Below are 576,716 nucleotides of genomic sequence, written 5' to 3'. Positions count from 1 at the left end.
TTAGCAATTGTCCTTTCACTATGAGAACATTTTCAAAGACTGTTCATAATCCAGGATTTATTCTGGTCTTTATAAAGTCTATGTGCTAGAGATCATCTTTCAACTTATTCAAATGCTTTGTTTTACTGCTATAATCCCATGGGAGGAATACAGCTTTGCTCCCCTTTGATCTTGTAAGCAACAATATGCAAATCCAATTTCACTTTTTAAATCTCTTTGGACCCAACCAGACAGGGAGGTATCATCTGGGACTTTTTTTGGGGGGGGGGGGCGACTATTTAAGGTTTTGTTGAAGGCTTTCATGGCCGGGATCACAGGGTTGTTGCATGTTTTCCATAAAGTTTTTTTTTTTTTGCTTCAAAATTCGGAAATGACTTTAGAAACGAAGCTCCAGCACCCCCTACTTTTGAAGCGAGTATTGAACCATTTTTTTCATGGATCGCACATGCCTAATAGAAACTGTTGTTGGACATCCAGCCATTTTAAGAGATGTGTGTCAATCATGTGTCCCATTAACTAAATATGGCCACATGACTCCCAATACTGTCTCCATTTTTAGAACAAAAAAAGAAAATTGTGTCTCCAGAAGTCGCCGTAATTTTTCTTCAAGGCTCCCTTAATTTTACTTTACCAATAAATGAATAAAGTGTACAAGTTTTTTTCAAATCACAGTTTAATAAAATGGACTTGCGTGACCTGTAGAGGGTCAAAAAGTGATGAGATGTGAGCCCTGGCTCTCAAAATCAGAATTCACACACAAAGTGTGTGACACAAAAAAGAAGCACACAAGGAAGGAAGCCAAGGTATAGTCATGCTTTTCTAAGCAAATCAAATGGCTTTGAAATCACCTGCTCAGAAAACAGTCCAATGTATTTCTCTGTGGATACTAGACCTTTTCTTTTCAGCAATTCTGTGGATGGCTTCAAGTCTTTGAAGCTTGGTTCATCTGTGCTAATGACTAGTTAGTATGGCACAAAGCTAAAATATTGAGTTCCTAAAGCTAGAATCTCACTTGCATAGGCTAAGGCAGAAGCTTTTTTATTCTGAAGGCTTAATGAACACTTTTCAAGTATGTGTTATGATTATTACACAAGAGTAAGAGAATATTATCTTCTCGAATTAATTTGCAACTCCCATGTATTGCTTTGGAGATTAGATTGGGAGAAGATAAGCATAAGGACTGAGAGGCTTGAATAGAGTAAAATAATGTAAAATAAAATAGGTAATGGGGAAAATAGTATTTTAAAAGGGGGAAATCAACCTGGTTATGCTTCTAGTTGTTTAATGCTCCTGATTATAAACTAGGGAAAGCATAGATATCCCTTTGGTTTTTTTTTTTTTGTCATTTACAGTGATTTGCTATATCATAACATGGCTAAAAATAGCTCACACTCTTCTTGAATGAGGGAAGGGAAAATCCATCAATTTCATGTTCTTTCATATTTGAATATTTTAAACCTGAAGTTCGTTTCATTTTTAGTGTGAGTAAAATTACATTTTTTAGAAATTACACAGTGAATGAATGCAATAAAATTCTCTTCCATCTGTAGCAGCCAATAGGGTTGTGCCCGGATTCACTTTAAAAAATGGTCTTCAGCTTATTTGGACACCTGTAACGGCAAGGGCTCTGCAGCCATGTTTTTTCATCTGTCAAAAAAACGGCTGTTTTCAGTTTATTTCGGCTACATGTGGAATGTGGGGAGAGGGGCATCTGTTAGAAGGGAAAGACTCTCAGAAAGGGTGTTTTCTTAAGCCCTTGTCTTAAATCCAGATCTCCTTTAAAGACAGAAGAGAAAGGATCACAGGAATAGTGGAATCTTAACTCTGGAGCTTTTAATCCAATTCTTAAAGAAGGATATAAGGACAAACGATGCCTAAAATGATGGCAAAGGGAGCCTGGGAAGTCTCTCCCATTGCAGCCAATTGGCTGGATCAAAAACAAATCTTTTGGCTTCCCAGATTGAAAACGAATTTCTGTCCACCTGAATTCAGAGGATCCTGAAAAATGGATCGAGGCCCCCACTGAAATCCGGGACAAAGAAATGGATCATAGTTGCACAATCCTAGCAGGCTTGTTAACTACCCTGTTTCCCCTAAAATAAGACATCCCCAGAAAATAAGACCTAGTAGAGGTTTTGCTGAATTGCTAAATATAAGGCCTCCCCCAAAAGTAAGACCTAGCAAAGTTTTTGTTTGGAAGCATGCCCATCGAACAGAACACCAGAGCATGCAGGATCGGTAAATGTACATACCATAGATTGTTGTACATGTAAATAATGGTAGTAACAAGAAATTCTTGATAGGATTCACAGTTTGTCTCCTTATGCTGGTTTATGATGACAACTACTGTACAGTATATAATAAATGCTCAGTTTTTTGTTCAACAATAAATGTGAATTCTTCTTCATGGAAAAATAAGACATCCCCTGAAAATAAGACCTAGAGCATCTTTGGGAGCAAAAATTAATATAAGACACTGTCTTATTTTCGGGGAAACACGGTAAGTACACTAATTATCGGAATGAATTTAGGCTGTACCTACCTTGTACACACTTGCACATGCATACATATATAGCGGAAGACAGGTACAGCTTAACATAGTATTAATATAAAAACATGAATAAAATAATATATATGTTTTTGTATCTTTTACAAGTAGAAAAAGAGGGCAACTTTAATTCAATTCATTTTGAGGTGTAAAAGATTGGGGGATGAAAAAAGAATTGCCTTCCCTTGTCAACCACAATGCATCACCGAAATTAAGCTGGATATTATATAGCATCTTTTACTACACTTGTTGTGCAAAAACAATAACATTTGAAACCCCCAAATGTCTCCTAGAGACATCTTGTTGCCCCTCAAAGATTTTTTTGCCACTGGGAAGTACCCCAGAGAATAACGTCCACATGTCTTGCTGCTGGGAAAAAAAGGTCTAGAGCTAAAATAGCTTAAAGGAGAACCACAAATATCATGGTGAAATTCCCATATGATCCTTATTAAGAGTTGAAGACATTTGAGGCAAAAACAAAATCAATGGGAAGATTTGCAGTGAGTGGTTCACCCCTCCAAGAGCCCTTTTATGGTCAATGAATCCCTGTAATTCCCAACAAAGAGGACAGGGGCAATATTAATCTATGTAGCTTTTCTGTAATTAAGCAGTGGACAAAACTTCCCAAAGAATGAAAATAATCAAGAAAATTAGCTTGTGTATGTTGTCTGGGATGTTCAGAGGCTAGAAGTGATTAGACACATATAATTAATTACAGTAGAGTCGCACTTATCCAACATTCTGGATAATCCAACGCATTTTTGTAGTCAATGTTTTCAATACATCGTGATATTTTGGTGCTAAATTCATAAATACAGTAATTATTACATAGCATTACTGTGTATTGAACTACTTTTCTGTCAAATTTGTTGTGTAACATGATGTTTGGGTGCTTAATTTGTAAAACCATAACCTAATTTGATGTTTAAATAGGCTTTTCTTTAATCCCTCCTTATTATCCAACGTATCAACCTTCTTCCGGCCCGTTTATGTTGGATAAGTGAGACTCTACTGTATTGGGTTGCTGTGAGTTTTCCGGGTTGTATGGCCATGTTCCAGAAGCATTATCTTCTGACGTTTCGCTCACATCAATGGCAGGCATCCTCAGAGGTTATCTTTTGCAGTAGTGAAGCCAAGATAAGATCCATTAAATTTGTAACATTGGGTGAGTCTTCATTGACTGCTTAATCAGGGGTCAGTCTGGAGCATAAATGCTCTGGAGTGGTCATGGAGGTTGTCATACACATCCAGCTGAGCGACCTGTGGCATCGCATTGACCACGTTGACTCTCCCGGACCATCATATTACCCTCCATGTTGCCACTGCTCCTTTTTGCTAGTTCATGTGTGCACCTCTACTGATGTCAGAACAGGGTGTCCATTATGGCAGGGAACTTGGATGAAACTCCATGGCTGGCTGGGGACAGTGATGACATAGGCATTTTCCTGTGCTGATGAGTATAGTAATGGCACCAGTGTCCCATCTGGTCTCAGGATCAGCCCAAGTTGCACCTGATCCCACTGTCTGGATTACCTCAAAGCCACAGAATACGAGTTTCCAGCAAACTCCAGAGTATCCCTTCACTTTGCCCAAAGAGAGACAGAGTTGGTTTAATCTGTCCACCCAATACTCACTGCAAATCAATTAACATTGAGGCATCCTTGGGTTTTCTTGCCCATTTGGACTCACTCTTAATGAGTAATAAATTCACTCATTCTCAGGAATAACTGTTACTTTCAATTATTGTTATACTTTTGGGGCTTGACCTCACTAAATCGTAGAGGACAGGGAGAAGAATGGATGGACCAAAAGTTGGTTTTACACTGCAGACTAACTGATTGTAGAATTTAGATTCCTCCTCAAATGGGTAAGAAATGTGTAAGCCAAGCTACTTTTTTAAAAATTGCAATTATAAGTGCATATAGCTACTCTTCAGTCTTCTAACAGTAACAGACTACTTTTTAAAAGTAGCATATCAAGTTCTGGAGATGAGGCAAACTCTTAGAAGGAATTTCTGTGGCTCCATAACTGTTTGATCAGAGAGTAAATACAAATATATATAATTTTGAGTATTTTTCAGATGCATCATCAAGTAACAAGAAAAACCTAACATAAAGAGGGTGCTCACAGCAGTGGATAAAAATATTACCAAACACAAATTTGAAATACAGGGCTGGCAAATGATGCCAAACTGTAGATGGATAAACTATGACTAACGTGTTGCATATCTCTCTTGAACATACCATTATGAAAGCACTAATGGAGAATTTACAGATGTATCTAAATGCCAGGAAAATTTAATCAGAGCCTCTTTGAAGCAGCAAATACTTATTTTATTTTTTAAAGAAAAAAAACCATCTTTTTGAAGTTTGCCCACATCATCTGGAGAATGACTAACAGGGACCTAAAATGCATTTTACACTTTGAACATCTTGTGATTGAACAGAATGCTTGTTGCAGATATAGAAAGATAAGAGGCCTGAGGTGCAATTGTATTTTAGAACTCTGCGCTGTTATTCATTGAGACGCTATTCATTGAATCACAGTTTATGGCACCATCAGCAAAAACTGGCAAGTAGTTAAAGAATGTTTATCAGTAGAGAAACTGTTGTTAGACCACTATTGAGCAATGAATCAAACTTTAACAGGAAGAAACAGAAAGTATATTTTCTATGTCTTCATTCACCAAAATGAGAGATTAAAAATATGAGCAACTTCCAACAGGCTAGATTAAGGGTTGATTACTCTTTATTGCTTAACCCTAATCTCAAAATGTCAAAGTCTTTAGCTAATTTGCTAAACGTAGCCCATGAGTCACAGGAATGCTCTTGTATGAAAAACTTATTACCTAGAGGCAGGCAAAGTGTGGCTGTTTCTGAAAGCCCCAAAGTCTGTGTTCAAGGCCTTCAAATGCTCGCTACCAGCATGTTTTGTTTGTTTGTTTTTAAAAACCACAATTGTATTACTTTTTTACAAAAAAATGTGAACAAAGATGACTACAAAAAAATTCAGGTCCTCAGTTTTGTAATTTATTTTATTGTATGTTTTTGTCTGTGTTTATGTTGAAAGGAACACTAATAAAAATTTATTAAAAAAAAAGTTTGGGAGATTACTCAGGAATCCAATTGAGGAGTTCCTTCAATCATTGCTCACTATCCCTCCCAAAATTGTTCAACTGAGATATTAACAAGGTTTCATGAGTAAGGTTCAGTAGGTCCATCTGTTGTATAAACCTTTGCATAAAATGATTTTTGCATAATCTACGACCCCATTTTTCTTGTTTGACATGTCTTCAGCTTCCTGCCAATATATACTATTCAATCATGACTCAGAAATTACCTAGAGAAGTGTTTTCTCTAAGCCCTCAGTGCAATTTTATCATCTACTTCCACTGGAACTGAACTTCTGGTGGAAGTTGACTATAGGATGATGCTGGAGGGTGAAGTTAAACAATTGTTTAAGAAACATTATATGGTATTCAGAGCACTTCATATATAAATGAACCATGTCCAACAAGCTCCGTGTGATAAAGAAGGCTAGTGTACTTCTGGAAGTAGTGTACTGCCTGGAAACCACACAGCACCCTAGTGTACTTCATTTGTAGTTATGACTAGTTAGTTATCTATTGTTAGATTTATTTGTGGTTGCATGCCTGATTTGTCATTATGTGATATAATTATGTACTTTCAAGTTGACCCTAACTTCTAGTAAACCTGTCATAAAACTTTCATGGCAAGTTTTACTCAGAGGGAATTTGAAATCACCTTCTTCTTAGGCTAAAAGGGCGTGACTTGCTGAAGGTCACCAAGGCCGCATCTACACTGCCATAGAATCTAGTTTCTGAATCCTGATTGTCTGCTTTGAACTGAATCATAAGGTAGTGTAGGCTCATATAATACAGTTCAAAGCAGATAATCTGGATTCAGAAACTGGATTATATAGCAGTGCAGATCCCACTCCAGTGAGTTTTCATGACTGAGCAGGGATTTGCATTTTGGTTTTCTAGAATCTTTCTCTAAGAAGAGGTAACAATGAGGTAACAACCTTTGCTAAGAGGTAACAACCTCTTAGCAAAGAATTTCATCTGTATGGACATTTCTTCTGTTTCATGTTTCTTCAAGTCAGGCTCCATCTACAAAGTCATGTTTGAAACTGCATTATATTGTCAGTGCAGACTCATGTAATGCAGTTCAATGCAGTTAAATTGCATTGCAGGAGTCTACCTTGACCATACCAAAGTATGTATAAAATGCCTATTTTTAGGCCAAATATTTCCAAAATGTATGTAGTGATACAATATAGAGTGTTTCAAAAGGAAGTTGGGCTGTGCTGAAATGTCATCTTTTCCCAACCAAACCATTCTCATTCAATTTCACAGAAGAGAATTTCTTTAAAAATGCAATGAGGGGAAATTCAGGCAAAAAATTTCAACAATTGGAATCCTGCCATACCTAGCAGGTGACTGAAGGTTGTTTTTTTCCATGGTCTCCAGGAGACATAATTCATTAATTAAATAAGATACAGAATTTTTATGCACATGTGTAAAGGGGGGGGGGGGTGCAGAGGGAGAAAACGACAGTCTCTCATATAGATTCTGTATTCACAGATTCAACCACCCACAGCTAAAACATATTTTTAATAACTCCACAAATCAAAGCTTGGTTTTGACTTTTTATATGATATCATTCCACTGAGCCATTGTATATAATGAGACATGAACATCCATGTATTTTAATATCTATAATGGGGTCTGGAACCAAACCTTTGAGGATATCAAGGGTACATTGTGTACACACATGCTACCTTTTCATAACCAGAAGGGGATTTCTGGACATATCCTGTGTGGGTGCATGCAGTTTTGGTAGTCTATGCAGTCCTCTTGAAAGACACAAGGGACATAACATTGATTCGTGGATCTGGTATATGACTCATCCAGAAATAAAAAAAAATGTCCCTTGAAGTACAGGTAATTACCAGTTTTTTAAGTTTCATTTTTCTTGCATATTTCCAGGTTTTCTTGAATTATTCTGGGCTTCCTTCCCTCCTTCTTTCTTGATGCCTTCCTCTTTCACCCCCAGTCAAGTGTGGTGGAAGCTCCTTCTTTGGAGGCTTTTAAGCAGAGGCTGGATGGCCATCTGTCAGGGATGCTTTGAATGTGATTTGCCTGCTTCTTGACAGGGGGTTGGACTGGATGGCCCATGAGATCTCTTCCAACTCTATGATTCTATGATTCTAATATCACATCTAGTTTCATACAACATTTCAGAAATTAACTTCCAATGCTTTCCATAAAAATCTTCTTTATTGTTATTCAGTAGTTAAAATCAAAATGCTAAATACTTTAATAATATTAAACTAATTAAGCATTAGAATCCTTTTGTTTTAGTTCTAACATTCTTCTTTCTCTCTCCTGATTTCTGTTAAATCTATATCCTGAAATAACAGCTGTGTTTTACTGATGGCTACCATTGTAGTTAGTTTGAGAATAATACAAACAGACTATCAAGTAGGAATCCATTTTGTCTTGGAAAATGCTGGATAAATTTAAACTGTTCTGTGATTTAAGAATGAAATGTGTCTGCATATTATAATTTATTGTGCTTTATTTTATTTAATAAAAGAACATTCTTAAAATTAAAAAAGTGATACAACAGACCATAGGATAATTCTACCTGAAATTCAGGCATTTATATTCTATTATCTAAGGAAATACATTAAAAAGTATTTTTAATGTACTAAAAAGCAAAAAATATACTATTCTAGGAGTAAGAACATGATTTGTTACTATCCTTAATGAAATATATACTTATCATAAATGCACGTTATATTATTCTTCTATATCTCTCTGTTAACCAAATAATGACATACAACTTGGAAATCCTGACTATTATTACTACTACTACTACTACTATTATTTTATTTTCCAACTATCGTACTGGAACAACAATGATTGTTTTGTTTAACTTTAACAGTTTTTGGCAGTTCTTTGTTAGAGCATTTCCAATGTCAGCTGCTTCTAACCTAGCAATTTTATTCGAAGTGTTTAATGCCAATGCTAATGCTTTTTTTATTTTGCTTTTTGGTGTGTTTCTTTGCCAAGTACTTTTGCATTTTTATATCGCCATTTGTTCAGATTTATTTATTTTCTTTTTTATATAAATATGGACACTTTAAAAAAAGGAGCATGCTGAGGTTGGCTGCAGAAGGAATAACAATCAGATGTGTGTGCTTTTCTCCCAAGGGAAGAATTACAGCATTTTTCTTAGCTAGTATCAAGTCTCTTGGAATGTTTGATCCCTTATGTTTTTGAAGACTTCGTAAAGATTCAGTTAATTCGATATGCTAGTATATAATGGATGTTAACTATTTTGTGGATTTCGTAATTCATTGTATTTAAATAATTAATTTAATTTTTCCAATAAATGGTTTTGGAAAAAAAAGAAGAATGAAATGTCATCAATAATGTCAGGAGGTTTCTGGAAATATTTCAGGATGAAAAAACATCATGTAGATTTCCAAAATCAAATCAATTTTTACAGGAAAAAATCTGGGATTTTCAAAAAATATATATTCCCTGTGTTGTCGAAGGCTTTCATGGCCGGGATCACAGGGTTGTTGTATGTCTTTCGGGCTGTGTGGCCATGTTCCAGAAGCATTCTCTCCTGACGTTTCGCCCACATCTATGGCAGGCATCCTCAGAGGTTGTGAGGTTTCTCCATACCTCACAACCTCTGAGGATGCCTGCCATAGATGTGGGCGAAACGTCAGGAGAGAATGCTTCTGGAACATGGCCACACAGCCCGAAAGACATACAACAACCCAATATATATTCCCGTTTACAGGTGCTTGTAGTTGCCCTTGCCTGCTATAAACAATTTTGCTCAGCATATCCATAACTGAAACTCGTTTTTTCACTATCATCTCTACAAAATATGAAGAAAATATGTTGTTAAACTTGGGTTTCAGGAAGGCCTTGAGAGGAAAGATATCCCTCAAAGAGCTCTATTTCATAGCACGTTTAGTATGCAAGACATATAGGCAGAAAAAGTGAAATGTCATTCTATTAAAAAAATAATAAAAGCAAGAAGGAACTGGTGTTGACAACAGATAGTGCATATTGTGATAAAAAGATTGTGCAAAAAGCCCCCCAAATAAAGGTCATTAATTTAATGAAGAAAATTACATGCATGTTCACCTACAGGATATTTTTGAACAACAGTACTCATCTAGGACATTAAAGACCCACCAGGAAATTTTGGAAGATAAAAAAGAAACACAACTAAAAGGTATGGAAAGCCACCCACCCCCTCCACTCCCCTCCAGACCTCCTCCCTCCTGCTGTCTCATTTTCTCATGCCAGGAGGATTGTAGGAAAAAGCCTGTTTGGCTGGCAGGCCTTTCCAGTAAGTTTGAGGGCTAAATGTGAGGCTTTGGGGTGGCTTCATGCCATCCCAGTTTGGGATGGCATATAGCTACCCTCCACCACCCCCCTTCGGGAAAGCCCAGATTTGGGTTCAGGGGTGAAGACTGGAACCCACAACTAAGTGGGTTAAAGTAACCTGCTTCAGTGTGGGCTTTAGGGCTATCTGGAAGTGCTTTTAGACTGCAATTCTACCTACTCCAATCATTGACTATGATGGATGTAATAACAAGTGTTTTGGGTTATAATTGCTTTTAAAAACAATTTAGAGAACATCAGTGTAGGGAATACTGATATTTGCATCTATATCTATGAAAAGGGACTAGACTTCCTCAGTAATATTATGTGAAACAATATTAATTGTATCATGCATTGCACAGAATCAGATAATTCTCATTAATGGCTGATCTACGCAGCACCTAAAACACAGGATTTCCCGAGTTAAAAGGGGGGGGGGGGCTACACAATGCTAGCAGTAAATCCATCCTGTTTTGCTGTAACTGATGAAAAATATTTTCTTTTATTCTAATTCTAGTCAGAAAATGTGCATATTCTCATCACTGTATATCCCTGAACTCACAAAAAACACATGATTTCCTTCCCTTCCAACTGTGGAAGCTGCTCCAGCACACGTCCACTTTTTAAAAGCCCAAAACAGGTGATCAGCTGATTGGGCTATGAAATAGACACATAGCTGATTTAAAAGAATCACAAACAGAGAGCAATTAGAACTCTCTGAAACTTTTTATTTTAAACTTTATAATAATAAACAAAGTTGGAATAAATAATTGGGGGAAGAGAGAAATCCGGCAGAAGTTTTTTTAAAAAAAATTCTCTCCATTATGTACTGAACCTTATATGTGCACATGCAAATCTGCTTGTCTTTATATTAAGATATTTACATGTGTACATATGCATTCCAGCACACAACGAAGTGATCTTTTAAAAAAACCTTCTGCCTGATGTCTCCAGTCCACCTTCCAACTTCTTCCAATACAGAGGAAGCCTGTGATGATGATGGCGGAAGAAATCCTGGGACCCACAGGTCACTGTGGGGACATGTTCTCAAGTCCCTAGCTTTTTTGTTCTCTATTTAAAACCTACATGTTCATGCTGTTTGGAAGTGCCCTCAGTTTAATAATTGCAATAATTCTGTGACTCCCTTGTGTGCTTAAATTCAGGTCATCACAGCTAACGTTATTTTCATTTGGAACAAAGTGACTCCATTATTTCACAGTCTTAGCTGATCTGATGGGTGGTAGAGCTTAGTTTCTTATAGCTATTGTGCAGCACCTAGTTATTTTGACACTTGATAAATAATACATATTAATTTTGTTACTGTTGTGATTTTTGTCATCAAACAGTTTGTAAAACAGGTTTGAAAGCTGAGAAAGCAATGGGTGAAAAACATGAATCAACAGTGGCTAGTCAGTGTATGACTGGCAGTCTAACCACATAGGGTTTTTAATGCGAGCAGCCCCAATCTTCTGAAGTGAGCAGAATTCTGGAAAATGTAGTTTAGGATGAGGGCCTTTTGAATTCTCTGCCACAGGGATCTTCACCATCCCAAATTATATTTCCCAGAATTCTGCTAATGCAAAAATAATAGGGCTGTCTGCATTAAAGCTTTAATATGATTAGGCAGATAAACTCCACATATAAAATCCCAGATTCTTTTTTGGAAGTTCCTACAACTTTGCCTCATGGCTCTCATGTTAGTGGGGCTGAGAGGTCACTGAGAGTTTTGGACCAAATTGTGAAAATCTATGTTATATTCAATACATTGAAGTAGTTCTTTTAAAATTCTTTTTCAAATGACTAAAAAACATTGTGGTCTAATAAAATTAATGATCCAGTTATTGCATGCCAGTAGCTCTTCAGCATTCAAGATGCATCCTGACAAATGTGTGAATCAATCTGTTTAATGCTACATTTTTGAGAAAGTCTGTGCCATGATCTTCATAAATGTGGCAAACCCATTGAATTGATGTTTTTTGCTAAGCTGTGATAGCGAGGAATTGCGCAATTCCTCAACTTTCCATATGTAGTAGTTGAATCAGAGGTGATTATGAGCAATTTGTGATCTGGGTCCAAAAGCTCTTTTCTCCTTTTTCTTTTTAAAGGAACCTTCTTTAATGATTCAACTGATTAAGTCTGGTAAAACTCCTAATTCAATTCATGGCCTTCAGTTTTGACTCAGAACAATTTGTTTTTTTTATGTTGGATAAAGCCAGCAAAAGGTATCTTTGTTTGTATGATTTTATAACTCTGGAATTGGATTGTAGTATCTCCACCTAAAGAAAGTAAATTGATAAATAAATGGTCTGGGTTGGAAACATTTCACTAAAAATATTTACAATGAATTGCCAATGTGCAATATATGAAAGTTAGAAAATGGGAAGAAAAATGGGAAAAATAAAGAATTTTTGCCACCACATAGAAAATTTATATTTAATATCAGGATGTCAGATCTGTATTTAAGAGAAAGGGAAATCACTTGGTAATTTGGTAATTTGAATGGAGAAAGGATAATGAAAAGGATGGGATCATAAACATGCTGTTCAGAAGGTGAATCCCTCTGCTTAGGTAGAACACTTTTCTGAATTAAGCATAAACTTCAGAATGTTATGCACATGATAAAACAGATTCTATGATGTGGGGATGCAACTGATCTAAATTGTAAGAAAATAAAGAAAAAAATATCAAAAAATCTATTAGAACCGAAACCAAAGTCATAATCCGAAACCATAAATTGTAACATTTCAGCTCGAAATATTGCAGCCTTGAATAGCTAGTTTTAAGGTTCTGAAGTTTCAATTTCAGTAGAAACTATATTGTCGAACGACATACCCCCCATACACCCCTGAGATTTATAGTTCACCAAGAACACTTAAGACAAATAAAATGAAATAGTTTCTTTTCCCTTTTCTGAGAGGTCTCTGTGACTGCCCACAATGGACCAGCAGACCTCCCTCATTCCTTATTTTATATATTTTATTAAGATTTGAATTAGAACATTAGAACATTAATAATGTTTCTTGGTCACTTGTCCTCATGCTGGTGAGTCATACTTTGTCTGGGAATATTGGGGGTTAGCTGGGCTCACCAGGCAGGACTGTTTTTAACTGCAGTCCTTAGACTAAATTCGATTTCAAATTTAGTAGAAACTAGACCTTTAGATTGGCATGCTCTGTATACAACTGACAGTCACTTTTCAGTTTTTTTTTTTCCGTGTCAGGAGCAACCGGAGTTGCTTCTGGAGTGAGAGAATTGGCCGTCTGCAAGGATATTGCCCAGGGGACGCCCGGATGTTTTTGATGTTTTACCATCCTTGTGGGAGGCTTCTCTCATGTCCCCGCATGGAGCTGGAGCTGAAAGAGGGAGCTCATCCGCACTCTCCCCGGGTGGGATTCGAACCTGGCAGCTTTCAGGTCAGCAACCCAACCTTCAAGTCACGAGGCTTTTATCCCCTAGGCCACCGGAGGCTCCTAAGATTACTACACACAGCATAGCCCTTTGAGACATTATTGAGACAAATATTGAGATAATAGTAATCATAGGTCTGGTCCATGTCAGTTTGCTGCCTAGAGAAGTACTATAGAAAAACTCCACCTCACATGAAAATGTAGGCAGTATCCAAAGCTGATTTTACCTCTTCAGATAGAAAATTCCACAAACAACATTTAATAACAAAAAATTAAGAAACTGGGACATTCATTAAGATTTTATCTCCTGTCTAGACCCTTTCCCTGGGATGTGTATATGTTATTGTCAAGTATTAATTATCAGAATTAATAGCAAAATTGTGGTCACTTAGGAATACTTTCCAAATTAAGACGTCTCCTTTTGACTGCTGAATCTCCTTTGGATTTTCTTTCCAGACACTTTAAAGCCCTAAACCGTCACCAGTGATTTTCCCAGCCTTGATAAAGCTGATCTTATTAGGAAAATGAAATTGGATTTAATTATATTAATGATAATGGCTGAGAACAGTGCACAATTTAATCTGTCAGTGTACATATCTGCAATATTAACTGTTCCCTTTTCGACTGGGTAAATGGATACTAAATGAGAGGAAATGGTAACATGACTTGAAATGCTCTGTAACACATGCTGGGCAACAAATGTGGCACTTGTAACCTCATTGGATTTGCTCTGTATATTATTTAATGGGCAATGTTAACTGTAAGTGAACAATAGTCCCTCAATTGCCGTAGTTAATAGGCTTGATCGATCCACGAAAAATTTGATTCTAAACTCGTTTCAAAACTAGAGGGGGGCAGCGTTTCGTTTCTGAAGGTATTTCCGAATTTTGCCCCCCAAAAAATTCGAAATTAACGAAAATTCGTTATCTTCAAAATTAATTCGTTAATGGCGGACGCGCATGCGCAATTCCCAAAAACAGCACAGAGGGAGAGGACTTTACAGGACTCTCCCACCCTCATTTTTTGAGTGATCTTCTTCAAACTTGGTACAGTGGTAGAACACATTTAACACTGATAGCTCACCAAAATTTGGAACGTTTCCCTTATCCTCTTATCCTCTGATTTTTGGCGAATTTTCATAGCTTTTATAATAAACCATTTTTTAATAATTGCAGAAATCTGTTCCTGGTTTGAAAGTCTTATTTCCTGTTAAATTGGGTTGTCTTTACTGTGAAAGTCATTGTTCTACTTCAGAAACTTTGTTTTTGTGGCTGAAACTTTGTTAAATTGGTGTGTGTGTGATATATACTGTGTATATATAGTCCCTGCATATGTGTGTGTGTGTTTGTGTGTGTGTGTATATAGGTAAAGGTAAAGGTATCCCTTGACGTTAAGTTCAGTCATGTCTGACTCTGGGGGTTGGTGCTCATCTCCATTTCTAAGCCCAAGAGCCAGTGTTGTCCATAGACACCTCCAAGGTCATGTGGCCGGCATGACTACATGGAGTGCCATTACCTTCCCGCCAGAGCGGTACCTATTGATCTACTCACATTGGCATGTTTTCAAGCTGCTAGGTTGGCAGAAGCTGGAGCTAACAGCGGGCACTCACTCTGCTCCCGGGATTTGAACCTGGGACCTTTCGGTCTGCAAGTTCAGCAGCTCAGTGCTTTAACACACTTCGCCATCGGGGCTCATGTATATATAATATACATACACATACACACAATGTGGAGAATATGTGGAAAGGTAGATAGATAAGTTGGGAGCCACAGCGAAGGCACCTTCCTGGGAGCAAGGTCTAATAATAATAATAATAATAATAATAATAATAATAATAATAAAAAATCCCTTACAATATCTAAGATGGCTCACTGCTACAGAATCTTGGGAGGTTTAGTTTGATATGGTACCATTATTGGCAGAGAAAGCTAAGCTGTAGGAGTTGAAATCCAATCATTTATCCTCCCTATAGAATCAATTTTATATGCATTTTTAGCTACAGAAAAGCTAAAATCAGGACAGTAAAAGAACAACACCCAGAAAATGGGAATTCCAGACAGGAAACAATCAGGGCCAGCTAATACCTCCCAACAAAGGATTCCCCCAGGTAGGAAGCAGCCAGGCTTTGAAGCTGCAAGGCTATTCAATGCTAATCAAGGTGACCAATTGCAACATTCACACTTGCCTCCCACAGACAAGAGTTCTTTCTCCCACCCTGGACCTTCCACAGATATATAAACCCCACTTGCCTAGCTTCGCACAGACGTCAAAACCTCTGAGTATCAGGCCTGAGCTGAGGCGAGGCGGCGGCGGCCACTTCCCCCCTCCGTCTTCCTCCTCCTCCTCGGCCTCCTTCCCCCTCGCCCCCTCCCATTGGCTGAGCCCGTGACGCCCCTTTTGCTGAGGGGCAAAAGGAAAGGGCCTGAATGGTGGGAGTTTGGGTGATTTGCAAAAGCTTTTTTTTCCTAACGAAAAAAACGACGACATAACGAAAAACGGCCTCTCGCGATTCGAAACCGCGATATCCAGACGTGTGGACAATCAAGGTCGTATATTGCTTCAAAACAAATGAAAGTAACGAATTAATAACGGGTAACGGGGAAATCGAATTATTTGAGCAAGCCTAGTAGTTAATACTGAATTTGTCACCTCATTGCCATACTCAAAAATTTTGCATTTTGCATTTCTATGTCTATTCACACACACAGGCCCCCCTTCTGCATTGCCATATAATCCAAACAGATAATCCACATTATCTGCTTTAAATTGAATCATATGAGGTCTATTCTGCCATATAATCCAGTTCAGATATCCAATTCAAAGTAGGCAATCTGGATTTTATATAGCAGTGTAGAAGTGGCCTTGAGACTATCCACAATGCAGAATTATATCAATTTGATGCTATTTTAGCTGCCACAGCTTCATCCTGTGGAACTGTAGTTTGCATGGAACCAGAATCCATTAACAGAGGCCCCTTCTACACTGCCATATAATTCAGTTTATGAAATCAGATAATCTACATTATCTGCTTTGAACAGGGAGCTCTGTCATGGACTGGTCCATGAGGTCACAAAGAGTTGGAAACGACTATGTGACTGAGAGAGAGAGACATTATCTGCTTTGAATTCAATTATATGAGTCTACACTGCCATATAACCCAGTTCATATATTCTGGATTTCAAATGGCAGTGTAGAAGGAGCAGAAGAAATATAAATATCACACATAACCATGAATCCCAGAATTCCGTAGCATTCAGCTGTTAATGTGGTGTAACAAGCTGCTATAATTTTTCAATGCAGATAGATACAGACTTAGTCACCAAAAGTCTGTGCTACCAACTTTGCTCTTTCAATTAGCCTCTAGAGTGCTAGAGGATCCCTTTACATCCTAAGAAACCAACAAGCAATGCATGACTGACATTTGACTTACTACAAGAATAGAGAATGTGTGTCTCTGGATACAACATGATCCTATCTACAGAAATTTGTATCCATCTCATGGAGAGTCTGAGTCCCATTCACCCTCCAAGTCTGCCATTCCCAAATAGATAAGATATCAAAAGAAAAACCTGGCCATTTCTAATCTTTATTTGGAAATCAAGAGAGTGACGTTGCCTACTCTTTCTTAGCACTTTCCAGACAGAGGATATAGTAGAGGAAGAATACAGCTCTGGAAACATGCTCTGCAAATACAGTGTTCCCTCACTACTTCACTTTTCGCAGATTCGCTGTTTCGCGGTTTTTCAATAAACTCTAAAAGACTATTATAAATTATAAAAAATTACAATTTACAGCCTAAGGAAGGGAGGAAGGATAAGCCAAAGGGAGAGAAAAGTAGCCCAAGAAGCAATGGGAGGAGGAGGTGATTTATCAACACTCAATTAGTTGATAAAGACTTAAAATAGTGTATAACTACTAAAATAATATATAAATATTAAAATATAGTGTCCCTACTTCATGGATTTGCACTTATTGCGGGTAGTCCTGGAACCTAACCAGGGAACACTGTATTTTCCTCTTCCATGTCCTTCTCTATAGTAGATAGAAAGGCCTGCAACACTGGATGATAAAAATTTTCCCTTGCATTTCAACTTCAAACTCAGAGCCCTTCCTCACAGCCCTATATTCCAGAATATCAAGGCAGAAAATCCCACAATCTGCTTTGAACTGGAATATATGGCAGTGTGGATTCAGTTAACCCAGTTCAAAATAGATATTGTAGGATTTTAAGCCTTGATAGTGATATATGGCTGTGTGGAAAGGCCCATAGCCTGATTCTTAGAGTTTTTTATCCTAGGATTTCTCCCATACACCTTTTCTCGAAATTCAATTTGGAATATATTAAGGGGAAAGGGACTATACTAGTGAGGAACACAAAGGTCCCAACTATGCTGTCGTATAATGCAGTTTGAAGCTGCATTATGTGGCCACTGTAGGCTGCTTCTACAAAGCCACATAATCCAGATCAGAATGTGAATTAAACAAATTCAGTTCCACTCCATAGGACCTCCACACACACACCCTGGGAACCATGAGAAAGCTCCTGCAGCATCCACAAAGCTTTTCATGCCAAATCAATTCAACATAATGATATAATTTTTTCTTAATCTGTTGGGAGAAATGCACTGAACTGCAGTAGTGCATCAGACGAGAATCAGCAATAGAGCTCATCTTCCAACTCTAAAACAGAAAGGGAAAAGATGATGTTTTTATTGGGTTAATTGTGCTTTTGCTTTGTTATTGATATTTGATTGTTGTATCGGGCAAGGCCCCATGTAAGCTGCCCCAAGTCCCTTTGGGGAGATGGGGCGGGGTATAAAAATAAAGTTGTTGTTATTATTATTATTATTATTATTATTATTATTATTATTATTATTATTATTATTATCATTATTCAGAAAGGGAGGGAAAAGAGGTTTGTTTACTTTCCAGTTTCTTTATCCTAATTTTCCAGTGGTGGCTGTTTGCATGTTGCTCTCAAATTTCTTCTCTGCAGCATCCATACACTGATCAGCTGTAGTGTATTTTACTAATGGTTTCAGACTTTCTCCTAAGGTTTTTTTGAAATGTATTTTCCAAGTGGATGCATGTTGCAGTGAACATTAAGGGTGTGCATTTTCTAGCCACCTCCCCTCCCCCATAATCCACATCATTTTGGATTTTACAGCATGTGTATTTGGAGCCGTAGACTCATATAATGCAGTTCAATGCAATTAAACATTACATGAGTCTCTACATTGACCATATATTCTCATTTCAAACTGGATTATATGGCAGTGTAGCTAGAGCCAAAGAACCCTTCTTCTCTGGATATATATAGTAAATCAGAAACTACTTGGTGTAAGGTCCTCCTTTGACCATTGATTGAACAAAGTGGCCACCTAACTGCCCTTGTAAACTGAAGGAATAATGAACAGGTTTACCCAGATCTCTCTTTCAGACATTCAGTGGAGCTTTACTTGGGAGTTACTACCTGTCCTTGTGCTCCTAGTACAAAGATATTATGAAAAGACTTGCTGTGTGCATTCTTCCAGAATGCCTATAGTTGCTATGCTATTGAGATGTTTAGTATATGTAAGAAAAATGCTATAAGCCACTTACCAGAGTAAACCATGAATGGTATGCCAGAGTAAGCCAATGAATGGGATTCTGGCCTTTCCATGCTATAAGTTAAAAGAACAAAGAAGCACACAAATCAAATCCTGAAATACAAGGTGGTTATGACTACTATCCACAAGCGATGAGCCTTTGAAATCTGAGAAAGATTATACATTTATTTCAAAGGCCTCTTTCAAGGTTTGAGTAAATAAGCACTAGGTTTTATAAACCTCTTGTTGGGTAGCTTTTCTGATATGTGAGTGTCAGTAAAACTTTAATGGGCTGGTTACATTCACCATAATAGTTGCATTGGCATTCTCTATCAAGACCTCAAGGGGAATGTATCAGTTTATGAATGGCTAATGTCAATCTTCCACATAATTTCTTTCTCTGTTTCCCTTGACAGAGTTCATTTAAGTCAAAAGAAAAATAAAACTCTCCAAATTTCACAATACATAATTTTTTTCAGTCAGAATAAGTGGAGAGACTTCATGGAAGAAACAATGTTTTATTGAGATAGTAACACTGAGACACAGAAAACGCATGATATATGTGGATGTTGCTTTGGATAAATCACCTAAGCAATTTGCATCCCAGCTAGAGTGGGACTTACATGAGTATTGATTTAACATTCATTGACTGATTTAGTTTGTATCCTCTCTGCAGAATTAAAGGGTTTGACATCACATTAACTACCATGACTCAATGCTATGGCTTCTGGTATTTATAGTTTTGTGGGATATTTATCTTTATCTTTATCTTCCAAAGAGGTTTTGTGCCACAACAAACTACAAATCCAAGGATTCCATAGGATGTAGCGATGGCAGCTAAAATATTATCAAATTCCGCAGTGTGGATGATGTCTTCATGAGTCTGGTAACTGGTAATGGTATTTGTTTGCCCATCTTCATGCTCCCACTGTGTATGCGTATATATGTGTAAATAAGATGCTGTAAACCACAAATGAAACTACATAGGTCTGCAGCTACTTAAAGAGAGATTAGGCTAATTGTATTTGGACAGCTAAACTGTTGACATTTAATCTCTACAGTGTAAAAAAATTTCAACGTGAGTTTCAACTTAGCACTGTTAGTTTGTCAAAGTTAAGACAGCAGCCGTTCTATGACACTTAGATTTTATTGATTTGAATGACTTCATTGTAATATTTAATTTATTCTGTACTAACTATTATGCCCATCCATATTCAGAATAACCATTAACTGTATGTTGTTATCATTTAGTTTCAATTCTCTGGGATATGAGCTCATTTTTTTTGAATATTCACATTAGAGGTAGACATCTAGCCACTCCAACCCCATAAAAACAGGTTGCTTCACAACTTTTGTGGCCTTCTACCCCTACTTTTAATTGGTTCCAAATAGTATCTGCTGCAAAGCTATGTGCTGGTTAAGAACATCTGCCATCTAGTGAGTGAAGCTGATGTTGCAGGCTTCAACCATATGAGCACATTAAACATTTCTTACAATTTCTTATTGTAGTACAAAAGCAAAATAAACCCCAAGTGCACACTTCAGGAACCTGTTAGTATTCAAGCATGCCAGTGATTTTCATATGTCTTGATTTCATGGTCATGGATCTGTGGCTGTGACTACAAAAACGCACATCCTAATAGGTTATTGAAAGTAATAATATAGATTCAATTATTAGATTTCTTACTTTTAGCCTTGGCATGTTTTCACATCTCTCCATTTGTATGCACATGATTTCTCCTGTGCCTTTTTAGTGACATCATCATCTTTCACAGCCATTGGTTATTCGAAACAAAGATAACTTTACTGGTATTGTATTAATTTAAATTACAATTCTCCATATATAGGCATAATATCTATAACCCTGTGCTCTTTTGCAGTGTTTATTCTCATTGCATATTCTGCCTCTATTTCTTTTCCAAGTTGGTACATTGCCATAATGAAATATGGGATCACTTTAATGGGCTTGTGGGTTAATTGTTACCAGTGTAATGAAAATATATTTTGATTGTATTCCTCAAATTAACTCCCATTATGAAGTTGATGGGCTGCATTGCTAAGTTATCCAGAATTTTTGGAATTATTTATCATCTAACACAATGTGCAAGGCATTTTAGATTTGTTTATGCTTTAATGTTTGAAATGCAATTGTACACTCATTTAAAAACACTTCTAATAACTTTTATGAGCATTGAACAGAGCAGAAGCTGAAAACCACCAAAGGGGAAAGTTGGCAATGTTATAATTTTTTTGAAATGCAGTTTATAAGGGTTTACATAATCTGTACATAAAAGTTTATTTCATAGTTTTGTTGATTTCATATTGTTATAGAATTTTTTTTATTGTCCTTCTAAAAATGATTATGGTTCTGATTAAATGTTGTTAGAGCACATGGTAATATTTTTCATAACGTCATCCTACTTTATCAGTGCATATTTGATTATTATATCATGAAGGTTTCCAACAGAAATAGTACTCCTTTCTCAGGCAGGTTTCAATTTTGTGAGAAATATCCATTAATTTACTTCACCTACAATTACTCTAAAACATTAGTGGTTGCAATGCCACCTTTTGGGGAGTAAGGCCGCATCTACATTGACCATGTCGATTGGTGTAGAAGTGGATCAGACCCATGGTGGCCAAACATCACACAAAGTTTATTTGGGATAATGTGGGGCAAAGCCACCATAATGATACTTTGCTCCATGTTGGCTAAAGTTAGGCAGAAGTCCAAATTATGGCACAGAATTTTGATTGTTCCCCAACTTTGGGTCAGTGGTACAGTTGAACTGGCCCCAAAACAGAACCAACCACAACTGTCCCCACTGCCATCCTGTTTTTCCCAAGCTTGGGTAGCCCATGGACCTGAGATGACAACCATTTCTCGCCCTCAGCTTCGGTCTGCAATACAAGTTCTGTTTGTTGGTCATCACATGTAGTTATACCGGCCACAGCAATTGGGCACTCTGGGAAGGGAGTGAGTTGTTGAGAGGGTTTCCTCTTTTCCATCCTTCTTCAGGGCCCCACCAACACAGAAAACATCACTGCATGAGACAACCAACAGATGGGACTCCCTTCCAACTTTGCAGCAGCTGGGAGACTCCCTTTGGGGCCCATACCTGTGGTTGATCCATAGGCAGCACGCCAAATGAACTCTGCAGTATTGGTCAGTATAGATCCAGCTCCTGTAAAATTTAGCTCCACTGCTTTTGAATACAGACAGTGATACTATGTGAACAACCAATTATCAGCTATCAAATGATCCATTGTACTTTCATGTAAATGACAAGAGGTAAGAATGAAATATACCGTATATACTCAAAGATAAGCCGGGTTTTTCAGCCCTTATTTAGGAGCTGAAAAAGTCTCCCCCGGCTTATAATCGGGTCAAGGTCAAGGCCAGCAAGGAGCCTGCAGGCTATTGCTTGCAATATGTGATCTATTTCTCTCTTCTCCCCTTATCAGTGTGTTTTCTTTTGCAAAGCCTCCCTAGCTCTTAAGGGAATGTTTTGAAAAGCGAAACACTCTTGCAAGTCAGGAAGAAGAAAAATATATATTCATTAATCTTATGAAAGCATTTTCCCCTGAAATATTTGTTAAACTCTGCTACAGATATATAGGCATTAACCCCTTGCAAGCTTTTGCCATCTATCTATATACATTAATTTTATATATGAATTTCCCCTCTTATGTTTGCCGGTCTTTGCAAATCCTTTATACATATAGATCTATGTACCTGTGTATCTGTAGCCATACATATACATTATTTTTATATATGAATTTATCCTCATATGTTTGCAAGTCTGCAAATATCTATTTAAAGAGAGATGTCTGGATAAATATAAATATATTCTTACCTACCTATATATAGGGCTTGCAAATATTACAGGGGGAAATGCACACACACACACACAGAGGGAATTTGCAAATGTTTCAGGGGGAAATGCATATGTGAAATTAGTATCTATAATTATAGATCTATATCTAGTTCTGCATTGTTTTTATAAGCATTGAATGTTTGCCTGTTACTATGTTGGAAGCCGGCCTGAGTCCCCATGGGGAGATAGGGTGGGATCCAAATGAAGTTTTTATTGTTGTTGGTGTTTTTATTTTATTGTATGACACAGCAAACAAGATAGATATGCTGGATTTCGTATCACAAAATCACAAGTCAAACATTTCCCAAGTGTCTAGGATTGTGTGATGATGATGACGATGATGATTGTTATTGTTGATACCATATTGTTTTTGTTGCCCCTACTTTTCCACTTATAGAGCTAGTTTACTGTTTTTCTTTGAAATACGGTAAATATTCAAAAACATTTAACCTACTGATGCCTCGATTAATGAAATTTTATTGGTATCTTTTTTTTAATTTACCCATAGATGCTGCATTTCCCACCCTCGGCTTATATTCGAGTCAATAAGTTATCCCAGTTTTTTTGTGGTAAAATTAGGTGCCTCGGCTTATATTCGAGTCAGCTTATACTTGAGTATATACGGTATATATTGAATCTATGTTTTTTTATTTTTGTTTCTATGAAAAACAAATGACAATTCAGATATAAATGGGAGAAATCAATACAGCTTTCGATTTGTTTCTCAGTTCAGTGGAAGCTGATGGTTTCCATGTTGCTGGCCTATAGATCCACCAAGTTAAGTCTATAGGAATAAGCTATCGGCATTGGGGAGGGGGGGGGATAAAGCCATGATATACAGTAGAGTCTCACTTATCCAACATAAATGGGCCGGCAGAACGTTAGATAAGCAAATATGTTGGATAATAAGGAGGGATTAAGGAAAAGCCTATTAAACATCAAATTAGGTTATGATTTTACAAATTAAGCACCAAAACATCCTGTTATACAACAAATTTGACAGAAAAAGTAGTTCAATACGCAGTAATTCTATGTAGTAATTACTGTATTTATGAATTTAGCACCAAAATATCACAATGCATTGAAAACATTGACTACAAAAATGTGTTGGATAATCCAGAACGTTGGATAAGTGAGACTCTACTGTAATACCAAATGGAGAAAAAACATGGGACTGCAAGGAAAGAAATAAAATGAGATAGAACAAAATGTTCTGGATTTGTGCATCACATTGTATAAGCATGGGATTGTTGTTTACATGGCAATCTCTATTGCAGAACTTGTTTATGTGCTGTGAAGCTATTCATGTTTCAGAAGCAACAAAGAAACATTCAAGTTTCCCACAGATGTTCTTGGCAAGAATGCAAATTTGATTTCCTCAGTTATTATCACTTACGTTTGTTCCAATCTTCAGATTTTTTTTTTAATCTCAAGGGGCTTTTTTATCTAACATTTAAAATAACACGAATGTTGTGAAGTTATTTTTATAGCTCAACAAATGAAATTCTTGTGTTTGGGAAAATGTACATACCACACCAGTACAGAAGATCTTCACTGTAAAATGCATGCAGAACGGCTCAGGAAACATTGAGGGGAGACATATAGGACAATATATGGGGTTAAAAAGTTGGCATGGTTTTATTGTGCATGCTTGCTTTCCTGCTTCTATCGAAGTTAAGCATTTCAGAAATACAGAAAAACTTTCTATATGAGAGGAAGAGAAAGAAAGGGGAAATACACCTTGTAGCAAAAACCTTCTGAATTTTAATTGTATAAATAAACCCTGACTGTTATGAACCTTAGTCTTTCCTACGGGTGGAGTGAACTCTTCCATTGACATTGCTATTTTCTACTACAATGATGTCAATAAAAGTATATAAAGTTCATGATATCAGTGGACCACAATCATTTTAATTAAGTGAGGAAGGTGACTTGGTAATCAAAGTGAGACTGAACAAAATATCGGACTCTGGTCCATGGCCTTTACAGTCAGATTTGCTTCAGGAAGAAAGAAAAAAAGACACAAAAATCTGAATAAAATATATTTACCTCCTATTCTTTGAAAATTATTTTTGAAAACTATGTAATTATTCTTTTGCTACCATGGAGGTATTTTACCTGATTTGTGTGTGCATGTGTTATGCTTATAAGGGATGTGCTGTCTAATCTTTGTTTTGATTTTGTTCTCTCTGGATGAAAATGGTTAAGAGAGTTTGTACACAACATTTCAAGTTGTGTACTGAGTTAACTGTGTTTTGCTTCCTTCACTCGCTGTGGACCACTGCTGTCTGTATGTGTGTGTATAGTCTCTCAACTGGAGATAGTTCATACTTTCCCAGCTTTGCATTTATTCCTAACTAATTTAACTTTTGCTGTTATTAAGGAGGAGGAAATGCTTAAACTTGGACATGCCTGTCCTATCATTATAATTATTAGAGCAAGTACCGCGTTTCCCCGAAAATAAGACAGTGTCTTATATTAATTTTTGCTCCCAAAGATGCACTAGGTCTTATTTTCAGGGGATGTCTTATTTTTCCATGAAGAAGAGTTCACATTTATTGTTGAACAAAAAAATGAACATTTATTATATACTGTACAGTAGTTGTCATCATAAACCAGCATAACCAGACAAACTGTGAACCCTATCGAGAATTTCTTGTTACTACCAATATTTCCATGTACAACACTTTATGGTACGTAAATTTAACAATCCTGCATACTCTGGTGTTTTGTTCGGCGAGCATGCTTCCAAACACAAACTTTGCTATATCTTACTTTCAGGGGAGGTCTTATATTTAGCAATTCAGCAAAACCTCTACTAGGTCTTATTTTCTGGGGATGTCTTATTTTAGGGGAAACAGGGTATGTCACCTACTGTCAGATATTTACGCATGCATGTGTAAGTTTCCCTGTGGAGCAGATTGGACATTTTTGTCTGATGTGGAGTCACCACAGTCCATCCAAGGTTGCCAAAGTGGAGCTGGCCATTCATCTCCAAGATGCATGAATGTGCATTTGGTTGCACATTGGGTGTCCTGATTCAATTGTGAAATGCTGCTATTCAACACAAGTAATCTCTTTCTTCACATGTGGAGGTGTACACAATGCAACTCTGATCATTAACATGTATAATTGGATGGTTAACTTGGGAGCAGGTGAAGATGGACATTTGCTTTGGTGAAGAAATCTCATGAAATTATTCATTCACAGTGAAGCAGGTAAGGCTATAGGTAAAGGTAAAGGTTTTCCCCTGATGTTAAGTCCTGTCGTGACCGACTCTGTGGGTTGGTTCTCATCTCCATTTCTAAGCCGAAGAGCCGGCGTTGTCCGTAGACACCTCCAAGGTCATGTGGCTGGCATGACTGCATGGAGCGCCATTACCTTCCGGCCAGAGTGGTACCTATTGATCTACTCACATTTGCATGTTTTCGAACTGCTAGGTTGGCAGGAGTTGGGGCTAACAGCAGGCGCTCATTCCGCTCCCGGGATTTGAACCTGGGACCTTTCAGTCTGCAAGTTCAGCAGCTCAGCACTTAACACACTGCACCACCACCAGGGGCCCAAGGCTATATAAGAGTTAATTAAAATCTCCAGGATGTCTTACTGTCACATGAGAACACGGTGAACTATTTTTTCAACTATATTTTTATTTTGGCAATGTTTTTACCAAATGTGGGCAAAACTAGAAAACAAACTGGGGACACAAACAGAATGAGTGAAGAAGGAGATTGATTGAAAAGATGTAAACAACCCATCTGATGTTTCTACCTTTTAAATCTGTGCAACAAAGCAGCTGTTAAATGGGTTGTTGTCTGTGTTTTCCATGGCTTCATGGCTGTTAAATAATTGGCACAATTTATGCAATATATGCAAAAATCATTCTTGAGAACAAAAAAAACAAACACTCTTGAGAGCAGGAAAAAATACCATACTATCTCAGAGGCAAAGAGCAGAAAAGAAAGGCAGTTTCTTATGATATGCATAAGGAAAGGACAAGAGGGGAATGTACATCCCAACCCATTTTCAAACAACTTTTCCCCTTTGCCTAAAGTTTCTTTTTCACTTTTGTACACTTTTACCTCTGTAAACCTTTGGAATGGTATGGATTCTTTTATTTGAGTCATAAGGCTCAGGGAATGTGAGATTTTTTTGAAGCAAAGTGCACTCGCAATGTGTCTCTGAAGATGGGAACTGAATAATTTCAGTGAGCCTCTCAAAATTAACCCTAGTAGGAAGAAAATCTATTTCTGCCATGGTCTGAAATCCAATATAGCATCATAGGAAGCAAGCAAAATTCTGGAGGGTGCAGTGCGAAATGTATTGTAAATTAAATGTTCAGCTAACCAGGAATGGTGCCTTCAGTAAAGCAGAACAAGGGAAAGAGTTTATATGGGTGGGGGAATAATTTGATTGTCTCATCACTTTCAGGGGAGCATTATCAAGGGCAACCTTTTGTTTTCATCCTTTCTTTTCTTTTCTTTTTTTGCTGAGAGTCAGAATTTTGATCCAGATTTGGAGAACCTTAGAAATTGTAGGATGCTCATAGTTGGATTAATAATTCCAACCTTTATTCGGGTGAGGTCTGTGAGGATTAATTATGTAATTATTGTAATGAGCTTCATTATCTACTCATTAAAAAAATTCTGTGAGAAAACAGGAGGTAACTTTACTCAGTTTTAGGCGCTTGCTTTCTTTAATCCTCTTTTTTTTCCTTGGGTTTACTTTGATTAGTTTGAGCTTCTCCTGCCCCACCAGGATTGTTTTAAGAAGAGCTTCATGCTTTTTAAGTGATTGGGTGTACAAAGTGGGGGGACGCCCAATAATCTAAAAATAAGATTATTTTGGTCCTTCATTAATGACAGGAGCCACGTAAGCCTGCATGAATATTTCATAATGCTATTAAATATGGATTATAATTTATCAACAGTTTTGCTTGAGCGAAGTGGTGCAGCATTAAAGAAAAAAGGAGGAAAGCAGACCGCAGTGTCTGCTACTAAGAGAGCAAGTTAAAGATTTGTGTGTGTGTGTGTGTGTGTGTTGTGCCACACTATGTGATGTCACATGCATTTGGTTCTAATTTATTTAATTAACACCAGAGAAAGTATGTACCTCTCCCTCATTTTTTAAGAGGCAGATGGTTTGATGGAGCCTTTGTGATTAAATTTAAAGTTGACGCTTTTTCTGCATTTAACTTAGTAATGTGGCATATAAATTAGATGCCTCATATATGCATATGCATGCACATGTTGAAGAAAATGGATTACAGGCAGAGGCAATGTAACCGAGATCAAGTTATGCAACTGAACAATGGCAAATAATTTTTGGAATGGTTCTTTCCACACTTCTTGCATCAGTAACGGAAAATTGTACTCTAATACAAATTCTCATAAAAGTGTCAGAATAGTATTTATGAAAGATGCAGCATTGTTTGAGCATGGGACTATGATTCTGTAGAATTAATTACAAGGTTGTACAGACAGTTTTATGTTTACATTATGCACAAATCAAAAGTTTCCACTGAAGAAGACATTTCATTGAAAAAATCCTCAATTTTTTAAAAAATATGTATGACTCAGGCCCCCTCGTGGATATCTGAAACCATGACTAATTGTGAACCCTATACCAAAAATGCTGTAGAGCAGTGGTTCTCAAGCTGTGGGTCCCTAGATGTTTTGACCTTCAACTCCCAGAAATCCTAACAATTGGTAAACTGGCTGGGATTTCTGGGAATTGTAGCTCAAAACACCTGGGGACCCACAGGTTGAGAACCACTGAGGATCCAGAGAAGCTCACAAATACTTCTGGAGAGGAATCGTTTGGAGCATGGATAAGAGAAACTATGGAAATTGAATCTGTTTATAAGGGACTTGTATATCATTAGGAAAAGGGCCCCAAGCTCTTCCAGTGTTCTAACATTTTGTGTTCTCCTCTGCAGGAATGAAGGAAGCAATGATTTATATCCCTTGTATGTCCACACAGACATCTCCATACTAGTATGTCAGGTAAATCATATTGGTTGTGCACATGCAGGGCCGGTCCAATGTGGAGGCCATTGAAGCGGCCGCTTCGGGCGCATGTCAAGCGGGGGGGGTGCTGTCGAGGCCTCGACAGTGCCCCCTTGTAAATTTACTGAGGAGGCAGGCGGCGGTAGCGGTGGGGACCATCACCTCCATCCTCGGCAAAGAGCTAGGCCTCAGATGAGGCCTTCGTCCCCCCTGCTGCCACCGCCTCCCTTTTTGGCAAATGTGGAAGGCCTATCTGGGGCCTAGCTATTCTCGCAAGGTCTCGCAAGGACTCGCGAGACCTCGCGAGAAAAGCTAGGCCTCAGATAGGCCTTCCCCATTCGCCGAGGGCAGAGGCAGCGGCGGGACCATCGCTTCCCTCCTCGGCGAAAGTTGAGGCCTTCGCCGAGGAGGGAGGCAATGGTCCCGCCGCCACCTCCACCCTCAGCGAACGGGGAAGGCCTACTGCAGCCTAGCTATTCTCGCGAAGTAGGCCTTCCCCATTTGCCAAGGGCAGAGGTGGTGGTGGGACCATTGCCTCCCTCCTCGGCGAAAGTTGAGGCTTTCGCTGAGGAGGGAGGCGATGGTCCCCGCCGCAGCCTCCCTACTTGGTGAACGTGGAAAGCCTATCTGAGGCCTAGCTTTTCTCACGAGACCTCGCAAGGACTCGCGAGACCTTGCGAGAAAAGCTAGGCCTCAGATAGGCCTTCCGCATTTGCCAAGGAGGGAGGTGGCAGGGACCATCACCGCCCTCCTCGGCAAATGCAGAAGGACTTCACCTGGGAGGGAGGTGATGGTCCTCCCTGCCGCTGAAGCCGTCGCCGCCACCGCCGAAGCCGCCCCCAAAGCTGCCGCCGAAGCCGGTATGTGCGGGGGTGGGGGCGCGGCCACTAGGTTCGCTTACAAAGCGAAATTACCCAGGGCCGTCCTTGTGCACATGTGAGATATTTTAGTTATTCCTTGGAGTAGTGTATTAATTATTGTGTTAATAGTATAATTAGCTGCTATCAGCCTACCTTGTAATAAATAAATGCAATCAATAAACATATTTATGTCACACAATTCAAAGATTACTGTTTCATCCATCATTTTGTCTGATTTAAATGGGGTCTTCCTGATCATTGACTGAAGGATGATTGCAACTTTGTACGGTTAGCAACCTATTATGTTTTGAATCTTTATATCACTCTCCACCATGACCCTTTCAAGAAATGAAAAATGTTGTTTTCATATTCTCACTGGAATTGGTAGATTTACTTTTTTATATACCTGAGCTGGGGATTTAAAGATTATTTCCCCACCCTTGGTGAAATATTTCCCATGCTTCCAATTGCAAAAGCATTATTGATATTTTCTCAAAGCAACAGATGCCACAGTGTTATTTAATTGGTTGGGATTCTTCCCACAAAATTAGAAACTGACACATGGAGAGTTTTTTAAAAAATCAAACAAAAAACAAAACAAAAACAAAACAGAGTAGATGTGACTATTGTAATAATAGCTCTTCTATGCTAAGACAAGATATTCCTGACAGGTGTCTGTACCTTTAGCAACCTTTACCATCTATTGATTGCACAATTGTCTCGGTATATTAATGTTCCATTCATCTGTCCCAGCAAGTGCATTTCATTTATTAAAAGGACACTGATTTTTAAAAAGTCCTATAGTTTTTCCATTATAAACCTCAAACTCCTACTACTGATCACATGTATGCCCTACTAATCAGAAACTTGGCACCCATAGGCTACACCATAAAGTTTAAAAACATGCAAAATTTCAGACCAACCTGAAAAGCATTACCAGATATGGAGCAAGTTCTGAACAATGCTGCATTCATCCACTAATATCCAAATTTTGGGAGGCCTATCACCTTTATGTTAAATGCTGATGCACTTTATTTGGGCTTGTTGAAGAAGGAAATCATTTACTGGTTTGGGGAAGTTGTGAGTAACCATTCAAAAATTACTAAGGTTGTCATGCCTCATGAACCCTGAAGTAACAACTGCTGGCAAAGTTATGTCTTCAACATTCAGTTTCATTCTGAGATGAGAATGTTGCCAAGGCTGTAATGGTTTTGGAGAGATTTGTGCTTCCCATTGACTATTGTTGAAAATCAACAAATGGCTATAACATTTTATTTCTGTAAGAACTAGGTTTCATTTTCAAGAATAATAACCCATTATGAGGAGATGATATCTCACAGATTACAGGCAAGATGTGCGCGCCAGTACATATGCCCATTTACATTTTGATTTTTTTTGGAAAAGAAATGTATTTTTTGTATAATTGGAGGATGAAGTCTGTTAGGCTTCAGAAAAAGAGAGCTTTGTGCAAGAAAAGCCTTTACAGTTAAACAGATTGCAATATGAACATTTCTCACTTTATATTTGGTCATAATTGTTATGAAATGACACAGACTGGAATTTAAGAAATCTACACAGTTTAACAACGATAAGTGCAACTGTGTCTGGAAAATGAAAATCTTCTAATTGGGGTCATTGTTCACAACTTGGCATCTCTGCCAATGTTATAAATGTGTATGAAAAGGACAGACTTCTTCTAGAGGTGTATCTCTACACCATAGAATTAATGCAGTTTGACACCACTTTAAGTGCAATGGTTTAATGCTGTGGAAGTTGTAGCTTAATGAGCTTCCAGCACTCCTTAACAAAGAAGGCTGCAGACCTTGTAAAACCACAAGTCCTATGATTCCATAGCATTGAGCCATGATAGTTAAATTTCTATCAAATGATTAATTCTACTGTGTAGAATTAATCATGATACAGTGTATCATGGGGGAATCAATGTTCAGAAAATTGTTGAATAATTTGTTTAGGGCAGTGATTCCCAAAGTGGGCGCTACCGCCCCCTGGTGGGCGCTGCAGCAATCCAGGGGAGTGGTGATGGCCACAGGTACATATATCTTTCTGTTTAATTGCTATTAAAAAATTTAAAAATAATAATAATAATTTCCAGGGCGCTGAGTAATATTTTTTCTGGAAAGGGGGCGGTAGGCCAAATAAGTTTGGGAACCACTGGTTTAGGGTATGGGCTATTAGGATGACAAAAATAATGTTCTTCTCTTTGCTCAGTTTGCACCAAAGCAACTGAAAGTGCAATTGAAAAATCCTCGAAAAAGGGAGATAGGACAAGATTGCCGTCACTGTAGTGCTACATTTCTTTTTCAAAACCTCAATCAAGGAAACCCAACAATCAGAATCCTTGCATGTTTAAGACTAGAACTAAAACCAACTCATTTTGGTCTCCATGAAGTCAAGAAACTGAAAACGGTTTTGTGTGTTGTCGAAGGCTTTCATGGTCGGGATCACAGGGTTGTTGTATGTCTTTCGGGCTGTGTGGCCATGTTCCAGAAGTATTCTCTCCTGACATTTCGCCCACATCTATGGCAGGCATCCTCAGAAGTTGTGAGGGATGGATAAACTAGGCAAGGAAAGGAAATAATATGTATCTGTGGCGAGTCCAGGGTGTGGCAAAACAGTTTCGTTATGCTATAACAAAGGGCTAACCAACATTATTGCTTGCTTATATCATAAGAAGGTTTATTGTTGAGGAGGAAACTTTGGAATCATACTGGTGGCATTTTAGGTACTTTGTCAACATCTATAACTATATATGGAGAAACAGACAGCTAGGCAGATAAAAGTCGCTCCTTTTTCATTCAATCTGCTTTGCAAACTAACTGGGTTCACATTTCTCCAGATGTCATGAGAACTTTACATAATGTTCCAAAATGCATGCTTCGGATTATAAATCCTGAGTATCATTTTTAAGGATAGTCCATGAAACCATATAGTCAGTGTGGTAGAATGGTTTGAGCATTGATCTATGATTCTAAAAGTCAGGGTTCAGTTCCATGTTCAATTAATGTTTTAAGTCTGGAAGTGCCCTAATAAACATAACGGCATATTTTGAAGACAGATACATACAAAATGCATATTTTGTAAAATAATAATAATAATAATACTTTAAACCAATGCAAATTGCCTTACTTCCCCCCTTTAAAAATCTAGAATGTTACTGAAACAAATTCGATTCATGAATAAATACAGATGAAAATAAATCAGAATAGAATAAATTGTCTCCTCTGTTCCTACATTAGATAAATGATACATCATATACTCACACACATACACACACACACACATATGCATATAAAATATAACTTTCTATGTAGTTATGACAAACTGTGTAGTATTGCACATTTTAATAGTCTCTCCATAGTGTAGCAAAACATTTTCCAGCACCTTTGTTTCAGAAAACACAATTAGCCAACAATAGCAAATCAATAAAGATCCCCAGCATCATCTGGAAAGGTCGAAGTAATATAGCATAGTGATGTATTAGAAAACAGCAGCCATTAAAATATATATCATTTTTATGTGAAAGTTGGTAATGAGAGAAGAGAATGATACAACCTTGTATCTGTTCTCATGTTGATGGCAACTAATGAAAATGGTCTGGATTATAAACTGCCTGTTCTCATTTACAGTTCATGTGCTCAGACTCAAAAACAATCACCATTTTGGTAAAAAAAAATTCACCTGCATTTTGGTACAGAAAGACTGGGATATCAAGAAAGTAATGTTGAAGAACTGCAAGCAAGTTGCTTTCTGAACAGACAGATAACATGCAGACTAAAAACTAGCACAACTTTCCAATATTGGCTCAGCAGGGGTTAGGGATAGGTGAGACAGTTTTAGCCAGACAATTGTAACAGATTTTCATTTTAGCTATCGTTTTTCATTTTATCTATAAACATCATTCTTCAGTGTGCAGCAAAGAGAAACAGATTGATTTCTTAGTTGACAAACACTGTACAAAGAACTTGGTTCAGGTGTCTCATAATTCTGCTAGGAATTACATTTATGGTGGTACTAAAATGTTGGCAGCTCTGTACTATAGAATTAGAGGCATGACACAAGGGCACAAAAGGACTGATGGGATTCTAGAAGTTTAAAAATGTGTATGAAGAAGGAATTTACTGTTAAGAGACGGCACACCCCTTTCCCCGCCCCACCTGAACTCCAACTATATTTATTTTCCCTAAATTGACTTTTCTCTTAAAATTTCAACCAATCATATTATACTGCTGTAAATTAAAATCCTTGCCACTATTATTCATTTTCAGTACACCCTGTACCTATTTGCACTAATTCCTCATCCTCTGCTTTCCTGTGTCCCCATTTTTTTTAAATGAACCATGCCCATATCCATGGTTTCCGAAGTTGATATCTTCATACAATGGCAAGATGTGGAGTTCTTAGTTAACTACAGAGAAATTATGAATTCCTGCACTGATCTTGTGAATAAGCCATTAGATTGTGGCTCTCATTCATGTCCTGCTTTTTGGCATTAAAAACGCATTCTAGAAGGAAGCTAAAAAGTGTCATGTTTATTAGTCTAACCAAGGCTTGATAGGCTAAATATAGTCTGGATCCAAACATTAATGCTATTGGATTACAAGGTCTGCACCTGCACTGAACACTTACATCAGTGTAGATTTGGATCAGCCTCTCGGTGGTTACATACCACACAGGACTGATCCATAGTAAAATGGAGTAAGGCCACATTCAAGTTGGAAGCTGCAACTGTCCTGAATGCCATTTCATATTCCCTGGCTCTGGCAGCACAGGGGCATGGGATTGTTGTTAGATATAAATCCCCAATCATTGCATCTATGTAAAAATACAGTTTTGATGGGCATGTGGTAACACCTGGCAAATGATTGAGAAAGTACATAATGAAATACTTAAGGGGATTGCCTAAATGGCTGAGTCATAAACATGTGACAAGGTGTTGCATCAGTCATTTGTGCTTTACTGATGACAACTCAGCAGGTGGGTATAAAAATTAGAGGATATGCTCAATCTCTCTCTTCACTTGCTGGTCTTGTCTTTCTGCTTTCTACTTGTGATTTGTGTGTGAATCTCGTCATGTTTCTGAGAATCATTTGTGAGTACAAACCTGATTGTGGATCTATGTATCCTGATTGTACAGCTGTAAATATGCAACTATAAAGTTTAATGCCTCCTGTTATTTTTGCATGAAAAACAGAACTTGTGAGTTTACTAAATAGTGTGTGGAGAAGGTCAGACATTGTAGATGTGCTCTGTTGACAAGTTGATGAACAGATTGGAATATTCTTGCTGTGAATGGACTCTGTTTTTTGCCTCTGTGGCACTTGTTTGTTTAGTGTGCAGCAGTTCCATGGAGGTCATGATTGGAAAACTATAAGTCACTTCAGAAGCCTATCCCACAACAATGGTGGTCCCCCTTCTCTTTCACTTCCCATGGCAGCAGTGGGAGTCATGGCAGTCTCTGGCCATGGGACAGTGTTTGTTCCTCTGATTTCAGCTACAACAACAATGGGTGCTGGGAAGGGAAGGGGAGAGGAGGGAATCCCCTTCCCTCAACACCCCATGATCCAACCAAAGAACACAATGGACATGTAGCGGTGGCCGCCCAGCAACAACAATCCATGTTTGGTGGCACTGAATGGTGGGGACTTTCTCTCACGTCTTCGGCAGCTGTGGGTCTTCCTTTGCAGACTTTTCTCAATGCTGATCCAGTGTGCAGCATACCAAATTGTCACCAACCCAAATGTCAGTGTAGGTGTACCCAAGAGTTTCATAGGTATGATTGTTCTGACTCCTATAGGCATCATTGTTCTGTGTTTGACAAGCACAATAGTCAGTTTAGGCTATGTCAATTCATATTCAGAGGACAAAATTTACTACAAAATTATAGTAAATAAATAAGTCAAGACTTACATTGCAGGCCTAATTAAAGGGGTAAATCACTACTATAACCAGTCAAATTGAAAACGAATTGGATTAATTCACTCAAATATTCATGGTTATTTATATAACAATCATTGATTAAACAATCCATGTATCTCAATTGTGAAAATTTATGATCCAACATTGTTATCATATTGTTGGGTCAACATTCACATGAGTGACAGAAAGCCAAAACACACAAGCAGGCATTAGAATTAGTTTGCCAAATAGCTATCTCCTGTATCCTTTTCATATGAAAACAATATGCAGTTCAGGGTTGTTGTATACCTCATAGGTTGTGATATACCTCACAACCTCTGAGGATGCCTGCCATAGATGTGGGCGAAACATCAGGAGAGAATACTTATGGAACATGGCCATACAGCCCAGAATACATACAACAACCCTGTGATCCTGGCCATGAAAGCCTTCGACAACACAATATGCAGTGCATTAGCAAATAAAACCTAACTGGATGACTGATCAGAATCAGAAGGGTCAAAGAAGAGAGGCAAGGTCTGGCTGGAAGACATAAGAAGGACACAGCTAAAGAAAACAAAACAAATAATTTTGTAGTTGTCTATGTGATGTAGAAAGCATTGTAGAAACTGCACAGTTTCTTGGAGACTCTTCACAGGTGGACTTATTCTATTCTATTGAAAATTCATAAATGCTACTTTTGTGTGAAACCAGCAATTTTTCAACAGAAAATGAGGTAGTAGTGTGAGGTTAGTCTGTGCAAAATACATGCTTTTCTGGAGAAAAGATGCTGGTTGGCATCCAGTTGGTGAACTGTGATAGTGTAAATCAGATTTCACAACTCATTACTTTGGTTGCTGTGGAAGTTCACATTTTGTCTTGGTAACACAATGATCAAAATTCCTCACCCCACATTGTGAGCAGTAAAGCCCAAACCTAAGTCATTCAATCCATATTGTCAGAGATCAAAGAGAATCACACCCATATAATCATCCACAAAGATTTCTTGGGGTTCCTGTAGATTATATCATTGCAGTGCATTCATGTACAAGAAAATAGATGAATGCTTCCCCTCTCTATAAGTACATGGAAATAGTTCTGTTAGGTTGGGGATGCACTGTCCAATGCCCAATCCACTACACTATTATTATATGTATTTTGTTTCTTTTGTTTGTCAAAAAACTTCACCAGTAAATTTTACATCCATGTATCAAAGAATATCTGTATTCTGGTTCACACATTGCTTCCAGAAGTTCAAATATGAACAAAATGAAATACTCCACTCTTTTGAGACTTCCACCATAAATTGTTCCATCTCCTGATACTTGGTATGTGCATTATTATCCTTTTGTTTACAACAAAAATAGAAATAATCCATCTGTCTTCATTCAAATGACCTTCAAGAATAAGTCTCATAAGTAGATCACTGACTTACTACAGGCTTATGAGTAACAAAAATTGCCCGGTTAGAAAATATTCTTGTTTGAAGGATAATTTAGATATCTAAAAAAACATCTGTTCCAAATACATTATCCATTGCTGAAGGGAAAAACTCATTTGTCTCTGTCTCCTGGATCCTTTACAGTCCAGAAACTCCCAGCCTGAAGCCAAATGTGTTCAAATAGCATGTACTGTACTCTCTGTCTCGCTCTTTTTCTTTTAAGAATAAAAAAGAATTTAGTAAAAAAAAAATCTGGCTTAAAGAGCCAACAGGATGGAAGATCATACCATACCTCCTAAACTAATGAAATAAGTTTACATTTTTAAAATTTTCACTCTTTTATATGCGCACCATCCATACAAATCCTCAGTAAAAAAAATTTAAAAAAATAACACTTGTAGTATTAAAAGTTCTGCAGTGTTTCTCTGAATCATTATGATGGAAATCTTGTTAATTTGCAGAATTATGTGGGGAAGGTACAGCAGACAGTTATTCGTGATGCTAGTTTTGTATAAATGAAGGACTGAAATCCAAAAGATAGGGATAGAGTGACTGAAATTTGGAAGCAATTATTTCTTTACAAATAATTAGTTACATATGGTTAGTTCCCTTTTCCAGTAGCAAAAGAGTGGCCATATTAGTCAACAAGCAGATCTTAACAAGGGATCCCTTTATGTCCTTCATAATGCAATAGTAACATTTTGTTATTTGCTGGTATTTGGTACTAGCAAAGCTTCCAGAGGGACCGAATTTGGATGCCATGGCTGAAAAGACCCTCTCTCATGTCCCAATATAGTGTTTGACTCACTGGTGGAACACAAAAAATGCCTCCATCTCCAGTAGTTCTTAATCTGCAGATCGACACAGATGAAGAGAAGCACTCCCTCCATTATTGTGAACCTGTGCCATTAGAGCTTTAAATATTATCACAAACACATGGAATGCAGCCTTGAAATTATTGGCAGCCAGTGCAGCTCTTTTAAGACAGGCATGATATACTATGTATATGATATTCTAGTCAGCAGCTAAGTTGATGCAGTTTGCATGGGTTCTGCTTCTGAGTTTTCTTCAAGGGCAGCTCCACATATTGCAATAATCTAATCTGGAGTTTATCATGCATGGACTACTGTTATATTTGTCCAAAGAAGGCCCTGGCTGGTGCATCAATCAAAATTGGCAACATGACCTCTAAACTAGGAATGGATCTAGAAACACTACATACATTTTGTCTGAGTCGATTACTTTCTAGTGTTTCTCAGACTGTGCTCCTCCAGGTGTTTTGAACTTCAGCTCCCAGAAATCCCAGCCATCTTACCAGCTGTTAGGAATTGTGGGAGCTGAAGTCCAAAACAGCTGGAAGAGCACAGTTTGAGAAACTCTGCCTTAGACAATGGGCTCTCATGATTAAACTAAGAGCCATTGGCCCAAACCCAACTGTGGTTACAAGTATGTATACACTAAATAAACCACCAATAAATTTCATTGATTAATGAGGTCAGCAGTTGGATTCAGATTAGTGATTTCTGTCTTCATTTTTGAGATAAAGGTTTATGGTAAAAAAAAGAAAGAAAAGAAATCAAGACTAACCGGGAAACATAGCAAAATATTTGCCAAGGCAAACATTATTGGTAAATGTATGGAAATACAGCTATGTTTCTGAAAAATATAAAACCAATTTTGGAAAACTCTAGGGAAGAAATATGACTTCCTGCTATTGTAGAGTAAAATATATTATCTAGGCAAACAAGTAAGCAGAATAAAGATAAATCCCCATCATTTCAGTTCTCCTGTCCTTCACTTTCTCACCCTGGGTTGCCTGTTTCTAGGCATTCATGGGGTTATTTGGGGCACTGGTTCAGAAAATTGCATTAGATATACCACATCAGCTCTAGTTTCTTATTTGTTATCATGATGTTCTATGGGTGAGCTGATGACTGTTATTATTTATTTACAGTATTTATATTCCACCCTTCTCACCCCGAAGGGGACTCAGGCCAGATCACAGAACATACATATGTGGCAAACATTCAATGCCATTTTAATCGCAACTAGACAAACAATTATACATAGTTAAGGGGTATATATATTGACTTTTCCGATCTTTTCAGCTTCTTGGAAAGTGTGCTCAATTCTAGCTATGAGGGTACGGGGGGGGGGGGGGGGCTGTCGCTCCATCTCCCTGCTGAAGAGCTAGTTTTTAACTTCTTCCTTTTGGATTGAATTGTCGGCATTTCTTCTGGGTGCCTCAGAATACCTCCCCCACTTTTTATGAGGGATACCTATTATCTAATCACTTTTTTTTTTGTTTTCGGACCACTGAGTGGACAAAAGTTGGGCTAAAGGCCAGGAGCTCACCCTGACCTGGTTTCGAAGTGGCAGCCTTTCGACTACAGCTGGTGTTTAACCTGCTTTGATAAAATCAGCCCCTTATGCTACATATGCTATATTTCATATGTTCTGTATCTCAAAACTTAGAGCTGATAGGGGAAAACTGATTCCAATTTTTTTGAATCAGTGAGTCAAAAATACTCAGAAACAGGGCAAACATTTGGGGCACCAAAATGTGTGTTGGCCAGTGTTATATTTTTGTTACGTATCTATAGCTTCATTATCCTAGCAGAGTCATGTTTTCAGAATGATTAATTCTACTTGTGCTACAAGTGTAGATGGCAGTCCCACTACATAAACAACATTTTTTTACTCCACCGAAGTTGGAAAAAATCTCAGTCTGTGCCTTTCAACTGTAGCCCATCTGTGTCTGAAACGAGCCCATTATTGATACTCTGACTCCTTTTTAAAGTAAGATAGTGGTTATAGTATTTGAGCTAAACCTTCACCATCTATTTAATGACGTTAGTAAAGAAGTAGACAGAAAGAAGACTGCATTGATTTAAAGAGTATTCTGTGTGGGATATTGTTACTATTCTGAGTTCCCCCAGCTGTGTTTTTCATGTGGTAGATTTTAACAGTGGAGTTAATGTACAAATCAATTTGCCTAAAGCTCAGTGTAACTGAAAAGTTTCTCCTAAGAGAATGATTTTACTCATGCATTTCAGATATTTGTCTTCTTTACACAAACAAGTGCTGTCCCCAAAGGCAGTCCCCAATTTATGAACAAGATAGGTTATGTAGGTTTGTTCTTAAGTTGAATTTGTTTGTAAGTCAGAACAGGTATACAGTAGAGTCTCACTTATCCAACACTCGCTTATCCAACGTTCTGGATTATCCAATGCATTTTTGTAGTCAATGTTTTCAATACATCGTGATATTTTGGTGCTAAATTTGTAAATACAATAATTACTACATAGCATTACTGTGTAATGAACTACTTTTTCTGTCAAATTTGTTGTATAACATAATGTTTTGGTGCTTAGTTTGTAAAATCATAACCTAATTTAATGTTTAATAGGCTTTTCCTTAATCTCTCCTTATTATCCAACATATTCGCTTATCCAACATTCTTCCGGCCCATTTACGTTGGATAAGCGAGACTCTACTGTATTTTTAAGTGTAACTCTAGCCAAAAATGTGTGTGTATGTGTAGCTTTGGATATCATAGGGAAAGGTTAGCACTCCTGTGATGTTTATTTTGCTGTCTGTGTCCCTGGTCAGAAGATTTCCTCTCACTTTCTGATCCTGTGATAATTGGACTTTTGAAAAATTTGCCTTGTTGTGGAAACAAGGATTGGGGTTAAAGTTTCAGTCGAGACACCTTTTCTTTATGAAACTATATCTGAACTTTCTCAGTCATTTGATTAACTTGTTAAGCTTTAAGTGGGAGCTTTGAAGTGTATAATAACACTAAGGAGCAGAAACAAGTTTTGGGGTTCAAATACCATTGGGATTCATTTGTAGTTGCATCTTTTCCTGGATCCTTTTGGTATGAAGGGTGATTGTGTACATGTTCAGTCAGGTGCACATGCTCAGCCAGGCATTATTCATATGCTCCAGAGCCAAGATTTGAGATGGAAAACAGACACCAACATTCAGTTGATTTTTGGTCATCATTAATCCAACCACACATTTCTTCATAATTGGGATAATTTCAAATTCAAATAGTTCAATTGCATGAGTAATGTGGATGGCCTCTTAGCATTTTTCTTAAATGCAAAACTATGAATCCCTAAGTCTTTAACAGCTTCATGAAAGGTAATGGCCATCATCCTTTGTTTTTTTTTTATTTCCTCTCCCCCTCCCATTTGAAACAGGTGTCAATGTAGTGGATCTATCACAAGTTATGTGAAGCACTTTAAGAATGACTCCTTGCCTTAATATAAATAGCAATTCTCAGAGGGAGCAAATAGATACATTATCCTTCTACAGACTGCCAATTGAATTATGCTGTTCAGCTCATGTTATATAATGAGACTTGACATTCTCAATTTCAAAAGGAAAAGGAAGGTTGAACAACAATTATCTAGAATATGGTGCTTTAAATGTACATGTGCAAATGCCTGTCTCATTTATAACAGTCTCAAGTTGATATGTGTATGTGAAAAAGAAGAAGTTGGTTACAGTTCTGTTTCCCACACCTAGAGTGATTTTTTTCATTAAAGAAAAAGTTTAAATGCTGACCTTGTTACTGTATTCAAAGTTTTTGGAGAATTGGCTAAATCCATGTATGGGACCACTTATATAATATCACCAGACTTCAAAAGATCTATTCACGATAGCTTTATCATTTGACTCCCAGATTTAAGACAAAAGATCTAACAAAGGATGCATCCAGACAGCTCCTTAATAGTGGGAGCATTTTCAAGCGGGGCGTCCAAATGATGTCCCATGTTAAAATGAATTCATTCACCACAAAGCAGGAAAATCCTGCTTCAAGGAGATGGGTCTTGTAAGTTTCCCCCCCCCCAAAAAAAAATGTGGTTTATAAAAACTTTGTAAATTCCCCAAAAATCTGTGGATCAGTGAAACATGATGAAATTTGGTGGGCTAACAGTAGTTAATGTTTTATACCATTGTAGCAAGTTTCACCCCAATAACTGTAAAAATGTGGGCGAAAGGAACCCCTGAACTTTCCCTATTACAGTAATTATGCGCAATTACTACAACAAAAAAGTAACGAAATTTCGTTATTCTCATTATAGTAACAAAATTTTCACTAATAATACTTTAGAAACACTTTAGAAACAAAACTCTAGCATCCCCCAGTTTTGTAATAAGTTTTGAAACATTTTAATGGATCAAACATGCCTACAAAATACATACAATATAAAATTTCAGCAATATAAAAGTGCTACATAAAATATATACCATGTAGATGTTACATTTTAAAAAAGAAATCAATACAATTAAAACACATGGAACATAAACATCAATGCTATGATAAGATAACAGCATTCCCAGAAAACCAACTTCAATATCAGTGATAAGTTTTGCATGAATTTTCATTGCTGCCAGGGCAAAAAATAAAGACATTGTGAGCTAACACAGAATCAATATCAGACAAGAGATAGGAAATCTTTTCTGTAACAGTATCAAAATGCAGATAAGACAGAACAGATCCCCAAAATTAATTATAGGTTTAGAATATAATGAACAAAAGAACTTCTGGGGCCTCACAAACATAAATAGAAGATCATAAGTGCAAAGGAATATATGTCACAGCTGTATGAATGGTTTGAAAGCAAACGGCTGTAATAGTTTGCCTCAGTTTTAGGAATGTAAGTTCTGCCAGATAAACCATTGTTTTATGCACTAATCAAATGCATAGTTATGCCATTTTGATAAATTAGAATCATTAATAGCCTGTCTGTCCAGATGAACACTTTAGTAAAAATGTATTCATGAAGCTTTTCTTTTAAATTCAAGACAGAAACATTATTAATGAGAATAGGATACAACTGGTGCAATCTGTGATATCTTGAATTCCAAACTTTGCAGTCTGATAGCTGTTCAAAACATGACCTGGGGGAAACCTGAATGAGGAAACTTTTAAAAATGTCTAGTAATTTCATAAAGTAAAATGAATGTGAGATCTAATAGAAAGAGAACTGACTTCCCAAGTGCCAGGTGAAAGTATTAACAGTTTCTTGAGGAAAGTATTCTGAAAGGAATCTAGTTTAGTCATTTGAGAGCCACTCCATCCCCAGACAGCAGTATTATACAGAATCTGGGTAATGTTTTGTCCTTTCTGTAATTGGAATATATTGTTTTGGATCCTACCTTGTGGAGCAGCAGAAAACAAGCTTGCTCATCTTCCACATGATGTAGCAGCCCTTCAAGTATTTTAAGACAACTGTTACAACATCCCTCAACCTTCTCTTCTCAAGGCTAGCTCTCAACTATTCTGTTTCTTTTTTTGTTGAGCTTGATTAACTACATTGCTCACCTTTAAAAAGTTATGGTTACATTCCTTTGTTTTCATAGTGGTAGTTCTTCACATAGATTTTCTTTCTACTAAGGACAATAATATATGTGGGTGTTCTTTACATCTATAGTGTTTGTCAGCTTCATGTGAGTGGGCTTTTCCATCAATTGGATGCTTGTGCAAATGGGAAGGAAAATAAGAACAAACATACACATAGTACAGTTTTTCTGGAAAATGAGACAATTTCTCTGGGGTTCTTAATATGTAATGTCATGTGCATTGAATGCTAAAATATTACCATGACCTTTTTTGACTTTTGAACTTTCCCAATACAGTAGAGTCTCATTTATCCAACATTCGCTTATCCAACGTTCTGGATTATCCAATGCATTTTGGTAGTCAATGTTTTCAATACATCATGATATTTTGGTGCTAAATTCGTAAATACAGTAATTACTACATAGCATTATTGTGTATTGAACTACTTTTTCTGTCAGATTTGTTGTATAACATAATATTTTGGTGCTTAATTTGAAAAATCATAACCTAATTTAATGTTTAATAGGCTTTTCCTTAACCTCTCCTTATTATCCAACATATTCACTTATCCAACGTTCTGCCGGCCCGTTTACGTTGAATAAGCGAGACTCTACTGTACTTGTTTCAAATTCCCCATTTCTCCTCTTAGAAGAATTTTCCACTTTGAGCCTGGTTGGGTTCTCCAAATATTTTGGTCTATAACTTCAGATATGCCTGGCCTGGATGTTCAGTGATCATGGTTGATGAGATATGTACTCTAGTCAGTATTTGAGGACCAATGCTTGGAAACCAGTGGAGTACAGTGTCTGACTCCTCAGGTGGCCTTAAAAGTGAGCAAGTGAAATTGCCAGTCAAAGAAAAGGAGAAAGAAGACTTTATAAAGAGAATGGCAAAGGGACATGAACATTTATGTTGAATTGAGTTCTTTGGAAGAAAAAAAAAATCCATAGAACATAGCAAAGAAGTATATCATTTCATGGGAGGTGCTTCCTGTTGGAAAATGATTTTAGAACTAGATGCACCTGAGAAGGAGTGGGGCTGCCATATCCAAATAGGAACTATCCAGATGCTTAAAGCTGTCCTTGACCACAAACGGTACAGTCAATGTTCAGAAATTTATTTATTTATTTTATTTTATTTATTTACAGCATTTATATTCTGCCCTTCTCACCCCGAAGGGGACTCAGGGCGGATCACATTACACATATAGGCAAACATTCAATGCCTTTAAATATAGAACAAAGACAAGACAAACATAGGCTCCGAGCGGGCCTCGAACTCATGACCTCCAGGTCAGAGTGATTCATTGCAGTGATTCATTGCAGCTGCTCTCCAGCCTGCGCCACAGCCCGAGCCAAGAAATCATGAGAGTTTCATTCCAACACATCTGCAAGGTTTCAGGTGATGAAGATAGGAGTTGGATTTCTTTGTGTGCCATAACTGCATCAAAGAAGGCTGATTTTTATTCTGAAAAGTTTATGCCTCTGTACTTTTTTGTTTTTCTGCATTGTTACCATAGAGACAGCATTACAATAGCTTTTCACATCTATAAATAGAAGTGCCCCCCACCCATATGATCTCCAAAAGAGGCTTGTTTCAGAAACACTTTCTATTTTTGTTAATTAAATGTGAGGAGGAAACTATTGTTCCTCAAGAGTCTTTTCAAGCCAGCTGTTTGTCATTCATGCTTTATGATCCTATTTTGTGAAAAGTTCTTGTGCTTCATGTTCATAACAGTAGATAGAGTTAAAAAAGGACAATCAAGTCTTTCTCTTTAGTTTGAGAATACATCATCTGAAACTTCTGACCCAGGAGAAGAATGGGATGATTTTAGTCTCTCTATAGTCTATACAGTCAGGAGACATTCTTCCAACTCAAAACTGCTTTTGAGTATCTGCCTGATAATTAGGTGTTGCTAACAACTAGGATGTGAAATAATTTTAGTGTGAAGCAATTCAGTACTGGCAGATCAATCAGAAATAAGAATGTCGCACCTGTGATTTTGACGTGTTCAAATATGTAGCTGTTGAAAGCTCATTAAAGCTGTTTAGCCATTTGATTCTGGGCTTAAAGTGATAACAAGTATAAATTATATATCGTTTTCAAGAAGAAATGATAAAGAAACATTTATCCATAGTAAATAACAACGGTGCGTGTCTCTGTGCAATCTGTCCATTGTTTATCATCAGTATCTACCTTATCACTTTCACAGTGGGGTTCTTTCAGCATTGACTGTAGGTCTGCGTCAGTTGTGTTGCATTTTTATCATGAAGAAACCAAAATTGAACATAGTGCCTAGTTTAAGCAATAGTACATGACACTTGGAATGAGTGCTCTTTCCGCCTTACTGAACCTCTTTTTTCCTTCCATAATCCAGTATTTGCAGTATAATTCTGGTGGAGTTCTTCAGAATGAAGAATTGTATTGTCATACTGGCATATGCTATGATGTGCTACTTGGAGGCAACAGAGCTGTAGACAGGGATCCTTAGTGTGTTCCCTACAGAGGTGGTTCAACCACCAGGCCAAATAGGCAGTTGCCTGTGGCGCCATCTTGTTGGGGGTGCCATCGAGACAACTTCTGTCTCCTGCGGCCTGCCTCCACAAGGCATTGAACTGCTTTTTCTGTTGATTTGTTGTAAAACATGATGTTTTAGTGCTTAATTTGTAAAATCTTAATGTAATTTGATGTTTAATAGGCTTTTCCTTAATCCCTCCTTATTACCAAACATTTTTGCTTATCCAACACTTTTATTTTTCAGTTATTGGTTTGCGGGGGGGGGGGGGGGGGGCGCCAAAATTCTGTTCGCCTACACTTGAAAAATACCTAGGGCCGGCTTTGGTTCCCTATTTATCTTGTCTGATCTGATGTTTCCTCACCTATGAAGTGATATTTTTAGGACCTTATTACATGGATGAGATCCAGCGCTGTGATTCCCCAGCCTCTGGGGCAGCAGAACAACAGCAGGCCAATCCCGGCCAATCCCGGCATGCTGGTTGCTAGCTGACACTACTATGTCCCATGTGGGGTAGCGTCACTGCTGCGGCAAAGCCCCATTGTCCCGTATGGAACATGAGGATGCCTCCATGTTGGCAGCAGAAGCATTGTATCATGCTACCGCACCAGTTCACCCATGGATCCTCACTAGATCCATTAGTTGGGTCGCATGAGGCTCCATGAGTGAACAGAGTCAGGAAGTATCCTAGGACACTTCAATTGCCCAATGTGATGAGCTGAAAGTTTTGATTTTACTTTCTCCCATGTTCATCTCCATTTTCCCTTTGTAGTCATTCTCTCTGTGTGTCCCTCCCTCTTTCTCTGTCATGTAGCTGATAACAGTGATCCTCATTTTTTCAGTTCAGGTTTTTTTTTTAATTAAAGGCAATATTTTGTTAATTGTTGCAAGCAGCAGATTCTTACTCACTTATCTCTGAATGGAAGTTTAATATCAGTTTAAGCAAGAACTTAAATAATGGCTTGACCCTGGCTTGAGATTTCTATTAGTAAAATGTAGTTTCTAGTTTGAGTTGTAGCAATGAAGCACAATTTAAAGACAATGGGTTTAGTACCAAAGTAAGCACATAATGAAAAAAGAGAAGGGGAAAATTAAGAGAGAACTGTGGTCCAACCGGTTTTTCTTTCTACTTCCTAAACTCTGTTTTATGAGGCTGTGAAGATGTAGTCTAAAAAGGCAATAGGTTGCAATACTGTACATACAAGAGAGTAGGCAACCCAGAACTATCCAGATATTTTAGGGGGTTGCCTGTAGGAAGTTCCCTTAGGTCCCTTACCTCTGCCAACTGGTGCAAACGCCAGCTGGAAGTAGCTGGTCTTTCATGGGGGGATTCAAATGCTCCCCTCCTGACATCAGGTTGGCCCTTTCTGATGGGAGGTGAGTGTTTGGACAGCATTAGCCACAACCAGCATGGCTAATGTCCAGATATTATGAGAGCTTTCATATTAATGAATAAGGAGCCCTGGTGGTGAAGTGTGTTAAAGGGCTGAGCTGCTGAACTTGCAGACCGAAAGGTCCCAGGTTCAAACCCGGGAGCGGCGTGAGCAGCTGCTGTTAGCTCCAGCTCCTGCCAACCTAGCAGTTCGAAAACATGCCAATGTGAGTAGATCAATAGGTACCGCTCTGGCGAGAAGGTAACGGTGCTCCATACAGTCATGCCGGCCACATGACCATGGAGGTATTTACGGACAACGCCGGCTCTTCGGCTTAGAAATGGAGATGAGCACCAACCCCCAGAGTCAGACATGACTGGACTTAACGTCAGGGGAAAACCTTTACCTTTACCTTTAACTTCACCTTCATATGAATACAAAAAGTTTACCTTCCCATGTTCTAATTGTATGTTATCAATAGTTTATCAGTATGCAAAGAGATCTTGTAGCACCTTAGAGACTGAGAGTGAAGTTGGTACCATAAATCTTCCCTTGGGGTGCATTTACACTATACAATTAATGCAGTTTAATACTATATTAATTGTCCTGTCTCAATGCTATGGAATCAAGAGAGCTGTAGTTTGGTCAGGCACCAGTACTATGTGACAGAGAAGGCTAAATATCTTATAAAACTATAACTTTCATATTTTGATAGCATTGAGACATGACAGTTAAAGTATAAACTTAGTTTACTTTCTCAGATATCTTTGTTGACCTTGAGTACACACTCTTAAACAACAAACTAGTTTTGAATACATTCTGTATTGTTCACAATGGACACATCTAAGCTGAATACTTCTTTCAGTGAGATGGCCAATTAGCCCGTAGTGGGTGAATACTGCACCAGACTGATCTGGGCTAAGCAAATTTGGGGAAAATGAAAATTCTGAAGAGGAATTTCGGTTGTCACCTGCATTTGGGGTGTCAAGGCAGCTGATCTGGTTCCTAACTGGAATTATCCCACTCTCTTTCGGCTCAGGTGGCCCAGGGACACAGTATGACAGTCTTCACCCATCCTTTCCCCATGTTGTAGCTGCCCCCACAACATGTAAGTGGCCAAGTAAGACCATGTACTGTGGGGGAAGAGAGGAGATTTCCTTCCTCTCCTTCCAGCCTCCTTAGAAACCATCAGCCAGAGCATTCTGAAGAGAGACATGGGGTCAGCTGCTGTGGCATGGGGGTGGCATTTAGGGTCCCTGCCCAGTGACACCAAATCAAGTGGTTTTTGAGATGCTGAATTAAGCCAGCTTACTGGATCTGTGTAGAAGAGCCCATAGAACTCATATAAAGATTACCATACATGTAATATATATTGCTCATGTAACTCTGTAGTTTTATAAAATACTCATGCTTGGGATACACTGTATCTATTTTAACTAGTACAGAGAGTAGGTGAGAGTGAAAGCAGTACTGGGACTTGTTAGATACTTTGACAAAAAAATTTAGTTGTTTGTTTGTCCTTCTGATCAATTTTATGGATCATTTCAAGTGAAAGATAGATCCAGTTTTAGCTGGCTCCATGTTTCCCTTAGAAAATACAATAGCGCTGATATTTCAATTGTACACAATACTATCATGATAGTGTTGATAGTGGTGCATCCTATCATTGCTATGCCCAACCCCATTTTCACACTTATTATCTATTCAGGACCCTACAGATTAGGGTTCTCCCATGTAATATGCCAAAGATATTTTAGGCAACAACTTGTGTAGTCCAGACTTACTCAGTTCAGTAAACAAAGTTCTCAAGAGATGGAAACATTTTTTTAAGTTAGACGAGTAGCAACTATACCTCAGAAGTAGTCTGATCAAATTAATACCATATATTTATAGGCATCACAATTCAGATAGTACATGGGCCTTCATTTATTTGTGTTTTTTTCCATATCATTTTTATTGCAAAATATACGAGGAATTGGGAAAGGTACAAGAGTGCATATAGAATAGTGGCATCTTTAGCATCTTGCATTTTCGTCTTCTTCCATTGTTATCTAAGAAAAAGATTTCTATGATGTTAAAAAGGAAAAAAAGAAAACATTTTCTACTCAGATGGATAGAAAAGTGGGCGTATAGTAGGAGATAGAAAAGTTGGGAAATAGAAAATAGAAAACCCTAACCCTACCCTGTGTCTGTTGTCTTCCCCATAATAATAATAAAAAAGACTATTAACTTTCCATGATCCCTTGGATATTGTTGGGGATCCTGTTATTATTCTCACTATTTTTTTCTTGTTATTCCTACATCTCTGCACTACTAATTTTCCCTTAATCCTATAAAAACTTCAATATTTTCTTTTTCTTTTTTAAAAATAGTAAATAAAGGGCTACAATTCTTCAGAGAGAGAGAGAGCATGCCTGTAGCACCTGTCTCCTCTAGAGTAGGAACAGCTTTAATGAAACATTACACCCAAGTTGTCTCTACAGACCAAAGGGACCATAGGGAAAGGATCAAAAAAAGAGTGTTATCATAAACCCTTTCTTTAAACCCAGGTCTCCTCTACAGACCAAAGGGGAAAGAGTAGTATCTTAACTCTGTTGCTTTTAATCCAGGTCCTCATGAAGGATATAAGGACAAATGATGCCATTGCCTAAAATGACAAGAAGGGGAGCCCGGAGAGTTCCCCCATTGCCGCCAATGGGCCAAATCTAGTCGTATTTTCTGGCTGCAGCCTGAAAATGGCTATTCAGCTACCTGCCCATTTTTGGGAGGTACGTGAAAATGGATACCAGAATCTGGCCAGCAGAAACAGATCGAGGTTCAGTCAAAATGCACAAGCCTAATCGTTACCATTAGAAATCTTCTTTCTGTGTCTGTTTTAAACATTTGAAGTTGCCAGAGTTTGGAGATATACAATTTCATTAGAAATTCTTGCTGAAATAAATTATTCTCCCATTTTTTGAGATGTGGCTTTCCATACCTTTTGTAGGCTTTCCTCCCCATCCGTCTATTAATCATAACATTCCCTAATCCACCCCCTGTACTGTTCTCCCATGGAAACAACAACAACAATAACAACAACAACGCCTTATTTATATCTTACTCCCTGTCCAAACAGAACTCAGGGTGGCTTACAGAAAATAAAACACAGTACAAAAACCAAAGCAAAAAAAACCCAAAACCAAAATACATACATGGCAATCTCAAAACCTGACAGACTAACATAACAATAACACAGTCAAAAAAATAACATGGGCTATTTTTAAATTTTTTGCTGGATTTAAAACATATTGTCCTGAAAAGGCAAAACTAGTTCAAGCCAGTTGATATTGGTACAGCTATAAAACCACCATAACAATAGATTATAATTTAACCATTATTGCTTCAAAACAACCTTGAAAGTGGAGCAAATTCCCACAGCTGCATCACAAATTTACTAAACAAATATAACCATCCTTAACTAATGAGAACTTACCTCAAAATCTTCTACTAAAACATGTAATGCCATCATGTTTAAAAACATAACAAAAATCCATCATCATGTACTGTATTAGGAAATATATGAGCAGATACAAAATGAAGAATTGATAGAGATGCAATATGGCATATTTCAAGGAACCATGGCAGGACTTAAGATCTTAACACAACTTTCTGTCCCATCTAGTACAATTAGGTACAATCAGAATTGTCAACAACACATTTGAAGAATGCCACATTGGGAGAAGCTACAACAGATCATGCCTGATAATCTTAAAAGCTATCTTCCCTTGACTGTAGCTATAAGTCATGTTGATTCCATTGAGATTGTTTTCTGAGCAAGTATACTTTTTATTGCAACCAGTAAGGCTTAATACCAATTGCAAATACATTTCGACTAGCAAGCCCCAGTAAATATCACTTTCATATTAAAGGCAGTGATAGGTTTTATTTTCTAGAAAGTACTTTTGAATAGCTCTGTCATGTCCTTATAATTGGGGTCCTTGATTTATAGAACAGCAGGGATTGTGGATCTTTCTGATTTAAAATGCTCTCAGGCTCCACATGTGGCCATCCATCTGTCTGAATCAGTTTCAAGCCAATGATCAAAGCTCAAACAGGATTGAAATGTTGCTAGATATCAAGTAATGCTGACCTTCAGTTCTAAAGCAGATGGCCACAATAAACTTCTATTTCCTTTTATAAGGATTCTTTCTAGTTTGTTTTCAGCTTTTCTGCAATAGTATTGTTATGAAATGTTACTGATGATGTTGATAGTAACGGTGATGATGAGGACAAATTCCTCTTGGAATTTCTTAATAAGGAACTAATAAGGACTAATTATTCCATTAAAGGTAAAGGTTTTCCCCTGACTTTAAGTCTTTTCTGCCACTACTATTTTGCACTTTATTGAGAAACTACCTCTCCCATTTGATATATTTTGCACTTTGGCCCAGATCCTTGTTTTACTCTTCTGCTTTTAATATTTTATGCTATATGTTGATTACTATGATGGTTTTACTGAGATTGATGTTTTATTGTTGGTATAATTGTTTTATTATTTTATTGTTGTATGTTTTTGGGCTTGGTCCCCATGTAAGCAGCTCCAAGTCCCCATTGGGGAGATGGGGTGGGGTATAAAAATAAAGTTATTATTATTATTATTATTATTATTATTATTATTATTATTATTATTATATTTGTGTCCGACTTTGGGGGTTGGTGCTCATCTCCATTTCTAAGCCAAAGAGCCGCCATTGTCCATAGACACCTCCAAGGTCATGTGGCCGGCATGACTGCATGGAGAGCTGTTACCTTCCTGCTAAATGTGATCTACTCACATTTGCATGTTTGTGAACTGCAAGGTTGGCAGAAGCTGAGGCTAACAGCGGGCGCTCATTCTGCTCTCCGGATTCAAACCACCGACCTTTCGGTCAGCAAATTCAGCAGCTCAGTGATTTAACCCACTGCGCTACCAGAGGGTTCAACTATTCCATTAGAAATGCAAATGTCACTATATGCACAGTATGATGTATGTTTCCTTAAGCAAGACCCAAGATGACTTTCAAAAGAAAATTCAGCCAACTCCGGGTAAGCCCTTCCATTGGTTAGTTTGAGCTATCTGCCTGAGATTTATTAATTAATTTATTTATTTACGATATTTCTAGCCCACCCTTTTCCCTGAGGGGACTCAGGACGGCTTACACAACTTGCAGGATCACTACCAGTACATCATAATACAATAAAATAAGAATAAAACAGTTAAAACAGTTAAATAACATAGTAAAATACAATATATAAAAGATTTAACACAGTGCAACACCGAATATATATGCCAATCATCCATCAGACCTTGTGCAAAAGCCTTAATCCAATCCATGTCAACGCTAACTGAGTTCATTCATTAAACACTTGCGTGCATAGCCAGGTCTTCAACTGTTTTCTAAGATGATGGACTGCAAGGGGAAGAAGGGGATGGAGAGTGATTCAGTGTGCAACCCACCCCACCAGGTACAGCTTAGAAGAACATCACTATCCACAGTAACATGCAGCTGGGTAATGATTCCCCAGAGTCAATAAAAGACTCTAGATAGCTGCAGCGTTCATGCTCCTCTTGAAAAAAAAATGCTGCACTACAGATATTCACAGGCATACGCTTTCTAGAAGCCACTAAGCTGTAAAGCTTGTTTTATTGAGTGATTATGAATGAATTATTCCTCTCACTAAAAGAGTCCTCACAATGTGAAATTTGAGATAAAGCAGATAGTGGATAGAGTAGGCAAGGAGGTTAAAGAAGCAGGAAAAAAGGACTATGGCAACAAGGCAAAGGAAAAAAGAGGAAGAGGCTGGTAAGAGAAGCCTTAAATGGAAAAATTTCAACACTCTGCTCTTATACCTAACATAATACAGTAGAGTCTCACTTTTCCAACATAAACGGGCCGGCAGAATGTTGGATAAGCGAAAATGTTGGATAATGAGGGATCAAGGAAAAGCCTATTAAACGTCAAATTACGTTATCTATATATATAAAAGAGTGATGGCATCACGGCGACCCACAAAACAACAAAACTACAGGCCCCCCAACCTCGAAATTTGACAACACAACCCATCATCCACGCCTCTAGGTTGATACAAAAAAAAGAAAAGAAAAATAAAGTCCTAATTAGAGAGAGAGGAATAATTGCTTTTATCCAATTGTTGCCAGTTAGAAGGCTAAGCTCCTCCAATTTGGTCTCCTAGCAACCCAATAAAAAATAATAAAAAACACTAAAAAATTAATACAATAAAATACTATAATAACAGAAAATAACTAAAAATAATACAAGAAAATAATAAAATATAATAAATAAAAATATAACTTACAATAAAATTAATTAAAAAATGCAAATAAAGTCAAATAAAAATTACACAACAATTTTTAACCAATACCACCACCACTTTGCCACAGCAACGCGTGGCCGGGCACAGCTAGTGATTTTATAAATTGAGCACCAAAACATCATGTTCTACAACAAATAGACAGAAAAAGCTGTCCAATACACAGTAAAGTTATGTAGTAATTACAGTATTTACAAAATTAGCACCAAAACATTGCAATGTATTGAAAGCATTGACTACAAAACATTGACTACTAAAAGGCAAACTGCGTTGGATAATACAGAACATTGATAAGCAAAGGTTGGATAAGTGAGAGACTACTGTATGTTAGAATGAGATGATTCTGCAAAGACATGGATTCTTACCCAGCTTGAGGAGGTTCACACACATGCAATCACTAGTCTATATTAAATATGTGTCACAAAATAATCTTTAGAATGTTTCCATAACTTCATACCCCATCTGCAGGGACAAATAATGCAGTTCCATAATACAGTTTAGCTCCATTGAACAGTATTACATAGCAGTGCAGATCCACATAATACAGTTCAATTGCATTATGAAACTGCATTATTTGGCAGTGTTGTTGGGATCTTAGTCAGTACTTTTTGCAGAGTTAGAACAATTTCCCTCAAACTCTGACCACAATGGCATATCTTATCAGGTGACAAAGGACAAGGGAAGTAATAACAACAACATAGATCAGTCTGTAGGATGCACCTGCACCAGATCTATTTTGTTCTAGTTTCTCCACTTATTTTACCTTCTCCAGTTACTATGGAAACAAAATTGATTGAATTTAACAAAGAGGCAAGAACCCACAACTGGGAGATTTTTTTTTCCAGTAAGCTTGAGCAACTGGCACTCCTGCAAGTTTAGATATGAATGTTCTCTTTGTAAGGGATCACATTCCCTTTAGAAAAGGAAGGGGCAGAAGTGGATCTTTGCAAAGAGACCTGGTCTAATTAGATTTGAAAATATGAATATTCTGTTGCCCAGTACATATGGTTTCCCCAGATCATGAGGCAGTATCTTCAGAGAGGGATTTGCGGTTGAGATTCTCTTTCAGGGACTCCATAAACTTTTTTTAAAACCACACTCAGTGTTTGATCTGGAGGGACAAGAACTATTAAGATGTAGCTAAATAGGGTAGTTAGTTCTTCCCCCATTCTTCTGCCTAATCAGTAGATGTCATCTCATGGTGTTATTCATAAGAACGTAATGACTTTTCCATAATTTATTTTTCCTAAAGAAGTCAGTTAATGACACCATTCCTATTGAAATTTGCAGTGTACTGTTATTGAGGCCCCAGTGGCACAGCGGATTAATCCACTGAGCTGCTGAACTTGTTGATTGAAAGGTCGGTGGTTTGAATCCGGGGAGCGGGGTGAGCTCCCGCTGTAAGCCCCAGCTTCTGTCAGCCTAGCAGTTTGAAAACATGCAAATGTGAGTAGATGACTAGATACCGCTTCTGCAGGAAGGTAATGGCACTCCATGCAGTCATCCACATGACCTCGGAAGTGTCTATGGACAATGCCGAGTCTTCAGCTTAGAAATGGAGATTAGCAAAAATCCCCAGAGTTGGATACGACTAGACTTAATGTCAGGGGCAAACCTTTACTTTTACCTACTGTATGTCCTTTAACACAGCAGTAGGCAGAATTGACAAAATATGACATAAAGGGCCTTGTCACACGTGCCGCCTGAATTGCCGAGTCTTGCAGTGATACTGACAGTACCTGCCCAGGGGGGCAAGAGGACTTGTTGCCCTATGCCCCAAACCATTCCAGCTTCCTGTCTACCTCATCAAATGGGGGAAAGTGTGAAGAAGCTGGCTGCCCCAATAGATTTCAATGGAAAGACAGGATGCCTCATGTCTTTTGCTGTTTGTTTTTTTTTAATTATCCTTGGAACTTATCCAAGTTTAACTAATTTACGATCTGGAATGAGGAAGTGCCGTCGGAGTGGATGATGAAGCAGCTGCTCCCCCCTGTGGCCAGAATCGAACATCCCCTCAGGAGAAGGTTAAATTGCTTCTGCGTCTGTCTGTCTCAGTCTCTGTTTGATGTGTTTATGGGCATTGAATGTTTGCCCTATGTGTGTATAATGTGATCCGCCCTGAGTCCACTTCGGGGTAAGAAGGGTGGAATATAAATAATGTAAATAAATAAATAAATAAATAAATTGTCCAGGGAGTGATGGGAGCCATCAGGCTCCATGGCAAAAATATGAAAAATCCACCACCACCGCTGCAAAATAGCCTGTGTGAAAGAGGTCCTAAGTCTGCATTCCTCCTCCTCTGGTTTATCTAATGGATTCTGAGTTATTAAGGCTTTCTTTTGAGAGCTTATTTTACATGGACTGGGCTCTTCCTGTGAAGTGTCTGGTGCCATGTTCTTTTTTAAAAAAGTGGGCTCTTAAGCTAAAGTCATGACAGAGAGGTGATTCATTACCTTTATTATACACTAGCTGTGCCCGGCCACGCGTTGCTGTGGCGTTGTCTGGTGGTGTTGGTGAGAAATTGTTGCGGTAGTGGTGGTATTGAATGTCTGTTGTATGGTTGTCTTTACGTTTAGTATGCACACTGAAGTGGATTATATGGCAGTGTGGACTCAAGATAATCCAGTGCAAAGCAGATAATATAAGATTCTAAATGGGTTATATAGCTGTGTGGAAGGGCCTTGAGTCTACACTGCCATATAATCCAGTTCAAATCTGATAATCTGTGGAAGAGGCCTAAGTGAGGCCTAACTGTGCCTGTCCCCTGGGCTGAGGAGGTTGCTAGGAGACCAAGTGGGCGGAGCTTAGCCTTTTAACTGGCATCAATTGGATAAAAACAATTATTGCTCTCCCTCTAATTAGGACTTTATTTTTCTTTTCTTTTTGTTGTATCAACCTAGAGCCGTGGATGATGGGTTGTGTTGTCAAATTTCGAGGTTGGGGGGCCTGTAGTTTTGTTGTTTTGTCCGCTGCCCTGATGCCATCACTCTTTTATATATATAGATTTTGTATCAGCTGGGCAAGGATAGTACAATATGTCCCTCTTATACAAAAAATGTGTTTCGCTGAATAAGAAACTGGGTGTGCCCCTAGCACACAAAAAAATAGAGGGTCCTAGTAGTCATTTGGTTTTCTTGGGTATTGAGTAATGCCATTGCACAATAATGCAGGCTCCCTGCATTGAAGCTTAATAATTTGAATAGCAAGGTACAGCGTTCCCTCACTTATTGCTGGGGTTAGGTTCCAGGACCACCCGCAATAAGTGAAAATCCGCATAGTAGGGACACTATATTTATTTTAATATTTATACATTATTTTAGTAGTTATACACAATTTTAAGTCTTTATCAACCAACCGTGTGTTGATAAATCGTCTCCTTCTCCTCCCATTGCCTCTTGGGCTCCTTTTCTCTCCCTTTGGCTTCTCCTTCCTCCCTTCCTTAGGCTATAAATTGTAATTTTTTTATGATTTATAATAGTCTTTTAGAGTTTATTGAAAAACTGCAAAAAAACTAATCCGCGAAAAGTGAACCGTGAAGTAGTGAGGGAACACTGTATTTGCATTTCTTAGACACAGTCAAGCTTCACTGGGTGAGTTTCCAAATCTTATTGGTCATCTGAATTTGTAGAACCTGAGGAACAAACTTTTGTCTCTTGAGATTCTTAAGGGAATAGGGGATGTGGGGTTACTCACTGTACCTCTGATTATGTGTCTGACACATTATGCAGTCTTATATCTCCATAAATATAATGTTAGAAGACACCAGTAGCATGCATACCTAAAACCAACTTCCACATGTTCAGACATGGACTTAGATCTGTTCACTGACTAATGTTGTTACTACTACTACTCCTATTACTATTAATATTACTGTAGTTTCCTTGTGGAGAGAAAAAAAATGGGCTATATAAAATAAAATTCTAATTTCACTGCATTTTTTACTTAGTAGATCAATATGTTGCTTTCCCTTTCTAGAGGTCAATTGTTAATTAAATATATGTGTCAATGTAAGTCATCAGATGAATTTCCAGGTCATTTGTTGTGTTTAAACGTGCAGAGAAAAAACAATTTGAAGGGGGAAATTATGTAATTAGCTCCAGGATGAGATATATTTCTTACCTCTAGACAAAATTAATTCAGGTTAAAATCAGAAAATTTTCTGCAGTAATCTTATTTAATTCCTATTCATTTCTCTGTTCTTTATTATTTTAACCTTGAGAATGATGTTCAATGTTTTCATAAGAGACTGCAAAGCTAATCAGTTTTATCCATCCATGAAAATTATTGGTTTGAAAATAGCTTGTTTTTAAAAAGTACTATATATGTTCACAATCTTTAGTTCCATTTTGCATTCATTTTGAATGTCCAAATGAAATATTTTCCAGGCATATATGTCATAATTTTAGTTTTTAGCAATCTGGTATTGGATCTACAGTTGGAAATCAGTAGCTGGCTAAATATTCACAATTGACTTTCTACATAAGCACAGTGTGGATTAGATGCTATTGAAATTCATTCAATTCTACAGTTTTATTATCCTATTGTATTTCTTATCCCAGGTAAGAACTCATTGCAGAGATGTGCACTTCTAAAAAATCATTACAGTATCTTTCTTTTTCTAACATCCAAATCTAGATCTGCCATATTGTTTCAATAAAAAAACTATTGAGACAAAATCTACCCCTACTTTTACCTGTTTTTCAAATGTACATACTATCTATGCATATGTTTTGTATCATATAAATTATTTGCATACATATCCCCCATTGTCTAAGGTATATTCAAACTATGTTTTATATTTTGTGTATAGACGAAATCTGTTTCCAAGCCATTTTCTCCATACACAGACACACAAACAGTGGGCCAACCATATCTGTAAAAGTTTGATTCCAGGACACACCATGGACACAATGGATGAGCATGCCCCAAATTGTTAAATGGTGATGTGAACATGCATGCTATAGTATGTCTGCATTCACATCACTATTTACTAATATGTGGTGCAACAACCAGTAGTCATTGGAAATTACAGATCTTGATCTCATGGATCCAGAAGACCCTCTGTATTGGATCCATCTGTAGCTATCCATGAATATGTAGATTCCAGGGCATACATTGATGGATGTGTGAGCAGCCTGACATTAGATCTAATAAATCAGCTGGGGTGTGTCCCTCATGGAGTCTGGATCTCAAAAAAAAAACTGCTTTCAGGACTCGTCTGGTCATCTATTCTGTGGACCTGTTGGAATCCCAGAAGAATATCATGGCTTTATTTATAATGCACAAATCAAATCAGCATAGTAGATACTAGAACATCTCATGGAAAACTTCCAACCCTCTAATTCCTAACAGAAAAGCCAGAAACAAAGATCTGAGGCAGTTAAATGTTTAAAACACTTGCTTAATAAATTTTAGAGTTGAAAGCAGGGCTGGTGATATTGCTATTCGTTTCCGTAATTTAAACTGACAGCTGACTTCAAGTCACACCGATGTATGAAATTGCTGGTCAGCACATCCGAGAGCCTTTCCTCCTCGACTGAGCTTGACAAATTAGATTAGAAACTTTTATCAATACGATGGCATGATGGAACTTCTTAACTCCTTCATGCCAGAGGAAATGTTAACAGGAACAGCTCCATCTTTGCCATGGGCTCATAATGTGATTCCAATTCAGACAAACAATATATGGTGGGGGGTTTTTCCCCCTGCTGTGATACAGGATTAAATTTCAGAGAAAGGATATTGCCTGTTTCTATTCAAGTCACTACATGATTCTTTCAATTTTACCACCCTGTCTTCTGGAGGAGCTTGAAAAGATTTGATGGGATGCAGCTAGATGTTAGTCATGGTTTTCTGCACACAGTCCAGTAGAGTGGTGGCAAATTTGACAAAGGTTGGGTACTAGAATGACATGGTGCAATTCCAGTGTACATTACAGCACATAGGCAGCCCTCTTATACCTTCTTGGCTTTTGCTGCTGTCTATTAGCCTTCTTACTTATGGGTTCATTGGGGAAGACAGAGTAATCAGAACTGAAAAGGGAAGCCACCAATTCTACTGTGTCCTTTCCTGACTGCTTCTTCTGGCAGAAGCCTAACATCAGGTAAAGCTTAAAACAGCTATTACCTGGCAAAATACAGTGATCATTGTTTGCTGTTCTTAATAAGATAGCTATGACTGGAATGTTGTGGTGACATACCCTGAAATAATCTCATGTTTTGCCCCTATATCTGTTTGCAATGATTGCAGAAAGAACTTGTGAGATAACTTCTGTGTTTAACCACATCATCACACAAGGTGAATTTAGCATTTTAGAATGCTGCCAGGATGCTTTTTCCTTTGAGCCCCATTCTGTCTATCACACTATATACAGCAACATCCAGCAGAGCTGCATGGAGGAAGCATTCTGGAAGCATGGCGGAGGCTTCCCATGTTCCATAGACAACCACAGGGCACAGGGCCAGCACAGGACAAAACCGCATGGTGACACTTCCCCACGTGGGATGTGAAAGCATCAACTGTGGGCAAGGTAGGGCACAGGGCATCGAGGTTGCTCCACTATCCTACTGATTCACTACAGAGGGTGGTGAATAGTCCTGTGGAACCTCATCCATGTGATGAGATTCTAACACCATTTTGAAGGCATTGGACTTGCATTTATTGCCAATCTGTGGTTGGTAGAGGAAGGGGGCTCCTAAGTATCATCTGGCAGCAATTTTGCAACTGGGAAACAGGAAGTGATAATGTTCTCCTGGACCTCAGATGATCACACTGAAGGTCTAAAAGAGCAGCAGCTCTTCATTTTTTTTCCAGATAATCACTAAGGTGTGACCTAGTTCCTTCGAAGTGGGGTTGTGAAGCTGATAGCAATGAAAGTCCAATTTAAATATAGTGCTGGCATAGTTTTTTACTACACTGGCATGATACAAGATCATGCTTTATAGATGACAGCCTTCATGTTTTACAGATGAACAGTCCACTCTTTGAAGGTGTTCCTCTCTTTTAAGGGCTGTTCAGTCAATGAATAGACTTGTATATACCTATCCAAGTCTGGTAAAATAAAAAAGAATCAAAAGAAAGAAAGGCAAGGACCTTGAAGATGCCTATCAGCAATAAGAAGCATTGAGGTAGTAGATTAAGCAGGCACAACCAGAATTTCATCAACACCTTCCTTATTCCAGTGAGATGATTATATTCTATTTAAATTATAATATTCATTTCTAATTGGAATACTGCATTTATTGTTGAAAAAACAGTCCCTTAATTTTATCAATCTGGACAACTATAGGCTAGTGTCAAATTTGCCATTTATTAGTAAGATCTTGGAATGGGTGGTGGCCAAACAAGGATTTTTGGATGATGCTGATTTTCTAGATCCATTTCAATCCAGCTTCAGGCTGGGTCATGAAATGGAAATGGCTTTGGTCACCTTGGTCGATGATCAATGGGAGGAACTAGACAGGGGGAATATGACTGCTGGTCCTCCTAGATATCTCAGTGGCTTTCTATGTAAACCTCAGGAGCAACTAGCGAGGATGGGACTAGGAGGCATTGCACTGCAGTGATTCCGGTCCTTTCTTACGGGCTGTCTCTAGAAGGTGGTGTTAGGAGGGTCCTGCTCGGCCCCATGGCTTGTGAACTGTGGGGCCCCACAGGGCTCATCATTATCACCAATGCTATTTAACATCTACATGAAATCGCTGAGAGAAATCATCAAGAGCTTGGGAGTTCGGTACCATCTCTACACAGTGGGTGCCCAGCTCTACTACTCATTTCCAGCTAATGCCAAGGAAGCAGTTCCATGCCTGAACCGATGTCTGAAGATGGTAATGAACTGGATGAGGGCAAACAAATTGAAGCTTAATCAAGATAAGATGGGGGGTATTGCTGGTTTTGTGCGAGTTGGTTCTCGCAGAAGCAGAGGCAGCAGGAGGACATTTTTGCTCCCTGGCTTCAGGTAGGAGTTGGCTAAGATTTGGCTAAGATTTTAAACTGAGTTTGGGCTTGGCTCCTGTGGTCAAAGTCTAACTGTTGTGTGACTGTTGTGTTGAAAGAGAGCCAGGTACTTAAGTTGATTGACAGCAGGCATTGTCCCCTGTTAATTGAGTTTCTGGGAAAACTTTATTTGCCAGAGGCTGCTCTCAAAAGGGCAGTTGGTTCTCGCAGAAGCAGAGGCAGCAGGAGGACATTTTTGCTCCCTGGCTTCAGGTAGGAGTTGGCTAAGATTTGGCTAAGATTTTAAACTGAGTGTGGGCTTGGCTCCTGTGGTCAAAGTCTAACTGTTGTGTGACTGTTGTGTTGAAAGAGAGCCAGGTACTTAAGTTGATTGACAGCAGGCATTGTCCCCTGTTAATTGACACCTTTACTAACTATCCTTTGCAGTACATACAGGAAACAAAACAACATAAACAAATACACAAAGAGGTGGTTTGGGGCAGTCTGCACATAAAGTGCGTGCATATTACTTAACTGTACAAAGATCCCACTTGGCCACCACACTCACCAAGAGATGCAACAAAAGCAAAACATTCCCATCACATGCACCAGCTGCGGCATGTTCCACTTTTTCACACAAAAAGTAGTCAACTACATCTGCTCTAAATGCAAACAGATGACTCTGATGGAGCAGAGGATCCAACAGCTCGAGCACCGTATTAAGACCCTTAAGGACATTCAGGCACTCGAGCTCTTCTTGGACACTGCACAACACGCTGCTGTAGATTTGCAGCCTGCATCACACCAACACCACCATGACCATGATCACGAACCTTATGGGGAGATCAACTCAAAGGTAGACAACCCTCAGGCTCGGAAGGAGGTCACCCACACAAAAGGTCTTCTCACAAAAAGAAAGCCATCTTCAACCTCAGCAACATGGAATGGACGAAGGATTGGGGGAAATCCAACCCCAAATAGGGAGACAAGTTGTCCAGGAACACCTGGCCACTCTAAACGAATTCAAGTCGCCAGGGCCAGATCAGCTACATCCAAGAGTATTGAAGGAACTAGCGGAAGTTATTTCAGAACCACTGGCAATCATCTTCGAGAGTTCTTGGAGAACGGGAGAAGTCCCAGCAGATTAGAGGAGGGCGAATGTGGTCCCTATCTTCAAGAAGGGAAAAAAGAACGACCCAAACAATTACCGTCCGGTCAGCCTCACATCAATACCAGGCAAGATTCTAGAAAAGATCATTAAGGAAGTGGTCTGCAAACACTTAGAAACAAATGCGGTCATTGCTAATAGTCAACACGGATTTACCAATAACAAGTCATGCCAGACTAATCTGATCTCTTTTTTCGATAGAGTTACGAGTTGGGTCGATACAGGGAATGCCGTGGATGTAGCGTACCTGGATTTCAGTAAGGCCTTCGACAAAGTCCCCCACGACCTTCTGGCAAACAAACTAGTAAAATGTGGGCTAGACAAAACTACGGTTAGGTGGATCTGTAATTGGCTAAGCGAATGAACCCAAAGGGTGCTCACCAATGCGTCGTCTTCATCATGGAAAGAAGTGACAAGTGGAGTGCCGCAGGGCTCCGTCCTGGGCCCGGTTCTGTTCAACATCTTTATTAATGACTTAGACGAAGGGTTAGAAGGCACGATCATCAAGTTTGCAGACAACACAAAACTGGGAGGGATAGCTAACACTCCAGAAGACAGGAGCAGAATTCAAAATGATCTTGACAGACTAAAGAGATGGGCCGAAACTAACAAAATGAAGTTCAACAGGGACAAATGCAAGATACTTCACTTCGGCAGAAAAAATGGAAATCAAAGATACAGAATGGGGGACGCCTGGCTTGACAGCAGTGTGTGCGAAAAAGACCTTGGAGTCCTCGTGGACAACAAGTTAAACATGAGCCAGCAATGTGATGCAGCAGCTAAAAAAGCCAATGGGATTTTGGCCTGCATCAATAGGGGAATAGCGTCTAGATCCAGGGAAGTCATGCTCCCCCTCTATTCTGCCTTGGTCAGACCACACCTGGAATACTGTGTCCAATTTTGGGCACCGCAGTTGAAGGGAGATGTTGACAAGCTGGAAAGCGTCCAGAGGAAGGCAACTAAAATGATGAAAGGTCTGGAGAACAAGCCCTATGAGGAGCGGCTTAAAGAACTGGGCATGTTTAGCCTGCAGAAGAGAAGGCTAAGAGGAGACATGATAGCCATGTACAAATACGTGAGGGGAAGTCATAGGCAGGAGGGAGCAAGCTTGTTTTCTGCTGCCCTGCAGACTAGGACACGGAACAATGGCTTCAAACTACAGGAAAGGAGATTCCACCTGAACATCAGGAAGAACTTCCTCACAGTGAGGGCTGTTCGGCAGTGGAACTCTCTCCCCCAGACTGTGGTGGAGGCTCCTTCTTTGGAGGCTTTTAAGCAGAGGCTGGATGGCCATCTGTCGGGGGTGCTTTGAATGCGATTTCCTGCTTCTTAGCGGGGGGGGTTGGACTAGATGGCCCATGAGGTCTCTTCCAACTCTACTATTCTATGATTCTATGATTCTAATACCAATTCGGGAATAGGGTCTTAGCTTGAGTTAGACGGGGTTATCCTCCCCCTGAAATCTCAAGTATGCAGTTTGGAGGTGATTCTGGACCCCACATTAAACCTGGACACTCAGGTGATGGTGGTGACCAGGGCTGCCTTTGCACAATTAAAACGTGTGTGCCATCTGCACCCATTCCTGGAGAAATCTGACCTGGCCTTACTGGTACATGGACTGGCTTCATCTCATTTGGATCACTGCAATGCTCTCTATGATGGCCTTCCCTTGAAAAGTGACCAGAAATTTCAATTTGTTCAGAGAACAGCAGCCAAGCTTCTCACCTGAGCCGATTTTAGGGAGCATACTTCCCCTCAGTTAAAACAACTCCACTGGCTGCCAATTTGTTTCTGGACCCAATTCAAGGTGCTGATTCTAACCTATAAAGCCCTGCATGGTTTCGGTCCAGACTACTTGAAACACCGTGTCCTACAACGCAGACTGGACAGACCACTTAGATCCAGGAATGAGACTCTCATGTGCACTCAGCCCCGGCACAACCTATGACTAAACATCTCTAGAGAAGGCACCTTTTCTGGAGCACCTCTAAAGTTATGGAATAAACTGCCAGAAGAAATTAGATCAGCTTCCTCCCTGATGTGCTTTAGAAAAGCAGTGAAGACCTTCCTGTTCGTAAAAGCTTTTAATTGATTCTATTGAGACATGTATTTTATGGAACATGGGGATTTTAGAAGTATTTTAATTGACTTGAATTTCAATTACCTTTAAGGTGATGGTTGCTATGGAGCATCTTTTAATGTGTATGATTTTATGCTTGATGTAATTAATCGTTATGTTACATTGTTTATGCTATTGTTGTAAGCCACCTTGGGTCCATCCTGAGAAAGGCGGCATGTAAATTCCCGAAATAAATAAATAAAATAAATATATGTTGCTATGCAAATGTGTGTCCTCTATTCCACAGATCGATATCTCCCTCTCCCCCCTCTCTCTCACCCTCATTCTGCATCATTCCTGCAATGAACTATCCAAGCAATAATTTATTCAATCTATAATGTCAGAAGGAATCACTGCAGCCACTCCTACCATCATCCATTACCATCTGTGAGGCAGGTCAAAAGAAACTGAACTGCTGCCACCACAGAAAGCAGCACAAGATTGCCTAGGAAGACCTATGGAGGAGTCCCATTCTGCTCCAGCAAGCCAAAAGAGAGAGCCAAAGAGAGATTTATCCATTTATTCAAGTCATGAGTTAGTCAAATCATTTTGGAACATGAGGCAGAAAATCCCACAACCACTCTTCCGGTGTCTGGCAATAAATGCATTAAGAAGCACGTAATACTAATCTCCTTTTATGACATTCATATTTATTCATTCATTTATTATTTTATATTAGATGAGGTGGTTGTCTCCTTCCGCCTAGTTTTAAAGATGGTCCTTTCTGTTCCATAAAATGTGTCGTATGGTTTCAACAAGAAGCAAATGTTATTTGTAGGATAACTTCGGCACACACGATCGAAAACACTGCTGCTGGCACACAAGAATTTGGGCTCTAATTAAAACAGACTGCCAATGAATAGGTTCACTTGTAAACAAATATTTCCTAATCAAAATACTGATTTCAATTAGGAAATATTTGTTTTTAAATAACCCCATTATTTTGGTGTCTACAACATGCCTATGTAATGCTTGCTTTATGTAATACATGTGGAAAAGATTTCTAAAACTTCTTTGTCGCAGTATAATTCCATAATCAGCCATCAAATTAGTTATATAATCTCCAGATATTGATAGTTTATAGTTATTCTGCCTTGTCAACCAGGAGGACAGCTTTCATCCTATTAATCAGTGACTAATAACTCATTTATTGTGATGCTTCTTTGTTATACACAAAATTGCTTATTGTAGTTGGAAGATACAGCAACTTCTGCAGAAGCCATAGATATGGAGAGCCACCTACACTTGGCACATTTCTCAAAAATAAACTAAAATAAAGTGCTCCAGATTTCCCATTGGTCCAGTTTTTAATGAATACAGCTATTCCCAGCATGGAGAGAACCCATTCAGGCTTGTCTGCTTACCATGTGGGTGTTAAAGATGAATAGCCTCTCAAAAAGAATGAGGCACAGCATTACACAAAAAATAGACATACAAGAAGTGAAAGCTAAGTTTTTAGAGTTAGTTGTATAAAGGCCTCTACCTGGAGGGACCTGATCAGTTTTCATTTTCCATATACAGTAGAGTCTCACTTATCCAAGCCTCACTTATTCAAGCCTCTGGATAATCCAAGCCATTTTTATAGTCAATATTTTCAATATATCGTGATATTTTGGTGCTAAATTCGTAAATACAGTAATTACAACATAACATTACTACGTATTGAACTACTTTTTCTGCCAAATTTGTTGTACGAGGGCTATCCAGAAAGTAGGCTACATTTTGGATTTTAAAAAGAACAAAGTATAGGATAAATCATTTACCATATGCAGCTGAAAGACACATCCCAAAACTACAATCTCATGTAATCCCCATTTAAATTTAGCCACGTTTCTTATAGATAAATGAGTTTGAAAAGTACTGCACCAGTAAATTCCCTGCTTGTGTCGTCAGCTCTTCCCCCTTCTCCCTTCCTGCAATGTAGCCAAAACGCTGCGCTGCCAGCCACGCCCCCATTGTTGGAAACGGAGGAGAGAGGCGGCAAATTTACTGGTGCAATACTTTTCAAACTCATTTATCTATAAGAAACGTGGCTAAATTTAAATGGGGATTACATGAGATTGTAGTTCTGGGATGTGTCTTTCAGCTGCATATGGTAAATAATTTATCCTATACTTTGTCCTTTTTAAAATCCAAAACGTAGCCTACTTTCTGGATAGCCCTCGTATAACATGATGTTTTGGTGCTTAATTTGTAAAATCATAACCTAATTTGATGTTTAATAGGCTTTTCCTTAATCCCTCCTTATTATCCAAGATATTCGCTTATCCAAGCTTCTGCCGGCCTGTTTAGCTTGGATAAGCGAGACTCTATTGTATGTATGCTTTTTATAGCTTTTAATTTATTTTTATATCTCAGCTTCCCTCTCAAATATAAAAATGTGTAGATTCTGGTAAATTCTATGTTTTATTTTTTAAAATTAACTAAATTTGGTCCCATTCTTAAATGGTATTATGCCTATATTATTCCTCGACTTCAGTAGCATATTCTTTCACACTATGGATTTATAGCACAAAAGTGTTAAACTGGCATTCAAATCTTCCATGCATAACCAATTGCTAGCATGTTACCTCCCCGTGATAAACCCACCCCCAGCTATTGATGGACAAACTCTGATCACTCCATGGTCCCATCACTTTCTTGAATGATGATCCCAATCCACCTTTCTGCTAGCTGGAATGGGTTGGGACTGTTTCCTTCCTTGTTTTCCCCACTGCCTTTTGCAGTAATTTGGCAACTTTAATTTTTAATGTAACTTTCAATACAATTGTGAGTTTGCTTTTACAAAAAATATATTTTTAAGAACCCAAAGCAGCAGAACTGTGGGAGGAAGGAGTTATGATCCTAACTTGAAGTACAGATGTAAGATCATGCATTGTTGTAGTTGTGTGACTGTAGAAAGGTGCAGTAACAGGGATGATCATACTGATAAGTTGCCACTATCCCTGATCACGCAAATACCATGGGATGGCAGCTTTGTAGGAGATATCTCCTTGAAACACAATGGCATATTCTGTATATCAGCTTGTCATGCAGGCAGAGACTAACAAAGTTGCTATGAAACTTAATCCTATCTGTGATCAGATAGGTTTCTTTGCAGGATGACAAAGAGGTCTTCAAAGCAAAAGAACAAAGAGGACTATCTGGAGAGCAATCTGAAAGAACTCCATGTAATGTTCTAAGCCACTGCATGAATCAAAGGGATTTTTATAGAAATGTAGAACTGTACAGTAATACATGTACCTGGCAATGTCCTGTAGCATAATACTTATTAGAGGGGAAAGCCTATAGATAGTGCCATTCTTCAGTGAAAGGAAGAGGATCAAGTTGAAAAGGGGGTTTAGTAGATCGGTAATCTTTTGTTAGATATTGACGGTTCTGTTGAGCATAACTTTGAAATATTAAACTTTGCTGTGGTTCCTTTTAAGTGTGATTAACATTTATTTCAGACTGAGGGAAAGCTGCAATCTGTGGGCCTCAGCATCCCAGTAACATGTTCAAATTATATATTTGTTTTTTTTAAAAAATTTACTGCAAATTTCCCTTATAATCCCCAGGTGCCATGGAACACAATGTTTTTGGTCTCCCATAGGTTGCTGGAAGTTTAGAACAGGCTCCTTTTAATCTAGAAAATAAGCTAAATAAGTTTACTTTCTAGCAGGACCTAAAAACACTGTGAGTTTTTCTCATGGCCCCTAGAAGTTATTAAGTGAGATTTTTTTAGAGCATTTCTCCCTAAAAAACCAAACGTTACTTTTACAGAGGGATAGTGACCTTGGGGTCACCATATGATGAAAATGACTTGAAGGCACAAAACAACAAAGAGTAACCTTTCAAGGGACTGTCTTCAAGATGCACAGCAGCTTCCAGTGAATATCATAGTGGGAATGGCTTAAAGTGACTAAGGCCCCTTCTACCCAGCTGAATAAAATCCCACATTTTCTACTTTGAACTGGAATATATGGCAGTGTAGACTTAGATACCCCAGGTCAAAGCAGAAATTGTGGGATTTTCTACATTGATACTCTGGGTTATATAACTGTGTGGAAGGGCCATTAGCCCCACTTTCTAGTGGTCTGAAGTATCTGATAGTTTTAGGGCAATCTGGACAGTGGGATCACTTTCAATCCAACTTGATATTCTGTCCACATTGGATATTGGTACCAAAACTCTTTATCTGTTCTCATCACAATCTCTTGGCTGTCTTGTGCATGTCCGCTGAACCTTTTATGAGCTTTTATGATCAAGAGGAAAGATATTCCCTTCCTACATGACACCAGCAGATGTGCATCTAGTAGCCCAGATGGAGATCCAGAGCTGGCTAGGAGCACCAGCAACATGGATGACTTAAGAAGTGGATTGCCTCAATGGGTTATTGAGATAATGACCCCAGATTGAGCATGAATATACTGAATCCAGAGATGTTCAGAGTCAGATTTTCCCCAGGTTAAACTGCCCAGTGAAAATTTGCCCCAAGGGTCTCAAGAAAGGCCGGTGAGAACTTCCCAGATCTCAGCAGTTTATTCAGTGTTGCTCACTTTGAAGACTTGTCACCAATCCCAATGCATCTTCAAGATGGCAAAATGATTATTCCAGGCCATGCTGGGGCAGAGAGAAGACATGGAGAAATTAGAGAAGGCAGAAGGGAGGTAGAAATGGAAAACGACCTGCTAATTGGCTAGTCTTTGTTATCAAGATGCTAAAACGTGGAACCATCAACAAAAGGAAATATCTTTAATGAAGGAGGATGTTCTTCTAGAGCAGTGGTTCTCAACCTGGAGTCCCCAAATGTTTTTGACCTACAACTCTCAGAAATCCCAGCCAGTTTATCAGTTGTTAGGATTTCTGGGAATTGAAGGCCAAAAACATCTGGGGACCCCAGGTTGAGAACCACTGTTCTAGAGTGAACAGCTTTATTTGTTTATTTATTGTACTAATGTCCCACTCATCAACCAAAACATTTCCTGGAGTGGCTTACACATTTTTAATTTGACAGTTACCTGCTATCAGGACTACATATTTTCCCAGTTAATTTTACCAAAAAGAAGAAGGACATCTTCAATAATATCTTTCCAGTTAAATCAAAGTAGCATGAGTGAATCGGACATAATTGGAGAAGAGGCAAAGATGGCCCTCCAAGATGTTTTAGTCCCCTTCTGTTATGTGTCAAAGAGAATTTGGTCCAAATCAAGTCCTTGACTGGTACTTCCAGTGAAAGCTGATATGAGTGGAGCTCAAGGTTAAAATCCTCTGAGTCATGGAATTCACTGTATGACCTCTTCCCCCACCCTCTTTTATATTGATATACTTCACGGGGTTGTTGTGAGGAGAAAGTTTGCTAGAGTTCATTGTAAGGAAGATGGGATATAACTGTAACTGTTAAATTAAATAAAACTCTCAAGAGCAGGATGGTTTGAAGATTGCATTAAGAGAGACAGAAAAGCAAGTTCACCTATGAAGGAATTCTTGCTGTGTGAATTTGATAACTTCATCATATTGGCAGCTCTTCTTAAAGCATTGCTCCTTTGCGTTTTCCCTCCCTGATCTCAGAACAATAACTTTTTCTTTGCTAGCAATCACAAGAAAAGAAAGCCTTCCCTGACACAATGTTATTGTTGTTTTAATGTGTGAAAAATAAAGTTTGAATTCAGGGCTAATCCTAAAATCACAGTGGGTGGTGTTCAAACAGAAGAAAGCGCAGGCTTTGGAAACTGGATTGGCTGTGAAAAGTGTTGTACCTGGAGACATTGCCTTAGAGTGAGTTGTGATAGACTGGCTGGATGTGATGAACATCTTTAAAGGGTTTAACAAACACTGTCAGAATCTGTAAGATGAGCAACAATGCAATGCCATCCATTGTCTTGTGAAAAGTAAAAGGTTCTTGAAATATTATTGCACAGTTGGTGGGGAGTTCTATTAACTGGATATCCTTCAGAAAACATCCAAATATTTATTTGATAAAACAGAATAGCTAGAAATAGATGTCTTGCAGGCAAACTACATATGGCACTAGCACATTTCTGAGTCTGGGTTATGGTGTTCACTCTCTCTCTCTCCTGCTAACAACAGATGTAGGAAATGCAGGGCATCTCTTGGACTAACAACATGGGTTAGAAGAGAGGCTATTCCCTTGATCCATATCATCAACCTGAGTGAACTCTTTGTAAAAAAAAATCCATAGGAACAATATTATTTTTTGTTCCATAGGAACAATTTTATTCTTCCCCATCAAGAATGAAGAGCAGAAAGAATTTTGTGCCATTGTCTCCTAGTGTTTGAACAGCCTGAAGTGTTGTGGAGAAATGTGTGGGTTTTCTGTTCAGGAAAATGTTTTTATTGCATTAAAACAAAGCCAATATTCAAAATGTATTCACCTCAAAGGATGTCTTGTAGCATGAGCTGAAAGGAACTTATTTTACTAAATTTAAGTGGCTATTCCAGACACACTTATGTGAGAGCAGAAGTACTCAATTTAGTAGGACCTACTTCTAAGCAGGGATAAATAGGATTGGGCTGTTAGTCATCCAGAACTATTTAAGACATACTATTGATCCAGAATGATTTATAAGATGCTGCCAGTCATATTTGTGCTGACACTAGTAAGACAGGGCAATTTATCATTCTGCTGAGTGCTTATTGCAACTCTGTGTTTCATTTTTTGAAGCATGCTCACAGTGAAAATTCCCAAAACAATGCTTTGTACTGATGGTGAAACAAAATGAAGGCCTCTTCCACACAACTGTATAAAATCCACATTGAACTGGATTATATGGCAGTGTGAACTCAGATAATTCAGTTCAAAGAAGATATTGGGGATTATCTGTCTTGATATTCTGGGTTATATGGCTATGTGGAAGGGCCTGTAGAACCAGCCTTAGGGCTCTTCCACACAGCCATGTAACCCAGAATATCAAGGCAGTAAATCCCACAATATCTGCTTTGAACTGCGTCCACACCACCATATATCCCAGTTCAAAGCAGATAATGTGGGATCCTCTCCTCCATCCCAGTGGTCTTTCTTCTTCTTCTGTGATTCATATGTTATTTGAGTGATTATATTGCTTCTGTTTATGTGATTGTTTTAGTCAATTGTTATGTTTGGTTTTTTGTTTTTTGTTTTGTATTCTTATAGCGTTTTATAGTGTTTTCAGTGTTTTATTGTACAATGTTTTATGCTGATTTTATATTGGAAACCACCCTGAGTCCCTTTCGGGAGAGAGGGTGGTATACAAATAAACTTTTACTTATTTACTTACTTTTATTCAGATGTGTAGAAGGGGCCTTAGAAGCTCTTAACAACTGTTTGTGGCTTATGGATTCAGCTTTACCTTCTGAATCTCAGGTCATCTCTGGTGAAGACAGACAAGATTACACAGAGTGAGTTTGTATATTTTAATTGCATTTATTTATTTATTGTGTTTATCTATAGCAGGGGTGGGAACATCTGGCCCAAAGGCTGTATATAGCCCCTGAAATAATTTGATCTAGTCCTTGGTTGCCCATTCTCATTAATCAACTATTGACTTACATCTGGTGTCTTCAACAATCCCCATAAAAACTAAATCCAGGATGAAGATTAAAGTATGTATAAAATATCTCCATAGGCAATGATATGGACTTTGGCTTTGTTCCAGATCTAAGATGTAGGATTAGAATAGCCATTAAAGCAAAATACTTTGCACCCAAGACCATGCAACCATGGCTTTGATGGTCTCCCTGGATAGAGACCAGGCTAAATTGCCTAGTGCAGTGGTTCTCAACCTGGGGCCCCCAGATGATTTTGGCCTTCAACTCCCAGAAATCCTAACATCTGGTAAACTGGGTAGGATTTCTGGGAGTTGTAGGACAAAAACATCTGGGGACCCCAGGTTGAGAACCACTGTCCTAGTATGTGTCTGCTGAGGCAGGTCACATGGGGAGGGCAAGGCCAGAGGTTTTATAACCCCTGGCTGCTCTCCTCTGCCCTTCTTTCTGCTTTTTTCAAAGCTGTATTCACAGGAGTGCTGTGTTGCTTCACAGGATCCCTGGCTGTGATTTGTGTAGATCCTTTTTGCCTGGTTTGTTGTCATTGCAGGGTTGATACTGGGATGAAGATGAATTGTTGAATTGGCAGCATTGCAATCATATCCCAGATTATCTGACAGTGGAGACTTGTATATCCTTGAATACCATCTTGAAGTCATTCTGTTTTAGAAAAGTATCAAATATGCACACCATTTCCTCTGGTGAAATACAATTTTATAACCCAGAGGCCATTCTTTTATCAATTTTCAGATTCTGAAATTTACAACTAGGAGTATTTGCCCAGAAGCTCTAAACTGAAGAACTTTCAGAGTGCTGGTTGAACTCTCTGAATACTTTTGTAAAAATGATGAATTGCAAACTTTGAATCCAAAAGGGGCAGCACAGAATCATGATAGACCTATCTATGATAGTTTTGTCTCCAGAAGATCACGTGATTTCCTCCAAAGTGTATATAATGTGGCATATTGAAATTCCTAAAATTGTCTCTGTTGGGAAAGTACCCTATATACTTGTGTATATGTCTAGAAATTTTACTCAAAAATCAACCCAAAAAACCTGGGCCAACATATCCATGGGTCATTGTGACTATTGTACGTTTACTCTTATCAAAAAATTGACAATCTCATTCTGGCAAGTAGATTGGCAAAAGGTAAAAGCTTAGGCCATCTCAGAAGAAATTAAAAGAAGTACTGACTCCTTTTATTCTCTCTGCTGTAGTGCAGCTTTTGGCATTTTAAAATGCCTGGGTGAGGAAATTGTGGTGCTGGCCAGTAGTGGCTGGCCCACTGAGTTGACACTGGTGATTTTCCCATTCCCTAATTCCTCAATAATTGTTTACATTTGAAGATTTATTTACTCTTTGATGAAAAAAAAAATCTAATTTTTCACATACAGGATAATTTGCACAGAAAAAAAACCTTTTTTCAAACAAAATACATTGGCTGGCATTCTGTATTGCAATTAAGGATTCATAGGCTAGAATAATAGATAAAGAGATTATTACTCTGTATCCAGTAAGACTAATCATGGCACTATTGCCACAATTGTAAATGGCTTCCACTCAGCAGTTGCATCAAGTGATGGAGATCTGTTCAGTGGGTGATGAAGGTGCAGTAGGATGACATTCTTGGGCCCTTTCTACACTATAAGAAAAAATGGGTTTTCATTTTCATTTCATTTCCAATCAAACTGTTGCATTCACAGTATGATGAATGGTAATCAACTTTCTTGGTTATTTTCTTGTTTCTTCTTCAAAGAAGAGTAGACCCCTGATCCACAACTGGTTTCGACTACTTATAGCAGGGGTCCCCAAACTTTTTAAACAAGGGGCCAGTTCACGATCCTTCGGACCGTTGGAGGGCTGGACTATAGTTGGCCACCGAGCAATAATAATTAATAATAATAATAACAACAACAACAACAATAAAAAAGTGGGTTGAAAGAGACCCTTTGGGCCATTGAGTCCAACCCCCTTCTGCCTTTGTGCACCGAAAGCACAAGTAAAGCACCCCTGACAGATGGCCACCCACCCTCAATGTTAATAATAATAATAATAATAATAATAATAATAATAATAAAGAGGGTTGGAAGAGACCCTTTGGGCCATTTAGTCCAACCCCCTTCTGCCTTTGTGCACCAAAAGCACAAGCAAAGAACCCCTGACAGATGGCCACCCAGCCTCAATGTTAATAATAATAATAATAATAATAATAATAATAATAATAATAATAATAATAATAATAATGGTTGTAAGAGAGGAAGAAACCCCTTGGGTCATTTAGCCCAACCCCCTTCTGCCTTTGTGCTGTGGGGGCCGGATAAATAGCTTTGATGGGCCGCATCCGGCCCCCGGGCCTTAGTTTGGGGACCCCTGACTTATAGTCTTCATCTGGTGGTAGGGTCTACAAGTATTGGGTAACATTAATACAATTGTACAAAGTATTTTCTGGCTTAGTAAAATTAACAACTATTAATACATACTGGTACTACTTACTTTCCTTATTTAGTTCCAACAATTCAAGCATGTGCTCAATAAACTATACAGTCTTTCATAGATACCGTGGAACCTATTGGGAACATATAGTGGCTTACAAGTTGTTCTCTTGATACATTAAACACAGAATGGATAAAAATAAAATAATGAAAAGATATTACGTCTAAACTTACAAAGCGTTCTGTTTCAAATCAAAGATACTCTGCATCCAGGTTTTATTCTACTGCGAGTATGATCCTAAATGGTTCAACCTGTTGTTCAAATAGCCAAGAATCTCACACAGGTATTCTACAAAGCAGTATGTAACATTGAACTCATGAGTCACATTTAAAGAAATACAACAGATTTATAAAAAACAGTCATAAGAGTTGGTATCATTCAAACCTTTAGGGAATTCTGTCTGGAGAGTGAAAATCCAAAATGATTCACGTTGTAATAATTTGATCTGCAACAGTTTGATTGACTTTTGTAACCATTTATCTGAAATTTATATTAGTTTGTTGTGTATAATACAATGTTTAATGATATTTAATACATTGTTATTATTCCATTTAGTGGACACTTGTTCAAGCCCTTTCTACACTGCCAGATAATCCAGGTTATCAGAGCAGAAAATCCACATTATCTGATTTGAACTGGGTTAGCTTAGTCTACACTGCGATATAATCTTCAAAGTAGATAATATGGATTTTATACAGCTGTGTAGAAGGGGCCTCAGAGCTTTCTCATCAGCAATTTGCATTGGGACAATAAGATGCAGGGCCCTCATTGCAGCTTTGATCACAGAGATGAACGGGCTGGAAACAGCATCCTCCTGCATCCCAAACTCCAGCTGAGCAGATCTTTATCACTCAATGCAGCTGCTCCTTGTCTGAGAAGTTGGACTGGGCCATTACTTTATTATGTAGGTCAAATCAAAATAGCATTTTTATTTTAAAAAATGGTGTAAGGTGGAGAGTACATACAAACACAATAATAAGAAAGTCTCCAAATGTGAAAAATCTTGTGGAGATGTATTGTTTTCACAATGATGAGATACTCTTTTAAGAATTAGAAAAATTGCTAGTATTTGCAAATAGGCACTACTGTGTATATATTACAAAGTGTTCGCTCTAATACAGCTTGGCAGGAACGTACCTACTCACCCACCCTCTACTTTTATCCTCCTATTTCCATAATTCGGACCTTCCGTTATTGTTATTTGAGGACCAGCAGATGTCCACATTTGCATCCTGGTGCCAGGACTGTCTTATCAAATTGAGGTGCTTCCTCTATAAGATGCGTATCTTGTCGAATGAATGCACATTTATGCAGCAGAACTATTGCTGTTTGGCATTTCTTCTACATCACAAATAAAACACGCCAACCAAGTTATGAGGCAGGAAGTCTGCCATTCAGACAGATGGCTGCAAATGCAGGCAGCCAAGAGACCATGTTTGTTCATCAAGTGTGGGTGTTGACAGAAATTCCAAGGCTAAAATCCAAATGGTTGTCAGTCTTCCAAAAGACGAGATTGGTCACAGCTAATACACCAGTGAGATAGATTAACTTTCAGATAACTAAATCTACCATTTCTTTTCTTGATTTCTTACACAACAAAGGTGAACACACTTTCTTTGTTTTTCTGGATTAGTTATGTTGGGAAATTCTTATAAAAGACAATCCACAATATACCTGAAACCTAAACAGGAATATTAATAGCCCTGGGAAAGTGTTTTGGAGCCGTAGAAAGGAGTAGATTTTTCTCTCCATTCATTATGACCCTAAAGCAAGTACAGTAATCTATACTTTCCATTTTAAATGTTGTAAATGAGTACTGACGAAAGGGGTTGGGGTTGATATTGGGCATATTTGTGGATTTGTTGAGACCATAGCCCTCCCGTTCCCTAGACAAACTCACAGAACAGCAGGGAAACTACCACACTCTTGAGCTTCCATGTTCTCACCTTCCATCTTGGTGACAAAACAATAACAACACTTTGGATTTGAGTCACTTTGCCTTACATCCTTCCTCCCTGACCTCTTTTTGGTTTGAAACAATGTTATAAGCAACTCCCATTGAATTTAGTTGAACATACTCCCAGAAAACTGCCTCTAGGAATACAACCATAAATATACTTGCTTTAAATGGAAAATATCTGAATACCTAAGCAAGCAAATGTTTGTGGTCTTTTCTAGTTTTCTTCCTTCCTTTTATAAGTAAGGCATAGACTGGGTATACCTGATATTTTATTTGATCTGGATCTCTAATATTTACTTTCCCACTTATCTAGAGAAACCCAAATCATTTGAGAGAAGCTCAAAACACTTTAATTATACTGTAGCTGAGCACCCAGAATTTAATTCATTTTCTCTGTTGGCAAAAATATGCTTGAACTGCATTTTGAATATGGTGGTCAAAAGAAATGGGACATTAAAACATGGTATAAATATTTAGCAGACTACCTCCTCCAAGACTACATGAGCGAAAGGAAAAGTTACTATAGAAAAGGCCAAATCAGAAAGACATGGGAGGCAAAATGGAAAGACTTAATTTACAGAATAAAGGGGAAAGACAAATATAAGGAATTAAACAAGATTATCCTCATGATGGAACAATTGTAATAAATATAGAAAATTTGTAAACTGTTCCAGGGGAGGGGAGGGGAGGGGAGGGAGAAAAAGGAGGAAGAATTTAAACATGTGTTATCAATGGAAAATGTTCTGAACGTTTGTATAATTTTACACAGCACTATTGACAATAAAAAATATAATGGTCAATGTTCATAATTATTCAACAGTGTTCTAACATACCAGGCTCACTATTGTGTGCTATTTGCTTCTTTGAGCATGAGGTCTTTGTATGCTTATACTTACTTGGTATAGATTAGATTCTTGCTGAGGACATACATCTTCATAAGTGAATTTATGTTATAATCCAGGCAGCGAGAGCACCGAAAACCAACACTGAGGCCAATAATCTTTTAATATCTTTATTAAAGCAAATCTATATATATATAAGAGTGATGGCATCAGGGCAGCGGACAAAACAACAAAACTAAAACAACTACAACAAAACCCCAACCTCGAAATTTGACAACACAACCCAACATCCACGGCTCTAGGTTGATACAACAAAAAGAAAAGAAAAATAAAGTCCTAATTACAGGGAGAGCAATAATTGTTTTTATCCAATTGCTGCCAGTTAGAGGGCTAAGCTCCACCCACTTGGTCTCCTAGCAACCTACTCAGTCCAGGGGACAGGCACAGTTAGGCCTCAGGCCTTTTCCACACTGCCTATAAGATACAGATTATCTGATTTTAACTGGATTATATGGCAGTGTAGACTCAAGGCCCTTCCACACAGCTATAATACCCATTTAGAATCTTACATTATCTGCTTTGAACTGGATTATCTTGAGTCCACACTGCCAGATAATTCACTTCAGTGTGCATTTTATACAGCTGTGTAGAAGGGGCAGTTCTAGGCAGATAATATAAGATTACAAATATACAGTAGAGTCTCACTAATCCAACATAAACAGTGTCCACTATCCTCACCACTTTCACAGTACCTACACAGACAACCGAATGCATACTAAACATAAAGACAACCATACAACAGACATTCAATACCACCACTACCTCAACAATTTCTCACCAAAAAAACCAGACAACGCCACAGCAACGCGTGGCCGGGCACAGCTAGTAGTAATCTAAAAATGAATTGGTGGAAAAGTTGAGCAAGCAATAGCCCTTTAAGAAAAGGTATAAGATAGTCCAGAAATGTCAAGGAATATATCCAGTATTAGAGTCCAAAGTTCAGATACCGAAACACACTCAAACCGAAACAGCGTTTGAGTGGGGAATCAATTTGACAAGCAAGGAACACAAACAGGGTTCGAATGTTCATGAATAGTTCTTAGAAGTAAGGCAGGAACTTGAGAGCGTAGAAATAAAACTTGGTACATGAAACAACAGAGAAGTAGACTCAATCCCGGTCTACTCGTGAGTAACAACGACTGCTAGCCGCCCGAGACAAGAGGCTGGGAACTTGAGGCGATGAACCTTTTTAACGTTGGGTAACATTGACACCGCAGGGAAACTACTGTGAGCAAGGCTTTTATTGAAGTGCAGAGTCTTCCCCCCAAGGGGCCTTCCTCTCCAAAGTTCCCAAGGGAAAGGCTTCTAGCAAGAGTCTCCACGCTCAGCCAAGCGGGCGCTTCTCCTCAGCGATTGTTTCTGAGATCTTTGTTCGTTTAGATACCGTCTCCTTTTGAAGGACACGGATTCTGGAGAGCTTAGGACATCTGGTGAGGGAGTGGAGTTATCTTCCTCATTTTCCCTTTCAATTAGAGCTGTCTGTGGACTGTCAACAATCAGCAGCTGCAAATTTGTCGGGTCAAGCTGACTCGGAGAAATATCAACATATTCTTCATCCTGGTCGAAGGTGAACCCGGGGTCAGGTATCGGGGCCAAAGGTAGCTGGGATCTAACAATTTATACTGTATCTGCAGGGATTGTTTCCATAAAGGACCTTATCAGAAAGCCCAGCAAAGCATCTCATTTTGCTGGGCTTCTGTGAGGAAAGAGGGAGTAGAGGGGTGAATCTGATGCCCTGCATGCACCTCTCTCTTGACGTTACTTTCCCCATCACATAGGGAAAGTGTCACCCTTGTGGGGGGGCTGAGTACTTGCTCCCATATTGCGGTGGACCTTCCAGTGATGCTTTCACCCCAGTGTGTGGGCGGGGCTGCAGTCAGTTGTCACACAACATTGTGTGATGTTCTGTGTTGATTTCCACCCCTACCCCATCTGGTGAGGCTAAAAGTCTGTATCCTACAAAGGGCTGTTGTTATATCACTCAGTCCTCATGGCCAGCAAAGTGACTGATGTGAATTGGTCCAATAGCATATTGGTCCCACTGTGTAAACTGTATGTGACTCAGTTCATAGTAGGAAGTCAGAAAGGGATGTCTGAAAGCTGTTTGCGGCCAACTGAAGATGAAAATAGCAATGCATTATAAAAATGTAGCCTTAACTTATTTTCCAAAAATAGCCACATGAAATTAAGTGTATAGAAATGGTGAGTATTCTTAAATAGGCAGTTCAGACTTTCTCTTTAAGAGCTTTATTATTTGGGTGCATTGATTGAAAGAAAGCATCGATACAATATTGATTTTTCAGCTATCCGTTAAAATGCTCTAATACAGGGATTTCATATTTGGCTTTTGCATTTGTACAGCTCACAAATACATTTTAAAAATTTTCAGCATTGCTATCCGTGACTTCTACATTTTATTACTGCATGCAAATTTCCAATAAATGAAATGAGCCCTTAAAAACTAGCACATACAGATAAAATAGTTTTCATTGTTACATCATTTACAGTATCTCAGATAATGTGTCAGCAAATTCCACACTGCATGCATTTTCACAGTAATGCTGGGAGGAAGGGCATCAGCAATATGTACACTAGCCAACACTTGCATAGATTAAAAACCAGAAGACTGGGGAAGTATAATTTGTTGAGGGCAATGTTTCACATCTCTTGTGCTTAAAATAACTTGAATGCAGAAACTACAAGTGCAGTTACAATCCTGTTGCCTTCCAGCATAATAGGGATGCTTTGGCCCTCTTGATAGTTTGAACTTCAATTCCCAGAAGCTCCAACTGACGAGCTAGTGACAAAGGGTTATATGCATGACAATCTACAAAACTGGATGGATAAAGCTGCTGCAACTTTGTTCTATATTAATCTCATGAAGCATTTCCATGAAATATCCTGATATATGAATGTGATCTTCTGAGTTTGTTTTTGTGTCAAGTGCTTGGTGTTTTTTTATATATATCCACATACTTGGTTTCATACAAGGCTGATTCAATTTTACACTAGTGAACAAATTAAAAGCATTGCATGTCATTGTTCCATTGGTGCCCTGGCCCCATGCCTTGCCTTAGTGGGAAATTAGAAAATACACTGTATCTGAAAGTAAGAGTTTATAGGTAACTTAGAAGTAGAATAATAGCCCATGGACCGATGAAGTTGCAATGTGTTGTGTAGTAGCTCCTCTTATGAAAATTGTTACAAAAGCACAGAATAATGCCATGTTCTACAAATTCTGGATCCCTTCTGAAAAGTCCTATAGACCAATTTCCACAAACAAAGTGAAACATTTTGATCTGACAGTTGTACAAGGATGAAAAAGAGTCTCACAAGCAATAGATGTTATACAGAAGAAGAATGGTGCTATTGACTGCAACCCCAAACTTTGAGCTAAGTGATGAACTGGGTAAAGTGCAAGAAAAGTTCCTAGGTAATAGCAAATTCATGTTAGCTGTCAAAACATGTTTTTTTCTGGTCAAACTGAAAGATGGATTGAAGATAATTGAATAAAGCATAGGAAGGAATGCAATAAGCACAGCAAGACAGGTGAACTACCATGTTAGTGGTGATCTAGTATATATTAGCCCAAAGCACAGCACATTTCTCATTGGATATATCATACATACAGTAATATTCTGTACCAGTGACCCAGCTATACTGCTTTCATATCAAGTATCTTGATTGTTTCAGAATTAGGGACAAAATTTTATTCAGTTTGGAACTTACTCTGTCCATAATTTTCACATGTTTTCTTCTTTATACTTTTCCCCTTTTTTCACAGAAAGCATGTCTACACAGGAAACAAGACCTGGCATCCTATTAGTCAGTTCCAATATTATAATCTAGGAACTTTATCAGACACATCCTTGCCTCTGTTTCTCTGTACTGCCAAAATGGAGTTCCATGGAGGCCATCATATGACATAAGGTCACTTCCAGTGGTTGCCCGTGGGACTTCGTTATGGCAGTGCAGAGAAACGAAGAGAATACAGTGTTTTCTCCCAATGAGAAAAGCCAGAGAGAAGCCAAGTAGAAGTGGGGAAAGGACATGGGATGGCTGCCATCCCTGAACACAGAAAGGCATGGGACCTGATGATAATGAACGAAAGAAGATAATTCCCTCTGTTTTCCCCACTTTCATGTGATAAGTTCCTATGTTTAAGACTTCATGACTGTTTCCTATTCACATTTGTGATCATACCACTATTGCCATGTCCCTGAATCCCATATTAAAATTTAGTGAGCTGAACCAAAGGACAGAGGTCTGTGGTGCTGCCAAGCGGGGTGCAGAAAAATGACACATTCACCCCCTCCTGCAAGTGATTAATGGTGTGCCAAAGTGGGACAAGAAGACCCCCTGCTATGTTGGCATGCCAGGGCAAGATTCTCTTCCTCTTCATCTCTCCCCCCTCCCCCAAACTGTTTTCCTTTTACTAGCTTGGGTACCCGGTGGTGCCTGGGCTATTTGAAGAGGGCATTGTTTGTTTTGGATGTTAGGTAATATCAGTTTGGTCTTATGTTACACTATTTCTTCAGAAAAAAACTCAGTCTTTACTTTTGTGTTTTATGAATGCTCCCATTAGAAAATGTATAAAGATGTGGGTGAACTACAATTCCTGAAATTCATGGGTCAACCTGTTGTAGCCCAGCCTAAGATTGGGCCCATTCAGCCAATGATTGTCCCTGCACCAGCTTTGCCAGAGGACTCTGGGTTTGGGCCTGAGATACAGCCAGTTTTGCCAGAGAACTCTGAGTTTGGGCCTGAGTTGCAGCCAGAATCTGTCCCAGTGGATTCTGGGATCAGAGACAGAATGGTTGCAAGCAGGCATTTTGAGCCACATTCCTCCCAGCAGTCAAAGCCAGAGCACTAGATGTCAGATGGACATTCTAGTTTAGAGGAGGATAATGAGTTTGACGGGAGAGCATCGATAACTCACCGGAGGAGGGAAAGAGAATGTTTGTGAAGAAGCAAACGGTTGTTTTTGAAGCACTCTAATGAGTAGCTTTCTCATGAGAGCAAGACCTTGGGTTTTCCTTAACATGCCTTGTTTTTCTCGGCCACAGCCAGAGGTGGCAACTTTGTTTATTCAAGAAAGAAGGATCTTTGCTCCATGTTCCTGTATCTTGCTTCTACTATCAACCTTGCAATGAATCCAGTGGAATATTCCAGTGACTTTGCTGTTTGGAGTTTATTCCAGTCGAGACCTTTGCCTTGGGTTTCATCTTTGACTTTATACCTTGGAACTATTTCTGCATTCGAGTCTTGTTTTCCTGTGCCTTGTTTATGGATCATCATTGACTCCACACCTGGAACCACCTTGGAATTAATCCTGTACTCCAGTCTTGGTTTCCTGTGATTATCCTTGATTCATGTCTTGGGAAATAATCCAGTTTTGACTATGCTCTTTGAGGGGTTTTTATAGACCACTCCTGCATTCGAGTCTTGTTTTCCTGTGCCTTGTTTATGGATCATCATTGACTCCATACCTGGAACCACCTTGGAATTAATCCTATACTTCAGTCTTGGTTTCCTGTGATTATCCTTGATTCATGTCTTGGGAAATAATCCAGTTTTGACTATGCTCTTTGAGTGGTTTTTATAGACTCTTGTCGAGAGTCAATTGCACTATTGAAGAGAGGTACAGAATTGAGGGTGCTCAACCCAATATGTATCTGCTATCGATGATAACACAACTGTTACGGAATAGCGAGTACAACCAATAAAGTCCTCAGTTTTCTTTCTCAGGCCCCTTCTACACTGCCATATAATCCAGATTATCAAAGCAGATAATCAACATTATCTGTTCTGAACTGGATTATCAGTGTCTGTTTGTTTATTTGTTCAGTCACTTCTGACTCTTTGTGACATCATGAACCAACCACGCCAGAGTTCCCTGTTGGCCGTAGGCACCCCCAGCTCCTTCAAGATCAAGCCAGTCACTTCAAGGATACCATCCATCCATCTTGCCCTTGGTTGACCCCTCTTCCTTTTTCCTTCCATTTTCCCCAGCATCATTCTCTTCTCCAAGCTTCAGTGTCTACACTATATAATCCAGTTCAAAGCAGATAATCTGGATTTTATATGGCAATGTAGAAGGGGCTTCAGCTACCAAGAAGTAGCTTTTGTCCCTTCTAGTTCATTATCCTTTATTTGGCAGAGGCTTCCATTACTGCAGGAGATGATTCTTACAAAATAGACTCTTCCACCTCAGATGCCTGTCTGTCACGAAACTAGCAGATGCTTCTTCCTTTCTTTCAGGAAAGCAAAGAACTTCCTGGGGTGTGCTGTTTTTCTCCAGGAACCCATCCAAGAACATGACATTTCACTACATAAGAACATAACAGAATGTGGGAGCCATCCTTGATGTACCTCAACTGGAACCACCATGCTGTTTGGGGATCTTCTGGGGCATTTGTCTTTCTTCTTCTGCTGAACGTTCCAAGTGAAAGGCATGCAGGCTGCAATTTTGACATGAAAAAGGAATATCTTCCAAACAGATTATCATCAACTGTGCATAAGATGCTCATTTGAAATTCTCCCCTAATTGTAAAGGCCCCCTTGAGAAGCACAAATAAGCCCCGCCATGCCTCCTAATCTTGCTGCACGAGTTGTAGACTGCAATGTTCGCTCCTAATGATGACACAAAAGCTGCTGTAAGCTTTTCTTTTGTGTCTCTACTGCATAAATCAGCTGTTATTCAGTGATTCAGTCCTAACGGGAGAGAATCATTTTTGTGCTTTTCATTCTTTCCTCCCAGAGGGCAACAGATGTAATAACTTATTCCCTGTCTAGCACATTAAGGCTTGAAAAATTAATGTGCCGCTGCTGTGTTCTCTGCTTTTTCGCTATACTTAGATTTTAGGTGAAAATATATTAAGTAATAAAAAGCTTATTTTAAAATTGTTAATGCACTTGTCTGTTTTAATGCCTCCTTGAATTTTTCTGTGAAACAAGAATTTCAGCAGGTAATCACAAGGAAGCTCCCCTGCTCGTTTGCTCCTGAGGCCAGGCTCTGTTTTCTTATCTCTTTCAATATTTTCATCTGATCAGTGGCATTGAATCAATTACTAGAGGCACAGTCTATACAAAGTTAAGCACTATTAAGTCCCATTGATTTTAGGGAGAGATTTAAGCAGGTGCTTAGTTCTCTCTTCCTGAACTTAATGGGACTTACTTAATGTTCTGGGAATATGAGTTAAACACTACTTTCTTTTGTGTGTGTGAGAGAAGCAAGAATGTGGCAAAACGGTTCTGCTGAAGTACTTTACTGATTAATCTCATATGAGGTGGTGGCTTGAAACAGGAGGGTTGAAAGTATCAATGGATAAGTCACATTAGACTGTGTTAGTTAAAAATAATATATGAATCCACAAATATTTTGACAATTTCAACAGAAAGGAGGAAACAATGAAAATGAACAAAATTATTATTATTATTATTATTATTATTATTATTATTATTATTATTATTATTATTATTAATTATGATCTGCCAACTGCAAAAGGCCACCCTGCTGGGATCTGCGCGCATCATCCGAAAATACATCACACAGTCCTAGACACTTGGGAAGTGTTCGACTTGTGATTTTGTGATGTGAAGTCCAGCATATCTATCTTGTTTGCTGTGTCATAATAAAATAATAATAATAATTTTATTCTTATACCCCGCCCCATCTCCCCGAAGGGACTCGGGGCGGCTTACATGGGACCAAGCCCGGTCATGCGTTGAGAATGCAAGTGGCAGAGTTTTGTGGGGAAGGAGTTGGCAAGCTCATTTATCGCTATGATTTATCGCCTAGATTTGAATGGCGACTATGTTGAGAAGTGGTATTTGGGTGAGGCTTTCAACTGCATATGGTAAATGTTTTCTCCTATACTTTGTACATTTTTAATTCCAAAATGTAATCTACTTTCTGGATAACCCTCGTATTATTTACTGATCCTCTTCTTTTTCAAATCTGGTTTCTTTTCCATTTCTCAATTTCCCATTACAGATATATTCATATATTTTTACATCTACCAAGATGATTAAATTGAATTAGTGGTGCTGTTATCTTTGTATTCACATGTACATGCTGAATAAATAGATACCAAATAGCTCAGAAATTTGTCACCCATCCTATTTTTTCAATCTTAAATATAAATTTTTCAATTCAGTCAACATGGCAAACTCTATATATTGGTAAACTATAGTGAACTATACACTGGATATAGAGAAGTAATTTCCCAATATTTTTCCTGCTTTATTGTGTATTTTGGTTGAAATATATTGTTGTTATTGCTTGCTGCATTAGTCTAAAATAAAATAAACAAAATTTAAAAATTTCATAGGGTTAATTACATTATGCTTATCAGGAAATGTACCTGCGAGTTACCCTCAGCAATTGGATGATGTCAAAAATATGGTACAAAATGGAATTCACACTGTAGCCACCTTTCTCCCTCTTATGCAAGAATTGAAGATATGTTTGGGGTTGCTGCTGGACTTAAGCTCTATCAAAATCAATCTCTTCATCTTTGAGGAAGCATAGTTTGATGGATCTTTCAAATTGGTATCTAACACTATTTAACACTATCTAACACCATTTGATTAAATGGATTGTATGGATGTGAACATGATGTTCTTGGCACTTATATACATTTGTGGTAGTTTTGTTCATGTTTGGAAGTTTTGTTGGCTGATGTTTTGAAATTTGACCTTAATTAGAGGACAAATGTCAAATATTATTACCAGTCACTCCTCTCATTGTTTATCAATGTAAAGCATAAGAAATTAATTAGTTTTATGTTTGCATCAGCACTTTTAGAAATTGCCACAAATTGGAAAGAAGTTTCTAATCTATCCTTGGACAGCTAGAGAGGCAGGTTAAGGAATTTTGATGTAATGGAGAAATTGGCAGCTCGGTCCTTGAAGAATCTAAAGCTTTGAAAGGCACACAAATGACTTCAAGTATTTATCGTGTTTGGTCTCCATTTATTGAATATGTCAGCAACAACTCTGTTGCCATCTGTCCTATATAGTTGCATCTAAACTTTTCAAATTATGTGCCCTACTTTCATTTTAAATCCATGCATACTTTGTTTCTTGTTAACTTTTCCTTTCAATCTAGATGCATTCTCCAAGTTCTGGTAATTTTTAAAAATGTGATGTACACTTTATTTGTCTGAATTACCTAAAATATTTATTTATCAAAGCACACCTGTTCTTATTAATCTGTCTGAGCATCGAGCTCCATTATAGAGATAGAGAAATATCATCTTCCTTTAGACAAAAAAATGCTTCAACCCACTGGGACGTTCTATTAAAATGATCTGTCACACTACACAATTTTTCATATTTGGAGACTTTTTCTTGGGGGAAAATTGTCTAAAGATTTTTTCCTTTCCTTTCTTTTTCATTTTTCCTTTCTTTTTTATTTTTTGTTTGTTTTGTTTGTTTGTTTTTTGCATAAAAGCTACCATGTTCTATATAAGAAAAAATAGCCAAGATCTTGCATTGGGACACATATCTTGAAATTCAGGCCAAGTGGAACTACAGTACATTTTCCCTCTTTTTACTGCATGATTTACTGGAGCTTGGACTAGCTAGTTGCTGGTAGCAACATTGGTGTTGCAGCTTGAAGTTGTTCTGTGTTGATGGACTGTACCTTAGATTCTGGATTGTGGGCTATAGACTATACTTGAAAACTGTGTTGATGAGATATCCTGGCTTCAGAATATTGTAATAGACTTACAGTTTACTCTCTTGCTGCTTCTTCCTTGGCTGACTGATGAATGTGTTGACTTAGGACTGCCTCTGGACTACACTTGTGTGTTTGGCTGAGTTATAAAAGACTCTTTGGGCAGGACTCTGACATTTACCTTCCTCTGGATTACCCCAGGAGATCCTGCTTCTGGCCATAGGGACACCGTCAGACATTTCTTTTATGCTCTCCATTCTTCACCGGCCACTAAATGGCTCTGGAAGCACATGCACATACATATACAGAAAAGAAGATGAGTCATGTGGAGGTTTTGGTTATTCCTTGACAGAGTCGTGAATTTTCCCCTAAGCAAAGTTCAAAATACAGGCAAAACTTTGCACCTTTTGGTTCCATTAGCAGAATGCCAGCAAATGCGTTTCTTTAAGAGAAAAATCAACAAAAATGAACAGAAATTCTCATAATTTGACACTTTACATTTTTGACATGTGGGAATGAACAACAAAGTTTACACCCCTACTCCTGCATCAGACATATGGCAGATCATTGTGACAGACTGTTTTATCAAAGGTTATCTGTACATATTACAGTTATCCATTTGGTGAGTGGCAGAAAGTATTTTTGCTTCTGAAAAGAGGTACACTGAGTCCATGGACCATGTCTTACCCACTGCTGGGTAACGGTTATTATTTGTATTGATCAATGTTGTTGGTAGGTTGTTCTGAGTGAATTGTGGTAGAAAAAACTAAGCAATAAATAAGCAAGCTGATGTCAGTCTTCTTGCCAATTGAATAACTTGGTTATGGCTCAAGTCCCTCTTGACTGAAAGGAAACTAAAGGGCAGAAGACCTCATATCTGCAAAATCCTGAGCCATATCCAGTGGCAGATGACTGTGAACAAATATGAACATGCAAGAGACAGCTAAAAACAAGAACAAAATCACTTTGGGATAACTTGGCATCAAAAATATTTTTATGCAAGTTGACCATTGCTTTGAGGAGGGAAATGGGTATTTATTTATTCATTTGCCTAAATAAATGAAAATCTGGGAAATAATTTTGATATACATTAAAATGGAAAGGGAGGCTTTCTTTTTTATATCTCTTTGTCAAGGTTTTAGTAACATGAATAAACATCCTATTAGTGTGTACACAATATTTCAAAGCACACTAATATTAGTTTAAGCTTTCCTTTCAACAGGCTTCTTGATGGATCAGCATTTTTGTTTATCCTGGAGCTCCAGTGGCATGCTGCTGAGTATCAAAATATTTGAACATGGGATATATTGCAGGATAGTATGCTTTCATATTAGGCAGGAAATGCAGTTGAAAAGCTCTAAATGAAATCAACCAGCTGCTTGGGCAGTTGCTACTATGTACAACAGAGAGCCTTTTGAATCAATGCCAGTCTTAATAGTATCATAGAACCATTTGATATCTTTAATGAGTGACACTTTAGTTCTTATAGTGGAGGAACAGGCAAGCATCCATTTCTACCATGACTCTAATGTAAAACAGCAACAAAACTCCAAGTGGTCTCTCACCTGCTGCTTTGAAGAAGGGGGAATCACAAAGGACATTTTTATATATGTTGACCTCCATTTGATTTGCTTTCCTCGCACACTGTGTTGGATGAGAGAACAAAGAAACACAGAGTTAGAAGAGATCTCAAAAGTTACCCTTGGTAAACTCCCCTCTTGTGCAAGAAATCAGCTATTATCTAGCTAGCTACTGCTTATACTACAAAAGAAAGTCTACCACAATTCCAGACAATCTGTTGGTGTGTATCACTATGAAGTTTTTCCAGATGTTTTCTTGGCATCTTTCAGGATATTTGAATCCATTGTTTTGTCTTCCTTTCTCAACAATAGAAAAAAACACACTTGTGGATAGCCCTTGAAATATTTCAAACTAATATCATATCATGTTTAAATCTTCTTTTCTCAAGGCATGACATATCCAAACTTTCTATATATGACATAGTTTTCAGGCTCTTCCATGTCTTTAACAGTTTCCTCATGACATGTTTGTTTCCATCATAGGATCTGGAATAATGCCTTATAAGTACACAAATTGGATCGCATACATCAGAAACATGCATGAGAATGAAGAAGTGTGGAATTACCAGCATGTGCCAGAAACATGTATGAAGAAGAAGAAGCATAAGGTTTCCACCATGTGCCAAACTGCTGGATCACCAAACTCTGTATGTTGTCTACAAAATTCCCAGTTTTAATAGTGGCCCTTCCAAAAGAAAAGGTAAAGGTAAAGGTAAAGGTAAAGGTAAAGGTTTCCTCTGATGTTAAGTCCAGTCATATCTGACTCTGGGGGTTGGTGCTCATCTCCATTTTTAAGCTGAAGAGCTGACATTGTCCATAGATACCTCCAAGGTCATGTGGCCGGCATGACTGCATGGAGCGCCGTTACCTTCCCACCAGAGCAGTACCTATTGATCTACTCACATTGGCATGTTTTTTAAATGCTAGGTTGGCAGAAGCTGGAGCTAATAGCGGCCGCTCATGCCGCTCCCGGGGTTTGAACCTGGGACGTTTCGGTCTGCAAGTTCAACAGCTCAGTGCTTTAACACACTTCGCCACCGAGGCTCAAAAAGAAAAGGTGTAACAAATATGAAGGCTATTAGTTGACTCAAACAGGTTGGTTGAAGCTTTGGTATTATGTTGTAGAAATGCTCTAATTGGGATTTTATTCTGCATAAAATACATGTGGTATTGTAATGCTAAGAAAACAGAACTTTCTGTACAGGAAACTGCTTTTTCTGCATAGAAAATGCGAATGCATTTTTTTCTGTGCAGAGAATGCTGCTACAATGCAAAACAATCAGGTGTGAATTTTGCATACAATAAGTTCTGAATGGGCTTCAAAAAAGAACATAAGAAGCCAAAATTGCCCATAGTTTTTATTAAGAAGAAACTTAGAGAAGAATTACATCCTTAATCTGGACAAATCTGGCACATGTCGGTTTTACTCATTATTCCCTTACTCCCAAAATAAGGATGGAAGAGTTGGAAAGAAAAACTAGTGGGTTCCTTTTCTACCTGTAGAAAAACAATTGTGCCCAAAGAATGGCAATATAACTTGAGCAGTAACACTATCATTTCTTTTTTTTTAAGGGTAACTGCATACCTTCCCAGGCATTTGGATCTCTAAAAGATTCTGTTCTCCACAAATGGAAGCAATATGTTATATACAGATATAGGAGAAAGTCTTAGGACAGTGGTTCTCAACCTTCCTAATGCTGCAACTCCTGAACACAGTTCCTCATGTTATGGTGACCCCCAACCATAACATTATTTTTGTTGCTACTTCAAAACTGTAGTTTTGCTACTGTTATGAATCCTAATGTAAATACCTGATATGCAGGATGTGTTTTCATTCACTGGACAAAATTTGGCATAACTACTCCATACGTCCAAATTTGAATACTGGTGGGGTTGGGGAGTATTTATTTTGTTATTTGGAAATTGTAGTTGCTGAGACGTATAGTTTACCTACAATCAAAGAACATTCTGAATTCCACCAATGACGGAATTGAACCAAACTTTGCACACAGAACTCCCATAACCAACAGAAAATACTGGAAGGGTTTGACCTTGAGTTTTGGAGTTGTAGTTCACCTACATCCAAACAATGATGGATCTGGACCAAACTTGGCATGAATACTCAATATGCCCAAATTTGAACATTGGTGGAGTTTAGGAAAATAGACCTTGACATTTTGGAATTGTAGTTGCTGAGATTTATAGTTCACTTACAATCAAAGAGCCCCTTAAAACCCACCAACAATAGAATTGGGTCAGACGTATCACACAGAACCCCCATGACCAAGAGAAAGTACTGGAGGTTCCTAAGACCATAAGAAATACATGCTTTGGTAACCCCTCTGAAACACTGTCTTAGAATCATAGAACAATCTCTGTTTTGGTGAACAGATTCTAGAATACTCAATGCCTGAGGATCAATGGCCAAAGCCTTATTTTAGTAGCAAGTTAAAATTCAGTTTTTTACCCAAGCCTTTGGGTTCCAGAAGCCACAGCCTGACTCTGATCTGATAGGTTGCCAGCTTTGCTTTGTACTATTCTGTTAAAATCTTTTAAATGGCCTTTATTTCTCGGTGTCTGGTGTCTCTAGATACAGAGCATGTTATAAATAAATTAACAAATAAATGTACTTGAGAGACATTCACATAAACACATATGAATTTCCGTGTAGAGAGGGAGGAAGGCTTGCAATGTGATGCAAATCAAATTTGGAGTGAATAGGAACTGAGCTTGATAGTTTCACACACAAGGATGGAAAAGAATTTCACTGGATTTGACAGTTTTGATGAACATAGCCTTTTCATGCCTCTCATTTTAAGAATAACACACTGGTGATGTACAGCGACTATAAATAAATGAATAAGTAATATATAGGCTATGTGATCACTTTGCAACTGAATACTGAAATAATTTAGCATTTCATATAATGATATTGCACTAAAGATGGGTGAGATATTTATTCGGTTTTCACTTCAGATTTGCCAAATCTGCACTTCTAGACAAAACATGGAACACCATTACATAACCCATTTACAATTTCAATTTCCAGATTCTGTGACGCAGTTCACAGTTTTAAAGGAAGTTGCACATAATGCATTGTATTAAATAAAAACGGTTGGAAAATGTGTTTGTTCATAGTATTTCTAGAGATGCTCCCAGGTCGCAAGGACTCCCAAGGTGAGGAATAAACAATCAAACAAATGACATTAAGAAAAGTGTGTTTATGCCAGGACAAATGCATACAAATTTGTTTTTATGCCAGGAAAAATGCATACATTTGGGTGCCCACTTTTTAAAAATCAAAAGGATTAAGAAACAGCTTAACATGAGAAGAATCAAGCCTGGCAGATTCCTCTGTCCCACTGTTAAACTGATATTACAGGTTGGGCATCCCTTACATGAAAACCTGAAATATTCCAAAATTTAAAAAAAAATCTGTCAGAAATATTGAAAGTTAACAATGTATTTTTAATTACAGAAGTTGGATAAGGCACTGAAAGGGTTAAAACAGTGCAGTGACTTAGCTACAGCTGTGGGTAGTTATAAGCAGATGTGCCTGTAAAGTGATGTGGATGAGCAGAGGAGCTGAGGAGTAGCTGGTGGAGATGGTGAAAGAAGAATGAAGGAGTGAGTTGCTGTGTTTGTAGTTTGAGTTGTCCACAATAAGAAGAAAGAAGATAAAGCCTTGGATTGTGTAAGCGAAGATAAGGCATTGGATTTATGCCTATGTAATGAACTTTATGTTAGAAGAAACCATATTTTGTAAATACTTCAAGAATGTTATTTTTGTAACAAGAAAAGCCACCAGAGGAAGTGAAAGACAAATTAACCTGGTCTGTGTGTTTTTGTTCTTTTGGTCATTTGCTATCCGCTGCTGAGTTACATTGCTGCTGTTAAGCTGTACTACAATTTCTTTATGGGGTGGGTCTTTTGTTTGTAAGCCCCCTTGCCCAACAATGTCCACATTGGTGGCTGAGATAGTAACAATGTTGCATTCTGATGGTTCATTGTACACAAACTTTGTTTCCTGAAATTAATAATAATAATAATAATAATAATAATAATAATAATAATAATAATAATACTTTATTTATACCCTGCCACCATCTCCCCAACGGGGACTCGGGGCGGCTTACATGGGGCCATGCCCAAAACAATACAGTATAAACAGCATATAAATGAACAACACATCACAGTGAGCAATACAATAAATAATATCCATTACAATACAAATCAAGGAAACAATGAAAAACAAGGGCGGACCACATGAACATTAAGTTAAAACTTGGGGTGAGAAAGACATAAGAATAAAAAACCACAGCGAACAGGGTCATAAGGAAGTGGGGTAGTCTGGAGGATAGATATTAGAGGGAGCAACGTAAAAGAAATATAAAATAGTTACTCTCCAAAAGCACAACGGAAGAGCCATGTTTTCAAGTCTTTCTTGAAGGCTGCTAATGTGGGGGCTTGCCTAATCTCACCGGGCAGTGAGTTCTACAATCGGGGGGCCCCAGCAGAAAAGGCCCTCTCCCTTGTTCCCACAAGGCGGGTCTGGGATATCGGGAGTGGGGACAGGAGATTAAACATACTATATAAAATTACCTATATGTATCAGGTATATATGAAGCAGGAGCCCCGGTGGCGAAGTGGGTTAAAGCACTGAGTTGTTGAACTTGCAGACCAAAAGGTCCCAGGTTCAAATCTCGGGAGCGGAGTGAGCGCCCGCTGTTAGCTCCAGCTCCTGCCAACCTAGCAGTTCGAAAACATGCCAATGTGAGTAGATCAATAGGTACCACTCTGGTGGGAAGGTAACAGCGCTCCATGCAGTCATGCCGGCCACATGACCTTGGAGGTGTCTACGGACAACGCTGGCTCTTCGGCTTAGAAATGGAGATGAGCACCAACCCCCAGAGTTGGACACGACTGGACATAACGTCAGGGGAAAACCTTTACCTTTACCCTATATATGAAGCATAAGTGAATTTTGTGTTTAGACTGGGTTTTCACTTCCAAGATATCTGATTATACACTTATATGTATCAGGAAAGCTTGGAAAAGATCACGATGCTGGGGAAAATGGAAGGAAAAAGGAAGAGAGGCCAACCAAGGGCGAGATGGATGGATGACTTGACCTTGAAGAAACTGGGGGCAGCTCTGGCATGGACTGGTCCATGAGGTCACAAAGAGTTGGAAATGACTGGATGAATAAAAAGGAAGAAGAATGTAACCCAAAATGTGAAGGAAAGCTGAAACGTTTTACGTCCCCCAGCATTTCAGGTAAGGGATACTCTTACACCTAAATAGTCATGTTTGGATTAATACAGCTGATGCCCTTGGGCAGTTCCCAAAGTAAAGCCTTGTCTATCTAGATGTGATACATTCTATAGATTATTTTACTAAGCACTTTACAAGACTGAGATTTACTGTTTTATACCTGCAGCTATCGTTGTATTTTACTGATTTTAACCAGGGGTTTTTGTGAAGTTGTGATGTTTATGTTGGTTGTTCATTGTTTTATGTTATTGTTATTGCACTTTTTGCATTTTGCATGTTTGCACTTTTGAATGCTTTGTGAGCTGCCCTGAGTCCCACTGGGAGATGGTGGCGGGGTATAAATAAAGTTTATTCTTATTATTCTGTAAGTCATTGCATAGAAATGGAATAAATAAATAATTTTTAAAAAATGCAAACTAGAAAATACAATGGAGAGTAGCCAAAAATCACCATGTGTGATGGATGAAAATATCTTTCAATTGCTTCCTGATTGACAGAAGACCAGATCACAGTTGACCACATTGGCTACCATGTGGTGAGTGGAGACTTTTACAGTTCTTATAAGGGACTTTTACCGTTCTTATGTAATCTTTAAATTAATAACTCAATTAAATTAGGGGCTACCTAGGGACTGTGGATACATAACTCTAGGTTACTCCTTTTTAACTGCCATAGAAGATTTTGCATTGGGTCCCTAACCAGTGAAGGGTTTCAAGCAATCATACCAACTGAACCTAATATAGCTTTGATGACTGTAGTATTTCCTGGCAAAAAATGAAATAGACATATTGCATACCTCTTAGGGTGATCTGGGAAGTAGAGAGGACTGTAGAATACACTGAGATGAGAAAACGGTGGCAGAGCAATTACTAATCTAGCATTTCCAGACACAAATACTTCAAAACACAACTACAGGGGAACACAGTGTGTACAATTTGATTTCCCTCGTCATGCCTCGGAAAAAATATAGCTTTACACTTCATGTGCCACATAAAGAAACATTTTTCAGAATTAAATATACACATTTAAGTTTATTACTTAAATTTATATAAGACAGAAAGTATAAAATATATAATAGTGTTGCAATGTATATTATCATTTATTGTATTGTTCAATGTGTTATGATTTGTTGCTCTTTTTATATTCTGTCAAATTGTATTGTTCTGGGCATGGCCCCATGTAAGCCGCCCTGAGTCCCCGTTGGGGAGATGGTGGCGGGGTATAAATAAAGTTTATTATTATTATTATTATTATTATTATTATTATTATTATTATTATTATTGTGTTTAATTTTGTTAGTTAATCATATGTAACTAAACAAACAAAATGAAACCACAGGAAATCAAGTCAAAGCGATTGGGATATTTCCCTCTTCCCCTGTTAAGCTGGGGCTTATAGCTTTCCGCTTTGTTGATGCAAAAATATGCATTATACAGGGTATTAGAAAATAATTTATTTGGTATTTCACTTTACATGTGGATGCTATGAATTACCGTTTTCATTGGAGAGGGTTATTGCAGGAGTGATTTAACCAGAGAAATCTTTCCATGTGGCACAGAGGAGTGAAAGGTTAATGGCATAACGAATTCCAATAAAACAAATACTAGACTTTTACCATCCTTCAGCCAGCAGGTGGTAAATTAGAAGGTAATAAAATGTCAGTGTAATCTGCATCCACAGGCTGATAAATAATATTTTGGGGCTTAGTTTTACCTGCAGCCATTTGACAGGGCATTATTGCAAATGTTTCATTTCTCTGATGAAGCAGTAAAGGCACACTGAATAGACTGATGCCAGTATTGCGGGAACTTTTGCTTCTAAGGCTGATATATGTCAGATGTTACCACATAGGCCTATCTAGAATAACATTCATAAATTTGAGGCTGCTCTGCAATAATGTGCAATTTCCACAGGTGACAAAAATATATCTCCCCATCCCTTTAAGCCTCTGACATTTACGTTGTTATCATATTACCACTTTCTGCATTTCTCTCTTGTAATGGAATGGCTGGGTGGGAGGGGGCTGTTAATGAGGAACAGGAAACGAGATAAGAAAATTGAACATTAACAGGCCACCCTTTGCTATGAATGTCAAATGTGTAACTGACTTATTTGGATAAGAGTGGGGTGTTAATTATCCATCCAATCAGGAAGAGGTATATGTGTTCATTCCAGATAGTGATAGGAAGTTTTTTTCTCCATCATGAAACATGATGACACTTGGCAAACCCAAAATGGCATGCAGCTTAAATCAAATCCTCCCCACTGGCATTATTTTTTGCAAAACAACAACAAACAAACAAAGAAAAGCTTATTCATTCATCTCTAAACAAAGGATGCTATGTTATGCTAAGTAAGTCTATTTGTTCATTTACATTAACAGTATCTACATGGGGGGTGACCCATGTGGGACTCCAGAGGACTCAGGACTCCCAAATTGGAGTATAGCCCTCCAAAATGCCCTCTGGGGTTGGGGCACTTTACCACATACATAACCAGAAGTAACGGGAACAATATTTCTAATTTCATGCAAAAAGTAGGATGCAGCCTGAGGAGATCTGGAAGACATGAAAAATAGGATAGGTATTGGTTCCATCTCTCATGTATACAAATGTCCTCTACATGCAGCTGCACAAAACACCCTTGTATTGTATTGTATTGACTTCAATGTCACATGAACCAGCATTTTTCATGCCAGTTCTGAACCACATTAGAAAGGCCTTATGTTGCCCATCAGGGGCTGTCTAGGGGTGCATCTACATTGTAAAATCAATGCAGTTTGACACCACTTTAATTGCCATGTCTCAATGCTATGGAATATGGGAGTTGTAATTTATAAGAGTTTAGCCTCCTTTGTCAAAACAAAATGCTAGTGTCTCTTCAAACTACAAATTCCAGGATTCCATAGCATTGGGGCGTAAGCAAAGTGGTGTCATACTGCATTAATACTACCGTGAATTTTGAGTGCTTAGCTTTAAGGACACACATACACTGACCATTTGGTGAAGATATGGATCAGATTCACAGCAGTTACAGGCCACACAAGGCTGATCTGGGTTAACTTAGGGAAAGCCCACTTTAATGCAGCTTTGCCCTGAGTTACTCAAAGCCAGGGGAAAGCCCAAATCCTGCCCTGGCATCTGCACAACATAAAGCCAGTTTATAACTGGAACCTGTTGCACCCCAAGAATTAGGGAGTACAGGACCCACAAAATTCTCATGGGAAAATTAATCATTATCCAAATTGAGAGTGAGTCTCCGACTTCTTCTCACTCCCTGTTTCTTGCTCCTATCTTTAGTAACAAAATATCTCCGATTAAAAGTTCCATTCTCCCCCAAGTCTGTACCATCTGGTATGGGTAACACTAGAGAGATTTCGGAATGTACGTCAATTAGTGGATCCTGTGATTCCACAATATCCGGCACCTGCAAGGCCATGGGGCCGGGAACTAAAGTAGGAATGTCCTCGAATTCCATCGCCTCATCTGTTTCTAACTCTAACTCTTGATGAAACCTGAACCATGATGGCTGAGCCACAACAGAACCAGTCACAATTGTCTCGATTAGCATCTATAGAGGATTGGCTTTCCAAATAAATATAGAATTTGGGATTTTTCAAATTGCCAAAATTGCGAAGGCTTTTAATTTCAGCTGCCACCAAAAATATGGAGGATTTGAACTCACTACCTCTACTAATGCTGCCATCAAAGTTATATTCAGGAACCTCCCCTGTAATTAGCATATTGAGAGAAAGTCACACAAGACACTTTATGTGAGGAAAAACAAGTTGTTTATTTTTGTATTTGAGACCTAAAGAAGCGTAGCGGTTTCAATAACAGTAAAGATGTGTAGTGGTTTCAGTAACAAGTTATGCTGTTTTTTTCTTATAAAGGATGGTTCTAAAACTTGAATACTGTGGAAATATGTTCTTTCACCAAGGAAACACAAATAGGACAATTTAAATTTTTAAATCCACTTCTCCACTGGGATTTAATAGCAACACTCTAGACTATAGAGTCACAATATAGCTCTCAGCCCTTTCTATATTCCTCAAAGAGACTCCCTTTTCAAAACACAGTTCCCCAAACTATATCTTTATATTTGAAACTCCAACCCCGAACTGAAAAAGAATTCTAAAGCTGCATAGCTCCAACTGTCACTTTGGCTCTGCCCATCTCCACTTGCTAAGCAACTTCTCATTTGCATCACCCAATCAGACTGCACCCACTGCAATGGCTGCCTGATTGCTCCTCCCCCCTGCTCTGCTGAGCTATTGCAAGCAAAGCCTGCAAAATGGCCACACACCATCCCTGCAAGGTAGGCAAGATCCATTACATCATCCCATGTTCCCTGGGCACCAAATTATGTGCAGTACTGCTTGGTGGTGTGGACTCTCATTAGCTTCTATGGTTGGGCCAGATGGATGAAATGTTTGTTCAGTTTAAAAAAAGAATGTAGAAGAATGCATTGATATATCCATGAATATAATGGAAAATATTTTTTAACGCATGTCTGGGAAAGCAAAATTGATAGATTCACTCTAGCACAGTGGTTCTCAACCTTTGGGTCATGAAACAAAAATCCGGTCTGTGAACCTCTTTCTTCTTTATTTATTTATTTTATTTTATTAATTTTAATTTCCACTCCTTTCTGCAGAGCTGACCATTGCATTGGATAGACCACTTCAGCTCTAGATTATTAAATATGGTTTTCTGTGGGCGAGCAGGTGGCGACTATTGGATGGCATATGTTCTTTTTCAGAAACTAAGCTGATGTGGTCTAACCAATGCAATTTTCTGAATCGGCAACCAAAATAACCAAACCGAATCTAAAGTTGACCAAAAACTAATTTGCAATCCATTTGGTACTTACGTTGGAGAGTGGGCCTTGGTCAAAGTGATCCCTGTTCCAGTGGTCCCCGGTCAAAACGGGCCCTGGTCAAAGTGATCCCTGGTCAAAGTGGGCCCTGATCAGAGTTGGCTCTGGTCAAAAATATGGTTGGGAACCACTGCCTTAGCACATGAAGAATGCAATAACAGTTAATGAAGCATTTGTTTGTTAGGACAACTTTCATATTGATCATACTTAACAGAAGTGTTAAAGTCATTGCATCTAAGATGTGTTATCTAAACTTCCGTGATAAATATATACAACCTACAATGAACGTATCCAACCTTCACAGAACTAAAATTGGAGTGAAATGAATCATTTTTATTCCATTTGGTTGCCAAGGAAAGGGACAAACCCCTTTCAAGATGAATTTATGAAGCAGTGAATGATAGGGAAGTGGTTTATTAGATTTAACAGTAGCTATTCTCATATTCTGACTCTGCAATTCAAAAGAATGGCCAAACATCCTGTTCCTTTGTACTCCTCTCTTTATAGTAGACCTTATTCTCCACCACTACAGTCTTAACAATTGAGTTATCTACTGTAGGCACTTATCTGGCTGCTTTACTGGAGAATCTGAGCACTTCACAATCTTTAATGCAGTTATCTAGAAAGTACCTCTGTGAGGAAAAGCAGTGCAATTGCTTCTGTTTTTATGGACGTGGATTGGAGACACAAGGACTATCCACCAGTTTGAACAAGGCATGTGCAGTCAGAATTATAATCGAAGCTCCTTTGTCAAGGCCTGGCATTAAGCTCAAATGAATTGTTTGCAAGTTCATGTCTATCTCTGTAAAAACAAATAATGAGTCCTTGTTTATATAAGTACACTAATTAGAAGAAGAATAAACAAGTTCATTGGAGATTTTTAATAAGAAGTGAATCATGGAATGTAACAATATGCCTATCAACAGTTACCAACACATATTACCCACCAATCTAAATGTAATACATGATGATCTTCCTATTCAAGATGGGAGGATACATGCCTCCCATCCCCTATTTCCACTGTCCTACTCCTCCATTTACTCATTCTGAAGCATCTCTCCCTAGAAATGTAGTAATTTAGCTGACTCTGAATGATGCTTAATGCTGCAGCACAAGTAGCCTACAGATCAACTAGAACTTCTCAGAGCAAAGCACTGGGCCTTATTAGGACTTTATCACACCAATCCTCTCTGCCAAAACCATTGCATGCATGGGGCAGGAACAATTTTCCTCCTCTCCCCCCTCGCTCTCTTGGCGCGTCATTACTATGTGCCAGGAGAGCTGTCGGATCACTCTAATGGAGCTCCAGTAAGTGAATTTGCTTTTCAAAGCAGTTTGGGGGGCTTTTGGGGAGGGGTTTAGAGTGTCCAGGTGTTCTCCTGGGACATTCCAGGAGAACATCTGGACATCCACCCCAGAAAGCACACGCTTCCTGGGGGGTGTGTGGATGGGAAACTGGGAACAGTTGTGTTTTTTAAATGCAAATGTCTCCGGGATAACTGTATGTGTGGAACCACCCTAAGATAGATAGTGAGGACACAGTGGAATTGTGATTTTATCTGCTATAAGCTAGGGATGGAAGACTCACAAGGGGAAGGCAAATCAGTAGTAGAATGCACCAAGAGTAGCAGTCCAGAATCAATGCTGGTTTGCTTGGATTGTACATCCACGGGTTCTCTGTGAAATACTGTGATGCTCTGTTCAGAGATGTCTGTAACAACAGGCAAGCTTCTTAAAGACTGCTTGTTAGCTAACATTCATTTGCACAAAACTACATGAAGTAGTTTTTTTAGAGGCATGCTTTATTTTATTTCATTGGGTTTTTGGTTTTTTGTTTTTTTTTTGCAAAATGTGGTGATTCCTGCCAATGTTTTGTTTTGTTTTGTTTTGTTTTGCATAGAAAGGGCCAGATTTTTCTTCACAGGGATCTGAGTTTACAAAATTATTTATTCGGATTGGTGTTCAGAATGTGCATAATTTGTGTAAATACAGAGATTCCGGTGCAAAATAACAATATCTTGACAAGATTTTCATTATACTGGAAACCTGCTCAAAGTTGTGGTGGTTAATTTTGTTTTCCTTCCTAGCCTAAGTAGAAACAATTTGGTTCAGCAACAACACTGCCTCAACAACTTGACAACTGTTGGTCAATAGATATATTTGTTTAAGGATTTGCCTCCTAGAATTATTAGAATTCAACAGAAAAGCTGAAAGCAAAGAATATCCCATTTAGATGGGAGAAACTGGAGGAAGTTGTTCTCAGATTTAATAAAAAAATCAGATTAAACATAGTGCAAAAAGGCAAAAATATTTTTTTAAGGAAATATGGAGACAGACTCAACACACATCTGAGTGAAAAAGAAGAAGAGGAAGATGAAACATGTGAAGAGGAAAAGTCAAAGAATGATAAAGAAAATGGGGTGGTCAAAATAGACATGGTCTTTGAAAATGGCTGATGAAGATTTGTGAATCAGTCAGGATGGACAAATTGACTAAAGAGAAATCCTTGACTAACTTTAAGAAAAAATGGGATTTCTTCATTACTTTTCCCCAACGATGATGGAGGCTTTTGTCAACTGTATGATTCACAAATTAGTAGAATGTTACCAAATGTTGAAGTGTGCGATATAAGGAAGTTTGTAGATTCATTTTTGTTGGTTTGTTTGTTTGTTTGTTTTTATGGGTATGTTTGCTTGTATGTATGTGTTTTTTTTCAATAGTTACTTAGTTGTAGTCCTGTAGGAGTAGATAGTAGGCTTGTGCAAACCGAGTAAACCATGATCAGTTTCAGTGTCCCACATTTCAATGTGGGTTCCGATCTGTTTTTCTGGGAGTCTCCCAAATTTGGGAGTTCAGAAATCCATTTTTGATCTGGGAAGCTGAAATATTTGTTTTCTATCTGGCCCACTGGTCACAAAGGCGGCGGCGGGGGGGGGACTTCCCAGGATCCCCTTCCTGTCATTTTAGGGATCATAGATATATCCTTCATTAAGACCTGGATTAAAAGCATCAGAATTAAGACACCATTTTTTCTGCGATCCTTTCCCTTCTGTCTGTAGAGAAGACCTGGGTTTCATAAAAGGCTTATAAAACCTTGCTTCCTGGGCTCCTTTCCCTTCTATCTTTAGAGGAGATCTGACTTTAAAGAAAGGGCTTTAATTGGTTTGACTCCTCGCACTTCTTATGTTTACTTAGTTTAACCCTCGGTTTTGGTTGTCTGTAAGTTATATTATGTTTATTTTATTTAATGTTTTGTCTTGATTTTTGTTTATCTGTTTTTGGGCATTGAATGTTTGCCATTTTGTTATTTTTATAAACCACCCTGAGTCCCTTCAGGGAGAGAGGACAGATAGTAAATAGAGTTGTTTATTATTATTATTATTATTATTATTATTATTATTATTATTATTAGTATTATTAAGAAACCTGCTTCCTGGGTCATTTTTCTTCTAGCGACTGCCTCCCTCCCCACACTCAATGTGTAACCAAAATAAACTGAAAGCAGACAGTTTTCGACAGCAACTGTTCTGTTGTGGCTGGTGAAAAAATGATGGTGGAGTCCATGCTGTTACAGGCTTCTGAACCAGCCAAACCAGCCAAAGGCAAACATCCAAAACAAATCCATGCACAAGCATAGTAGATAGTATGTACTTGTGTAGTTTTTAGTTTTATATTTCTAAAAAATAACCAGTATGTATTATTTTGTTTTCCCTCCTTGAATAAAAATTACTTTGAAAAAAAGAAAGGGATCAGAAGCTTAAGGAACGGAAACCTTCATGACACACACGAAACACATAGCAACCTTCATGACACACAACAAAATACTTTAGCTTTCCAGGTGTTAAGAGCTTGGGCTGGGCATTTTCTCTACCCCCCCCCCCCCCCGACTCTTGATTTCCCATCAATTGATCATAATTTCAGTTATGCTCAACCCCTGTTTCCAAAATTCCATTTTGTGATTTCTTGACAGTTCCCTTTCCAAATATTAACAAAGCCTGACCCTGCTTAGCTTTGAAGATTAGATGGGGATGGATGACTTCAGGGCATTTAGGCCATGTGCACCTTGGAAATTAATACAAGGTTAGAACTGACATTGTTAGGAAGTGGAGCAAGTGTGTTTCTTTTCCTCTGAAGGGACTTTTCTGTATATACATTGTTTTCTGTCTCGCTTTTACAATCAATAAGCCCTGCTCTGAGCCTTTAGTGAATTCTGTGGCATGATTTTATAAATCCTTTCCTTACATACCATCCCTCCCTCAATTATGGCTTCTCCTCAACTTTTCCCCCAGTACTGGTGCATAAGAACAAATGACTCCCTTGTTCTATTAAGGAGGAAATGGCAAAAAAAAAAAAAAAAAAAAAAAAGGAATCAGGGCAGCGATCGTTGGTTATAATTAGTTATTTATTAAAGCTTTCTGAGTCACAAAGTGGTGGCATAGGTAAAAGGTAAAGGTTTCCCCTGACGTTAAGTCCAGTCATGTCTGACTCTGGGGGTTGGTGCTCATCTCCATTTCTAAGCTGAAGAACCGCCGTAGTCCATAGACACCTCCAAGATCATGTGGCCGGCAAGACTGCATGGAGCGCCGTTATCTTCCCGCCGGAGCGGTACCTATTGATCTACTCACATTGGCATGTTTTCGAACTGCTAGGTTGGCAGAAGCTGGAGCTTACAGTGGCCACTCCCGGGGTTTGAATCTGGGACCTTTCGGTCTGCAAGTTCAGCAGCTCAGTGTTTTAACACACTTCGCCACCGGCATAGACACATACATATTTCTACATGTCAAGGTATACAGCCTGGAAAAAACTATTTTGCTTTCAGGTGATTTCACATAGCTTCCAAATGGATAGATGCTCATTCAGCCAGTCCAATTTGTATTAGAAGGAATGATTGTTGCCCTCACGCCCAAAGTTCTGCAGCCAAGGGTAGTCTATAAATCAAACAATCCAACTTCCATAGGAACTGATTCTCTTTTCTTTGTACGAGAGCCTTGTGATGTATTTTTGAAAATCAAAAGTGACATTTTAAAAGCATTTGGACATCTTCTAGCATCTTTCAAGACACAGAATCAAAAAGCAGTTGCAGCAGGGCACTGTTTTTATTTGCTAACAAGAAATCCGGAGTAACAGCCATGGTAAAGCAGGAACATAAAAACTGGATAGTAAGTAGCATAATATGGAAAACACATTAGTCTTTTTGCATGATGTTCAAAAGATTATAGTTGCCATTTTCCACTTGTGGAAAATATCTCTATAGGCCCATTTTAATTGTGTGTGTGTATGTGTATTTTAACTCTCAAAAAAAAGAGAAGACATAAGATGAATGTGAGTGTACTTTTCAGAAGCAGAAAGCAATCCTTTGGGGAAAAGGATTACATTCCTACAGCTTTCTGACTGTCTATATTGCTCCACTTCAGTGCAGTACACTCAAACGCTTCCTGCTGCTCCCTTACTTGAGACAATCTGCCTGGAGAAGAAAACAGACAGAGCAGCACCACAAGAGTCTTTCTAATCCTAAAGTAGAGGAAGTCCTGAACATTATTAGCAATAATTAGGCTTACATTGTCTTGATAATATATGCACATCAAATGTTCATTTTGTTCCAAAATGTTCATAGCTACCGTTCAGGTACTATCAGCAGGGATAGGGAACGGTCTTCCACTTCCCTTCATCATGCACCCATTAATTTTTAAAAAGAATCACACAGCCATTTGAATTCGATACCAAAGCACCACACAAAGTACTGTTCCAGCTTTCCTGCCTTGGAATTATGCCCTCTGACAAATGTACATGATGCTTAGACATGCTCTCCTGGATGCCTGTGCTCATCCCCATCTGTTATGGTGGCACTATGCCTGCTCACAAGATTTGGTGCCAGTTATGTTTCTGTGCCAAGCAAAATGACTTTAGATGGGTAGTTTGCAAATGGAATATCTAAGGTAGGAAGTTCCTCCCCTGTAGTTTGGAGTTGGATTGGCACTGAAGTTTCATCTATCTAAATTCACTGGAGAAAGGAAGGAATTTCGTATTCAGGAAAATAATTCAAATTCTAAAGTAAGGAGGTGACAAATTTCCATTCTTAATCTATTTTATGCTTCAGTATAAAATAGAATAAGCGGCTTGAGTGGCCGCTGTTAGTTCCAGCTCCTGCCAACCTAGCAGTTCGAAAACATGCCAATGTGAGTAGATCAATAGGTACCGCTCCGGCGGGAAGGTAACGGTGCTCCATGCAGTCAAGCCGGCCACATGACCTTGGAAGTGTCTACGGACAACTCCGGCTCTTCGGCTTAGAAATGAAGATGAGCACCAACCGCCAGAGTCAGACATGACTGGACTTAACGTCAGGGGAAAACCTTTACCTTTACTTATAATATTATCATTTTCCATCACAAAGCTCTAGAACAAGTTGCAGGTTGTTGTTGTTGTTGTTGTTGTTGTCATTCCTGAATGAAAATTCATGCCCTCCATTAAAAAAACAACGCCATGTATTTTGTGCAATTTTGACAGTGATTAGAACATTTTATTTTGCATATGTTTCAAATGTACATATTTTGTCTTCCACATATGTCAAATTTATACTCTTTTTTTTCTTGGAAATGCACAGCATTTCCTTTCGCCAGTTTTGGGATATGCACTTATTTGTAAGAGTGCATAAAATAATGAACCTAATGTACATTTTTGCTCATACTCATTTTAAGAATGCTCACACTGGTTTGGTAACTCTAGCAAATTTCAGTCCCATCCATACACATTCCATTTTTGTATGTCTATACATGGATTTGATTCAAATAAAAGTCAAAATAAGTTAAGATTTAGTCTTTCAACCTTATCACATGAGCCAGGTGAAGCATTCCACTTCACCTGGCTTTGCTGTAGAATCAGAGGGGCCGTGGGGCAAATTCTTCACCCCACACACCACTCCCTTGTGGTGATGCTTCCCCCATCACATGTGGGAAACATCAGCCGATTGGCAAGAATCCATGCTGGTTCCATTGGAGCCAGCACAACCATAAGCATGATCCCATGTTGGAAGGGAAGTGTCGTACAATACTTCCACTCCAATTGTGTGGGATGGACAGCATACCCATCTGCTGATGAACTGGTGGGGAAGCATCTAGGATGCCTCCCAAGTTTTGTCTAATGTAGCTGATAGACAAATTGAGTCCAAGCTTCCTGAAGGAGTGTGCCCCATATGAGCTTGCCCAAGCTTTGAGATTTTCAGAGGAGACAATTCTCTGAGTCCTAAATCGACAAAGATTTATCTGGTGCCAACATAAGAGTGGACCTTCCTCGTAACTGCTCTCAGGTTCTGGAACATCCTTCCTTGATAAGTTAGACTGGACCCTTCAGAAACATTTTGAGCTTCATGGGATATATGTAAGATCTGAAGAGACAACAAAGTTTAGCACATTGGTTCTGAAACCAGTCCTCCACCTGAAATGATTTCCTATGGGTTTGGGACCCACCTACCTTTGTGACCGTATTTCCCCCTACGAACCTGCACGATCTCTTTGTTTGTCGGGGGAGGCCCTCCTCTCGCTCCCACCTCCATCGCAAGCGTGGTTGGTGGGGACGAGGGAGAGGGCCTTCTCCGTGGTGGTCCCCCAGTTCTGGAACTCGCTCCCCAGGGAAATTAGGCAAGCCCCCACCCTGGTAGTATTCAGGAAGAGCCTGAAAACCTGGCTCTTCACACAGGCTTTTGGATAAAAACTGCCCATCTGCATGATAAATTTTGTTTAGGTGTCCACTTCCTAATTGGTTTCACTTTTGCTTTGTTAATTTTCTGATATAACCTCAGGGTCCACCCCACTCCAAATCTCCCACAATTTTGTAGCACTTTATCAACTACCTCATGTTTACAAAACTCTCTTAGTGCACTTTTGCCCAGTTTATTTTTATGATTCTATGGTTGTATTTTAATAAATGTTTTTGCTCTTTTTTATGTTAATGCTTAATTTTCATTTGCACATGGTTTTTGTTATTTGATGTGTTTTATGTTTCTTATTGCATTTGCCTGGGCTTTTGCCCCATGTAAACCTCCCCGAGTCCCTTCAGGGAGATGGAGGTGGGATATAAGAATAAAGATTTATTATTATTATTATTATTATTATTATTATTATTATTATTATTATTATTATTATTGTGAGTGATTTTTTTTTACATTAGTTGGCATCATAATGCAGATATGCTACCTTCCAGGATATTTCTCACAGATAATTGCACCACAATATGGGGGTTCTCAAAGTGATTGGTGTAATACATAAGTTTCTCCATATTTTGTCCTGACAGTAGCCTTTTGTCTGAAGTACAGTTCATATATCTGGACAAGCAAGCATTGTGGTATTCCCATTTCTTTAAGAGTGAACCATAATCTTAAGGGAGAAACATTTCTCTGCCATTTCATAATGTACACAAAGATTTTGCTATAATCTATAATGTATAGATTATTGTACAGTGGTCCATGCTCTTGTTACATCTAGAATAGATTACTGCAACGTGCTCTACATGGGGTTGCCTTTGAAGACTGTTCGGAAGCTTCAAGTGGTCCAACAGGAGGCAGCCAGATTCCTCACTGGGGAAGGATGCAGAGAGCACACAATCCCTTTGTTATGTCAGCTCCACTGGCTGCCAGTCTGCTACCGAGCACAATTCAAAGTGCTGTCATTAGCCTATAAAACCCTAAATGGTTCCAACCCAGCTTACTTGTCTGAACATATCTCCCTCTATGATCTACCTCGGAGATTAAGATCATCTGGGGAGGCCCTGCTCTTGATCCCACCTCCTTCACAGGCACGACTGGTGAGGACAAGAGACAGTGCCTTCTTAGTGGTGGCCCCTCTGTTATGGGACTCCCTCCCTAGTGAAATTAGAGGAGCCCCTCCCTCCTGACCTTCAGGAAGAAAGTAAAAATGTGGTTAAGAGACCAAGCTTTAGTGCAATAAGAGAATACGGACTAGTGAAATGACAGATGGAACAGTCTTAGATCATGATTTTGGATAGTATGATTTAATAATTGTTTCTAATTTTTTAATGTCTTGCATTTTAATGTAACTATTTTATTATATGATTGTCTATGGAATCAAATTGCTGCTGATCTGTAAGGATAATTTGGGTTGATAATTCTTTGATTAGCTCCTTATTTGAAAGTATGTTAACAACATGATTCCTTATGCCACCTTTTTCCTGAACTTGAGTTGTTCTTGCTTCATGCACAATTGAGCATCAATTTGCTTGCATGGGATTGGGAAATTAATGCAAGTGTGCAGTTATATTACGATCCCTGGTGTTTCCTTTCTTGGGAAATGGAAAGTGCATAGAGCATTTGCAATATGTGGGGCATGCTTTTGGTTTTCATATTTGTAGAAGGACTCTAATAAGAACGTATATAGAGTCTGTCTGTAGCTTGAAGCTGCTCTATTGGTGATTTATTTCTCCCAAGTGCCCTGAGTGCAGCTTCCATTCCACTTTCTAAAAGTGTAGGTTCACCTAGAAATGGTTCTTCCTGAAATGAATCTGCCATCCCTTTATCCCTTTTAGATGCACTGTATTGTTTTATTTCTTGTTGGTTATGTAATGTGTTTCCCTGCTAATCATATAACATCCCCACTCTTTATAATTTTCTCTTTAATGTTTCAAATGTTGTAGAATAAGTTTCTGGTTCTTTCTTTTTATGTTAGTTACTTCTATTTCTCTGCATTGATTTTTATACTATGCAGCTATTTTTATTATTGAAAACAAATCACTGAACAGTTGGACCCAGGTGTCTGACTCTATTTCTGTAAACTTTTGCTTCTTATCTGTCCTTAACCACTTCAAGAGTTTCATCTGTTAACCATTACAGTTTCTCTTTCTTTAACTGGAGATAGAGCCAGTTTGCCTTCTGCTCTGACAATGTTTCTTGCTTCAGTCCAGAGTTTTTCTGGCTACTGGTGAATCTGTGTAACAATATACATCTATTTTTCACATTATCTTTAAAATCTATGAAGATGTTCTTAAGGCCATGTTTCAGCTTGATGGTTCTTTTATTGGGTTTTTTGAAAATAAAAAGTCTATTTTTTAATATTTTCTTTGAGTCCCCGCTGGAGAAGAAAATGCAGGGTATTATTATTATTATTATTATTATTATTATTATTATTATTATCAGCAATTCATAGTTTGTGCCACTTGATTTTGTTTTTACATGAAGAATTTAGCTTCTTCATCTTCTGCTTTCAATAATGAACAGGCCATCCCCAAGTTACAAACAAAATAGATTCTGTAGATTTATTCTTAAGTTGAATTTGTATGTAACTTGGAACAGGTACATTTTTAAGTATAACACAGTCCAAATATAAATAAATTTTAGCTTTGGCTGGCATAGGGAAAAGTTAACACTCCTGTGGCATTTGTTTTGCTGTCTGTACCCTTGTTCAGAAGATTTCACCTTACTTCCTGTCCCTCTGATAATTGGTTTTTGAAAGATGTGGCTTGTTGTGGAAGCAAGGACTGGTGATAAGGCTTCAGTGGAGACACCCTTTCCCCATGATAACTCTTTCAGGGGTGAATTTCTTTTCTGACTTTCTGTTGTCTGACTCCTGTTTTTAACTATGAGTTGTTTGTAAGTCAGATGTTTGTAACTCGGGCACTGCCATAGTTGTTTTGATTTCTGTATGAATTGCTTGAATAAAATGTTTGCCTTGAACAAACATTTGGTCTAACAAAATTAAGTCACTTGCTATCCTGCTTCATTTCTTGATCTTAGGCCAATTTTTCCTACAATTGTTGATTCTGCTCTTTTCCCTACTTTTGCATTCCAGTTCAGTTTTAGTGTGTTATATAGAATCATTTGATTTATTTTGTTTGCTGCCATGTAGACCAAAATACCTCCAGATGTCAAAAGGTTATCCATCTTTGCATTATCGACTTTTGATAGCATTCACCAGAGACCAGTTGCTGTGGAGTATATCAGAACTTTGTATGTTTTCCTACTACTCTATTTTCATACTACTCTGAGGTACAACTATGCTTTCTATTATCATGTCGGAAATCAACAAGGAATGTACTATGTGAAAGCACCCTAACTATTGGTGGTGATAATTACAAAATAAACGAGAGATGATTTGATTTTCTGATGTCAGCATGCACCATAATTTGATTAGCTATCTAATATCATAATGAAGTCTGTTCAGAAGACAATTCATACTGGCCTCATGGTAATTTAGCATGTTGTTTCATCACTTTACTAATGGCTAGCTAAGGGATTTTCTTAGGGAGAAGAAATGCCACCGAAATGAGAAATGAATAGCTGCAAGCTGATAGCTAACAGGGTGTGAAAAAAGTAAACAAGTAATCTTTATAAAACTTTTGCCTCAACAAAATTCATCATGAAAAATTTCATTGCTGAAAATTAGTACGACATTAAACAATGTGAATCTTCACTTATTTCTTTCTTGCATGTGAAACCAAAACGTAATACCAACACAATGTGACATTTATTTATTTACCATATCAGAAGCGAACTGAGGGTACAGTTGTAATGCATTTAAAAACACAAATAAAGTTAAAAACTTGGCATTATACTAAATGTCCTTTGATCAGTAGCTGGCCACTTGGAGTGTCTCTGGTGTGGCTGTGAGTAGGTCCTCCATTGTGCATATTGCAGGGCACAGTCTGCATTGTAATAGGTGGTCTGCGGTTTGCTCTTCTCCACACTCGCATGTCGTGGACTCCACTTTGTGGCCCCATTTCTTAAGGTTGGCTCTGCGTCTTGTGGTCCCAGAGCACAGTGTTCAGTGCCTTCCAAGTCACCTAGTCTTTTGTGTGTCCAACAATGTGACATGAAAAATATTCATTTCCAAAGATGTTTTTTTAAATTTTGCTTGTGCAAAGATGTTTTTATGTAAAAGTATATGCTTCAAGTTTCAATGGAGATGTTGCCACATCCTTTGCATTCACGGTAATTAACTATTTGGACTTAACAGTATCTACTCCAGCATCCCCCAAATCAATGCTTCAGAGAAGTTCACAAGCTGAGATTGAAGAAAATAACACTTCTCTTTTTATATTTATAGTAAGTGACACTTAGAAATACATGGCTTCTAAACAAAAAGGCTCTATGACTTCAAATTGTGGGTAGTTTTATCCTTCATTTCTTTTCATGTCAGGAGCAACTTGAGAAACTGCAAGTCGCTTCTGGTGTGAGAGAATTGCCCAGGGGACACCCGGAAGTTTTGATGTTTTACTGTCCCATGGGAAGCTTCTGATCTAAAGGAATTTGTCTGATCTAATTTGTCTGATCTAAAGAAAGGTTTAACCTAGGGTTAGTTCTCCAAATGTCATAGATTCATAGAACCAGGGAATGGTAGGCATATTGCTTAGCTCCACCTCCCATCAGCCTCTGCCAACACAGTCCACACATGATAATGGAACCTATAGTCCAACTACACCTGGAGGACAAAATATTTGCTGTAATCCATTTTAAATGTATCAAAGCTAATGCCCATCAACATATCATTGGGCCAATAAAGTTCTGTGTTTACTATGTATTGGGAGAAAGTATTTTGTTCCATTTCTGGTGAATCTGCTAACTCATTTCATTGGATGATTCATTTCTAGTATAATGAGTTGCTGACATACATCTCTTGGTATAGTACTATGATCAATTGATATAAGTGCTTACAAATATTTAAATAAATAAAATAAATTGAGAAAGGAGGAAGGGACAACCCCCTTATTTATTTATCAAATCCTAAAGTTGTTAATATCTCCAAGGGTGCTTCTACACTGTCCTGTATCTCAGGATCTGATCCTAGAATATTTGCTTATCCCACATTATCTGGCTGTGGAGATTCATATAATCCAGTTCAAAGCAGATAACCTGGGATCAGATCCCGAGCTATAAGGACAGTATAGATGGGGCCTTAGCAACATCCCAAGTGTTCCATAGACTCATTTCAATATAGGTAAAGCATCATAGTGTGAATGGGACACTGGGGGGGGGGGAGGGTATTTTAATTAGGCTGTAATAAAAATTGTAATTCTTCTACTGTTGGCTGATTTGTGTCCAGAAATGAAATCTTCTATTCCAAATATTTAAGCTGAGGAAAAATTAAGTTGAGCAAAAACTATTAACAGAATGTAATAATGTAATATGGTACCTTTTTTTAAAAAAAAATCACTTCATTTGACTGTGAGAGATAAGATGAAGAAAACGGAACCAGGGAATTGATGCATTATTTCTTTTTATGAAATCATATACCCCTGTGCTTTATTTATGTAATCAAAATGAATACATCAATTTGTTATGTACATAGCTGGAAGAACCTTGGGCATATGGAACCAAGCACCCAGGGGGGAAAAATTTCACTCACCTAGAAAAAAAATGTGAGTGTTAAAAGAGTCATTTGTTAATTACCAATTCTAAAGTGTCTACCAAAGCTATTTATTTCTAAATTATCACTTCCTAGATTTGAACAAGATCCTAGGTTGTTGGGTAATTTTTTTTATTAAAAAAATGTAATTAGAGATTCACTTTTTTGCCCATGTCTCAGTTGTTTTTCAGAGTAATCAATCTGACAAGTCTCCCAAGAGCCACCTCAGCAGCAGATGGCCCGTACACTTAGGTCTATCAGCGCAGAGTGCCAAAAACATAAAAGATAAAACAATTTCACGCTTGCCATTAAGGCTCTGAGAGACAGTGCTATCTTGAATTATTTTCATATTAAGCCTCTTACCTTTTATGGAACACAGAACAAGGAAACATCAGAAATAATTTATTCATTGAGAGTAGAAGCATATGCCAAATTGGTCCTGGGATGGTTTTCACAACCACATAGCCCCAAGCCACTGTGGAGGCAGGAGGAAGTCCTCACTACCCAGTGGTTGCAAACATGATTTGATGTGCAACAAACGGCCACCATTACCATCCCTTCTGTTCTCCCTTTCATGACTGTTTCTGGGTATGACATGGCTCCTTGCAGTTTTTTGTCATCTGAAGTGACATCAACCAGGATGCCAGAGCAATGCCTCCTTTCCCCGCTCCTTCCCCAATTGCCCGCCACCCCAGTTGACATCACTGCAGACCCACCATGACAAGGTGAATGGGAGGAGATGGTAAAATGGGTATCCCCAGACCACCCATCTAGGAACCATCCCAACTGTTTACATGGGCCTAAATCATAGGTTTGAATAATGTGGGTCAAGACTACCATGGGTCTGATTCAGGGGTCCTTCAAATGAAGTGGTAAGTATAGATGTGTCCCTAGTCCAACCTTCATACCATTATACCATAGTGATTTGCCTTGCACCAGCTCTTCTAGAAGAAGAAGGAAGACGAAAGGAAACAGTGATAGGGGGAAATACACCCAATTAAATACACAGTTCCAGAGGTTAACCAGAAGAGACAAAGAATTATTTTTAAACAACCAATGCATGGAAGTGGAAGAATACAATAGAATAGGAATGACAAGAGACCTCTTCCAGAAAATTAGAAACATTGGAGGTACATTTCAGGCAAAAATGGGCATGATCAAAAACAAAGATGGCAAGGACCTAACAGAAGTTGAAGAGATCAAGAAAAGGTGGCGAGAATATACAGAAGATCTGTATTTGAAGGATAATAATATAGAGGATAGCTTTGACGGTGTGATGAGTGAATTAGAATCAGACATCCTGAGGAGTGAGGTTGAATGGGCCTTAAGAAGCACTGCTATTAACAAGGCAGCAGGAGATGATGGGATCCCAGCGGAGTTGTTTAAAATCTTGGAAGATGATGCTGTCAAGGTGATGCATGCCCTATGCCAGAAAATATGGAAAACACAAGAATGGCCATCAGATTGGAAAAATCGATTTATATCTGCATACCAAAAAAGGGAAATGCTAAAGAATGCTCAAACTTCCATACAGCAAGGCAGACTCCAGCAATACATGGAGAAAGAGTTGCCGGATGTACAAGCTGGGTTTAGAAAAGGCAGAGGAATGAGAGACCAAATTGCCAATATCCGCTGGATAATGGAGGAAGCTAGGGAGTTCCAGAAAAACATCTATTTCTGTTTTATTGACTATTCTAAAGCCTTCGACTGTGTGGGTCACAATAAATTGTGGCAAGTTCTTGGTGGAATGGGGATACCAAGTCACCTTGTCTGTCTCCTGAGGAATCTGTATGACAACCAAGCAGCAACAGTAAGAACAGACCACAGAACAACAGACTGGTTCAAGATTGGGAAAGGAGTATGGCAGGGCTGTATGCTTTCACCCTACCTATTCAACTTGCACACAGAACACATCATGCGGTGTGTGGGGCTTGACGAATCCAAGGCTGGAGTTAAAATTGCTGGCAGAAACATTAACAACCTTAGGTATGCAGATGATACCACTCTGATGGCCGAAAGTGAAGAAGAGCTAAGGAGCCTTATCACCAAGGTGAAAGAAGAAAGTGCAAGAGCTGGGTTGCAGTAAAAACATCAAGAAAACCAAGATCATGGCAACCAGACCGATTGATAACTGGCAAATAGAGGGAGAAAATGTGGAGGCAGTGGCAGGCTTTGTAATTCTAAGTGCGAAGATCACTGCAGATTCAGACTGCAGCCAGGAAATCAGAAGACGTTTACTTCTTGGGAGGAGAGCAATGGCCAACCTTGACAAAATAGTGAAGAGTAGAGACATCACACTGGCAACAAAGGTCTGCATAGTTAAAGCAATTGTATTCCCCATAGTAACCTATGGATGTGAGAGTTGGACCATAAGGAAGGCTGAGTGAAGGAAGATAGATGCTTTTGAACTGTGGTGTTGGAGGAAAATTCTGAGAGTGACTTTAGGTAAGCTGTCTCTGGTGCTGGTCCCAGATTTTGGGACTCCTTTGTTAAGGAGGTTAGAAGATCTCATACTAAAGAACAGTGAAGTGAACATGAGCCAGATATAAACTGATCCATCCATTCTTTACTGAGTCCAGAATAAGTCTACACAGGGGGCAGAAAGACCTTCCCATTCATTTTGTTGTTGTCATTCTTGGCTGGATGAAGATTGATTACAGAAAGTTCATTTTTGGCCTTCTCCTCTTTATAGGTCAAAGAGAAAAGCATTTGACAAGGAAGCTTTTAGTGTGTGTGTGTGTGTGTGTGTGTGTGCAAAAAACAATCTCTGTACGGCTATTCAAGAATATTTTAAGCAGTAGTTTGTTTCTGTCTTTAACATGAAATGTGTGAGACTTTTGGTAAATTGCAACTGCAATAGTCTTTTCTTTTGTATTGGCTGAATGAAATGGAAAAAGCTATTCCCAGCTGTATTTTCCTGCCACATAAGTTTTAAAGATGAATATCCCCTCTAAAACAGTGTCAACTCAGATTTTTCAGTAACTTGGCTGAATATACTACAATGGAAGCACAGGCTTTGAAGAGTTAAGCATGCCATACTCTATGTCCATTTCAAATTTTCCTTTCCATACCATCTGCATTTTAAAATCCAAATCCTCTTCTATTCCAATCATAAAGAAACCTGCAGATGTAGATACATTCTTATTAAAAATGCAGTGAAGAGAAATTTTCACTCATTTGTCATCTACATGGAGATAATGGAATGTGAAAAACAAACAAAGGCTGGATTTACATGACCATATAATGTAGTTTCAGAATGTAGATTAACTGCATCGAGCTGGATTATATGACAGTATAGACTAATATACTTTAGGTCAGTGCAATTCCATCTGCATTATATGAGCCTACACTGACCATATAATCCTGTTCAAACTGCATTATATGACAGTATAGATGGGGCCAAAGTTCCAATTTGTTGCCTTGGTCCTGTAGTGCTTCACAAAACATCTAGGTCTTGCTGTAAATGCTAGGGTTTTCTCTTTCTTTCGGTTCTACCTGGATTAGAAATGGTTTAAAGAACTCTCATCCCAAAAGTGAAGAAATTTGTGACTTTTGGTAAATCCTTATAGAAAACTTATTGAAATGATGCTCTTATCCATTTTTACTGTGTACCCTGCTGCTGTCTCCCAGGATGTCTGGATCAGGACCATCATATTTATGTTGAGCTGGATATGTAAACAAGTTACTTGACATGTCCTTTTCCTGGAGCCAGACTCCCTGTAGTCTTAGGTCTTAAATGGCATAGCATTTTCAAGGGGGGAAACTTATTTCTTAAAATGTAAAGGGAAAAAGTTTCATGTGCAAGCAGAATTGCTGCTGGGAATATTCCTCTCAGAGCTGTCATTCTGAATTTCAAGCAAAATAACCACTCTTTTGAATAAGGCAGCATGCAAGTAGATGGAAAGGTGCATTTTTCTTTTCACAGAGGAAGCTGTGTCACCTCCCTCTCCCCTGCTCTATTTGCATCTCTGGACCAATGACATTCTCATTTAATTCCTTTTCCCCAACATTATACATGACTAAATTAAATTTCCAATAATATGGTCTGTTACCTGTCCCACACACATTTATCATAAAATAGTATTATAGAAATCTTGGAGAAATCATTTTGACACCAACCAAACAGTCAGTTCTGCCATCACATAGAGCACCTAGAAAAATACCAAATACTAAGACAGATTTTTTTAAAATGGTGCTAACCTTTGTAGTCAATCAGATGATTTGTTTTAGTCTCAGAAATAGTATATAATATACTAGCTGAGCCCGGCCACACATTGCTGTGGCGTTGTCTGGTGGTGTTGCTGAGAAATTGTTGAGGTAGTGGTGGTATTGAATGTCTGTTGTATGGTTGTCTTTATGTTTAGTATGTACACTGAAGTGGATTATATGGCAGTGTGGAGTCAAGATAATACAGTTCAAAGCAGATAATATAAGATTATAAATGGGTTATATAGCTGTGTGGAAGGGCCTTGAGTCTACACTGCCATATAATCCAGTTCAAATCTGATAATCTGTGGAAGAGGCCTAAGTGAGGCCTAACTGTGCCTGCCCCTTGGGCTGAGTAAGTTGCTAGGAGACCAAGTGGGTAGAGCTTAGCCTTCAAACTGGCAGCAATTGGATAAAAACTATTATTCCTCTCTCTGTAATTAGGACTTTATTTTTCTTTTCTTTTTGTTGTATCAACCTAGAGCCGTGAATGATGGGTTGTGTTGTCAAATTTCGAGATGGGGGGGGGGGGCTGTAGTTTTGTTGTTTTGTCCGCTGCCCTGATGCCATCACTCTCATATATATATATAGATTTTGAAGGTAGTATGCTGTAGTGGCTGATTCATTGTTCTAGGACAAAGGAGGAGCTTGGTCAGATACCTATTCACTCATGCAACACATTGGATGACTATGGGCCAGTCTACGGCTACCACTCAGCCTAACCTTTCTCATAGGATTGTTAGAAATATATATTTTATTGTTGTATGCCTTCCAGTAATTTCTAATTTAAGGAAATCTTATGGTAGACTTATCTCCAGGTAGGCTTGAGCCCGAATCAGTCTGAACAAAAATGATTTGTAGTTTCTGGTGAGCTGTTTTGTATAATCCCCAAAAATAGAATGTGGAGGAGGGAGATAAAAAACCCAGAAAAATGGATCATGGGAGCCAGATTTTATCAATTAGTACTGGAGAGAGGATAGAGTTAAGTCTGCAATATATCTGAAGCAGGATTCTGTGTGTCTTTTTTTCCCTCCTCTCCCCAGCAGCTGAAGCATCCAATTCTTTTTGGAGTTTCCTAGGCTCCTTCTCCAGAGAGGGCCAATGGGAACTCGCTTTCCCAGCAGCACTTGCATCGGGCGGGCATTGAATTGTCTCTGAGTTCCTCTCGGCCATGATAGGAGTTGACGTTTCTCTCTGTATGTGTTTCTCAGACAATAAAAAATCTGGTAGTGTCCATACTCTGATTACCTGAGAATGGACACAACTGGCGACTACAATTCCCAGAACACTCACTTGCGGTTTGTCTTATTTTAAAAAATGCTATGGTTAAAACTTAAAATAATTTTTAAAAATGGTAGATTGGTGAATTGTTCTGAAACTTGGCAGGCCCGCATTTGTAAATGGGGTCTAAAAAATTGCAGTAGGTTTCATGCAGATAGACCTTAAAATAACTGAGGATTGAGTCTTTTAAATTTCCCATTGTAGCCAATGGGTAGATCTTTGCCAAATGAAAACAGTATCACTTCTTCCCTTTTGAGTAACTTCCTGGTAAATAGAATGAGGGGTCGGCTGACAATGGATCCCAAAACAGCATGCCTATTAGTCAAATTGCACACATCTATCTCCAGGTTTTCTTAGCAAGATTTGTTCTCTCTCTCTCTCTGTGTGTGTGTGTGTGTGTTCTGCTGAAATCAAATTAGAGACTTATTTACTTTATCATCCCCAGCTTCCTGTTTTCCCCAGTGACCTGATAGACACTGTAGAATTAATGCAATGTGACATTAATTTATCTGCTATGCTGTGGAATCCTAGGATTTATGGTTTGTTGAGGCTCCAGCATTCTTTGGCAGAGAAGGCTAAAGACCTTTGAAAATTATAGCTCCCATTTTTTTTTCGTGTCAGGAGCGACTTGAGAAACTGCAAGTTGCTTCTGGAGTGAGAGAATTGGCCGTCTGCAAGGACGTTGCCCAGGGGATGCCCGGATGTTTTTGATGTTTTACCATCCTTGTGGGAGGCTTCTCTCATGTCCCTGCATGGAGCTGGAGCTGATATAGGGAGCTCATCCACGCTCTCCCCGGGTGGGATTCGAACCTGGCAGCTTGCAGATCAGCAGCCCGACCTTCAAGTCACAAGGCTTTAACCCACTACTCCACTGGGGGTCCCATTATTCCATAGCATTGAGCCATGGCCATCAAACTGTTGTCAAACTGTATTAATTCTATAGTATAGATGAAACACTAGGATGCCTATTGAGAAACATATTTCACTATAAAGATCCAGGGCAACTCCTGTCTAAACTAAAGATGGTAGGCTGCATGCACATCACCCATGAACTGGAGATTTCACATCCATCTAGTCAAAAGTCATTTAAATCTCAATTCAACATCTGAACAAAGTGATTCAGAATAGAATGCTGTGCATGAACAGCATATAATACATGGATAATGCACATAAGCTATATGAGATATTCTTCCAGTATATGTAGCCTTGCCCACCTTCCTCCACTATCAGTTATCAGCTGTGAGACAATTATCAGCTGTTTCACAGTTGAAAGCAGATAGGCTGGATGTGGGAGGCATGGGGGCAAGAATTTATATTGCATTTTTAGCTATCCACAGATCCTTCTTTTTTCAATGCTGTTGGCCATATATATGTGTCTATGTATATGTATATATGTGTGCGTATATATGTGTGTGTGCGTGTGCGTATGTGTGTGTGTGTGTGTGTGTGTGTGTGTGTGTGTGTGTGTAGCCCCCAAGTCAGTACTGCCTACAACCATAGGGTTTGAAAAAGTTGCACAGCCTGAAATAGAGTATGCTGAAATAAGTATAATATTGAAAGATGAATGCTGTGTTATCATAGCACCAGGCAGAGCAGCCTTAAATCAATGCTAGGTCAATCAATAAAGCAATCTATTGGGACCACAAGCTGAAATTCTAGATGTTACAATCAGATTTTGAATGGATGTGCCACCATTCCAGAGCTATATCTTATTTGGAGGAACAAAGAACTTTTGAAAACCTATAACCACATTCTTTCTGGTAGCAGAAATCAACTGTAATTTGAGGCCAATTGTAAAATAGTCAATAACAAAAATAATTCCCTAAATAGATCCATGTGAATGCAGCATACATACATAGTGGTGTAGATATTTATAGTATAATTATCGTGTTGTACTGAATAAAACAGTAAAAGAAATCTGCAGATGTTTAGAAATGCTAAATATAACACATTGGAAAGGAGGAAAGTGTGAAAAGGAGAGCCTATCTGTAAATTAATACAGGAAGCAATTCAAATAAGAAAACATTTTTAACAGTTATAGGTGTAAAAGTAGCTTGGCTCAAGCTAGTAAAACAGTTTCTATGTGGTAAAAGTAGTATTGATAACATTTTTTAAAGGTGAGCTATTAATTGTCTGTTTTTAAACCGCTTTTTAATTGCATTTTAATACATTTGAACATCAAATATGCTTGCCTATTTTCAGTGGCTGAAAGGCTTGTGAGATTTAAAATAATTCAAAATGCCATCCTATGGACTTCTCAGGGGATAAGACACCTTGGCCTTCCTTTTCTGAAGATGAAGATGTTTAGAGGTCATAGGTGGATAAAGGCAGATCTTTCTACTGCTGTGGTTGCCTATTGGCAGTGCTGTGCTTGAGGAAAAGGGGAAAAGAGAATTGTGACCAACCAGAGGAATATATAAACCAAAATCCTGTATTGGGTTGAAATAATGGGCAGTGTTTAATTGTTACCCATTGAAACTTTTTCTGGTGTGCAATAAACTAGGGGGGGGGGGGGGAGCAACCTGGTGTGGGAACAGCTGCGGCGGTCGGTTTCTTCTTAGCCCCCCCCCCCCCCAGCTTTCTCTGGGTAAAAACATTTGAGCCACTGAGAGCAATCACAATTACTTATCTGGGTTATTCCCAATCTAGCCCTGTTTTAGGAAGGCGAACCTCAGGGTGGCTATTTTCAGGCTGCTTAACTTTTGGAACAGGCATAAACCCTGAGCCAGCCCCAAACATTGTCTCTCAAGCAGATGGAGTGCAAGGAAAGAAGCCAGCAGGCTTTTTCAAGGAAGCATCCTAGAAGCATCCTAGGACACTTCCTGAAAATAATTTGGTGAAGTCCTTAATGTTGCCACTGCATGTGAAATGGGTTAAAATGAATAGTTCTGCTTGCACCACCAGCAGCAGCTGGATATGGCTACTGCACTTTGTCTAAAAACATTACTTTGCACACATAGAGCAACTCACACCTGCATATGTCATTTATAGGATGTCATTCATTTTCAGTAGGGAAAGTTATTTCTTCATAAAAAGGAAGTAGGAGAGGAGGCTCAACTTTTCTGTAGTCTTTTTCAAAAGTAATGTATCACAGTTTGAATTATTATCATTTAATTAGAAGAGATCTATTGCCATAAATTCATAAACATACATGCAGATGGAGCTTCTGGCAACCAATACTGAATCAATCCAATTGGGGATGTATGAGGAATTCAATTTCATTTTGAGATCTAAGTAGTCTTATTTTATTCTGCACTTCCATAGGCTGGACACAATTCTGAGATTTGTAGTTTTTGAGATAATAAAAAATTCTTTGCCACAGAGCTCTAGTGACGGTCTGTAAAGAACGCTAAGCTATTTCATCCCTGGCAGGATTCTGTAGAATGGAGCCATGAGGGTCAAAGGCAGGGGTCCCCAAACTTTTTAATCCGAGGGCCGGTCCACAATCCTTCAGACTGTTGAGGGGCCGGATTATCATTTGAAAAAAAAAATACAAACAAATTCTGATGCACATTGCACATGTCTTATTTGTAGTGCAAAAACAACAACAACAAGAACAATGAAAAAACAATACAATATTTAAAAATAAAAATAATTTTAACCAACATACATTTATCAGGATTTCAATGGGAAGTGTGCTTCTGCTTCTGGCCAATGAGATAGTCAAGTTAATTAGGATTGTTGTTGTTGTTGTTGTTGTTGTGTGCCTTCAAGTCATTTCAGACTTTGGGTGAGCCTAAGTCTAAAATGTATTTATTTATTATTTATTTATTTACTGCATTTATTTACTACATTTGTATCACACCCTTCTCACCCCAAAGGGGACTCAGAGTTGCTTTCAAATTATATGTACATACAATATATTATATTATTAGCATAGCACAATATTAGCATTATATATTACTTTATTGAACTATACCACTATACTATAATATTATTAGTAATATTATATGTAATAAAGAATATATAATTAATATTATTATATGGTATTATTATTAGTGTTATATTGTATTACATTATAATATTATTATCAATATTATATGTATATATAATATATTATATTATAAAACTGAGGGCGGGGGCCAGGTAAATGACCTCGGAGGGCCGCATCCGGCCCCCGGGCCTTAGTTTGGGGACCCCTGGTCAAAGGGATATCAAAGTGTCATACTGTGTTTCCTCAAAAATAAGACAGTGTCTTTATATTAATATTTGCTCCCAAAGATGCGCTAGGTCTTATTTTTAGGGGATGTCTCATTTTTTCCATGAAGAAGAATTCACATTTATTGTTGAACAAAAAAATGAACATTTATTATATACTATTCAGTAGTTGTCATCACAAACCAGCATGACCAGACAAACTGTGAATCCTATCAAGAATTTCTTGTTACTACCATTATTTCCATGTACAACAATCTATGGTATGTACATTTACCAATTTTGCATGCCCTGGTGTTCTGTTCGGCTGGCATTCTTCCAAACAAAAACTTTGCTAGGTCTTACTTTCAGGGGAGGCCTTATAATTAGCAATTCAGCAAAACCTCTACTAGATCTTATTTTCGGGAAAACAGGGTAATTCTGTGGTGTGGAAAAACCCTAAATACGTCATAGAGTCAGAGTCAATAGTGAGTGAAGGTTCAGTGCCTGCCACCCCTACACTTTAAGAAAAGAAACAACAGAATAATTGGGGACCAAAACTTTAATGGGTGACAACAAAAATTACATTCTTGACTTGTGACTATAGCAATGCCATTTTTCTTCCTCTGTGTGAAAGCTAATGTGATGTACCTTCTGATGTCACCAATATTTTCATTTTACTTTGTTTTATGATTTACATGTCTAGCCCTTCATTTTCCTAGATTAGAGAGTTCTGATGAAATTTTGCTGTGATTAACAATAGCCTATACATGCAATATTTTCTATATGAACAGATCTCAGTAGGTGTTCTCAAAGATCAAGGTCCACGTTCCCCTCCACATGATACCATCTTGATGTTTTCAGTTATATCAGCTGCAAAGGCTGTGATCCTATATGAGAAGTTATGTGAGGTTTGCCTTCCCCATCTTACAATGCACAGCAGGTTCTCAGAAGCTATGGAGTGCCTCCATAGCCAGTAGGTGACAGGATATCCATGTAACATTGAGCTCTAATTCTGAAGCAATGGGGAAGGAGCAACTGTTCTGACCCTCAGATCTACAGGACAGTGTTGCTTGGATGTTTCCATCCCTTCCTAGTCAGTAATTGGTAAGTTCCACTCTCTGCAAACCACTAAATGGTAAGGGGGATTCTTCATGGAGAAGATAGGCAGAAATAGTCTTCTGACCTAGAGAATCGCTATAAAAGCCACTGCACCACATTGGCTTTTCGGGTCATTTCTCATTTATTTTTATTGTCTGTGTCTTCAGCTTGCTCTGAAGCTATACATACACACATACACACATACATACATACATACATATAAACACAGACACATACACACACAGGGGTACAAGGGACCAAAAGCAAAATGGTCAAAATTACTCTGACTCAGAATTTGGCTAAACCAGCCGCCCTGATATATAGACTCATAGATGCCTTTGCTTCATTATGTTGTAGTATTCATTATTCTTAAATAAATGGTTGGTAGCACAGCAATAATGCTCTTGAAGAATTACATATATCACAGAAGTGTCGAGGATAAAGAATGCAAGCTTTTTTAAAAATACTTGTTTTGCTTGCTAGATATCCTTCACACTTCTGTTCTAGGAAGCTTGTCTGGGTTTGGGCCTTTGGGAATAGCTCGGGTATTATGTGCCTCATCATCCTTGAAAGGAATAAAAACAGTATGTGTTTGTGGTTTTGCACAACTAGGTGATTGATTTGATTAAATGTACTTCCTTCTGAGAAAAGATAATCAATCAAAAATGGGAAATCTGAAGAATTTTGCTCACTGTCAGAACCACTTGAAACAAGCAAGATTTTTTTTTTTGAAGAGCTGAAAGCTGTTCTTGTCCATTTGGACTATAGCAGAGAAGAGGTTAGGAGATATGTCACTGAAATTTGGTGATTGGCAACACTGGCTGGAAAATGTCAATTTTGGAGGGATGATGCTGGGGGAACTGGGATACAACTGGGACCTCAGAGTTGATCGTAGGCAGCAAACCACACAGTTCCCAATCCAAGCAACACAACCTAACACTAATTCTGTAGTATGTAATATGACTGATGTGTTCTTTTTGATGGGCCTTTGTTAATTTCTAGTAGGAATAATCTAATGTAATGAAAAATTTACTTTGAAAAAATTACCAACATCCACAAATATTCTCAAATTCAGAAGGAAATAGGATGTCATTTTTTTTTTAAAAAAAAAAGACAGCATGAAGTAGACATATCAATAACGTTAAAACAGACTGAATGGGCCACTTTACTGACATGGGAGCCACCAGAAGGTGGTGCTGGGGGACTCCTGTTCAAGCCCCTAGCCATTGTCTTGTAGAGTTCCTCAGGTTTCGCCGTTGTCCCCCATGCTGTTTAACATGAAACTACTGGGAGAAATCCTCCAGAGTTTTGGAATGAGGTGCCATCTATATACAGATGTTGCCCAACTCTACTACCCCTTTCTACCTAAAGCCAAGGAAGCTGTCCTGACCCTAAACCAGTGTGTCTCATCAGTAATGGACTTGATGAGGGCAAACAAACTGAAACTTAATCCAGACAAGACAGAGGTGCTCCTGGTCAGTTGGAAGGCAGAGGATAGGGATCCAGCCTGTGCTGGATGGGGTTAGACTCCCCTGAGAACACAGGTCTGCAAATGTGTACCAACTCAGCATTGAATCTAGAGGCCCAGGTATCTGTGGTGGCCGGGAGGGCATTTGCAAAACTAAAACTTGTGTGCAGACTGCACCCATTCTGTAAGAAGCCAGATCTGGCCACAGTGATATGTGCCTTTGTTATGTCTGGATTACTGTAACACACTCTGTATGGGGCTGCCTCCGAAGAGTGTTTGGAAACTTCAACTGGTCCAAAGAGCTACAGCCAGGTTGCTAACTGGAGCTGGATACAGGGAGCAAACAACCCCCTTGTTACAGGAGCTCCACTCACTGCCAGTTGTTTTTCTGGGCATAATTCAAAGTCCTGGTTATGACCTTTAAAGCCCTATATGGCTCAGGTCCAGAGTATTAAGCTGACCTTATTCTCTTGTGTAAAACAGCCCGGGCCCTGTCTTCAGGAGAGGCCCTTCTCTTGGTCCCACCTCCATCTCAAGCTCAGATGGTGGGAACGAGAAAGAGAGAGCCTTTTCTCTTGGTGGCTGTGCCTCAACTCTGGAACTCAAATTCAAAGCAGATAATCTGGGATTAAAGGTAAAGGTAAAGGTTTCCCCTGACATTACGTCCAGTCATATCTGACTCTGGGGGTTGGTGCTCATCTCCATTTCTAAGCCGAAGAGCCGGCATTGTCCGTAGACACCTCCAAGGTCATGTGGCTGGCATGACTGCATGGAGCGCCGTTATCTTCCTGCCGGAGCGGTACCTATTGATCTACTCACATTGGTATGTTTTCGAACTGCTAGGTTGGCAGAAGCTGGAGCAACAGCGGGCACTCACTCCACTCCCAGGATTTGAACCTGCGACCTTTCTAATCTGGGATAAGACACTGTTTTATATGACAATGTAGATCTAGCCTCAGCCTCAGGGAGAGGTAAAGGAAAAACACCTCTAAAAAAAATTGATCAAGAAAACACCATGATAGGTTCACATTAGGGTTATCATAGATGAGAAATTGTTTAAACGCAAATAACAACAGGAATAAAAACAACAAGTTTTATAATCATGTAGGGTTTAAAAGTTACAGCATCTGCTGGTTTTATTTATCAAATCTCAAAAGCAGTAAGCATGGCCGTAAGCATAAAAATTAATCATAGAACAAAGCTGATATTTAAAAAGGCTTATTGTAGTCTATTATTAGAAGTTTTAAGAAAGTTATGCCAGACAATTGATCTTTTGCATGAAAATGAAAAAAGCAATAGGAATTACACCCCTCCCCCTGTCTTACTCCTTTTTTTGCTATAAAATTCCAGCCAGTTTTGAGCCCATTCTTTCCCAGCATACTGGATTTTAATATATTGGAGAAAATGGTCCTTAGCATTGGGCCAAAAGGGTATTTAGCTAAAAGATGAAGTAAAAAGTTCTCATAGAAATAGTTCCATATTGGATTATTTCATGTGTGACATTAATTTTCTGTATAGCAGCATTGCCATGTGGTGACTTAGATATTGTGAAAAGCAATGTATAGTAGAAATGAATGCATGCTCAGCATTGCTTCATTGCAATTTTAATGTGAAAATTGCAATTTCCATTTTACTAAAACTCTGCTTACGGGCAACAAGAAGCCATCATTGAAGACGTTATCTATCCTTATCTTTTCAGGGGCTAGTTTTCCTTGCTTTTTAAAAAAAGTTCCAGTTCTATAGCTAGCATTTGAAACACTGGATTCAAATCTCTACCCTACCTTCCTTGAGATATCCTTTCCCTATCCCCTTTCATTAATCCCCAGGAAAGCAATAAATAGTGGATGAATTTGCAAGGGATGTGGGAAAGAAATCTATCATTTACACTTTCTTCTACATCCTCCTCCTCCTCCACTGTCTCCTATTGCTTCTTTAAAAATCCCCCAACATGTCAGAATATTTGCACCCCACTTTGTTTGTTCCTATCACACAAAAAGAGGGGCCTTTCCATCACAATTATGAAAACAGTTGCAATTAGTCAATGCTGATGAAAATTCTCTCTATATCTATGTCAGGCTCTCTAATATGCATGTAGTACTACTGAATCCTGATGCTGAAAAACAAGTTCTGGAAACCTGATGTCAAATACAGTAGAGTCTCGCTTATCCAACGTAAATGGGCCGGCAGAATGTTGGATAAGCGAATATGTTGGATAATAAGGAGAGATTAAGGAAGAGCCTATTAAACATCAAATTAGGTTATGATTTTACAAATTAAGCACCAAAACATCATGTTAGACAACAAATTTGACAGAAAAAGTAGTTCAATACGCAGTAATGCTATGTAGTAATTACTGTATTTTTGAATTCAGCACCAAACTATCATGATGTATTGAAAACATTGTCTACAAAAATGTGTTGGATAATCCAGAACATTGGATAAGCGAATGTTGGATAAGTAAGACTCTACTGTACATTGAATCATGGTTTATTTTTATTCTGTTAAAAACAGCATATCAATCAAGATTTTAGCTCTTGGGAAAGTTGTTTTCCAGTTGTTCTCCTAACGCATCTGTTTATGATATGTCAAATCAAATCCATCATCTGTCTTAAGCTTCATGCCTCTCATGATCATGAAAAATGATTGGGGAAAGCTCCTTCGGATAGAATACTTCAAAAGGCAATATGGCAGGATGAGAATCTGAAGGTTTTTGGAGACCAAGTACTGTAGAGTCTCACTTATCCAACATTCGTTTATCCAACATTCTGGATTATCCAACGCATTTTTGTAGTCAATGTTTTCAATATATCCTGATATTTTGGTGCTAAATTTGTAAATACAGTAATTACTATGTAGCATTACTGTCTATTGAACTACTTTTTATGTCAAATTTGTTGTATAACCTGATGTTTTGGTGCTTAATTTGTAAAATCATAACCTATTTTGATGTTTAATGGGCTTTTTTCTTAATCTGTCCTTATTATCCAACATATTCGCTTATCCAACATTCTGCCGGCCCGTTTATGTTGGATAAGTGAGACTCTACTGTACAATTTTCTCAAGCCAGGACTATGAAGCCAGGACTAAGAGACCTTATCCGAGGTAGTTTTTTACTTGCTGTGAAACAGGAAATCTTCCTGTGTTTGTTCCTTGGAATCTTTGCAGGTAATTAATCTCTTCTCTTTTTTTGGCCTCAGGTTTCCTAGAGCTGTTGTTCTTAGTGTGAATGTCACACTGCATTGTGTCAGGAAATTCTGTCATCACAGTAAATACAGACTTTAAACCAGGTGGATTGTAAAATGAGAAATGGATGAAGGAAAGAAAAAAGCACCCGCTGAATTGTTGTCATCCCTTCCCACAAGTTCTATTACAGTGTAGACATAATGACTGAGGGTTTTTCCCCCAACAGTACATTTCCTCTTCCAATATCTTCAGGCATTTTCCATCTTCATTTATTTACTTTTTATTTATAGCCCTGCTTTATACCATGAGCTCAGTGTGGCTAGAAGCAATTTCTTCCAAATGCCTGCTTCTACCAAGAGAGGATCACAACACAAAAACTTTGTGGTGTTTTGTGTTCTTGTTGTTGTACAATAGTTTCATTTGTGTAATTATGACAATATATGACATCATATGATATGGTATTACAAAATGAATATTCCTTATCTAAAATGTTTGTGACAAAAGTGTTTTTGATTTGGGATTTTTTTCCCAGACTTTGGAATATCTGTATGTACATGCTTATGTATTGTGTATATAAGAGCAGATAACTGGCCCATCAGTATAAATCCATTGGGCCCAAAAATGTTTGAATAGTAAAGGTAAAGGTTTCCCCTGAAGTTAAGTCCAGTTGTGACCGACTCTGGGGGTTGGTGCTCATCTCCATTTCTAAGCTGAAGAGCTGGCGTTGTCCGTAGACACCTCCAAGGTCATGTGGCCGGCATGACTGCATGGAGCACCGTTACCTTCCCACCGGAGTGGTACCTATTGATCTACTCACATTGGCATGTTTTCGAACTGCTAGGTTGGCAGGAGCTGGGGCTAACAGCGGCCGCTCACGCTGCTCCCGGGGTTTGAACCTGTGACCTTTCGGTCTCCAGCTCAGTGCTTTAACGCACTTCGCCACCGGGGCATTACTAAATTAGGAGGAGGTGGCAAATTGTTTCTAAAGTTTTTGTAAATTAATGTTAGGTGCCAGTATCATAACTATAACAATATAACAACATTTTCATTGTTTTTTGTTAAGCAATAGCAATGGTGGGGAGAGGGGGAGCTTCCAGGGCTCCTTTTCCCTAATTGTTACAAACTTGTAATTGTTACAAACTTTGCTACAATGGTAGAACACATTTATCATTGTAACCCTCCCCCCCCCCCTCCCCAGTTTCAGAACATTTCACTCATTCAATGATTTTGGGGAATTAAAAAAAGTTTTTTGAATATATATTTTAAAAAATACAGAAGAGCTATCTCCTTGGATTTCTTTTTTCAATGATGCAATATAATCAGTACATCATTCTCCCCAAATTTCAGAAAGATTTGTGCACTCACTGATTTTTAGGGAATTGTAACCAACATGACCTTAACAGTACTATTTTACTGGAAGAGCCCAGGGGCCACACAAGGAGTCGAAACTCCTTCTGCCGGGCAGGAAAAGTACAGTCAAAGCACTCCCCAATGCTAATCCAGCCTTTGAAATAATAATAACAATAACAATAACAATAATAATTTCCCCTGAAATTAAGTCCAGTCATGTCTGACTCTGGGGGTTGGTGCTCATCTTCATTTCTAAGCCGAAGAGCCGGCATTGTCCGTAGACACCTCCATGACTGCATGGAGCGCCGTTACTTTCCTGCCGGAGCGGTACCTATTGATCTACTCACATTGGCATGTTTTCGAACTGCTAGGTTGGCAGGAGCTGGAGCCTACAGCGGGTGCTCAAGCCACTCCCGGGATTTGAACCTGGAACCTTTCGATCTGCAAGTTCAGCAGCTCAGCGCTTTAACGCACTTCACCACCGGGGCTCCAATAATAATAATAATAAACAAATTACAAGGTAAATTTTGCAATTACTGCCTCTCACCTTTGCCTACCTCACAGGGTTGAGGTAGGGTCAACCCCCAATAATCCCCCTTTATCTCAAAATCTTTTAGAGAATGAACATGGGTTTTACCCCACCAAAACTTTCAGGAAGGAGGAGGCACAAAGCAGTAAGCTTAATTCTGGGAAATGTAGTTTGGGGAGTTAAGGACCCCTGTGGCAGAGAATTCAAAGGCCCCACCCTAAACAGCATTTGCCAGAATTTTGCCCACTTCCCGGATTAAAGCCACAATGTGGGCCCAGGCTGTGGCGCAGGCTGTTGAGCAACCAGCTGTAGCCAGCTGCAACAAATCACTCTGACCAAGAGGTCATGAGTTCGAGGCCAGCTCGGAGCCTCGCGTTTGTCTTTTTCTTTGTTCTCTGTTAAGGCATTGAATGTTTGCCTTATATGTGTAATGTGATCCGCCCTGAGTCCCCTTCGGGGTGAGAAGGGCAGAATATAAATACTGTAAATAAATAAATAAATAAATGTGAGTATGATCTCTGTCTGTCTCTCTCTGGGCTTCTGAAGAAGCTTCAGAGGGGCTTCTTCATTGTCCTGCCACTACCCTTTTTAGGAGCTAACCCAGGTTTTTTTTTTTTATCAAAGTGTGTTTATTGTTTATTGGTATATGTGATTTTATTTGTTTATGATTTGTTTTTTATTGCTGAGTTTTATATTGTTTGTTGCCTGGGCTTGGCCACATGTAAGCCGCCCCGAGTCCCCTTGGGGAGATGGGGCAGGGTATAAAAATAAAGTTGTTATTATTATTATTATTATTATTATTATTATTATTATTATTATTACAGACAGGCATTGCTCCCTTTTCCCCTACTTCCCTCTGCGGCCCCCATTGCCACCCCTTTTGGGGAAAAAGCGGGGCTTCTCCCTCTACTCCGGCATCTGTATCCTCTTTAGTGCCCTTTAGGGGAACTAAACCCAATTCATTCGGAGGAGAAGTGGCACCCATGATGGAGACCTGGATCCATTTACAAGACTTACACAAATAATCAGAAAATCATAGGTCAGTGTTTTTAATCTTAAGAATTTTTTTGGTGTGGCCGCCCCTCCCGTTTCTTAATATCGACTCGGTATGTATGGATCTAGCGAATTACAAATGAAAAACAAATTACAAAGAAAGTTTTGCACACCTCTACTGTTTATATGTCCTCTGCCAACAGGCAAGGAAGCTAAGACAAAGAAAGAGAGCTGGAGGGGAATGACATACTTGTCTTCAGTTTAATCTCCCTTGCTCTCCTCCCTCTCAGGAAATAATAGCTGAATGAGACATAAATGTGTGAGGAGGTCTCAGCATTTGCCTCACAGTGTGAAACAGCATTTTCCTTTCTGCAGTGAAGGACAATAGCAAGCAAACCAGTGAATGAAATACCATTTTTGCAGCTGTTTCACTTAAATAATCTTCAGGCAAACTGAATATGTAGTCTAAACTGAGATTTGTGAAAAGAAAATCCATATCGAAATAGAGGCAAAATTCAGTAAAATATTTAAATGTCATGGCTGTCAAGAGTTTGAATTATTATTATTATTTTTTAAAATCCAGTTATGTAAGCTAACACAATGAAATCGTCCTTGTAGCTCTTATATCACATAGTAAGCTAGAGGACATTCCTTACTGCATGTTACACCTAAGCTGACATCTCAAGAAGGGTAAAATTTTGGATGTGTTGACAATGTCATTGAAATTTGCCAGATTTCAGCCTGCTGAGGTCATTACTTTTTATTATCTAACACTATCTTCAAAATGGCTGCAGTGTTTATAAATAAGCATCAGGAAACTGGGATTCTACTTAGATCTAATTTTCAAAAGGAACCTTTGCAACAGGCCCTACAGGCAATGTATCTGTACTCTTAAATTAAAAGACTTTTTCTCTCCACAGCACTCCCCCATTTTGAAACTGAGAGTAAGGAAAAACAATTTCCACAAGATGAAGCATCAAGGTCTAGTTTTGTGCAATGGTTGAGAGCCATTTTTGTACATAGGGATGTAGTTGTCTTCAATCATTCCTCTGAAGAGGGAGGAGGAGAAAACAATTGTTGTTTTGTGAAAACTATGCAGAGCTTGCCTGTCATTATCTTGACTGCTTTTTGACAGGAATTGATTGGAAGACATGTTACTAGAAAACATCTTTAGTAATGGGGAAATGTGATAGAGAAAAATGGGGAAATATATTTTTTTTAAAAAAGTGAAAATCTTATAAACTGGGAGCTGAAATTCAGATGGAACACAGGGAAGGATTACAAGTATAACTGGAAGATTTTTCTTTAATTGCAATGGCATTTTGCTCAGCTACCTCAGCCACAGAAACTATTGCTGACCATATATTTAGCTTAGGACTTCATCACATGTAATAGAATCAGCATTTTTACACATTTAAGAAATGGCTATTGAAAGAGCCTATTACATGACACATGTTCGTACAGTGGGTTCCAGGTATTTCACTGTTTCTAAAATGTGTTTTTGTTTTCCTACGCTCCCTAAGTGGATTAGCAATACCTTTTTTTTTCAATTCCCCATGTAGAAACATTTAAAATTGCCCAATTTATCATGTGATGGGAATTCCCCTTTGCCCACTTGTAAACATAACAATGATGCCATCATGAGGAGTCAAGTTGGGCAGGATTGATTTCTTTCTTCTGCCATTATCTTTTTGGGACCGTGGATGCAGGAACCATAATTTATATCTCTTTTTAAACATAAAATATCTGTACTTATAAAGAGAAATGGTAATATCCAAACAAAATGGGTGGGGGGGGATAGTGGGAGGAGAAATATGTCTCTTGTGTCATGAGAAAGCTAATGGAGAATAAGAAAAGGACATGGAAGGAGGTAAACCATGTGATGGGATGGGAGAATCATCCATTTAATTTCAGAACAGAGCTTTGCAAAGCTTAGCGGAAAAACAATGATCCCAAACACTTTACTTATCCTGTGGGATGAAGTTCTTAGTTTACATATTGGTTTTTCATGTTTTGTTGTTATTATTTCAGGCACAAATTAACCTCACTAGTTGTGATCTTGTTGCAAACGTGGACTGGTTTCACAAAAATGCTTTGAGCTTTGACCTGGGATGGCTCATTCATCACTGAATGATATAGCTGACAAACTAAGGATGTGTACTTTAGAATGGTCCAGATCACACTTTCTTAAAATTATCATAATTTATTTCCCAAATGTACACATCAGGTACCACTTATCATTGGAACATGGACTTTAAGAAACTAAGGCAGAGTCTTCTCATATCCTTTCAGCCCTAGCTGAAATAGTCTATGGAGATATGGGAGTTGTACTTCATGTTTGGAGCCTCTGGTGGTGCAGCGGGTTAAACCGCTGAGCTGCTGAACTTGCTGACCGAAAGGTTGGCAGTTTGAATCTGGGGAGCGAAGTGAGCACCCACTATTAGCCCCAGCTTCTGTCAAACTAAAAGTTTGAAAATATGCAAATGTGGGTAGATCAATAGGTACCGCTCTGGTGGGAAGTTAATGGCGCTCCATGCAGTCATGCTGGCCACATGATCTTGGAGGTGTCTATGGACAATGCTGACTCTTCGGCTTAGAAATGGAAATGAGCACCAAACCCCAGAGTTGGACATGAAATAGACTTAATGTCAGGGGGAAACCTTTACCTTTACTTGTAAAATGTTTGAAATGCTTCCTGTCTGAAATCCAGATGAGCTACTTTGGCTATCAGAATCAGGTAGATAGAAACAATGATCTGATATAAAGTCATTTCTTCAGATATTCATAATGTGTTACAGAAGCATATACGGGTTCAGTAGTTATTTTTTAAAAATTGAGCTTTTCAAGATCTCCCATCAGATATGAAACCAAATAGCTATTGAGGGAATGCTGAAAACCTTTGGTGGCAGACAATATGAACACCCCATTTGAAGTCATATTTCCTTTCTATTGAATTATCGTGATGATCTATAATTTAGCAATGAAGTAGAAAATGACTTTGAAATTTCAGTACTGTAGACTGAATATGAAATCCCAAAGGAGGAAGAGGAGAAGAAGTAGTAGTCATATTCTTTATACAGCAGATAACAATTTATTTTTTTACGGCGAAGAATACAAAAGAAACCTTGTTCTTATTTGCAAATATAAATCCTAAGAAAATTGAAAGGTGTCACTAGCTACCAAAGGAGAGGAGGATTAAATCTTATAACAAGAGCAAAAAAAGAGGGGGAAATAGAATCAGGGGAAAACAATACTGTTCAAGCATCTAGTTGCTGTGTATTTTATCCATAAACCCAGAGTCTTCTACAAAATATGTATATACATAATGTATAGCGTAGCAATAATTTATCATATAATTAATGCCTTTTGTACATATCTAGTTTATAAAAATTGTCTCTAAATTCAATAGAAAAGAGTTAAAATAACTGGTCAAAACTATACAGTAGGGGAACATACATCACTGGATGCTATCTCTGTATATACACATACTTCAAACAATATGCTGTGATGCAAGTTATGTGTGTGTGTATGTGTGTGTGTGTGTATATATAGATAGATAAATATTAAACATAGTCTTCTATGCAGTGTGATGATATACACATCACCCAAGAAGTAAGTCTGCCTTTAAATTACAAACCATGTTGGATGCATCCTATATTTTCAGAGCTAGAAATCTGGTCTCAGAGCTAAAGCTATTCATTAAAAATAGCAAGAATGCTCTGGGAATCCTTAATGTAGCTCACACTGCAATTGACAAATGTAGAGAGATAAAAAAAGATACAGTCCCTATACCTAAAGAGCCTATGACCAATTGGGCATGAGAGGCGGGTTAAAATGATTAACTAGTGTATTTACACTTAATTTATAGATTTCTGTGTAAGTTAGTATATTAACTGAGCTGCTCAGTTAGTATATTAACTGAGCAACAACCTTCCATTTTTCTAGTGCGAATTAGTTTTGTACTGATATACAGTGTTCCCTCACTACTTCGCAGTTCACTTTTTGCGGATTCGCTGTTTCGCGGTTTTTCAATAAACTCTAAAAGACTATTATAAATCATAAAAATAATACAATTTACAGCATAAGGAAGAAGAAGCCAAAGGGAGAGAAAAGGAGCCCAAGCGGCAACGGGAGGAGAAGGAGGCGATTTATTGGCACACAATTGGTTGATAAAGACTTAAAATAGTGTATAACTACTAAAATAATGTATAAATATTAAAATAAATATAATGTCCCTACTTCGCGGATTTTCACTTATTACGGATGGTCCTGGAACCTAACCTCAGCAGTAAGTGAGGGAACACTGTATACATTTAAAACTCATCCTCCTTTTTAATATAGTATAGTTTGACTTAAAATATGTTGTGCCTCCAAATGTTAATCCATAATGAATAAAGAATCCCTTAAAAGGAAAACTTGAAATGAATAATACAAGCATATTACAACACCAGTTATAGATTGATGTTGTAGAAAAGTGCTACCGTAGACCATTTTTCTGTTTTTCGGGCTACTTTAGATTTATAAAAGGCAATGGGTAATGCAAACAAGAACAGGAAAGTAGGGAAAAACCCATCTTGTTATAATTGTATTATTTTACTTTAATAATGTGTATTATATTGTTATGTAATGTTTGTGTTGTTTTTATGACTGTAAACTGCCCTGAGTCCCATCCGGGAGATAGGGCGGTATATAAATAAAGTTTTCTTATTATTATTATTGTTCAAAACATTTAAAGCAGGATGCTGAAAACCATGTATTACAGTGGTTAGAGACCTTGACTCATGGGCTCAACATGAAGGGGTTTGGAGCACAATGCATTCATGAAGGGAATGGAAACCTCATGGTCCATTTTGATTTATCAGACCTGTCAACAAGGGCACAGGGCCTATTTGTAGGATGGCCGATAATCTTCTAGAAGCCCTAGAAAAAGAGAAGTAGTTGATGCTGTTGGTCAGTGTAAGATATAAGTCCTAGAATGAAAGGAGGTGCCATTTTCACTGCTGGAGCATTTGGTAATAACCCCACCCCACCTGCAGCTTCAAGTTGTTATACCACTTAGTTACCCAAATATATTATGTGAGTCCATTTACCCAGATTACTTCTATTCCTCAGAAACAGTCCTAGGCCTTTCCTAATTTTTCCCTTGCTTTGCTTCTGTGATTACACAGATCCAGCTCTGTGAAATTATGAGTCCCATGTCTTGTCTCTGACATGCAATGAAATAAGATGCTGTTGACCTGGCAACTCTGTTTGAAATACATGTATGTGGTAAATAGATATCCACTTCTAGAGAAAATGAAAATATGACTATGTTCAGACATGTGAGTGTTTTGTAGGAGCATGCATTTACAAGGGGCAATACTAGACCTTTTCCCAAAGTTCTCAGTTTGTGGAAACACAAAGAAGCGGGGCATGTAGCATCTCTCCTCCCACTCTCTGTATGTTTTAATTGAAATGAATACAAAAAATGCTATATATGTTAAACCTGTACCATTTGAGCTTGTTATCTGTAGACCTGTGACCTTATCACAAAGGCCAGGTGAAGCATCCCATTTCGCCTGGCTTCGCCGAAGAAACAGAGAGGTAGCAGGGCAAATCTGTCACCCCATGTACTGCTCCCTCTGTGACACTTCCCACACCACACGTGGGAAGCATTGACTGAGTGGTGAGGATCTGTGCTGGCTCTATTGGAGCCAGAACAGAACAAGCAGGCTCCCAAGTTGGGAGGGAAGAGTCACAACATGCTTTCACTCCACTTGTGGGTACGGCCTCTGCTGGAAGTCCAGCAATGTCATAGGATGGGCAGCATGCCCATCTGTGGCTGGACTTGCGAGAAAGCATCCTAGGATGCTTCTCAAACCCCATCTGATGAGGTGGCCAGGCAATATTTTGCAGTTGGGGTGTGATTACTATGCTTCTTAGTCATACCTTTTAGAACATATGAAAAAGCTACCCTAACTGGGTAGACCAGCAATCAAATGATATTATTTCACTAATAATTAAGTCTTTATTTTGTTTCACACTATTTGAACTACATCTTTAAGAATAAAGTCACCAGGAAGAGGAAAGGGCAAGGTTTTCTCCCCTTGGGGTGATACTCCCTGTGAATGTTGTATCATTCCACGCGATAAACTATACCTCTTCCCCTCTCCATAGTTTAAGTAGTTTTCATATTGATGTTCCAAGATTATGGCTGAGCTTACAATGGTCTATGTATATTTATGGGGAAGACTGACATGATGTGGAGAAAAGGCTCAGAAATGCTATGAGCAACAATTTGACAACATTTGACAATTGAGATGACCAAACATTTCAAAAACAATATTCAAAGTCTTGTCCATTTGCTCTCATTGCCGTAACTATTCTCCTTTCCTTTCCCTTCCAGTGTGTAGTTATTGTCTACCCCTCTGTCTGTAACAATGACTTACAATCAAGCCCCCTAGAAGGAGCTAATACTTTATTTAAAAGTAACCAGTAGGATAGAATGGTGATTTTAGTTACTTGAAAAAGGTTTCAGAGCACTAGCCTTTGGTACAAAATTTGGTAACTCTTGTCCATCCAATGATGGCCATCGTATCTAAGAGGCACATGACCTTACTTGATTTCTTCTTTCTTCTGTGTTTCCTTTATGTCCTCTGATAATCTTCTCAATGTGGGATGTGGTGTTGGGTGGGAGATGAAAATGGGAGGTGGAAATGGCCAAAGTCACAGTCCCTCCTACAGTACATGACAAAGCATGTTCTGCTATTCGGTAGAGCAGGATAGATAAGGACCTGCTGTACAGAAGTGTAATGACAGATGTATGGAACTGTCTTGTATAAAGTTCCCCACAGAGCAGATTCTCAGAAGGCAAAAAATGAATAATAAGGTCACATCTACACAACACGAGGCAGCAGTATGAACCTACATTTCAGCCCTCTATATTCTTTCTATACCTACTGGAAAAATCATTTGTAAGTTAAAATTCCACCTGCATTCTCTTATTGTCAGAGCCAGCCCTAGGTATTTTTCAAGTGTAGGTGAACAGAATTTTGGCGCCCCCCCCCCAAACCAATCACTGAAAAATAAAAGCATTGGATAAGTGAAAATGTTGGATAATAAGGAGGGATTAAGGAAAAGCCTATTAAACATCAAATTACATTAAGATTTTACAAATTAAGCACCAAAACATCATGTTTTACAACAAATCAACAGAAAAAGCAGTCTCGACTGTGGCCCCGTATGTTTTGCGCCCCAAGCGACCGCTTAATTCACCTCATTGTTGGACCGGCTCTGCCTATAGTCCTAATGTAACCCGATTATTCCAATGAGCAACACATTGCAAGTAACTAGTTATTTAAGACTAGTTCCTTCTAAGATCTGGATACAACTAACTAAGTGGTTTCCAATAAGGTACTGAGGAAAGGTGTATAGCTACAGGATTCTTGTTGGAAAAGATGGAGGCAGCAGTATTGGATGAAGTGGAGGCCTTAAGGTTTGTTATGTTCATCTGACAGTTTAGCTGAGAAAGTAGGCTTAGCATATTGTGAATGCTGTATTCATTTGATATCATAATTAAATTGTGCTCTTCTTGAGGGACAAGTCAATATCCTTTAACCATCCTCAGTGTTCCCTATTTCATGGCTAATATGTCTTGTGACTCAGTCATAGAACAGTAGAGTTGGAAGAGACCTCATGGGCCATCCAATCCAATCCCCTGTCAAGAAGCAGGAAAATCACATTCAAAGCACCCCCAACAGAAGGCCATCCAGCCTCTGCTTAAAAGCTTCCAAAGAAGAATTCTCTCCATGAATTTTTCATAAACATAGCAGAATTTGTTAATTAGTTCAGAGGTGGCACATTTATCATTTTCCATCAGTGGTTATGCTGTTTATGGCTGCTGAGAGTAGCAACTCAATAAGAAAAGAACAGTTGAGGCTACAAAGAGGAAATGGTTGCCTTTTGTAGTTGCATTACTACCTGGTTTCCCACATAGTTCAGCCATGTGTACAACTTCCAACATTTCACAGGTCAAAACCAGGACACATGTGGCCAAAGCAGAGTGTGATCAATATGGCAAAAATTACTAATGAGAAGTAACACACAAGCCATCTAGAGGGAAGGACAGGATTTCATCACTTTCCTCTCTTCCCTCCCAATTCCTTCCACCAAGTTAACTGAGTGCAAGCTGCTTTTGTATTTTGAACTCAGTTTATAGCAATTGATATAAACTCCCACTGAGATAACTGAGTGTAAACTACTTTTGCATTTTGAACTCAGCTTGTAGCAATTGATTTAAACCAAGGGCAAAGGGGGAAAATGGGATGAGGAGAAAGAAGCTGAGACATTTTAAAAGCAGCTGGAAAAGTGTAACAGAGAATTAGTCTGAACTATTTCTGCCAAATCAGGACAGTTGGAGGGTATGCATGTGTTCACCAAATATATGCCTGCAGCATGAAACAATTCTCAATATGACTGTTTGTGGTTGCTTTAGGCCACCTTTTGGTTTTGGACTACAATTTCCCATCACCTTTAAAATGGGCCATACCGATGGGGACAAATGCATGTTTCAGGTCTTAAAACAAACCAACTATAAAACTGCTCTATATCAACATAATTTGTGATATTCTAAGCAAATTGCAGCTTGAGAACCATGCCTGTAGTTGAGTCAACTTTCTGCTTTTTTGGCTTTGTTTTTGTTGCATGACTATGACTACTAAGACAGGTGGAAATCTATCTTATTACATGGCTGGCTGGCAAATACAGCTTGATGGGTAACAAGATAGGCAGTCTCTAGGGCAGTGAGAAGCAGTAAAGATGTCCTCAAACCATATTGATTTCAGCTATGAATAATAATTATTGCTCTCCACATTATTACACTGTGGCAATAAGCTTGCCCATTGACAAGCTTTCCTCCAAATATATTATTATAATTCTCCATGCTAATAAAAATCCCATTCAAGCCATTAGAATGCACATTATCTGAGAAAGTATATGCCTTTGAATGTTTTGTGGTCTGAACAGGTTATTCCTTCCCAAGGTCAATGAGAGTGTGTGTGTGGTGTTGGGGAGCCTACATTTCTCATTTGGGTGGAACATATTAACTTTTCAATCATTTCCCTGCGTGGCTGTTATGGGAATGGGAAGTAATTTAACAAAATCTATAACCTAATTTAGGTTTATCATTGCAATCTGAAGATTAATTAATTCTATGGGCCCAAGTGAGTTAAAGAAATGCCAACTTTTTAAAACAGAGAGAGTACTGAATTTCTTGCTAAACTTTTCCAAACGTTGATCACAGAATTTGGAATCTATTATGAGTAAACTGCTTTTATAGTACAAAAAACAAGATTTCAGTGTATCGGCAATGTAAAAAGTAAATCAATGTACTGGAAATAGATTGTTCACAATCTGTAATTTCAGACAACGCTCTTATTCACAGTTATCTGGAGGCGAACTCCAATGAATTCAGTATTACGGTAAGTTGTTTGAAAGCCAATTAATGTCACGACCCAGGCGGCAGAGGCACCAATAACCATACACAGAGGCCAGAATCTAACTAATATCTTTATTGAAGGAATATATAAAGTTAATAAAAACAAGTATAGAAAATAGTCCAGAATTAGACCCTTCAGGAAAGGTCAGAATTAGTCCAAAAAAGCAATGTCCAATAAGAAATATTAAGGTCCAAAGTTGTAATCCAATAACCGAAACACTCACTTTGCCAAGCAAAGTGAGGGGAGATGACAAGGTCCTTAGTCCATAAAACTTGAGCGTGGCTAGGAAATAACTTGATACTTGAAACAAGGCTTGAACGTGGAACAAGGTAACTAAGAACAAGAACAAGGTCCGTGGAATAACTTGGTAAAATCCGTGAAACAAGGCAAGGAATAGTCCTGGGAAACAAGGCAAAGTCCGTAGGTAACAAAGGCTGGGAAGCAAGGCGAAGGCTGGATAACAAGGCAAGGCTTGAGCTGAAGCGAGGCTTGAATCGGAGCGCGCTGTCCAGACACAACTCGCTCCGTAGGCTGACGAATTGACTCCGCGAAGTTGCTACGCGGGCAAAACACCTATATAGAGTCCAACTTTCTCACCAAAGCGGTTCTCTGGGAATCAGAAACGAAAGCTAAACTCTGAGACCAGATGTTAAACTCCTTAAAGATTCTCACGAGAACCAATGTTAATTGGCAACATTCTTAGCTGCTATCCTCGCACTCCTGCGCGAAGCTGAATCCAAACTTCTCTGTTGTTTACAAAACTCCCGGCGCAAGAACACGGGAGAAGTAGGCTCTGGGGTTGTTTGACATACTTCTGGGGCACAACTTTCTTGCAGGTGCAAGGTTTCCAGATCTGCCTGGGAAGGATCTGGCTGAGAGGAATCCAGTTCAGACTGGGAAGGTAAAAAACCCAAGTTTTCATCTTCATCAGGGATTACAATGTCCTGAGCAGGACTACAAGGCCCATGGTTCATCACACTATCCCCCTCCTCAGGGCCCCTCCCAAACTGGGGTCCTCTCCCCGAGGCGCGAGGTCGCGGTTTGGTGGGATAGGTCAGATGGAAGCGACGGGTTAGATCAGGAGCATGGACTGTGGAGGCGTCTTCCCAAGAGCGTTCCTCAGGCCCAAAACCCACCCAGTCAATGAGATATTGTAGGCGGCGGCGATGAAAGCGAGAATCCAAAATGTCCTCAACCTCGAACTCCTCCTCCCCATTCATCAAAACAGGAGGGGGGGCCGGTTGGTCTGTATCAGGACGCACACCATCCGCCGGAAGGAGCAGGGAACGGTGAAACACTGGGTGAATGCGCATTGAACGCGGAAGTTGGAGTTTGAAAGTCACGGGGTTTAATTGCGCCACCACTGGATAGGGGCCAATGAAGCGGGCATCTAACTTCCGGCATGGGCGGTGGGAGGGCAGAAAGCGAGTGGACAGAAAAACCCGATCTCCTACCTTGATTTCGGGGCCCGGCTGGCGGTGTTTGTCAGCGTGGCGTTTATAGTCCTCCTTGGCTTGGTCCAGTTGCTGGAGCAAAAGTTGTTGCACCGCTGTGAGTTCCTGCAGCCAATCCTCTGCTGCGGGAACTTCTGAAGTTTCAATGACAGGGGGAAAGAAACGTGGATGGAAACCGTAGTTTGCAAAGAACGGCGTTTCTTTTGTAGAAGCTTGAACTCCATTATTGTAGGCAAACTCAGACAGTGGTAACAGAGAAGCCCAATTGTCCTGTTGGTAGTTTACATAACAGCGAAGATACTGCTCCAAAGTGGCATTGGTGCGCTCCGTTTGCCCATCTGTTTGGGGATGATGAGCTGAAGATAAGCGAGAGTCTATGCCCAGTAGTTTTTGTAGTGCCTTCCAAAAACGAGAGGTGAATTGAGATCCACGGTCTGTGACTAAACTCTTGGGCAATCCATGTAGTCTGAAAACATGCTGAAGAAATAGATCCGCAGTTTCCTTGGCCGTGGGGAGGCCTTCGCAGGGAATGAAATGGGCTAACTTGGTGAATAGGTCCACCACCACTAAGATCGTGGTGAATCCACAGGAAGGTGGTAGGTCAGTGATGAAATCCGCGGAAATTATTTCCCATGGGCGAGATGGGGTAGGAAGGGGGTGCAAAAGCCCTGAGGGCTTCTCCCTTCGTATCTTGGAGCGCTGGCATACTGGGCAGGTGTTGACATATTTTTCCACATCCTTGCGGATCTTGGGCCACCAAAATTCTCTTAGGATCAAATGCATGGTTTTAAATAGTCCGAAGTGTCCTGCTGGTTTGCAGTCATGACACAGACGAAGCGCTTTTTCCCTGCCCGGTCCGGGTGGGATATAAACATGATTTCTATAGCAGAGCAGCCCATCTTTAAGCGAAAAGGGAAAATGCAGACCTTGGCGAAGTTGGTCCTGCGCCCAGGCATCTGCTTGCTGACTAGCCCTGATTTCTTGAGCACAGATGGGTCCTGGAGTAGGGGAAGTTGAACCAATGGGACTGGATTTGGTGTTCCCCACTGTGAGCGTGGCAAAGTTCTCAGGTTGTAGCAGTTGGGATTCAAAGGTCTCCTTGCGTCCTGCAGCGTATTCCGGTTTACGTGACAGGGCGTCTGCTTGCTTGGTTTGAGCTGGGGTCACATAATGGATCTGGAAGTTGAAACGTTCAAAGAATAAAGCCCAACGTTGCTGCCTCTGATTTAGTTTGCGGGCAGTTCTTAGATGTTCTAGATTACGATGATCAGTGTGGACTTCAATGGGGAATTTGGCCCCTTCTAGCCAATGTCTCCAAGTTTCAAAGGCTGCCTTTATGGCCAGTAGTTCTTTTTCCCAAATGGTGTAATTCCTCTCTGGTGTGGTTAGTTGACGAGAATAAAAGGCACAGGGGTGGAGGTGATCTCCCACCGGTTGTAAGAGTACAGCCCCAATTGCCACATCAGAGGCGTCCGCTTGCACCACAAAAGGGGTTCCAGGATTTGGGTGCTGTAGAATTGGCTGGGAGGTGAATAGTTTCTTCAGTTGCTGGAACCCTTTCTCTGCTTGATCAGTCCAGCGGAAAGGCTGCTTTCCACGGATGCAGCTAGTGATGGGGTCGGACCAGCGGGCAAAATCTGGAATGAACTTGCGGTAGTAGTTCGCGAACCCCAAGAAACGCTGCACCTCTTTCTTGTTAGTTGGCGCCCGCCATTCCAACACTGCTGAAACTTTGGCTGGATCCATGGAAAGCCCTAGAGGCGAGATGCGGTAGCCAAGGAAATCTACCTCTTGTAGATCAAAAGCGCATTTTTCTAGCTTGGCATAAAGTCCATGATCCCGCAGTCGTTGCAACACCATTTTGACGTGGTTCTCATGTTCTGATTGTGATCTGGAAAACACCAAAAAATCGTCCAGGTAGATTATCAAGAATCTGTCTAGATAGTCCTGAAAAATATCGTTGACAAAATGCTGGAACGTTGCGGGAGCTCCGCATAAACCGAAATTCATAACTCGGGACTCGAATAATCCGAATTTAGTCTGGAAGGCGGTCTTCCACTCGTCCCCTTCTCTGATGCGAACTAGATTATAAGCCCCCCGAAGATCCAGCTTGGTGTAGACCTTGGCTCCTCGAAGTCGGTCCAGTAGATCCGAGATTAAGGGCAGGGGATAGCTGTTCCGCTTGGTGATATTGTTCAATGCTCTGTAGTCCACCACCAAGCGTAATTCCCCTGACTTCTTCTTCACAAACATCACTGGGGAGGCGGCTGGGGATTGAGAGGGTCTGATGAACCCCTTGCGAAGGTTTGTCTCTAAGAATTCCCTGAGAGCTTCTTGCTCTGGTTCAGTCAGGGAGTAGAGATGCCCTCGCGGGATCGGGGCCCCCTCCACCAAGTCAATGGCACAGTCATAAGGTCTATGTGGGGGTAATTTTTCGGCTTCTTTCTCATTGAATACATCCCAATACTCGGAGTACTTCTTTGGCAAGGTGATGATGGGCTCGGAGTCTGTGGCATGGCATACCTTGGCTACGAGGCAATGGTTTTGGCAGTACGGTGAAGCAAACTGCAGTTCTCTGTTGGACCAGGAGATGTTAGGGTCGTGGAGTGTCAGCCATGGAATTCCCAAAATCACAGGGAAATGGGGAACCTCGGTAACAAAGAAGGAAATCTCTTCCATATGTTCCCTTATCCACATCCTGGTGGGTTCCGACCACTGGCTTACGGGGCCCGTCTTGAGGGGACGGCCGTCTATGGCTTGCACCACACGGGCATTCTTGAAATCATGATATTGTAATCCCAGAGAGTCGGCATACTCTCTATCGATGAAATTGTTGGTAGCTCCAGAGTCTATCATGGCGTGGATCATGACGGGTCCCCTTTTTGCTGACCATAATGTGACCACGAGAAGGAACAGGACCCCGGTTGGCGGCTCTTGGATGGATTTTTTGACCGGGTTGGCGAGCCTCTCTACACCCGGTCGTTGGCTTCCCCCGCCGGCTGTGTGCCAGTCGGCTCAGACGCCTTCGACTCCGTGGAGGACGCCGCCGCAAGACGGGCGGCAGGCTTCCCTTTGGCTGGGCACTCTCTGGCGAAGTGGCCCCCGTTCCCGCAGTACCAGCAGAGGTTCAAGCGTTGACGACGGGCCTTCTCGGCGGCATCTAGTCTGGGACGCACATTGCCCAACTGCATCGGCACCTCCTCGCCTCCTCTGGGGTATGGGGTTGGCGGCGGGGGTCTCCACACCGGACGTGGCTGAACACTGGCGGGAGCGGGGGGTTTTGCCCCGGCTCTACCGCCCTGGCCTCGAACCCATTGTTTCCTGTTGGCAATCATGACTTCAGCCCGTAAACATTGATCAATGAGTGCCTCGAGGGTCTGGGGAGGATCCACCTTGGAGATTTCTTCCAGCATTTCAATGTTGAGACCCTCCCGAAATTGTCCTCTGAGGGCTACATCGTTCCAGCCGGTGTTGTGGGCCAGCACGCGGAACTCGGCTATGTACTGAGACATGGGTCTGTCTCCTTGAAGGAGGCGCCGGAGTTTGTGACCGGCTGCCTCCAAATTGTCCTCGATTCCCCAGGTCTCCTTAAGGTGATCCAAGAAGCGTTGTGCTGAACTTAGGTGGGGGGAGGCTTGATCAAACAGGGCCGTCGCCCAGCTAGCCGCTGGTCCGTCTAGAAGACTGTAGACCCACGCCACCTTGATGTCTTCTTGGGGAAACTCGGCATCACGGGCCTCTAGATAAGCTTGACATTGGCGGCGGAAAACATGAACCTTAGCAGCTTCTCCAGAAAACTTGGTAGGCAACGCCATGGCCGGGAGGCGAACTCCGCGCTCCCTCAACCCTTTTATTTCTCCATCCTGCGCGTTGAGTCTGTCACGGATGCGGTCCACTTCGTCCTTGCTGATGGTGTAGCTGAGCGGCTGTCCAGCCGGCGCGGCTCCGGTAGACATCCTGGCCTCGGTTAGTTGGTGCTTATGGGTGGCGGAGTCAAACTGTCACGACCCAGGCGGCAGAGGCACCAATAACCATACACAGAGGCCAGAATCTAACTAATATCTTTATTGAAGGAATATATAAAGTTAATAAAAACAAGTATAGAAAATAGTCCAGAATTAGACCCTTCAGGAAAGGTCAGAATTAGTCCAAAAAAGCAATGTCCAATAAGAAATATTAAGGTCCAAAGTTGTAATCCAATAACCGAAACACTCACTTTGCCAAGCAAAGTGAGGGGAGATGACAAGGTCCTTAGTCCATAAAACTTGAGCGTGGCTAGGAAATAACTTGATACTTGAAACAAGGCTTGAACGTGGAACAAGGTAACTAAGAACAAGAACAAGGTCCGTGGAATAACTTGGTAAAATCCGTGAAACAAGGCAAGGAATAGTCCTGGGAAACAAGGCAAAGTCCGTAGGTAACAAAGGCTGGGAAGCAAGGCGAAGGCTGGATAACAAGGCAAGGCTTGAGCTGAAGCGAGGCTTGAATCGGAGCGCGCTGTCCAGACACAACTCGCTCCGTAGGCTGACGAATTGACTCCGCGAAGTTGCTACGCGGGCAAAACACCTATATAGAGTCCAACTTTCTCACCAAAGCGGTTCTCTGGGAATCAGAAACGAAAGCTAAACTCTGAGACCAGATGTTAAACTCCTTAAAGATTCTCACGAGAACCAATGTTAATTGGCAACATTCTTAGCTGCTATCCTCGCACTCCTGCGCGAAGCTGAATCCAAACTTCTCTGTTGTTTACAAAACTCCCGGCGCAAGAACACGGGAGAAGTAGGCTCTGGGGTTGTTTGACATACTTCTGGGGCACAACTTTCTTGCAGGTGCAAGGTTTCCAGATCTGCCTGGGAAGGATCTGGCTGAGAGGAATCCAGTTCAGACTGGGAAGGTAAAAAACCCAAGTTTTCATCTTCATCAGGGATTACAATGTCCTGAGCAGGACTACAAGGCCCATGGTTCATCACAATTAATATAATCAGAGATCACTATTTTGCAGTATTAGATGAAAAATGTAAATCAAAATGGCTAAAAAATCTATTTGTAAAATTAAAATGGTATGTCTCTGTTTTATTACATTTTTAAAAACATAGTATATTATAAATCTTATTTGTGTCTTGCAGTCAAATTTAACATGAACTCAGTAGCAGTGTGATATAGTCAGCACAGATTTATTATAAAATTGAAAAACCATGAGAGAATACTCCTCTACAAATCCCTAGGTCCTCTAGCATGACTCTACAGTCAACTTCTGGGAGACATTTAAGTTCCAAGAGGTAATTTTAAATGAACTTTGTGAATAATCAAACCTGTAAAAGTCAAATAAGCAGATATAGAGAGCTGACTCTATTGTTTTTGACTGAAGACCATTACCAAGGGAGACACTCCAACTTTAGGGAACCAAAGCATGATAATTAAAGACATTTAATTAAAGGCATTTTACTCTGCCTCTCCTGGTTCCAGGCTTTCCTTCTATGAATTGTAGGGCATCTCTTACAAAAGGTGCTTCCACCCGATTTGTAGGGATTTACACTCAATCAATTCCTGTAGTACATACTATCCTTTTCAGTGATTTGCTGATCCTTTGTGTAGTATTTTAAGGTGCTGGGTAGGCTACCATGAAGAGGAGAGAAAACAGAGCTTGCTTCCACAACAGGCATGGGCAAACCTTTTTGCTTTTGGGCTGCATTATGGGCCTGACCAAGAGGGCCAAGCTGGGAGGGAGGGCAGCTGGGCATGCACTTGGTTGTTCTGCCCCATCCTTATGCCTGGAAGGAAAACAAGACATGTGGCGACTCCCCCAATCCTCCTCCCTGATCCTTCTCCCCTGATCTTTGAGCTGTTTTCTCAGCATTATGCTGGGATGAGGGCAAGACAGGCAATGGCAAAGAGCACCGTGTCCTTATGCTGAGAGGGAAAATGAGGAAGGCCTGAGATAAGCACCCAGGGAGCTGCATCCGGCCCCCGGGCCTTCCTTTGCCCATGTCTGTTTTACAAGTTCAGTTGCACATTCCTAATGACCTCATCATATGGGCTAATTTGCCCGTTGTATGCCTCTTGCTCTTCCCTTTTGCCATGCAACCCATTACATGATGTACATCTACTTCCAGCAGGGCTGAAAAGGGGAGAGTAAGTGGCGTATGCTGCATCAGCAACAGGGGAGGCCACCTATGTTTCCTTTCCAATAATAGAGAAAGGCAGACAGAGGATGCTTCCCCCCAAGGGATGGGGCTAGCAGTAAGTCGGGTGATGCAAGGCATGGGGTGATGGGTTCCCCATGCCCATCACTGGGACCCAATGGATCCACCACAATGTGTGCTAAATCCTGATCTTGATGTCATAAGGTTCTTTATCTGGATCTATTGTTCTTATCACTATCATTGGCATCAGCATTTTAGGAGTACTCAGCTGTTGGCTGCATATTGCCCAACTTGCAAGTCAAAATGATGTACAGTATGTTTACCAATAGCAAAACACACCCCTAATTCCCAAAGAGATATAGCAATAGGTACTTAGCAGAATATAGGACTTGGAAAGTATTCCTAATTAAAGTGAACAAGCACCCTCTGAATGGTGAATCTATGACCAAAGCAATCTGTAGCATTGGACATTTGGTGGCTTCTGGACCTGGGAGGTGCTAGCATTGGCTCTGCAATTCATGAACATTTCTAAATGCTGGTTGAAGGCAGTAGGAAAAGAGGATGACTGCATTCTAGCCAAATAGTCTCAATAAAGCCACTGTCCTGAGTCTGAAATACCAGAACAGGGCTGCTGAGGAGAGTTTGGTGATTTGGAAGTCTCTCATTCATAGGGCTGCCATAAGGTGAAGTTGACCTGACAATAGTTAATAATGTACATCGCATCATATTTCTCTGCTTGACTATGATCTTGTTCATGACTGGAAGTTCTGTGTGACAGATGTACTGAAAATTGTTGGCCCGAATCCTGTTGTTACCTCTAATCAGAATAGACTTATTGAATTAGTGGGATTTACCTATGTGTTGCTCTACGAGTCAACAGCCGTGTCATGGTTTAGGCCCATCTATACAGGCAGTCCTTGAATTACAAACATCTGACTGACAAACAACTAATAGTAAAGAATGGGGATGAGACAACAGAATGTGAGAAAAATCTACCCCTTGGAAGGGAAATTCACTCCTGAAAGAGTTATTGTGGGGGAAAGCGGTTTCCACTGGAGCCTTATCAACAGTCCTTGTTTCCATAACAAGCCAAATTTTTCAAAATCCAATTATCACAGAGACAGATAATTGAACAGGGGCATAGGAAGCAAAACAAACAACATGGGGTGTTAACCGTTCCCTTTGCTATCCTGTTCCAGTCTACATACAAATTCAACTTAAGAACAAACCTATAGAACCTTGTTCATAACTTGGGGACTACCTGATCCAACTGTAGGTGAAAGCAGATTTTCTAATCCATCCTTCACATGGCTGTTTTCTACCAGCTCCCTTAAAGTGATATAGAGAGAGTTGGAAAATTCGACTGAACGGATATATTACTTCTGAATGAATATACTTCTACAAAATGGATATACGTATGAGGTTTAGAGAGCTTCCAGGGTAGGAAGTGCACACTCATGGCATGTGTCTGTAGTTGATAGTAGGTTATCACCTACTATCACCTTTCTTCCCATATCACAGATTTGACCATTCAGAGTGACCCACAACCATCCCAATAATATCCCAAAGGAGCTACAAGAGCTGTTGTGGTGAGACTGAGGCAAGGAAGTCCGTTGGATATGCCTTGATATGGATTTATCCCACCGTTCTTAGCAGTATTGCCCTGATTGCTGTCCCATCTTTGCACTCTCATAATCATCAATATATCCAGCGTAGATACATTGATGAAGGATACAATAGCAATAAGCCATGTTATTTCAGGCATTGGGACACATAACAGCAAGTCCCTTGACTTATAACAACCTATTCCAAGAGCTATTAATGAGGCACAAGCTGTGCTAGGCTGGTTGTTCTCCAGCTCACAGACCTGTCTGCGAATGTTTATAGATCTACACAGAGCAGAGGAAGCATGCAAACCAAAGAGTCTGCAGGCTTCTATATATATATATATATATTGTGCTTGCTTTTCCTTCACTTAGAATTATTTAAAGAGAAAAGCACACATTGGGGGATGCCCTGCTAATGGGCCATATATTTTTCTGCAAAAAATCAAGAGGGTAATATAATCAGCTCTATTACCCTTTGTAACCTGTTCACAGTAAGACCATTCTCCTCTGGTCTCTGATGATAAATCACAGAAGGCTATGGAAAATGGTTAGCTAACCTACACATTGTAGAGTCTAGTATTTGAAAGACAAAAAAACAATTATTTTCGAGATGTAACAATAAAAGAAACATAATACTGAAATCTAAAAATTAAAAAAAAATCATCAAATCCATAACAAACAAACAATTATTGCAAGAGGGAGTTTCTTACTATATTTATGATTATAAGGAATGTTATACAAAACGTAGTGCATCAGATTTGTCTAAACATTACTTAGGTGCAAGTACACAAATATAATCATAAAAAAACAGGAGCAAACTTTACAACATAACTTACAGTACTATAAATATATTTTATATACATGTTAACATATTTTGAGACATTGTTTTCATACATACGTACATATATATATATCTGTATATATATATAGTTTGCATTAATATTAGACTATTCAGTGCTTTAGTTTTATTATGAATCTGCACTATACACATAGATATTTGCATTGTTAGATCAATAACAAATAACTTGCTGATCAGGAGGTTCATGTAGCCTCTTGGTTTTAGTCGAGCAGTATAGTGATTTCTGTCCATTTTTGATGGAAAGCATTTGTGTATCCCCATTTAAGACTCGTCTTTGCATGGTTCAACCTGAGGCCTAAAAGAGTGGCTGCAATGGAATAACAGCCGGGTGTGGTGAAAGGAGAGAAGGAAAGAGTGTGTGTGGCAAAGGGGGAAAAGCCAAATGGCCTGGGTGGAGAACTGAAGCTGAAATGAATGGCAACTGGGGTGGGCCAACCATGGCTGTGTGGCCTGCAGGACAAAGTCTCGGCCCAACTGACAAATGAGGTAAAGGTGTTCGTGAAAGAGCTGGAACTTGGGAAAGAAACTGGTGAGGCTGAAGGACCTTAAAAGTGCTGGCTGCAGCCGCAGCAGCTGCGGCTGCTGCATGCTGCTGCAAAACAGTGTGGTGGATCGTTGTGATGGAGGTAGAACAGAGGGGCTGCTGCAAAGGTAAGGGTGGAAGAGGGCCATTTGAAGGCTGAATTGCAGCTGGAGGAAAAGCGAGCTTCATCTTACTAGCTAGCAAGTTTTGGTGCATGATCTGGTGGTAGGCCTCACAATGCAGATCTTTGAATTTGTCATGGTTCTCTGGGGGCAAGAGCAGTGCATGTTCAGGCAAGGTGAATGGGGTAAGTATTTGCTCTGTGGTTAAGAAAGCATGACTGTCCATATGTGCTTCTTTAAAGGGCAATGGAGGAGGGGCATGAAATAGACCTGGGTTACACCACCACCACTCACTTGAGGATGGATTCAGTTTTTCTTGTGGTACAGTCTCAGCTACTTCATAGTGGCACAGATATGCCTTAGGGGGAGGTTGGCTTAAGTTTCTTTCAGGACTGGGCACTTTATTAGGAGCCTGAATTTCAGGACCACTCACATTTTCATTTTTTTCTTCCTCTTCCAAAATGGCTTTCGTTGTTTCCAGAACATTATGTTCACTAGCAGGAGAAACAGAACATGTGAATTCTTCTGGATAGGAACCATTCTCTGCAACCAGACATGTTGATGTTTGGGTGTTTTCTAATGAAAGTGATTGTTCAGGCTGGGGGTCTGTTTGGCTTTCTAATGACTGCATTGTTTTTTCTATATTATTTTCATAATCCGGGATGGAAGGGCTTGTTGTCTGCTCTGTGCATTCTTCACTTGATTGTTTGGGAGAAATACTAAACACTGAGACTTCTTTTGGAGCCTTGATATTATTCCTTGGAATGTCTCTGTAAACACTTTCTATGAACATATGGTGAATTTTTGCTCTCTTCCGCCTTCGTTTCCGTTTAGGTTTACTAGGTAATGCTATGTTACATGTCTGCCTCAAATTCTCTTCTGAGAAATAGGCCTGTGCATTTGAACTTTCATCTGATGAACAAGAGTGCATATGATGTCTTCGTTTTCGATGTGATCTCTCTGGCTCATCCGTGAGAGAATTATATGCTCTCTTTATGGGCTGTGTTTGCGTTGTATACTTTTCATCAGGATAGTTCCTTGAATCTTTATAGTCTGGGCTACTACTGGATCTTCTGATACTCCAGCTACAAAATGCTCTAGAGTAAACAGATCCATATCTTCCAGAATTCAAACTTGCTTTAATTGATTGTCTGTGAGAAATTGGGTTGTTCCTTCTCCACAAATTGTTAGAGCTTGTGCAACAGTCCGTATCATCCTTTGTGTCCCAGATGGGGTGTGGAGTGTGATTCTCATGGTCCTGTGTAGATGTAGATATGTTTCCAGTTGAGCCACTCTTCTCAGTCACAAGCATTTTAGGTGCTTGGTCCAACATATCTGAAGCAGAACTTCCCTGTTCATTTTCACCTGCACATTCTTCCAGAACCTTTTGATGTTTAATAATACAATCATTTTGCTGCTCAGATACTGGAGAAATTTCAGGGTTTGCCTGTGTCAATTCCTCATAATGGTGATGACATAATTTTCTCCTTCTTTTCCTCTTCCTGTTTTTATGAAACCACTTCTCATGTGTTCTTTCTACATACATTTTGTTCTGCTGTTTATGGTCAGATGAACTCTCTTGTATACATTTTGTGGTACTATGGTGTTTTTCTTGCTTCTCAGTCACTTGTGAAGTATCTGCATTTAATTCATCTTGGTTATTTTCAGGATTGTAACCATTGGCTAAAGTGTTATCCATTTCAGCAGGTTTTTCATTGGATGGGTGTGTATGAAAGTCACTTGAACAATCAGTATTCACTGATTTATCTGTGTTATCTAGAAATACGCCCTGGCTTGATCCAGTCTTATGGGAAGAATTTGGCGTATTTGACTGTGGTTTATTTTTCTCGAGGCATTCATTCAGTTTTGATGACCTGAAATCAAAGCATAAAGGATTACAGCTATATGAAATGGATGGCTTTGTGTTTGTGTAAATTAACATTTCAGATGGCCACTGAAGAATGCTTGATCCATGTTTGTTAAGCACAGGAACAAATGGCTCAAAAGGTCTTTTTTGTGGATTTTGTTTACAAGGCAGAGCAATTGCTTCCCCTTCAGAATTTGCTGGAACTAGTCCATCAGATGAGTGCTTTCTAATTTCAGCTTCAGCGGTGGGTGAATCACTGCTAATGTTCTGATCATTTTCTTCCTGGCCATCATGCTGTGATAAACATTCTTCATTTGCAGGGAGACTTGTGCATTCATCACCCACTTGTTCATCTCTATTGCTTTCTGTGGGAAGGCCTGGAGTCCCAGAGGAAACCCTGGTGAGTATTTCATCAGGCAAAGCAGTTGAATCCACGTTACTGCAAAAGTTATCAGAATCATCAAGTCCATTTATTTTCAAATGAGAAACAGGGGATCTTGATTCCTTGACATCTTCTGCTGTGTTCTCTTCACTGACTGGTTCATTTGAGTCCTGTACAAGGGCAAATTCAGTATGGCTAGTATGCTTTTCTGTTACTGGAGCCATTGAACCATGTTTTTCCTCAGAAGATGGGGCAAGCTCTTCATCTGATGACACCTGAAGATTGCAAGGCCCAGGGAGAAAACGACTCCTTCGGGTAAACCCATGTTCAGTGGATGCTTCATCATTATATTCATAGAAAGCAGCTGCCGATGATTCAAGTTTGATTGATGCCTTCTTTGGAAATGCAAAAGAAAATCCCACTTTGTGACCATGGAGTCCTTGCATTTGATCTCCCAGCTTGTCAATGTCTGGCTTACTGTTGTTTGCAAGTGACAAGGAAGCAACTGATGTAACATTGCTGGTAGTCTTTGAGCTGTGCAACAATGCAAAGTTGAATTCTTGTCCCTTTTTAGAGGAGTCAATGAAAGCATGTCGAGGGATTTCATTCAAATTATCTCGGACCATAACTGTGGTGGATCTGAACATAGGCCCGCTCCCTGGAGCACTGAAAAGAAAGAACAAAGACAAATGTATTTCTATCAGTACAATTCAGAAACAATTCAAAAACATTTGAAGAGTACATGCAATGAAAATCTTAATCAAACACGCATACATACACTGCATAGTACTGATATTTGAAAGGCAACGAATATTCATACAATTTGCATATCCTGGATGCCAAAAAGAGTGTTGTGCTACTGCTAATTAAAAAAATCCTAGGATTTCAACCTTCTGGACACTGATTTCACTACCTCACTGGACTCCTTTCCAATGTCAGCAGGTACCTTATGATGAGAACCCTAGCATGCTATCAGCTCATCTTGAGGAAAGCTATAAAGGGACCCCTATACACAGTGGCTACATATTTCTGGGAAAGTGGAAGATCTATTATTTATCATACTGTCCATTACATATTGATTCCAGTAGGCATTTCTTGGGAGAGCTCTTGAGATCTAGGGCTAGTTGGACATTGCCTGATATGATTTGTGACTTGTTAGCATATCATTTTAAATCAATTTCCCTCAAAGTTGCTACTTTTGTAGTAGCAGCCCAAAAGATCCACTGCACATTCTTAAAGTCAACAGCAGTGGGTTGCAACTAACTACTACTAACTAACTACTACTGCCTCCCATGTTGCTGGAAAAGTGTCTGGTGACACTTTCACCCTGGTTGGGAGCAGGACCTATGCCAGAAATCACATGACATTGTGTGATGTCCAGCATTGGCCTCTACCCCCCAAATGGGGCAAAAGTGTCCTAGGACACTAAAATCACCCCGTCTGATGAGGCTGTAGCTAAGAGAGGTCCCTGATTGTCCTACCTAAACTTTCTATGAAATATCATAACTATCTAAATAATTACAATCAATTTTAGTTTTATCGTATTTTTTAAAAAAATCAGATTGGATCCTCAGTAATGATTTCAAACAAAGGTAAACTGAAAAATCTAAATTGTCATCTGGTTTCATCTGTTGTGAATTTCCTAGACAGAGGTGTACAACCCTTGATCGTCTCAGAAGAAATTCTTCCAAACTTGGAAAAAGATATGTAAATGTTTGCTAATTGCATTCAGAATTATAAAGATTCTTATCTGTCTTGTATTCTCTTCATCAGAGTTCCCTGATTTTTGAAGAGGGGTATTTTCTGAACATTTAGAACATTTAGAAATATGTTTTCCCATCTCTATTAGAGCGAAGGTATGCAAAGCATGCACCATGTCACTTATCTGCATCTCTCCTCTGCCCATATTTTAACTGCTTTTGGATTGATTTTATTTGACACATGAGTTGTTGAATAAAAAGAAGCATGGAATCCTTAACAACTCGCAGTGCATACAGGCCCTCTCTCAGACAGGTTTGCTTGCTTTCTGAGAGAGCACACCGAGCTCTTTAACTGTATTTCTAAAACATTTATAGCAGTGTCTAAATGTATACACTACCCCAGGGGTCCAGCATGCAATTTCAGATATGTATACACATAGATTGATCCATTGTCCTTCACCCTCTCCAAAGTACCACCATTAATAAATATGCCATTAGGTATAATGTGATCATTAGCACAGCATGGGGAGCTGGATATGGACCTCTGGCTGTGAGTTATTTAAAGGTTACAAAGGCCTCAGGAATAATGGGAAGAAAATAATCATGCACACCCCTGCCTGCAACATGGTAAATCAGAGTTTTCGTATCTAAAATTATTCAATTGCACTGAAACCTCTGGGGCTAAGTGATTTCTGACTTAAATAAAGTGTGTTTCATGTATCAAAGCAACAGATTCTACAAGAGAACTTGAAGATCACTCATTTTACCCAGCAGTGGTTAATTCCTTCATGACAGATTACTCCACATCATTCAAATTAGAGAACAGGTTATGTGAGTACAACCAGAAGTGTATATAGGACCAGTAATTAAAAGTTTAGTAAAATACATTTATGTCAACTTAAGTAAAAGAGCCATATCCTATAGTCATGGAGAATGCAAAGAATTCCATTTCTTCTTATCATGTACTTACTATTATATCAATAGGAATTTGATTTTTTTTTCGTGTCAGGAGCAACCAGAGTTGCTTCTGGAATGAGAGAATTGGCCGTCTGCAAGGACGTTGCCCAGGGGACGCCTGGATGTTTTGATGTTTTACCATCCTTGTGGGAGGCTTCTCTGATGTCCCCGCATGGAGCTGGAGCTGATAGAGGGAGCTCATCTGCGCTCTCCCCGGGTGGGATTCGAACCTGGCAGCCTTCAAGTCAGCAACCCAACCTTCAAGTCACAAGGCTTTTATCTCCTAGGCCACCGAAGGCTCCTAGGAACTTGATAAGTTAACAGTATGATAACTTAACAGTTGCAGTATCCCATTATGGTGGTTTGAGCATTGGACTATGACTCTGGAGGTCAGGGTTTGAATCCCCACTCAGCCATGAAAACTCACTGGATGACTGCAGTCAAGTCATCCTTTTCCAGTCTCAGAGCATGGCAAAGGTAAGCCTCTGAACAAATCTTGCCATAAAAATCCAATTACCAGTACATCATTTCCTTAGGGTTGCCATAAGTTGGAAATGATTTGAAGATATACAGCATCTAACAACAACATTCCTTTAATTCAGTGGGTGTTCTTCAGTTTGTTAACAATCTGATAATACATTTTTTAAAATTTCTACATTGTGATTATTTGCATCAGAGATCCCTATGATATTGGGCAGGCCTTGGAAAATGTGCTCTTTTGCACGAGGTGGCCACAATAGATGTAGTATTTAGGGAGGTGGCATTCTTCTCCCAAAGTTGTCCAGGCTCTGATAGAAAGCTATTTAATTTGTGGTGTTGGAGGAACTGTAATTTTGGATCTAATAAGAATTTTGCAAGACATTGACTCCAAAGATCTTGCCACTTATGAGCCAATTCATGACAAGTTCATCCCTTTTTTTAAAGAGGGGGGACTTTCCCCATATTGAGAAGTCCCTGCCATGTAAAAGAGAACAATGGGTTAAGGCTTTAACCATCGCAAACTCTGCAGTGCTTGACAAAACTATTAAAATACTTCAAAAAGATAGTCAGTCAATTGAAACAGTGCTAAGAGGTAAGAATTTGTGCTGATGAATGCCATTAGCATGATGGATGTGTAAGCACACCTCAATAACATTTATAGAACTTATTGCACATTAGAAGCGTGACATACATCAGCAGTTCATAAGGTGCCCTCTATAGTCAATGTAGGGTTTCTGACATTGTGGAGTTGTAATGTAATGTAATGTAATGTAATGTAAACTTTTATTACGGTCAATGGCCAGCTCAGACTTTGTGGAGTTATAATTTACTGAAGTGAAATGCCTGTCTATTATTCTAAATATATACACACACACAAACACATTTTCTGTAGCTTGGCGATGGACACCTCATTCTGCTTGCTTGTAGGACCATCCAGGTCAAGTTGGAGGAAATTATGGCCTAAAGAAGTTTCAGTTCTTTGTCTCCCAGAAGTTTATCAATCCATGGACAACTACATTTTCTGAGCACTGCAGCTGGTTGAGGCTACCTTAATTAATCTTTCAAACGATGGAACTGCTGGAGTCTCATACTTGCAGCCATTAACTATTTATGGATACAAAAGAACATGTATGCTCACTCATTTTAATGTGTTGCCCTTTGCTTTGTTAACTGGCTGATTTAGCAATATCCTGTTTAATGAACAATGTTGTCCCTATCGAATCTGATGAAACCTGTTGGTTGCATTCTTTTAGCCTGCCAATTATATAAGAGAATTCAGAGATGGTGATTCTCCATTTCTTAAAAACCTTATACAGAAAATCCACTGAAATAATGGCACTTTCCAATTAAGTTATAACTCTACCTACCGTACTGTCAAGGTAGGTCAATTTGTTTTCTCCTCAGTACAAATTAATAAGATCAACACTGCATTGGATCTCCAGCACTTTGTCTCCTGCCCCTAGCCATACAATTTGCAATTGCACACACCTTTGTCCTGCTCCTTCGAATCTGAACATGCCCACTTTATCCACAGTCCCAGCCCTGCATGCCTAGTACTTCCGTGACTGGTTGTCTGTTGTTTGGTTGATGTTTTTATGATGTTTTAATTCTACTGGTTTTTATTGTTTTTACCATATTTTATTGCTTATGTTTTTAACTATGTCTCTTTGCACCTTGTTTATACTGGGCTTGGTCCCCAGATAAGCCGCCCCAAGTCCCTTTGGGGAGGTGGTGGTGGGATATAAGAATAAAGTTATTATTATGATTATAATAATTCTTATTATTATACTAGTGGTTGGACTCTGCTTGCTAATGGAGGAAAGCAAGCAGTGATGGTGGCAAGGCTGAAAAGGAACAGTTTCCAGCTCCATATTTTCTATCCTTCCAATGCTGCTGATGTAGGAGCTCCATGTAACTCTGAGAGGGTGGCCAGGAAAAGCATTTATATCATACTAGCTGTGCCCGGCCACGCGTTGCTGTGGCTTAGTCTGGTGGTGTTGGTCAGTCTACATTAGGTTGTATTGATGCTGTGACCTCCACCCTTCTTTATGCTCACATTAGTAGTAGTATTTGAAGTCTGTTACCTTCTTCAATTTTTGTGTTGATTGATAATTGCTTGAGATCCCTGTTGTCTTTGGTTTGTTGTTAATTGTAATGTCTGATTCTGCTGAGTGCGGTTTATATTTTTATTGTGGTACAATAGTCTTATTTTTTTGTTTTGCCTGTGTAGGTGTTTATTATTATTGTTGTTGTAGTGATCATGAAGGTTGGATAAGTTAGATGCTACTGTATTGTTTTTTGGAGGCCCAGTTTAGCACTGACTGGCCTCTCAGCCTCAGTGCCTGGCTGTTTCTTGCCTGTGATGGTGTTGATTCTTATTGTTGTTGTTGTTGTCATTGTTATTATTGTAATTGTTTTTTTGGAGGCCAAGTGTGAATGTAGGGATTGGGGAGGTGGATGAGTTGTGTTGTCAAATGTTGTATTTGTTATAGTCACAATGCGTTGTTGTGAGTTTTGTGGGTCTGGATTGTGGTTTTGTGGTGTGGTTGTGTTGTTACAACTGAGAGGCAAGGCTTTTGTGTTGTGTTGCGAAGTTTTGTATTTCTGGGTCGTTTAGTTGTGTGCCAAGTTTTGTATTTCTGGGGCGTTTAGTTGTGTTGTTATAGTCACGATGCATTGTTGTGAGTTTTGTGGGTCCGGATTGTGGTTTGGTGGTGTGGTTGTGTTGTTACAATCGGGAGGGAATGCTTTTGTGTTGTGTTGCCAAGTTTCGTATTTCTGGGGTGTTTAGTTGTGTTGTTATAGTCATGATGCGTTGTTGTGAGTTTTGTGGGTCCAGTGTGGTTTTGTGGTGTGGTTGTGTTGTTACAACCGGGAGGCAAGGCTTTTGCATTGTTTTGCCAAGTTTTGTATTTCTGGGGCGTTTAGTTGTGTTGTTATAGTCATGATGCGTTGTTGTGAGTTTTGTGGGTCCGGATTGTGGTTTTGTGGTGTAGTTGTGTTGTTACAATCGGGAGAAAAGGCTTTTGTGTTGTGTTGTCAAGTTTTGTATTTCTGTGACGTTTAGTTGTGTACCAAGTTTCGTATTTCTGGGGCGTTTAGTTGTGTTGTTATAGTCACGATGCATTGTTGTGAGTTTTGTGGGTCCGGATTGTAGTTTTGTGGTGTGGTTGTGTTGTTACAACCGGGAGGCAAGGCTTTTGCGTTGTGTTGTTAAGTTTTATATTTCTGGGGCGTTTAGTTGTGTGCCAAGTTTCGTATTTCTGGGGCGTTTAGTTGTGTTGTTATAGTCACGATACGTTGTTGTGAGTTTTATGGGTCCGGATTGTGGTTTTGTGGTATGGTTGTGTTGTTCAAACCAGGAGGGAAGGCTTTTGCGTTGTGTCGCCAAGTTTCGTATTTCTGGGGCGTTTAGTTGTGTTGTTATAGTCACGATGCGTTGTTGTGAGTTTTGTGGGTCCTGTGTGGTTTTGTGGTGTGGTTGTGTTGTTACAACTGGGAGGCAAGGCTTTTGCATTGTGTTGCCAAGTTTTGTATTTCTGGGGCGTTTAGTTGTGTTGTTATCGCATGATGCGTTGTTGTGAGTTTTGTGGGTCTGGATTGTGGTTTTGTGGTGTGGTTGTGTTGTTGTAACCTGGAGGCAAGCCTTTTGCATTGTGTTGCCAAATTTCGTATTTCTGGGATGTTTAGTTTTGTTGTTATAGTCACTGCGCCCGCAACTTTATCCTTTTATATATATAGATAAGAACAAAGCTATCTTGGACAGGGATGGCGTAGCTCCATTAGTCAAGGTATCGGTGGAAGGCAAGGCCTACGAGCAATGAGCGCTCGATGACTCATAGGCCCTGCTCACAGAGCCTACAGTCAAGCACTCGACTATAGGCCAGGCAGGAAGGTCTGCTTGACACTCGACTGTAGGCCCTGTGATCTGGGCCTACGAGCATCTAGTGCTTGATGGCTCATAGGCCCGGCTTGCAGGGCCTACAATTGAATGTCAAGTGTTCGACTGTAGGCCCTGCAAGTCAGGCCTATGAGGCATCAATCACTCAATGGCTTATGGCCCAGCTTGCAGGGTCTGGCGCTTTGCTGCCTAAGGCCCGAAAAATCTTTGTTTTTTTCAGACCTTGAACAGAAAAGTCCATTTGTATAGGCTCCCGTTTCTGTAAGTGGTAGACGGAAATGGGGCCATACGAATGGTACAAATAGGAATGGTGAGGAATTCCATAGAAATGCACAAGACTACAGTATACTGTATATGGGACTACTTTAGGGCTAGTCTAGCAATTGAAGCTGTTACAGTTTTGACTAGGTCACCAATATGACATAACAATGGTGCTAAAAAAGATTTGCACTCACTTCTTATTGTTATCAGGCCAGATTTAAGATTCTCTTGTTAGTTCAAAAGGCCTGGCTGGGCTTGGTTACCTGTAGTTATTTGGAGTAAAGGCAGTGTGGTTGCATGCTCCATGTACCAGCTCTAATTATTCTTAATTTTAAATGCCTGTGAAATTTAAATGCAAGTTTACCCTCTTTCATACAAATTCACATTATGAAGCACATATTGGGCTAAATGCAATTCTTAGTCCTAGCTAGAGTGTAATCAATGTCCTTTATCTATGTGTTGATTCAGCATTCAACAATTGATCCAGTGTGTCTATTCTAACCCTATAGTGCTGCATATTAATATGTGTGTATTAATTTTCTAGTTTGTAGTAGTAGGTAAATATTTATAAATAAATACCTGCCCTGAGTACCTAGCATCCTAGTGGTTTCTCACAATGCATACTTATTTTATACAATTTTTTTTTTTAAAAAAATGTTATTTTGCCTTTTTGCCAGCCAAGCAGAATTACATTTGGGTGCTATGAAAGTGTTGTTCTCTGCACCTTCCAAAGCCCATTGCTGTATGTAATGAAAGTAGGCCACAATTTGCTGATAGAGCATGTACTTTGCACGCAAAAGGTCCCAGATTTGATGCCGTAACAGCTCCTCTTAAAAATGGTGAACTCTGCTGAAGATCTTGGAGAGCCATTGCCAATAATAAATTCGTTCATATGTTCATTTCTCCACGTAAATCTCTGAATTACTAATCAGAACAGGAACCCTCTGAAACATTAAAAATCAAAACAGAAGCCTCTGAAAAGTTTCAGAGAGAAGAGTAAAGGTTTGTTGTTTCAGAGAATTTCAAGCGGTGTTTTTTTCAATGTAACATCTTCTGTTGTTGTCTGGGGTGGAAGGGAGTGAGGGGGCTGAATTGACTGACACTTCAGCCCCCTCACATGGATTTCTGCAAAGCTGGTCTCCTCCCCTCAATATCTGTGTTTCTTTGTGGAGTTGTAGGAGACCGAGAGAAAGATGAGTGCTGCACATTCTCTGTGTTTGGAAAAACTTAAACTAGCTGGTTTTCTTATAATTCTGTTTCTTTCTGTCCCTTCATATTAGGTCTATAACCTTCCTCTGTTGAAATTATCCAATCTCAAACATATATCTTCCTAATTTCCATACTCCCTCCCCAAACTTTACACCCCTTAATTCCCCTCAGTTCTTAAATCCGTCTTTTATCAGCTTACTGTTAGTACTTATTGCTTATACATTTCATTGATATGAAAGTTATTTACCGCCTTATCACACTGGGAAATATATTTTGCGTCGGCAAGAACCTCTGTAGCAGAGTATTCAAAAGGCCCCACCCTAAACTACATTTTCCCAGAATTCTGTTTGCACCAGAAGAATGGGGCTGCCCAGGATAGGGCCCCAGTGTGAGAAGGTGTTTAAATTAATCACATGTGCTTAAATTGAAAAAATAAAATAAAAACCAGAAGTTAGACGGATTGTTCTGAAACTTGGCAAGCTTGCCGCCCTACTCACATTGTCTCACTGTGCCACAATTTAAGGGGATACCTTTTGTAGTTAAAAAAAATAATTTTAATTGAATTTAAAAAAATCTAGAGATCAGTAGATGAATGAATCTTTCTGAAACTTTGCAGGATTGATGTCCTGTTTATGTTGTCTCATTGTGCAGATGGGGATACCTATTATAGTTTTTAATATATATATATATTTGTAAAAGTTTTTAACATTTCCTAAAAATCAGTGGATGACTGGAATGTTCTGAAATGTTCTAAATGTTGCCTACAAGTGTGCCAAGCTTCATCCTGATAGCCATACAAGTGACAGGGAAACAAGTCTCAAACTTTTCCCAATTGCCATTAAATAATTATGAAGATTTGGATTACTAATCGGAATCTGACCCCTTTGAATCTTAACAAAATGAAGCAGGGAAATGAATCAATCAGTGGATTTCAGCCACTTTGCACACCTCTTCTGCCTAGTGTTAGTGCATGCTTTGTCGCCATAGAAGAGGCAGTGACTTACGCCATTCCCCCCTTCTAGTTGCAGCTCCCAACCAGCATCAACTCCCACAAGGAGCAGAAAGCCTAAATGAAATAGTGGAGGAAGGAGGATCAATTAAGATAATATATCACTGATGAAACAGCAAGGCCCTCAGCCTAAATCCAAGTGTGTGGAACTTTATAGAATGCTATATGGATTAACAATATATTCCTTTCCTCATAAAAGAAGTCCTGCCAAGCTTCAAATGACTGACCTAGTTCTAAAGGTTTTTCACCACAATGTGTGCATTTATTAAATGTGTGTATCTGTCTGTCTATCTATCTATAGTGAGAGAGCATATTTTAAACTACATAAAATCTGTCATTTTCACTCTGCTGGAAGAGTAACATTAAAACATGTATTTCATTGCAGAGTGCCAAATCTGACTGCTGCATACAGCTCAGGAAAAACACCATAAAAACATATCCAGTTTGTTCTGGTTCAAGATGTTAATCATCATGGAACCGTCTTCTACCATGACATACCACCGGGAAAATAATTTCCCTCTCTCTGCTCTTTTAACCTTTTAATAACTTTTCACTCACCACGCAGCTTCTTTTCTGAGTTCAGCTAACTTGTGCAAGCGTTGAAGGGCTTTTTCTTGCTTCCTTTCATCCTTTCTTGATTTAGATGCCACGTTTCGTGCAAACTCCCTCTGTTTTAGCTCCTTGAGTCTCTATTAGAAAATAATTGGAAGCAGGAGAGGGAAGGAGAAAGAGGAACATTGAATGCAAAAGAGTGAAGTCACACACACACACACACATATATACATTCATACCTTCCTATGAAAGAATACACCAAAATAACCTGTTAAGAGCTTGTTATTTTCTGTTCTCATGAAAATATTCGATTTGTACATTTATACAGATTGGCAGAAGCCCCAAAATTCACAATGGCATTATTACTGCTGTGGTGTTATTTGTTCACATGTCTAGAGGTTTATATGCTTCTCTCTCCTTTTTTAAGCGACTGCTTATGCAGTAGTAAAATAAAATATGTTCTTGCACAGTTCAAATTATTCATTATTATCTGACACAAAATTGCTGTCATATTTGGTGGAGGTGGTATATAAACAATAAACATATTTGTGGAGATATTGTTTAGCTTCTAAAAACATTCTGAATCATATATCTGGGGTATGCTGCATTTCCTTTATGGGATACTCAATTTGAAATTAGTTATTCTACTAGATGACTCACATGTCAAAATATAATGTCTGGCCTTCTACTTCTATAAAGAAAATGTAAAAGAAATAAATCAAGTTCTGTAGCCAATTGTGAATCATATTAAGTATATTCCAGGTAAATGATATTATATACCTATCATGCCTACTCAAGAGTAAGCCTTAATGAGTCTAACCAGATTTCCTAAGTAAGTATGTATATAACTGCATCCCTTTGGTACAAGTAAAAAAAAAAAACCCCAGAGTGATTAAAATGTACTGTAATACATAACAGACTTCATATATGATTGCAAATGTGGAGTTGTATCTGTATACACATACAACTGCTACATTTTGAGCAAGGGGATATGGAGCAAGGGAAAGGGGTGGGAGGGGGAATAGTTGGAAAACAATTTAACATTATGATTTTCAAGTAAAGACTCAGGGGGCTATTATAAAATTAAGGTAAAGTGAATAAAATGGCTGAAAACAGTGTTTATTTATTTATTTTTTAAAAAAACAATCCTCACTGCAATAGATTCAACACCTTGGAGAGCTCTTGTAAAGTTTGGAATAAAACTCAGAGATGATTCAGCCTATGCCTGTCATACAAGCTTCTAACTGCCTAACTTTATTATATGGCAATGTAGATAGGACCTTAGAAGACACAGAGAAAGCAAGATAGCACATAGCTCCTCACCCTTTAGAGGCCTGTAAACAGAAGCTGGATGAGCATTTTTCAAGAGTACTTTAGTTGTGTATTCCTACATGGAAGGGATTGGACTAGATGGCCCTTGTGGTCCCATCCAACTCCTAAGACAGCATACTTTTAAATGTTGTTCATTTGACATTCTAAAGACATTCTAAGGAATCATTTAATGCCTTCTAAGATTTTTTGTAAGAAAATGTGGACCACACAGTGAACACTGTCACATTTATGAGAGTGATTGTAGACCCTCAAGAAAAAAAGTGTGCATGAAACAATGGGCATGGCTACAGAGGGAAGTGGATAAATGAAGCGGAGAAGGATATATGCGGAAACATACTTTGGTCTATAGAGAAAAGTTATGTTAATTAAGTAAATTGAGCAATTTTTAAGGTAGAAGAAAAATACTATGTATTGCATCACGTTGCAAAAAAGGGGGAAGAGATTGCAGTTGGGTGTCAGAAAAACTCAACAAAATTCATACTGAAAATTTTCAAAGTCCATAGTTCTCCAAAGCCCCTGAAACCACCCATTCCTAAAAGTGAGTCTCATATATGTTTTCAGCATAAGGTGAATGAAAATCATGATCAAAGCCTCCACCAAGGAATCAAACATTCAGTCCCATCCTTGAAACCCTACTGGAACTCACACTTCTCAAATTATTTTCTCTGTCCTATCATTTACAGTTTTTGAAAAGAAAGGGATAGGAGGTCAGGGTGGAAAGCTGGTCATCAAGCAGTAACCCACTGCTGACTCAAAGGTCAGTGCATTGAGTCTGAGAATCTATATATATAAAAAGGCAATGAACTTTCAGCCTAGAAATAAACAACAAAACTAAAAGCCACAGAACCATGAAACTTCGCAACACAACACAACGACCTTGCCGCTAGGTTCCTACAACAAAACCTAACATTTGGATCCAAACCGGGACCCAAAAACCCAAACAACAGGAAAAAATTATCTGCGCCTGCACCGAAGAGGAACCGGTGCATGCCCAGCACATCCCCACCCCCTCCTTCAACTGTCACTCCCCCGCATCTTGTGCGCTCAGCTATTCCCACCTCCGCCGCCATCTTTCGCAACATCCCCAAACCACACCACGTGAGGAAAAAGACAGCCGGTGGGGATCACCATTTCTTCACCCCCTTTGAAAGGAAGACATGCGGCTGAGAGGGAAAAGGCATTATTTCTGAGAGGCATTATTTCCTGGAGGCTGGACTGGTTGGATCTTCTTGCGGTCCAAGGCACTCTCAGAATTTTCCTCCAACACCACAGTTCAAAAGCATTTATCTTCCTTTGCTCAGCCTTCCTTATGGTCCAGCATTAGAGATGCTAATAATTGTTCACATATTTCCTGCAATGTTCAATCTAATGGCAGACATTATTTCTCATACAGAGCATTTGCAAATTGCAATAGTGTTACAGTAAGAGAAGATCTCTTTCTCAAACGCAATCTATTAAGAGAATTAAAAATCAACCTTTCTCATTTGAACACTATCCAAACAAAGTCTGAAAACCCAAATACATTACGTTTTCAATCATGGAAGTAAATACATTCCACCAGCGTGGTGAAAAAGAGCAGACAAGCAATCAGTTACACAACTTTATTAAGAACAAGCTACTGAGGCAAGTGAGACCACAAACAGAGAGCTATGGGTTGGGGGAAGAACGGCAAACCAGGACAATTCCTACACAGTGGAATCAAGAGTTCTTTAAATTCCCTTCCATTTTCTACTCTAAAGGATGGGAAAATGTGCCAGTTGCGCATTCTTCTGCATTTGATTAAAAGACTCACACACAACCTCATAGCTTTAATTCCATTGCAATGAAATTTACACTAGTATTATGTCTCTAGTCCTTTTTATCCCAAATATGAAGGACTTTGAGGAGGGGGGGGTATATAAAGACAAAAAGAAACACAATCCTTTTTCACTTGCCTCAGGCCCCATCAACACTGCCATATAATGCAGTTTGAAACCCAAGTTAAGGGCCTTAAGCAACTTCAGATATCTAGACTGTCCATACTTACGATGCCAGTGTAATAGATAATAGGTTCTCAGAGAAAAGGGGCTGGCAAATCTAGTCCAGAATTAATGGCTAAAGATAGGTCAAATCAAATCAAATCACGTTTTATTGATTAGCCCATCGGCCGTATCAAAACATTTAACACATAGACATACATACAACATACAACATACAACCCGCGGTAAAAAAAGAAGTTAAAATAAACAAGCTGTTAACAAGACCCCGTTCAGGTCAAATATCTGCATCACCTGCACAATTTACCCCAATTGATTCCAGATATGCAATTCTCAGTTGTGTGGCTTTGAATAGGAAAAGGGCTGTTTTGTGTGTTATTTTAGGATTCTGGCCGGCCAACAAAAATGAAATTTTAATATGTGGGTCCCAGTGTGTTTTGTGAATAATGTATGGCCCGAGGCATTGGTGTCTCTCTTTCTTATACAATTCACAGCTGAACAAAACATGTGCGATATCCTCCACCTCTGATGCTCCACAAATACAAAATCGTTCGTTGTATGGAACATGATTAAACCTTCCGTGTTTGACCATCGTATCCAGCTGCTCAAAACGGGCTCTGGTAAATACCCTCCTGAGATGTTTAGGCATTTCTGTCTTTAGATACCTGGCTGTTTGGAAAGTATGTTTAAAACGGCTTAACCATTTCAATGAGCCAGCTTTACTCAGGGTAGCAATGTCTTTTTGGCCTTCTATATCCAGTACTCGTTGAGCCACTATTTTTGGGTCTAGTTCTTCTAAGAGATTTGGATACCGAATCGGAAGTCCACAACTACTAATGTATTTTGTCAGATGAACTAGCCAAGAGGACTGATGTTGATTTTCTATCTGCTCTAACAGGCACAGTTTTGGCAGTCTATCATTTGCCATGGCAATCAATTTTATCCAGTAGTTGTAGGCCCTGATTTTAGATAAGCCATCAACTGTGTATACTCCCAGTTCCGCTCTTACTGCAGCAGCTGGAGTCGTCCTGTCTACTCCTAGAAAACTTCGCAGGTGCTGTGATTGTGATTGCTCTAATAATGGTACCTGGTTTAGACCCCAAACTTCAGCTCCATATAAAAGCATGGGGGTAACCTTCGCTTTATACACTTTAAGAAGTGGGTCTAAAGATCCTGGTTGGCTGTGAGTTGTTAATTTAAGCAGTTGGTTTACACGTACTCTTGCCCTGACTGAGCTTCTTTGATGATGTGGTAGCCAAGAGCCAGTCTCAGAAAAAACAATTCCCAGGTACGTGAAAGTGCAAACTTGCTCTATTGATTCACCATCCAGGAACCAGCTATGTCTGTTATGTCGTTTGCCAAATACCATTATTTTTGACTTTGATTTATTAATAGTTAGAGCGTTGTTATGACAATAAGTGTTAAATCTTCTCAGCAGCCTACGTAGCCCGACTTGCGAGTATGATAATAAAATCATATCATCGGCATATAGTAGGATGTTAAAGTGTGTTTTACACAACTTAGGCATATGTACCTCTGGGTCCTTCAGCTGTTCGGGGAGATCATTTACGTATAAGCTAAATAACAGTGGTGCTAATATACATCCTTGTCTAACCCCTTTGTATGTTTCTACACTGTTTGTCATGGCTCCTTGCGTCCCGAATCGCACTTTCAGGAAGGTGTTTGTGTAAAGTGCTTTGATTAGTGCCAGCAGTCTGGGTTCCATATTGAGATCAGTTAATTTTTTCCATAACGTCTCTCTATTTACAGTATCAAATGCTGCACTAAGATCTATAAAAGCAGCATACAGTTGTTTCCCTCTGCTGACATATTTTGCAATTGTATGATTTAAAACAAAGCAATTGTCAATAGTTGATCTATTCTGCCTGAAGCCAGCCTGTTCTTCAACAAGGATATGTTTTTCTTTTTCCCAGCATTCAGCTCTGTTCAGGAGATATCTGGCATATATCTTGGCCACAATATCAATTAGGCTAATTGGCCTGTAGGAACCAGGGTCTTTTTTGTTCCCTTTTTTGTAAACCGGGACAACTATAGCCATCTTCCATCCAACTGGAATCTGGCAGATGTTATTTATGTGTGTAAATAAGCCTGCTAACAGGGGGGCCCACCAATCCAGATGTGTTTTAAATAGCTCAGCGGGTAAATAATCTTCCCCTGGGGCTTTATTGGTCTTCAAATTATTTATAATACATCTGATCTCATCTTCTGTTACTGGTGGCCAAAGGGGCAGGGCTTTTATTGATAGATCTTTACCTCGTGACTGTGTCTCTGTAGGTTCTGTGGAGGCAAACAGGTGGGAGTAGTAATTTTCCCAGTCCTCTGCAGGAATAGGTATGTCAAATGTAAATTTCCTTTCCTTCAAAATTCCAGCTACTGTGTGCCAAAAGATAGCTGAGTTGTGACTCTTAGCTGAGCACTCAAGCCCTGACCAGATCGAGACTGTATGATTTTTCTTTTTTGTTTTTATAAGTTTCTTATATTCTCGTCTCAGGGTTAGCATTTCTAATTGAGGATTTACAAGATGTTGTCCCTGAGCACGTCTCATTGCCAATCTCAGCTTTGTTCTCTGAAGTTGGCATTCTTTGTCAAACCAGGGCGCTCTGCTCAAGTAAGGACCTTTAGGAGTGGATTTTGTGACAAGATGTTCCTTTAGACTGCCACAGATATTTGTAAATGCATTAGAGACTGTCTGCCAATCTGCTGAGTGTGACTGAATTATTGAGTTCCAGTTTGTAATATCCTCTGTTTTGAGGCTATTGGCTATTGCTGTCATGTCTACTTTGGTCCAGGCAAGTCTTTTGTTTTGTATCACCTCAGTGTTGGCCATAATCCAGTTATCATTCCTATTATTTGGTCTTAAATCTGAGGGGCCCAAGAATTTCACACACACTGGTTGATGGTCACTTTCTTCCCTCAAAAGTACTTTGATCTGTGAAAAAAGATTGGCCTTGCCTGTTGAGACACATATAAAATCTAAGGCACTGCTTGTATGGCTAGAATGAAATGTATAGGGGTATATATAATTATAATTATTGTTATTGTTCTTACCTCCTAGGATTTGTAAATTGCACTTCAAGATCAGTGATGCCAGACTTATACCAGACCTATTGATCTTTTTGTCTCTTGAGTACCATTTTGGGTGATTTTTAATAAAATCATGTGGAAGGCCACCATATTGGGCTAGATCATGTATAGATGGGCCTAATTTAGCATTAAAATCTCCAAGTAAAATAATTATTGCTTGGGTATACGCTACTGTTAGTTCTTCCACTATTATCTCTAGCTGTACCCAGGCATCAGGACTGTAATAGGAGGATGTGAGGGCTAAAGATAGGTAAAGGTGAAGGTTTCCCCTGACATTAAGTCCAGTCGTGGCTGACTCTGGGGGTTGGTGCTCATCTCCATTTCTAAGCTGAAGAGCCGGCGTTGTCCGTAGACACCTCCAAGGTCATGTGGCTGGCATGACTGCATGGAGCGCCATTACCTTCCTGCCAGAGCTACTCACATTTTCATGCTTTTGAACTGCTAGGTTGGCAGGAACTGGGGCTAACAGCGGGCACTCATTCTGCTCCCGGGATTTGAACCTGGGACCTTTTGGTCCGCAAGTTCAGCAGCTCAGTGCTTTAACACACTCTGCCACCAGGGCCTCCAATGGCTAAAGATACAATGACTGAAATCTAGACTCTGAAGAATGTAACACTTGGGTAGACAAAAGCAATCGTTTCCATTTTTTCTACATTCAATATGCTTTTAGACTTAGATTTTTATCATCTTGGAGATGATTAGAGGAACACATTATGGTAGATTAGAATTAAAAATGTATTGAAACAACATTATTATCTATTTTACACTACAGTCTAGCTGTTAGTATACTGATCTAGAGATCAGAATACTAGACAATGGTCACTCAAATAGTATTGCATTTTGGCCTTTCAAATATTTGCTGGACCATGTATCCAGATCTAAAAGTCCACTCAAGAGTTTCTGCTTTAAAATCATTACACTATGGAACAAAATTAGAAAAAAAATCTGTTCCTGTTTTCAAAGTGTTAATTCCTGTTTAATTGTGTGGTACTTTGAAAGTAGTTGTTATATTCCAGAAACTTTGTTGTTGTGGCTGCCACAAACTATGTTGAATGGTTGAGACTTTATGAGATATTCAGTGAAAAACTATAGCAAAATGTGCTAAAGTATGTCTCTCAAAAACAAAGTTTTTGCAGTTTAAAAAAACTTTTTCCATGTTTTTTTGATAGAACCAATTAGGAAATGACATGTTTAACCCAGGAACAAAAATCGTGTTACACAGTGTTATTTATAGTGGCACCCAGTTAACATCACATTATTGAGAGTTCCGCTTCCCCTTCCCCTAAAATCAAACTTTAGTGTAGCATATTTGCATGAGCCTAAATTATGTACCCTTTTGCTCTGTTCCCTCTCATTCTGAGTGATACTTAGCTCTGTGCCATCTGTCTACTCATATGCTCTCACAAAGTGTTAAAAGGAGCTGAGAAAGAGCAATGTGAAATGTTAGACTTGTAGGTTAACAGGTATTACTTGTCATTGCAGTTCCTCAGTGTGGCTTTCTCCCCTAGGGAATCCTTGAAAAGTAAAAAAAAAATAAAAAAAATATATAGATGATTGGGAAGTTTAAATAATCATGGCCACTATTTTAAATATTCCCCAGGAACATCTTGCTAAAACTGTAGCCTGTTACAAGGTAGAAATATCGAAAGTTACCCATTTTAGATATAGCTTGGGGATTTCTGAGAACTGCTCTGCAAAGCAGAGTGACATGAGCTGAAGCTTCCTTTCATAATATTCAGTTCTTCTGTGGATTCCCGTCTTCCACAAATTCTGCAATAGTGAACAAACTCAGCACTTCATATTCCTTCACATTTTCTCCTCTGATATGCAGAGTATCTGGTTGCATATGCATACCAAGTGGAGTGGTTGGTTTTTTTTTTTGGTTTTTTTTTTTTGGGGGGGGTTATTCAAGTGAAAAGACAAAACAAAACTATTGATATTAAAGTTATTTTCTCCATTTCACCTTTCTGTACCATCTGGTCCATTCTAAAAGTAAATTATGGTGTTTACTCATGGACCTTTCTCAGAGTTTTGCACTAATCACCCTCTGTACATAGCAATTGATGTCTTAGTTTTAATAATGGTCATGTTATGTTGTTTTATAACTATGTTATTATATTGTGTTTTTAATTTATGGACTGTTTTTATTATGTAAGCCACCTCGAATCCCTTCGGGGAAATGGAGGCGGGGTACAAGAATAAAGTTGTTGTTGTTGTTGTTGTTGTTGTTAGAAACACAACAAGATGAGTCCACAGCAGACACTCTGCTGGCTGTTGTATTGGATCATACGTCGGACATTTCCTAAGTGTCTAGGACTGTGTGATGTATTGGCGAATAATGCACGCAGATCCCAGTAAGGTGGCCTTCTGCAGCTGGCAGGTGGTAATATTGACAGCGCCAATTGTGTTTAAGTGCAGGCCAAGGTCTTTAGGCACTGCACCCAGAGTGCCGATCACCACTGGGACCACCTTGACTGGCTTGTGCCAGAGTTTTTGCAATTCAATCTTTAAATCCTCATATCGTGTCAGCTTTTCCAGCTGTTTCTCTTCAATCCTGATGTCACCTGGGATTGCAACATCGATGATCCATACTTTGTTTTTTAACACGATTGTGAGGTCAGGAGTATTGTGCTCCAAAACTCTGTCTGTCTGAATTCGGAAGTCCCAGAGTAGCTTGACATGTTCATTCTCTGTAACTACTACTCCTACTTCTTCTTCTTCTTCTTCTTCTTCCTCTTCTTCTTCTTCTTCTTCTTCTTCTTCTTCTTCTTCTTCTTCTTCTTCTTCTTCTTCTTCTTCTTCTTCTTTGAAGTCTCTGATACAGGCAGTCCCCAGTTTACAAAAAGGTAGATTCTGGACGCTTGCTCTTTAGTTGAATTTGTATATAAGTGGAACAGATACATTTTTAAAGTGTCACTCCAGCCTGTTTTTTTAGTTTTGGTCAGCATAATGAAGGATTTATTTATGTATTTACACTATTTATATCCCGCCTTTCTCTATTCCGAATGGAACTCAAGGCGGATTACATAGAGGCAATTATTCAATGCCTTAAAACACATACTATTCCAAAAAATTAAAATTAAATTAGAATAAAATTAAACGAAATTATACATTTTAAAACATTCCATTCTATATTATAATCACGCCATCCATACTCATAGTCCAAGCTGTTCCATAGACATTCCATATATTCCAAATCTGTTAATTTCACAGCACTATTAACAGATTTGGAAGGCCTGATCCCACAGCCAGTTTTTACCTTTCTTTTGAAGGCTAGGAGGGAAGGGGCTGATTTAATGTCCTTGTCATGTTTATTTTGCTGTCTGTGCTCCTGTTCAGAAGATTTCAGCTCACTTTCTGTCATGAGAAAATTGAATTTTGGAAAGAAAAAAAAGGTTGTTGTGGAAACAAAAATTGCTGATAAAGTGGCGAGACCTTTTCCCATTATAATTCTTCCAGGATTGAATTTTCCTTCCTAGGGGTGGCTCTCCTTTCACTTTCTGTTGCCTCGCCCCCGTTTGTAACTAGGAGCTGTATGTAAGTTGGATGTTTGTAACCTCTATATTTGCTTGACCAAGGCAATATGGCCATTTGGATAGTCTTTACTATGTACAAAGGTAAAGAATACTTTCACAGTTCTGTTCTATGCATCACATGAGATGGAGATTCTGCCTTTCTGGATATAAATTAAAAGAAGAGTGATTGAGAAGGATGTGTTTGCAGCACAAGGTATGATAAACCTTTACAAAGAAATGATGTCTGAGCCATCAGAAAATAAAACATAACTAATTAGACCTTATCACATAGATGTTTCCCCCCATTTTCTCTCTGTTTTTACAAAAAAAAAAAACTTTTCACACACTGACAAAAGAGAGTCGCATGCAGGCCATCTCATGGCACAAGGCCACTTCCGGTGACTACCCATGGGAATCCGTCTTGAAAGCATGCTACAAGGGAGAGAAAACTCTGTTCTCAGGAATTTCTTTCTCAGTCATTTTTAGAACTATTGGAGTGAAACCTGCTACAATGGTAGAACATATTATTTACCACTGGATTTTGGACCTAGTGCTTTGACTTGTGCCTAATTGAAACAACTGGTTGGTTGTGTGCTTTTTGGCTAAATGCACACAGATAGCACAACAGTAGTTTGTTGTGCCTGACTGGAACAACTGGTTGTGTGGATTTTATTTTAACAAAACGGACACTTATGATATTTTAGAAACACTTTAGAAATGACTCACCGGTGCCCCCTAATTTTGTAATGAGCATTGAAACATTTTGTTTTCATTGATTGCACAGACTTATTGGGTATACATAATGTTATCAGTGTTGAAATTACAGAAGCAGACATCCAAATAAAAATCTATTAGCAATAACTAGGACAGTTGGGATCCCTTTGCATTACAGAAATACTAGGATAAGGGTCTTATTTAGAAGATTTACCCCTCTTCTAAAGTCTGCACAATATAGCTCATGCAAGATTTGTTATAGTACTTTGAAAGTCATTTGCACCTGCTCAAGAGCCATCAGAACATACTAAACACATATCCCAGCTGTTTGAATGCATTAAGGTATGCTGAAGTGCACTGCATGGCTATTTCACTAAGTGTTCTATGTTGGCAATCACATTTCTATCTGCAATAACATACATTTCTGGTGTCCCTCTGGGGTTACTTAGCTGAGTATTTGGTTAATCCAGCCCACTATTAGTCTGAATTCATTTGCTAGATGCTGGAGAAGTGGAAAAAAGCGGAACATTTTTTTCAGACTACAACTTACATAATCTCCAAGCCAGAATGCACACCGACATGCTGGCTGGAGACTTCTGGATGTTTTGGAAAGCAATGCATTCAAGCAATCAATAGATTCTTGGCAAATGAAATATTTTGAATCACTAATGGATTTGGGTCTATAATACAGTAAACAAGCCGCTGATTAAAACATTGAAATATTTCAGAGGTATTTCTGAAATATGTGGATGTGCCTTTCTTCCCCACCCCCTTTTCCTCCACCTCTTTATTCTCTCCTTCTCTAGACACATTTGCTTGAGGGAGAAGCTTAATGATTAATAATTTACTGTATTTGTTTTTGGTTCTAAGTGTGAGACTTTGCCAATTTGGCTGGATAAAATGCTGACTTGGCAAAGCAACAGCTACATTTTGGGGTGAATATATTGAGCAAAATCTATTGAGTTTGAGAAACACTTCCATCTGTTCTGAAAGTTTGCATTCAACATGGCAAGGTGGAGAATGTTTGGTCCACCGGATGTTCTGGACGGCACATCTCATCATTTGTTAGGCCAAAGATTCCCCTTCTTTGCACTGGTTAGGGAAAAAATAAACCCCTTCTCTTTGCATAAGACAAAAAGAGCACTTCTCCACTGACTCTATAATGTAGTTTGGAACCAGTTTGGGTGGAACTAGCTTTGCTGTTTGCCCCAGCTCCTGCCAACCTAGCAGTTTGAAAACATGCAAATGTGAGTAAATCAATAAGTACCACTCCAGCGGGAAGGTAACGGCGCTCCATGCAGTCATGCCGGCCACATGACCTTGGAGGTGTCTATGGACAACACCGGCTCTTTGGCTTAAAAATGGAGATGAGCACCAACCCCCAGAATCGGTCATGACTGGACTTAACGTCAGGGGAAACCTTTACCTTTACTTTTTAGCTTTGCTGCATGGTTGATTAGATTGACAGATCCAGACTATTTTTAGGTCAGGAAGGTGATTATGTTTGTTTACTATAGATCCTGACCTCAAACTACTATGTGCCCCCCAAATTTCCAAGGAGAGATTTGCACCAGCAGAAGAGGTAATAAAAAGGGAAGGGAATTACAGGAGTGGAGGCAATCAATTACCTCTGCCAGGGGGTCAATTAGCCCCCTATTGCCCAGACATGCCCTTGGGCATTTTTAGACAGCTCCCTCTTCTTTTCATTTGGAATCCTACAAAGTGCTTCAATGAAGGAGGGTGTCTACAATGTACAATGTAAACATATCTACATTGACCATTTAATGCGGCTCCAAGCTGCCTGGAAACTCCGGCAGCCACAAAACACACACAACCAATGTGCACTGTTGTGAAGATTAAAGGGTTTCTTCCACTGCATTGGGGCCCCTGGTGGCACAGTGTGTTAAAATGCTAAGCTGCTGAACTTACGGACCAAAAGGTGCCAGGTTCAAATCCTGGTAGCAGAATGAGCGCCCGCTGTTAGCCCCAGCTCCTGCCAACATAGCAGTTCGAAAACATGCAAATGTGAGTATATCAATAGGTACCACTCCGGCGGGAAGGTAACGGCACTCCATGCAGTCATGCTGGCCACATGACCTTGGAGGTGTCTACGGACAACGCCAGCTCTTCGGCTTAGAAATGGAGATGAGCACCAACCCCCAGAGTTGGTCACGACTAGACTAAACATCAGGGGAATACCTTTACCTTTTTTACCTCCACTGCATTAAAGAAACAAAATTTTGACCTTGGAATGTGGAATATTTTGAGATTTGTTGCAGTGCATTGAAAGGCTTAACTTCTGCTTTCCTTAATGCAGTGAAAGAAACCCTTTAATCTTCACAACAGTGCGCATTGGTTCTGTGTGTTTTCTGGCTGCTGGAGTTTCCAGGCAGCTTGGAGCTGCATAAAATGGTCAATGTAGATATGTTTATAGTTTCCCTAAAAATGAGATTGGCCAAATTTGCATATCTATTATGATAATGTTGATTTGTTTGTCTTCAGAATTATGAATTCAGTATGCTAGTTTAAGCTCTTTCTCTTACAGTCTTATCTTTTACTACTTTGTAAATACATTTAATTCAAGGATTAAACACTTGCAACAAAGCAATGGACTATAACAACCTTATCACATGCGAAAAAATAAGCATCCTAGGATGCTTCTGCCCCAGTTCACTCATGGAGCCTCACCACCCATCAGACGTCATAGGCTGACTTTCCGTGGGGCTCCATGGGTGAACTGGGGTGACAGCCTGGTAGGATACTCTGCTGCCAACATGGTAGCCACCCCCCCCCACACACACACACACACACTGCGGGATTAAGCCAAATGGTGATGCTTCCCCACGTGTGAAGGGGAAGTGTAAGCTTCCAACCAGGGTGCTGGGATAGTCCCACTGCTGCCTCAATTCACCACAGAGACTGCTGAATCGCAATGCTGAACCTCATCCAAGTGATGAACATTTCCAACACAAAAATGTGCGTTTTAAATGGAAGTCAAAAAATCCCGGGACCTGAGAGCAGATCCCCACACAGATCTGGGTCCCGTGCCATTCTCACAGGCTTCCTCTCCACTGGAACGAAATGACATACAGCAAAAGATTTTTTTTTAAAAACCCACTCCATTATATACTGAACCTCGTAAGTGCACATGCGAATATCTTAATATAAATATAAGCAAATTCGCATGTACGCTTATGAAGTTCAGCACATAGAGTGAATAAAAAAAAAACTTCTGCCAGATTTCCCCCTTTCCCCTATTGTTTATTCAAGCTCTGTTTAATATTATGAAGTTTTTTTAAAAAGGGGATTCAGACATGTTTCAATTGCTCTCCATTCATGCTTCTTTTAAATCAGCTGTGTGTCTGTTTCACAGCCCGGTCAGCTGATCAACTGTTTAGGGCTTTAAAAAAGTGGATGTGAGCTGAAGCAGTCTCCATAGGGGGAGGAAAGGAAATTGTGTGTTTTTTATGAGTGCAGGGATACGGTGATGTGAATATGTCCATTTTCTGGCCAGAATCAGGATAAAAAGGGACCTTTTTACCCTATGTTTTTCATCCATTGCTAACGTCATATAGCCACCCCACCCCTTAACCAGGTAACTTCTGTGTTTTAGGTGCTGTGTAGATGGGCCCTATATGAATTTAGTGAAAAATATTTTTAAAATTGACTGCATTTCTGAATAGCAGAGAAGTATGCACAGAGCATTGCACATTCCCTAATAAGAGAGCAAGAAAATGTAATTAATCTGCTAGTAAATTCTGAAAAATCAGTGTTGTGACTCACATTTTTTACCTACAAAAGAGTAAAAACTGTTTTAAAATTGTTATGAAATTGGTATTTTAACCATTTAACTTTTCATCTAACTTCTGTGAGCCTGCTATTCTCTGGTACTGTGGAATATGTTGTTCCTCTGTTACAGTGTTGATGCTAGATCCAACAAACAGGCCAGTAACTGTTTCAGTGCAGAATGGGTAATGGTTTGCATCTTTTCATATGGTTAGAGCTTGTAATTGATTCACTAACCGTATTTCTGCTAGCTCACTAGATTCTCCTATTCACATGAAAGTTACAAATATGCTTTAGTGAGTTCATAATTGAATGTATTACAATTTGTTACAGTACATCTGTGTGAGTGTGTCATATTTGATAAAAAGGAAAGTCTGCTGTCTTAGGAGAGGAAATATTGGAATTGGGAGATTTCAGGCAGGTTCATCCATGTGATTTATTTGGGAAGACAGCCGACAAAGCAAAGAATTAGAGACAAAGGGGAAAGAAGGAAGAGAGACAGAGAGAGAACTTTCGGGAGCCCAGGTATGTTCAGAATAGCTGGTTTTGTGAGAGACAAAAATGTGTCTAGGAATAGAAGTGGAAAGGTGAGAGGAGTGTTTTGTTTGATTATCAGGAAACCAAAGTCCTCAGGCAACCAGGAGCTTATGAGGATGTCAGGACTTTTGCCTGGAAATGCAGGTATCTATCCTGCCCTCCTCCCCATAGGGATATATAGAAGGAAAGTGTCTGGAGTGTGTATGTGTGCAAACTTAGCAATTGTGTATACTATTATTTGCAATAATATGTAATAAATCCTTTTGCAATCTTGCACATACATGCCACACACAGAGATAATTATAATTGAATGAAATGCTTTGCTCAGACCCATACTTCATGCCTTTCTCTCTTGGTTTCTCTTTGTCTCTCTTCCCTTTCCATCTTACTTTTTTTCTACATCTGCCTTCCCTTCTTTTTTACACAATGACCCAATTAAGGTAAGATAGGTTGGGAGAAGAATGGGCCTGTCAGGTAACTGGTCACTTAAACTGAAGAGGCCCCAAATTGAATTTAGGTTCCCTGACTCTTGGCAGACCACATTTCTTGATTGGGAGAGAGGAGAAAAAGGGCTTCAGTGATTCAGTGCAAAGAAAATTCTACGTATTCTCCAAAACTCTCAAGATATTTTTGATTAAAACTCTCCACCTTTAATTAGAATCATAATATCCTAGAGTTAGAAGAGACTTCGTGGGCCATCCAGTCCAACCCCCTGCCAGGAAGCAGGAAAATTGCATTCAAAGCAATATGACCAATCTTCTTAAAGAATCAGTTGTTTTTGTACTTGTCCTAAAAGTGAAATAAATCACGCCTTATTAACCTTTAAAGCAATTTAAGTCTGAGCAAAGTGTTTGTTGGCAAGTGTGGAGAGAAAAGAGACTGGCAAATGAGTGATGAACTGACAACATTCTTATATGATCAGATCCTATAAACTGGGACAGGCTTTCCCAACCCATATATTGTTCTATTGGTCTGCCATAGTGCCCTTGGAAACAGTCATATTATGAGCTTTCTTGTCCACTCGGGGGGGGGGGGGGAGAGAGAGAGAGAGAGAGAGAGAGAGAGAGAGAATCCAGATTGTAGGAAGATCATTTCAAAAGTATAAAAAAGTCTCCATGAAGCTGCCAGTAACAAAATGCTCTTCCCTAAGGTCATCAAGAACATCTCATGGTCTGACCTAGCACTAAAAATTAAATAAATGAGTTGGTTGACCTTAATAATAATAATAATAATAATAATAATAATAATAATAATAATAATAACAACTTTATTTTTATACCCCGCCCCATCTCCCCGAAGGGACTCGGGGCGGCTTACATGGGGCCTTGCCCGACACAACAATATAATAACAGCAACAAGACAATAAAACAAATATCCCAACAACAAAACATCAGCATCAATAAAACAATCATAAAAATCAACATACAGCATAAAATGTTAAAAACAGGAGACTAATACACGGATCTGGGCCAAAGTGCAGAATATTTCAAAATGGGGATAGGTAGTTTCACAGCTAAAATAGTCAATAAAGTGCAATGTAATAATGGCAAAGCATCAATGATGGAGCTATTGTTGAATGGGCAGATAAATCGAACCTACAACGATTTATCATCGAAGGCCTTTTGGAAGAGCCAGGTTTTTAGGCTCTTCCGGAAGGAGAGGAGGGTAGGGGCCTGCCTGATCTCCCTGGGGAGTGAGTTCCAAAGCCGGGGGGCCACGACGGAGAAGGCCCTCTCTCTCGTCCCCACCAACCGTGACTGCGACCTTAAATCAATTAATCAAATCATTTCAGTTAGTGAATTGTTTTTCAGATCTCTAATGTTTAATATTATCAAATTACAGTAATCTTCAAACTTAACATTATATGATCTAGGTTCAATCACAGAATGGAGGAGCTATGGATTGTGTGGGAAACAAGGTTTTTGAGAAGGGATCCTGAAAGAAAAGGGAAACAATTTAACTCAGTGTTAGATTTCATGTTCTACATAGAAAAGACCTCAACTTGATTCTCAGATATTGCTGAGAATGACTCCAGTTAGAAACATTGGAGTGCTCCTGGAAGTCTGAATAAGCAACACTTCACTGGATGGAACCATAGTCTAATTCAGTGAAAGGCCACTTCTTGTAACTCTAGGTTTTCCCGCATAGGTTTTCTTGAAAGCTGTTCCAAACACAAGCTTATTGTGGTCATACACAACAATATTTAAACAATTTGAATTATCCAGTTCAAATAGGATGAATATAATGTAACATACTCTGAAGGATTATACTTCTCTTAATGGAGTCAGAGAGGACAGGTTTCTTTGCAGGCAGGAAAGTATCAATCTGCTCTACTGAAATCTTTTCAAAGACTTCTTTTCATAGTTCTTTTTCTGAACTCTCTTCAGCTTCACCTGAATTCACTTCCCTGAAATTTATATTGATATAGCACCCCTTAAAGCAACTTCAAACATCTTTCTTAAACACACACTCAAGTGAGGGATAGAGACTTCCCCTCTTTTCCAAATATATCTGGTATTTTATTCCTGCTTCACAGTGAGATTTCAGCCTTCTGATGTCTTTTCTTGCCAGGGGCTTGGTGACAGCTTTTCTCGAAATTTAGTGACATAGCAGTGTCAAGTTAGGTCTATGAATGTCATCATAAAATAAACACAACACTGCCCAGCTGTTACCATAATGAAAGAATAAGGTTGTGATACAATGTCCCCGAGTTTTATTAATATTGAACTCAAATGACTTATTGTGCCCTGCCCAGATTTGGCAGCTGTTGATATGAACTTAGTCACCAAAGAGGCAAGAGGAGAGCTCACTAAAGAAACAGCAACAAATAGAACAGATGTCTGGGATAATAACAGAGGGAGAAAAGGAGAGCGAAAGAGAATGAAAGAACATTAAAAAGTGATAACAATGAGAGGGAGTATATCTAAACCATAGAATTAAAGCAGTTTGACACCATTTTAACTGCCATGGCTCAATATTATGGAATTGTGGAAGTTGGAGTTTTACCAAGAGTTGAAGTCTTCTCTGCCAAAGAGAAGTGTAGGTGCCTCACCAGACTACAAATTCCAGGATTCCATAGCATTGAGCCATGACAATTAAGGTGGTCAAACTGAATTAATCCTACAGTGTAGACATTCTTAGGGCTCTTCCAGACAGGCCCTATATCCCAGGATCTGATCCCAGTTTTTCTGTTTATCCCAGATTATCTGGCAATGTGGATGCATATAATCCAGTTTAAAGCAGAAAACCTGGGACCAGATCCTGGGATATAGGGCCTGTCTGGAAGGGCCCTTAGTGTAAAACACTGACAACCTCATCAGATGAAGGCAGAGAAGCATCTTTTCTCTGATTCTCTGTGCTGCTGGCACAAAGTGCTCCAGAGCCCATCACATGATGCAGGGAAACTTCCGGCGGGACTCCGTGGGGCTCTATGTTAGCAGCGTTGTGGCAGCAGAGAGAAAAAATACAGATGGGCTGAAAAGGAAGGGGGGGGGGCAGCAGGGAAACATTGTGGTAAGGGATACCATGGACCCCCATCGATAGGAAACATGACGTGACAGTTCCTTATTCTGCACCACAATTTCCCCTGTTCTCCCCCACTTTACAAAGGGCCAGCTAATAAGGTCCTGAGAGTGTTTTACACTATGCAGTTATCACACATTGATTGACATTGTGTTGGTTAATCTCAACTGTAGTCGAACTATTCTGCCCATTCTTGAATGGCTTGAATCAACCTGTGAATAAACCCCATTGAGTAACGTGTCTACTATAGTCAGGAGTAACAACAGGATTCAATTATCATTGCTCCATTTCATGGAATCTGATATTTATTATTTGTATTATATTAGGCCAGCTTTGGGTAAAAGTTATGTTCCTCAAACAAAATTTCAATTTTTGTTTCCAATGTGACATAGTTGCAGAGATGGTACTCCTCAGATTAGTACTAGACCAGGCATGAGCAAGCTTCGGCCCTCCAGATGTTTTGGACTTCAACTCCCAGAAATCCCAGCCAAATTACTGACTGTAGGGAATTGTGGGAGTTGAAGTCCAAAACACCTGGAGGGCCAAAGTTTGCCCATGACGGTACTAGACTATATACGTATGCATCTATACTGCAAAAGGAGCACAGTTTGATACCACTTAGCTCCTATGGACCAATGTTGTGGAATTGTTAGAACTGTAGTTTCACAGGGTATTTCACCTTCTCTGCAATAGAGTGCTAGTGCCCCATCAAACTACCAGTTCAAGGATTCCATAGCAATGATCCCTGGAATCAAAGTGGTGATGAATGAACTGCACTCATTCTGTAATGTAGATGAACTCTAAGACAGTATGGAAGAAAATTGGAGGGGGGGGGCTACACAGGGAAAGGACTTAATGGAAGAACAAGGCTTTTGAGTAATGGGATTACACATGTCAGCTCTTGAAAGCTATAGGACTCAAAGCAGGCTCACACAGGCAGTTCCGTGGAAACACTTTATTGGGGACCTTCTTTATAAGATGAAAACGAAGCTAGAACTGATGTATTCCCACCAAACACCGAGTATATCCATCTCCTACCTTCTCCCCTCCCCACATTCACACGTATCTGTTATATAGTCCTTTCTCAGGCTTGAGAAACCAGAGCTGGCCATAAAACCCATCCCTGGACAGATGGCTCTTATCATTTAGATGATCTCCCACCCACCCCCCATTGCTCTGGCAGGATGTGGAGAGTACAGTTGTTATGAATGCTGGGCTTTCACATCCTGACAACACAAAGGTGGTGGGATGCTTTTGTATATTTTGAATTCCTCTTATCAATTCAAACAGGATGGAAGAAATGGTGCCATGTGTTTAGAAGAGAGGGAAAACATGGGCTTGCAAGACTACATTTTGTTCATGTTCATTTCAAACAACAGTTATCTAAAGAGTTACTCTGATAGATAAACATGAATCGAGAAGTGATGTGGATAACTAGTTCTGAACAGCTGATTTAGATACATTTTGCTAAAGGATTCATTTTGTATCCTGTTTCTCTGGGAACACTGCAATTGCATCCAGAAGGGGTTAATATAATGGATGAGTTATTTTAAGACCACAGATTACAATGAGCAATTTCTATGTAATTCTTGCATTGCTCCAATGTATGCCTCCTACAATTAGCAGGAATCATAGATTCATATACTGCATATTAGTTTGGGCTGATTAACATAACTCAATTTTTAAAGCTAATCAGTTCAAATTGCATATTGAAATGTTACTTAATGCCAAGCTCAAAAACTGTAATAATGGATATGATACAAGAATCTGAATAGATTTTACAAGACTACAGCTGAACATAGTATAAAATTAATTTAGCATATTAGTTTCCCATTTGATGATAATTATATGCTAACCTAACAGAGAATCAGGAACATGAGGAAATTCTTTTGAAAAACTGGATTGCTAACAAACAACAACACAATTCTGTACATTATCTATTACAAAATAGACTCCTTTGCTTTTATCGGACGTATACATCGTGGATATAGAATGGTCGATTAGAGGATATTTTAATAAATGATAAATGGGATTAAAAATACGAGTGCATTCTTGAGATTCAACCCACTGTCAATTGATAGGAATTTGTATTTCTATTCCCAATGTCCGATTTTATTATTCACTGGTGCAGAGACTGACCTGTTTGCCCAAGGTAGAGTGCTGAAGGGCATAGTTGACAGAGGATGACATATATTGCATTAGAGGATAAGTAAGTAAAAGCACTTCTAATGTTGTGATGACATTCACCAAGTAGATGTGTGGGCAGATTTGGCATTTGGATTTGTGGCAGACTTGTACCTGTCTCCCCATCCATGTCGTGTGTCTGTATATAACTGTTTGAGATTGGGAGGCTGTCTGTAGGCAAGTAACTGCCCACTCGCAAGAGCTCCTGAGACTACAGCATTATTGTCTAGAATAAAGTTATAGTTTATTGATGATCCGAAAACTTCCTCCACCTTTCATATGGCTATCTACTTATTCTGGAATCAAAAATACTTCTTCTTCCACTTTTCTCTCCCCACAATCATTGTTAAAACTGGACTTGTCATCTCATCATCATACTCACACATTTTCCATTTCGATTGCTATTCACATACACAACCTGCTCATTCCTAAGTATACACCTTAGACAATTCACTCCATCCATCTTATGAAGTAGACCTAAGTCTGCTGCCCTGCAGACTAGGATGCAGAACAATGGCTTCAAACTACAGGAAAGGAGATTCCACCTGAACATCAGGAATAACTTCCTCACTGTGAGAGCTGTTCAGCAGTGGAACTCTCTGCCCCAGAGTGTGGTGGAGGCTCCTTTTTTTGGAAGCTTTTAAGCAGAGGCTGGATGGCCATCTGTCAGGGGTACTTTGAATGCAATTTCCTGCTTCTCAGGGGATTGGGCTGGATGGCCCATGAAGTCTTTTCCAAGTCTATGATTCTATGAAGGCTTAGGCTACCAATATCTTTCTCACAGGGCCTTTCCAAACAGGCTTTATATCCCAGGATCTGATCCCAGGTTTTCTATTTTAAACTGGATTGTATGAGTTCCCACTGCCAGATAATCTGGGATAAACATATCCTGGGATATAGGGCCTGTCTGGAAGGGCCCTCAATTACTCTCAAAGGTGCTACAGGATCCCTTTCCATGTTGATTTTAAGGTAGTATAAATATAAGCTTGAGCAGGTTCAGAAAAGATCAACAAGGACAATAAGAAATAAGGAAAACAAAATATGTGAGGAAAGGTTGCAGGAGTTTGAGGTGTTCAACCTGGTGAATGGAGGATTGAGAGGTAATATAAATCTCTAAGGCTTCTCACATAGAATATTTGAATACTTATGTATAGAAGTTAAATATCCCTTATTGGAATTTTGAAATCGAATATACTACAAAATACAAAACTGACCACATGAGACAGTGACACATTTGCTTTCTCGTGTTTCAGTCCATAAATTATTAGGATTATTAAAAATATTGTATATAAAACAACCTCCATGATATGTATGTAAATCTAAATTGGAATCTAATATGGAATCTAAATTGATTCAAGGCTTAGACTTCGGGATCCACCTCCAAGATATTTCATCATGCATGTATCTGAAAATACGGGTATTACAAAATTCAACAATAAATAAATAAATAACCTGAGTATTTGAATAAGGAATACTCAACTTGTATTTAACATTTTCTTTAATAATGTAAAGATAGCATGCATACCTCAAATCTTTCTCACCTTATTTTTATAATATACCTGTGGGGCAAGGCAGGTAGGAAGAGTGAGTAACTGGCTCCCAACGTTTTATGGCTCAGTGGATACTTGAACAAGGATCCTTCAAATCCCAGTTTAATTATCTCAGATATCTGAATATACTGTCTTTCTCTGTGTTTAAAGGTTTATGGTCATAGACAAAACAATAATGAGGATATCTATAATTTTCATGAAGACTTATTTTAAAAATTGCATCTTGATGTGGAATAAAGATGGAATGAAAAATGTGAATCTTACCACCTCATCAGACAGGGTGATTTTGGCATCCCAGGATGCTTTCATCCTATCTGGGAGATGGAGGCCAACGACAGACATCACCTGATGTCGTGTGATTTCCAGCATAGACCATACCCCCAACTGGGGTGAAATATCACTGGATCCTTTCCCCAACAACACAGGAGGCTTTCCATGTTACGCCGGCTCCAATGGAACCAATGCAGGGCCTTCTCGCAATGGCCCCGTTTTGGTACATTGTACAAGTGGAACCAGTAGGATGGTCATTGCACAATGGTCCAAATGTTCAGTGGAAGGTGCAGAATGTGTCACATCCTATGTTTTACTCTGTTATGTAGCATCACAATTCATTACCAAGAATGCATACTGTGTCACTGATGTAGCTCTGTCTTTATAAAGTCACATATCACATCCTTTGAATTAGGTTCTTGGCCATCGTATTTTCCGGCTAAATTTATTTTTCGTGTCAGAAGCAAATTGAAAATACAGCTATAATGTATTTTTTTTTAAAAAAAAAAAGTTTAAACCTTGGCATTATGCTAAAATTCCTTTGACCAGAAGCTGGCCACTTCAAGTGCCTTTGGTGTCACTGTAAGAAGATCATTGTGCATGTGGCAGGGCTCAAACTGCATTACAGTAAGTTGTCTGTAGTTTGCTGTTCTCCACACTCATATATCGTGGACTCCACTTTATAACCTCATTTATTATGATTGGCTCTGCATCTCAGAGTGCAGTCTGTTCAGCTCCTTTCAAGTCACCCAGTCTTTTGTGTGCCCAGGAAGGAGTCTCTCATTCGGTATCAGCCACTGAATGAGGTTCTGGGTTTTGGACTCTCACTTGCCGTTCCTGCGAGTATCTCTGTAGATCTTAGAAAACTGTTTCTTGATTTAAGTCATTGGCATGCTGGCTTATATCCAAACAGATGATGGGCCAGAGATGACAATGCCTTGGTCCTTTCATTGCTGGCTGTACTTCCCAGTGGATATCAGGTGGTGCAATACTGGCTGAACAGTATAATTTCTCCAGTGGTGTTGGGCATAGACATCCTATGACAATGTGCCATGTCTCATTAAGAGCCACATCCACTGTTTTAATGTCGTGAGATATATTCCATACTGGGCATGCATACTCAGTAGCAGAGTAGCAAAGCACAAGGGCAGATGTCTTCACTGTATCTAGTTGTGATCTCCAGGTTGTGGCAGTCAGCTTCTGGCTAAATACTTATCTAAGAGTAAAAGATCATGACTGAAACTATGCTGAATATTTTACCAAAATAGCTCTGTGTATAAAAGCAGTGTGATCAAATTGTAAAGAGCTGGATATTTTTGTCAGCTTTAGTGTGTGTGTGTGTGTGGGGGGGGGGATGAAGAGTATCTCATTAATATTTGTGATGGGTAAACCAAAGAAAACACTGTAAAACTGGAATTAGTGTTCCTGTTTTTTATATAAATTGAAAATTGTAAGCAAAAGATCATAAAGCTGCAACCATTCTTATAGCTGCACAATGGCTGCACATGGCATTGCCTTCAAGTTGGAAGGTAATTAATTTTAATGATTTTTAAGGGAGTTCCATTCTGCCTTTACCGAAGTCAATTGGCAAAACACTTACTGACTTCCTTCAAGAGGAGATGGAGCAAGCTTTCTAATTATAAAGATAAATTTGCAGCAACACCTTCAAGAGCTTTCTTCCACCAAGAAAATTAAAGGCAAGTTGGAGTCATTTTTCTCTCTTTACTTTAAATTTCACTTGACATTTCAATTCCATTTCTGTATCGCATTGGCCTACCATTTCAAATCTTGTCCAGTAGCAAATACGTGAGAGGGTTGTTTTGGGTTTTTTTTTTTCCAAGCACAGTCAAGACACAGAGATGATTACCTTCTGGCACCAGCAATCTTTAACACAACAAAATGACAAATATAGCTGCCTTCAGGGTTAAATCAGAACAGCCATCCCACAGGGAGCTGTCTGCAGCTGGTGACTGTTTCAGGCCTTTCTGGAGCTAATGTTCTTTCTTTTTCTCACCTCTGATCCAATAGTTGAAGCACTTAAGAAGAGAAGGATTTCCTGGGTAGCTCAAATTAAATGCCCCTCTTTCCCACAATGGGAAAGAGGAGTAATAATAGCAATAGAAATAACCTAAGTTGTTGTCATTATTGTCGTTCTTATATTTCTTGAATACATTTTCTTTAAGAGAAAATAGATAGATAGGTTTGTTTCAAGAGGAAAAAAAGAAGAAAAAATTAGAATGAAGAAAAGGAACCTGCTGGCATCTTTAAGGTTAACAGATTTATTTTAGCCTCAACTCCTGTGAGTTCCCATTTACTTCAGCAGATGCACTATTATCAGGCCAAAGACATCTGTGCACAGTTCCTTAGCTGTGCAACTGAGATCACAGTGAAATGGGATACAAGCACAGGCAAATACAGCATAAAACTTTGAAGTGTAATTTCTTTTAAAAGAGGAAAAAACTAGTTTGTCCTCTGGGGTTTGGTTCCAAGGCCCCACATGGATACCATAATCCAAAGAAGTTTGTCCCATGATATACAGTGACATAGTAAAGCAGTGTCCCTTACATAAAATGGCAATATCAAAGGTTGCTTTTTGGACTTTTTGGGGAGGATGAGAAGTATTTTCAAGCTGTGGATGATAGAATCCATGGATACAGAATCCATGGATACAAAAAAAAATCAAAATAAAAGCATGACCTCCTCATATCCAAAGTAAATGATACACATAGCTCAAAAGCTTCTTTATATAAGAGAAAGTGGTGAGCTTATTGTATAAAGTGATGGGATAAAAATTGAAATCCTTTTGGTGTAAGCAGTGCTGGGATGTAAAATGAGATTATCACACCCAAATCAAATCAGTGGATCTGAAATATTCAAAAACAAATCCTTGCATATATAGGGATGGAAACTCAATAAAATAAAATAACATGCTAATCGTTATTGTTTGAAAATGGACATCGAACTAAAAAAAACAAACACCCTGCTTGCCATTGTTTGATTATCCTGTACCTGTGTGGTAAGTTTTTCAGACAAAGCTGTCACATAGACAATGAAAGTTGTTCAACAGATTTCTGGTTTAGTATGATCATGCTCCAAGACAAAAGAAATTAATTAAAGTTTTGTGCAGCAAATGTTTATTGACTCCTGTTTATATAGATAAGAGACCTAATTGAGGTGACATCCTAATTGTTTGTCCCATGAATGTACCAATCTACACTCAAATAAGCCTAGCCAGAATATATATTAGACGAAGCTTCCAAAGGTTGCAGAAAAATCCTTGGAATTATTAGTGATTACATGGGGTTAGGCACTCATGATATAACTCTTGGTTCAACAGTGCTTTGAATTTTGTTGAATCAAACCGATTGAAAGTTTGAATCAGAATTTTTCCCAATGGGTTGATATATGTTAACCTTTTCTCCAGACATCCTTTACTCCTCAGCCAATGTGGTGTTTCATTGAGGCCCAAAACATCTGGAAGCAAAACAGGATACACTGAGTTTTGTTGACCAGATTAGATTTTTTTTTTAAAAAAAATGGATAAAGAACATGAAACTTGTGGACAGAGATAGTAGCTTAAGAACCTCATCACAAAGGATGTATTTTGGCAGCATATGCCAGCTCTACCCTACTTCACCAACAGAGTCCACCAGATCCCATAAGACACTTTATGTTCTCTTTGAAACACTTTAAAATACTTTATGTTCTTTTGGCTTTACCAAAGTTGCTTAATACTTATACTGAAAATTAAATTGACCTTGGGAGGAATCTGAGTGTTACAGAATCTTAACAAAAATTATTGGTGAGTGCTTCTATTCTTAAATCCCCCCCCCCATACACACACACATCTTTCCTGCATGTTTCTAATATCAATTGGTATGCACGAATTTAACAAATTTGACATGAAAAACAAATTAAAAATGAAAATTTGCACACCACTACCAAGTAACAAAGACCAATTCACAATGCTGGTTATGACCTGTAAGTAACACCTTACACTGCAGGGGAACAGGCTGTTTAAAGGTACCCTCTCTAGTACTTCGAAGTTAAAATTTACAATAGTAGTGATGTTTTTCATGGCTGTGCTCCCACTTGAGCAAGAAAGGAAGGCCTTCTTGGTGGTTGCTTCCAGGGTGAGTAGAAACTATGGCTCCATCTACACTGCCATATAATGCAGTTTCCGAATCCAGATTACTGGTTTGGATTACATTGCAGGGTAGACTCATATAATCCAGTTCAAAGCAGATAATCTAGATTCAGAAACTGGATTATATGGCAGTGTAGATGTAGCCTATGCTGCCTTGTTTTCTTGTGTTCTCCTCTGCCAACAACTCTGACCTTTCTTTTTTTGAGATGGTACTTTAAGATTCAGCTGCAGCTGAAGAGGTTACAAACATTTGGGGGGTTGTCATTCTTTTTTTAAAAAAACTATGTGTTCTGAACTATTTTGAATGTTTTTATTGCATTTCCTTTTATTTGCACTTAGTCATATCGAGTACTGCTGGGAGGGGAAGAAATGTGACATGAATTAATGGGGGTTAGAAATTTCATTTCTGGCAGCAGCATGTTGTGTGTGAGAACAAAGATGACCCAGTAAAAATATCAAATCTATTACAGATCTGATACTTTGTGTCTGGAATAAAAGTTTATTGTTTAGGTACATGCATTATTTGGCATTTTTTTTATCTCATCTCCTTTGTGTTGCTGCATACCTTCTTGTACTTTGAATCTTTTTAAAAAGGCTTTTAACTCCAGTGTTAATTTTGGTCATTTTAAATTTACCTTTCTTTCCCATGTTGAAATATGAAAAAAAAAATCTAGTTGGCTAATTGCAATACTGATTTATATGACCTGAGGATAGCCTTTGTGTCTGTCGTGTCTCCTTTCTGAAGATATGGGCATGTAAGCAGTTTAAATTTGAGAATTTAGAGCTGCTGATGCTGCTTTATAGTTGCTCTTTAAGGTGACCCTTTGTGTTTCTTATCTTTTTCTTTTTTTCTTTTTTCTAAATGGGAGACATTTGAATCTCGAAGAAGGCTGTTTCTTAGACAAGTGTGACTACCCTCTGGGCAGAGAAGCTCTGCTGTCTGCTCTTCCTATGAGCTGACCTTTGTGGCAAATGAAACAAAAAGTGAATTCAAGTCACAGCAATATTTCATAAAGCGAAGATCTATTTTTCATGCCAAAACGGATGATTCATATAATTAAGAGCAACCAATAATCAAGTGTTATATCATTAATACTATGGCAAAAGATTAAAGCATACCACTTCCCCAAGAGATGTGGGCGTCTTAAGAATCCTTTAAGTCTTTCACCACTAATTCTTTCCCTACTGCTTTCTGCATTTTAAATGGTTAAAATGCTAGTTGATCCCTAGCAGTCATTTGTAGATATTATTATCTGACCATTCACCCCTCTTTACCATTCAGAAGAAGAATATTAATTGATTCATTTTCTCTGACAAATCTGAAATTTTTTAAAAAGTCAGAAAAAGACCCATGGGGAATGTTGCACTTATAATATGAAAAAATACTTCCATGCACATTTTCAGCAATGTTTCAAAATTGTGATATGAATGACAGCAAATTATTTCTCTTCTAAATTACTTTTTTAAAGTAACTTTCAAAGATCTTATAAAATGCTTGCTATTTTTATAGTCACCGAAACAGTCATGTTACCTGGCCACAGCAGGGGATGGAACTCTGAACGTTTACATCTCAAAGTTGGCAGTAATCTCATTTTAATAATCCTCAGGTGTTTTTATTAACATTTTTGCAAATGTTTCTGTTGATAAAATGCTACTGGCAAATCTGCTTTTCTATTGGAGTATAAGTATTGCTTTACAACCAGCAGAACACATTACATGACGAAGATGAAATAAAAAGATGATGGAAATCATATCTGGCATTCTATACAAAAGAGGTGAAAGAAAGACAGATTTAGATAATGAAGTGGAAGCTGTCCTCAAAGCACATGAGAGAAATAAATCACCAAGAACAGATGACACACCAAAAAGAGCTGCTTCAATCTACACAGGTAGAATCTACACAAATACAAACTAAAATATGTCAATAAGTATGGAAAACAAGACAATGGGCTACCAACTGGAAACACTCAATATATATGCCAATCCTGAAGAAAGAGAACCCTAGGGATTGAAGTAATTTCAGGGCCACTGCATTAATTTCCCATCCAAGCAAAGATCTGCTCCAAATTCTACAACAAAGCCTTATATGGAATGACTAATGACAGATGCCCAAGCTGAGTTCAGGAAAGGAAGTGACACTAGAAACCATATCTTAAACATATACTTGATAAAGGAGTCAACCAAGGAATTTCAAAAGAAAATCAGCCTGTGCTTTATATGCTGTAAGAAGGTCTTTGACAATAGATCATAACATTTATCTAACCTGATGTGCAACCTGTACTTAGAACAAGAGACTGCTTCCAGAGAAATAGAGTGGAGTTGGCAGGGGGCTCAGGCAAGGGTGCATTTTATCATTCTACCTGTTTAACTTGCATGCTGAAGATATCATACGTAAAGCTGGATTAGATTCAGAGGGAAAAGGTGTGAAAATTTGATGAAGGAAAATCAAGAATCTAAAATATGAGGTGGAGCTCCTACCAATGTCGTGTGATGGTGTTTAGCAGGCCCCATCGCCAAAGAGGAGCAAAGAGCCCAAAACACCCAGTGTGATGAGGTGGTAAGAGACTCAATTCTCAGATGGCAACAGGGGAAGATCCTTTAAAAATGGATGTCAGGAAAACTATAATTTTGAAAGATTTTGGATAGAGCATAAGGGTTTGTGAAATAGTCAAAATGGACAAACAAACTTTGGCTATATAACTAAAAACAAAAAAAAAATCAACCAGAGTGAGATTTCAAGACTTTTTGGCTAAAAATACTATTGTTATCCTGCATATACACTTTATAATACACTGTGTAATACTTATTAACCCTTCACTTAAGAATCTTTGGATAATAGAAAAGTTGGTACCCCCTAATTAGATTTAGATCATTGGGGGGGGGGGGGGGGGAAGAATGATAGTGTTACATTGTAAATTTCTGTAAGCACAATATTAATTTAATAACTAACAGATTAATCTAAACCTTTTGATTATTTAGACAATAATTAAAATTTGATGAAAGTTAAAATAGTTAAAAGAAGTAATCTAAATAAGATCAATCAAGATGAACTTTTAATGAAGTAAAGCTGGAGGAGAAGACAAGAAAGACATGGAATAATACATAAAATATAAAAAGATGCCACTATTAGGTTTTAAACTTAAATGACAATACTATTCCTCTTTTTGTTATAGAGGATATATGAAATTTTAATATTTTAATATTTTAAGTAATGTGTGTAAGGGTAATAGAAATGAAGAATTAGATGCAACAACCATAATTTTGTACAGTGTCTTTCCCTCCAACTCCTCAAGCCCCACCTTCTTCCCCAGCAACATACTAGATAATTTGTACCAATAACTCAATTACCCCCACCCTCTCTTTTTTCCTATTTACTCAACTTTACCATTTCCCCCTCATGTGTGAAAAATCTGGAAATATTAAATAAAAAATTATTTTTTAAAAAAAATCTAAAACATGCAGATGACACCATACTACTAGTGGAAAAAAGCAAAGACCTGGAACAATTATTGAAGAAAGTAAAGGCAGAAAGTGCAAAAGCAGGCTTACAGTCGAACATTAAGAAAACAAAAGTTATGAATACAAATTATTTACATAACTTTAAAATAGATGATAAAGACATTGAAATGGCTTAAGACTTCTTATACCTTACCTCAGTAATTAATAAGAGTGGAGACTGCAGTCAAGAAATCAGAATAATAATAGGACTTGGAAGGACAGATATGAAGGAACCAGACAAAATCCTGGTGTGTACAGACGTATTATTGAATGTGCCATCATATTTTCCAGTGACATTCAATAGTGAAGAAAGCTGATAGGTGGTGAAGAAGATTTCTACAGATATTGTGCACTGCTAAAAAGACAAAGATCCTAGAACAAATAAAGCCTGAACTCTTGAAGCCAAGATGACTAAATTAAGGCTGTCATACTTTGACTATATCATGAGTAGACATACACTCAAAAAAATTGGTAAGGTAGAAAGCTGTAATAAAAGAGGAATATCACATTCCAGATAAAAAGGTTAAATCAGGAAAGTGATGCCCTTTAATCTGTACATCTTGAGGTTAAGGTGACATAGAGGTCTCTCATTCATAGTGTCAATATCAGTAGATATTGACTTGAATGCAACCTGATTATTAACAATTCTGCTTTGAACACAATGAGGAAAGGAAGGAAAAAAAGATGGGTGTCAGGTCCATGAAAAATGAAGCAGGTAGCAGAGCAGAAATCTGTTTAGAAAACTTTGTCTCTGCAAGTTGATGCAATTTCTTAGAAGTAGCATCTATTGGGCACATTTTCCCTCATCACCACTTAATACTGTACCAGCAAAGAAGTGGACCTTAGCACAGATGCATACAGAACAACTTCCCTTGTGAGATACATCTTTTTCCAGCATGGGGAATCTTCTCTATCCTAATTCCAATATCCCATTTTCTTTCACTTTCTTTTCTATAGTGTATTATAATATATTATTATAAAATCCAGTAGGGCACCAGGCCAGGTCAAAAATCCAACTATGCTTTCTGAATAGTATCTCATAGTGTTCACCCTTTTGCTGAATCTATGTTTTAGAGCCTACTCCCTCCCCCCCCCCCCCAGCTTGTCATTTGTATTATTGTTATCTCTATCATTCATCCATGTCTCTTCAGTTAAATTCATGGATCTGAGGCAACAGTAAGAATGAAGCCACTATAGCAAAGGAACTATCTATAGTGTAAGACACATGCCTTAAAGTTCTTCAAAATCAATAGGTTTTTGGAGTATGCCCATTTAATCAAATATTTGCTATGATCCAGTTAGATGGCAATGACTGGGTACTATTTTATGTTACATTTAACCTGCCGTAGGCAGTAAAAGGCAAAGGCAAAGGTTTCCCCTGACGTTAAGTCCAGTCGTGTCCGACTCTGGGGGTAGGTGCCCATCTCCATTTCTAAGACAAAGAGCCGGTGTTGTCTGTAGACACCTCCAAGGTCATGTGGCTGGCATGACTGCATGGAGCGCTGTTACCTTCCCGCTCAGCCTGATAGCGGCTGAGTTTTTCCTGTTGTTTTTCATCAATCTGACTGTCACCTGGTATGGCGACATCAATGATCCAAACCTTTTTCTTTTCCACAATTGTGATGTCTGGTGTGTTGTGTTCCAGAACTTTGTCAGTCTGGATTCAGAAGTCCCACAGTATCTTTGTGTGCTCATTTTCCAATAATAATAATAATAATAATAATAATAATAACTGAGCGGCTATCAGGACCTCAAGATTGAACTTCAAAGACTCTGGCAGAAACCAGTGCAGGTGGTCCCGGTGGTGATCGCCACACTGGGTGCCGTGCCAAAAGATCTCAGCCGCATTTGGAAACAATAGACATTGACAAAATTACAATCTGCCAACTGCAAAAGGCCACCCTGCTGGGATCTGCACGCATCATCCAAAAATACATCACACACTCCTAGACACTTGGGAAGTGTTCGACTTGTGATTTTGTGATATGAAATCCAGCATGTCTATCTTGTTTGCTGTGTCATAATATAATAATAATAATAATAATAATAATAATAATAATAATAATAATAATAATAATATCCTGCTTTATCTTCCCCAAAGGGGACTCACTTGATGATGTTGAATGTAAGATGAAAACTTGAGCATGGCTCATTTCCATTTGGGTAGATAAAAATAGGACAAGTTGTAATGGTACCTTTTGTAATTCAAAGATTGCTCCTCTGCTATAAACACTGGTCCAGAAATAGCCACACACCAATGAACCATGACTGTTTCTGAGACATAATGTTCTGAAACTACTCTTTATGTCTATAAAGTAAATTTTGTATATTCCAATTATTAATCTGGAAAATGCAGCATTGATATGTGAATGTAGATGTTGCCTATAAAAAAGCATCACCTCTACAGACAAAATACTCCCAGTGTCTCTAGTATCTAATTTTGCTAAATGAAGCCATGAGCCATTTTATTTTAACCACACTGTTTAATGCTAGGGCTCAAACAATCCCTTTTACATCCTAGAATTGCAAGAATTACAGCCTAGTATCAAAGGGGTTTATAGATATCAGCACAATGCTAGAATGCCCTCTTGAGTGTTCCCAATAAAGGACATGCCAAGCATGTGAAAGGCAACGATTATAAGAAGGAGAAAAAGGAGTAATCGGTTTTCAGGGCATACCAATTTGAAACACTGCACAGTTTGGGGGCAGAGAGGGAGGAAGCAAAAGAGGACACTGTAATCAGTTTGCACCACAGGAGGGAAATTAATAGAGAGGGTGTTTAATTACCTGACTTGGATTTTGGTGCGTGTGTGAGGGTTGACACCTCTGCTCTTAAGGAAAGTGTTATGGGAGTTTAATTATCACAAGCCATCAGGGGGCTTGGTTTTATGTTCTTGAAATGGCAGGCACAGCAGCACAGTGACACACTGCGGCTGTATCAAGTTACAGGGGGCAGGAGCTAAGTGCCATCCCTTTCGAAGGATCAGCACTTTGGACAGAGCAAAGAGTTAATGGGAAACCTCTTTCTGTTTTTGAGCCTCTCCAGCTGGTGAAATCGAAGCATATATTCAACAGTGTGGTGCTCAGCTAGAACACACAGTTAAGCCTAATTTTGTTAGAGATAACAAACACAGACACAAGTCCAAATCCTTCCCTGGAACTTTTGGTTTATTGTATGTGAATCAAATAGTCAGGAAAAAGAATGTAGTGCAGAGGAAAAGAACTTCTAGTGATCCAAAATTCCCAACTGACCAACTAACTTCTGCCCTATGGTACTGAACTCTGGTGTGAAGATTGAGATGCTTTAGCATGGAAGAAGAGCTCTTGTTTGCAGACTGGGAAGAAAGTAAAAGAAAAAAGAAACTCTGGCTCATAGTGTATAGATGAGCTCTGGTTTACATACTAGGAAGGTTTTACATTTGATCTTTCTACTAAAAAGACAAAATGTATTGGTGCTTTTCATGCCCATACACTGTTGCATTGCAGCTTACTTCTAAGAAGACATGCATAGAATTGAGCTGAGCCTTGTCTGCATTGTTGGGAAATATCCATCTGGGTTGCTGTGAGTTTTCTGGGCTTTATGGCCATGCTCCAGAAGCATTCTCTTCTGACACTTTGCCCACATCTATGGTAGGCATCCTCAGAAGTTGTGAAGTATATTGGAAACTAAGCAAGGAGGGTTGTTGTATGTTTTCCGGGCTGTATGGCCATGTTCTAGAAGTATTCTCTCCTGACGTTTCATCCACATCTATGGCAGGCATCCTCAGAGGTTGTGAGGTATGGAGAAACTAAGCAAGGAAGGTTTATATATCTGTGGAAAGTCCAGGGTGGGAGACAGAATTCTTGTCTGTTGGAGGCAAGTGGAATGCTGCAATTAATCGCCTTGATTAGCATTGAAAAGCCTTGCAGCTTCAAGGCTTGCTAAGTCTTGCCTGGGGAAATCCTTTGTTAGAAGGTGTTAGCTGGCCTTGATTGTTTCACATCTGGAATTCCCCTGTTTTTAGAGTGTTGTTATTTATTTACTGTCCTGATTTTAGAGGGTTTTTTTAATACTGGTAGCCAGATTTTGTTCATTTTCATGGTTTTCTCCTTTCTGTTGAAATTGTCTACATGCTATTTATTTATTTATTGCATTTATATATCGCTTTTCTCACCCCTGGGGAGACCCAAAGCGGTTCACATCAGATAAATGGCAAAATTCAATGCCTCACATACAATAAGAGCAATATATCACACATATAAAAACAATTACATATGACAATAGATTAGACCAGGGGTCCCCAAACTTTTTAAACGGGGGGCCAGTTCACGATCCTTCGGACCATTGGAGGGCCAGACTATAGTTGGCCACTGAGCAATAAATAATAATAATAATAATAATAATAATAATAATAATAATAATAACAATAATAATAACAATAATAATAACAATAATAATAACAATAACAATAAAAAAGAGGGTTGGAAGAGACCCTTTGGGCCATTGAGTCCAATCCCCTTCTGCCTTTGTGCACCGAATGCACAAGCAAAGCACCCCTGACAGATGACCACCCAGCCTCAATGTTAAGAAGAAGAAGAAGAAGAAGAAGAAGAAGAAGGGGGAGGAGGAGGAGGAGGAGGAGGAGGAGGAGGAGGAGGAGGAGGAGGAGGGTTGGAAGAGACCCCTTGGGCCATTTAGTCCAACCCCCTTCTGCCTCTGTGCACCAAAAGCACAAGCAAAGCATCCCTGATAGATGGCCACCCAGCCTCAATGTTAATAATAATAATAATAATAATAATAATAATAATAATAATAATAATAATAATAATAATGGTTGTAAGAGACGAAGAGACCCCTTGGGTTATTTAGCCCAACCCCCTTCTGCCCTTGTGCCATGGGGGCCGGATAAATGACTTCGATGGGCCGCATCCGGCCCCCGGGCCTTAGTTTGGGGACCCCTGGATTAGACCATTAAAAATTGTAAACTATCAAAACATAAAACAGTTTAACATTGCACTGATCCTGAGGTCATCTGTCTGCTCCATTATTGTTGTCATTCACCAAATGCTTGTTTGCATAACCAAGTTTTTAGTTGTTTTCTAAACACCAGGAGGGAGGGGTCTGATCTAATTTCACTGGGGAGGGAATTCCACAGCTGAGGGGTCATCACCTAGAAGGCCCTGTCTCTCATCCCCGCATCAGCGATGGCGGTGGGATCAAGAGCAGGATCCCCCCCCCCCCAGCTGATCTTAATGCTCTAACTGTCTCATAAAGGGATATACGTTTGGATAGGTAAGCTGGACCAAAATCATGAATGAATCAAGAAACATTAATAGCACTGCAGACTGACTCAACCAGAGAAGTCAGCCATAGCAGAGCACTTGATGAACCAACTTGGATTACAGCATATTATTTGAGAACATAGAAATGCTGGACCACTCTAACGACCACTATGTCAGACTACACAGAGAAGCCATTGAAATCTATGAGCATGTGGACAATTTGCTCTGGTTTCTCTTCAGATCATATAAATCTTTTGCCTTTTACTAAATAAATATCATTTACAAATGCATAATCTAGAGTGTTGCTTCATAGGACCTCATCACATTAAGGTCCTTGATGAGGAAGATGGGGGGGGGGGGGTGACCTATAGGGCAGTGGGGCAAATCATGGGATAGTGGGGTGAATCTGTCACCTGGTGCCCCACATCGCTCACACCACCCTCTCGACTCCATGTCCCCATGATCCATGTTGTCCCATTGATTCCTAACCAGAATACGGATAGTCTCCTGTATTCATGTTTCTCCCTCCTACCATGCTTCCTCAATGCAGCCGGCATGCAGCCCCATCAGAAGTAGATGTAAATGGTGAGATGAGATCCAGAGAACTCTGTGCTGGCTGTGTTGAGGAAATGTTGTAGTATGGAAAATGTAGGTAATGTGATGAGTTCCTTAAACTGTGGGTCCTGATCCTAAATGGGGGTCCCTTAGCTCAGTGTTGGGGTCACAAAAATCTGGCCACAGAAAAAAGTTTCTGAATGCCATCTAGACATCTGTGAGCAACAACATGCAGTGTTTACAGTGGACTCTGCAGAAATTGCTTCAGCTGTACTTCACAAAAAGGCAAATAAATCAGCCTGTTTAGAAAGCCTTGCAAATGCTGATTCATTATCAGCACGTCTTGTGTAAAAATTTCTTGGGTGAAAAACAGTTATGAAAAAATTTATTGATGGAAAGGTGTCTCAAGTGGAAAAGGTTTCAGAAGCCCTGATCTAGAGCTATGTGCTCATGACTATTACGTATTTAGAATCCCTATGTATCCCGAAGAATCCACAAAAACCACTCAATCTCTATTTAATGGGCAGCAGCCATTGCCATTGATGGAGGGTCTATCAATGCATATCTCCCATCTCCCTGTCCATCCCATTTCTCCCTTGTTTGAGTGATCTCCAGTACAAGGAGGACTTCAGTAGGTGCTCTGCATCTGCCTAATCCAGTGGAGCTCCTGCATGACAAGGGAACATGCTTTCCATTGTTTTAATGACTGCTGTTCGGTAAGTGGAGATTGCAATTTCAGAATGGGATTTACCCCATAGCGCTGCACTACATCTTACAGATGCATATCTCAGATACAGGATTCTGGCCATTAAAGCTAACTTTGCAAATTCAAAACACAGAAAAGCTTTTACAAGTGACTCTCAATTTAGAGACTCTCAAGGGAGGTACTTATACCATTTTTCTCAGCTATGTAAGCCTTATTGCTATGGTCCAATTTGGATGTAACAGCAAACACCTCTTTATAACCCATATTTTAAAACAAAATAACAGGTGTGGGGGTGTTTTCACCTGAACTGCAACACACAGAAAAGGAATAAATTTACTATTTCCTTCCCTGCTGGGATCCTGATGAAAACCAACCTCCAGCTGCAATTACTTATGAAACATCCACCAAGGCATCATTAGAGTTCCAGCCTTAAGGAACCCTTAACTCCCCACTCTGTGTGTCTTCACCTAAGGCTTTTAAATGTGAAGGTATGAAAGGATTCTGAAGTTTCTTTGTTCACAGAAGAGAAAATGTACTATTTGGAGCAGGGTTACCATATTCCAAAGTGCCCAGTCCTTAGAAGTTGACAAGGGCTGTCAAGGTGTCAGGACAAGAGAAAAGCTACACAATTAAGCTAACTCATAACGTGTTCTCTTGAGAGGAAAAATGTGGCAAATTTGTTTTGGGACAATTGTGCTTAATAAATAGATGTGTCACTTGCTCTACAGTTACTTTCTAAAGCACCCCATTAAAGCTTACTAAAGGCCAAAGTCTCTCATACTCTCTGTCACATTAAGCACCACGCTGCCATTATTTCATATTTCAGGCAATTTTATTGTCAGTGATAGCACTTAGAATGGGGGAATAAAATGGGTTTCTCAGAGGTACACCACACAGTTTTCGTTGCAGACATCATCAGAACTGCCTACTCACAAAGACAGCTATTATTTTATATTTCTACTGTTTCTCCTACAAAACACATGCAGACAATATAAAATTGATTCAAACTGCCATCTTCAAAATCTATACACCTTTCTTTGGGTTACAAAAGTAGCTGCGGTGGTTCCTCTTTCAATTCCCAGTTTTCCAAATCTGTTTATTTTTAACTGTGTCAGCTCTACCTCATACTTGTCCCATCATTGTATGTATTCAGTAAACTGTTCACACAAGCCAGATGCATTCAGTGAGTTCAGCATTCCTGATTCCTGACACTAGAAGATCAGCCTGAGATTCACACATTCACTGGAACAAAATTCATGTTGTAGTAAATTCTCTCGTTAAATTGGTTTCAGTGAAGAAAATAGAGGAAAGAAACATTCCTCTTTTTGACAAGGTTGTTGTTTTCACCATGTATGTAGAATTTCAGGGTTTTATGTTAGTTAATTAGGTAAGGTCAGAAAAACAGGTCAAAAGAAAGCCACAATATAAGCATATCATGGATCTGTATAATCTCAAAAATTTACTCTCTTTCCTGGTTTTGATTTAGCCTGAGAAAGGGCAAATCTCTTTGAGGAATGTTCCCTTTAAAGCAAAATGTTCCCTTTAAAGCAAAGAGAGGCAATTGATGCTTTAGTTCACTGGTTCTCAACCTGGGGTCCCCAGATGTTTTTGGCTTTCAACTCCCAGAAATCTTAACAGCTGGTAAACTTGCTGGGATTTCTGGGAGTTGTAGGCCCAAAACATCTGGGGATCCCAGGTTGAGAACCACTGCTTTAGGTAATAACTACCCTACAATCTCCATCAGCCCTAGCTATTTTAGGATTATCACACAAACCCACTATTTGACTGCATTAGAGAGGTGAGCTATTGAAAATGTTTAATTTGGTACATATCCACTACAAACTGCTCCTCTCTTCAATTGCACCAATGGAACAATTTGTGGTCCTGCATGCCCATGTAATCCTGACTTCCTATGCTACTACTACTAACATAATTTCTTTTGTCAGTGTAGCTAACCCCAAGGTAGGGACAGGGAAATTACCCAACCTTCAAATTCTGATGATTGCATAGAACTGGAAAAAGAAGCCGAATAAAGGTTTGCTATCAATCTCAGGCAGCACCAAGCATGAGTCAGAGAGAATGACTAATAGTGAATAATAGTGTTTAAATGAGAACCAGAGATTCCATTCAGCATGATTTCCTTCATTTGAGTGCATTCCATGTCAAGATGTCCTGCGGGATTTCAGTAGTGGACAACGCTGGCTTGTGTTCACAAGGCCCGCATTTCCAAAGAGCTGTTTGCCGGCATAAGCTCAAAGATGAATAGGACTGGCCGCTGTACAGCCGCTGGGCATTTTAATGTAGTTGCATTAATCATTGATGAACTGGAATTAATATTATTATTTATTATTCATTATTTGTAATGCAGAGGTGCCTAGGAGGCCCAGTCAGATCTAATTGAGGCGGAGAGAACAAGCGGATGGTGTAACACAGAAACAGAAGAAAGAAAAAGATAATAGAGGCAGGAAGCCCTGTCAGATTCTATTATTTATGTGAAAAGAGGTTGCGAGATTCGATACAGGATTTCTTCTGGGCCAGAGTATAAGTGGAAAGTTCAGGCTTCCCAGTTCCAGAGGAATCATAACTCAAAGAATCATGCTGCAGTCTTAGCCACATTTCCTCATTGGATTAGAACCCAGGAGACCAGGGTTTGTATTCTCGTTCAGCCATGAAACCTGCTGGATGACCTTGGGCTCTCTCACTCTCGAAGGAAGGCAATGGCAAACCTCTTCTGAACAAATCTTGCTGAAATAATCTCACAGTAGATTCGCCTTGGGAACATCATTAGATGAAAATTAATTGAAGACTCACACCAAGAACAACAAAAAATCCTCAATTGAGGCCCTTCTCTAAGTCTCATCATCATCGCAAGCTCACTTGGTGGAAACACAGGAGAGGACCTTGTCATTGGCTGTCACTGAACTCGGAAACTCCCTGCCCAGGGAATCAAGAATGCCCCCCTCCCTGCTGTCCTTTCAGCAGCAGGCAAAAACCTTTTTATTGAGGCAGGCTTTTTAAGGAAAAGAAGTTTTCAGGCTGAGTTAGGCGGTGTTGCATAGTGTTTTAAGGCATATTAATAGGTTTGTAATGGTTTAACCGCCACTTCTACCCAGTCACATAGCTCCATCTGAGGTTCTGGACATCATGGGTGCCTCTGCTGATGTCAAAACAGGGTACCTATGTGACCAGCAAGAAAAAGGGTTGTAATCACTATTCCTTCTTGCTGATCATGCAGGCTCCCCATTAGCAGAGCATTAGTGCATGCAATAGCCAGAAGCTGAAAAAGGATCTGTGATCAACTAAAAGTATAATTGGTAGCAATGTGGAGGAGATGAGATGTGAATCACCCCAGCAAAGAGGTGAACCTCCAAGCTATCTGAACAACTTTGCTGGATTTGGCACAAACATGACTGATCTGGGGTTACATTTATTCCAAACTAAACCCATCTCTGATTTAAGGGGGAGATATACAATCACTCAAGACAAGAGGAGTTTACAGTGGCTATTTGAGTGTTTTTGGTTTACAACTCCTGTAAACCAAAACCTGAGCCCTGTTCAGCCAGAGGAAATTGATAATTTAATTTGCCATCCAATGAAGTCTACTATAAGGCACCCACTTCTGTCTAAAAGGCACAGCTTTGAACTCATGTGGAAGGCAAGAAAGAACCCCATGAAACATCATACTGATTAATCAGGAACATGAACACTCTGGTAGACCCCAGGTCAAAGCACTGCAATTAGTGTATTTAAGCCCCAAGAATGCATATCTTGGGTTGAGTGTTGAGAATATGTCCTTATGCCTACACAGACATTCTTTGACAAGAATACATCTATAATTATAATTGTGAGTTTTACATGTACAAGTAAAGCCACTTCATCAGCATACCTTCTGGGTTTAGATCTCTTGTCATAATTACCAGTTGCTGGAAAAGACAATGAAGCAGGTCATAGCCCCCTATTAGGGGCTCCAATCACATGCAACATAATGAATGTTCCTTATTTCCACTTGTCCTGTTTTCAAGGAGTATAATGGATGTCTCTTATTTTAGATACCATAGCTCCAAGACTTCTTTGTTTTTGAAGTATTGATCCGTTAACTCTCATTCAGGGTCACTGCTGATAACAGGTCCTTCAAAAAAACATGGGCTCTTTGTAAGTGCACTAGAACTTTAATTTTAGAGGTGAAGCAAAATCAGTGTAGCATCCTGCTCAGCTCCAGCAGCATGTGCAGCTGGCAGGTCAAAGTCAGTCTGAGCAACATACTTGGCTTAATTCATTAGTTTGAAGGGGTGTAGAAATTTCATTCAAGTCATTTAATGGGAGGGAGCTCTATATTCATGGTATGAAAGATGGGTTCTTTCAAGACAGAGTAGCTGATCTCTGTTCCTTTCCCTTTTGTTAATGGGGAGAGAGAAACTTTGTTTTCATTCCAACCAGTGGTTTCACAACATTTGACAACCGGATGAAATTATCTCTGAATATGAAACTAAGGACCTCATCACTTTGAAATCCTCAAGCCGGGAGACAGTAGGGGCATCTGTAGGACAGTGGGGAAACTGTTGCCCCATGCCCCGCATTGCCTGCATCAGCGCCTTCCCCATCACATGGGGGGAAGTATTGCCACCCGGCTTCTCCCCGCACTGTCCCTGGCTTACCTAATGAGAACACAGGTAGCCCCATGTTCTCAAGGCTCTGTCCTAGGACACTTCCAGGACAGAGCCCCACTAGAAGCAGCCCTGTGTCATGTGATGGACTCCAGCAGGCTGCACCCTGGCTCTGTCTTGGAAGCATCCTAGGACGGAGCCCAAGCCTCATGTGATGAGATCCATAATGTGTCACGGAAAAGATACCATATCATTGTGCGGGGGGGGGGGAGACATATGGCCTGATCTATCCATGATCTATTGCCGTTTGGCATGGACAGACTCGGTTAATTCTCTGCCATTCCACTTAGCTGCTTTCAAAAAAGTCAGCAGGAAGGAAGCAAGAGTTGGAGGTACAATCTTGCCCTTCCTTGTAGGATCATACAAAAGCAAACTGGAACAAAAAAGCCTTTGTATATGAGACTCCAAATGCCTCTTGAATAAAAACACTGTGAACAGTAAGGGAAGATGAAATCCCTCTTCTTCTTTTTTTAAGATTTCTCTTTGGAAGTAATGCACCCCTGGAACTATGCACAAAGTGGCTTCTCAATTTCTCTTTCTCTCTCAAAGAAACACATCTTTAACTTAACTAAAACAGAATCAATATTGCAGAGAATCATTCTTGATTTGACTTTTTATCATCCATTAAGCTCTGATATTTGTTTCTGAGATTTTCACAATCTTTGTCATTTTTAGTTTACTCGTTTCTTTCTCTCCACCTCTTCCTTTTGAGGTTCAAAGGATTTCCATGTGCTAAGGCAATCCAGTGCCCCAGGAAAATAATAGTAACTTGCAGTGGGCCAATATTAGGGGAGATTTTACTGTCTTGTAAATCCCAATAATTCCATTATCATGGGTAAAAAGTGTCCAGGATTCATTTGCTGTGAGTTTTTCGGGCTGTCCGGGATTGTAGTTTGCGGCATTCTAAAAGGCCACTGGAATGTGTGTATTTCTTTATGTCAGTCACTCCCCCCTCCCGGTACTATATCTTTCTTCACATTCTGTTTTTTGCCTAGAACTAAAACTACACCCCATTATTTTCCCACTTCCAAAAATTACCAGATTATATAAATTAGGCTTAGAAGCTGTGTGATCACAAGACTGTGTTATTATGGGGAGATTGGGATTTACCTCATCTATCAAATGGTAAGGTGGGGACAAATACATAGTGAATTTGACATAAAGCTGTAATTCTGGGCATGTCTAATAGAACAATGCATTATATACTATTATGTTTTTACTGATCTTGATATTTTTCATGCTTTCCAAAACTCAGCATAGAAGTTCATATCTTCTGTGAACTTAAAATGCAAGTTTTATGTGTTCTGTGACCTTCAGCAGTTTTCATGTTAGATGATCGGGTAGTGTTTTGAAATAAAAAAAGGCCCTGTAAGATTCTTCCTAGGAGAAAAGTCTTTCTTCTAAATACTAGGAACAACCTGTGGGCTTTCACCTTTCATTTCTCCTTAAAATTCATTTGACTAGAATAATTTTATGAATTTATACAACAAATTAATGGTACAATTTTTTTGCACTCCTTGTGTCACAGATTTGCTAGGTAGAACAACAGCTCCAGTTACAATACTATCAACTGAAACAGAAACATATCCTGTTTGGCCACCAATTTGTGCAAGGAAAGCTCACACCACCACTCAGCTGGTCACCTTCATTTTCTCTTTCCAGTGCTTAAATATTCACATGTGCAGGTTTTTTGTCTGTTTTTATTTTTGGCTTTGGCTTTCCCAGCTTTAAATGGGATCTTGGCCCTTGTGATGAACTTGAATTTCATGGAACAAGAGTCTGAGATTGACTTTATCTTCTTTCTTTCTCCTTCAAGTGAGTAAATCCGCATAGTTTAATTTATCACCAAGGGGTATCATGCCTTACAGAGCACAGGCATCTTGGGTGCAAGCAACAGCCCTGCCTCTTGACAGTTGTATTTCAGTCTTCAGTTTCATGTCTTGCTGTGCAGCCAATTTCAAAAGGGCTTTCTTCAGCCCAGCGTCTCCCTCACACTATCGCCTTGCATTTCCTTTTGGACTTAGTGTTCCAGTCACATTTTCAGACATAAGCAGAGTTGTATGTAAGTGGAATTTCTGTTTTTTCACCCTCTTCATGGTCCAGTGGTGCCTGTTGTTTTGGCATTCTCACTTTCTCAAGGGAATGGGGATGTCAGCAGTTTTCAAACAGTGTGGGAAGGAAAGTAGCAAAGGCGATTGCAATAGTTTGTCCCTTCTCGACATGAATGGCATCATCCCTGTCCATAAAAACAGACTAAAAATGGCTAGATATTTTCCATCCTTACTTTAAAAAAAATCCAAAGGATTTTTTTTGTAGGGAAACTAAATTTTTCTCATTATAATACATTACTTATTATTTGCATGTAATGAGTAAGATGCACACATTAAAAATGGTTCAGTTCTCTAAAATCCCTTCCAAATAATTTCAATGAAATAATGAGCAAATACTACTTGCTGTGAACCGCTATTTGAACTTGAGCATATAGAAGTAACTATTTTATTCCTTATTAATTAAAAATGTAATGAGAAATATCATTCTTTTGATGTGTTAACATTTATGCTTTGTGACTGGAATTGTGTATAATTATATCGGCAGTGATTAATACAGATAGTGCTGTTTTCAAGTCTTTAAACTGGTTCAAAGATGTATAAACTGCTTAACTTTAAACTCACTTCCAAAAGACATGAATGATATTATCACTTTTCTATCATTGCTTGCTGAATTTTGCCTTATTCAAGTGAGATAATCTTTAACTAGGTTCCTATGAAATTACATACAATTAATAACTATGCTCTAGAACAAGGGTCACATGTGGCCCATCGAAGCCATTTATCTGGCCCCCGCTTCCTCCCTTGCCCGGTGCGCGCCTTCCAGAGCTTTGCTTGTTTATAATGGTATTTTAATTATTATTTAATAATTAATTAATTAATTATCAAGGGGTGCTTTGCTAGAGCTTTTGGTGCACAAAGGCAGAAGGGGGCTGGACTAAGTGGCCCAAGGGGTCTCTTCCAACCCTCTTTATTATTATTATTATTGACACAAAGACACAGTATAACACAGCAAATGAGATATATATGCTGGATTTCGTATCACAAATCACAAGTTCCCAAGCGTTTAGGGCTGTGTGATGCATTATTATCATTATTAACAACATTGAGGCTGGGTCGCCATCTGTCAGGGGTGCTTTGCTTGTGCTTTTGGTGCACAAAGGTAGAAGAGGGTTGGACTCAATGACCTAAGGGGTATCTTCCAACCCTCTTTATTATTTTTATTATGATTATGATTAATATTGAGGCTGTATTTGTTCCCATTTGGGTTTTTTTTTTTACTTCAAAATAAGAGATGTGCAGTGTACATAGGAATTTGTTTATAGGGGGTTTTTTTTTCAACTATAATCCAGCCCTACAACAGTCAGAGGGACCGTGAACTGGCCCCCTGTTTAAAAAGTTTGGGGACCCCTGCTCTAGAAAGTGTAAAAATATCTTTGACCAATCTGTTATCATTTATATGTGTGGGACTACATGTGCCATCATCCACCTCCAACATGGGTTGCTGGTCTTCATATCAGGATGACACTAAACTGGAGAAAGTCCAACTTAAAAGTTTCAGCATCAGTTTATAATAGTTTTCTGTACATGGGCCTTCTACATGTGCTCCATTGAACCCTACAATTCTGCAGAAACTGAGGGTGCATCTACACAGGTTGGAAAAATCAGAGCTGGTCCAGAGTGCAATTTTCACTAATGCTGGGTGTGGTTAGACTGCCTGTCTTCATCCCACTGTCCCATGTGGCTGAACCCAATTTAGCCCTACTGTGTGGCCACCTTTAACTTTGTTGTCTTGTCACTCTGTAGTGGTGGATGCAGAACTCCAAATAATTCCTCGTCATGCTTGCATATCATTGCAAGATCATACTTGGAGAGGGTGGGGGACCAAAGGAGCAATCCTCCTTCCCACTCTGAACCACATCAGAAAGTGTGTCCATTGACAATAGGAAGCTCTTTGGAGCTCCGTGACTGCTGCTACAATAGTCACAGGATGACAAAGGTATGTACCATCCCCCAGCCCCCCATGCTGCAGAGTACAAGGACAACAAGATGGCCATTCTCCTATCCTCTGTCTTAACTGTTTCAACCACTCCAAAGTGTGGGGAAGTTCCAGAGCTTCTAGAACACGGCCATACAGCCCGGAAAACATACAACAACCCAGTTCCAGAGCACTCCTCAACTTTGCCTAACATGAAGCAAAGCATGTGGACACACCACAAAGCCATTTCTTGTTCACCCCAGATTAAACTGCTTAGATATACCCTCACAAAATAGGCTTCAGTGAAGAAAATAATCAATGGTAGAGAAAAACCTTTCTAAAAAACATCACCTACTGATCTTCATTGGCAGTTTTGAGCCACATGGAATTGTTTTATATGTCCTAAATGGGGAACTGGACCAGGGAGTGCTATTGGTTATACTGGACCTGTCAGTGGCTTTTGATATCATGGTATGCACTGGCTCCGTTCTTTCTTGGAGGAGTGCTTTCCGAAGGTGGTGATGGAGGATTCCTGTTCAACTCTGTGGCCATTATCCTGTGGTGTCCATCAGGGTTCAGTCTTTTCTCCTACAGTAGAGTCTCACTTATCCAACACTCACTTATCCAACGTTCTGGATTATCCAACGCATTTTTGTAGTCAATGTTTTCAATATATCATGATATATTGGTGCGAAATTCGTAAATACAGTAATTACTATGTAGCATTACTGCGTATTGAACGACTTTTTCTGTCAGATTTGTTGTCTAACATGATGTTTTGGTGCTTAATTTGTAAAATCATAACCTAATTTGGTGTTTAATAGGCTTCTCCTTAATCTCTCCTTATTATCCAACATATTCGCTTATCCAACGTTCTGCCGGCCCGTTTATGTTGGATAAATGAGACTCTACTGTATGTTTTTCAACATAAAACTATTGGAAGAGATTATCTGGAATTTTGGGGCTGGATGTCATGAGTATGTTGATCACACTCAGCAATATTACTCCTTTCCATAAAAAAAGCTATCCCTATGTTGTTTTTGTTGTTATTTATACCCCACTGTTTCTCTCCATAAGGAGACTCACAGTGGCTTATATTAAACATATTTTAGTACAATTTAAATCTACGAATGTGTAAACATTAAATATATTTGGTATTAAAATGCAGTTAAAATCAATAAATGCATATTCAAACTAAAAACCACAGCAGCCTGACAATCTTAAAAGCTGTCTTCTTTAAAAGCCTATCTAAATAACAAGGTTTTAGGTAAACTGGTGCCTGGCAGCTGTCATGGACCGAATGAAGGCAAACAAATTGAAACTTAATCCAGACAAGACAAAAGTGCTCCCAGTCAATTGAATATGAATCTCCCAGCATCATCTTCTGAAAGTGTCCCCCCAGAAAAGAACAGTAACTTCGATCTCAAGGTGACTCAGAAGAATACTATAGTTGATTATAGGTCCAGCAGAACCAACAGGGACACACCTCCCCTGTCGAATTCCCTGTGTAGGTAATCCACCAAGACAATGAGAGCTGTCTCTGCTCCTTAACCAGGTCTGAACAGGAGAAAACAGATAACAAAAGATCTGAAGAGTCACAAGGAACAGTCACAAGAAGGGTAGGGAATCATATCACTTAAACAAAGAGAGAAAAGAAAGATTGGATAGTTAATTAAAAGGACATTTTGCTGGTTTTAATTTGGCAATTTAATTGTTGGGAACACTAGATAACTTATTCTAAGGCTCCAGCATTTGTGGGGATGGGATGAAATGGACTATGAAAATATTGGCTGATGGAATAAGAGTTTGAGAAGTTATAGTAACTTTTTACAATCCAATCATACAAAAAGTGTTTCATTCCTCCCGTGCACACATACGCATGCAATATATCAGTTGTATATATTTCCCCATTTCAGCTTACCCATGATGCAAAACATGCTCTCTTTCCACCCATCCTGTGCTTCCTGCAACATCCATAATACAACACAAGGTAGCAACCCAAGGCACCGATACAGCATGTGCTTCCATCAAGCCATCTTCCTTCTCCACCAGTTTGGAGCCAGTTTCTGACTAGTTCTTTCAAGCTCTATTATGTATGTATGTATTTATTTATTTATTTACACTATTTATATTCTGCCCTTCTCACCCCGAAGGGGACTCAGGGCGGATCACATTATATACATATAGGGCAAACATTCAATGCCCATATACACATAGAACCTAGACAGAGACAGACACAGAGGCAATTTAACCTTCTCCTGAGGGGATGTTCGATTCTGGCCACAGGGGGGAGCAGCTGCTTCATCATCCACTGTGATGGCACTTCCTCATTCCAACGTCATAAATTAGTTACATTTGCCTCCCCACTTTATAAGTGGTACCTTATTTCCTACTTGATAGATGCAACTATCTTTCGGGTTGCTAGGTCAGCAACGAGCAGGGGCTATTTTTTATTTTTTTTAAATGGGCTGGCCTCAAACTCATGACCTCATGGTCAGAGTGATTTATTGCAGCAGGCTGCTTGCCAGCCTGCGCCACAGCCTGGCCCCTCTAGACTTAATAGATAGGTTTTGAAAATGGTTCAAAACCTATTCCATTCCTTAAAAAAAAGGACTTGCACAAGAGCCTAAACCCAATGGACTCCAGAAAGTAACTTCAGAAAAATTAGGAGGGGAAAAAGCCCGCAATATGTTTTATGCTGAAATTTCCCCTCCCTGTATCAGCAAAGCAATTAATCCTCAGTACTTTCCCTCATTATTAGGAAATTATAGCCCTATCATTATTAGATGATGTTAGAGGTGTTTTCATTGCTAGTGTCTTTGCACTGCAGCAAGGAAAAATAGAGCTAAATTTCAAAAATTACAGCAGGCTATGTGCTGTGAACTTACCCAGCATATATCTTAGATAAAATGATTGTACATTTGGAACAGATTCAAAGAAGTCTGAAAATAAAAGTGAGTCTTCATCTGATTACAAAACACAATAAAATCATGGCTAAAATAATACTGTCCTCTCCCTCCCCGCAAAAAAGTTACCTAGAGATTTCAGACTTACTGATAGGTGAGTTCATTAAATATATCTCAGAGTGTAATTTATATTGAGACATGATGAGAAAGAAGGAATTAAGACAGGCAGGTAGGCAGGCAAACAAATACAAGAAGGCTATTGTCCCTTTGAGACTTGGCAAAAATCTGAAAAAGCAATTGCAAAACTGTCACAGTGGCAGATTCCCATGGCACAAAACTTAGGAAGCTACAAAAGTGTCCTACTTTTACAAAGGTGCTGAATATCCAGTATTTCAGATGACATCAGTAGAAAAAATAACTGCTTGCCCAACTTTCTAGTGGCTTTAATAGCAATAGGGGTGAGGAGGAAAGGAAGCACACAATTAAGCCAATTTAGTTTTGTGATTAAGAAAAGCCACCATGAAATAAGTCAAGTCTGCACAATTTGTGACCTATCAAACTGTGAACATTGCTGAATTTGGGAATTTACACCAGCTGCCTGGACATGCCCTGCAAACTATTTTATGACACTTTTGACCATCAACAATTTTCAGCTATAAGACAAAGCACTGAACTCTTCACTAAGACAACACATAACCATACAACTAGGAATGTCCAGTGAGTGTCAGCTAGACTAAATTATATTGTTGGTCCTCTAAATAACCTCTGATGTTGTTCCTACTGCTACAGCCATCAAGTTCACATAAAGACTGGATCTAAAATTAAGCTGGCATACAAACAGACCAGAATAAGTAGAAACAGAATGCCTTCACTGTTCAGTGTCTTTTACTTTACAAGTGTATAAGCAATACCTATCAGAGGTTTGTCCTATTGTTTTAACTGTTTTTTTTTCCAGGTAAGAAAATAATCTGAACTAATAAAAATGGCCAAGGGCAGCTGTGTCCACACTAGATTACATGAGGTTGTGCTAAATTCAAATTCCTTTTAGGACCTCATCACATGGAGATCTTTGATATGGGTGACATCAGGGGGATCCATAGGGCAGTGGGGCATGTCTGTCTCCCAGTGGCCCACATCATCTGCACACTCGCCTGCCCATCACATTCCGGAAAGCGTACTTTCCCACATGTTCCCACACTGTCCCCATTATTTTCCATCTGAACATGGGTAGTCTTCCATGTTCAGATTTCCTCTACGAGACCACTTCACTGACACAGCAGGCACAGAGCCCTGCCAGCATCATGTGCATCATGTGTGGGCTCCATGCCAGCTGCATGGGTGAAGTATTCTACAACAAGGATTTTTCCCCATGTGATGAGGTTCTATGTCTAAGAGTGCTAGAAGTTACTTTGAACGACTCTCTCCTTCTTTGAAAAATATAAGAACATTTCACAAAATGAAAGGCAATAGAAAAACAGGATGGTCCCATCAGGGTTGTCTTAATAGCAACATAGGCCCCTGGGCAAAGCAGTGCACTAGGCCCTGCATACACAACCACTTACAGGAACAGAAGTGTACATTATTGATAAAATAAACTTACATTTATTGATACCTCCAACAAAATTAGTGCTTGTTTTATTTTTCTCCTCTGTAACTTTTTCCCTCTTCTATGCTCCATTCAAAACATTGTTTCATTTTTGCTCAAAGGATTATTTATGAATTTTACTACATATAATGAGTCTATGATTTCAGTTGTTGATTTTCACCTCAGTCCACAGGGATAGGTAGGTAAAAATAATAATGGCGGCAACAACAACAGTAACTCCTTGCTCTTGTGTAACTTTCAACCTTATCATAGAGTCCCCAAAATTGCCACGGATAATGGCGAATCCGGTGGTGCCTGTCGAGGGTGTGGGGAACCCATTGGCCCACACCCCATATCTCTCGACTCACCAATAACACCACCCCACAGGGAGAAGCGTCAGCCCCTCAGCTTCCCCTCCATCCATTGTTGCTAGTGCAACAATGGAAGCCTCCTGTGTTGCCACCTTGGTGGCATACGACAACTCTGATATAGGTCTCCACTGGAAGTAGTATTACATTGTGGGATGGGAGCTGGTGGGCTCCATGGCTAAACTATCACTGAACTGCTGTATGCCACTGAAAAAAGCTCTGTCTGATGAGGTCATGAGTGTTAACATTCTCTCTGTGTTTCCAGAGTAGAGTAAATTTGGATTTAGCATAACATGAGTCCTTTCTTGATCCATGTTTCTCTCCCCACCACCTTTTGTTGACTCCTTTGGTAATGGATTGTAGCCAGCTAACACTTCTGAAGATGAATTTGTCTGTAGGTAGATATCTGATATCAACTAAAAGACAAAATGTTTCTCCTGGCTCACCCTTAACTCTCACTCCCAACAACTAGCACATCTTTGAGTTAAAATTACATTCTGAATGTATAGGGTTCCCGTCTCATGCTCTACATATTTAGGAACAAACGGGAAACATCTGTCGAAATCACAGGCAAGTACATCCAAGGCATTCAAACTTATTTATGATGCAATGGATAAGAAATGAAAACAAGAAGGCAGTAAGGCCTCAATCAGTCATATGCTAGCCTATATGCTGTAATCAGCAAATTAATCCATTAATGCTTCTGTTGATTAATTGGTTGGCAGCCTGGTTTTAATCAAGGCAAATTTTAATTGGTGGGGCTAAGATTTAAAGACATATTTGAAGCTGTTTGATGCATTAGCAGTAGGGAAATCAGTGATTCAATATGGAATAGTGATTGGTAGCTTTTATTTATTGAATTGTATATTTGAATACATCATTTGATGTGTCAAAAGCATTTGTAATCTCATAATAGAGAAATATATTGCATTGGTTTGTTCATTTTATAATTTGCCTTCCAAGTTTCAATATAGCAGGCCTGTATATCACATAAGGGATCCATTCCAGGGTCCTTAGCATAATACAATTTTGTCTTGAGCTTCCGGCTGAAGCATACTATAGGATTGTAAAGAAAAAATTAAATAAACAAAAAATGCCAGAAGATAACTAAATCATTCCAAGAGCCAGTAAAAGAGCATGCCATAAAAGAAGAAAAAATGTAAAAGGCAGATCAGATGCTATGAAAATGCAAGAGAACAGGGAAGCTTTTTGCCTGGTTTCTAACATACAGTAATACCCTAACAATGAAGGCTTCAGCCATAGGAATGTAAATTTCATGATAACAGAAAATGCCTTTTCCTTAGTAGTCACCAACATAACAGCACCCAATCCACAACTTGTGATCCAATTCATAATTGGGTGGCAGATGTTTAACCAATGAATGGTTACCAAGCCAGATGACTGATCACTAAAGCAGGTAGAAAGACAGAAGACCACTATATTTACTATTATGCCAATCTACAGTTTATAGATTTCAGGTTGACCTGGATGTTCCTTCTGCATTTTTATTATGATATTTGTATATTTTGATGGACAGACTTATCAGATTATATTCAAATCTCCATAAATTTCTCATCTAAGACTCAGCCATGAGACCATCTTCAAAACAGCTCTTTACTTTTACATCTTATTGACTGTCAGAAAAATACATGTGCCATACTTACCTGTTTATGAGCATGGTCATAAGAGTTGATGTGATTGTCAAATTCTTGATGTTTGTAGTACTGTTTGTCACACAGTTCACAATAGAAGTTGGCTTTAAGGTCTTCCAGTGCCTTGGCTATCGTATTTTCCTTTTCAGCATAATCCTATGGAAAACAAAAACAGAATGGAAAATGCTTTCTTATCAGTTGTTCTGACAGTACCAATGAGAAAGTTGTTTTTTCCTTACCCTTTCTCTGTAATTTAATCAAATTTGTCAATATTTACACTGTCTTACTAGAAGTTGGACCACATTTCCTTTATCAGCAGAGCCGCACAACATTTTGTGCACACTCCAAGTTGCACTCCAACTGACAGCTACCTCTAGGGCTTTCAAAAGACACATGGCAATGGAAACACATTTTTAATCCTACAAAAAAGTAAACAAATAAAATGAATATTAATCTTGCTTACGGCAGTATTCATGTTAATTTTCAGGGGAAAGAACACTCCCACCCCACCTCTGCATCATTCTACATGCACAAATCAGTGGTCAAAATCCCTTCAGTAAATACAGATATTTCAGCACAACACATATTGAGATTAAGAGACATTTAATTTGGTTGCAGGGCTTTATTCAGTGAACAATAATGAACAATTTACTGCTTCAATACAGTGGAAAAATAAACAGACTGGGGGATGAATACGGCCACGCAATGGAATCATCATTTATTTCAGACTTCAAAGATATTTCCATGAAAATTTTTACATGGGCCAAAAACTGATATGATCCTTTTACCATTGTTTATAGTAGGTGGCCTCATGGGATGTGTGAAATAAAACATGGGGCGGCCAAAGTCTTCCCTCCTGGATATAATTATGTTTTTACCTTTTCTTCTCACTTACCACATCTAAGGGTTCCTTAACTTTGCAGTATATTAAGATAACAGTGATGTATTTGTCTGTCTCCCACTCCAGAAATAATTATTATGGCCACTGTTCATTTACCAAATGTTGCTGCTCAACTAACTAGCCAACATTGTTTGCATTGGTACTTTCACTGGTTATTTACTGAACTTGGCAATCATATGACTGATAGAAGCTATCCAAGGTTTTAGACAGGAGTTTGTCCCATCTCAACCTGGACATTTGATTCAGTGAATCCAGGAGACTTGCTTTACCACTGAGCTACAGCTTTTCAATAGCTATTAGTACAGTGGTTAATATTTGAGTAGGGCTTAAGAGCCTCGTATTAATTTCCCTAATGAACATTTAAACCCACTAGGTGACCTTAGATCAATAATATTCTGCCATCCTAATTTACTTCACAGGATTTGGGGATGTTTAAAGTGGGAAAGGGAGGATCCTATATTGTACTCCTTTGGAGGAAGAGTAAGATCAGCAATCATATAACTAATTAAAAAACAATCAATTGAAATTGGAAGAAGGCATGTTTGCATGCTAATTAATTGTTGGTGATGGCTTGCGCTAGCAAAATTAGCAGAGAATGGGAGGTTTGTATTATAAGTCCATATGCTCATTGTGATATGTCTGTGCAATGGTCCTCAAGAGACTACTGGACTTTGTGATTTCACTGGTTGTATACTGGGCTTTGAAGACTACTATGGAAGCAAACCAGGTGTCTGCTCTCCTGGGTCAACATCACTTTCATTTCCATCTGCTGCCAATGTGTACACCAGCCCTGTCACTTCTTGATTGCTCTTCACCCTCAGCAGCCAAGTGATAAAGCTATCTCTGTCTTCATCACTCTGCAAAAAGCTGACAGGTGGTGGTCACACACTGTTAAGAAGGAGTTGTCATTTCCCAACACTGAACCAAAGATATTTAAGCACAACAAAAGCTTACTGCTGCTCTTAAAAGTTCTGCCTCTATAAATGATTTTGAACCAAATCAAAAACAAACTTAAATCTGGATTAGTTTTCTTTAAATACAAAAAGGAGTCCTGGCTGCAATAAAAAGTGGGGTTGGGATAAAAGACACATTTAGGGAGTAGCTGCAGATCTATTTCTGTATCTATAAATTGCACTGATTGTGGAATAAAACATATTAGCCTATGGATAGAAACAATATTTTAGAAAATGCTCAGAAAATTATTTTTAAAAAACTGTTTGATGAGAGTCAGGAACTCGTGACAAGCAGAATCTTAGACTGATCAGAATCTTTGCAGTTTTTGGGACTTTTCAGAAACTACCGATGTATTTTTTTGTGCAGAAAACAGTATTTTGTGCAAATATATGTACAGTAGAGTCTCACTCATCCAAGCCTCGCTTATCCAAGCTTCTGGATTATCCAAGTTCTTTTTGTAGTCAATGTTTTCAATATATCGTGATATTTTGGTGCTAAATTCGTAAATACAGTAATTACAACATAACATTACTGCGTATTGAACTATTTTCTCTGTCAAATTTGTTGTATAACATGATGTTTTGGTGCTTAATTTGTAAAATCATAACCTAATTTGATGTTTAATAGGCTTTTCCTTAATCCCTCCTTATTATCCAAGATATTCGCTTATCCAAGCTTCTGCCGGCCCGTTTAGCTTGGATAAGTGAGACTTTACTGTATTTCATTTTCTCCAGAGAACATGCTGTTTCCTTCAGATGTGTTACCTGTGTGTCTGCAGGCTGGCCTACTTCTAATATCCTATTCGGTTCATCTCACACACTGGCAAACTTTGTCAAGAACTGCCACATGTGTACTAGATCCAAATTACTTCCTGATCTACTCACACATGCATTGATCTAGAATCCACAGAGCTCTTCCTTCTCATTTTTTCTCTGTCATTCATTGCATGTTTGCTAGGAGGCAACTGTATTACATAATAAAATTGTGGCCACCACATTCGACTCATAATTCAGTGTTCTGTCTTCCTGTTTTGACACTAAAATATTTCTGCACAGAAAATGCTGTTTTCTGCACATACCCCTGTAAATACCTACAATATTTTGTGCAGAATAAACTCCAGATTCCGAACAGTGCAGGGTTGTTTTTTGTTTTTGCAATGGGAAATATTATTAAAATACTCATTGCTTTCTTTGAAAGTGAAACTAGTTAAGAATCACATTCTTACTCTATTGACATGTAATATAGAAGCAGATGGACATCTCTATAATTTGTGAACACCAGTGACTTCTCATTTTGTAAGGCTCCCAGGCAACATGTCCCCAAATAGCACAATTCTGCCTTAGTAAATTTCCCACCCTCCACTTTGCTGCTATTGCTGCCTATTAAATTCCTTTCTTCTTCTGGCTTCAATCTACACAGTTACAGGGATATAAAAACAAAAAAAGATGCTGTTTCAAAATTCTCATTCTTGGCCTTCCTTGCATTGCTCAAGGTGTAACAAAAGACCCAGGGATCAGCAATACCCTTCCTAAAATTGCCGTAGGCTTTGACTTTTGCCTATTATTGCCAAATCCTGGTATTGTTTCTGCTAAAGGCATATTTGTGAGATAGTCAACCATAGGTTTCGTTCAGCAATTCATTGCACATTTTCTTGTGCTTGAGAAGAACAGCTCTAGGATGGAGGATTTTGGCAAAAATCCAGTATTGATAGAATGTTCCAATTTTCTTTTACACATATGGGTCTGAATAATGTAACAGAATTCTCGAATGAGCAGAATTCCATCAACATGCTTAAGGCAATGCATATTTGATGTCATAATTAAATGTATTTCTTAAATTACCTGTGGATTTTACTGAAAGTTTGCACAACAGCAAAAGCACATGATGTGATACTAAATCCCAAATAAGGTGGATGTAGACTGGTGGCATTGAACATTGTTTTTTAAAAACTGGTAAGTTGCAGTAATGTACAGAGATTTATTATTGAAATGTTGAAACCATCCTTTATCAAAAAATCGTCACAGACAGTCTTTCTTAGGAAAGCTTTCCTAGAAGCAGTCATTAAAAGGCTCATCAATAGAAAGCCTGACTAAGTAATGAGCTATACCAGTGAAGCAGCCTTTGGTGTCGCCAAATGACGGGGGAAAGGATGGCCTCATTTTTCTGCAAATCTCAAACTCTGTCTTACAAAAAACAGGAAGGCAAGGAAGAGGGAAGGTGCCCACTAAAAAACATGTTGTGTCTCCTTCAACAGACCTCAACTACCTGTCCCCTCCAAAGCCACCAAATCTTCCCAAATTAGTTGAAATTTGAACAAAAATGACATCATGTTACCAGTTGTCAAAAAAGGCCAATGTAGTCCACTGGGTGGTTGCAGGATGACAAATACCTCTCTGGTTCAGTTGCTTAACCTTGTGCTAAATATATATTGCAGAGCAAATTTAGCCATTTCTTTTCAGACATAATGCCAGAGGCACATCAAGGGAGGCAAAAAGCATTTTGATAAGACTGGTGGTGACATTTATCAGAAAGAGAGAGAGAGAAGGATTTTTACTTCATTTTCTGAAAATGAAGTTGGGATGGGGATTATAACCCAGTCGATCCAGTTCTTAATGCCTCTGCTTTAAAAAGAGTTTTCAAATAAAATAAAATAGTTATATTTCTAACCCCATGTGGTTACATTTTTAATACGTATTTCCTATTTCCCAAAGTAGAGAATGGTACACCTTACTTTTTAAGCAAAACACCTCAGTTCCACAAGTTTGTTGGCATTTGGTACAAAACACTTGCAACCAAGCAGAACAAAGATGCACACTGAAAGCAAGCCTTCAACTATGTAATATTCCTTTCCTCACAATATAATGAGACCACATCCCCATAATTGCAAAAGTAACTAAAAAGTTATAGTTACAGTTTAATAGGAGTTGAGGTGTCCTTCCTAAAGTTACCATTGTATTGCAATATACTTTATTGATTAGCCCTAAGGCCATATAACAGTATCAAAAAGGCTTGATAAAACATGCTTACACACCATATAGTAAGTTAAATAAAACACTTATAACAATACAGTAAACGGATATGATAAAACTGAATATATACATCACGTTTCCGTATCACCCTTACAATTTAACCTGATCAGCCCCATATATGTGGTTCTCAGACATATTGCTTTGCTAAAAACAAAGCTGTTTTCTATGTTATTTTTGGGACTTGGCCACACATAAAATATGTTGTTCCGATGTGGAATTCCCAATGAATTGTCAGTTTGATGTATGAACCAAGGTACAAGTCTCTCTTGTAACCTTCTGTTACAATTTACAATCAAATAATATGTGTACTATATCCTCAATTTCAGGTGCTCCGCAGATACAAATCCATTCATTATAAGGGATGCTGTTAAATCTCCCATATCTGACCATTGTCTCAAACTGATCAAATTTAGCTTGAGTGAATACCTCCCTAAAATGTTTTGGCATTTGCATTTTTATATAGTTGGCAATTTGAAAAGTACGTTTATATCTTCTCAGCCATTTTAGGTTGGCAACCTTACTGAGAGTGGCTATATCGTTTTGTGCTTCAGTGTCCAAAATTCTTTGTATATCACTCTTTTTTACTTAATCACTTAAGGCGCAGAGACAGGGAGCCCACAACTTATTATGTAATTTGTCAATTGCGTAATCCAAGAAGTCTGTAGTTGGGAATTTATCTGTTCTAATAGACACCATTGTACTGCGATGTAGTTATTATACCCTTGATATCGAAGGGGAAATAGTTACAAGTAACTAATTATTTCCAAACTCTCAGTCAAATATAAAGTGATGAGACAGTTCTCTGCTGAGGGGGTACCACTCAGAACAGGCAATCCTGAAATAGACACAGCCTATTATCTTCTCCTTTTTCTTTCCCCCCAAATGCATAGGGTTGCCCCAAAATCACAAAGGCCTTTTCAATATTTAATATCTCCTGTATATGCAATGGGTTGAAAATCCTTAACCAGCCAGATATTTAGCCTGCCACTTTCAATAGTCTCAACAACCATGGTCAATGGCATACACTCTATGATGAAAACTGGGACATTTCTGGCTAAGCAACGTCACAGTGTGATCAACATGGCAACAGTTATTAGCGAGGAGGAATAGACAAGCTCAGAAAGGCTGCAGCAGTTTGCCTTTGCTTCAGTCTACTGGGAACAGCAAAAATGCTCTCTCCTCTCTACCTGCAGAGTTACTATAATAAAAACTACTTTTGTGCATTGACCTCAGTTTGTGGCAAGTAAAATATGCCTAGTACAAAGGGAGATGGAGAGAGAAACTGCGTATTTTAAAAGCTCCTTGAAAAGTAGGCCAACAAAGGGTTAATTTAGGGCTTGCACTGGAAAAACTCAGTCCAATATTTTTAGAACTAAACCCGTTCCTATCAAACTAACAATGGAATTTGTGTTTGTCCCCAGTTCTTAGTGTGTCCTAAATAACCCAAAGTATTTCCAACTGCAGAATTACCTTTGAATAAAAATTGCTTCATAAAACAGCTTGATTAAGTTTTTAAATGTTAGCCAAGCTGTTATGCATGGAGATGTGGTTATTATCTATTATTTATGGTGTGCTTTTGCTACTACAAAACTGAAGAGCTAAATCAAAGGGATAATGTTATTTCATAGAGATGTGAAAATGCAACTACTGATGATATTAGCAAGCTCTGGCAGGCACTTTTGTACTCTTATCAACAAAATTCCAATTTAGCCTCTAAATAAGTGATTATATAAAGATTACATAGCCTAGTCCCCAAAATATTTATTGGTGTCTCGGTTTTTAGGCCTGTTCCTGGAGTTATTTGGGGTTCTGATTCAGAAATGACATTGGATAGACCCCATCAGCTCTAGCTTCTTAAATGTGGTTATCATGATTTTCTATGGGCAACCAGATGGTGGCTGGTATATATGGCATATGTTCTATATTTCAAAAACTTGAGTTGATAGGGGAAAACTGGTGCCATTTTTGGAATTTGCAGGTCAAATCTACCCAGAAACAGGGCAAACAAAATGTGTGTTGGCCTGTGAAATGAATATGTAACAGTCCTGAGTAGATAACTTTAGGTTGCACATTTGTAAGCATATTCTCATCATTGTTTTTAAAGATGGCAACATAAAATGTAACTAAATATTATTTGGTGCTTCAAACTGGAAATATTTACTATTAAAACTAACTTTTTTTAAACAGTCAGCATAATCTTAAGGTGACAATGGGAGTTCCAGAAGGGTAGATCAAGGTATCATGCAGAAGATTTTTAAGAAGGCCAATTAGGACTTTCTTTGCTCAAATTCAACCCATCTGGGTGCACAACACACATGAGAGCCAGCATACAATATTTAATACGAAGACCCAGGCTATTCTTTGTTGCTAGTGTCTCAAGAACTTCCCTTCTGTTTGAAGGTTCCACAAGTAAGCGATGAACAGCTTTCTCATTCCTCTTTCTACCAAACATGAGCAGTAGCAAGATGGGAAAAGCACTCCAAGAACCTACATCTCTACCTTAAAACATCTTAGAGCTGTACTTGGGCATATTTCTGACTTATTTTCTTCTGTATTTTTATTTTGTATATAATTAGTAGGGTTGTGCACATATTTGGTTGGATTGGAATTGATTCAGAAAATTCAGTTATTTGGTTGCTAAATCACCAAAAACAGGAAGGGCGGGGAGCCAGAAGGCCAGTCAGAACAAATCAACAGTAGCCACTAGCCAGATCTTTCTCCTACTGGAAATTATGGATTTAAATGCACTCTACCTGAAGCATAGGCCTGCTGTGGGGGCTCCTGGAGATTATGGGTTTTTTTTTTTACCTGAGGCAGTGTCTCTTTTCTTCCCTTGGCAATATCCTCAATTTCTTCTGAAAAATGTCCATAGGCCCCTTCTCCAGAGATCACTGCTGGAAACCTGTTTTCCCAGCAGCACTTGCATGGGGTAGGCATTGAAAAGCCTCTGAGCTCCTCCCGGGGCATGATGGGAGTTGAAGTTTTTCTCTCTTTTCTCTTTTCTCTTTTCTGGTTGAGTCTATGCTATGACTGGCTGAGAATGGACATAACCGGCAACTACTATTCTCACAACCCTCTCTTGTGGTTTGTCTTATTTTTAAAAATGTTATGGTAAAAACTTTAAGCAATTCAAAAAAATCACTAGATTGGCGAATGGTTATGAAAAATGGCAGGCCTACATTTGTAAATGTGGTCTACAACTGAGGTAGGTTTCATGTAAATAGGCCTAAAAAGTACTGAGAAATAAACCTCTAAATTTTCCCATTGTAGTCAATGGGCCAAATATCTCCTGAATGAAAATGGCATCCCCTCCTTTTTCAGCAACTTCTCAGTAAACATAATGAGGGATTAGCCAAAGATGGAACCAAAAACGGCATGCTTTTGTGCTGAATTGCACAACCCTAATAATTAGTTTCTTGAAGTACAAATAAGTTTGTGTGAGGGTGTATTTGCATTTTAAAAAACCAAAACCCGCTCTCTGCATTCCTGCACACATTTTTCAAATTTGCAAGCATTAACCCATTGACTGTGTGCTTTTCTATTAAGATAGTTGTGCCAGTCATGTGCAATGATAAAATTAAAAGAGATATCTTTTTAAGAACACAAATGCCAAATAGAGTCAATGTGGTCACGTGTGATATATTTATAAATAAGTCATTATCCTTTTTACTAGAAATCTAGAATTTTCAAAGACCATCGATTCAGATGGCAGACTGAATGCATACCAAGGTACCCATTCAAATAAATGGGACTTCTTGAGACCAAATTAGATGATTTCCATTTTAAATACTGTGTTCCTTCAAGTAGTGAAAGATGTGTGGCTGGCATAGCACCTAATTTTCCCTACCTAGATACCTTACATTTGTGTGCTTTGTCTTATGATTAGTCATTAGAAGTTAAATATGAGATTAATTTGCAAGTCTGATTCTCAGTCAAAGCATGATTAAAGTTAATCTTTAGAAATACATATTCCTTTAACATCTAATTTGATTATTAGTATAAAACATGGGATGATTTTGTTCATTTGCCCGTTGTAAACAGGTGATCTATTCCTTTGACTTTTCAAACAATGTCATATCCCCACTTCATTTTTCTCTATTTCCATTTTCTTTTAAAGCATATTTTCTGGAATTGAATTTTTAATGGCAAACATGAGGCAGCCAATCATTATTATGTATACTTAAGATATGTTTTTCATTCATCTTGAGCTTCTTTACGAGAGACAAACTGATTTTCTTTCATAAACATATACTGTAAGTGCTTCATGTGTGTGTGTGTGTGTGTGTGTGTGTGTGTGTATATATATATATATATATATATATATATATATATATATATATATATACATAACTGTGCACACATACAACACACACCTCTATTGAGGTATTCCAAAAATGTATCCTGAATGAAAGTAAATATCTTTTCTGAATAAAGTAATTTAGAATTTAAAATTATATTTATTCAAACAGATGCTGAATGAAATCCAAGAACGAAGCTTGATTTTTCTTTCACATATGTTTCTCTCTTCCCAGTCTTGCACCATGCATTTCCAGTCCATTAAGCCTTTTCAGGGAAATTTACCATCTTTCTTCTGTCCTTTTATAGCTTTAGGGAGTTTCTCTACTAGTCTTCCTTGATATGTTATGAAGTTACATGCCACAAGTAGTTAAAGATCAAATCACTGAAAAGACATTTCCCAATTGGACAGGCCTTAAATAATTGTACAGAGACATTCTTGTTAAATCTAGTAGAGATTGTTATTTTGTTTTTCTTGGAAAGCATAAGGGGGATTTTGAACATACTTTAAGAATCATATTTTAGTTTATTGTCCAAGAGTACTAATACTCTACTTGTCACACAGAATTGACTATCTCAAAAATCTATATGTTGTTGTGTAGAAAACAAGTAAAATTGTATTTTAAATTCATAGACTATTACATCAAAGGATGGTTTTAGCATGGCTGTTCTATGTAAAACAATAATACTACAGCACTGGTCATCTTTTCCTTATCCTCTTTGTATACCAGTAGTTTCCAAAATAAATATGCATCTTCAACATGGACCAAGCTAAATAAAAATTAATCCATTATAACCTCAACTTTCTTTATTTTCCCATGCTTTTACAGAACTGGAAGTATAAACTAATGTTTGGGATTGAGACTGCAGTGGAATTGTGTGTGTCTTTCCCACTTGGGAAAGGTACCGCATTTCACTGAATGTGTCATCAGCACCTATGTGAAATTCACACACATCCCTCAATGTTGTGAAATTTGTAACCAATAGAAATGGCTTCATTCACTTTTTTCTCTCCCATCACTTAACTATAAACATGGCCCAAAAGAGTAGAAGTGAAATTCCATCCCAGTATTTTAATTTTGTTAGCTTGTTTGTGTTGAAGTTGATACATTAGTTTCAAATATTATTTTGCACATTATCAGATTTTAAGTCCATTTGGACAGTTTCTTATGCAGGAAAAAGTAAGAATTGACTGAACTCTGTCTAAAATTATTGCAGTTCTCATGGGCAGCTTGTTAATTAAAACAGTGTTTTCTTGGCTGCACAGTAATCATATTCCTGTTGCTTGAGGGTTTTTTCTCTCTCATTGCCATAGATATGAAGAACATACTCACTGTGAACATTTCATGTTAGTATTCTGACTCAGCAGTTTATTCTGTGGTGTCTTTGTTACAGACTAAATCGTCTTCCAAACAACAGCCAGAACCAAAGGTCAGTGAGAAAAATCAATGCTGACATCTTCGATTGACCTATACAACTTTGCTTCTAGAGTTGCTGAATTCTTCCATTTCTCCCTAATGCTTGATTCATATATAAGGGATACCTGGTATAAAAGCCTATAAATCACTGTAGCACATATTTCCCCCTTAAATTCATGGGAGGCTCATAAAAATGTCTTAAAATACATTATTATATTATCTTCCAGATGTATTTATTCATTTATTTTGGTGGGAACTGCACCCCTTAATTCCTCAGATAACAGCTTGGGACAGCCAGTGTTCAAGACAATATGAAAGCTGCAAATAGTGCTCAAACAGACTACCCAGCTACTGCTGTCACCACTCGTAGTAGTAACACCAGCCCATTCAATTCCCCCCCCCCCCAAAAAAAAGAATTTAGAATTCATCTACACATTTGAATTTCTTGTAAATCTTATCTTATCTTAGGCAATCTCTCATAGTTCGAGGATGATGGTACTCCATTTTCTTGGAAGACGCCTGTGTGTGATTTTTAAAAATGTGTGGAGGTTGGTGCACAGCCGGTCAACAAACAGTCTTCACAGAGTGAGGTCCCAGTAGTGGTGTGATTAACACAACGAGAGTGGCTTCTCAGTCTGTTGCAGCCTTCTTCCGCCTTCACAGCTGTTGTAACATGTACCATGTTATCCTCCACCTGCTCCACCATTGAGGTCTTTGGGTCTTGTAAATATGCCCTGGAGCAGTCCCAGATCTGGCATGTTTGTGCCGAATCTAGGGCTTTTGTCTACATATGGGAACACCTCTGCTACTCTGGGATGGCCCACATCTCACCTCCTCTGTAGCAGAGCACCTCTGACCCAGCCATGAAGCTTCAAGTGAGTTTCTGGCTGACTTGGGCCTTTCTGCTGATGTCTGAAAGGGACCAACAGAAAGGACGAGGGGATCAGGTTGACATTTCTGCTTCCAAGACTTGACTATAATGCTTCATGTGGCTCCAAGGCAGGTCTATTAGCTGTATCTGACTCTCACTGGACCCTTTATCCTATCTGCCTCTTTCCACCTTCTGGTTAGAAGAGGCCTTCTCCTGGTTAGGGATGTAATTCTTTGATAACTTCCTCTTGATGGAAGAAATGAGTAATTTCTGCAATTTTCTTCCAACTTCAAGAAAGTCTGTGAAAACCACAGTTTCTGAAGGCTATTCACAATTTGGGGCTTATTCGGTGCAAAATTCATACATACTAGTAGTTTGTGCAGAAAACAGCATTTTCTGCTTGGAAAATAATGCTTCAATGAAAAAATGTTAATTTGTCTATAGAAAATGTAATTATTTCCACAGAAAGTATAAAAACAAAATGAACAAACAACTTTCTCACCTCCAGTAAATGGCCTAGGGACATTGGAAGCTGCACCATTGCTGGGTGGAAAACCAGTAGGGTCCTTGCATAAGGTGCACTAAGCTTTCAAAAAGAAAAAGCAGGATAGAAATACACCCAATTCAAAGATAAGATTAGCAAGATCTATCCATCCAAATGCTTCCCTGGTATTGTAGCCTTAACTGCATGCTGTATTGCTATTAGGAGGGAGGCATGCAATTGCAGGGGTCTGGGATGTGTCATGTTGTAAGTGAAACCTTCACATGAATGTTCTGGATCTCTTGCACTGTTATGATCATGACCATAAAAAGAACCTGCATCCTCTTTAAATAGCATCATATTGCAGACATCTATCTTCAATTGATCATTGTCACTGCCCTTTATTGAGGGTTAAAGCCTTGTTCTATGTTAAATGGCATCTCATGGGGTAAAATTTACCTAAGATGAAGCTTTCGTAGCTGACCCTTCATGTTCAATCTTTGAAGATAATGAGGACGTTGGAATTCATTTATCTTGCAAAAAGCTTTTTCTCGCAACAGTTTCTGTTTCAAATTGGTTAAATATTTGCAAGCAGGCACATTCTGCCTTTTCCAATAAATACACACTTTCGTCCCCTGGCAATTTCATTTCTGGTTCTAATCAATTTGTTTATGGCACCATAACTACATCCACAAAGCCTCAGCCCCCTCTCCCTCCTACATATATACACTCACATTTACAGGAGGGAAAAATGTAAAAATTATTCTTATGCAATAAGATTAAACCATGGTCTCTGAAGAAGTGTGTGTACTAAATTAAAATTAGAGATGGGAAGGTATTAGGGCAAAGAAATGTAAATTATTTTAATGTGCATTTAAAGAGCTGTTTGAAGCTAAAAATCATGTCCTATAAAACTGCTACAGCAACATAAGACTCAATAAGTGATACAAATGAGAGTGAGGAACATTCTATGGAAATAAAAGATATTTGTCTATAGCTATACAAGCATTAACTCCTCAGTGTTCCTCTTAAGTCAGTATGTAGGAGATACTGGTAATACTCGAGCATACAGAGGAATTACCATTTTTAGCAAAGCTGTTCAAAGAGGACAGACTACAGACTCTTTCAATGTTTCCATAACATCGTAAGGCAAACCTTCCTGGATTAGACTGCACTATCTAGTCCAATAACCTGTTTTCCCACACTGGCCAGCCAGAAACTTATGGGAAGCCAACAATAGGACATACAATCATAGCTTTGTCTTTTGTTCTTCAGCAGTTAGCATTTGCCCATTTTCTAGAAGAAACACATAACCATTACTAATGGTGCAGGAGATATGGCTCTAATGTTTGTATTGCTTCCACTGTTCCAAAGCAATCAGTATTGGAGATCAATCAAATCCTGCACAAATTTATAGTCCTCATCAATAGATAGGCAGGGGTGAGGTCAGCTATAGGAGACCCCTTCTGCATTACCTCCTCTGTATATTTGTTGCCTGCCTTTCTTTCTATATTCTCCTCCCATCTCATTATGATGTAGATTTATGTTTCTCAGGTTCCATCCCTTAGTATAAAAGTTTTTTCCACCTCATGGCCAGACTGAGGGCCCATCCAGACAGCCCCTTAGAAGCGGGAGCTCCCGCTTCTTTAAGAGGGGTGTCCAGACAATGCCTTAGGTAAACGCAAATGGTTTTTGTTAGCTGGAAAGACGCGGGTCTTTCAAAAGAACTGTTTTTCAGTTGCAGGGGCTGTGTGATTGTGCTCAGGGATTGTGACACGCAACTTCCGGTCCCAATCCACACAGCTGTCTTGGGATTTTTGAGCTGCTGGAGACCAAAAAAACCAAGACAGCCCCCACCCCCTCCCAAAACCCCTTAAAAGCCTTTTAAAAAGCAAAATAACTCACCAGTCCTTTATTTCCCCTTCTTCGGCCTTCTTCTGGGTTGCACCAATGACACACCTGGAAAAGGGGGGGGGATAGCTCCTGGCCCACCCTTTTCCAGACATGTCATTGGTACGACCCAGAAGAGGACAGGAAAAGGGAAAATGGAGGCCTAGTGAGTTATTTTGCTTTTTAAAAGTTTTTTTTAGGAGTTTTCTTTTGTGTTTTGATGCCCTGCTGGAAAGCTTGGTAGGGCATTTGGACACTGCCCCCTTCCTCCAAGAAAAGCATGTGTTGTGCGGACTTCAATGTGAGTCCAATCAGGTTTTTAAAATCCTATTGGACTCTCATTAAAGTGTTGTCTGGAACTGCCCTGAGTTGTGTGTGAGAGAGATGAATGCAGCATGCAGTAGTTTGACTATTTCCTTTGTTTGCTCCTAGATGGAAAATGGAGATCATGGTGATTCTCCACATATAGATAGTTTATACCTGACCCAATGTTCTGATACCAGGGCCCACTCATACTGCACAAATATAGCATTGTGATTTTATTTTAACTTCCATGGCTATGTACTGTGGATTCCTGGGATTTGTTGTTTGTTCAGATACAACAGGAGAGCTTTCTCTGAGGAGTCTATATACTTCTTTCTAAACTGTAAAACATATTATTGCACAGGATGGAACCATAGACATTAAAATATAATCATAGTGATATAATTACATAGTGTGAAAGGGTCTCATGGCTGTAACAGATTCATACATGATGCAGCTCAGGTTGGGCAGTGTCAGCAAGACCCCTCATTTAGCCTGAAGTCAAGACAATTTCCTCCTGTGTCCATATTACTCCAAAGACAGCTTCTACAACACTCATAATATATTGTGAAAGAAAATCAGCCATCATAAACACCATGTACCATTAATTACCAGCAATGCTGCCAATGCTACTATGCTGCAAGCTTCATATTCTGGTGCTAACTAATAGGATAATACATATTAAATATGTAGAAGTGTCATATGTTGATAGGTTTTATAAATTACTCAAGAGACTACCATGTATTTTGGAGAAGTGTATCAATACATGAAAGTATAGCTAAGAAGCAAAGGCCAGTACTAAAAATCAACACTCAAATCAGCACCCTTCAGCCTTCATTTTCTGAAGGTAAACCAGGAAGCCTTTTCAGTTGTGGCACCCTTGTAGAATATACAAACTGCAGAAGCTTTGATACCATTCTGGTACTTTTCAATCAAATCTACAAATGTACAAGGTTTTAATTTTTCATAAACTGTTTTAGGGGGAAAATGAAACTGCCTTGTTCTGCTTGTTAAATTCTTGAATATTTTTTCAAATGTTTATGCTGCCCTGCGATCCTTGGACAAATATCTTAATATAATAGATGCATTTTAATTACTAATTTGAGAAAGTTATTTTTCTGAATCCCCTTGAAAGAGCATATTATATACAACTCGTAACAAAAGGGGGAGATGGAATATTCTTATGTTTTAAGCTGAATGGATTTCACACTGAAAAGATGAGTACAGGTGACTAAAGTATGTGGGTAAATCTAAGAGACAAGTTAGCATTCACAAGTTTGCTGTGTCTTTTTTATGGACTTTCAATGAGCACTAAATTGTTTCCTTCAGCGAGCAATTTATCGCTTCGCCACAGATCTCCATTTTAATTTTGTTCCTCAACAGAATGTCAGCCTACCAAGTGGCTGCTGACAATAACAAACACACATAGCAAGACTTTAATAATGGAGCTGCACTCTACATGTTCTTCTCAATTGCCTCTGCTCACATGATACATTTCAAACAAGTAATTGACTAAGTTATCAGCTTCCGGCATGCATTCTTACAAAGCTTTGAGAAGAGATTTGGTAAATGTGCCCCATGGAAAGACTGACTGTATCTTTATAATTTCCATGCATTCAGGTTGCAAAATCTGTAACAGGTTTAGTATACTTTGGCTATGAGGCCCAAGAAGGATGGGAATGGGAATGCAGCACATTGCTGCTGATATTATTATTTCCTGATAGAAATTAAAGGAATCTGCTTAATGTAGAGGCTTTTAATCTTCCATGTAGGAGAAAAGGAAAGCCATGAATTTATACATGGACATCATTGGATAGCCAATGCAGAAATCTATTTATATAAAAGTGTGTGTGTGTATATGTATGTATGCATGTATGTCTGCTTGTACCACAAGCTGTTGCTAGGTGAAGTGGACCTTTGTGATGTCACTGCGAAAGAAAGGTGACATGTATATGAGGGGAATGGGGAAGGAAGGAAGGAAGGAAGGAAGGAAGGAAGGAAGGAAGGAAGGAAGGAAGGAAGGAAGGAAGAAAGAAAGAAGGGAAATAATGAAAAGAAGAGGGATGGAGGGAAGGAAGGAAGGGAAGGAGAAATGAGGAAAAGGAAAGGGGAAAAAGTATGAGTAGAAGGGAAGAAAAGAAAGAGAAAGAAAAAGAAGTGATTAAAGAAATGCCAGTTATGTGTGCTAGTCATATATATTACAAAATTAGAAATGGAGGGTGAAAAAATTAAATTCAAGATCAGGGGCAGATTGTGGCACAGACCATGAATTGCTAGTAAAAAGAATTAGAGTAAGCTAAAGTGCACTAACTTGGTTATAATGCCAAAATACAATTTTAAAAACATTCCTGCAGAATTTAAAGACAAGGTAAAAGACAGGTATGTACTAAAAACTTGGAATCAGATTCTGGGCCAAAGCTAAGAACATCATGAGAGAAAATTTCAGAAGGGTACCATCTATAGCAAAATGATGAGGAGCCACAAAAAAAATGGATAAAAGCCTCCTTGGATGTCTGAGAAAGCTCTTCTAAGGTTAAGGGCAGGTAAGAAGCAAAAATAAAATGTATTACTACAACACTTCATTGTTTAATTGGGTAACATACTCTGGATAAGAAGTCACTTATGTATCTAAAAAACATTTTGGGATCCATTTACATAGACACCTTACTGTGAGGCTGACAGCATTACTCTGAATTGGCACCGAGGGTGGCTGGCTATACTTCCTGCTTTTTTCCTGATGCAGTAGTGGGATGGCGTCTAGAACATTCAATGGGGACAAATCCAGGGGAAATTAGAGGGGTGATCTCCCTCCTCTCTCCAAGCTGCACCGGTATGTTTGATGACATTGGCAAAGGCTTGAGTGATAACCAGGAGCTCTTTGGAGCTCTGAGGCAATTGCTATGGTGATGAAAAAAATGATACAAGTAAGGGGGGGGGGAGGGAGAGAGGGAGAGAGCCTATACATCCCCTTGGGGGCCCTAATGGCTTTAGAGGCTTTAAAGATGTGTCTTTCAGATTAGGGGAGAGAGGAGTGTGGGGAAAGAGTATGGTTTTTAATTTAAACAGTTTGATCTTTGAAAACAAATGTGATTTTAAATAAAATTATTACAACCCACTTCTAATGAAACCATATTTTTAAATTGGCAAAAGGGAGTAGGACACAAAAGCAACTTTCCAAGTATGAAGTTTATAGCATGATGAACATCTGAGCCACTCTGAATAGTTGTACAACATTTCTTAAAAGTGTGGGAGCAAGCATTCCTAAACATGGACAACAGTGTTTGTGCAGGATTAGTTGTGCATTACAAGAGCTAGATAGGAGACTCAAATCGTAACAAATATACAGTTATACTTTCTATTGTTGTTAGAAGAAAATATGTCAGTAGAAAGCTCTGACTCAACCACCATGTGCATTACAATTGTGTGTGCTCTTTAAAAAGAAAATTGTGTCACAAACAGGGAAGAAAGTTGCAAGGATTTTTACATTGTCGGGGGTGGAGATGACAACACACTTAACATGTCTGCCACTTCTTTCATTGGGTTTTACTTATTTTTGTAATCAACAGCATGTTTCAGAACTTCAAAAGAAATGAAAAAGTCGTGTCAACAATGAACAAATTGCCAAAAGCCATTTAAGGAGGGGAAAAATGTTTTTCCAAGGGAGAGGGAAGATGAAGTCTTTCACATCTATCTTAGTGCAACTTTCTCATAGGCAAGACTTCACATCAAGTTCTAAGCCATGCTCAATTAAACTTATTTACTGACAATCAGCGACTCAGCTGATGCATATGTTTGAAAAAAGGAAGAGAAAAGTGTCACTCTTTCTTCATTTAAGTTTACACGTTGGATTGACTCCTGGCACCTTTGCGCTGCCTTCCAAATCACTGGTTTCCAATCAAAATTTAAAAGACCTGTCATTGCATGTCAGCTTCTTTTTCTTTGATTTCTATCTACCACATAAAAGCTGATTCATAACTACCACACATGAGGTGAAATCAAATAATGACAAATAAATGACAGCATCGACATTCAGAACCCAGTGCCAATGCCAGGCTCACTGCAACACATGTTCACTCTGCCTGGCTTCTTTACTGATTGCTCCCACTACTGACAACAACATTAAAACTGCAGTTTTAGCATACCATTTTTATTCGTTGTAATAACTGTTTGGAAAAAAGTTTTTGAGGGGGATTTTTTCAAGACATGGATCCATGGTTGAATCCGTGGATGTAGAATCCATGGAAATGAAGGGCTGACTATACTTCAATAACAATGTTTTACTCTTTTTCTCCTGTTGGTGAATAAGGGTAATGCCAATATATTATGTTCGGTAAGAAAGCACCAACACATTAACTTTTTTTTAATAAATCCTTCACTGAAATACCCATAGATAAATATACAACCATACCTAGAGTTAACAGCCAAGACAGTGGTCTTCTGAAAAAAGACTTAATTCTAACTTCACTAGGTTGTTGCTTTTTATATTTTCTAGGAATCAATGGTTCAAACATAAAGACTTCAGTATTTTGAAAATTCAAAATGGTGGACCATTATGCAGATATATTGGTTCTCCATGCAACAATTAGCATAGCTTTTGGTGTCAATTTTTAAACTAAATTTTCTTGAGCTATACATGAGTATATACAGTACCTTCCTGTTTGAGTTTCCTATGCCAGAGTTTCTCAACCTGCACTCCTCCATTTGTTCTGGACTTCAGTTCCCATGATCCCTAACAGCTTACCAGCTGTTAGGAATCATGGGAGCTGAAGTCAAAAACATCTGGAGGAGCACAGTTTGAGAAACACTGGTTTCAACTTATACATGGGGTCAGCTTATACATTAATATATATGGCAAAATTCTTCTTTAAATGGAAACAAAAAGAACACCATGGAATCCCAAAAGCACTGAGCTGTAGAAATGGGTTAGATATAATGATGGAATATGCTGTGATCATGCAATACTTGAGCTCTTCCTTATACATTGCTGAGACCCAGTTCAACATCTATCTGTGAGTAAGCAAAAAAACAAAAAAAACAAAACAAAACCCTGATCTCAGATATTCTATTTACCCAGATCATCTGGGAGTGTGGACTCATATAATTTAGTTTAGTGGAAATCCTGGGATCAGATCATGGGATATAGGGCCTGTCTGGAAGGTCCTTAGCTCATTGTTTCCAAACTTTGTTCTTCCAGATGTTTTGGATTTCAACTCCTTGATCATTAGCCAAAGTAGCCAAGATTTCTGGGAGCTGAAGTCTAAAACACATGGAAGATTAGAGTTTGGGGATCACTGCTCTAGATTCTAATTCTAATCATACACAAAAGTTGCTGTAATGAGTGGAAGAAAGACTGTGAAGGGGATAACCATGTTATCATAAAGAGTTTCCATGGATGAGCCTCCGGTGGCCAAGGGGATAAAAGCTTCGTGACTTGAAGATTGGGTTGATGACCTAAAAGCTGCCAGGTTCGAATCCCACCTGGGGAGAGTGCGGATGAGCTCCCTCTATCAGCTCCAGCTCCAAGCGGGGACATGAGAGACGCCTCCCACAAGGATGGTAAAACATCAAAATATCCAGGCGTCCCCTGGGCAACATCCTTGCAGACGGCCAATTCTCTCACTCCAGAGGCAACTCCGGTTGCTCCTGACATGAAAAAAATAGCATAAAATCCAGATCTACACATTTATGATACCTTTACTGAGTCAGCTAGAAGATGCAAAATGAACCATGCTAGCTTTCAAAGCCCACTAGCTCCTTCATCAGACAAAGACAGTTTTTAAAAAATCATTCAGAGGAAGAAAGGGACAGGATGGCCCCATGCTGTTAGGTTTGGATATAAAATTAAGTGTTGTAACAGGCAAAGCATTTCAAGAGGAGCCAAATTTGATTGTTTCTGAAATGACAGCAGTACTCTGCCAACATAAGGGCCTGTGGCCTCATAGAAGAAAGAGACACAGCTGGATTTGAAATGGAGTGTGCTTTGTGGTTGGCAAACAGAGAAAGAAAATGTCATGGCTTTCTTTTATTGTTTTTATTCTCAATTATCCCATAGCATTTTGGGCAGAGGAATGGTCTAAATTTCTATTTGCAGAGGCCCCTTTCCATAATATCTGAAGCAAAAAAGTGATGACACTTTTTCTATCCCATTATGATATTTTAAAACCATCTTTGCCCAATGAAGAAGCCAAAGGGTCTCATAACCTTGATTTCTTTTCCAATTTATGGTGACCTTAAAGCAGGCAGATCACAGGATTTTCTGGGCACAATTTGTTTGGGGGGGGGGTGATTTTGCTTTCCTCCTGAGTGTCAGATAAGTCCAAAGTCACCTAATGGGTTTCCTTGGATGAGCAAGAATTAAACCCTGGTCTCCAGAGTCAAAAAGCTGGATGCCTTCTCCCTCTCAGCCAGGCTCTTCTGGCTGAGCCTGCAATGTGGCCTCAAGGCAAAAAAAGTTTGCCCATGCCTGATCTACACTGTCAAATTAATACAGTTTGACACCACTTTTACTGCCACGGCTTGATGCTATGGGATCCTATGATATGTAGTTTCAAGAGGCACCAATGCTCCTCAGTAGAGCAAGCAAAATGACTTGCAAAGCTACAGGCCCCATGATCCCATAGCCTGAGACATGATTGTAAATATGGTACCAAACTGCATTAATTCAACAGTGTAGCTGCACCATTAGTCCCATACTGAAACCACAGTATCACACTAGCTCTATTCCAAAAGGCAGTGCAATGAATTGTGTGCCTTCTGATTGACCTATTAAAGGTATCACCAGAATGTTTACTTTGAAATTTGGCTGAGGAGTACTACTTTTTCGGTGATAGGACAGAGGAACTTGGCATATTACATTTCTAACTTTTTAGAATGTAGTCATTCATATTCAGACATCTTAATTTCCCAGGGTGATCACAACATTAATATCATGATTGAAACTGTAAAGCCATGTCAACATGCATTTCACTTTTGGTGTTAGAAGCTCCCTCTCTCCCCTTATTATATACTTTCCAGCAAGCAGGGAGGTATATTCTCAGTAAGATATACAGAGTCTATGATTTGATTGCACAAATTATATTTATTTTCTGCTCTTGCTCTCGCTCTTGCAAGTGGCTTATTAAAATATATATTTTGCATTTCTGCATCACATTTTGACAGGGTGGGGAAAATAACTCTGAGAATAACTTGCAGAGCAAGAGGTTCCCCCTCCTCACCTCTCTTCTCCCTCCCCGTCTCTGAGAAGTGGTGAGCAATTAAACCACATTGCTATCTTTGGCATCACTAAACTACATGACTTGATGGCATAATGGTTTTAATAATTACTTTAAATGTAACATGTTGACAAGTTGACATCTGAGGCTTATGTCCTGCAATCTTATTTTCCCAGCATTCTATTGTTAATGCTAGCAGCATCGTAATATGATTAGAGATATTTTTAAAAGTGATTCTTTATAACTACTCAGTTATTTTTTTTTCCTTTTTTTCTTTGAAATGCAGTCGATGAATAAGGTCCATAAAACCCAACAAGTAAAACCAGCAAATGATTGACTGGAAACCAAATATGATCTCATTGGGCCTTGAATGTTCAGGTGAAAAGCCAGGTGTTAACTTTGCTGGTAAAATTGATAAGGCAAATCATGCGTGCATGCCTTAAATTCCTTACAGGAATGATAGAATAACAACAACAATAATATAAAAACTCCAAAATCAAAACAATAGATGGGAACCAACATTCTGAGGGCTTGACTGAACAAAGGATGACCTCAGGCAAGGGACAAAACATTTCCAATGCTAATTACGGTGATTAACTGAAACATTAATGCTGGCTCCCAGTGACAAAGGACTCTTGCCACACCTTGGACTCTACACAGATATATATTCTTTCCTTTCCTTACTTAGTTTATCCATACCACACAACCTCTGAGGATGCCTGCCATAGATGTGGGCGAAACGTCAGGAGAGAATACTTCTGGAACATGGCCACACAGCCCGAAAGACATACAACAACCCAACAATAATATACTTTTCATACCAAAGAATACTAAGGTGCCAGACAAAATACACACATTAAGATCATATACATTCAGAATTGTGACTCCTCTGATCTGCAGTCTGAGATTTCCTAACACAGACTTTGGTATCATCTCATTTACATTTAAGTGTCAAACTTATCCCCATTTCATTTCTATGTTATTCATTGTAAAGAATCGTATCTCCCTTTTCTCCCTTAATTTGGCCAGTTATTACAAATCCACAGGGAAGTCCCATGAACTAATAGTTGCTCTAGCTCAATGATTCTCAACCTGTGGATCCCCAGGTGTTTTGCCTACAACTCCCAGAAACCCTGGCCAGTTTACCAGCTGTTAGGATTTCTGGGAGTTGAAGGGCAAAACATCTTGGGACCCACAGGTTGAGAACCACTGCTCCAGCTGTCATGAAAAGGAAATGTCCCAAGGTCTGAAACCATGATTGTAGGAAGTCAACAAAAGACAAGATAGAAAGGAGAAAATAAAATGTGTATCAGCATTTGAAACCTACGTGAAATATTACTGGCAGCTAAGATTTGAATGAAAGCTGAGTAAAAGCAGCATTCCATCTGAATAACTAATCTAGCTACCACACTTTGAAGTAATTACACTCCATTTAGACCAACCTGTTACGGTTCAATAGCAAGACGTAGTAATTAAGACTATAGCATTGATCAGTGTCTGTGAAAGGTTTCAAACATATCCAGCCCAATTCTGCAAACAGCTTACTGACAAAAATCAATGAGATCACTCCAATGAGTATCATTACGTAAGCATCAAATGTTTAGAAGATTTGTAGCTGGGATCCAGATTTTCAGAAAAGGCCATTTGTCTCCCTTTATAACACAAGAGTTTGAAGGTCAGGATGACCAGAAATTGTTATTACTCCATGTTTTCACTTTCATACCTATTATTAGTAATAGTAGTAGTAGTAGTATAGCAAAATTTTCTCAGCAATTGTCAGGGCCTTTTTGTTGTATTTTAAATTTATTTTAAAGAAATACATTAGTAATCCAAAGGTTCCTTGGTATCTGGTAGAGTTTGGTTCCAGAAGTTCCTCAAGAATATCAAAATCCCACTGAACAAAAGATCTAGTAAAATGAGGTGACTTGTATAAAAGGGCATTTAAAATTTTCAAAAATCATGATTTAGACCGTTGCAGTAATACAACTAATAGCAAAAATATTACTAAAAATCCCAAACAGCAAAATATAAAATCAGAAATGTTTTAAAGGTAGCTACAGTAATTAACTTTCAAAATCCTTGGTAAAAGTTTATATATTGCAATAAAATGTAAGGCCACCTGAAGACCAGTTTTTTAAGCAATATCTACCCCACAAAGTAACTGACATGTATCTCCTAGTCACTTTTGATTTACTCGTGATGAATTTGCTTCAGTCACTCAGGGCCCATCAAGACAGGCCTAAGCACGGGACCTGTTTTGGTTTTTGCTTGAGGTGCCCAAATCTGGAGAAAACTGGGATTAATTAAACACCTGGGAAGATCTGGACTTTAAGCTAAGGTGAAAGCCCTGTGGGGATGGACTTTCGGGACTGCTTCCACGTGGGATCCTTGTTCTTTGGGCTCCTGGAGCTGGAAGAAGCTGGATGGTGCCCCACTTCTCTCCCAGCTCCCCATCCCCCTCCAGCCTAACCTGAGGGGGCCTGCCGCCAGACCCCTTCCAAGAGCTCTCCTGGTACTCAAAAATTACACATCAGGAAGTGGAGGGAAAAAGAATTTATCTCCTCCCCATCTTCTGATGCTTTAGAAGGGGCCTGCGCTGCCAGGAAGCCCATCAGGTAAGCTTTTTTGGAGAAAAATGGGGGCTGGAGGTGGCTAGATGCCTGGTTGACCCAAGAGGGAATTAGCCACCACCCCAATAAAGCCTAGGACTTGGGTTGGGCTGGAGGCTAAATCCTGTGAGGAATTGGGATTTAATATCCCAGTTCCTCCCAGGATTTAGTCAACTGTGGAAGGGCTCTCAATGTGTCCTGAGTTAGAATCTCATAAACCCTTGGAACATCAAAGATGCACTAAGTCTATAATTGAGTTGTATGCTTATTTTATTTATTTATTTGACTTATATTTCAACTTTTCCCCAAACTGTACTGAATATTTTTTTAATATCTTTGAGTCACAGCCAGCCAGGGTTACCTGAGGTGACATTTTAAAGTAGATTTCTGTGCAAATGAATGATTTGAAGTATACCAGGGAAGAAGGATAAGTTGTGCCATGATCAGCAATATTATTCAACAGGATCCCATTTGGAATGATTGACATGAGTCAAACTAATGGTAGTCCACCATCTGCTAAAAGCAAGAAGAATTTTTCAATGGGATTCTATTTTGAATTATTTACATGATAGTCCATCACCTGTTCAGTGCCCTCCTCAAAGAGATTAATCTCACATATACCTTAATATCTTTTTGGTATCCAGAAAATACAGGCTTTTAACATTTCTATCAGAATTTAGCACCATACACTCTGAATTAATAATTTGTGTTTTAATTATTGGTTTTAATTGTAATTGTTTATTTATATAAGTGTGTATGGCATCAAATTGCTGCCTGTTGTAAGGCCACCTTGAGCCCCTTCCAGGGTGAGAAAGGCAAGTTATAAATGTGGTTATTAAATAAAAAATACTTTTTACTTGTAACACAATCCTGCTAAGATCTTGTGTGCCCTATGTTAGAGTGTCAAGCTTTTATTTTTGGACATCTCTCAAAATCCCTAGTCCAGTTCATCACTGATGGGAGATTTGCAAAGTCATCTTTACAAAAACAAAACAATAACAAACCTAACTTCTATTTTTAATTGCTGTTGATTTTTTTATTTCTGCAATAATGTTAGTTTTGAGTGGTATTTCATGCTTTTATTTTAGTGACTGATGTTTATTGAGAGCATGGCTTTATTTTCTTAATTTGCATTTTGCCTGAATCTTTTTTTTGTTTGTTACCGACTGTCCAATTAATCATGTAAATATATAATAAAATATGCTGTGGCACCGGTGTATGATCAAAATATCTTACAATAATAGGCATGGATAACTTTAAGACTACAATCACTGTTAGATTTAATAGGCTTTGCATGCCTAAACTCACTAATTACTAGTTTTCATGCCATTTCAAAAAAAATAAAAAATAAATAGCAACAGCATATATTTATGCTGACTTTCTGTTTGTTCTACCAGACTCTTCATTCATCACTTTAATATATAGAGATATTCTTCTTCCCTTTTTCTTCATCCGATTATGTATTTGTTTATAGATAATTATTGTAAGTCTATTTTATTGATTTCACAAAGAAGACCAATTTATTTTTTCTCTTTAAGAAAAATGCTGGATGTAATTATTAATCACATCAAAATTTTACCCAGAACGCATTCAGATCACTGCCCAATGGAAATGATACTAAATCAAGGAAAAAAGACTTGGAAATGGAGGCTAAATGACACTTTACTAAAAGAAGAAGGAGACATTAAAAAAAATAAGGTAATTCTGAAAGAATTTTTTGACCTTAATGAAACGCCAGAAATTACTATCCAAACCGTATGGGATACCTCCAAAGCGGTAATGAGGGGGTACTTTATCCAACAAAATTCAATTAGGAAAAAAAAGAAAGATTTGGATATAAAGAATAACCTAGAAGAAATCAGCAAAATGGAAAATGAATTAAAAAAATCCCCCAATAACAAGAATATTCAACAAAGCTTGCAAGCACTACACAGACAAAGAGAAAATTTAGAATCAGAGGACCTGGCCAAAAAACTGAAATTTATCAAGCAACACCACTATGAAAATGCTAACAAACCGGGAAAATGGCTGGCTTCAAAAATAAGGAAGAAGAGACAAAAACAATTTATCCCTTCGATACGAGTAGAGAACAAAGAATATTTGTCAGACCAAGAAATAATGGATCAATTTTACAAATTTTATAAAACTCTATACACAAAAGACCAGATAGAAAAGGAGGGGATAGTTAAGTTCTTGAACAACCAGAAACTAGCCAAAATTACAGACAAACATAGAGAACTACTAAATAAGGAAATATCAAAAGAAGAACTGTATAAAGCAATCAAGAAGCTTGACCCCTCAAAGGCGCCAGGACCCGATGGATTTACAGCGGGTTACTACAAAACATTCGAACAAGAATTGTCACCAATGCTCCTAAAAATAATGAATCAAGCAATGCAAAACGAGATTATTCCAAATACGTGGAAGGAGGCTATAATAACACTAATCCATAAAGAAAAATCAGACCCTCAGGACATCAAAAATTACAGACCAATCTCGCTTTTGAATACGGATTACAAATTATTTACAAATATACTGGCGGAAAGATTGAAAACCTTCTTAACAGACTGGATAAAAGAAGACCAAGCCGGATTTCTTCCAAGGAGACAAATAAGAGATAATGTCAGAATAATACTAAACGCAATAGAATATTATGACAGAAACAATCAAAAAGAATGTGCCTTCCTCGCACTAGATGCGGAGAAGGCGTTCGATAATATTAACTGGGATTTTATCATCATGCTGTTAAAAGAATTGGATATGGGTCATCAATATATTACAGGAATAAAATCAATATATACCAACCAGGAGGCAAAGATTTGTATAAATGGCCAAGAAACAAAAAAATTTAACATAGCGAAAGGCACAAGACAAGGATGCCCACTTTCACCTTTATTATTCATACTTTCACTAGAAATGCTCCTAAACAACATAAGAGAAGACAAAGAATTAACCGGAATAAAAATAAGAAAAGAGGAATATAAAATAAGGGCATTCGCCGACGACATGATTTGCATAATCGAAAATCCATTGGAAAATATCCAAAACTGGCTAAAAAAAATCGAAGAGTTTGGTAAAGTCTCGGGTCTGAAAATTAATAAGAATAAAACAATGATAATGACCAAAAACATTTCAAGGAAAAGACAAGAAGAATTGGAAAGTATGATAGGAATAAAAGTCACGAATAAAATAAAATACTTAGGAATAGTTATTACACCTAAAAATGCACAATTATTAAAGAACAACTATGAAGAAAAATGGAGGGAAATAAAAAAAGACATGGAATCATGGAAACAGCTAAATTTATCGTTACTCGGAAGAATATCCACAGTTAAAATGGTGGTCCTCCCAAAAATTTTGTTCCTGTTTCAAACAATCCCCATAATAAGAAACTATCAAATATTTAAAAAATGGAATTCAGATATATCTAAATTTATATGGGCAGGGAAAAAAGCGAGAATAAAATTCCTCAATTTGATCGATGAAAAAAAGAGAGGAGGACTGGGACTACCAGACCTGAGATCATATTACGAAGCATGTGGTTTATCCTGGATTAAAGATTGGTCAAATTTAAATAAAATAAAAATTTTAACTCTAGAAGGATTTGATTTAAGATGCGGCTGGCATGCCTACATGTGGTACGAAAAGAAAAAAGTGGAGAAAAACTTCGGAAATAATTTTATTAGATCGGCCCTTATTAAAATATGGGAAAATTATAAAGCAAGATTTTACCAGAAAACACCTCTCTGGATATCTCCAATAGAAGCAGCACAAAGAACAGAATTAAGATGGGATGAATGGCCAACATATAAAGACGTTTTGAAAAAACAGAATGGGGAATATATATTGAGAACTCAAGAAGAAGTAAGAAATAGATTCCAAAAGGTTTCATGGTTCCATTATAGACAGATTCAAGAATATTACAATAGAGATAAAAAATACGGATTCGCAGACAAAGATACTTTATGGGACAAAATCAGATTGAATGAGAGAAAAGAAATTACTAAAAATTATAAAATATTGTTACAATGGACTACGGAAACAGAACAAGTCAAGGACTGCATGATAAAATGGGCAGCATATGTGAGGCACCCAATAAATATGGCAGAATGGGAGAAAATGTGGAACCTCAAACTGAAGTATACCAATTCATATGACCTTAAAGAAAATTGGTACAAAATGATGTACCAATGGTACATGACCCCCCAAAAACTGGCAAAGTGTTATAAAAATGTAAAGGATCAATGCTGGAAATGTGAGAAACAGACAGGTACATTCTTCCATATGTGGTGGGGATGCAAAGTGGCAAAAGATTATTGGAAAAAAATACACGAGGCGATACAAAAAATTATCAAGGTCAACATCCAATTAAGACCGGAACACTTTTTACTAGGGATAACAAATATGAACCTCAACAGAAATCAAGAGATTCTATTTCACTACTTAACAACAGCAGCCAGAATAGTCTACGCAAAGAAGTGGAAAACAACAGAAACACCAACTAAAGAAGAATGGATATTGAAAATAATGGATATAAAGAATATGGATACATTGACATACTATTTGAAGACCCAACATGGTAAACCAATAAAAGAAACTGATTGGACACAACTAACAATTTATATAGAACAAGAAAAACTTTTTTTATTAAACCAGAATGTCGGAGCGGATTTATAGCGAAAACAAACACGAAATTTTTCTTTTTTGACTACCCAAAAGAAAAGACGGGAAGTACTGTTTTTTTTTTTTTTTTTCTCTTTTTCTTCTCTCTTTCTCTTTCTTCTTCATCCAAGACCCTTTCCCCTTTCACTATCTTTACCTTTACTCACAATGTTCTCACTCTTTTTATGTATATAAAAAACCTGAATAAAATATATTTAAAAAAAAAAAAAAAGAAAAATGCTGGATGCCGCCATTACACCAGTTTTGTTTAGCTTCTGCCTTGTCAATTTGATTATTCTACCAGATGATACACTACTATCACTCACATTTTTCAACACTTTATGAAACCAAAAATAACAATTCCATGCATTTAGTTTTCCCTTAGTAGTGAGTGTAAGCAGAAAAGCAGATGGAATGCCTATAGAAATGAATGATGAGATTGTGTTGTCGAAGGCTTTCATGATCAGGATCACAGGGTTGTTGTATGTCTTTCGGGCTGTGTGGCCATGTTCCTGACGTTTCGCCCACATCTATGGCAGGCATCCTCAGAGGTTGTGAGGTATGGATGATGAGATTATTTTTTTTAGCATGGCCTTGGATGAAATTTCCTGGACTACAGAAATTTGGAAAAACCTTTATGTCCATGACTGGGTTGCTGTATTTATTGATGGAAATGAGATATTTTTGCCCTGATGGTGCTGGATGTTCTGTTTGGTTTTTTCCCCTACAACCTGTGCTATGTTTATTTATTTACCACATTTGTACCCCACCCTTCTCTGCCCAGTGTCATTCCATTTGTCAATGACATTAGTTTGTGGGCATTTATTGCACTGCTCCAATTACTGGTCAAAGGCTTGGTCCCAAAACCACGTCTTAAGTTTTTCCTAAAGGTCAGGTGAGAGGGAACTGATCTGATTTCATTCCATAGACAAGGGGCTGCCACTGAGAAGGCTCTGTCTTTCGTCCCCACCAGTCGCGCTTGCGAGGGAGTGGGACCAAGAGCAGGACCTCCCCCAATGATCTTAACCTCCAAGGTGGGTTATAGTGGGAGATACATTCCGATAGGTAAGCTGGGCCAGAACCATTTAGGGCTTTATAGGCTAACAGCAGCACTTTGAATTGTGCTCAGTAGCAGACTGGCAGCCAGTAGAGCTGATGAAACAGGGGGTTGTATGCTCCCTGTATGCCACTCCGGTGAGCAATCTGTCTGATTCCCATTAGACCAGTTGAAGCTTCTGAACAGTCTTCAAAGGCAACCCCACATAGACCACATTGCAGTAGTCAATTCAGGATGAAACAAGAGCTTGAACTACCGTGGCCAAGTCTGATTTTCCAAGGTATAGGCACAACTTACGCACAAGTTGGGTTTCATTTGTTACTTAAAGCTGATAGACCCAGGACGAATTTAATTTAAAATAGCAATGATGCAAATGCAGAATCTTTTCATTAGAATAAGCATCCAGTGATAATAGATATGAAAGATTTTGACATTTTAGTTAATTTTGTAAACTAACAAGACAATTGCATGCTTGCTTTAACCAGAAGAAATTTAATTCATAATTATTCATGCCTAAACCTATAGGTATACAGTCAAAAATATTAACTGAATGTAGTAGATAATCACTGTTAGCTGCATCCCCTACACATATTTTGTTCATCCAAAATAAGTAACATTGCAACACTAATCTTGAAAAATCCAAAGTAATGTGTAAAAACAAAAGCAAAAAATACAGACAGCATTTCCATGTATGTGACTCAGCTAGCAAAATCTAGCAACAGTCAACCTGATTTGAGATTGGTATTAAATGGAATAATCAATTCATGATCCCCTCCCTTCTGAGTTAAAAAGAAGAAAAACTGGAGCTAAATCCAGTGAAGAAACTACATTTGCTTCTGCCTGAGAAAGCTGATTAATGTATTAAGAATTCATGTTTTAAAAGCAAGCTTCATACAAGAACAGTATCTTGAAAAGGACTTCAGGTTTTTTTGTACCCTGTTAAATGCTGTAATTACAATACTGTTCTGGTAAGCTAATCACTTTGAACATTCTCAAATGTGAATGTTTTAATAATATCCTCAAATTGCTTCCTGTTTATGAATCCTGTTCATGTCTCAGGCCAATCAAACTGACACGAAGAACAACCTAGCGTGCAATATTCATCCTCTTTTTTCAAGCCTAGAACAGCTTCTCCAATATCCCATTACTATGAAGTTATTCGCCAACAAAATGAAGATGTTTTCCTGGATAATAATTAAAGATGTGACAGGATGGATTTAGGAATTGTCTACACTAGCTATACCCCAGTTTCAACTAGAAAAAACTCTGGGACATCCAGACTATATCCAGGGACTTCCAGTGGCTAATGCCAGATAAAACTGGTCAACTTGGTTTTACCTTGAATTAGAAGTTGGGGGAAACTCTGTAGTTTTGCTGGTTTGGTCTGGACTTTGCTCCTGCTACTTCCATGGCTCAACAAAAGAGCATGTAAATAGCTCTGTCGATTCCAGGGCCAGTCAGAAGTAGGAAGGCTCTGTGTTGGCCTTAAATTTCAGTAATCTACTAGATAAGCCCTCTGCACGAAACCTCTTCCCAAAAGGCAAGGAACAGGAGAGCAGGTAGGAAACAGAAGATTGTTGAAGAACCAGCAAAGTGGAAGAAGTCCGTGAGAGGTTACAGTATTTTAAAGCAGATTTTCTCAACCTACACTCCTCCAAATGTTTGGACTTCTGTTCCCACAATTCCTAACAGCTGGAATTTCTGGGAGCTGAAGTCCAAAGCACAGCTTGAGAAACACTGTTTTAAAGTGTACAACAAATTGCTCAGAAAACTACCAAAGCAAATTCCATACTCCAGACTGAACGTTAAATGCTGCAGGACCTGCCATTTATGGATATCTAATAACAGGATCACAAATACCATCAGATAGAATAAGGGTGCTGCATCTTGTAGTGAATTTTGAATATCATTAAAAGGACACATTTTTCATGATTCATTTGGATTTCTATTGCCAGAGTTATGGAGAGGTACTTATTGGGTTTTCTGTGATGGTACCTAATTAAGTTTGGGTGTCAGCTTGCAGACTTACTTCCCATGTGGTACGTGTAGTATATCTGTGCAGAGAGATGAACCAGCTACTGATTTGCTTCAGGCAACAAGATATACTTAACCCTCCCTGTCTTTTGTAGAGAAGTTAGGATGGGAATAATTGTTGGAGCTGAGATACTAAGTAAACAAATATTTTTGCATTTCCTGAGTCTCACTGCAACTGAAATTTGCAATCAGGATTTCACTCGTTTATGATTATTGTGATGAGCATTATAGAAATTAAATACAAACAAAAACATGTATAATTTAAAAATGTGCATGGATAGCGAAATGAAAAAAAAATGTGCAAAGTGGCTTTAGTTAGATGGAGAATGTGTACAAAAATTCACACAAAAAGGATGATTGTGTAGAAATTTCCATCTAGAAATAGATATGTACAAAGGTTGGGAAAATAACACAAATGGAATTTTAAGAAATGCAACAAAATCAACAATTACAGTTTTAAATATCCCTAGGGAAGAAAAGGGAAAAGTACGATCTCAAAATGCATGCGGGCTTTACTTTATGCTGCCTTAAAAGTCTTAGGCTTTTTTGAACTCTCATTTTCCAAATTTTTTTTTCAGTTACACAGCTTAGGAAATTGAGTACACAGAAAAAGAAATGGCCAAGGGCTGCTTCTTGATTCTGAAACCACCTAGGTTTACAAATTCATGTGTGTGATATGCTTAAGTCATATTCCCACCCATATTGGACCACATATTGCCTAGAATAGAAGTTACAATTATATGGAACAGTCATGAACATGGGGTGATATCTTTTGCCTATGACTGTATCTAACTGATTTTTAAACGTCCTCGATTTATCATGGTAGGAGCCCCGGTGGCGTAGTGTGTTAAAGCACTGAGCTGCTGAATTTGCAGACTGAAAGGTCGCAGGTTCAAATCCCGGGAGAAGAGTGAGTGCCCGCTATTAGTTCCAGCTTCTGCCAACCTAGTAGTTCGAAAACATGCCAATGTGAGTAGATCAATAGGTACCACTCCGGCGGGAAGGTAACGGTGCTCCATGCAGTCATGCCGGCCACATGACCTTGGAGGTGTCTACGGACAACGCTGGCTCTTCGGTTTAGAAATGGAGATGAACACCAACTCCCAGAGTCAGACATGACTGGACTTAACGTCAGGGGAAACCTTTACCTTTACTTTTATTTATCATGGTAGGTTTGTATGTGTGCATTAATTCAACAAATGTTTTTTCCAGGATCCCAATGAAGTGTAAACCTTCAATAACAGTATCTTTTATCAGAATTTTTCATCTCTCAAAGTATCAATGGGAAGTGCACAGGAAAGATGTTAAATGAATAAGTGAGAATGCAAGTGGACAGCTCAACGTAAGAAGAGAAAAGGCCCCCATCTACACTGAGCACTTAGGTGGCTAAATGCCACATGGGGTCGGGCCACAGTAACATGTGGGAAGATCACCTTAATGCAGACTTGATGCTCTGTGTTACTCAGAGTTGGGGGAAAGTCTGAATTCTGCCTTTCCCCCAACTTAGGGCCAGTGAGGATAGTTGGACCAATTCCCAAATGGAACGTGCCACAACTGTTTCCACTGTCGCCCCGTTCCCCAGACTTTGGTAGCCTGGGGACAGTGGACGACAGTTTTCCTTATCCTATGTTTGTGTTGCAGTAGTCTCTGGACAGAACACAGGATCTACCTGCTCTGTGTCGCTTACTATGATGTCAGCTGGGAAAACTGAGAATGCTGCATAGGAGAGGAGGGGTTTGCCTCCTTTCTCCCACTCTCTACACCCTCGTCATCCCATTACTCTGGCCGATGTCAGGGCAAGTGACTGGAAACAGGTAGGAATCATCTTGAGGCCAGAGACATAGAGGGTGAGGGGCAATTAGGGTAGCTGTCCAGTGGGCATTGAACCATGTTACACATTGCTGGAGTGGTCAGTACTCTCTCCCAGTTCTGTAGCAGTTGGGAGAGTCCTGTGGGACACTTATTAGGGCTGATCCAGCATCCAGCACACTGGATCAGCCTCAAAATAAGTGTCAGTGTAAATGTGTACAGAGAGCTTTTCATAGGAGTATACCACAGTTGCCAAAATCACAGTCATCTAGAGCAGTGGTTCCCAAACCTATTTGGCCTACCACCCACTTTCCAGAAAAAAAAAATTACTCATCGCCCTGGAAATTATTTTTTTTAAAATTTTTAATAGCAATTAAACAGAAAGATATATGTACCTATGGCCATCACCACTCCCCTGGATTGCTGCAGCGCCCACCAGGGGGCGGTAGCACCCATTTTGGGAATCACTGATCTAGAGGCTTTTATCCAATGACAGCATGATATAGTGGTCTGAATGTGGGATTATGACTTGGAGACCAGGGTTCAACTCCCCACTCAGCCATGAAAACTCATTGGATGAGCTTGGACTAGTCACAATCATAGTCATAGAAACTCTTGTGACAGGTTTGCCTTAAGTTGAAAATGATTCAAAGATACACAACAAGAAGAATTGATTGCTTCTCTTAGAAGAAAAACATGAATGAATCCATGTGATTTATCATTTTGCTTTTAACTGAGATTTCAGATTTTGTATCCTGTGTTTTTTTTTCTAGCTTTGAAACAGAAATCTCTCAATCACTCAAGACAGAAAGGGGCAAAGATACCATAATATATTTCCATCATCATCTGACAAATAAATTGTAACTTTAATTTCCAAATCAAATCTCTGTGAATGAAGCAGTTCCATTCTGTCATCTTTTTAAAGTTATGAACAGCAGTTTCATTGCGGTGATATTACATGTACTGCAGTGAGATACACGAGCATCTTTCTTGCCAGCTGATGTCCATGTAGAGGAAAGGAAAAAAATGTTTATGATCATTTTGCTTCAGAATCACAGGCTATAGCCACTTAAATTAAAAGAGCTGTAAGAAATTAGCCACAGGAGGGAGTGAGTACGACAAACATTTGCTTAGTTCTGTCAACAGCCAGATGATGGCAGTGGTGCATATAAGGCAGATACAAATGTAACCATGGAGAATTTTAATGACACCGAAATATCATTTGGAAATATTAAGCAATGATTCAAAATGGTTATAAGCTTACTAAACACAGTAAAAAAAATTGAGAGAATTCACTTTCAGCTATGGAAATTAAGTTGGAGACTGAGAGATTTAAACATGTAGGTTAAGGATATAAAGTTTTACTTCACAAAAGGATATACTCAAGTCTATTTTCATTCCATCTGACATGAAATGTTATTTTGGAGTGAAGCCATATTATCTCATTTTAAATATACAAGTGTTCATCTGATCATAGATGTTGTAACTTGAACATGGAACATTACTTTTTAAAAGTAATTAATTTCTCGTTGTTTCTTGCCTTTAAAAATAAACGCATTGTTAGTACCCTTCCCCTCTTTTTGTTGTTCAACTGTCATACTACTGTGTAATGTGTTGCTTTGCAGTTGGTTGTCAAACTTCTTTTTAAAAAAATAAATGACAAAATTGCCCCAAATCCAAAGGATTATCAGAAAATGTTCACCCAATGTAATATTCTAAAGTAAAATGCTAGATATTATTATATTAATTTTAAGAGTACGGCCCTTAGTCCTTGGTTATAATAATAATAACCTTTTACAGGGGACATTGTTACCTATAGCATCTGATCATATAATTTAACCCTTCAAGCCAGGTCTTTTCCAAAAACTGGTATTTCAGTAAGCATTCAAAGAAAACAGCCGCAAATGTTTTCTCTTCTTTATAAAGCTCTTAAAGTTTTCATAAATTCACCTCTGCTTTCATGTGATCACTCTTCCGTTTCATGTCAGTACATAAACCAAGAGGAAACAAAAGGCATCACCAAGTCTGAATTCAGTAGGGAAAATGTCATTTTGATGGCATTCTTTCTTTCTCCCCCATTGTTATGAGGAATAATCTCCCCCAAATCCCTGTATTTTTGGGTAACAACATTTAAATCTGCAAAGCCTAAGGAAATTTCTTAAGCTAAGCTTCAGTCTGGGGAATTAGGATTTTTTTAACACTAACAGTTCAGTGAATTTAGCAAATCTCTATTCATCTGCCTCCAGCACTTCCAATCCCTCTCCTTCCATAGACTTCTTATTCATTTATTTAGTTATTTATTTTTTAAAAACAAAATATTATATAAGCCTCTGAATACTTTCTGATATCATCTCTCAAGCACTCTTTGAAAAACAGATTCTAATTTGTAATGTGTCACATTCTCTTTTCCTCTTCTAACTTACGTAAAGCTGATAATTTACTTAAACAGTAACAATAATTTTTAAATTCCTGGAAATATAGGCATTTGCCTTGAGATATTCATCATTTATACACCCACCTGAAAATATATTGTACTTTCAGAACATTATGTGAGCTACCACATACTGCCATCCTGGAGTGAATAGGTACTAAATGTACTTTACCTCAATAATACCTTTGTAATTTGATGAGAATAATTGCTGACATTCTTTGAGGCACATCAGATTTAAATGAGTTGTACAAATTAGCAAGAAATCACTTTCTCTGTAATTAAAATTGGCAGAATACTCCAGAGATCTATATTTTAATAGGAATGTAGTGAAAACTCAAGGTCAACCTTATTGTTATTGAGAGTTACTTTGCTGCATGGTTGGTGCCATGAAAAGGGATCAAATCCTTATTTGTTGACTTTGTTGATATTGCATTTTTACTCTTACAGAAATGTGCATATTGGATTTCTGTGAAAGCAACTTTATTGGCTATCTGCACCACACCTCTAAAGTGGAGAAGGGGAAAGAACAAACTGGCTTAGTCTAATCCTAGAAATGTAGAAGAGCTCTTTATCTAGTTGTCTTAAGTAGCATGGAGATGATGATGATGTTGACAATGATGATGATATAAAGAGGAAAAATTGGAGCAGGAGGAAGAGGGATAGGAGGAGAAGGGTAAATGAAGATTATGGAACAGTATGCAATAGCAGGAATGAGAAATCTGCAGTCTGATACAGTCTATGTTATCAAATGACAGAGATACAAATACTAGGCTTCAGTTATTGGAGTCTAAAGACAGCTATCAAGCATTAAAAGACTGAAATTATTTTTCGCAGTCAAATAATTTTCAACGGAAACAAGCTTGGGGGTATTTCACTCACACCCAGGATGTTACACAAAGAAGTTCTGCATTCTCTCTCAATGTATTATATTGGACTTTAAAATCATCTGGAAAAGCCCTGCTCTCAATCCCACAACTCTTCGCAAGGGTAACTGGTGGGGACGAGAGACAGGGCCTTCTCAGTGGTAGCTCCTCAGCTGTGGAACTCCCTCTCTAGTGATATTAGATCAGCCTGCTCCCACCTAGCCTTTAGAAGAAGAGTGAAGACCTGGATTTGGGAACAGGCCTTTGAAAAATAGTGCACTGCAACAATTTTAATCGGAAATTGTGCAATTGATATGGAACGGCTTAGACCTTGTTTTTGGATGACATGTCTTATCATTGGGATGTATTTTAACTATGCTTTTATGTATGTATCAATTTTAACCTAATTTTATCTCATAAAATTTTATCTAATTTTATTTTAGGGGCCCCTGGTGGCACAGTGTGTTAAAGCGCTGAGCTGCTGAACTTGCGGACCAAAAGATGCCAGGCTCAAATCCCGGGAGCGGAATGAGTGCCCGCTGTTAGCCCCAGCTCCTGCCAACCTAGCAGTTCGAAAACATGCCAATGTGAGTAGATCAATAGGTACCGCTCCGGCGGGAAGGTAAAGGCACTCCATGCAGTCATGCTGGCCACATGACCTTGGAGGTGTCTATGGACAACGCCGGCTCTTTGGCTTAGAAATGGAGATGAGCACCAACCACCAGAGTCGATCACGACTGGACTTATCATCAGGTGAAAACCTTTACCTTTACCTTTATCTCAAGCTTTTGTTTTTATGTTCGGGGAACTGTATAAGTGCTGTTTGTAAACCGCCTTGAGCGCCCCTCAGGGTAGAGAAAGGTGGGATATAGATATGGTAAATAAATAAATAATAATAAATATATTAGGAATACATGAAATACCAGGTTTCCAGTATTGTATTATCATATAACTTGATGACCCACCAGTAAAATAATGAGATCACGCCAGAAAATTGGGCCATCTTTACTGAGCTAGTTATTGTAACTGTCAACCAGAGATATCCTTAACTAAAACAGGGGGAGAGAGTATATTGATGTGGAAAAAGTGATGGCAGCAGTATCCTTTTAATCTCCTCACCACTTAATTCAGGCAAAGATACCAGAGCTTCAAAACCAAAACCAAAACCTGTGGCTGACTTGGAAGTCTTCCCCAAGGTCTCCCCTTTCCCAAGTTCCGAGCCCCAAGGTTGGGGTAATAAGCCCCCAAAAAGTAACTTCTATCTTTGCCTTGCTAGTCCCTAGACCTAAGGAGGTGGTTTCAGAAGAATTTTTTCCACCTTAAAGAAATACCATGCGTGTTTACCAATTTGCATATCAACAAAAACCCAAAGACTAATCACCAATCACACCCAAAGACAATTCCCCTGTCCTCAGCTTACAGTATGGGGTAGCCCTCCCCCTCTTCAAAAAATTCAACCAGTTAGACTCACACTGCTATCTGAGTGGAAAGCTTGCAGTGAGCTCTCACATAATCCATCCAGCCATGGTATATCAAGAATCCAAACACATTTACTCACCGCCCCTCTTCCTACCTTTATCAGTTACTAGCAGTCCTGCACACAGCTTAATTTCTTCTAAAGTCACTAGGCCTTTAACAACTGTAAGATTCTGTAACCCTTTTATGATAAAGCACTATTCTTGTGCAATATATTACAGGAGTCAAAATGTAGCTTTGATACAGTTAGAGTCCAGGTTCCAGCATTCATCACTATTGCTTGTACTGATATTGCTTGAATTTGTTTCCCAGTCTCCATCTCTGAAATGTTGGAGGGTTTCATACCTTTAAAACTATGCTTTCATATATTTTTGAATCACAGTGCTTATCTTATTTTGCCTCTTACTACCAAATGATAAAAGCTTCTTTGATTTTTGTTCTCCTTAAACTCCCCAGGAATAATTCTGTACTTCTCAAGTATTGTGCCTGCATTTCATATTCATATTGCACAGTGGCACAATGGGTTAAACCCTTGTTCTGGCTGAACTGCTGATCTGAAGGTTGCTGGTTTGGTGCGATCTCCCATATGTCATCTCTAGATTGCAGGGACATGAGAGAAGCCTCCCAACTAACACATCCTGGCATCCCCTGGATAACGTCTCTGTAGACAGTCAATTCTCTCACACTAGAAACAACTTGCAATGTGTTCTCAAGTCACTTCTGACATGATAAAAAATATTATGTATGGGGGTTAAAAAAAGAATGACTTATGTTTGCATTACAAAATTTGATATTGTGCTATTGCTTATTTCTTAAGGCCTAAAAGAGCAGAAACTCTCATGTGCGCATGCACCTTTGTGTGTGTGTGTGTGTGTTTTCTTTTGGCATTGAATTACAAGTCAGATTACTAGGTTTGTTTTTTTAGACCAATATTTGAATAGGGATCTAATATTCTGAAACTGAAACTTATGGTTTAGGAAGCAAATCCTGTATCTACATATGCAAATATTCATTTCAACTGTGGTAATTGGGGTATGCAAATGAACAATCAAAGAAATGCAGGAATAGCAAAATATCTTGATACCTTGTTTCTAGTGGTTGTTAAGTATCTACTTCTTCCCCAATTTGTTAATGATACATTGGTTGGACATGAAGGACATTTTTAGTGGATTAATAGATGCGTGTTGGGGTGTATGGACAATAATGCATTCAATTTTTTAAAAATAAAATTAGCTGCTTTAGTTTCTATAACAGCCATAAATGATTTATTCCACTCTTAATGGTATTCTCATGATCAGTGTTAAAAATGGGCAAAGATGTTTTTATGACGAAATTTCTTCAGTCTGTCATATTCTCTGCAGGGTGGTATTCTGTAAATTACTAGAGAGCATTCAATATTTGGTGTAAACATTAATCTGTAATTAAAAAGCCATCAGAAGTTTGTCTAATAATATAGATGTTGTATGTTTTCAACTGTATAAGGAAAAAAAATCCCATAGATACTTTTGGAACTATTTTGAAGAGATGGGAAATCACATTTCATTGGGGCAATTGATTTCCATGCTGGCAATCAATGGGAAATTGTTATTGGTTTTTGTGTCAGGAAGGCCCTAAGAGTTTAAGACCAAAACTGGGGACTGAGAGATGAGCCCTTGTGATGTCACAATGTGACATTATTAAGGATAATGCCACATGGTTAAATAACAAATTACTACCCTGTGCATCACCCAGTTGTACAAGGACCCCATTAAAAACAGAAACAGAAATTTAACAGATAAGGAAAATAGAATGCCAATTTTTTAATTGTTCCAGGAAGAAGAGGTTTGTGCAAGAAATATCATTTTCTGCACAAAAATACCTACCATGCACAAATTTTGTACAGAATGTTCCACAAATAATCTTCAAAAGCAGTTAGAGGAAAATTGCTCAGATTATTTATTTATTTCATTGGAAAGAAAATTAGTAAATAATTGCATCCTGAATGAACATACTCAAATGTGATTTTTGTGCTTTTAAGAAATGTTGGAAAGAACCAGAATGGACTTATGAATGAGCACATGTAGAAGTGTGGAAGATATAAACTGCCTCCCACGCATACTTGTCAGAAAGAGGTGAGTTTAATTATGGCAATTCTGTGGATTTCCACAAAAAAAGATGATTCATTATGTCTATTATCTTTAATTAGCAGAAGTAGCTGCAAGGCACCACCTACTTTCTGAAAAATATTCTTGAGTAATGCTCAGGTCAGTCTTACTATTATGCAGTGAAACATTAGTGTAAATGATCCCATCCCATAGGCAACAGGGGACCTATCAGTAGTTTTTGCCCACTTAGAATATATCATTCCTGCTAAACGCAGCAACAGATATAGGGCTTCATTTGATCGCCAGTGTTTCAATCTGGCTCCATGCTAGGCCATGGCTCTTTAGCTGTAGCAGCTATTAAGTTGTGCCTATTTCAATTCCATCATCTAAAATTGACTGATAAATCTATATAACCCAAGGGCTTTGAATGGAGGATGTCTGCAGAACTGGTCTTGACTGATCCTTAAATGGAAGAGCATGAGTCAGTATATGTAACCCTTCTGAAACACAAAGGACCTCTTCTGTCTTCCAGAGAAGATAATTGATCCTTTCTAGTCAACCGAAACAACTATTTAAAACAAAATAAAACATAGTGAAGTTTAAAAATACATGAGAAAAAGATGCTGAGGTACTGAAGTTGAAGAGATAGTTCTATATCTTCATAAACTGAAATTACAGAGTGGCACATTATTGTAGCATGAATGAGTTGTAACTGTGCAGTGGGTTAAGAAGAGGGAAATTAATTCCACAATGGAAACTTCTTAAATGAGAAGCTAAATGAGAAACTAACAAACAAACAAGCAAACCATTGTCACATCTGTTTTGGAAGTCTTTGCAGTATTAAAATGTATTGTGCTGTTCTTATCAGAACATGACTTTTAAGATAGCAACTTATTCATTTCATGTTACGTGCATTCTCACAAGGCTACATGACATGTTGCACATAATGCATAACAGGAAGCAATGTCTCTATTTTCCCCGTAATGAAGTTCATGGAAATAGAGCCATTTTATTAGAACCATGGCCCAAAGTGAACTGTTTCCTAGCATCCTTTAGAATCATAGCTGGCAGAAGAAGGGATCAACTTTATTTTTCTGCATGTTGCAGTCCATATACAAAACATCCTCCTCCTCCATGCTTCTATTTATTTACTTAAAATAATAAAATAAGAAATAAGAAAATAAATTAAATAAATCTGAGTTTAGCTTCAAGAGGTAATTCACCCAACAGTCCATCCTCATTATCATATTTAAAATACAAACAAATTCTAATCTCCATTAATATAGATTACTTTTGTACAGCAAACTTTAAAATATGGGCAGCCCATTCGCTACATTCCAGGTGTTTGGAGCTACCGTATCTCCCTGAAAGCATAAGCATTAGTCAAGTATTGTGGGAGCTGCTGTCTAAAACTTCTGGAGAGATCACCATGTTTATGCCTGCCTTAAAAAATGAGACTATCTCAAAACATCTCAACACCATAGAATAAATGACAGTTTAGAAGTGACAGTTGTTTCAGAATATTGCCGCATATGACACTGTCTTGACTATAAATCATGAACAGCAAGTCCATGATACATATAAAGCCCTAACTAAAAAATGAGCCAAGGATAGCACTAATAGCCAAATGTGCATTATGTTACAACCTGCATCGTGCCTGAATCCAGTTTCTACAGAGTCCCTCCTTTCAGTTTTCTGACTCCCACTCCTCTGGTCAAAGTGCCTTCTCATTGTCCCAGCCCCCTTCGACATCACCCTATATTCCAGGATCTGATTCCAGGATTTCTGCTTTAAACTGGATTATATGAGTCTGCACTGCCAGATAATCTGGGATAAACAGAAAACCTGGGGTCAGATCCTGGGATATAGGGTCTGTGTATAAGGCCCCCCGAGCCTTCTGCCTCTGAACTTAATATTTGGACTTCTTTGTTCCCCATCTCTTTTTCCTTGTATATCCAGATTGTCAAGTTAACTAATACATTAGCTACTCTGGGATTTTCTTGACTAAAGGTTGAGGTGCAAATGCTTTGAAGGAGGGAAAGAAGGAAGGAAAGAAGGAAGGAAGGGAGGGAGGGAGGATGGAAGGATCACTTGCTTGTCAGAACAGCTTCAATGCTTTAACTTATATTGAAAATCCCATTTTAGGTGGATATAAATGAAATGCATGTACATGATTACTTGATTTGCACAGGAAAAGAATATAATGATTTTGGGTTATCGCCCATCTCATGCTACATTTACACTGCGACCTGTACAACTGAACAGGTCCTCTCTCTGTCCTCACATGTCTCATTCATTTTTCTCCTAATGTTTGCATCTTTGGATGCTAAGTTCTCCACAGAGAGGCTTGGCTTTCAGAGCAGATGCCTAATGTGCCAGTTTTTCCCCTGTATCCTAGCATGAGTGATGTGGAAGCATTCCAAACATTGCCTCCACCGCACAGTTTCCTCTCTTCATCCAGACTGGCTGACTGGCATTCTGAGAGCCAACCCACCTTCATCAGCTTCTGACATGCAAATTGCCAATCAACGTGAAATAAAATCAACACAGCAGGAATCAACTTTCAAAAAAATGATGTAGAAGTAGTTTGAAGTTCGAGGCAAAAAATACAAGCAAGGCTTCAGTTGGAAATTTTAGTTTTTTCTGTTCCAAACCTTTCTAATAGGATAAAAAAAATCACATTATATGGAGTCAAATTGATTATTGACTCTCCCTCACTTTCCATAAATCAATGGGATTTGGCTCAGAATACATGTATAAATTCAGCCCAAGAAAGTGAGTGACCACCAAGATATTGGCCTTTGTGCAAAAGGTTAAGGGGAAAGCTTGTTGGCATTTTCTCGAGTGGATTGACATTCTTCAGCTGAGACTGTTGCTAGTTTCACAGCAAGGTTAATTTTAAAGCTTCATGCTCCACCTTGCACATAAAGGAAAGCATCCTAGTGGGATAATAATTCTTTAGCAATCAATTGATTGCATACAGTTTCTGTTCTTTCCAGATACGAGCCTCTTTAAGTAGATTGCAAAATAAGGAAATAATAACCCTATTACATACAGGTTATGGGTGTTTTCGATGTTGGGACAACTTGGTTCTAACTCTGGATCTATAAATGTTAGGATGTTGTGAAAAAAAAATCTCCAAATAGACATTTATGAACAACATATAGTCATTATGAGTTGCAATTAAATCTTTTTGAGATATGTTCAGTTATGACAGTGGGATATGAATATCAGTCCCATATTTCAAATTAATCTCACCCATATATATCTTCTGAGCCACGAAGTCAAGCATAATTGTGTACACAGAGGACCTTCTGTTTCTGCAGTAAACTGTAGTGGAGAGTGGGCATTTGATTTAATTTTATTTTTGTTAAGAATTTTATATCTATATATATATATCTATATATCTATCTATCTATCTATCTATCTATCTATCTATCTATCTATCTATATATATATATATATATATATATATATATATATATATATATATTGGAGATGGCAATAAGTTGAAATTTCATGCATCCAATTGCAGGAGAAGCTCAAATAGACAGGAGAGTTATCCTGTGTGCCCCAGTGCCAGGGATATATTGCTCTGTGCAATAATGATTTTATTGAGTGTCATGTTTAAATGTATTTATTTCTAATTTGGAATGTTTATTATAATGAGTAAGCAGTCAGTTAAAACAGGATAGTTTCTATGTTCTCTCAATAGGGAGCTGGTGGTCTGTGTATAGTGGGGCGGACTGTAAGCTGAACAGAGCCAGGAAAAAAGTAAAATTAATTTGTCACACTGTTCTGGCAAGGTGAGGCTGACAAACACCATGATATGAATAAAAGCAATAGAAAGGGGGAAAGTGACCCTGAGAAAACAGTAGCAGCACTCCTCTCAGGTGTCATGTTGTGATAACATAGCTTGAACTCCCTGTAAGTGGGAAAAGATATTAAGCTGTCTTTTTAAGGCCAAGTGTATCAGGCTTTATCTTTTTAACATGGCCTGAATCTGTTCAGTGATCCAGATCAAACTGATCAGATAGGTTAATTGATTAATTGCTTGAAAACACAAGAGCCAATTGTAAGGCACAATCTTGCCAGTTGGGGATCATCTGTGATCTATAGACAAACCACTCTTGAGATAATGTTCGTTTAGGGTCATAGGCTTTTGTTAATACCTCCTCGCTTAAGAACATAACAATTAGCTTGTTAAATCAGATTAAAGTACTACCTTGTCTAGCATTCTGTTCATGCAATGGCCAGCCAGATGCCCATAGGAAGTCCACAACTAGATTATAAGTTCAAAAGTGCCCTCCTGTTCATGTTCCTTAGCAACTGATATTAAAAGACCTGCTCCTGCTGATTTGGCAGGTAATATATAACCATCATAACTAGTTACTATGGTTGTCTTTATCCCACATGCATTTCTCTAATGGCTTTTAAAATCAGGTTAAATTGACATCTATTGCCACATCTTGGAAAAACAAAGATTATGGTGAAATTATTCCTTTTATCCATCCTGAATCTTCTACCATTAGCCTCAGTGGATTATCATAATTTTTAAGTTTCTTGAAAAAGAAAATATGATCCATCACTCTACAAAGCGTATAATATTATACATCTCTATCAATTGTATATGTGTTTTTCATAATTAGGGTGACTTAAATGCACTAAAAGCACCAGACCCAGATTGATCTTGGAAACTAAGCAGAGTCAGCCCTGGTTAATACTTGGAAGGGATACCACCAATGAATACCAGGTGATGTAGGATATATTTTGGAGGAAGGATCTAGCAAAACCACCTCTGAATATTCCTTGCCTAAAAAAGCCCTATGAAATTAGTAGGGTGTCCATAAATTGACAGACAACTGGAAGGCACACACACCCACACCATAAATTAGCACCATATCACCTCTTTCCATCCCTATCTTATTGTATTTTATTGTACTGTACTGTAGTTTATGTTCTGGTCTTCTAGACGCCACACATGAAAGCTAACAAAAAGTAAACACCAATAATAAAATGCAGGAAAATTCCCAAATAACAGCAGGAAAATAATAAATAAAAACTGATAAAGGCTCACCTACAAAGGAAGCTTGATTTTAAAGTGTTTTGAGCAGAAGTATGCCAAATATTCTGCTAAGCTTGGTTTTCTTTTTAAAAAATCAATATTTTCATAGTGCCATTTGGGTCTGAAAATCACTCTCCTAGCACTCACAGAAATAACAGTTTGAAAATGTAAAAGATGAAAAACCGAAATAACTGTGTAAACACTGTAAGGTAACAGACCACAGAATCCACAGAACATATAGCACAGAACAATAAGCAGCAGTTGTTGGTTGTGGCAGAGGTTTTATTTAAAGCATGGAGACTAAAGGTGCTTCTCCAGGTAAATCTGGCATAGAAATTCTATCACCCCTAGGTGGCAATCCAACATTTGTATGAGATCTATGCAATGCCAGCACTATGCATGGAGAATAACAAAACTGCATAACACATGTCAGTTACTGGCTTCTATTGTGCAATGGGCAATGTGTAATGAATGATGTGCAATTCATAGTATATAATTACAGTGTAAAACACAATCACAATAAGAATACACAATACACAACCATAATGAGCAATGTAAAACCACACTATGCAACCACAATGCATTATTGCAGTGTGTAACTGCAACACATAACATTGCTTCTCCATCAGGAGAGCACAATATGACCTCTTTATCCATGGATTTTATATCCATGGTCTCCCTTACCCAAGCTCCAAAAAATTATTCCTTCTTGAAATTCGTGGGTCCCTATGTCCTCCACTGTGGTTCCATGGTGTGTTTCTGGATCAAGTATAGTCAAAATATAGGAAAAAAAAATTTGTTTTCCAGTTTCTCAGGGATCTTGGAATATATCCTCCATGAATATGGGAACTGTACTGAATGTCTATTTTACCTTGGTGAATAATTTGTCCCATGTATATACTGCAACTTACTGATGTGCATTTTACTAACAGGATACTAGTTCTAGTAATACAGCCTAGCCAATAGTGAAGGATTATAATAAATCAAAACTGTCTGATTAATCACAGTTATCCACTCCCATTTTGATCTTTTGTGAACCTGACATAAGGTAAAGGTTTCCCCTGACGTTAAGTCCAGTCATGTCTGACTCTGGGGGTTGGTGCTCATCGCCATTTCTAAGCTGAAGAGCCGGCGTTGTCCGTAGACACCTCCAAGGTCATGTGGCCGGCATGACTGCAGGGAGCACCGTTACCTTCCCGCTGGAGCGGTACCTATTGATCTACTCACATTGGCATGTTTTTGAACTGCTAGGTTGGCAGGAGCTACGGGCTAACAGCGGCCGCTCACGCCACTCCTGGGGTTTGAACCTGGGACCTTTCGGTCTCCAGCTCAGTGCTTTAACGCACTTCGCCACCGGGGCTCCTGATATATCTATGTGTAAATGAATTAACCATTTGTAAGTCACACCTCAGTCTTTTTGTCTGAAAGATAGGGTTTAAACAAGCCAATGAACAAACAGCTCTTTCTTTTAAATTAAATTGATAAAAATAAATTAGCCAGAGAGAGGTTGGTATCATACAAATGAACTGAATACAGAGCAAACTGTCCATGGGCTGATTCTTAAGGTTTTTTTGGGGTTTTTTTTTTTTGAGAAACAAGGGAATTAGTTAGCATTGAACACTAGCAACCTCATCACAAAGTGCACTTTTGGTGACATGCGCCAGCTCTGCTCTATTTCACCCATAGAGGTCACTGGCGGGGCTCTGTGGGTGAAGAAAAGCAGAGCCAGCATATGCGGCCACTGCAGCAACACAGGAGGCTTCCTGTGTCATCATAAAATCAATGGGGGAAGCTGCGTGCTCCACACTTCCCCCATGGGATTACACTCTGCTGGAGCTGGGTGATGCAGGTTGTGGGGTGTTGGGTTCCTCACTTCCCCCGATGACGCGCAACGTTCTCAGCAGCCATGTGACAAGGTTGTATGTGTTGTTAATCCACAGAGAAGTGCAAGATATGCAGACTGGTTAACGCAGCTTACACAAAGTGGAAAAGGAGGGCAAAAATAAGTGAGATGCAACAAAGCAAGATAAAGTAAACAACATAGATATTGACAATTTGTTTCAGATATATGAGTGTCAATTGAAATAAATGATAGCATAGGCTGGAAAACATCATTGAATGGAGGAGTTACTCTTTCTGATGATAACTGAAACCATTCACCATCTAGCACAGACATTAGCCATACTATTTTATTTTTTTCCACTATAAGGAAAACAAACTGTGGGGAGGTAAAGTGGGTGAAAAGACAGCAAAGAAGGGGGGAGGAAGAAAAAAAAGGGGGGTTCACCTTATTCCAGTGGGTTAAAAAAAAATTATCGACTTCCCATTGTCCTCCTGAAGAGTGCTTCGTTTTGCAGTTTTCCGCATCTATTTTATTGTCCAGTCCACACTTCTATGCGTATTGTTTGTCATACGTCAGATAGGTCTACTGTAAATGTATATCCGCTGTTTTGTAAAAAGTTTCTGAAGCCTGTCCAATCCGTTTTCTTTTTCCCATCTCTCAGCTTTTGTGTCAAAGTGTCCATTTGTATTAAATCTAATAATTTTAAGATCCATTCCTCAACGAGGGGAATCGTTTTTTGTTTCCATACTTTTGCTAAAACTAATCTTGCTGCTGTGGTCATCAGAAAGATCATTTGATTCTGATTTTTATTCAGTTTCGGGCTTGTTATTCCTAATAAGTACAATTCCAGTTCTGGTGGGAATTTAATTTGTAGTACTTTTTGTGTTATTCGATGTATATTGTTCCAATACTTTTGGACATTTTTGCATTTCCACCATTGGTGGTAAAAAGTTCCTATCGCTTTGCCACATTTCCAACATTTGTTAGATGATCATTTACTAAATTTGGCTATTTTAACTGGGGTATAATACCACCTGAATTGCATCTTATACCAATTCTCTCGTATCTCAATAGCTGTTGTAAATTTCAATTTTTTGTTCCAAATTTCTTCCTATTGATTTTGATTTATACTATATCCAAAGTCTTTAGCCCATTTCACTTGGTAGTCTTTAACTTGTTCTTCTTCTGTAGTCCAATTTAGTAACGTTTGATATATTATCTTTATGATTTTTTTCCTCTTTTGCATAATTATCTCCCAGGGTCCTCCTTTTTGATTGAATCCTATTTTAGCGTCTTCTTTATAACAGCACAGACATTAGCCATACTATTTTAGATATTCCGGCAACACCCATCCAAAAAAGTGAAATTTTACACATAGAGACAAATATACAGAAATAAAAAAGAGCATTATAACCAACCATTCACATAGAAGGCATACAATTAAAAATATTACGAATTCGGTTTTCTTCTTTTAGAACTAAAGAAACCATTTTTTTCTATCACCACTTTGTTTTAGTACATGAAAAGCTTTTTTAGCTGATCAGAATTACTGATAAGAATCACACAATTGCTTCAGAGGCAGTGTAATTCAGAGTTCCCCCCTCCCCATATTAAGGAATGATGGACGTTTCTAGCTTTGCTTTTAATTGCAAGTACCTACATGTGTGAGTAACTGTCAGATATCTATAAAGAAAATTCAGGACAGGAAATTTTTTTGGTGATATCTTCCTTTAGGGTATGATAAGAATGCCGGAGGGCTTATTTTTAAGATAGAATACATTATTGGTGTTTTTGTTTAAATAATGAGTTACATGATTTTTCTTCCCGCCCCTCTCCATCACCCAATAGTAATGGTCACAATAGCCAATTTAAAAGCAAACAGACCTTGGTTGCCTTGAACTATGGCAGTTTGGAAGAACCGGTGTGCAAATTGTTGGAATGCTGGAAGTTTGAATGAAGTGAGGTCATGGCAAATTTTTGAAGTAGAGGTATGTTTATCATAAATATTTCTATAGTCATGTCCCTAAAGAGAGCCCAGAAATGTAGGATTCTGCATTGATCCAGATCAATACTAAATAATTCATTTGGAAAGCTGCTGGGTTTTTGAATACAAGGTGGGTCCAAAAAATACATTGCTATATGACTAGAATCATCGATAAGTGTGGTTCTGGGGAAAATATCACCTGTCACCCAGTTACTACTCAAATGTATACAAGAGAGTCTCGAAGTGATGTAAGCATTTTTCTCAACCCAAGTGAAAATGCCAAAGGTCTGTCTACATGGACTACAAAATCTGGGGCTGACCTGAAGCACTGGGCAGGGGAAGTGGGATAGTCATACTAGTGTGTGTGAACAGTGGGGTCAGTTCTGAATCAGAACTGGCCCAGGGAAATTCAGAGTATTTCCTGGCTTTCCCTAATGCAGGTTAAAATCAGATAGACAAATTTTTGATACTCGGAAACAACCTCTAGTCAAACTCAGGGTTTTTGGTCCATGTAAAAAGGCCTTTAATGGCCAGCTCAAGCAAAGCCCTATTAGAGTTCTCTTCTCCTTCTAGGTGCTGGCAGATAACTTCATATTCCCTGTTATGAAGGATGGTTATTTCATTATTTCATTTTATAGGTTAAAAGGTATGTGCATTGTGGTGTGAAAATGGTACTGATTTGGAGCAAATGAATTGTGAAAAAGAGCAGGACTCCCTAGGATGCTCCTGTACATAGTATTGGATCCAGACAAAGTAAGATGACCTCAGGTTTTATTGAAATCAGTAGGACAAGATAGTCACATTGATTTTACCATGAAGAATTTGGATTACACATTTTGAACAAATACAGCCTAATACAGTTGATTCACAACAGCTAGAAAGTATATACAGCAGAAGCACTAAGAATTTTAAAGTTCCTACCTATAGAAATATGTATTTCAAATTTAAATTCGCATGTATTACCTGGTTATTCAAAATAGTTCTCCAGGTACCTGTACATCTGGGTGGGCAACTATAGCTGATCAAGAGACCACGTATTTTCCCCAAGGATCCCTGGAGGCCATGAGAACTGCTGAAAACAACCAAACCATGACAGTAGCCAAAAATCCCTTTTGGTTTTGAAAAACTGTTGCCTTTTTATATTAAACAGAGAGAGAGAGTGGGCATGTGACCGTTGGTAATGGTAATTCAGTCTTTAATGGCCTAGAAGAAGAGTGGCCCAAGGGCTACAAAAACAGTCTTGGGAAAAGTGGATTTGATTGCCTTTTGGGGGAAATAATTATAAAAATTTGGGAGAGATAATTATAAAATAACAATAACAACAACAACAACAATGATTTACCAAGTATCAAAGGATATAAAAGCCACCTTTTATATCCCTTGATAAGAATACTTATCCTCATTCTGCTTCTACAAATCTCAACCTATTGTAGCTTTTGTTACAATAAGCAGAAAGTGACCCACAAGTAAAACAATGCTAATTTTGATACAGAAAACAATTCCAAACATATCCATCCTGAGTTTAATGTAGCTTGAATTAAATGTGTCCATGTTTACAGCCATATATTATATTCTGGTTGCATCTTGTTTCTATCACACCCCCCAATATTATTATATACTTTGAAGATACAATATCCATGCAGTTGAGCATAAACTGGTGGTAGAATATATGTGATTAAATGACAAAAAGAACAAAGAAAACATTTTGGATCAGTCTTCCCCAAATCTTTTACATACATTGAGCTAGAATTTCCATTATTCCAAGCTTAAAACGTGACACAGAAGATGCATTTGTTCCTGCAGGATTATACTAAAGGATGCTGCTAGTTTCATAGATGCGCTTTTACAAATAATTTTCTTTTTTAAGACTTCCAGAAACTTCTCAAGGTTGTATCATTTGAGCAGCTTTACAAACCACTTTTTTTTCCTGGCACATCTTCCATTTTCTCTCAGTGCTACTATTTCATCTACTACCTATCCAGGGAGCTTTGCAGAATTTCTCATTATGAGTCACCAGTCTAGACTAGATTTCTCTCCAGCAGGTATCAATTTCTTATTTCTGGGACTTCTGTAATGGCATTTTTGCCTCTTTCTCCACACTTATGTAAAATGGTTCTTATATGACATTGTGTAGGTTGCTGTGTAATTTACATTTCAAACATAGTGTACCATAGATTTTTTTTTCTTTTGCTTCTGTATATAATGTTTAAAAATTATTGTTTACTTGGGTCGATATAAAACTTTTTTCCTATTACGAAGTTTCTTATGTATGCAATCATGTCAGCTTGTAGATCAGTTATTTAAATTTTTTGTTTCATTTGGAGGATTATGGTATTCACTTCTATTTTATTCTTTTTTGGTTTCAACCTTTCAGCTGCCATTGATATGACAGTATAGCAACTTAATTTGGGATATTTTTTTCAATTTTGAAAGCATCTCCAAAATAAGATATTATTATATCATTGATTACATGTCTTATTACTATATTTGACTCTCTTTTGATTTATTAGATATACAGGAGAGTCTCACTTATCCAACATAAACGGGCCGGCAGAATGTTGGATAAGCAAATATGTTGGATAATAAGGAGAGACTAAGAAAAAGCCTATTAAACATCAAAATAGGTTATGATTTTACAAATTAAGCACCAAAACATCATGTTATACAACAAATTTGACAGAAAAAGTAGTTCATTACACATTGATGCTATGTAGTAATTACTGTATTTACGAATTTAGCACCAAAATATCACAATATATTGAAAACATTGACTACAAAAATGCGTTGGATAATCCAGAACGTTGGATAAGTGAGACTCTACTGTACTAATATATATTAGTATGTTTTCATTTTTATGTATCTGGATACATTTACCAAATATTTTCATAATGTGACTGGTTGGATGGAATTAGTCTAGGATTAATCTTTTCATTTGGTTATATATTATATATATTTTACTGAACTTTTAATGGGTATGATGTCACCATGCAGTATGAAAAATTCATCTCTTTCACTTTATCCCATAGATTTGTTAGAGTCTTAGCTACTTTCAATCCTGAATATGAAGACATTTGTCAATTTTGGTAAATTATTCTTTTAATTGTGCTAAAACAAAAACCCCTCCCATTTTCACAGTCCACATTCAGATATAACAATTTCTAAAAAGAAAAAAATCTGCTGTACTTGCCTGCAATATGAGAAGCCCCCCCCCCCCCGTTAAAAAGAGGTTTATTAATTTACTCATCACTAACATGATATAGGGATTTACATCCAAAGGAAAGACTCTGGACCTGAATGGACCCAGTTTGGTTTCTCCTACATTTGATCTTTTTTTGACAAAAAAAATCAAAAATTCTTCCCCAGACAAATAAGATTAAATTTGTGAAGTATTGAAAATTCTAATCTAAAGAAGAACTTTTTTTTCTTTTTCTTTTTCCGTGTCAAGAGCAACCGGAGTTGCTTCTGGAGTGAAAGAATTGGCCGTCTGCAAGGACGTTGCCCAGGGGACGGCCGAATGTTTTGATGTTTTACCATGGGAGGCTTCTCTCATGTCCCCGCATGGAGCTGGAGCTGATATAGGGAGCTCATCCGCACTCTCCCCGGGTGGGATTCGAACCTGGCAGCTTTCAGGTCAGCAACCCAACTTTCAAGTCACAAGGCTTTTATCCCCTAGGCCACCGGAAGCTGTTAACTCTAGATATGGTTGTATATTTATCTATGGGTATTTCACGAGGCTTTTATCCCCTAGGCCAAGAAGAACTAAACTGAAATCCACACCTAGTCTTAGGACCCATCAAGACAAGACCCATAATGCATCAACCCCAACCTCCCTCCCCTAGGCCTTAAAATAGAAAATAACTTACCCAATCACCATTAACTTCCTGCCAGGATCCTCCTGGCATGTAGAAATGATGTGCCAGGAGAGAGAGGGCTGGAAGACCCCCCCCCCCCCCACCACCACCACCGATATCTTTGGAATGTCATTTCTACATGCCAGGAGGACTCCGGCAGGACCTTAATGACAGACAGGTACGTTATTTTCTATTTTAAGGCCTGGGGGGGGTATCTTGGTGCCCTCCTGGTAACTTCCATTTAGACACCCCACAAAGATTGTGTGGTTTAGAGGGAGGTGTGGGGACTAAAGCTTGTCCCAAACTGCTTTTTTTTAACCCTGTTAGGCATTTCCTGCTGTTTGGAGTGAGACTCTAGCCAAAGATGGTCCATCACAACATGCTGTTCCTTCTTTGAAGGATTATAACTATCTTTACATTAATAAAGATATAGAAGGAATCCCCAAAAGGCAAAATCGCAATCTACTAGAGGCCTCTGGCTCAGTTTGAGCTGCAAGCTTTACTGGAGACATCATTCCACTCTTCTGCAGAGTCCACAGTAAACACTACACAACATAATCATATAAATGTCTAAAGGCCCTTCTACACAGGCCTCAATCCTGGAAGGAACCGGGATGCCCCCTATCATCCCTGCATCTTGTTCCACTTCAAATGAAGGTGTGAGGATGGCGGGGAAGCATTTCCTGGGGCTGTGTGCGAACTTGCTGTCAGGTCCAGGGATTTTTGCTCCACTTTTTAAACCCACATGTTGACATTGGCTGTAAGCGCCTGAGTCTAGTAGACCTTGCTTGTTATCTCCCTCAGAGGCTACTGCAATAGCAGTTGAGATGAAGGGGGTAGGGGCTTTTATCTGCTACTGCTGTGGCTAAGGAAAGATAGAGCTGTTTCTGCCAGTTCTCTCCTTCCTCTAGAGGCTACAAAAGTGGCAATTGGGATGGAGGACTTGGATGAAAGGTAGGCCAATACAGACTGAATAGGAGATGCCATTGTTAAAATGCTATCTTATGTAAAAAAAAAAAAAAAAGAAAAGAAAAAAGAAAAGAAAAGAAAAAAAAGATGCAGTTAATGGACCCATCACTGGGAGTGATAAATCCACTATTGTATTGTTGAAGGCTTTCATGGCCGGGATTACAGGGTTGTTGTATGTTTTCTGGGCTGTATGGCCATGTTCCAGAAGTATTCTTTCCTGACGTTTTGCCCACATCTATGGCAAGCATCCTCAGAGGTTGTGAGGATGCCTGCCATAGATGTGTGTGAAACGTCAGGAGAGAATACTTCTGGAACATGGCCATACAGCCCGGAAAACATACAACAACCCTGAAATCCACTATTGCTTTTACCAGTGTTCTTCAAGAAGCTACTTTACATTGGGGTTCTCTGAATGCCAAACTCTCTCCCTTTATGGCTTGAGCAATGGCAGAACTCCCATACAACATGGAGACATTGGAGTGGTAGTAGTAAAATCAAGAATGGATTCATTGCCCTTATGGTTGTCAGTTGGCAGGCCTCCCGGGTAAATTATTCTCTGCATGTAAAAACAAATACTTTCCACATCTCTCAGAAAGAGTTGAATCTGTTCCTTGTAGGGTTTTTACAAGATGGAAAACTTAGGTGGCAACATGTTATTATGTGACATGCTTAACAACAACAATAAAGATCTTAAATTCTGTCCATTCAATTAAAACAGAAATAGGAATTTTGCTACATTCTTATAAATATGTATATCAAATGACACTCATTCCTACATTCAGGAGAAAGAAACTCAAGATAAACTTGACTCAGGCTCACCTTATTTTACCACAATAGATAGTCATGTTTTCCAAGTCTTTGGCTGAATTGTATCCACAGGTCCTATTTCTAATGCAAAACTCCCTCCCCCTCCCCAAATGAATGCACATGATTAGAATTGATCAGAGCCAGATCGTAGTTACTTAAAAGGGAATAAAACAGATCTGTTGCAGATGTTTTCATTTAACATTGGAGAAACTCCTGTGGGACTAGAAAATTTAATTTTCTGGTCATTTGTCTCTTTAATAATGAGCATGTTATATGACTGAGTGTTCTTGGCTCTCTATAATAGAGCTCCTGGAAGAGACACATGACTAAAATGAAGATGTAAATGAATCCAGTCCTTTTGTTGTTTTTCAAAACAGAGATGCAATACAAGTGGTCCTAAACCTTACAATATTGAAAAAATGTATGGAAAATGAAAATCAAAAAATATATTTTAATAGTGGTAGGCATTGGTTATCAAAGCACAGACAAGTTACTTTTTTGGGATGACCACTGGACATGCTGACTGGGAGATGTAATAAAAATGCTTTTAAAACTATGCATAGTATCAAAGCAATCCTACACATAATGAATGGGAAACAATCTGCAATATATAATAGACTTCCCAGGTTGTAATGGGAACAACCTGGGAAGGAGTTGGGTGCTAGGGCTTTTCCCTTTCTTTTCCATTCCTACTGATGACACTTGGGAAGAAAGTATTTGTGACTACATAATGATGGTGCAGTTTGGCATTCAATCCTTGCCACTGACAGAAACATAAATGGTGGTATAAAATTATGGCATAAATTTTATGTGCTTTCTCCAGATACACCAGAAGGTCTCTGTGAAATCCATACTGGTGATGTGTTCCCCATAGCTGTCCTGGTGGGACCCCAGATCTATTCTATACAAAGTTTGGTCTCTACAGAAAATATTAGAACTTTTTATTAGCTTATCTACAGACAGTACTGTGAATCTCAATCAGGCATACATCATTTTAAAGACAGCAGATGTCTTCCTGTTCTGCCTAACAAGCCATGAAGAACCTATTCTGAAGCACCTCTGAAAAAGCTATCTTGATTAAAAATCTCTTCTACATTTCAAAGAGAATTTTCTCCCATCCTCACAAAGGACTGTGCCAGAAATGTCCCAGCTCCCCTTTACCCCTATGTTTCAATTGCTACTAATAATAGGAATATCTCCCTTTTTATATTTTTCACTATAAAAAGCCATCTGATGAAGAGGTATCAGTGGAACAATGCTGAAAGAAACAGCGTAGCATGCATAATCTAGCAGGCCATGTGATGTGCATTACTTCTCCTTCAATAATTCTTCTAGATTTAAATTGAGGTGATAGTCCTGACTATTATATATTCTTCAGCCCACTGATTCTTTAATAAACCAATGACAATGTTACAGCAAATGATATTGCTTGTCTTGCTCAGCTTTGTTTGAAAGGGATCATATGGTGAAATCATTTATAATTCAGAGCAAAACCAGTAGCTCCAATATCCATGTTGAAGTGATGTCCTGGCTGGACTACTACAATACACCATTTCTTTAGGCCACCTTTGAAGATAATCCAGGAGCTTCCTTTGGTTCAAAATGCTACTAGAAGTATGACTCATGACATTCTTTCCACATCAGTTACTGGTGCATTTTTTGAGCCTAATCTGGGGGCTTTGTTTCAAATCTTGAAAGTCAAATGGTTTATGACCACATTGTTTGAGTGATCATTTTAATGCACAGTCTGACCATACATAGAGATTGCCTTCAGAACACTTATCAACCTCTAAGAAGCAGTTTGGAGGACATGAGGGGGAAAGTTTTCCATCAGTGGCTTTGTGAGTTTGTAGATGACACTACTTATGATATGTTAGCAGGCCCTTAGGAAAATCTTTAAAAGGATGTGTTCATTGTCTTTGTCTTGATTGGATTTTGTGGAATGCTCACTTTCACTAGTAGAAATTGTTCTGTAATTTTAATCTTGTGTGTATAGTCTTTAATCTGATTGTATACAAACACACACACATCAAAGAATGCAAATTGTGAGTATTACATTCTTTCATGTGAAAATTAACAAGTATTCATACTGAGTGAGATTAAATCAGATTTTTTTTTGCATTAAAATTATGTTTAATGTTGTTGTAAAAGGCTTTCATGGCCGGGATCACAGGGTTGTTGTATGTTTTCCGGGCTGTATGGCCATGTTCTAGAAGTAACGTCAGGAGAGAATACTTCTAGTACATGGCCATACAGCCCGGAAAACATACAACAACCCTATGTTTAATGTTGGTAATATAATTCTACACAGATGTTTTGAGTAATAATCTTTTGCAGAAAAATACATTGTTGTGCAACATTTTCTATTATTGCTGCTGCCGATAATATTGCTGCTCTCAGGCGGAGACAAAAACCACAAAATGTTGTTGCACTAGTTGACTTTAAAGAAAAACAAACAAACTGGAAGCCTTGACATATTGAGACTTAAAATAATAAATAATAAATTATATCTAGGCTGATAGAATGGTCTAAAATACCCAACCTATGTAGGAATCACTTGCCAACATCTAAGTACCATATTCTGCTGTGTATGGTGGATATTATGAGCTGTATATTCTTCTATGAGTGTGTGTATTTTTTGCCAACATAATTCTCTCTTTCAAATGCTTCAACTCCCCAAACTGCTCCTTGCTGGAGGCTGTGACTTTTCAACCTTGACCAAGACTGATCCTTCCCCTAGTGTGGAATTAGGGTCAGGTTCAGGTTTTGAGCACAAAACTTTTGAATTAAGAATATTCAGGTTAGTGGAGAGCTATGTTCCAAACCTCACATGAAACTGGGAATAAAGATCAAAACAGTTCAAACTGGGATTCACAAAAAGCAAAATTCTCAAGCACTTCTAGAGTTCACAAGCTATTGATCTCTTCTTCACAGAAAGAGCTTTGTGCTTGGAGGTTTCTGGGTATTGTCAGTGCACATCACTATGTGTGAGTAAATATTTTGTATTTCTGTCCACTGCAGAATATGATTGTGATTATTGCAATTCTTTCTGTTATTTAGAATATTGCCAGGGCTCATTTTTGTACCATAAAGAGTCCACAGCAAGTATCAAATTGCTCTATGGAAATTATGGTAATCTTGTAAAGCTAAAACCTAGTTTTTGAGGTCTTTGTAGTCTTCATTCCCTCACAGTTGTTTTTCTTTTTCTTTTTGTATCATGTTGGCAGGAAGGACATACCTTTGGCAAAGTGGTATGGAAGCTTTTATGGGACTGAAGAATGAGTTTAAATGTTTTAAATTAATTGATGAATAGGAAACCAATATTCAGAGTTTTGGCAGCATGCTGTCATGTTTGCTTCAGAATGGAAAATAATACTTGTAAAAAATAATCATTAACAATGTCTACCAAACCTATTAGGTAACACACACCCCTCTACATGCACAGCTGAAAACCATGAATTATTGAGCTACATCATAAATATGTATTTGGGGATTAAAAATATGTATTATTAACCAAATGAAAGTAGATCTGATGATTAAACGAGCAAAAGTGGATCAAACCCCAATTCCCTGTACAATATACACCAATTGGATTGGGAAACATAAACTGTGTTAAAAAGTGAATATTATTAACTGAGGAATCTGTGATAGTACCAAAGCTATTTTTAAGCATCAGTAGCGTGGTCTTTGAAATTTGCTTTTTAATCTTTTAACATATCTGATCCACATTTCTATTGCTCTTCTGCAATAACCCATTTTGAACAAGACAATTGTAAAGACAAAGGCAATCCATCTGAAAATTCTGTAGTATGATAACATGAAAAATGAAAAGGCAATTTCTTTGACATTTTAATAAATTGCTGCTAGGGTTGTGACTATGGATATTTATACATTATGTTGATTGATTTTATATAAGGAAATAATGTATCATTATTATCCACTTGGAAACTATTACTTACTAAAATGTAGACAGAGCTGGGCATGGACAATGTATTTGTAAATTGTACACATTTTAAAATTATTTAAATGACATGATTGCTTTTATGTGAATGGCAAAATAACTAAGGGCATTCCTACGATCTGGTAAAATTTGTGAATCTTATAACATTTCTCTGACAGAAATGAGATGACTGAATTATTCAATTGAGATTTGTTTTTTAAAAAAAAAAAACCCTCAACACATGCTGAAGTTCACATTGATCTTTATTAGTCTGGTAGAAACAACAAATGAGGGCAAAAAGAAATGTATGATTTCTAATGTTTTACAAGGCTGATAATAATATAGTGCTAAGTTTACTGGACATCCTTTAGGATTTCTTTACTCTGCTTGTGTTTAGCCTATGAAGGCAGAAGGCCCCAGGAGAAGAAAATGGGGATGCAAACTGGGTGTATCATTATGCATCTTTTCAATGAACTGGATTTGAATTGGCTCATTGACACCAATGGGACTGAAGCTGGTCATGACAACCAATTTTACTTGATTTCAGTTACTATGCTGCAAAACAGATATAAGTCTAGGTCCAATCAATACCTTGAACTAAATCCAGCATTATCCTAGCAGGCACTTGCTAGTACAGCTAAGCTGTATTACTATCTGACACATAGCTGCTTGAGGAAAAGGTTTTGAAAGTGAATGAGGGATGTCAGTGTCCTGATTCTGCAGCTCCATCAATAGAATGGCCTTGTTTAATTTTAGCCAACATTTTAAATATAGTTCAGTTTCTTGCCACAAAAAAGATAAAAGGAAAGACTATATTAGATACAATACACACTTGTGATCTCTCTCTCATCAGAACATACTGTCTTGAAATGGATATTAATAAACAGGAGCTTGTCCAATAGGAGGGCAGTTGAGTTGAAAAATAAGTCCTATAAGGAACACTTCAGGGATCTGGACTTGATGGCAATTGAAGATTGAGAAGTGATATGTCATCCTCAAACATCTCAAAGGCTACTATGTGGACATAGGAGTGTGGTTGTTTTCTCTTTCTCCAGACTATAAGACCCAAATTAATGGATTAAAATTATAAGAAACATATTCTGGCCAAAAATTGGAAAGAGCACCCTGATATAAAAACCATTGGAACAGTGGAAGATAATAAATCCTTCTTCACTGGAGGTTTTTAAACAGAGGTTTTGTGATTATCTGGCATGCATGCTCAAATAGTGGTTTCTGAATTTACAGAATATTGGATTAGGTAATCCTTGGAACACTGTCTTTTTAAGATTTTATTATTCTCTTAGTCCCAGTTGATGCTGAATAAATGAGTTTACTTAAACACATTGTTATTCTGTGGATAAGAACAGATATGCCAAGACCATTTCAGATAGCTGTTTAGAATTTCACTGTTAAAGAAAAGAGCCAAGTGTGTAGAAATGTAATTGTCCCGTGTTATTAATCCCTCACTGGTTGTAATTTCCTTGATTAATTTTTAGGGCCCAATTTTTTATATCACATCTACTATTTATTTAATGAGCAACACATTCTCTTGTAAAATATATCTTCTGTGTCGCACCTTACTGCAATAGAAAGGTTAATGCTGCATTTTATAATGCTAGAGAGACTATGACAAAAGAAAGAGGTGTATGGAAGCTTTTCCATCAAGAAGAAATGTCAATGGATCCTCGATAGTAATGAAGCTTTCTCAGCTGCTGACTAGTAAGGGAAAGCTTTTGAATTAATTCCTCAGACAAATACTACATTATTGTGGTCAATTGCTATCAAGTAGACTTTGACTTTTGGTGGCCCCATGAATGAGAGACCTTCATTCTACACTTTAAAAATTAGCAAAAAAATATTTAATTAAAATAATTCCACTGTCTATTTCTGAAGTTTATTTGAATCTTTTAATAACTGAAAATATCACAGTTGATTTCATAATGCACACAAGACCCTTTTTAGTTTATGGTCAGAATTAAGGGTATCTCGTGCTTCTAAAAGACAGGAGAAAGGATGCAGACCAGGAAAGTAGATGCTAAAGATGATGCCTTAACAAACATGCTCCCTTAGCAGTAATGATATTGTGCTATGTCACAAATTATATTTTCTTACACAAATTAACCTCCATGCAAACCCATTTTCCCATAGCCTTAATTCCCATTCTTTTAAATGCATTGATATAAGGGTAGGGAGGGTAATTTAATTTAGCATTAATCTTGTGTAACAGCAACGCATATACATGTATCATTTCAGTATAAACCAAGCTTTGGATGCAGAATAGCTGCCCTTTAACAAAGGAAACTGTGCAATCCATTATGAAAGAAGGAAGAAATATTCATTCAGCTATGTCTTATCAAGTTAAAATGCATTGTACACTGACTGCAGAACAGAGATGGAAAAGCATTGCTTGGATTAGCATTCCCCTGTGTAAACATTCATTTCCCATTTTCTTGCCCTTGCAACAGGACTTAGTGCAGCTCGATGAATTTCTGAATGCACAAAACCAAGCACAGTTTTCAAAAATGTTTCTAAAATATTTGAAAAACAAATGTGTGTGAGCATGAACAATGCATCCTATACACCATCAGGGACTTCTACCTACACATCAAGTACACTGTAATAAGAGTTGCAGTTGACTGTATAGGTAAAGGTAATGGTTTCCCCTGATGTTAAGTCCAGTCATGTCTGACTCTGGGAGTTGGTGCTCATCTCCATTTCTAAGCCGAAGAGCCGGCGTTGTCCGTAGACACCTCCAAGCTCATGTGGCCGGCATGACTGCATGGAGCGCCATATGTATAGTAACATAGTAACATAGTTTTCCAGCTACCTTTTTGCTCAGTCATTCGTAAATTGTGTGCTAGGTCACATTAGTGACAATAGCAAATCACCAGAAACCTGGTAACTCTGGAGAGATAAATACTACCATGAAATAATTAGAAGTATCTATGACTTCTGAGGATGTGCCCACAATGAAAGCTGATGGCTTTGAAATGACTCATTGCTCTGACCTCATCTCTTTCCAATCTCTGATCCTGAAAGAGGAATCATAAATCAGTCATGGACATATACAGAGTGTCTGAAATTTAGTTTCTGGCATTTCCAGTTTTAAGGTTGTGGTCATAGCTGATAGCTAAGAGCTTCATCTGTCTAAAAGCCTGGGAAAATAATGCCAATGTGTTGAGTCAGCATATTATAGTAGTTATGTATGCAGCACACTATACTAAGTCGTTTACAACTCCTTCGACTCTTGCCGAGTTGCTGAAAGCCCCCTTTCATGATGAGAGAGAGTGATAGTAGAAAAGTCTGACTTTGTTTACATAGTCAAAATAAACACATAATCGAGGCCCACTGAGGTATTCTGGAGGTCTTAGTGAGGATATAATCATTTTGTATCTGGCTACATGGATATAACCTGATTTTTCTATGATCTCTCTTGCCTATCTCCGATAGGCATAAAATGGCAAGGGGAGGGGGGAATTTCAATGGCTCTATGGGGCCCCTGGTGGCACAGTGTGTTAAAGCACTGAGCTGCTGAACTTGCAGACCAAAAGGTCCAAGGTTCAAATCCCGGGAGCGGAATGAGCTCCCGCTGTTAGCCCCAGCTCCTGCCAACCTAGCAGTTCGAAAACACGCAAATGTGAGTAGATCAATAAGTACCGCTCCGGCGGGAAGGTAACGGTGCTCCATACAGTCATGCTGGCCACCTGACCTTGGAGGTGTCTATGGACAATGCCGGCTCTTCAGCTTAGAAATGGAGATGAGCACCAACCCCCAGAGTTGGTCACGACTGGACTTAACGTCAGGGGAAACCTTTACCTCTTTATGGTAAGGCTGGATGGAGAGGACTTGGGTTACTGTGGAAGGATTAAGGGAATACTAGCATTTACAAGGACCAAAAATAAACATGCACATTGCAGGTATAACTAGTGCCTGCAAATGCCACTAATATAATACCAGCCAATATTAGCTGAAGTTTTTGCTCACATAGTTCAGATTCCTATAATCTGCTATTGAGACTATGTCATTTTGTTTCATCTATGTTTCAGGAATAACTGAAGCATTCAGTTCTTCTCTAGAAATATGACACAGAAAAGTTGATTTCTGAACTGGCTTCATAGTCCTCCAGCCAAGGGGCAAACCCAAAGTGTGACTTGTGCAGAAAGAAAAGATGTGAAAAATGTCTGTGAGGGGCAAAGTTTTAGGTATATTAGAAGTGTAGGAAATAGAAAGCTATCTTACAGTGAGTCAGAATTTGGAAAAATGAGTTACAAACAATGGAGTTTCTTGTAGTGAGTTGATATTAAACTGAATACCCAGGATGGTAGTCCCTCTAGATTAAGGGTGGTGCTGTTGGACAGCAGATCTGTTAATGGAAAAACAGCTATTATCCATGATTTAATACTGGAGGAACATGCAGATCTGGTGCATAATGGAGACCTGACTGGATGAGGCGGGGGGGGGGGGGGCTAATCTCACCCAGCTTTGCCTACAGGTTACTCCGTGCAGCACCAGCCAAGACCTGGAGGGCAGGGAGGCTGGGGTCACAGTGGTCTAAAGGGATTCCATCTCCCTGATCAGGTGCCCCATCCCACAGTCAACCACATTTGAATATGTCCACCTGAGGGTAGGGGACCAGGACAGAATAGAGATTCTGTTAGTGTACCAATCATTCTGCTGCACTACAGTCTCCCTTCCTGAAATAGCTGGGGTGGTCTTGGGCCTGGCATTGGAGTCCCAGCAGCTCGTAGTGCTGGGGCACTTCAATGTCCACGTGGAGACCATCCCATCAATCACCTGATCAGGTTTAGACTTACTGCACCCCCTAACTTCGACAGCAGTGGAGGACCTACTAAAATGGTCCACCCCAGGAGGCTTCTGGATCCGGTAGGTGATCCTGTTGATGCCATGGTATCTCTCTGGAACAGGGAGATGAGTAGGATAATAGACATGATTGCCCTAGTCATCTCTGTTCCCTCTCGAATAGCCAAGCTAAACCAGCTCCTTGGATCAATGAGGAGCTTGTGGTGATGAAACAAAAGAAGAAGGAACTAGAGTGTGTGTGGTATTTATAGCGTAGCGAGTCAGACCGAACAAGGCTGTGTGCCTACCTAGGGGCATACTGCAAAGAAATCTTTCTCTGTGGCCAATATTACGTCCACAAGTAACCATCCGGTGGAGCTGTTTTGAGTAGCCAGAGGGCTGGTAAATCCTGTCTCCAAAGACAGGATCCCTGACAACTCGACTTGGACACCATGTTAACAGCAGTCTCTGAAGATGTAACACGAGCAACTGCTTGTCTGGTTTTGATAGATTCATTTCAATTGGTGCAGCTCAAAGATGTGGATAAGATCCTTGGAGAGGTGAGGGCAACCACATGCATACTAGACCACTGCCCATCTTAGCTGATAAAGGAAGCCAGAGAGGGTTTGGCAGAGTGGGTGAAGGTGGTGGTTAATGCCTCCTTACAGGAATGCACAATTCCATGGAGCTTAAAAGAAGCTGTAATAAAACTGCTGTTGAAAAAACCATCACTGGACCTATTCAATTAGTCAACTTTCAGCCAATTTCTAATCTCCCCTTTTTGGACAAAGTCATAGAACATGTGGTGGCCTCAATCCCAGTGGTTCTTGATAGACACTGATTATCTAGATTCGGCGCAATGTGGCTTTAGGCCAGGACATGGAACCTAAACAGGATATAGAACTGGTCGCCTTTGTGGATGATCTATGCCAGGGACTGGAAAGGGGGAGTGTGTCTTTGTTGGTTCTGTTGGATCCCCCAGTAGCCTTCGATACAACAGACCATGGTATCCTTCTATGACACCTCATGGGAATGGGTCTTGAGGGCACTGTTCTGTAGTGGCTCCAGTCCTTCCTGGAGGGTCGCTCCCAGAAGGTGTTGTTGGGGGACACCTGCTCAGCCCCACAGGACTCAATACTGTCTCCATGTCGTTTAACATCTACATGGAGCCATTGGGAAAGGTGATCTGGAGTTTTGGAGTTAGATGTCATCTGCACGCAGATGACATTCAACTCTATCACTCCTTTCACCTGCTACTAAGGAGGCTGTTCAGGTCTTGAACAGGTGCTTGACAACTATGATGATCTGGATGAGGGTGAACAAATTGAAATTGAATCCAAACAAGACAGAGTTACTCCTGCTCAGTCACAAGGCCAAAAAAAAGTATAGGGTTACACTCACCCTGAAGACACAGGTTTGCAGCTTGGGAGTTCTCCTGGACTCATTGCTGAGCCTGGAATCCCCAGGTTTCAGCAATGGCCAGGGGAGCATTTGCACAATTAAAACTTGTGTGCCAGTTGTGCCCATACCTTGGGAAATCAGACTTGGTCACAGTAGTCCACGCTCTGGTTACATCCCAAATAGACTATTGCAATGCACTTTATGTGGGGTTGCCTTTGGAAGCTTCAAATGATCCAAAGAACGGCAGCCAGATTGCTTAGCAGAGCAGCGTACAGGGAGCATACAACCCTCCTGTTATAGCAGTTCCACTGGCTGCCAGTCTGCTGCTGAGCACAATTCAAAGTGCTGGCTTTGGCCCATAGAGCCCTAAATGGTTCAGGCCCAGCTTACCTGTCCAAACAAATTTCCCCTATGAACCATCTCAGAGTTTAAGATCATCTGGGGAGGCCCTGCGCTTAGTCCCACCTCCTTCATAGATGTGATTGGAGGAGATGAGAGACAGGGCCTTCTCAGTGGTGGCCTCTTTGGTGTGGAATTCCCTATCCATCCTGACCTTCCATAAGAGAGTAAAAACGTGGCTTTGTGACCAAGCCTGGGTAACTTGTGCAATAGATAGATATGGAATGATATGAAATGACCATAGGAATGACCCGGATTACACTTGTGGATTATGTGATTAATTCTGAAGGTATTGTTTAAAATATTTTTATTGTCTTATTGTATTTATAATTCTATTTTAAATGTTAATTTTAACCAAACATTGTTTTAAGGCATCAAATAGTTGCCTCTTCGTAAAGCTGCCTTAAGTCCCCTTCGGGGTTGAGAAAGGTGGGGTAGAAATGTCACAAATAAATAAATAAATACATATTAAATACACAACAGTATTAAAACTGAAAATGTTACTAGAAGTGAGCTAATAAAGATGCAAAAATATAATGCAAAGGTAATACAGGGAAAGAGACATTCCATGGTCTAATGGGTAATTTAACTTCCTTCCTGATTATTTTAAAGCACATGTTCAGCCATTTTAGAATTGTTTGAGTCTTAGTTATTAATTTTTGTTATTTTCTTATGAATCCCAAGTTTTCATCAACAAACTATTGGCTTACTTGTCTCTTATAACATTTGGGGGATTATGAACAAAGTGTGGCTTGGGTTCCAGAATTGTACAAAACCCTGGTTTGTTCTCATTTTGTTTTCAGGGCTAAACATTTTTTTTTGGTTGCTGCTCAGCAGCTGAGTCACTGCCTAACACAATTTCAGGATTCCTCCATCTCTGTGCAACAATTTGCCTGATAGTATTAGCAGGCATTGGCAACTGGTCACTTGGGGCTTTCATTTTTATACCAAGTGGGCTGGAGACTGGATGGCAGCCAACACAGTCATCATTTTAATGGCTCTGCACATCTGATTCTTTCATAAGTTGCAGATTTTCATGACAAGGGAATTTTGTCAAAAAAGCAGACTTTCAAAGCCCCAGCTTTCTATTTTCTCCTTCATCAACCCACACATATGTAGGAATGAAATAACAGGATTTATATATGTCGAAGTGACACAGTTTACCAAACCAAGAGGCAAAATGCGGTAGTCACTTCAGTTAGAAAGCTATGGAGGTCAAGGAAAATGCAAAAAACCTCTTAGCAATTAGTATATTTGTCTTATATTTTTGCTTCCAGCAAAGAAAATAAAATCTTTTGCGATTTTCTGCTTCAAGTGTCAAAATATTTTATTTGGTCTTGGTTGCGATGAACTCGGGTTGGAGAATGCAAACTTTGTTGCTCAGGTAGAAAAGTTTCTTCTTGGGCCAGGCTTAAGAAGTGTTTGATTCTGACAGTCATTATTGTTCTATTATCTGAACCCCCAAATAATAAAAAAGAAACATAACAAAACAGAGCAACACTCAATTACATGGAGAAGCCATCAGTATGCAAAGTACATCCCAGTGTGCCTATTCAAAAACCTCTTTAGCCTACTTGCAAACCAGAGTGAACATGACAGAAAGATCCAGCCACAAATGCCTCAGCATTCTCATGCTCAAACCTGTAGTTCTGTTCCTATGTATAGAAGTGGGAGCCTCATTGTGTTCAGTGAGACTTATTTTTGAGAAGATGCACAGTATAGTAATGCATGTTTCCAACATTTTTGTCCAGATCCTTCTATTTCCAATATCTAAAATGATTATTTTTAAATTATGTTTCTGTCAGGGAAAAACTGAGCAAGAAAGGTAGTACATATTCTAGTAACAAAAGCAGATGAAGCACCATGTTTACTTCACAAAAATAATTCTCCATAGTCATTTTACTATGCTTCTACTTATTTTTAAAAAGAAAACAATGATAAGAAAAATGTTTGTTTAGATTCATGAACAGTCAAAAATAATAACTGTGCATAAACTGTAATTATTGCATTGGAAAATCTAGAGAGATATATTATAATTCAGCACTTTTTAAATAATGGCATATCAGGGTAGCAGGGGTGTTCAGTTTCTCTGCTATTGTGCTGTAGCAACTCCAACATCTGTTTTAGTAGCAGCTTCCTCCAAAAGTTCTTGCAAATGGTTCAGGAGCTGTCCAGATGCTGCACTATATTAACAATATACATTCAGCACTTGGACAGCTCCCAGAGGATGCTAGTAACACTTGGAGAAGCTTCAGAAGAGGCTGCTGTGAAAACCAAGCATGAAATCAGCACCCCACAATAATGCAGTCACCAGCTGAGTCTTGTGAGTAGTAATGGTTGCATTACCTCTTACCCATGGTATTGTTATAATTTTTGAAGTGCAGAGACTGATTGTGAAAATCTCCATAGCCACATTTCCAAGGAATCTCCAGAACTGTAGGCATAGGCAACTGTGTTGATCTATATCAATAAACTAATCTAACCGCATTCATTTATCTGCCATAATGTTTATGGGTTTTAACTGCCCGTTCAGGATCAAACTACTCCAATGTATTTAGCATCACAACAGGGACAGCTGACAATATATTGCTAAGAAAATCCATTTCTCCTCCTCCTATAGTCTAGATTACAGATAAGCTTGGGAAACTGGAAAGCCTGAGGAGATGACAGATGGTGCCAGTGTACCTGCTATAAAATATCCTGGCATCATTACCCTGTCAGGCTTGGCTATACTAACCCCCTACCAGCTACTCATTCCTGTGTTGTATGCTTTACGCTTTTACACCAGGGGTGGAGAAGCTCTGGCTTTCCAATTGTTCAAGGCAAAAATTCACACATTTTTTAGCACTAGGCCAAGCTGTTTGGGGCTTATGGGAGTTCTAGTCTAACAGTGGTTGCTAATCTATATCCTACATTGAATAACACTTAAAGTATCAGTATCCTACTTTGTATTATTATCTAGTATTTATTTCCACTTATACATGGAACACAAGAAACATGAGTATAAACATATCTCAGTAAACCAAGCCAAAGAAACGTGTTTTTACAAAATCTTTTTATGGGACACTCCCTCCCTTTCTTGTCTTCAGTATAGCTGGAAGTTGTTTGTTTTGTTTTTACAGCAATGGCATTGGGAGGGTGGCGAAGAACAACTGGAGAAAGGCAGGCTTTCAGTGTTAGGTTGTGGAAGCATAAAGCTTGATCTGGGAAAGAATTGAATTCTGGTCAAAGTGATCCTACTGTAGCTGTGCATGCTTATACACAACAAGCATGTTAAACAGCTACCCTGGAATCACTTCTTGAACCTTTAACTGAACTATTTAAAAAGCCAATAGAAACATTCCTGGTAACATTAAACCTTTTTATGTCATCATTTTGAGGGAACATAATTACACTTTTGTTATTAGGGAAAAAATACTTACAAATAACTCATATTTTAATAAGTTATTTTACAGCTCTGTGTACTGCAAGCATGGGAATTATGTGGCACATAGAACACCCACAAGCCTCCCAAAGATCCTGCTATTCCTTTCATTTCCATGGAAATGCTATAAAACCACTTTATAGGACTGTAGAATGTTTTCTTTCATGCATGTAAACACATCAAGAGGACCAGAATTGACATATCCCTCCTTCTGATCACACAACAATTCAGCCTTCATGATGCAGTGAAGGCTTGTAACTGTGGAGGAGCTGAAAATTCGGAAAGTGCAGCCCTCCCTGACTCAGGAGTCTAGCCTTCTCAGTCTATGCCAGGCACAAAGGATGGTGATGCTCAAAGAAAAAATAGCCAGTATGCACAGATGCCATGAACAAAGCCCATCTTTATACTTTACTAAAATATTTGTAATACTGTGAAGCCAAGGTGGAATAGTTATTCTAGCTCTACTGCTGTCAGATCATAGAAGAATATATCTTCATATGCAGGAGATGGTTCTTGGCATTTATCTCACCCAAATGCTTCCTGCAGTACCACCCATTGATTTGCCAGCATTTTAGAAAAAAGGGAAAGTTTTTCCATGCCAGACCAGGTTAGCCTGTGGATTAGAAGCTACATCATTAGCTTCACTGCACAGTTAATAGAGGCCAGCCCTGTATTCTCTTTCCCGCAGATGATCTAATGTAGTAAGGCAACTCTGCCCTGTGAAATTGCATTTCATACTTCTCCTACTAGATCTGTATTATGCCAGCTGCTTTCCTCGCAGTAATAGGCTCTTGAGGTAGATGATTGGTTTAATAACCTATCCAAGTACTGCAGTTTTGAATGGCTGTGCACAGCCATTGAAGCCAAAACAACATTTTAAATAAAATGCTTCTTATTTTATACTGAATACGATAAATGGAACTCTGCAATTGCCTCTGGTGCCAGAGGTGAAATATATATATTGTTTAGAATTTATTCAGAAAATAGAAATGGACAACACAGGTCATTTATACAACTATGATCTTGTTGTAAGGGATCATCTATAAAGTTTTATATTTTATTTGCCTCCCGCTCTTACATTAACTTATGATGGATGGAGCCAGTTATGCTTATGATAATATGGACATATAAAAACACACTGAGAGTATGCACTTAGCAGCCTTAACACATTATTTGTTTAGAATATATACATAAAGCTTACAAGATATAGTTTTAAGGTTGTCAACACTCAGGAGAAATGATGCCATCTTCAGCTTAGTCTTATGCTTCCACTTTCATCTCTAAATGAAGTAAGACTTCCTGAACGCAGTGTGGTTTTGCTGTTGTTGGTGTTCAAGTCATTTTTGACTTTTGGAGACTTTAAGTTGAACCTATCACAAGGTCTTATTGTACTGAGATTGTTCCCATGGCCAAGCAGGGAATCAAACCCAGGTCTCCAGACTCATAATTCAACACTTAAATCATTACACCATGCTGGCTTTCTGTGTGATTTACTCCTGAGTAAACAAAATGCCAGAACTACTCGTTATTCTCAAATCTTTTGGGCTTTTTTAAATTTTAGGTAGGATTCCCTCCCATTTCACTTTAAACAATTCTGGTGTGACAATCAGTAGCAACCCTGGAACCGAGAGAACCACACTGAGAAAGCCTATTATCCTCTTTTGTTTGCTTGGATGTGTTTCCAAAGGAAAAGACTGTATCATTTACTCAAACTGCATTATAGGCCAGCTTCTGTGTCACATCCAGGGCTCCTCCCCAAAGGTTTTGTCGAATCTAACTTTGTGGCATGTGTTTCTGTGTAGATGAAGGGAAAATGTCCAAGAAAACAAACAGCATGAAATGGTACGTTCTTCCCCCACCCAAAATATCTCCCACATAAACATATTGGGCTAAGAGACTGCCTCGCAGCCCAACTGCTATTCCACTCAGCTAACTGGAATGTTGTTCCCTACTCCCCTGCCGTTTGCTTGTGCCAGAATGCTTTAATGAGAAGATTACTAGTTTTTATTCTTTTGCTTCCTGTGCAGTGAAACAGTTCATTTTGTCTAGCTCTGATAATCCTGCCTCCTTTCCTCTTATGCAAATTGTTCCAATTTTCCTTCCTCCGCCGTGATTATAAAACTGGTTTCTGGGATGGTCAGGCAAGGGCATATTGCACATTTTTCAAACAGTTGCGCTCTCTCTAGAAGCATATTAACAGCATTTTTAAAAAAATAAAAGAGCCAGCTCAGAACAGGGAGATTGCTCAGTGTGGGAGGACCAATTCTAAACAAAAGGCAAGTGTTCCAATGAAAGAATTGAGGAGCACAGAGATGGCTGTTTATATGAAGCAAATATCCTTTTATAGTTACTAATGGGAACTATTCCAGCAGGTTTGGGGGAGGAAAGATACAATCATGCACAACGACTCCACAGTTTCCTTTCTCTTAGACATTATGGCAGCAATTTTATATGGTGCAGCCTGGTGTCATAGATCCACATGCAAATATAGCCTAGTCTAAGCCATATACACCCAACCTGACTTGCTGGGAAAAAAACCCCTGAATCTGCCCTACACAGCCATCTCATGTTTTGTGGCTAGAATGCAGGACTGAAAAAATATCTGGCTATGTCTCCTTATAAAATAATGGCATCTGTGTTGAAATCCACCAGGGTTCTTTGGGCATCTCAGTGTTGATGCCATCCTTTCACATATGCTTGTATGGGCATAACCAGATGCTTCTCTGATCTTACTTGTTTGTCATAAAGCATGGGATGACCATGCAATATGACTTCATGGCCCTTTTAGTAAGTTGTAGGGCAGTTTAGGTGCTGCAGAGGGGGTAAGGAAATACCACCCGTGCAACACTAAAATGGATATAATGGAAACTTGTGTGTGTGGATATTAACTAACATGATACCAGCTTCAATGTACTTGAGGCTGTCCTTGTGTTCTGCTGTCAAAAATGCACCACATCCTATGTAAATAGACGTCATGAGAGATACCAATTCTTGTGGAAGACATACAATCAATCAATCAATCACTTTATTTATATCCTGTCTTTTACAAAACATGCATAACACATCCATCAGGAATATATCTACACTGTAGCAGTTTGATACCACTTTAACTACCATGCCTCCATCCTTTGGAATCCCTTGATTGGTAATTTGACTAGGTGTGCTTAGATTTCTTGGCTAAAGAAAGAACTCTAGTATTATGGTCAGGGGAATCCATTAGAGCTTTCTATTACAAAATTCTAAGCATCTCACCAAACTACAAATTACAACATACTGCAGGATAGAGACATACAATTTGAAATTGTTTCACATTACTAGAATCAAACAGTACATACAGACACCAGAGAATTGTGGATTCGGTTTACATCTCTAGGGTGGACCACCTGCACACATTTCCTACATCTTACTTCCTAGCATGTGTATTTATTTAATTTATACTTTCCTTTCTTCCCAACAATTGCACATGCTTTCAAAGCTGTTATTAGAATATAATGGCAGTAATGCTGTGTAGTGAACCTTACCTATTAGGCCGGGAATGAAGCCTGGGTAACAGTGAGTGAGGCAGGCCTCCATTTTGGAGAGGAATGCCAGGCAGCCATCTTGAGTGTTGTTAGAAAGAGGGAGGAGCTTAGAGAGAGAATCCTAGGATTGGCCAGAGCAGATGGGAGGAGCCAAGTTTTAGAGTGCAAAAAAAAATAAAAAAGAGCTCCAAGGCAGTTTGGTTTTGGAGGAAAGTGCAGTTTGGTTGTGTGTGAGAGAACTGAAAGCTGTGAAACTGACAGGATAGGTCAGGCAGTTTGGATCTCTTGGGGGGGGGGGGGAATAATTCAAGAGATTGACTCTCACTACTGGGCTGGTTAATAGAAGGACTCTAGGTTAGAGTTAGTTAACAACCCAGGGGGCTATCTAGATTAGGTTAATCAAACTTGTGACTATTCTCAGCAAATAGAGTGAGGGTTTCTGTGACCAATATATAGTTTGGTTTGATTGGAACTGTTTGAAACTAAGTGAAGTAATCTGAAACATACAACTAAGTTAAGCTGAAGAACTTCTGTAACCATTTACGCTTATGTACCTCTCTGAAGTAATTATTTGCCTGTTTTAAGAAAATAAATTGTTATTCTATCTTCAACTTTCAAAAGCCTCTACAGTATATCATTCTATTAAGAAGTCTTTATAATAGTTCCAGCAATACAACAATTAAATACCACAGAAAAGCCTCATAGTAAACATCAGTTTGGAAGCCAGGGGGTGGAAATAGTGTGGGCAGGGAATGGGAGAAACTTATCTCAAGTGCATATAACAACAAAAATCCTAAAATCATTTTAGGTTGGTGGCAGCTACCATTTTAAAAGAAAATCTAAAATCAAACTGTGTTCCCTCGCCTCTCTCATACATGTGCTTGTGTGAAGAGTGTAGAGTGAGGGGTGTCCGTTATATGCTGTATCCTGGCTTCCATGAAAACCCTATGTTGTTTCTCCTCATAGAGACACCCCTTAATTCACTTTGAATTGTCCTTCAGGAAGATTATTGGTGGCAATAGAATGCACAGAGTTTATGTTAACGCACTTCACAAACTCCCTCCATTTCACTCCTTTTACAAAGACAACAATAAGCTTTGACTGAGTTTTAGGTGTCAACGGCTTCATTTTGAGGCACTGTACATGATCACAAGTGGTACTCATTTTTATTTTTCAGCAGTATTTCAACTACTCAATAAAACTATGCATAACTGTTATTCTCCATTTCAAAAAAACAATTCCTTCTCCTTTCTTATTTAGAGAAGGTATGCAGAATTTTTTTAAAAAAACATCCTTCAGTTTCTACAGTTTCTGTAACTATGAGTGTTCTCTTTGCCTGTAGATTTTTATTTACCCTATAAATGGAGGAACTCTGGCTCTAAAACATTTTTATTTGTACACATCTTTCAGATTCATATCCAAGAAAATCTCTTATCAGCCAACATAGTCAAACAGGCAGTGTTCTTTTAGTACACTTTAGTATTTAATGTTTGGTAGCATTCTTATGCAGCAACAACACTATCAATAAAGCCATTTCATTTTTACATTCTGCTGAAACGTGCTACATAAATGCTATAAGAACACTAACATTGACAGACATGATAAAAATATAAACATAGAAGGGTCTTTCCATTTAATGGAGAAGATTAGGGATCAGTTAGTGAGTATCTAGCAAGAAAAGTTCTTTCAGCAATTCATACAAGTCAAAAAGAGATATGTCAATTAGTATTAAACAGAGCAAGCAAAGCAAAGCCTCCATAAGAAGGCAATATCATTGTGATAGGTAGATGCAGGCCAAAAACAATACAATATTCAATTGGAAGTTTCTCTGAAAGCATTAACATTTACTGTTTCTAACACACACAGCTATTTGATGACCAACCATGAAATTACAAAACACATTCAATGACTTGGAATAAAAAGGGGTATTATTTGATCTAAATACTATTTTTGTTAGTTATGTCTGATGAGAACAGAAAAGGAAGCAACCTGAAGTGGGTCAGGCTGAGGCTATCTGTGATTACCTATTAAGCCTCCCTTTGGCAAACACTTGGCCCTGAGGTGGGCTCTAATACTATGAGTTGCTCACCCTAGCCTGCCTTTTTCTGGAGGGTGAACACTGGGGCCTTCCTCTCAAGCCACTGGGCTTAATAAGAGAGAGAAAACACTCAAGAGTGGGTCTTTCATAACCTCCCAAACAGCCAAACTTTAAAAGGTCATTACAGGATGCCACCTGTCATCCAATGAGTGCCAAGGTGTACACTAAACTCTTATCTTATCCCCATTATCCTGCCCAAACAAATACACTGTAAGGCAGGATTTAACCAAGTGCACTTAATAGGTAGGATTATTGAATAAGGGCATGGCAGTGGAATGAGGTGAAAGAGTGTGAGAATCAATCAATGAAAATGACAATACAAGAGAAGTACTGAAGCTACTCAATATTCACTACCCCTGAACTTTAAAGAATAAAACAAGTTTGTCCAAAACACTGAAGGTCTGCTACAAATGGACCTGGACTGCAAAAGAAACACATGAAGGAACAAGGCAGACTTAAATGGTCTTCAAACTCTGAGATGGCATGACCTGGCATGCTGCCAGGCACATTTATACCATTCTCTATTCAAAGAGGCCTTCAAAAGTACTCCCTTTCCCATAGCATCTTTTCCTCATAGTCCGAAGTGTGAAAGTTGATTGACCCTTGGGTTGATCCAGAGTTTGAACAAGTTCATTTTTTGGATTATATTTTACAGGGGCTACTGACCCAAATGGTTGGAGGATTCTGGGTGTTGTAATCTTAAAAAGTACAGTTAGAGTCTCACTTATCCAACAATCGCTTATCCAACGTTCTGGATTATCCAACACATTTTTGTAGTCAATGTTTTCAATACATCATGATATTTTGGTGCTAAATTTGTAAATACAGTAATTACTACATAGCATTATTGCATACTGAACTACCTTTTCTGTCAAATTTGTTGTATAACATGATGTTTTGGTGCTTAATTTGTAAAATTATAACCTAATTTGATGTTTAATAGGCTTTTACTTAATCTCTCCTTATTATCCAACATATTCGCTTATCCAACGTTCTGCTGGCCCGTTTACGTTGGATAAGTGAGACTCTACTGTAATTTTGGTTTGCTTCACCAAATACAAAGAATATGTCCTTATTATAGAGACTTACTCAAGTTATAGCATACTTTTGTTTTGCAGTTACAGAAGACATACATCGAAACTCCACCTTTTCACTTCACTTGGTAGCCTCTGGGAAACAAACATTTTCAGACATGGTTTTGACAGTGTGATAAAAATGATACTATCTATCTATAAGATTGCTGTATTTTGAGAAGGAAATTATACATTCCAGATAATCTCTATAAATGCCAAATGTTATATTATTTCAGTGATTTCTGAATCACCATGCCTGTTTGAGAAGATATGCATGGAGAAACATTCCCCCGCCTCCCAATTTTCCTTTTAGTCTATTTCGAAATAGACTTGAGAAAAGAACTCCCTATCTTCCAGCCTTGAGTCCAGTGTTTGTTTTTCATCTTGTTTTGTTATGAACAGTACACACTGTGAGGATGAAACAGGATCTGAAGTTGCTTCATCTCCACTTCATATCCATTTCTCTCTCTAATCTTTCCTCGGCCCACTCTCTGGTTCTCTTTGTTCTTTTCCTTACAGCTAATCAAACCCCTTGGCTATTTGTGCCTGCCAGGTTTTGGCAGAGATTTAATTTTGAAATTTATTTTATGCTTTTCCAGCAGTAAAATGTCAGTGGAAATTTTTTGGTTGCTTGTCTTTGTTTCATGGAACAGACACACACACACCAGTTGGAAATTGAGAATTTAACACATGCTTGTGTGCAACAGTGTAGATGCTAGAATTATAGTGTCATAGACTTGGAAGAGACCCCAAGACCCATCCAGTCCAACCTCAATTTGCTATGCAGGAACATAATCAAAGCACCTAGAAAGGAGACTCCAAGACTCTCCAAGCATATTCTACTGTCAAAAAGTTCTTACCATTAAGATGTCCTTCCTAATATTTAGGTAGAATCTCTTTTCCTGTAGTTTGATTCCATTGCTCCATGCCCTAGTTTCTGAAGCAGCATAAAACAAGCTGGCTCCATCTTCAATATGACATCTTATCAATGTTTAAGCATCACTATCATGTCTCCAATTAATCTTCTCTTCTCTTCTCTTCTCTAAGCTCTCTAATGGAGCTTCCAAAACCCGCTCCCCCAAAAGAAACCATGTTTTCTGGGGGTATGTCTAAATGCCATCCTGGTAACTACTGGGATGACATCCAGCCATCCCCCCCCCCCAAAAAAACCCTTAACATTTTTTTAAAAAAACTTACTGTGTTGCCATTGTGTTGGTCCTTCAGTCCTCCTCGTGCATAGAAATGACAGTTCAGGAGATGGGGGGGGGGACAGAGAAGGAAAATCACTCCACCCCCCCCCCCCCCACTGTCTCCTGGATGACTAAAGTACCATCTCAATGGCAGCCTGGTAAGTTTTTATTTTTATTTTAAGGGTTATTTTGTAGAGCTTCGGGGGAGGATGTGGGTGCCATCCCATACCTTTGGACTCCAGGAGCCCAAAAGGTGTGAGATGGCTGTGGGGATTCGCTGCCAGGTAGTTCCAGTTGGTCTTGGAATCGCCCATGGGTGAGTCCCCACAGACCCAATACCCCATTAGACCCGGACCTTTCAGGAAGGCCCGGATTTAATGGGTTATCTAATTAATTCAAATCAAACCAGGGAAACAACTCCCATAAAACCGAAACAGGTCTCAGTTTAAAGGCTCATAGAGCTTGGTTTCCAGACTTTTCACCTTGAAATTGCCATTATAAGTTATATTCATTTTTCTCTCTTTTTCTTTCTCCTCTCTATATTCAGTGGAATGGCTTAATCAACTTTTGTTCCTTCAAATAATTATCTAAACAATCAAAGTGTCAACAGCAGTCCCTTTTTTTACAAACTAATTCCTGAAAATTGTCAGTCTTTGTTGATAATTGCATTAATTACATTTGATCTAGGTGTTACAAATATGTGCATACATATTGCTCCCATTACCATATTTCTATCATCATATTCTGATTAAATTAATATTCAAAAGATACACTGAATATGAAGAATCATTATTTGGTTTTAGAAAGAGATTCTGTCATATTGGCTATTTCATCTCAGTGGTATGGATTACATTCATGGGCCAACTCCACTGTTCCCCCCGCATCTAGTACAAAGGTAGATGTTTGCTCTGATTGTGAAAACATTCTTAATCTGTGTTGGTTTTGATAATTTCTAAATTACTCTGAATTCCATTTTTTTTTGAGAATTAGGCAAGATAAAAATGAACATCATCTTGAGATGCTCCAAGCTAGCAATGTCACCTCTGCCTTTAATGGACCTAGCACCATTCCTAATCATAGACTTCATATTTCAGGGAATGAAAACATTTCCAGAATAAATGAACACCCACATGTGGTATCTCTGTTTGATGAGAGCCCATCTACCTCTGAATGGGAGGGGAAGAGGGAGGATGAGCAACAGCAACAGCAAACAGTGGAGCTTGGTATTGCAAGTTATAATTTCAAACTACTTTCCAAAATGAAATGTCTGATTCTCAGTTTTCTAATTAATCAGAAAGTTATATAAAGAAGTGGCTGGAATAAATAATATGTTTCCTCTGCATATTTACAGTACACTCAGTAACAAAGTTCACATTATAAAGTGAAATATGCATGTTCATTCAACCCATTTTGAGTTTTCTACATACCACTTGCAGACTTTTTCCAAATGCATCCAGATATGATTTTTTTTTCTTTCACTTATCTACAATTTTGTTATAATTTCAGTATCAATGATCAAACTGTATATTTTTATGTTTTTAATATGACAGGGGGTGCTAGTGAGGCAGGCTTATTTGCTTCCCCCCCCCCCCCTCTGTTTTGCTGTTTCCACATCCTCAGCAAGGGATTCTGGATGAAGTTGCTGTTTATCTTGTATGTTGCAAGCAGGCTACACCGCTACAGCAGAATTCCACTCTTTAAATAAAGCTCAAGCTTTGTTTCATAGTTTACTTCAGACATGCTCCTGCAACCTATCCTAACACCAAAATATTTTCTCCCTCACCACCTTCCTGATATTGATGATGCTAAACAAAATTCTTTCAAAAAATCCAGAAGAGATTTTCCTGCTTCTTGGCAGGGGGTTGGACTGTATGGCCCATGAAGTATCTTCCAATTCCAGGATTCTATGATTCAGAGGACAAGGAGGAAAAATATTCAGAGGCTGAGAAGGAAAGTAGTGCCTGACTGAGCACAAAAAAAGACTACGTAAAATGAGTTTCTTTGTCAGAGGTATATATGTAAACTCAAAATGTAAGCATCAAGCAATTGGGAATTTTCAATAAGGGATAATCCTTTAATTATTTTTTCCACCTCCTTTCACTGATGATCTCAACATATTCAAAATAAGTTGAACAGGAAGGATAAGGAGGGTGGTGGGGGAGAAAAAGAGAAGAGAGTTATCCTAGCCATTTGAGGTCTCAAATTGACTAATTTCTGGTAAATCTGGACATGTTAAGGAAAAACAAAATAGTGGACAGAGTGTAACTTGTAACAAGATTATGTGTATGTATGTGTGTTTATACTGAACATACTGAAGGCAAGGGAATGGTAAATTTTCTCTATGCTGCATGTTGACAGAAAGTGGCATGGTAACTGGTAGAGAGTGCTTGTTAATGTATTTCCACTGTCACTTGGAAGAACATTTGCCCTAGGGCAAATGTAATCCTACCAGAATGACTTCAAGAGATATCATGTAAAGAAAAGCATGTTAACAGCAGCCTAGTATCATTATTTCTGGGGCAACTACTTGGCACTTCACTTATTAAACGGAGCATTCTGTTTGTTATATCATACTACAGGTATTTCTGTTGGGAAAATGGTAGAAGAAGTGCTGAAGTCTTTGTACTGCTGCTGTCATAAAACAATTTCTAATGCTGTTCTAGTTGACTGTATTTTATATGTTACAATTTGTTATATTATATAAACAGCCTTTTAGAAGCTTTCATTCCAATAGTATAATAGTATTGCATGTATAAATAATTAGTATGAGATATTATTGATATTAAGAGCCACATTATACTGAAATACTGGAACACAGTGCTATGGTAAAGTAGTCATTTTGTATTAAAAATTAATATTTTAGGCCTCAATTTATAATGCAAGAAGGATAACCAAAGGCAATAATACTCACATGTTTTCTCAAAGAAAAGTTATATTTAAATGGGGAAAATCATTCTTACTTTTACATGCTAAAATTGGTGATATATTTGTAAACATTGTGTAAAGGAACACATTTTACCTATGTTATAGATTTAGACATTGTATAATGCAAAAATTATATAAAATATATTATAAAATAACTAGGAATTGTTATGAATTATGTTCGATTAATATACCTTTCAAGAAAGCTTTCAGGCGGGGAGATGCTTTCTGTGATAGTTTGAACAACAAAAGGCTGATTGGGAGTGATCTCCTGGATTCCTTATCTTCTTGGAAGAAGACAAAGCTCATTTTAGAAGTGCAAACTGCAATTTTCCTTTGAAACACACTCCCTCCTTCTAACAAGAAAACGGTCTCCTTGTTTCATTCAAAAGAGCAATCAATGCTTAACTATCTTGTTTTCTCATAATGAAGGAACCTTTGTCAAACTGATCCAGAATGGTGTAACTTATATTTGATTGGCTTTGCCCTATGTGTTGCAATCCTATTGTTTTCAACAGAGGATAATCTAAGACAGAAGTTCCCAAACGGTGTTTGGCAGAACCAAGGATTCTATAAAAGCATCATAAGGGTTCTGTGAAAAAAAAATCTTTAAAAAAACATTTTAAAAAGTCTATGCCAAAGTATGACAATCTTATTGAAATTCAAGGTACTTCTGCTTTAACAACAACATTTGAATCTCTTTTGGGGTTCTTGTGTGTTTTCCAGGCTATATGGCCATGTTCTAGAAGTATTCTCTCCTGACATTTTGCTCACATCTATGGCAGGCATCCTCATAGGTTGTGAGGTATATCTTTTTTCCCAAATCTACATTATACATAACACTCAGGCAACAGGATAGCTGAAAGAAGGAAGAACCTTGTGGGTTAACAGGTCTTAGAAGTAAGGGTTTCGCAGAAAATCAGGGGCAGAGTTAAGGTTCTGTGGGGTGAAAAAGTCTTCTGAAGGGTTCTATGACTAAAAAAAACTTTGGAAACTGCTGTCATTGGGAGACATTATGAGAGAGTGACAAGCAGGCGTCATGTCAATATCTTCCCTTTTTACACAAACTGTTTTTTGACTTTCATCACTTTAAGCATATTTAGTCTTTTTTTTTAAAGGGCATATTTTGTCCCACCCAGAGGCATTTCCCTCACTCCAGGTGACATCCCCAAGTTAGGGACATGTTAGATATAGGCATAGGGCAAAGCAGAAGATTGCCCAGAAATCTCCATAAGTTGCAGAGAACCTGCTTCTCTGCCTTATGTAGGCTTTTCTTTACATCAGAGGGAGAAAATTTCTTTTTCTGTTTTAGTCTGAAGCCCCATTAAGCTCAGCTGCACTCCTCATAGATGGGTCCTTAGTGTCTAGAAGAGCTTTTTCCCAAAACCAGTAAACCTAGGTCGTGCTTACATCGGAATCATCATAAGATGAACTATGAATATGGTCAAGATCCATGCCTTTTTTTCCCAAGATCCTCTGTGAATAATGGAAAACTTCCTATTTTAACCCTGGGTCAAAAACATACAATAGAATAGTACTGGAGGACCTAGGAAGAAATATTTTTTGAAACATCATTATCTGAAATCATGGAAATCAAGCTTGCAGATATGAGGGTGGAGATGTATTGATTACTAAGGGTGAACACCAACTCTGAATGGCACAGAATAGTCATACCAACCTTTGTTAAAAAAATAAAAGAGAATTGTAATCTATAGAATCCTGATTTTACTCTCTTTCACAAAGATAGCTGTAGGAAACTGTTTCATCATAAAAGTGGTGAGGATGGGGAGACAGGATCAAGCAACACCCTAAAGTCTAATTTAAACTAGCAGGAGAGTTTTTGGAGTTCAGCCCTCTTCTTAAGAAGTGCTGCTGGACCCTGATGTAGTCCATAAATAGTTCTGAAGAAGTGGATTGAGATCAATAAAAAATTCATGGTAAAATAAAACAGTATTTATAATGCTGCTTGATTTTTTTAATCTTCCCCCTCTCCACCCTTATTAATGTATGCACCCTTCCATTGCAGTCCTTACCTTGTTTTAATTTTGGACTCAACAAAAACAGAAATGAGTAATATCTACTCTTATTATTATCTTTTGCAGTTCAGCACAGCACAAAAAGGTGATTAATTTATTCCATACTTTCTCCCACCCATAATCTAGATAATTACAGCAACCCTGATCAGAACCTAGAACATTGATTATTTCTGGCAGGGCTTCAAGAGTGTCTAACAGCAAGCCGGCATCTCTGATTACAAAAATAATACCCATTAGCATTTAATGTGCCTTTAATTGGTCAAAATAGATTTAATTGTTCAGTTGATTCGTCAGTGCATAATTAAATACACTTAGGGGAATCGCAATAAAACCAACAAGCTCCCAGTGCCAGCTTTGCAGGCATTTGGGTCAGAGGAGGTTGTAAAATATCAGGATGTATTGCCCCATCAAGAGACGAGAGGAGGCACTGCGGATAAATCCTGAAGATCGCCACAAAACTGGAGTCAGCTGTCAGAAGCAATGCAATGCCAGCCTGGAAGATGCAGAATAATGCCTTTTGGTTTCTAGTGCAGCCATGAATTATTTCTGCCTTGTGGCTCTGTCATTTTTTTGCACAGGGAGAGGGCTGAACAGCAGATCGGTATGGGTACACAACAGTAAGGCCCGCATCTGTGTGGAAGCTCCTCAGGGATTCTCAGCAAGTATGCTACAAACTCAAACACATGGTGCCAGTCCTGAGGGCAGTCGGAAGCTCCCTACATATAACTGAAGAAAGAACAAAGTTGCTCAAATAAAAAAACAAAACAACAAGAAGAAGTGCTGACTTGGTATCTGTAAAGTACTGCAGCTACTAATTGCCAAGCACTAGATAAAAATCACTAACTCTGCTTTGGTGTGGTACATTATAGCTTGGTAGTAAAACAGCTACTCTCCCTCTTTCTCTGTTTTAAATCACATTTATTTACTCAAGCTGAATTGTAAAAAGGGAGCTATGAGTTGCTTATGAAGAATTCTAATTCTAAAAGGGATTTGGAGTGTGATCTCCAAGTTCTATTTTACAGGGAAGGACAGTTTTCTCTCATGACAGTAACTAGCAGATACAATGCTTCCATTCTCCAGAAGCTTCCAGACAGCTTCATAATCCGGAACAAATAAGTGGGGCAAAAAACACTGTACCTGACAGAAGTCCAGATACAGAGCTGTCAGTCCCGGTAAATGCCCCCCCCCCCCCCGCTGTCCTGACACATTTGTTTGTAGCAGATTTTAGAAATCCACAAGATCGACGGATTTCCCCACCCTCCTGCTGCCTTTACTTTTTCCCTCATGAAACCCATTTCCTTTTGGAGTCATTTGCCTCTCATGCTGGTGCTCACTGTATACATTCAAGCTCTGTTTAATTTCAAAAACATCAGAACAAATTATTGGTTGCAAAGAGTTCCCATTGGAATCACTTTCCAATTGTGTTTCCATTTAGCCACCTGTGTGTCTGTTACAGCCCTCATTAGCTGTTTCAGGATTTTAAAATTCAGACATGCATTGGAGCAGTACACAAAAGTGTATAGGAATGAAGTCACATGTTTTCCTAGAGTGCAGGGATATACAGTTGCGTGAATATGCACATTTTTATGCCAAAATTGGATTTTAAGTGCACCATTTAACACAATTTTCCACCCATTAATGTGATCTAGCACACAGTTTCGGCAAACGTCATCTAGCAACCCCTACTTTTATCCCAGTTCCATCTGCATTTTAGGGTCTGTGAAGAATTGTCCTGAATCACTTGTCATTACCTTTTGCATATATCCCCTTAATTATTGAACTTGTGCCCTTTGCTTTTATATATAAGTCTCCAGAGAGCACAGAGAAGCATTTAGTTCCACAGAAAGTCTGTAGGATTAAATACAATCACAGCTAAAACCAGAAACCATAATAATGTTGAAACACAGTTTCAAATATGATAACATTGAAACATATTGAATTAAAAAGCAATTGGCCTAATCCAATTGTTAGTACATTCAAACCATGGGCATATATATATATATATATATATATATCACTTAAAAATCACTTAAAATCATGCTGAAGTGGGTTTAAGAAACCAACAGGTGCACATTTAATTCCCCACACTTTCCCCCAAACCCATGTTTTTGTGGAGGTGTGTCTAGATGCCCTCTCAGTACCTTCCAGGAGGGCACCCAAACTCCCAGAAGAACCCCTCAAAAATCCCATAAAAATTAGAACAACTTACTTAGCTGCCATTAAAGTACTTTTGGAGTCCTCCTGGCACATAGAAATGATTTTTCTCCTCACACCCCCCCCCCCCCCAATCTCCTGGTGCATCATTTCTGCATGCCAGGAGAGTCCAGAAGTAGTTTAATGGCGGCCAGGTAAATTGGTTTTTAATTTTTACAGGCTTTTTGGGGAGAGGTGGGGGAGGTGGTTTGTGCCCTCTTGGTTTTCTCAGGCTCATGAAGCCCAGAAAACCTGAGAGGCCTGTGTGGATTGGGCACAGGGATTGCGTGATGCAGGTCACCAGGCCCAATCCACACTGGTCTCACACCTGAAAAGATCTGGATCTTATCAAACATCTGGGTCTTACTAGGTAACAGATTAATTTGGAACAAAGCAGGGTTTTCCTGCTATGTCTCAAATTAATTTAATTTTATCAGAGGCGTCATTTGGATGCCTCTGGTAAAAGTGTACAAGCTCATTTTTTGGGCCCTGTCTGGATGGGTCTTGTGTATATTCTAATTGGCACTACCAACTGGACTAAGGCCAATAATGTTCTTTTAAAAATCAACAACAGAGCAACCAGTCTTTCAGGGTCCATTTCTCTGTGTCCAATTGGTAAATATCTGCCTGAATAAGAATTATTTGATGAATGCTGGAAAGGCAAAGGGCCAGCAGCCTAGCCTCCCTTGGACGAATGTCCAACAACTTGTGTCCACAGCTGAAGAGGGCAGAAATGAGAAAGAGACTTCCCTCATAGCATGGATAGCTTGCATAGGAAAAAAAGTATTTCAGATATCTTGGACCCAGGTGAACCTTACTTCAGTATTAAAAAGGACAAGGGTCTCCACTGTACCTGAGACTGCAAGCAAGTTTAGGGTAACTAACCAGGCTTGATCAGGTAATCTGTCCTCCAAGATAAGGAAATTTCAGCAGATTTCAAAGTGGTGTACTGTAACTTCTCACACTATCTTTCTGAGGCAACTGTCATGCAAAGATAAGGTCAGTCCTGTGCTGCTGGAATTCTATGGGTATTACACACTGAAAGCAACTTTCTGTCCTCTGTTGCTGACCGGTTGGCAGTGTAATTATGAAGCAGACATTTCAAGAGTGTGCATTTGCTTAGTGCAACCAGCTTTAAAAAATAATTTTGTTTTCTGCACCTAGTTGCTAGCATTTTTAAAGCAAAGGCATTTGGTCATAAAATCTGTGTTAAAACCCCAAAACTGTGCATTCACAGTATGCAAATATGTCTTAGGAAATAATGCATTTTAAACAAGAGACTTTCAAACTGCTCCATTATAGTGCTAGCGTATTCCACAGAAAACACCTCTCAGCTTCTGTCCTCACAGTGACCTCATTTCTGAAACAAAATTGAGAATCCTTTATTCCACCCTCCTCCTTTCCCTAGCAACTGGTTTCACACACTACATCAGCTACCTTTCCATTCCAAGGACACCAATTCTTCAAAACACAGTAAACCAGACATTATTTCTGGGGTTTTCTCCAACATAGTTTACCAAAATGAAAATGTAGCCCTAGGAAATGCACACCCTTATTAAGAAGTGAACAAATTCACTGTGAGGAAAATTCAGTCTGGGATATAATACAAGGACAGAATAAGCAAGAATTGACATATTTAAAAATAGTTGTTCCTACATTATCAACTTCTAGAAAGACTTATTTTGTTTTCTCTCTCTATCCATTGTCCTTGGTTTAAAACACAACAGAAGCTAGTTTGTCCTACAACATGATGCAGAAATATGTTATAAGCTCCACACGATTTGCTGATGTAATAGAGTGCTATATAACTGTTTTGGAGAGAAATCCTATAAGACCTGTCCAGCAGTGGAACTCTCTGCCTTGGAGTGTGGTGGAGGCTCCTTCCTTGAGACTTTTAAACAGAGGCTGCATGTCCATTTGTTGTGGGTGCTTTGATTGTGCTTTTCCTTCATGGCAGGAGGTTGGACTAGATGGCCCATGTGGTCTCTTTCAACTCAATGATTCTTTGATTGTATCATTCTATTTCTCTAATTTCATTTTGTGATGCTATACACAAATCCTACCTTCTAATCCCCATCGTAACTTCCAGGTTGACAACAATTGGAGGAATAAGCAAAGATGTCCCTAGTGCTTTTCCTGTTACATTATATCCAGCTACAGAAAAAGGTCTGCATCAGAAACATTTTCTTCTCTTTGGCTCTCCAGTAAGAGATGCACTGCTTCAAAGTTATAAATGTTTGGGTATAAATGTTGTAAATAAATAAATAAAGTTTGAAGCCAGCTTTTCCTGGTCAGAAGAGACATCCAATCTATACATGAAGCGAGTTATGATGGCATGAGTCTAACCTGCCCCACCATAATTCATGAACAACTAGTGTCTATATAGTCAAACAATACCTGGGCATACAACCATATGTAATTCAGTATGCAACTTTTCAGTTCGTCAAAGCAACAAAGACATGTTAGCCACCTCCCAATGTAGCTAGTACATGAAATTATACATGCCACACCCACAGCTTTAAGAAATTACATTTTTGAATTATAACTACTTACATCCTTAGGAAATCTTGAGACCTGTAATCAAAAAGTAACTTCTTCAAGTGCTACAGAAATTTCAGTACAGTGCTTTAGAAACAGCAGCATATTTCAGATTTGAAAAAAAAATCTAGCAATAGACACAAGCAAGTACATGCATGTGACAAGTGATCCTGAATAATCACACACATCTTAATCAAAATTAAAAGGTATATCAAGATAGTGACAAACAGATCTGTCAATGTCACTGTCACACATATTCGTTTTTTTTAAAAAATGCAACTTTTTCTGTTTTTAAAGAAATTTCAAAATTCTGACTATTTCCTTTCAAAAAGGAACTGGATGAAATTCTTAGCCACTTGCACTGGCCAAGTTGAGGGAAACTGTATAACTGTTCAACATATACAGCAAGTACTGTTCCCAGCACGGACAAAATCTTTGTACCCACATCTGCTAAAGACGAGTCCTTTGTTGGAGAATAGAGATACAGCAGCCCTAATTCAACACTAGAACACATGGTTGAATACGCAGGGATAGATCTAACAACCTTTCTTTGCTTTTATTCATTAATTACTAGTGTGCATGTTACCTTATGAAAACTAGTAATTAGATAATATAGGCAAGTAAAGGCCACTGCATATATTCTGTTCATTAGAGTTTTTTTTTAACAAGGCTTTTTTTCTTCCTGCATTCCTTTAATCATGTAATTTTTTATTTTTCTCTCCTCCATTACATCATGCACACATATTTGTAAAGAACCCTATTTTATATGTTTTACCAAGAAAAACTAACTTTATTTATTTATTTGCTAGATACTGTGTGTATGTGTGTCGGGATAGGCAGGTGTGGGACTGGTTGATGTTTATCTCTCACCTTGAAGAGCAACAGATTAAAAATCCTGTTTGAATATATGTATTTACCAGTTTCACTTTCTCCCACAGTGTTTACCAAAACAGTAAAGCTCACGTTCTTTCCATTTTTCTAATTTTGAAAGGTTCTTCTTATTAAAAGTGAATGAAATCTAACACTCATTCCTGCATCCAGAAAATTTAGTGGGCTGAAAACTGAAATAAATATGGATTTTTGTGGTGGTTCTTTGACTAACAACTAATCACTCTTTCATTTTAAGAATTGCAAGCCTCTTCTTGTTGGTTGCATATCCATTGCTGGGAAATTGATTTACACACTCCCTTCTTCTGCACTAGTCTTCACTATGAAGCTATCAGTAGCATATGAAATGTCCTCCTGTGTGTATATATCTATCTTTAGCTACTTGTATTTTTAAACTATAGTTCCATTATCCCTTATCTGAAAAATCTGATATGTCCCCAAATTCAAAACTGTCCACAAGGGTGGCTGAGATATTGACACCTTTTCTTCCTGGTGATTCAATGTACAAAAACTTTATTTCATGCAAAAAAAATGTGTACAAAATGACTTTCAAGCCTTGTATATAAAATATATATTCAAGAAATGGATAGATTTTTTAGATTTGGGTTCCATCTCCAAGCTATCCCGTGATATAGTATATGCAAATATTCCAAAAATTTTGTCCCATGTATTTTGGAGAAGGGACACATGCTTGACTAGAGAGTCACCAAATATGGTTTGTGATCTAAAGGGCTCATTGCCTGTAATACCTGATGTTCCTCATCCTGACATTTGAGTTATTTGTTTTATATTGACTTATTGAAGCATAATACATATATATGTGAAAAGATTTTAGTCAAATCTGACACTGAGATGTTTGTTGAATTTGTGCAAGTTTGAGATTGCTTGGCAATTTTTGACCCCTCCCCCTCCAATGCTGTGTTCAACCCATTTTGAACAGACATGATATACAATAAATGTAAACATTTATGCTTTAGATGCTACCAGTCATTCATTTCAATCAATCCAGGCAATTTTAGATAATTTTTAGCACTTATGTAATATAATTCTTCTACAGATTTTATATTGTATGGCACTGGTTCCTGATATCCCTCAGAAGGTGTCTGAAGAAATCTATGACCAAAGAGCAACTTCATCCTCCTTATGGAAAAAAAAATCTGATTTGTAGCAGTACGTCATGACTGATCTGATTAATTTGACTATTATTTATTTTGGGGGAAAGGATTGAATTTGTGCCCACTTTCTTTCCTACCTGAAATAATAATTTCTCACTTTTCTCTCTAAAAAAGAGACTCAAAGCGGCTTACATAAAGCCAATATAATACAATCTATATAAATAAAAATATAATGTCCATTTGTGAGGACCTCATATCTCCCAAACTACTTCCCCAATTGCTACAAAATTTGGACACAATGTAGCATTTGAACTGATGATTTTTTAAGGTATTTACATACCTACTATCACAAACCTGTCACACCTAAGAAAGGTAAAACCATGCCCCTTAGCAATGGCCAATCAGTCTCCTACTCCCTTAGCAATGGCCATAGCAGATGGCTCCTCCCCTTAGCAATGGTGCTAGGGATACTGAGAATTAAAATCCTTATTGTGGACCCCAGCGAGGTGACCGAGCAATACCACTACTTATTATATTATTATAGTTGTATTACATTATTACTATATTTTATTATTATACTTATGATATTATTATATTATATCATATTATAACTTTATCATAGTATAATTAAATACAATAACTATATCTGTGGAAGGTCCAGGGTGGGAGAAAGAACTCTTTTCTGCTTGAAGTGTGAATGTTGCAATTGATCACCATGATTAGCTTTGAATAGCCCTGCAGCTTCAAAGCCTGGCTGTTTCCTGCCTAAGGGAATCCTTTGTTGGGAGGTGTTAACTGGCCCTGATTATTTCATGTCTGGAATTCCTCTGTTCTCTGAGTGGCATTCTTCATTTACTGTCCTGATTTTAGAGTTTTTAAATATTAGTAGCCAGATTTTCAATAATAGGGAGGAGAAGACTCTGGGGTCACTCCCTGGGAGGGGCCTATGACCTCTCCCAGCAAGAAAATAACACAATTCTCTAACCTTTCTTTTCCATTGAACCAGACTGGGCCACAGCAATGCATGGCCGGATACAGCTAGTTAAAACCTAAAAATATACAGACAAAATATATAAACAAAAATTGTTGCTTTTGCTGCAGCTAGTGATATGGAAGAATTTCCATTGGTTCACTGTTTAGTAAGAACTGATCCAAACCTGCAGTTCCTAAATCAATATGCAAACCGGAACACAGATATCATTCAATTTTGCACTGCTGATACTAAGAATTTTCCACTTCCATTATCCACTACAAAAATGTATGCCAATATGTGTGCATTAGCAAAACAGCATTTCCAAGTACATATATCAAGGGAAGCTACTTTTCAAAATCATATATATATATATATATATATATATATAGAGAGAGAGAGAGAGAGAGAGAGAGAGAGAGGTTGCCTCATGCCTAATGTAGGAGTGAACCATTCTTTCCCTTCTTTTGAAATCTAGAACACAAACTATTTCTATTGTAGAACTGGAAACTGTGAACAGGCCTTTTTATTTGAATTATTAGTGGATATTCAATGGTTTTTTTAAGTATGCATGTCTGGGAGTACAAATGTGCATTATTCTTTGTGCATTCCCTTGTGACTTGACCCAATTTGTGGCAACCATTTCAATCACAGCAGTTAGTGATTCCATTTTTTAAATAAAAAATGCATAACATAAGAGACTGTGGTTTTGTTATTAGAATTTTTAGTAGCAGGGATTAATAATGAGTGCTCTCCCAGCTTTATATTAGGTCAATGTCATACTTTTAAAAAAATAGAAGAAAAATACAAAACAGTAGGAACATTAAATGAGGTCAGAAAAGTACAAGGTTTGGGTCATTCTGGACAAGAACATCAATTAAATTAAATGTAAATTTAAAATAGCATTTCCTCCCTGATAGTTGAGTTTCTATTGTAAGGCTGATAAATAACAAGTAATCTGTAATAATATGATTATTTTTCATTCACATGAAATATGTGAAAAGAAAATGACTCATGTTTCATTTTTTATTTCTTTATAGGAAAGTGATTCAGTAAATCAGTTGTAAAACCTGGGTCAATAGCAATAGAACTATGGCTCCTACCTGCTAGGTAACTTCATAAGACAATCATCAAAAGAACTGCAGACCAACTATTTGTTGTGCCAGGGTGTTTTGTTTGTTGGATTTACAATTTTATCCAATACACCTCCCAGAGCAAACAAAGAAGCAGACACAAGTAGTGGCAGGAAGTCTATCCATTCCCAAATGTATGATGCAATCCATGTTAAAAAAAAAGTGTCAAAGAAGTGAGAAAATGTGTCTATTTGCAAAATCTGACATTTGTATATTTTTCCAATAAAAAAAATTAAAGAACACTGCTTTTTTTAATTGTTGGCAAACCAGTTGGGCTGTCTTGGAGGATGTTCTATATTCTGAGTGAATATTTGAACTATTCATGTGCTCCAGTATCTTCGGGCTTGTATACACAGGCCGTATAACACATATAGCCCAGAAGTAACTCATGGGCATCTGTGTGATGCCCAGAGACTTTTGGTCTTTAACATGGTGTAAAACAAATTAACTCAGTTTTACCTCACTTTGGTGAAGTCTGGAAATGCCTCGGAGTTTCAGCAAAATTCCAGAGCAGTCCCATGCTCCAGATTTATCATGGACTGGACCTGCTTTAATTCAAACTGGTCCACTGTCCACACAGGCGAGTCCTGCCATTCCCTTTTCCCTGTACTCTATGGTTCAATATGGCAAAGTGGCCCAAACCTCCTTGTTAATTACAGAGTTAAAACATTGATTTTTTTAAATGCCCAGTTTCTTGCTTTATGCATATTTTCACCCAATTCAGATTAAATTGTTTTCATCCATAACATTTGCTCCAGTTAACCTGTGTGTGATTCAGCTCATAGACAGTGGAATAGTGTGATTGCAGAACTCTCCTCTGAGAAAGGTGAGATTATCCTCCTCTTTCTTTTTCTTTCTTAGATGGTCAGTACACTGTTCAAAACGATTGTTAACATTTACTGTTTTGCTGCCCTTTAATTTTAAAGCTATGATAAAATTTATCATATACTTCTGTCCCTTAAGTTTCATGGGAAGTTTCAACATCGTTAAAAATGCAAATCACCTGAAAAGCTTACTAGACTGGGGGACAATGTCATAAATCCACTAAACAGTAAATAGATCTGAATCATGTTGTTAATTCCCAATCGGTTTAGATTTATGAAATAATGGGATTTACTTATCTTATACACTCATGTATAAGGCTACAAATTTTAGTCAAAGACTCCACTGCAAAAAAACTGGGCCAAGTTATCCATAGTTCTATGCAGGTTCTGCACCTTAACTCTTATCAAAAAAGGAACCATCCCCTTCTCTGAGCATTGTGTTGAAAGGTCAGAGCTTAGTCCATCCCGGGAGAACTTAAAAGAACAATCCGCAGTACTCTCTCTGCCAAGGTACTGCTTCTGGCCTTTTTGAATGCCTGGGTGGGGAAAAAAGTGGTGGTGGCCAAAGGTGGCTTTCCAACTCTCTGAATCAGCATTGATGTTTTTCCCCTATTCACAAAACCACCCTCAATTTATCCATGACTCATATCAAAATCCATAATTTTGGTTCCAACTTCTATGTGAGGTCAATTTATACATGAGTATATGTGGTAATTGTTGACTCACCATTCAAATTAATTCAGTGGATTTACTCTAGTTAGGACCAACCAAGTCATAATCTTAGGCCCCATCTATATTGCCATATAATATAGTTTCAGAATGCAGATTAACTGCATTGAACTGGATATTTTACAGCTTATTTAATTTATTTATATGTTATTGTTTTATTATTTTATTTCATAATGTATTTTGTATTTGTTTATTTTTATACTTAATGCAGCATTGAACATTGCTAATCTGGAAGCCTCTCTGAGTCCCCTCTGCGGTTGAGATACAGCAGGGTAAAAATGCAGTAAATAAATAAAGTGTGTGTGTATTATACATTAAATATAAATTTATACCCATATAATTCAATTCAATTCAGTTCAGGATGCAGTACATGAGTCTACACTGACCTTATAATGCAGGTCAAATGGGGAGACTTGGAAGGCTACACAGACTGCACTCTGTGATGATGAGATGCAGACTTAACCTTAAGAAATGAGGCTACAAAGTGGAGTCCACGACATGCGAGTGCAAAGAAGAGCAAACCACAGACCACCTACTACAAGGCAGTCTGAGCCCTGCCATATGCACAGTGGAGGACCTTCTTACAACGACATCAGAGGCACTCCAAATGGCCAGCTTCAGGTCAAAGGAAATTTAGCATAATGTCAAGTTTTTAACTTTGTGTGTGGTTTTTCTATACATTTTAACTGTATTCTCAATTTGCTTCTGACATGATAAATAATTAAATGTGGCTGCGTAGATGGGGCCTGAGAGGTGTGCTCCACAGTTTCTGAAATTTTCTATGTTGTTGGACCAGTTAAGGGTTTTCAGAGGCAGAGATGCACTGCTCAAATGGGTCTGACAGAAAGATTAATAAAAAAAATGATGTGTGAGATGATATACAGCATGAAAATCAATTTAGTCTGGGTAGGTGAAGAGGAGTGGGAGGAAGAAGAGGTGATGGTGGTTATTACACACCATAATTTGAATGAGCATCTGAAACACTTGGGCTTCATTAAAAGGGAACCACAGCCACTCTGCAAATTGCTGTGGCATAAAACACCTCCTCCAGACCTCCACAGGAAAATTCTGCAAGTGCATGGTTGCCTAGGGATGCATCTGGCCCAAGCAGTTACAAAATGATAGCTATACAAAAAGCATGTAAGAGCCCTTTTGAAACTTTGGCGATTAATGGATTGTTGTGGAGAACAGCACTTAGGGCACTTGAGCTGAAGTAGTGGGTAATTTCCTCCAGGAGTGGAAATAAGTGGACAAAAGACGTATGATTAATAATTATGCTAATCTAGATTTACTTATACAAATGCACTCTCCCTGCACAGAGGTTTTCAGCAGAGCAGGGAATTAAGAGCAAAGCTGGATAACCTGAGCTTGCATGTAAAAAATGACAGCAGAGAAATCTCTCTGTGCACAACCTCTGTCTGCTGTCATACTGAGGCTCAAAATATTTCATGATCAATCCTAGGAGGTCTCTTGCTCCATCTACATACAGGACAGAAAATTTAATTCAGGGGCTGTCTATCACCTAACCATACCACATACACATTCTTCCCTTAATTAATGTATTTCATCCATTAATAGGTCTTCAGTATTAAGACTTGGATAAAGCTGAACAAAATTGAAACGTAATTCCAACATGATTCAGTCAAAAGGTAGAACTTGGAGTAGAGCATGGTACTGAAAGGCAGATCACAATTCTGTATTGGTCTATTTAAGGACTTCTTTTCCATTTGAAGAAGCAAGTTTTGTGTATTCCAGGGTTGACCTCAGAATCTGGATATCCAGATATTGACAAAGACCAGATATATCAACATTAAGGCTAGAGTATCAATTAAACTGGAGTTGATGCACTTGGCCAAGGTAACACATAATTGAGTGACATCTCAGTTGGATTTCATTAGCATCATTACCCTTGAAAATTTAATTAATTATTTTTCCAAATTAACTTCTTAAATGAACTATATCTAGGGCTTATTTTTGAAATAGAGATTATATTTCGAGCATTCTCAGAAATGCTGAAAAATCATGATACACCTTATTTTCAGGGTAGGTCTTATTTTGGGGGAACAGGGTAATAGTAGCTTATATCTGGACAGAATCCAAAGTGTTAATTTGAACTGCAAGCCATCATGTATGTTGGGATCATGATATGTGAAGGGTCATGTTCTCCCATAAAATCTTGCATCAGTTCCAAAATCTTTAGTGAAGGACCTCCTGTTAGTCTTATCACCATATGTAAATGTCTTCTAGGAGCATGAGAGAGGGCTTTCTTTGTAAAAATCTATACTGATATTTTACAAAGAGAGACAAGAATAGAAACTTCCTAAATGTGTTTTTATGTTGTTATTGTTGTTCAGACTCAAAACTGCTTACAACAAACTAAAAAAACCTATCATTAAAACCCACAAGACAAACAACCTAAAGTAAGAATAAATATGATACGAATATTGTAATTCAGACAACCTGGATCACAGCAGTAGAAGGCTTCAAGATAATTTTCCTGCTTTGTCCCGAATAAATTTCCTGATTTTCCTCTTTGTCCCAAAGAAATTCAGTTTTACCAGAGACATCATTTGGATGCCTCAGGTAACCGTCCAACAGGACCCTAGTATGGAGAAAAGATTGAATTCTAGAGAAACCCATTAGAAAATTCCCATCTTTACGAGAAGTACCAGGCATGGTAACTATGCTATCTTTATTAGGTTCACTTCTTCTGCCCAATTAATCAACAAGCCCCGCTACAATAAAGTTATAGCTTGAATGTCATCAATGCTTGACAGAGATTCTGTATAGAATTAGAAGGACAACACAGAATAAAAGTGAGGAAGTATGTCAATTTGTATGCTCATATATAAACACACATACATTTATATATGAATAAGAGAGATATTTCTCATCATCCTGTTTCTGACCATGTATTTATATATTTAATGACTTCACCAAAAACTCAGACTCACAATGTCTTTTGCCAGCTATCATAGTGACATAAAGCCACTTGATTTGATGAAAGTGTGTGTGTGTGTTTGGGCAGAGTGCTTCTCTTTGGTGAAAAGAGTTTGGGGGAAAGAATAGCTAAATTTCAGTGAAATCTTTCCACAAATCAATAGGTTGTTACCTAACATCACCTTCAAAGTAAAACACTGAAATTTCTGTTGGCAAATGGGAAAGTAATATTAGAGTTTCAAAGAAACCAAGAAGTATCTTTAAAAAAAACTAATAATGCTTCTCAATGACTACGCCTTTTTAGTAAACTATAGAAGTGGGGACAGGAAAGGTATTCCTTTGTCATATTACTAACTTAATATCTTCCACAGGAATGAACATGAATTTCTCAAAAGAATTTCTATTCCATCAAGCACAGTATTAGTGCCAAAACAAACATTTGGTCTGAAACACTCACAGTTTCACCACCACCCCCTCGCAACCATACATAAAGTTATAAGAGGAGCAGAGTTGTTGCCTTGCTCTTAGATTTTTCTCATAGTAGGGCTGTCTTCATCATAGCTAGAGATGTGTGTATTGTCAAAAGCAAACAAAGCCACACTCTCATTGTCTTCACAATGAGCACAAAATGATAAATGTCATCAACAGCAGCACAAGTTAGTAGAATCATAGAGTTGGACAAGACCTCATGGGCCATCCATTCCAACCCCCTGTCAAGAAGCAGGAAGATGACATTAAAAGCACCCCCGACAGATGACCACCCAGCCTCTGTTTAAAAGCCTCCAGAGAAGGAGCCTCAACCACACTCTGGGGCAGAGAACTGCACTGCTGAACAGCCCTCACAGTGAGGAAGTTCTTCCTGATGTTCAGGTGGAATCTCCTTTCCTGCAGTTTGAAGCCATTGTTCCACATCCTAGTCTCCAGGGCAGCAGAAAATAAGCTTTCTCCCATCTCCCTATGACTTCCCCTCACATATTTATACATGGCTATCATGTCTCCTCTCAGCCTTCTCTTCTGCAGGATAAACATGCCCAGCTCTTTAAGTCACTCCTCATACAGCTTGTTCTCCAGACCCTTGATCATTTTAGTTGCCCTCCTCTGGACAATTTCCAGCTTACCAACATCTCCCTTCAATTGTGGTGCCCAGAACTGGACACAGTGTGATTCCAGGTATGGTCTGACCAAAGCAGAATAGAGAGGTAGCATGACTTCCTTAGATCTAGACACTATACTCCTATTTATGCAGGCCAAAATCCCATTGGCTTTTTTCGCTGCCACATCACATTGTAGGCTTATGTTTAATTTGGTGTCCATGAGGACTCCAAGATCTTTTTAACACGAACTGCTGTCGAGCCAGGCGTCCCCCATTCTGTATCTTTGCATTTCATTTTTTTTCTGCCTAAGTGGAATATCTTGCATTTGTCCCTGTTGAACTTCATTTTGTTAGTTTTGGCCCATCTGTCTAATCTGTTAAGATCGTTTTGGATTCTACTCCTGTCTTCTGGAGTATTGGCTATCCCTCCTGATTTGGTGTCATCTGCAATCTTGATGATCATACCTTCTAACCCTTCATATAATTTATTAATAAAGATGTTAAACAGAACCAGGCCCAGGATGGAACCCTGTGGCACTCCACTCGTGACTTCTTTCCAAGATGAAGGAGATGCATTGGTGAGCACCCTTTGGGTTCATTCACTTAGCCAATTACAGATCCACCTAACTGTAGTTTTGCCTAGCCCACATTTGGCTAGCTTGTTTGCCAGAAGGTCATGAGGGACCTTGTCGAAGGCCTTACTGAAATCCAGATACTCTACATCCATGGTGTTCCCTGCATCTACCCATCTCATAACTCTATTGAAAAAAGAGATAAACATAGACTGGCATGATTTGTTTTTAATAAATCCATATTTCTAAGTGTTTGCAGACCACTTCCTTAATGAAGTAGTAGATTTAGGATCAATCAAAGTCCCTCACCTCAGAGCGAGCGTACAATCTCTGTTCAAGAGACCTGCCAAAAACTACACATTGCTGTTTGAAAATTATCTTTCTCAGCTAGTAGCAGTTGTAGGAGGGGAAAAAGCATTGGCCCTTTTATGTCATATAAAGGGAGACAGAAAAGGAAATCAAATATGACAAAGTAAGCAAATGGCAGCTTCCCAAGTCATTTGAAGTAAGGTTTAAATATAGTTCAAGTCCTACAAATATTTAATGTTTTTAAAGGAAGAGTCAGTTGAGGGAATGATCCCAAAGAGTGATTTCTATCATGAATGCCTAATGGAGTAAAGTGTTACTGGCTTTGCACTTCCCTTTTCTCAGATCAGAAATTTGTGTAATGTGTGTGTGTGCATGTATATATAGAAAAAGAGAGAGAAAGAGTATCTAGCAAGCATTAGAGTAATTCAGATGGACACATATATTGCGACTGTAAGAGAAGTACAATATAAACACAGAGGGCTGTTCCAGACAGCCCATATTCTGGGTACTGTCTGGGTTTTTATCAGGGGTGTCCAAACAACACCCCCAGTAAAATTGAATTAATTCAGAATAACATTGTTTATTCCAAATTAATCAAATACTCTATTAGATTAGGACCTTCCTGAAAGGCCCAGGTCTAATAGGATATTGGGTCTGTGGGGACTCACCTCCCAGCTAATCCCAGGATTATGCGCTGGTGAGTCCTCATTTGCCATTCTGAACTTTTTGGGCTCCTGGAGCCCAAAGGTGTGGGATGGCGCCCAATGCCTCCCCCTCCAGCCTCCAAAACAACCCTTAAAGGTACCTTTGCATCCTCCTGGCATGAAGAAATGATGCACCAGAAGACAGGAGAGGGGGGAGGAGCTATTTTCCTCTCCATCTCCCTATCTCCTGGCTTGTCATTTCTTCATGCCAGCAGGATGTAAGGCACGACTTAATGGTGGCCAGGTATGTTTTCTTTATTTTTAAGAGTTGCTTTGGGGGGCTTCAGGGTGTTTGCATGCCATCTTAGGAGTTATTGGTTTGGCATGCATCCACCCTCCCTGGGAAAGCCCAAGTTTTGGGTGGCATGTGGGTATAAAAACCCACATCTGGAAACACCAGGAAAACAGTTGACACATATCTTTCTGCTAGCCTTTTAGAACACATGGGAATACAATTTTCCAGTCACCACCTTTTTGAGAATTCAACAAATGAAAGCATGAGAATGCATATAACCTCCTGGTTCATATACAGAATTATTGGTCAAGAATCTATACTCCTCCAAAATGGAAGCTGTTAAACTGACTTGTTGGTTATGGCTTTCCAGTGTTTCTCCAAATATAACCCTGAGATCCTTCTAATGCTATTTAGGGATCTCTGGCGTCCCTCTTACAGTTGTAACTAGAGATTTCTGGGGATCCCTAGTAACTAGGTCTGATTCTAAATAGTTCCCCAAGTCACATAAAATGAATGTGTTCAAATCCTATGAAGGATTTGGTAAGTTTTTCAGAACAGTGGGAGAGGTGACACCGGAGAGGAGAGGAGGAGGCACATGACTTCACACACTCGACCAATGAGATTATTCAGAATGGAAGTCCACTCTAGGAATGATTCCACAAACAGAAAAGAAACTGGATCTCTCATACTATGTGATACAAAAATGCTAACTGGCATTATTTTTATTTGGTTGAATTCAGACTTAATCATGCCTAAAGTAGACCTATCAAAATGAATGAGATTCAAATATATCAAACCTAACTTTAATTCCACTGGTTTCAATGAGCCTATGTTAAGTATGACTTTGGACCTCATCCCAAGAGCAGGGGAAAAGCAGAGGGAATCGTCTGACTTCATTGCTGACTGACGAGGTTCATCTTCAGGGATGACCAGTAATCCCATGTGCTTCCCTATTTTCTCCTTTTTTTTTTTTAAACTAAAGACGCAGTCTGTACTCCATTTCTATGTGCTGCAGAAACAGAATCCCACCAGATGTGATGACTTCCATGGGGCTATGTTTCTGTAGTAAATGAAAATGGACCCCAGACCTCATGTGATGAGGTCATACTTTTGGATCCAAACCACCAATTACTATATAACATCAAGTAATTTTTTCGCTTTATTCATACTTGAAAATAAGAGTGGAGAGTGGGGAAAGTGTGTTCAGTGGAATACATGTGTGAATATTCATAAGTTACACAACATTTCTTTACATGATAAGAGGATCAGTATTTCAAGCTTAACCACAGGTGTCATTGTAATTAGGGTGTGGTGGCTAGGTTGTAGTAACTTTGTGTTAGCTTGATGAGGGTATGAGGATTGTTGTTGGTGGGTAGTGTGGTAAAGGATTATAGGGAGAGAGTTTGTATGTATTGTATATACCGTGTTTATACTGCTGCTGTTCTTTCTCTTTTGGAAAGAACAATTTTGTTTGTGTGTTTTTGTTCCTGGAGAAGAGTACTACAACTACCTGAAGGTATCTAGCTCCTTAACTGGAACTAATACAGTCTGTTCCGCTCTAACAGGGAATTTTATGACTGTATAGAATCCCTGACAACATGAACTTGATGTAAAAATCCCCTCATTTAAAAAAAAATACAATTTGGGAGTAGTTTCCTTTGAAAACAATTCAGAGACTCCAAACAATGCAGCGTTTATCAAGCCCTACACCTAAAGTTCCTCTGTGTCCTAAATACTTCTATTTTCATTGGAGTCTTCAAAATGACAAAAGGAAGTGATATCACATTCGGAAGGAATTGGATGAAGTATTTGTGAAGAGAAAGATATGACTTTATCACATTGGCTGCCGAAACCGCAGATCGTGGCAAATCTGGTGGTGTCTGGTGGGGGGCAGAGGAGAACTCGTTGCACATGGTCCGCATCACTCAACTTACACATAACCCCTTCCCAAGGTGTTTTATATTACATTAGACAGTGGCTACTTCTTGTTCAGTATTTCCCATACTGCATGGAAGCAGAACACTGTCCAGGGGTTTTAAACCAGAGCCTTTATTGGCTATATTTTGACAAGGTAGGATTGCAACCACAGCCATCCAAAGCAGTTGATTTGAGATTGAGCTATAGCTTCTGTGGAAGAGAGTCCAAGAGACTGCATAATACCATGCAGCAATGATGTGGAAATCATACATGGACGTGGTCTATATCCATTCTGTTGGTTAATATTGGCTTAAAGTATTTGAAGGGCTTCTCTCCGTGTTCTCATTTTAGAGCTATAGCTCTCAAATGAAAGAGTGCCAAAATCTCAGAGTACACAGCCATGCTAACCAGTGCTAGTGAAGTAATGAAGGCCCGGGCTGTGGCGCAGGCTGGAGAGCAAGCCAGCTGCAACCAGTTGCAATGAATCACTCTGACCAGGAGGTCATGAGTTCGAGGCCCGTTATGTTTGTCTTGTCTTTGTTCTATGTTAAAAGGCATTGAATGTTTGCCTATATGTGTAATGTGATCCGCCCTGAGTCCCCTTCGGGGTGAGAAGGGTGGAATATAAATGCTGTAAATAAATAAATAAATAAATAATGAGGTGCAGGTATTGCAAAATATTTTCAAGTGACTCAAAAGATCATAACTTGTGTATATGCCAATTTTATATTAAATTATTTTTAAAATATTTATTTTCTTTGACTTTCCCTAAAGATGTGTTCTTCCATACATTTCTCCTTTAAAATAAACGTATGCCTAGGAATGTGGAACTCCTTGTGGATACTGGTTACATAAATAATCTTGCAAGCTGATCATCATGGCAGATGAATACTCAGAGCCAAAAAGAATTTGCTAAGCTTGTCAGCTTCTGTGAATGTTAAACGTTAAGACGTAGCTGTGTGCTAGAAATGATGGGAAGAAATCTCATAGGAGTGGAGGAGAGATTTATAAAAGTCTCTCCAGCATGTTTGATTCTTTTGTTAATCCTGTCACTTACTTAAGTACATGGTGATGCTTGATTTATTTTGTTTGAACATTTAGGATCAGACAGCAGAGGTGTGCAGTATGAGAGAGTGCATTTATTAATGTGTATGTGTGGAATACCATTTAGTAAAATGATTGGTACTGCAGAAAGTATTACTACAGGAGAATGTCTTGCTTCATTCTTGTGTAATCAATATAATCACATTTTAAAATTTTTAAAATGGACAACAAGTCTGAATTACTATTTTACCATGGAATAATAAGCAGTGAATTCACAGTGAGTTGCAATATTGATTTGTTAGAACATTATGATAAAAAAGCATAAAATGAATCTGAAACTAATCAGGGAATTAGACACCAAGTCAAAATGCATCATCTCCATTCACAAGATAATTCTTCTCGAAATAAGACAATTTTAGTTGGGGACAGTTTTTAGAATAAGTCATTACAACATTGCTTGCAAAAACCAAACGTATTTACCTGGCATACCATAACCATTTCCACTGTTCATATCCCCCAAAATATTTTTTAAAAAACCAAATTAAATACATTCTATTTCAGTCAGCAATATATTCCAGAACTATTTTGCCTTTTTGTTGTTTTTAAGTGCCGAGATTAATGCATATAAAAAAGAGAAGAAACTCCTGTGAAAATGGAACAGGTTGTTTCTGAATTTGGTGCTCCTGATCATGTTCTTCCAGATCATATTTTTTGGAGCAGGATCAATTAATCTATCTATCTCTCTATCTATCTATCATCTATCTAACCAAGATATATCTTGGCTGCAAGGTAAGGAATCAAATGGCTCCATTTGAATATTTGTAAGACTTCTCTCTTACATGTTAAGTTTTCCACACATAGGGGCATCTAAGTATTACTTGTCAGGGTATTGTGTATTGTGAAATGTTAAAATCAATCTGGGTTATTAGAAATGCCTTATGTGTTAGTTTTTCGGCAAGGCATTTCAGCAGTTATGGAGTTAATGAAAGTCTGCTATGATTGACGTATCACAGGGCCAATGGGGTCAAGTTTGTTTTGACCGGGACTTCCTTTCTTGTCCTGTGGAATGCAGAGGAGTGTCTTGAGAGCGCAGTCTGTGTGTGTGTGCATGAGTCGCTTCGGCAAGAGCACTCATGGAGGAAGGACTGATTTGCTCTATTTTGTATATAGTCATGTAAATAAAGATTGATTGCCGTTGGATTTCCAACCGAACCCTCGTCTGCTGGAGTGTGTTTGTCCAGTGCTGTGTTTCCACACGGGGAGACAGTCTGGAGAAGGAGGTGAAGACCGGGATGGTGAATTTTTGGATTTCACTCTGCTACCCATCATCCCCTGACATTACTTATCAACCCACAATTTCCATATATTTGCTGACTGAAGTGGTAAAATTCAGCAGTTGATACAGATCTGTATAAGTTTGGCAGTGTTCTGCAAAACACACATAGAGAGATTGCTTAATTGGGCATGTTTTACCAGAGGAGTTACATGTACTGTCTGAAGTCACCTTCACCCCCCTTTTAACTTGATTAGGTCTGGATTTTTAGCCATGTGTATAAAGGCCCCACATCTCCGACAGAGAGAGAGAGCGAGAGAGACTGGGATACAAATACTATAAATGCATACATAGAACAAGCATCCTCACAATCCCTAATGCTGCACCACTATTGTATGAGAATCTGGTAAATTATCCAAGTGCAACATGGTCATGATCTACTTCCCATATCTTAGATCTTGTATATATACAAAGCCAAGCCACTGCTTTCAAAAGTGTGTGTATTATTCATTCATTAGACTTGATGTGATTGTTTTTCTTTGAGCCAACCCCTCTGTGCAAGCTGTGGTTAATGTTTACCATATCATGCTCTGGACATCACCAGGGGCTGCCCCCTTTTAACAGAAACCAGACATGTCCAACTTGTCCCCTGTGATATCACAAAGTATTGCCCCAAGGTCTCAGGTTCTGATCCTGAAATCTCAAGGCCCAGCATAGTCCTGACCTGACAACAATAGCTGTGAACTATACTCTATTGAACACTTTGAGTCGTCATGGAGTCACTGTATATCAGTATAACCAAACGTAATAAAATGCATTACTGCCTTATAATAGGATTGCCTCAAGCCAGCAGCATCAAATGGACTGCCTCCTTTTGCCTTGCGGAGGATCAAAGCTCACTTTGCAGAGTGAAAGGTGCTTTAGAATCTCATTTGTTCCTCTAGAAGCCTTGTTATCTAAATACTAGATGTGTCCACCCACACTTACACAGTGTGTTTATATATACTACTATTTATTTTTTTTCATTTGGTTTAAAATATACTTAGATCTCTAACCAGCTTGCAACAAAAGTCATTTTAACCAAATTGAAAGTTGAATAATAACAGTTTAGAATAATAAAAATAATGTAAACATACTAAAAGAAAATGAAATAAGTAAGAAATGTAAAATGATACATTTCAAAGAATTTAAATTCATGGATGTATATTTAGATGATTTCCTTAGGCCCCAAAGGCCAAGTTTAAAATAAAAAAATGCCAAATTTTAACTATGCATATAAAGCACTCCAGCTCATGCAAATCATCAGAATAAGTGTTATTAAAATGGCCCTACTGCTGATCTCAGAAACCAATAAAGTCCACATAGATTTCCATTATTCCTATTCTGAAATGAGACATTCTCCAAACATTAATAATCAATATATAGCATTTGTTCAGTAGTGTTATGCATTCAAAGAACATCACTAAACCTTTCCAAACCTGTGAAAGCTCTGTCTTTTCTATAAAGCAGCTGCTTTATATAGAAGTAGCTTTGAAGGGCAAAGCTTTATCTGTATATACACTGTGGTGAAACTAATATAATTTCCAAATGTACATGTTTTGTTCTGTTTTGCTTATTCACTTCACAGTTTGTCAAAATGTCTCACAGCCTCATATGGCTTAGGACCAAAATGCATGTAACTGTGAAGACCTCTAAATATGGCCTACTCTGAGCTTCTTTTAAAAGTGTGGAACATTTGGATCTTTTCTGTTATAATGAGAGCATATCAGCTTCTCTCCCATTCTAAGGAAGGAAGGACTCTCATCCCAGAGCTGCTCTTGACATTGTGGCACAAACATCAAGGATGGGCTTCAGTTAGGACTGGATGTGAAAAGCTACCAGACTCATTCTTGTTGAGTTTCACACATTCCTACAAGTAGTCCCATTCAATTCTATTTTTGTATTCCTAGAAATACAGAAACTTCCCACCCATCCAAAAAGGAAGTTTATGTCTTTGGTCTGGAAATTTATGTTGTCTTTTTTAAAAAAGAGATAAGCATTCTGTGTTCTCGTTTCCCCCTAATGTATATATTGCGAGGTCTTTTTGTATTGGTTAAAGGTCTTCATTCACATTTTTTGAATGTACCCATTAGGCAATTAACTCAAATGTAAGTATTGTTTTGCATACATTTCTTTCTCTCAGGGCTTCCACAAAAAAACCCTTGGCTTGCTGTCCCCACAACACAATGCAATATCCATGGGTTTTTTTTAAAAGGATTAGTATGAGCTGCTTTGGTCAAAGTCAGGGTATATTCAGAATTTGATTGAAACTCCATACCACAGCTTTGGGTCAGTCTGGACAGGAGGATCCAGTCCAATTTGACCAGCCATTTCATCACATGGGGCTTTTTTTTAGTATTCTAGGACACTTCCCTGCTAGTCCAGAGATAGGTGGGCACATTGCCCATCAGGTGACATTACTGGACTTCTGGTGGAGGCCCAGAACTGGAGTGGTGCATCCTAGGAAGCTTCCCTCCAAACATGGCAGTCTGCCTGTGTTGTGCTGGCTTCAATGGAGCCAGCACAAATCTGCAACACTATGGCAATGCTTCTCCCATGTCACCACGACAAAGTAGCACACAGGGTGAGGTTGGTGAAACAGCATTTTTTTTTGGGGGGGGGGGGGGTTCCCGTGTGATTCTCTGTGATCTGCTATCCAGAGTAGATACTAATACAGTAGAGTCTCACCAGGGCCGTAGCCAGAAAAAAAAATCGGGAGGGGTTTTGAAAATTTCGGGGGGGGGGGGGGGTTGAACCCCTAGCACATACCCCTCCCTGCTACAAACCTGTCAATATCTGCTTGAGATAGTGCCTGGAGGGACTCTTAATGTTTTGCATCTCATAGACTTAGCATGGGGATTTGGTTAACCAGTTAAAATTCATGAGTAAACGAGATTTTTTTTATAACTTGAAAAATTTTGGGGGGGGGGGGTTTGAACCCCTAACCCCCCCCCCCTTGCTACAGGCCTGAGTCTCACTAATCCAAGCCTCACTTATCCAAGCCTCTGGATAATCCAAGCCATTTTAGTAGTCAATGTTTTCAATATATCGTGATCTTTTGGTGCTAAATTCGTAAATACAGTAATTACAACATAACATTACTGTGTATTGAACTACTTTTTCTGTCAAATTTGTTGTATAACATGAAGTTTTGGTGCTTAATTTGTAAAATCATAACCTAATTTGATGTTCAATAGGCTTTTCCTTAATCCCTCCTTATTATCCAAGATATTTGCTTATCCAAGCTTCTGCTGGCCCGTTTGGCTTGGATAAGTGAGACTCTACTGTACTATCACTCTTATTAATACAGTGAAAGAGCATGAGTCATGCCTATGAACTCTTATCTATCTATCCATCATCAGTAAAAATGCCTGTAATTGCCAGGAGCTTGGATGGAGCATTTATGGCATTCACAGACTTTTGTGCTGATAGATAGAAATCTATTTACTTGTATTCAGCCAATGTCTCTTTATCCTTGTTATCTTAAGTGTTATTTTCAAGTTTAGTCCAGTACATCTGGAGGATACTAAATTAGGAAAGGATAGTTTAGAAGGAAACAGTAACACCACCCATTTCCAGCTCTAGGGGTTCAATTTTAAAAAATTGATAATTTTTTAAAAAGTTTTGTGGTTAATCATTGTGGTACCAGGGGGTTGCTGTAGTGAACAGGGTGTAATGACAGGGAAGACATAAAATAACACTGTTTGGAATACAAAAGCCTATAATCTTATTGATTATAGCTGAAGATTATTGGCCTGGCATGCGGATGGATTTAATTATCATGAGACTTGCCTGCACTCCAGTAGCAACTCCATGGTGTCGGACAAGGTGCTAGAAAGGGCCTGGGATGAAGGATGTGGGATTCACATAAGTGAAAGCTACTATGGTGTTATCTGGGGACGTGGCAGATGTATAGCCACTAAGCTGAACGTATCCAAAGCCTGGGCATAAGGTTTGTTAAGGGGAGCCTCAAACTGAAATCTGGGAGAAAGAAAGACAATGAAATGCAACTATGGTGGAAACCATGAGTCTCCATGCATACAGAGTGAAGGAGGAAGTGATGGTGGGAAAGAAGATTGGAAATGTGTCTCTGGAGAATGGTCTTATATTCCCCAGATAGACTAAGACAGGCAACTCTCTCAGCAAAACTCCTTCTCCAACAAAGCTAGAAGGCGGCCAAGGGTTCAAGTGACACCAGTTTTTTTCCATAATATATAAGAAACACAAATTAAAGTAAGTGAAACCTCTTCATTGTAAACTTATAGGAAGTGCTCTGTGTGTGTGTGTGTGTGCAATTTTTCTCCACATGCACACCTTTTGCTGAAAAAAGCTGCCACTTTAAGGCAGCATAGAGATGTGATAGATTGGAAAAATGGAGAATAGGTGAGGCCTCTCATGGGAGATATAAAGTGGGAGACAGAGACTAGAGCCCCATGTTTGTACCAAGCTCTGAAAAATTATGCTTGGGCTCTGTGTAATATTTGAGTAACTGCAATCTGTCTTTGCTTCATGCTCAGTTATAATATCGGTACATTATGTGTGTCTCTGGCATCTCTGCATTTGCATTCCCCTGTTGGAAAGGAAATTGCTTTCTGTATTTGATGCTATTAAATAACCTTTTAAAAGGGAATCAATTAGCTCTCCTGTGTGTTAATTAATCCACTGTTTTATCCAATGGATTGCTGACTGGAGCAAGAGTACACGTTATCAAAGCTATTTTGCACTCAGGAAGATGACTTTATAGTTTTTAATATTATGCTAGAGAATAGAGAATTACAGTAATACTCTCTGACATTTTAAAAATGCTCACTGAAAATCCATCAGAAGGCAGGATACAATAAACGAGATCTTACTGGTCAGCACTCCTTGGGATAACCGGCTAAAATGCTAAGTATATTAAAGTTTTGTTTTGTTTTTTCAAATTATCTCTCACTGTGCTTGGAAAAAAAAAACCTACATGGAACTTAGGGCCTTTTCACACGTGCATTATAACCAAGGTTAAACTGGGTTAAGGGTGTGTGTGTGTGTGTGTGGCTAAACAACATTTAGACAAAATGCAGGAAGAATTGGGTTAAAGGCTGAAAAACACATGTTTAAAAGTTGCCTTTTAAACCCGGTTCTTCCTGAGAAACACTCAGTTTTCCATGCCTGATGTTGTGTCTTCGCCTTCTGCCTCTGAGGAGGAGTTGGAAGAAGAGAAGGCTGAAGAGGAAGGGGCTGGAGATTCTGGGCAGATGGTCAGACCTGCTCAGGAGGGAGAAGCACACTAGTTGTTCCTACTTTTCAAGAAGGCTGAAGGGAGAAACAAGCAAGGTGTAGGTCAGCCAGGATTGCTGAAAAGACTCACAGCAATCAGACCACTCTCTAGAGACACATGTGCTGTGAGCTTAGGGCTATAAATCAGGAGCAGGAGAAACAGCCATTGCTGACAGCAACTGATCCAATTATCTAGTCTTTGTTCTTGAGGCTTCTTGCTGGAAAAAATACTGTCTTTGTAAAAAAAAAATCATTGAGACAAAATTACCAAAGACTTTACTTTTCTCAGTCAAGAAACTTTTTGTTTTGTGAACTTGCCTTTTGTGGGCTTATAGAATTATAGAGCCCCAGTGGCGAAGTGCATTAAAGCACTGAGCTGGAGACCGAAAGGTCCCAGGTTCAATCCCCGAGAGTGGCGTGAGCGGCCACTGATAGCTCCAGCTCCTGCCAACCTAGCAGTTCGAAAACATGCAAATGTGAGTAGATCAATAGATACCGCTCTGGCGGGAAGGTAACGGCGCTCCATGCAGTCATGCCAGCCACATGACCTTGGAGGTGTCTACGGACAACGCCGGCTCTTCGGTTTAGAAATGGAGATGAGCACCAACACCCAGAGTCAGACATGACTGGACTTAACGTCAGGGGAAAACCTTTACCTTTACCTTAGAATTATAGAATCATAGATTTGAAAGCGACCTCATGGGCCATCCAGTCCAACCCCCTGCCAAGAAGCAGGAAAACCACATTGAAAGCACTCCTTTATTTTGTGTATTTGATTTTGCTACTTTAAACTTGCTGAAGAAAAGCTTTTTGAGTTCCTTTAAACTTGGTGTTAAGGCTATTTTTGGGGCAAAACAGAACATCTATGTATCCCTGCAGACATGGGGAAAATGTGTTTTCCTTCCTTCCTTCCTGTCTGGACTCCCCCCTGCCCCCCCCCATTTCCCCCTCAACTTGCAGGATGAAGTCTTCCATGCAGTTCTTCCTCCCTTGAAGATTCAACAGGAGGGCTTGGAGGAGAAATCCCCCTTCCCCTACCCAAAGCCCTCTTTTGGCTCTTCCAAAGAAGTGGGGAGGGAGGCAGGGAGTCTTCAGGCCTTGTCCAGTCTTATCCCAGTAAGTACAGGGGGGAATGGAGGGCTCGAAGAGGGAGGCTGGTAGTGCCAATATTCAACCCTGCTGATCTCGGATTAGCAGGGGTGAGTATCTGAACATCCTCCTCCCTGCAAAATCCCAGAGTTTAGGCCAACTCTGTGGCCTCCGCCCCAAGAAGTAGTGGGATTTAAAATCCTAATTTCTCTTGCATTTTTTGCCTATCTCAAAGGGCCCTAAGCTGGGAGAAGCAGAAAAACCAATATATATTTACATTGCATAACATGATCACGACTTCAATTATGACTGACACCCAGTGTATCATAGTGGCAAAAGAGTTGGACTGATTCCAGGTTCAAATTCCCACAGAGCTGGGATTCACTGCATGACCTTGGGCCAGTCACTTTCTCAACATGACCTACTTCACAGGTCTGTTGTGAAAATGAAGTAAAGCAAGATCCATGTATGCCATCTTAAGCCAAACGAAGGAATGATGGTATATAAGGGAATTTACCAATCTCGTGCATTCTGTCGTCATCATCCTTATCAGATTCGATCCAACTTAGACTTTTTAGGATGGAGGAGTAACAGACCAGTTTCAGATGCAGTCCTTTGCAATATCTCATTCACTAGAACTCCAGTTGTGTGGCAGCCTGGGGAGAGCTAAGATGAATCAACAAGGTGCCTCAAATATGAATGGAAGTGTATCTGAGCAAAGACTCAAGGGACATCTCCTGTTGCTCTGAGTGCTACCTGACTATGACTGACTATCACTATAAGAAATTGGACTGTTTTCACAAATTCTTCCTGTGTGATTGTTGCCCAGCCAAGGATTGCTCTTGAATTCCAAAGCACCTGTATTCTGAGTGCCCAATAACAAAGAATAACAAAAGATTTTACCACATTGGCTTCTCATCTCACATCAATCACACTGTTTGAGCAAATGGAAACATACTGGTATGTAAACATACTAGTATACTTCTCTGCAATAATGCTATGGTGCAGCTTTAGTGATGAATGGTCGCATGATCATTCTTCCATACCACCTCACTAACCCCACCTTCCTACCAATCTATTCTTTAACTAGGATATGTGTATTTAAAAATTTATTTTCCCCTGCTTGGGAATAGCAAGGGGGAAAGGAGGGGAATCATGTCTACCCAAGTCAAATGAATGCCAGAATATCTCAACTCGAACGGAAGAGATTAATTGCACCAGAAGCTATATTGGAATAGTGGTGATATTTGGAGCCTTTGATGGTTTTTTCCCCCCTGCCAATGAAAAGATGAACTCCACTAATGATTGAAATGCAAAGCAGAAACAGGAATGACACAGCCAAAGACAGTATTATCCTGCTGTAATTGCAATTTTCCAGCTTTGTGTGATAAAGCCGAAAGATGACAGAAATCTGAACTTCAGCATTTCATATTGATGACAGGAGTATTATATTATTTCTTGTCTGAGCAGAACTTGAAAATTTACTTTTTAAAAAGTAATTTACTTTGTAATTGGCTGATTACAAATCCCTCAAATTAATTTGTTGCTGTAATTGTTACAAATTGATTAAAGTAATTTGTTACATTATTTATTGTACTGCTCTTAATTTTTCCATTACCTGTGGATGTTGATAAGAAAACAGAATAAAACCTGGAGGAAAACCCTATTCAGAATGCCTACAGACACTCTATAAAGGTTGCATGGAATGTTAAGCTGTACTTGCCCGGGGAGGGGGAGGGGCTTCCTATGATTCTCACTCATTACATTCATTTTGCAACAATGTCATGATTGGGTTGTTGTATGTCTTTCGGGCTGTGTGGCCATGTTCCAGAAGCATTCTCTCCTGACGTTTCGCCCACATCTATGGCAGGAGAGAATGCTTCTGGAACATGGCCACACAGCCCGAAAGACATACAACAACCCTGTGATTCTGGCCATGAAAGCCTTCGACAATGTCATGATTCTATGGGTAACAACATTATTTGTAACATATCTTTATCTTTTGCCTCTGGCTTACCTCAGCACAAAACACCTGAGGCAGATGCTAGGAATTTTACCTTGAATTCCCAGTTCAAGTATTGCCCACAGCTGGCTGACAGTGGTGCTTTCCTGACTAGTTGACTATCAAACCTCTGTGTGATATCTTCTTTAAGATATTTTGAATGTGCCTCATAACATATAAAAGATCTCTGTGTGGAGCCTATTGATTTAGTGTCATCCCTTGGCTAATTTCCCAATTCATTTCGTGAAGAGATATTTCTGTAAAAGAAAGCATTTTAACATATAACCACTCTGCCCTCACCTGCTCACAGAACTCAGCTACCTCGAACAACAATTCTATGCTCACTTAGAAGTAAACTTCCCTTGAACATTTTGTTTTTAATATGATTGTTTTGTCGCTTTACTGTCTCATTCAGTTCAGAATAGTTAGTTCTATCCAGCATGGTCAGTTTCCTAAATGAGTTACCCTGTTTCCCAAAAAATAAGACATACCCATAAAATAAGCCGTAGCAGGATTTCTAAGCATTTGTGCAATATAAGCCATACCCAAAAATAAGACATAGTGATTGGCATGGCTATGCAGTGTACAAGGTCAGCTCCCAGTCTGTACATGCTGCAAACTGAGACATAGAAAGTGAAAGTAAAAGTCTCAGTGAAGTGAGGAGCAGAATGCTCTGCTTTAGGTATTGTATGTCCTCAGGGGGAAGAAGTAAAGCTGTGGCTGCTGTTTAACTCAGCACTGTGGGTCTCTCTCCCCCAGCACCAACCAACAACAGTCTGTGGGCCTCTCTCACCCCCCACAAACACCAGTAGAGCTGCTGCTCCCCAACAGTGATCAGCAACAGTCTGTAGGTCTCTCTTACTCCACACAAATACCAGGAGATAGAGGAAAAGCTTCAGCAAGCAGTCTGCTATTAAGCCCAGAGAGATCATCCCATAAATGCAGATTATTGTACCATACTTAATAAAAATAAGACATCCCCTGAAAATAAGCCATAGTGTGACTTGAGGAAAAAATAAATCTAAGACAGTGACTTATTTTCAGAGAAATGTGGTAACAATGTTTAATGGCAACTTAGGATTGTTGTCCAGTTGCTTCACTTTCACGTTTTAAGATACAACTTGAACATTTCTTATCCAGAATTCCAAAATATTCCAAATCCAAAATTGTCCGCTTGAGTAACAGAGATAGTAACACCTTTGCTTCTGATGGTTCAATATACATAAAGTTTGTTTCATGTACCAAATTAAAAATACTGTATAAAATAGCCTTCAGGTTATGTGTGTAACATGTCTATGAAATCTGAATGAATTTTGAGTTTGAATTTAAACCTAGGTTTAAATTTCAACTTTTATTCATATATATTCTGGAATAAGAGGAAGGGCAAAGAATAACAGCTGGGGTTTTTACATACAAAGAGAGATGAGGAACAAATACAGTATAGCATTATATTATCACCTTCTCTGAGTGTCTGAATAAGCCATTGAGAAAACTAAAAAAAAATGGCTTATGCTGACATGACAGTAATGATTAGTAAAGATTTTTATGATAATCTGTTAGGTTGGGCCACTTTTTCACCTATCTCTTTCTGCTCTACTGTCAGGCACAGTGAGGTAGACACTTCAGGCATCAGATTCTAGGTGTCATGAAAATAAATAAAGAGCTAGTCTTACATTCTATTATTGCTGTATTTTTGATGCCAGGACTTTTCTCTTCATGAGCCAAAACAATTTGGCTGGTTCTGGGTGTAGGCTCCATCTACACTGCCATATAATGCAGTTTCATAATGCAGTTTTATTGTATTGAACTACATTTTATGGTCTAAAGTGCCATATAATGCACTATATAATGCCATATAATGCAGTTCAATGCAGTTCAACTGTATTATGAAAATACATTATATGGCAGTGCCAATAGGGCCATATACTTTGTTTCCTGTTCTGTTTAGGTTTGCCAAATAACCATAATAGTACACGTCAGTATTCTTTCATCAACAAAGGTTTCACTTCTGAAAACAGAAAGAGATGCTTGTCCAGATCCAGCTATTATTAACTAGACACAAATTATTTGTTTTATTTTAGTTAAACCATGTTACTAATATGGCATGGAATGTGCATTGGATTTAAGAGGAAGAAAGACCCTGAGAATATGGAGTAAATGGGTCATGGAACATATTCTTTTTCCAACAAAACTGAAGATACTTTTCTTGCTTCTTGGCAGGAAGTTGGACTGGATGGTCTCTTCCAACTATATGATTCTATGATTCTAATCATATTACCAGACATATAAAATCTAGGATCATTTTTGAAAGTGGGAGTTGGCGCAGAGATGCTAGTACAACACTTTATTATTGCAGAAAGTCATCTTATTTACAGGTACTACTGCATTTTAGGAAATTTTATAATACTTACAAAGTTTACTGGGATTTTATGTGCATTGTTGTTTTTGTACTTATGTTATATATTTATACTATGTATTGCAATTTATATGTGGCACTATAGTGCTTCTGTAAACCACCTTGAGTTCCCCAAGGAAGACAGTGGTGGGGTACAAATAAATAAATTATTATTATCAACACAACAACATTGTATGGCACAGCAAACAAGATAGATATGCTGGATTTCGTTTCGCAAAACCACAAGTCGAACACTTCCCAAGTGTCTAGGACTGTGTGATGTATTTTCTGATGATGTGTGCAGATCCCAGTAGGGTGGCCTTTTGCAGTTGGCAGATGGTGATTTTGTCAATGTCTATTGTTTCCAAATGCCGGCTGAGATCTTTTGGCACAGCACCCAGTGTGCCCATCACCACCGGGACCACCTGTACTGGTTTCTGCCAGAGTCTTTGAAGTTCAATCTTGAGGTCCTGATAGCGGCTGAGTTTTTCCTGTTGTTTTTCATCTATGCGACTGTCACCTGGGATGGCAACATCAATGATCCAAACCTTGTTCTTTTCCACAACTGTGATGTCTGGTGTGTTGTGTTCCAGAACTTTGTCAGTCTGGATTCGGAAGTCCCATAGTATCTTTGCGTGCTCATTTTCCAATACTTTTGCAGGTTTGTGATCCCACCAGTTCTTTGCTGCTGGGAGGTGGTACTTGAGGCATAAGTTCCAATGAATCATTTGGGCCACATAGTTGTGCCTCTGTTTGTAGTCTGTCTGTGCGATTTTCTTACAGCAGCTGAGGATATGATCAATGGTTTCGTCAGTTTCCTTGCACAGTCTGCATTTTGGGTCATCAGCTGATTTTTCAATCTTGGCCTTAATTGCATTTGTTCTGATGGCTTGCTCCTGGGCTGCAAGGATCAGGCCTTCTGTCTCCTTCTTCAGGGTCCCATTCGTGAGCCAGAGCCAGGTCTTCTCCTTATCAGCTTTTCCTTCAATTTTGTCAAGGAACTTTCCATGCAGTGTTTTGTTGTGCCAGCTGTCAGCTCTAGTTTGTAGTGCGGTTTTCTTGTACTGGTTTTTTGTCTGCTGTGTTTTGAGGAGTTTCTGATTTTTGACTTCAATCAAAGCAGGTTCTTCACTTTGCTTGACATATTCTGCCAGGGCATGTTCTTCTTCTTTGACTGCTTGCTTTACTTGTAAGAGTCCTCTGCCCCCTGATCTTCTAGGCAGATATAGCCGGTCAACATCACTGCGAGGGTGCAGTGAATGATGAATGGTCATGAGTTTTCTTGTTTTTCTGTCCAAATTGTCCAGTTCCACCTGTGTCCAATTTATAATGCCAGCAGTATATCTTATGACAGGTATGGCCCAGGTGTTTATGGCCTTGATGGTGTTGCCTCCATTGAGCTTGCTTTTGAGAATTTTTCTGACCCTTTGTGTGTATTCTTTGCTGACCACAGTTTTCACATGTTCATGCTTGATGTTGTCCAGCTGTAGTATGCCCAGATATTTATAGGCCTCTGGCTGGTGACACTTTATTGTTTGGCCATTGGGCATATTTATGCCCTCACTTTCAATGATTTTTCCCTTCTTCAATGCCACTGTCGAACATTTGTCCAAACCAAACTCCATGTTGATATCAGTGCTAAAAATTCGGACAGTGTTGGTCAGAGACTGGATTTCAGTTTCCGTTTTCCCATATAGCTTCAGGTCATCCATGTACATCAAATGTGAAATTTTGTGAGAATTCTTAGATATTTGATAGCCGAGATTTGTTTTTTGTAAGATTGTTGACAGAGGGATCATGGCAATAATGAAAAGCAGAGGGGACAATGAATCTCCCTGGAAAATTCCTCTCCTGATGTTGACAAGTCCATAGCTTTCATTTCCAACAAACAGTTCAGTTTTCCAGTGCTCCATCATGTTTTCAATGAAGGTGCCAACTGTTTTACAAATCCCGATGGCGTCCAGGCACTTGATGATCCAGCTGTGTGGGAGTGAGTCAAAGGCCTTTTTGTAGTCAATCCACGTCATGTGAAGATTAGCTTTTCGGCTCTTACAGTTCTCCAGAATCATTTTGTCATTCAATAACTGGTCTTTTGTGCCCCTGCTTTTCCGTTTGTTGCCTTTCTGTTCATCTGGCAAGATGTTTTTTTCTTCAAGATAGTCTTGAATTCTGTCAGCTATGATGCCAGTCAGTAGTTTAAACATAGTGGGCAGACACGTTATTGGCCTGTAGTTTCCTGGTGCTGCTCCTTTTGCTGGATCCTTTTGTATCAGGTATGTTCTTCCAGTTGTTAGCCATTCACTGATACTTCCTTTCTGCAGCATCTCATTGAATTGTTGGGCCATTTTTCCATGTAAACTAATCAGATGTTTGAGCCAAAATCCATGAAGTTGATCACTACCAGGCGATGTCCAGTTCTTGACTTTTTGCACTCGTTTGCTGATCATTTCAGTTGTTATTTCCATCAGTTCCATTTTGTTCTGTGAGAATTTTCCTTCAAACTCCTTTATCCACCCAGCGTTTTTGTTGTAGTTTTTATTATTTTCCCAAAGTTCTTTCCAGAACTTTGTTGTTGCAGTTTTCTCTGGCTTTATGGTTACTGTGTCTGTTGTTTGGTTCAGACTCTGGTAGAACCGTCTTTGGTCTGATTGAAACAGTTGATTTTGTCTGTACTGGATGATTCTGGCTTCATACCTTTCAATTTTTCTGGCTGTTGCTGTAATTTGTTCTTTCACGATTTCCAAAGCTTCTTCAATTTTTCTGGTGTTCAGCCAGTACTTTCGGATCAGGTATTGCTTGATTTTGTCATTCTTCAGTTTCCTCTCTTTCATATTTTTCAGGTTACTTGCATCTGATCTAAGTTTCTTGATTTTCAACTCTAGCCTGACCTTCCACTTTGGTTTTCCAGTCGATTTTCTTTGGGGCTGCCTTGGTTGTAGGAGCCCAAGTTCTTCTGTTACTATCACTGCTGCACTGTAGGCAAACTGGTTTGTTTGTTCAATTGATGTTATTTGGACAGTGGAGAGTGCTGCATTCACATCTTTCATGAGAGGCGCCAGGTGTCTCTTGGGCACTGTTTTTAGAGTTGGGAGCCGCTGTCTTATTGCATTTGCTGCAGCATGAGCCATGATCTTATCCTTGAGCTCTTGTTGTCTTGCTGTCAAGGTTCCTGGTGGTTCAACAGATGTTTCAAGTGCTGGTTCCTCAAATTCTTGCAAAAGCTCCACCCTTTCTTCTGGTTCAATCTGTTCCACCATTCCAAGTGTTGCTGGAGTCTCTGCTGCTGTCTGTGCTGTGGTCTGATGGTAATCTACTTTGCAAATTTTCTGGATTTCTTCGAGTTCAACTTCACTGAACACTTTGTTTCTGATTATGAATCTTCGTTGGTCAGCCAGTCGGGGTTCTGTTATCTGTGAGTCAGGGTACTCTTGTTTCCATAGCTGATGCATCCTTTTTTGGTAGCCACGCCTTTGAGGTTCAGATTTGTAGTAGCATTTCATAATTGTGCGGTTTTCTGGCATTGTACATTTTTGCCGCTTCTGTGACTGTTCATTTGGGTTTTGATGATTCCGTAGCCCACTTGTCGATGGATGTCCAGAATCAGCAGCATCCACCGCGGTCCTTTTTATCCTGGGCGACGACCGAGCCAGTATAGACTTTGTTTGGGTTTGATTCTCCATAATGCTAATGGGTTAGGTGCTCTTGGTTGTGCTCCTCAGCTGAGGCCTCTCTGGCTTGGTTGGACCTGCCGGTAGTTACACTACCGCCAGCACAAAAATTATTATTATTATTAAAGATTTGACTTTCAGTTCAGAATACTTCTTTTGTAAAAAAAATGCCAGTAATTTCCCTGTGGATTGGTTCAGTAGTTTGATTTACAGAACTGAATCTGACATTTGGCTTTTTTACATTCAACTATGTAGTTGCCTGATGCATTCTGAATAATCTCTTTTCAAACCACAGTGCCACATTAAAATGCATTCTCAGCTACAGTCACATGGCTAATTTTAATAGAGTCCAAACCTATCTTGCACATACATCTCATTATTACATTGTTAGATCTGAAACAAGTAACCAAAGAAATGGGTCACATTGCCACTGAGGAACACATTAATATGAACAGCTGTCACTTAAAACATGCCACCAATTAAATCTATGTAAATATTTCTCCTCTTCATATAAAGGGAGGGAATACCAGGATATCTACAGCTTTATGGGTTGACATCTGCTGAGTGACAAATGCTGGTGTCACCAGAATGCTGTACAGATTTTGTTTTATTGATAGCATAATCTCCTTAAAAAGGAATCAACACAATAGAATGAATTGAATTTATTTTTTTAAAAAAACACTTTTATGATAAAGGTTTTTATGTATTTTTAAAATCCTATCCATCAGTAAAGAAAGCTAGAATGTTTAATACTCCATGTAGCAAGGAGATTTGATATATCTTCATAGTATTTTGTGCTGAAGCTTACAAATGTTTCAGGTATTGATTTTTTCTGCATCAGATATATGCTGGAGAATTCATAAAAACTCAGTATGGGTGTGCTAAAAACCATTTTCCCCCTTTTTTTCTGTGAACTAAACCTAGGATATGCATGCTTAGACACAGAAGGCATTACCAAATGCTCATCAGTGTATAGAATATTGGAAATGTGCAACCCCTTTGCTTACAAAGTATTTGTTCAGATGAGAGTTTTTTGTTTTGTTTTTCCACTTTGACTTTGCCTTCTTCTGAGAATGAGAGAGTATGATTTGTCTAAGGTCATCCATTGGATTTCCATGACCAAAAGCTGGTTTCCAGAATTGTGGTCCAACACAAAAACCACTGCACTAAGACCAAGGTATAAATACTCTAAATAAATAAATCCATTGCTATAATGTCAGTTTTAATTTAAAAAAATGAAGCCAAAGCTGCAAAACATGTAGCAAAACTAGCTTGTACTTCAGCCCTTGTCATAGATTGGTTCATATATTCTATTTATTTATTTATCTATCTATTTATTTTAAAATGGGGAAACATATTTAGTACTCTGTCCTCCACTGATAATGTGTTCATTTAAAATACTGATCTGGGAGTTACTTAGCCCTCAAAATGAATGTCATTTCACAACTTCTCTTTTAAGCATTGTCATAATACACGCAGTATAAATCTGCCAATTGAATATCCTCAGATTTTTAGTTTTTTGTTTAAAAACTCATGGATCAAATGAAACTCAAAACAGAGATTTATATCAGACAGCACAACTAATTTGCATGAAGCTGAAAACATCAAAACCATAAATCAATAGAAGATCTGCTTTACAGTCTCTTGGGGAAATCTCACTCGAACGTAAAATAAATTAAGTTACTTGTAAAAAGCACATCTGAGAAGATGTTACATTCTCTCTCACTAATGACAATCCAAAATACCTCATGTTGTCCTTGCATAGCCCAAACCTCTAAACTGAAGGATTTTTGAGCAAGACTCAAGTGACTTATTTAATCCTACATAAACTGGAAAGAGTAAGACAGATGGGGAAATTTCCCCTATATCAGAAAAATAACAGCACAAAGTGTCAATTTTCTCATGTTTAGCACAATGCCATTTGATTAGCATTCTGCTTCCTTGAAATTGTATTTCTTTATCATTTATATTTTCACATGATTTTATTGTATTTTTTATTCTCTAAAGTGTGTTATGAAGTCTATGGGCTATGATTTTGAAAGGAGCGGCTTAAAGAACTAGGCATGTTTAGCCTGCAGAAGAGAAGGCTGAGAGGAGACATGATAGCCATGTACAAATACATGAAGGGAAGTCATAGGGAGGAGGGAGCAAGCTTGTTTTCTGCTGCCCTGGAGACTAGGATGTGGAACAATGGCTTCAAACTACAGGAAAGGAGATTCCACCTGAACATCTGGAAGAACTTCCTCACTGTGAGAGCTGTTCGCCAGTGGAACTCTCTGCCCCAGACTGTGGTGGAGGCTCCTTCTTTGGAGGCTTTTAAGCAGAGGCTGGATGGCCATCTCTCGGGGATGCTTTGAATGCGATTTCCTGCTTCTTGGCAGGGGGTTGGACTGGATGGTCCATGAGGTCTCTTCCAACTCTACTTTTCTATGATTCTATATTTTATCCCATTCTATACCCAAGCATCTTGAAAAGACAATAAAATCAGTTTTAATGGTTTGAGTAATTTAAGTCATTCGAATGATATAAATATATTCAAACTTAATCATATAATTCAAATAAGTTAAAAATCAGTTTGAGATTATTTTAAAGCACAAACCTGTAAATTTGGATTACATGATCTGGTTGTAAAGGCTCTAGCAGAAAGCCTTTTTTACATCATGCTGAATCAGCATCAACCTCAATCCTCAAAGCAGAAAGAGGGAGGGGGTGCAGCCATGTATCAAGATCTCAAGCCATTTAATGCTTTAAATGTTAGCATGATTCCAGACCATTTCAAATCTATGATTCCATTATTACATCCAAGCAATCATGTGCTAAGGAAAGACGGACAGAGTTCCTTTCACATTCAAAAGCATCCATGATTCTTCCCCTCTTCGAAAGTGTAAGCACATACAGAGGATTTTTGGGTGGTAGGGTTGAATAATACATTTTTCTGGTATAATTTTTAATTGTTGTAATGAAAAACTGCCAAATTTCAATACCTAATGTATAAAGTATCAGTGATCATCAGATAACCATACCTTCTGATTAGACTAAGTTCCATATTCTGTTATACATTTACAACAAAGGAACACATTTTATTTCCCAAAGAAGGATGCCTCTATCTTTGAAAGACAAATTGGTATTTTGATATAATGAAAGCTGAGATAGTCAACCTATTGACCACATGAATCACAGCAATCCATCTTTTCTTCACAGTTCTCAGGATGAATTAGCAACAGAGACAATACATTGTCTTACATGAGTTTATTTTGTTTTGTTTTGGTGTTACAGCTCTGTACAGTTGTCACATGCTGTGACCAGCCACCATTGTAAGAATATGGAAAATGAGTTCAAATACTTGTGTCAGCCCCCAGGCAATCACTCATGCAACTTGACATGAATTGAATAACCAAACTGACTCGATTTTAGAGCTGCAGATGAAACGATCTCAGCCAAAATCAAGAGTGGCATTTTGACTTCTGAGACTGGATTTACACTGCCCTCTATCCCAGGATCTGATCCCAGATTACCTGTTTTGAACTGGGTTATATGAGTTTACACTGCCAGATAATCTGGGATAATCAGATAATCTGGAATCAGATCCTGGGATATAGTGCAGTGTAGATCCAGTATAAGGAGGAAGGAATCAAGTCTTAAAAAAGAGTAGCTCGCAACCATTAAATGTGGGGAGAGTAGGCAATTGCTATAATAGCTGTAGTAAATGCATTTTTGTTTTGTTTTCTGAAGCAAACAGAGTGAAACAAACACTAGTAAGACCAAAAATCAAAAATAAATAAATGAACATGTCCGGCCACTGTATCCTCCGAGAAAATTTCTTTCTTTGACTGAACCTAAGGTTGCCATCAAAGACCCTTAACAGTCATGTCATCCTGAGTGTATTGCTATTATTATTATTAGCTTCATATTTCATCAAAATGTATGTAAGCACTCTTTCCACTGAATGGGAAGAACTTGGATCAGAAGCCAAATTGTAGGCTGGCTCAATCCCAAACCCTCTTGCCACACAGGAAATTCCAAATTTAAAATGTGTTCTGTATGGTCCACAGATCTCTCATATCTATCATAATATATAACTTTAAAGACTGCCCTTTTTGGAATTACTATGACTGGATCAATCACAACAGCATTATGTGGGGTTCCATGTGGAAGCACCATTTGTTATAATTTGTACTTCCACTTGGCTCATGCTTGATTGAAAAATCATGATAGGCAGGTGCAAGAGGGTCCTCTGAAAATAGCTAAATGTATTAAATTTAGACAGTGCAGACTAGTGAGGCGTTTACTTTGATCTCATTGGAAAGTTTCATTATGAGCTAGGTGGAAAAAATTGAAGACTTTTTTTTGAAAAGCAAATATGATAGGAGTTGCAGTCCAACAAAATCTTGCAGGCTACAGGTTTGCCATTCTAGCTTACATTCTAGAATTCTAGCTCTAGCTGGCAGTGTAGACTCACATAATTCAGTTCAAAGCAAATAATCTGGATAATCTGATTTGATAATCTGGATTATATGTCAGTGTAGAAGGGGACGGAATGTAATGGAATACATCTCTTCATAGTTTGACTGTTTATTGTCTATGTTTTGTTTTGCACTTGTTGTATTCTGTATGTCGCACCTTGAGTGCTCTGTGAACTGCCCTGCATCCCTCTGGGCAATGGTGGTGGGATATAAATAAAGTTATTATTATTATTATTATTATTATTATTATTATTATTATTATTATTATTATTATTATTTTCATGTATTTAGCCACATATTTGCAGTATTTTATTTAAATGTACCCTGTGTACCTCATTATACTGCCTGTAATGCTGAGCTTTGCAGTTCAGGTTCAGTTGAATACATACGTTTTAGTTAACTAAAGTGCCAGATTTGGAAGACAGAATCCATCCATTGAAATCCCATTTCAAACATGTATAGCAGAAACGACTATTCTCTTTCTCACTCAATTTAATTTGCATCACAGGTTATTGAGTGAATCAAACTAAATAAGGTACCTATGTATACTGTCCCCACTCACCCTTTGAGAAATTATAAGGCATTGTGAAACAAGACCATGAACAGATGTTGACCTGGGGCATCCACAATGTGCTAAATTGATTCTTCTTCCTGAGAGGGCTGCCTCAAAACAATTTGCCCCTGAAATTGCTTTATTCCTTTGAGCAAAAATGAATTGTTTGAATTGGTGGATTTTTTTATTTCACTGTAATAGCTAAATAAAGAAGGTAATCATTTTTTTTTTCATGTCAGGAGCGAATTGAGAAACTGCAAGTCGCTTCTGTTGTGAGAGAACTGGCTGTCTGCAAGGACATTGCCCAGGGGATGCCCGGATGTTTTGATGTTTTTACCATCCTTGTGGGAGGCTTCTCTCATATCCCCGTATGAGGAGCTGGAGCTGATAGAGGGAGCTCATCTGCTCTCTCTCCAAGTTGGATTTGAACCAGCAACCTTTAGGTCAGCAATTCAACCTTCAAGTCAGAAGTCCTGCTGGCATAAGGGTTTAACCCACTGTACCACTGGGGGCTCCCGTGTAGTCAAATGAAATAGTAATACAGAGATATAACATGCACAGATTAGTTCAACTTGAGAAAAATGAATGTAAGCATAATGTGTGTTGAGGACTTGGGAATTTATGATTTAGCAAATAACTTTCTATAATCTCTTATTTCTTTTACATATCCATTTGACAAATAGGAACTGAAAAGATAAACATAATAATGAAAATCAAACACCTAGATGTTATTGTCTTTCATATTCAAAAGACTCTTACACAGCATAGAACAACAAATATTTTTAAAACACAATGGAGTTCTAACCTTAAAAATGTAATAGCAATTTGGCAGGCAGTTGTCCAGTAAAAAAAACTTTCCCACTTTTCAATGAAACCATTTACCAAGAACCAAATTGTTTTCCTACTATTAGACTTTTCCCCTTTTACCTATTTTCGTTTGCCTTGACAATGTATTTTAAAAGGCAGTAAAGCAGAAAGCAGTAAAAGAAGCAATAATGAAGGGAGAGACATACAAAGTGATCCTTAATGGATTGTCAGCTCATGAAGGTAATTCACAAGCTGTGGCAAAATGAGTTCTATGCACAAAAGAAATCAATACTCATTGTAGAATCCTTCCTGCTACAGTGCAATTTATCAGCTAAACAGAATACTGTCACATCTCATAGGCCTCTGAAAACTAGTTGCTCTAAGAAGCAATATTTATTCTACACTGCTCCTGCCACAGCAGAATCTGATTTGTGCATAGTACAGGCTGTCTGTCTAGTGTTTTGAAGATGAGGACAGAAAACAAGGAACACGATAAAGATAACAGACTGAGAGACAATGGGTTGCCTTGACAAAGTACAACTTCCAAAGCTCCCATATGGTGCTTCTCTCTTCTACACATTTGTGGTATTGCTGAATGCACAGGACTCTGATATAACAAACTGGTTGAAATCCCAGGGTTGATTCAAATATAACATAAAACCATGGCTTGTACAAACCATATCTAAGATCATAGCATGGCTTGGATCCAATTTCATGTTGTGCAAGTAGAAAGACATTTCCACGCACACAAGGCACTCACAATCATTCCCATCAGGCCTGTAGTGAGGGGGTGGTTTTAGGGGTTCAACCCCCCCCCCCAAATTTTTCAGGTTATAAAAAAAATCTGGTTTACTCATGAATTTTAACTGGTTAACCAAATCCCCATGCTAAGTCTATGAGATGCGAAACATTAAGAGTCCCTCCAGGCACTATCTCAAGCAGATATTGACAGGTTTGTAGCGGGGTGCGTGCTAGGGGTTCAACCCCCCCCCCCCGAAATTTTCAAAACCCCTCCCGAAATTTTTTTCTTGCTACGGCCCTGATTCCTATCTAGTGTAGTTCTGATAGGTTGTCAGATCTCCTCCCCTCTTGCATGCCTTTCATATTCTTCCCACCAGGATTTATAGTATGGGTTTTTCAAATGTATGAATTTGGGATACATTTTGCGAAATGGTGTATTTTTCAAATATATAATGTTTTTTGGTGAGAGGGGGTTGTAACTATGCAGTGATTTTGTATACATTTGCTTATGCCAAAAACAACAAAATCCTTTGAAGTGTATACTTCTCTGTAACATTTATCCTATTTTCAAAAAGTACATAACAGTTTTATAAGGAATACACAATAAACAAATTCCTTTCCCATCTACTTTTCAACTGTAGAGGAACCCCCTTCATAGCCTCCCAAGCCATTGAACCTAAAGAGACCATTATAGAAGCCCATCCTTCACCCACTAAGTGTGTGCTATGGTGCCCATTGAATATAATTTAATTTTATTAAGCACCATCAAAAGAGACAGGAATCTTCCTATTCCCTTGAAGGCTGTGATGAGGTAGACCTGCCTTAAATAGCATTGGTCTGCCCTCATCACATGGTTATGGCAAATGAGACCAACATGGCTTGGGGACTTCAAAAACCTCTCCACACTTTGTCTTGTAGCGTCAGGAGAGAGATGATCCATGAATTGAGACAGAACAGGAAACAACAAGTAGCACAAACACATCCTGGGCTTTTGGTCAAAAAGGTATGAACAATTTCTAGGCAGGGTGAGATTGAGACATCCAAACAAACCATTTAAACTTGAATTTCTAAAATGGTGACTCATTGCAAGAAAAAAAAAGATGATGATTCTCTTTCCAGAGAAATTCAGCAGTTGATTGTTGTGGTCTTTTCAGTAGCCAGTGGAAACCATTTTATTTAATGTCAAGGTAAAACTTGTGGCTGTTTTTAAAATCTTGTGACTTTTAATATTCTTTTCATTGCATGTATCTCTTCTGGTGCCCTTTTTGTTTTGTTGCTGTTATAATAAAATCATTTCATACTTTCACATTTTTAACAATTTCTGTGAAATTACAAGAAGGCACTATTGTTTTGTTCTGTACAATTTATACTATACAATACATAATTGATGTAAATAAATCAATAATTGTGAAATTGGCTGTATACACACACAGCAGTTCAGGAAAATAGAGGACTGGAAAGTAATTGAAAAGAGCAGAGAAGAAGGAGCTTAAGAAGAATTGGAGAAAATCAGTCTACGACTGTGATTGGGTATCGTGATTGTCTTACAAATGGGAAGCCTTGGCACAGAGGTCACATATTGACTGGAATGGTGCAACACTGCCTTCATGGTGAGTAAAAAGTGAAAAGAAACAGCTACAGACAACTTATGTCAACTGTCACCGCAACCACTGGAATATGTTGTGATATCTTTATATTCTAACATGGGCTAAAGAGGCTGATGTTGAGGGAGCAGGAAGCACACTCACACATAATCTAAGGATCTCCCATGATACCCTAGTGCTGGATTATGCCTTTTATGAGATCTGTTGGGAATGTTATAAATCAGTTTGCCAGTTATCAATGAAAGACATCCTCCCTGCTGCCGCCATAAACACAGACCCACACAAAAGTATTCAACCAGAGTTGGACAGGAATATTGCCAGCCCAAAATGCTGTGCTGCCTGAGGCAGAATAGCAAATGTTATCACTACCCCTTCTTTTTCACATTATGGTTCATAGTAACTGAGGTCCCATCTACACAATTTAATGCAGTTTGAAGCTGGCTTCAAATAGCAGCCGATCGACAGTGAATGCCCATGAAAAGCATAAGAAAGAAAGCCCTCTGTGTTTGTGCAATCACATTGTGGCCTCAGATTGGTTCCAGATTTTTCTATGTAATCATCTGCACAGTGAAACCATTTTCTTCAATACTTAAGTGATGTGCTCTAAATTATTTTTGTATCTGAGGGAATATACTCCCACAAGCAACTGTTCTTGTCTGCAAAATATATAGATATTAAATTAAGTAGGCTAGTAAATGGTTGCCTTTTACAACATTTCCCAATCTTCTATCTTTGCCATCTTCCTCACCCTTTCTAATGATAGGGCCAGGCTCACAAGCCCCACATCTTGAATTTTAAGTTAGTCCTTTATTTAGAAATATATAGCTGGATAGGTCTCCAAGGATGATTAAGTAGAAGAAAGATACTGAATGGCAAAAGAAGCCTCCAAAGTTTATAGACAATGGGCAGACCACAAAGGAAAAGTTATTCCTCTAGTCTAGTGGTTCCCAACCTGTGGCCCATAGACCACCAGTGGTCCCCAAGAACTAAAATATGGTCTGTGGCCTCACCGTTACTACAACATTGCAATGAGAGTGACTGGTCTCTTATAGTGCTGAAGCAATGGGGATGTCGGGAGGGTAGAGGCTGACTACTCACAAAAGGCATGACAACAAGCCTCCTGACTGCTGCTTCTCATCTTCCTCCTCCCTCCCCCTGAGCAGAGCTATTCCGTGTGGTGCCTGGAAATGGGAGCGTCTTGGTGTCTTTGTTTTTATGCTTGTTCCTGGGGTTATTTGGGGGTGTTGATTCAGAAAATTGCATATGGATAGACTATAGCAGCTCTAGATTATTAAATATGATTTTCTGTGGGCAAGCAGATTGTGACTATTGGATGGCATATGTTCTGTATCAGAAACTAGAGCTGATATAGTCTATCCAATGCAATTTTCTAAATCAGCACCCCAAAAACCAAACCGAATCTAAAGTTGACCAAAAACTGATTCGTAACTCTTTTGGTACTAATATTAGAGAGTGGTTCCTGATCAAGTGGTCTATTGTCAAAGTGGTCCCTGGTCAAAAAAGGTTGGGAACCACTGCTCAAATCAGTCTGTGCCCCAACCTTCCCCTTAGCTGAAACCTATGATGATGAAGTTTCTTCAGTCCTGCCCATGCCCAGTGCATAGGGCCAAGCCTTCCTCAGAATTAGGAGCAGCCACTGAGTAAGCTCTCACCAGAATCCTCACCAGATGTACCTGTGATATTGGTGGAAGTGAAAGAAAGTCCTCTGCTGAACAGCTTATTATAATTATAATATAACACATATTATAATTTTTCAGATAACCTGGACCTAAGCCATATATGATTTACAGATCATAACCAGCACTTTAAATTCTGCTTGGAAGAGGACAGATAGCTAATGAAACCCTTTCAGCAAGGAAATTATATGCTCCCTATAGCCAGCTCTTATCGTCAATCTAGCTGCAGCTTTTTGTACCTGCTGCAGTTCCTGGACAGTTTCCAAAGGCAACCTCACATAGTGTGTATTGCAGTAATCCAAACAGGATGTGGTCAGTAATGTGTTACTATGACCAGATTTGATATCTCAAGCAATGAACATGGCTGACATATTTGTTTTAATTTTGTAAATACACATTTGGCTACCACTGAAGCTTTCAGGCTTAGGACTGAGTCCAAGAGTGTGCCCCTTATGAACCTAAGATTTCAGGGGGAGTGTAATCCTATCCAGCACAGGCTGAATCCCTTTTCCCTGATCTGCCTGTTTCTCAATTGTTAACCCTCCTCCATTGGATTACTGACAACAAACAGTGATGTACTACTGAAACAGTTCTTCAGATTTAAGTGGAAAGGAAAAAAAAAAGAGCTGGAAATCATCAATGTATGGTGAGGTAGCTAAAGGTAAAGGTTTTCCTCTGGCATTAAGTCTAGTCATGTCTGACTCTGGGCAAGCCCGTAGCTAGGATTTTGATTCCGGCGGGGGGGGGGGAGGGGGGCTGAGTCTGAGTGAAGGACGATCTACCCTAGCAAACCTTTTGTATCATTATCCCAATACCCCCATGCATATGGGATATATTGAGCATGGTGATCAGATCATTATATGAATAAACATAACAGTTTAAATAATAAATTGTATTTATTTACTTTCATTAGCAAAATGTTTAGAATATCTTTTGACTTATTTTTTACTTTACACCCTGAGAATTTCGGGGGGAGGGGGGTGAAGCCCCTCAAGCCCCCCTCTCCTCCCCCCCCCCTGCTACATGCCTGACTCTGGGGGTTGGTGCTCATCTCCATTTCTAAGCCCAAGAGCCAGCGTTGTCTGTAGACACCTCCAAGGTCATGTGGCTGGCATGACTGCATGGAGCACCGTTGTCTTCCCGCCAGAATGGTACCTATTGATCTACTCATATTTGCATGTTTTTGAACTGCTAGGTTGGCAGAAGCTGGGACTAATAGTGGGAGCTCCCTACGCTCCCTGGATTCGAACTGCTGACCTTTCAGTCAGCAAGTTCAGCAGCTCAGCAGTTTTACCCATTGTGTCACCAGGGGTTCCTATGGTGAGACTGAACCCTACATCTCTGAACAACCTTTCTCAGCACTTCCATGTAATGTTCAACAACACAGACAGAACATAACCCTGAATGACAGTAAAGATATTACTGACTAAAATATTCACTTTAAAAGTCGCTATGGTGATGTTGGGAGTAGTGTCAGAGTGATGATTTTCATTTCTTGCATGCCTCTTTTTGAAATAAGGACTTGAGGCATCTTACAATTCAATTATACTAACATTTAAAAAATAATGTGAACAGTATGTAGCATAAACAGTACTTCATGACAAAAACAAATTATTGTTTGCCAAAGGGAAATTTTATATGTCACACAAACAAAGACATACACACACAAACAGAATGACACTATATAAACAAATAAATAATATGCATTAACATGTGGTTTAAGACAAGCATTTAAATGTCAGCTACTTATATTTCATCAGATGCCTGGGAGTAAAGAAACATTTTTATCTGAATGCTGAAAAAAATGGAATGACATTCCTTCCGGCTCTCTCAATGGAGAGACAATTCCATCACTTCAAAGGAAATTAACTTTATAAAAATGGAGTAACTTGCAAATAACTGAACATTCAAACTGGAGGCATGAAAAAGGAACTCCAAGGAATTATATGTTGGATGCTGTCATTAAATTTAGAAAAGCTAAACAGTTCATAATGAGTCCCTCCTGAAAATGCTTAAACATACAAATCCTCTTCCACCTTTCAAAGAACTGGACAACATTTGTTCAGTGTGTTATTGATTTATTTCTTTAGGTTTATGAAGCACCCTGTGCTGTGGTCTTCAATGAATATGTTAACAACATCTCCACATAAAAAACATGATTATGATTTGATTAATTTTCCCACCCTTTTTCCACAATTTATCCTTGAGTCCCAAAAGCTAAGTAGTTAGATGTCACATAACCTGCAATGTTTCACAGATGACAATTGGGACATGTGTAGTCAAGCAATATCAATCTCTGGTCAAAAAAGCAAATGTAATTAACGAGGAAAAGGCACAAGCTAGACTTAATGTCAGGGGAAAACCTTTACCTTTGTTAGAAGAGCTACAGAAGTTTGTTTCTACCAGAGCCTACGGGAAAAGCCATGGTTATTTCCTCATTTCCTTTACTCCTAAGTACCTAAATGCGTCTGGATCTATACTTCCACATAATCTGGATTATCCGCTTTGAACTGGATTATATGAATCTACACTGCCATATAATCGAAAGCAAATAACCTGGATTTTATATGGCAGTGTAGATGGGACCTGATTGCAAAAGCACCTGAAAAGGTGTGATGAGAAGTGATTAATGGGAACCGGCACTGCCAAATAGGGACATTTGAAGGATATGCGCTCAGAACTATGTGCAGGGTGGTGGGGAATTCTCTTATGAAAGGTAGGGTGGAAAAAGTATATTGGCTGTCATCCTTTATTGCAGTCATGGACAATAACCTAGGGGTTGTCTTCATGAACCCAAATCCCCAGAGTGACCCCAGAAAAACCATTGGCTATCCACCTGATGCGCAGCAGCTTCCAGTGAGCATCACAGAGTTTTAAAGATTAAGATTACTTTGTCCAGCTTTTAGAAATGCTAGAGGATACTCTGGAGTTTGCTGAAAATTTTGCATTATCTTGGGACTTTGAACCAGCCTTAATAATGTGGTTGGGTTCTGTTCATCTCAATCAGCTGTCCAACTGGACTCAATGCTGTCTCCCTTTCCTTGTGCAGAGAAAGGAAAGTCATAGGGAGGAAGGAGCAAGTTGTTTTCTGCTATCCTGGAGACTAGGACGTGGAACAATGGCTTCAAACTACAGGAAAGGAGATTCCACCTGAACATTAGGAAGCACTTCCTAACTGTAAGAGCTATTCAGCATTGGAACTCTCTGCCGTGGAGTGTGGTAGAGTCTCCCTTCTTTGGAGGCTTTTAAACAGAGGCCATCTGTCAGGGGTGCTTTGAATGTGATTTTTCTGCTTCTTGAGAGGGTTGGACTGGATGGCCCATGAGGTCTCTTCCAACCCTATGATTCTATGATTATATAAAGTGATAAATTATATCCATGTCACTACTGATGTCTCTCCTAATCCTTGCCAGCCACAAGCACTATCTTAGCTCCCGGACATCAAGGACACCTCTGTTCCTGGGTAGAGGAGGGAGGGAGAAAGAGGGGGAACAATGTAAACATGTGTTACCAATGGAAAATGTTCTGAATGTTTGTATAATATTATGTAGCACTATTTACAAGAATTATGAAAATAATAATAAGTTCAAAAATGATGTCAGAATGGTGTGTGCACACAACAACAACAACAACAGCAACCACAACAATAGAAGATCCATCCATTCTTCTTGCTATTCATAGGGGCATCCTCATTCTGACATCAACAGAGACACTCACAACGGCCAGCAGAGCTTGATGGAGGTCAGTGGCCAACTAGAAGCAACAGCAGTGGTAATACAGAGGAGATGATAAACCAGCAGAGCAAATGCTTTTCCACACCATTTTGATAATGTCACCAGATTCAGCAAAACCATGCTAAATCCAGGGCTATGCATCTGTAACAGCTCTGTAGTCACTAACACTGCATATTCACTACTGTCAGTTATAAATGCCTTCCCAACCTATTTTAACAGCCCGCAACCACAGGAAGAGATTGGAAATTATACCAGTCAGCAGCAGACGAGACCTCCACTGCTGAGTGTGGCTTCAGACAGTTGAGGCAAGGAAGCATTAACACTCATAACGGAATAGGCAATGTAGACCCTCAGCCATTGTTTTTCCTGCCCTTGCTGACTACAGAGTATATCTTTCATGGAATCAAAAGGCCATAAAGGGAAGCAAGCCAGGAAGCAGTCTTTCAGGTATGTTTTGTCTAAACCATTTATGAAGCATGCTGCTGGTTGGCAGCATGAGATGTAGGATTTTGATTTTAGAATAGGATAAGTCAAAAATAAATGTTGTATATGTTTGCTTCTGTTCTTTTTGAAAACATAGTGAATGGTTTACAAAAGAAAAATAGTGGCCACCATGGTTTGAAAGAAAACAAGTCAAAACCATGTGGATTCGATGTGAAGGAAAAATCAAAGGAACATATGATTGATTCCAGGTCAGAGTGTAAGCATGACCTGGTTCTTATACATTCTTTTGTTTGCTTGCTACAGAAAACCAGCTTTATATTCCCAGTCTTAACATTCCCCTGTTTCTTAAAAGAAACCCACCAGAATGAACTTTTAGCAGTCTTTTCTCTCGGTATGTGACTATATTTACCAATCTGCGCTGGAGTCAAAACAGGATGTTTCCATTTACAAAATATTTTTTTAGCTATTCGTGAATGTGCTGTGTTTTGTGTCTGTATTATATATGTATACATTTTCCATACAACACATACATGCTGTATTTTGTAGTGTCACAATCATTTTTAGAACAATAGATTTGAACACCTCAATCTTACACTTGTAAAAGGTGATAAGGTAAAGGTAAAGGTTTCCCCTGACGTTAAGTCCAGTCATGTCTGACTCTGGGGGTTGGTGCTCATCTCCATTTCTAAGCCCAAGAGCTGGCATTGTCCATAGACACCTCCAAGGTCATGTGGCCGGCATGACTGCATGGAGCACCGTTACCTTTCCGCCGGAGCGGTACCTATTGATCTACTCACATTGGCATGTTTTTTGAACTGCTAGTTTGGCAGGAGCTGGAGCTAACAGCAGCTGCTCAAGTCGCTCCCGGGGTTTGAACCAGGGACCTTTCGGTCTCCAGCTCAGTGCTGTAGGTTGGTCAAATAAATGGACAAGTAACAGACAGAACATTGTACCAAATAAAAGACAGAGACAGACAGAGAGAGACAGACACAGACAGAGAGACCCCTTGCATGGACTTTAAAATTAAAAAAAACCTGTGTTGAAGTAGCTAGGGATGACAATGGCACACAAGGACCTCTGGCGTGGGCTGGCCCATGAGGTCACAAAGAGTCAGAAGTGACTGAATGAATAAACAACAAATGTTTTACAAGGAACTTGAAAGATTCATAGATATACAAAATCTAGGAAGCAGGGAAAAAGAATTTAGAAGACATACCTGTAGAAAGAAATCCTGACTAGAGGTGCATAGCTATAGAATTAATGCAGTTTGAAAACATTTTAACTGTCATGGCTCAATGCTATGAAATCCTGGGACTCTTTGGCAATAAAGGCTAAAGACCTTGCAAAACTACAGATCTCGTGATTCCATAGCATTGAGCCATGCAATTTAAAATGTTGTTAAAGTGCATTTATTCTACAGTGCAGATGTGCCCCAGAAGAAAAGGGCCAGATTTATATTTGCTTCCATAAGCTTAGTATCAAAAGTGGAGGAACAAATTAGAAAGTTGTAACAACCATGTAAATTTTCAGCTGATTATAGATGTTTCTGTTCTCTTTTCATGAGTAATTGTTCTGAGCTGGGCTGAGCAAGAGCAGAAATGGCTCCAAGGAAGATCAAAATAAAAGTGGATGCTTGATCACCTGATTATAAGTACCACAGGGGGCCTTCCTGTTCTTCCCTACATATCTTCTCACTATGTAATTATAGATTAAAAATATCTCATAAATCTCATAAAGTTTTATATGTGAGTAACATAACTTTTGCTTTAACTTGTAGAAGCCCACAGTTTCTGGAGATAATCTAAGCAGTGAACAGTACCTGTCACTAGGGTCCTCATCATTTGAGTGGACGGACATCATCAACTGTGTGGGACATTGAGGTCTGTCTTTTGCCATCCCACATCTTTTTTCCCTTCAGGTCTATCTTTCCCTCAATTCCCCTACTCTTCCAAAGGCACTCTGAGCTCCATTTCTCTATGCTGCCTAAACGGAGCCCCATGGAGTCAAACCAGAAGTTGCCCTTCGCCATGTGATGGGCTTCATAGGACTCAGTTTTGGCAGTGTGGAGAAATGGGGAAAAGACACATAAAAGTTTGCATCTAATGAGATTGACACAAAGAAGGGAAAGAGAACTGGGGGGAGGGGGAGAAAGAAGAGCACACATTCACACACTCACATAAATATATTGATAAATTAACTATTTTCATGAAAAAGATGTATATATGTATCCGTCAGCTAGTCCTATTGAGCTCAGTTCGGCTTATTTCTTAGTAGATATGGATAGGATAGCAACATGAGTTGCAATGAAATAAGAAATAAAGTCAGAACACAGTACAAAATATGTGGAAAAAGCTGCACTTCTGGCTTCTCAAGTCAGACAGTATGAAGCAGCCAGCCTCAAAGTCTCTCATACCTGGACAAACTAAAAATATAACATTAAAGGTTGCCTCAAAACACCTAGGAAGAATCAAAGAAGTTAGGAAGCAGGACTTCTGCCAACAGTTCTAGTACAAAGCTCAGTCTTTGCAGGAAACACTTTGATTTTTCTGACTTTTAACTTTTTAACAACACCAAACACAGGCGAATAGAAATTCTAGCCATGTTTTCCTTTTAATGAAAGCCACCCTACTGTATATCATTCTTTGAAAGATGGACAACCTGGTGCCTTTACAATATTTTTGACCATGAATTTCACAATCCCTGACTATTAGCCATGCTGTTTGAATCTGATGCACGTTATAGTACAAAATATCAAAAAGACATCAAGTTGCCAATTGCTAGGCTTCTTGTGCATCTATACTGATATAATAGGAGATACCGCAGAAGTGGGCAGAGTACACAAATGGATCATTTTTGTGACATTTTTGTTACCCCTGGAGCACCAGGAATATTTTTTAAAAAATATCCTCCTATTTCCCCCAAGACTTTCTAGGTTGGAGGATTTTTGCTTTTGTCCGCTGGTGGCATTATAGGCCCAGGAGAGGTCTTTAAAACAAACAAACACCAGAAAGTGATATCTGGATAACTTCCTGTTATAGTATGGCTCAGTTATCTCAAAAACCTGCTATAACTTCTCCTACATCCACTACAAAGTTTTTGAAATAAGGGGCGGGAGGCAAAATTGATATGTTTTTAGATAGGAGGTGCTGCCATACAAAACTTGTTGGAGAACCAATGCAGCTCTCGAGTTTTCAAGATGTGTTACAAACTCATCACCATGTTTAGGTTTAGGGTTGGCACTCTGCATCAGATTTATTTATTTAAAACTGCAGTCAGCCATCTGAAACCATGGGTTTACCCTTCATGAATTTGATAATTTGTGGATGTTTTTGTCACAACTTCCACTGCTACCCTACACCATTTCAATAGGGATTTTAAAGTTTTGTGTCACATTCCCAGTCTCTCTGAAAGCTTCACGAGACTAAGGCTCCTTCTACACTGCCATATAATCCAGATGATGAAATCAGATAATCCACATTATCTGCTTTGAACTGGATTATATGGCAGTTTAGACGGATATAATCCAGTTCAAAGCAGATAATGTGGATTATCTGATTTGATTATCTGGATTATATAACAGTGTAGACCCAGTCTAAGAAAAACTACAAATTTGGGTGAGGCTTGTAAATCTCTATTTAAAAATGGTGTAGGGCAGCAGCCAAGGTTACCATCCACTTATGCTTTGTTAAGGAGGGGGGATTAAATCTACAGATTGGGCTAATTTGGGGGGGGGGGGTGTTAAACATGGTTTGGGTGGTTAATACATTCATGTTTTTTCACATTTTTCACTGTGCTCCTAACCCCAAGTGTGAAATAATTGGGCCAAAATATATGTACAGAAAAAATAGTGCATATACACCATTACTAAAAATGCCAAGGATAACTGATGAGCCTTAAACAAAATAATAAAAATGACAGACATTATGTCTTTAAAAGGTAAGCACCAAGGCACCTAGACCTAAAGTACATCACACAAGAAAAGAGATTCCACCAAAACATTAGACAATATTTCTGGAAATGTCTTTTATCTTTGTTATTGCTCGATATCTGCAAGATCCAAAGCAATTCATGGTCAAGTAGACAGCTAAATATTTTGTCTGCATTCTCTCAATTCAAAAATTGAAAAATTCCAAATAGAATTAGAGAAGTCAGTGGTCTGGGTGTCTCCTTTGATGGGATTGTACTAATTGTTGAGTTCCAATAGGCAAGCAACAGAATAATCCTAGTATATTCATGTATAAAACTGTCTTTGGCCAACACTCATTAAATGCAATGAGATGACCCAGATTAGATCCCTGCTAAGACTACGTATAGCTACAGAAGAATGCTATATGATATATACTTACCATTAAATTTAATATATTTTCTACTTCTCATCTAACCAGATGTTGTGTTTAAATAGTATTAAAAGCCACTGGATTATCTATGCCAAACCTAGACAACTAGTTTTATAAATTGACATTATAAAAACACAAGCCAAACCAGAGTTGTTATAAATTTCCAAGATTTCCAAGATATAAAGATCACTTACTTTATAAAGTGAGCGTGACTTGTTATGGCCTGCAGGCCTTGAATAAATGTAAAGGCTTTCTGGGACAGATGGGACAATCATGTTGTTTGAAATCATTTTCCTCTAGACAAGAACCAGTGATTTATTTCAAGCAGTGCCCTGGCTCTTCGATTAAGTCAAGCAGGGATTACATGGATTTTCCGCCTATATTAGTAAAACTCTAGCATCTGTTGTGTGCTGGATTTATAACTTGAATAATAGTCTTGCAAGCTGCTTTCTTTCAATGAGGTCAGTTTTCAGGCTTTCAACCATGTGTACAAATAACCCATTGGAAGACTGCGCACTGGCCTTCCTCTAACAGTGTTTCAAATATCTTGAAAAGAACCCCTCCAAAATACATCTAGAAAGCACATAGGAATAGATAGATTTTTTTAAAAAACAACAGCATAATTAACACCTTAGAGAAAAAAATTGTCTTCAACTTTCTGGCTCCCTAGCCAATGGCTTCATCTGCCTGTTTTGTACTTATTCTGGACAAAACGTGCACATGGTTCTTTTTTTTGTGCAGCAAACCACACAGGAAACAGCATCCTCTGGGTACGAAATAATATTTCTACATAGAGGTTTTATTTTCTGTGTAGAAAATGTTGTTTCCTGCCTGCAAAATTCTGTTTTCAGTACAAAAATGCCACAATATTTTTGTGCAGAGTAAGTCCCTAATTATGAATGCACGAGCACAATCTTCCCCTTCCCATAGTGGGAAGAAATTTATATTTCTTCTTGCAATAATGAAATTACTGAAGAATTATAGCCTTACAGATCCATTCCTGGCTGTTATGAGAAATGTACATCAAATATCTACTAGATATGTGCATTTTTCTGTTTGCCTTATAATACTGATTAAATTCATTAAATTTTGTACTTACGAGGCAATATCCAACTTATGGGTTTGGCCAGTGCCAAAAATTTAAGAATCTTGGAAGGCTCCCAAAGTCAGTTTTGTTTTCCATGCAAGGAAGCAAAGCAAGGAAGCAAAGTTTTAGTGCCTTGCCTCTAAATGGAGTCTCAGCATTAGGAGTGGGGAAAAGAAGGAGCAGTGTTTGCTAGGAACAGCACAAAACTCTGGGACATGTAGTTTGGGAAGGGAGGAGCTTTATGCCAGAGAATTCAAAATGCCCTGCCCTAAACTACATTTCCCAGAATGCATCAGCATCAGAAAGCACCATTCAGGGTAGAGGGGAGAGAGATTTGTCCCCTGCAGCCAGCAAGAGTTCCAATGAATGGTTGAATCTGCAAAGAGGAGGATTGACACATACTTCTAGTAAGTAAATCTCTGTGCTGGGAAGAAATCCCTAAATTTATGGCCCCCATATTATAGTGGAAAAATATTAATTAGTTTAGAGGCTGGATGGCTATCTGTCAGTAGAGTTTTGATAGAGCCCTTCTGCCTGGAAGAAGGGGGTTGGACTAGATGGCTCTTGGAGGTCCTCTCCAACTCTAGGATTCTATGAAAATGTAGAATTGGTTAATATTGGTTTCTATTGGTTAATATGAGAGACATTCAATGAGATAGCTGTTGTGGCTTTAAAAATATTGTCAAAAACTTTTTAAAATCCCTAAAATCAGTAGATGTATGAATATTTCTGAAAGCTGGGGGAGTGATCCCCTTTTATCTCCTGTCATTTTATAGAAAATTCAAGGAGATAGCTCTTGTAGGTTTTTAAAATACATTTTTAAAATAAAAACTTTGAAAATTCTGCAAAAATCTATGGATAAGTGAAACATTATGAATTTTGGTGGGTTACGAATGGTAAATGTGCTCTACCACTGTAGTGAGTTTCACCCCAATAACTTTAAAAATGAGGGAGAAAGAAGCCCCTGAATTTTCACCATTATAGTAATTTATGTGTAATACTGTAACAAAATAGTAATTAAATTTTGTTACTTTTGTTATAGTAACGAATTTTTCACTAACTATACTTTAGAAGCACTTTAGAAATAAAATGCCAGTGCCTCACAGTTTTGTAATAACTTTTGAACCATTTTTAATGGATTGCACATCCCTAATATCTACATGGAGCCTCCGGTGGCTCAGTGTGTTAAAGCGCTGAGCTGCTGAACTTGCAGACCGAAAGGTCCCAGGTTCAAATCCTGGGAGCGGCTTGAGCGCCCGCTGTTAGCTCCAGCTCCTGCCAACCTAGCAGTTCAAAAACATGCAAATGTGAGTAGATCAATAGGTACTGCTCCGGTGGGAAGGTAACGGCGCTCCATGCAGTCATGCTGGCCACATGACCTTGGAGGTGTCTATGGACAACGCCAGCTCTTCGGCTTAGAAATGGAGATGAGCACCAACCCCCAGAGTCAGACATGACTGGACTTAACGTCAGGGGAAACCTTTACCTTATTAATATCTACATATTGGTGCCCTTTCTCATTCATCTAGCTGTCCTTTCTAGTCTTTGTCTATCAGGACGGAAAAGACAACATAATTTTGAGACTATGCAGTAGAGAATAGCAAGTTACTACTCTTTTGACTATTGGACTGTAACTTTTCTCCCTTATGCTTTTTTTTTAATGGTATCAGGAAAAAGATACCATTAAATCTTGAAAAGAAATCTTCAGCCATATAAATAAGGAATAAAAAGATGAGAAACAAAATAATGAGAGAAAAGGCAGTATGTGATGGGACAATACAAGTATGAAAGGGTTTTTTTTTCCTTCTCAGCTCAAAGCACCATATTTATTTGTGGTGTGTTAACATTCCAGAACATTGCAGGACAGATGTAAAAGAGAGAACCAGGTCTTGTCCAATGACTAAACTGAGGTCAGTTATATTTAACCCTTTCTCAATTGTCACTTAATGTGAAAAGACTCTAGCAATCTAGCTGAAGTTCTCATTCTGATTATTTATATTCTGTATTCCTTGTGTATCCTGGATTAAATTTAGGTTGTACACCCAATGGCCAGAAGCCATGCCTTTTCCCTTACAAGTTGCTATGGCTAAAGGTGAAAGGACATGGTATAAATGTTTTAAATTAATAATAAAATATAACATAACATATTTCCCTTGCAGGCTTTACTCAGTTTAGTTGTTGAACGTGATAGGCAGAATAGCCACTGGACAACTTCCCATTATTAATTAGTTTCTTCCCCTGCCCCTCATTTCCTCCTCACTGTATCTCTGTGCCCATGAAAATGGAGAGAATATTCTTGAGGAGCCGTGCCCTGCACTGCAGTACCACTCATACAGCTATTTAAAAATTGCCATGCCTAAAAACCTACATATGAAATGAAGTAGCTTTTGTTTATTGTTCTGTTTTATTTACTGACAAGAGTTAGCCTTGGAAATAAAAGCACAGCATTTTCATCAATTTTATGAATACATTCTTGAAGACTTGCAGGTTTTATTTCTTTTAATTAAAACATTATTTATGGGGGGAAAGATAGAAATGGAGAGAAAAAATTACTTATATAAATAAATAAGGCAGAACTACACATTTCTTATCAGTAGTAAACCACACATTTGTCTCCCTTTGTTATGGATGAGTTATTGACTCCCAAGTACGATCTTCTCATTTTCTCTCTTGGGAGGCTTTAAGATGTTGTATTTTGTAAACAGTAAAATCCATGGCAACACAAACCTTAAAAAGCAAGAAATTTGAAAGCAAGCCTAAACTCAGTAATGGCTAGTTTGACAGTGGCATGTGGAGAAGGATTTTACAGAATTTATAACACTGATATTGGTAATCATCATCTTATATGCATTGACCTCTTTAAATAAGTCTGGCCTGAATCTTTAAAAACTGTGTCTAAAAGGATAATCAGTTAGCCGTTTAGCTTAGATCTCACAAGGGTATTTTCTGTTTTACTAGCAATTGGTAGGAGGCTGCATTGGCTACAGAGACATTAATAAGCCACACACAATCAACATTATACTGTAAATTCCAAATTACGTTGGACACAACCGTGATAAATTCCGAAATAAGATGCAATGTGACATCTTCAATGGCTTACTAGCAGTAGGAACAATTATAATTATTTACTTGTCAAAATAACAGATCCAGTTCACCTATATGGGCAACTTGGGGCATGGTTAATTCTAGGGCATTATCATCATCAACAAAAAACAACAACAACCACAACAAGCCCCTATCCTCCTAACTTTTCGGAAGAGCCTGAAAACATGGCTCTTCCAACAGGCCTTTGACGACTGATTCTCGCCTTTATGGTTAGGGTTTGCCTTGTTGTTTTAGCAGTATTTCTGCTGCACTTTATTCCTTTCCTTCAGTTGGAAATGGTTCCTATGTTTACACCTGCCTTAGCCCCTTATCAGGATAATAGTTCCGGGTATTTACCTCTCCCCCAGTTTACATTCTTCACTATATGCACTTTCTCTGGCCCAGTTCATTTTTAGGAGTCTACCCAGGTTTTTATCAAACTATGTTTTACTGTAAATGTGATTCTTATATGTTTTATTGAATTGTTTATATATTGTTGTGTCTTTTACATTGTCTGTAACCACCTGGGCCCCATGCGAGTCGCCCCAGGTCCCTTCAGGGAGATGGAGGCGGGGTATAAAAATAAAGTTATTATATTATTGTTATTATTATTATTATTATTATTTTAACAACCACAACAACAATAATAATAACAATAAATTTATTCTTGTATTCTGCCCTATCTCCCTGAAGGGACTCAGGGTGGCTCACATGGGAACCATGCCCAGAACTACACAAAAAAATACATCAACATTGCTACTTTTAACTTACAACATGTAAAAGCGTAAAAACATCCAATAAAATCAAATAAAAACAACTCAACAAAGTGCTGTGAGCGTATTCAGAAATTGGATGTAACTATGCAAGAGAATGGCATGCTTGTTCATTGTACTATTCCTGATGGGAGTGCACATTGTATGAAATAAGGAGTGGCCATAGAATTTGTTGCTACATTGCCATACAGAGTCAGATGCATCCTTAATTCATTTGAAAAATGTTTTCCCTGCCCTCCTAAGGAAAAGAAAGCGAGAAATGGGGTGGGTTGGGGGAGTGGGAGATTAAATTGATAGGAATGTGACTAAGATAATTGTTGAAAACATAAGAAGAAATTTGCATGGTTTGCATGTTATGTGAAGCTCTTTAATTGTCATATCCTAAACCAATATGCAAACCAAACTAGAATCGCCTCTCTCACATTTGTTGGTTTCACCTTTGCAGACTTGATTGTTTGAGGATTATTTGTTGCTGCCTTCACTGCTATCTTATGCCAGTTTTAATAGGGTCTTTGATAACTCTGGTGCACATCTTGAACTGTGTTCAGCTAAGGAAGGCTTAGTTGGTGGTCAGATCTTACATCACAGGGTGAAAATCAAACTGGCAGGAGTGCCTGGGTCCAACTGCACACACATTAACTTGCTTGAATAGAAGGGGCGGGAGGGAACAGCATAATCTTTTATTCTGAACTTTTGTAAAAATTGCAAACTCATGCAGAAATGGTAAAATAAGATCGGATATAGATTATACATACAAAGATGGAAAGTGATGGGGTTTGACTAGGAAATCTATTCCAGTTTTTAAAAAGAATCAAAACATTCTCATCTGGTAGATTAAGAAATACTTAGAATATTAAGAACTATGTACAATCAAGCTGATTCATGACCACTTTATTTGAAATGTGTGGGCTTTCAAATAGATGTTTAATGGAGTAATGGGTAGTTTGGAAGCTCCATATGACTTTTATTAACATCACACATCTCATATTGGAGCCCCCGGTGCGCAGTGGGTAAAACCCTTGTGCTGGCAGGACTGCTGACTGACAGGTCAGTGGTTTGAATCCGAAGAGTGCGGGTGAGTTCCCTCTGTCAGCTCTATCTCCCCATGCCAGGACATGAGAGAAACTTCCCACAAGGATGATAAAACATCAAACATCCGGGAGTCCCCTGAGCAACGTCCTTGCAGATGGCCAATTCTCTCACACCAGAAGTGACTTGCAGTTTCTCAAGTCACTCCTGACATGGAAAAAAAATTCTCACATTAACAATTATAATATGCACCAGTCCTTGTTATCACTTTCTTTCTTTTGTATGGAGAAGGTATTAAGTTCAATGCTTAAATTCTCCACTTAAAAGAAATTAAAAAGAACAGACTCCATCCAGTCTAAAAGGATATCTGTAGAGTTACTATGCCATTAGTAAGAGAAAAGAATTCTGGGATAGATAGTTCGATAGTGTGGCTCATGGGTACCTTGTGGATACTATATCAGGGATGTGGTGAATCAACTATATTTTTCTATTCAAGACATTAATGAAAAACTGTCCAAGACACTGAACCTATTTTGAAGAATAGGGTTCAGCACCTGGGATAGCTCCTATAAATCATTGATCAACCCATCTCACTTAATACAATGTAGAAGACTCTTATGTTCCTTGGACCAAAAGAGAAAGATAAGGCTTTCAAACTGGGATAAGCCAGTGATGTTTTCCAATGACTTTTTTCTTTTTACACTTTTGCTCCACTCCTCATCTAAAATTGAGACTATCTATTGACTTTTCCAGAAAATATGTATTCTTTTTTATTCTTCTTTTCTGTTTTATTAAAAAAATTATGTCCTCATTTGAGAAGTGACATCACCTAAGATATTTTGCCTATCACTTAAGTTTATGATAATGGGACAGGTAGATTCAATACATTTTCCAGAACAAAAGCCACTCCATTAAGTGGTTTATTCCTTTGTGCTTACTTAATTCTAAAACTGCACTTATCATTGGAAAGGAAGGATTTTTTTTTTAAAAAGAACCCAGAATCCTGAGTTATAATCTTTGCAGACAGAAACAGACATCTACATGGAACACTGCAAAAACTCTTTCAACTAAGCGTTTCTCCTTGTTCCTTTCTTGCATTTATGTTTGTTAACTTAATTGGATTTATAATAACACTGCAAAAAAGCCTCTATCCAAAGTTTATGTACTCCCCCAGTAAATTAAAAATGAATGTAAAATTACCATATTTTATGCTTTTCTTTCCTCATTAAGAATTCCATTAAAATTAGCTCTATAAAGATAAAAAATAATTGGTTGCCTCTGACAGATAAGTGAATACTTTAAGGTCAATTATACTGATATAATGTTAGCAATGCTGCCTTCCTGTCCTCCCCCATGGTTAATGCACTGCCCTTTATCCATTCTTGGTGATATCTGTGACTTTTAGAGTAGCACAGAGACCAGCGCAAGCGTCCTGGGAAGAATGAAGAGAGATCTTAATGCACTAACATTAGCGATATGCCAGGGTCTTGCCAATTCCATCTGTCAGACAATTTTACATTCAGCAAATCCTTTTATGGTGTCATCGGCTGGCAACATTTGCATTTGTCAGATCAAACACAAGGACTGTATAGAATATAAGCAAGCCTAAGGGTACTTATTTCTTCAGTTTGCCATGCACACTCTTCCTGAAAAATATATTTTTCATATTGACCAATAGAGTAGAACATTCAGAAAGGGTAAAGGAGGAGGAAGGGGAGAACACATACACTTGAATAAATATTTCATAACCTTTACACCATTTTCAAAGAGATGGGTTGCACAAAAGTTACAAAACTAAAATGGCCTCATTTGAATGACCCAATTTTTAAAGGAGTGAAAATCTTAGATGAAGACATCCCAGGAAAATTAATCACTTGGTGTTGTTTTAATCTCCACATAGAGCAGGATTAAATCAAATATATATGCATGTCTGGATGGCCACACGTAATCCACATCTCTAGACTCCAACTGAAGCAGAAAGAGCTTATATGGTATTATTTGCAATCTGTCTGTTGATATAGCCCATGCACCTTTTTCAATGCATCATCTGTGTAAATACATGCTATCTAAAAAATAGAGAAAAACCACCTAACTTTTACCAGATTTAAACATTAAAATAATATAAGATTGAAGATCCAGCACCAGCAGCAAAAGGTCCCCTCTCTCCCAACTGACTTACCTTTAAAGCAGTGGTTCCCAACCTTTTTTTGACCAGGGACCACTCACCAACATTAGTACCAAAAAGGTTACAAAACAGTTTTTAGTCAACTTTAGATTCAGTTTGGTTATTTGGTGGGCTGATTGAGAAAATTGCATTGGATAGACCACATCAGGTCTAGTTTCTGATACAGAACATATGCCACACAATAGTTGTCATCTGCTCACCCACAGAAAACCACATTAAATAATCTAGAGTGGATGTGGTCTATCCAATGCAATTTTCTGAATCAGCACCCCAAATAACCCCAGGAACACACTAAGGCATCCCACTTTCAGGTGCCACATGAAACGGTTCCGCTTAGGGGGAAGGAAGAGGAAGAGAAGCAGGAGTCAGGAGGCTTGTTGTCACACCTTTCATGGCTAGTCCCCTCCCCTCCTGACATCCCCATTGCCTCAGCACTATAAGACAGTTTCGTGAGACCAGTCACTCTCATTGCAATGGTGTAGTAACAATGAGGCCGCAGACCAGATTTTAGTTCTTGGGGACCACTGGTGGTCCATGGACCAAAGACTGGGAATCACTGCTTTAGTGGGAGGTATAAGAGGGCAGGAGAAATAGCATGATATGCACCATCAACAAAAGCCAGGCTGCCTCCAACAACACCAACTTTGAGGGCAGGCCACACTGGCTATTTTCAGGTGGCAGAAGAGTTTATTGAAGGCAAAATATTCTAGACTGTAGATTTTGCTATTCATGAACTCTAGAGAAAGATTTCACAAAACTAGGAATGTCTAACAAATCTGGTCCGTGGGACTTCGGAGGCAATTTTTCTGGAAACCATTTCTTTCTAAATATACGTGAACCAGTTCACACACAAATGCCTCACAAAAGGTGAGAAAATTCAAGTACAGTAGAGTCTCACTTATCCAAGCTAAACCGGCTGACAGAAGCTTGGATAAGTGAATATCTTGGATAATAAGGAGGGATTAAGGAAAAGCCTATTAAACATCAAATTAGGTTATGATTTTACAAATTAAGCACCAAAACTTCATGTTATACAACAAATTTGACAGAAAAAGTAGTTCAATACGCAGTACTGTTATGTTGTAATTACTGTATTTACGAATTTAGCACCAAAATATCACGATATATTGAAAACATTGACTACAAAAATGGCTTGGATTATCCAGAGGCTTGGATAAGCGAGGCTTGGATAAGTGAGACTCTACTGTATTATGATTATAAGAAAATTAAGTACCACTGTAGCATTTTTGTAGTATTTTGAATATATCTACTTATGTCTAATTTTATAAGCTAAGTATAGTTTGACCTTGTTACTACTTGGATGAGAAGCCATTGAAACCCTGGTGAAGCACTGCTTCCAGTCAGGATTGAAAATACTGAGCTCAAAAAACTAAGCCTGCCTCAGAGTAAAGTAGTTCCATATGGTCCCAGGTTCCTAAATTATTCTGGTGCCATAGTCATAAAATCTCGATAGCTTCTCTCTCTGTTGCTGGTAGTAAAAATAGAATTACAATAAATTACATAGTCAATCCCTATACTTTCATAATGCATAAACTCAGTTGCCTAGGATAGCTGTGTTACTCTCACTATTGCTAGAGCTGTCTCTAGATAACAAAGTTGTAAACTAGCAAACAGTGTCTGCTTCTTTTTGATGACAAGAAAGAGGAAGACACTATTTACTAAGTCACATGAATTTTTATCTATAAAACACGACAGAAAGCATTCACCTAAATGGTGACAGTGCATAGTGACAATGTAATTAATTATCTGAAACCAACCAGGGTTTTTTTTAAAAAGGATTTCATTTTTCTGCAACTCAGCAATGAAGACATTGCTTGAATTTCACTTAGAATGCCTTTCCATAATATATGGTCACATACAACACAGGTATATCTATCAGGCCATTAGTTAAATGAAACCAGGGAGTTCTTTCACACATTCAGTGTAAGAGACATCTGTACTCTCTCAGGTATGTGATTCCTGTCCAAATGAAGCTGATAAGAATGTGCTGAACACAGACATCAAAACAGGGGTAGATTAATTATATTTCACACAAAGAAGATAAACACACAGCATCTGTTATGGGATTGTGTTTGGCATCCTGTTCTTCTTTACAGCTGCCAGAGTGTGGTTGGCATTTTAACAGCCATATTGGGATTTTATTAAGAGGACCCCATTTAATGTCACCGTGTCTCATTGCAGGGAGAAGAAAATAAGTGTTTGAAACCAAAAGGTGAGATTAAACAAGCTGAAATTGAATTGAGGAACCTTGTCAGTTGCTCAGACTTTTGTTATGATGCCTAGAGAGCATATAGCAAATTGTGGTTCTCTGTAAAAGAACAAAAAACACACACAGAGAGACACAACACATCCAAAAGTGGTGCACAATTAATATGGCCTGAAGATAATATTTTCTGGCTACATTCTACTTACAGAACCAAACAGTATTTACAGCTTGATCTCACTTCAAGGTGATTAGCTAGTTTGGGGGTGATATGTAGAGAGAGCAGTACCTTGTGGCAAACAGTTTTGTCCTCCAACAGGGGACAATAGACAAGGGTCTCAGGAGAAATGTTTAGGGGAATCATAAAATAATAGAGTTGGAAGAGACCACATGGGCCTGTCATACAGGAAAAGCATAATCAAAGTATCCCTGACAGATGTCCATTCGGCATATATGTAAAGCCTCCAAGCCTCCAAGAAAAGAGCCTTTGCCACACTCTGAGGCAGAGAGTTCCACTGCTGAACAGCTCTTACAGTCAGGAAGTTCTTCTCAATGTTCATGTGGAATCTCCTTTCCTGTGATTTGTACCCATTGCTCTGAGTCCTAGTCTCCATAGCTGTAGAAAACAAAACTGCTCCCTCTTCCTTATGAAACCCTTTCACATATTTATACATGGCTATCATGTCTTCTCTCACCCTTATCTTCTGTAGGCTAAACATACCCAGTTCTTTAAGACACTCCTCATAGGGCATGGTCCTATGACCTTTGATCATTTTAGTCACCCTCCTTTGGACAGCCTCCAGCTTGTTAATATCTCTTTTGAACTGTAGTGCCCAGAATTGGACACCGTATTCCAAGTGAGGTCTAGCCAAAGTTGAATACAAAGGCATCATGACTTCCCTCAATCTAGACACTATACTCCTTTTGATGCAGCACAAAATCCCCCTTTTTTTAGCAGATGTATAACACCATCGGCTTATGGTCAATTTGTTGACCACACAGACTCCAAGATCTTTCTCACATGGACTGTTGTCAAACCAGGCATCACCTATCCTGCATCTTTCCATTTTACTTTTTCTGCCTAAGTGTAGTATCTTACATTTGTCCTTGTTGAAATTCATTTTGTTAATACAACCCTCTGAGACTTTTTCTGTGCCTCTCCTGCTCTACATTTTCTTGTTTGCATGAGAATGTGTAAAGTCAAAACTTATATCCCTATGTACAAATCATTTTTTGCCAACAAAGCTCCCCAAATAATCATTTAATGTAGCTTTCAAGTACACATTCCTCAGATCACTTTTTACATACTTCTGTCCCCTTAACAGCACACTCTTTAAAGGATAATTTCCTTTATCATTGGTGGTGTTTAGTGGTGCTTAGTAGGTTACATATTAGTGGGATGGTTAACACATTCAAGGTTTTATCTTGGGCTTTAAATAGGAAACAGAGCCAAACAAACAAAACTCAACTGATAGTCATTTGCTCATTCATAGATCTGTAACTAACTACTATTTTACATACATAGGGGCTTTCTTCCACATAAATAGGCACAGTATTGTTCATTTGTCAATGAGATTTTTTCCAAGTAAATATGCACAGTATTGGGATTCACTAGAACACAATTCTTTGTTGTTGCTTTAAAATTATTTCTGATTCATGGTCAACCTAATTGGGGGGGGGGGAGGGGGGGTTGGCAAAATTTGTTCAAAGAGGAAGGCCTTTGCCTTCCTCTGAAGCTAAGAAAATGTGACTTGCCCATATTCACCCAGTAGGTTTCCATGACCTGTCAAGGATTTGAACTCTGGTCTCCAGAATGTCAGGTTAGGCAAGTTATTACTAGTTTTCCTCAGAATTTCCTCCACTCTGTCCCTCTTCCTGTTCAATCTGTTACATGAGCACAATAATTTTGAAAGCAACAATAATTTGGTTCACAGAAAGAAGAACTGCTTGGATCCAAATAACTTTTCTGCAGGCATAGGTAGAAAAATTGCCATGTTGTTGCACTGGAGTTTGTGTTGCAATATGAGGAAATAATAACTATGGCAAATAAAAGCTACTATTCATAAAATCCAATGGACCATAAAACAGTCTCAAGAAAGAAGTTATGCAAAGTATTATGCTGGAGCTTTCATCAAAGACTGACATCTCTGAATTTGGGGTCATAAAAGCCCTCCAATGAGCAGAAGAGCATTGCCACTGGAAAGGTATTATTGCATCCAGCCCTGCAACTTTCCCATTTCAAGTGGGAAAAAAAAACATATCAATTCACCAAAAAGTTGTTGTTGTTGTTGTTGTTTACTTGTTCTGTCGCTTCCGACTCTTCGTGACCTCATGGACCAGCCCACACCAGAGCTTCCTGTCAGCCCTTGCTACCCCCAGCTCCTTCAAGGACAAGCCAGTCCCTTCAAGGATACAATCCATCCATCTTGCCCTTGGCTGGCCCCTCTTCCTTTTTCCTTCCATTTTCCACAGAATCATTCTATTCTCCAAGCTTTCCTGTCTTCTCATTATGTGGCCAAAGTATTTCATTTTTACCTCTAATAGCCTTCCCTCCAGTGAGTAATTGGGCATTATTTCCTGGAGTATGGACTGGTTGGATCTTCTTGCAGTCCAAGGCACTCTCAGAATTTTCCTCCAACACCACAGTTCAAAATGCACTATTGTCTTGATCCTCCCAGTGCTTCTCTCTGATGCACAGTTTAAACAAAGAAAAGCAAATCTTTATAGCTTCAGGTGATGCTGTGAGCCTGCTCAAAATCTCTTCAGAAAAAAAGAGAACCAATGAAAACAGACTTGCAAAATTATTTGTTTTCATTAGTTGCTTAATAACAGAAACATATGTGTTCGACATACATGGTGCTCTGCTTTTTCTTCCCCGCCCCCTGCAGATGGTGCCAGATGCACTTCCCACTTTAATAAGATTAGCCCACTGAATTTGACAGAGCCAGACAATTTCGTTTGGAGCCATGCTGCCTTATAAAGCTAGCATTTACCCTAATAATAAGCTAATGGACTGGCAGATTGTCAAATAAATCCCAACATTTCTAAATGGCAAAATAATAACCAGAAATGTGCTAATTTACTAAGATGAGTGCTGCAAACTGAGATGTTTAATATTCTGCCTGGAATCCTAAGGCCAGCTTGGCTTCAGTTTTGCACAAGCCCCACACAAACCACCATTCCTGCCAATTTGCTATTTCAGTGAGAACCCCTACTTATGGAAACTGCTTGGGCTCTGTTTGGAGTAATTAAGACTTCATCAACACTTCTAGAAGGGGAGTATTGTAACTCCATGAAATTCTATGCTGTATGCAAGGTCCCAACCAGCTCAACATTAACTGAGGGTGCATCCACTCAGTAGAATTAATGGAATTTGATACCATTTTAACTGCTATGAGATCATGGGATATGTCATTTTACAAGGTCTTTAGCCTTTTCTGCCAAAGGCCTCACCAAACTAGAAATTCCCAGATTCTATAGTACTGAGACATGCCAGTCTCTGCTTTACTTCTAGACCTTATGTGCGTCCCAATTTCCACAACTCTTGATTGGTAGTGTGTAGTCCAAAGTCACATCCTGGAATTCCTGACTGAATGGGGATGTGTTGTTGTTGTTGTTGTTGTTGTTGTTGTTTACCCAGCTCGCCTCATAGTTTGAGGTGGTGTACAACATGATTAAAACACACATACAAAATATAATATTGTTAATATGCATATATTAAAATACAAAGAACAAAGATTAACACCAATATCAATAAAATGTAAGGTTCTAGAATTACATATGTTTACATTATCCCAGTTCATAGTACAGTAGAGTCTCACTTATCCAACACTCGCTTATCCAACATTCTGGATTATCCAATGCATTTTTGTAGTCAATGTTTTCAATACATCGTGATATTTTGGTGCTAAATTCATAAATACAGTAATTACTACATAGCATTACTGCGTATTGAATTACATTTTCTGTCAAATTTGTTGTATAACATGATGTTTTGGTGCTTAACTTGTAAAATCATAACCTAATTTGATGTTTAATAGGCTCTTCCTTAATCCCTCCTTATTATCCAACATATTCGCTTATCCAACGTTCTGCCGGCCCGTTTATGTTGGATAAGTGAGACTCTACTGTAGCTAGTAATTTCTCAGGGCAGTAGTCATCAAATGACCAAAAAGGAGGCATCTGTGAACAAGCAACTATGCACAGGATTGTACCTTATATCCGTTCTATATCTATATGCTTTTCCTTCTTACAGCCTTCATTAAAAGATTGTAATGCCTCCATAAACTCTACTGAGCCTTGTAATAAATTTCCCTTACAAGCTTTCCAGGTGTTTTGTAGGAGGCCATTTTCTTGGCCATCTTGGCCATGTTTGGATCCAAACCATGGGATCAAGAAAGCATGCTCACTCCTGCTATCCTACACCTTTCTGTATGGATGGTCATTCTACATAGATTGGTCAGAGCATATTCATGAGCTCTTTCTTATGTCACACCCACAAATAAAAGGGTACCTTTTCCATCTTCCTTAAACACTGTAGATGGAATAAACGCCAACTTCTAATGACAAAAAAGCATTTAGCCACTTCCATGGAAAATAATAACTTGTCCTTTAAAAAAATTAATGTTTTATTTGTATACTTTATTTTCATCCCACGTTTCTCCTGATATAATGACTCAAGGAGCCTAACAATACATATTAAAATGCTAATTAAAAACAATGGATACATTAAAATATACATATAGATGTAAAACAAACCATTTATGTTATTAAAGCTATTAAACATTAAGATATTACAATGTAATAAAACTTTATACACACCTTGTGTTAACACAAAACATTGAAAAACAATCATTCAATAAAGAATGAAATACAACAAATGATAAAGATATTAGAGGCCCATTGCCCTGTTTGAGTGCTTTCCACGTAATGTTAGCACCAGAAGAATAAGAATTATTAAGGTACATGGTTAAGTTCCTGTGGGATCACTATATGTGTGTGTTAAAAGAAAAAGACTCACCCTGATTAATTGCAAGCCACAGGCTGAGCAATTAAGGTCAATCAGTTTGGGCTACTCCCAAAGGGGTATAACTGGGGAGTGTTTGTTCTATGATTTGGGCTTACAGAACATTTGCTCCTGGGCTTGGTGAATTCTTGCTACTTGGCGTAAGCTCCTGACTTGCAGCCCATTTCATGCTGGCAATTTTGTCTCCACATCCAAGGAAGGAACATTGTTCCTTAGATGTGGAACATTCTACTGGAAGAATTGCATGAGTCAAATGCATGGGCTATATGTGAGTGTAATAATCAGAAGAACTGTGACTGTAGTGGTTTGTGTTGAAGTCACTGTTTTCTTGAACTTTGCTTATACAAGAGAAAATTTGAGTTTTGTATTCTTGTATTTTGAGTTGCTCATCTTTGAACAAACAAAGAGGCTAATCTTCTGAACCTGCACACATTGAACAAACTGCAACAAGAATGACATTGTAAGGGAAGATTTTTGAAATGCTGTGCTGCTCATTTTTTAGCCCCAAGTGCCCCAAAAAGGAACACAGGGTTATCAATCAAAACATATGTGGATAGCATATTTCTAGACTAGTTTGCAATACAGCTTTCACTGAAAACACAGGGAAACACAAAATATTGCCAAGCTTTGGGAAAGACAAAGAAAAAGACTAAATGGTCTTATGTCAGAGTTCACTTAATATGGAAATAAACTTTTTCAGGCAATTAGCATAGCTTGTACTAACAATTTGCACAGAACTGCAACCTAAGACTGGATATGCATGTGACATTAAAGTACATGCAAAACATATAATACATTTAGTAGAAATATGTGAGATAAATCAATTCTGTCCAAGACTGTGAAATCATTGCACTGATGATGACTAGAGTTTGAATTCTCCCTTAGCTATGGAAACTCATGGTATGTCCTTGGGCAAGTCACATTCTCTCACATCAGAGTAAGGCAGAAACAACCTCCCTAACCAAATCTTGCCAAGAGAACTCTGTGATAAATTTGTGTTATGGTCACCATAGTCAGAAACATCTTGAAGCCAAACAACAGCAGCAGCATGTGGATATTTTAAAAGACTGTGTAGAAAAAAGTTTTGATGAGTGCAAAAAATGATTTTAACACATTTTAATGCATAGGGTTGGGATTATTGAAAAAAGATGTATACTTTCAGACATCTAAATGAACAAGTTTATGTTGGATAAAAAAATAAGCAAAGAAAAGCAGGGATCACATTCCACAATAATAGGTCCCTTAAAGCCCTCTGGGTATCGAACAAATATGAAGGTAGGGAAAAGAGGATGTTCACAAATGTGGACTTTTGATATGTCCCACATCCTTAATCGTTGCTTTCCACGGAAGCCCATAAGAGAGATGTTTCATTAGATTCTCAGAACATAAGCAGTAAAAACTGGCCTCAACAGGCAGTGGAAGTCATGTCTGCTAGTTCGGTTGCTTTGCCAGCTAATCTCAGAAGTGTAAGAGCTGGCTGAGTTTGCTCATATTCAATGAGCTTGAGCAATGAAACAATGTTCTGGGGCTTAGCCATGAGGAGCCCTGGCTTCTGCGGAGCACTGCCAAACAAGTTAATTGAGGAAAGGAGAAAAAAACAATTCCTTTTCTTCATAAACCTGGTGTCATTCTATGCCAATAGGCCCTAGTTTTCATCTTCCCAATTTTTTGTCTACATCACATATGCCCTGCATACTTATTGTTATGGCTTCAGCTAAATATCACATTTTGTAAACTGGACTGCCCCCTCCTCTTTCCCTCTAAATTATTTCTACACATTCAGTAGAGTTGTGCACAGCCAATATGCCCAGGAAAACCACAGTACCCTTGTAAAGTCTACTATAAACTGTGATATAAACAGATAAAATGAGAGCAACCCAAGGTCCTTCCAATGTCAAATAACAAAATTACCCTTGCCTAGGCATCATGGGCCTCTAGCTTATGCCTGCCAAGACTTTACTAATGGCCATTTCCAAGATTTGGCTTCCCACAGTGGTACCCAGCTGTGCGGAATGGCTCCTGTCCTTATGCTGGCAGTGGGCTAATGCCAGCTGATTGGTCTGGTATGGTCTTGTTTATGCCATGTACAATCAAGAATCTCTCAGTCCAAGCCTACAATTGCACACTTTTTTGTTGTTTCCTGAATTTTTGCTCTCCATGTCAAAGTAGATTAAAAAGCCTGTCATATTTTCTTCATCTTTCTGACCATGTGGGCCAGATGCTACTGTTGAAAGCCAGATTGCTATCACATCAAATTACTTTTGAAATTTTTGGGATTATCCAAAAGGTACAGATCATTCTGGATTTTCTAATATACATTGATGCCATTCTTTGATATCAACAGAAGAAAATCAAAATTTGTTCCATACTACCTATGGTATAAAATTCTAAAGGCTACACCTTCAGGAATACATATTGTCATACAAATGGCCTTCCAATAGAAAAGTCTTTCACAAAAGCAGAGGCTTTTGAGTCTCCTAGGCCCACAATGCTACTTAAGATTACTCACAAAGTAATCTTAAACATATTGAATTGAATCCAGATTTAGTTTTCCGCCACAAGGGAATCATTCAGCCTTAGGATGGTTCTGCCTCTTAAGCATATTGCGATAAATTCAGACTCAGTCACACTGAGACAGGGATAGGAGAGTTATTAGAAAAAGAAAAATGTTTGTTATTTTTTTTAATAAACTGAAAAGATCCACCTCAATTTAATTTCAGCTAGAAAGGCAGAAAACGTAATGATTATGATTATACTAAATTGCCATTTACATTTAAGTTAAATGTCTTCATTATAGGACTTACTAGAATGAAGATGAATATAGTTATTTTATTGTTTCTTCCCCTCCAATCCTGTCCCTAGTTTGAGCTTTGGCTGGATGGAAAAGATTTTTTGGAAACCTCATTTCTCACCCACCTCATCAAAACCACATATTTTGATATCCTCTTTTCCCTTTCTTATAATCTCATCGCTAAACTCCACTCTTTCTTTAGATTAGTGATTCCCTTGTGAGTACCAGTCAAATTCCCAGGGTTAAGAGATTCAATATTCCATTCCTGGGATAGATGAGAAGCCTCTATACAGTGTCTGGTGTACAGTACAATGTGAATGCAAATAAATAAATAAACTTTCCCTTTTTTACTTGCAATAACATAACCTTGAAACAAACTGAACTAAAATCAAGAGATGGCTATGCAGGAATTTTCAAACAAAAAACAAGCTGGGAATGTGGAGGATCTATAGATATTGATTAACTGGTATTGAGCATTGCTTAGTTGAAGTTCCCCAATGTCATTTGGGTAGAGACAGATGCATCGAATGAAACTGAGCAAGCATGTTGCTGATCAAGGTCACCCATTCTGAATCTTAGTCTGGTCCATCAAAATAGGGTGGGAGAGAATAGCTCAAAAGTTTCATTTCAGGCACTCCAAGGCACATGACAGTGGAGTGGTCCAAAAGGATCCCCCATGGCCAAAGACCCATAGCTGCATATATTCTGTATTCATCCAGCGGGCTATTACCCTGCAGCTCAGTTTTTATAAACACAACTGAAAAATAGGTGAATTTAAGCTTCAGACAACCTTTGATTTATCACCTTATCCTGAGTAAGAGTAATCCATATCTCCCTCAAACAGTCTCTTTCCTTACGTTCTCCCCTTCTTTCTCCTCCTCATTTCATTTTTTTAAAGTTTCATTTCATTTTTCAGACTTGCCTCTCTCTCCATGCAAGGTGATTACAGTAGCTTGAACAAAAGTAATAAGTTACTTTGCTGCAGTGCATAATGACTGTTCTATAAAGTCAAGTAGACAGCTTTACAGGGCTATTGCCGAGCCACTACTCATTTGAGAAGTGGAGCATCTGGCTTGACTTAATTGCTGAACTTCCGCGGCAAACTATGCTTTCTGTCAGAGAAATATTATACAGTTGTTTTCTTTCTTTTTCTTTTTTTAATGGCATCTACTGTCAGACAGAAATGATATATTGTGCATTGCAATATATTTAGGCTTGGGCTGCTGCACTGAGAAAAGTGGAATGCTATGATCATTCTAAATTATGTAGATAAAGAAAATTTGCATCTGCTAGCAATTTGCACAGGGGTGGGGTATGCATAATATATTCATTTTCTTATAGCAGTTAGGAGGGCCAAGAGAATTGAAACTACATCTCTTTGAATTTGGGAAATCTTTATTCTCTCTCTCCCTCCCCCCACCCTCTCTCTCTCTCACTCACTCGCTTGAACACACACTTCACAATTCCAGGCTTCTTAGATGTCACTATACCCTGAACATGCTTCAAACAAGTAAAACATTCAACATAGATGGGTTAAAATGAATAATTAAGGCAACTCTATCAAACTTGCAGTAGACCAGGAGGCAGGCTAAACTTTTAATTTTGATTCACAAATACAAAAGTCCTGAAGAGCACATAGACTTTACCCCCAATGTTACATTGGTTATGGTAGACAAAAATTGCAATTGAACAACTTCTGGAGGGCTTCAGGTTCAGCTTAGAGGATCCAGATCTTGCAGTGACAATGGCAGGTGGTTAATAGTCCCTAAAGTGTCAATTTGCTACAACAAGAGAAACAAGCAACTGCTCTTACACACAGAGTTTCAACAGTGCTGGGACATGGGTAATTGAAGCAGAATACACACTGGAATACTTCTCAGGGCCAGCCAATGTTCTGACAATAATTAAAAGACTGGATTTAGAGGCACATTTTAAAATGTTATTTACTTTTAAAAACAGAAAAATGTCTTCTACACTCTTAAACATGCACTCCAGTAGGCATTCTGGTTGAACCCAAACTCAGCTTACTGTGGCTTTCTTTCATCACCGTAACCATGTAACACAACCTAACTGCTTCCTTTACACCAGTATTTCGATATTGTGGGTTCCCAGAGGTTCTTAGACAGCTCCCCCTAATTCCTGACCATTTGCCATGCTGACTGCAACTTCTTTGACTTGAAACTTCAGCAATATCTGGGGTCCAAGGTTTGTGAGTCAAGACTTTACAGCATCCTATTCACCAAGTAATACCTGATTTATTGGTATCATGTCACAAAGCAGAACTTTTTCTAAACTAGTATGCCACAGCAGCTGTCATTTAGCAAAGCAATGGATGAAACAACAGAAAGGGAAAATTATAGAATCACAAAGTTGGAAGAGACCATTAGGGCATCAATTCCAACCCCCTGTTATGCAGGAATAAACAAAGCACTTCCAACAGATGACCTTCCAGCCTTTGTTTAAAAGCCTTCAGAGAAGGGGAGTCCATCACACTCCAATATTCCACAGACAAGAAATATAACAGTCACAAAGTTTTGCCTAATTTTGGGGTGGAAACTATTTTCCTGCAGTTTGAATCCATTGCTCTGTGTCTTAGGGTGCATCTATACTATAGAGTTAGTACAGCATGATGCCACTTCAACTGTCATAGCTCAAAGCTATGAATTAGCAGTTGGATGTCAAACTGCATTAATTCCACAGTGTAGTCGCACCTTTGGTCTCTGGAGCAGCAGAAAACAAGCTTGCCCCTTCCTCAATATGACATCCTTTCAAATATTTAAATATGACTATCATATCCCCTCATAACCTTCTCTTCTCTAAGCTAAACTTACCTAACTCCCTAAGCTGCTCCTTATAGGGCTTGACTTCCAGTTCTTTAACCATTTTGGTTGCCCTAATGTAGGAGGATTTCCACATATGAGCATATTTTTGATTTAACAATAGGCAAAGGCAGCTGTATTGACCCTGAATATTTATATACTGTAATTCCATCATTCCATGGTAATTTTTCTCAGTTCACATGTTGCAACTATTCACCACTACAGGAACAACATAAGGTATTTGTGCCCTTCTCAGTGCTTTCCAGTCTATATATATTCTCTTCAGTAAGGAGAGCATTTCCAATAGACTGTGGCAATGACTGTGGATTATCCAGCAAAGCATGCCTGTTTTGCCACTGAGAGTTTTCCTGGCTTGGATTCAATTTCATACTCCTAAACTGGTAATGTGTGGGTCCATCTCTGGTTTGTTCTTCCTACACATTCCCTGTGTGTTTCATCCTCTGATCATATGACAGAATGTCTGTCAAACAGATCAGAATGAATTAATTTTCTTCAGTGTATAAACCTTTGTTAGTCCTTCCAGTTCTAGTTGTGAATGCTCTGTCCCACCAAGGGTTAGTCATCAATCCCACTTGGTACCCAAAAGCATCAGAAGAAATATAAATAAAATATTTCTTGATATTACAAGAGCCATGGGTGGCTTCAATAATTTTTACTCCAGCGATTGCAGCAAAGTTCCATGTACTGAAGATCAGATGTGAGTTTTCTCCTCAAAGAAGATGAAAGGATTGGATGCCCAAATTCTTTGGGTGGGGAAACACTTATTTACTGAATTTCATTAAGCATTTGTGACAGAAGGAGAGCAATTATCACAAAGTAAAAATGGACAACAAATTAAAAAACCCAGATAACCAACGCCAGCAAAGAAATTTTTCGAGTTAGACAAGGTGGAGCAGATCATTTTGGGATTAATAATTCAATTGACATCCACTGTACCTCAGACTCCTCAGACTATGAACTTCAGTATACTAGAGCAGCATTCTCTAACTTTTGTGTTTCTACATATGTTGGAATATAATTCAGTTCCTCAAAAACCAGGGAGATTTCGTCTTTTACACACATGTACATGCACAGCCTGGCCCCTTTAATCTTCACATAGGCAGACTAAATGCTTACATGAGACTAATGTGACTGCTTTTTCTTCTCATTTGATCCTTATCAGCAGTGCAATACATATGAGAGGCTAGCTATGATAATTAACAGCCAATCATGCATTTTTCTGAATGGGGATGTAAATCTTCACAAATTTCACTAAAGGAAGATCAAAAGAAAACTCACATGGTACTCACATGAATTGTTGCACATAAAAATAGTGTATTTTGCAGGGTTTTATTTTTACAAAAAAATTAAAATGATACTTGGCCATTTTCTGAATGGTCAAGATATATCTTCTCACTGAAGAAAATCCATTAAGTATTCTAGTTCTGAGTTCCCATAAATCTCAGACTATCTTGATTAAGATTATGCTCTATTGATTAAAGGGACTCATCTATCTTTTGATTACTATGTAGTTCCCTAGAAATACTTATACTGAAGAGCTGAATATCAATAATGAGTGAGCAAACAAATATTGTGTGTCATAATAAATAAAACTGGAGCCACTAGGTGGCAAGAAACACAAATCATTCAAATCTTATACAGATCATCTAGGGATAGGTGAGACGTTTTCTCAGTGCTGTGTTAAAGAGAAGGCTCGGGGCCAAAGCAAAAGTGATGTCATTTGTGGAGATATAACTAATAGGCACATTGTTTCTTATAATAGCAGCTGCATGGGAGTCTTCACAGCCCTAGTCTGGTGAAGAGAGGAAGTATTTACACAAAATTTCCATGTCTTTCCTTCTCTCTCTGACATATTCCTCACAAAACAACAATTTCAACATTCCTCAAACGTCCACAGAGTAGTAAGTGCATACCAAAAATGTGTGTGTGTGTGTGTGTGTGTGTGTGTTGTGGGCAATGTACATCTTAAAATCACACCTAGACTATGATTTTCATGTCTGACCTGGCCCAGTACTGACATAATTTGTATTGCACTGTATCACCACTTTTAAAATAAAGTTGTAGAAAAGAAGGCAACAGGAAGTGCCAGCTCATCTATTAGGCCAAGCAAGGTGACTACCACAGGCTTCATCTGCACTGCCATTAAAAATATCAAGATTTTTTGCCTTGAACTGGATTTTATTAGTCTACACTGCCATATAATCCAGTTCAAATCAAATAATCTGCATTTTATATGGCAATGTAGGTGGGACCTCAGTGAGTAAGTGCTGATGAGAAACCAATAGCGAACTCCCATCTATTCCTGCTGAACTCCCTAGGTTTTCCCATCTGTCTGTAACACAGATTGCTTCCCTCCCATCATAACATAGCTCTCCCACCTAACTTCTTATATCTCTTTGAACCTCAGATGTGGGAGGCTAGGTGGGAGGGGTGGCATGAGACAAGCTTAAAGTCACTCATGTTTTACTGATTTGTCTGATGGACTGCTCCTAAAGCAAGGGAAACCCTTTTAACTCATCAGAATGTCTCTCATCACATCTTATTTTCAAGAGGAATTAGGCTTCCAGCAGTCAACCATGCAGACTAGTGGAAACTTGTTGCTTCTTCTAAACCAGTGGTTCCCAACCTATGGGTCCCCAGATGTTTTGGTCTTCAACTCCCAGAAATTCTAACAGCTGGTAAACTGGCTGAGAATTCTGGGAGTTGTAAGCAAAAACACCTGGGGACCCACAGGCTGAGAACCACTGTTCTAAACAGAGATGACTGTCATTTCACAATCAGAATGGCAGTGGAATAATGGGACTTGTACCACCAGGACAGGCTGAAGAAGTATCCCCAAACATACCTACATCATGCCTTCTGCAATAGGCTGCAGTCTATTTTGGGTCAGTTGGCCTAAAGAGCTGTTGCTTTCTTTTTACAGTACTGTTCAATTACCCAGGCGGAGGCCAGCAAAAAATGGGAGGGGCTAGACAGAGAAGGATAGTCCATTTTGTGGGAGGGAATGGTTTGAAGAAGTAAAACTATTTCCAATCTATTTTCCCCATTTTCCTGTTATTCCCCGCACCCATGTCACTATAGTGGAAACAACGCTCATTTATTATATGGGATATGGGGAGGGGGAATAACCAGGGAAAACAGGATAAATGGTTTTCCTCCTTCAACTCTCCCATCCATAAAATGGACTCTCCTTCTCTGACTAGCGCCTCCTTGTGGCTTCCGCCCAGATAATAGAACGGTATCCTTTTTTTACTTTTTGTGTAATTCATTTATATCAGTCTTTCCTGCAGTTAATGGGACAACATAGCTAAAATAGTGCAACAGCATTAATGAACGTATAAAGCTAATAAAACAATTAAACAATTTATAAACACAAGACACTGAATATTTTAAAAAACCATAAAATACTATATAATAAACAGCACTGAACAGCATTAAAAGCCCAGCTCAAGAAACATGATGGCACAAAAATGTTTTGACTTGCTGACAAAAAAAGAGCTAGGACAGACCATCCATGGAGGCTGGGAGCAGTCACTAAAAAGACCTTCTCCCTTGTCTCCACCAAATGGGCCTGAAGGTGTGGGATAGAATGAAGTGCCTCTCCAAACAACCTGCGAGCTCTAATGGGCTCTTAAAGAGACATACAATATTTTAAATAACTTGGAACCCATATAGAACTTCATAGTTCAAAACTTACATTTTGAATTGTGCCCAGAAATGAATCAGTGGAGCTGTTGCAAGAAAGGTGTAAGTCTCTGAAAGTTCTTGGAATTGAAATCAAGCTGACAACAACAATTTGCTGAAGGCAACTGATTTATTCTGTCTTTCCACAATCACTGAATAACATTACTAAAGGATTTCCTACTCAAAATACTCTGTAATATAACAGCCCATCCATCATCTAGTGGCCAAACACTGTGTTCACAGTAGGTTAACTGCAATTCCTAATTCCCTTCCCCCCACCTCCCTTCTTTATGGCAGAGAACTGAAGCAGCCAGCTCCAGGCTGACATCACTCCCCTCCAAAGGAATCCCCCCCCCCCCAGAAAAATAAGGAAGTGGGAGAAAAGAGGACAAATGTCAAGGTCCCAGCTTAAAGGGATATGTTTGATGAAACAGCTTCTTTAAGTGGGGAGGGGGGGGAATCCCACATATTCAGCAGCCAGCCTTTCAGGATGTAAAGTCTGTGACTTCTATTGTACTAAATAGTATAAATGTCCACTAGAACATTTAGAGTCTACAATAGTCTTAATTTCAAAATGGGTATTAGCCCCCTCCCCCCCCCCCCTATGATGGGGATAGGTTCGGAGTCAGCATTATTCCAGTGGGAATCCACGCAAGCCCGTTTGATTAGACTAACATGAAAACCAAGATGGATCTTTCACCAAGTATGCAGTAAATCCAATCAAACAGCCACCGGGTTTATGATTCCAGAGATACAAAACAGACCAACAAAACAGGAGGCCAAATTCCGGAAGGGCTGTGTGGATTTTAAAATATTTTGTAAATATAGGTTGTACGGCCTGCTTTTTGTCTGAACTTTTTTGTAAATTCATTGTGATGGATGCCAGGGTAGCTTGTATAATTGGCCAAGCTGCTGCAATTTACTCTCCCAATTCCCCAGGAAACTCCCCTTCTGAATGATGTTTTGTCAACTCAGGGAAAGGAGGGAAGTCTCACCCTCCACCACCCACACGGACGAGTCTTCCGAATTATTATAATGAAATTTGGCAAAATCCACATAGGCACTCCCACTCCACTGATCTTATTGATAAGTACTATAACATTTCAAAAATGCTGTAAAGTGTTTTGTACTCTCTCAGCAGTGCCATACGTCTCCCCCCAGCTCCCTTCTTTATTGCAGAGAACCAAAGCAGACAGCTCTAGGAGTTGAGCTGTTGCAACAAAGGAGTTGTGAGTTTCCCCAGTTAAGAATCTGGCTGTAGCTCTTTGGATCAACTGACCAAAAGATACACTGCACATTATAGCCAAAGGCATTCTCCATTTAGTCACTCCTAGGTTTTCATGCTTATGTAGTTTAAAAAAACTGTGGAGTTTTTTTTTTTTACACAGAAGACATAAATAGCTCTAAACAGTTTTAGTGGTATTACTGCAACCACTAAATGCCTTAGTGGAGTGCTTTATTTTTTTAAAAAAAAAATCACATAATAGGCTTCTTTCAAGCCATTTAGTTTTAATATACCTCAGAACATCCACTTGATCAATGGGTATTTGGCTAGTTGCCTCTCACAAAACTGACTGCTACAAATACTGATTAGCTTTTTAAAATAAAAAATCATTTTCAGTAATCTACACAGAACATATTTGACAGATTTTAGGACCGTTTGATGCCATGACTGCCATTATAATTGTCTCAGTTTTCATTTAGTTATGATCTCTTCATCATTGTTTATTTATCTCTTTCCTCCTAGTTTTCTGTCGTGAAACAATGTGTATTGTGGCTCACTTTTTTTGTGATGCCTACAAGAAGTAGGTCATTAATGAACTACCTTTAAGCCATTACTATATTAGATCTTATATTTTGACCATCTATACTCTAAATTTTATGTTAATGATGTGTACATCTAAAGGCTAATTCAGAGTTCTGGTTCCTACCCAAAATCACTTTCATGTTGTTAGTGCTCTCTGTGGCTCTGATGGTTTTCGAGTCGTTTCTCCAGATCACCTGGGATTTAAGCAAATCAATGCCACTAGTTCAGATCAGCAGAACTGCATTGTACATCCAGAGCCATTTCAATATGTTTATGAAAAAAAATAGAATTCCCCCCATCTACGCAATTTAAAGTGCAACACTAGACAGGCTATTTTATTAACCAGATCAGAAAATCCAGCAAAGCACCTCTTCATCCCTAGTAATACAAATACAATAACAATGGAAATAGCTATTATTACTTTTTTATTTCCAAAAGCTACTGACTCAGCTTTTGTCTGATATATACTTTTCAATGAGGAATACATATGTGCAAAATGTCTAAGTTAGACCTAGTTGTGTGCACCGATTCCATCAACAGTGACTGTTCACCATGGTCTGGGAAACAAGCCTTATGAGAAATTGTTTAGGGAGTTAGCTATCTATAGCTTGGAGTAGACTGAATAGCCATCTGGAAATATCTGAAATCATGTCATGTAGAAGATGTAGTAAGCTTGTCAGCATATACTAGAGTACAAACCAATGAATTCAAACTTCAAGAAAAAAGATGCCACCTAAACATTAGGAAGAAACTCTGAAGTGCTGTTTAACAGTAATTAGACTGCCACAGACAATGATGACCTTGCACAGGCAGGATTCAATGTTCTTATAGGAGTACAAGGTCACTTACTGGTTGGATATCCCTCTGAAATTATTTAGTAGTGTATTCCTGGATGGCAGGGGTTGAACTAGATGGCTCTTGTTGTCCCTTCTATCTCTGTGATTCTGGGTTTGGTTAGGTAACCTAGGACCCTTCAGATGTTTTGTTTGTTTCTCCCATTGGTCCCACCTGACATGGGAGTTGCAGGCCAAAATATTAAAAACATCACCAGTTTGCTCATCTCTCTTTATTACATGGTGATGCAAAATTCCTAGGTTTTGTGTTTCATCTGTGATGCTTATTCTCCAATGCTTGTTCTCCACCTGATGCTGCTGCCACTGAATAAGAAAAAAACAAATGTATGGATATGATCAGAGTAGCAGACTGCAAGACTAGTTTAAATGCCAACATATCATCCTGCTTGGGGATATTGTGTTGACGGTCAAACAGTTGGTGTTCCTTGTTTGTCAATACAGATTTGTAGAGGTTTTTAAAGAAATCTTACAGAAATGTCTGTACATATTAAATAATAACATGAATATGATTAAGCACTAATAGATGGCTGTATGTTCAGAGAAATGTATAGGTGAAAGGCATTCAACATAGAGGGGGGGAGAGAAAAGAGTATAAAATATACAGAAGTAGACATAATATGTGTTTTAAATGTCAACAGATGATGGCAGCAACTTCTTTTATTAGCACTATGACCTGTCTCCATTGTGTAAGCCACAGCATCTAGAATTAAACTGCAACAAATATCAGTCAAAACACACTGTGAGATAATTCTGCACCACATGGAAGCAAGGGGGAAAACCCCTTCAAACATTTCTTCAAGCAGAAAGTGCCCATACAGTCAAAGGCTAGAAGGCCAGTAGAAGATGAAAAATGGCAGGAAGGCTGCAAATATGGCAACAGCAAAACAAAAGCAAGAGTGCCCCAAACATGACAAACCTTCTCCAAGCAAAATAAGCTTTAAGAAGAAGAGCAAGTTACCTTGTAATTGTGATCCTTCTGCCAACAGACATACAAATTGCTGAAGGATAAGATTTTGCCTTGGAGTAGTTCATCCAACTTCTCCTCCCACACATATATGCAGCATTCGGCTATTAAAAATTTTAGAGGTGTTCCTACACCAAATTAGAATTATACACAGGGTTTAAAGGAACCTTTAATTCTAGAGCATTGTGTGTGAAATCAATCAAATCTGAAAGGTATCTAGACCTGACTGGATCAATCCAAATGGATTTTGGAGTGATTTGTGTTGCCCAAAATGCTCCAGCACATTTGAGGTTCCTCTCGAGTAATGGATGCATAATGGGGGTGGGGGAGAAAGTCATCCTCCTGACAATGCAGGACAGCTTTTGGAATGATATAATGAAAAGGAACTGGAATGTTCCTGGATTGATAATGACAAAAATGTCCTGTTACGATTCTAGTACCAGACTTTCTCAATGAATGCGCTGCTTTTTGAGCTTTCTTCTTCTTCCTGTTTTCCTTTCAAATGAAAGCAAATATATTGCCAAATGGCTTGTGGATGAAGAAAGATATTTTATGTATAGTTGCTATATGTTGTTGTTGTTTTTTGCTGTGGTATTGCATTTCTTTTTAAATCACTGATTATTCTTTTCAATGGTCCATATAGAGGGGGAAATTATAAAATACATATCTCATACTGCTTGCACTACATGATAACCTCACAATTCTATGCAGTAATGGAAGGTCTCATACAAATTTTCCGTTTTAATCATACTGTCTCATTTTCAGAGCAGGCAAAAGAATTGTGACAGATATTCCATAGAAACTATGTTGAGCACCTCTGATAATTCACCTGAATGAACATTCCAAAAGCAATTATAAGTAATAAACATGCTGTTTCAAACCCTCCAATGTGGTATTATAAGTATTATTGAGACCATATGGCTTTGGCATTTTGTATAAAGCTGTGAACGATTACAGAGTCTCATTTGTCAGTCTTGGTTCTCGAGAGTTTATGGTTTGGTTATTGTTATATATTTTTTACCAGAAGATATACATAATATTGCCAAAACGTTTTTTTAAAAACTTACAAATCATCTGCTACTAAGGACCAGATAAAGAAACCTTGCTATGCTATATATGGTATGAATTGAAAGACACAAGCTCTGCTTTTAAGTTTTATCAAAACCGCAGATGTATTCAGAGCAGCACAGCACAAACATTCTTCAGGGTACATGAAGATAAAAGTTCAGAAATTTTATTAACTATTTCTGTGCTACCTTGCAATTCAGAGTATGATGTTCAAATTTTCTTTAGAGTGCAACAAAAAAGTCATGAACACAGTTTAAAAACAGTGCAATAAGTCATATCAGTGTTAAATCCATGAATACTATTGACCATAAAGCTCACAAGAATGAACATTAAAATTAGTGTGAGATACCAGAAAGCAGAAAGCTTTATTTTGTTCATTGACTTGCAGTATCAATCCACGATGGCTATCAAGATCACCCCCAAATGCAGACTCCAAGGAAGAAAAATAAGGCGCAAAATGAACACCCAAGCCCTTCAGAAGCCCTCCAAACAAGCCCTTCTCCAAACAACACTCAAGGATCATCTACCCACAGAACACCCCAAAAATGTTGAGGAACATTGGAACAAACTGAAGACCTTCATCAACACAGCCTGCAAAGAAACCATTGGATACCAAACTAAGAATCAAGACTGGTTTGACGATAATGACAAAGAGACCCAACAGTTAATTGATAACAAAAGGAAAGCCTTCCAAACATAGCAGAGAGACACCAACAGTGCTGCTAAGAAAAAGATCTATACCAGTGCAAAAGCTGAGGTCCAAAGAAGGACCTGAGAACTCAAGAACATCTGGTGAACAAAGAGGGCTGAAGAAATCCAACACTTTGCAGACACCCATGATGCTTAGGGATTTTTCAAAGCCACAAAGATTATCTACGGACTAAGAAACCATGGCATACAGCCTCTACGCTCATCAGATGGAACCAAACTTCTGAAGGACAAAACATCAATTGCACTACGTTGGAAAGAGCACTACCAGAACCTGCAGAATCGCAGCTCCAATGTGGCCGAAGAGACCCTCTCACAAATCCCACAACAACAAACCAGGGATGAGCTTGCAGCACTACCTAGTTTGGAAGAAGTCAGCAATGCCATCAGCCAACAAAAAAAAAAAAAAAAAAACAAAGCCAGCGAACCTGATGGGATTCCTGCTGAAATCTTCAAAGAGGGTGGACCTGAGCTGATACAACAACTCCACCAGCTCATTGAAAAAGTGTGGGTGACCGAGAAAATCCCAGCAGACTTCAAGGATGCCAACATCATCACCCTTTTCAAGAAAGGGGATAGAACAGACTGCAGGAACTATCGAGGTAGCTCCCTTCTAACCTCAACTGGGAAAATTCTCGCAAGAATCCTTGCAAACCGCCTTCTCCCTGTCTCAGAAGACACCCTCCCAGAATCCCAGAACGGCTTCCGTCCCTCCAGAGGAACATGATCTTCATTGCACGACACCTCCAAGAAAAATGGAGGGAACAAAATCAACTTCTGTACACGGCATTCATCAACCTTGCAAAGGCATTTGACACAGTGAATCGCAGCGTTCTCTGGACCATCCTCCAAAAAATCGGGAGCCCAGACAAATTTGTGAACATAATGTGGCTCCTACATGATGACATGATGGCAACAGTCTTGTACAGCAACAGCTCCCAAAGTGACCCATTTAAGGTGAAATCAGGTGTCAAGCAGGGATGTGTTATTGCCCCTACCTTATTTGCCATCTTCATCGCTATGATACCTCAACTTGTTGATGGGAAGCTTCCCACCAGTGTGGAAATCATCTATCGGACAGATGGCAAGCTATTTAACCTCAGCAGACTGATAGCCAAAACCAAGGTCACCACAACATTTGTTATAGAACTCCAATATGCCAATGACATTGTAGTCTGTGCGCGCTCAGAAGAAGACCTACAAGCCACTCTAAACACATTCTCAGAAGCATATGAGAAGCTCGGCCTCTCATTGAACATTGAGAAAACCAAAGTGCTCTTCCAACAGGCACCAGCTAGTCCTTCTGCAAAGCCAGGAATACAACTTAATGGTGTAACATTTAAAAATGTTGACAATTTCCGCTACCTTGGCAGCCACCTTTCCACAAAAGTCAACATCGACACTGAAATACAACACCGCCTGAGCTCTCTGAGTGCAGCATTTTTCAGAATGAAGCAGAGAGTGTTTGATGATCAGGACATCCGTAGAGATACCAAGGTGCTTGTTTATAAAGCCATTGTCCTCCCAACCCTGCTCTACGCCTGCGAAACGTGGACAGTCTACAGACGTCACACTCAACTCCTAGAGCATTTCCATCAGCGTTGCCTCAGAAAAATCCTGCAAATCTCTTAGGAAGACAGGCAGACAAATGTCAGCATGCTTGAGGAAGCAAAGACCACCAGCATAGAAGTGATGCTCCTACGTCATCAACTCCGCTGGACTGGCCACATTGTCCGAATGCCCGATCACCGTCTCCCAAAGCAGTTACTCTACTCCGAACTCTAGAACAGGAAACGTAATGTTGGTGGGCAGGAAAAGAGATTTAAAGATGGGCTTGAAGCCAACCCTAAAAACTGTGGCATAGACACTGAGAACTGGGAAGCACTGGCCTTTGAGCGCTCTAATTGGAGGTCAGCTGTGACCAGCAGTGCTGTGGAGTTCGAAGAGGCACGAATGGAGGGCTTAAGGTAGAAACGTGCCAAGAGGAAGGCCTGTCAAGCCAACCCTGACAGGGACCGCCTTCCACCTGGAAACCGATGTCCTCACTGTGGTAGAACATGCAGATCAAAGAATAGGTCTCTTCAGCCACCTACGGACACACCCCCAAGACAACAGAAATGGAAGACAATTGTCCTCAAATTATGAGGGATCACCTAAGTAGTACTGAAGCTGCTGAATAAGCACAACTCATAAATCTGGCATAGAATTTATCTGTTTTGTCTGCAGCTCTGCTTACTTTTCTACTGTTCCATTGGTGTTTACTCCCTTGCTTTGGCAGGCTAGAAATAGGGGTGTAAAACCTTTCTTGCCTTGTCTTCATATAGACTTGTGTAGAGTGGGTTAGGTTTTGATGAAAATTTTTGCCCTTGGTCAACTGGGTTTTGTGCAAAGTGAATAGGTGCAGAAAATGACAACAGCTAGTGCCTTATTGTGTGAATGTTTAAAAATACAGAAGTGTTGTTTGGCACTTTTTGATCAATCAGCCAGCCCTCTTGTGTGATATAGTGGTTAGAGCTTTGGACTGATTCTGGAGATCAGATTTCAAATCTTCACTTAGCCATGCAAATTAGTAACTTTAGACAGGCCCCTTCCAGTCTTAGGAGGAAGCAAAAGACAAATTTCATGAAAAGAAACATGATAGGCCTTAGGTTTGCCATCATTCTGCAGCAACTCATTTGCCAACAGAACAGAACTCCATTGCTCCATATGGATGATATGCTTTTAAAGTTGATTTCAGGGATAGTTAAAGCATAACTTCAATCTCATGGCTACATGTCTGATACAGGAATTTGGCCACAGTTCCAGACTGCACACCATAGTACTGCTTAGCATTGGCATTCCATAGGCAGTAAGCAAATCATAGTAGGGGACAGGGATTGGAACTCTGTAGGGCCTCTGGACTCCCACAACCATCCAGATGATCCTCAAAATAAATGTAGGCCAGGAAAGATACATTTGGCACTGTAGAAACAAACATTTCAAACCTCTATTTTGGGGGGGGGGGGGCTCTCATCTTGAAACAGTAGAAAATCCACTATGGAGGCTCTAGACTCCAGCATTTTGCTGGGACCTACAATGGCCCTGTGAGCCCAGGAGCATATCCACTCCTGCTGTAGACTTTCATACATTTTAGTCAAGCGATAAAGGTTGGAAAAGAAGTATTTTTGTTCCTTAAGCAGTTTCTTGAAGGAGCAGAGTCTTGCATAATCAGTTCCACCCTGACCAAAAATAATCAATTGTAGGTGCCTGACACAAAAATCCATGCATCAATTTATCGGAAATTTTGCAGCTTTCATCTTTTCAGAAAACGCATCTATGCTGGTAAATTTTATCTGATTCTTCCAGAAGATGAAAAGGGCACAGGTGTTTGTTAATTTCTCCATAACAGACAATGGAGAAGTAACTTAAGACTTCAAAAACCATGCCAGAATAAGGCATCTTTTTAAATCTGTAGTGTATGTCATTCTGGAGTGCAAAGCTCATATAACCCAAGATGCAAGTTCTAAACTCTCCCTTTGGGACTCTAGTGCTGAGATCATGGAAAGTTGACTAACAGGTTTCTCTGTCCAAACCACTCACATAAGCCTGAATTAAGACTTGTGGGCCATTTGTGGATCACAGGTTTTCCCTAGTGCTCCGCTCCCTTCCTATCCCTGCTAGATCTCATAATAATTTTTAAAATGGGCAAGGTGTTTTGTCAATCTAATAACAGGTTATCACTTTCAGAGCCCCCCCCCCCCCCCACAGGGTTATGTATTACATCTCTCTACCACCAAACCAGCTTGACATAATGGAAGTTTCAAGCAAGAATAACTTCCATACTTGGTCTCTGCAGAAACTGTGGCTACTAGGCATGTGCGCATTCCTTGTAATCATCATTAATCGGGATAAAATCGTATCTATTTTGGGTTCTGAACGAGGTTCCAAGGTGGTTTGGAAATTCGGAATTAACCTTCCAACTCGAAGCGTTGGAGCCCATTTATTTAATGGCCTCAGAAAACCTTTGGATATATGAGAAAGCATTTTTAATTCAACCAAACTTTGTTTACAGGGAGGAGCAAGTTTCCCCATTGAAAATAATATTTTCCTTTCTGAGCATGCACATCAGCCATTAACGAGGTACATATGAAGATTTGGAAGTTTCGGAACGTTTTGAACTTTTTGCCTGCAAAATTTGGAAATGACTTTAGAAACGAAGCGCCAGCGCCTCCTACTTTTGAAGAGAGTTTGGAACCATTTTTTTCCTGGATCGCACATGCCTAGTGGCTACATTAAGGCATCATTTCATGTTAAGAAACTGGATATATTACACTTGGTACAAAAGGGAATAGAAATGTTCTCTCTGTTCTACCTAAAACTATTTGCACTAGTGTAGTCACCTGTTTTCTGTTCACTTGATTTTTCTCATGTTTCCATAACTATTAGTGCAGAAAGTGTTAGGATCAGACTCGTGAAGAAATTAAATTTCATCAGGTGTGAAGCTATTATGATGCTTGAATGGAACTCCTGTCATTGTTAAGTAATTAATAGTACAGCAGAAAATATTTCCACATTATGCATCATTAATGCTTTCACATTCATATAAGTGTCTGCTAATTTTGGATCTGCTTTTCATAATGCTCTCTTCAAGAACAAAAGTCTTCACTTAAAATAACACCATACTATGCTTTGGGCAACTACAGCCATTGTTACATGAAGAACCATTCTGAAGAGATAGCAAATGTGTAGCTCAAACTGCTAACATTTTATTTTTCACAAAATAAATCAACACTTATCAAACATAAAACAAATACCTGTTACATTTCCTTTATTTAGGAGCAACCAAATTTGCTCAAAATTGGGATCATAATTTTAAAACAGACTTTAGAAGACTCATAGTCATAGGCCATTATAGCAATTTGAACCCCTTTAACTGCCATGGCTCTATCCAATGGAATCCTGGATTTGTAGTTTGCAGTGACACTAGAGCTCTCTGGCATAGAAGAGTAAATATCCCACAAACTTCCAAATCCCAGATTTCTATAGCATTAAGCCTTGACAGTCAAGAGTTTATGATGGCACTGAAAAGAAATAAAGTTCAAGAGACAGATTACTGAGTTCTTTCCATGCTTTTATCTTCAAAAATGGAAACTGAACTTATGGAATGGAACAGGGATGACCCAAGCATTAATTCAAGATTCATCTATACCAGGCTGGTTAGCCTGGTGTAAATCTGACCCAGAGCAGCTCCGGATCCAATATGTATGTGCTGAATGTGGGATCATTGTCCAGATAGGCCAGGATTGCATCAACTCAGTTGGGCTGTGACCTCCTCTGAGTCACCATTTCTAGCCAGCCATGGAGCTAGTTAAGACTTTATAAAATATGTGGGCAATTCTCCATTTTATGCTTTTTAAAAGCAATCAGGGAGCTGAAAGGAGTCACATGAAATGCACTTATGTGCTAGATGAAACCTGCAGATCATTCAATTCCCCCACTTGCATATATTTTAATTTTAAAGGTTCATCTTAGGCCTCTGTATGTAACTGCTTGGCATTAAGTTTATCAACTTGTTACCCTCCAGATGTTGCTGAATTGCAGCTCCCTTTCTCCTTCACCCCATTGTGGTTGTAAATGAATCATCTAGTGAAAGTTGGAGATGAATAATTTAAGTTGCCCTCCTCTGGAAAACCTTTCTCAATAGCCTTTTTCCAAATATAAGTAAGTTTGAAAGTACAAAACAGGCATATATGTAGTCTAAAAAAGCTGGTTTGGAATAATAGTCTTTGTCCAGGAAGATCAGATAGCAATATATGATAAGGGAGGACACACCTGAGCATTTTTATGGGAAGCAAAAAAGTGAACTGTGAAAAAAATAGATAACATTCGAATGAAGCAACAGGGGAATTCTTAGGAAGCCAAGGGCATTTTGGTGAATCTGTTGAAATTTCTAAGAGGGGGTAGAAATCATTCATGTCATGTATTTAGTGCAGTATCAGTTGATTCCATAAGAGAAAAAGAAATGAACCTATATAATCTAAATATGTCTTTTTTGTTTTTCTAAATACTTATTTTAATGCTGAAATGTATTATAGCAATTACTAAAATGTCAAGAAAATAGGATATTTATTTGCATGCATGCTATTTTGTGACCTATCTAAATGGGTGTTTAGAATAACACTCAAGAATGGCAGAGTTAGGCATTCCCTTTACATAGTACACACATTTCTTATCCAAGTTTTGAATGCCTCCAAAGGACTACAATCTTAGGCTAAAAAATTATCTAATCCCTGCCAAGACAAACCTTGCTTTCTACTGTGTAGCTGTCATCCAGGTAGGGAATTGTTAATAAACATTTCATACTCCAGAGACCTTCTTTTAATCTTCCTTGAATGGCATTTTTCAGAAACTGCAATATAAGAGTTGTATTTACTTTGATGAGCATCAATTGCCTTCTGCCTTCGAGAGAATCTCGGCTTGATCTATGGCTTTGCATGCACTATTTTAAATAGGTTCCTTCCTGAAGGGCAGAACACTGACTGACACGGGAAAGGGTAATGAAGTCTCCATGAGTGATGCTAGCTCAGAAGGGGGGATGACACATTTTATATTGATAGATATGGTGGCACTGATGACACCTGGCACTTTACAACCGAGAGATGGCACTCAGTAGCTTTCATTCCTCTCGAGGTTCTGGGAACTGATACACTGACTTTGATAACTGTCCAAATGTGAATCTGCAACAGGCTTATACATTACAAGTAATGACTCAGAGAGATAACTTGCCACTTCAACTGTGTTATCAAGACATGTTCCATAATTGTTTGTGTTTTTCTCTTAATTAGTATAATGAATAGACATTGTTTCCTTGCACTCATTGCAAATAGTCCATGTCTGAGTTATTCTTTTCCATGTTTGGTTTCATCACATCACTTATGCATCTTATAAGGCAGTTAGTTACCCTAATTTAGTTGACAACGTGCAACTGTGTTGTGTCTACTAAGAAAAGAAATATACAGAAGCACTCACTACTGCTATTCAAACCTGAAGAACTCTGTTTCTAAAAGCTAAATTTCTAACAAAGAAATTGCTTTTAGCTGCTTTCTTCATGTGAACCTTGAATTATGGCAGACCTATGAATGGGAGACCTCCAAGCTCCTGCATCCTTGACATCCCTGCCTGGTTCTTGGAGCTGTTGCTTCCCTGATTGAGTCAATCCATCTGGAATGATGTCTTCCTCTTATCCTACTGTCCTCTATCTTCCAAAGCATTGTCAACTTTTCTAGTGAGAGAGACATAGTCTTTACCAAATGAAATATCAATAGTGAATGGATCAATTGTATGCCTTTCTATCAGCTCAAGTTGTAGTATAACCGCTGACTAAGTTTATCATGTGGTGTAGATTGGAAATGGATGTTCTACAGACTTATTGCAGGGAGGATCATCCAGAATCCAGCAGCCATGATGTTGTATCGAAAGGTAGTATTTATTTATTTATTTATTTATTTACAGTATTTATATTCCGCCCTTCTCACCCCGAAGGGGACTCAGGGCGGATCACATTACACATATAAGGCAAACATTCAATGCCTTAACATAGAACAAAGACAAGACAAACACGGGGCTCCGAGCTGGCCTCGAACTCATGACCTCCTGGTTACTCAACAGCCTGCGCCACAGCCCGGCCCTCTGGGCCTGCATATGTGTACATGTATAGAATGTTATCTTAAAATTAAAGGGGTTCCAGTCACACCTTCACTGATGAATAATTTTAACTAGTGAATAATTTTAATTGCTGCAAATATGAACTCATGACGTATCACTGCAAAACACAGTAGGGCATCCTTTTCTCTTTCAAGGGAAAATTTCCCTCAGGGATTATCTGCCAAAAGCCACATGATAATGCAGGGCCCTTCCACACTGACCCTATATACCAGGATCTGATCCCATATTATCTATTTATCCCAGGTTATCTGGTAGTGGGAACTCATATATTAGAGTTTAAAGCAGATTATCTGGGTTCTTGGGATAAAGGGCAGTGTGGAAGGGCCCAAAGTGCAAGGTGTGGGGAGGCACAATTGCAATCCCTCTTCTCTTTCTTTACCCTTTCCCTTCATATGTGTCTCTCTTTCTCTTTATATCTCATTCTATTATAAGATCTCCTACCCAGCTAGTGCTCCATTGCTGGTATCACTTTCTCTCTTTCTTCTCCTTCCAACCCCTAGCAATATGTTTGCAGAAAGACACATCTTTCTGAGAGCTGAACTGATCACAGCAGAGGCTTTTAAATATAAATAGTGCTATAGAAACTCTTCATACCATTGGCAATATTGATCTTAATGTAGGGGCAATAAGAAGGCAGAGTAGCATTGCCTCAAATCATCAACATTTTCTGACCTGAACTTGGAAGCTTACTTTAAAAATATATTTGCTCAATTGCTCATTGCAATGGTTGACAAAAGGCTTGGTTCAGCAGGTCTTATACAGTCTTGGCCTGACTGGACCCTGTAGGCTCCAACCTGTTGCTGCAAAAGGTGTCTGGGCCCAGTTCAAAGCATTTCTGGTCCAAGCTAGTCCCAGATTTACCAGGCTGTGTAGATACAACCCAAGATTCTGTTACTCTAAACCATTCATTTTACAAAAAGAGGTAGCTAGTTGCATTACTCATTACACTGCTCACTACTTTCCTTTAACTTTCTGTTAACTTTTTGGAGGAAAAGAAAGCCTCCGTATTGATTATATAATGTCATTTGAAATATTCCTGTCAAAATTGTTTCATTCTAAAGATAACCTTTAAAAGAAACTTCTGACACTAGCTAAAACCATTATGTTTTGCATCATTCAAATAGTGTTCTTACTCATTTTGTTATTGTTGAAATGTGGCTTCATTGCATCCTTGTTATTCCTCAAGTTTAGTGCTGGATTTACAACTGTGCTTAGGTGTGCCCCATTGGCTGGGGGGGATCTTCCTGCCAAATTTTTTTTATGATGGATTTTGCTACCATGATGGGCATCAGAGTTCTAGTAAAAATAAACGAATAATTAAGGACAATCCTATAAATCTAATGTCTTCCCATCCTGTCTTAATGTAAAAAACATAATCTGAAATAATCTGGTATTAGAATTAATACTTAATGGGAAAGTTAACCTAATCATATATCCCCTGTGATGTACAGGAGCAGCTTTATTCTCATTGTGTATTTTCTTGTTAGCAGCAAGACCACCACACAGGAGACTTCAAGAATTTGTAACATTTTGGGTGGAATCAATGTTGAAACATGATACTCCACATTAGAGAAACAGACATTTTCTGCTTTAAGACATTAATGCCAGTGTGTAAGTATTTAGCACTGAGAAGGGAAAATACAACATTCTACTGTGTATAGTTTGAGTAAAGGAAGTCTAAATAATCATGCTAATATGTTATTCCAGCAAGTTGGATCACAATATGTAAGAAATCCATGAATCAAACACTTAAAGTGCAGCTTTAAAAGAAGCATAAACACAACCATTATAATAGTATGCATTATTAAATATCCTAGAATTAAAAAATGAAAGCAATTTTTTTCCAAAAAAAATAGTAGTCACGTAGACATGAAATAATCTGTTTGCATAAAGGCATTTTTCATCTGCTTCTGAAAGACAAAAGCAGGAAGTGCATGCCAAAACCTTGGGGTTGCTACTAAGTCCTGCTTCCCAAGCTTGGCACTAGGAATATGGATTCATACCTCTCTTCCTTTTGGCTTTTCACCAAGCCTCAGGCTGTGTTTCTTCTTTGGTTTTAATCAAGGGCATGTTTTGTTAAAAATTGTTAGCTTAGTTCTGGAGGCTGCTGTGGTGGAAGCCAAATTTCAGAGGAAGCTTAATTATGAACAAGCCTATAATACAAATGTGTTTTATGTCAGCTTTCTCTGTTCAATAATCTAGTTTCCTCCCCTTACAGCACATGTTGATTAAATCAGTACAGATAGTATTCCAGAGTGAAAAGTACATGGTTCCATAGCTGTGGTTAGAATTTACATCCCATCAACCTCAGTTAGCAGAGCCAGTAAGGAAAAACATGGGAGCTATAGACAGAAGAGTTGCATCCATTCAAAGCCATAAATACATGTTTCATTCTACACATGCCCATTGGTATAAATAAGTGGGAGGAGGAAATGATGCTGGTATTAGCTATAGCAGCAAGGAAAAGAAGAGAGAGGCAGCAGTGGTAGAGAGGAACAGACGTGTTAACTGTGTTAACTGTTAATATTTGAGATGATCAAAGGGCCAGGATCCCATAGCACAGGTTTAGGAGTCATGCAACCCTCCAAATGTTGTTGAATTGCAATTATATCAAATCTAACACTGTCAATGATGACACATGTTGGGAGTTGGAAGTCAATAACATTTTTGGGGGCCAAATATTTCCCATCTCATTCACATGGCAACCCCCTATGCAAGACATTCTACATACTTTCTACATTCACTCAGGGAAGCTGCAGTTGCAACAGGGGGAGGTAGCCTGTTTCTTGGATACCAAACTTTTTGAGGTTCTTTTAAAGCCAGGGCAATGTGAGATTGATGGCTTGAAATTTGCCTATGCTTTGATTTTCAGGAGCCAAACCAGGTGCTCAAGAGATAGGTGACTCACGCCCCTTCCACACAACTGCATAAAATCACATTGAACTGGATTATATGGCAGTGTGGAATCAGATAACCCAGTTCAAAGAAGATATTGTGGATTATCTGCATTGATATTCTGGGTCACATGGCTGTGTGAAAGGGCCCTCAGTTGCCATGTCTGCTCTTTCAGCAAATGCAGAGTGATAAACCACTTGTTGAATATAATAACATGTTGGTTTGACATAAGATAAAATCATGCAACTCTACAGAAGTGGTTGAACTTCAGTTACTAGTATTCTGAAACACTCATCATGCCTGCTAGTGTTGCTGGCTATGATGACCCAACATCATCTCAAGGGCCTCACAGCCCCCTTCTACACTGCTATATAATCCAAATTATCAAAGCAAATAATTCACATTATTTGTTTTGAACTAAATTATATGAGTCCACACTGCCATAAAATCCAGATCAGACAATCTGGATTTTGTATGGCAGTGTAGAAAGGGCTACAGTCACCATTTTCCCCACTCTTTGCAAAGGTCCTGGCCTCCCTGCCACCTTTCTATTATCTTTGGTTAACCTCTTAAGTATGCTATAGTTGAACACACTAACAATCTTTAAAACATTTTTTTTTGCTTCTCTTATCTCCTCTCCTCGAATTCATTTTTATATATACATGAACTAAACATCAATATCGTTCAATTTTTGTTCTGCTATTTTCCTTCCCTCTTGATAAGAAGATAAAAAAGAACATGCAGATCGGAAACAGGGTAGGGGGTCAACTGAGTAAAGTACTTCAAAAGGATCTTTTTAGCTTTTTAAAGAAAACATTTCAGGTAATAAGTAAGTAGTACTTCTTGACTACATGTAGTGAAAGGGAGGAATGCAGTCAATGGCATCTGACCATTACACTGCTCTCAAACTTTTCTGCCTTATCCCCTTTTCACACACATCACAAAGTTCTCTCTAGTTCTCACCTTTTCTCTTCTCTGTGGCACTTCTAGCAATTAGTGCAGGATAAATTTAGAAACATCAGAAGCTAACCAGACACGATATTAAGTATAAAGACCATGCTCTGATTTTTTCCCTTCCTGCTTGCAAATAGATTATAAACTGCAGAGAAAGAGGGAAAGTGAATTCTGCACAGTAGGTATGGTTGCTTATTTTGTCTTTCATTTGCTTTATAGGTAGGCATCATACACTGTGCAAACCCATTATATGCCTTTGAACTGTGAAGAAATGTTTCTAATTGTATTTCAGAAGCACAGTTTTGTGCACTTAGCCTTTGGTTATGTGTTGGATCAGTGGAATTTTCTGATAGAATCATATCCTTGACAAAGATTCTGAGACTTGATATTCTGGACTAATTGGCTAACAATGCCATAAGGCACAATGAGGCAGTTGCTTTAGGCAAATGATTTAGCATGTTATGAAAGGGCAGCAAATAAGTATTCTATCTTTATTGTCAGGGTAAGGAGAAGGTGCTTGTGATTTTCAATGAGATTTTATACCTTGAATATCACATAACTTATTTAGCCTTGTGTATTGAAAACCTTTGAATTAATGCGGTGGGGCAAGCGGAGACACCATTTGCTTCAGTAAAATCCTGATACTAGGGATATTGTTAAGAATGGGCAGTGATTTGTCTTCTAAAATGTATTTAAATATGCCACTTTCCAAACTAATTTTAAAATAATCAAATGCAATGAAGGTTCATCATAACATTTTACTTTATGGGTTATTTGCATTTGTTCATGTAAAAGTCCCATTTTGTGAAAGCCAAGGAAAAAGAAATTTGAACAGTCACACTCATGTGTGGAATGGGGTAGTAAACTGTAATGATTGCTTTCAAAGTCTCATGCATTTTGGGAAAGATTATGAAATCACATTTACACTGGAGACCAGAGTCATAACATTCATTAGACCTCATTGTGCTAAGCATTTTCATCATTAAAATGCTACATTTTCTAGTAGCTCAAATGAGTGGAAAATTCATAGCAATTGGTGGAAAGCAGCATTAGGCTCTCCATCTCAAAAGGTTGACAGTACCACTTTATATTACAGTAAAGCCAGGGTTTCTGATCAGGAGATCTCCCTTTCACAATGTGTTGAAAATTGTACTGCCTGCTTCTATTTCTAAGTCCACTTTCTAAAATTGAATGGCCTTGGTCCAGTTTGCTGTGAGCATGGTACTCATATGCAGAGATATCTCATAGGGCATAAAAACACAGGTGTCGCATACTACAGTTCTATCATGATATTAAATCTGGATTCAAATTGCTCACCAATGACATTTGTTGTCTGATCCTTTCCTTTCTTCTTGTTTACAGTTGGACATGTTTTTATGACAGATGACACTTTAGGTTATGGGTGCTGTTCTGAGCTCAAAACGGTGTTTTATATACTAGTGATTTTATTTTGTACGATACTGTGTTTTTATTTTATGCATTATTTTAGGCACCTTGTGCCATATGTAAAATGCCTGAGTCCCTTGGGGGAGATGGAGGCAGGGTACAAAAATAAAGTTGTTATTATTATTATTATTATTATTATTATTATTATTATTATTATTATTATTATGTGATTCCTGCAAAATTACTCTTATTTTGTTTTCATAGTATACACTCTCCTCTCAATGCCTATAGCCAAAAATCCCCATGTAAATAAATAACCATGTCCCTCCCCTCTCCCCAAATATAATGCAAGTTTAAAATGCCGCATTGCAATCAATTTTAAGGCAAAGATACAGGACTGAAATTATCTATTTCAAAGATTTTCAGCAGCAGGTTAAAAATAGATACAAGAACAGATACACAGCCCCTAACTATTATTTTCATTTTTTTTTAAAAAAAAAAAACCTCAATCTCCCTTTAATGACTGACAATTACTTTAAGTATGTGTGTGCATATGCATGTGCATGTGTGAGAGAATAGCTATTAGCAAGACAGTTATATTTTGCATAGAGTTAATGCATTATTGAGTTATCACAGCCACATGGTATCACCACAAGATGAGAACACTGAATAGTTCCATTTTCAAACCTCACCCACTGTTTCATTTTTCATGTGCTTAGGCAAAGTTAAAAATGTGCAAGGTGGAAAAAGCAGCAAAGTAGCAACATTTTTTGTGTCAAGCAAACAACATCTGGCCCAGCCATTATGAAATGCTCCTGGGCCATAATCACTGGAAGATGAACTTGTGCTCAAAGAATAGGTGCTGTTTGTAGCTTGGTGTCTACAACTGCAGTAAAAATGCTGACAGTACACAATGTGAATAATTTATGACTGCTCTAGTGCTTATGAGGCACCATACCCAGCAGCATTGGTTAGTCATTGATTGCACAGAGATAAAGCCACAGTAGCTGCTTTGCAGTCTTGAGTTAATGCTTTACATCCATCTGTCAGCATGACAAGAAATGATGGGGTGACACAAGGAGGGAATAACACTCTTCACAAGATCCAGTTTGTGTCTCTTCTGTTCAATATGGTTCACTTTAGGGAAGACTTTAAGAAAAAGCCCTCTTTGCCCTTGGCTTTCTCTCATACATCACCCTTTTATCTACCTGCTCCTATTACACTTCTGTTATCATTAGACCATATGCATGCCTGTAAATCTAGGTAAGGCAGCCCAGATTAAAAATGTAAAGAATATTCTTGAATTGTCTCGGCTTCAGTGAGAAAGGCAAAATCTGAGAGGGAGAATAATAATAATAATAATAATAATAATAATAATAATAATAATAATAACTTTATTTTTATACCCCGCCTCTATCTCCCCAAAGGGGACTCAGGGCGGCTTACATGGGGCCAAGCCCGAATAAAAACAATAGCAATATAAAACACAACAATAGACAAAAAACATGCACAATTATAAAAATTTAAACATTAGTCAATAAAAACAAATGACAAGAACTAATAAAAACATGGATTAAAACGGAGAGGTTGTAAAAGTAGACTGGGTAAGGTGCACCATATAAATATTGTAAACATGAGGTGACTGATAAAATGCTGCAAATTCTTGGAAGTGCAAATTGGGATGGGAATAGACCCTGTGTCTTTATCAAGAATGGTAAACATTTTGTAAATGTTTGTGTTTTTTTATACAAAACATTGTATTTTGGATGTGCTCCTAATTTTTGTTAAATAATGCTTTATATTAGGGAAAGATGGTTCCACATTATGAAAAAAAATGAACAATTTATTTATTATTTATTTACCATATTTATATCTCACCTTTCTCTACCCCGAGGGGTACTCAAGGTGGCTTACAAATGGCACTTATACAGTGCCTTAGGCATAAAACACAGACATGAAATAGAATTATAAAAATTAAAGAGAGCATTCTTTAGCATATAAACAACAACAACAACAAGTCTTTATTGATTAGTCAATTTTGACCATATCAAAACATGTGAAACATACAAAACGTACACACTTACCCATACATACAGTAAAACCATGTATAGATACAAAGCATCCCGGCCTACTAGCCTACCAACCCACTCCTAGGTAGTTGTGCAAATACAGAATAAAAAGATTAAAATTAATTATTCCATTAAGGTAAAGTTTAAGCAGGGGCAAGGGTAAGTAAAACTAGTGGCTTGTCCATAGTAAATTTTAAATTTGGATTTTGTTATTGGCATTAATATCACAGCTCTCCACTTCCATCTTCTTGCAGATGGCCAGTGCTTTTTGCGTAAAAAGGGTCAGCTTTAAAATAGTTTTTATCTGAACCCTGTAGAAGGATGTGCAATTTCTCCTTATTCTCTAAATGAGTATGGTTCTCCAGCAGAGGCTCTAAATAGAAAGACTGAATCCTGTTGTAAAAGGGGCATTTTAAGAAAAAGTGTTCTGAGTCCTCCACTTCTGCATCTACCTCATGGCACACACAGGTTCTCTTCGTATAGGGGATATTCTGGCGTCTACCTAGCTTAGCCTTAATGTCAAATTGCTCGAATCTAGCCCGGGTAAAAAGTTTTCTTATATATAGTGGAAGTGTAAGAAAGAGGTAGGTTTCCATGCCCATGTTGCATTTAAATTTAGCCAGGTATGTAGTGGCTCTAGCTTGCGCTATGATCATAAGATCATTTTGTGCAGCAATGTCAAGGGCTCTTTGGTAAACAATTGAGCACACTTTAGCCCCAAAATTTAATTCTTTAGCATATGAATGGCTGAGTTATATTTTTGAGATGGAAATGTTGATCTATGTGTTAACTACAAAAGAGTACTAGAGAGAAGCAAAGATAAAGGTGTTAGAAATTACAGCCTTCTTCAACCCTCTTCTAGTAATTTGTTAATCTGTTATTCTGTTTGCTTACAATTGTGTATGTATGTTCTGGTATGCAGCCTCTTTTGCTCTATGTTTCTTGAGAAGTTGTGGGAAGGGCTACAGACTGCATGATCTGATCTGAGATTATCAAACCTCAGACTCAATTTTTCTTAGACTTTGGACTTCTAAGAGCAAACACTTGTTGTAAGAAAGATGTCATGTGCCATCTGCCCAGAGAAACTATCTCAAACATATCTGAAACTGGACTGATAAGCTATGTACCTGTGTTGTGCTGAACACAAAGTTGTGAGTAAACAAAATATGTTATTTTACCAAAGCCTTCTTCATTTTTGTCTCTTGAGTGCATAATATTAAACTAGTTGTTTTATGGGGGAATAGATGTTTTTGGGCACTGAAAAACACTTCTGAAACTCTGCTGTTTTATGCACTGGCATATTCTCTGTTTTCCTGACAGGTCAGAAGCAATAGGTTCAGTCTAATAACTGAAGCCATTGCCTTACATATTACATTTAGTTGTATGCCATATGAGAAGATTCTACTCAAATGGGTTTTGGCTTTTCTCTGAAAGGTCAAACTTTTCCAAAAGGTTATGATGTTCAAGTGGTTGTGAATCTCATTTTCCAGAAGAAAGGTTCCATCCTTACGGAAATGTAATGTAACAAATGTAGGTTGCCTTGCACATACAGTGTGATGTAATGCAAGTGATGTGCCAATATTCCTCCCTAAGGGGAGCGTGCATGTTTATAAGAATAAAAGACAACCTGCCTATTCCCCTGTAAAATTTCTCAAGATTCAATTACTTTAAAATGTTTATGTGGAGTTTTCATGTTGCCTCTGACTGTCTTGATTTTATTGTGGTCACAAATTGAATGCCCATGTGTCCAGAAGAGACCCTAGATAGATACAGATTTTACTGACAAATGGAAATTCCACAATGCTCCTGTTTAAGGAGGCAGAGAGGGGAACCATACGGGTTTAAATATTACCAAAGCCTACTTCATTTTTGTCTCTTGAGTGCAAGATATAAAACTATTTCTATAAGACTACATAGATGTATGCAGTGCTGGTCCGATACATCCATTTCTTTCTTTTTAAAAAATGTTATTCAAAATTTTGCTTACATGATTAAAATAGTATGAATAGTTCCATACTTAATTATTCCAAAAATATCTTCTTCATTGTACTTACATAGAGCATTCATTATACATTAGGGATATTTTTTGACATACCAAGTTATTCATAACATGCTTATATTAAGATGCCAACCTCTATAAATCAATCATGAATCTTGGTTTTAAAAGCATTTAATATTTTGCACTATTTTAATGGCTAATATTTGTGACACTCATGTTTTCATTCCCGTATGAATATATTTGCACATCCAATAACATTTGGATGGTGGCTGGGCAATACAGACAAATTTTTACAAAATGCTACATGCAGAATGGATTGACAACAGGCAGCCTGAACAACAGATGGCATTTTTCTGAAGGCCTACTTGAACCAAAGCTTAATGGAATTTCAATAGAAACAAGCTATACCACTGACGTTGGAGTGTTAAAATTGCTTCTAAAATTAAAAATGAACCTACACATTTTACAAAATAATACTAGTTTACAAATACCACAAAATTTACTAGTCAGAAACAGAGACAGAAAAGAAATAGGCTGAGTGTGCATTTCCCTTCAGAACTATTAATTTCACATCAGAGATTAGTAATACTATAATGCTAATCTTGCCTTGAAAATGGAAGCATTTTGGATGCAGGTGATATATTTTTGAGAGGAAAGTGTGCACAAATCCCACACCATACAATATTTCACAAATGAAAACTAATATATACATAGCCAAGCAACATCAGAGTTTGGTCAAGTTGGCAAAAATTATTAGGATGGAAAAATACACTAGCGAGGACAGGTGACAGAATGTTGCTTTTGCTTGAACCTACTGAGAAGAGAAAAATCCCACCTAAACCACTTGTCTATCCCCTACATTGTCAGCTGAATTAAAACTCCTTTTGCACTTTGAAATCAATTTGTAACTATTAAAATAATCTAATGACAAAGGTGGGAAATGGGAAGAGAATGGAAAAATTGGGATATTTTAAAGGCATTTCAAAGTAGGTAAAACAGTTGAATGACAGATCAGGCTTGTCCTTGCGGAAATGGGGAAGCTGGAAGGCATGAGAACCATGCAGGAAGTGGAAACTCAATAAGAACACCAAACAAAATTGCCATGGGGTTTATCATAAACATAAGAACAAGATGACAGATTTCCACATCCTTAGTTAATTATTTTAATTAAAGAAAGACATGAATTTTTATTTTTGGAATTTTGAAGGACATATACATGTCTATCTCTCTAATTAAGTCAGGAGTATACAGTAGAATACCAATGCACATTTGTTGATCTATAGATCAAATTAGGAATGCTTTGAACATCCATGCAAAACACTTCAACAGAAATGTTTGAAAATAATTTCAGAAGTAAAAAAGGTAAAAAGGAAGGTAGGCACATTTACTTCATGCAGAAATACTGAGTTTAAACACATAACAGTGAGAATAGATCTAACAAATTTTAATGCTGTGTTGGCATGCTTAACTTTTTTTTAATAACACCATATGTTTTCAAATTTCATTATTTAAGGACATAACAGCAGATGTTTGGAAATATTTGATTTGAGGTATGCATAGCTCACAATGACCCCATTAAAAAAACCCACAAGATGCAGCATCAGCATACAAATATGCCACATCTTCTATATGTAAACCTCACAGTTTATCCTTATCCATATATATGCTTGATATTTCAAAAAGAAAGGTATGTATGTCATCATTAAGGATGTAATTATTCACTGTTTCTCTTCTTGAAGGCAACAGCGAGTGGTTTAGCAATTTCTGTCTCACTGAAAGTATTCAGAAACAGTTTTTGAACTGATTTTGGAATTGACTTATTCTACACAAAATTCACATATGGTTTGTGTGCACAGACCGTCATATTCTATACAACAAACAGGTTTTTTTTGGACTGAAAATATTTCTGAAAGGGAATATTTTCTGTGCCAGAAATGGTATTTTCTGTATAGCAAATAATGATGTCTGCACAGATCAACCATGTGTGAATTTTGTGCAGACAAAACTTCAAAGTGCAAAGAATGTCATCAACCTGGAATTTTTCTCACCAGGGCTTCTTGATACCTAAAGAACATGTGGGTGTGTGGGATTTTTCCCCATTTTTCAATCTTATTTCATTCCTAACAATTGTTTGTCAGATTACAGAATTGAAGTGTGGGCCTTCTCCATAGAAAAAATGAGGTCAACCTTTGAGCTATGCCTGCTTTCCCTTTTATATGCAGAAGAAATTTGGTGCTGTGCAGGGTACTTTTTAAAAACAGATATTATATTTACAATATTTCAAAAGAAGGCCTTTATTTTCTCATTCAGGAATGCCCCATTTGTTTTGTATTAAAAACAAATAAACAGTACCAGCTGCTGCCCTGTGTACAAAACACACATAAGCTGCAAGGCCACAGAAATGTGCACACCTCACTGTAACTGTAAAACTAACAGATAGTGTCTCAAAAAAGGTGCCAGCTGTAAGGGGTTAGGTTTAAGTCCAAGCCTCTTCTGCCAGCAGCTATGGCAGAACCTTCCTTTGACAGCTGACATCAGATATCTGCCAGGGCAGCCATCTGCCAACTGAAATGCTCTGCTGACTAAAATCTACTAGCAGACGTAGTAAAAAAAAAAAGAGGGGGATGGAGAATGGGCAGACCAAGGGAGGAACAAAGTTACTAAAGAAGAAGCAAACTTCCTTCAGCTGAATGAATCAGTCACAATGCCAACACAAGCCTAGACCAACACAAGAGCAGCCCTCCTGTTCTTTCCTTAAGATGAGAAGGGTTTGGATGAAGCCGTTTCAGATGGCTCAAAACTGGCTCAGCTGGCCATTGGTTATCTTTGCCTGTTAGGATGTTGAGCTTAGTTTGGCTCTTCTGCTGGTAGCTGCAGATTGCTTGGATGGCTAATCACTGAAGCTTCTGTCTCTCCCTAACCTCCAATGGGTGATACATCTTTGAGTTAAGATGACACTGCCTAACTATTACCATTACACAATGAGAATGTAGTTACGATCATAACATTTGAGTATATTCAAATTATTAGAAAAGAAAGAAATAAGTTCAAATAACTAATTCTTTGTTACTTTCAGGCTCTAGAGGGGCAAAGCCATAAGGCCAAGTGTGTAATCTTGGCTCAATAGTAGTTATTTTCAATGCAGGAAGTTTCATTTTATTATTAATCAATAATGCTGAACCAAAAGTAGCACTTATTCTTACCAGTCATGTAATAGATTCCTAGTTGTTTTAAGAGCAACTCATTTTTATTAAAGTCTGCCAAGATGGACTTGCCTAGCTGAGCCTCTGGCAAAATGACTATAAATTAGGAGACCTTAATCTGTCACTACCTCTTTGAGAAGAATCATATTTAAAGGTCAGTTCACCTGCTAAAGTGTGTAAGAACCGCATGAGCCATGGTAGTAAATCCCTTCAATTTTGGTAGCAGTTCTGAAGGACACTGTTGTGAATACTCCACAAATCAACCTGCCTGCTATTCATCTATCTAGCAAGACAGGTATGCCTTCATATGTATGCTAGCATGAGATTAAAAATAGGGAAGAAACCTTCCATGGTGGATGTTTATAAATTACAAGGACATGTTGTTAGATCTGACTTGTGTAACAGTAACTAAAGAACAATATAGAATTTCTAGGCTTGGCATTCCCCAAATGTGCCTTATTTTAAAACAGACAATCCTTCCTATGAGTCATCATAGTTCACAATGTGAGATTTTCTCTTCCTTGACATAAAATTCTGTTTCATTCTGAATCATAAACTCTTAGAGAGATCACAAGCACCATCCAGTTTCAACGTATCAGAGGCTCCCCGGGGGTCAGCACCCGCATCCATCATCCTCTTCTGCGAAGGGACACGAGGCAAGGCTGACATGGAGCAGGAGATGGTCCAAGACCGAGGCAGGAGAGAGAGGGAGGGAGGGAGAGGAAGCAGGAAAGAGCTTGTGGAAGGCTCCAGCCTCCAAGCCAGGCGCATGGGAGAGGAGCGAGTCCATCTCCTTTCTCTCTTGCGTCACTCACAGACAGTGAGTGGTTCCCCGCCACTGACGGAAGACAATGATGATGAGCCTCCTCTCTCTCTCTCTCTCTGAGGGACTTGGCCAGACAAGAAACCTAAGGAGCATCTGCAGCTCTTCGCCCCCTCCCACCGTCTCTCCAAAGCCAGGAGGGGGGAGCAGAGGAGGAGCAACTATCTGCGGTCTTGAGCGTGGGAAATCTAAGGTAAAGAAGTGAGGTATAGCAGTGAGGCTGGAATCAGAATGTGTTGGGGAGGCTTTAAAATTATTAGTATTACTACATGGAGACTTTTGTTTTGACAGGGAGACCTACCTTTTATGTTTCAGTGATTTTTTTTGGGGGGGGGGGCAAAAATACTGCTTGCTTACACTAGAAAATTACTTAGGGCTGGCCCTGATTATAATGTAGGAAGTTGCTGCACTGTGCTCCCAATATCTTTCGCATTTGGCTTTCCTGGCTTGAGCTGATGGAAATTACTTCCCAGTGACAAATAGAGACTCAAACATACTTATCTCTCTTCTCAGTAAGGACTCCACGCTGCAGAGGACTTCTAATTCAAACATTTCTATATCCACTGGGAATAAACGTTGGAAAGTATATTGCTGTGCAGAAACTGCCACAACTGTTTTGAAATTCCATATATTTTGGTACAGGGTTGGTCAGTTCTCAGGATCTGAGGGACAAAGGCCTTGGGGGGGGTAGTTCCCCCAATCACATACATACTACACTCCTCACAAAGGTGTGATGAAATTGCCCCAGGTCTCCTATAGAGTAACTGGGATCATTTTGAGAGGAAAAGTTAAAAATCATTTTATGGTTTTGGAAACAACAGTGACCTGAAGCTTCATATAGTCTGTGAATTGCTCTTGGCCTATCCTTGCCTCTGTAAGGCAGCAGGTCTTTATAAACCCTTTACAAACTAGATATTTATTTTTGATAGCTACTAGAGGTGTGCATTTTGTTAGTTCTCATAAGTTGTATCAAATTGGTTAAATTCGTACTTACGAGGTAATATGGGATAAGTGGGCATGGCCCATGCCAAAAAAACTTAAGAATCAAAACTTACCCCATACTTTTTCATTTTGTAAATCTTGGAAGGCTCCCATACTCAATTTCATATTTAGTGCAAGGAAGCAAAGCTGAAAGCAAAGCCAAAAGGCTGCCTTAATGCCTTGCATTTCCTTGATAAATTAATGGAGCCTCACCATTAGGAGCGGAGAAAGGGGGGGCAGTGTTTTCTGGGAACAGCACAGAATTATGGGAAATGTAGTTGGGAAAAGAGAAGCCCTATGCCAGAGAATTCAAAAGGCCCTGCACTAAACTACATTTCCCAGAATGCTGTGCTGAGTATCAGAGATATTTGTCCCTCACTTTTGTAGCCTGCCAGAGTTCCAATAAATTTAATATTCTACACTATAATTTTTTCTTCCTGGATTATAAATGTCATTTTCTAATACATATCACAAAACATGGCAAAAGTTTATGAAACTGCAAAAACATAGTATTTGCACAAGGGACATTGTGTTATAGCACATTTTGCTATTCAGTCTATCAATTTAACATCACATTTAACAAAGTTTTTGGTGCAAAAACAAAGTTCCCGGTGTAGAACTACTACTTTCAAAGTAAGGACTGCACATTTAAACAGGCAATAATACTTTCAAACTAGGAACATATTTTCTAAATGTGTTCTACCATTGTAACAAGTTTCACCCCAATAGCTGTAAAAATGAGGGAGAAAGGAGCCCCTGAAGTTTCCCCCATTATAGTAATTATGCACAATTACTATAATAAAATAGTAATGAAATTTTGCTACTAGCATTATAACAATAATATATAATATCTTAATAACTTTATTTTTATACCCCATCTCCCCGCAGGGACTCGGGGCAGCTAACATGGGGCCAAGCCCAATTTCCACAATAAAAAAAAAAACATTTGCAATAAAACAGACATCATTGACATTTAACATTACACATATTAAACCAACATTTTAACAAGAATATAATGGTAAGTAACCACCAAATAAAAACAATACAGCAGGTTAACAAATATTATAGTAACAAATGTTTCACTAACTAACTATACATTAGAAACATTTTAGAAATGAAATGCCAGTGCCCCCCCAATTTTATAATGACTTTTGAACCAATTTTTATGGATTGCACCTCTCTAATAGCTACCTTCTTCCAGATTATGGTCCCTTTCTCCAGTAAAATTCACAGATCTAGTGTTGTGCTCTCCATAGTTTATTTTTAACCTAAACTCACCCTGCAATTTAAAAATTGGCACCACAGCATAATATTCCACTGTTTCTCTGTAATAAGGAGTGAGCCCAAGCTCTTGTGGTAGTAAAGCACTTGCTCATATACTATAACTAAAACAAGTACATTAGGATACAGTGTCAGATATTTGTATTTATAGTAATATAGTTTATTATGAGAAAAATCACTAAAAACTACAATTAAACTAATTTAGTCCACAGAATCAAAGAATTGGAAGAAACCATATGGGCCATCTAGTCCAACCCCCTGCAATGCAAGAAAAGATGGTCACCCAGCCTCTGCTTAAAAGCCTCCAAGGAAGGCGCTTCCACCACACTCATGAAAACCAACCTTCCTCTTCCAAAGGAAATATAAAGTTGGAAAGCATAAAAAGCTCACATCAATCCAAGAAATAGAAGATAAAAGCTCATAAAAGGTAACAAAAATTATTATCCTTCATCTTCAGACCTATATGCATATAAAAACATATATATTATAAACATATACACATTTGGAGTCAAAAGGGGCAATCAAGGCCATTTTTGTTCCAAGTGGAAAGTGCAGAAATGAAGGTTTATATAGTTTGATATCCCCAACCCAATCTAACTGAATCATTGGATCATATCTAAAGACTAGGCTTGAGCAAATTTTTCGTTATTTCGTTAAATTCGTTAAAAATTCATTTCGTAAGCACTTTTGAATTAATATTGAACCATCTGCTCACTGCCCTTACAAATATTACGAATTTGAATAATAAAAGTACCTTTTTTCGTTTGTTTCTGATGTCTTCGGATGAAGCTGTAGCCCCTCTGAGAGGAGAAGCCATGTTGGCATGCCTCTCAGCCAATCAGAGCGGAAGAGGGAGGGAGGGAGAGGCACGGGCATCGATCTGCTAGCATTTTTAAAAAAATGTTGCTTCAAAAATCCCCAAAAATCAGTGGATGGGTCAAACATTATGAAACTTGATAGGCAAAGAGTACTTAATTTCTCTTCCATTCTGGCAAATTTCATCATAATAGCTTTCAAAATGCAGGAGAACGAAGCCTCTGAATATTGACCATTAATGAAGCAATTCGCCATAACGAGAGAAAAAACTCCATTTCCCAGAAGCCTTAGCAAGCCAATCAAAGTGGAAGGAAGAAGGACAGGGAGGCGTGGCTATCGATCTGCTAATATTTTAAAATAATGTTGCTTCAGAAATCCCCAAAAATCAGTGGATGGGTCAAACATTATGAAACTTGATAGGCTAAGAGTTTTTGCTTCCATTCTGGCAAATTTCATCATAATAGCTTTCAAAATGCAGGAGAACGAAGCCTCTGAATATTGACCATTAATGAAGCAATTCGCCATAACGAGAGAAAAAACTCCATTTCCCAGAAGCCTTAGCAAGCCAATCAAAGTGGAAGGAAGAAGGACAGGGAGGCGTGGCCATCGATCTGCTAACATTTTAAAAAAATGTTGCTTCAGAAATCCCCAAAAATCAGTGGATGGGTCAAACATTATGAAACTTGATAGGCTAAGAGTACTTAATTTTTGCTTCCATTCTGGCAAATTTCATCATAATAGCTTTCAAAATGCAGGAGAACGAAGCCTCTGAATATTGACCATTTATAAAAGCATTGGGCTGAAGCAAACGTTTCTCCAATAGTACTATGCCCACTTGCAAACTACAATTCCCAGGTGTTCCAGGCCCTCTCTCCTCTTAACATTCCCCACCCCCTTTTGTCCTCATTTAGAATCATAGCGTCATTGAACAGTAGAGTTGGAAGAGACCTCGTGGGCCATCCAGCCCAACCCCTTCTGCCAGGCAGGAAGACACCATCCAATCCCTCCCAACAGATGGCCATCCAGCCTCTGCTTAAAAGCCTCCAAAGAAGAAACCTCCACCACAGCCCGGGGAGAGAGTTCCACAGCTGAACAGCTCACAGTGAGGAAGTTCTTCCTAATGTTCAGGTGAAAACTCCTTTCCTGTAGTTTAAAGCCATTGTTCAGTGTCCTAGTCTGCAGGGCAGCAGAAAACAAGCTTGCTCCCTCCTCTCTATGACTTCCCCTCACATATTATACATCATGTCTCCTTTCAGCCTTCTTTTCTGCAGGCTAAACATGCCCAGTTCTTCAAGCCACTCCTCATAGGGCTTGTTCTCCAGACCCTAGATCATTTTAGTTGCCCTCCTCTGACCATCTTGACCAAACTTTCACACAGTATGTGAATTCTTGGAAGGTATGAGAAGTTTAGAGAGAAGGAGGGAGGATGAGGTTTGAATTTTGGACTCCAATTGTGGCTTGATTCCCCACTCTGCCACCCACTTGGGCAAGTCACACACTCTCAGCCCAGAAAAGCCAATGAAACAGGAAATAGCACTTTCAAACCAGGAACTAATTTCCTTATTCAGAGGCTGATGGCCATCTGTCAGGAAGGATTTGATGGTGTACTATGATTTCTGTTCCTGGGTGATAAATGTCATTTCCTAATTGGTTCTGTCATAGAAACATGGCAAAATCTATGACACTGCCTGAACTTTGTGCAAGCGACATGGATGGAACATATTATGGTTTGGTCCACCAATTTAACAAAGTTTCAGCCACAAAAACAAAGTTTCTGAAGTAGAACAATGACTTTCACAGTAAAGACAACCCAATGAAACAGGAAATAAGACTTTCAAACCAGGAACAGATTTCTGCAATTATTAAAAAATGGTTTATTATAAAAGCTACGAAAATTCGCCAAAAATCAGAGGATAAGGGAAACGTTCCAAATTTTGGTGAGCTATCAGTGTTAAATGTGTTCTACCACTGTACCAGGTTTGAAGAAGATCACTCAAAAAATGAGGGCGGGAGAGTCCTGTAAAATCTCCCCTCGTGCTGTTTTTTTTGGCCACTGCGCACGCGCGTCCGCCATTAACGAATTAATTTAGAAAATAACGAATTTTCGTTAATTTCGATTTTTTGGGGGGGCAAAATTCGGAAATGACATCAGAAACGAAACGCTGGCGCCCCCTACTTTTGAAACGAGTTTAGAATCAATTTTTTCATGGATCGCTCAAGCCTACTAAAGACTTCCGGTTCTTAGAATCTAAGGAGCCTTCTTATTCCTAGGGACCTTTGTATCTGCCATCTAGTGGCCCAGATATTTTATGGCATCTAGTAAATTAATATGATTCTCCAGGTCTGTGTTTCTCAAACCGCTTCTCCAGATGTTTTGAACTTCAGCTCCCACAATTCCCACAGCTGGTAAGGTGGCTGGGAATCCTGGGAGCTGAAGTCCAAAACACCTGGAGGAGCAGAGTTTGAGAAACACTGCCCTAGGCCATGAAGATGTCAACTAATTCTTTTATGTTAAGCTATATTTAAAAGGATAATCCAAAATGCTAGTTGCTAGGATCCTCTAGAGTGCACACCAATGTTCAGGAATCTACATTTTATATTTCTAGATCTATCACAACCAGAGTGGTTCTTGGGCATCTATGTGTATACACACATAGAATTTCTTTCATTAATGTAACTTTAAACACAGACCAGCATAAGCATCCTTTGCAAAAAGACTAATAAGGTGCAAAAACTAAACATTGTGGATGGCTAAAAATGTCATTTTGGCTTTTATGAAAAAAGACTGGAAAAGGAATGGAGAGGGAACAGACTTAGGGCACATCTACACAGTAGACCACTTACCATGGAGGATCCCCAGATGAACTCTTTGGTGGCCAAATAAAGCACAGAGTTTTGATACGGCCAATAGGCTAATCAATAAAATGTACTACACAGAGCTGATTCAGGGTAATGTGAGATAGGCCATCTTAACACAGTCTTGACCCACATTAACCAAAGTCATGGAATACTCCAAATTCTGACCCAGGATACAGAGTGGCCCACAATTTTGGGCCCATGTAAAAAGTTGGGCCAGTTCCAAGACAGAACCAGCTACAACTCTTTTTACTGCCATCTTATGTTTTCCAAGCACATTGCTTGGAATACTATCCTCTTCCATCCTCTATGTCATGATGATCATGAGGTGTGATATGGACTCTGTCAGTTCGCTGGGGCAACTTAGTGATCGAGGAAGAGGAAGTAAGATGAGGGGGTGATTCTTCCTCTCCCATTTTCCCACTCCCTCGTCATCCCAGCCAATGTCACTTGAAGGAATGAGTGATGGACCAGTAGGACCTGTGTCATGCTCGGATATCCCTGCAACATGAAATAGAAGGGGATGGTAAGGGTGGTTGTCAAGAAACATTGAAGCAGAATCCTTAACTCTTGAAAATCTGTTTTTGGGCCTGTGTATTCAGCCTTTTTTGTTTTGTTTTTTGTTCCTGAGAAGTATTACTTTTCATGCCTGTATGGAAAGCAGCTACTGAACTGTTCTCTTTGTCCTCGAAATAATTATGCCATCGGTATGTCCTAAATGTCCTGATGGCACTTGATCCTCCTGACAGTGGACATTAGTCATGGTCAGCCCTAACTGGTATTTGAATGGGGGAAACACCAAAGAATACTATAATTTTTTGCTATATTTCAGAGGAGAGTAATGACAAACCATTTCCAAGTATCAATTACCTAAGAAAATTGTATAAAATCCATGAGCTCATCAAAGTCAAGAAGCAACAGAGTGAGAGAGAAAGAGAGAGGGTAAGAGATGGTAGAAAACTGTAATTTGTTGCTTTTGGAAAAATTACCAAAAATTGCAAATATGTTTATATTCAAAGAAACAGGAATTTGAGATTAAACAGAAATCAAATGTTAGTAAAGGTGAAACTGAGAGACTTCTACCATTCTTACTAAAAAGTCAAACTAAACATTGCTTTTGAAATTAATAATATTGCCTATTTATGTGCAGTCCATGCAAATTCATTGAAAAGCTCCACTGAAATGAACAGTTTACTTACAAGAGGTGATAGTTGTCAGGAAATGGCATGGCTTTCTGAAGAAGAGAATGTTGACTGTTGCTTGTTTTCCCAAACCAATCACCCTTGAAATGGGTTTTTCACATAAGTAATATCCTAATAAGGGCATTTATTCTGTAACAGAAACTTCTGAAATTGTCTTTTTGTAAGGCTGATATATAGCCGCACACTTATCAGACTGAACAAATCGGAACACAAAATGTCAAGAGCAAAGAAATAAAAAGTCACTGTAGAAGCTTTCAGCATTCATTCCTCTTATTATGCTTCCTACTGTGCTGCCAACAACATATGCTGACACTCCATAAGGTTTTCATTTCCACCTCCAACAGATACAGAAAAACAATATGTACAACAGTTTCTTCAATCCAACCTTAGCAGTTGCCCAAGGTGCTCTCCTATCAGCAGCAAATTGGTCTATGTGCAACTGGCATTCATCCAGGAAATCTAGGCAGCTATTTTGAATTTGCATGACTGCAAGGGCTCTTAATGTCAGCCACTAATGGGCAGATTTGCTGTGATTCAGATGGGAGAATCTTTGAATGGACTGCATTCTAGGATTCATGGTGCCTTACTTCAAACCTGTTTGAAAACATACCAAATCTAAGCCATCGTACCGTCTCTTTTGTGCACACCATAGATGAAAAGGCATCCCAAACAATTTGTCAAACAATAGAGTTAAGAAAATTTTTGTGGGAAATAGCATCAAAGTTTTCTAGAAGGTTCACATCTGGGTCAAGGACTGCAAGTGACATTTGGACAAAGGTTCTGTTTAGTGGCTGTTTCCATAGTGAAAATTTTCAGAATCCACTGCACACTGAAGAAAAGTTAACACACTTCATAGTGATTCATAGACCTGAACCATTAAAGGCAGTAGCACACAGCTTGTAAATGAGAAACTGAAAGTGTCTTGTTCTTCATATGCTAGCCCAGAGGTTGTTTTATTCTCTCCACATTCTGATCAAGCAATCTAACTTCCCTCATGGATGGTCAGGTTCTACAATCAAGTTGACAAGTATGGAGCATATGTGCTCAGGTACTGTGAGATTAAATTGTGGGGTGAGGGTCCTTTGAAAAGGAATCTGTTTCCAAGAAGGTGGGTAGTATTACTTTATGTTTCCAGAATAATCAGAATACAACAATATATTATATTATAATAATAAAAGAAGAATGCATTTTTATAAGAAATGTATGTTCACTGTTTATCTCATAATGGCATACTTTGATTAAAATTTGGAGGGCACAAGGGGACAAATATTGTTGCTTTGGGATTCTGCTTGGGCCTCTATGTCATTCATAACTTGGACAATAACCCTAAAGCCTTCCTGGATTTTTCTTTTTAAAAGCGTGCCTTGGCCATTAAAGGAATACCTACAGTTGTAGGCTCATCTACACTCTATTGCCAAACAAAGTCCTAACTGAAGTTTTAAAAAGTGAGGATGAAGGACAAAGTGCCCGATGGGCTATGTTGCTGAAAGAGTTCCTCCAGATGAATGGCTTGACTAAGGAGAACTACATATTTCATCTCCCATCAATGATCAGTGATAGTGTCATTAATCTTGTGCTGGTTGCAGAGGAAGACACAGTGACATAGCTTCACAGGGAACCTCCATGCATTGGCTTAGGGCCACAAACTACAGTTTTCCCATTCTTGACCTAAACAGTCACAGGGTGCATACACTCTGAAGAACAATAACTGTTTACCACACTTTTACTGCTCTGGTTCCATGCTGGTTAATGCCTTCTTTGCCTCAGTCTTCTCACAAAAAGAAAACTGTCCTCAACCTCAGCAACATGGAGTGGAAGAAGGATTTGGGGAAATCCAACCGCAAATAGGGAAACAAGTCATCCAGGAACATCTGACTGCTCTAAATGAATTCAAGTCTCCAGGGCTGGATCAACTACACCCAAGAGTACTGAGGGAACTAGCAGAAGTTATTTCAGAACCACTGACAATTATCGTTGAGAGTTCTTGGAGAACGGGAGAAGTCCAGGCAGATCGAAGGAGGGCAAACGTGGTCCCTATCTTCAAGAAGGGAAAAAAGGACGACCCAAACAATTACTGTCCGGTCAGCCTCACCGGGAGCCCCCAGTGGAGTAGTGGATTAAAGCCTTGTGACTTGAAGGTTGGGTTGCTGACCTGAAGGCTGCCAGGTTTGAATCCCACCCGGGGAGAGTGCGGATGAGCTCCCTCTATCAGCTCCAGCTCCATGCGGGGACATGAGAGAAACCTCCCACAAGGATGGTAAAAACATCAAAAAACATCCGGGGGTCCCCTGGGCAACATCCTTGCAGACAGCCAATTCTCTCACTCCAGAAGCAACTCAAGTTGCTCCTGACACACACACACACACACACACACACACACACACACACACAAAAGCTTCATCATCCACACTGACGGCACTTCCTCATTCCAGGTCGTAAATTAGTTAATCTTGCCTCCCCACTTTATAAGTGGTACCTTATCTCCTACTTGATAGATGCAACTATCTTTCGGGTTGCTAGGTCAGCAACGAGCAGGGGCTATTTTTTATTTTTAATTGACGGGTGCTCACCCCGCCACGGGCTGGCCTCGAACTCATGACCTCATGGTCAGAGTGATTTAAGGCAGCTGCTCAACAGCTGCGCCACAGCCCGGATTTATATATCTAATGATATATAAATGTCACAATCATCCTACAAGTTATCTCCAAACAACACGGCAATAGAAAAGGTTGGGGCACAGCTTCCTAATGAGAAAGTTAGTAAAGAACATGGAAGTCTGAATTTCCCTTTTGCTTCCATCCTCACCAGACCACTAGAGGGGTCTTCCTATCAGGTGCAGCATTAAACCCCATTACAGAAAAACTCTCCCAAAGACCAAAACACACCATAAAGTTAGTCAAGAAGTGTCAGAGAAGTGAGAAGGATTAGCTACTCAGCAGTGGCCCCTCTTGGCCAGTGAAAAAAACTACACAAACATCAGAATCCAGTAAACCTCAGAAGGAGCAGATGATATAAAGACTTAATAGCATCACTCAGATTTTTCATTGTTCTTTTAACTAGCATAACAGGCTCCTCCACTTCTGATGTCTCCTAGCAATGTATTCATTTTTTCCTGACAACAAAACAGCCTGTCATGCTGAAGTTATTTATATGTTACCAATGTCAAAAATATGTGAATGAAAATTTATTTCTTCTTCAGTGACATGTAGATATACAGATTTTTTTTGAGGGGGGGGGAATAACATAATTCAGGAGGCGAATTATCCATGTTGGAGAGCGGCATGCTTCTCACCTCTACTTTAATCTCTTCACAGAAAAATCAAACCAAGACTTCATAAGCAATATTCTATGTGCAGATGTTATGCCATGCATTCTGGTGGAACTTTAACTTTAACTCTACTTCACACGTCTCACAACTGGCTTTGAATGACAGAGTGAAAATAGGAATGGACTTCATGACTTTGGTACAACCAAAATGTTGCATTTTACTTTTAGCTAATCATTTTCATATTTACAAACTTGTACTTGATTTTTAATAGTACTTAAAATGAACCAATAAGCCTATTTTAAAATGTCAGTGGCTTTTTATTACAAAAAACTAAAATATGCAATGAGTAACAAGGACTAACTTTAAAAAGAAGCAATTTTGCCCTTTTTTCTTGAATAAAGAGGATGCATGATATAATTTGGGGCTGGAGAACTTGTGGACTTCTAGATGTTATTTGGCTCCCATTTCCAGCACCCCCTTGCCAACCTGACTGATGGCATGGGATAATGGAAATTTTGGGAGACCTACTGTTTCCTTGACCATTTCTAATATGAGACCTGCTGGGACAACTCCATGTATAATCTAGAAACAGATAATTTTTCCCAAGGATAATTACTTTATTAATATGCTAAATTATGCAGATTTAATTGATATAAATGGTGGAATAAATCTCACCTGATCTCATTACTTAGTTAACAGTTCTAATCCCTCTGTCCCCATTCTTTTCTTTCTTTTTTTAAAAAAAACATTATGCCCATTCTTTTATATGCCAGAAAGATAAAAGAAAGACATTCAACATTATATAGACTTCATAATTTCATGAAAACCTCAAAATCTCTCTGGTAAGACTTTCTAAATTAAATTATTTTTAAGGACTACGTTTACATCTAGGTTGACTGGCTCTGTGGAATAACATTGCCTTTGCTTTCAAAAAGAAATGAATTTCACTCTTGAGAGTATTAGGCTGTATTATAAGCAGATTTCCCTTATATTACCTTTTAAGAAGACTGCTGAATCACTTTCATTAAATTAGGGGATTTTTTAAAAAAGAAACCACTCCCAAAATGTAGAAACTAAATTAGATCTGAGACAAAGGCCAGCTTTGTCAGGTACCAAATAACTTCAGATCTATGTCTGGACTGAAGAACTGCTGTCCTTTAATACTTTTTAAAAAATAAGGAGCTGAAAAGTATAACTACATACAAATGAGACTTGCTTGTAAACGTGTTGAAAAAATATCAGATAATGAATTTTCAGATGCACTGGATAGTCAAAACATAAGAAATCTAATATATAATAATGTTTTAGAATGTGATAATATATCTACAGATTACACATGTTATTTCACCAAACAGAACTTTGTTGTTACTTTCAGAAGGACATGAGCATGAAAGTGTAACATTTTGCTAAGTGTGTGAGAGACTGCATATTTGAGAATATAACATCTGTGAAAGTATTTGGAACATTATAATGGATGGTAACCCATTTATTTATATCCAATTAGGATTTCAGGCCATTGTAGTTTGTGATCCTATGTACACATTCTTGGAAAGTGTGACTAATTGGTATTCTAGGGACTTGCATCTAGCAATTGTACTCTAAGATCAGCAAGGATTTAGTACCAAAAGATGCCTATAATTTCATAGTAATTAATGCCCAGTATACTCAAAATGATTATGAACTACAATTTATCCAAATGTGGATTAGGACATGTGAGAGCTGCTTATAAGTTGCAGAATTTTGTCAATGAATCGTTCTTGCTATTTTTTTCCTTGAAGAACCCACTAGTCAGTTACATGTTTTACACCATTTCCCCCTTTTTTAATGTCATAGGTTTGTAGTTTTGTGCTTAGTTTAGTTCTGTGCTTCCCACCTCACCTTCAGTTTTATAAAGTATGAATGAACACATAAAATATTTGGAATGATTCTGATATTATTTATACTGACTAGTCTCAAAAATGATATGCACACTTTTCCTATGCCAAAGACATTTAACATACTTGTAAATTACTATTTTAAGGACAAGTTTCAAACATTATGCAATCTCTAAAGATGGCTAAGTAGGCATGTTTAGCTAAAGAGGGGAGATAATCCTACACATAATTCACCATTTACTTATTGGTACAGAAAAGTTTCAGGGTAAAGGGAGATAGGAAAACAATGTATCTCTGTCTTACTTCCAAAAGTGTACCAATACTAGGGAAACTTTTCAAGAATCTCTATCAAACATATTTTGCATGGACTGAGATCCCCTAGAAGCTCACAGTTAAGAGACATCCTCCATCAGATGTGCCATATGAGGGAAAGGTGAGGTTCTTGCCAAGTAAATTCTTCCAGTTGCAGCACTTTTAGACAGTCACATAGAGCAAGCCAGAGTTTAAGAGAAACCAAGTATGTGTTACTCAGAAAAGCAGCCACCCCCATGACTTTTAAGGAGTTAAAGACCTGGTTATTCAAACAGGCATTTGAAAATGTTTAGTAATAATATCCCCTTTAATGTGGGCAAGGTCTTAGTTTTGTAGATATACTCCAGTATTTTGCGCTTTAACTAATTTATGCAATCTATTGAAATTACTGTATTTTAAATGTGTTTTGCACTAATGTTTTACTGTTGATTGTTTAATCTATTTTGCTTGTTTTATCTGTTTTTTTAATTAAATTGTCATTTATTTTGTTTATATTATTTATTGTATTTATTTGTGTTGTTAGCCACCCCAAGTCCTTTCAGAGAGATGGGGCAGGATAGAAATTAAGATGATGATAATGATTACTTATAATTAACCTAACCAAACAGTTGTCATTCTAATGTGTGCAAAAAATAATTGAGATTGGGGAAAGTGAATACTAAATAAAACATTTCAGCAGTCTTCTCATAGTGAACATCTTGGTTGTCTTTAACTCTGAATGCACTAAGAGCCCAAACGTGATATGCCACATCAGGAGTCCCACTGTGCTCAAAGGGCTGACTGCCTTGTGAAAGACATTAAAGCTACAACTTTAAGCACTTTTGAGTCAAATGGATCTCAGTTTAAATGTTGAAGTTGCTTGGCATCTTCCCACTCTCATTGAGAGAGATGTCCTTAACTTGTAGAGTCATCATTTATTGTCAAAAAAAATGCAAGGGGGTTGAATCTGGGTGCTTTCTTTTCCTTTGTAACACACTGGTTCTTATCAGGCAAAGCTCATGGATGAACTGTATGATTAGATCCAGAACTAGATGTGGGATGGATTGGATATCCCACTCTCCTCCTTCCTGGAGAAGTTTGGGGTTTTTTTTAATCATGTCAGAAGCAATCTGAGAATATAATTCAAGTAGCTTCTGATGTCAGAGAATTGGCCGTCTACAGAAATATTGCCCTGGGTATGCCCGGATGTGCTAGGAGGCTTCCCTCGTGTCCCAGTAAGCAAGAGCTGCCAGACAGGAGCTTACCCCGTCTCACGGATTCAAACCAGCAACCTTCAGTTCAGCAACCCAGCCTTCAGGTCAGCAGTTCAGCTGGCACAAGAGTTTAACCCATTGTGCCATAGTGGCACTGGAAAAGTTTGGTGAAGGAATGGAGTTGAGAAAGGCAAATGGTGCAGGTTCCCACTCTCAATAGCAAATGCCTTCCTATGAGACCCAATAAACCAAGCCTAAATGGAATGGCCACCTCTTTTTTCATGTCAGGAACGACTTTTATGATTCTATATGGCCCTCTGTTAGGGGTGCTTTGAATGCAATTTCCTACTTCTCGGCAGGGGGTTGGACTGGATGGCCCATGAGGTCTCTTCCAATTCTATGATTCTATGACTTAAGAAACTGCAAGTCACTTCTGATGTGAGAGAATTGGCTGTCTCCAAGGACATTACCCAGGGGATGTTTGATGTTTTGCCATCCTGTGGAAGGCTTCTCTCATGTCCCTGCATGGGGAGCTAGAGCTGACAGACAGGAGCTCACCCCATTCCCTGGATTCCAACTGCTGAGCATTCCTGCCAGCACAAGGGTTTAACCCATGCACTACCGAGGCTCCATTATGGTCACCTTAGAAAACCCCACTTTGAAGATCACCCAAGGAAGGGGAGATCCCAGCTCTGGACACACTACACATGTTCCTGCGTTCTCTCTTTTCCAGCCTCAGCCAACAAAGAGACTTCAGGCAGAGCAGCCCCGTTTGGAGCTGTCCAGGACCTGACGGTGCTGAATCCAAGGGAGGCATGGGGAAGGAGCGTGGTTGGATAGGGTAAAGCCAAGACATGGATAGAAAAGAAACAGGCGAGCCCTCCTTACCAGAGTTTTGTTGCCGTTCTTGCTGAGCGGACCTCGGAAAACCCCCTTGATGTTGCGAAAGTGCCCATTGCTGAGGTGCGCGGAGCTGATGACGATGTAATAACACTCCATGGGGCAGCCGCCTCGGCCGGGGTTCCCATGCACCCCGGGGCTAGGCTGCCAGCATCGGAGAGGAGAGGCTGGTGAAGAAAGAGGAAGGAAGGCAGGCAGGAAGGAAAGGAGAAGGAGGAGCAGCAGGAGCCCAACTCTGCCTCTTCCCCGGGTTAGCGATGGCAGCAGGAGCCAGCAGGCGTTGACCGCACAACCTGCCTCTCTCTCTCTCTCTCTCTCCCAATCCCCCTCTCGCTGTGTGTCAGAGGAGGAGCGGAAACCTTGTCCTCCTCAGCATCTCGGTGTCTCCGCCGGAGGAGTCTGAGGAGCTGCCGCCTCTGTTATAATAGCGCGCAGCCTTGCCGCTCCATCGCACGGAGCCAATGGCAGGGAGCCACTAGGCTGAGCCTGGGAGCCGTCTGCCGGGGGAGGGAGGGAGGGGAGAGAGAGAGAGAGGAAGAGGGAGGGGGCAGCGGCGCACACAAAGACGCCCCTCCCTTCCCCTCGCTCTCCTCTTTCCCCTCTTCCCTTCCCGAGAGCTTTCGAACACTAACGGGCGGGGAAAGGGGGGCATCCCCATATACCCATCCAAGGAAGAGGAGAGAGAGGGCACTGGAGAACGGAGGCAAGGCAGGCAGGCCAGTGGCTGACGGAGGGAAGCCTCCCTAGCTTCAGCGGCAGGCAGCGAATCCCCGGCGTGTGGCATTGGCGGCTGCTTTCCGCGCTCTCCCCTTGCTCGCTCTCTCTCTCTCTCTCTCTCTCTCTCTCTCTCTCTCTCTCTCTCTCTCTCTCTCTCCCCCCCCCCCCCACCTCAAGGAGAAACTGAGGCACACTCGGGCACTTAGGCCTTATTATATAGATAACTTTTCTGAGTCAGGTATACAGCCTTTGGGTAGGAAGGCTCTCTTTTTTAGGGTGATGGGATCTTCCCCACATCATTTCCCTTCTATCTTTCCTTTGGGGTGTATATTGAGGCTTTGGGGTGTCTTCTGAGGGAAATGTACAGAGAGGCTTGGGGTGTCTGTCTTCAAGGGTATACAGAGGTTTTGGGGTGTCTTCTGGGGATATATGTATAGAGAGAGAGTCTTAGTAGTGTCTTTTGAGGAATATATGTATATAGAGAGAGGGGGGGACTTCGGGGTGTTTGTCTTCTGAGGGAAATATATAGAGGAGGGGGGCTTTGGCGTACCTTCTGTGGGATATATATGTGTGTATGTGTGTGTGTGTGTGTGTGTGTGTGTGTGTGTGTGTGTATATATATATATATATATATATATATATATATATATATGATAGGCTGTGGGGTGTATTTTGAAGAATATATCTATATATATATAAAAGAATGATGGCATCACGGCAGCGGACAAAACAACAAAAGTAAACACCCCACAACCTCGAAAATTGACATCACAACTCCTCATCCACGCCTCTGGGTTGATACAACAAAAAGAAAAGAAAAATAAAGTCCTAATTAGAGGAACAGGAATGATTGTTTTTATCCTATTGCTGCCAGTTAGAAGGCTAAGCTCCTCTCACTTGGTCTCCTAGCAACCCACTAAGCCCAGGGGACCCTTTACCTTAACTAGCACCAATTCCTCAATACTTTATTTCCCATACCACCATATTTCGCCACAGCAACGCGTGGCCGGGCACAGCTAGTATATATATATAGAGAGAGGGGGGGGGGGTTTGGGGTGTCTTTTGAGGAATATACATAATATATATATATAGAGAGAGAGAGGGGGGGGCTTTGGGGTGTCTTCTGAGGGAGATCTATACAGTAGAGTCTCACTTATCCAACATAAACGGGCCGGCAGAAGGTTGGATAAGCGAATATGTTGGATAATAAGGAGAGATTAAGAAAAAGCCTATTAAACATCAAAATAGGTTATGATTTTGCAAATTAAGCACTAAAACATCATGTTATACAACAAATTGGACAGAAAAAGTAGTTAATGCTATGTAGTAATAATTAATTACTGTATTTACGAATTTAGCACCAAAATATCACAATGCATTGAAAACATTGACTACAAAAATGCGTTGGATAATCCAGAACGTTGGATAAGTGAGTGTTGGATAAGTGAGACTCTACTGTATATATATATATATACACACATACACGCACATACATATATATAGAGATAGGGGGCTTTGGGGTGTCTTCTGAGGGATATATATATATATATATATATATATATACACGAGACAGGCTGTGGGGTGTCTTTTGAGGAATATGCATAATATATAGAGAGAGAGACAGAAAGAGAGAGACGGGGGGATTTGGGGGGTCTTTTGAGGAATATGCATTATATATATATATATATATATATATATATATAGAGAGAGAGAGAGAGAGAGAGAGAGAGAGAGAGACACGGGGGATTTGGGGGGTCTTCTGAGATATATATATATATATATATATATATATATATATATATGAGGGGCTGTGGGGTATATTTTGAGGAATATATATATAGAGAGAGAGGGAGGCTTTGGGGTGTTTTATGAGGGAAATATAGAGAGAGAGATTGGCTTTGGGGTGTCTTCTGATATATATATGAGAGAGAGGCTGTGGGGTGCCTTTTGAGGAATAGAGAGAGAAGCTTTGGGGTGTCTCCTGAATGGAATATATATAGAGAGAGAGGCTTTGGGGTTTCTTCTGAGGGAAATTTATAGAGGGGGTGAGAGAGGCTTTTGGGTGTATAACATAAAGGCTTTGGGGTGTTTTCTGAGGAAAATAATAGAGAGAGGCTTTGGAGTTTCTTCTGAGGGAAATTTATAGAGGCGGTGAGAGAGGCTTTTGGGTGTATAACATAAAGGCTTTGGGGTGTTTTCTGAGGAAAATAATAGAGAGAGGCTTTGGGGTTTCTTCTGAGGGAAATTTATAGAGGGGGTGAGAGAGGCTTTTGGGTGTATAACATAAAGGCTTTGGGGTGTTTTCTGAGGAAAATAATAGAGAGAGGCTTTGGGGTCTCTTCTGAGGGGAAGGACTCTATCGCATAGAGCAGTGATTTTCAACCTTCCTAATGCTGTTACTCCTTAATACTTCTCATGTTGTGGTGACCCCCAACCATAAAATTATTTTTGTTGTTGCTTCATATAGAGGTAGGCTTTCTGAGAGAGGCTTTGGGGTGTCATCTGAGGGAAATATATATAGAGAGAGATCCTTTGTGGTGTCTTCCGAGGGAAATGATGTGAGAAGACCCAACCGCCCTCGAAAAAGAGCTTTCCCATTCAAAGGCTGTGTACCTGGCTGACCAAAAGTTATTGCGGGGCGGGGAAGGGCTCTATAACTCGGACCCTCCTCCTACCACGTGACGAGGAGCCACTCTGGCCCCCCTCCCTCGCTTCCCAGCTTTTTGTTAAAGAGGTTGTGAGGCGTCGCCTGAGGAGAGCTTTTTCAGCCTCTTTTTATGCTAGGGGTTTGCTTCGTCTCTTTTACATTCCTAGAAGAAGAAGCCGAGAAGTTGGGTTAGTCAAGGGAAAGAAGGTATGCTTTCCATTGCTAACCCTACCATCTGTCTTAGAAGCCATCCTTCCCAGTGTGAAGCCGAGTTCTCCCCTCGCGGTTGCTTTTATGGCGCTTCGCCCCGCCCCTCTTCCTTGCCACGCCCCTTTTTCCCTCAGCCTTTTCCCCCCCAGGCATTTCCTGCAGCCTCGCGCTAGTGGTTAACCCTTGAAGGGCTGCACCGGGCAGAGCAACGCCCCTCTCTCTCTCTCTCTCTCTCTCGCTCTCTCTCTCGCTCGCTCGCTCGCTCGCTTCATCTGTCTTTTCTGCTGCTGCTGCTGTTGCCGAGCGGACTTTATTGGGTCTAAACGGGTCTCATTAGCAAGCACTTAAAGGGATCAATAGCAGCCAGCGGAAAGCCTGGGGACCATTCCTTCTTCGATGGATTTCCTGAGACTTTTATTTCCTGCTCTCTTTCGCCCCGAAGATGGCTTAATTGGCGGAAGCAGATGGCGGCGCGCGGAACGAGGCTCTTATCAGTTATGGCGGGATGAGTCCGCTTCCATTGCTATGGGCCCCCCTGTGGGGATCCTCTGTTCTAGATATTAGGAACCTTCTCAAGCCTCCTCTATCTAACGTTTTGTGTGTTTATAATGTGTCGTTTATTTCCTGAAGTGTATGTCATTTTTGGTGTGCAAGTTTTTTTTAGCTCTAGGTACTGGATGCAGTGGCTGCAGACCATGTGACTGGTTCAGTAACTGTTTAGAATGCAATTTAAAAGGATGACAGTTGAGGAATGACAGTTGAGGCTTGAGTCTGTTTAAGGACAGAAGCCAGTGTAGGAAGTTAGAAGTCAGTTGAGGCTTGAGTTCCTTGAAAATACACTGTTATAAAAGAGAGCTGTGGTGTTTTGAACTATGGTGTTGGGGAAAAATTCTGAGAGTGCCTTGGACTGCAAGAAGATCCAACCAGTCCACACTCCAGGAAATATTGCCCAGCTGTTCACTGGAAGGAAGGATATTAGAGGCAAAGATGAAGTCCTTTGGCCACATCATGAGAAGACAGGAAAGCTTGGAGAAGATAACGATACTGGGGAAAATGGAAGGAAAACGGAAGAAGGGCCAACCAAGGACAAGATGGATGGATGTATCCTTGAAGGGACTGGCTTGACCTTGAAGGTGATGGGGGTGGCCACGGCTGACAGGAAGCTCTGGCATGGGCTGGTCCATGAGGTCACTTTTTTTCATGTCAGGAGCAACCTGAGTTGCTTCTGGAGTGAGAGAATTGGCCGTCTGCAAGGACGTTGCCCAGGGGACGCCCGGATGTTTTGATGTTTTACCATCCTTGTGGGAGGCTTCTCTCATGTCCCCGCATGGAGCTGGAGCTGATAGAGGGAGCTCATCCGCGCTCTCCCCGGGTGGGATTCGAATCTGGCAGCCTTCCGGTCAGCAACCCAACCTTCAAGTCACAAGGCTTTTATCCCCTAGGCCACCAAGGGCTCCTCAGAAGTGACTGAACTAATAAACAACAACAACAAAAGAGAGCCGTACAGGGCAATATTCCTTCCACACAGCTGAATAAAATCCCACATTATCTGATTTGAGCTGGAATATATGGGCTGTTCCGCACAGCCTTATAGCCCAGAATATCAAGGCAGAAAATCCCACAATATCTGCTTTGAACTGGGTTATCTGAGTCCACACTCATATAATGTGGGATTTTCTGCCTTGATATTCTGGGATATAGGGCTGTGTGGAAGAGCCCTATGGCAGTGTGGACTCAGATAAACCAGTTCAAAGAAGATATTGTGGGATTTTCTGTCCTGATATCCTGGGTTATATGACTGTGTGGAAGGGCCCATAGTTTTGAAGAGACTGTTAAAGATTATAAATTAAAGATACAAACTGAAACATTTTAAAGCTGAACCTGACAAGAAGTATACCTTCAAGTAATGAAGTTGTGAGTAAAACAAACATGGCATTTTAAAGAAGTCGGCTTGGATCTTTGAGCCCTTCCACACAACTCTATATCTCAGAATATCAAGGCAGAAATCTCATAATACCTGCTTTGAACTGGGTTATCTGAGTCCACGCTGCCATATATTCTAGTTCAAAGCAGAAAATGTGAGATTTTCTGCCTAGATATTCTGGGATATATGTAGGGCTGTGGGGAAAGGCCCTGAGTCTGCTGAGAGCATCAAATAAAAACAAGATATTTATGCACCCAGTGATCTTCCATTACCCAATAAACTAAAGGAACACTCTTACAACTCTGCTACACAATATGACATGATCCTAACGGGTCATAATTCAATAGTCCAATACCCTAAGGTTGGCAGTTTAAAGGGCTGCCTAGAAATCAAGGCAACTGATCTTGGAAGATAAGCAGGGCTGGCCTTGGTTAAGACTTGGGTGGGAAACCACCATTCTACACTGTAGAATTAATGCCATGGCTCAATGCTATGGGGATCCAGGGCATTGTAGTTTGAGCCTTCCGCCTTCCCTGCCAGCCAGACTACAACTCCCACAACTCCATTGCATAGAGCAGTGTTTCTCAGCCTTCCTAATGCTGTGACCCCTTACTACAGTTCCTCGTGTTGTGACAATCCCAACCATAAAATTATTTTGTTGCTACTTCATAACTGTAATTTTGTTAGGAATCGTAATGTAAATAGCTGATATGCAGGATGTATTTTCATTCACAGGAACAAATTAGGCACAAATACCGACACCCAAATCTGAATGCTGGTGGGGTCGGTGGGGGATTGATTTTGTCATTTGGAAGTTGTAGTTGCTGGGATTTATAGTTCACCTACAATCAAAAAGCATTCTGAACTCCACCAATGATGGAATTGACCCAACCCCCCCCCCCAAACTTGGCACACAGAACTCTCATGATCAACAGAAAATACTGGAAGGGTTTGGAGGGCAATGGCCTTGAGTTTTGGAAGTGTAGTCCACCTACATCCAGAGAGCACTGTGGACTCAATTATGGATTTGGACCAAACTTGGCACGGATAGGCAATATGCCCAATTGTGAACACTGGTGGAGTTTGGAGAAAATAGACCTTGACATTTGGGAATTGTAGTTGGGATTTATAGTTCACCTACAATTGAAGAGCATTCTGAACCCCACCAAGGATAGAATTGGGCCAAACTTCCCACAGAGAACAGACAGAGAGATCTTTAGCCTTCTCTGCCAAAATATGTGTTTCTGATGGTCTTTAGCAACCCCTCTGAACCCCCTCACAACCCCCCAGGGGTCCTGATCCCAAAGCTGAGAAACACTGGCATAAAGCCATGGCATTTAAAGTGGTGTCAAACTGCATTCATTCTATAGTGCAGATGCACCCTTACATACACATTCAGAAGTCTTAATTCAAGGACTCTGGTGCCTCATTAAGCCCAGCATCCCACAAGATGCAACCATGGCAACTGAAAGTGGAGTACTATCATGGCATTATACAACATGATAGAGCCCTTAGTTTGAACAAAACTTTCTTGGAGAAGATAGATGGAGTGAAAATTGTTGAGATTGTTACCATTTTATTTATTTATTTACCAGTTTTGTACCCAGCCCTTCTCAACCCTGCGGAGGACTCGGAGTGGCTTCAAATATTGGCAACAATTCAATGCCATTAAAACACACAACTGATAAAAACATCTACATTAAAAACCAAGAATTAAAACAAATAAAATCAGTTACATCAATTATTAAAGTCACATAATCCAATGTGGTAGTCTAGGACCATTTCACTATGTAACACGATTTTTGTTCCTGGGTTAGAAATGTTATTGTCCTATCAGTTCTATCCCAAAAACATGGAAAAGGTTTATTAAACTACAAGAACCTTTTTTGCAGGTCACCCCACAGCACAGATTACTATAGTTTCTAGTTTCTGATACAGAACATATACCATTCAGTAGTCTCCATCTGCTCACCCACAGAAAACCGTATTTAATAATCTACGTAGAGCTGATGTGGTCTATCCAATGCAATTTTCTGAATCAGCACCCCAAATAACCCCAGGAACAGGCCTAAAACGAAGACACCAAGCTCCCCCGCTTCCAGCCGCCACATGGAATGGCTCCTCTCAGGGGGAGGGAGGAGGAGGAGAAGCAGCAGTCAGGAGGCTTGTTGCCACACCTTTCATGCACAGCCTCTTCCCTCTTGACATCCCCATTGCCTTGGTACTATAATAAGGTTTTGTGAGACCAGCCGCTCTTGTTGCAACGGTGTAGTAACGGTGGACCATATTTTAATTTTTGGGGACCACCAATGGTCCACAGGAACCACTGTTGTGTATAATGCCATTCTCTCAGCAAGTCACTACATGTAGGGTTAATGCAATTTGACAACACTTTAACAGCCATGGCTCAGTACTTCAGAAGTTGTAATTGAAGTTTGTTTTTTTTATTGTGTCAGAAGTGACTCAAGAACACACTGCAAGTTGCTTCTGGTGTGAGAGAATTGACTGTCTACAGAGATATTGCCCAGGGGATGCCCGGATGTGTTACCATCCTGCTGGTAAAAGCTAGAGCTAACAGACAGGAGTTCACCCCATCTCGCGGATTCAAACCAGCAACCTTCAGGTTAGCAACCCAACTTTTATGTCTGCAGTCCAGCCAGCACAAGGGTTTAACCCAGTGGTTCTCAACCTGAAGTCCCCAGGTGTTTTGGCCTATAACTTCCAGAAATCCCAGCCAGTTTACCAGCTGTTAGGATTTCTGGGAATTGAAGGCCATAAACATCTGGGGACGGGGATGCCAGGTTAAGAACCATTGGTTTAACCCATTATGCCACTGCGGCTCCTTTGTAGTTGCGTGAAGGACCAGCACTTTGTCAGAGAAGGCTAAACACCTTGTAAAACAATTTTGTTTCAATTAATTACTTGTAAGTTCCCAATCCATGCAAACTTCCCTGAAAAGGACTGGCACTAGGTGAAATGTATATTGCTGTATTTGTGTGTATTTGTGTATGTTTTCAAGCTGGCTGTTGATTTATAGCCACCATCATGGGGTTTTCTAAGGCAAGAAGACTCCAGAGGTGGTTTTGTCAGTTTCTTCCTCTGAAATACAGCCTGCTACAGTTATTCCTTGTCGGTCTTCCATCCAAGCATAAACCACAATGATAAAATAAAAAGAGGCAGACTTTATTTTGGCAGAACCTTGCGCACTTTTGCTTTGTTTTAGCCACAGGCGAGACCACCCTCAAAGGCAGGCGTGAAAAGTAAAACCCACACTTCCCTCACTGGAGAAATGCCCTCAAGAAACTCTACCTATTTCTTCTCCCTCGTCTTTTCACCTGGAGGATGGAGCCTCCCGCGAGGATCTCTCCACAAAAAAAACAAAATAAAAACCCCCACAGCAACCCAAACAAAAAAATGTTCAAAAGTTCTAATGCAGGGAAGGAAGGATGGTGCGCCTTGGAATGGAGCTCATTAGGGCTAATGACTGCCAGGAGGGTTTTCGGCTTCGCTGTTGCATTTCCGAGCTATCCACTTGGGGGAGTCGGGGGATTTTTCCCCTTTCAAATAAGAAAATGTTTACCATGCATCAGTTGGTGCTGTTTTTTTTAAAGCAGAGAGTGTGAGTGGGAAAAAAAGCAAGTAAAACAAAGCTTCCAGCGTTTTGAAAGCTACTTTCATTTTTTTTGGTAATATCTGCCCTGGAGGAATTTCAGCTCGGTGGTCTAGTCAAAATATTCTAGGCATTGCCCTAAGAAATAACAATTCCTCCTCCTCAGCTTTTTCTTCAGCTGCTGCTGCTTCCTTTTCTCCTTCTCCCCCCCATCTCTCCCTCTTCTTCTTCCGCCTCCTCTTCCTCTTATCCCCCCTTATCTTTTTCTGTCTCCTTCTCCTCTTCTTCCTCTTCTCCTCTCCCTACTCCCCTCTTCTCCTCCTCCTCTCCTCTTCTTGTTCTTCCTCTTCCTCCTACTCTGCTGCTGCTTCTTCCTCTGCTCCTCCTCCCCCTTCTTCCTCCTTCTCTTCCTCCTCCTCTGCTTCTTCTTCTTCATCCAAGACAAGCAAGCTTGGAGAAGAACAAACCACAGACCACTTACTACAATGCAGTCTGAGCCCTGCCACATGCACAATGGAGGACCTTCTTACAGCGACACCAGAGACATTCTAAGTGGCCAGCTTCTGGTCAAAGGAAATCTAGTATAATGCCAAGTTTTAAACTTTGTGGTTTTTCTATACATTGGCACAGTGCGTTAAAGCGCTGAGCTGCTGGACTTGCGGACCAAAAGGTGCCAGGTTCAAACCTCGGGAGCGGAATGAGCGCCCGCTGTTAGCCCCAGCTCCTGCCAACCTAGCAGTTCGAAAACATGCCAATGTGAGTAGATCAATAGGTACCACTCCGGCGGGAAGGTAACGGCACTCCATGCAGTCATGCCAGCCACATGACCTTGGAGGTGTCTACAGACAACGCCGGCTCTTCGGCTTTGAAATTGAGATGAGCACCAACCCCCAGAGTCAGACATGACTGGACTTAACACGATTGGACTTAACGTCAGGGAAAACCTTTACCTATAACTGTATTCTCAATTCACTTCTGACATAATAACTAAATAAAATGCTCCTTCCTCCTCTGCTCCCCTTCTTCTTCTTCTTTCTCTTCCTCCGCTGCCTCCTCTTCCCCTTTTCCTACATCTTTTCTGCTCTCCTCCCTTAAAATCATCTTTCAAGTCCCTCAATTCCTAGCATTGCACTTTTATTTATTTGGTATTAACATATCTTTCTGCTTCACTGTATCTGAGGACTTCAGGGCATCTTAAATGGAAAATGTGAGTTTATAGTCTGGGCATCCAAGGAAAAAGAATCAAACAAAATGACAAGGGAATGGGGGCACAGCCAATATAAAAGTTTTAGCTGTGAACGATGGGCAATGTCTACTGTCCAAAAGTAGAAATTTGGGAGAACTTTATTTTTTGGAAGGAAACCATCTGTATGCCTTCCGACACAAACTACTACCCTGTTTCTTTTGCACAACTTTTTATTTTGTGTCAGGAGTGACTTGAGAAACTACAAGTTGCTTCTGGTGTGAGAGAATTGGCCGTCTGTAAGGATGTTGCCCAGGGGACTCCCAGATGTTTGATGTTTTACCATCCTTGTGGGAGACTTCTCTCATATCCCCTCATGGGGAGCTGGAGCTAACAGAGGGAGCTCACCTGCTGTACCTGGATTTGAACTGCAGAACTGTTGGTCAGCAGTCCTGCTGGCACAAGGATTTAACCCATTGTGCCACTGGGGGCTCCTTTTGCACAGCTCAGAGGGCAGGAGCTCATTAACTCAGTTGAGAAAGACATTGGATGTAAGTTGAAAAAGTTGAGCTATGATAGGTTCCTCTAATTTCAAAATGACAGACGGACACACACACACACACACACAGAGAAAAACCTACTTCAGGATGAAGTTCTATTCATATGGCAGATGCCCTTATGGTTTAGTGGGACTGACTTCTCGGTAAATATGCTTCAGGTTGTGCTGCAAGATTGATCTATTCTACATCATAGAATTAATGCAGTTTGAGATTATTCTACAGTGTAGATGTAACCCTCGTTGTTAATGAAAGAAATATATACCCTTACTTTCTCTCATCACCCTATTCAAGGCAGCATGAGCATAGTAGTAAAGGTAAAGGTTTCCCCTGATGTTAAGTCCAGTCATGACCGACTCTGGGGGTTGGTGCTCATCTCCATTTCTAAGCCAAAGAGCTGGCATTGTCCATAGATACCTCCAAGGTCATGTGGCCAGCATGACTGCATGGAGCGCCGTTACCTTCCCACCGGAGCGGTACCTATTGATCTACTCAGATTTGCATGTTTTCGAACTGCTAGGTTGGCAGGAGCTGGGGCTAACAGCGGGCGCTCATTCTGCTCCCGGGATTTGAACCTGGGATCTTTTGGTCCGCAAGTTCAGCAGCTCAGCACTTTAACACACTTTGCCACCAGGGGCCATGAACATATAGCATCTAAAAAAATCCCACTCACTAGAATTTTAAAACTTAAAACGCAATTACATCTGATGTTACAAACACAAGTTAAAAGCAACATTTAAAAACATTAGAGCAGCATTACAACAGAATGAAATAAAAACACTACAACCTCATTGAAAGTTCTATCTACTGCAACATACTAAAAACTGAATGCCTCATTAAATAAAAGTCTTTACCTGTTTTTGGAAAGGCAACACAGAGAGGAGCATCCGAATCTCTTACAGAAAGAAATTCCACAACTTCAGAGCAACCATTTGTGCCTTCATGAGATGTTTTTTCAAATTGTCTGGACCCAAACCATGTATGGTTTGACTAAAAGAATTCTGTCCAGAAACAGATAGGCACCTAGTATTGTATCAAATATATACATTTAAAATGTTGAAAGAATTGGGATATTTTTATTTTTTAAACACCTTGAACATAGGTGAAGATGAGTAGCAGTAACATAGCTGTTTAGCTAATCCTAGATGACTGCTGCAACACTCCTGGTATTTGTGTTGTTGTTAAGGTGTTTGCATATGGTCTGATATATTAATATCCTATCCATTTAACATACATTAATTGAAAATTGTCAAAAACAGATTCCTGCTTTGAAGAATGCTTAAAACACTGGAGTATCAGGTTGGAGTATTAGATTAGTCAGGATATAAATAGTATCCATTCCCCAGATTTCCCTGCTTCTACCAGAATCAATGATTTTTCCTGATGTAGTCCTGCCACATACACACCTAATCCCATGCACTTTAAGGTCCTGCTCTCGGTGTCCAGCGAAACAGTTGAAACAGGATTTTAAGACTAGAGGGTTTAGCATTAAGGGAGAAAAGAAACTCCAGTTCTTCTGACGTTAAATACCACATAAGGAGCAAAATATGCCTGATGTCCAAGCTGGGCTCAGGAAAGGAAGAGGCACCAAGAATCATACTACAAAGATATTTGGCAAAATGGTGTGTTTCATTAATGAATTTCCAAAGAAAATGAAGTTGTGCTTTATGGATTATAGCTCAGCATTTGCTTGTAAAAATCATGGCTCACTCTTAAAGTAATAGGTGTGCCAAAATGTTTTATTTTCCTGGTGCGTAATCTATACTAAAGACAAGAGGCTACTATTAGAACATTAGGAAAACAAAAATAATGACCACATATGGTTTACATAATTTTGAGTGGCTGTTGGGTTTTAATTGGAGCACTGTGTGCATTTTAGTATTAATTATTTTATTTCATACATTTGTATCCTGTCATTCTCACACACACCCAGGGTGGCAGGAGGACTCAGGGCAGCTTCACATTATTATTTTAAATAATAATAATAATAATAATAATAATAATAATAATAATAATAATAAACAATGTTATTCTTGTATCCTGCCACCATCTCACCGAAGGGACTTGGGGTGGCTTACACATGGCACAAAGTGCCAAAACAGAACATAAAATAAAACACAATTTTAAAATAAGGTAAAAGTAAAGGTTTCCCCTGTTGTTAAGTCCAGTCATATCTGACTCTGGGGGTTGGTGCTCATCTCCATTTCTAAGCCGAAGAACCGGGGTTGTCCGTAGACACCTCCAAGGTCATGTGGCCGGCATGACTGCATGGAGAGCCGTTACCTTCCTGCTGGAGCGGTACCTATTGATCTACTCACATTGGCATGTTTTCGAACTGCTAGGTTGGCAGGAGCGGAACTAACAGCGGGCGCTCACGCCGCTCCCAGGGTTTGAACATCAGACCTTTTGGTCTGCAAGTTCAGCAGCTCAGCGCATTAACGCACTACGCCACCGGGGCTCAGTTGAATAAAACATATAGGAATATTAAAACTCAATTAAAACAGCACTCATCAACCAATGATGGTAAGCTACTGTAAACGTAGCCAGGCTGTAAACAATTGGACAGGGAATGGGATAAGTGCAAAGATGTAACCACAAGACAAGGGCATTGGATAAAGTGCAAAGCTGCATAACAATTGCATAAATAAGCTAGGGACTATGCATTCTCAAAAGCTTGTTTGAACAGCTAGGTCCTCAGGTCCCTGCGGAAGGAGAACAGTGTGAGGGCTTGCCTAATCTCCCTGGAGAGGGCATTCCAAAGCCGGGGGCCACCACTGAGAAGGCCCTGTTCCATGTCCCCACCAACCACGCTTGTGATGGTGACTTCTACTTGAACTAAACTTTAATATTATAATGTGTGTTTTTTTCCTCATTCCTTCATCTTTTTATGAGCTGCCATGAGTCATGCTTTGGGGAGAAATGTAGGCTATCAGTCAAATACATTAATGCAATATTTTCTTTACTTGTTGCCTCGTTTACACATCCATTTGTTCCTTTTTCATAATAAATGCATTTGTATACGAATTTTGCTTAATATGCACATTTTTGTTTCAGTGCTGTTTTGTAAAATTCATAATTAATATTTCACACTTTTGTCTATTTCTCTTAATTTCTATATTTAATGTATTTCTGAAATTTGGTTTTCTTTGAAGAACAACACCATAAAATTGGAGGTATATAAAAAGATAAATTGCATTCCAAAAAAAGTATTTTAAAAAATCAAAATAGGGGCCAATTGAAATGCTCCCAAACCCAGTAGTAATGCAACAAAGAAATAAAGTTGGGAGTTGATCCCAATCCTTCATACTGCCTCCATGGAAACCTATATAAACAATGTGACGCTGATAAAGGACCATTTTAATGGCACGAGGCAGAACTAGCCTCAGCAGTCTGCTTTTGCACTGAGCAGAGACGAAATTAAATGAAATCTCAGGGTTCAGTATGGTGGGAAACGGAAGTACTATATCACTGGAAAAACTGCCATCCAACCTGCACTTATTTCTAGCAGCAAAAGATGACGATTGTATCATTTTACAGTCTGAAATATGGAAAGTGTTTCTAGGAAATGCTGATGGATGTCATTTTCCTGTCAGAACTTACTATCTTTACCATTTGTATCCTTGATACAGGAAGCAACAATTCATATTAGGTGCCTTCCACTTATTAGAATGTGCTATCTTTCCCTAGCTCCCATCTTGACGTAAGGAGAGCATTTTGACAGGTGCCACTCACTCACCTGTCACCATCTGCTATCTGTTAAAACCATGATGCAAATCATGAAGGCAGCAAATTGGAAAGGGCGAGACACAACTCAGAGTTTGTCCTTTGCAGTTAATGGAGCCTAAGTTTCCGTCTCTGTCTCTCCCCCTCCCTTTTCTTTTCATCATAGTCAGAACACCCCTGAAGAAAGTTGCAAGATATTAAACCAAGTTTAGGGACAGAAGTTCCCTATTCTGCAACATTATTCAAGAAAAGTAGTAATAGCACTCTTAAGAATAACATTCCTGAGAATCAACATGTCTCTACACTCTGGTCTTGCTTTATATAGCATTAAAACGTTTGTAGTTATGGTGAAATAAACTATCTGTGGTAATATTTCAGAACTGACTTCACTTATAGTAGCAGATGTTGGAAATGTATAGCCCTCCAAGCATAGTCAGCATAGACTCCTGATTTCCATTAGATCCAGCAAGAATGGTCAATGGTCAAGTATTATGGCAGTTGTAGTTAAATATAGCACACACTTAGAAGAGTCCTTCCATTTGGATAGGTCACCACTGACTTGCAGGAAGGACATTTTGCTTCCATAATCCAACTTCTTTGGCATAACTGTACAATATCCACATTTGTATAGTGCCACTGGGTTTTCAAAATGGTAGTAACATGACATGTATGGTAGATGGTTTGAGATGGCTATTGTGTTGCCCTAAGTTATCAAATGAAAATATGGTTTTCTCCTAAAACATCAAATGAAAATATTGATTTTAGTTATCTATCTGTAGTTTCGGCTGTAAAACTAACATATTGTCCACATCCATAAAATACACAATACACAAATTTCAGTCTTTATGAAGAATCCACACCCAAAATATTAAATATTTTGGCATATTCTTCAGTCAATACAAAAGGAAAAAACTTTGGACCTCAAATAGGGTACATTTTTTATAAGTAGGCATACTTGCCCATTCTTTAAGGATGAACGTTTCTGTCCTCAAATAAATGACTTTCCGTATAATGAGAGGAAAACTATTCTTGAGACAACCTCTCATTGCTCTTCTCATCGAGGTTGTAAGTACATGGGCAGCCTTTACCATTGCAAGTGGAAGTTCACATAATATAATACTTCTCTCTGAGCCTCATTTTTGGAAAATGATGTCTAAAATGTCTTATTCTACAGAAAGGTTACTTAACAGATTAACATTGTTGACATATTTCCTAACACTCCTGTACTTAAGCACATAAAGGTAATCCACCTTTTTTTGCTATAGTTATTTTTTTAATGTTGCTTGTATTTAATTATTTTGATATGAAACAGAAAATTTAATATACACAGAGGCACACACAGGTTCTCAAAGAGTATTCTTCTCACACTTGTTTTTTATGTAACGTGATGAAACACTGATGAAACTCTGATAAAAAAGTGCACAATGACTTGCAATGCCAGTGTAAACCAGGCCTTTTGAAGTACATTCTGTAAGCTTTATGGACTATCTTCCTCATGTCATCCATGCCCATATCCCTCTCACAATATGTCAAGACTCACTTAGACAGACAAGTACATGCAGAGAGACTTCCTCATACCACGAGTTTGCTCCAGAAACCTCAAATTGACATTGTGCAGTAAGTTTTGCTTGAATGCCTAGACATATACAAACTTTTGTGGAATTTCTAGATATTTACCGATGTTTTGGTGACAAGAACTTACTGCAAACTATAGAAGAGCTTTGCGAATGAGACCTCAGCAAACATTCACAGGTGTATCTCTCTCTTTTTTTGGGGGGGGGGAAACTTTATTAAAGTTATGGTACACAACAGAACAATAAATCATAGCAGATATAGTCAGGTAACAATAATTATGATGTATACATGCATATCCATGTTAGTCAATTTCTCAGTTAATTCTGACATTGAGTGCCTATTATTATCGGTAACTCATCTTAAAACATATAGTCTTGCTATTTCTATATGTTATCCACTATTTTCAGTCTAAGCTTTCTACTCTTTAAATTTTTTAAAAAATATAAGAGTTCACCATAACATTCAAACAACAACACACGATGTATTACACACGACAGACCATACACACAACTAAAACCACTATCCCACACAAAATAAAACCTCTTCCCCACACCCATGCACCCTTCACCATGACTTCCGATGCTGAAGCACTATGAAGCTTTTAAGCCAATTTATATATCCTTGTACATAGTGACCCTAAATTCCCAATGGAGCTCCTCTATGTTACTGACTCTCTATTCAGATATGCCATGGTCAACTTCCAATTTTCTAAAAAGTCCTCATTACTTTTGTTCCTCCTATTATTGTTAGTTTAGCCATTAGGGAAAGAATGCGGGAATATATGCTTTCACTGGTGTATCTGAGCTTGCACAGAAATAAGAAGAATTTGCTGAAACACATATCTTGACACATTGCAAGGAGATCACAGCCATGAAGAAGAAGATGGAAAGCCATCATCTTTTAAAAAAAATAATGAAAAAGGCATTATCTCACCCCCACTTCTCATTTTCTAATAGAATAATGAGGCTTTAGACAGTATGGGTTCCTTGCATGCCTTTACCCTCTACATATTGTCTCTAAAACATTCTCCATTTGCTCAATCACCTGTTGTAACGCATGGCCCTTGACGTGTTCATGTTTCCAAGCATCTGTACAATGTGATCAGAGAAGCTTCCATGTGTATTTTCATCCACCTTAAAGATTCCTCCATCTCTTTTTCTTTCTGTTTCAAGGTGTTGAGTGTCAGCTTTGCTGAGGTGCCCTTTATTTGAAATATCTAGGGAGCTAGGCCCAATGCAATGCATATATAGTCAGCCCTCCACATTTGCTGGGATTAGGGACCTAGTATCCCAACGAAAGTGAAAAATTGAGTACGAAACTCCTATCTTTTTACCTGAAAAGACACATCTCTATGAAATGTAGGTCTTCTGGATGACTCTATGGTGGGAATCCAAAGCCTGAACTTCAGAGTTGTAGTCCAAAGCTTAAACTCCTATACTATGCTGAACAATTGTGTAAGCCTGCATTATGCCATTTTGATTCTCCATCCATCCTCCCTTTAGTTAAATTCCACCTTCCTCCTAGACTAGGAATCAAGGTGGGTTACAAAAAGGCATACAATACAATAAAACACCTACAATTAAAGCCTACAAAATTAAGGTTAAATAGCATTAAACAACAACAGAATTAAAGGCATTTAATTTTTTTAAAAGGAAGATTAAAAATAATACAGCACAGAAAAAGCCAAAAGGATGTCAGTCAATGTATTTTGTTTTCTATGTCTATGGGTATTTTAAAATAAACAAGATTTGGGGGGATGGGATTTGATTTTTTTCCCCATTGAATATATTTTTCATAAACAAAATTTCTAAAATCTGAAAAAATTACAGGAAACATATTTTCTTCAATAGAGATGAGAAAATCTGCAAGCATTCTTTCACCTCTTGTTTCTAATTGGTGGGCAATAGCAGAATTTTCAAAGGAACTTATATAGGGCTTTTCCCACCATTTATGTTGTCTACTTTTGCATTTTTCTTCAACTGAGCATTTCACTGCCATGTCTTTGGATTTAGGTTTTCTTTGCTGTTCTCTCACTGAAATAACTAGTGCCCAAAGTAGAAAACTTTGATTAAATGTGCAGCATTGATACCCTTCAGAAATGCTGGCTTCAGTTTGCATTTCTGGTGCCCATCTAACAGGGATTATTTTGACAAACCAAATCAGGATAATATGTGGGATAGTGTCATACCGGTGTTGACTGCTTGACCCAAGAGCTATATTTATCAGCAGCAGTTGTCAGCAATAGCTTGCTTTAGCTCATGTATTTTTTTGTTTGCTTGGTGAGTTTTTTTCTCCTTCCATTTCCCATCACAGTCACAATCTGATTAGGAGGGCCAAGGTGTTGGTCCCAGCTGACAATGCAGTCTGGCAGACTGCAAAGGCAAATTTGGAATATTTTCTCAGGCAGCCAATGAAGCTGACAAAGAACGGTTTTAAACAGATGACAGAAGGGGAAACAAGATCTATTGGGAATGTTCTGATTTCTCATTTTTTTCCCTGGGATGTGTGTGTTTTACAGGAAGGTTGTATTAGCAATGTTGGGAAGGGGGGAAGTTTAAAAATCCAATGTAGAAAATGAGTTTTTTAAAATACCTAGGAGCTCCAGTATCTTGTTTAAGTTGATATCCTATACCAAAATGTATTGCATGGGCCTGAAAAAGATATAAATGACAACGGGAGACAAACTGTCAGCTGATCACAGCCAGATATGCTTGCATGCTGACTTAAACATTGAATCATATTTGTAACTGAATGTGTCTCTGTTGGTTTTGCTTATCACTTTTGGATACCAATGATCATAACAGTTTTTTTGTGCTGCCACTTTGAAACAAAATGTGTGTGCATTCTTGTGCAGTGGTTTTGGTACTTTCTGGAGAATACCTGGAGAAGTGTGATGGACTATTCTACCTACCAGGTTTTCTGCTACTCTATCCAAAAGGCCTTCTCAAGTACTAAGAACCCTGTCTCAACAGAAGAATAGACAACATATGCGCGCGCGCACACACACACACACACAGCAATTGTTAATCTGGGTGCAATGGATATGACCTCATTCGTGGATTAAGTTAAAACAAATCCATATGAGTTAAACCACTGAGTTGCTGAACTTGTTGACTGAAACGTTGGCAGTTTGTATCCAGGGAGAAGAGTGAGCTCCCGCAGTGAGCCTCAGCTTCTGCCAACCTAGCAGTTGGAAAACATGCAAATGTGAGTAGATCAATAGATACCGCTCCAGCAGAAAGGTAATGGCCCTCCATGCATTCATGCCAGCCACATGACCTTGGAGGCATCTACAAACAATGCTGGCTTTTTGCTTAGAAATGGAGATGAGCACCAACCCCCAGAGTTGGACATGACTAGACTTAATGTCAGTGGAAAACCTTTACCTTATGGGTTTCACACCTACATTGGATTTAGGCCAGACAACCCCAAGTACTTCGAGATCAGAATTGAACCAATGCGTATAACAGTTGTTCAAATGAAACATTCATGACAAGAGAGCTTGCCAGCATCCAACTGAAGAATTAAAGCAATGCCATTAATATTCTTCTCAAAGAAACTTGTTGATAACACCCATGAAGCTATTTGTGTATCTCTTTTCTGTCTGTTATACAGAATAACTTGTTCAGAGTAATCACATTTACTAGGGGTGTGCAATTCGGTTAAAATTCTCCTGAATTTGGTCAGGAAAAAAAATCTGTTTTTTAATTTGGGAAGATCCAGCCCATTGGTGGCAATGGGGAACTTATGAAGCTCCCCTTTCCATCATTTTTAGGGCATCAGTATTAACAAACCACCCTTTCCAGGATTACTTATCCTTATATCCTTTAATAAGACCTGGGTTAAAGGCATCTGACTTAAGAAACCACCCTTTCTGGGATCCTTTATCCTTATATCCTTCAATAAGACCTAGGCTAAAGGTATCAGACTTAAGAAACCACCCTGTCTAGCATCGTTTGCCCTCAAAGCCCTTTCAATGAAGCTGAGTTAAGGCACCTTTTTAAACACTTATTTTAGTGGGAGCAACTGAAGTAAGGTATAAATTTTAAAACGATATAAATTACCCCCTCATTTTATGGCATCTTTAGAAATGGCAAGATACCTCTACCTCACATTTGAAGCTTGTCTTGTGTGAAGGGCACTATCAGTGACAGTTTCTGAAGTGTGTAGCAAGTAAACACTTATTTATTGCTATCTGAATAAAAAAACAAGCCAAGCCATGGAAAGCTATAGGCAGCACTGAGAATTTAGATAATTGATCTGTCTCTCTCAAAAGCCTACTCACAACAGAAAAATGGAAGCCCAGCTTGGCTAAAAGACACATCATGGTTTTCTTCTGTTTTGATTGGCTCAACAGGTAAGGTTGTGGATGCCTCTCCGCACTCCACGTGTAGCCGAAAGAAACAGAATGCAGTCATTTTTGGCAGTCACATAGAATCATAGAATCATAGAATAGTAGAGTTGGAAGAGAGCTCATGGGCCATCCAGTCCAACCCCCTGCCAAGAAGCAGGAAATCCCATTCAAAGCACCCCCGTCACATGGTCTGTTGCTTGTGCTGCTACAGTTGGCCAAAACAGCCAGAGCCTGTTTTGAAAATGGATCCATGCACAACTCTAATATTAACACTGGTGTGTATGACATTAAAAATAAATAAATAGGTTAAACCCCCCAAAAAATAAATAGGTCAAAAAAAATAGGTTCATGATGTGTGACTTCCTACTTTCCAGTTTCATGTGCTGAAATGAATATTTTTTCAGTAGAGTTTTTTGGGGGAGGAGAAAGTTTCTTGAAGTCCATCTTCTTGGAGCAATTAATATTCGCCATCTATTGTTCAGTGTTCAGAACATAATACTGCTTCAGCTGTGCATGAAGGTGTATTTTATAGATGTTGACTTCAAGCAAATGTGCTTCTGGAAAGATGTTCAGCTTATTCATTGTATATACCTAGCCAACTTTCATATCTTCTATACTTTCCCTTCCTTCTTCTTTCTTTATTTCTCCTTTCTTTTTTTCTCATTCCCGTTTCCTTACACTTGAAATATCCAATACAAAGAAAAGAAAGCAACTCCTCCCTTTTCACCTCTTCTTTGCTTTCTTTTCCCAGATGCTTTGTTTTCCCATTATATTATTCACTATTGCTATACATCATCCCCCACTGCCACTTCATGTGTAATGTCAGAGTGAGGACATTGCCCTATTTTTTGTTTGGTTTTGTATCACAGTCATGTGGCAAAATCTGCTTTGCTGTGGGACAATGATTCAAAGACAAATTCAATTATGCTATGATTCTAAGTTGTTGATGGAGATAAGAATGTGCATATAACCCACTCTCAGAACATTTCCACACCCTCAGCACTAACTTAAACCTTTACATATATTGAGCACGAAGATGTAAGGAAGTTTTTTCAATTGTGTTTGGCTGAACGTAATCACAGAGCTCCCAGGACTACAAATCCTTCTGAGATTAGGTTCTTCATCATAGGAATTCTGTACACATATTCCTTCAGACAAAAAAAAAGAAGATCTGTGTACATAATGGACAAAGGTCTAAGATTCTGATGTGTGTGTGTGGAGACATCCCAGGCTTATGTGTGTACCTGTATTGCCACCATTGATTTAGTACTACACCTGCCTGAATGAGACATTTGAGTAAGTCATTTCTGTAACTACCATTTTTGCTTTCTCTTGTTCTTCAATGAAATTGAATCTTGTGCAATGGCACATCTTGAGTTCCATCTTCTTTACTTGAGCTACAAGTAGTCCATAATTTCAGAAAAAGACAAAACCGCTTGGCAGTTTTCCATGAAGGTGTTCATTTGTCCTATATGAATAATGTTATTGTACAAGGGACCCATAAGGCTTCTTAGTACAAGGTACAATCCACCTCCCTCTGAAACTAATGGGAGACCTCCAAGTGATTTTAATGGATAATGTAATAATGGCAATCATTCCATCAAATCTAAAATACTTTTATTTTTCACATAAGAACCTTTTGCTAAATATTGCCCCCACTGTGAAATATAAAATGTCATCATAGTTGTATGCTTTTATTCTTGTCAGTAAATGGTCTTCACTTGACATTAGAAGGACTGGTCAAGTATCCTGGAGAGACTGACTCTTGTTGTTTTTCAAAAGTTCTGAGAAATGGAATGAGTGGCTGGCTTATTTTTTTTCAAAAGTTGCTTTACCTTTTCTTTGATGTGTCTTTAATAAGTGTATGGTATCCTTTCAAAGATATTCATTTCTCCCACATGTTGCCTTGTATTCAAGTTAAGTACAACCCCTTATGCCTATTAAAGTTTCCCAAGAACCACTAAGCAAACATATCCAGTCTCATTTCTGAACAAGACTCTGCAATAATTAGATTTTAAAGCATCAAAGGCTTTAAAAATGGGCATTGGACTCTGAGAAAGGTAGTCTGGTCCTGGAGGTGTAAAAGTTTCAGTCTAGTCCTACATTTTGCTAGAGTAATTGGCCATGTAGTCCTGCCTTCTCTTCATGTGAGTAACAGGTCTATATGAAAGTAAAGGCACCTTATCCTTACTAAAACCCTACAGGCATGTGAGAAATATAAAGGATTATGATTGGTATTGTTTCTGTAAAGTGTTTTGATACTAGAAGTGAAATGGAATCTCTGATGGCTCACTCACACATAAATCATTATGCACATTGTGCTAATCTTCTTTGAAGCATATCTTTTATAATGAATATAGCTGAGTTGCAACTAGAGAAACTTTTCCCTACATCTGAGCATATCTCTACATGGGTCACAAACCTGGAACTGGACCAGAAATTGTTACTGGATGTCCACATGGCATTCAAGGATTTCGGGCTCCTAATGCAGAGTATAACCAGTTAACCCAATTTGACTCCATGTTAGCAGATGTTGGTGAATGCTCTGGAACTTCTCTGAAACTCCAGATCACTACCGCACTTCAGTATTAGTGTGGACAGATGTGACTAGCAGTGCTACAGAATTCGAAGATGCATAAATGAAGGGCAAAAGGGAGAAACATGCCAAGAGGAAGGCATCTCAAGCCAACCCTGACTGGGACCGCCTTCCGTCTGGAAACTGATATCTTCACTGTGGAAGAATATGCAGGTCAAGAATAGGTCTCCACAGCCACCTACGCATCCACCGCCAAGACACTACACCTGCAGGACCATCATCCTTGAGCTACAAGGGATTGCCTAAGTAAGTAAGTAAGTATAGCTGGACCATTTGTTGTGAACAGTGGGGTACAAAGAGGAGGACAGTTCTTTAGCTTTGCTAGTGTACTTTGCCATTACAGTCACCATGGAGCTCTAAAGAGGTCACTGACCATCACCTGTGTTAGCATCAGCAAAGGTGTTCACATTACCTAAGGAAAGGAGGGGATTGTGATGGCCAAGATCTCTCGGGAACCCCATATCCACTGCCACAGTACCAAAAAACAGCAAAGTTTAGGGTGACTGTCCAGCAAGGCCAGGTTCAGTCCAACCGGATGGTTGGAGTTCCATTCTTGCCACTTCATCAGAAGTGGAGCATGTAAGTACTACCATCAAATCCAGGGATGCTCTGAAGTATCAATGCTCTGTACTGGTCCTGGATTTAGATGTAGATTGATTCCCAAAAAGTGAAGGCGTGGGGAGACTATTTACTACTTGTACAGCTACATTTTAACTATGTCCAGTCACTTGTCCTCAGCCGCAGATAGACTCTGCTGTGGTCCAGAACTACGAGTGAGCTCATTGTAGAATTTGACAGAATCTGGACCCCTGGTGATAAATGCCATTATCATCTCACAAACTCTACTATCCTCACAGTCTCTGAGCAGCTTGTGGAAGCATAAAACAATGTGCAAATTGTACTCAGTAATGCATAGTGTGTATTGCATATGCATATCCATCACTTTATATGTGACAGATATAAAGCTCAATATTCTGCAGTTTTAATATTTAATCAAACACTCATTTTTTATGAATAATCCAAGCATAACTTAGTATATTTGAGTCTTCAGTAAGAATATTCATCATTGTTGTTACCATTTACATAGTATCACACAGTATGTCAGACTAATATATACATTTATATTTTTATGCTGGGACCTTTTTCAAATGCACATTACTAGTCCAGGTTATGCTTAGAGAGGATGATGAATTCAAGAAGAGCCATTTATATTGTCCCTGAATACATTTATTATTCCCTGTAGCCATGGAGGCTTGTTCTCACTTGTTTAACAGGACAGATTCCTGGAAGTTAGGATTTATATCATCACCTTTAAAAAAACGGGAGGTGGAAGAGAAAAAAAAAGCTAGATAACTTAAAATCCATTCTTGTAGAGGTCAGTGCAATAATTATGAAATCCCTTTTTGTCACCATTATGCCATATCATTTTCCCCCAGTCTCGTAATATAATTCTCAAGATGAAAATAACTGAGGTGAACTAGAGATGACAGTGATAATAGGTCAGAAACTAAGTATATTACTTTTGAACATTTCAATAAATTCATGAGACCGATGGACAGAAAAGAAATTATCATTGATTAAAATTCAAAATATCTGGTATTTGATTTCAAGAAGTAATTAACATTCTTTTCTCTTGGTTTTAAAAAGCTATTTAATAAGAAGATAAAATCATGAAAACACAGACAGCATCTCTTCCTCATGTCAGTCATTGTGACACATGTTTAAGCAAAAAAAAAAGGAGATAAAAATGGAACAGTTTATATAACTATATCACACTTAGTATAATAGGAGTTGTTTTTACTACAAAATGTACACACATCCCACATAAAAATAACAATATCTTGTTCAGTTTCCTGACTCCAGGAGCCTTTGAAATGTTCAGCCAAAATAAGCATATTACAGAAACACTAAAATATGGTCTGATTTGCCAAGTACAAAATGAACTATTAATAGGAACTGAAAGTACAATTCTATAATATCTGAGTACCCTACGTTCTCCTACAAATGGACCTTGAGCTTGTTTGGAGGTTCTAGCAAGAGAGCGCAGCTATCGTATACCCGGGACCAAAGACTGGAGACCTCAGTACACTTCTTCTATACCTGGGATGTCATCCTCTTCCACCGAGCGTGCAGCTTCGGGAGGGACGCACATGGAGCGGTGAGGGAGGAAGGGGACACCCGCCTAGCCAGCCAGATCAGCCAAATTAACCCTGGCGATCAATGGGGTGACAGATGTCGCAGCCAGATCACCCTCACATCCATCTAGTAGGCCAGGATGCTTTGTATCTATACATGGTTTTACTGTATGTATGGGTAAGTGTGTATGTTTTGTATGTTTCACATGTTTTGATATGGTCAAAATTGACTAATCAATAAAGACTTGTTGTTGTTGTTGTACTATAATATCTGTTGAGAAGGAAGTCCCACTGAGTTCAGTGGAAGAAACTTGAGGCGCCTTGGCTAGGACTTCAGCCTAAAATTGACATCTGTTGTTCATTCACCAGATCATCTTCCAAAGTGATGTATACCAATGGTGCAACTATGTAGGTTGTGTGATTGCCGATGGGGTGGTCTGTCAATGTGAGATTTGTGTAATGAGAGTGTTTAAATGTAATTTGTGCCATGCTTGTATTGCAGTCAGATTGCATCATCCAGAGTGTGTGATAGTGTGTAAAGAGTTAATCACTAATGAGCTATGATGACCTTGGTGTGTGTGGCTGGAACTACCGTGTTTCCCCGAGAATAAGACAGTGTCTTATATTAATTTTTGTTCCCAAAGATGTGCTAGGTCTTATTTTCAGATGATGTCTTATTTTTCCATGAAGAAGAATTCACATTTATTGTTGAACAAAAAATGAACATTTATTATATACTGTACAGTAGTTGTCATCACAAACCAGCATAACCAAACAAACTGTGAATCTTATCAAAAATTTATTGTTACTACCATTATTTCCATGTACAACAATCTATGGTATGTACATTTACCGATCCTGCAAGCTCTGGTGTTCTGTTTGGCGGGCATGATTCCAAACAAAAACTTTGCTAGGTCTTACTTTCGGGGGAGGCCTTATATTTAGCAATTCAGCAAAACCTCTACTAGGCCTTATTTTCTGGGGCTGTCTTATTTTCAGGGAAACAGGGTAGGGAGGATCCAGACACAAGAGTATGTACATATCTATTGCATCAGTTCAGTCTTTCTTGAGTTCGAGTCAAGTTTGAGATCTGTTGGAGAACAGATCAGTTCTGTGTTTGTTTGTCGTCTGCAAGAGTCTGTTTGTGCTGTTTACTGCTCCATTCAGTAAAACTTTGTATATTGCTTTTGCTGACGTCTCGAAGTGTCGCTTCATTCTGCACTCCATTGCTTTCCATACTACTACTGCTGCGCTGCAATACTCTGACATGGTCACTCACCATTTGTTTCAAGATGCCCCACAGCTGCCCACCCCCCTCCCCTTCACACAGTGCTTCTGCTATTTGTCTTCTGCAGCCCTTTGGGTCAGGCATGGCCATTGGCTGGGCTGGGAAAGGGATGTGGCAAGGGTGTCGAGATCTTTGTTTCCTTCCTTAGAAGGAAACAAAGATCTCGACAATGGGATGGAAGGGAGGGGTGTGCAGTGGTGTGCTAGGCAGGTAGGGTGGGATGAGAACAACAGGAAGTGGAGGGTAGAGGGTAGATGGCAAGTGTTCCTCCTCTCCTGTTACTGCCACCAACTTCCAAACATGGGAGAGTGAAGCTGCTACTGTGGAGACTTCCTGCTTTGGGATGGGGAGTTGGTGGCAGAGAATCCTCTTTCTTGCCCCTTCCTCCATGCAAATCTGACATCAGAAACAGGGCTATTCAAAATCTCCCACTCAGCAAGTGATCTTAAAGAAAAAGCCATTCAAATGAATTTCAAAAAGAGATTATCATTAAGAAAGTATTGAATTAAACTATGTCAGGTGGTTCAGTTCTATCAGTTTTGGATGAAACCAAATAAATTTCCTTTCTCCTTGCCTGACATCAAGGGCCACAGTAGCATCTGTTAGGCTTTGGGGAGCCACTACTATTGCTGTTTACTGCCTGGTACAGAGGAAGCGAGGATATGACTCAGATGACAAAGAAGCAGCCAGGCTGCAAAAGAAACAGGAACAAATGTAGACAGTTGCTGAAGTGGCAGGAAGGTGTGGAATTGCACAGGTTCTATGTTATGTCCCATCAGCTTGACCCAATAAGTTCTTGGCCAATACATTATGTGTTTCATTTCTCTTTGACTGGATTATCTGTAATCTCTCCCCTTCTCCAGCCCTGTGATGTAGGCATATGGGTGTCTGTCTATCTATCCCCATCTGTCTTTTCACTTCAGAAAAAGCATTTGATGAAAAACTTTACTCTGAATGAGCTTGGTCCTTACTGGAAAAGGGCAGAATAATACACTTTGAGATTAAAGACAATTTATGTATTGGGCATGAATATCCTATTCTGAATATCTGGGTGGACAGGGCAGAAAGTGAACAACTAGCAATTGTGAATAAATGCCACATGGCCTTGTGAAAGGAGAGTCACACATCTGTTTCCACATTCATGCCTGTTGTTTTATTTTTAATATATATATTTTTTGCACTGAGATGTATCAGGCTTTACACAATTGTAAGTCACCCAATACAATGGAATCTCTGTTCATCTTGAGATCCCTGCTTCTCCTTCTCAATTTTCCCACTGCTACTTCAGAAGGTGGGAAGATGAGAATTCATAGGATAAGAGAAGAGAGACTGGTAAGGTGGGTTTGTTTACCTATAAGGATAGATGAGAATACATAATTATAGGGGAAGACTGAATGAGGTCTCCTCCCACTTCATTAACCATGTAATTGCATACATTTGTAAAATGCACTTGTCTGTCTGTGGTAGGCATCCTGTTAGTTCAATTCCGGGGAGACCTCCCTCTGTCAGCTCCAGCTCCCCATGCACAGGATGGTAAAAACATCTAACATCCGGGTATGCCCTGGGCAACATCCTTGCAGACAGCCAATTCTCTCACACCAGAAGCAATTTACAGTTGCTCCTGACATACAAAAATCCTGTTAGTGACATCTAGAAGTGTAAATCCACTTTACACTTGTATGTGTATTGTTTTGGTCACTGTGGAATTTCACATTTTTTCTTTCTTCTGCAATTTCCAAATCTCCTCTGTGATTCAACATTGCACTGTAAGAGATGCCTTTATTATTGTTGTTGTTGTTGTTGTTGTTGTTGTTGTTATTAATTCATTTCTATCACGCTTTTCTCTTGTGGGTGGGATTCAAAGTGGCATACAACATATAAAATTGATATAAATGCATACATCCAACCAGAATACATTGCTGGTGAAAAGAGAAAGGATTAAAGAAACATACAGTTATGTTCCCATAGCCTGATGTATGATGATGTAACCACGTATTAAGATTTCCAGAGATGACAGCAGATTTCATTTCTCCCTCCCACTCCCCCATTATTGACCACTAATGGATCAATTGGAAAAGGTTATCATAGATGAATAGTGAGTCTTGGAGGTGATGACATGGGACCTATGGAAGAGTTCTGTATCATAACACTTACACTATGTTCAGCCAGGTAATATCTTAGCATAAGTGTGGCTTGTATACATGCATACATGGAAGTCTTGGCAAGAGAAGTTTATAGAGTAGATTGTCCTCAACACAACAAGTGACCACAAAAACAATTTCACAAATACGAGTTCAATCTACTGTATACACTCATGCATAAGTTGAAATCATAAATGTCAAGGGCACGATGGGAGCCAAAATTATGGATTTTTATTTGACCCATCGAAAGCTCAAGGGTAATTCTACACAGAAAGCAAAGCACAAATGCAGACTCAGAAGGCTGTCTGCCACTGGCCACCACCACCATTTCTATGCCTGGGCATTCAAAAAGGCAAGCAGCAGTGTCATGCTGAAAATGTAGAAGGGATCACTACTTCTGTTAGCTCCTTCCAGGATGAATTAAGCTCTTGCCACTCAGCACTCTTTTCTTAGAAGAGGATGGTTCGTTTTTTGAGAAGAGTTAAGATACAGTACTCACATTGACCTGTGGGTAACTTGACCCAAATTTTCTGGGTTGATTTTTTTTTACTAAAATTCTAGACTTATACAAGAATAGAACGGATGAGCCATTTCTCCATTTTGTTTTGACTGGAGCATGTTTTCGGGCTATTTCATCGTTTTCTTCAGCTTCACACTTTGAAAAGGCTGATCTTTGCATTAATGTGTACGTGATACCAATTACATTATGCACCTGAACTAATGTAATGTGTTGCATGCCTGGGACTAAGTGCTGTACTTCAAACAGTTTTTCAAGTGTTTGTAATGATCCAACGCTTGTACAATTCCAGGTACCTGCACCTATCCTTGCCTTTACTCATATCTTTCCTTTCATACCTTATAAGCCAAGTACTGTCACTGAGCGAAGAAAACATTAATTAATTATGAATAGGTATTTTAAAAACACTAGGAAGAAAATGTATTGAGAACTGAAGCCAATTTTAAAAGCATTAATAACCTAAGTGCTTTAATTAAAAATTGCCATTCTGATACAACCTCATATGCATTATGGATTTCTGGCTGGAAAGCTTTCATTATAAGAAACAATGTCCAATAATATCCAGCTTATTGTTGTCCATTGTTTCTTCTCTGCCCTTGCTCTACAAAGCAAGAGTTCAATAAGGGAAATGCTGATTGACTAGAATTATATAGAAGTCGAACATATTTTATCAAGGATTATGAAACCCCAAATACTCTAAAATTGTCCACATGAGTAGTTGAGATAGTGATACTTTATTTTCTGATGGTTCACTATATACAAACTTTGTTTCATGCACAAAATGATTTAAAATATTGTGCTTAAAATTATCTTCATCCTATGTAAGTAAGGTGAATATGGAACAAAAATGAATGTTTGTATTTAGACTTGAGGCCCATCTCCAAGGTATCTCATTATGAAAGGATATGCAAATACAAGTAATCCAAAATCTGAAAAAGTCCAAAATTCAAAACACTTGTGGTCCAAAGAATTTTGGATAAGAGATACTTTAACCCCTAGTGTCTTAATGTAGCCCTAAGGAACTGGACATGTAACCCAAACTGACATGATTGTACAGTAAAGCAATTACATCAGTTTTCCCAGCAAAAGCTAGTGCCTAGCTGTAATGATACTCATTTTGTTAGTCACTTTCTCATAGTATGAGACTGATCGGCATATTATAGTGATGGGGGAAGTATTTATAGTTCTTAATGCCTCAGTCTCTGCTCCAGTACACTAGTATTACCAAATAGTGATAATAAAATAAGGTTTAAGGGGGGAGAGATGGAATACGTTTGCTTTTTCATAAAACCTTTCCCAAGATCAAGCAAAACATACCCATACAGCAACATCCCGGAACACTCCTTAAAATGACTTCTGGATTTTTTGTTAAAGTGACAGCTTCTTGTGATTGAACTGAAGTACCACCACATTAATGAAAACAGCATCCATGTCTGGGAATTCCATGTTGTTGTTTATTTGTACTCCCCCTTTCTACCAAAATCAGGATTTGAGGTAGTTTGCAGCTAAAAATAAATGCATTAGAGTTTTTTTAAGCATATAAAAGGTTGGACCCAGGTTTGAATCTCTGCTCAGCCATAGAAACCCTTGAGAAAGTGACATACCTCATTTATACTGCCATATAATGCAGTTTCAAGATGGAGCCATATCTCTCAACCTTAGAGGAAGGCAAAGGCAAACTCCCTCTGAACAAATCTTGCCAAGAAAACTCTATGATAGGTTGCTTTAGGGTTGCCAAAAGTGGGAAATGACTTGAAGACACACAAAAACAACAATATAGCACCCTCTAAAAAGACATTTAGAATGTCAGTTTCTAAACACTTGTTGAAATAAAAAATGTCACTTGTCGATGAAAGGATTATTATTATATTTCTTATATTTATGATAAGGAGGGGGGCATTTTAGTCTCCCTGGGAAAAAGTTGCAGAACCTAGGGCAGCCACTAAAATGATCCTAGCTTGTGTGCCCACCAAACATACCTGTGAAGAGTACATCTGCATTGTAGAATTTGGCACCACTTTAATTGCCATGGCTCGATGCTATGGAATTGTGGACACTGAGGTTTAGAGATGTATCAGCACTCTTTGGCAGAGAAGGCTAAATACCTTGTAAAATAAATTTCCCTTGATTTCATAACATTGAGCCATAACAACCTCTCCATTTCTATCCTCCTGAGCATAGCCCCATACATTGCTATTGCTTTTTAAGTTACCAGTTACTACTGCCCTTTGGTGCCTATCAAAGTTCTCAGGGGAGGAGAAACAAAGCTCTTCATTTGTAGGCTTGTACACAGAGGTAATCATGATGTTACTAAGCTCTACTGTTATAACCTCTATATTGTTTTCTTCAGTGTTATGGGCACTGCTGACTTGGAGGCCTGGTTTTATTAAGACAGAACTTCCATATTGCACATGTTCCCTTTCCACCACTAAAATAATTCCTGGGACTTTTGGTCATTTCTGTTGTTTATCTCTGTGTGTTTCTTAGACACACAGTATGTCACATTATTTACTGTATCTTGACATAGTTCATAAAGCAGCTGTTTTTTGGCAGCTGACATGCCTTCAATGTTAATTAAGATTATTGTCATGGTAAGTCCTGAAAAGTCAGTTTGTTTGTTTGGTTAGTTGCATACTGCAAGTCACATCTGATCATTTACACAAATGACCAGCCACTTCCAGAAGGGACAGAGAGTTTTATCTATGCTGACGGCCGTGTCATCACCGCTCAAGCAGGGAGCTGTGAAATTGTTGAACAGAAGCTCTCCAAAGCTTTAGGTGTTCTTACTGCCTATTACAGGGAAAACCAGCTGGTTCCTAATCAATCTAAAATGCAGACATGTGCTTTTCATCTTATGAACAGACAAGCATCTCGGGCTCTGAGGATTACCTGGGAAGGAATCCTACTGGAGCATTGCAACACACCAAAATACCTGGAAGTTATTCTGGACCGTGCTCTGACTTATAAGAAAAACTGCTTGAATATCAAGCAAAAAGTGGGTGCTAGAAATAGTATCATACGAAAGCTGAATGGCACAATCTGGGGATCACAACCAGATACAATGAAGATATCTGCTTTGCTACTCCACTACTGAATATGCATGCCCAATATGGAATACATGTCACCATGTTAAAACAGTGGATGTGGTCCTTAATGAAACATGCATTATCATAGGATAGCTACGCCCTACACCGCTGGAAAAATTATACTGTTTACCTGGTATTGCACCACCTGACATCCATCAGGAAGTAGCAGCCTGTAATGAAAGGCCCAAACATTGACATCTCCAGCCCATTCTCTGTTCAGATATCAGCCAGCATACTAATGCCTTAAATCAAGAAACAGCTTCTTAAGATCCATAGAGATACTTGCGGGAACATCTCAGCAAGCGAGAGTACAAAAGTGGCAGGCTAAAACCTGGAACTTCAATCCATGGCTGATACCATATGAGAAACTCCTCTCTGGGCACACAGAAGATTGGGCGACTTGGAAGGTCCTGAGCCGATTGCACTCTGGTACCACGAGATGCAGGGTCAATCTTAAGAAATGAGGCTACTAAGTGGAGTCCACAACATACAAGTGTGGAGAAGAGCAACCCACAGACCACTTACTACAAGGCCACATGTATAATGGAGGACCTTCTCACAGCGACACCAGAGACACTCCAAGTGGCCAGCTTCTGGTCAAAGGAAATCTAGTATAATGCCACGTTTTTAACTTAGCATTTTAAAATACATTATTACTGTATCCTCAATTTGCTTCTGACACAATAAATAAGTATCTCATTGAGTCTCAAAAAACTCAACATAGTTTGTGGCAGCCAACAAAATAAAGTTTCTGGAGTATAATAATTACTTTCAAAGTAAGTATCACACAATTAAACTGGAAATACCTCTTTCAAGCCAGGAACAGAAAATGTTTCAGATTTTGTTACATAGTGTTATTGGTATATTTTTCTGTCCCCATTCCTCCTGTCATCACATAGCAGGGGAAATACATTTCTGTATTAAACACTTTGTTCTTGCCACCCTCTGCTTCAGAGGAGTTCCAATATGTTGGTCTGTCAAAGACAACTATTTTTAGCAACTAACAATAAAACAAATGTCTCTTGCCCCCTCAATGAAGGGACATAGTTCTCATTATTTTGAAAGCTGTAGCGAACAACAGCAATAACAATTCATTAAATGATTAACAGCTTATTGCAATTTATGGTGACCGCCTATCTTATTTAAAAAATCCTTGCCACAGTTCCGTAGCAAACAAGGAATTAAGAAATACAAAGTAATTTTTCACTAATTTCATTATGGAAGGAAGCAGGAAGTAATTTTAGCAATGTTTCCCCCTTCAAGAAACTGAAAGCTAAACCATTTTCAAAAACTATTCACAGTGCAGGACTTTTCTTCACAAACCCACCATGCAGTAATCTTTTTTTCGACACAGAAAACATGTGTTTTTGTGAAGAAAACACAAAGACCAGTTTTCTTCAGAGAAAAAAAACATGTGGAATGTTTTTACAAATAAAAGACCCACATTTCCATGCAGAGCCTGTCAAATAGAAACAAGTCCTCACATACAAAAACTGTGAATGAACAAAGCCTTGGAGAACCTAGGGATCTATGTTTAGAATTATTATATTGCCAAATGCTATTACCTTTATATCTGTTTAACCTCACTGAACAGTGCATGTAGAGTACTGCTTGACATGCATATTATAATTAAAGGTCTGAAGTCAATTGGTGTCTCATAAGAGCATTGTTTTGTTAAAAGCATTGTTTAAAGTACTATGCAATTTGTAATAGATACTCCATTAGCACACTTGGCTTCCCAGCACATTCTTCAACAGCTGTCCTCAGCTTCTGCAGTTTAGATGTTTTGGGTTATATCCCCATCAAACATGGCAATTGTACATGATGTCAGGGGATTATAGAAATTGTAATCAGATGGCACCAAATTGGACAAGGCTGATACCTATAAAGATGCTACAACAGCCAAGTTTCTTTAACCACATAGCACTTTTCCAAATATTCCACTTCTGCTGCCTGCTTGGGTCTCCAATCAAGCACTGAGCTAAGCTTCTTTTTTCTTGTCATTTTGGCAGGTAAATCATTATTTATTACATTAAAATAAATTAATAGACTTGGACCAAGATTTAAGCTTTGAAGCATTCAGCTAGGCTGACTTTTGTTTTTGCCTTCAAGTTGTTTTCAATATATGGCAGCCCTAATCTGACTCTATCATGGAGTTTTCTTCTACAAGGTTTGTTTGGATGGGTGTGGCTATTTCCTTCCTTTGGAGTTGAGAGATTCTGACTTGCCCAGCTCTATCCAGTGGGTTTCCATAGCCAAACTGGGATTTGAACTCTAATTTCCTGGTACCCTAATCCGACACACACTGAATCTCTTTTAAGTAAGTCTAATTGATACCTCCAAATTAATAGCCAGTGCATTCCATTCCTAGTCATTGTTATATAGTTTGCATAGCTATTTCCTATATGGAAATGTTGGCAGAAATTCTAGGAAGTTGCATTATCATAAATCAACTTGCAATCATGTAAAGTTGAGCTGTGCTTTGCACAATGTTCTCAGGAGAAAAAACCCCTCCTTTTAGAACTATTGTAGTACCAATGTTGTGACTATTTCACATTATATCTCCCAATGCACATCTCTATGGAGAACATGCCCCATTACACAATGGGAGTCCCCCTTGATCAACTGGATATTGTGTGCCATGCCCCATTGTACATAGATGCAATTCATTCCATGTTTCAATATTGCGTCAGCAATATAGTTCTGTTATTGTAAAGCTATGCATTGTATCCTCAAGTGGAGTATCTTGACCGTTATATTATAAATAGGTTTCATTTTCTGGAACTTCTCAACATACTTTTTAAATGCACTGAATTAATCTATGTGAGTCTGTGTGAGATCACTGATTTGTTCATTATTTTCTACATATAATAGCAGGGCCTCCATAACATTTCAGAGGCTTTTCTATCTCTTTCTGGGGAGATATTGGACTTTAATCCTGAAGATGTGAGTATGTCTAAATATCAAGTTTGATCAAAATCGGCTTGTAAAGAAATACAGAAGCCCTGTGCCATGAAAGCATCCATAATAATTAATCTAATCATAGCCTTCATTTTGGTCTTATTCAGATAGCAACTAAGCTTGATAATTCTGTGACAAAGCATGTAGATTTGTATAGCATGGGGGACACAATCATGAAACCTTGCAGATCTTGTTGGATTGCTGCTTACAGAGCCGTCCTTAGGTAATTTTCAGGAGTAGGCAAACAGAATTTTGGTGCCTCCCCCCCTGTGGTGCAGGAGGCAGGGCCGCGCGGCACGGGAGGTGGGGTCTAGGTCTCTGGCTGCCTTTGCTCCCTTCCCTCCCTCCTCGCTCCCTCACTCGCTTCCCAAGAGGCGGAACCACAGCGAGGCCCCACATGCGAAGAGTTGGGTTCTTCCTCTTGGAACAACAGGAAGGAGGCAGCTGCGGCCCACTCGCTAAGGCAGCTGGTCTATGAACCCCCATTTCCTCCATGGCCCAAGCCTTTCCCTCCTTCTTCTCAAAAGTCGGCAGCGCCAGACGAAGGCCGGGCCCCTCCTCCTCCCCTCCCTCCATCCTTCACGAAAGCCTATCCTGCCAAGAGAAGCTCCCCATCCTTTCCATTCCCTTCCCCGTCCACAGGGGAGGTTCTACCTTGCAGAAGCCAGCTGCATCTCGTGCCCAGAGGCTCAGGGAGAGCGCGCAGTTAGCGCAAAGCTCCAGAGTCCCACCACTTCTGCTCTTGCCAGGCCGCCCAGCGCGGGAGGTGGGGCCAGGCCACGTGGCACAGGAGGCGTGGCCAGGCTGCACGGGCTGCATGGTGGCAAGGCCCAGGCCACAGTGGTAAGGCCCGTCCCGAAGGTGAAGGAGGCGGGGGGTGGCACCATCCTCCCGGGGGCCTTGATGGTGCCCCCGGGACGATGGTGCCACAGGCAAATGCCTAGATTGCCTGGTGGTTGGACCGCCTCTGGCTTTTTACACCAGTCCTTGCCAGCAAGGATGATAGGAACTGCAATTCATGTATCTCATAATAGACAAACAAAGAGATGGAAAGATATGCCAAGTCAGCTCTTGGTATCCACCAGGGTTTGTTTCTAACAACCACTTGGATACCAAAATCTATGGAAGCACAAGTCCCATTATATACAATAAGGTGGTAAAACAGTGTCCCTTATATAAAATGGCAAAATCAGTGGTTGCTTTTTGGAATCGGTTTTTTAGTACAGTGTATTTTCAATCCATCAATCCATAAAGGATCTATGGATACAGAGGGCTGACTGTATACATATTGAGCCCCATGCTGGAACCTCATAGAATTGAGGGCAGCATAGAAACGTTTTGAATGAGTAAGTAAAATTGGGTGCACTTGATATGACCTTAAGGGGGAAAGTTACATGCAGTGCTCTTTCTTGTAAGTCCAATGCATGAGTCCATTCTGCTCAAGAAGTTATGCTTCCAACACCTCCATTCTTTCAGATCCCAACCCTCCTGTATCAAAGGGAAGGGACTGGAGTTTAAGATCTTTTATTCTATAAGAGCTAAGGAATGCTGGTATTTCAGATTACCTAAAAATAGTAGAAAGGTGCCTTCAAACAGTTTGTTAACCACATGGAGTGAATCTATAACTCAGCTGATAAATATAAATCAGGCTAGTCCTTGGGATTTGAGTGCTACAGCATATGTCAGCATTTCTTAGACAACTTCAGGAGGCACTGTTTTACCTGTCCTCACCTATCACAAATTACCATATGGAAATTATTCCTTTATTAGTGTTTGATTTTCATATCAGTTCAGAAATAGACAAAGATACTGCTCTCATCTAAAATCTGATAAAACCTCAGAACTCAAAGTCAGATATCACAAAGATTCTTGGTTATGAGCTATTACAAAGATTTCTAACAATTCAATTGAGATGGTAAAATGTAAAATGAAATGATTTTTGAAATGGGACATCTTCCCCTGAAGGGCCACGCGGATCCTTAGCAGAACTATAAATCATGAACACAGACAGACTTCTATCTTTAAAACATAAATGCCAGGATTATGTTGTGAATTAAGTGTCTGTTTCACAAGCCACTGTAGGCAAAGAGTCAGACTGCTTCATAACTTCAGAAATAAAAACGCTAATCACAGAAGAGAAGGGCTTATTGTTTAGTTTAATTATTATGCAGCACATGCTTTGCTGTCTTGCATGAACCAACAGTTCTACAAGGCACTAAACCCAATATCTTCATCATCCCAATTGTAAAAGTGGATAATTTTCTTATGCAAATGTGGGCAGGGTGGGGTGGGAGGGCTGGCTATTTGCGTAAGGTTCCCAGAATGAAAACTAGAGGGGATTCCTGTCCCTTAAATAGTTGTGTAAGAGAGGCTATTGTCTGTTATTAGGTTATATGACAATGGCAAGCAACACCTCCTGAAAATTCCCCTTTCTTCACAAATACTGGGATAATAAAAAAGATTCAAGAGAGGCCAAGCCAAGCCAAAAAATAAAGCTGAGAGCGAGCAGCAAGACAATCGGACTAGAGCCAGGATGTAACTGAGAGTAATGGAGGTGGTCGTCCCATAGATAGACACAGCTTGCATAAAACACGTCATGATGTTCTTCTGTTCTGATTGGCCCAACAGGCAGGGCTTATAGGGAAACCCAGTGTGAGCAGCACGTGGCAGCCTCTCCATGTGCCACGTGGTGCTGAATAGGGGAGGATGAACAGAAATTGGCAGCCACATGGTTTCATATGGATAAAAAACGTGGTGGCTGAGCCCTTATTGGTTGGCCGAAGGGAACTGACCGCACCAAATCCATGCACAAGCCTAATTAGCAGTCTATCTATTAGATCCTATAGTGCGTCTCCTTGCAATTTAGTAGATAAGAAATAGTGAAGATGCTAAGGCAGCACCAAACTTCATTTCTGCAGATGGAAATACACTAAAAACACAGCCTTTTCTAATCTTCTCACAAAGGTGCCATTTGTTCTGTGCTTTCATCTGTAGAAATAGAGCCAAACTCTGCCCAGGCATTTCTTGAGTTCCTGTGGCCACTTCCCGTGTGGGTATGCTTTAGCAGCTGGCAGTTAAACCAATACACAGAGGAATGAGGAGGTGGAGATACACTTCATGTTCCATCAAGTCGGTGCAGGATCTTGGCTCTAGATATCACTCCTTCAAAGGTTCAGTTAGAGTATATCATTTGCTTTCTACATTGTCTGTGTAATATTCACAGTGGAGTTCTTGGAACTAGGCCATACTTTTTAGGCTTCCTTCCAGTTTCTTGTTCAATTTGGATGAATCTTCTTCTGAAGAATTCTGAGACAGGGTTTCAATGCTGACTATTGAACCTTCAGGGATAATTCACTTGAAAAAAAGACTCATATCATAGAATCATAGAATCATAGAATAGTAGAGTTGGAAGAGACCTCAAGGGCCATCTAGTCCAACCCCCCGCTAAGAAGCAGGAAATCGCATTCAAAGCACCCCCGACAGATGGCCATCCAGCCTCTGCTTAAAAGCCTCCAAAGAAGGAGCCTCCACCACGGCCCGGGGGAGAGAGTTCCACTGCCGAACAGCCCTCACAGTGAGGAAGTTCTTCCTGATGTTCAGGTGGAATCTCCTTTCCTGTAGTTTGAAGCCATTGTTCCGTGTCCTAGTCTGCAGGGCAGCAGAAAATAAGCTTGCTCCCTCCTCCCTATGACTTCCCCTCACATATTTGTACATGGCTATCATGTCTCCTCTCAGCCTTCTCTTCTGCAGGCTAAACATGCCCAGCTCTTTAAGCCTCTCCTCATAGGGCTTGTTCTCCAGACCCTTAATCATTTTAGTTGCCCTCCTCTGGACGCTTTCCAGCTTGTCAGCATCTCCCTTCATCTGCGGTGCCCAAAACTGGACACAGTATTCCAGGTGTGGTCTGACCAAGGCAGAATAGAGGGGGAGCATGACTTCCCTGGATCTAGACGTTATTCCCCTATTGATGCAGGCCAAAATCCCATTGGCTTTTTTAGCTGCCGCATCACATTGTAGGCTCATGTTTAACTTGTTGTCCACGAGGACTCCAAGATCTTTTTCGCACACACTGCTGTCAAGCCAGGCGTCCCCCATTCTGTATCTTTGATTTCCATTTTTTCTGCCGAAGTGAAGTATCTTGCATTTGTCCCTGTTGTACTTCATTTTGTTAGTTTCGGCCCATCTCTCTAGTCTGTCAAGATCGTTTTGAATTCTGCTCCTGTCTTCTGGAGTGTTAGCTATCCCTCCGAGTTTGGTGTCATCTGCAAACTTGATGATCGTGCCTTCTAACCCTTCGTCTAAGTCGTTAATAAAGATGTTGAACAGAACCGGGCCCAGGACGGAGCCCTGCGGCACTCCACTTGTCACTTCTTTCCATGATGAAGACGACGCATTGGTGAGCACCCTTTGGGTTCGTTCGCTTAGCCAATTACAGATCCACCTAACCGTAGTTTTGTCTAGCCCACATTTTACTAGTTTGTTTGCCAGAAGGTCGTGGGGGACTTTGTCGAAGGCCTTACTGAAATCTAGATATGCTACATCCACGGCATTCCCTGTATCGACCCAACTCGTAACTCTATCGAAAAAAGAGATCAGATTAGTCTGGCATGACTTGTTTTTGGTAAATCCGTGTTGACTATTAGCAATGACCGCATTTGTTTCTAAGTGTTTGCAGACCACTTCCTTAATGATCTTTTCCAGAATCTTGCCTGGTATTGATGTGAGGCTGACCGGACGGTAATTGTTTGGGTCGTTCTTTTTTCCCTTCTTGAAGATAGGGACCACATTCGCCCTCCTCCAATCTGCTGGGACTTCTCCTGTTCTCCAAGAACTCTCGAAGATGATTGCCAGTGGTTCTGAAATAACTTCTGCTAGTTCCTTCAATACTCTTGGATGTAGCTGATCTGGCCCTGGGGACTTGAATTCGTTTAGAGTGGCCAGGTGTTCCTGGACAACTTGTTTCCCTATTTGGGGTTGGATTTCCCCCAATCCTTCGTCCATTCCATGTTGCTGAGGTTGAAGATGGCTTTCTTTTTGTGAGAAGACCGAGGCAAAGAAGGCATTAAGCAGTTCTGCCTTTTCCCTATCCCCTGTCACCATCACCCCATCTACTCCTTGCAGTGGCCCTATCGCCTCCTTTTTCTTCCTTTTTCTACCAACATAAGCAAAAAAACCTTTTTTGTTGTTTTTTATGTCCCTGGCAAGCCTGAGCTCATTTTGCGCTTTAGCCTTGCGAACCTTTTCCCTACAGGAGTTGGCTATACGTTTGAATTCTTCTTTGGTGATTTCTCCCCTTTTCCACTTCTTGTGCATGTCACTTTTGAGCTTTAGCTCAGTTAGAAGTTCTTTGGACATCCATTCTGGCTTCTTTGCACTTGTCTTATTTTTCTTCTTTGTTGGCACTGTTTGCATTTGCGCCTTGAGTATTTCACTTTTGAAAAACTCCCATCCATCCTTAACTCCCTTGTTTTTTAATATCGGCGTCCATGGAATGCCGCTCAGTAATTCCTTCATTTTTTGGAAGTCAGCTCTCTTAAAGTCCAGAATGCGTGTTTGACTTGTCTTAGTTTCAGCATTCCTTTGTATTGCAAACTGCAGGAGCACATGGTCACTTGCCCCTAAGGATCCAACCACTTCAACTGTATTGATCAGGTCTTCCACATTTGTTAAGATTAGATCAAGAGTTGCTGATCCCCTTGTTGCCTCTTCTACCTTCTGGACCATAAAATTATCTGCAAGGCAAGTGAGGAATTTGTTGGACTTTGTACTCTTGGCTGAGTTTGTTTTCCAGCAGATATCGGGATAATTGAAATCGCCCATGACTACTATATCTCTTCTTTGTGCCTGTTTGGTCAGCTGTTGACAGAAGGCTTCATCAAGTCCTTCATCCTGACTCGGAGGTCTGTAGTAGACACCCACGACAAGATCTTTTTGAGTCCCGGTTCCCTTGATTCTTATCCAGATGCTTTCAAGCTGGTTTCCCGGATTACAGTCTTGCATTTCTTCTGCAACGTAACTGTTTTTGACATATAAAGCTACTCCCCCTCCTCTCCCCTTTGTTCTATTTATGTGAAAGAGGTTATAGCCCTCAATGGTTAAATTCCAGTGATGGGAGTCATCCCACCAGGTTTCAGTGATGCCTATGACATCGTATGTGTGGTGCTGTGCTAGGAGTTGGAGTTCGTCTTGCTTATTTCCCATGCTCTGAGCATTAGTGTAAAGACATGTAAGCCCCTGTGACCTCCCCTCGAACTGTTTATTTGGGATTATTGTGCTCTCTGTACTTGGTCCTTGCTGTGTTTGTGCAGCCCTCCGTTTAGCCTTACGGCGGTTCCCTGTGGTCGTGGGTAATATAGTGTTCGCCAGGCTGTTGTTCCCCTCCCCCAGTGAATTTAGTTTAAAGTGCGCCTGATGAGGTTTGTGAGTCTGTGTGCAAAAAGATGTTTTCCTACTTGTGTGAGATGCACCCCATCGCTTGCCAGTAGTCCATCCTCTTGGAAGAGTAGACCATGGTCAAGGAAGCCAAAATGCTCCTCTTGACACCATTTTCTGAGCCAGTTATTGACCTGTACTATTTTTCCGGCCCTTGTAGAGCCATGTCCTACAACGGGGAGGAGGGATGAAAAGATCACATGTACATTATACAGTTTTAGCTTTGTTCCCAGAGCTCGAAAATCATTTGTGATCTTTTGAAAAGTATGCCTAGCGGTGTCATTGGTACCTACATGAATCAACATAAGGTGGGGAGGGTGATGGGGCTTTAGGAGCCTGCTGAGCCTCTGAGTGATATGGTGTATTTTTGCCCCCGGGAGGCAGCATGTTTCTCGAGCCATCCCATCCGGTCTGGAAATGATGGCTTCCGTTCCTCTAAGGAGGGAGTCACCTACTACCAAGACCTGTTTCCTTTGAGGATTGACAGGGTCCCTTTTGTGCAAGACAGTGTGTATGTCCCCTGAAGAGTGTTCCTGTTGAAGTAGGTGTAAAGTGTTGTCCTCCTCCTCAACATCCCCAGTGCATTCATCAATGACAATCCATTGAGATACATCCGAGAGCCCATTACTCTCCCAAGGATGTTCCTGTTGCTCCTGGTCTATGATTGGGGATGGAGCATTTGCATGATTACATAAGTGTGACTGTGGTGATGCACTGTCCCTGTCAGGGCTATCCCCTGCGCATTGATCCAGGATGGTCCACTGAGTGGTATCTAAGAAACTGTGGTCCTCCACAAGATGTGTTTCCTGATTGTATGTTAATGATGTAAGAATTTCAAATCTGTTGTGTAAATGCAGCTGAGCAGAGGAGTTCTGCGGAGGCTGCCTGGTCCTGCGTCTCCTTCTATGGGTGACCTCCTTCCAAGCCTGAGGGTTGTCTACCTTTGAGTTGATCTCCCCATAAGGTTCCTGATCATGGTCTTGGTGGTGTTGGTGTGATGCAGGCTGCTGATCTACAGCAGCGTGTTGTGCAGTGTCCAAGAAGAGCTCGAGTGCCTGAATGTCCTTAAGGGTCTTAATATGGTGCTCGAGCTGTTGGATCCTCTGCTCCATCAGAGTCATCTGTTTGCATTTGGAGCAGATGTAGTTGTCTAGTTTTTGTGTGAAAAAGCGGAACATGCCACAGCTGGTGCATGTGATGGGAATGTTTTGCTTTTGTTGCATCTCTTGGTGAGCGTGGTGGCCAAGTGGGATCTTTGTACAGTTAAGTAATATGCACGCACTTTATGTGCAGACTGCAACAAACCACGTCTTTGTGTATTTGTTTATGTTGCTTTGTTTCCTGTATGTACTGCAAAGGATAGTTAGTAAAGGTGCCTGACGGCGCGCGCGACACTGGCAAATAAAGCTTTCCCAGAAACTCAATTAACAGGGGACAATGCCTGCTGTCAATCAACTTAAGTACCTGGCTCTCTTTCAACACAACAGTCACACAACAGTTAGACTTTGACCACAGGAGCCAAGCCCAAACTCAGTTTAAAATCTTAGCCAAATCTTAGCCAAATCCTACCTGAAGCCAGGGAGCAAAAATGTCCTCCTGCTTCCTCTGCTTCTGCGAGAACCAACTGCCCTTCTGGGATCAGGCTCTGGCAGAAACTCACACTGGCAAATAAAGCTTTCCCAGAAACTCAATTAACAGGGGACAATGCCTGCTGTCAATCAACTTAAGTACCTGGCTCTCTTTCAACACAACAGTCACACAACAGTTAGACTTTGACCACAGGAGCCAAGCCCAAACTCAGTTTAAAATCTTAGCCAAATCTTAGCCAAATCCTACCTGAAGCCAGGGAGCAAAAATGTCCTCCTGCTTCCTCTGCTTCTGCGAGAACCAGAATATATGGTTGTTGTATGTCTTTCGGGCTGTGTGGCCATGTTCCAGAAGTATTCTCTCCTGACGTTTCGCCCACATCTATGGCAGGCATCCTCAGAGGCTATGTGGCATGGATAAACTAGGCAAAGAAAGGAATATATATATATATATCTGTGGAGAGTCCAGGGTGTGGCAAGAGTCCTTTGTTACTGGGAAGCCAGCATTAATGTTTCAGTTAATCACCCTAATTAGCATTGGAAAGGTTTTGTCTCTTGCCTGGGGGGCATCCTTTGTTCAGCCATTAGCGTCCTTGGGGTTCCTCTGCCCTCAGTGTGTTGGTTCCCATCTACTGTTTTGATTTTAGAGTTTTTTAATACTGGTAGCCAGATTTTGTTCAGTTTCATGGTTTCCTGCTTTCTGTGAAGTTGTCCACGTGCTTGTGGATTTCAATGGCTTCTCTGTGTAGTCTGACATGATAGTTGTTGGAGTGGTCCAGCATTTCTGTATTCTCAAATAATATTCTGTATTCTCATATAATATCCCGGCCATGAAAGCCCTCGACAACAGACTTATATATCTTCCCTGAGCAGTTTAGCCTGGTATAAATGTACTCTGCAGTAGCCTGGGATCTAACACAATCTAGGGGCATTGTTCACATGGCTGAGGAGAGTATCTAGTCCACTGAGGCAGCACACATGTCACCTCCTCTGTGCTTTGTTTGAGCTCCTGGCCATCACAGTTGCTTCTGTTGCTATCAGAATGGGATGTCCTCATCACTAGCATGAAGGATGGAGGTGATACTTCCTCCTCCTTTCTGGTGAGACAGGCAGCCCATTTTGACATTGGGAGAGGAGCAGGTGTAATCAGGAAGAAGGAGGGGTTCCCTACTGCACGACAGCCTTTGTCAATGTCATAACATCCCCTTTGTCCTTCTACCAGATCTTTCCTACTCAGGCAGGCTGGGGCGGAACCATCTAGCAGCTCAGCAAGTGCATTCTAATTAGTAGAGCTGTTTTTAAAAAAATGCCTACATCACCAATTTAGTTATGAATGTGTTACTTAGTAACATTTCCTGGCCTGAGCCTACAAACATACTTTAACAGCCAGAAGTAGCACTGAGCAATAGAAATCTGTTCTGCTTTTGCTAGTGGAACAGCAGGGTAGTGTTTTCAGTGTTGTCAAGAGAAAGCAAAACTACAATGAGGAATTGTGACAAGGTCCTGCTTCTAATTGTTATTGCCTCACTTGATGGCAGGAGGGGCCTGAAAATGTCAACTTGTTGCATTGGATCACCAGAGAACAGACCACTATCGCTCAGTGCAGCTGCTCACCATTAAAGCAGATGTGGGGCAGGATTGATTGTGACAATAGTGCCATGATCATGAATACATAGTGTTGCTGAATATGGAACAGTTAGAGATCTGTAACCCTAGGTTATGAATTTTAAATACTATGACAACCTTAGTATTTAAAATTGCTTTTAATTCAAATATGACTTGACTTTATAATGTGCTTATGTATTTGTGTACTATTAATACATTAAACAGTGTATTAAAGCTTTGCCCACTTTCCTTCTAACCTTTGTGTGAGCTACCTCAACCTAGTTTTGGCAAAAAGAATGAGGAATAAAATAAATCAATGAAATAATCACCAAAATAAGTAGATTTATGAAGTAACTACAAGACCAATTTTGACTCCATCAGTGTACAGTATATGCAAAATGTTTTGAGTCCGATGGGACATTTTTGGCTGTAGCCAGAATCTAATAGGAATTTTTGTATCCACATAGCCCTTGTGGAGAGTTCTATACAATCTTATTGTATAAGAACTGAGAAAAAAATGTTGACTTGTATCCCATTAATCCTAAACAATCCTAAATTAACCAACCAAACAACTAACAAAGAGGGCTTAAATAGCATAGTTTATTTAATTGCTATTATATTTATTTATTATTATCATTTGTGTTTTAGCAGTATCTTATTTGACTTTGTGCTGTGAGATACCTAGGTTGAGGGGAAAGCAGGGTAGGAGGGAAATACATACACTCATACATATATATTTTCGAGTCAGGAGCAACCTGAGTTGCTTCTGGAGTGAGAGAATTGGCCGTCTGCAAGGACGTTGCCCAAGGGACGCCCGGATGTTTTGATGTTTTACCATCCTTGTGGGAGGCTTTTCTCATGTCCCCGCATGGAGCTGGAGCTGATAGAGGGAGCTCATCCGCGCTCTCCCTGGGTGGGATTCGAACTTGGCAGCTTTCAGGTCAGCAACCCAACCTTCAAGTCACAAGGCTTTTATCCCCTAGGCCACCAGAGGCTCCTACTCACATATTAAAATAAAGAGAATTAGTGTTCAAAAACATCTGGAGTTTTCCTGGCTCTGATTCACATGGCAATGTCAGTGGCCATTTACCCCCTCCCTTCCAGTTCCCTACAACTTCATCTCTGCAACAGATTAATATAGAAAAGGTTAAGCTGCATAAATTTCACAATGTGAACTATTTGCTCATTATTTCCTATGTTAATTTATTCCTATGGTATCTGAAGGAAGCCCCCATCTGCTTTCCCCCTTCACTTTTGACAGTATCTTAATTAGTGATTTGTATAGGTTTCAATAGAATTTCTAAAAATGTCTGGGGTGAGCATTTTAAGTTCTGAGTGGATTTTTAAAAGAAAAAAAAATAAGGTGAGAACACAGGATTTCCCACATCCTGCCTCCTGTTTTCAACATTAGTCTGTTGAGTGAATCTGTAAAGCTGCTATGCATCTCATTCACAGCCTGCCAGATCTATTTATGAATCTTGAGCAGAAGCAACTCTGAGTGTGACATGTGAGGCTCTTTCCTTCTACCATGTCTTTTTAAAAACATGATATATTTAAATAGGGACTGTTGTGTGGGCGAGTGGGGGAAGACCTGAGGAGATTCCCTCACCCCAGAGATTACATCTATATGTATACATGTGGAGGGGGGAGAGCGAGAGATGAGACAATTTTTAACAAGCTAACAAAAAGACTCATCTAATTCACCCATCTCCTTTCTACACTATATTGTCTCCCCTGTTGCCATTATGGCAATGCTGTATATACAACAAATGAGTAAGCAAGCATTTGCATTTTCCAAGCAATCATCATCAGCAAATTCTTGGTCTGATTTAAATTAAATTTTGCTACATCCCAATAGGCATTATCTAAATGCTCGGAATAGGATGTTTAGATAAAATAAGTGTCATTAAATTTTAATTTAACATTCCCCTTCCCCCCTTAGATGGAAATGTGCTCTGGGAGACCATTCCTAGTTCTGAACACTCATGGTCTCAGTCCCACACAATGTCTGAATCCCATAAGGTGTGTGGGAGGCTTTTAAAAATCTACATATTTTTTCTCCTATTTTCCCCTCCCCTGTTAAATTAATATGTTCAGATGGAGGGGAAACCAAACCACTCCGAATGTGTTAAAATCTCATTCTTCTCAACTCCTATTACCAACTGCTTGCTATTGCTAAGAATCATTCATTTCTGGAACTGGAACAACCTCAATAACATCAGACATGGGACAAAATAAAAATAGAACATGTGAAGTGCGTCTCTGATATTTTAGAACATAAAATTAAAAAATGTGAAAAATGCAGCTGGTGTAACCCTCAATGTGCTAAAGGCTACTGTTTTACTTTGATTTGGTGATATTGTGGATGTTCAGTATTAAAAGAAGAGTGGCCAGCAAAGAGCTCTCCAAGGGGGACGGTTTGAATCTATTTCCAGATGAACTCAAATAATCTCTGCATTTCAGTACAAATTCCTAGCCTGGTATAGGCCTTCTGCATGCTATTTTCCATCTCCCTTCAGTGGGAGACATATGGAAGAAGATGGCTGTTAATGTACTATTTAGGGCTATAAAAGTTAGCATCATTTCCTGCTAAGCCCAGAAACAAACCAACAAACCAAATGATCTCCTCCTTCCAGCAATCTGTTTTCTACTTTTTGCCCAGTTGCAGTTTTTGGATATTTTTCAAGGGTGGTTTTGTGTTGAGAGGACTATTCTTCATGTTGGACTATAGTTGTCTGAGCCCCTTTACCCAAAATATATATATATATATATATATATATATATATATATATATATATATATATATATATATACTTTTGTGTTTGTGTATGTGGAGGAGGTACATTCAATCATGTAATCCCACATCCACAATTTGAATTGCTACAGTGAATGGAACAAACTGTTCAGTGAGATAGCTTCCAGTTCCATCTGATTTCAAACAGAGACACTTATCAGTGTGTTATAGCTTCCAGCTGCATTTTATGGGATTTGAAAGCACTGGCTGGATCATGCCCTTCATGAAATGGTGTCACGTCATAAATCATGGTGAACTGTTTAGAATAAAAGTTGTTAAATCATGAGATTGCTTTCTTCTCTTGAAGTCATCTACCATTTCCCACTTCGATCCATAGTGTTTTAAAAAGCATTAATGGGGGTCTACAAGAAAGAAAAGCAAGCATGCTACAAAGGATGAGAGAGCTTAAAATGTCTGAAGAGGTTCTGGGTCAACAAAGCTCTCAGATCAACAATACTTAGGTCCAGGTTGTTAGAGAAAAAACCTTAGAATAGCTTGTAAAATATCTGAGGAGTGCATAATTTTATATACTTTATTCAATTCATAAGCCTTTTACAATAACAATGGTTTCCCAGCGGATCATTAGTTTCCTGTGTTTCTAACTGAAGGTATGGTGATAAATGCATTCATTTTCCCTTAGGATGGTCAGCTAAAAGTGCTCCAAGTTCAAGTGGCTGCTAAGTGAATAAGCAATAATGACAAGTTTGGTTCTCCTCTTCATTTTGTACACATTTCCATAGGATAAAGAAGTTTTAAAGAACCATAGCATGGTGGGGGATTGATATTGTTGTTGTTTTTCTTGTTGTAATGTGCCTTCAAGTCATTTTCAAATGATGGCAATCCTAAAGCGAATGTATTTAAATTTTCTGAGGTTAAGAGCTAGTGACTAAGTCAATATCAACCAGTTTTAGTGGCTGAGCAAGGATTGAACACTGGTCTCCAGAGCCATAGTGCCATGCTTATACTACTACATTATTGCATGAGTTGTAACAATGATTCCACAAAGGATAATTAACGTCTTATGTTTTTAACTGAAGATATAGTGGTAAAGGCATTCATTTTCCTCAGGAAAGTCAGTAGTGTCTGGGGGCTTCCTAGCCAGTGAGGAAATCAGTGTACTTGGGACTGTGCTCTAAACCACCAAGGAGCTGGCCAAAGTGCTGAATTTATTTGTCTGATATAGCAGGGCTTCTTAAATATTTTCCACTCTTGACCCCTTTTTGCCTGTGAAGTTTTTACATGACTACAGATAAAGCTGAAGTATTTTGGCCACATCATGAGGAGACAGGAAAGCTTGGAAAAGATCACGATGCTGGGAAAAATTGAAGGAAAAAGGAAGAGAGGCTGACCAAAGGCGAGATGGATGGACGGTACCCTTGAAGTGACTGGCTTGACCTTGAAGGAAATGGGGGTGGCAACGGCCAACAGAGAGCTCTGGTGTGGACTGGTCCATGAGGTCACAAAGAGTCGGAGACGACTAAACGAATGAGCAGCAGCAACAGCTATATAAGTATATAAGATCAGTATAAAAATCCAATGTTTACTTCAAATATATCTGCATTTACAAGGCTTGCTAAACAGGCCAATTTTCCTTTTTGTGGTGTACAGCTGAAGCATTTTCTGCAGAGTGCGCTGAAAGTGCTGCACATTGTTGCTAACAGATTTGTGTAAATAGGTGGTGTTCAGAAACTTGTTACTAATGCCAAAGTATTCATGACCCCAACATTGAGCTAAGGGATTGGGACCCACAGTTTACGAAGCAATGGGACAGAGCTCATAAACTTGGGTAGAGCCTTTAAACATTTGGATTGACACTTGGAGAAAATCACCTCACTGACATGGAAACCACTAAGTTTGGTGTGTGTGTGTGTGTGTGTGTGTGTGTGTGTAAGCGGACATTGAACTGTGACTCTCATAACTATTCGCATTTGTTGATGAAGACTTCAGCTGTGATGGAAAAAAAAGGTCAACATCTATAAGGTCACAACTTATTCACCCCTGCTGTAACACAAATTCTTGCAGGAGCATTCAAAAGGTGAAATGAATCCAGTTTCTTCTGTGAGGAAAATATTATTGTGATGCATTTTGTCTGATCACTGCAGCTCTCCTCTTCCCACCATGCCACCAAAATCTGTTCCAAAGATGGGTGGGCTTCCTGGATTTTATTTGGGTAGTCATTGAAGCATGGGGTATATAGGGTGTGCCAAGAAGGAAAAGAAATTCTGTACCATGAATTTCAAAAATGTTTCTGGTGTGACTTTCAATGGCATGCCTTTATCTCCTCATTGTGCTTCCTAATGCAGGCTGCTTTTTGGAGGAAGAGTCATGAGGCCTATGAGGTAGTAAGGATTAGGCAAAGGCTTATAGAGAAGGGATAAGATTCCATCAGCAACATTTTAACTGGAACACAACCACCTAGAATCATAGAATAATAGAGTTGGAAGAGACCACATGGGCCATTTAGTCCAATCCTCTGCCATGCAAAAAAAGCACAATCAAAATATTCCTGACAGATGGTCACCCAGCCTCTGTTCCATTGTTGGAATAGCTCTCATGGTCAAGAAGTTATTCCTAATGTTCAGATTAAATTTCTTATCATTTGAACCCATTGCTCCAAGTCCTAGTTTCAAGGGCAGCAGAAAACAAACCTGCTCCCTCTTCCTTGTGACACCCTTTCACATATTTATATATGGCTATCATGTATTCTCTTAACCTTCTCTTCTGCAGGCTAAACATATCTAAGATGATCTTCATACTGCCAGGTCTCCAGACCTTTGATCATTTTAGTTGCCCTCCTCTGGACACCTTTCAGTTTGTCAATATCTCTTTTGAACTGTGGTGTCCAGAATTGGACATGGTATTTCAGGTGAGGTCTCACCAAAGCCGAATGCAAAGATACCATGACTTCCCTCGATCTGGACACTATACTTCTTTTGATGCAACCCAAAATCCCACTGGCTTTTTAGCTGCTGTATCACACTGTTGACTCATGTTCAACTTGTTGTCCATGAAGATTCCAAGATCTTTCTCACATGGACTGTTGTCGAGCCAGGTGTCCCCCATTCCCCCATGGAATGGACGAAGGATTGGGGGAAATCCAACCCCAAATAGGGAAACAAGTTGTCCAGGAACACCTGGCCACTCTAAACGAATTCAAGTCCCCAGGGCCAGATCAGCTACATCCAAGAGTACTGAAGGAACTAGCGGAAGTTATTTCAGAACCACTGGCAATTATCTTCGAGAGTTCTTGGAGAACGGGAGAAGTCCCAGCAGATTGGAGGAGGGCGAATGTGGTCCCTATCTTCAAGAAGGGAAAAAAGAACGACCCAAACAATTACCGTCCGGTCAGCCTCACATCAATACCAGGCAAAATTCTGGAAAAGATCATTAAGGAAGTGGTCTGCGAACACTTAGAAACAAATGCGGTCATTGCTAATAGTCAACACGGATTTACCAAAAACAAGTCATGCCAGACTAATCTGATCTCTTTTTTCGATAGAGTTACGAGTTGGGTCGATACAGGGAATGCTGTGGATGTAGCGTACCTGGATTTCAGTAAGGCCTTCGACAAAGTCCCCCACGACCTTCTGGCAAGGAAACTAGTAAAATGTGGGCTAGACAAAACTACGGTTAGGTGGATCTGTAATTGGCTAAGCGAACGAACCCAAAGGGTGCTCACCAATGCGTCGTCTTCATCATGGAAAGAAGTGACAAGTGGAGTGCCGCAGGGCTCCGTCCTGGGCCCGGTTCTGTTCAACATCTTTATTAACGACTTAGACGAAGGGTTAGAAGGCACGATCATCAAGTTTGCAGACGACACAAAACTGGGAGGGATAGCTAACACTCCAGAAGACAGGAGCAGAATTCAAAACGATCTTGACAGACTAGAGAGATGGGCCAAAACTAACAAAATGAAGTTCAACAGGGACAAATGCAAGATACTTCACTTCGGCAGAAAAAATGCAAATCAAAGATACAGAATGGGGGACGCCTGGCTTGATAGCAGTGTGTGCGAAAAAGACCTTGGAGTCCTTGTGGACAACAAGTTAAACATGAGCCAACAATGTGATGCGGCTGCTAAAAAAGCCAATGGGATTCTGGCCTGCATCAATAGGGGTATAGCATCTAGATCCAGGGAAGTCATGCTCCCCCTCTATTCTGCCCTGGTCAGACCACACCTGGAATACTGTGTCCAATTTTGGGCACCACAGTTGAAGGGAGATGTTGACAAGCTGGAAAGCGTCCAGAGGAGGGCGACTAAAATGATTAAGGGTCTGGAGAACAAGCCCTATGAGGAGCGGTTTAAAGAGCTGGGCATGTTTAGCCTGCAGAAGAGAAGGCTGAGAGGAGACATGATAGCTATGTACAAATACGTGAAGGGACGTCATAGGGAGGAGGGAGCAAGCTTGTTTTCTGCTGCCCTGAAGACTAGGACACGGAACAATGGCTTCAAACTACAGGAAAGGAGATTCCACCTGAACATCAGGAAGAACTTCCTCACTGTGAGAGCTGTTCGACAGTGGAACTCTCTCCCCGGGGCCGTGGTGGAGGCTCCTTCCTTGGAGGCTTTTAAGCAGAGGCTGGATGGCCATCTGTCGGGGGTGCTTTGAATGAGATTTCCTGCTTCTTAGCAGGGGGTTGGACTGGATGGCCCATGTGGTCTCTTCCAACTCTACTATTCTATGATTCTATGATTCTATGATTCTGTATCTTTGCATTTCATTTTTTTTCTGTCTGAGTGTAGTATCTTACATTTGTCCTTGTTGAAATTAGTTTTGTTAGTTTGGGCCCAGATTTCTAATCTGTTAAGGTCATTTTGAATTCTGTTCATGTCCTCTGGAGTATTTATAGCTATCTCTTCTAATTTGGTGTCATCTGCAAACTTGATAAGCACACCCTCCAAACCTTCATCCTAGTTATTAACAAAGATGTTAAAGACTTGGTGAATTGTATTGTATTTCAGTTTAAGTTATGATGATTACTATTAGTACTTGTACTCCTTTGTCTTCCTTATTTGGGGGGCGGGGAAGATACCAGTGTCCATACTTTACCCTGCTAGCTACTACACTCAGCACTATCTGACACTTTTGAACCAGAAGCAAGGACAGCTCCACAAAAGATACATCACAGTAGTCTACTTGTGAATTACCTATGCATTACACATTACACTGACTAATCTTTGTACAACTTGGGCTCCAGCTTACAGAAAATCAAAGGAAAAAGTAGAATAATAGAATTATAGAGTTGGAAGGGGCCATGAGATCCACTAATCCAGTTAGTTCCATGCAGGAATACACAGCTAAAGCTACTCCTGAAACACCGTCATCTAACCTCTTTTTAATGACCTCCACAATCCTTTGAGAAAGCCTATTCCATTGTTGAAAAGGTCTTACAGTAAAGAAATGAGTCTTAAGGTTTAAGTGGAATTTCTTTATTTGTAATTTGAATCCATTCTAGACTCTAGACACTTGAACAAACTCACTCTATTTTTTTACATGTCATCTCTGGTATGTAGATATGGTTATCATATCATCATTTTGTTTTCCAGGCTATGCTCTCTAGGACATGTTATTTCAGATGACCTTTGGACAAATCAAATGAGATCTACCCAAAGTAGAATAGAGTGGTAGTTCTACTTCCCTTGATTGGCTCCTATTCATGTAACCTAGAATTGCACTAGCTTTTTGTCTCCACATTAAACAGATGAGTCATGTTTAAGACCCCTAGATTTTTGTATGTTTACTATTGTCAAGTAAGATGTCACCTATCCTATATCTGTGCTTTTCATTTTTCCTGTCTAAATGTAGCACCTTATCTTTATCCTTTTGAAATCAATTGCCTTAATGGTCCTAAACTTCATAAAATTGTCTTTCTTTACTATGATTACTTATGAAACTTGTATTTTTAAAAACAGAAACTGCACATTAGACACACACTTGACATTGCATGCACATTTGGTCTTGACCTGTATGGCAATTTCCTGTCTAGCTTTGTCTTGCAAAACTATGTCTGAAAGGCTACTGTGCCTTTATAAGTTCCATGGCAGGAGGAAGTTCAAGAAGTATGGCTTGCTATAAGAAAGTTACCCCAGAAATTTTGCAAGCAGTCTCTCTGTTGAAGCATTTGCAGCTGATAGTAGGCTGCATTGTCACGACAAAAACAGAGCACAGCCTCTCATTCTCCTCCACAATCTGCCCACAGTGATTAGAACAATCAGGCTTGCATACATCATGTGATACAAGATTAACTCGCTGATTCTTCTCTCTCTTTTTAACAGCCTGAAGAATCAGTTTTATATCTATTATGATACCCCCCGTTTGCAAATCTTCAGAGAAAAAGCAGCCCACAATGCCACTGCAGACAGGGAACAAAACATGTTTCTTATGCACGCTTCTTCTTCAAAGTGTTTTAACTGATTTTCTCTCAAACATATTGAAGATATAAAACCCTTAAAAATATGATTTATCTTCAGTTCAGGAATCCAAGCATACAGAGGGATCCAATGTCTAATCAATCCATTAAATCAGAGCATTGAAAGAAGTAGTTCAAAATAACCAATTACTTGCAATCATTTCCTTTCCAAATAATGAAGGTATACATTGCATTATGATTCTTATCAGTAGCAATAGAAGTTGCAATTTATATTGCACTCTACCATTCCTTATAAGAGATTAGAGCAGCTACCTATCAATTTTTTATTTATTTATTTTTTTGTGTCAGGAGCAACCGGAGTTGCTTCTGGAGTGAGAGAATTGGCCGTCCGCAAGGACGTTGCCCAGGGGACGCCCGGATGTTTTGATGTTTTACCATCCTTGTGGGAGGCTTCTCTCATGTCCCCGCATGGAGCTGGAGCTGATAGAGGGAGCTCATCTGCGCTCTCCCCGGGTGGGATTCGAACCTGGCAGCCTTCAGGTCAGCAGCCCAACCTTCAAGTCACAAGGCTTTTATCCCCTAGGCCACCGGAGGCTCCTAGCTACCTATCAATGACTTCATTCTATTTGAAGTGTACCTGCAACTTTGGAAATGGTAGATTTTAATTACTGTATGCTTACAGTTATGGAAAATGACTTCAAATGGCAATAAAGGAACATTCTAAGTACAGAAAAGAGATCCCAGCTGAACATTAGGAAGAACTTTCTAATGGTAAGATATTTTGAAAGTGGAATACACTGCCTTGGAGTGTTGTAGAATCTACTTCTCTGAAGGTTTTTAAGCAGAGACTAGATGGCCATTTGTTGGGAGTGATTTGATTGCATATTTCCGCATTGCAGGTGATTGGACTAGATGGCCCTTGTGGTCTCTTCTACAATTTGAGTGGAAATATTGAGGTCATGGCAGTGAGTTAGATGAGAAGAGAACATATTTTGTGCCATATATCAGCAGATTATTTTTAAGTCACTCAAAACTATCTTAATTAGGTACTTTTCAAAAACATGGAATTGTGGTAACTAAATATTGACAGCTGTAATCATTTCCAAGCTCTGCATCAAATTCAAGACAAATGGATGTAGTGCAGATTTTTGTAAGGCAGAAAAGTGGAAGGGCTATGGTTGTTGACCTCATTTTCTAAGCTTCACTCCTTCCTGCATAGTGTGTGCTCAAATACACTTTTGCTTCTAAGAGCCATGTTTTTCCCTTCTGGGCTCTGGTAGGTGGATCTCAGGGTTCTAATAAATAGAAAAGCTGATCCAAAAAGGCCATAGTCTGTTCACCCCTATCTTGAAATATGTAATTTCTCATTTACTTGACATGATCTTGGTTTGTTCTTATATATAGTAGAAGTGATGCTCAGGCTTTGAAGTTGAATCCTAGACAGTTGTGGTCGCCTGGATGACCAAAGCCAAACTAGACCCGTGGCACCACTGCAGTGTTCCCTCACTACTTCAGGATTCGCTTTTTGCGGATTTGTTGTTTCGTGGTTTTTCAATAAACTCTAAAATAATATTATAAATCATAAAAAATTACAATTTACAGCCTAAGGAAGGGAGGAAGGAGTAGCCGAGGGGAGAGAAAAGGAGCCCAAGTGGCAACGAGAGGAGAAGGAGGCGATTTATCAACACACGATTGGTTGATAAAGACTTAAAATAGTGTATAACTACTAAAATAATGTATAAATATATAATGTCCCTACTTCATGGATTTTCACTTATTGCAGGTGATCCTGGAACCTAACCCCCGCGATAAGTGAGAGAACACTATTTTGTGGTTTCCTCATGCTCCCCATTTTAAAAGGTTGAAATCTGAATCTGGTATATTTGACTTCACACTTTTACCTTTGTTGCAACTGATTAAGCACCCCCTCCCAACCCAAAAAATCTTCTCTGGAATTGAATCTGGGCCTCAGGTTGAACAAAGTCCCCCACCCTTGTCCTGTGATAAGCACAGAATTATTATACAGTGAAACTGCTTCATGCTCACTGTCTAGCCTCCCTTTAATGAAAATACTGGGTGAACCCAAGGGAGTTATTATAGAAGGCAGACAGGCAAGCAGCAGACGGATCCAATGACATCAAGGGCAAGGCAGATAGCCTGAGCTGTCAAAGCAGTGACTTGGAAAGGAAGTTAGCAACTTAGACAGAGAAATGTGGTACTATGAGAAGCTGTATGGGTCCAGGAACCAATTAAAGGAGTTTCCAAATAACCTGAGCTTAGCTTTACAACCTGTGCTTGACACCCTTGAGAATCTGGGCACTCCATGCATTTGTTTCTTCCCTCTTTTTTCCTACTCTGTGACTGAACCTTTGACAGCATTGCCTAGGCTAAAAAAGGCTCGACTCAGGTGTCCAGATGAAGAGGAGGTCAAGGCTCATACAGCTCACACAGTGGTATAGAAGAGTGAATTTCAGCGCGTGGGGGGAAAACTGCTTGTATCATAGTGTGCCAGCATTAAAAATGCAGGTAGAACTGTGAAAATCTTTATTTCCTTAGCATATCTGAGAATCTTACCAGCGGCTTCACCCCCAGTCAATTCAATACCAACTTCTGAGATACTGTTTTTCTCCTATACTAAAACATGTCCGCATTTTGGTATTATTCTTAAAGTACATATTGTGTATACATTTCTGAGCACATACATTTCATGTTCACTTTTTAAAAAATATATCAAGATTTTTTATCATGTGCCATTTTCAAATGTTTGCCTCATTTTGTCTGCATTTTTCTTCTTTTCCAGTTAAAAAAAATCAAAGCTTGGACATCTCCAGATTTCTGGGAAAAGATGTGGTTCTTCTATCTGTCTTGAGTATTGTGAAATTGATATTCCATAGGAAAATGAGAAGTCTCTTCTTCTACTCTAAGTAGAGCAAACCTGTCTCCTTTTGTACTTCTGTTGTTGTTGTTGTTGTTCAAGTTTTTCTAACTTATGGAGGCCTTAAAACAAAACTAACATAGGATTTTATTGGCAAGATTTATATAGAATATGTTTGCTATTACCTTTCTCTGGGGACGGGAGAATGTGACTTGCCCAAGGTCACCCAGTGGGTTTCATGGCTGAGTGGAGATTTGAACCCTGGTCTCCAAAATCCTAGTGCAATGCTTAAACCACTGCACTATACTGGCTTTATCTTCCCTTAATCATTTTTTTTAAAAAAAACTCCATCAGGATTTGTAAATGTTTTTGGAAATACTGGTATAATTTTCATGACACAGTCCCAAGTACTTGTTCCTGGTCAGCCTTCTAGCAGACCCTGATGATAAGATTGATGAGAAGGCAGTCACAGAATTGGTAAGGTGTGCACTCTATCATTTCTAGTTATAAAACTGATTTCACACTCTTCATGTATTCACACACTTTTGCCCCTTGAAAACCACTACTGTTCAGAAGCAGAGATGTTGAAAAATCTCACTGCCAATTGATCTTCCCAAGGTCTACCATTACATAACTCCATTCACATATTGCTCAATTGTCATAATATTTACAGAGATGTCTCTTAAGTTAATAATAGCCTTGTTGTGCACAGTGTTTTGTAAGTTTTATTAAATTTTATTAAATGTTGGTGTGAAATAGAAGCACAATAATCAATGTTCACTGATATGGAATCCTTCTCTCCCCCCCACCTTTGCCATAGCCACCCTAGTCCCAGAAAAACTCACCCTTAGGTGAAATATACAGATGTTTCATGTGGAGTTGGTACTGAGGGATGTCTGTGTGAACTCCAGAGAGAGAGAGTCAAATAAGGAAGCTCTCCCCAGCATCCATTATTGCAAATGCTAAGAAAAATTGAAGCAGAATTGAATATGGAGGCTCAGACAGAGCACTTCAGTCTCTAAGAACATCCATTTGCCCATCTCAGAGTGGCTACTGAAGATGATAAGATACCTTTCAACTCAATGAGCCGAAATACACTTTTTCTTAAGTGCCACAGACAGGATTCTCTTGGATTTCTTCTGCTGCAAATAGATAAACTGGAAACTCTTTATTGCTGTGAATGTTGGAGAAATTTCAAGGAAGCAGAAATGGCAAATGGCATTCAGCAGCAAAGCAGGAAAAAGAAAAGAAAATGATGCATAGAAATGATAAAGGGACACATCAGGATGAGCACAGATACATAGTGTCATACACTGTTTTCAGATACAGATATGAGTATACCTCTGTTAGCCAAGAAGATGTGTTCCTGGGATTTACTCCTATTCTAGAAAAGTTTTGGTGCCAGAAGTAGAAATATCATGGAACGAGCAAGGATAAATTCCTACACCACAATAAGAAGGGAAGTTCAATATGTTTCAACAAACTTTTTAATTCAAAACTTACATTGTGCTCGTGGGAAATTAAACAATCAAATTAGGTAAACCTTCCATAGGTAAACAAAAACAAAAAACAAAAAGCTAAGCACCAAGGACATCCTGATCAGCTTCGATGTGGTGCCCCTATTTACTAAGGTCCCGGTAGCTGACACCCTCACACTAATCAAACAAAACTTCCCAGAAGACATCACAGCCCTGTTTCACCATTGTCTCACCACTAGCTACTTTCAGTGGGACAATGGATTCTATGAACAGAAAGATGGAGTGACCATGGGGAGCCCTCTTAGCCCAGTAGTAGCAAATTTCTATATGGAACACTTTGAAAAACAATCCCTAGAAACAGCGCCAAAAAAGCCAACTGTATGGTTCAGATATGTTGATGACACCTTCACCATTTGGAGCCATGGGGAAGAGGACCTCAGCAAGTTCCTGGACCACCTCAACAGCATCCACTCAAACATCCAATTCACCATGGAAAAAGAAAAGGAAGGAAAACTGCCATTTCTAGATGTTCTGATCATCCGCAAACCCAATCAACAAGTTTACAGTTTACAGTTTACAGAAAACCTACACACAGAGATACCTTCATAAAAACTCCAACCGTCACCCAAGTAAAAAAAGAAGCACAATCAAAGCCCTGACAGACTGTGCACAGAGAATCTGTGAACCTCACCTCCTCCAAGGTGAACTAAACCACCTAAACTGGTCTCTACAGGCCAATGGATACTCCACCATGGACATCAGAAGAGCTGTAAGGCCAAGAACAAGCCATGAGAGTCAAGACAAAGATCCACCCAGAGGAAAGGTGTTCTTACCATACATCAAGGGAACCACTGACCGTATAGGCAAACTGATGAAGAAGCACAACCTACAAACTATCTACAGACCCACAAAGAAAATACAACAAATGCTACAGTCAGCGAAAGACAAGAGGGATCCTCTCACCTCTGCAGGAGTCTACCGGATACCATGCAGCTGTGGACAAGTATACACAGGGACCACCAAATGCAGCACCCACACACGAGTCAAAGAACATGAAAGGCACTGCAGACAACAACAACAACAACAACAATTCTTTATTGATTAGTCACTTTTGACCATATCAAAACATGTAAAACATACAATACGTACACTGCAGACTAACTCAACCAGAGAAATCAGCCATAGCAGAGCACTTGATGAACCAACCTGGACACAGTTTATTATTTGAGAACACAGAAATGCTTGACCACTCCAACAACTATCATGTCAGACTACACAGAGAAGCCATTGAAATTCACAAGCATGTGGACAACTTCAATAGAAAGGAGGAAACCATGAAAATGAACAAAATCTGGCTACCAGTATTAAAAAAAACTAAAAAATCAGAACAGTAAATAAGAAGCAACACTCTGAAAACAGAGGAGTTCCAGACATGAATCAACCAGGGGCAGCTAATGACTCTGAACAAAGGATGCCCCCAGGCAAGAAGCCAGGAGATGAAGCTATTCAATGCTAATTAAGGTGATTAACTACAACATTCACACTGGCCTCCAACTGACAAAGAGTTCTTTTCTCACCCTGGACTTTCCACAAATATATAAACCTTCCTTGTTTGGTTTCTCCATACCTTACAACCTCTGAGAATGCCTGCCATAGATGTGGGCAAAACGTCAGGAGAGAATACTTCTAGAACATGGTCATACAGCCCGGAAAACATACAGCAACCCTAAACAAAAACAATTTGCATTCTAGATACCACTAGAAAGTGTCTTCCAAAATACATTCCAGGATTATATTTTCCTCATTTCAACAGCCTTTATTTTTTTCTAATTACGGTATTTCCAATTTGGTGGGCAAACATATAGACATAAGCTTTTTGCTAGGGTAGCTCTTTTCGTACTTTTTCTGTTTTGCTCTTCAGGCATGCTTAACAAATTACTCTGTAGGCAGCTGATTATCTAACCCATTGTATGTACAAATGAACAATTACAGTAGGATCACCATAATACAATTATTTCCCAGATGCAACCCAGCACTGAAAATCTTTCTCCAGCCATTTTCACCATCTTCCCAATGCCAATGCTGAAAAAAACAAAACACCTCTAGCTAGACAGAACACAAGAGAAAGGGAGGCTGGACTGGGCTGCAAAAAAAAAAACTTTATGAAAAGGAGCATCTTTGTCTGAATGTTTGCTAACTGAGATATTATCATGGTTACTATATGAACAATCTAAGCTTCCAAGAGAAATTGTACAAGGCAGAACAAGACTGCTTTTGGGCCTGGAGGGGTGCTTCTCTGGATAAAATGATCCATTTACCTCATAGGAAAAATAGGTCTCAGTAAAAAGCCAAGAAAATACTCAACAAGAAATATGTTTGCTAACATTAGTTAAATAATGAAATGAAAGGGACTGTAAAGTACTTTCCGGGGGGGGGGGGGTAATAAAATCCAGGGCTCAGGTCAATGTATGGACTGAACCTCAATTCTTACAGGTTCTGTGAACATGAACCATGAATGGCAATTCATGAAAGATAAAAATATTTACAGAAAAAATACAGGATGAATAATGGGGCAGACAACAGTGATATCATTTTTGCAGAAAGGGAAGGGATGCAACCACCTTCTCTGACTCCAGAATACAACTGTAATTCCCTCTAGAAATGCAGCCCCATGTACACCTTGAGTCTATGGGGCAGGCAGATCCATTCGGTCCCAAACTTGATGTTTCTGCACCTCTGATTTGTGGTGACAAATAGTTGTCTTGTTGTATCAAGCTATAGTACCAGACAATCTTGAGCTGACAACCCTACTCTGTGCTCAATGTGTATATTAGGCTAATTTTGCATTCCCTGCTTTGACTTCATCCTATGGCATTTGATAGCATAGGATACATTTGAGACTTTTAATTCTCTTATGCACATCCCTGAAGAACAACTGTTTCTAGAAGAAAATTGTAAGCCATTAAACAATATGTCACTGGATTCCATAGGATGAATCCATATCAGTTACATTGGTATCAAATTTCTGTAAGTGTTCAATGTCAGACTGCTATACTTGTTATTTTTAGGACCATTGTGCAGTGCATGCTGTACTTCATTTTTCTTTTTGTATCTTAGTTTTTGTATTTTCAACAGATGCCTCAGAAAAAGAATCATCTAACATTTGAGGATGCTAGAATGTGGATAATTCTAATTTCTAACATGATCCAGCATTGATTAAATGAGACCTGCATTGCTTGCTATCACTCAGTATACCACACGGTCTAGTAGTACTCTTCTCCAGTGGCTTAAACATTGTATGTTTCTTTTGTATTAAATGGTTTGGACATAATGGAGAAAAGAGTTGATGAAACATTATCCCAATGGGCTGTTACCAACACATGCTTCACTCTGGTTTTCCAGTTGTTTCTGCAATTACAGGATTGCCAATTTGCTTACAAATGAGCATTTCCCCCCACAAGGCATGTTTGTGATAAAAGATACTATTGGGGTAATATAGCTTAAAAATGAGCTGATAAAAATGCAAAGCATTTTTTTCACATAACAAAACAGTCATGGTTGATGGAATCAGTTCTAATGCAGATGTAGCTTCACAACATTTCCCCTTTTTATATGACATTCCGTTAACATAATGCCTCTCTTGGAATATCCTAACAGAAAAACTGATTTTCTCTTCTGAATTTAATGAGTCCTATATTTCCACAACTGTGTAGGCTTGTTTGGTATCAAAGCTGGAAAGGCCATGATTCTGAGAGCTGAGCAGCTTGCAACATAGATCTGGTCTGTGGTTGAACTTGATCCCAGAATGCATATGCAGCCAATAAAAGCAAAATTGTTTATTTGGATAAATTGGTTGTCCTCAGCAGGCTGAAGGCTACTTTATCACATAAGGAGACTGAAGGGGGACTTTATCACACAAGGTAGGGAGGCAGGCATTGCAGAAGGACCTGTGGTGATATCAGTTACAGTGATATCATATGATGTTATGTGTGTCCCATTGCCACCCAACCACCAAAATAAAGAGAAAACACAACAGGTATGGGTTGAACTATGGGCAACTTTTATTAATGTTAAATAATTAATCTTTGTAACTTGCAGGTAATTCTAAAGTTTAGCTTGAACTTGGTATGTATAAAACTGAGGCAGTAGCCCTCTGTGGTCTACTCCTCGGCTTACTTTGGCAAAACACCTGGGTCCCCAGCTGGAATAACCCTGGGCAGCGACTAAGGAAACGTGATGGAGAATTCTGGTCTAAGTTGCATTGAGACCAGACTTTCCCATTTCTAGAGCATTTCTGTTTGCCCTCACCTTGGTTATTTGAACCACAGGTGGGGATTTCCGTTCCTGGCCTACACACAAAAGGGGCTATCTTGGGTGTACACCAAAATTAAATCCCTTGCTGTTTTCCAATATGGCCTATTTAGAACTGCACCTTCCCAATTTTTCCTCTTCAAACAGAATAGCGTAGGTGAAGTCACCCATCCCCAGAACATGGGGGGGGGGGGATTCCTACCCGGCCGCAAAGGCGACCAATTAATAATAATGTTAATGGGCAAGAGAGTGGGTCAGCTTCCAAAATGGAATGAACCGATGGGGTGGAATGCTCACCCATGTAGCTCCACCCCCAGAAAGTAGCTCTGGCCAGAGCTACTTTCTTAAAGTCTTATCCCCGGTGGAGGTGGCAAAGCACTCCCACCCCCCAGCTGCATAAGGGGGAGGGAAGTTAACTATCATTTTACCTCCTCCCTACCTCCCCTCTCTCATGATTCTCCTTTTATTAGCTATTAGGCATGTGCGATTCATAAAAAATTGGTTCAATACTTGCTTCAAAAGTAGAGGGCGCTGGCGCTTTGTTTCTAAAGTCATTTCTGAATTTTGAAGCAAAAAAATTCAAAACTTCCAAATCTTCGTATGTACCTCGTTAATGGCAGATGCGCATGCGCATGAAGGAAAACATTATCGCCAATGGGGAAAATTGAGGGGCTTCTCTCTCCATCATTTTTTGAGCTATCCTAATTAAATTTGCTACAGTGGTAGAACACATTTACTACTGTTAGTTCACCAAATCTAATAATGTTTGACTTATCCTCAGAATTTTGGCAAATTTTCGAAGTTTCTATAAAAAATTTTTTTTAATAATTACAAAAATCTCTTCCTGGTCTGAAAGTGTTATTTCCTCTTTCATTGGGTTGCCTTTACTTTGAAAGTCATTGTTCTACTTCAGAAACTTTGTTTTTGTGGCTGAAGCTTTGTTAAATTGGTGGAAAGAGATTCAACACACCATAATGTTCTATTTTTATAGAACAATGTCCCTTGTGCAAAGTTTTGGCAGTGTAATAAAGTTTTGCCATGTTTTTATGACAGAACCAATTAGGAAATGACATGTATTACCCAGGAGCAGAAATCATAGTACACCATCAAATCACTCCTGACAGATGGCCATCAGCCTCTGAATAAGGAAATCTGTTCCTGGTTTGAAAGTGTTATTTCCTGGTTCATTGGGTTTTCTGGGGCCGAAAGTGTGTGACTTGCCCAGGATAACCCAGTGGGTTTCCATGGCTTGGTTTCTACCGTGTTTCCCCAAAAATAGAACATCCCCTGAAAATAAGACCTAGGAGGGAGCCGCTTGATTCCTCTACTCTCCAATTGGGGGTGCAAAAAGGCTGAAGGGAAGCAAGGAAAGCCGTGCATCAAAGGAGGAGGAAGAGAAGGGGCGCATTTCGCAAGAGTGTGCCTCCCTGTTTGCAAAACGTGGAGCGAGGAATGGGTGGAAGGAAAAGAGGGAGGAAAGGATGCCCTGCTTGCTGCTGCTCTAACCAACCCGGGGCTGACTACCTGCTCTCAGAGGGCCCTCTCCTTGTCCAGCTCCCTTTGCAGCCTCTCTGCCCGGGCTTCAGCAGCGTCGGCTTGCTCCTGAAGGCTCCGGATCTTGCAGCACACTGCCTCCAAGGATCTCAGCCCCACTTCCATCAAGGAGGCAAGGAAGGAAGGAAGGAGGGAAGGAAGAAAGGAAGGAGGGGGAGGGGGAAAAGGAGAGGAAGGAAGCCACAGAAGATTCCCTTGGCTTCCCTTTCTCTCTCCCTCTTTTGCACAAAGTTCTCCAAAGCTTTGCAAAAAAATGTAGCTGCCAATCCAGATCCTCCTCTTCCTCCTTCTCCTCCTCCTTCCGAAGCAGCTTGATCTGAATCAAGAGGCACCTTTCCCTTTTTCTCCTTTGCTTTCTCGGCAGAGGAGCTACCACCGCCAAGGAAGGCAAGGGAGAAGGAATGAAAAGTGGCGCTTCAGCGGAGGAGGAGGGAGGAAAATAAGAACACAGTATGGTATGCCCCATGCTATATCCAGGAGTGAAAACGCCCAGGCTTGCTTTCTAGGGGCTCTTAAGCCCGATGCAGGAGATTGGTTGAAAATGTTTTCTCATATATCCGAAGGTATTCCAAAAGGTATTCCGAGGATGGGCACCAATGCTTTGAATTGGAAGGTTAATTCTGAAGGGCCAAACCCTGTTTGATTGTATTACGATTAACAATTTTATTACGATTAATGACGATTCTGATAAATTTGCCCATGCCTATTAGCTATTAATAGCTTCTGTTCTGCAATGTTCTAGTCACATACTTTCATGTGATACATTCCTTTCTCTTCTGCGCCAACATGCCTGAAGAAATTTGTCTTCTAAAGACGGGATTCTCTTGTTCTCCTCCCCTTCCTTCACCATTCCAAAGCTGCCTGTTTTACTTTTATTTTTTACATGTGTTGCTATTTTAGTTGTTTTTAAGGCTGAATTGCATAATTATGCTAAAAAATTTTTTTAAAGGTAGTGCAGGAAGGCAGGATTACAAGGGCAGGTAGAAGTATGATCGCAGGATCACAGAATGTCAAATTGGCATAACTGCACTATTGAAAAGATGTGCAATGCCAAAGATGCTAAACTTGGTCTATATCAATTAGCTACAGTAACTGGATTATAGAGAAGTAGTCACTTGATATAATAAACTCCTGTGAATCTGGCATCTACTATTTTGAACATTTTAAGGAAGTTTTTTTTCCCAGTGTTGGCGTGTGTTCACCCACATTGTTCTTGCTGCTGTTGTTTGTTTTCCCCCTCCCCCTCCCCTCCCCCCTCTATTTCAAAATTCAGATATTAATGTTTTCTTTTCTCCACAAAAATTCTGCACAGTGACTCAACCAGCAATATTCCCCTTTTATTTCTCAATCCACAATCAACCTAACAATTTCATATTTGCTTTCAAAATAATTGACTGAACAATTGTATGTATTCTGCCAAATCAGTTCTATCTATGTGCCAAATTCAATGTTAGGGATATGTGTATTTCCTATTATTACCCTTCATCTGACCTCCAAAAAGAGAAATGTCCCTCAAAGATCAGGTTTGTCTCCCAGTGTCTTATCAGAAAGTGCATTCCAATGTTTTATTAGAAAGCAAACACACTGGAGGAAAAATAAATAGGCAAGCAAAATCATGTATTGTGGCAACCTGACATCTTTCAGCAATTGAATGAGTGTGCTAAGGGAAAGGGGGAGGACAAATGAAAGAAAAGAAACTGCTAAGTGATTATCAGGTTTGATTAGAATTTTATTCAAACAGAAAGAAATAACAGAGGTCCTGACAGATCTCAAAGAACCAAAAATCATAAGTAGTCCCATGTAGTTCATTACAGAGGAAAAGTAACTCCTGAATTGAGCAATATAGTACCTTTATTTGGTCTTAACTCCTAATCTTTTTTCCTTAGGAAAATAAGTCATTCAATCCAGTGAGGCTTACTTTTGAGTAAACACATATTTTATAACACAGCTAAATAAAAATTTGCATCAGGCAAAACCATTGCATGTGTCCAAGAAACCCACATTATTATGTTTCTTTTGCTTTGGTTGTTTTATATCTCAAAGCTGCTAGCACATTATTTCTGGTAGTCACTGCTGGTCTGGTATCAGTACTGCTGTTGGGAAGTGACAAAATTTAGAGGACTAGAAAACTAGTAACATCCACTGAGGAAACAACAACATGCTCATTGTCTATATATTGCATAGAAAGCATGAATCCCTGATAATAGACCTAGCTGACAAAGACATCCCACTCTGACAAAAACTGAATAATTTTCCTTTCATACAGATAGCAATACAGTATGGAACAACCCCAATATCTATGAGAGATGCATTCTTGAACTTTCCATGGAAACAGGAAGCCATGGATACTTGTAAACTCTATTGAAATTAATTATTTCCACCAGAAGTTTTCATATAATTGCTCTGGAAATGTAGCCTCTCTAGAAACTTACTAAGTCCTGCAGGAAAAATATGTAATAACTTCTGACAGAGGCATACCATACAACCACCTGGAAGACCCAGAATATTCCTAGAAAGGGTATATTTTGCCAGATGTATGTATGTAGGTGAAATCATGGTACTGTTCCTGGGAGTATAGGGGTCATTCTGTATGTGATCACATAAATCCAAAGGATCTATCCATGAAAAACCTCTCCATCTTGGAGATCAAATGTCTGTGTATGAGACTTTCTTCTCTCTTGGAATTAAACAACATAATCTCCAAGGCACAAACAGCATTTAGAAAGAACTATTCAACTATTGTTTAAAAATAGTTCCTTGTCTCTTCTAGAAAGTTCTTGGTGGTATGGGGATACCAAGTCACCTTGTCTGTCTCCTGAGAAATCTGTATAACGACCAAGTAGCAACAGTAAGAACAGACCATGGAACAACAGACTGGTTCAAGATTGGGAAAGGAGTATGCCAGGGCTGTATACTTTCACCCTACCTATTCAACTTGTATGCAGAACACATCATACGATGTGCTGGGCTTGATGAATCCAAGGCTGGAATTAAAATTGTTGGAAGAAACAGTAACAACTTTAGATATGCAGATGATACTGTTCTGATGGCTGAAAGTGAGGAGGAACTGAGGAACTTTCTAACCAAGGTGAAAGAGGAAAATGCAAAAGCTGTTGGAGGAAAATTTTGAAAGTGCCTTAGACCGCAAGAAGATTCAACTAGTCCATACTCCAGGAAATAATTTCTGGCTGCTCACTGGAGGGAAGGATATTAGAGGCAAAGATGAAGTGCTTTGGCCACATAATGAGAAGTCAGGAAAACTTGGAGAAGATAATGACGCTGGGGAAAATGGAAGGAAAAAGGAAGAGGGGCCGACCAAGGACAAGATGAATGGCTGGATAGTATCCTTGAAGTGACTGACTTGACCTTGAAGGAGTTGTGGGTGGCTACAATCGACAGGAAGCTCTGGCGTGGGCTGGTCCATGAGGTCACAAAGAGTCAGAAGCGACTGAACGAATAAATAACAAAAATTCAACTATTGATCATTGCTTAGTGCTCTCTCATCTTGCTGAGAAACATGTCCGACTGCTGCAGGGTAAGCTATTTATGGCCTTCGTGGACTTGAAATCATCATTTGACTCCATTTCTAGAAATAAACTATAAAAAATGGGCAAGATCTTGAACAATAAAACTACTTTTAAGCCTTATTAAGACCCTGTATAGTGACAGTAAGCTACAGATGAGATGTGGCAACCTGGGACAGAAATATCCATGTCCAGAGGACTCATATAAGGCTGTATCCTTGCCTCTACCTTGTTTAACGTATTCATCAAAGATCTGGAAGAAACCTTATTGGACATCTGCCCAAGCTTGGAACAAGGAAAATCCCCTTATTGCGCTGTGCTGCTGATGATGCTATCATCTCACGCACCAGGGCAGGACTAAATTTCCTATTAAGGAAATTCCTAAATTATTGTTCACAGAATGACCTAAAATCAATTAGAGGAAGTCTAAAATTACGGTTTTTGAGGGAAAAATATTCCTACACCAATATCTTAGAACAGGTTAGAAGCTTTCAATATCTGGGACTGCTTTTCCATCACACTCTGTTCTGGTCCACTCATATATCTTCTATTTCTCTGAAAGCACAAGTTAGTAGATCGACCATTCTACATTTTAGCATTACCAAAGGGAGTTGGTATATACCATCGGCTATTAAAGTTTTTAACACCAAGGCTGCTACCAATTGCATCTGTATTGATGACTCAACACCTAAGATAGACCAGCTCCAACACAGTTCTTGAGGGCTCTCTTCCAGTTCCCAAGATGTTTGCCATCCTCTGACTTGCTGTTAGAATCTGGGGAAATCGCCCTGTCAACAAGAGCTTGGTGGTGGACCCTTAAATATTGGATTAAGGTCAGTATTTTTAGACTGGGCTCAGGTCTGATTCATCATCTAACCCAGGATGATTACACTAGTAACTGGTTCAAGCTTAATTCCAAAAGAAAAGCATTTATCAGCCTCTCTTCATCCCTCTTATCTCATCTCACCTGGGTTATGGCATGGCACTTTATTAAACAAAGACTGCGGGACTGTGCCTTTTTTGAGCTGCATTTTCTCTCATATGTTTCTTGTTCCTGTATTAGAATCAAGTTGAATCTTGCCTTGTATATATTTCCAGTGGTTTTAACCTTGTTCATATGCACCTAGAATTATTATTTATTATTTATTTATTTACAACATTTTTACCCTGCCTTTCTCACCCGAGGGGACTCAAGACAGCTTACAACACCCGGCAAAATTCAATGCCAAACAATAAATAAAATTAACAACACATTTTAAACCAACAGTAATCAGTAAAAGTACATTATATAAACATTAAAAATCATTAAAACATATAAATTACTTAATTCCATTCTTCCAAGAACCTTGTTACACTAATTGTGTGTTTAAGTGCTTAAGTTTATAAATCTGCCGTGCACTTTTTCCACTGAGCAAGTTGGATCTTTGGACTGTAATAAAGTTTGATTGATTGATTGGATGTCTAGGATAGTTTTGGTTGGAGCTAAGAAAGAACAAGAGACAAGAACAAATACGTTTTGCAAACTGAAGGAACTTCTACACTGCCATATAATTCAAGTTGTCAAATCAGATGATCTACATTATCTACTTTGAACTGAATTATCTGAGTCTACAATGCCATATAATCCAGTTCAAAACAGATAATCTTGATTTTATATGGCAGTATAGAAGGGGCCTCATGTGGTCTTTCACAACTCAACCACCTTGTGGCTTCACCAAAAGGTGATGCAGAGGAGCCACACACACACACACACACCCTACTCAATTCAGAGATTTGTGTGGCAATGATCTTGCATTGAAAAAATACAGAACTGGAAAGCAGGTGATTTAAAAAGAAGGTCCAATATCCTACAAGGATTAAAATTGAACATCTAAATCAGGGGTCCTCAAACTTTTAAAGCAGAGGGCTGGTCCACAATCCTTCAGACTGTGGAGGGGCCGAATTATCATTTGAAAAAAAAAAAGAACAAATTCCTATGCACACTCTTCTTTTTCTTTACTCATTCAGTTGTTTCCGACTCTTCGTGCCCTCACGGACCAGTCCATGCCAGAGCTCCCTGTCTATGCACATTGCACATGTCTTATTTGTAGTGCAAAACAACAACAGCAATGAAAGAACAATACAATATTTAAAAATGAAAACAATTTTAAGCAACATAAACCTATCAGGATTTCAATGGGAAGTGTGGGCCTGCTTCTGGCCAATGAGATAGTCAAGTGAATTAGGATTGTTGTTGTTGTGTGCCTTCAAGTCATTTCAGACTTTGGGTGAGCCTAAGTCTAAAATTAATTATTTATTTACTGCATTTATTTACTACATTTATATCCCACCCTTCTCACCCCGAAGGGGACTCAGAGCAGCTGTATGTACATATAATATATTATATTATTAGCATAGCACAATATTAGCATTATATATTACTACTAGCTGTGCCCGGCCACGCGTTGCTGTGGCGAAGTCTGGTGGTATGGGAAATAAAGTATTGAGGAATTGGTGGTAGTTAAGGTAAAGGGTCCCCTGGGCTGAGTGGGTTGCTAGGAGACCAAGTGGGCGGAGCTTAGCCTTCTAACTGGCAGCAATTGGATAAAAACAATTATTCCTCTCCCTCTAATTAGGACTTTATTTTTCTTTTCTTTTTGTTGTATCAACCTAGAGGCATGGATGAGGGGTTGTGATGTCAATTTTCGAGGTTGTGGGGTGTTTACTTTTGTTGTTTTGTCCGCTGCCGTGGTGCCATCACTCTTTTATATATATAGATATTGAACTATACCACTATACTATTTTATAATATGTAATATATAACATATAATTAATATTATTATATAGTATTATTATTAGTATTATATTGTATAACATAATATTATTATCAATATTATATGTATATAGGTAAAGGTTTCCCCTGACGTTAAGTCCAGTCATGTCTGACTCTGGGGGTTGGTGCTCATCTCCATTTCTAAGCCGAAGAGCTGGTGTTCTCCGTAGACACCTCCAAGGTCATGTGGCCACTGGCATGACAATATATTATATTACTAAAACTGATATAAAAATATTATATTATAAAACTGAGGGCGGGGACCAGGTAAATGACCTTGGAGGGTCGCATCCGGCCCCCGGGCATTAGTTTGGGGACCCCTGATCTAAATAATATCCTCAGTCCTGTGGCATTTTGCTCTTTCCTTTGAGCTGCAAAATGTCTCTTGCTTGCCCTGAATATGGTGCATATTTTTTTTAACTCTGGCATGACAAATTGCACCTGCCACAATCCTCCTTTCTGTACATTTATCCAAGGCACAAGAAGCCTTGTCCTCTTCTTCAACTGATTCTCACCAGTCTCATGTGGGATGTAGAATTTCAGCCACACAGTTCTCTACCTCCTTCTCTTTAAAATGGAAAAGAATACAGTATTCATCCATCCATCCATTCATAGAGATGTGTATTCTTCTACATCTGCATGACTCAAGGATGTTGCTAATTATTAAAAATCACAGAATTCAAACAGGATACAAAGGATAACAGAACATAACACAGGCAAGGCTGACCTACTAGCTTTCAAAAGATATTTTGGTTTTTAATTCACATACAGCAATCTGGATTCCAGTTTAAATTTTCTACTATAGTGGGAACAAGATTCAAATCCCAAAGGATAGAAAGAGAAAGAGAAGGGGGTGACAGAATACAATATTTTTCAAAGTAAATATCTCATTTTGAATTTTTTTTTGCAAGCTCCTTCTACACTGACATATAATTTGGATTATCAAATCAGATAATTCTCCCACCCCTTTGGTCTAGAAACGTTTACACTTTGTCCTTTGGCCCCAAAGCACTTTAGAACTGTATTATTGCACTTTAGTTTAAGTGGCCCCTCCATGCCATCCCCTCCACCAACCTGGTTGTCCATTTTATCCTACTTTATTTTTAACTGATTTATATGTTAACTGAGTTTTATGGTTTAATGTATTGTTTTGTTTAAAGTAACTGTTTTGTATAAATGCTGTTTTTACTGTGTTTTTATTGCAATATGTTTTAACTGATCTACTTGTTCTGTATCTTTGGGCCTGTGTCCCGTGTAGCCGCGCCTAGTCTCTTCTGGGAGATGGTGGCGGGGTAGAAAAATAAAGTTACTTATTTACTTACTTACTAAACTGGATTATATAAATCTACACTGCCATATAATCCAGTTCAAAACAGACAATCTGGGTTTTATATGGCAGTGTAGAAGGGTCCTTTGAACAAATCTTGCTCAAAAATCCCTGTGATATGTTCATCTTAGGGTTGCCATAAATCAGAAACAACTTGAATGCTCACAAAAACAATGTGAGTAGTGATTCACAGGAGCAGGGGTCACCATATTTTATTTGTATTGAAACAAAAATATGTGCTACAAACCAACTGGGAAAATAAAGATTTTGAACTTCTGTTCATTGAGGAAGTCACAGCAAATCAGATGTAAACCTTTATAGCCAACAATTTCTTTTAATTCAGCAGCTGCAGCAAAATCTTTGCACTTTTCAACTATTGCCCCTTTTTAGCCTGTTTCCGTGCATAGACATGCCAAGGAATAGAGGGAATCTAATCTTCATCTACGGAGAATCGTGGCTAATGCTACTTTTAATTTTTATCAGAAGTTAAGATTGGCCATACTAACCTTTTTATATCTCTATGTTGTTAACTTTAAGATTAATTAAGAACCTTGCAGTGTAATCCCATCTTTGCTTAGTCAGAGGTCAGGACTACTTTGATCTGCTGGGTTTACTGCCAGGTAAATACATATTGAATTATAGTCCTGCCAATTATAGTCCTGCCAACATTTCGCTCAGAATGCCTGGGTTTCCAATGGTTTCAGATCTGCAAAAGGGAAAAAGCTTTAGGCATTCTTGCAAAAGCTCTCAAGTGCAGTCTCCTGTGTGACTACATTCTTCCTTTTTTCAGTAGGTGGAGAACTGTTGCAGAATTACTGGGTTTCTCCCAGGCCTTGCTCTGTTCCCTTTCAGAGAAAAGAAATCCCACTTTTTTATTGATCCACAGAACTATAATGACAAAAAGATTGTATGCTTCTTTGTATGTGGATGCCAACATCAATAAATGTTCCATGAAGATAGGGTCTTTTGCCATGAAATTCCACAGTCTTTTCAATTGAATAACAATAATACAGACCTCAAAATGCCTAATGAGAAGTTACAGAGAAAGGTTTTTTTAAAAATATACACCTGTGATAAAGACTAGCTGGAGATATGTAGTCATTTGCTCATCACTGAAAGTTAGGAAAGTCCCATCATGCCCTGGGAAGGAACACAGAGGCTCCTTCAATACTAATGCCACATATAAAATGCTGTTGGGAAAACAAGTTCCCATTTGCCTCAAGTGGGAGCTTTTCATAAGACAATAATCTTGGGTCATAATCATTTAGTCTTTCCATCTTTGAGCGTAGGTTGTTCTTGCTGCCATTATCATATATAACAATAATCTTCCACATTTTCTACAGAGTTGTTCATCTAACATCCCAAGTGGATAGAGTTCATGTTTCATTTCAAATTTGACTTTAACAATTTCTTCTAAAATCATATATATTTGTGCCCAGTATTTCTTGGTATTTACGTGACCACCACATATGGTAAAAAGTGCCCACCTTTTCCCCACATTTCCAATAGTTGCTAGAACTATTTTTATACATTTTAGTAATCCTTTCCACACACTTCTATTCTGCCTTGGTCAGACCACACCTGGAATACTGTGTCCAGTTTTGGGCACCGCAGTTGAAGGGAGATGTTGACAAGCTGGAAAGCGTCCAGAGGAGGGTGACTAAAATGATTAAGGGTCTGGAGAACAAGCCCTACGAGGAGCGGCTTAAAGAGCTGGGCATGTTTAGCCTGCAGAAGAGAAGGCTGAGAGGAGACATGATAGCCATGTATAAATATGTGAGGGGAAGTCATAGGGAAGAGGGAGCAAGCTTGTTTTCTGTTGCCCTGCAGACTAGGAACAATGGCTTCAAACTACAGGAAAGGAGATTCCACCTGAACATCAGGAAGAACTTCCTCACTGTGAGGGCTGTTCGACAGTGGAACTCTTTCCCCTGGGCTGTGGTGGAGGCTCCTTCTTTGGAGGCTTTTAAGCAGAGGCTGGATGGCCATCTGTCGGGGGTGCTTTGAATGCGATTTCCTGCTTCTTAGCAGGGGGTTGGACTGGATGGCCCATGAGGTCTCTTCCAACTCTACTATTCTATGATTCTGTGACTTCTAAAACAGTTCATAGGTGAACCAACATGGATCCCATCATACGATACAAAGGAACTTCCACTTCTCGCCTCTGCTGTTTCATCTGTGAACTGTCTGTGTAGGGAAACAGGGGGAACTGGAGATGGTTAGAAAGTGTCTTCTCAGCTCCTGATGCATATGGAAATGGGACAAAATGTGTGTGTGTGGGGGGGCTTGAAGTGGGATCTTTCAAATTTGCCCATGTTGAATCCTAGTGCCTAGTAGGTTTTGGATTTGCTTGATTGAGAGTAAGGAGATTGAGTAGGGAAGGGAAGGAGCCCATGGAAAGAAGTGGTGTATGTCTTAAGAACAATGACTCCTGTCTCCTTCAGAGTAAGAAGATTGGGAGATAAAAGAAAGGAGCACATGGAAAGTACAGTAGAGTCTCACTTATCCAACATAAACGGGCCAGCAGAACGTTGGATAAGCGAATATGTTGAATAATAAGTAGAGATTAAGGAGAAGCCTATTAAACATCAAATTAGGTTATGATTTTACAAATTAAGCACCAAAACATCATGTTATACAACAAATTTGACAGACAAAGTAGTTCAATATGCAGTAATGCTATGTAGTAATTACTGTATTTACAAATTTAGCACCAAAATATCACGATGTATTGAAAACATTGACTACAAAAATGCATTGGATAATCCAGAACGTTGGATAAATGAATGTTGGATAAGTGAGACTCTACTGTAGAGGTGTCTGTTTTAAGAACAATGCCTCCTGTCTCCTTGAAAGTAAGGAGATAGGGAGTGGAAAGAAAGGATACCCATGGAAAGATGTGGTGTCTCTCTTAAAAATGTGTTAAGGCCTATTGTGAATTTATGTCTATATTGTGAATTTTAGTTAATGCACTCTGTATCTCAGTTCCCATGCCCCAAGCCAAGCACAATGCTGTATTTCATATCCCACTGTGCAGCTATAGTTGCATCCCAGGAAAAGATATTAGGAAGTGAATAAACTATTTTGCAAAATTGTGTTATTCTCTGGGTGATAAATGGGAACTCTCTTTTGTCAGGTTTGTGGCTATTGTTTCTCTAAGACCTTCCACTTTTGATGAAGATGACAAATATGAAAGGGATTTGAGTGGTGGTGGGATTTCAAAGTTTTACCTGTGTTTTACCTCTGTCTCACATGAACATGCCTGTCTGGTATACTTTCAAACAAATGAAATGGGAGTTAGTCAGTCCCCATTTTTTTCACCTCTCAAGGAAACAACATTGAATCAAATGCAAACGAGGACATGTTCCACTACATATGGGTGTTTTTATCCAACAGTTTCTGTAGCAGGAAAAATCCCATGCATCTAATAGAAATTTTCAAGCACCCAGAAAATGCAAAGAAGTAGCATTAACAAAGTGTAGTCTTATAACAATAGCCTTGATATCAATGTTTGTGTGGTTTGATAGTTGCCTGACTAAATCTAGCCTGTAAACATCTAAAGCTTATTCCGTGAAACCTGGGATGAAACTGATCTACATTATAACATGTCAGAACATCTAATGCAGTGGTTCTCAACCTGCAGGTCCCCAGATGTTTTGGTCTTCAACTCCCAGATATTCTAACAGCTGGTAAACTGGCTGGGATTTCTGGGAGTTGTAGGCCAAAACACCTGGGGACCCACAGAATGAGAACCACTGCTCTAAGGAAATATGAGGTGGGTTTCTAAACATTAAACATAATTGGAATTGCCCTACTCATGCAGGCTTCAAGGGTTTTCTCAGACTTTAGTCTAACAGTACAATTGAAGCTTCCACCTCAGTGGCAGAGTTAATCAGCTATAGCAATGATTCCCAGACTCTGGTCATCCAGATGTTTTGGACTTAAACTCCCAGAAGCCTCAGCCAATTTGGCTATGGCCAAATGTTCTGGAAGCCGAAATCCAAAATGCCTGGATGATCAGAGTTTGAAAATCATTGGCTTGCAGTTATTATTGTGAACTTCAAATGAGCTATCCAGCATGCTGAAACTTAACCCTCTGATATGCTCAGCACCTCAGATAATCCTTAAAAGTTCTGTCTAAACAAAGAAAGGATTCCCTGCCCCATCCACATCATAGCCACCACACCTCCTACTCTAGACCTGGCAAGCTAGAAACTGCATGACTTCAGATTATGCCTGGCAGTTTTCATTCTTTGTGGAGAAGGCCTTATAATGTATTATTCATTCAGACAGTGTTATAGAAATGACTCATGAGAACCATGCTGGCTTTGGAAATTCAATACGGAAAGCAGCCCAAAGAACTTGTTCCTTAAGCTATGGATTTTCCCTAGCAGGCTAAAAAGAAATATCTTCATAGCGTTAAGTGAAAGAAGGGAAACAATTCTATTTCAGTTTATTTTCGTAAAGCAGTTCCCATTTTTTTTTAATTCTGAAAATGGGAATAATTTCAGAAAATGTGTGAAAATTTTTAATATCAAACTAAGAGAACCAAGGCATCCAATGTTTTGCTCTTAGATGTTTTGATTTGAATCCTCATGTACTGAACAAAACTAGTGCTCCTGAATAAAGTCTGTCATGCTTTTCCTGAAAGGTTCCTCGCCTTAACACCTATAATAGAAAGTATAACATGGCTGTACATGTGCTACCTATAACAAAAGGTATAACATGACTTTCCATGTGTAGGGAATATTTCTGCCTATTGAATTTGGTGCAAGTGATGGCACATTTTGTTCAATTGGTTTATAAAAACTAAAATCCACTTGTTTCTTTATATTCAAAGCAGAAAGCAAAATTAGGCTTAATGAGTTTGAATCTAGAGAAAAGCAAACCTGACTGATTTCTCCATCCCAAAGTGTTGTGGAGTAGATAAACAACCCCGTCTTGAGAATGAATTAAAAAGGAAAATGAAAATCATTTCAGTATGGCAGATGTCAGGAAAATGGAATGTGGGACCATGACTTCATCATACTCAGCATGGAGTCGTTGAACTCCATGGAACTGAAGTTAACTAAATCTGATTTTCAGTGATTCCATTGGGCCTGCTAGAATCATTTATTTAAATAAGATGAAGTTTCTTTCCACCACTTTCAGCTACTTAAAAGCATTATTATCCAAAAAAAGATAAAAACATATTACCCACAGCAACATGTAAAACCACATTTAAAATTACAACAGTTTAAAACCATGTACATGTGTGTACATGTCTTTAATACATTACTTCCCAAAGTCTGTAATAAAAAAAACTTTGTTTTGACGGTGCTGGAAAGAAAACAGCATTGGTATCAATTGTAGCAGGGGTGGGGTGGGGTGAGGGGCATTCCACAATCAGGATGCCAAAAACAAGAACCTCTCCCATGCCATCCCACTTTGTTGTTGTTGTTGTTTATTCATTCAGTTGCTTCCAACTCTTTGTGACCTCATGGACCAGCCCACGCCAGAGCCGCATGTCGACCGTCGCCACCCCCAGTTACTTCAAGGTCAAGCCAGTCATTTCAAGGATGCCATCCATCCATCTTGTCCTTGGTCGGCTCCTCTTCCTTTTTCCTTCCATTTTCCCCAGCCTCATTCTCTACTCCAAGCTTTCCTGTCTTCTCATGATGTGTCCAAAGTACTTCATCTTTGCCTCTAATATCCTTCCCTCCAGTGAGCAGCTGGGTATGATTTCCTGGAGCCATCCCACTGCTGCATGTATATTCGTCTAAATTTTGTTTTAACCAGATTTCTATTGCCTCTATTAGAGCATTTGCCATCTCGAATCATCTACAAAACTATCAATTAAGGAACAATACAAAGAGACTGCAAATTATTAAAAACAGTACAATGATAAACAACAGAATTGTAAAGGTTACAAAGAACATCATATGATTTGTTTTAAAGTGTATCCTTTCTCCTCTGCTTTGGAACTCTCTTGGAGAATTCATTTCAACATCTGGTGTAGCAGGAGTTTGGAGTACTGTCTTTGTACAAGATTTTGATGCAAAATATTTGACATCTGGTATCTGTTTGAGAATATTCAAGATAAGGAGAAATGAGATACAGCCCTAGACACAGATGTGGAAAGTACATAACTCTTGAAATTATACACAACCCGAGTCATATGCATAGAAATTATATGCACCAAAGTGGCCATATAAGCATGTTGAGATAGGAAAAACCACTCCCACAAAAGTTTGAGGTGTGGGGCGAAAAAGGGGAGACTAGATTTATCCCCCACTCTGTCTACCTTCCATAGGGACTTGAAAACCTGGTTGTTCCAGTATGCATTTGAATGACAGTTTAGTCCCTGATCATGACTGCCCAGCCCTAATTTACTGATAAGGTTTATTCAGCACCTTACCCCCAGCCCAGGCCCTATAGTCTGCATTTTTGCACAAGTCTTTGCCCTGCTCTCTCAAATCTGATCATGCTCACCATATTCGTGGTTACTGGTTGTTGAGGTTGGTTTGATACTGTAAAGAAGTGTATGATTTTATTTTGTTTATAGATGACATGTTTATTTGATTTTGTTTTAACAGTCAGGTTTAGTTAAGTTTAAAATGGTAAGTATTAGAGCTGATAGTGCCAGAAGATAACCAGCTCAGTATGGTGAGACAGGTTACCATGACAACGGGGGCGGAGCCAACCGCCGTTTGGAGAAGAGAAGAGGGAATGTTTGAAAGCCCAGTTTAGTCTGTGATTTCTAGTCACAGGGAACAGACTGGTTTCAGATAAGGAAACCAGGGAGGCAGACCTCTAGTAGGCCAGACTAAGCAAGTTAGGTGACTTGTTTAGGGTTATTTATAGAGGCTGTGGATTAGGGGAAGTTAATCCCAGTGGATCCAAGAGGATCAGGTTTTAGTTTAGTCTTGAGTAACGGAAGTATTTTGAAAGTTGGAACACCTCACATCTGTTTGTAACCGTTAATCTAAGTGCCTTTAAGAAGTTATTGAAACCACTAAGCTCTGTACATGCAATAAACTTGTTTTGATTTTTATTCCATCTAAGTCTCTGTCACAATCATATACTAAGTTAAGCAACATCACCTTCTGAAGTAAATAAAGAAATCTTAAAAATAATAAGGGCCATCTGCCTGACATCTCCTCCATTTGGTGGCAGCGAAGATAATTAAATATATAATAATATAATTAACATCATCAAGACATCTTTATAATTGGTGGTAACTGTGTGGTGGGAAATAAAAGATTCCATTCCTGTCACTTCACACCTCTGTACAAATTGTTGGCAGCGGTGGGATAAAAAAGATTCCTCCCTGCCACATCACACACATTAACAGATACATTTTATGATGTTTTTATATTTTGCTGGTTTTAATTGTTTTAATTAGATTGTTTATGTTATATTATATGTTATGTTTTTAATTATGTCTTAGTTTTTTAAAATTTTGTTTATGCTGGACTTGGTCCCCATGTAGGCTGCACCGAGTCCCTTGGAGGAGATGGTGGCGGGATATAAAAATAAAGTTATTATTATTACCTCACAGCCTCTGAGGATGCCTGCCATAGATGTGGGCAAAATGTCAGGAGATAATACTTCTGGAACATGGCCATACAGCCTGGAAAACACACAACAACCCTGTGATTCCAGCCATGAAAGCCTTTGACAACAGCAACAACAACAACATTAACAACTTATTATTATTATTATTATTATTATTATTATTATTATTATTATTATTATATTACTTGTTGATTTGAACTGGAGTTCTGAGAAGTCAAGGAGGAAAGGCTTTTTGTAAAAATTGTGTTGTGATTTTATGCCAATATTTATCTGTTTTTTGAAGGCATTGAATGTATGCCATTGTTTGTTGGAATCCACCCTGAGTCCCTTTGGGGAGATAAGGCAGAATATACATTTTTTTATTATTATGTTTTATTATTTTATTAATAAAAGTTTTATTATTATGTTGTTGTTATTATAATGGCATGTTGAATGTCTGAATTCAGAAAAAGTTAGTCAATACAAGCTGAGATACTGAAACCAAGGCCAGCATTTACATTTGATATGTCAATTCAATGTAGTGTTCTGTTGATATTGTTTCAATCTTTGTTTGAGTGATAGCTCTTTAAGGGGTAGGTAACAGGGATACGAGCCCCAGTGGCAAAGTGTGTTAAAGCACTGAGCTGCTGAACTTGCAGATCGAAAGGTCCCAGGTTCAAATCCTGGGAGTGGAGTGAGCGCCCGCTGTTAGCTCCAGCTTTTGCCAACCTAGCAGTCCGAAAACATGCCAATGTGAGTAGATCAGTAGGTACCGCTCTGGTGGGAAGGTAATGGTGTTCCATGCAGTCATGCTGTCCACATGACCTTGGAGGTGTTTACGGACAACGCTGGCTCTTCGGCTTAGAAATGGAAATGAGCACCCCAGAGTCAGACATGACTGGACTTCACGTCAGGGGAAACCTTTACCTTTACCTTTAACAGAGATACTGGTCACACACAAACACAAATCCATAAAGAATAGACATTGGTCCATAATGATAGCCACCTTAGGACGCTCACTAGGTGTGGTTTAAGGTAAAGACAAAGGTGTGTCTGTGACTAACCTGCTATGTTGTTCTGTCACACCACAGGAGCTGGTAAGAAGGTGAGCCTAGGGTAGAGTTTTTTGCTCTCCAAAATGAAAAATAAACACTGTGTGAACTTTTCAGGAAAAAAAATACATGAGAAGAATATATGTGGGTTTGCTCAAGATAACCTCATGCCCTCAGTAGCCCAATTACATATTACACTTGAGATGATATAGGTGCAATAATACCCCACATAATCATTCAGCATGCACTCCATAAAGCTTCATGGAGAGAGCATTTTCAGCTCAGCTTCAGTGGGTGGAGGAAACAGCACTTTCTGTGTTACCTAGGAAGCAGCATAACTACGGTTGGCTTTAATCAAAATTTGTTAAAGGAAACTATGATCTGATATCCTGATATTCATTAATCAGCTCCTTGTTGGACAAATCACAATTACTGAGAACACTAAACACATCTGTAGCTTAACTAAACAGTAGCTGGCTTTCCATTAGTGAGCTGTGCTCTTGTACATCTGATTCATGCCACTTTTCCACTTGTTGCACATATTCTCTTCTTACCATGCAACCATCAAATGTCTCCCCAAACTCTACATTTCAAGTGGTATACCACCCCCACAATCTGTTGTACATATTTGTCATAGCATAACCAGTTACAGGAAAATAAGTGGATGCATCCATACTACTCACCCTACACTCAGGCAAAATGAAAATGGCAGTGTTGGAAGGACTGTACTCTTAAACTTATTTTGGGGATAGCACCAGGAGACATAGCTATTGAGACATTTCTGTAGTTGTCTCCTAATGAAGGATCTAACCCATCAAATGAGTTGTGAGCCACCCATGGGATTCGGTATTGCATTATCAAATTTCAAGGTACAACAATGGGAAAAAGATGACAATTCCACTTTAAAATAAGGCATATTGAGAGAGATAATTTAATGAAAGATGAAATGTGTTTTCAGAAGCCACTTGGAAGTCCAAGTTGGCCTAGAAATAGGACAATATCCCCCTCAAGAACTTATTTTAAGGTGAGGCTGTGGTTTTTCTACCCATTTATCCAAGGCTAAAATGTTGTGGCACAGAACTCCTGATAGGGTATAATCCAGATAGGTGAGGGTTGTTGGTGTTGTCCTGAGTCCCTTTGGGGAGATAAGTGTTCACCGCTCTGAGTCCCTTCAGAGAGATAGGACAGTGTGTGTGTGTGTGTGTGTGTGTGTGTGTGTGTGTGTGTGTATGTGTATATATATATATATATATATATATATATATATATATATATATATACACACACACATACATACATACACATACATACACACACACACACACTAGCTGTGCCCGGCCACGCATTGCTGTGACGAAGTATGGTGGTATATATTACAGTAGAATCCCACTTATCCTACATTCGCTTATCCAATGTTCTGGATTATTCAACGCAGTCTGCCTTTTAGTAGTAAACGTTTTTGTAGTCAGTGTTTTAAATTCATTGTGATATATTGGTGGTAAATTTGTAATACAGTAATTACTACATAGTATTACTGTGCATGGAACTACTTTTTCTGCCAAATTTGTTGTATAATATGATGTTTTGGTGCTTAATTTGTATAATGATTACCTAATTTGATGTTTAATCGGTTTTCCAGAATCCCTTCTTATTATCCAACATATTCACTTATCCAAGTCGGCCTGTTTATGTTGGATAAGTGAGACTTTATTGTATATTTATAATCTTATATTATCTGCTTAGAACTGGATTATATGAGGCCCCTTCTACATAGTTGTATAAAATGCACACTGAAGTGGATTATATGGCAGTGTGGAGTCAAGATAATCCAGTTCAAAGCAGATAATATAAGATTATAAATGGGTTATATAGCTGTGAGGAAAGGCCTGATATCAGTTCAAATCTGATAATCTGTATTTTATAGGCAGTGTGGAAGAGGCCTAAGTGAGGCCTAACTGTGCCTGTCCCCTGAGCTGAGTGGGTTGCTAGGAGACCAAGTGGGTGGAGCTTAGCCTTCTAACTGGCAGCAATTGGATAAAAACAATTATTCCTGTCCCTGTAATTAGGACTTCATTTTTCTTTTCTTTTTGTTGTATGAATGTAGAGGCACGGATGAGGGGCTGTGCTGCCAAGTTTAGTGTTTCTGGGATGTGTAGTTTTGTTGTTTTGTCCTAGGCCGAAATTTCATTACTCTTATATATATAAAATATTATTATTATTAATTGTCCTCAGGTACATGTACTGCTTCATTTAAGTGATCAGCTGAAAAAGACTTTGATCTCTCTTACATATCATGCTACAGTGCAGAAAAGCACTGTTGGTCATAGAAGTCTGAATATGGAAGAAGTTTCTTTGAAACAATGAAGCAACTTATCAAAGTTAATTTTAGCAATGATCAATAGAGAAAAAGGGTTGGGAGCACTGTGCCTCTGTATATCTCAGATTATATCAGCAGATGACTCACCTTAAAGAAGAACTACAGTTGTGTTCTGGTGACTCAGATGATGTGTTGTGTCGAGCCCTGGCTGCATATGCAGTTCTCGGCCTCTGAACTCTAAATCATAGTTTACTTATAAGATTTGGTTCATACTATGGGTCACAAAGTTATCAAAAACTAAAACTAATTGGGGAAAAGCTTTCTTATTAAACATGATGAATGAGTCATAAAATACAGTGTTCTTATTTTTTAATAAAGCATTCCAGAAGGTCAGCAAAGCAAAAAGAAAGTGACTCAGGCAGAATCATACAAATAATGAGAGGATTTAAAAAATCTATTGTAGTATGTTTTTCTCAGCTTCAGCTATTATGATATGAATTCCTGATGGCATAATCCAACGTAAAGATGCTCCGATCCCAGTCATTTAAGTGAGAAAACAGTAAGCACAAGTGCAGTTCTGCCATTAAAACACCTATTATTATTATTATTATTATTATTATTATTATTATTATTATTAAACTTTATTTGTACCCCGCTAGCATCTCCCGAAGGACTCGATGCGGCTTACAAAGGCCAAGGCCTCAACACACAATGTAGCAATACAAAACAAAAGACAAATTAAAACAATTAAAACAGTATAAACCACAAGCAATAATACGCTAGAACACAATAGAACTGGGCCGGCCAGAGTAATGGGTACAAGATTAAAAGTGCTGATGTGACAGGTGATATATAAGGCTAATAGTTTTAATTTAATTTGATTTGAAGCCATTGAAATGCTTCTCTGTGATTGAATTGAGTCAATATGTGAGAGGTCTTGATCCAAGTATAGTGTATATACCTTTTTTTTAAAAAAATCACAGAAAAGGTGACCCAGTTGAGGTTGGTTGCATGTAAAGTGCATTATTTAAAAAAATAGCAGTGCATATGCCTCCTGGAATCAACCAACAACTCGTTGTTGGACAGTGATTGAGAATTTGCATCATACACATAGTAATGATTTCAAGGCTGTGGATCTTAATGTGGGTTTGGAGACATTTACAGTTGTTGCAATGGTAATACATGCAATGTGGAAGAAGGTTGTAATCGTCCATCTTTTTAATGTCCACATTACTAAGAAATTACTTTCATTTGTTTCTAACCTATCAGTGTGATCCTAACTGTGACTACTTAAAGGGAAATCCCAACAAAATAAACACAATTTCTAAATTGAACTGAGCTAAGATCAAGACAAGGGCCTGAATGACCCCCAAACAAAAGCCCTCTACTTAGAAATTTATTAGATGAAGTAAATATACTGCAATTACAGCAAGACAACAGTGGGACGTGTCACATGACCTTATTCTTCTTCATTTGTTCTCCAAGTGGAAAGAGTTTCCTTACAAAAGGAAGTCATTAAGGGATTTCTTGTGTTTGCAAAGGATATTCTGTCTAAATGGTCTCCCACTAGATAAATAACAGAAGAGCAACAATGTCATGTGATAAATCTCAGCCAAATATGCTGTTGTTCTGGTGTAACTGTGATTTATCTGTCTTGTATGATAAGCTCCTAGGTATCATAATCTTTATAGAATAAAGCCAATGTTACCATTCTGTAATAGGACATTTAAGCTGCAATCCTGAAAATATAAGCTACAGATTACAGACCTTTGTCTTCTTCTGTGACAGTAGGAAATATATTCAGACAAGTTTTCCCATGGCATTCTTGGAATGAAGCTACTACAATATCAACTGGACAATGCTACTGGTAGGTGTATTGGGAATTCATTGACTGACTGTACCCAAAGGGTGCTTATCAATGGCCTCTCAATATCATTGTGGGAAGTGACCAGTGGGGTGCCGCAGGATTCTGTCCTAGGCCCAGTACTAGTCAACATCTTTATCAATGACTTGGTCAATGGAATAGAAGGCACATTTATCAAATTTGCAAATGACACCAAATTGTGAGGGATAGTGAATATCCAAAAGAACAGGATAAATGATCTTAACAGATTAGAGAGCTGGGCCAAAAGTAACAAAATTAGTTTCAACAGGGAGAAATGTACAGTACTACATTTAGGCAAAAATAATTGAAATGCACAGATATAGGAAGGATAACAGATGGAAGGAAAGCAATCCATATGAAAGAGATCTTGGAGTCTTAGTGGACAACAAGGTGAATATGAGCCAACAATATGATGCAGAAGCTAATAGAGCCAATATGAATTGAGGCTGCCTCAAAAGGTGTATAATGTCTAGATCAAGGAAAGTAATGATGGCCCTCTATTATGCTTTGGTCAGATCTTATCTGAATTCTCTGTCCAGTTCTGGGTGCTGCAATTCAAGAATGATATTGACAAGCTGGAATGTGTCCAGAGGAGGGCGACCAAAATAATCCAAGTCCTATGAGAAGAAGCTTATGGAGATGGGAATGTTCAGCTTGGAGAAAACAAGGATGAGAGGGAACATGATAGCCATGTTTAAATATTTTAAAAGATGTCATGTTGAGGAGGAGGCAAACTTGTTTTCTGCTGCTTCAGAAACAAGGACACAAAGCTTGGATTCAAACTTCAGGAAAAATTATTCCATTTGAATACTAGGAAGAACATTCTGAAGGTAAGAGCTATTTGACAGTGGAATATGCTGTCTTGGAGCATGGCGGAGTCTCCTTCTATGTAAGTTTTTAAGCAGAGGCTGAATGGGCATCTGTCGGGGTGCTTTGAGTTTGTGTTTCTGCACTCCAGGGGGTTGCTCTTGGAATCTCTTCGAACTCTATGATTCTATGTGGGGAGACATTCTTGTCATATGCAAACTGTATCACAAGTAATCCTTGACATAAAGACCATTTTTTTTTACCCCCTGCTCTCTTTTCCTCTGAATTATAGCAATCATTGTAGACTGAATAAGTCCAAACCTGCTGTTTAAAACAATGAGATGTCTTTATTTGTTTATCTGTGTGCTTTAAATCAATATATTAGATTTTTTAAAAACTTGTTAAAACAATGAAAATATGGGAGAAAACTTTTAAACAGAGTGAAGTAATGATAAAGCATCAAATTTAAAAACTCAACTTGGAGGACAGATGATCAAGGAGAGGGAAACTGTGGTCCAGATTGCAATGGTGGCCTAGACAGTCATCAGCAACCTAAGCAAACGTTTGCCGTAAGGCAATGCAAAAGCTGCCAACACAAATGCTCAGAGAGTCAGGAAGAGGACAGCTGCTCCCATTTTATTATTATTTTCACTAAACAATTCTTGCTATTCACATGCAGGAAGGAAAACAAAGATTAGTACAATATGAAAAGTGACATGGCTTTAAAGTAACAGTCTGGATTTGAAAGTTTGTTGTGTATGTTCCTGTAAAACAGATCTTTTTGTTTGTTTAAGGAGACATATCTGATGCTATTACAGCCAAACAGATAGCAATTTAAAATTGGCACAGTCCACGAACAGTGAGAAAGATGTAAAGACTCCATTTACATAAAATAACAAGAAGAATCCTGCAGCTAATATGCCAAAATGCAGATCCAATACCTAAGGTGCCATGTGGTCATCAATTCCCATCCCCTTTATCCCTATGGAAGGGGAGAAAAGCCCTACATCTGTACAATTGTACAGACAGTCCCCAAATTACAAACAATATGGGTTCTTATGTTAAATTTTTATGTAAGTCAGAATAGGTACTTTTTAAGAGTAACTACACACACACACACACACACACACACACACACATATATACTTTGTATAGCATAGGGAAGGGTGTTCCCCTGACATTAAGTCCAGTTATGTCTGACTCTGGGGATTGGTGCTTATCTCCATTTCTAAGCCAAAGAGCCAGCATTGTCCTTAGACACCTCCAAGATCATATGGCTGGCATGACTGCATGGAGCGCTGTTACCTTCCTGCCGGAGCAGTACTTATTGGTCTACTCACATTTGCATGTTTTTGAACTGCTAGGTTGCCAGAAGCTGGGGCTAATAGCGGGAACTCACCCCGCTCCCTGGAATAAAACCTGGCAACCTTTCGGTCAGCAAGTTCAGCAGCTCAAAAGATTTCACCTTACTTTCTGCCCCTGTGATAATTGGAAAAATGTGGTTTGTTGCATAAACAAAGACTGGTGATAAAGCTTCAATTGAGACACTTTTTACCCATGATAACTTTTTCAGAAGTGAATCTCCATTCCAAGGGGTAGTTTTCTCTCACTTGTTATCTCACCCCCGTTCTCAACTATGAACCATTTATAAGTCACATGTCTGTAACTCAGGGAGTGCCTGTATATCAGACACAAAGTTTTGCTTGTTAAATCATCTTCTAAAGGGGATGTTTTGTTCCGTATACCAAATTAACACGTTGAAAGTGAAAATTTCAGGTAAATTTGAAGGTTCCCTTTTGGACAAAACTTGCAAGGAATTTTGCGGGAGTCAAAATAGAATTATGAGTAAAAGTACAGTAGAGTCTCACTTATTCAACATAAACGGGCCGGCAGAACGTTGGATACGAAAAAATGTTGGATAATAAGGAGGGATTAAGGAAAAGCCTATGAAACATCAAATTACGTTATGATTTTACAAATTGAGCACCATGTTTTACAACAAATTGGCAGAAAAAGCAGTTCAGTACATGGTAACGTTATGTAGTAATTACTGTATTTATGAATTTAGCACCAAAACATCGCAATGTTTTGAAAACATTGACTACAAAAACATTGACTACTAATGAATTGACTACAAATAAAGATAGAACTGCATAAAATGAACTTACAGTAACAACATTGTCGGAAGTTAAATCCATAAAACATTCAGTTCTTGATGCCTAGAGAAAGAGCTGTGAATCTGGGCAGGAGGCAGACAGCTTTGGATAATCCAGAACGTTGGATAGGCGAATGTTAGATAAGTGAAACTCTACTGTAATGAAATCAATTGCAAAGTGGTCAATCCAAGAGGCAAAAAAATATTTGAGTGACACTGAGCACCCAAACTGCTGCATTAAAACATCTATGTGATCCCAGAGAAAGCATTCTCACTTGGATCATCTGAAGAATCAACAGAGTTGGAAACAGTTCCCCTTAAATATAAGTCATTTTCTTTCTCTTTTGCATTCAAAGGGTGGCTGGGTTTGGTTTCTATTTAGGTCACAAAGAAGCTAGAATCAAATGAATAGGAGCAGTTTTGCATGTTGAAACATTGGTCAGCCACAGTAATGCAGAGAATAAATCTTGGGAGTGATCGTGCAACAGAGCAAAAGTGTATCTGATCTGGTGAAGGCACTCTCTCATTCCAGATTCCAACATGGAAATGATGGACATGCCTTAGAAAATGGCTATAGGGGCATACATTGTAGGAGAAGGAAGGTTCCTTATATCCTATCTCTTTACCTTTTTTCCCCATACAGTAAGGATGAAAATGATGTTCCCTCCAAGTTTTGTTGTATTGCAACAATACATTCATTTTTTCTTAATGTGAGCTGAACAACACCCATATCCCTATATCATTCCCCCAATTTACCCTCAATAAGATTGGAACAGATCTTATGGATTTTCCCCTTTCTGCTTAGTGTGTCTCTCCCTACATGTCTTTGATTTAAATTGGACTGCAAAATAATAATTATTGGATGATATTTGACAGAGGGGAAGTATACAATACATTTTATACATGCGTGTGTAGGATGTTGTAGGCTGCTTGAAAAGGTTATGGATTTGTTTTAGAACAAATTGCTCAGAGCAATGATTCAAGGATAATGTCAATGTGATTACCAGATAGGAACCTGAAGAAAAAATGATATATACATCGTGAAGTTGCTGCTTGATTACTGTGAGTGAAACTTATCACCATGTGTTTCCTTTAGAGTAATGTGTGAGTGAGAGAGGGGGCCCATTCTTCAAGTCTAACCTATCCCACAGTGAACTGGAAAACAGCCAATTAAAGTTTCCAAGTCCCCCATTCCATGTATAATTGGCCTTCCACATTTGCGGGATTGACTTCTGCAGATTTGATTTTTTTGTGGATTGCATTCAGTTTTTTTTAAGGAATTTCTACATCCTCAAGTGAGACTCTGTGACCAAATTCTGCTTTCCCCCCCCCTTTTTTTCGTGTCAGGAGCAACCAGAGTTGCTGGAATTTGACCACAAGTCATGCTCAAGAACATAAATATTCCTAGAGAGGTGTTCTCTTATAAATATATAAATCTATTTTTAATTTTCAGTTTTTATGGGGATTCCATGACCTTAACACCTGCAAATGACCAAAAACCTGCTACTTTTCAGGACTCACCCAAAAGCAGAGGTTCTCAAACATTTTCAGCCCTGAAGCCCTTTTTGAAGCAAAATTTTCTTGTGGAGCCCCAAGAAAAGTTTATATATTATATTATATATTATATAATATATAATGTATATATATATCAGGCATGGGCAAACATTTTGACCAACATAACAGTATTTCAGTGGAAGACCCCAGGGGCCATCCAGTCCAACCCTCTTCTGCCATACAGGAAAAGCAGATCAAATCACCCCCAACAGATGATCACCCAGTAGTAGTAGTAGTAGTAGTAGTAGTAATAGTAGTAGTAGTAGTAGTAGTAGTAATAATAATAATAATAATAATAATAATAATAATAATAGGGTTATCCAGAAAGTACATTACATTTTGGAATTAAAAATGAACAAAGTATAGGAGAAAACGTTTACCATATTTAAATAATGCGACAGAGCTTTTGAGAAAATTCCCCTCACCTCTTTCCAAAGCTCCGTTGTATCATTTAAATGTACCATGGAGCAAGGAGAAGACCTTCTGTAAGGAGGCTTTCCTTACCTTTTAAAAGAGAGAAATGGGCTCCAGGGAGGGCAGGCAGCTAGATGGCCATGCTTATCTTTGTCAACACTGTGGCCTCCTTGCCTAAAATGTGGGTTTTGGGCCCTTGTGTTGCAGACAATGCACAGGGAATATAATGTAGTTTCATGGTGCAGTGTAATGCCATGGAACTCCATAATATGGCAATGTGGATTCTTATAATGTAGTTCAATACAGTTGAACTGCATTATGAAACTACATTACATGCCAGTGTAGATGGGGCCTAAGGCTGAGAGATTTCCACACGTCTGGATTATGTAAACTAGATTTTCTAGTGAGTCACCAAAAGAGATTATTCTAGGCACAGCTATCTTTTTTTCAAATTACTCCTCTGGCAAAAAATTGTCTACCTAACTCTATTGTCAACATTGGCTTTAATTTATATGGACATACATTTGCTTGAATCATCAAAGGGGTATATGAATCAAGCTGTTAGCTACACTGCTATCATATCTACACCAAAATCATGGTTACACAGAAAAAGCATATATTCAGATTAATAATTGCATTAATTTGTAGTCTTAATTTCTGTTTCTTAATTTTTTTTTAAAAGAGGTGTGCAATTCCTTTTCTTTTCAACTTCACAGTAGCAAAGCATACTCAAATAACCCTGTGGCTTTTTTCCCTAAAAGAGTAAAGAGTATTTTGATCTGCTGTGATAATCAAGTTAATGTTCACTTTTCTACATTACTATAAATCTATTTTCCCTGCAGACTCAAACATAATTACCTCACGCTATAAACTTGCGACGTTTCAACAACAAAATCATTAAATCAGACAATTGTCTGGGGAAAAGTTTTCTCCATCTACTTACAAAAAACTTTTATATCTTAGCAAATACGTGGTCTGGTTAGATCATAAAAGTTATGGCATCTCTTTCCTATATTTTAGATTTGGGGTGTAGCCCTTGACCTTGAAACTGTGTTTCGAGGAAAAGGGAATCATATTTTGAGGCAAGATCTGGGCCTATTTCCATGCAGCAGTATCTGTACTGCATGTATACATTACCCACCAACAGGAGCATCCACACTTTCGAATTAATAAAGTTTGGCACCACTTTAACTACCATGGCTTGATGCTATGAAATCATGGGAGTTGCAAAATAGACTCCCATGTATCAAATGAGTTCCATAACAGATAAATTACATGTGAAACTTCCCAGGGGTTCAAAAATATTTTTCTTGGTTCTATTCAGATAGCTTAAGGCTGTCCTGGCACCATTCAAAGCATTTTCTCTATGCTACCACTCCTCCCCTTATAGAATCATATAACACTAGTAATCATAACTGTTATTTTGGCGACATTAAGGTGAGCATACTTACTTCACATGCTGCTATGGGGCTGTCATTGAAGATGATTTTAAAAAAAACAACCCTGTATTTGGTACAGAAGCAAGCTGGCAGACTACATTCACATCACTACCTACATTGGCTTATTATTTCTGGGACAATTAGAAAATTTAAAATGTGAGTTTGGGTAACTACCAGGCAGGGGGCACACAGTCCCCTATGGGATCTTGAACCCTTTTTTGTACCATCTTTCAAACGTTTAAAAAATTGTTTGTTGTATTTTTTTTAAAAAAAAAAAATCCAACCCTTTCCCCCATTTAAGCCTTTAATTTACCACTTACAGAGGATACTGCGTGTCCCCAAGTGCCACAAAAATGTCAGTGGGAAAAGGTTTGTAGCCCAAGAGACATATTTTTCCCACCATTGCTATCCAGTGTGTGTCAAGATGACCTGAAAGATATATATGCTTGCCCTATTGTGTTGAATGCCATCCTCTTAGACAATGACAAGAAATGTTAGACTGTAGCATGGATTAATTTTTATTATTGCCAATTCCATAACTCTGGAATGCCAGGAATATATGCTCATCACTGTTGTGTTGTCATTGTTTCTAAATGTCTGACATTGTTCCAGTGTCTGTCTGGATGTTTTGTATGGGCTGTGAAGGCAATGTATTCATACAAGATATTTTCAGCAAATAAATATTAAATTCAGCATCAGTGATTGACAGCATCAAGCAGATGGCAAGAGCACAAGATCACAGGAGGGTCCACCATAATACAGCTGCAGCCAGTCCTCCTTCTCTTAACTTGCTGCAGGATCGAAACCTTATTTAAGCCAGAGCTGTTTCATCGGTGAAGATCTACCCCAAACAACCTTGAAGGCATGAAAGGCACTGCCATTCCGCAACATCTTCGAGAGCCACAATTTCCCCAGCTCAGTTCTAGATTAGCCTGACCTTGACACTGTGGCAGCTTTGAAGGTGACTTACTGTAGAATTAATATCGTGTTGTCAAAGGCTTTCATGGCCGGGATCACAGGGTTGTTGTATGTCTTTCGGGCTGTGTGGCCATATTCCAGAAGTATTCTCTCCTGACGTTTCGCCCACATCTATGGCAGGCATCCTCAGAGGTTGGGAGGTATGGATAAACTAGGCAAGGAAAGGAAAGAACCCTGGACTCTCCACAGATATATATTCTTTCCTTTCCTGCCTAGTTTATCCATACCTCACAACCTCTGAGGATGCCTGCCATAGATGTGGGTGAAACGTCAGGAGAGAATACTTCTGGAACATGGCCACACAGCCCGAAAGACATACAACAACCCAGAATTAATATCGTTTGACTACAACTCCCGTGATTCCATAGCATTGAGCCATGAAAGTTAAAGTAGTGTCAAACCGCATTAATTCTACAAAGCATCCATAGTGTAGACTTTTCCTTTTAGTACTTGCCTACTATCACTGATTTGTCATCCATGTGTTTGGTTGTCCAAAGATCAGTGTGGCAGTGTGTGACAATGAATGAAATATGAAAGGGGGAGCATAAAAGCAACAGGCTAATATTACAATTTCTAATTATTACCTCTTCTTTTCATATGAATGCACCTCATCTCATGCCCCTCATTTGCTTGGCTGGGGAAGCAATCTGTTGTCTTTAGTCACTAAGAAATTATGCATAAGGAGCATTATAGAGCAGAAGCCCATTCTTACCCAGATCTGCATCAATTCACTTCCTGAAACACTAAAAGTGGTCCCTTGGCCATATATAGTAGCCTATCAAAGGTCCAGTCTATATCTTGTTTGTGTCACATTGGTATTCAAAATCAGTCAGTTTATGGAGGACCTGGCAAGGTGCAGTCCACAGCTGCTGGTGGTTTTGAGTTGGTAGGTAACAGGTTGCAGGGTCCTGTTTTAACCTGAATCTGTTCCACTGAAGATAACGTGAGGACTTTGATCAGTCAACAAATTGGTCAGAGGGATAGCACTAGCAGGGTGCGTTTATGGGAACACAATCTGAGTTTTATGATCCAGATCCCCGGCTGTTACAAATCCCCGTTGCTCCTTTGAAGACAATTATGCCAATTTACATATCACCTTTGTAAATGGAAGACATAATTCTTCCCAAATGCAGCTGTAATTGCAATGGATGCTGCTTGTTGAGCTGAATCAAATACACCCAACAGTTTCTGGAACAAACCTAAGACAGTGTGTCTTTCTTTGTTGTGTGTACAATGAAAACAGTAGGTGAGTGGTTTAATTGCCTTTTTTCTTTATGAGGCTCTGGTAAAAGACTTTGTCTACTGCTTGTTTTTTTTTAAATAAAAAAGCCCTAATATTATTTGGAAAGCAAAATTATGACAAGCTCTGTAATATGTATGGGGTTTTTTAAGTGCAACATCTCTGGAAGTAGGTCAGATTAGTATTAAGTATCTTATTTGTACTGGTGATTTTGCGAGCAACTTCCAACGATTACTTTAATCACTTTGACAGCCCAGTATTTGTCATCAGAGTTCTTGCATTTATAAGCATTTCTCTGCTTTTTCATTTATGTAGTCCCCAGCAATTTCACTTTATCTGCATTTTCAGTAGTAGGCCAGGATATTTCATTGCCTCTTCTATAGAACAATCATAAAGAATAATGGGGTCATACAATTTCTAATGGGATCATTAAATACATGTAAAAGGTTAGGTTCTTCCTTTTACACAATCTGACCTCATACTCATACAATGCCCAGAGAGGTGGAAGGGGAAGGGGTAGCTTTTTCAAAATGCCTGATGGAGGGGAGAAATTGAAATTGTTTTTGAGTTGTGCCATTAAATAGTCTGTTCACATACTATGTAGAGGGTGGGCGGGCTGGGAGGTGAATGGGCAGGCTAGGGAAAATCAGGCTTTTAAATATATAGCCTTCACACTGATTTTGTGAAGGAGAGGATTCTGGAGCTGCCTCTTTAGGATATATGAAAAAAATGTTTCAATTCTTGTTTCTAAAGTAGGGGGCGCTGGCACTTCGATATAGAAAGTATTTCCGATTTTTTCACCCAAAAATTTTGGATATTTCCAAAAATTTGTAATGATTCTAAATGTTTCTAAAATGGCAGACGCGCATGCGCAATTGCCAAAAAAAAAGAATGGGGGGGACTTTTACAGGGCTCTCCCGCCCTCATTTCTTGAGCTATCTTCATCAAATTTGCAATGCCCTTGCAAGTTGTGCAAAGATACTTTGAAAACTAGAAATTCCCTTGCTATATTTGTAAGCAAGAAGGACACTGGAAATCAATGGTGTCTCTGGCTATGTAATCCCACAAGCCTCAACCCAGTGCCTTCAATTAGAAATGGACCAGTGACCACCACGCCAAGCAATGCCCTGGCCAGGAGTGCAAAGATACTTTGAAAACTAGAAATTCCCTTGCTAAGAGAAAGAACCAGCAACAAAACCCTAACCTTTTCTTCAAACCCCTCTGTGGGAACAGCCAGACTGGGCCCCTTCACCCTCTCTCTCCCTCAAGAGGCTTGCTTCCTCTCCGTTTGCAGCACCATCCTCTCCACGCAAAGCCCAGCCCAGAATGGCTTGCCCGGGCTACACAATGGGCTTTTATGGCAATCTTCCACGTGGACGCAGAGGACCCTAGCCCCCACCTTTGCATCCATCGTGGAAGCTGCTGATTGGCCGGGGAGCGGCAGCCATGGTAGGCTGCGCTAAGCTCCCTTTCAAGGTAGGTTGCAGAAACAATTTAAAAAATATATATTTTTAAAAAAAATATTTTAAAAACTTTGGGGAAAAAATTAACGAAATATTAAGAGACAATTAGAAAATGGGCCAACAATGGTTTGAATTACATTGCTGGTTGGGCTGTGAGACAATGTCTCAGAATGCGTATCAAAAAGCGAGAACAATCCAAAATAAATCCGATATACAATTCAAAGTGATTTTTTGGATATGTCTAGTGTCTACAAAACATTAACCTCCAATGCACCCTCCAACCTGCATTCAGCCAGAAACCACATGTTTAAAAAGCTTACCAGAAATTTTGATCATGCACTGAAGTCAATCACTGTATAAAATAGTGTAATACTGCAAAGCAGATGAAGCATACAGGGTTAAACTCCAGGAGTCACAAGTAGAAATTGGATAAACAGCTCAGAGGGAAGGCAAACAAACACCTTCATTGGAAAAGAAAGGTCAGAATTCCCATGGACTCTCTATTGCTTGGTTTTCCTGCAGGAAAACATCATCACATTTGCTGGATTATCCAAGAAAAATAATTAATCCTGGATTTGGGTAGATCTAGATCATGGGAGCTTTGTGGACTCTATGGGAGCTTGCAGCTGGTTCCTGGGGTAGCTGTGTAGGCATTTTGGAGCAAATAAATGGCTGTGTGGAAGCCTCCTTCATAAAACTTGTAAAATAAAATGGCCCAATTCAACCCAATACTGGTATCTGTTCTTGTTATTTGGGTCAACAATAAAAATTAAACACAATATTAATAGAAGAGATGCAGGTAGAAGTGGATGGGGATGATGATGACAATGATGATGATAAAGATAGATAGATAGATAGATAGAAGAACTAAAAACTATCTTCTCTTCACTCAATACTCTATGACAGTGACTATTCAGTAACCATATCAATATTCTGTATCAGTGGTGGAAATATCTATTCTAGGATTTAGTCCAAACTTTAATCATGCTATTAAAGATGCCAATCAATCTGAGGGACTAGATTGGGGTCATACAATCCCATGCTGTTTTAGAGCTTTCAGAACAAGGGTTTTTTTTTTGGGGGGGGGGGGGGGAATATAGGACTTAGCAACCTCCAAGTTGCAGGAACACTGACTCCAGATGATGTTTTCTATACCAATACTGTGAATTATCCTTCTGAACCCACACAATGTTTTGTGAAGTATGGTTCTAACTTATATCACAGCAATGGTAGATTGAAATTGAAATATGGCAAGTTTAAATAAATTGCATGGATTTTTAAGCTGCATCTTTGAAAAAGAAAAAAAAAGAAATGGTGAAATCACAGAAACACATACACTCCTGCAGCTCTTCAAAAAATAATATGACAAGAGAATTAAAGAATGTCCTTCCTCTGAAATGCACCACTGGATTTTAATTTTGGCAGCTAAAATGTTTGATAGTGTTGGGGCTATTCTTTCACGGCCAATGAATCGAATGGCAATTCTAACCCTTTCGAACTTCAGGCATGAGTCAGTGAGTTGGAACTCTTTCCTGAGACTTCAAACAGCTTCTTTGCATTTTGTGCTAAAATTAGGTAGGGATCCTAGGAGGAATGGGGGTGGGAGGGGAGGACTGACATTTTTTACCACCATGATAAATCTATTGTTACTTCAGCTTCCAGAGAACATTTAAGAATAAGCCAGCAGAGGAGAGGGAGTTGGCAATGCTTCTGGGGCTGACAATGTAAATCATTTCACCCACACGAAGAGAAATGCTGTTACAAGCATTGGCATGATGGGCCCAGGACTTGCAGGGTCAGAGCTCTCAGCCTTTGTTCATTACAGGGTTGATCATGCCATACATGATTCCTCTTAGGTTCCTTGTTCCCTCTGAGCATCCCTGAAATAAGAATATGTTGTTGTGAGCTCTTTCTCTTATGATGAAGAATATTCTATTGGATTGAGATTGAGTTGGTCTTCAGTGAACAATTAAGCTCCATCAACTTTCCTAAAGCAGAACTTTTTTTTAAAGACTGAAATGTCAGTATTGGTAGACCTGTTGTTATTAATATGACATTACTGCAGGAGGAAGGCAAGTTACTTTTCTGATCTGCTATCATTCAAACATCATTATATACTAACACATCATCGGACCCATCTACACTGCTATATAATAGTTAAATGGCATTATATGAGTCTACACTGACCATATAATGTAGTTTCAAACTGCATTATATGACAGTGTAGATGGAATTTGCTCCCGAGCTGGTTTCGTCATTCATGGGATGGCATATCAATGACAATAGCTGCATATTGTCTTTATATTTCTTAGTACTTGGTCATTTAAAACACTTCTATTTCAGTGTTTTTTGTTTTGTTTTTTTGAAGTTTTCAGTTGGTAGGACTTGTTATATTTTTGAAAATCTAATAAAACTGAGATAAAATATGTTAATTTTTAATAGTTTTAATTACTCAATGGCTTAATTGTTTATATATATACACACACACACACACACACATACATTTACATTGTTTTAATTTGCATTGTGTAGTCTTATCTACCTTGAGTCCACTATATCAGCAGGAGAAAGGTGGGATAAAAATAACTAAATATGACCAAAAGCTCTGTTTCCAACCTAGAGGCACAACCTGTTAGAAGTCATTATAAATCTAAGTAGTTTCTTGGATTTTTTGCATTCCCTTTGGGGTATGGCACTATAGAATTTGCCACCACATTGCTGAGTTTCAGTCCTTTAGTGTTTACTCCTTTCACATATAGAAGTCCCAACACAAGTAGTTCTTCAATCTGTTGGGGAGGGGGAGTCAAATGAAAAACTAGCCTTCAGCAATTAATATGACTCTATCCATCTAAAAACATATAAACATGAATTCCAGACACTAGGAACAGGGGTGGAAAAGAAGTACTTATTAAATGAATTTTAAAAACATACACACATATTTATCTGGTGTAAGGGCTATGAGAGTATGCTTTGTAAAAAGGCAAATAAATTCCAGTTTCTTGCAGCAGCAGTGATGACTGAGGGTTTTTTTTTGTTTGTTTCTTTTTCTGGTTCAAGCAGAAACAAGTCAATGTGTGTATTTAAAAATGCATGTATTTTTAAAAATGTGCATGGACTTTTCAATGGAGAGAAAGCATAAAAATACACATATAAAGCAGCAGATGTAAAAGTATGTATATTAAATAGTGTGGAGTATCACATTTCAAATCCCAATATAGAACAGGGATGTGATGAAAATGCTAATAAGATGTTGAGAAATGCACAAAAATGAGGGGGGAAATAACATTGCTATAACTAGGGAAGGAGGCGGGAGAGGATTAAAACTAAAACTGTTTTAAAGTGTCAGCAAAATAAAAACAGGACCCCAAATTCCTAAAATCGCTTAAAAGTGAAATAAGCCATGGCTCTATAAATTGTGTGCACATCCTTTTTCTGTAAGGAGTGAGGTAACATTATTGTCACCATGACCATTATACAGAATTTTGGAGATGCAAGATTACATTTTGCAAGGCCCTAGTAGGAATTAAGATTTGGCCCCATATGATAGAAAAACATAAATGAATACATAACTTCCCCCTACCTGAAATCATTTTGTGCTTTTCCTTTCTGCTCTGACAATCCTAAGGCTCTTCCACACAAGCCCAAAATTTGTGATGGGATGTGGTATCCAAACGAAGCCTCAGGTTAAACTATATTAATCTGGAGTAAACTGGGTTTCCCGGTTTATTCTGGATTTAAAAAAAACACCTAGAAAGATCTGGACTTTCAGTATATATTTCAGATTTCAATATTAATGTCAAAAATATGTAGTATGATTTTACATAGGATTTGTGCTATATTAGAACAGTAAAGACAAATATCACTTAAGTAAAATAAACATTAATTACTGCAAGGTCTGGATCTTTCCAGGTGCTTGGTCTGTGGGGATTGACTCTCGGGACTGCCTTCCACAATCCTGGGGGTCAATCCCCATTGCCATTCTAATACTTTGGGCTCTAAGAGCACAAGGGACAGGATGACACCCTGACCCTCCTTTCCCGGCCCCCTGTTTTCTTGCTAAACTTACAGAAGGCGTCTGGCTGCATCTTTAGGGCCCTTGGAGAAAGCTCCTGTTGCATCAAAATGACATGTCAGGAGCTTTGGAGAGGCGAAGGCATGTGGTCACCACCCCAGCAAAATCCTGGGGGGGATGGTGTTGATGTGTGGTCTCAATCCTGAAAGAACTGGGATTTAAGATCCCAGTTCCTCTTGGGATTTTGGGCTGTGTGGAAGGCACCTTGTGGCCAAATCAACACTATTAAAACTTTTAAAGAAACAGCCAAGTTAGGAAGAAGGAAGAGAGGTGCACACTATACAGCAATCACACAATGACCATAATTTGTCCCTTTTTTCTTCAAAAAAGAAGGTCAACTATTCAGCAAGGAAGAAAAATCTATTGGTTTTTGAAAAAATAAAATGCCTTACCCCTGAAAGGAGATAAGGAGGAGGGATGATCTAGCTTCAAACAAACAGCTCGGTTTCAATGTGTTGTCGAACACTTTCATTGCTGGAATCACTGGGTTACTGTGAGTTTTCTACACTATATGACCATGTTCCAGAGGCATTCTCTCCTGACGTTTCACCCACATCTAAGGTAGGCATCCTCAGAGGTTGTGAGGTCTGTTGGAGACTAGGCAAGTGAGATTTGTATTTTAGAATGTTTTTATGAATGTTGATGTAAATTAATAATTTTTAATCTGATTTATGTGTATTGTATAATTTTTATATGTGTGTTTATTGTAAGCCACCCTGAGTCCCCTCTCGGGTGAGAAGGGCGGGATATAAATGTTGTAATAAATAAATAAATAAATAAATTTATATATCTGTGGAATGCCTAGGGTGGGAGTAAACCATAAAAATGAAAAAAATCTGGCTACCAGTATTTAAAAACTCTAAAATTAAAACCGTAAATAAAGAGCAACACTAAAAAAAACACAGAAATTCCAGACAAGAAACAATCGGAGCCTACTAACACCTCCCAACAAGGTATCCCCAGGCATGAAGCAGCCAGACTTTGAAGCTGCAAGGCCATTCAGTGCTAACCAATTGCAACATTCACACTTGCCTCAAACAGACAAGAGTTTTTTCTCCCACCCTGGACCTTTCACAAATAGATTTTATTTATTTATTTATTTACAGTATTTATATTCCGCCCTTCTCACCCCGAAGGGGACTCAGGGCGGATCACATTACACATATAAGGCAAACATTCAATGCCATAACATAGAACAGAGACAGAAACAGAGGCAGGCACAGGCTGGCCTCGAACTCATGACGTCTTGGTCAGAGTGATTTGTTTCAGCTGGCTGCTAACAAGCCTGCGCCACAGCCTGGCCCTACTTGCCACACAACCTCTGGGGATGACTGCTATAGATGTGGGCAAAACATCAGGAGCGAATGCTTCCCATTTCCCATAACAGATACTCTGTTTAAATGTAAATGAACTCAGAATATTGATATTTACAGGCAATATATATGTCTATCTTTACCATATGTTTCATATTGTGACCTCCATTCTCACAATATTTCTGTCCTGTCACATAATAGCTGTTTTAGTACTTTCATATTTTTAAGCCAGAGTAAAGTTCAACTACACAGTGGAACAAAATATGATTACCCCAGTGGAACAAGGTAAAAATGAATTACTCAAGGCTAAATAAAATAAAATAAAGGTAAAAATTGTTCAGTGGTTTACAGTATGAGTACTTATTTAATTGTAGGCTAACTGGTAGCTTCTGAGCATAAGCTGCCATTTTGTGTAAAGAAATATAATGTCCAGACTAACAAAATGGTCAGAAGAGTGTATCCTAGGCTTCTATAGCTCTATATAATTGTAGCACTATGATTTCACTTTAACTGCCATGGGAAAATCTGATGCACTCCTGGGATTTGCAGCTTCTCAGGCCACTAAGAATTTTTGGCAAGAGAACTCTTCTTATATCTCTGAGCAAACAACAAACTCCAGGATTATGCAGGGTGCAAGATAAATGGTTTGATAATGCTATAATTGTGTAGGATAAAAGTGCCCCCAGATGTTTTCATGTCTAAGGAATTTATTGCACAAAACTAGTATTCAGCAGCGGTCATGCAATCACCAATAGTGGCTACATACCAGCATGAGCATCCTCATTATTGCACATCATTCCATGATGGCCTAGGGGATAAAAGCCTTGTGACTTGAAGGTTGGGTTGCTGACCTGAAAGCTGCCAGGTTCGAATCCCACCCAGGAAGAGCGTGGATGAGCTCCCTCTATCAGCTCCAGCTCCATGTGGGGACATGAGAGAAGCCTCCCACAAGGATGGTAAAACATCAAAACATCCGGGCGTCCCCTGGCCAACGTCCTTGCAGACGGCCAATTCTCTCACTCCAGAAGCAACGCCGGTTGCTCCTGACATGAAAAAACAAATCACTCCATTACCGCAAGCGTGCCAATTTGCTTGACATTTCTCTCTCATACTTCTATCCTCCCACATTTCTATTGTGGCATATGTTAAAAAAATAATTTTAAAAGCAGTTTTGCAATTCCAGGTATAGTGATTAAAAAAAAAAGCCAAAAAAACTAGCAAAAATTTAAGAATTATCAGCTCAGGAATAGCAAAGGGAGGAGAGAGGTGGAGAAGAGGAGAATCCTGCCCTCTGACATCACGTCACTGCTGTCATTGTGGGATCTGCAGCTATTGATTGGATTTTCCAATCAATAGTAGGGAACAGGTTAATCACAAAAATAAAGGCAGTTAGTCAGTGAGATGTGCTTGGCACTGTGCAATAGTGACTATCACTTACTTCAATGCCAGTTTGCCGCCTTCATGTGATAAAGTCCCAAGATTCTTTATAAGGAAGATTCCATATTTTGTGTATTGGTTAGTCAATCCATTGGATTGAGCAGTAGATCTCAATACTGTTAATGGGCAGCTGAGCTTAAGGGCAAGTTCTGATGTGGATATCTAATTGTTTTTAGTTTATTTTAAGCTCTGGATTTTAATTTTTTAACTGAAGACTGCTGTCCTTGAACTTCCCACTTTTATCGAAGTTATTGAAGTCTGCTCCTCTGCAATTAATGCAGTCTTAAAGGTTTTTCCACAAACTGTTTGGAACCGCCTCAGCCTCCCTTGAAGGGAAGAAGAAGATTACACTGTTTTGAATCTCTGATTGCTTCAAAATATTTTCTTCTCGGCTGGCCAGAGGTTTGCAACACTCTACATTACTGTTAATGGGACAAACCAAAATGCTACAGACTCGCAGAGCCGGCCCTAGGTATTTTTCAAGTGTAGGTGAACAGAATTTTGGCACCCCCCCCCCCCAAAAAAACAATCACTGAAAAATAAAAGCGTTGGAAAAGCGAAAATGTTGGATAATAAGGAGGGATTAATGAAAAGCCTATTAAACATCAAATTACATTAAGATTTTACAAAATAAGCATCAAAACATCATGTTTTACAACAAATCAACAGAAAAAGCAGTCTCGACTGCGCCCCCTTATGTTTGGCGCCCGAAGCGGCTGCTTAATTCGCCTCATTGTTGGACCAGCTCTGCTACAGAGTCATAACATAGTTTCTATGGCCTATTTGCCCTAATCTGGTAGAAAGTAGGAGAAGTTGTAGCCAACATAGTAGATGATAACGGGCTAATCCCACTGTTGTGCCAGTGAGATTCCATTCACAGAACACAACATTATGTGCCCCTGCTTCCACATGCAGTCTCTCTATGCAATTTCCTTCCATCAGTTTTGGAAGAATCCAGATCACAAAAACAGAGCTATGGGTTATACAGAGGGCCTAATAATAGGTGGGGCTTGACCTACTGTACCTTCAAAGAGGAAAACAGATATAGTTGCTCTTTCTGGGTAAACTGCAATAAAAGAAAAGATTGTTAAGCTTCCGATTTGAAGATTAGAGAAGAGGAGTTTGAATACTTTTGAAAGAAGATGTCTTTCTTTACAAAACTGCTGAGAGAGGACAGTAAATGCTGCAGCCCTCATAGATTAAGGCCAGCTGGTTCTTTTCCAGTTCACTGACATTTTTCTCGTTTAAGTACTTTTCAAGAGGAACCATTTTTCTTAGTCCAATTGAAAGCTCACAGGTCTGACTGACATATTGTGCAAGCTCAGTCTAAAACACTCACAGTCCCTTGACCCTCCAGAACACTGGCAGTTTCATCAAACACTGAAATAATAGGGAACATGTAAGATAAGCAGAAATGCAAATTGTTGTGCATTCTGGAGCTTAGCATTTCTCTGTTCCAATTTACTGTACAGCATTGTGATTACATGCATTTATAAACATAAGACCACCGTTGGAGGGTGATAACTGAATAATGGAAGAACAACCACTTAGTCTTTGAAATGATACAGAGAACAACATCGGGGCAGGGCTGAGTCTAAGTGAAGGATAATGCTTTGGACAACAAATGGCTTTTAAATATGCATTATTTCATGACCTTCACTTCCTCATGTGATGGGAAAGTCCATGAAGGAAAGAATGCTGAGGGATAGAAATGAAAGAACACTTTGGCATACTAGAAACATCTTTCTGTAGAACTGTAGAATTGCTCCCACCATCAAGAGCTTTAGGACATCCTCGGGTTGTCACCACCAAAAATGGAGCCTTCTTCACATTATTTTCCTTGTCTTATAAACAGGATGGAAACATCGAAGCTGTCACTGTAAGAACTTTATCACATGAAGCCACTAGCCTCTTATCATTTGCAAAATCAGGGACAATTGAAAGTTACTAGGATGATGACCCTTGCTATTGCCTCTCTTCAGGTGTCATGTAACTATGACACCTCTGCAACCTATGGTCCTGTTAACACACTTCTGGTTTAGTGGTGTAACTCTGTCTTCCTGTCATTGCACTGCTCCAGATTTCTAAAAAATAATTTTGTTAAAGCAACTTTGCAATTCCAGTGAATTTAGGTTTTATTTATATAAAAAAAAACACACACACACACATTATGAATGAATGCAAGGGGAAGTAGAACAAGACAAGTAGAGTAGTAGGAGAGCAAGACAATCCTGTCCCATGATGACACCAGCACAGTAGTAAATTCTGGCTTATCATAGAAAATAAGCAGTGGGATCCTTTGAAGATCAGGAGCTATCAATAGTAGGGAAAACGAGTTTCTGTGAGTTTTTCAGGCTGTATGGCCATGATCCAGTAGCATTCTCTGCTGATATTACACCTGCACCCGTGGCTGACATCTTCAGAGGTTGTGAAAATGGCAACCACATATGTAGGTGAAACATCAGGACAGAATGCTAATGGAACATGGCAATACAGCTGGAAAAACTCACAGCAATCCAGTGATTCTGGCCATGAAAACCTTTGACAACACAGTAGATGACATATTTGTCAGCAGGAAGTGGCAGATGGGCAACCGGTTGCCCGCAGAATCACAATGGATGCTTCAATTTTGTTTTGCCATGTTTAAGACAATAAAGTACTAGATCAGAGATTTTCAGACCACATTTGTAGGATTTTTCAAATTTGCCTTGAGAAACCATGTAAAGGAAATTACATTGAATTGTATCCTAATAAAATTTAACTTAAGGATAAAAAAGTCTATCCTCTTCAATTAACAGTTATGTCCTCCAGACCCAAAAGAGCATCATAGGGATGTCTGAACCTGCTTACAATTGCTACAAACAATTAACTTGGCAGGAAGAATAGAGAGGAGTGGGAGGAATTTTGTCCTTCACAGTAGACTCAGGCAAACGTAAACTGCTGTGGTCTCTCCCAGCATGTTTTCTTCCTTTTAAATAACTTTTGCCATTTGAATTGCATTGTGTTAGTGTAGATGCAACCATAGCCTTATGCTGATGCATCCTAAAAGGATGCCAACAAAAGATCAAGACTGTTTAAGAGATGAGCAGACCCATCACATGAACTCTATTCTGAACAAAATGTGCAAGAGTCAATTTGTTAAATACAAATAGTTGTTTGTGGATAGCCTTTATCTCTGAGTACTCTGTTTTTTCAATCTGACTCACATCCGGGCTGTTATGTATAAAAGGCATGAATTGACACACAGCAGATATGAACATACTAGGATAAAAGATTCCTTTTCTGGCCTAGACATTTTTATTCCAGGCAATAATCTTTCTGAAGACAGATACAACCAAGGAGCATTTATTTGGCCAGGACCATATGATTGGCTTTAGAAAACTAACAGCTTTATTCTTTTCATATCCAATATTACATTGAAGCAGGAAATTGATGTGTGAATTTGCCTGTAGCAGGGTGGGTAAGATTAGCAATGTTTCTTTCAGATTTAAAAAAAACTTTTACATTTTAGTAATTTTGAAGAGTTCACAGAGGAAAGACAATTGATGTTTCAGATGACTGACATCCCATCACACTGAAGAACACCTAGGAATCTTGGAATTTGTCATTTCTTGTGACAGCAAATCTTTTTGACAGAAAAGGGTAAATATCTCACCAAACTGAAAATCCCAGAATTACATAGCATTGAGCCATGGCAGTCAACATGGTGTCAAACTTCTAAAATTCTTCAGTGTGTATAATTCCTCAGAAGTTCCCATGTGATCAGTCCAGAAGGCATTGATATCATTATCATTGCTCTTTGCAGAGCCAAATCTGATTGGCTACATGGTAGCAATATAGTTTGGCAGCTGAGCATGTGATCTGGAATTAAATTCCTAATGTTGGCAAAAGGAACATCTGGATCTTTTCTTCTGGGGCTGAACTAACTCTGCCCCTGTGTTGTGCAAATATTTTCTGTCACTGGGAGAAATCTTTGAGGCAGTGAAGTGCCTCAAGCACTATAAGAAACATTTGTCCATCTTTATGGTAATTCTGTGTTTGCCTCTATTTGGCTTCCTAGTCTCATACAGTTATAAAATTGCAAAGTTGAAGGATAATCAAAAAATTGTCTTCCACCAGCGCTGGAATCTGAACCTAAAGCCTCCATGACAAAGGAGTTCCCAATCTTTGTTTAAAAACCTGTTATGAATGAAACATTGTTTGTCTTTCTTTCTCTTTTTGCATATTTTGGGAAAATATATCAAAATCTGTAAGTACCTTCTTCAAATTGTCCACAAAGTTTGCATGTATTTCACCCTGCTGAGCTTTATGGCCATTTGAAATAAAGATTTTTTTTCCTATTGTATATTTAACAAAGGTTTTTAGTAGATACTAGCTGTGCCCGGCCACACGTTGCTGTGGCGAAGTATGGTGGTATGGGAATAAAGTATTGAGGAATTGGTGGTAGTTAAGGTAAAGGGTAAAGGTTTTCCCCTGACATTAAGTCCATTATAAATGAGTTATATACCTTTGTGGAAGGGCCTTAAGTCTACATTGCCATATAATCCAGTTGAAATCAGATAATCTGTATTTTATAGGCAGTGTGGAAGAGGCCTAAGTGAGGCCTAACTCTGCCTGTCCACTAGGCTGAGTGGGTTGCTAGGAGCCCAAGTAGGTGGAGCTTAGCCTTCTAACTGGCAGCAATTGGATAAAAACAATTATTCCTCTCCCTCTAATTAGGACTTTATTTTTCTTTTCTTCTTGTTGTATGAACATAGAGGCATGGATGAGGGGTTGTGCTGCCAAGTTTAGTGTTTCTGGGATGTGTAGTTTTGTTGTTTTGTCCTAGGCCGAAATTTCATTACCTATATATATATGTGTGTGTGTGTGTGTGTGTGTGTGTGTGGATGTGGCCAGATTTCTGCTCTGCAGACTAGCCAGATGGTTCCACCTGAAATGTAAGCTACAGTGGATTCTCATGCATTCTTAGTAAGTCATACAATGGGAGAGCTGGTGCTGCCTGCTGGTGAAGTGATTTCAGCTAGGGCCGTGGATAAGAAGATCTGTGTCTGGTGAGCTTCCACTAAACCAGATTAGCCAGGACAGAGAAAAAGCACTCCAGGTTGAAGAGAAACTACAGAGATTTATTACAGTTTGACAAAAAAGATGCAGATACCAGCCAATGCTCAAAATGTAAAAGCATAACTCCATAGAAAAACAGAAGATATTTTATACACTTCTGACAACTATTCAGGCTTCCTATGCTTCCTCCTGATTGGCAGAGAAACTGCCCAGTTAGGATCCACACAGGCATTGGCCAGAGGTTTCTCTGATATCACAAATAGGAGGAAGGGATCCCCATGGCAGGAAGAAGAACAGTTGATTACACTATGTAACAGAATTTGGAAAAAAAATCTGTTCCTGGTATGAATGTGTTATTTTCTTTTTAATTGTGCCATACTTACTTTGAAAGTAGTTTTTATACTCCAGAAATGTTTTCGTGACCGAGGGTAGTACTATTATTTCTTTCAGTATGCATTTAATGAAAGTATGCCATTTTAAACCTTTCGATTTGCAGACCACAACAACGCTTTTGCAGTTTAATAAACCTATTCCATAGTTTTTTGATAGAACCAATTAATAAATGACATCCAAGAGAGCCAAAGACCTTAAGATCATTGGGGGGGGGAGGTGCAGACCTGTAGCGAGGGGGTGGTTTTAGGGGTTCAACCCCCCCCTCCGAAATTTTTCAGGTTATAAAAAAAACCTGGTTTACTCATGAATTTTAACTGGTTAACCAAATCCCCATGCTAAGTCTATGAGACACAAAACATTAAGGGTCCCTCCAGGCACTATCTCAAGCAGATATTGACAGGTTTGTAGCGGGGAGGGGTGTGTGCCAGGGGTTAAACCCCCCCCCCCCCTGAAATTTTCAAAACCCCTCCCGAATTTTTTTTCTGGCTATGGCCCTGGGGAGGTGTACCTTGATGCTGTTTTTATATTTTTATGTTTTAATATTTTAATGTTAACGGTTTTAAATTGTATTTATATGTTGATTGTTTCTATTGACTTTTTGTTATGTTTTATTTGCTTTGTATAAGGTGGCACTGAATTTTTGCCTAAATGTATGTTGTATGCTGCTCTGAGTCCCCTGCGGGGTGAGAAGAGTGGGATAGAAATGAAGTAAATAATAAATAAATAAATAACCCAGGAACAAAAATTGTGTTACATAATGATATTAGTTAGTTTAAAGGTGCAATCCACTGAAAAGATGCCCTTGTGAAGGGTGTGAAACTGAAGGACATAATGATGAAGGTATGCAGATTATTCCTTTATTGATTTAAGTGTCCAGTTCCATGAAGACAAAGGTACAAAACCTGGAGAATAAAAGGTGATAATCCTGGATGAACAGAGGTTTGGCTGCCCTTTCAGAAGGCTACTGTATTGATATTTAGTTTAGCTTTTCTTTCTTTGAAACCATAATCCTCCAGTCATTTCTAAACAGTTTGGACACAGCCCTGGCAATAAAGGGATTATCTGTCACAAATCTATATATAAAGGAACTGATTTTATCTGACCTGGGAGTCTGCTGGAGAGACCTTCATAACTGTTTAGCAATCTCTGTTACAAAAAGTTTATATAAATAGGAGGCACTGGGGGAACTGATGATGCCTTCATAATACATTTAATACAAATTTATACATCTAAGAAGCATCATTTTATATATTTACTAGCTGTGCCCAGCCACGCGTTGCTGTGGCAAAGTGGTGGTGGTATTGGTTAAAAATTGTTGTGTAATTTTTATTTGACGTTATTTGTATTTTTTTAATTAATTTTATTGTAAGTTATCTTTTTATTTATTATATTTTATTATTTTCTTGTATTATTTTTAGCTATTTTCTGTTATTATAGTATTTTATTGTATTCATTTTTTAGTGTTTTTTATTATTTTTAGTGTTTTTTATTATTTTTATTGGGTTGCTAGGAGACCAAGTGGGCAGAGCTTAGCCTTCTAACTGGCAGCAATTGGATAAAAGCAATTATTCCTCTCTCTCTAATTAGGACTTTATTTTTCTTTTCTTTTTGTTGTATCAACCTAGAGCTGTGGATGATGGGTTGTGTTGTCAAATTTCGAGGTTGGGGGGCCTGTAGTTTTGTTGTTTTGTGGGTCGCCGTGATGCCATCACTCTTTTATATATATAGATTAAATGGTTTTGGTTTGATATAGTTCAGGGTAAAGTTGCTGCTGGGTCCTTTCTGGAGCCTCCAGCGGCTTCAATATTGTGAGACTTCAAAAGAGCAGAAAATGTTTTTAAAAAATTAATGAAAAATCATTAAAGGGGTGCTGTGCTGCTTCACTAGTCTATGACTCCCATGACCGCAGAGTGTTTGTGTACATCTAGAAACTACTAGAGAGGTGTTTTGTGAGGGTAAAATTCAATTTTTCACTTTCAGTAATGTTCTTGTCCCTAACCCCAGTGAATATGGAGGGCCAACTGCACGTAGCTTATTACCCTTATTCTAATGAAAACAATATATGATAAGCTTTTTATGCCTTTGATATGGGTGGATTTATTGTGGCTCTATAGGGGTTGCTATTTGTGCAAGATATTTCTCACTTATAATGAACCTATCTCAGGGTTTTCTTAGCACGATATATTCAGATAAGATTTCCCTTTGCCTTCCGCTGAGGCCTAGAGATAATGATTTGCTCAAGGTCATCCAGTGAGTTTTCATGGTTTAACAAGAATGTGAACCTTGGCATCTGGAGTCACAATTTTCTAAGGTCTTTAGCCTTCTCTGCCAAAGACAACTGGTGCCTCACTAACATACAACTCCCATGATTCCATAGCATTGAAACGGTGTCAGACTGCATTAATTCTACAGTGTGTATATGCCCATAGTCCAATGCTCAAACCAATATAACACATTGTCCCTCACTCCTTTAGTGATTGTTGTATCCACATTGGATATCATGGGTCACTTTATCACCACAGACAAAACTGTGGATATATTTGAGCTCCAAATACTGGAGCTAACCAATAGTTTAGCTATTGCCTGGGTTTCCAGAGGTAAAGAAATAAAATTAAGTCCTGCCTTCTTTGTGGCTTAAAAAAAGCCAATCAGGTGGCCTTTTTTTCCCAAGCAATGAATATCTTAAAAAAATTCATGTTGTCAGATTCATGGAAGTGCCACTTTTTATACTCTATTAGAGAGCCCTTAAATGTCTTTGTTACCAAATGGCTGCATTTGCAAACAAGAACCATTGATTTTAGTGATGCCTATACATGATTAAGTGAGTTTATGACTGGAGTCAATGTCAATGCCATTTCACATGTCACCTTTGTTTACAGCAGATCCACTTGACTGCACCAGCTGTGGTGGTTACAGACCAATGGCTGAAGTTTCAAGAATGTGTTGGTTACAGGTGTTTTGAATTCTTTGATATATACTGAAAAAGTGAGCTGTTTCATGTGGTTATTGCTTTTTTATAAGTGTGTTTGGAAAAATCATGGTTAAAGGGCTATGACTCTCAGGATCCCATGCTGGAGGTTTCTGAGAATATAACTTTAAAAACTTAACTTTTCAAAGCTCTGGTTTATAATGGAATGAGCCGTGCATAAAACCTTTGACTAGACTTTTTGTATATCTATTGCACAAAGCATAGCAACAGCAGATAGTGCAGGAGTGAATCATTTTTGGGTTTTACTCCAAACCGTAAAGGAACAGCCCCAGGTCAAGAATGTTTTCTGCATAGGATTCAGCACCTTGGACACCTCCTTTATGGCATGGATTAAAATCTAGAATGGGTTCATTGCCTTACTAGAATGAAATTTACCAGCTGCCATTGGACAGGCTTCTCTACTGTGTCTTTCTGCTGCCCGCTTGTGACTTGGAATTAATGTAACCTGTGACATTTCCATATTTTGTATTTTCTTGAAATTCTTTCCTTCTGCCAAAGCATTCTGCAGCAGTAGATGCCAGGAGAATGCACAATTGATCATATCATATCACATGTTTTGCTGCTATTACAGAGATATAAGCAGGTGCTGCTTGTTTTGTTTAGGAGGATTCCTTGTAGTTTTTGCTTTTCTTTGTATATCTCTTTTCTTGTGACAGGTTTCAAAATGGGAAAAAATGTTATGGCCTTCAGGATATTTGACTGCTTAGTCAAACTCCAAAAAACAGAATATCTCATGCCAAAAAAGGGGAAAATCAGATACCTTCACACTTACGGTAATTTATAAAGAACTACTTGTGGGAAATTTGAATACATTACTGATTTCTGGTAACAAAAAGCCAGATAAGAGGCAGAAAAAAACATTATTATTCAGGCCAAGATAAACATGACTATTGACACATAGGAAAAAAACTAACTTTTCCTTTCAGGTAAGGATTACAGCAGCCATTGATTTAATAGTGTAAGAATGGTGACTTGTTTTTGTGTGGACCAATGGATGTATCCCATTTTGTCTGATAAACAATTGTGCCTTGATTATGGTAAGATTTTCTAAATACTTGACATTTTCCCCATTTTCTAGGAAAGATGGCTATGGATAAAGGATGCTACTATGGTTGTATTCAACCTGTGAAATGGTTTGGAGCAGAATGAGAAAATCCCAACTACTTGAATGTCTATTAAAGTCCTGAATATAATTTGCAGCCTTATTCCATGGGGTCCACTGTGGATTTACATCAACAAACTGTGAAACTATGGCAACCCTAGCCATGTTGATTTAAATTTATAACTTATTAATAAGGATTCGTATTAGTCTCACCACAGCTTCTGTTGGATCAGTTATAGGTTAAGTCTATCCATAATCTTAGACAAATTGTATCCTAGCTATTTTCAATCATGGGGTGTGTTTTCTTTTTAAATGTTACTTTGCAGTTTATTCATGAGGTCACTTTGTCATAATCGATGTGTCTCATTTTATCTGCAATCAGTCGTTTCAAAACTCAAACCAGTGTAATCTATTTTCTGTAAAAACAGAAAAGTCTTATGCACTTTCCAGTGATTTGTCACATGGGTGGGTTGGGGAATAACTGATAGTCTTGCAAGTTGGGAGAAATCCAGAAAGGAAGAACAAATTCATTAATAGGCTCTAGCAGTAAGGCCTTAAACTCATTTTTGTCTGGTTTTGTTGCTTTTTCTTGTGAAGATACATGGATCACTTGATTGGTAGGGAATTCCTCTCAAGAGTTAAAGAACAGTCAATCCATATGTACACAACACATCCTTGGTATGTACACTCACACGGTTATTGACATGTTATGTAGGGTACATGTGGTCTTCTTCTGAGGATTCCTGAAAGTGTATTGTAGCCATATATTGCACCAAATGTGTGTTATTCACATACTATAAACGATTCAGATAGTATGGCTTTCTTTCTAAAGTTCCACAGTACTGAGAAACCTAGATTTGGGATGATGACTTTTCCTCCATGGCAGTTTTGCTCTCCTAACCCCAATCTCAAATTACAAATTACAGATATTAGTCCTGGTATGTATGTGTGTAAGTATGTATCATTTATTTCTTGTCTGAAAACTGATGTTGCTCTCTGTCTACAAAGATGGTCTGCACACTCTCATGTCAATGGATCCTGTGTTTCTAAGTCTATAGAACAAAGAATAGTATGAACTTAACTGATAGGGTTAGAAGGGTTAGACAAAGGGTTAGAAGGCACGATCATCAAGTTTGCAGATGACACCAAATCAGGAGGGATAGCCAATACTCCAGAAGACAGGAGCAGAATTCAAAACGATCTTAACAGACTAGAGAGATGGGCCGAAACTAACAAAATGAAGTTCAACAGGGACAAATGCAAGATACTTCACTTCGGAATGCAAAGATAAAGAATGGGGGATGCCTGGCTCGACAGCAGTACGTGTGAAAAAGATCTTGGAGTCCTTGTGGACAACAAGTTAAACATGAGAGTATAATGTGATGCGGCTGCTAAAAAAGCCAACGGGATTCTGGTCTGCATAGGGGTATAGTATAAATAGGGGTATAGCGTCTAGATCCAGGGAAGTCATGCTACCCCTCTATTCTGCCTTGGTCAGACCACACCTGGAATACTGCGTCCAATTCTGGGCACCGCAATTGAAGGGAGATGTTGACAAGCTGGAATGTGTCCAGAGGAGGGCAACTAAAATGATCAAGGGTCTGGAGAACAAGTCCTATGAGGAGCGGCTTAAAGAACTGGGCATGTTTAGCCTGCAGAAGAGAAGGCTGAGAGAAGACATGATAGCCATGTACAAATACATGAAGGGAAGTCATAGGGAGAAGGGAGCAAGCTTGTATTCTGCTGCCCTGCAGACTAGGACGCGGAACAATGGCTTCAAACTACAGGAAAGGAGATTCCACTTGAACATCAGGAAGAACTTCCTCACTGTGAGGGCTGTTCGACAGTGGAACTCTCTCCCCCGGACTGTGGTGGAGGCTCCTTCTTTGGAGGCTTTTAAGCAGAGGCTGGATGACCATCTGTTGGGGGTGCTTTGAACGTGATTTCCTGCTACTTGGCAGGGGGTTGGACTGGATGGCCCATGGGATCTCTTCCAACTCTACTATTCTATGATTCTATGATATTTTAAGTCTAAAATATTTTTAAATTAACTCATTTCTTTCTCGATGGTCCTCGACACAACACCTTTAAACCTGGAGATTAGAATTTGCTGTTTCTTGTAGCTTTGTTAGAATGAGGTGTCATTCATCATTGTTAAGTTAGGTAAAATCTCAAAACAATGCAGAGATGTCATGAATATTCACAAATGTTATCATCCAGAAGGAGAAAGGATGTTCAGCACATTTCAACATGTTACAAACATTTTACACATTTTTGACAATATTCCATATTGGAGTCTTTCATTTGTGCATTTTTATTACACTGGCACAAAGACTGCTATTTTGCACAAAATTCGGGATTCAGGATTCAGGATACATATGTGAAACAACTTGTTGCTGAATGACACTATAAAATCTTCCAATGTTTTTCTTCCTTGGGTGTGAAAATGGAACAAGCAAGGCTTTCCAACCCCAAGAAAAGGTAGAAGAAAAACTTCACAAACCGTGGGAGAGACTCAGACTAAAATCCCGTATCCACCTACATTGGCACAAGTCCTATTGAATGTAATGAGGATTTTTTTTTAGTAGACATGCATAGGTTGGCTCTGCTGTCAATTAATTGCTATTGTGGCATGTCATCTGTCAAATACTTTGACAAATACTCTGTAGTACCAAACATCAGTTATCAAATACTGCCAAATGTTGAAATTAAATGTCAAAGAAAAATGTGATATATGTCAATAATTGGTGGTGAATAAAGTTGCCAACCAGTATGAGTTTTAATGGATTGTTCATGTTCCAGAAGCTCTGCTGAAGACAGAGAGGAATTCTGTCTCTTCCCTTTTTATTTGAAGTGTTTTAAATTGATTTAATTTTATGTGTAGTTTAGATGGAATTTAACAAAAAAAAATTGCATGTTTTTCATTATATCTTTGCACAAGCTTTCATCAGTATTTGCTTTCATTTTGTAAGCTGCCTTAATTTCCAGTTCAGGGAGGAAAGGGAATATAAAATGAAGTATCATCATCAACACTATTATTATTAAATATGATAGATATATGCACTGACCAAATCCTAACCAACTGAGCTTCTGCAGAACACGCATATACAGAATGGAATAGACATTCAATGGTTTCACAATTGGGTTTGCATTCCCAACTCCTTCAGAAACCTTTGTTGGGAGGAGAAACACACATGTTCAAAATTTCCACAATTCGCAGGAACATGTTGTTGTTCCTGGCACAACAAAAACTGCAGAGGAATTTCAGAAACTGCACAGCTTTGCAATACAAATCTATTTTCAATCTCTTTTCTACCTGTGAAACTTTCTGAGAATAAAACAAAACATCTGCTACTATTGGTTTTCACTATGCACGTTGAGAAATACAAAACTTAATTGCACATTGCCACCATACAAACAATGCAGGGAAGGGTTTGACATTGTGGCTGAAGCCGGTGATGTCAATGTTGCAGAACTCAAATGTTGCAACCTTTGCCAATTTGAACATTTCACAATTATACTTCTATGTTGAAAGCTGCACAATTTAAAGTTTCCACCCAATGTTCTGGAAAACGAAGCAGGTTTCTGGACCAGCTGTGAAGATTTCATAGAAAAACTGTTGACCTTTCCAATCTTTGCAGTAGAGTGGTCCCTAGGTATTTCAAAACTGTGGGATAAAAACTATTTTGTAGTTCTCAGTTTCTGCAAGGGGCCAGCAAAATCAAGATTCCTGATATACACACATTTATGGACATGTAGCTGACTATGCCCCTGTATGAAAATGAATCCACTTCTTGGTAAAATGCATTGAACGAAGCTATGAAAGAGTTCTGGGGGAAAAAAAACAGTGTTTGCAGGGAGTGGGTGTCTGGGAATAGCTAAGAAGGTCTTTATGAAGTACAGTATTTATCAGTAATAGTCATTATCAGCAACTTGACAGCTAGTTAAATACATTACTGACCTATCCTGTTCTGGAAATGGGAAGTGTCTATGTAGAATGGAACAGTCTTCGTTTAATGCTCAAAAAAAGATAAATGCCAGTGCAATCCATCAGTTGACATCATTTTAGAATAATCCTCTTTTGACATTTTCAGAAACTACACTACGCTTTAAAAACACAGAGTGAAAGATAACTCATTTTTTTCTCTTCTAACAGTTACAGATTGCTGGGAATGCAAAATCTCATTTACATCTCATTCTGCATTTGACATGTTTATAATCTAGTAAGTCATTGCCTTGCATTTTTTATTAAAATAAAAAATATAATGGGGGTGACATCGCTATTAATGAATGTTGAGGATCATTTAAGCATTTTATGCCATAAAAACAAGAAAACATTAAAGTGATGTTTGTTACATGCCCTTAAATGTCTTTCCTTTCACGCTCATGCAAAATATCCTGTCAGATGAAATATTGTATAAGCATAGTTTGACCAGTCAAACAATGGAATTTTCTGTTATCATATAATAGGAGAGGAAGACAGCTCAATCAATAAGACTAGAGAAAATCTTTATAAAAAAAGCTCTAATGCTATTGACCTATTGTATGTATGCAACAGTGAGACAACTCTTGATGGAACATTGCATCAATTTGAATCAAAGCAGGGATGAGAAGGTTCCTTGTATAAAGTATAAATATAATTGACATTCCATCACCATCCTTAACTGAGTTTCCCAGAGCTTCATGTTCCCTCTGTTTCCTTATGCATGATTTAAATTCCATGTAGAATGATGTATGGGCTAGTCACAATGGATGAATTTCAGTTCTTGCAGTCTGAGGATATGGTGAAGTGTTTTCCCCAATTATCCCAATCAATGTTTGTTTGTCCATTGTCCCCTTTTTGGTACATTACGTGTTGAGCATCCTGTATGCTGAATTCTAAAATTCAAAATAAGCCAACATCCAAAATTAGCTACATTGGTGACTGAAATAGTGACACCTTTGCTTTCTGATAGGTCAGTTTTCACAAACTTTGATTCTTGCACAAAATTATTAAAATACAGTATATATGATTACCTTCAGGCTATGTGTATAAGGTGGAAATGAAATATAAATAAATTTCATGTTTAGACAGGTCTCACCAAAATATCTCATTGAACACATATATTCCAATATAAGTATTCTGATATCCAAGAACAACAACAAAAAATAAAACAAAATCCAAAAGACTTCTGACAAAATTTAAAATCTAGGCTAAAAACTTCAATATTAATATAAACCCTTATAAAATTGAATCATTGACAAAATTTAAAATCTAGGCTAAAAACTTCAACATTAATAAAAACCATTATAAAATTGAATCACTGACAAAATTTAAAATCTAGGCTGAAGATCATATACCAGTACCATTAAGACCCAACTCAACTCACAGGATCATCAGGGGGAGTCTAAAGGGAGGGAGTGGGGATGGCACGGGGGGAGGGGAATACCCCTAACTGTAAATAACAACCTATAACTGTAAACAGTGGTCTATATCTGCTTTCCCAACTCTATTCTATAGATGATACTTAGTTCTTTTGGCTCTCAATCATCATCTGCCGGATTTTAATTGCAGCTGTGCAGAACTTGGCGACATTATATGTCACAGCTGAGATGGTATCTGAGAGCAATAAGGTTACGTAAAATTGTCCAGAACGTCCTGGGTATTTAGTTGTCCATGGCAGGATGAGACGTGTTCGAATGTCTCTATAAAACAGGCACTGCAGAAGTACATGCTCCGTTGTTTCTATCTGACCTGAGTCACATGGACATAGCCTCTCAGAGTATGGAATCTTCTGGTAACGACCTTCCAGTACTGCGGATGGGAGCGCATGACATCGTGCCAAAGTAAAGGCTCTCCGATGGTTGGCTACTTCCAACATAGTAAGATATTCCATAGGGGAGGTATGGCTCCTACTGTCTCCATTGGTGATGAAGGATGGGGCACGGACAGATCTAATTGGTGTTCAATGTCTGTTATACGTTGCTTGACCAGGGATTTGGCCTGGTCATATCCCATGCTGGTTAGTAGTTCTGGGAATAGACCAAGAGATGCAATTTTGTGCACTATCTCTTTTGCCAGCTAGATTGGAAGTTGTCCTTCATAGTGAGTGGGGCAAGGCCCAGGGGTGCGACGGCCAGTAATTCAATATTACCATCCACATCCTGGCCTCCACTCTCAAGAAGCCAGTCTCCAGGCATAGGATAGCATTACAGACACACTTTGGAACCTGTAGGGCTGATCTTAAAAAATTTGGATTGGACAGTCTCCAGTGGGGCAAAGTCAGATAAAGGTCCTATCTGGGCACCATAAAGGAGTTGGGCCATTGACTTGGCTTCAAAAAGTTTGAGAGCTGCGGGTTCGAGCAAAAGACTTCTGATTCCAATATTTTGGATAAAAGATACTCAATTTTATCCAACAGTTAGATGATATCTGGGTGGCTCCAGGAGGTTCAATTCCACTTTGGAAGAAGGGGGTGATTCCTCATTGCCTTTGTCTTTCTAGGTAACACAGTAAAGTTGTGCTGACCAGATGGTGTGGAAAATGAAAAACAAAGAGGACATCTAAACTGTAGATTTAATGCAGTTTAGCACCACCTTAATTGCCATGATCCAATCCTATGCAACTATGAGAATTGTAGTTTTACAAGGTCTTTAGCCTTTTCTGACAAAGACTGCTGGTGCGTCACCAAACTACACATCCCAGGAGTATGTAGCATTAAGAAAATGCAGTTAAAATGGTGTCAAACTGCATTATTTTCCAGTGTAGATGCAGCCAAGGACATGTTCCTGAAGGCAGAAAGCAAGCTAGAGAAATCTCTCATTGATCTCTTTATCAAATAGGGTTATAATGCTTCCCATGCAATTTCTTGTGCAATTTCTGTTTCACTTTTTGTTCCTAAAGAATGAAAGTTTCCACATATACTATTTCAGGGAGGTAAAGAAATCTCACTATCACTACATCCGCAGTGATATCTACAGCTTGGAACTAGTTTGGGAGAAACTGGTTGCACTGTGCAGATATTTAGACTGATAAGTCTGGAACTGGTTTGAGGCCATAGATGTCAGCATAGACGGGACCTTCATCATTGGTTTAGAATATGAAGTGTCAAATGTCGATTAACTCCCAAGAAATTTCCCACCTCCAGCACAAAAGCAGGTTAATGTTCATTTTTGTCCTAGAGAGGGACCCAAGGTGACTTCCAAAACAATTTTAAAATATTCACAATAAAATTTTAAATACACATAAAACAGTATAAAAATTTTTTAAACGGACACTACTGTATATATTTGTGTATAAGTCTAGAAATTTAGCCAAAAAAATTGACCCCAAAAAACTGGGTCAACTAATCCATGGGTTAATGTAAGTACTATGATTTTAATCAAAAAAGAAATCATTATCTTCTCTGAGAAGAGTAGCGAAATGGTGAGGGCTTAGTCTGTTTTAGGAGGAACTACCCTTCCTTTTTCCAATGCAATGCCACGTCTGATTTTTTTTAAAAAAAATTCCTGGGTAGGAAAATGGCAATGGAAGCCATTTGAGGTGACACTTCAGCATCATCTTAAGGTCATTATGTTTATGTGATACATTTGCAGTCAAAAAACTTCATGACCTGAGATTTGGGATGCTGGTATGAAAATGTATGAAAGAGGACTGGTAAGCTCGCAACAAACTCATCTCAAGATTTACTGCTTTTATTTCCATATCATGCTGGCTCAGATAAATATCAAAACTTTTGCTTCAGCAGTTTTAACACATGCTGCTGACAGAAAACTTCCTGATTGCTTTCCTCTCCTCCACTCTTAGTTTCAGTACAACAAGAATATATCACCAATTTCAGAATTTAGGATTTACAAAACGACCTGTTTAATATATAGCCCAGAGAGTATGGAAGCAATATAGCTGCCTCATCTGCCTTCTGATATAAATACTGGAAGAAATATCTATTTGTATGATCAATTGACTTCAGGGATTTAACTCTGTTTAGATGTTTCAGTACTTTACAGTTAAATGCTTTGCTTATTTTACTGGACAGCAAAAGGCATGAGAAGGCAGTAAGGATGGAATCAATATTTGAAAACATTTCAAAACATGGTAAAACTATGAGAAGGACCCTGGATAGATGAGAATCTTTGCAGTTCAGAAACTTGTTCTGCAATTATTATTTTTAAAAAAAAAAAAAAAAAACAACAACACACATGGCTGCTTTACAATGGAAACATCATTTTCTAGGCAGAACATGTCTACTAGCGGTGTACAATTTGGCAAAAATCTGTATCATTTTTGGTGTCTCGGTTTTGGCTGTCCCCTGTTCCATTTTTAGGGAACTTCCCAAATTCAGAAGGGGCTCTGTTTTTATGCTGGAAAGATTTGGTCCATTGCAGCCAATAGGGAAACTTTAGAGGCCCATTTCTTCGTCATTTTTAGGCCTATCAACATAAAGCTTGCCTCACTTATAGGCCACATCTTTTACTGCTGCTGCTACTCAGTCGTTTAATCGTTTTCGACTCTTCGTGACCTCATGGACCAGTCCACGCTAGAGCTCCCTGTCAGCCGTCACCGCCCCCAGTTCCTTCAAGGTCAAGCCAGTCACTTCAAGGATACCGTCCATCGATCTTGCCTCTCTTCCTTTTTCCTTCCATTTTCCCCAGCATTGTGATCTTTTCCAAGCTTTCCTGTGTCCTCATGATGTGGCCAAAATACTTCAACTTTGCCTCTAATATCCTTCCCTCCAGTGAGCAGCCAGGCATTATTTCCTGGAGGATGGACTGGTTGGATCTTCTTGCGGTCCAAGGCACTCTCAGGATTTTCCTCCAACACCAGAGTTCAAAAGCGTCTATCTTCCTTCACTCAGCCTTCCTTATGGTCCAGCTCTCGCATCCATAGGTTACTATGGGGAATACCATTGCTAGTTTTTACTGTAACATTGTTTAAAAAGCCACAAGAGGGGGTTCTGTGAATTGAAGTCCCAAGCACATGGCACAAGAGGGGAGGAGATTGAATAGACACAGTCAGCCAGGCCTATAACTGAATGAGAAAGAAAGTGAGAAACACACACAGAGGAAAAACCTCAACTCCCATCATGCCCTGGGAGGGAGCAAAAGGCTCCTTCAATGCTTGCACCACACAAAGTGCTGCTGGGAAAGGGAATTCCCATTTGCCCCAAGCAGGTGCAGAGTGGGGAAGGAGGTCCTTTGGGAAGGGATGGAGGAGCCTACTAGGGAAGAAAGCAAAGGAGGAGTCACAGCTTTCCTGATTAGCAAGGCTGCCCTGTTCACACATCACCACCTCCACTTCAGGTAGAGTGCCATTCAGTCCCCATTGGTCCACATTATTAGCCCACATTACAGACTGCTGTGATCTGTACCCGCTAAGGCTTTGTCTGCTCCATTTCAGGCTCATTTTCATGGATTCAGCAAGCGAATCTACCAAATCATTTAAATCTGGTACACAAAAACGAAATCGTGCACACCTAATGGATGAAAAACGTGGTCAAAACCTAAACTTTCAATGTTATCTAGCTGTAAAAAAAAAGACAGTCTTCTTTATAAATATCACTTTTATGGCCCTGCGGCCTCTGCAGAGTTTTTGGCATATGAACAAATTGTTGAATTCCACCTGTCTCTCTATAGGGAGACCCAATATTATTTTCTGTACGGAAAATGCTGTACAGTGTTTTCTCACTTCTTTGTGGTTTGCTTTTCACAGATTCACTGTTTTATGGTTTTTCAATAAACTCTAAAATAATCTTATAAATCTTAAAAAATTACAATTTGCAGCCTAAGGAAGGGAGGAAGGAGAAGCCAAAGAGAGAGAAAAGGAGCCCAAGTGGCAACGGAAGGAGAAGGAGGCGATTTAACAACGCGCGATTGGTTGATAAAGACTTAAAATAGTGTATAACTACTAAAATAATGTATAAATATTAAAATAAATATAGTGTCTCTACTTCGTGGATTTTCACTTATTGCGGGTGGTCCTGGAACATAACCTCTGCGATAAGTGAGGGAACACTGTAGATTTACTCCGTGCAAAATTTACATGCAATAGATTTGTATAGAAAATAGTATTTCTGAACATGAAATAGCTTTTTCTATGACAACAACAACAACAACAACAACAACAACAACAACACTTTCTATAGGGGAAAAAAATAAATGTGATTTTTCTGAAGAGCAAGTTCCAAATTGAGAATTAAGCTTCAAAAATAGAATGGATTTTGAAGGTTTTTCCACTATGGCAAGAAAATGAGTAAAACTGTTCATTGCTTCTTTCAAGAAGAAAATCTGTGAATAATTATATCCCTACAAGGCAGATTGTTTGTTCCAAGCTAATCAATGAGACTTCTTATTTATTTATTTATTTACTTACTTACTTACTTACTTACTTATTTTCAGTGCTATCTATTGTGCCTAAGTGCTGCCTAAAATATCTTATTTCTGGCTATGTTAAATGTGATCTCTAAGTATTTTTCTGTGGACTTCTGCCACTCAACAACTCTAATTGGACTGCTTTCAAGGCCCCATCATCCCCACACATTCATTTGTGATGTGTAATCGAGATAAACACACTCACCTTTGCAGTATGAGAGCAAGCAACATTTACATGCCTATCCTAATTGCTCATTATCATGTTTGCTTAGTTCATGATTGATTATTCTTTCCACACCCATCATCTTTTTGTCACTCTTTTCTCTTTTGTCCCACTCTCTTCCACTAGACGCTGTGTTTGACAAGTACAGTTGGCTCACTTTATTTGTGTAGTTCTGGACCTTATGCAGATATGAAAAAGTGAATGATCACGCTACATATTATTAAATAGTAGTGACATGAACCTGATTGCTTCAACATGTCTGCATTCATTTAATAAATTGTGGGAAGTTAAAATCATGATCCAGAGCCTAGGTATCTGGAGGGTCCACTCTAATTTGCATGTAAAATTTTGCAGAGAAGATTTATCCTATATTGTGGGTTTATGTGTAGCCTTGGGATAGGTTATTGTTCATCTCCTTTCTTGCCAATGTGATCACAGTGCTAAAGAGCCATTACTGACTCTCTCGTGGTATTTTCCAGCCTTACCTGGGGAATCTGAGGACTGCAATCTTCATGCAACAGGCATGTTTTGTACCTGAGTACAATTCCTCTCCTTTTTGGTTCAGATTCTTCAAGAAACAAGTCTCAAAGGTCCAATTTACTTATGGTATACATGGCCCTTGGCATGATGACTAAAATAATTAAGTTCTCCAGTCTTCATACACAGTAGTAGAAGTGATATGCAGAGATTGTCTTGAAAATTGAAAGTGTATGTGTAAGGCTCCCCAAGTGGGAAATGATGTGAATAAAAGGCTGTTGTGGTTAATGCTCATCCAAACTGAAAATGTGAGATATTAATTAAAAGCAAGCATATGATTTTGTTTTGGAGGGAAAATGAAACGCTTTCTCACTTAGCATTTATATCTCACATCTCTTACTTAATCCAGATACAATCCTACATTTATCGATCTCCTTCCCACTTCTCTCAGCCTTTTCATAACTCCAATTGAAGTACAGTAGAGTCTCACTTATCCAAGCTCAACGGGACGGCAGAACCTTGGATTAGTGAATATCTTGGATAATAAGGAGGGATTAAGGAAAAGGCTATTAAACATCAAATTAGGTTATGATTTTACAAATTAAGCACCAAAACATCATGTTATACAACAAATTTGACAGAAAAAGTAGTTCAACATTCAGTAATGTTATGTTGTAATTACTGTATTTACGAATATAGCACCAAATATCATGATATATTGAAAACATTGACTACAAAATTGCCTTGGATAATCCAGAACCTTGGATAAATGAGTTTTGGATAAGTGAGACTCTACTGTAGGGTAAGCCAGTTTGTTGAGCTAGCATTTCCTCATCTTCTCAATTTTCTAGTTTTTAAATTCATCTAGTCCCCTTTTTGTATTAACTTCCTATTTGTGTTTCACCTGGATGAAAATGTATGAGGAATCCTGTTGGGAAATTACACTGATGTAATTATGATTATGTAAACTCCAGGTCTCCAGTGCCTTCAAAATAAGTGTATTCTTGAAACAATCCACACTCAGTACAAGGGGCTGGTTTAGCTCCTTCTTTCCCCATAACCATAAATTGGTCTTCTAAATAGTTCCCATAATAGCCCAAAATGGCCAAGCATGCATAATTATTAACAGGTTCTTGGTCTTTGTACAAAATGTAAAGGTGTATGTGTGTAAAAAGGAAAAGTACCATTCAATTATTACAGAACAGCTGGAATCTTATCAGTTATGAAGATGAATAAAAAATTGTCTCTGCCATTTTGAATCTTAGTTGACTATGATGAGAGACTTATTGTCAAGGTCATTTTTCTGTACAATGACGTTGTGTTTTCAGTTTTGCTGCTTGGTTTAATCAAATCGCATTGAATATCAGTTAGTAGAATAAAGGCGGGGAAAGAAATGTTGAATGTCTATATCAAATGGGAATCTGAATGATTATCATCTCACCATGATGCATGGAAGGACCAACTGTGGCTTCTTCTCTTCTTTAATCACAGATATGTTATTTGCCAGATGACCAACAAAGATGAGTTTGCACTCATGATACTTCTCCCCTGATCATGGTGATGATAAGAAAAATAATTTTTACAAGCTATACTTGTATTGAAGCTACTGCTGTTTTAATCCATGGAGAGAATAAAATGTTTTAATACTATAAAGACAGTTTAATGCAGGGATTCTATGAAGTCTTTCAAAGTTATCACTTCAAGTTAGTGATTGATTCCTCTTACATCAGATAGACATACATTGGTTTGTTAATATAGGATAGTGCCTGGAAAAGTAATCTTGTTGTCAAGAACTTCTAGAATTACTCAGTTACTATGCATCTGGGTGTTTCCAAAAAAAGTATTTTTTCCAAGGCCCATAAAATCATCAACAGGTTTGGAAGACATAACTGAACATCATATTTCACTTTTTGCCCCTGACATACTTGCTAGGGATGGGTGAGAACATCACTATGTTTTTAATCTGAATTTACCAAAAAGACACAGAGTTCTAAAGTAGGAAGAAGTGAAACTGATTTGCCTATCTTTAATTCTCACCCATGATGAGAAGCTCTACTCAGGGCAGTTGGCTGGCAAGCAGAGTTGAAACTACCCCTTGATGAAAGTAAATCGTGGAAAATGGGTCATCGCACACATTTATCTTTCTAGATCCCAACATGAGACTATGGGTATGTCATCTCATTGTCGGGGGGAAATGGGTGAAGTCCCCAAATTTCTAAAATTTCAATGCAAATCACAGGACTGGGAATAGATGGTTCTTGAGATATTACTGGACTGCAGCTAATATAACCCCCATCATTATCCATTCTAGTTTCTGGAGCTGATGTTAGTTGTAGTCCAGCAATAGGAGCTGGATCACAAATCCTTCAATCCTATCCTACAGTATTTCCTGTAAAGACCTCATCACGCTTCTGCCTCAATTGAGGGATGCATGGGCATGCAGCTCATCACAATGGCACCAACACTTCTGTCCCAGTTGGACAATGCTTCATTCATGTGATGGGGAAAGTGTTGGCCACGAAATAGCACCAGGGTGTGTGTGTGCGCGCGCAATAAGGTAGTAGGTCTGCATTAGGTAAGTGCAAAAAATGGTTCTAAACTTTGTTCAAAAGTAGGGAGTGCTGGCGCTTTGTTTCTAAAGTTATTTCTAAAGGCAAAAGATTTGAAACTTTCCAAAACTTCTGAATATTCGCATGTACTTCATTAATGGCGTATGTGCATGCGCATGAAGAAAACATTATCGTCAATGGGGAAACTTGAGGGGCTTCCATCTCCCTCATTTTTGAGACATTCTGACGAAACATGCTACAGTGGTAGAACACATTTACCACTGTTAGCTCACCAAATTTCAGAATGTTTGACTTATCATCAGATTTTTGGTGAATTTTCACATTTTTTTAAAAAAAACATTTTTAATAATAACAAAAATCTGTTCCTGGTTTGAAAGTGTTATTTTGTATTTCATTGGGTTGTCTTTACTTTGAAAGTCATTGTTCTACTTCAGAAACATTGTTTTTGTGGCTGTAACTTTGTTAAATTGGTGGAGAGAGACTCAACAAACCATAATGCACTATTTATAGGACAATTTTCCTTGCGCAAAGACAACGTTTTGGCAGTTAATAAAATTTTGCCATGTTTTTTTTATTACGGAATCAATTAGGAAATGACATTTATCAACTAAGAACAGATATCATAACACACCATCAAACCACTCCTGACAGATGTCCATCAGCCTCTGAATAAGGAAATCTGTTCCTGGTTTGAAAGTGTTATTTCCTCTTTAATTGGGTTTTCTGGTGCTGAGTGTGTGACTTGCCCAAGATCACCCAGTGGGTTTCCATGGCTGAGTGGGGAATCAAGGCACAATTGTAGGCCAACTCTCAAACCATTACACTACACCATGCTCTCATGTTTAGTGCAGACATGTGACTTCTCGCTTTCCATTAAATTACTATAAATGGGGAAAATTCAGAGGCTCCTTTCTCCCTCATTTTTAAATTTATTGGGGTGAAACTTGCTACAATGATATAACGTATTTATCACTCCTTGCCTGTCAAGTTTTGCAATGTTTCACCCATCCACTGATTTTTTGGGAATTTTCAAAGTTTCTTAAAACAACATTTTCTGAAAACAAGACTACAAGAACAATGCCTCCCTCTCCCCCTCTCTACTCCGTCAGCCCTGATTGGCTGAGAGGCATGCCAACATGTTTGGATTCACCTCTCAGTGGGCTTGGTCATAGGTACATCCAAAAAAAAATCTGAGACTTAAAAATCGAAGGCTTATTTTAATTCAAATTCTTAATATTGGGAAGGCAGTGAGCAGGTGGGTCAGAACTCGCTTCAAAGCTGCTTTAGATCCAAATTAGATCCAAAATTTTATGAAAATCCAAACAAATTGCACAAGCCTAGTCACTAGTTTTTGTTTTGTTTTTTAAAACCACTTTTGGTCTAAAACTAGCTGTTTGTGATTCCTTTATTTTATCGCTTTTAAACTTATTTATTATGCAATGCTTTTGACATGAAATAAGTAAATAAATCACTAGTTTAGGATTTGAAGAGAAAAACCCATAGCTGCCTATGCACAAAATTATTGTTCATTGTAGGGCATCCATCCACCACTATAATTGAAAAGGTATATCAAAGGATTACATTTCAGCAGGTTTAAATATATACTCTAGTCTAGTCCCAACCTGTAGTCTTCTCTCAACCAAAAAATAGAAAACAATGGGAATTTTTTTCCAGTCAAGACTGTTCCTCCAATTTCATGCACAGCAATCCAGATAAGTACCATTTATAGCTTCTGAAAAGTCATCCTCTTACTCTCAGTTATGGAGCAATAAGGTTTGGACTGATGGAACTTGCATGTTCCTCCTCTTCTCTCCCCCTCCCCAACTCTACCGCTATGTATTGTGCACCAAGCAAAGTGAATCCATTTTCCAGTAAAACCCTTTTGACCTTTCGTATTGCTTCAGGGAGCAGTTGGGCCAGATGCAATGATAAAGGTCAGCAAAATGGACTATTATGTTTTTTATTGCTTTCTGAAGCAACGGGGGATATAATAACAACAGGGTCTTAAGATTAATTCTCAATGAAATGCTTACAGGCACACAGATATGGTTGCATTATGAAATACAGGGCTTCAGAGAAGGCACAGTGCATTTCATATTGAAATCAAGTTGTAAACCAATGAATTCTGTTTTGTTATGTTATTGTTCCATGTGCAAAACCCATTTGCAAACAATTAAAATGAGGACTCAGCTTTAAGCTAATTTGTCATTCATTTCAAATAAGATTACTATTGTGTTGTCGAAGGCTTTCATGGCCGGGATCACAGGGTTGTTGTATGTCTTTCGGGCTGTGTGGCCATGTTCCAGAAGCATTCTCTCCTGACGTTTCGCCCACATCTATGGCAGGCATCCTCAGAGGTTGCCTGCCATAGATGTGGGCGAAACGTCAGGAGAGAATGCTTCTGGAACATGGCCACACAGCCCGAAAGACATACAACAACCAAGATTACTATTCATTGGAGAACCTTTCCCATTGAAAATTGTAGGACATAGGGACACAGAGTTCTCTTACATCAAATGAGACCATCTGCATCAGTGACTGGGAACTGATGGCCTCTTACTATCTGTACTATATTTAAGATATAAGAGTATAATTAAAAACATGCTACCAAACACCATGTATGTCACTGAGTTGTGATTTCCAGGCTAGGAATGTGCTATATGAAAATGAGCTGTGCTTTGATGGGAACTGATACAAAGAATTGAGTTGTGGTTTGAAGGGTGTGATCTGATTACCCTTAGTCTTAGTTACAGAAAGTAAAACATGTAAATGCTTATTATACAGTAATTATACATTTCCAGCCAGATCATGGGTACATGAAATCACAGATATAACTGAGCACCATTATATTATTTCACTTATGGTGACAAGCATGCCAAAGAGTTGTATTGACATACCTACATAGAGATTACAAGAGAGGAATCATCACTAGGAATTTGTTAGGTCCTCCAGTGCAACTCCAGTGCAACTTCCAGGGGAGGGGAAATATACCACAGAATCACTTGAAAGATCTAGAAAATGCCTTTTTGTTATTTATTCATTCAGTTGCTTCCGACTCTTCGTGAACTCATGGACCAGCCCACGCCAGAGCTCCCTGTCGGCCGTTGCCACCCCCAGCTCCTTCAAGGTCAAGGCAGTCACATCAAGGATACCATCCATGCATCTTGCCCTTTGTCAGCCCTTCTTCCTTTTTCCTTCCATTTTCCCTGGCATCATTCTCTTCTCCATGCTTTCTGCCTTCTCATTATGTGGCCATTATGTTGCCTCTAATATCTTTCCCTCCAGTGAGCAGTCAGGTATTATTTCCTGGAGTATGGATTGGTTGGACCTTGAACACCACAGTTCAAAAGCATCTATCTTCTTTCGCTCAGCCTTCCTTATGGTCCAACTCTTGCATCCATAGGTTACTACGGGGAATAACATTGCTTTGACTGTGCAGACCTTCGTTGCCAGTGTGATGTCTTCACTCTTCACTATTTTATCAAGATTGGTCATTGCTTTCCTCCCAAGAAGCAGACATCTTCTGATTTCCTGGCTGCAGTCTGCAGAAAATGCCTATAGAGCACTTCCCCCATGTTGGGGATTATAAATGTTAAGTGGAAGCTCTCGTGTGTGCCTGTGAACCCAAAATCACCCTGCAGGGTAATGACGCACCACTCAGAATTGTAGAACAAATAACACAGGAACTTTACTAACTTCAAGAGGTAAACAGAGCAATGATATTTACAATAGTCCCTCTGATTCCTTACAGAGATCAGTAGTCATAAACAGTCCTTTTAAAGTCCATAAATCTGCTTCAGTGCCTCAGAAATATCAAGGCGTCAGAGATTAGGCAGCCATCTTATCTCCAGGCTGTATCTCAGTCAGTTTACACACTCTCTCTGAGGTAAACCTGTTCAATGGTTCTCCAGCAGCATGACAGAAAAAGTATCCAATCAAATTCCTAACTCTTTGCAGGTTCAACCAATTGGCTTCTTACATGTAATTTTCCAGGAAACACATACATCACAGTGTCTTTACAAACCATAACGCTCCCCTGGGTGTGGGTAACTAAAACTGCAGGCATCAAATTGCAGGAGATTTAGTATAACAAGTTAAAACCATATTGAGTTCTTCAACCAGTCTCTTTCTTCATTCACAGTTACCAAAACCAAATTGAGATTTTAGCTGTCTCTGATTGACTTTATTCTGTTCTATCTTTTTTCCTTTTCCTCTATTATCTAGTAAAGAAAAGCTTTTCTAGCTCTTATCTAGTAAAGAGACACATGTCAAACTCAAGGCTCATGGGCTGAGTTCATCCTGCCACATAATTTTATGTGGCCTACAAGGCTTTCAATGACAGACCATGATCTAAATAGTAAGTAAGTAAGTATGATCTAACTGTGTATAAGGCAACTTTCCATAGTAAATATTTTCCTGGCATGCTTATCCCAACCTTATTGCCATTCTGGGTGAAACCTTAATGTTTTCTGATCAGGCTTCATCTATGTCTAGAAGTTTACCAAAGTTCTTGCAATTGTATTAACTGATGGAGATTGTCATTGCTGTCAATCCTGTCATTGTTTTTGTGTTAATGAACATTATTTGCCCTAAATCATCTCCACAAAATCACCATACACCATAATCTTTCCTCTAACCAATTGCATGACAGGTACAGTAGAGTCTCACTTATCCAACGTAAACGGGCCGGCAGAACGTTGGATAAGTGAATATGTTGGATAATAAGGAGAGATTAAGGAAAAGCCTATTAAACATCAAATTAGGTTATGATTTTACAAATGAAGCACCAAAACATCATGTTAGACAACAAATTTGACAGAAAAAGTAGTTCAATACGCAGTAATGCTATGTAGTAATTACTGTATTTACGAATTTAGCACCAAAATATCATGATGTATTGAAAACACTGACTACAAAAATGCGTTGGATAATCCAGAACGTTGGATAAGCGAGTGTTGGATAAGTGAGATTCTACTGTATGTTTGAATAGTATTCCATTTTGGCTTTCATCTACATCCCATTAAGGAGTTTGGTTTAGAAACTCTGTCTAAAAATTTATAGCCCAGCCATCCAATTTGCTGTGCCAGCATATAAGTGCTTATGATATGTATGCCAATGTCTTTGCAGTGCAATGTCACATACAAAAACATTGCAGTGTTGCTGGTTCATTACTCTGCTACTGCAAGCAGATAACACTGGCACAAAAAATGAGGATTCAAATGTGAACCATGAGTACTTTTTTCTGGCAAAGAGTTAGAATGCAGAAGAGGAATTTAATATGCAAGTAGTATATGCACATTTGTTTTAAAACTTTCTTAATTCCCATTTATCTGAATCTTTCCAGCCACAAAATACATTGTATGGCTACTGTAGTATTATTATTTTATGTGAAGATGTCCATGTTCTTTCAGCTTCAGAACTGGCTACAATACAAGTAGAGGAATTTTATAGCTTTATCAAATATGCTCATTCACGTTAACTTGACAGTTCATGCTGCTCATTGATAAACTGCCATTTTTTTCCTTTTTGGAAGATTGTAAAAATGATGCCAGAAATATGCAATAAATTCTTTTATTTAAGATTGTGAATTATAATTGCCGCAAGATCGCCAATATTACCGTAACTGCACACTTCTTCGTAAGTTAAGCAATAGATTTTGAATTATCTTTCATGAAGTTTTCCACAGTCATTGAGTTTGACATCAGCCACTTGCTTGTCTTTTTTGAAGGTTGGAAGAAATACAAAAATGAACAATGGTTTGGGTCAAAATAATGTCTTTATATCACAGATGAAGAATTGGCAGCTCTGAGAATGTTGTTGGACTACAACTCCTATTAGCACTAGCCAACATTTTGAATGGTGACAGATGTTGGAACTTGCAGTCCAGCATTTGGAAGGCCACACATTCCCCATCCCATAATCCAAAAAAAGAAAGATAAGCTGTTTCCTCCTACTTTACATAAATGTGAGTACAGTATTCTCTCACTTATCGCAGGGGTTACATTCCAGGACGACCCGCAGTGAAAATCTGTGAAGTAGGGACACTATATTTATTCTATGTGTGGAGGAGAGCAAACCACAGACCACTTACTACAATGCAGTCTGTACTTGATTTTACCAGTTGCAATATACAGTACACTGGCAGAGAAGAAGAATGGAATGGACGAAGGATTGGGGGAAATCCAACCCCAAATAGGGAAACAAGTTGTCCAGGAACACCTGGCCTCTCTAAACGAATTCAAGTCCCCAGGGCCAGATCAGCTACATCCAAGAGTATTGAAGGAACTAGCTGAGGTTATTTCAGAACCACTAGCAATTATCTTTGAGAGTTCTTGGAGAACGGGAGAAGTCCCAGCAGATTGGAAGAGGGCGAATGTGGTCCCTATCTTCAAGAAGGGAAAAAAGAACGACCCAAACAATTACCGTCCGGTCAGCCTCACATCAATACCAGGCAAGATTCTGGAAAAGATCATTAAGGAAGTGTCTGCGAACACTTAAAAACAAATGCGGTCATTGCTAATAGTCAACACGGATTTACCAAAAACAAGTCATGCCAGACTAATCTGACCTCTTTTTTCGATAGAGTTACGAGTTGGGTTGATACAGGGAATGCTGTGGATGTAGCGTACCTGGATTTCAGTAAGGCCTTTGACAAAGTCCCCCACGACCTTCTGGCAAACAAACTAGTAAAATGTGGGCTAGACAAAACTACGGTTAGGTGGATCTGTAATTGGCTAAGCGAACGAACCCAAAGGGTGCTCACCAATGTGTCGTCTTCATCTTGGAAAGAAGTGACAAGTGGAGTGCCGCAGGGCTCCGTCCTGGGCCCGGTTCTGTTCAACGTCTTTACTAACGACTTAGACAAAGGGTTAGAAGGCACGATCATCAAGTTTTCAGACAACACCAAACTGGGAGGGATAGCTAACACTCCAGAAGACAGGAGCAGAATTCAAAATGATCTTGACAGACTAGAGAGATGGGCCAAAACTAACAAAATGAAGTTCAACAGGGACAAATGCAAGATACTTCACTTCGGCAGAAAAAAATGGAAATCAAAGATATAGAATGGGGCACGCCTGGCTTGACAGCAGTGTGTGCGAAAAAGACCTTGGGGTCCTCGTGGGCAACAAGTTAAACATGAGCCAACAATGTGATGCGGCAGCTAAAAAAGCCAATGGGATTCTGGCCTGCATAAATGGGGTATAGCGTCTAGATCCAGGGAAGTCATTCTACCCCTCTATTCTGCCTTGGTCAGACCACACCTGGAATACTGCGTCCAATTTTGGGCACCGCAGTTGAAGGGAGTTGTTGACAAGCTGGAAAGCGTCCAGAGGAGGGTGACTAAAATGATTAAGGGTCTGGAGAACAAGCCCTATGAGGAGCGGCTTAAAGAGCTGGGCATGTTTAGCCTGCAGAAGAGAAGGCTGAGAGGAGACATGATAGCCATGTACAAATACGTGAAGGGAAGTCATAGGGAGGAGGGAGCAAGCTTATTTTCTGCTACCCTGCAGACTAGGACATGGAACAATGGCTTCAAACTACAGGAAAGGAGATTCCACTTGAACATCAGGAAGAACTTCCTCACTGTGAGAGCTGTTTGACAGTGGAACTCTCTCCCCGGGGCCGTGGTGGAGGCTCCTTCTTTGGAGGCTTTTAAGCAGAGGCTGGATGGCCATCTGTCGGGCGTGCTTTGAATGCGATTTCCTGCTTCTTAGCAGGGGGTTGGACTAGATGGCCCATGAGGTCTCTTCCAACTCTACTATTCTATGATTCTATGATTCTAAGCTAAATAACTTTTTTTATTTCCAACCTTTCCCTCCCCTCCCCCCTCTCCCTTTATTTCTCCCTTTCCCCCTTCCAAAACCCTTTGCACACCTCAAAAACCCACAAAACAACGAAAATACCACAATAAATATGTACATTAATATTAATTGAAAACCCGCGAAACAGTGAGAGAGCAAAAAGTGAACCATGAAGTAACGATCATCACAGAAGGGGGGAAAGTGGGCGGGGGGAGAGAAATCCAGTATAATTTAGTGATTTGATTGATGGATTTTGGCTGTAGGATACCACAATTCAAACAGAAAGATCTCTGCATTGTTTTAACACCTATGAACCAAACTCAGTAAATAATCATCCACATTTTTAAAATTTGACCTAAATTTTTAATAGTGCACAAACTGACAGGGTAATGTCTCAACCTGAAACCATGTGTTTGTTGCCTTCATGACATAGTTGGACTATAGTGGTGAGTTTGGTTCCATAAAACATTTTGATTTTGGAGAAGCTGTACACATCCTGGAGGGACAAAGTCATTAAAGAGAAACCTTATTCAGGCCAAATGGAATGACAGACTGCCAACAAGGAGTTGCTTCACCCAATCAATTTATCAACTCCCACAATGCTATCATTAAAAAAAACCCAAGTACTGTGCTTGTCCAATGGTCACTTTCTTCAAATCATCATTTAATTACCTTTTTATAGTTGGACAGATTTAATGCACCTTGTATCTTGAAGATCAAAAACAGCATCACAGGAAGAGTACTGAATTTGCAGAAACATGCCAAACTTGCAAACACTCTGCTATGCATTTTAGTTCCATCGAAAACATTGGCTCTGCTCCAGCCCAAATAAACTTTTTAAGTCACAATTCTTTTGATGGAGGGGACTGAAGCATGTTATTAACACTTCCGTAGAAATCAATGGAGCTTAAAAGTGTCCATCATTAGCAGGTTACATTGCCAGCCTAAGTGTAGCCAAAAAAAGTCTTGTTTCCAGCTTCTTCCCACAGTCCTTCTGCTTAAATTTTAAAAGCTCTTCATCCATTTAGTCTTCTTTTTCTCTCAATAATACAGATTGTTAGCATCATTTGAAAAATAATTTTTAAAATCCACATGAGTTTTAAAAGGTATGGGTATAGTTGGATGGAACCTCCTAAGAAACTTACTATAAAGCCAACAAGGAATACTAGGAATTGTAGCTGAGGGTGTAATAATACACGAAATTAGTTCTCAAAGGAAACAATGACCACTTGGAGCAGTTTTCTTGCAAGAAAATATGTACCAAAATAATATTTTCCTTGCAAAAAAAAGGGGGCTGTTTTATCTCTTTCACACAGACGCAACAATAATGTGTGAATCTCAAACCAAATGATCCCTAATTACAAAGAGTCTCATAGGGTTCTTCTCTTACTAGGTCCAGGCTTTAGCACAGCAGGGTAATCACCAAGCTGTAATAATCTTGCCAACCAGAAGGTTGACAGTTCGAAACCCAGGTCAGGGTGAGCTCCTGACCTTTAGCCCAGCTTCTGCCAACCTAGCTGTTTGAAAAGAAATGTGAGTAGATAAATAGGAATCAAATTAAAGCGGGGAGGTATTTATTTAGGCTTGGTGTTTTTTGATCAAAAAAAGGAGGAAGTTTGTGAACAAAGAAAGCTCTTGGCAGGGAGATGGAGCAACAACACCAGTGGGCCCTCGTCTGGCAGACTCCCCCTCCCTCCCACTCTCTCTCTGCTCTTGCACATGCCTCTCATTGCCACTGCCTCCTCCCTCCCTCCTTCCCTCCTCCGTGCCTGTTTGCCGGGTCCCCAGAGAGAGGCGGCACCTGGTTGGGGGGGCAGCAACAGCAGCAGGAGGAAGAGGAGGAGGCGGGATGGGAGGAGGGTGGGACTGGCGAGGAGCCACCAAGAGCAGCAGGGGGAGGAGGAGGAGGCCCCACAGGTGCCCGGGCTGCGAGCAAGTGAGAGTAGGAGAGAGAGAGAGACAGAGACAGTGCCTGCCTTCCTGCTTGCCTTCCTTCCCTTCCTGCCTGCCTCTTTCCCTCCCTCCCCGCCAGGTGCACAGCGAGAGAAACCCCGAGAGAGGTGCCTTCCAAGGGACTGCTGCGGGGTCGGGGATCTGCGCCTCTTCCTCCTCCTCTGTTGCTCGCACTGTGCCGTTTTCTGCCTCAGAGGGAGAAGCCCACAGCGCATGTGCCATGCGGCCGCTCAACAGCACCCCCTAGAAGATGGAGCCAGAGGCAACTGCCTAATTTGCCTCATGGTTGAACCGCCCCTGGTAGGGACAGGCACACAGCATCTTGTGGTTCCAAACAACCTCTTTCTCCAATATCATCCTTCCTTCACAGCTGCTACACAACTTGCCTTCCGCCCTCCACAATGCAGTCACTATGATCCCCTCAACATGTATAATACTGACACAATGTACCAAGAGGATATAATGTTTATTTATGACTAAACCAAGGAATTTCACAATTTCTAGCTCACTCTCTTGTGATTGTACTTGTACACAAATGCACACTATTTTTTAATTGTTATAAAGGGTCCGCTGTTTATAACATTATGGGAGCCAACTTTGGCTTTACAAGGGCCATCTCCTGGTCTTCGGTTTTGGCCCAGAAATCTCAAAGAATGGGCAGCTGTTTACCTGGAAACTCTACATCCCCCTGACTGACATTGGCTTTGGTGTACTGTTCTTCTTTTCAGTAATATTCATTTGTTTATTATTTTAATTTCACATCATTTCTTGTTTCTATTTTGAAAAGGACTGCATAGATAAGCAGAGATATTTTGGAATAGTATGGATTCAGACATGCTTGTGGGTGCACTTTGTGGATATTTTCATATACAGTAGACTCTCATCCAACATAAACAGGCCGGCAGAACGTTGGATAAGCAAATATGTTGGATAATAAGGAGGGATTAAGGAAAAGCCTATTAAACATCAAATTAGATTATGCTTTTACAAATTAAGCACCAAAACATCATGTTATACCACACATTTGACAGAAAAAGGAGTTCAATACACAGTAATGCTATGTAGAAATTACTGTATTTATGAACTTGGCACCAAAATATCATGATGTATTGAAGACATTGACTACAAAACAACGTTGCATAATTTAGAACGTTGGATAAGCGTGTGTTGGATAAGTGAGACTCTAATTGGAAGATTCTATTAATGGCATTGGGACAAATAGTGTCAAAAATATTTTTAAAATAAAAATTAAAGAGCAAGGTTTATGGTGACTGGGGGGAGTGGGTCTTCAAGAGTCACAAACCTGGGGATCCAATTGTCACATGTGGCCCAAAGATCTGCATACATCCATCACAGCTGTATTTTGTTAACTTTTTTTTCGTGTCAGGAGCAACCGGAGTTGCTTCTGGAGTGAGAGAATTGGCCGTCTGCAAGGATGTTGCCCAGGGGACGCCCGGATGTTTTAATGTTTTACCATCCTTGTGGGAGGCTTCTCTCATGTCCCTGCATGGAGCTGGAGCTGATAGAGGGAGCTCATCCGCGCTCTCCCCGGGTGGGATTCGAATCTGGCAGCCTTCAGGTCAGCAACCCAACCTTCAAGTCACAAGGCTTTTATCCCCTAGGCCACCGAAGGCTCCTTTTGTTAACATTACTTTCCTATCAAATGTGTTACTTTTCTGATAAAACTTTAATTTAGTGCTAAATCAAAAAAGCCCTGATTTTTTTCAGGAGCATCTTGTAAATAAAGAGATCTTGTAAATAAGGAAAAGCCTGTAGTCTGCCAACTACAACATCTCCTTAATCTCTGCTGGAATCAGGGGTTTTCATGGATGTGATTAAGGACACAGATTCATCCAATGGTCTTAATCTGGATAGAGGCAGCTACATCTGTTCATTATTCCAGGAAAACATTTCTGTCATATGGCTATGGCTTTCAGTAAATTTCAGAGGGCAGATGGGTTAGTGGTCAAGGGAAAACATTTTCTGTAAAAAAAAAAATGCAAACCTATCTAGTTAAATCAAGCCAGCTCGAAAACTAATGTTTGAATGAAACAAATTCATTCTCTCCCTTTCTGCTTGCATGAAACTCCCAGAAAGAGTACTGTAGGGGCCAAAGAGGGACAGGGAGGTAATAGGGTGGTATGCTTTTCTTTGCTATACAGATGGTTCATCCTATGGCAAAAGAATGAGTACATTTCCTTTGTTCTCTTAAAAAGAGATTATTATCATTTTCAGGGAAAGCAGCACGACAGTATCCCTTGGCCACCACCAAAGCCTGAGGCTCCAGGCTCAGTGATGAGTCCAGGAGATCTTTCAAGTTGTGAACCTGTGTCTTCAGGGGGACTGTAACCCCGTTCAACACAGGCTATAACCCTATACCCTGTTTGGCCTTTCAGATGACCAGGAGTACCTCTGTCTTGTCTGGATTCAGTTTTAATTTGTTCTCCTTCATCCAGACCATCATAGCTGCCAAGAACCGGCTCATAGGTACCTGTGAGAGGACAGTTATGATTGTGCCAATAGTGTCCTGATTGTAACTAGCTAGGTATTATGAATACAGAACAGTTGCAGATGGGTAATACATTTAACATTATTAATTGTGATCAACTGTATGCCAACGGTATTCGTTACATCCATCACACCCTTCCAGAAATCGACAACAGAACCTGGGATAACAATCCCTTCTATGTTAAGATATGGATATAAAGCAAACACATTGAAATGGCATTAAAGTTATTCCCATGTTTAGATTTATTTGTTAAAGGATATACTTAAATCCTACATTTTTCCTAACTGCAAAATACATGTTGAGCATTCCTTATCTGAAATACTTCAAAATTCAGAATTGTTCACATGGGTGGTTGAGGTAGTGAGTGACACATTTGCTTTTTGTTGGTTATATATACAAAATCTTTATTACATGCACAAACTGATTAAAATAATGTATAAAATTACAGTAGAGTCTCATTTATCCAACATAAACGGGCCAGCAGAATGTTGGATAAGTGAATATGTTGGATAATAAGGAGGAATTAAGGCCTATTAAACATCAAATTAGGTTATGATTTAAAAATTAAGCACCCAAACATCATGTTATACAACAAATTTGACAGAAAAAGTAGTTCAATACGCAGTAATGCTATGTAGTAATTACTGTATTTACAAATTTAGCACCAAAATGTGCTGTATTGAAAACATTGACTACAAAAATGCGTTAGATAATCCAGAACGTTGGATAAGCAAATGTTGGATAAGTGAGACTCTACTGTATCTTCAGACTGTGTGTATAAGGTGTATATAATGTATATAGATACATTTTTATTTAGGTGTGAGTCATCTCCAAGGTATTTCATTATGTCCCCCCCCCCCCCCCAAAAAAATTGCAAAATCCAGAGCACATCTGGTCCCATTTCAAATAAGGGATATTTAATCTGTACCATTTTTCAAATAAGTTATATTTAATCTGTACCATTTTTTTATTTTTCATTGTTAAATTTTTAAAGCCTGGTTTCTCCATTTTCTTTTATCATTTATAAACTGTAACATATTAACATGGAACATATAATTACATCTTTTGAACAATTTCAATAGTTCAGTAAGACAGGTAGCAACAGTTAATCTTGCTTAATCTAAAATAAACAAAAAACCCTGTGAGGTCTTTACATTATGAACATTCATTAACATCTACAAATAAGGGTTTAATATCTAATTCTGGAAATAGTTTAATAGCTTTATTAGTATCGTAATTGGTTTCATTTGAGCAAATATCTAACACCGAAACTGGAATACTCAGGGACAATGACACCACATATTGGTATAAGGAACCATACAACAAAAGCATTTTTCTGAAACTTCTTGATTGATATAACTTAACCTGATGGGTTGTGTACCATTGATTCACTAATTTGAAATTACATTCTTTTGGTTGAACAGCTCATTGGAGATCTCTTCCAAATGCTGTTCCAATCATTCTACTGAAAAAGAAATGCCCAAAGATTTCCTCCACATTGCCTTCACTCCTAATAATACTTGATATATCCCTACAGGGACACAATATTATACATTTTAGGGCCTCACAATTTTTAATCACTTTTGGCTTTTAATATCAATTCTTCAAAGGAGAAGAGCCCTTTCATTCCTTTCTCCAACATTGCAAAGAAATGTGAACTATCTTCAAAAGTTAAAACCAAGTGATTCCTTTGTGTGTGAAAGAGACATCATGTTAGGGACAACTTCTTTAAATTAGTCATTCTTGCAGGGGAGGACATTAAAAAAATCTATTTTTGTTACAGGAGCATCTTCAAAAACTATGCAATTTCTAAATATGTTCTCATAGAGGAAGAAAGCCTCCACTGCAGCATCTTTTTCCTGCCCTACGCCTATGTAATTCTAGGGTGAAAGCAGTAAAGAAAATAAATATTCACACTTACCATCTTCCAACATAGGTGACAACTTTTGCTCAACCATCCTCCAGTGGTGAACTAGAAAGAAAAATATTGATAATCAGGAGACAAAAGGGGCCCACCAACAACTATAAGACTAACATTTAATTTTTATAAGAAATAGTAAAGATTTGAGCCTATATAACATATTTGTTGACCACACATAAACAAAATCAGAATTATTTTTAGTTATTTATTATATTCTTAAATATAAAATGTTCTCAAAAATCATTGTATTGTTTTTATTAAAATAGTAACACAACATACATTTTAGTTGCATACCATCATAATATTGGAACTTCTATTACACCAGCCAACACACATTTTGGTGCCTCAGATGTCCTGTTCCGGGGTGTATCTGATGATTCCAAAAATGGCATCTTTCTACCCTATCAGCTCTAGTTTTTGAGATACAGAACATACCGTATATCATCTACCTGTTGTCATCTGCTTGCCCACAGAAAATCATGATAACCATATCTAAGGATCTCATTTGGGGCAGAAGTGGAGGGAATAGTCTTCTTTCTGCAGCCTTTTGTTCCTTACCATTTGTTTTTTTTTTAAAGAAAAATGTATACTATTCATCCCTATCACAGTGATGGACCTTGTCCATTTCTACACAAAACCTCCATTTTCTGAGATATCACATTGGAAAGTGAAATCTTCACCCATTCCGCATATATATATATATATATATATATATATATATATATGGAGCCCCCTGGTGGTGCAGCGAGTTAAACCACTGAGATGCTGAACTTGCTGACTGAAAGATTGGTGGTTTGAATCCGGGAGTGGAGTGAGCTCCCACTGTTAGCCCCAGCTTCTGCCAACCTAGCAGTTCGAAAACATGCACATGTGAGTAGATCAATAGGTACTGCTCCAGCAGGAAGTCCAATTAAATGTGTGTTAATTCTTCCAGGGCTCTAGTATTTCCAATTATTTGTAATATAAATGAAAAAAAAAACATAATTAACACACTCTGTCTAAATAGGGAAGTCCCTGGTATAAAAGCAGGGAAGTATAGCTACAGTGAACTGGTTTTATTTTGAAATTGTACAATTCCTACAGAATAAATTATTTTCAAAAATTACTGTTTCATGCAAAAGGATTAATGTTGAGAAAAGAAGAATCAAGGCAGATTTTGAGACCGCCCACAAGAATGTCCCCTCTTTAATGTCACTACAACAATCTAAAACGGGGAAATTTTGGAGTTCCCTCCCCACCTTAAAATAAGCATTTTTGGGACTTCTGAAAATAATTGTTCTCTGAGTCCAAAACCCTCTGTTTCTACACACTTTTAAAACATCTTAAAAATGGAGTCCCACGGGGAACCACCAAAAGTACTCTTGCATTGTTTGATGGATTTGTGGGACTCCACCTTTAAAATGTTTTTAAAGTGTGTAGAAATTGGGGGAACCTGCATTTGATGAGGACCCAATAAACCAGAGCTGATGTGGTCTATCCAATAAAATTTTCTGAATCAGTGCCCCAGATAACTTCAGAAACAGGCCTGCAAATCAAGATACCAAATTTTTTTGTTGTGTTGTGTTATATTTTCAAACTACTAAAAGGTAATTGACATTTTTAACATATTGTCTAATGTTTGGAGATGGGGACACTTGCCAGTTCACCCCTGCTGTCCTCTGTTGATTCCAATATTTCTGATGGGATTCCAGAGGCTTTAAGGTTAAGTCCAACAGATAATATGGATCTGTCTAGTGTATGTGAAGCTATGAAGCTAGACCAGACATGGGCAAACTTTGGTCCTCCAGATATTTTGGACTTCAACTTCCACAATTCTTAAAAGGTGGTAAAATGGTTGGGATTTCTCGGAGTTGATGTCCAAAACACCTGGAGGGCTGAAGTTTGCCCATGTCCCTGCTAAGTTGACCCTTTTGCAACCATGCTATTTTAAAAAGATAGAGCAAAGTATTCATTTCTGATGAATTTGAAATATACATTTAAAGAACTCAGATTATGAATTTTTACAGAGGAAAACATTTTTTTAAAAAAACGACTATATTGAAGTGTTCAGTTTCTCCCTTTCCCATTCCCAGTACCCTAAATAAAGCGCACTTAAACCCACTCTATTTCAAATTGTTGCCTCAGCTTTTTTCATTTCATTGATGATGGTGTTTTAGAATCCTACAGTTAATAAGCAGCATCTCCTAATTTTGTAATCGATGGTGTGTGCATCTATTGGACTAGTTTCCTATCCCACAAACCAAAGTTTCTTTGAGTCAGCATCCTACCTAAATGCCATCACTTGTTATTACCAGGAATGCAAATGCATGTATTAATCAATTGACCGCTAATCTCAGCATATCCTAAATACAATATTGGCAAGCACTTAAACAATGATTTCCCAGTTTGCACATCTGAGTTTAGCTCCATCCATCACATGGCAAGTTAGCCGGTAACATTAACTAATTAGTTAAGTGGATGAATAAATCTCTTACAGTCCTAGCCAAATTGAAGGTCTTTCATCCATTCTTCAAATTGGTAATACGTAATCACCAAAACAACATATCAGTTGTCTTTTAAAAATAAATTTCTTACCATTCATAAATATTTGGGACAAATAGAGTTAATGTCCACAGTACTTTTAGATCCTGTCATAACATTAAACTCCATGAGAAAGTCATTTTGGTAGGCCTTGCAATGAAGGTTTTTATGCATGAATAACTGACTATGAATTGCAGATGGAAAGTCAAATGAAACCTGGGGAGTTCATCAGAAACAATAATTTGTGCCTCAATAATTAAAGTGTCATTCTTTGATAAATGAGAGGTGAGCTCTTGTATACATTCAGTATGAGGTTTCTTGGCAAGTAGATAAACAGCGAACTTTAGTAAATCCTACTTGCTGATAGGTGTCTCTGTTTACCTTCTTGTGGTCTGCACAATTTTACATTTGTTCGCTGTATACCCCAAAAATGATTTAGAGAAATCCATTTACTATGAAATTCCTTGAATGTAAAGGCACAGAAGTGCTAACCTTTCTTCGTCTGTAGGTCTTGGGAATAAGATGCAGAATGAGAAGATCATAGTCACCTCTCTCATCAGCTTTGAAGTTTGGGGCCTAAACCAGGTACCATTATTAGAGCAATCTCAATCACAGCACCTGCAAAGCTTCCTGGGTGTTGATAAAAAGACTCCAGCTGCTGCAGTAAGAGCAGAACTGGGAGTATATAGAGTCCTATCCAAAATGAGGGCATACAACTGCTGGGTAAAATTGAATGCCATGACAAACAACAGATTACCAAAACTGTGCCTGTTAGAGCAGACAAAAAATCAATATAAGACCTCTTGGCTAGTTCAATTGACACAATACATTAGGAGTTGTGGAGTTCTGATTCTATAGCCAAATCTCCTAGAAGAACTAAATCCACGAATACTGGATATAGAAACTCAGAAAGATATTGCTACCCTCAGTAAAGTTGGCTTACTGAAATGTCTAAGTCATTTTAAACATACTTTTCAAGCAGCCCAATATCTAAAGACAGAAATGGCTAAACACCTCAGGAGGGTATTTACCAGAACTAGGTTTGAACAGCTGGACACAAAGGTCAGACATGGAAGGTTTAATCAAGTCCCATATAATGAATTATTTTGTATCTGTGGAGTGACAGGACATAGAAGATATCACGCATGTACTGTTTAGCTGTAACTTGTATAAAAAGGAAAGAAACCAATACCTGGGTCCAGAGCCGGCCCTAGGTATTTTTCAAGTGTAGGCGAACAGAATTTTGGCGCCCTCCCCCCAAACCAATCACTGAAAAATAAAAGCGTTGGATAAGCGAAAATGTTGGATAATAAGGAGGGATTAAGGAAAAGCCTATTAAATATGAAATTACATTAAGATTTTACAAATTAAGCATCAAAACATCATGTTTTACAAGAAATCAACAGAAAAAGCAGTCTCGACTGCGTCCCCGTATGTTTTATTCCCGAAGCGACCGCTTAATTCACCTCATTGTTGGACCGGCCCTGCCTAGGTCCATACATTATACAACTGGGATCCTTACATAAAAACTAAATTTTTATTGGCTGGCCAGAATGCTAAAAAAACATACAAAATGGTCCTTTTTCTATTTAAAGCAACTCAATTGAGAACTGCTTATTTGGAATCGTAGGGGTGATGCAGATATTTGATCTGGATCAGGATCTTGTTAACAGCATGCTTATTTTAACTTTGATTGTAATGTGGATTGTATGCTCTATGTGTGTGTATTAAATGTGTTTGTTAAATGTCTTGATACGGCCGATGGGCTAATCAATAAAACATCTCTTCAACTTGCCCATGGTTCACTCTAAAGAGTTACTTGGTAGAACCTTAGCTGCACAAAGGAGACAGAAAGGCTCATGACTGAATGATATGGAACCCCTTTCAATCAGAGGGCCAAATTCAATTTATCAGATGTGAGGTCAAAAGAGAGGACAAAAATACCTGCATGTTTTAGCTTAAAGCCATTGAACATTTGAGAATGGGTTAAGAGACCTCACCAATGATGCTCCTTGGGCATTCTGACCAAAACATTTTCGAACAGCCAAACCAACTAACTAGCTCTAACTAGCAATATAACCAGTAGATTCTCTCATTTATGTGTCTTCTTTCAAACCACCATAAAAATTACATATGATTGACTGTCCTCATTTTAGATGAGAAATCAGTTCAAAACCTCAACCTTAACAAGGAATCAAGGATGAGGAAAGTATGCCATTTCAAATGTTGTTAGATTCCTATCAGCCTTAGATAGCCTCAGATAATTGTGATATGATAATATCATGATTTATCAGCATTTGGAGGAACATTGTTTCCCCTTCCCTTCAAAAGCTAAGATCCACATTCTATAACAGGGCAGAGAAAGGGTGAATCTTGTGTTCCATCAATCTCAAAGCCTGTTTTTCCACATCCAGCTCTGTCTTACAATCTCCCCCCATCAAATATTAAATGTGTCTTCCAGAAGCTGCCTGGTAATTCAGATTTTAAATTGGTTCCCCCTCTCCCCATATGCTCAATACTAATGTAGTGCAGCTTAGGTCAATCTGCACATTGTGAAATTGCAATGTACAGTGAGCAATTCATTTCATCAGAGCAATATGCACTCACATGCTTCCCTGTGTTCTTTAATTTGCTATTATATATACAAACACAATAGGAGCCCCAGATGGTGCAGCGGGTTAAACCACTGAGCTGCTGAACTTGCTGACTGAAAGGTCGCCAGTTCGAATCTGGGGAACAAGGTGAGCTCATGCTATAAGCCCCAGCTTCTGTCAATCTAGCAGTTCGAAAACATGCAAATGTGAGTAGACCAATAAGTACTGCTCCAGTGGGAAGGTAACAGCGCTCCTTGCAGTCATTCCAGCCACATGAGCTTGGAGGTGTTTACGGACAACGCCGGCTCTTCGGCTTAGAAATGGAGATGAGCACCAACACCCAGAGTCGGACATGACTAGACTTAATATCAGGGGAAAACCTTTACCTTACACATACACAACACTATTCATACTGCTGCTAACTATTACACATTGTCCACATATTCAGTCATACATCACTAACATACTATAATGTGATTGCTGCTGCAGATCTAACAAAGTAGAATAAATCTGACAAAGGCTGACTCTACCACTAGGCAAGCTGAGGCAATACTTTGCAGCATATATTGTATGCAATGAAAATCAGCACTTTCTTTTTAACTGTTCATTTTATTATTTTCTCATGTTTATTATGAATAATATATGGTGCCAAGTATCATCTCAGCTTGTCTAATGGTAGGGCTGGTTTTTGTCAGATTTAATTCCAACATAACTTGGGGAATTCGCAAACCATGCATCATGATTGCTTTGAATCAGGCAGCAAAGATTTTGGCCTAGCAAAGTATAAGTTCTGTCCTTGATACTCTTGTTTACAGGGTACTAGCTGAGTGGAAGTGTTTAAGAGCATAGTGGCACTACCTATATATCACATGGCGTCTGGCCGGGGGTCTTTTCTCCAATAGGATAAGACTACCGATATTCATGTTGTATTTTTAGTAAGGTAAAGGTTTTCCCCTGACATTAAGTCTAGTCGTGTCCGACTCTGGGGGTTGGTGCTCATCTCCATTTCTAAGCCGAAGAGCCAGCATTGTCTGTAGACACCTCCAAGGTCTGTGGCTGGCATGACTGCATGGAGCATCGTTACCTTCCCGCCAGAGCGGTACCTATTGATCTACTCACACTTGCATGTTTTCGAACTGCTGGGTTGGCAGAAGCTGGAGCTAACAGCGGGCTCTCACTCCGCTCCTGGGATTTGGACCTGGGACCTTTCGGTCTGCAAGTTCAGCAGCTCAGTGTTTTAACACACTTCGCCACCAGGGCTCCTGTTTTTAATTTCATAAATATACAGAAAAATGAGTAGTATAAAATATCACTTTGATTATTAGTATGAATCAAGAGTTTTAAAGCGGTCTCAAACTTTCATTTGCTCCAAAAGCCCAGTAAGACATGAAAATTGCCCAGCCACTACTACTTTCTTAATATGCTTCACTTGCATAAGGTACACCTCTAAATTATAAACTTGTTGGGTTGGGAAGAAGGAAAGTTTAAATGTGAGTAGTGATGTACTTGATATACAAATAACCTACCCTTTAAAGTTCTTTCTATGCTTTTTCTGGCTTCTTCTGCTTTCTATTCCGATCATTTTCAGGTTGACCTATAAGACTGTTTTGTTGTTTTCCAGCAGCCAACTTTGTGAACTATTCACTTAATGTGATTCCGATCCATACTATTAATTCACTATTGATCCAGAAATTTGTAAAATATGTTTTTAAATGTTTTTGTATGCATCTACAAGGGAGAACAAGATTAACATGTTTTTGAACCATTTCTCAGATAAGTTATAGTTTCAACCTTAGACAAAATATTCATTTTACCTCAGCCCATGGGATATGGACACCCGAATGACTCCAAAAATCATGTCATTTAGGTCCCATCTCCACTCATATAATGCAATTCAATGCTGCTAAACTGCATTATTTGAGTCTACATCAAACATAAAATGCAATTTCACACTGCATTACATGACAGCATTGTTGGGACCTTAGTCACTGAGTTTAAACTTGGGTGTTCATCAAAACCTCATTTATTAATCCGAAATATAGCTGTATTGTACTTAGTTTTGAAAGTTTTAAATCTATTTTAATGTATCATTGATGTTTAATATATGTTAGCATATTTAATTATTTTATTGTTCAAAATGGTTTAATTCATTTTAAAGTTATTCGTAAGCTGCCTTAAGATCTATACCTACCAGACGCCTGAGTCCCACCTTGTTTGAGGTTTGCAATGTTTGAATTTCCCCCATTTTTTTCATTAGTTATGTGTACTGTCTTGTAACAGCTATACATATGTATACTTGATTATAGTTGTTGCTATGCTTTGAACATGCTGATACTTAATTGCTTAAAAGGGACCTGGTGTGAAAGCTCTTTTTATCTGAGCAATGTTTTTCTAAGCCTGACAGATTTATTATGCAGCTGCAACTAGGGATAGTATTGCCAACCCAGCTTCAAGGTAGTTCTCATGAGAGAAAATAATAAGGGAGGTGCGAGATGTTCTGGTTTAAGAGTCAATGGAGTGTCCGTACAAGAGGGACTGATTTTGCATATTAACAAATGGGATGAAAACCCTCAAAATATTTGAATTGTATATCTATTGTGGAATTCTCGGTGGCACAGTGGGTTAAATCACTGAGCTACTGAACTTGCTGACTGAAAGGTTAGAGGTTCGAATCTGGGGAACAGGGTGAGTTCCTGCTGTTAGCCCCAGCTTCTGCCAACCTAGCAGTTCGAAAACATGCAAATGTAAGTAGATCAATAGGTACCGCTCCAGTGGAAAGGTAATAATGCTCCATGCAGTCATGCCAGCCACATGACCTTGGAGGTCTTCAACTTAGAAATGGAGATGAGCACCAACCCCCAGAGTTGGACATGGCTAGACTTAATGTCAGGGGGAAACTTTTACCTTATATCTATTGTGCAATTATTGTTTGTCAGACGTGACATTGCCTGTGGTATAGTTTACAACTCTATTGTCTTAAGTAAAGTTTCTACATTTAGTAAAGCTTCTACATTTTGACAACCTTATTTTCTGAACAGATTGTCTATAATTGAAAATAGCTTGCAGTGTTATTATTTTTTATTATGATGATGTACATTATCATACAGTGAAAGCATTCAAGCCATTTGTGATTTTGGAAGCTATTTAGAGGTGGCAACGCAACAAACCCCTGGAGATATTAGAGAAAATGCAATGTATTAATTATTAACAATATTTGAGCTTTTAAAATGTATACAAAAGTGATTTTCCTATCCCCACTAGTATTGGTAGCTTTGCAAACCAATGGTGGTGCAGACAGTACCTACAACATAGTTTCTCTTCATTCAAAATACCCAATAGAGTCTTGGGACTTTGCCTGTTGAAAATAAAACTGAAAAGGTGGTTCTGTGTTGACTGTGGTGGATCTACTTGGTGATCCAAATGAGCATCTAAGGTAATTTTTTATTCTAAAACAGTATCATGTCCCTGGTCAACCATGCTCTTACTTTGACAACATTCCCTTTCTTATTTGTGTAAGAATTTTTCCAAGCAGCAGAGATGACAAGTTCAAATTATTCTTCTCCACCCATCTCATAGTATTTTAAAAAAAGAATTAAGATATAGCTGTCTGCCTTCTGTTACGACTAATCCTTCACCCTTCAACGGATGTTGCAGATTTGAAATTCTGACTGACAGATACGACTTGAAGGTATCTGATTAAGCGTTGGGCAACATTTGACTCGTAGGTATGTTGCAGGATTGTAGAGTAGATGTGGCTGAGTGAATTTCATATGCTTCAAATGCCACAAGAGTGATGTAACTTTTCATATTATTTTCAGTTTTTTTAAAGGGGAAAAAAAACATTACCTGTGCTTGCAACTAATAACCCAGAAAGGAAAGCAGTGGTAAATTCACTTACCCACACACATATCCTAACCAAACTTTGCAAAAACTTTAATTTCCATTTGCTAGTGAAACAGCTAGGTGCAAAAAAGCAACCACGTCAGGCAAAGAATTATTTCTAGTGTCATGAAATATATGCAGATAGTGGATTGTTTATCTTATTTATGTTGCATGTTTACTTTCAGAAATGGGGAGGGGAATTTATAGGATTTTTAGGATTTTTAAAATTTCCTTTGCCAAACTAATGAGTCAGTTTTCAACCCTGGACACTATGGCTATTTCTTCTACAGAGTAAAATGTCTGTGGCTATTCTGCCTATTTGTCTACTGATTTTCTCTTGGCCACCCTCCCTACCTCATTTTGCAAATATTCTTCAGAGATGGGAAGAATTGAAAACTGGTTTAAAAGAATTGTCTGAGAAACTGATGAAAAAATCCTGGACTGATAAGAATAGTCACCGATTGAGCCATCTTATACGCATTAAAATAGTGTTGCTGTGCAGAAATGTTGGTTTTTTAATGCATAAAATGCTGTTTTCTTTATAAATTAATGACATGTGGATTTTTTGGAGAATAGATCTTGAAAGTTTTGAAAATTTCACAGTGAGAAAAACATTGCTAAAATTAGCTGATGTTTCATTTGAGGAGAAAATTACTGCAGAATCTCTGGTGGCACCAACATCTCATCCTCCTTCTCACAAACTATATCCCTGTATCGTTCTCATCTTTTCCCTTTCTCTATATTTTTAAATCTGTCACCAAACCAGAAAATCTCCATTTGATTCCTTCCCCCATTGGCTTTTGTGAGATTGGAGCTCCCTAAAATTCCTTTTTTACAGCAAATTATCCCAAAGAGTGCCTGACCTGAATTGTGACAATGGCACTGGGAGAAGAAGATGGCTAATACATTTTTCCTTGAACTGTTATGCTTGTCTAAGGAAGGATCTACACTGCCATATAATGCAGTTTAGTCCATGTAGTCTCTTCCAATTCAGTGATCAGTGTGAACCCATATAATACAATTCAATGCAGTTAAACAGCATTATATGGGTTTACACCAGTGGTTCTCAACCTGTGGGTCCCCAGGTGTTTTGGCCTACAACTCCCAGAAATCCCAGCCAGTTTACCAGTTGTTAGGATTTCTGCGAGTTGAAGGCCAAAACATCTGGGGACCCACAGGTTGAGAACCACTGGTCTACACTGCCCTTATAATGCAGTTTCAAGATCCAGCCTGATGTTTTTCCAATGCCGTTTGCCTTGCAGGAACACATAATGGCTAACTGCAAATCCTTCTCCCCAATAGTACAAAGAGCTTGGGGAAATTTATAAATAGTAAGCATATGGATGAATGTGAAGCTTGTACCCACATCCCAGTACAAATACAATTCAGTTCCCTATGGAGCTGTTGTGGTGGGAAAGGGGCTTTCAACATTGGTTTCAGATCTCCTGAATCACATCTACATTTATATTATCCATCACTTTTTAGCTGCCTCTGAGTGATGTGTAAACAACTGAAGGTTTTTGTTCAAATGAATGAGTTACTGCACATACAAAAAAGGAAGAGTAGTAAAAGGTTGACAGCTCTGGGATTTTTAATCAAGTTGAAGGACATTCATAAAAAGTGCAGCCTCAATGGGACTGCAGCTTACCTGCTGAAAGACAGATTAAAAAAATTAGAGAAGCAAAATAGATCTATGGTGTAAAACAGTGTTGGGTAACAATGGGAGGGTGGCGGGCACATTAAACCCCAGGAAGCCTTGGAATGCCTCCGCCAACACAACACCACAAAAAAGCACACTTTTGCCCTCTGGGGAATTTTAACCATTTGAACAAATGGATTATGCACAAAAGCGGGAAAAAGAGATCTGATGTGTCCCAAAATAAACAGCAAAGACTAGAAGTGGTAAGAGAAATCCTGACATATATATGAAATTTACAATTTGATCTCACCATCTTGAAGTATAGAATATAAAGGGAAAGCTAGGAAAGGTGGTGAAGGTGACACTCTTTTCTCATACTTATTACTCTTTATCAACACTTACTTAGGGGAACAGATGATATTTCTCTGATGAAAACAGGGATCAATAGGAGTTGTTGTTATTTTGTTTACAGAGCTATTGTGCCACAATTAAAATATAAATAATCACATTCATAATGGTGCATATCAAATGGTAAAAAATCCAGTTATATCAATTTCCATTGTAAGCCATAACCCAATGAAAGTCAAAGCATGTGAGTGTTAAACTTTGCAAGATTTTAAAAAGCTTTATCACATTCTGCTCAGAATTATAGTTGCAATTCAATGCAGTTCAAACTTCATTATATGCATCTACATTGACCATATAATATGACAGTGTAGGTCTAACCTCAGATCACTAGATGAGACCTGTGTTCACACCTTCGCCTATTACTCAGTTCACATTACAGATTAAATCAAATTCCTAAACCCAATAAGTTTCAGGTGGTTATCTTGAACCAATCTCTCATCATGCATATATTTAGATCACATCTAAATCTATCTAAATCTAATCTAAAACCATAATAAAAGCAAAATCCCGTATGTGTGTATGTGGCACGGATGTCTGCTCACACAGACAGCCTCCAGCCTCCAGCCTCCACAAACAGGCTGTACTTCCTAGAATTTGTACTTAAGAATCTAGCAAGTCACTGTTTTCCACTGACATTTCGGTTACAGCGAGCGCCATAAACATGCAGCCCAGCCCCTGCCAATGTCCTTCCCAAACACTACAGCCCACCACCCAAGGAATGCTTTTGCTTGGGGACCATTTCATCCTAGATTTTGCTTTTTCTTCCACCATAGTGTCACGACCCAGGCTACAGAGCACCAATAACCATACGCAGAGGCCAGATTCTATCTAATATCTTTATTAAGGAAATATATAAAGTTAGTAAAAGCAAATGTAAAAGATAGTCCAGAAGCAGACCTTTCAGGAAAGGTCAAAATTAGTCCAAAGAAATAATGTCCAATATGAAATATTAAGGTCCAAAGTTGTAATCCAATAACCGAAACACTCACTTTGACAAGCAAAGTGAGGGGAGATGACAAGGTCCTTTAGTCCATGAAACTTGAGCGAGGCTAGGAAATAACTTGATACTTGAATCAAGGCTTAAAACGTGGAACAAGGTAACTAGGAACAAGAACAAGGTCCGTGGAATAACTTGGTAAAATCCGTGGAACAAGGCAAGGATTGGTCCTGGGAAACAAGGCAAAGTCCGTAGATAAACAAAGGCTGGGAAGCAAGGCGAAGGCTGGATAGCAAGGCAAGGCTTGAGCAGGAGCGAGGCTTGAATCGGAGCGCGCTGTCCAGACACAACTCGCTCCGTAGGCTGACGAATTGACTCCGCGAAGTTACTACGCGGGCAAAACACCTATATAGAGTCTAACTTTCCCACCGAAGCAGTTCTCTGGGAATCAGAAACGAAAGCTAAACTCTGAGACCAGATGTTAAACTCCTTAAAGATTCTCACGAGAAGCAGTCTTAATTGGCTACATTCTTAGCTGCAATTCTTGCACTCCTGCGCGAAGCTGAATCCAAACTTCTCTGTTGTTTACAAAACTCCCGGCGCAAGAACACGGGAGAAGTAGGCTCTGGGCTTGTTTGACATACTTCTGGGAGACAACTTTCTTGCAGGTGCAAGGTTCCCAGATCTGCCTGGGAAAGATCTGGCTGAGAGGAATCCAGTTCAGACTGGGAAGGTAAAAAACCCAAGTTTTCATCTTCATCAGGAATTACCATGTCCTGAGCAGGACTACAAGGCCCATGGGTCATCACACTATCCCCCTCCTCAAGGCCCCTCCCAAACTGGGGCCCTCTCCCCGAGGCGCGAGGTCGCGGCTTGGCGGGATAGGTCTGATGAAAGCGACGGGTTAGCTCAGGAGCATGGACTGTGGAGGCGTCTTCCCAAGAGCGTTCCTCAGGGCCAAAACCCACCCAGTCAATGAGATATTGTAGGCGGCGGCGGTGAAAGCGAGAATCCAAAATGTCCTCAACCTCGAACTCCTCCTCCCCATTCATCAAAACAGGAGGGGGGGCCGGTTGGTCTGTATCAGGACGCACACCATCCGCCGGAAGGAGCAGGGAACGGTGAAACACTGGGTGAATGCGCATTGAACGCGGAAGTTGGAGTTTGAAAGTCACGGGGTTTAATTGCGCCACCACTGGATAGGGGCCAATGAAACGGGCATCTAACTTCCGGCAAGGGCGGTGGGAGGGCAGAAAGCGAGTGGACAGAAAAACCCGATCTCCTACCTTGATTTCGGGGCCCGGCTGGCGATGTTTGTCAGCGTGGCGTTTATAGTCCTCCTTGGCTTGGTCCAGTTGCTGGAGCAAAAGTTGTTGTACCGCTGTGAGTTCCTGCAGCCAATCCTCTGCTGCGGGAACTTCTGAAGTTTCAATGACAGGGGGAAAGAAACGTGGATGGAAGCCGTAGTTTGCAAAGAACGGCGTTTCTTTTGTAGAAGCTTGAACTCCATTGTTGTAGGCAAACTCAGACAGTGGTAACAGAGAAGCCCAATTGTCCTGTTGGTAGTTTACATAACAGCGAAGATACTGCTCCAAAGTGGCATTGGTGCGCTCCGTTTGCCCATCTGTTTGGGGATGATGAGCTGAAGATAAGCGAGAGTCTATGCCCAATAGTTTTTGTAGCGCCTTCCAAAAACGAGAGGTGAATTGAGATCCACGGTCTGTGACTAAACTCTTGGGCAATCCATGTAGTCTGAAAACATGTTGAAGGAATAGATCCGCAGTCTCTTTGGCCGTGGGGAGGCCTTCGCAGGGAATGAAATGGGCTAACTTGGTGAAAAGGTCCACCACCACTAAGATCGTGGTGAATCCACAGGAAGGTGGTAGGTCAGTGATGAAATCCGCAGAAATTATTTCCCATGGGCGAGATGGGGTAGGAAGGGGGTGTAAAAGTCCTGAGGGCTTCTCCCTTCTTATCTTGGAGCGCTGGCATACTGGGCAGGTGTTGACATATTTTTCCACATCCTTGCGGATCTTGGGCCACCAAAAATCCCTTAGGATCAGATGCATGGTTTTAAATAGTCCGAAGTGTCCTGCTGGTTTGCAATCATGACACAGACGAAGCGCTTTTTCCCTGCCCGGTCCGGGTGGGATATAAACATGATTTCTATAGCAAAGCAGCCCATCCTTAAGCGAAAAGGGAAAATGCAGACCTTGGCGAAGTTGGTCCTGCGCCCAGGCATCTGCTTGCTGACTAGCCCTGATTTCTTGAGCACAGAGGGGTCCTGGAGTAGAGGAAGTTGAACCAATGGGAATGGATTTGGTGTTCCCCACTGTGAGCGTGGCAAAGTTCTCGGGTTGTAGTAGTTGGGATTCAAAGGTCTCCTTGCGTCCTGCAGCGTATTCCGGTTTACGTGACAGGGCGTCTGCTTGCTTGGTCTGGGCTGGGGTCACATAATGAATCTGGAAGTCGAAACGTTCGAAGAATAAAGCCCAACGTTGCTGCCTCTGATTTAGTTTGCGGGCAGTTCTTAGATGTTCTAGATTACGATGATCAGTGTGGACTTCAATGGGAAATTTGGCCCCTTCTAGCCAATGTCTCCAAGTTTCAAAGGCTGCCTTTATGGCCAGTAGTTCTTTTTCCCAAATGGTGTAATTCCTCTCTGGTGTGGTTAGTTGACGAGAGTAAAAGGCACAGGGATGGAGGTGATCTCCCACCGGTTGTAAGAGTACAGCCCCAATTGCCACATCTGAGGCGTCCGCTTGCACAACAAAAGGGGTTCCAGGATTTGGGTGCTGTAGAATTGGCTGGGAGGTGAATAGTTTCTTTAGTTGCTGGAACCCTTTCTCTGCTTGATCAGTCCAGCGGAAAGGCTGCTTTCCACGGATGCAGCTAGTGATGGGGTCGGACCAGCGGGCAAAATCTGGAATGAACTTGCGGTAATAGTTCGCGAACCCCAAGAAACGCTGCACCTCTTTCTTGTTAGTTGGCGCCCGCCATTCCAATACTGCTGAAACCTTGGCTGGATCCATGGAAAGCCCTAGAGGCGAGATGCGGTAACCAAGGAAATCTACCTCTTGTAGATCAAAGGCGCATTTTTCCAGCTTGGCATAAAGTCCATGATCCCGCAATCGTTGTAACACCATTTTGACGTGGTTCTCATGTTCTGATTGTGATCTAGAAAACACCAAAAAATCGTCCAGGTAGATTATCAAGAACCTGTCTAGATAGTCCTGAAAAATGTCATTGACAAAATGCTGGAACGTTGCGGGAGCTCCGCATAAACCGAAATTCATAACTCGGGACTCGAATAATCCGAATTTGGTCTGGAAGGCGGTCTTCCACTCGTCCCCTTCCCTGATGCGAACTAAGTTGTAAGCCCCCCGAAGGTCCAGCTTGGTGTAAACCTTGGCTCCTCGAAGCCGATCCAGTAGATCCGAGATTAAGGGCAGGGGATAGCTGTTCCGCTTGGTGATATTGTTCAATGCTCTGTAGTCCACCACCAAGCGTAGTTCCCCTGACTTCTTCTTCACAAACATCACTGGGGAGGCGGCTGGGGATTGAGAGGGTCTGATGAATCCCTTGCGAAGGTTTGTCTCTATGAATTCCCTGAGAGCTTCTTGCTCTGGTTCAGTCAGGGAGTAGAGATGCCCTCGCGGGATCGGGGCCCCCTCCACCAAGTCAATGGCACAGTCATAAGGTCTATGTGGGGGTAATTTTTCGGCTTCTTTCTCATTGAATACATCCCAATACTCGGAGTACTTCTTTGGCAAGGTGATGATGGGCTCGGTGTCCGTGGCATGGCAGACCTTGGCTACGAGGCAATGGTTTTGGCAGTACGGTGAAGCAAACTGCAGTTCTCTGTTGGACCAGGAGATGTTAGGGTCGTGGAGAGTCAGCCATGGAATTCCCAAAATCACAGGGAAATGGGGAACCTCGGTAACAAAGAAGGAAATCTCTTCCATATGTTCCCTTATCCACATCCTGGTGGGTTCCGACCACTGACTTACGGGGCCCGTCTTGAGGGGGCGGCCGTCTATGGCTTGCACCACACGGGCATTCTTGAAATCATGATATTGTAATCCCAGAGAGTCGGCATACTCTCTATCAATGAAATTGTTGGTAGCTCCAGAGTCTATCATGGCGTGGATCATGACGGGTCCCCTTTTTGCTGACCATAATGTGACCACGAGAAGGAACAGGACCCCGGTTGGCGGCTCTTGAATGGATTTTTTGACCGGGTTGGCGAGCCTCTCTACACCCGGTCGTTGGCTTCCCCCGCCGGCTGTGTGCCAGTCGGCTCAGACGCCTTCGTCTCCGTGGAGGACGCCGCCGCAAGACGGGCGGCAGGCTTCCCTTTGGCTGGGCACTCTCTGGCGAAGTGGCCCCCGTTCCCGCAGTACCAACAGAGGTTTAAGCGTTGACGACGGGCCTTCTCGGCGGCATCTAGTCTGGGACGCACATTGCCCAACTGCATCGGCACCTCCTCGCCTCCTCTGGGGTATGGGGTTGGCGGTGGGGGTCTCCACACTGGACGTGGCTGAACGCTGGCGGGAGCGGGGGGTTTTGCCCCGGCTCTACAGCCCTGGCCTCGAACCCACTGTTTCCTGTTGGCAATCATGACTTCAGCCCGTAAACATTGATCAATGAGTGCCTCGAGGGTCTGGGGAGGATCCACCTTGGAGATTTCTTCCAGCATTTCAATGTTGAGACCCTCCCGGAATTGTCCTCTGAGGGCTACATCGTTCCAGCCGGTGTTGTGGGCCAGCACTCGGAACTCGGCTATATACTGAGACATAGGTCTGTCTCCTTGGAAAAGGCGACGGAGTTTGTGACCGGCTGCCTCCAAATTGTCCTCGATTCCCCAAGTCTCCTTGAGGTGGTCCAAGAAGTGTTGCGCTGATCTTAGGTGTGGAGAGGCTTGGTCGAACAGTGCCGTCGCCCAATTGGCCGCTGGCCCGTCTAGAAGACTGTAAACCCACGCCACTTTGATGTCTTCTTGGGGAAACTCGGCATCACGGGCCTCTAGATAAGCTTGACATTGGCGACGGAAAACATGAACCTTAGAAGCTTCTCCAGTAAACTTGGTAGGCAACGCCATGGCCGGGAGGCGGATTCCGCGCTCCCGCAAGCCCTTTATTTCTCCATCCTGGGCGTTGAGTCTGTCGCGGATGCGATCCACTTCGTCCTTGCTGATGGTGTAGCTCAGTGGCTGCCCACCGGGCACGGTTCCGGTAGACATTCTGGCCGAGGTTAATTGGTGCTTAGGGTGGCGGAGTCAAACTGTCACGACCCAGGCTACAGAGCACCAATAACCATACGCAGAGGCCAGATTCTATCTAATATCTTTATTAAGGAAATATATAAAGTTAGTAAAAGCAAATGTAAAAGATAGTCCAGAAGCAGACCTTTCAGGAAAGGTCAAAATTAGTCCAAAGAAATAATGTCCAATATGAAATATTAAGGTCCAAAGTTGTAATCCAATAACCGAAACACTCACTTTGACAAGCAAAGTGAGGGGAGATGACAAGGTCCTTTAGTCCATGAAACTTGAGCGAGGCTAGGAAATAACTTGATACTTGAATCAAGGCTTAAAACGTGGAACAAGGTAACTAGGAACAAGAACAAGGTCCGTGGAATAACTTGGTAAAATCCGTGGAACAAGGCAAGGATTGGTCCTGGGAAACAAGGCAAAGTCCGTAGATAAACAAAGGCTGGGAAGCAAGGCGAAGGCTGGATAGCAAGGCAAGGCTTGAGCAGGAGCGAGGCTTGAATCGGAGCGCGCTGTCCAGACACAACTCGCTCCGTAGGCTGACGAATTGACTCCGCGAAGTTACTACGCGGGCAAAACACCTATATAGAGTCTAACTTTCCCACCGAAGCAGTTCTCTGGGAATCAGAAACGAAAGCTAAACTCTGAGACCAGATGTTAAACTCCTTAAAGATTCTCACGAGAAGCAGTCTTAATTGGCTACATTCTTAGCTGCAATTCTTGCACTCCTGCGCGAAGCTGAATCCAAACTTCTCTGTTGTTTACAAAACTCCCGGCGCAAGAACACGGGAGAAGTAGGCTCTGGGCTTGTTTGACATACTTCTGGGAGACAACTTTCTTGCAGGTGCAAGGTTCCCAGATCTGCCTGGGAAAGATCTGGCTGAGAGGAATCCAGTTCAGACTGGGAAGGTAAAAAACCCAAGTTTTCATCTTCATCAGGAATTACCATGTCCTGAGCAGGACTACAAGGCCCATGGGTCATCACACATAGGCAAGCATCCCAGGGTTCTCCATTGCTGTGGAATTTGCATGGCCCCGCCCACCGCCCTTTCCTTTCCAATCTCTCTGCATAACAAACAGACCAGAACTGAGCTGCAACTAAACTTACTGGAGGAGTTTAGGGATTGACTTCACATGGTGGAAGTTGTAGTTCACCCTGCATCAAGTCAGAGCACTGTCACTCCTACTGGGGAATATAGAGAAGTTGTAGTTCACCTACACCCAGAATGCTATTAATCCAAATAATGATGGCTCTCAGCCAAACTTGCCATGCAGACCCAATATGCCCAGATTTGACTACTGGTGGGTTTGGAGGGGAACTGGACTGGAAGTTGAGGAGTAGTAGGTACTGGGATTTATAGTTCACCTGCAATGAATGAGCATCACACTTGGCACACAGAGCCCCCATAACCAATACAACATATTGGACAAGTTTGGGGAAAAGGGAGTTATAGTTCACCTGCAGCCAGATAAACACTGACCCCCACCGACAATGCACTAGGACCACACTTCACACAGAGAAGCCTCATGACCTACTGAACATACTGCAGGTATTTGTGGGAAGGGGCCTTGATTTTGGGAGTTGTAGTTCACCTCCATCCAAAGACCACTGAACCCAGCCAATGACGAATCTAGACCAAACTTGGCACACAGACTGAATATTGCCTATTATGGATACTGATAGATATTTCGGGACAATTGCCCCGGGAATCTAGAAATTGCAGTAGTTCACCCCCATCCAGACAGTACTGCACCACACCTGGTACACACGCCCAAAATGGCCAACTTAGAATACTGGCAAGGTTTGGGAAGGATTCAGCCACGATTCTGGGAACTATAGTTCACCCACTCCAAACAGAATACAGAACATTAAAAAATAAATAATACCATTTTCAAATGACCCGGGCATCACCGGGTCCCCAAGCTAGTTACTAATAAAGATCTAGCCCTCTGCACACACACACTGCTTCACATAGCTAGAACTTTTTAAGGTCTTATAGGAAGAAAGGACATCTTTACTGGAACAATGGAACAAATTACCCTGATTGAAATGTAACCTATTTCAGGCACTGTTCAAACTTCAGGTGTTGACTTGTGGAATTCCTAATGATTCCATTTTGTCCCCCATGCTGTTTAACTTATACATGAAACTGCTGGGAGAGGTCATACTGAGTTTTGGAGTGCAGTGCTGTCTCCATGCTGATGATATCCAGCTCTACTATTCCTTTTCATTCAAAACCAAGGAAGCTGCCTTGGTCCTAAACCAATGTTTGTCATCAGTAATTAATTGGCTGAGGGAAAGTAAATTGAAACTGAATCCAGACAAGACAGAGGTGGTACTCGTGAGTCAGAAAGCAGATCAGGAAATAGGGATTGAGCTTGTGCTGGATGAAGTTACTCCCCCTGAAGACACAGGTTTGCAGTTTGGGAGTACTCCTGGACTTGGTGTTGAACATTTGCACATTTAATACTTGTGCACCAACTGTGCCCATTCCTTGAGATGCCCGATCTATCCATGGTGGTAGATGCATTCCATTTGGATTGCTGTAGTGTGTTGTACGTAGGGCTGCCTCTTGATATGGAACTCCCTCCCCAGTGAGTTCAGATCTGTCTCCTCTCTCCTGACCTTCAGGAAAAAAACTCAAGACATGGCTTTGGGACCAAGTAATTGGAGCAGTGCAATATCTAACTGTGAAACAATGTGATTGACAAATGGAATGGCCCTGGATTAAGTTTCGGGTGGTATGATTTTAATTAATGTTTTGATTGATGTTTTAAATAATTCATGTCTTAATGGTTGGTTTTAATTGTAATTGTGTTGTCGAAGGCTTTCATGGCCGGGATCACAGGGTTGTTGTATGTCTTTTGGGCTGTGTGGCCATGTTCCAGAAGTATTCTCTCCTGACATTGCACCCACATCTATGGCAGGCATCCTCAGAAGTTGTGAGGCATGGATAAACTAGGCAAGGAAGGAAAAAATATATATCTGTGGAGAGTCCAGGGTGTGACAAGAGTCCTTTGTCAGTTGGAAGCCAGCGTTAATGTTTCAGTTAACCACCCTAATTAGCATTGGAAAGGTTTGTGTCTTGCCTGAGGGGCATCCTTTGTTAAGAGTCATTAGCTGTCCTTGGGGATCCTCTGCCCTCAGAGTGTTGCTTCCCATCTACTGTTTTGATTTTTGAGTTTTTTAATACTGGTAGCATGATTTTGTTCATTGTCATGGTTTCCTCCTTTCTGTTGAAGTTGTCCACATGCTTGTGGATTTCAATGGCTTCTCTGAGTAGTCTGACATGATAGTTGTCTATATGGAACATTTTGAAAAACAAGCCCTAGAAACAGCACCAAAAAAACCCCAACTGTTTGGTAGATGACACCTTCACAATTTGGAGCCATGGAGAGGAAGAACTCAGCAAGTTCCTGGACCACCTTAACAGCATCCACCCAAACATCCAATTCACCATGGAAAAAGAAAAGGAAGGAAAACTGCAATTTCTAGATGTTCTGGTCATCCACAAACCCAATCAACAATTGGGCCACACAGTTTACAGAAAACCTACACACACAGATACCTTTAATTGTAATTGTTTATTTCATATATCTGTGTATGGCATCAAATTGCTGCCTGTTGTAAGGCCACCTTGAGTTCCCTCCGGGGTTGAAAAAGGTGTGATATAAGTATGGTAAATAAATAAATAAGAATGTTTGGAGACTTTGGCTGGTCCAAAGAGCTATGGCCAGACTGCTAACTGGTGCTGGCTACTGGGAACACACAACACTCCCATTTCAAGTGCTCCACTGACTACCAGTCCATTTCCAGGCACAATTCAAAGTGCTAGTTATGGCCTATCAAGCCCTATACAGGTTAGGACTAGGCTACTTGGCAGATCGTATCACCTGGTATGAACCTGTGAGTCCTGAGATCCTCCAAAGAGTCTTCTCTTGATCCCACCACCATTGCAAGCACAGCAGGCTGCCCCCTCATGCTTCCAGACATGTGGAAAAACTGAGCAGAAACAGGTTGAAACGACCCACTTCCATGCTATTTGGTGCCCCCCATCCCCAACCCAAGCCCCAGACTTTCCCTCAGGAGGTGGCTACATGGCATTCCAGATTAAATAAATGTTGACCTGGAATGCCATTCAATCCCTCTCGAGGTACAGAGCCTCTCCGGCGAGTCGTCCTGAGTGGAAGAAATGGTGCCTCAAGAAATGAGAGGTGTGTGGAGGGAAATCCCTTTCCTTCCCCTCTCCTGATGTACCATTTCCTCCACTCAGGACAACTCTCTGGAGAGAGAGACACAATATTACTAACATATAATAATAATATTACTAACTATATATAGTTAGTAATATAGAAATATTACTAACAACAACAATAATAATAATAATAATAATAATAATAATAATAATAATTGATCATCTCCTCAGCTGCTGTAAGAAAATTGCACAGACAGACTACAAACAGAGGCACAACTACGTGGCCCAAATGATTCATTGGAACTTATGCCTCAAGTGCCACCTTCCAGCAGCAAAGAACTGGCGGGATCACAAACCTGCAAAAGTATTG

At 39.1% G+C, this 576,716-nt stretch overlaps 1 protein-coding gene and 1 long non-coding RNA gene across 3 annotated transcripts; one reads left to right on the top strand and one right to left on the bottom strand.

Moving 5' to 3' along the window:
* Window positions 1-150,164: 150,164 nt before the first annotated feature.
* On the bottom strand, window positions 150,165-416,741 carry znf804a (zinc finger protein 804A). Of its 2 annotated transcripts, XM_003223913.3 has the most exons (4): window positions 415,984-416,741; window positions 215,160-215,303; window positions 163,294-163,424; window positions 150,165-153,884 (listed from the first exon to the last, which is right to left on the bottom strand). In XM_003223913.3, exons 1-4 carry the CDS (start codon window positions 416,092-416,094, stop codon window positions 150,620-150,622), a joined length of 3,651 nt encoding a protein of 1,216 aa, XP_003223961.1. In that variant the 5' UTR covers window positions 416,095-416,741; the 3' UTR covers window positions 150,165-150,619. The 2 variants fall into 2 exon arrangements, with proteins under 2 accessions (XP_003223961.1, XP_062819467.1); XM_062963397.1 differs by lacking the exon at window positions 415,984-416,741 and having other exon boundaries at window positions 163,294-163,422; window positions 215,160-215,296.
* Window positions 416,742-418,520: 1,779 nt separating this feature from the next.
* On the top strand, window positions 418,521-424,690 carry LOC134293975 (uncharacterized). Its single transcript, XR_010000942.1, has 2 exons — window positions 418,521-420,702; window positions 423,950-424,690. It is a non-coding gene; the product is annotated as an uncharacterized LOC134293975 (long non-coding RNA).
* Window positions 424,691-576,716: the final 152,026 nt, after the last annotated feature.

This window comes from Anolis carolinensis, chromosome 1, assembly GCF_035594765.1.
Source record: "Anolis carolinensis isolate JA03-04 chromosome 1, rAnoCar3.1.pri, whole genome shotgun sequence".
Classification (NCBI taxonomy): domain Eukaryota; kingdom Metazoa; phylum Chordata; class Lepidosauria; order Squamata; family Dactyloidae; genus Anolis; species Anolis carolinensis.
Note: the sequence above shows the minus strand (reverse complement) of the source record. Positions and strands in the feature narration are given on the sequence as shown.

Coding starts and splice junctions, on each gene's coding strand:
- znf804a (XM_003223913.3), bottom strand. CDS start 416,094: ATGGAGTGTTATTACATCGTCATCAGCTCCGCGCACCTCAGCAATGGG. Junction 215,304..415,983: donor AGAACGGCAACAAAACTCTG/GTAAGGAGGGCT, acceptor TGTTTTCCATAG/GATTATGCTGAAAAGGAAAA. Junction 163,425..215,159: donor ATGACCATGCTCATAAACAG/GTAAGTATGGCA, acceptor ATTTTCTAATAG/AGACTCAAGGAGCTAAAACA.